At 43.3% G+C, this 576,716-nt stretch overlaps 3 protein-coding genes across 7 annotated transcripts in view; 1 reads left to right on the top strand and 2 right to left on the bottom strand.

Annotated features, from left to right (window-relative positions):
* SPIDR (scaffold protein involved in DNA repair) overlaps positions 1 to 132,604 on the bottom strand; it is a 1,142,324-nt gene extending 1,009,720 nt beyond the window's left edge. The window contains exons 1-5 of the mRNA XM_077492658.1: positions 132,441 to 132,604; positions 93,812 to 93,967; positions 78,612 to 78,681; positions 58,769 to 58,957; positions 45,705 to 45,874 (exon numbers count right to left, since the gene is read on the bottom strand). Of these exons, the coding sequence (XP_077348784.1) occupies positions 45,705 to 45,874; positions 58,769 to 58,957; positions 78,612 to 78,681; positions 93,812 to 93,967; positions 132,441 to 132,455 (600 nt within the window). The 5' untranslated portion in view covers positions 132,456 to 132,604. The remainder of the gene's footprint in view (positions 1 to 45,704; positions 45,875 to 58,768; positions 58,958 to 78,611; positions 78,682 to 93,811; positions 93,968 to 132,440) is intronic.
* Positions 132,605 to 184,310: 51,706 nt separating this feature from the next.
* On the top strand, positions 184,311 to 274,883 carry LOC143997176 (ethanolaminephosphotransferase 1-like). Of its 3 annotated transcripts, none has more exons than XM_077492656.1 (11): positions 184,327 to 184,594; positions 222,094 to 222,162; positions 228,154 to 228,262; positions 237,012 to 237,086; positions 242,143 to 242,411; positions 242,633 to 242,741; positions 250,983 to 251,031; positions 258,342 to 258,522; positions 265,763 to 265,945; positions 269,866 to 269,918; positions 274,448 to 274,883. In XM_077492656.1, the coding sequence occupies exons 1-11, from the start codon at positions 184,538 to 184,540 to the stop codon at positions 274,458 to 274,460; spliced, it is 1,167 nt and encodes a 388-aa protein (XP_077348782.1). In that variant the 5' UTR covers positions 184,327 to 184,537; the 3' UTR covers positions 274,461 to 274,883. The 3 variants fall into 3 exon arrangements, with proteins under 3 accessions (XP_077348783.1, XP_077348782.1, XP_077348781.1); XM_077492655.1 differs by having other exon boundaries at positions 184,331 to 184,594; positions 269,866 to 269,958; XM_077492657.1 differs by lacking the exons at positions 269,866 to 269,918; positions 274,448 to 274,883 and having other exon boundaries at positions 184,311 to 184,594; positions 265,768 to 265,939.
* An 18,385-nt stretch (positions 274,884 to 293,268) lies between these two features.
* Positions 293,269 to 555,161, bottom strand: MAPRE2 (microtubule associated protein RP/EB family member 2). 3 transcript variants are annotated; one of them, XM_077492654.1, is made up of 8 exons: positions 555,143 to 555,161; positions 527,195 to 527,252; positions 372,105 to 372,232; positions 355,041 to 355,186; positions 345,115 to 345,328; positions 313,461 to 313,597; positions 312,324 to 312,482; positions 293,269 to 295,933 (listed from the first exon to the last, which is right to left on the bottom strand). In XM_077492654.1, the coding sequence occupies exons 3-8, from the start codon at positions 372,223 to 372,225 to the stop codon at positions 295,856 to 295,858; spliced, it is 855 nt and encodes a 284-aa protein (XP_077348780.1). In that variant the 5' UTR covers positions 372,226 to 372,232; positions 527,195 to 527,252; positions 555,143 to 555,161; the 3' UTR covers positions 293,269 to 295,855. The 3 variants fall into 3 exon arrangements, with proteins under 3 accessions (XP_077348780.1, XP_077348779.1, XP_077348778.1); XM_077492653.1 differs by lacking the exon at positions 555,143 to 555,161 and adding an exon at positions 534,403 to 534,509; XM_077492652.1 differs by lacking the exons at positions 527,195 to 527,252; positions 555,143 to 555,161 and adding an exon at positions 451,543 to 452,035.
* Between the last annotated feature and the right edge of the window lie 21,555 nt (positions 555,162 to 576,716).

Genomic DNA, 576,716 nt, shown 5'->3' with positions numbered 1-576,716 from the left:
TGATTGTCGTCTTCTACAGCTGTCCCTCAAGTATGAGATATGCATACATTGGTCCAGGCCAGACCAATGCAACTATGCAATAAAGAGCATACATAGACTTCAGCTTTAAGTTTTGGATATAATGAAGGAAAGGTTGATAACAAAGTTAGGTGTTCTTGTTGTTCTCTGTGTCCCCATTGAGGAGGTTCACCATCTCTACTATCACTAGAACGAAAAGTGATAGCAAATCAGCATTGTGTTTACAGAACAGAAAGTGAAGGGTAATAGCCCCAGGGAGGAACAGAAAGCAAAATAGAAACCGGACAGGGGTTTAATCATTTACTACTCTATAAATGGCCAGAGATGCAATTAAAAACCTAAATAATATATGAAGTGTGGGATATTTCCCTATTTAACTTATTTTAAAAAAAAGTACAGGTTGAGGCCAAGGTTCATTTTACCTTTGCCATCTTAATGTGATGAGAAGACAAAAAGGGTGGGTATAATAAGTATGTCAAGTAAAAACATCCAGCTGTCATGAACCTGAAACTGAGAAGAATACGTTTGTCAATCTGATGTTTATTGAAGTTTTCTTCCTGAAACTACTATGCCTCATAAAATCATCTCTCTGCTGGCTGCCTTCAGCTCTCGGCTGAATAGTCCATTTGGAAGAGACATTATCTAAGCTTTGGATTACATGAGAAACAAATCCCTATGTTATTTTCAGCAAGATTTCATGCTACGCATCAATTAGACATCTGAAACTAGTTCAGCCACTGTGCTTATATAGGGTTTCATAGACTCCAAGAAGACTTAGTCCATTATCATGTAAATGGAACAAACCAGAGTAAACATGATGTAGAGATTAATTGTTGGGCACAGATTTACTGAGTGTGGAGAGAGGTGTTTACAGATGTGAATTTGCTGCAGGACGCTGCTGAACTTCTGCATTAAAAGTAAACACATTTTCCAGACATTTGCCTTGTTTCTTCAGGCTGGCAATACACTATGGTTTTTGCTAGTTTTGCAACCAGATAGAAGAAATGCATAACTGAACACTCTGGGCATAATCATGAAATAGATATACATTAGAGTTGACAGGCACTAGGTAGTAAATCAATTATAAGCCAAGGCACCCAATTTTACCACAAAAAACTGGGAAAACGTATTGACTCGAGTATAAGCCTAGGGTGGGAAATGCAGCAGCTACTGGGTAAACAATGCCCATCTGCAGCCTCATTGTGCCGACCTGCAGGCTCATTGTGCCCATCTGCAGCTGTACCTTTGATGACCAAAACAGCGGGTTTTAACTGTTCGGCCGCCGTCCACGGTAACAAAGCCTGTCCTCCTCCTTGTCTGTGATAGATGGAACACTGATTCAGTTTCCCAGCATTGTATCAGTGTTCTATCTATCACGCATGAGGAGAAGGCGGGGCTTTGTTACAGTGGATGGCCGCCGAAAAGTAAAGACTGCATGACACAGCGGGAGACACCCCCTGCTTTGGTTATCAAAGGTAGAGCTACGGATGGGCACAGTGAGGCTGCACCCTCACTTGAGTATAAGCCAAAGGGGGGCTTTTTCGGCATAAAAAAATGTGCTAACAAAAGTCAGCTTATAGTATATACAGTATGTGCAATTTAGAGGCTTAACCCTTTGACTGTCAAAGTCGTATTCTAAATAACATATGTGAACCAACTCCTCATTAGCTAATGACATGGAATAGATAATGGCAATCATAGTGCTGAAACAAGCTAGTGGCTGTTGATGCAAACACAAAACAAAGCACCACATAAATGAAAGTGACTTTACAAAGTTTGCATGGTATTACTCAGTGCAGAAGCTTTAGGCTCCATGCACACTGGCTAAACAAACGTTGCTTCTACAGGAGTTTTGTGTTCTGCCTGTAAAAGCAGCTCAATGTTATCCTATGTCTCCATACACATTAGGACGTTAAGAGGCATATTTTCAGTTTAAGGTTTAGAGGCAGAAAAAAAAAACCCTACTGGTTTTGCGTTTGTGATTGAAGCTTGGAGGCAGGAAAAAAAAAAAAAAGGTAAAACTCTCCAAAACTCGTCTAAACTTTGTACAAAAAAAGCTCTATATAAGCGTTTTCCCCCTGAGAGAGCAGACTTTTTTTTAAGCCCAGTGTGCATTGAGCCTTAAAATTTAAAAAAATACAGATCTGTGGGAGTGTAAGAAACAGGCCTGGATCCAAGTCCACCAGCAAGCCTTGGACTTCCAAGCCCCCCAAACCCTCAGAAAAATCTTCTGTAGCATGGAGGATACCCCTACTTTATAAAGGTGGGGGATATTGTTAGTCATTTAAGCAGTAAGTATCGGAGATGCTTGGGTGCGGGGGTGGGGGCTATGACTTTGCTCCTAGCCCCTACTCAGTTCCTTTCTACCAACATGCTTCATTGAACAGATTAGGAGGAAGAGCGAAGCTTCCCATTTTGGGTAAAGCTCAGCTTCAAATCTTCTTAGATGCCATGGCCAGTAACAATCAGGATAGAACCTATTCCTGTAAAACTCCAGCCCTGCATTAAAATATAAACAAAACAACTTTCAGTGCATTGTCACGTTAAAGCAGTATTAAACCCAAAAGCAAAAACATTTCTTATATTGCAGCTTACCAGTTCTTAGTAGGTTAGTTAAGGCTAAATAAAGTTGTAGCATCGATTCATCGTGATTCGACTATACACGATGCGGCATCGATGCTACGACTTAAAAAAAAAGAAGATGTTTGGAGGGGGCGGAGCCGCAGGCAGCGGAGATGGGTGCATGAAAAGAGAGCTCCTGTAATCCACAGCAGTTCCTGGCCAAACAAGCGACATTTGCGGAGAACTAGACACCCCCTGAGAGCCACACAGCTGATCACAATGGGGGAAGCGCAAACCCCTCTCCGGACCTCGGAAATTGACGACTTATTTCAGTACCGAGGAGGGCTGCTCATCCAAAGATGGTGCCGGCAGGGAACAGAAACATTCGTTATCCAGGCACAGCACACCACTCGAATCACATGGCGTTGGAGGCAGTCACACTTCTCCCAGAGAAACCTCAGGCAGCCGCCCTCTCAAAGCAAACCCCAGGATGTTTTCAGCACATAAATATGCAGGTGAGAGGGGACAGGGAGACATGTCAGGGGACTCCACGAGGCAGTTCATTGAATGCATAGATGACTACCCCACAGTGGGACAACCAATATCAGATAAGACGCTGAAAGATATGCTAGTGTCGCTGAGGGGGTCACTTCATAAAGATATGAGGCCCATGATTACCCACCTTAGAAAGGATATAGAAGAGCTGGGAGAAAGAGTGCACCGCGTGGAAGACAAAATGGGGGACTTTGCGATGGCACACAATGAACTGGTGGATGCGCATAATGAGGCTGATGATGAACTACTAGCCATTAAATCCAAACTAGCAGATTTGGAAGATCGTTCCAGAAGGAACAACATTAAGTTTAGGGGAGTGGCTGAATCGGTTCTTCCTGCTGAACTACGCAACCGTATCCAGCAAATGATTGCCTCTCTACTGCCCGATGTGCCCAAGAGGGAAATTGTAGTAGATAGAGCACACGGGCTCCCCAAGCCGCCATTTTTGTCCGAAACAGTACCGCGTGACGCAATAGCCCGCATACATTTCTACCATGTAAAACAGGCGCTGATGCTGAGAGTTAGGAAAGACCCCAATCTTCCGGACCCCTATAAAGGCATCAGGCGGTTTACTGATCTCTCCAAATACACAATGCAAGCTCGCAGCAAACTAGTTCCGCTCACCAAGCTGTATCGGAATAACGAGGTGGTCTACCGATGGAGCTTCCCAGCTAAGCTCATTGTCACCTGGAAAGACAAAACTCACATGGTGTTCAAGGTGGAAGCGGGAATGCGCCTGACGGAGAGGTGAGGTATACTGCCTGCCAACCATCAACCTCCCCCAGAGAGCTCCTCCCCACCAAAGGTAGACCCTTTATGGGATACGCTCCCTGGCTGAACACTACACTCGAAGCAACGGAAGGGTGTATTTTTCTTGAACCCAGAGAACCCTGTGGCTTAGTTGAGCTGTTTCCACCAGTAAAAAGGAGCAGTTACTACTGCCACAGTTGAACTTTTTAAATAGTTTGTTATTTCTATTTTTTTTTTGTTGTTTTTTATTTTCATTTTGTTTGGTTCATGCTGATGCCACAGACACCGCTCCCATACTTGGGAACACTTCACCACCAAAGAAAATTACCCAATACTCTCTCATCACGGAAAAGATGAAGATACTTATCACTGGATACCCAGAGACCCATTCTACCCAACAAATGACACTTACATTTATTTCATTGAACGCCCAAGGCCTTAATAGCCCATTCAAACGTAAAGGAATGTGGCAAGAGGCGAGAGCATTAAAGAGAGATGTCATCTGGATACAAGAGACCCACTTTGCTTCTTCTAACCCTCCCAAATGCACGCATAAAATGTTCCCACACGTTTTCACAGCAAACGCAGCAGTTAAAAAAAGGGTAATCCTTATTAACATAAAGAAGTCTGTAGCCTTTAATCTCCAATCGCTAATATCGGACCAGAATGGGAGGTACCTCATTTTGGTGGGGGATATTAACAATGTTACTTATACCATAGTAATTGTGTATGCGCCCAATACCCATCAAATCGCATTTGTACATAAACGTTTAAGGAAGATTCATCAAGTACGCAAAAGGGGCACTCCTCATTTGTGGAGATTTCAACATGATAGTAGACAAACATTTGGACACCACTGCAAAGGCCCATAATTGCCCAACTCTTCAACAAGCCCTGCATAAGGAAGACCTGTACGACATATGGCGTTGTCTCAATCCCTCAGAGGGACTACATATTTTACTCAGCCCCTCACAGGGTTTACTCTAGGATTGATCTTTTTCTTATGGGCATTCAATTTTTAACCAGGGTAACAGAGGCAAAAATTTGTTCAATTCTGTGGTCGGACCATGCACCTATTTCTATAGTAGTGGAGGAGACCCACGACTCTAAACCGGTATATATGTGGCAAAACAATGTAAGCCCTTTCTCCTGAGAGGAAGATCCAAGAATTTTTCTCTACAAATATCACACCAGACCTACCCTTTTCGTCGGTTTGGTGTGCCCATAAAGCATTTGTAAGAGGCTTACTCATACAAATTGGCAGCCAGGGAGAAAAGGTGCAAATCCAGCAAAATATCTGAATTGTTAAAAATTAAACAGCTAGAGTCTCATCATAAAAACACCTTGGCAGCGGATCAGCTACAAGAATTGATAAATCTTAGAAATCGTTTTAAGGCACTAACAGAAACCAACCATGCTGGTTCCTTGAGAAGATTTAAAGCCTTGCACTATTCTCAAGGGAATAGGATAGGCAAATGTTTAGCTAAGTATCTCAAACAAAGACAAACAAAATCCAAAATTGACATCAATTATAGACCCTGAAACACCGAACGAAAGTCTTCCATCCAGAACACATTGCCGAGGCTTTTCGTAATTATCAAAGCCTCTATAATCTATCCACAGACCCACTGACCCCTCAACCTCCTAAATTATTGATAGACAATTTTCTAGAATCACTGACCCTGCCAAGGATCTCTAAAGAGGAGCTGGAAACATTAAGCTGCCCTATTAAACAAGATGAGATTCTGGCAGTTAAAGCCTTGTCAAATAAGTCACCGGGTGCGGAAGGGTTCTCTGCTGAGTATTACAAAACTTTTCAAAATACGTTGACCCCCCCCCCCCACTTAGACATTATTTAATCAAGCGGCCTCCATTGCCTCATTCCCCCCTGAGATGCTAAGAGCCACTATAGTAACACTCCTGAAATCAGGAAAAACCCCAGACTGCCCACAGAATTTTCGCCCTATCTCACTACTAAGCTTGGATCTCAAGATCTACGCTAAAGTATTAGCGAATAGATTAGCAAAAATCACACAGAGTTTGATTAAGCCGGATCAAGTGGGATTTGTCCAGGGTAGACAGGCCCCAGATGGCACCTGATGTATGCTTGGTCTCCTTCGCATTGAAGAATTACGGAAAACGGCAACAACCTTCCTAGAGCTTGATGGCGAAAAGGCGTTTGATAGGGTGCACTGGGGATACCCGCAGGCTACCCTGAACAAGTTTGGAATCCAGGGATTCGCCCAATCAGCCATCTTAGCGTTATATTCAAGACCCTCAGCGAACATATTTACTTCTAGTGCCCTATCTGCGTCCTTCCATATCTCCAATGGCACTAGGCAGGGGTGTCCCCTGTCTCCCCCTCATCTTTACTCTTATAATGAAGCCCTTTCTGGAATCAATTAGAGCCATTTCAAGTATAAAGATAGCGGGGAAACATCATAAGATTGGCCTTTTCGCGGTTGATGTGGTCCTGACCCTTACCAACCCTGAGTCCTCGCTCAATGCGGTACACTCCATAATCAACCGATTTAGTAATATCTCCTACTATAAACTTAAAGTCCACCATCTTACCGATTAATATTTCTAATCCAAATTTAGTTCAATTAAAAAGAAAATGTCCCTATGTGTGGGAGGGCAGGAAACTACCCTATTTAGGAAAAACCCCAACAACTCCCACAGACAACACGTACAAGGTCAATTTCCATCCACTTATACAAACTATTTCCCAAGATATCCAACAAATTGCAAAATATGAATTTAATTGGCTATGGCGCATAGCAGCATTTAAGATGCTAGTACTGCCTAAAATCTTTTATCTTTTTAGGACAATCCCCACTATAATTCCATCTAATTTTTTTTAAAGAATTGACACCATACCTAAAAAAAAAAATGTATCTGGCAAGGAAAAATCCCCAAAATTCCATTTTGGATGTTACAACAGTCTAAACTTGAAGGAGGGGTAGGCTTCCCGATGTTAGGACAATACTATACTGCAACACTAGTGGATCAACTCCACTCTTGGTTTGATCGAACTTCTGATAAACTCTGGGTGGAGCTTGAGAAAGCCTCTACTACTTTTCGGGATCTCCCATCATTACTTTTTGCTTTTAGAACTGGTCTTCCATTACACATGCCAAAGATCCCAGCAATTAGGGCTTCGGTAAACGCTTGGAACCTGTTCCATCAGAAACACGTCAACAAACAAGATCAGCTTAAGCCCCCATTCCAGTCTTAGAACACCTGATCCCGTCTCTCAAAGTGCTCCCTTGGCTCTCCCAAGGGATATCCTTTGTTGCAGACTTAAATACTACACATCGGACTTACAACCACTAGGAAACCTTACAAGTCAGGCACTTACTTAGCGACAATGACATAAAATTTATAGCCGTAAACGGATCGATATGGCAAGAACTCCAAAACAGGCTGTATAGAAAGGGAGGTATATCTAGGTGTTACGCCAAATTATAGACCAAGGAGAAAGAAACTAATACAGCCCATATGCTTGCGCGGGAGAAAGATCTTGGGGTGTCATTTAGTATTAAAGACTGGAAACAGGCTAGGCAAACAACATTTGGAGCATCCAGATGTGTCAACCATTGGGACAACTTTCTGAAAATGGTTAACAGAAGCTACCGAGTTCCCCTTAGGCTATCTAGGATCTTTGCCTCAACAGACCTCAAGTGCTGGAGAGGGTGCGGTGAAGTGGGATACATACATTTTGGGCATACAAGTTCTTACATAGTTTTTGGAATGGAATATTTTGCGTAATATCAAAGGTCACAGGCCTTCTCATCTCCCCACAAGCGGAGATGGTCCTCCTCCACCAAAAGATAGGGAGTGCTCCCAAACAAATTTGCCCATTAATAATTCAGATTCTTACTGCAGCGCGTATAACCATAGCATCCCTGTGGAAATTTAATAAAGCTCCAAACATGTCAGATACAATTAAAAGAGTACAAAACTCTGCTCAATATGAAAAGAAGTTGGCCTATAGTCAGGAGGCCAACCAAAAATGTAATGATAACTGGAATTGTTGGTTAGGGGAGTACCCGCAAATGGATATCTAACTTTACACATGCAGGAGATTGTGATCTTTGTCCCAAGTGGCTTGCAGAGTGGAATAGTGGCACTGGGTGGTTATCAGTATTTGTTGAATTTAATTTGTAATGGCTTTTTCAGAAATAACTGAACAATAGTGAACTGAATAGCTGCACTGCATCAACGCTGGACTTATGGTAGTACTGAATATTTTGGTGAAGTTACAATAATGTTGAACCAAGTTGTATCTACAGGGGTTAACAGATAAAGGCACTAACATACCCGGAAACAAGTGCAGCTACTTGCAGAAGGGGAGATGGTGCTGAGCCTGGCACTGGGGCACAGTGAGTTCCCCATGGGGGTGCCAGGTGTGAGGTGGTGGAACCATCCCCAAACCAGTGCTAAGCTATTAAGGGTAACATGATTTATGTTATGGAGGTAACTATGTAGATAATGTTCGTCTACCTGGTTAATACATTATGTAACAACTTGCAGCTGTCATAATATGGATGTCAAACAACTTTCTGTATAAATCGATGTTTGGATGACGTCATTCCCGTGCCGCATTATGCCCCACCTCGGAGACCGAACTGAGCCGAAAGCCACCAAAGAGCAGTGGGAGTAAGCCACACCACCTTTTCCCTCTTGCTGCCACCCACTGACATCATCCTCTGCTGCCCTGTGTCGAGGAGCGACGCTGTGTGCACGTAGCGGGGACATGGAGCGCCGGTGGCTGGAAATGCTGCTGATGAGTGGTGGCCGGCTTGTGGAGCACGGAGCTCCGAGGAGGAGAGTGGACCCGCGGCATGTCCAGCCAGGTGTGAGGAGGTGTGACGGATGAGGCTTGAGGCAGAGCCAGGTAAGGGGGCTGCAGGGAGGACAACAAGGGGGGTGGATGTGGACATTAAAATAAATCTTTTGTGTATGCAAAGTAATTCCAGTGCTGCTGAGTGTACTCTGCTGTGTTCAAATCATTCCTGATGAATGATTTGAACACAGCAGAGCACACTCAGCAGCACTGGAATTGCTTTGCATACACAAAAGATTTCTTTTAATCAAATCACAGATTTATATATATATTTCAGGACTATATGTGTTCACTACTTAATAAGACTCTTTTGTACATGTATCACCACAAAGCACTGCAGACCATTTTTTGTTTTATTGACCTATCTGCATGCTTACTGTGTAGAGGTGGGGGGGGGGGGGGGGGGAGCAAAGCACTGTGTAGATGCTGGTCCAGAAGGATGGGAATTGGTCTGTGGCGATACTGGGCAGAGGAGGAGTAAGGTAATGAAACAGTATTATATGGTGACAGGTTAGTGGTGAGGGGGTCTTGACAGGTATTGGTCAGCTTGGATAGGACAGTCTGGCACCTCTCTTACCACGTCAAGCAGGTCTGCAGTCTCTGACCATCTCCCTTATCATGTCTGCAGTCTCTGACCATCTCCCTTATGTCTGCAGTCTCTGACCATCTCCTTTATCATGTCTGCAGTCTCTGACCATCTCCTTTATCGTGTCTGCAGTCTCTGACCATCTCCCTTATCATGTCTGCAGTGTCTGACCATCTCCCGTATCATGTCTGCAGTGTCTGACCATCTCCCGTATCATGTCTGCAGTGTCTGACCATCTCCCGTATCATGTCTGCAGTGTCTGACCATCTCCCGTATCATGTCTGCAGTGTCTGACCATCTCCCGTATCATGTCTGCAGTGTCTGACCATCTCCCGTATCATGTCTGCAGTCTCTGACCATCTCCCGTATCATGTCTGCAGTCTCTGACCATCTCCCGTATCATGTCTGCAGTCTCTGACCATCTCCCGTATCATGTCTGCAGTCTCTGACCATCTCCCGTATCATGTCTGCAGTCTCTGTCCATCTCCTGTATCATGTCTGCAGTCTCTGACCATCTCCTTTATCATGTCTGCAGTCTCTGACCATCTCCTTTATCATGTCTGCAGTCTGTCATGTGTGAGCTGGATTTGGCTTAAATTTGATGGTGTAATCTACTAATTCATGTAACACCACCACCCCCAATCGACAACTGTGCTGTCTGCTGTGCCTCCTATATAGCGGATTATAAGTTCTCTCAAGACTGTAAAAATGACAAGCAAAAATATCTTTTCACCCAAAGGAAAGTAGCCCAAAAAAATACCAATTCTAAAGCTGGATTATGTTAGTAATGCTAGATAAACATAAGATGAAAGCAAAATAAATTATTTCTTTGGATGGGTAAAGGTAGCTTTTAACCCTCTTGGTGCCGGGGCCTTCCGACCCTTTAAGGGGTTTAACATGCCAGGAGACCGGGCTTATGATCACGTGACCTCTGTGGTTGGCTGTCACATGATCGAAAAGCTTTCTGTCAGCAGTCGGTAACTGTGCCAGGAGCTCGCTCTTGGCACAGCTGTATTTACACTAATTCCCACAAATATGCAGCTGCTCAGCACCAAGGTCCACCCCCCAAAGAGGCCGCATATTTGAGTTTAGCTGGCACCAAGGGGTTAAGCATGCATCACAAGGCACCTATTACCCCTCTGATCCTTTTTCCAGTTTCTTACTAAGGATTCAGCTTCCCTATCTTCATGACAATGGAAAAATCGGTGGCACAGGAGGGCTTTCACAGTGTAGTAACACGTAAAAACAATTAAATGAAAACACAACAGACACACAATAGGAATTGCACTCACAAGAGCACATATCCGCCTTAAGATCACATTCGTAATCAGTCCAGCATTATTAGAAGGGGAGTGAAGCTGGTCATAGGTGGGAAGAATTTCAAACAAAAATTCCTAGGACAAGAATGTTTTAAGAAAGTTTGTTCATTTTTGTAGTCAGTAGGGCAAAAATCAACATTCGCTTTCTACCCAAGTGACAAGGAAATTTGAAGCAACAGGATGGAAATCTTTTCTCTAACGAATTTCTAACAGTGTATATTATTATTATTATACAGGATTTATATAGCGCCGACAGTTTACGCAGCGATTTACAACATTAGGGCAGACAGCACAATTACAATACAATTCAATACAGGGGGGAATCAGAGCCCTGCTCGTTAGAGCTTACAATCTAGGAGGGAGGGTCAAGTTATACAAAGGTGTAATAGCTGTGGGGGATGAGCTAATGGAGAAAATAGTGCAGTTGTTAGATGGAGGCAGGATAGGCTTCTCTGAAGAGGAAAGCTTTCAGGGATTGCCTAAAAGTGAATTTGGAGACAGGCTCAGGAGAAGTCGTGGAGGCGGATATGGGAGGAGGGGGATGAGGGAGCAAGAGAGCAGGAGGTCTTGGGAGGAACAAAGAGGGCGATTAGGTTGGTATTTTGAGACTAGGCTAGTGATGTAGCTGGGGGTAGAGTTGTGGATGGCTTTGTAACATATTGTTACTATTTTGAAATTTTGAAATTAATTTGTTGGGTAAGTGGCAGCCAATGGAGGGATTGGCAGAGAGGGGTAGCAGACACTGTGCGGTTTGTAAGATGGAGGAGTCTGGCAGCAGCATTCATGATAGACTCAAGGGGGGATAGTCTATTTAAAGGTAAGCCAATGAGGAGTGAGTTGCAGTAGTCAAAGCGAGAGATAATCAGGGAGTGAATCAGGAGCTTTGTGGTTTAATTGTATATGCCTCTCATTTGGTAAAGTCCATTAATTCCAAAATCAAAATGTTAAAGCGGGGTTCCACCCTAAAGTGGAACTTCTGCTGATCGGAACCCTCCCCCCCCCCCTCTGGTGTCACAATTGGCACCTTTCAGGGGGGAGGGGGGTGCAGATACTTGTCAAAGATGGGTATTTACACCCACTTCCGGGCATAGACTCCCGTGGGAGTCTATGCCATTTCCTGTCCTGCCGCGCTGTCTGCTGGGACACACACGGGTCCCAGAGACAGCGCGGACAATTCCTATTGCGCTGTGAGACTCGCGCATGCACAATAGGGAACCAGGAAGTGAAGCCGCATCGCTTCACTTCCTGATTCCCTCACCTAGAATGGTGGCGGCAGCAGCCGAGAGCCAAGCGATCGATCGGCCTCGGCTGCTGGCATCGCTGGACCCCGGGACAGGTGAGTGTCTATTTATTAAAAGTCAGCAGCTGTAGTATTTGTAGCTGCTGGCTTTTAATATTTTTTTTCCGCAGTACAGTCCCGCTTTAAAAGGAAACAAAATTGTTCGAACGACATTCAAATGTTCTAAGAATTTTCATACTAATTTTCCTAAGACTTTTCATTTTAAATTCTATCCATCTATAGCGACCTTGAGACCTGGCTATGACAGAAGCCTCTTGTCTATATCTGCATGCTCCTAGCTGTAAGGCCCCTTTTACATGGGGCGGATCGGCTTAGCAGAGTCCGCCAGCTCAGCGGGAGAAAGCTCCGTTGATCTCTGCAGAGTCGGCGGATGACTGGTCTGTCTCTGCTCACTGAGCAGGGAGGGACCTGTCAGAGCAGCATTGATTCCTATGGGGAGATTAGACAAAAATGGAAAGCATGTCCGTTTTCATCAGATCTCATCCGATCCACCAGATGGATGGCTGATGGAAGTGCCATATGTCTGTCTTGAGAGGATTAGATGGCAGGCGGGTGTCAGCGGACACATCTCCGCTCACACACGCCTGCCCATAGGAGTCAATGGGTGGCCCGCTTGGATCCACCTAAAAAACAGACAGATCCGAGCGGGCTTATTGTCTTAAAGGGGCCTAAGAGCTTGATGTCAATAACAGCTTTCTGTCTCTACTAACTATAAGAAACCAATCAGCGTGGCTCACGATCATGTTAACACCATCACGAGACGATGGTGATCATTTGGCTTTGTTAGTAAACAGATGTAAGGCCCGGATCACATTGGTGCGACATGGGAATCGACTTGCAAAAGTCAGATGACATGTGAAATTCAATGTTTTCGTATGAGAGCCGTCTTAACTGTTCCTATACAAGTCTGTCCGACTTTAGAAAATGTTCCTGCGGTAGTTTGTGGCATTGAAGTTGCATCAAAGTCGAACCAGAGTGTAAAAAGATCCATTAAGTCGGATCATTAGGAAGCCTGTGTGAACCTGGGCTAAATGAAAGCGGTCAGTGCATGTCTTTAAAAGTGTAATCACTGTGGACAGAATAAGATTGTTTTTAAAAAGGAGAAAGTAAAGTGTTTAAAAAAATGTCAAGTTATAAATTTATTTTTTTGACAATTTTATGTATCAAAAAATACTTTAGACCCTTTTCACACCGAGGCGATTTTAAACTGCCAGTAAAACACTTAAGCACTTTTGCTGCGATTTTCAGGCGCTATCCCAGTAATTTCACTTTTGAGGTGCTTTTTTAAGGCTGCTTTCACACCGAGGCGCTTTACAGGTGCTACAGCGCTAAAAATAGCGACTGCATAGCGCATGTAGGGAGCCTCTCCTCTCACTCCAGTGTAAAAGCCCAAGTGCTTTCACACTGGAGCAGTGTGCTGGCAGTATGCTAAAAAAAAATCCTGCAAGCAGCATCTTTGAGGTGCTGTAGGAGTGGAGTATACACTGCTCCTCAAGCGCCTTTGCCCTCTGATATCAACAGGCAGCGCCAAAGTGCCAGCAAAGCGCTGCTGCAGCGGCTTTTTGCAGGCACTTTTAACCCTTTGTCGGCCGTTAGCGGGGGGTAAAAACAAAAGGAGGAAAAGAAGGTCACTTAAGTGGTACACCACGGTTGATTAAAAATAATTTTATTGTAGAAAAAAAAAAAAACACACCAAAGAACAAAAAAAAGCGGCAAAATAGGCATCTCCTCGTTCTGCAGCTCCGTGACAAGGTCCTGGGCCCCCGGCGGACATTGAGTCAATGCCGTGATTTATTGGGGACCTACCTGAACGCCCATTTGCCCAACCATGCCATTGTGCCAATGTATATCATCGCGCGCTGGTCGGCAAGGGGTTAAAGAACATAAGTTATGAATCTTGATTCTGTAGAAGGAATGGTATCAAAATCACCCATTATTAACCAGTTCCTGACCGGCGCACGATGACGTACGTCGGCAGAATTGCACGGGCAGGCAAACTGGCATACAGGTACGTCCAGTTGGATGTGCCACCCTGCCATCGCGTGCGCGGCGGCCGGGACCCCCGGACTCTATCGCCGCAGGGATACCCACGATCATCTCATGGGGAAGGAGAACGGGGAGATGCCGTTGTAAATAGCATCTCCGCATTCTGCCTAGCAACAAGTGACACTGATCTCTGCTTCCTGTGATTGGAGCAGAGATCAGTGTTCACCAACACACAGCCCAGCCCCCCACAGTTAGTAACACGCCCCTAGGACACACTTAACTCCTACACGGCCACCCCCTGGTTAACCCCTTCACTGCCAGTGTAATTTACACAGGAATCAGTGCATTTGTATAGCACCGATTGCTGTATAAATGACAATGGTCCCAAAAATGTGTCAAAAATGTCTGATGTGTCTGCCATAATGTCGCAATCACAATAAAAAAAAAATAATTATAAAAAAAAAATTGCTGATCGCCGCCATTACTAGTAAAAAATTTTTTTAAAAACTTAATTAAATTGCCATAAACTATCCCCTATTTTGTAAACGCTATAAATTTTGCGCAAACCAAACGCTTATTGCAATTTTTTTTTACCAAAAATATGTAGAAGAATACATATCGGCCTAAACTGAGGGGGAAAAAAAAAATTTATATATATTTTTGGGGGATATTTATTGTAACAGAAAGTAAAAAAATAATGCATTTTTTTTCAAAAATTTACACTTTTTTGTTCATGGCGCAAAAAAATAAAAATCGCAGGGGTGATCAAATACCACCCAAAGAAAGCTCTATTTGTGGGACGTCAATTTTGTTTTGGGAGCCACATCGCATTTCAGGTAAAGCGACGGTCTGAAAGTGGTTAATGGGAGATTCAAGACATAAATACCCTTCACCCTTTTGGATCACCTTGATGGAAATTAGTGAAATAGAATGCCAGGAGGACGGTCCTGGGAGATCCTTAATGGGAGATTCAAGACATAAATACCCTTCACCGTTGACCCTTTTGGATCACCTTGATGGAAATGAGTGAAATATAATGCCAGGGGGACGATCATCATTCTTTTTATTAATGCTTGCAAAGTGTTCACCAATTCTTATATGCAGTTGTCTTTTTGTTTTTCCTATGTATATTACATGGACAGCTGAGCACATAGTCCACTCTTGTAGAGCAGTTAATGAACTGCTTTATTTTATAGTACCGTCAAAATTGGTGAACACATCGATTTTGTGAATATATTTGCAGATATTACAATGTCCACAAGCATTCATACTGCAGATGGGGTAAGGTTTGTTAACCAGTTTGTAGTCCAAGTTCTCTGAAATTCGAAAATCTACCAACAAGAAAACCCCTCAAAATTGCAGGACTTTTTAAGCATAGACTGAGACTTGCAACACACGTTTAAAAAAATTATACAATCATTTTATTATACCAAAATCAACAATAAAAGAAAAAAATACAAAAATACAAAATGTTCCAACATCAAATGGAATAGATTCTTTCAATGTACAAATATGCCCCAATTACAACAACATCATCTATACATATTCAATTATGCTAGTATTCTGCACATGATATATCCTACGCGTTACGGAGATTCTCTCCTTCAGGGATCCATCATTTTTTGCAGCTCTTATTCAGAGATTTGATCTACAATAATAAACATAAATACATATGTATTATGTATTATATGGCCATTCGGAGTGTGGGCGAGGGGGTGACGTGGTGCGCCGCGCACTCAGGGGACCACCTCTGGACATGTTTGGAGTCAGCAGATGAGGACGGCAATTATCGCACTCACCTGATGGGAGGGATAATGAGGAAGAGGAGGTATATTTAAATGAGCCATTGAACAGCACAGAGGACAAGTGAGTGAAAGCCAAGCACAGTGCACGTAGTAGGGCTCTTTTCTGCCTGATTCCATCCACTCCCTTTAGCAGTGTGCCTGAATGGCAAGATCTTGGAGGTAAGCTATTTTTGAACATTTAAATAATTAATGGCCCCCCATGATGGGTGAGGGCGTTTTTTGGTGAGGCTATAAGTGTGGTGGGTCTACACCATTAGTAGCACTATCTCTGGCTTTTTGTTTCAGGGACAAATAGAGGGGCGTCTCCAGAGGTGGTGCTTCCAACCTGTGGTGGGCTCACATATTGTATTACTCCTTCTGCATTTTGACACAGAATGGACAGGCTTCCAAATACAAGGTAAAGGGAGACATGCCCATATTTATGTAAGAGACACATTTACCGGTGATTAAGGGGGATTGTGCACTATGGTACACGGTCCAATTCCTCTTTGGGTATGCTCATCTACCTTCCTTTTTTCCTCTCCTCTCCACATGTAGACTCTAATGTCCATGCGATCCTGGTGCGTATCTTTGTGGGGGACCCCGAGACCACACACGTTTCTCGCAGTTCCACACAGTGTCTTATGCGACTTTTGTGATTTTGAGAAGAGGGGCGTCTATTGTCCTCCTTTTTGCCCCCATGTTGGGTCTTATCGTGGAGCCCTCCCTGTAGATATATCTAGAGGTACCTGGAGGTGTAGAACTACATCGAATCTATATATGTTTATCTGTGAGTATTAAGGGTTTGTTTTTTTTTTGTTTTTTTCTTTCTTCCTGCCTTTACACATGTACATATGTATTTGTTTATTATTGTCAGATCAAATCTCTGAATAAGAGCTGCAAAAAATGATGGATCCCTGAAGAAGGAGAGAATCTCCGTAACGCGTAGGATATATCATGTGCAGAATACTAGCATAATTGAATATGTACAGATGATGTTGTTGTAATTGGGGCATATTTGTACATTGAAAGAATCTATTCCATTTGATGTTGGAACATTTTGTATTTTTTCTTTTATTGTTGATTTTGATATAATAAAATGATTGTATAATTTTTTTTAAACGTGTGTTGCAAGTCTCACAGTCTATGCCTAAAAGGTCCTGCCATTTTGAGGGGTTTTCTTGTTGGTAGATTTTCTATAACATTGGGACGTTGGCTATATCAAATTAAAATACCTGTAGTACCTCCAAAACGTTTTGATGAAGTTCTCTGAAATTCAGAGTGGACCAACGTGTCATTTAGATTCCGTGCTCTTCTAGCTGTCATTAGGGGTTTAGGTCTAACTATGTCTTAGATGCACGGTGTAGAGCTCAATACATGCCAAATTTTTTCTAGGATATTTTAGATTTGGTTCCATTGGGAGCCATATTTTGTGATTATTCTTGGATATTCTTTGGAGTTTCCTTTTTAGAGCTTACTAACAGGGTTTCAAGCTTACATCTAACCACTTTATTTTTTGCTTTTCTTAGAGGTTTATGAGGGTATCCCCTCTACCAAAATCTCTTATACATTGGTTTGTTTCCTCTTTAAAATGGGGGTCTTCCGAACAGTTTCTCCTGATCCTTAGGATTTGTCCCGGAGGTATTCCGTGGATCAGGGATTTCGGATGGTGAATTTGTGCCAATAGCAATCTATTTTCAGCTGTGTCTTTACAAAATGCTTGAATAATAATTTTACTTCCTTCTATAGCGAGCAAAAGGTCCAGGAATGGTGGTGTAGTGATGCCTCATGGTGGAATAGGTGTGTCTCAAATTTCTCCCCCACAGCTATTACCCTTTTGTATAACATGACCCTCCTTCCTAGATTGTAAGCTCTAACGAGCAGGGCTCTCTGATTCCCCCCTGTATTGAATTGTATTGTAATTGTACTGTCTGCCCTAATGTTGTAAAGCGCTGTGTAAACTGTCGGCGCTATATAAATCCTGTATAATAATAATAGGACCACATTCCTACCCTTGTCAATCATTTTTTATAACAAGGTCTGGAGCTTCCTCCACTTCCTTTAGTGCCTGCTGCTCTTCCTTAGATAAATTGTTAGATCATCGCCAGTTCCAACTGATCTTGCCCAAGTCTTTCTGGACAAGGTCAAGGAACAGTTTTAGCCACTGATATTTTGTCAACGTTGCCATTTTTGTTGATTTGATCCGCAAGTTGGCTGACCTCCTAGTTGGGTCTGAATCACTCTCCAAATTTTCATCCAACAGGGAGATTCAATTGTCTAAGGCTTCCTTTTTGGCCTCATCTAACATTCTATCCTTAGTTTGGGCATCTAGATCATTAGTTTTCTTTCTTTTCTTTTTTTTTTTCATGAACAGGTTGAGGTCCTTAAACACCTCAAACTCATTCATTGGGGAAGTGGGGGGGGGGGAGGATAGACCTCTTTGTAGTACGTGAATTTGATGTTCATTCAGTTGAAAATCAGGTAAATTGACAACTTTCAAGTCATGTATTTTGGGTTAATTGTGAAGGGTATTTATGTCTTGAACCTCCCATTAAGAAGGGGTGATTTTGATACCATCCTTCTACAGAAATGTGAATTTATAAATTCAGGTTCTTTAATTCCACAAGGCTTGAACAATGAATGTAATCTGCAACCATTCTTGGAAATATAGTGACATAAATATGTTTCCCTCGGTGGGGCTATGAATATACTTTGTGACATGTTGATTGTTTTAACCGTTTTTACATAATTGTCATCCAATAATGTTCTCAGGATAAGAATATAAATATTCAATTATTCTCAGTTATTTTTGTAATTTTTCACTCGTAACTTCCAATTCCCTATTTTCTCTCCTTTTCACTTTACAAAAATTGGGGATGGTAAAAATATGGTCAGACTCCTTGATGGTACCATCCCCCCATTTATCTTTTGGTTTGAATTCAAAGATAGGTGGCAGCCAAGGGCACTCAATGGTATTTTTTATTAATTGTTTACTCTCAGCGTGCTAAATGTTCCAAGAAGAATGAGAACAACTGAGACCTTCAGGGGTTAGAAGAGGATACTGCACCCTCATCATGATATTTAAGTCGCTCACATAGAACTCCTCCTTGCTCTGATAAAGTTAGCGATGATTGGCTAACAAAATGCATCAGTGGTATCATGTGAGCGCTATGACCAATCTTAGCAAACACATGATTACAATTGTGATGCTGTGATTGGCCCACAGCTATCACATAGTACCTGTGATTTAACTGTAGCAAATCACAGCATCACAATATTAAGCAAGCTGTCATGAATGAAAGCCTTCCATGACAGTACAACTATTGCTTATAACAGTGATCATCACTGTTATAAGCAATAATAGTGTAACAAAAAAAAATCCCTGATCATCCCCCAGAGTAGTACAGTGTTAGCATGGTGACACTAGACCACTCTTATGATAGTATATTTAAAAATTATTCTTATATATATTTTTTTATAACAAACATACTGTCACCAGTCAGTATGCCTATGCATCAAGGATACCAACTTTTCAACCGAGACTATGTTTTTAATGTTTGTTACAAAAAAATTAGGGCCGTTACTGATTAAAATTTTCGTGTTCAATGAATCAATTTTTTTTTAAATTGATTAATCAACTAATTTTAATTATAAACGCACATAAAGATCCAACAACTTTTAGCTGATCTCCATGCATTTCAACTCTGCATTAGTCAGTGGTAAATGTGGTATACACTATATACAATCACTAGTTTCCACAATCCACCTCTTAACTTCATAGTTCACACAAATACGTATTAAATTCAAACTGTAGCACTGACGTAAGTCTTTTTTTTTTTTTATTAAACTTTAAGAAAAACGTAGAATTTAACTTTAATTATAAAATGTTTCTATTATATTGACGGTCAGTCACTTTATAGTAGGCAAGTAGGCATCACTTTAGTCAGTCACGCAGACATACCACAGTGTTTACATTTTGTTTTGTTTTTTACAACAATGTTAAAAACGGATGTTATCAAATTTGCCTACACTTGGCTCACTGAATGATCCATATTTACCATCACTGTCCAGTGACGTCACGACGGACATCAACGTCACCAGCCCCCCCCCCCTCCCTTCGTTAGCAGACGGAGGCACTTGGGGAAGGGGGGAGGAGTCCGGTGACATCGATATCAGTGATGTCACCGGATCTCCGACGGAACTCTCTGAAGACCCGGAAGCCGGCGGAGAGGTGAATACCGATCAAAAGAATTTTGATCGATCAAAATTAACAGATCAATCCAGGAATTAATCTTTAATTTCCCCAGCCCTAAAAAAAAAAAAAAAATTTAATTGATGCATATTTACTATTGGAGGCATATATAGAGCCCCATGTGTTTGGCTTTTTCTTTGGATTATGGTAATGGGGTGAAGCCTCCTCTGCTAATGATCAAATATGAGTCACCACTTAGGTTTTTATTATAGTAAATATACAGTACAGTATGATCATATAATTATAATGTGGTTTACACAAGTCATGTATATCAGTTTAACAAAATATTTTTGAATTCTGGCACCCTCTTGAGCAACATGCAGATATAGCTTTATCTGTACTGAACAGTTACCAAGTAAACTAGAGACTGCCAATAATTAACACAGATTACAGGTAAACCATGCTAGCAGGTGAAAGGTGATTCACAAGTGGCTGAAACGCATTTAAAAAGCAAAGTCCACCCAGGCAATCATTTTAATGACCTTCTAAACATATCTTATCTACTCAAAACACTTGAAAAAGTGTTGGAGTTGGAAAGACATGACCCCGGCACATTTTTTTCAAACGTGGGCCTGTCAATATTGTAATGTAAAATATCTATCCAAAAAATGTCAGCTTTGGAAGCCATTTGTTTGGTGGGACTTAAAGTAGTGTTCCGGAACCAAGCTTTTATATTTTTATATGGGCAGTATTCACAGATTACAGCCGTTTTCCAGAATATACCTCACTAATATTAAAACTTCTCCTGTTTGCAGGCAGCTTTAGTCTGGTCACGTGATCCGGCTCCCCTGTGTCAGTTAGCAGCAGCCAACTAGCTGACACAGAGGAGCCAGATCACATGGCTGGACCAGACCAGTCAGAAACTAGGTAAGTATGCGATTCTTTCTTCCAGTAAGTATGTGTTAGAAAGGGAGATGGAGCAGTTTTTTAGATTAGTTAGCTATATCTTAGGATTCTAGTTTGAAGAAGTACCACAAATATCACTTTACGATTACAATGGTGCAAAGTACTAAACCGTTCATTAATAGAATGCCAATGTTAAGATGCCTCTATCAGCATAAATAATAGTAAAAGCTGATGACCACTTAATAAAAAGTACTCTAATTATACCAGGCAAAAGAGCTCAAAATCTCCACCACAAAACATCTCCTCGCTACTTGTTTTAGCTTTGCAAGAAAAGCCAAAATGGGCAAGATTAGGGAAAAAAGGATTTTAAAAGAAAAATGCCTTCTTAGGCCTGGTTTATACCTTTGTGTTTTTAAGTACATGTTGTAATGCGTAATACACATAAATCACATTGAGTCCATTTACATCTGCCTGCTGCATTGCGCTGCTTTGGTAAAAATGAGGCCTGTCCAATTTTTGATGCATTTAGATGTGTTTTTTGCCCATTTGATGTCTATGGAAGCATATGAAGATTAATTTTTGCATGCATTTTTACTGCCAGCTTCTCATCCTATGCTTACATGCAAGGATACCTCCCATGTGCCAAGCCACAATTCACCTACCATTAGCTCAGCCACAAGCAACACCGTGACAACTGCTAGAGCAGCTGCAAAAAGTTGTGTAAGGCTGGGTTCACACTGCTGTGCTGTCTGACATTGCATGTGATATGCACAGCACTGCTGTGCATATCACATGCTATGTCTGTGCGATGGAAATTCAGCCATACAGATTGTATGGCTGAATTTGCATCGCATTCAGACCAAAGTTGTGCTGGACCAAATAAGCCTTGCTTCTTCAACTCCAGACACAGAAAAACTTAAAACATTGTCCCATGATTCTACCACAGGAAAATCATCCTTATCTGCTAAAACCAATAGTGCACAAACACATGAAAAAGCACTTTAACATTTTAAAAAAATCTGGGGAAAAAATCCATGACAGTGGAAATAGATATATGTGAACAGGCACCTGTTCCACTGACAGTTATTAGTTATTGAACGAAAAATCATAAGCCGCGCTAAATAGATACCAAAGCAAATACAACCAACTATTTGTGCAATAATATAAAAGTAAATGTTGAAATAGATATTAGTAAATACAACCAACTGCTTGTGCAAAATATACAAGTAAATATTGAAATAGATATTATATAGGGTATAGCAACCTTATGTGTGTATATACATATACGTGATACAAAACATATAAGTATTAAAATTTCTGATCCCAAAAACCCACAAATGCTGATGGGCACATATAATAAGAGTCAGTGACATACACCTATAATAAAAATAAATATATAAAGTATAAACACCCAGTGTATGAACAATGAGTCCGTATAAAAAACAAGAAGGGGTTAACGTGAGACCAAATAAAAGTCCTCTGAGTAAAAACCACACTATTCCTGGAAATCCAAATATGGGAGCAGTTGTGTTCAATCCACCACCAACACACGATAAGATTTACTGCTTACCAGATATGAATGACCCCCCACTACAGAGGGTCACACGGGGCTTTTATAGGAATGGACGTCACTTCCAACCACAAGGTAAAAGGGGTTCCTCGATGTCTTCCTGGCTTCGCTCTTTTAGGAACTCTTGGAAAGAAAACTCACTCCCGGACACTCAACTCAGTAGTCCAAACAGACTCAGAGCCAGGGGCATCAAAACCATAGGGGAAAGATAAAACTCAAAATGGTGTAAAACCCTTTTTATTTTAAGATAAAAATATAAAAATACACTTACAAGTGTGTAAAAGAAAAAAGCGCCTTAAGTCCGTGGCGCCGGCCGGACGCACACGGACAGACTCGTTCTCCTGGAACCCGTCACAAAACCGAGGTGATAAGTAGCGCACCGCTCAGCCCTTTTATAATACTTATATGTTTTGTATCACGTATATACACATATAAGGTTGCTATACCCTATATAATATCTATTTCAATATTTACTTGTATATTTTGCACAAGCAGTTGGTTGTATTTACTAATATCTATTTCAACATTTACTTTTATATTATTGCACAAATAGTTGGTTGTATTTGCTTTGGTATCTATTTAGCGCGGCTTATGATTTTTCGTTTTCTTATTTGCATGCATGTGACATAGCGAAGCCGCAGCTGAACATCCTCACAGGAATTTCTTTACATATTTACACATTCACATATTCACATTTTTAACCTTAGCGCAGTTATTTTCTTTTTCCTAGTTATTAGTTATTATCTATTAGTAGATTCCCCGTCCCTACACCTTGTTTTAGTGACAACCCGAAAATTTTGGTTTATCTATCACGTTCCTATTGGTGGCAATACTTAGAAGGAAAAATAGAAGATTAATTCTACTCAATGGACCAAAGCAGCAATTAAAACCTGACAGGGATTTCCCACCCTTAACTAAAACAAAACAGTTTGCATTAAATATACTTTAAAATCAGTGTGAGAAGAAAAAAATATCTAGCGTTCTACTGCTTTGAGAAACAAATACTACTCTTAAGATGATAATGTAACTTTGCTGCCCTCTGCTGTCATTTTATCAAAACACAAGCACTGCATATTGGCCAGGGTTGTGAATATTACCTTACCTCACACTTTCCTTGCATAAAATACATTTTGACCCAAACTCCAGGCACAAAAAAAAAAAAACTCTCGTTTAAATATATTCCTAAAAAGCAAAAATGAATATAAATCAATTTTGTGAGCACCAAATACCTTTGCAAGCAGATATTATCTTGTAAAAGTAAGTGACATCATCCCCGTGCTTGAAAAAGCCTGGAATAAATAGCAGATCCTCCCACTACAGACTGCCTGTGTGAAACTACGGAGGGGCAGACACAAGACCAGTCATCCTACCCAATGGGAGACAGCAGCACTGACTTGTCTTTATAAAAAGGAAGCTCCTGCACAGAGGCAAAGTTCCACATGGGATTACTACACAGATCTGAAAGAAATACAAAAAGTGCCCTTTGCATCTAGAAAATATATATATTTTTTTTTAAAACTTCTTTTTTTTATTATTAGTAATTGGTACAGACAGGTATGATATAACAGACATTGTACATCAGGGTGTAATACAAACATGACATCATGTATGGTATCAAGTCTTACGTTTTTAGCTTCCCTGTGCTTCATTTATTCAGTAAGTGTGTACTTTTTCTCCCCCCCCCCTCCCCCCTAAACCCAAACAACAATAAACAAACATACAAACAAACTGTTGCACGCATATGTAAGATAGTCAGGTGGCAAAAAGTTCGAAGCACAAACCCATTCCTCTGAGGTCAAGAGAGTCTCATGGTAGTATTCTCATATAATGTTAGGTTCACAATTCAGCAGTTCCACATGTTTCTACCTTTTCCACCCAATCTCCCCATAGAAACTTTCCTGCCCTTCCCCTTGCCTCATATGTTATTTTGTATATCGGTATGTCCTGATTAATCAAGGCTTTCCATCTGTTTAAGGAGATCATTGCGGTTTGTGTCCATTGTAAGAGTACAGTCTTCCTAGCATAATATAGCAGAAAGCGCAAAAATTGCTTACGGTAACTACTAAGATCTACCTCCTCAAATACGGAGAGGAGACACCATTTAGGACTACATATATTGGGCAGGTCAAAAGTGACCGCAGCAAAGTGGGTCATCTGAGACCAAAATGGTCTTATCTTCTCACAGTCCCATAGCATATGTAACAAGTTTCCCTCCCCTCTACCACACTTATGACACACTGGGGTAGGTATTTTCCACATACGAAAAAGACGTAGAGGAGTGTAGTATATCCTGTGAAAAATACGTATCTGTATCATTCTATCTCTGGCGGAGATAGCAGTGCTAAAATACGTATCCAGGAGTTCCTCCCAGTTACCCTCTGAAAGCTCAGGTATATCCCTCGTCCATTGTTGTTTCAGGATTTGTAATCTAGTAGCTCTAGGTTCATTCAATACCTTGTAATAAGTGGAAACAAGTTTAACATGCTCTGGTTGTGCTAGTGCTCCCTCTAATGTAGAATTCTAAAAGAAAACATCCCTGAGTCCCAACTGAGAATCAGATGCGTGTTTCAGTTGTAAATATCTAAATCTCCAGGACTCAGGTATACCCAGCTCCTGTCACAACGTTGGGAATGTTTTAAAGCCCCCCTCCTCGTACAGTTGGTGAACGTATTTTAAGCCTCTTTCAGCCCATCTGCCTGCAGCAGGTAAATCTCGAAAGTGTGGGAATGAAGGGTTATTCCATATGGGCTGATTGGGTGATATCGCAGGGTGGGCTTCAGGCACCAGTGTCTGACATACTTTAAAGATTTTGAGAGAGACCTTGATCATGTCTGTACCACTCCTCCCAGCAACTCCCCCCCTAAATACAACGTTCGATAGTGCCTCATAGGAGGAAAGCAATGCTGCCTCTGCCGCAGCATTATTCAGTTGTGGGAACCGCCACCAATGTACATATACCAATTGTGAGGCATAGTAGTACAGTCTCAGGTTTGGTAGTGCCAGTCCCCCCTTATTTATGGGTAATTGCAGAGTAGTCATGGCTATCCGTGGGTTTTTAGGAGACCACAGAAATGTGGATACTAAAGAGTCAATCTCTTGAAAAATCGCCTTGGGCACATATACCGGGCAGTTTGCTAAGATGTATAATAGTTTGGGAAAAAACACCATTTTAAATAAATTGTCCCTCCCCATCAACGGAAGGGGTAAGTTAACCCAGTTATTAAGTTTAACCTTAAGGGAAGCTATACAAGGGAGAAGATTATCTGGGATGTACTTTGAGATTGGTAGCCGAACCACCACCCCTAAGTATTTAAACTTTGTGGCAATCTGCAGAGGACAGTTTTGTGGTAATTGATCAGGGGAATCTGAGTCTATTGGGAATATAATGGATTTGGTCCAATTAATCTTCAGCCCTGAATATGCGCCAAAAGCAGTGATCAACTGCAGCAACCGAAGGCGTGCTATGGGTTGGTCATACAATATTCTAATCCAGGTAATAACATTGTGTCCGAAGCCAAATTTTTCCATAACATATAGGAGATAAGGCCATTCCACTGAATCAAATGCCTTATGGGCGTCCAGAGACACAATCGCTCTAGGGACTGTTAGTGGATTGGGGGTCTGTAGATTGGTATATAATCTGCGAACGTTACTATAGGTAGATCTTCCGGGGATAAAGCTGGTCTGATCTGGGTTAATTAGGGTGCTAATTATAGAAATTAATCGAGTGGCTAGAATTTTAGATAAAATTTTCAGGTCCGTATTAATTAATGAGATTGGTCTGTATGATTCACAGTAATGCGGGTCTTTGTTGGGTTTGGGAATTAATACAATAAGTGCTTCTTTCATGGATGGGGGTAGGCAGCGCTGTGCAAAAATGGTTGAAAAAAGTTTACACAGTCTGGGGACTAGGATATCCTGATATTCTAGATACCATTCAATGGGGAATCCATCTGGACCCAGGGTCTTGTGTTTAGCAAAGTTTTTAATGGTGAGCGTTATCTCCTCAGCAGAAATGGGCGATTCCAGGGACATATTCTGTTCTAAGGGCAACACCGGGAAGTCAATCGTATCAACATATTCATATAGTTCAGGAATGGTATAGTGGGCCTGGGAACGATATAAGTTTGTGTAGAAGCTTTGGAAAATCTCCATAATCTCATCCTGTGTATCTTTGAGTGTATTCGAAGTATCATAGACACAAGGGATGAAAATGGGGTCAGGGAGCGGTGCGGCCAAAAACGCCAGCAGTTTACCGCTCCCATCGCCCATTTCAAAAATCCACTGACGTTGGTATAGGGCTTTTTTTTGGGTCTTTGAAAGAAGTGCAAGTTCATATTCTCTACTAATGCTCTGTAAGTTCTGATAACAGAGGGGAGAGGGATCCCTGACATAGAAATCCTCCGCCACCTTTAGCTGAGAGGCCAACTTTCGTAGGCGCTCCCCATTTGCCCTCCTCAGATCCAGTACCCCCTTCATGTAGGCCCCTCTAGAAACCGCCTTAAAAGCATCCCAAGTTATTAGTTCGGGGACCTCATCCCTGTTTTCCTGCCAAAAGTGTGTCACTGCGTCTTTACAGGTATGTCACCATGGGCTCCTGCAGCCAATATGAGCTCATCCGCCACACCCGGTCGCCCAAGGCAGTGCATGTTCTCATAGTCAATTGCAGGGGTGAGTGATCCGATATTGCCCTCGGTAAGTAGGAAATCTCCTCTACTCCGGGCAAAGCAGCCCCAGAGAGGAAAAACATATCCAGTCTAGAAAGAGATCTATAGGATGCCGATGCACAAGAGAACTCCCGCAACTCCGGGTGCTTCCAACGCCATACCTCCTTAAGGTCATAGGACGCGGCCCAATCACTCAACACTGTGGACGACGGTCTAGTGCATCGGAGCCTATCTCGATTTGCGCTCATAACCTGGTTAAAATCTCCTCCTATAAGGAGGTGACCTTGTAACATGGGAAGAACCACCTTCATACAGGCCCTCAGCCTGTGCAAGTCAAACGGCATATACATATTTACTAAAGTATATAACACTCCTAGGTATTTTTAAAACTACCACAACATAGCAGCCCTGTGGGTCAGTCTTGACTTCCAGTATCTGGACTGGTAGAGATCTCAGTATAAGTATAGACACACCTCTAGAGTAATTTGAATAAGTTGCATGAAAAGCATGTGCAATGTATCTCTTTTTTAGGGCCATGACCCGTGATCCCACCAGGTGAGTTTCTTGGAGCATAAGTATTTGTGCCTTAGTACGCTTTAAGTAATCAAAGATGAGTGATCTCTTAATCTTTGAATTTAGTCCTCTGACATTCCAAGTAATACAATTAAAACTCATCGGTGGGATGTAGAGCCCATAAAACAGAAAAGGGGAGAGAGGACAGGCCAGAAAAAAACCTAGCCCCCATCCCCCCCCTCTACCAACATATCATGAACATTGTGTAAGGAATTCAAAAATCGATCATGTCTATTCCACCAGTATTTGCCAGTTTGTTGTTTTTCTTGCATAGACAATGCACGCACAAACAACCCAACCTTAACCATCCAGGTTCCCCCCTCCCTGCTCATTGTCCCCAACTGTAACGAGCTTCATCCCAAAAACCAAAAAGGAAAAAACAGTTCAGTCTAGGGAGTGACCAGACGTAGCTCCCAGGTTCAGTTAGTAGTAAAACCTTGTCAGGCCCCATCCTCCTCCCATGGCTCCATGTCCTCCTCCGCCTGTGGCATCACCGGCGGAGGGGTATGCTGACTGTGCGGTGAGTCCGCAAAATGTACCTTAATGGTCGTCGGGGGCTTAGGTTTAATGGCATTGCTGGAGGATGTTTGTGTACCGGCCGAGGGGCCGGATTCACCTTTCGTCTGCAGCTTGCATTTCGGCGGCTTACCATTAGAGGAGGATGCGCCGGCGCCATCTTTGGCCTTGTTCCCCGCCTGTGAGGCCGCTCGCTCCGTGGTGGATTTATGACTCGCCGGGCCGTTCTGACCCATTCTAACGGGTCCTGGCGAAGGCGGTGGGTGTTCCGGTGGTGTCTGCGAGACAGGGACAGAGTCGGTGCGGTCGGATGCTGTGCAGGATTCTCATCTAGAAAATATTTGCTTTTCCTGGTTCAGCTTTAAAATGATAGAAAGACAATTCTAGTAAAACTATGCTGATTGTGGCATCATTCAAATAATAGGATTTTCTCATCACACAAATCATTTTCTTTGAGTACATCACAGGACAAATGGAGCCGGTTATTACAATAACTACTTGGGTTATACAACACCTATAGGGGAATGGACACTGGTAGATCAATCAGATCCCCTATATAACCCCCCCCCCCCCCCCTACACAGGAAGCACTTCAGTTTTGCAGCAAGAAATACATTCCCAAAAGAGGGAGTGTCCTGTGATGTACTCAAAGAAAAGGATTGTATAGGCAATTATGAGGGAAAAAAAAATCATATTTTCTTTTTCGTACATCACAGAACACATAGCCAGTTATAACCACTTGGGATGTCCCAAAGCAATATCCTTGAGGGGAGGCAGACACCATCACAGAAACTGCCACCAGAGAAGGACCTACTCCGCCATTTGTAATATGCTGAGGCCAAAGGCAGAATCCTCCATGTTATTGACATCCACATGGTAAAAATCCTGTAGATGTATAAACCAAAGACCAAATAGTGGTCTTGCACACCTGGACCACTGAAACCCGATGGTGGATGGTCCAAGATACTCCCACACACCTGGTAGAGAATCTCCCTAGGAAAAAAATGGGATTTTGCCCTTTAAACCATTGGCATTCATTCTAAACTGACAGAACCACTGCTGAATATTCAACCTGGATGCCACCTGCCCTTCCTGGGCTCTTCTGGCAGCATAAACCAGGATTCCTGACCTGTGCAGACAACTCAAGAAGATACTGAGCGTGTAAAGTACCTCTAGAGTATGTAGCACTCTCTCCTGCCAACTGCGGATTAGGAGAAAAATAAAAGGCAAGACAAGTGAAAACTATAACCACTTTAGGCAATAAAAATAGATGAGGATGCAACATCACCATATGATGAGAGACCAAGAATGGCTCCTTGCATGAAAAGAGCCGCCAACTCTGACACTCAAATTGGTGAAGGGATAGCAACCAAAGAAGCCACCGTCCAAGATAAAGGACTAACAGAGTCTCCCAATTGGTTTAAAAAGTGGCAAGGAAAGGACAGTCAAAAGCAAATTCAAGTCCCAAGGACTCAAGAGGGGCCCGACAGGCGGGACTGTCCAAGATGCATGCTGTATGAATCAAGGAGTGAGAAACAACAGCCTCTGAAAAAAAAATGGATAGGGATGAACTCCGACCCTTAATGGTACTTAAAGAGTAAGTCCAATTTTGAAGAGGGAAAAAAAAACATTCCCCCCTAGGTACATTGTAAGGATTCCAACAATCTTTTTTGCAGATTCCTACCTTTTGTTATTTTGAATAAATCCATGTGTGTTTCTCTGTGCCTCTGTTCTGAGTAGGTCTAATGGGAGTGGTTTTATAATTAACTGTCAGGTGTGGAGCTACTGGGCACTAATGAGGAAATCTGCTGGGCCTGCATCCCTTTAGACGTGCTCCTATTAAAAGTATCTCTCAAAAGATTACATTTTTGTTGTAAGGGATGCCTGAAATTTTAGGCAGACTTCAGGGAAAATTGGTGAGCCAATCACACAAGCAGGAAGCAATGTTTCTGGAGAGTAGTCAGTACACATTCTGTGTACAGAAAACGCCAGGTAGCCATATGGCAATGTATTCTCAGAAAATTACATGAGAAATAGATGGGATTACATGTGAAATTACTGAGAAATGGTGGCCGACGAGACCGCCAGGACCTTCTTTGGACCAGCCACCGATACAAACAGAGCCCTACCTCCGGAAAGGAGCCATAGCAGACAGATACACCCACAGAACACGGACCAAATCCAAAGAATGTAAAGCAACCTCCTTGGGATGCAATGGCTGAGGACATAAAGACAGGAGCACAATGTCCTAATTTAGATGAAAGGCCGAAACAACCTTCGGAAAGAAAAGGCGGCTGCGGACGCAGCAGCCCCTTATCTTTGTGAAGTATCAAGTAAGGAGACTTGCATGACAAGGCCACCAACTCAGAAAACCACCTTGCAGATGTAATAGCCACTAGAAATAGTGTCAATAAGGTGATCTCCTTAATGTTTTCAATCAGTGGTTTCCGAAGCCCCGAGAGCAGCAGATTCAAATCCCATGGGGGCAGAGGCAGTCGTACTGGAGGGGCCATATGCCGAACCACCTGAACAAACATACGCACCAATGAGTGAGTCGCCAACGGTTGCTGAAAAAAAGACAGCCAAAGCTGATATCTGCCCCTCAATGGTGCTCAATGCAAATTTCTGATCCACTCCTCGCTCCAAAAACAGCAGGATCCTGGAAACTCAATATGTACGCGGCCACCATCCCATCTCCTCACACATGAAGATGTAGGCCTTCCACGTGCGATGATAAATCTCTTGGGAAGAAGACTTCCGCTCCCTCAGCATAGTGGAAATTAGCGAAGCTGACAGTCCTCGGTCCCTTAGCACCTGGCTTTCAACAGCCATGCTGTTAAAACCAGTAATGGTAAAGCAGGATGAAGTATCGCACCTTGCGACAGCAGGTCCTCCTGCATCGGCATCCGCCAAGGAACATCCGCCACCATTCGTACTATGTCGGCATACCAAGGACATCAAGGCCAATCTGGGGCAATCAGAATCACCGGAATCCCCTCGGCCTCCACTCTGCATAGCAGATAAGGAGTCTGAGCGGGGAAAGGCATAAATCAGCCGATAATGACCCCATGGGGCCACCAATGCGTCTGACGCGTCCGCCCAGGGATCTTTTGACCTGGCCACAAACTTCTGTACCTTTGGATTGAGCTGAGAGGCTAAGAGATCCACATCCGGCAAGCCCCACCTTAGTCAAGTGAGTCGAAACACTTCCAGATGCAGTGACCATTCCCCTTGGTCGAGCAACTGCCGACTGAGGTAGTCCGCCTGCCAGTTTTCTACGCCCGGAAAGTGAATGTGACAGAGCTGGCACGAGCCACTCTGCCCACCGTAGGATGTGAGAGACCTCCAGCGCTGCAGCTGAGCTCCTTGTCCCTCCTTGATGATTGACATACGCCACTGCCATGGCGTTTTCCGACTGGATCCTGACTGGATGCCCCTGCAGCCTCTGTGATCATGTGGAGAGGCATCGCCTGATCGCCCGAAGCTCCAGCGCATTGATCGGCAGGTGGGATTCTTCCTGCATCCAGCGACCCTGGGCCAACTGGATGCCCTAAACTCCCCCCCCCCAGCCGGTCAGGCTGGCATCCGTCGTGATCACCATCCAATGAAGAGGAAGGAGCGACTTCCTAGACCAAAGGGCCGGAGACTTCAGCCACCAGAGAAGCGAATCCCTGACTAGCTGGCTCACCCCAATTTGACAAATCAAGGGATGTCGGAGATTTGTCCCATTTAGACAGGATCTCTTTCTGCAAGACTCGAGTGTGGAATTGAGCACACGGTACTGCCTTGAAGGTGGCTACCATGAGACCCAGAACTCGCATGCAAAAATGCAGCGACGACCACCTGCGGGACATCAATATTTGCACCGCAGATTGAAGAGTCTGCAGCTTGTTTGAAGGGAGAAACACTCTTGCCTCTGAGCAGTCCAGGATCAACACTAAGTACTCCAGACGTTTAGTCGGCACCAACATCGAATTCTGGAGGTTCAACACCCAACCAAACTCCCGGGGAGTCTGTATGGTGATCACCACATCCTCCCTTAATTCTGAGGCAGAAGCTGCTCTCAGGAAGAAGTCGTTCAGGTAACCCACGATTGCAATCCCTCGTCTCAGCAAAGCCAGAATTGGGGCCAGCACCTTGGTGAAGACCTTTGACGCCATCGCCAGGCCAAAGGGAAGAGTCACAAATTGGTAGTGCTTGTCCCCGACCGCAAATTACAGAAACCTCTGGTGTCTGACACATATGGGGACATGGACACATCCAAAGATGCCAAAAAATCCTCTTGATGCATTACAGCGATCACGGAACCTACCAATTCCATCCTGCCCCAAACGGAGCCTCCCGACGAGCCGGAAGATGATGAAAGTTGGAGGGAAAAAATCTGGCGGACAAGAAAGAAACTATCTTGTAGCTTGACAAAACTAGTTTGCATACCCACTGGTCGGAAAGGAGAGAGGTCCACCAGACCGCAAACTTCAGAAGGCGACCCCCCACCTGAGATTTGGGTGGGGGTGAACCTTCATGCGACAGCTGATTTGCTCGCAGGTTTGGTCAGCTTGCGAGTGCGCTTTTGTCCTTCAGCGGGCACCATGTCGGACTGGGAACGCTTACCTGCCGACCCGGGCGAACTAAAAAGCCGGTTCTGAGCGGAAAGAGGGCCCCTGCCTACGGCGTGGCTCCTTACCTTTTCTGGACTGTGGGAACAAAGTATTCTTTCCCCCAGTGACATTCTTAATAATGTCATCCCGCGAGGCGCCAAACGTCCTCTCACCTTGGAAGGGCAAATCCGCCAGCGCTTTCTTAGATGCCTGGTCCGCAGATCAGCATTTAAGCCGCAGAAAATGGGCACAGTTCCCATTCCCCCCACATGGCATGCACACAGACACTCAAAACGGCACCAAAAAAACAGAGCAAAAAGGAGCGGACCACCAACCACCTAGCGCAGCCCCCTGCCAGGACCCAGAGACCACCCAGAGGACCCCTGGCAAAGTACGCGCTCCACAGGAGGAGGGGAAGATGCAGGGAGAGAAGAAAGGGAAAGAGAGAGAGAGACCCCCCTAATTGACCTCACAGGGAATGCCCAGCTGCCTAAACAGGTGGAACCATACTTACCCCTCCTGCAGAGACTGCTGGACGCACTCCACAGACAGACCCATCACCCGAGCAGTACAGAATGGCTGTCAGCCATGGCACACTGTTGCTTGGACAGCAGTAGCCTGGTCATATGTGTGCCCCGGAGCATATAGCTCACCGGCTGCCCCGGACCAGAACGGGGCCTGTCGCGACCAGCCCAGTGCATAGCCAAGGTCTGCACGCGCTCAATGGCCAGGCTGGTGAGACTACCAGGATCTATATTATCCAGCCTGTCATCCAGCCCGGCTGTTGATTGTAGATCACAGGAACCAAAAACAGCAAAAAAGAAAGAATTCCAAGGACCATTGGTCCCCACAGGGAGCCAGGTCCTTCTAGACTAGGCATAAAAAAACTGAGCTGCTGGGAGCAGAGTGAGGGGTTATAGCGAGTAGGACCGCCCCTGGGTGGTGATGTGTTCTGCCTAGTCCTCTCCTAAAGGTGGCAAGATTAAGATGCTGTGTGTCAGTGAACAAAAGAGAAAGATACATTTTGGTCTTATCTCTCCAAACGACTGGCAGAAGGTTTGAGGCTTGTCTCTGTGCTGTTTGGTGTATTGTAAGCGGGATACTTTGTGGCATTTGCTAGTAATAGCTTTTTTTCTAGCGACTCGCCCATGCAATCCATCTTTCTTTAAGTGCCACCTCCTTATTGTGCATCTTGAAACAGCCACACCACGTTTTCAGAGAGTCCTGTATTTCACCTAAAGTTATTTGTGGGGTTTTTCTTTGCATCCCAAACAATTTTCCTGGCAGTTGTGGCTGAAATTTTGGTTGGTCTACCTGACCGTGGTTTGGTTTCAACAGAACCCCTCATTTTCCACTTCATGATTAGAGTTTGAACACTGCTGATTGGCATTCTCAATTCATTGGATATCTTTTTATATCCCCGTTTTAAACAGTTCAACAACCTTTTCACACAGATCCTTTGACAATTCTTTTGCTTTCCCCATGACTCAGAATCCAGAAATGTCAGTGCAGCACTGGATGAAAGATGCAAGGGTCTGTCAGGAGTCCAGAAACTCATTGAACTTTTATACACACACACTAATTACAAGAAAACAGATTACAGGTGAGGATGTTTACCTTTAATACCCATTTAGCCCTGGTTCACACTGGTGCATTTTGACATGCGATTTGATGTGTCAAATCGCATTTTAAATTGGCAGCAATTGCACCGTCCTAATTGGTGCGACGCCGAATTTGCAGCACTGCACTGATTTCAAAAAGTAGTTTCTGTACTACTTTCAGGGTGTGATTTCCATTGACATCTGTGCAGAAGCCTGCCTACAATGGACATGGTACAGGAGATGGTCAGAGACTGCGGACATGGCACAGGAGAGGGTCAGAGACTGGGGACATGGCACAGGAGAGGGTCAGAGACTGGGGACATGGCACAGGAGAGGGTCAGAGACTGGGGACATGGCACAGGAGAGGGTCAGAGACTGGGGACATGGCACAGGAGAGGGTCAGAGACTGGGGACATGGCACAGGAGAGGGTCAGAGACTGGAGACATGGCACAGGAGAGGGTCAGAGACTGGGGACATGGCACAGGAGAGGGTCAGAGACTGGGGAAATGGCACAGGAGAGGGTCAGAGACTGGGGACATGGCACAAGAGAGGGTCAGAGACTGGGCACATGGCACAGGAGAGCTGTGTGTTCCCCACCGCGCGCCGTCACATACAGCACTTCCCCCTTGTCCGTGGAACTTTGATAGCCAGACCACCCATCCCAGGATTGGACGGGTGATCTGTCTATCAAAGTGCCCGGACAAGGGGGAGGGGCTGTATGCGACGGCATGCAGCGGGGAACACACAGCTATTGAAATGAAAGCTGTGATGTTCCCGGCTCTCTAATCAACCAGGCGGCGGTGGCTCTCCTCTCTCTTCTGCTATACGAGCCCTGCCCAGGCCCCGCCCCATTTTCGGCTCCATTATCAGTCTTTTTTCTCTTTCGGCAAGTTTCCAAAAAGGCAATTTTCAGCCGAGATGTTTAGGCGGCCGAAATTTTGGTGCATCCCTATGCCAAAACCTTCCTTTTGCATCTCATACAAGCTGAGATGAAGGCATTGGGAATAGTCCATCATGGTATACTGCAATTCAGGCTGGAAACAATGACACACCTAAAATTGTAACTTGTACTTCAAATTCTTCAAGTGGGTGCAAAGGCATAATGTTTTTACCTTAATGCATTCTCTGCAGCCGCTTTGTGCCAGAGAGCAGTATCACTGCTCTCCCTATCACAGGACAGACGCAGCAGCAGCCATTGACTTCAGCTGCTATAAATCAAATCCTGTAAGGAGGGAATTGTGGGGTTGAGCTACTCTGTGCCTCAGCATTGATGGGGAGAGAGCCCGCAAGTCTACCCCCATAGTAAGCAGCTTGCTATGGTGGCACACACAGAAGGAGTCCAAAGCACTGGCAGGGGACCCCAGAAGAGGACGTTTGGGGCCGCTCTGTGCAATACCATAGCAGACAGCAAGTATAACATGTTTACTTTAAGACAAATAGGAACCTTTACAACCACTTTAAGTGATTTGAAACTCTAATATCTATAGCCACAATGTGAGAATGACTGTGAATTAAAGTGTTAATAAAGTGTCTTTTATAAAAACCCTGCCTGGATTTTTACAACAGAAGAGACCCTAGAGTTCTCTTATGTCATTAACGATCTCCCTGCCTGTCAGCCGGTAATACGTTCGGAGACACGCATGTGCAGCTCAGACCACATTTACAACCCACTGTGTGCCGCAGCAAAGAGACTCCTGTGCACATACGTGGGAGTGACGTCATCGCAGCCTGTTCATTCTAGCGGCTGAAGATTTGGAATCTGAAAGAAAGACCGGTGTTAACATAGAAGCGCTGTGGACCAGAAATGGCCGTGACAGCCCAGCGCTGGACAGCTCCGTCTGTAGCCAAGTCTCTCATAATCTTAATATTGTATACCAGTGCTTTGAAAAACCGATATATAATATAAAAAATTAAAAAACGCAAAAAATGTTTTATATATAAAAAATATATTTACCAAAAAACACAACAGCTGCTGTGTTCAAAGTGTTAACCAACCACTCTACTTACAACAATCTATTCACAGCGCTGTGCATTATCATATTATGCAAATGAAAAGTCTATACATAACAATGTCCATATATACAGCGATCTTGTGCCAATATTATCCACAACTTCTGGCTCTAAGGCCACTTAAAGTGTCCGTGCAATACTTCCATGCAAGTGTCTCCATATATTTTACTTAAAAAAAAAAAAACAGTGTATTTGTGGTATTATACTACAATTATCCTCCACCATCAACACAGAGAACTCGCCAAAAGTATATGATGATCCACTACAGGTAAGTCATAATGCACTTGTACATGTAGGGCAGGGCTTAGCAACCTTTACCTCCTTAAGGGCCAGATTCAATGTGAATGCATGGAGGGCCGCATTCACCTGCTAATAAATGAAGATAATAATCTGGACCCCTTTACATTACACAGCCCCCGCACCTCTGGACCCCTTAACATTACATAGTCCTGTACCTCTGGGCCCCTTTACATTGCACAGCCCCGTACCGCTAGGCCCCTTTACATTGCACAGCCCCCGTACCTCTGGACCCCTTTACATTACACAGCCCCCCTGCACATCACACAGACCCCCCCCCCCCATGTCATGCTTTAAAATTGCACACACTCATGGAATGTCGACAAACTACGGTACTTAAAAATCTCCATAGGTGACACTTTAAAAAAATTCTATAGATCACCAGTTTAGAGTTACAGTTATTATTTGTTTACACAAGAAGTTCTATCCCTTTGATCTAAGAAGTAAGGGTTAGTTACAATGTTTCAAGTTCTAGACTTGGCAGATTGCCTAGGATGCTTTCTTTTGACAGCTGAGTGAGCAGATATTCTCTCCACTTATTTATATGAAAGAATCGCCTACTCTCAGCGGGAGAGATCGTCAGAGGGGGTGAATCAAGATCACATTTTTTTTAACGAATAATCATGAAGCTCTATAGGGGACAGATGCAAACAGGGTCGATGCTGCATCCATGTAGGTAAGTGTGACTGTTTTGTTTAATTCCCGGGACTTCTCTTAACAGTAATACTAATGATGTTTCACTCAAGGTACCTCTGTGGTTGACTGAAAAACAGGTTAAAAAAAAAAAAAAAAAAGAGACCAGAAAAACAATGTGAACAAACTGTCAGGTTCCACAGCAAACATAGCTCCGTTTTTTTTTTTTTTTTGTCAACAATATTATTTTATGGAGTATAAAATTAGAAAGCATAACAGATAACTTCAGGAAGAAGAAATAAAGGCTTATGTGGCATTGTTACATCTTATAAGGATATTGTATTGACTACAAAATGTCAGGATATCATTAGAAACAGTCAAATAGGCATCAAAGTTTAACCTATAATTATCATATCAGGAGGGATACAGTCGGAGCCAAGTATTCCATACTTTAGTGAATTTACAGTAAGAATTGGATCTAAAAGCCAAATGACATTCATACTCAAATATTAGGTTTATATGGTCAGCTAGGTCTGATACATTAGGGGCTTGGTCTGATCTCCAAAGTTTGGTCAGGAGAGACTTTGCAACCAAAAGTACAATAACAATTATTGTGTGAAATTCTATGAGGAAACATTTACTTCCTAGGAAAAGTAGGGCAAAAGCTGGCTCTGGTTTGGCAAAAACCGCGGTTATTTGCGAGATGACCTGAAATACTTTCTTCCACCCGTACACAACCAGAATATATGAAGGAGTGCGCCAGTGTGACCACAACCTCTCCAACAAAAAGAGGAGTTTTGAGGGGAGACTGTACCAACGAGATGCTACCTTTTGAGATCGCTCCCAGTGGTTAATGCAGTGTGTGACCATGTGGGAGTATTGTATAGACTTTTTGTAAGTCGGATTCACATTGTGCCAGGGGAGGAGTTTTGGTAAATTTATTTTTGTTATAGAGAAGGGAGTAAAAAACTGAGATTCCCTTAAAGGGGTTGTAAACCCTTGAGGTTTTTCCCCTTAACGCATTCTATGCATTAAGGTGAAGAACCTTCTGTGCTGAAGCTTCCCCCCCAGAGCTTGCCTTTTACTTACCTGAACCTGGTCTTTCCAGCGGCGGGCACACCAGCTCCAGCCGGGGTTTTGGGTCCTGATTGGATAGATTGATAGCAGCACAGCCATTGGCTCCTGCTGCTGTCAATAAAATCCATTGATGCGGGAGTCGGGGGCAGGGCATGGGAGCGTGGCCACACAAGTGCCCAGAGGGAGAGCGGCTCTCCAACGGGGCCCTAGAGAACAGGAGGGGCCAGGAGTGTCGCTGAGGGACCTCAGAAGGGGAGGATTGGGGCCCCTCTGTGCAAAACCAACTGCACAGAGGAGGTAAGTGTGATTTATTTATTTTTTAAACAAACATAACGAACTTTAGTTACCCTTTGAGGGTGGGTTTGGTGTTTGAGAAATTGCCAAGCTGTAGGGTGTATATGTATAAGGAGTTTTAGATGACTTTTCAGAAAGCCAGTTATGTGCATGTAGGTGAAAAAGTCCTTAGTAGGTATTCCATAAAGAACTTTGCAGGTCTTGCAGGGATTTGATATGTGACTGGGCGAATAGGTCGTCTACCCATTTATTGCCTGCAGCTTGCCAATGTCTCACTGAGAGATAGGGGTTAAGAAACTCCTCCTATTCCTAAATTTTAAAGGCGCAGCTTTCTTTTCAAAATTCCAGCTTCTCTATGCACCAATTTACCATTAATGTACATCTGAAGAAAATAAAAATCTCTCTCTACCTCTAGCCTCCATATTCTTCCATAGAAAACCCCTCCATGACTTCCTGGTATCTGTTCTTTAGGACAGGAAAACTGTTAGTGGAATGAGTAAAGTACTTCAGCGGGTGACCTTAAAACACAACCTGCACTTTCCCTCCAGAAGATTGATCCTGCCCACCTCTGCAGGTACATGCTTTGCCAATGCAATCATTAGCCAGTGATTTCCTCTGCATGACAGATTTGTTTCGTACCTGATCGTACCTGCCTGACTGTATACAGAGTGATTGGATAGATGGGTTTGTCCTCCTATTTTACGGTTTTTGTAAATCTAAAAAGACTGTAAAGATTGTATAGTATATGGCCACCTTTATACACCTAAAATTAACTTGTCCTGCTTTCAGTGCAAAAAAGGTGTGACAAAGGCAGCCAAATGCTCAGTAAAAGATGTGCAAAACCGCAACACCTCAAAATGCCGCATGAGCTACTTTGCCATGTTTGCTATGCGTAGTGCAGCCGATTGAAATTAATAGGCTGCCCTATGTGTGTTGCCAGAAAAATGCAAAAAAATGTGTGCTCCCACTACGCTAAATGCGAATGGGGCCTGAAAGTGAAATAGGTGTGTTTACACAAGAATAATGACAGCTAAATGTCTCCACCCACTCCCTCCTATGTACTAGTACCGTATAAAGCTGGCCATGGTCCAGAGAGCTAAACACTCCCTATTCTATGATGCAGTAAGGCAGTGCATGATGGGATATGAAGTTTCCTGGATGGTCACTTGATGCTGCAGGAAGTCAGGACTCGGAATGCATTTTTTTTTTTTTGAACAGAGAGGGTGCAGAATGAAGGCTGCTATGGACTAGGTGAGAAATAAGCACATTGGGATGACTTTGGGGGGGGGGGGCGCGAACATTTGAAAAATAGGATTTTTGTACTCACTATAAAATCCCTTTCTCTGAAGTCCATTGACGGACACAGCAGCTCTTCTTGACATTAGGGTTATATCGCCCCTTAGGAGAGGACTAGGCAGAACGTGTTAAAAACTGCAACACTTGCACAGTACCGCCCAGGGGACGGTCCCTACTGGCTATAACCCCTTACACTGCATCCAGCAGCTAAGTTCGTCAAAAGCAGTACAAACAGAAATAAGAGGGGTGGGTGCTGTGTCCGCAGGACTCACCACCCTGACCCAGGTACTGTGTTGTGCTGCTGCTGTCCGCTCTCCCCTGTGCCATCCACGAGGTGTCTGTATGGAAGCCCACTGTTCTAGAAGGAAACAAGCACCCAGTACTAAAGGCAAAACCACTTGTAGCTACTAGAAAATGGCTGCCTCAGCAAAAAATGTCTGAAAGCGCCAAGAACATGGCCGCCGAACTACTAGAAAATGGCTGAAGGCAAAAAAACTAGCTGTGGCTACCACAAATGGCTGTGGCCCCAGTAAAATGGTTGCAGAGTGTACGGCGGCCTCCCCACATGGCTCACACAGCACAGACCCCCATCGTGGCCCAGAAAAAAGGGAAGAGGATGAGCAGACCCCCCCCCCCCCCCCCAACACCCAGCGTGGCCCCCTGCCAGGACCCAGAGCCGCCCCCCCCCCCAGAGGATCCTCGGCCAGGTAAGTGCACCGCACCCCCATGTGCCCAGTCAAACAGCAGCCCATAGCATGGGGAGGAGGGAAAGGACAGGGAGAGTGAGTGTCCCACTAGTCGACCTCCCAGGGAATGCCCAGCTGCTCCATCCTGCCGAGACAGGTGGAACCATACTTATTCCTCCTGCAGGAACTGCTGCATGCATTCCACAGGCAGACTCATCACCCGAGCAGTACGGGGTGGCTACCGGCCACGGCACACTGACACAGACAGCAGGAGCCCGGTCAGGTGTGTACCCCGGAGCATATAGCTCACCGGCCGCCCCTGGAATAGATGGGGCATGTTGTGGCCAACCCAGCGTGTAGCTAGAGCCTGCTCACGCTCGATGGCCAGGCTGGGGGGACTACAAGGATCTATATTATTCAGCCTGTCACCCACACCGGCTGTTTATTGAAGATCACAGGAATCAAGAATGCAGAAAAAAGAAAAAAAAATTCCCAGGACCTTCTCCTATACTAGGCAGAAAAAAACTGAGCTGCTGGATGCAGTGTGAGGGGATATAGCCAGTAGGACCACCCCCTGGGCGGTACTGTGCAAGTGTTGCTGTTTTAACACTTTCTGCCTAGGTCTCGCCTAAAGGGACGATATAACCCTGAGGTCAAGAAGAGCTGCTGTGTCAGTCAATGAACGATAGAGAAATGCTCTATTTATTATGAGAAATTAAACTCTACCTGAAAAGGTGCACCTAGCCTTCAAAGACCACCTTACTGACAGGAATGGTACCAACTGATCAGCATAGAGCAAAAGTGACAAATTTTAATAAAAAGGATTAAGATGCATATCAGGAAACTACAGACTAGTTGGCCTAACATCAATAGTATGTTAAGTATTAGAGGAAATTGTAAGGGACTCTATATAGAAATTTGCCTGTGCTAAAGGTAACATAAGTGATAACCAGCATAGATCTATAAAATACCATTCTTGCTAGACCAACCCGCTCTTGTTCTTTGAGGAAGTGAGAAACTGGATGGTAAAAGTCCAGATGACATCGTTTATCTGGCTTTTGCTAAGGTATTTGATAATGTACCTCAAAAGTTGAATCTACACTGATCAGTCATAAAATGATTTCCACTGATAAAGTGTATAACATTCATTATCTTGTTACAATGGCACTTGAAATGGATGGAATCGATTAGGCAGCAAGTGAACATGTTTCAATAGAAAGGTGTCAGAATACACAGTGCCCCACAGTTTGTTGCACATGGGGCTGCGTAGCCAGAGACCGGTCACGGTGCGCATGTTGATTAGGATTCACAGCCAATAGCACCTACGATGGACACGTGAGCATCAGAGCTAGACCACAGAGCAGCAGAAGAAGATGGCCTGGTCTGATGAATCCTGTTTTCTATTACATCATATGGATGGCCAAGTGTTTGTGCACTGCTTACCTGAGGAAGCGTTGAGACCAAGATGCACCATGAAAAGGAGGCAAGCTGTGATGCTTTGGGCAATGTTCTGGCAGGAAACCTTGGGTCCTGCCATTCATATGGATGTTACTTTGACACATACCACCTACAGTACCTAAACATTGTTGTTGACCAAGTATACATCTTCATGGAAAATTGTATTTTCTGATGGCAGTGGCCTTTTTAAGCTTTGCCTAAACAGGAGAGGATGGATCCCCTTCCAGACCCAATTAGACCCAGAAGCAGGCTGGTGTAAATGGACACAATAGAGATGAAGACCTTTAGATCAGGTCCCCCTTAAAAACTGACAGGCTGACCTGACCGAAACGGCCATGTGGAAGGAGCCTTAGTGGGAGCAGGTTGTAGCATCCCAACAGATAAATGCTCAACTGTGGGCTGAGAAACCTTACAAGAAACCTTACAATTCAGCTGGATCAGAGTGGAGTGGAGTCTCTTCTGAAAGGCAAAAATAGCTCCAGCATCCTGTTGCTTCTCCTGTTTAGGGAAGCCCAGGTGGGAGACACTTGGATCAAAAAGATACCCGCAGAAAAAACTCCAAAATTGAACCCATAGCAGACACAGATTAAGGTTAAGCCAAAAGAGTTAGGCTGCATCCATCTGAAATGTGTTTTGTGGTATTTGTAATTCACACCTGGGCATTTTGAAATTGTGGGTAGGATCGTGTCAAATCTGCCCGTGATTTAAAATGCCCAAGTGTGAATGCAGCCTAAGGGGGTAAGTCACCACACAGTACAGACCTCCTCAAGGCACTGAAAAAAAGAGCCCAGTCCTATTTTTTCCCACAGGGAGAAAGGGTTTGAAGGGGCAAAGATGGACAAGAGATGTCTTTGACAATTTTCTGCAGCATTGCAGTCACTAAATATCATGTGCAGGCCTTTAGTGATGTTAACCACTTGGGTACCGCGCTATTGCCGAATGACGGCATTAGCGCGGACCTAGATTTCCGGGACTACGTCTATTGACGTCGTCCCGGTTACGAGCGGCCTGCGCGCCCCCTGAGGGGCGCGCGTGGCGCGCTCTGTGATCGGCGAGTCCGTGAGACTCGCCTGATCACCGATCCGTGTAAGGGGTCGATCCCGACCCCTTATCACGTGATCAGCTGTCAGCCAATGACAGCTGATCATGTGATAGAACGGAGCCGGTAATCGGCTATTATTCCTCCTCGCGCTGACAGCGCGAGGAGAAAAAAAAAAAGCCGATCACCGGCGGCCGTGATCGGGACATCAGTCCCGATCACGGCCAGCAATGAAAGTCACCACATGCCACCTGCCAGTGCCCACCTGCCTCCCGCAGTGCCATCCTGAAGTTTAACAAAGTAAAAGTAAGTGCCCATCCGTGCCACCCATCCGTGCCACTTATCCGTGCCACCCATCCGTGCCATCTTATCTGTGCCCATCTTTGCCCATCAGTGCCGCCTTATCTGTGCCCATCGGTGCCGCCTTATCTGTGCCTATTAGTGCCGCCTTAACTATGCCTATCAGTGCCCACCAGTGCAGCCTATCAGTGCCCACCAATGCAGCCTATCAGTGCCCACCAATGCAGCCCATCAGTGCCCACCAATGCAGCCCATCAGTGCCCACCAATGCAGCCTTATCAGTGCCGCCTTATCAGCGCACTTCAATGAAGGAGAAAAATTACCCGTTTGCAAAATTTTATAACAAACTATTAAAACATGATTTTTTTTTTTTTTTTTTTTGCATCTTTTTTTGTTTGTTTAGCAAAAAATAAAACTCCGAGCTGTAACTAAATACCACCAAAAGAAAGCTCTATTTGTGGGAAAAAAATGATAAAAATTTCATTTGGGTACAGTGTTGTATGCCCGCGCAATTGTCATTCAAAGTGCATCAGCGCTGAAAGCTGAAAATTGGTCTGGGACTGAGGGGGGTTTAAGTGCCCAGTAAGCAAGTGGTTAAAGGTCATCAATGCTCTATATCAGTGGATGACAACCTTTCAGACCTCACAGACCACTAATCTAACAATTTTGAAGCCCATGGACCACTAACATGAATTTTGCATGCCTTGTACACACAGAACCCCTGGGGACCACCAACATTTTCTCGTGGACCATCAGTGGTCCACGGACCACTGGTTTATGACCACTGCTCTAAATAGGGAATGGTATATCACCGCTCCAGGTAGGTCAAACAAAAGTAAAAAAACCTCTCATCCAGTTTAGAAGCCCAGGTGCTGGCAATGCATATAGCAATTAGGACAGGAAGAAGTTCTGGACAGCCGCACTCCAAAAAAGTTTTTACCTTTTATTCAAAAAATGTACCGTATATACTCGAGTATAAGCCGAGATTTTCAGCCTCTTTTTTGAGGCTGAAAGTGCCCCCTCGGCTTATACTCGAGTCGCCGCTGTCTGACTGCTCGATCAGCGTATCGAGCAGACAGACGGCGGACATTAATTTTCAAAAGTCGCGCCTCCTTCTCCGCCTCCGCCTGTGATAGGCGGAACACTGAATTTCCCAGCAGTCAGTGTTCCGCCTATCACGGACATCCGCTCATTCTCATACTACGGACGAGTATGAGAGGATGTCTGTGATAGGCGGAACACAGGCTGCTGGGAAATTGAGTGTTCCGCCTATCACAGGCGGAGGCGGAATTTTGAATTGTAGAATGGCCGCCGAGAAGAGCGGCGATCCATCGGCACGGGACGGAGGAGGCACGGCACGGCACGGGACGGAGGAGACACGGGACGGAGGAGGCACGGCACGGGGGAGGCACGGCACGGGACGGAGGAGGCACGGCACGGGACGGAGGAGGCTCGGGACGACGGCGGCTCGGGACGGAGGCTTGGGACACAGGTAGGCTGGACACACACACAAGGCTGCACGGACACACACACACACACACACACACACACACACACACACACACACACACACACACACACACACACACACAGGGATGGATGGATGGATGGATGGATACACACACACACACACACACACACACACACAGGGATGGATGGATGGATGGATGGATACACACACACACACACACACACACACACACAGGGATGGATGGATGGATGGATGGATACACACACACACACACACACACACACACACACACAGGGATGGATGGATGGATGGATACACACACAGGGATGGATGGATGGACGGACACACACACAGGGATGGACGGACACACAGGGATGGACAGCCATGTCTCACCCTCGGCTTATACACGAGTCAATAAGTTTTCCAGTTTTTTGGGGGTAAATTGGGGGCCTCGGCTTATACTCGGGTCGGCCTATACTCGAGTATATACGGTAATCAAAAATACAAGCCACAGCAATGACTAAGCACTGTATTGAAGTGTGAAAAGCGCTAGCTCCTGTTCGTTCCTGCTGTGGCTTGTATTTTCGATTACATTTTTTGAATAAAAGGCAAAAACTTTTTTGAAGTGCGGCTGTCCAGAACTTCTTCCTGTCCTCACTGCTCTAAATAGCAAGACTGTAAAGAAAGGTATGTTCAACAACAATTTGAGAATGCAATACACAACTCCACCTGTCTAAACAACACCCATCTAATTCATTGGTTTAGAAATAGTGTCAGACTATCATATACATTTTATTGAAAGAAAACTTACTTTGGAAAGTTTTGGCTCACACTGCTGGGATGTAGAAAGATCGCTGGTTGAAGATTCAGAGTCTGAGATCTCCACAACACTTTCAGCATTTTCAGACGCATTACCCTTATCCGAACACTCCAAATCACTGTCATCTTGAAAATCAGTAATTGTAATACCATCAGCAGCAACTGCATAAAGTACATAAAATTAAGCAGCATCATTAACTGACTAATAATGTTACAGGTGTGCCTTTTCAATCTGTAAATATTTGTGTTTCATCCCTTTTTGGCTAGTTCAGGTTCTATTCTGCCACATAGAAAATAGCAATCTTCCAATATTTAAAGTTATATTAAAGTCAACATTTTTATTATTTTGTTAACATAAAAAAATATATTATACAGTACTTAAAAAGTACTTACAGTCCATTGCTGCCTCTTATGCATCAAGGTCAAAACACCTAGACTTTAGAGCCACTTTAAGCACGTGATCTACCATATATAATCAGACATTTATAGGATAAAGGACATAGGACATTACCTACAATTACATACATTACATAGCACAGGCATTACAGACAAGGCAAACCCCTCAATACAGAAAGATGCTGCTGTTAAAAATAATGTATAGTGTTTCTTTCTATATTATAAAAAACACTGCATATGAATGCTGAAAGTGGATTATCCAATATACTGTGTGCTAGATGTCCTTTTCCCTAAATCTAGCTTATACAAACAGTGGTAGCAGCCAAGGACTTTTAGAGGAACATATAGATGCCAGGAAAAAAAAAAAAACACACACATTTTAATTATAACATTCAATAGCAAAAACACAAACCAGATGATATAAAAATTAATATAGGGTTCAAGTATTTGTTTAGATCCAATACACTCCACATGTAGACTTGACGCATTTTGATAGATCTTCAGGACATGTTAAGGATCAGAATGATGAAACCCTCAATTCTCATTGTATTAAAACCATACATTCACTGGAGTTCTAAAGGTGTGTGCCATCTCACTCACATGGGGGGTAGGAGGTTTTCATAAGGTAAGTTGTATACAAAAGGTGTTAGATAGCATTCAATGGTCATCCATAATCCAATTAGATGGACACATCAATTAGACGATAAGGGCACACCGTCATCTATGTTTCAAGCAGAGCAAAGAGAGCTAGGGGCTTGTCCACATCCTACTGTCAAACTGTTCTATGTGTCCAGAGGATGGACAACCAAAAACTAGCACAGGTCAGATAGGTTGGGAGTCATTTCCAAAATATCTTTTCCTTCACACCTAACCCAGAAAACTCCAATTGGCTGAGAGCACTGATCGGGAGTCGGTCTGTTACTGGTTTTCTAGAATGCTTGTCCGATAGAAGATTGTCCAAACAGCCTGAAGAAGAGAAGTGGTGATGGACCTTTGTGAAAACTCTGGGAACAGAGGATAGGCCAGCAGGCAGTGCGATATCATCTGCCACTGTCAAGTGCAGAAAGCACTGACGAGGTAGACAAATGAGAACATGTAGATAGGCATCTTGGTTGTCTAAGACTGACCATACATTATACAATTTTCCTTTAGGATTTACCAAAACCATACAATATGAGGTCAAATGTAAACACTTTCAACTTGTATGCAATCAGGCATGCCCTTGCACTATATAGTTGAAGGTAAATCTAAATAAAATTAAATAATGGTCAACTTTAGCCCCTGTCTCAGAAAGGCAATAACCTACCTTGCAAATTCCATGCAAAGTTTTAGAATTTGAAAGTTTTTGCTGGGGGTGTCAAGTCCAAAATAGGAAGTATACCCCCCTTGGGTTTTTGTACTGTAAATAGGTTTGAATAGAATCCTTTGAATCTGCCTTATGGCACTTGAGGCACTAGCACAACTACTCCATGGGACAAGAGATGGTTCAGGGCATTCTATAAATCGGACTGTCCAGTCTTTGGTTCATTTGAGAAAAGAAAGCAGTGAGGGGGTAAAATTTTACCCCTTTGAACCCACAGGTCTTGGACATCTTTAACCCAAAGAGAGACAGGCTGTAACAGACATCCACCCACTTTAAGGAGTGAGGGTGCCACTTCGTTGGCAAGACTTTTGGAATGACTTGAAGAGTTGAAGGTGAAGCCTGGATAGAGCTGTTAGGTGCTCTGCATTTTTAGAGATATAGAGGCTCTGGAGGAGGGTAATATTTGGGATCTTTCACTGTGGGAGTGAAACCTTCCCTCTTGCGACATCTGTCCGATGCTGCATCTGTCCACCACCAGCTATAACACTAAGAAGAGAGCGATCAAACACCACTGATCCCTCAGTTCTCAGAGCTCCCTCAGCAGAGAGCCGGTGACTGTCGGTCATCAGCTTTCTGCTTTGCCCCCATGCACTCACTGGAGCACTGGGCTGTGGAGTGGCGTGAGTGGCCAACTCAGTCTCTCAGCGGCTCACTGAGAGGCTGAGCCAGGTGCCACTCCAGGCATGTGGGCAGATCCCAACCATATGGTCGCGATCTTTCACAAGCCTGGACCGGCTGTTTAATGTCAGCCGACAGCAGGCTTCAGCCCGCTATCTGCTGAAAACAGGTCACAGGAGTGAAGAACAAACTGAGAAGTACAGCAAAATGAGCACTTGCCCGTCCAAGGATCCAGTACCATCCTCACCTGGGCTGGTTTTTCAGGTCCCCAGAGTCAGCATATTTACCAAGGGAAGCCAGCCGTGATGTGTCCCATAAGGATGCCTGTATGCCTGCAAGGGGGGGGGGGGGGGGGTGACTGAACATCCACTCGCTTCACCTAGGTGATCTGAGCAGAAGTGGGATTGAGTGACTGCTAACCTGCTAAAATGATAGAGGAGGGAGGGGCGGAGGTAGAAAAGCAAAACTTCCCCTTTTGGATCAAGATCTGCTTTAATCCATTATTTGTCAAACAAAACCAAAGAAAATATCCAGCTCAACTTACTGACCAGCCTGCAACCAAACAAATGAACCTGTCTAACAGTATGTGTTAAAAACAGGGGTTAAGGAGAAAGGAGAAGTCCAGCAAAAGCTTGTTTGGCTGGGCTTCTCCTATGGATCAAAAAGATTGAAGTCCACTCTCTGCTGACGTCACAGAAATCAGTCCAGGCACCACGTCGAGTCAAAGTCTGGATCCGCCAGGTATCTTGAACTGCTACCATCTCAGCCTCTCAGCGAGCCACTCAGAGCATGAGATGGTCTGCTCCGCTCTGCCCCCTCCACAGCTTAGCGCTCCAATGAGCACGGAGGGAGAAGAGCAGACTGACCGTCTTAAAGTGGTTGTTAGCCCACATTCAGTAGTTTACATAATCTGTTCTGTCTCCTCATTCAGTGCCCCAATGTCTCTGTGCTTCATTAAAAAAAATCTCCTTCACCCCATCTCACTGCGGCTCCCAGCACTCATGTAAACAGCTGTGTCTCCTCTCTGCCCATCTTGCAGAAGCAGCGGGCAGGGCCGAGGTTTTCCCACTAACGTCAGCGGTACGCAAGGGGGAGAGGAGAAAGGAGACACAGCCAGTCACTAGATCGCCAGATGCCGCCGTCAGATAGGGTGAATTAGGTTTTTTGTTTTGTTTTTTAGGAAAAAGACAGCGGGGCAATGTATTAGGAGACAGAACAGATTATATATAGATACATTTGTTATTCCTGCAGCAGGAGGGGGATGGGGAGGCACTGTCACTAGGTGACACGCAAAGGTGGGGACAGAGCAGACAGACACAGAAGAGCAGGCTGCGGATGACAGAGAAACGCAAACAGACCACATCAAGTGCTCAGCAGCCATGATTATTGTGGTCTGTTTACAGAGGGGAGGGTATAGCCAGGCAGGATGAGCCAGCTATTACAGGTGTTACAGGGTGCCAAATTACACAGCACAAACACTGTGCTGTATAACATGCTTTAAAGGAACAGAATATGTTTTTTTTTTGGGGTTAACAAATGCTTTAAGCCCTCTGCTCACGGCGCTCTGAAAACTGAGTGATCGGCGGTGATCGGTCCGGTCAAGGAGCTTGCGGCAGGCGCACAGCAAGAATTTCAAAGTAACGTACGGGTACGTTACTTTGCCCAGCCATGCCATTCTGCTGACATACATATGCCGACAGTGGTCGGCAAGTGGTTAAAGAATGGCTCCTTAATGTGCACGATATGTATGGTATGGAGGAAACTAGAGCCATAGCTCATGAAACTACAGAGAAATTTAACACACTGTGGAGAGTATGGGTCATATACAAATACTCTTAAGGATTTAAATCCCTTATGGCTGCATGAGGAGCAGACAGGCACTTAAAGCGGACCTCCACCCTAAAGTGGAACCTCCGCTCATCGGAACCCTCCCACCCTCAGGTGCCACAATTGGCAGCTTTCAGGGGGGAGGGGGTGCAGATACCTGAAAAATACAGGTATCTGCACCCACTTTCGGGCATAGATAACCGCAGATTCTGCAGCTAGCTACGCCACTTCCTGTTATCCCCCTGCTGTCTGCTGGGAAACACACAGATCCCAGAGACAGCAGGGACCGTCCGTATTGCGCAGCGCGATTCACACATGCGCAGTAGGGAACCGGAAAGTGAAGCTGCAAGGCTTCACTTCCTGATTCCCATACCGAAGATGGCGGCGGCAGCACCCGAGAGCCGATCGACAAGATCGGCTTCGGTTGTCAACATCGTGGGCGCGCTGGACAGGTAAGTGTCCATATTTTAAAAGTCAGCAGCTGCAGTATTTGTAGCCGCTGACTTTTAAATAAAAAAAATAGGCGGAACTCCGCTTTAACAACCTCATGGATTGCCTAAATCTTCCTTTCACCTCATATACACTATTTCTCTAGCTCCTGTAACCTTGTAAGGTTACTTAAAATAAAACTACTACTATCATAGCAGTTTCTCAAGTATAAAAACATTTTTTTTTATAAAAACCTATATAAAAAGGTGAGTCCCTGGTCATGACTAGAAATCCCAGCTAGGTTAATGATGCTTGTTATACTAAAGGTAAAACAAGCAAAACACACTCTACTATCAATAGATCTACGATATATTGTATACTCTTGAATTCCTTATATATATTATGTTTTATACAACTGAGATCATTGGTGTAACTGTGATGCTTTAATTTTACAAACGGTCTCTGGAATAGAACATCCAAGTCTACCTGTAACAAAAGCTAGATGTTGGTCTACAACAGACTGGAGGAAGGAGAGAATACACCCCATGAAGTTTCTAGGGTGAAAGTTCTTGACCTGTACCAAGAAAAGTGGGCCAGGGGCAATGGTAGAACGTATGGAAAAAAAAAATTCCTAGCCTCAAGAAGGTAGGGATGACTAGGCCAAAAAAAGAGAAAAAAACCCTGTCCCTCAGATCTGTGATTTCAACTGCTATGCCATTAAAGCCTGCAACTTAGACGTAAGCTAGAGTATTGGTACTGTAAGGCCAGTAGCTTGAGTATATCAGAGTACCACATCTTTCTGGACCAATTTGGTGCATAGAAGGTCACAGGAATGCACTTCTTCCTGATCCTACAGATTAGGTGAAAGAAAATCTGTAAGGGTGGAAATGAGTAGATGAGGCTGAGCTGATCACACGGTGTGCTACCTCCACAGTACAGATACACTTGTATTTGTTTATACGGCGTGTATTAATTTCTGGGGGGTTTTTTTCTATGCTGTCACCATGTGACGATTTTCTGTTTTTCCTTCCCCTTCTTGTGAGGTGATATCCTTTTGCTGTGTGTGGGCTTCTCGAATACTTACTTTCTGCAAGATACACACTAGGGTTATGAAAGGCCAATACTCCTTTTTGACCACATAAAACACTATCGACGCTTATTGTATAGCCACAGCATTCTGCATGAACTAAACAACTTTGTGGATTGTTTGGTGAGTTCAGCTATCTGAAGAAGACTGTCCACAGTGATTATCTATGCTATATTCAGGCCAGGCATAGAGGTCTCAGGAAAGGATAGTCAAAGAGTCAAGATTGGACTCAGATTTTATGGCGTTTCCAAAGCGTCCACTGCAAAGGCCTGAGGGTCCATGGACATGACCATAAATCCGTACAGTTTTTTTTTGTTGAATTCTGGGTGCCAGAAGGTTTACATCTGGCATTCTGCACTTACGGCAAAGGGCTTGAAAGACTGCCTAATGAAAAGCCCACTGCCTGAATCTAGACGCCGATGACTGGGGAATTCAGCCTACCAATTTTCTACACCTTGGATATCAGCAGCGGATAGTGTTGGAATGTTAAGTTCTGCCACGAGGGGATCAAACTTGCTTCCATTAGAGCAATTAGACTCTCTAATCGGATGTCCTCATAATAGAAGAGTCAAGCATTGAAAGAGCAACTGGCTCACCCTTGAGTTCTAGGATGTTGCATGCAAGCATGGAATCTATGTCCGTCTTTCTCTGGGCCCAGAAGGCCCTGGCATGAGAATGTAAGAATTGTCATACCAGTGAATAAAATATCCTCTGAGGGGTACTCTAGAACTCTGTAGCAGTGGAGCAGGAGGGGGAATGCCTTGTTGCAAGAACTTGAAGGCCATTGTAATCTAGGATCTGCAAGTGTAACCTGCTACAATGTTAGCTCAGATGGGAAAACTAGGAGATGTTGCCCGACCAGCATCCCATTTCCAAAGCGTAAGAGGCAGGTTGTGCAAGCACAGTAACCTCCTGTGGACGGAGTAGCTCCATGCTTCCGGCCTTGCAGGCACAGTGCCACTCAACTCACATTGGGGGCAGAAGGAACCACTTGCAAAAATATGCGTTCAGAGGGAGCTCATGGCACCCCCCCAGTAATACAACTAAATGACACCAAAGCACTAGTGATGGCCGAACGGTTCGCCCAGCGGTCGTTTCGCGGCGAATTTCGGCTGTTTGTGGTCCGCCCGTTCGGCGGACTATTGGCGCCGTTCGCCCGGCGGACTTCCATGTTTACTGTGTAAAAGAACTTTGACCTATGATGACACATCCAGGACAGCCAATTGAGACATTACAGCACATGGACACTTGGACATTCCCCCTAACTTATAAATAGACCCGATCCGGCGGCCATTTTACATTCTTTCTTCTGTCACTATAGGGAGAGGTTGCTGTGTGGAGCAGGGAGAGATTGCAGTGACCCAAATCGCTAGCTATTCGGTACACAAAAGTTTTTTTCAGGACTGGTATAGGTGTTAGGTGTAGTTCAGGATATAGGTTTGCTGTGCTACTGATTGTTGCAGCAGCCTGAGTGTCTTGTCAGTTTAGAGAAAGGGACAGGACGGTGTGTCTGCTGTAGGGACAGTCAGTTTAGTCATTAGCTGTTACTATCAAGTCCACAAAAGTGCTATTCCAGTTATTGTTCCAGTAGCCTCTGTTTTGTCAGTTTATATAGGGACAGGCAGGAAGCAGTGTGTGAGGCAGTGAGGGTCAGTTTAATCAGTAGCTGTTACTATATTAGGTCCACAAAGGTTCTTTTCAGGACTGGTATCAGTGGTTTCATAATAGGCTTGTACACGTATAATATTCTTTCTTCCAAATATAGAAAGAATATTATACTTGACTGCTGCCCTTCTGCTGCAGTCTGCTAATCATTCACAACCTACTTGTTCCACAAAGGTCCTTATAAGGACTGGTAATAACCTAGTGTAGGGTGCTATAGTACATAGGGTTGAGTGAGGTACAGTCTGCTATTCTATAAGGACTGGTATAGGTCCACAATACATAGGGCTGAGGTGCACTACTGCTGACCGCTGCCCTATACTGCAGCAGTCCTTCATCGGTATAGGGACTGACGTACAGTCTGCTAATCAGTCACACACAACCTACTTGTTCCACAAAGGTCCTTATAAGGACTGGTAAGGTATAGGGTACTACAGTATATAGGGTTGAGTGAGGTACAGTCTGCTATTCTATAAGGACTGGTATAGGTCCACAATACATAGGGTTGAGGTGCAATACTGCTGACCGCTGCCCTATACTGCAGCAGTCCATAGGTATAGGGACTGAGAGTTTTGTCACAGGGTCATTTTAAAAATGACAGGCAGAGGAAGAGGCAGGCCCTTCCGCAGGGGTGGTAGGGGTAGGGCAGGAGCAACAGGCTTGAGCCAAAGTGGGAAGTTGCAGAAGGTGCGTTCAATTACTTTAAAGGACGCACCAGACTTGGTTGAGTGGCTCACTCAGCCTTACTCTTCTGCACCCTCCTCATCCTCTCGATCTGCACCCTCTTCTTCACTCTCTGCTATGTGCACCCCCAAAGACACTACCACCAACAACACCACATACCTTCCGCTTGAGTCACAGGAATTATTTTCCGATCCATATCAAGACATTTCTGATGTGCAGCCACTCTTGGTATTGGATCAGGAAGAGGAGGTAGCAACAACCGCTACTCAGCAGTCTGACGACAGTACCCAGATAAGCCCAAGGAGGAGGTTGGTCCCCGGTGTTGCTGCCTACTCCGAGATCTCTACTTATAGCGGTGGGGAAGGGGACGTCGATGATGACGTGTCTAGTGATGTCACGTGGGTGCCCACAAGAGAGGAAGAGGAGGGGAGTTCAGAGGGAGATATGGACCAGTAGATAGGGAGGAGAAGCAGGAATAACTTACATTTGCAGTCTGCTTTATCCTTCCAGTGCAATGTATCAGGAGCGAGTCATTGACCATGTACGGTCACATCTGGCGCTCCCAGGACACCGGCACATGGCTCCGCAGTGTGGACTTTTTTTAACGTGTCCGCTGCTGACAATAGCGTTGCCATCTGCAATCTTTGCAGTCAACGCATTAGTCGCAGTAAGCCCAACACTCACCTAGGGACGACCGCCTTAAGAAGGCGCATGAGCAGCCATCACCGAGCCCAGTGGGAGCAACGGAACACACAAAGCCACACTCCAGGCTCTCACCGTCCAGCCTCGTCTTCTACTTTTCCTTCTCCTCACAATTGTCCTCCACTCCACCTTCCATCACGCCAAGCTCATGTTTTTCTGCAAAAAGGCAGGCTTCCGTGGGCCTAATGTTCGAGCGTAAAAAAATGATGACGCCGGATAACCCTCTTGCCCAACGGTTGACGGCTGGCTTGTCAGAACTCATAGCCCGCCAACTACTGCCATATAAACTGGTGGATTCGGAGGCCTTTCGCAAATTTGTGGCCATTGGAACACCACAATGGAAGGTCCCAGGAAGGAAGTATTTCTCAGAGAAGGGCATCCCAGAGCTATATGGCCATGTTCAGCAGCAAGTGAATGTATCTCTGGCACACAGTGTCGGTGCCAAGATACATCTGACCACAGACACGTGGTCTAGCAAACACGGGCAGGGAAGGTATATCACTTTTCCTGCCCACTGGGTGAACCTTCTGACGGCCGTCAAGCATATAACCCTTGGCACCCGTGTAGATTTGGTTTTACCGCCACGGATTGCATGCAGGCCTGACTTCTTCTCCTCCTCCTCCTCCTACTCCTCCTACTCCATCCTCCTCCCTCTCCTCCTCGGCTGACTCCTCCTTTTCCGCTGCTAGCGTCTCTTACACTGCGCCGCCCAAGATCCCCAGAACCTATTCGACATGCCAGGTGAAACGTTGCCATGCCGTGCTGCGTCTGTTGTGCCTGGAAGCCAAGAGCCACACTGGCCCGCCACTCCTTTCAGCTTCGCGTTCACAGGCAGATCAGTGGCCAACACCGCTCAATTTGACAGTTGGTAAAGTGGTGTGTGACAACGGTGCCAATCTGCTTAGCGCATTGAAACAGGGCAAAATCAAGCACGTGCCATGCATGGCACACGTCTTAAACTTGGTCGTGCAGCGATTCCTTGTCAAATACCCTGGGGTCCAGGACATCTTGCGGCAGGCAAGGAAAATCTTGGCCCATTTCAGAAGATCTTACACGGCCATGGCTCGCCTTGCTGACATTCAGCGGCGACACAATCTGCCGGTCAGACGTCTTATTTGCGATTGCCCGACGCGATGGAACTCAACCTTCTATATGCTTGATAGGCTGCTCCAGCAGAAACGTGCAGTTAACGTCTACCTGTATGAACTCTGCGGCAGAACAGGTTCTGGAAAGCTGGGGGTTTTTTCACCGCGCCAGTGGCTGCTCATGCACAACGCATGCAGACTTCTGCGCCCATTTGAGGAGATCACCAAACTGGTCAGTCGCAGCCATGGCGCCATCAGTGACATGGTACCTTATGCCTTCTTTATGGAGCGTGCATTGCGTCGTGTCATTGATCAAGCTGTGGAGGAGCAGGAGCGGGAAGATGAGGAAGTCGCAATGCTGGATGAATTCCCAGGGGGGGGCTACTCTATCTGAGACAAGTCAACAACAGGAGTCTGAAGAGGAGTCAGAGGAGGATGGTGCCGGGGCGGATGAGGGGGAACAAGAAGAGCATGCTTTAAACCTTTCTGGGATCCCTGTTGTGCGTGGATGGGGAGAGGAGAATGAAGAGGACGACATTATCCTGGATGATGAGCAGGAGCCAGGCCACCACACCGCTTCCACTTTAGTGCAAATGGGGGCCTTCATGCTCCAGTGTTTTAATAGGGACCCCCGTATAAAAAGCATAAGGGTCAAGGACCAGTACTGGGTGGCAACGTACTTAGACCCCCGGTACAAACACAAAATGGCGGAAATGTTACCGCCGTCACAGAGGGCTTGCAGAATGGAGCACTTCCAGGCCTTGCTTCGAGAAATCCTGCATTTCTGCCTTTGCGTGCACTGGCAGAGAGCAATTCCCACTCCCAGAGAAGGACTTGCGGGTACCAATCCAACAGCGCCTGCAAGAAGAGGCCAGTTTGAAGATGTGTTGGTGACTTCGGATACGAGGTCATTCTTTCAGCCGACCCATCGACAGGTGTCATCCGGATCCAGCATCAGGGAATGCCTAGACCGTCAGGTGTCCGACTACATCGGGTTAACGGCCGATGTGGACGCTCTGAGGAGTGATGAACCCCTGGACTACTGGGTGGGCAGGCTTGACCTCTGGCCAGAGCTTGCCCAATTTGCAATAATCGAACTGTTGGCTTGCCCCTCATCCAGTGTCCTGTCCGAAAGGACGTTCATTGCAGCAGGGGGGATCGTGACCGATAAGCGTACTCGCCTAGCTCACATTTCTAAAAATGAATGAGGCATGGATCTCAGAGGAATTCAACACATGTGACCAGTAGACCATGTATATGTCTATAAACAATTTTTTTAATCGAGCACAGAGACCTTCTTTCTTCATTTGGCCCACTTCCTTGTCCAAAAAAAGCACACCGTACTATATGCCCGTACCCTCCTCTTTGAAGAGGTTAAGCGGTGTCATATTTCTACTGGGGCTGCTTATTATGAGGGGCTCCCACCATCCCTGTGCTGTGCTGACATCCTCCTGGGGCTGTACCTCTGCTGTGCATATTATGAGGGGCTCCCACCATCCCTGTGCTGTGCTGACTTCCTCCTGGGGCTGCTTATTATGAGGGGCTCCCACCATCCCTGTGCTATGCTCATTATGAGGGGCTCCCACCATCCCTGTGCTATGCTCATTATGAGGGGCTCCCACCATTCCTGTGCTATGCTGACTTCCTCCTGGGGCTGCTTACGGTGCAGGTGTCAGTGCTGTATATCACGGTGCTGATGTCAGTACTCTCTATCACGGTGCTGCTGTCAGTGCTGGTGTTAGTGCTTTATGTCACGCTGCTGATGTCAGTGCTCTCTATCACGATGCTGTTGTCAGATGACTATCACGGTGCAGGTGTCATTGCTGTATGTCACGCTGCTGATGTCAGTGCTCTCTATCACGGTGCAGGTGTCATTGCTGTATGTCACGCTGCTGGTGATCATCTCCTGCACCCTCTTCTTTGCCTACCCTGACCTTCCCTCTCCTCCATTGCCTTCATGCGCTCCACAGTCCTGAATTGTCACAATTTCCCATATAAAAAAAGAATGCTTGTAGTTGTCGATCCCAGATTCACCTCATACATGCGTTATGTCATTGGCCATGTGGTGGGACTATGTTTGCACAGCTATTAATTATTTTGTGGCTGCAAATTTGACCTGTAGGTTTGCGAAGTTCGCCTCCCATTGAAGTCAATGGGGCTCGCCGCGAACGTCCCGGTTCGCGAACTATCGGCCGCGTTCGCGAAACGTCCCGTCAGAAGTTCGTCCATCACTACAAAGCACCATTAACTCTAGCTGTGTTGGAAATCTGCACCGCATTACCAGAAGTTTGCACCTCACCCCAAAAGGGTAAACACTAGGCACCCTGAGCTGAATGTCTAAAGTGCTTTCGCTCTGTACTCACCACATCAAATATACAAAAGGTCACCCTGGGACTTTGAATGAGGTGAGCACAGCTTGCCACTAAGTAACAAAGGTAGGTAAAGTATAGGTATTTCTTCAAAAAATGGTATCCATGGTATACATGAATAATATGAACAATAGCCAAGCCAAATAATACATACAATATATACAAGCATCAGACAAAAAAACGGACGCATTTCGTGAGACCATAACTCGCTTCTTCCGGAGTAGATGCAGGTATTACATATCTAAATGAACAGAGAGATGTACAGTGGAACCTTGTTTAATGAGTAACGCGGTTAACAAGTGTTTTAAAAGATGAGCACCTTTTCTTTTTAAATTCTGACTCTGTTTGCGAGTGTTGTCTCTCAAAAAGAGCAGAATTCAAGCTAATGGGGTGTGCAGTACCGCATTTGGCCAGGTACGGGGGCGACGGTGACACTCGGAACGGTTCAGAGCCGTTCGTAAATACTCGGAAACACTAAGTTCCCAATAGTTTCCAAGCCTTTCCCAGTTCAGCTGAGCTGTCCGAGTATTTCCGAGGCTCACCAGAGAAATGCAGTAATCACCTTGGAAATAACACATAGAGAAGAGAAAAACCTCCATATAAGGTAGGCTAGCTGGTAGTGGAAGAGGTTATATGGGGTCCTCTCCCTGCAGTCTTTTTTGCCAGTGTCCAAACACCTGAAAATAGCGGCAAATTACCAAATCGTAATGATTTAAAGAAGCCTGTGTCCTGTACAAATCGGGAAATACATATTTTGCAGTGCGATTTATAGTGCCCCAGTTTGATATATTTGCAAACAGTAGTAAAACATCAGAATCAAATAAGTTCTCTTACCTCCACTGCAGCCTTCTAAAGAAACAGGCATATCTGTAACCTGCACGCTCCTCCTAGTACTCTGAGGGGATAGTTCAGAGATGTCAAGTAGTGAATCTGTCTCTTCACCCTCATCATTGGACAAATTGCTGTCACTGGAACTCCATACAATATCCGCTGGATCTTTTGCGCAGTCATCTGCAGAAGTTTCTGGAAGATGATAATAAAAAAAAAGGATTATTTGTGGATTATCCCTGTATTACGGTTAATAATGGTTTGAAAATAAGGCTACTTTTACACGAGAACAGTTGATCTGTAGAGGAGAAATATACACAACAATAAAAAGGAAGGCATCATTCGCACATCAACCAGAAAGGTTAGCTTAAGGTGAAGGATGTACAGACTTTGCTCGAGAGCAAATCGCAAGTTCACTTTAACGTAAAGACCATACAGAGCTAGTATTTGCCTTGCCTACCATCTGGCTCCCCCGCCAGTACTCTGCGTCAAAGCAGACCTGAGTACTGTTAGGCATGGGCTGAGCAAGCATGCAAAGCCCTACCTAACTTTCAACTTATTCAGCAATTTGAAGTACAGATTCACTTTAACCACTTGATCACTGGGCACTTAAACCCCCTTAATTACCATACCAATTTTCAGCTTTCGGTGCTCTCACATTTTGAATGACAATTACTCAGTCATGCAACACTGTACCCATATGAAATTTTTGTCCTTTTCTTTTGGTGGTATTTAATCACTGCTGCTTTTTTAATTTTTTGTGCTATAAAAGAAAAAAAGACCAAAAATTATGTAAAAAAAATGCATTTTTCTTCGTTTGTTATAAAATTTAGCAGATTAGTAATTTTTCTTCATACATTTTGGCCAAAATTTATACTACTACATAGCTTTGGTAAAAATAAGTACAAATTGGTGGATATTATTTGGTTTTTGTGAAAGTTATAGAGTACACAAGCTATGGTGCCAATATCTGAAAATTGATCACACTCATTTCTTGAGACCCTAACATGCCAGAAAAGTACAAATACCCCCCAAATGACCCCTTTTTGGAAAGAAGACTTTTTTTAAGGTATTTAGTAAGAGGCATGGTGAGGTTTTTGAAGTTGTAATTTTTTCCTACAATTCTTTGCAATATCAAGATTTTTTTTCCTTTTTTTTTTTCCACAAAATTGTCATATTATCAGGTTATTTCTCACACACAGCATATGCATACCACAAATTACACCCCAAAACACATTCCTCCCGAGTATGGCGATACCACATGTGAGACTTTTACACAGCATGGCCACATACAGAGGCCCAACATGCAGGAAGCACCATCAGGCTTTCTGGAGCACTCAGGCCAATTCTGACATTTCTCTCCTACATGTAAAAATCCTCATTTGCTAAAAAATTACATAGAACCCCAAAACATTATATATGTTTTTTTAGCAAAGACCCTATACAATGGTGGTCGTTGCGACTTTTTATCACGCACGGTATTTGCGCAGCAATTTTTCGAACGCGTTAAAAAAAAAAAAAAAAAAAAAAAAAAACAGTTTTGTGCTATAAAAAAAAAAAAAAACAGTAAAGTTAGCCCATTGTTGTTGCATAATGTGAAAGATGAAGTTACGCTGAGTAAATAGATACCCAACATGTCACCCTTCAAAATTGCACACGCTCATGGAATGGCGCCAAACGTTGCTACTTAAAAATCCCCATAGGTGACGCTTTAAATTTTTTTACTGGTTACATGTTTAGAGTTACAGAGGAGGTCTAGGGCCAAAATTATTGCTCTAAAGTTCGCCGCGATACCGCACATGGGGAAAGGGGCGCTTTAAATCTTTTTGGCTTTTTTACTGTTCATTTTACTTTATTTTAGTTTGACATTTTTTTCCCCAAAAATACATTTTTTGATCACTTTTATTCCTATTACAAGGAATGTAAACATCCCTTGTAATAGGAATAGGCATGACAGGTCCTCTTTACCGTGAGATATGGGGTCAATAAGACCCCACATCTCACCTCTAGGCTGGGAAGTCTGAAATAAAAAAATAAAAAAATAGCAGGGTATTGCAGAGTATTGGCAGGGTATTGCAGAGTATTGGCGGGGTATTGCAGAGCATTGGCGGGGTATTGCAGAGCATTGGCGGGGTATTGCAGAGTACTGGCGGGGTATTGCAGAGTACTGGCGGGGTATTGCAGAGTACTGGCGGGGTATTGCAGAGTATTGAGGGGTTAAATTTCGGTGAGCAGCGATGTGGGCACTGCAGATGCAGTCCACATTGCTGCTGACACTTATCTCTTTCCCCTCCGCTGTACCGATCGGTACAGAGAGGGGAGGGAGGACGTCAGTTTGTTTACAAGTGATCGCTCCGTCATTTGACAGCGATCACGTGGTAAACGGCCGCAATGAGCGGCCGTTTACCGTGATCCGTCCTGTTGACCCAGCGGTCACGGATGGTCTTGAGTGCGTGCCCCAGGGGGCCCACGAGAGCGGAATTCTGGGAGGCCGTTAATTAACGACCTCTCAGAGTTAAACAACCGCCCTGTAGCCGTTAATTGCCTAAGGGCCAGTTGTTAAGTGGTTAAAACAAACAGATCACTTCTAGTTCCATTGCCTGATGTGATAAAATGCTCAAAGTTGCAGCTCCAGCCTACTGCTAATCTGCTACAAATTCTTACAGCGTAAAGGACTCCTGACAGGACTGGTGCAAACTGAATTACAATCTCTATCACTTTGTTATGTATAAAATTCTCACAAACACCACTACCAAAGCGAGCCTCCACAAAGACCAAAAAGCTACCCTCGCCCCTCCAAGATGGCAGATATCGACCACACTGCATTGCAAGACACAGGAGAGGAGGAACAAATGGCACTTTTTGAAACATCTGTTCCATTGCCCATTTAATAAATACTGCTAGTGGAGGTTGCAGCACACTTCAAACCCAATCTCACTTCTTTCCCAGAGCTGTTCTCCCAATAACTCCAGGACTTCCGGGTACAACTCATTGCTACTGAAACCAAGACTCAAGCCTTACAACAGAGGGTAAGCAACATCAATGATAAATACAGCTCAAGACTTTCCATAAGCGGCAAGCTGCACTGGAGGACAAAGCTTAAGACCTTGAGAACGGATTGCTAAGATACAACCTCTGCTTGGTGGGCATCCCTAAGCAGCTAAGCAAGCTTTGTACTCATAATGTTACTTTGGTGCTGGGTCTCCCTTACCTGGTGAAAGTGGAATTAGCACATATATTTGGACCACCATGAACTCAACAACAACCTGTCATGGTTCACTACTTGGTCTACATTGACAAAGCCCAAATTCAATGTGCATATAAACAGTAGTGGAGAGTTATCTTGTTGTAGGCAGGCACCAGCTCTTACTTTACTCTGACTTTTCTTTGGAGGTTTCCAAGTTGTACAAAGCATATACTCTCACATACAAACACTGGGTTAGCAAACGGATCAAATTCTCACTTATATACCCAGCCACTCAAGAACTCTGCACCCATGTGTACATCCAGAGGAAGCAACCCACTTTCTACAAGCTCTCAGTTTGACCTGCTCTCTGGTTAGCCAGTCCCAGGCACCCAGTGCAGGTTTTCTGCATTCACCTGCAAACCCGTGTCAGCCCAGAAGATTGCACCTGCTCCCAACTGGAGCTATGCAAAGACTCAAGGTTACCTTTTACCCCACGGGGACTTTTGTCCCATAATCGGGCAGAGAGCCTCTAGGCCTGACAGTTTAATAAGGAGAGGCTCTCTGCCCGATTATGGGACAAAAGTCCCCGTGGGATGTCTTTATTATTTTTCAGAGTATCAGAAAAGAAAGGAAGACCATACTGAGAACTAATCTACCTGCTACTGTTGATATTTTGTTGCACTTGAATTCACCCTTCAATAGACACTGATCTGACTAGTCGCTAGACCTTGTTTTGATTACCCACAATCCTTTATACAAGGAGCTGGGGAGAGTCATGCTGAGACACTCCCCTAGACATATCTCTAATGGCTTTTCTTTATCTAACCCTCCAAGAACCCTGTAACATGAAACTTGAAAGGCTACACTCAAACAAATTATCCATGGTCCTTCACCACTTAAAGAAATTGCACATTAAAGTGGTTGTATACCCTTACAGACCACTTTTTGCTACAGGTAAGCTTGGGGCCTTGTATCTTCCTCAGGGGGATTGCTCTGAGATATTCTTGAAAAATCCCCCTGAGGAAGACTCTGTATCAAAACATGCTGGGGAGGGGCACAGATGATCGCGGTACTAAGAACAAGAGTGAAGCTAGATATTTCAATGAGAAGTGCCGACGGGGCTTGTGTGAATTGGAGAGGAGATTCCCAAACATGGTCTTCGCTTTGTATGCAAATAAATGCTTTTTAAACGACATAACCACTATCGGGTTTCTTTCTCCACTATTTATCATTGGTAATTACTGGCCACCAGGGAGCAAAGAGTGGAGAAGAGCTCAGGAGTTGTCTTGTTAGAGCCCATGGTGAGGCTAGAAAGCTGTTTTTGACCATACTTAGCTGTAGTGGTCACACTGATCCAGGTAAGAATATTCCTGCATAGGGGGAGCACCTGTGGTGATACACATCCTGGATCCTTTTTGTTTTGTCATTATTTTTTCCCATATGAAGTGATATTTTTGGCATCATCAGAATACTTATGTTTTCACGATATACAGTGGATATATAAAGTCTACACACCCCTGTTAAAATGTCAGGTTTCTGTGATAAAAACAAAACAAAAAAAACACAAAGATGAATCATTTCAGAGCTTTTCTACATTTAATGTGACCTATAAACTGTACAATTCAATTGAACAACAAACAAATCTTTTAGGTGGAGGGAAGTAAAAATAAAAAGATAAAATAATAAGGTTGCATAAGTGTGCACACCCATAAACTAATACCGTGTTGAAGCACCATTTGATATTATTACAGCAATCAGTCTTTTTGGGTAAGAGTTTATCAGCATGGCACATCTTGACTTGCCAATATTTGCCCACTCTTCTTTGCAAACACCTCAAATCTGTCAGATTGCGAGGGCATCTCCTGTGCACAGCCCTCTTCAGATCACCCCACAGATTTTAAATTGGATTCAGGTCTGGCTGGGTCATTCCAAAACTTTTATCTTCCTCTGGTGAAGCCATTCCTTTGTTGCTTTGGATGTATGCTTTGGGTTGTCGTCATCCCAAAAGATGAAGTTCCTCTTCATGTTCAGCTTTATAGCAGAAGCCTGGAGGTTTTGTGCCAATATTGACTGGTATTTGGAACCGTTTATAATTCCCTCTACCTTGACTAAGGCCCCTGTTTCAGCTGAAGAAAAACAGCCCCAAAGCATGATGCTGCCACCACCATACTTCACAGTGGGTATGATTTTTTTGGGTGATGTGCAGTGTTTTTGCACCAAACACATCTTTTGGAATTATGGCCAAAATGTTCAACATTGATTTCATCAGACCATAACACATTTTCCCACATGTTTTTGGGAGACTTAAGATGTGCTTTTGCAAAATTTAGCCGGGCTTGGATGTTTTCCTTTGTAAAAAAAGACTTCCATCTTGCCACTCTACCCCATAGCCCAGACATAAGAAGAATACGGGAGATTGACGTCACATGTACCATGCAGCCAGATATTCCTGCAGTTCCTTTAATGTTGCTGTAGGTCTCTTCGCAGCCTCCCTGACCAGTTTCCCTCTTGTCTTTTCATGAATTTTGGAGGGACATCAAGTTCTTGGTAACGTTACTGTTATACCATGGACCACAGTGGAGAAAATATGGCACATCTAATGCCTTAGAAATTCTTTTGTACCCTTCTCCTGACTGATACCTTTTAACAGCGAGAAACTCTGTGGACCATAGTTTTGCTGTAGAATGTGACTAAGAAAATGTCAGGAAAGACCCACTAGACCAGCTGAACTTTATTTGGGGTTAATCAGAGGCCCTCTAAAAGATTTCAGATTGTTTTTTAACTGAGTTGTAGAGTTTATAGGTCACATTAATAGATGGAAAAAGTTCTCAAATTATTTATCTTTGTCTCATTTTTTTTTTACATCACAGAAACCTGACATTTTAACAGGGGTATGTAGACTTTTAATATCCACTGTATGCACTTTAGTGTGTTTAGTTTTAAGCGCTGCACAGATGATTGTTTAAATGTATTAATACACATGTAGGATTGTGATTAGTGTCAGCAGCTTTTTAGGCTTCCCATTATCACGTTATAGGAGTGGCGCTTAGGATTTATTTTTGATTTACTTACAAGGGGGATAAAGATGGAACAAGAAAAAAGAAAAGAATGGATTGGAAGTAAAATAGGGCCAATAAGTGGTGAAGGCTGGAATAATAATGTGTGAATGTTTAATTAAAAAAAATAGGATTTTTATAACAGCTTACCTGTAAAATCCTTTTCTTGGAGTACATCACAGGACACAGAGCTAAAGTAATAACTGTATGGGTTATATGGTGATGGGCACTAGCACACCCTAAACAGGAAGTTCAATTCCCCATATAACCCCTCCCCTTACTGCGAGTACCTCAGTTTTGTAGCAAAGCAATGCACATGTAACCAGAAAGAGGGGAGGGACCTCCGTGATGTACTCCAAGAAAAGGATTTCACAGGTAAGCTTTTATAAAAATCCTATATTCTTTATCGTACATCATGGGACACAGAGCCACAGTAATAACTGTATGGGATGTCCCAGAGCAATGCCACCTGAGGGAAGGGGACACAAACAAAAGTAGGGTGCAATCAGACCCGAGGACCTATACTGCTGCCTGCAGCACACTGCGCCCAAAGCCTTCTTAAGTCCATCTGACAGAATCTGGTGAATATATGGACTGAAGACCAGGTTGCGGCCTTGTAGATTTGAGCCATGGAGGCTTGGTGACGCACTGCCCACAAAGCAATAACAGCTCTGGTGGAGTGTGCTTTGACCTGAAGAGGTGGAACCATCCTCTTCAAGCCATAAGCTTGAATAATTACCTGCCAAATCCATTTGTCAAAAGTGGATTTCGATGCTACCTGTCCTTTCCTAGGACCTTCAGGCAACACGAACAAAACATCTGTTTTCCGAACCTGAGCAGTCACCTTCAAATAGATCTTGACTGCTCTCACTACATCCATAGAATGTAGTGGACTTTTCTTCCTTAGAACAGAGTTCTGGAAATAAAACAATATCCTGGTTTAGGTAAAAACCCAATACCACTTTTGGCAGAAAGCTAGGATGAGGATGCAATACTACTCTATCCTTGTGAACAATTAAATATGGCTCTTTACAAGAAAGCCGCCAACTCTGATACCCTTCTTGCAGAAGAAATGGCTATCAGAAAAAACTAGCTTCATTGTGAAAAGGACCAAAGGAATATGTCGTATCAGCTCAAAAGGCTGTTTCTGTAATGCCGATAGAACTAAATTCAAGTCCCAAGGGTTCAGGGGTTCTCTAACCAGTGGATTAAGCCACGTTACCCCCTGTATAAAGCTTCAGATCAAAGAATATGAAGCAAGCGGACATTTAAACAATACTGATAAGGCCCTTGATAGTACTCAAGGCCAGTTTCATCTCTAGCCCCATTTGCAGAAAGGCATGAATTCTACCCCTGGATTCACACCAAGAAAACATATGCTTTCCAGACTCTATAATAAATGACTCTAGAAGCTGGCTTCCTTGCATTAATCAAGGTAGGTATCCCTGAGCCTGAAAGCCCACGATTCTTTAGAATGTGGGTTTCAATAGCCAAAGCGTTATATTTAGCATTTGTAAAGTAGGGTGGAACACTGGTCCCTGCAATAGCAGGTCTGGACGTGGTGTTAGGGGCCATGGGGCCCCTACTACCATCTTTACCATTTCTGCATACGAAGATCTTCTGGGCCACGCTGGAGCGACAAGAACTACCGACTTCCTTTCCCGCTTGATCCTGCGAAGAAGAAGCAGAATAAGAGGGAATGCATAAATCAGTGAGAACTGATCCCACGGGGTCAACAATGCATCTTTTCCGCATGCGAGTGGATCCCTTGTTCTTGACCCTGGACACAAACAGATCTACATCCAGGATCCCCCATCTTTGGCATACATAGCCAGGAAGATGTCGGGGTGAAGGGACCATTCCCCCGGGAACAACTGCTGACGACTTAAGTAGTCTGCCTGCCAGTTCTCCACCCCTGGATGAAGATTGACAAAATGCACGGCACATGTTTTTCTGCCCAGGTTAGGAGATGGTTGGGCCCGACTTCTGGTGCCCCCTTGGTGATTTATATAAGCCACTGCTGTGGCACTGTCAGATTGAATCCTCACAGGAGAATTCTGTAACCTGAATGTCCAGGCTCTTAGGGCTAGATACGCTGCCTGAATCTCTAGAATGTTGACGGGCAAGGTCTTTTCAATTCTGAAGCATTTCCCTTGGACAGACATTTCTTCCAGGACTGCTTCCCAACCTGAAAGGCTGGCATCTGTTACCACCTTCCAGGTAACCGGTAAGAAAGATTTCCCCTTGTGCAGATTCTCTGATATCCTCCACCAACTGAGGCTCTGGCACACTCAGAATGAAACTGAGCATAGGGAACTGCTTCGAATGAAGCCACAATCTTCCCCAAAGACCTCATACAAAGGCGAATGGAAGGACCCTTCTTTGCCCTGACCCCTTGGACCAGCTCCTTTATGGCGCTGATCTTTGCATGGGGTAAAAACAACTTCTTCTGGGCTGTATCTATGACCAGACCCAAGTACTCTAATCTTCTTACTGGCTTTAAAGAAGATTTCTCTAGGCTGATGACCAAACCTAGATATTCCAGGCAGTTGACTGTGGTGACCACTCTTTCGTCCAAGCGGACTACCGACCAGTCTATTAAGAGCAGGTCGTCCAGGTATGCTATTATACCTTGAGTCCTTAATTTGGCCCGAGGAAGGGCCAGAAGTTTTGTAAACACTTGAGGTGCAGTAGCTAGACCGAAAGGCAAGGCTACAAACTGAAAATAAAGTTTTTCTACTTCGAAACACAGATAATTCTGGTGAGCGGGGAAAATAGGTACATGCAGGTATGCATCCTTGATGTCGATTGATGCCAGAAGCTCTCCCCCTTGTAGGATGGGCACTACTGATCGGATTGATTCCATGCGAAAAAAGTGAATCTTCAGGAACCGGTTTAGATCTTTGAGATATAGAATGGGTCTAACATCCCCATTTGGCTTTGGTACCATGAAAAGGTTTGAATAAAACCCTGACCCCTGCTCTTCCACGGGAACCATCATGATCCCTTTTTGCGACAAACGCTAGAAAGACTTATTTTTCTCAAGATCTTTGGGGACATTTGACCTGAGCAAAGAGGAGACAGGACTTCTCGGAACTCTAGTTTGTAACCTAGAGCTATTGTGGAGACCACACAGCTGTCCCGAAATTCTTCCTGCCAGACCTTTGAGAACTGCAGAAGTCTTCCTCCTTTGTGTCCTTGGTTTTTGTGGCATTTGAACCACCTCCTCTGGTCATAGTGCTGAGCACAAACGCAGAGGTACCACCAAAAAAATGCACCCACTGCTGAGCAATAGTCCAGCAACTGCGGCTGATATTAAGCTCAGCCTGATGCTTAAGTAAACGTGCCTGGGAATGCCTGTGTTACTAACACTTGCATGCCACCTGCCTGCTCCGTGTCCCTCAATCAGCTGAATGCACCTGAAAAAAGGTGCCTTTTATAGCTATACAGCGCGCGTTGTGGGCGCTGAAGCACGCCAACGCAGCTAAACCCCGTCCCCTTCCTCTGACCACCCACCGCGCCCCCCTCATCTATTTTAAAATAGATAATTTTCCCGCACAAGCTCTGTTGGTTCCAGCATTGATCTGTGATCGACAACAGTGGTGTTATCCCCAATATGCGGTTTTAGAAATACTGGAATTTGTTGTATCTTCTAGTAATTATTGTGCATCCGTATGTGTATATTATGTATGTACTATCATTTAATAAAAAATCTTTTTAATCCTTTTTGCTAATAATTTTGGAGACTACTGCCCAATTAAAGTCCCATTAGAGGAAAAAATTGGTTTTGTGTTCAACGTATTAGGGATGTGGGCAGGCAGTCTCGCTCCATAAAAGTTTTTCGCACGTCCAATAATTTTTGGGTAGTAGATACCCATCTTCCCCACTCTAGTGTTTAAAACTTTTTGGAATTTCACTATTTTGACAAATTGACAATTTGATATTCTGCGATATTATCGTAAATAATTATCATGACAAAGTACACTAGCTCTAATTGGGAGACTAAAATGCAGGGTTTTTATAGAGATTTTACACAGAAAGAAAAGAGGGATGCGGAATTATCAACTCTTCCTGAATTTGAGGAAATTACTAGAAAAAAAAAGTCTGCTTATCGCTGGCATATCCATTCCTTCAAACAATATATTGCTGAAGGGATAAACCCATTTGGGTTACGCATTCAGATCTTTCCAACTCTGGATGATACGAGTTCATCCTTTAAAAGTGACTAGGAAAAGAACCTTTCAAGCTGCTCAACGAGAATGATGTCCCTATTGAGGGACAAGTACCATCGAAAAATAATTTAAATCGAAAAGGAATTGGAACCCATTTATAAGCAATTGACTGTGTTTAAGGATCATGCTCTATATGAAAAATATGATGGGGAACTTAATGAAGCATTGGAACATTTTTATAAGGAAATCTTTAAAAAAAAAAAAAAAAAAAAAAAAAAAAAAAAAAGAAGATTGCAGGGACAATGCTACTTTTCAGGAATCAAGGGCCTATAATTGGAGAAATCAGAACATCACAAAAATGAAAAAGTATGGCCAATATCATAAGAACGTGAACAATGATAATTCACTATCTGCAGCGTCTTCTCTATCGTCCCTCTCGTCCAGAGGGTCGAGTAGACAAAAGACCTCCCGAAAATCAAAGAGAAATTCCCAGGGAGGGGGAATCACAGGAAAAATACCTAAAAAACGGATTACAGATACTTCATTCCAAGCTGGTTTTGCTAGCCCACACCTTGGGTCAGGGAAAACAGAGAGGCACAGCCCCTTCACAATCTATTGCAAGTGAAGCCCCACCAGGGAATGGAGGCGTGTCCTCAGCCCCAATTGTGGACAATTTTTTAGTGAAACCGATCGAAAACATCAATGCATGAGGGGCATGAACTCTGAGGGAATTCTCCCTACCAGTCTCAATTTAATAAACTTCTCTTATAGTCTCAATGAAGTTGAAATATCTGTTCTGAGTAGAGGGTTAAGTTTCTGTCCCAATCAGGACATAGATAGATTTGAAGCCACGAAAGATATACAGTTTGCCCGTAAATTGATCTTAAAACAACTTTATTCTAGAGATCTGCCCAAACAATCGAGCTTTCAAACACAAGAACTTATGGCCCTAGACAATTTAATATCTCTTCTTGAGAACTAACCACCTGATCTTATTGATCAGATAGATTTGGAACAATTATTGGGCAGATTCGAACGGATCTGCCTAATTTTTCTCCCAAACCATTTAAGAAAAAATCCAACAAATTTCTTGCATTGAACATTAATCCTAACGTTCTGGCTTTTGTCAGATTAATTTGTGATGCAGTCCAAAAAATTCCCATCACCACTAAGGAACAATCCAATCTAAATTCTAGTGAACATGAGGCTTTAAAATCTCTAGCGATGAATCCCTCAATTATCATAAAATCCTCAGATAAGGGAGGGAACATTGTCGTAATGGACAATGCTCAATATGAGACAATGTGCTATAACATACTCTCTAACAGACAATGGTACTGCAAGATTGCCTCATCCAAGATTGAACAATACAAATCGGAAGTTCTATCAATTCATAGACATGTCATATGCAGCCAATATACTTACTCAATCTGAATATGACTATGTTAGGACAGCCCTACCATGTACCCCTACCTTCTATACGCTGCCCAAGCTCCATAAGGACCTACTTCACCCTACCGGTAGACCCATCATTTCTGGGAAGGGGTCGTTGACAGAGAAACTCAGTAAAAAATTTTGACAGCCATTTGCGACCGTATGTACTCCAATAACCTAGCTGTACCTAGGGTACGTTACACCTTTTAGCCCTTGCACACACGGTCGGACATTCCGACAACAAAATCCGTCGGATTTTGTCTGAAACTGGTGTTGCATACACACGGTTGGACAAAGTTGTTGGAAACGTAATGACGTTATTTCGTTATGACAGGACTACGTTCAGGCTAGTAGCCAATAGCTTTGGTCTAAGAATTTGATCTCACCATGCGTGGCACTTTGTCCGATCGGAATTGTCTACAAACGATCGGACAAAGTCCGATCGGATCATGTTGTCGGAAAATTTTAGAGCCCAGCTCTAAAACTTTGTCGGTCGGATATTCCGACGGAAACTGTCCGATGGAGCCCACACACGGTCGGCTTATCCGACAACACGGTCCGCTCGGACATTTTCTGTCAGAATGTCCGACCGTGAGTACAAGGGCTTACAGATGTTGGAGGACATCTCCATTCCTCCAAGATCATTCCTGGTAGCTTTGGATGTTGCAGTCCTCTATCGTTCGATTCTGAACGATAGAGGGCTTTTATGCATTCGCCATGTGTTCATGCAGGATGTTAAGCTGGGTGAAGGATCGGCTTTTTGATCAACGCTTTGGACTTTATTTTGAATCACAACCATTTTATGTTTCGTGATGACCATTTCCTCCAGGTGCAGGGGGTTGTGATGGGGAACATCTTGTGCCCCATCATATGCCAACCTGTACCTGGGGGAATGGGAAAACATGCTTGCGACTGCTGAACTTTTACGCCAGCTTATGAAAAAGGTGATAATATGGCGTTGATACATTGACAACGTTTTTCTGGTTTGGGACGACACGCTGAACCACCTTCGGGAGTTCATTAACCAGTTGAACAACAATGAGTTCAACTTGGCATTCACCATGACATACGATGAAAACAAGATCACATTTCTAGATCTCACTATTCAGCGACAGCCAGACGGATCTCTAACCAGTTCTTTATTCCTTAAACCGACATCCTGCAATTCCATTCTCCATGCCACCAGCTTTCATCCACAGCCTCTTATTCGGTCGATCCCATATAGTCAATACCTACGTGTCAGGAGAAACTGCACTGATGACGAGGTCTTTCAAAAAGAGGCTAACGCATTAAGGGACAGACTCCTGACACGTGGGTAATCTAAAAAATGCTTGAAGCAGGCTTTTCAATGAGCCAAGGCCAAAAATAGACAGGAACTCATTCATCATCCCCAATCAAAACTAAATTGAATTACTCCAATTAGAATTATAACCAAATTTTCTAATTAACACAAATGTTTACAAAATATCATACAACGGTATTGGCATGTTTTGAAAATGGACCCTACTATTGGTCCCTTTGTTTCGGACCAACCTTTATTTACATTCAGACGGGCCAAATAGATTGGCGACCCGTCTGGTGTCTAGTGAATACTTGGGTGGAGGGGGCAAACGAGATCCAGGCAAACGCATGGGAACCTTTAGGTGTGGGGGCTGTCCTTACTGTCAATTTATGAACATTCATTCCAATATTAGACTTCCAAAATGGAGAAAAATACAAACTTCGACACTACGCGAACTGCAAGATGATTGGCGTTGTATATCTCTTGGTGTGTGAATGTCCATGCTACTATGTGGGCAAGACGAATCAAGAATTCTGGAGACTGGCCTACCGTCATATTGCTGCAATGAAATCTTGCAACCCGGATTTGCCCCTTGGGAGGCATGTAACTATGATCCATGCTGGAATTTTTCCACGCATCTCATTCTTGATTCTGGATTGCATACACTCGGGGTTACGTGGAGGTGATTGGAATAAAATGCTTCTGCAGGCAGAACAGAGATGGATTTATCACCTCCAGGCTACCAAACCCCCTGGCCTCAACGATGCAGTCTCATTCCACCCCTTCCTCGAGGGGTTTACTTTGGGGGGGGGGGGGGGGGGTCAGAGTGGGACCGTGTTGAGGCTAATATGTCACAGTTTTGTTAAATGTAGGCAATACGTACTGTTAATCTATAATTGTCTAGACAATATGGCCTGCTATTAACTATCTGGTCTGCTTGGTTCGCATCCCTTGGTTCACTTGGGAATAAGCTGCAGTTTCTGCAATAAATGGTACTATACATCAGCTAGACATTTTTACATAATTCAAGTACACGAACCGTATTGAAATCAATGTGTCTGCAAGGGTCTTAGGTATTTTATGGGATGCTCTCAGTTTGCGCTAGGTACCCCCATATACTACCCAATGGTTTTAAGCCCCTGATTGCCCCTAGTTAACCCTTTCACCAGCGATCACAGTATAAGTGTCACTGGTGACGCTGGTTAGCCAGTTAGTTATTTAGGTTCCCCATCAGGTTTTTATATAGCGCTAGGGACCCCCATATACTACCTAATAAAAATTTGAACCCCGATTGCCCCTAGTTAACACTTATACAGTGATCACTGGTGAAAGGGTTACGGTTGACTCTGGTTAGTTTGCTTTTTATAGCACCAGGGCACCCACCATTTATTACCCAATAAAGATTTAACCCCCTGATCACCCGGCGGGTGATATCAATTAGGTTTTAGGGTCAGGGTCTGCGTCGCCCCAGGCAGCGCTAGGTTAGTGCCAGTACCGCTAACACCCACGCGCAGAGCATAAACCTCCCGTAGTGGTATAGAATCTGAACAGATCAATATCTGATCTGATCAGATCTATACTAGCGTCCCCAGCAGTTTAGGGCTCCAAAAAAACGCATTGTTAGCAGGATCAGCCCAGATACCTGCTAGCACCTGCTTTTTGCCCCTCAGCCCAGCCTACCCAAGTGCAGTATCGATCGATCACTGTCGCTTACAAAACACTAAACACATAACTGCAGCGATCGCAGAGTCAGGCCTGATCCCTGCGATCGCTAACAGTTTTTTTTCGGTAGCGTTTTATATTTAAATCTGGAAGGCAGTGCTTGGTTTTCGGGGTCCCGTACATGGCTAGGCTCCCAAAAAGTCCCCCACATGTGGTATCCCCGTACTCGGGAGAAGCAGCAGAATTTATTTTGGGGTGTAATTTGACTTATGCCCATAGCATGTGTGAGCAATATATCATTTAGTGACAACTTTGTGCAAAAAAAAAAAAATAATTGTAATATTCCTGCAACTTGTGGCAAAATATAAAATATTTCATGGACTCAACATGCCTCTCAGTAAATAGCTTGGGGTGTCTACTTTCCAAAATGGGGTCATTTGGGGGGGGGGGGGGGTTGTGCTATTTTGGCATTTTATGGCCTTCGAAACTGTGATAGGTAGTGAGGAGTGAAATCAAAAATTTGCACCCTTAGAAACGCTGAAGGCAGTGATTGGTTTTCGGGGTGCCGTACGCAGCTAGACTCCCAAAAAGTCCCACATATGTGGTATCATTGTACTCAGGAGAAGCAGTAAAATATATTTTGGGGTGCAATTCCACATATAACTATGGCATGTGTGAGCAATATATAATTTAGTGACTTTTTGTAAACACTTCTTTTTTTGTCATTATTCAATCACTTGGGGAAAAAAAAAAAATTCAATGGGCTCAACATGCCCCTCAGCAATTTTCTTGGGGTGTCTACTTTCCAAAATGGGGTCATTTGGGGGGGGGGGGGGTTGTGTTATTTTGGCATTTTATGGCCTTCGAAACTGTGATAGGTAGTGAGGAGTGAAATCAAAAATTTGCACCCTTAGAAATCCTGAAGGCAGTGATTGGTTTTCGGGTTGCCGTACGCGGCTAGACTCCCAAAAAGTCCCACATATGTGGTATCCCCGTACTCAGGAGAAGCAGCAGAATATATTTTGGGGTGAAATTCCACATATAACTATGGCATGTGTGAGCAATATATCATTTAGTGACAACTTTTTGTAAACTTTTTTTTGTGTCATTATTCAATCACTTGGGACAAAAAAAAATATATTCAATGGGCTCAACATCCCATTTTGGAAAGTAGACACCCCAAGGAAATTGCTGAGGGGCATTTGGGGGGGGGGGGGGGGGGTTGTACTGCCCTGCCATTTCAGCACCTTTAAGAAATGAGATAGGCAGTCATAAATTAAAAGCTGTGTAAATTCCAGAAAATGTACTCTAGTTTGTAGACGCTATAACTTCTGCGCAAACCAATAAATATACGCTTATTGACATTTTTTTACTAAAGACATGTGGCTGAATACATTTTGCCCTAAATGTATGACTAAAATTGAGTTTATTCGATTTTTCTTATAACAAAAAGTAGAAAATATATTTTTTTCTCGAAATTTTCGGTCTTTTTCCATTTATATCGCAAAAAATTAAAATCGCAGAGGCAATCAAATACCATCAAAAGAAAGCTCTATTTGTGGGAAGAAAAGGACACAAATTTCATTTGGGTACAACATTGCATGACCGCGCAATTACCAGTTAAAGCAGTGCAGTGCGAAATTGTAAAAAGACCTCTGGTCCTTAGGCTGAAAATTGGTCCGGGGGTGAAGTGGTTAAACTCCATTATGTTACTGGCCGATTAATCGATTATGAAAATAGTAATCAATTAATTGTTGATTAATTGATTTGTTGGTTCAGCCCTAAATCCAACAACTACATGGGACATCAAAGGAACAGAACTAGCAAGATAATATATAGCATAAGGAGCTACAAGATGGCAGAGAAGCATTTAACAACATATCCAAAATGGATCATTTTCTTTATTTCCATGAACAAGAGTTCCCTCTGGAAATGTGTATCCCCATAGCCAATCCTCAGGCCAGTAATACCCTTAAAACACAATATCGGGCACAGTGGTTCAGAGAGGGGTGAGGGTGAATAAAAGTGCTGCCAAAATCCATCCAACTCAGAAGATCATCATCGCCTTATTGCGATTATGTTATGTTATATAGGGCAGTCACTACTGAACCTCCCTCGCACTCCAGCAGATTTCATTGCATTTCATAGAGCCAAGGGGGGTTTTCGGATGAGGGAACTCCATGCATAGATATCATGTTCAATTCCAAGGATGAGCCATAAGTAACCCTATACAATTTGCACAAGTCCTCCAGATAGAAGAGAACTGTTGTACAAAAGAAATTAATACTCAGTCTCCATGAACACGCCCCATAAAGAGGGAGGGCAATACGAGTCATGCCTGACTGGTTTCACCGAGTCCAACCACAGGCAGGCAATAGGCTGGTCTATAAACCAGTATTTGCTTATATAGAATTTAAAACGGCCGCCAAATGCTTTCCTCGCATGCGTCATGTGTGATGACATCATGCATTAATGTAATGTTACACACTAAGCGCAATCTTGTAGAGGTTGATCATGCAATAAGGCGAGAGATATAACAAAAATCCAACTCCTTTTCAAAATTAACATCTCAAAAAACAAAATGTAAAGAAAAAAAAATACATTTTCATTTAATACAACATCTCAAAAAAAAGAAATTCATAATAATTTTTAATCATATTATACAAAGAAGGAAAAAAAATGTCAAAAGCCCTAAACAAAAATGGAAAAGAAAATTCAGTACACGCTGTGTATAGGACCTTCCTCAAAGACAATACACAAGCATCTTTTATGTGTACTCCTTTTTGTGCAACGAACAAGTGGTGACCAGATAAACATTCTAAATCCAAAATGGTAAATATTTAGTTACTTCTAGACCAATGTCAATATCCTTCTTTGAATGTAAAGGATGCAAAATAATACTCAATGGTACAGTAGTACCTAATGCTATATATCAAAGGGCAAAGTTTTGAAGTAAAATACCATATTTATCGGAATATAACGTGCACTTTTTTCCCCTTAAATTCATGGGTGTGTTATACACCGATTCCTACCGTCTCTGAGAGAAAAGGAGCGAGTGCCGTTGAATTACATAGAGCCGCGATCTCCTGTGTAACCAGCGCTCTATCACTCATAGCCACGCCTCCTGGTCCTGCATTGGGCCACTGTTCTGTCTATCATATGAGCAGGGTGGGAGGCGTGGCTGTGAGTGACGGAGCACCAGGTTCACAGGAGATCACGGATCTGTGTAATTCAGCGGTGCTCGCTCCTCCTCTTTCGGAGACAGCAGGGATAATCCAACACTGGCAAGGCTGCAATGATGGGAAAGTTGAGGCTGCAGATGGGTTCTGAACAGGCTGCATTGTTGGTCAATTTAATGGCTGCAGATGGGCAACGAGCATCAAAGTTCTTTATTTAAAATATATGTTTTTTCCCTTAAACTTCCCTCCTAAAATTGGGGTGTTATACGCCTGTGCGTGTTATACACTGATAAATACGGTACTTGTTTGCACTTAAGAAGCAAAACTAAGGTTGTTATTGAAGCGGTTGTAAACACCTGGATGTTTTTTTTATCTTTTTCTTACCTGCAAGGTAATGTTATGTCATCCAACATACCTTGTCAGTAACTTCAGGGAAAAAAGTGTGTGCACCACGCATAAAGACAAATGAGCTGCATAATGCAGGTTAATAGACAACATAACGTGTTAACATTCATGTGGTAATACACTGTAACCTGCCACGCAAGTGTAAAGGCAGACAACATTGTCTATGGTGTGTGTGTGGCAATTGTGTATTTTTTTAGGTTTAGGTTTCATTATAGTTTTGTTTCTTTTACATAAGTACTGTTGCTAGGAGGTTACAATCCACCTGGTGACAGTACAAAACACCAACTGTTGCAGAGCTGCACAATCGATTCAACCCCCCTGACAATCTATATTGCAGAGTTTCCAGATTCTTTCATGTAACAAGTATAGAGAGTTCTCTGCTCACTCTGGCAGTCTGCCAAGCAGCAGTTTGCCAAGTTTTTAACAACATTGTTACTCTTCCATCTTAGATCAAAGGGATAACATTCTGGGGGTAAATGCAGGAAGTTTAACCACTTAAAGTCTAAACCTTTTTCTGACGCTTGTTTCTTACGGTTAAAATCAGATTTTTTTGCAGGAAAATTACTTGGAACCCCCAAACATTATATATATATTTTTATCAGAGACCCTAGGGAATACAATGCCGATTGTTTCAATATTTTATGTCACACTGTATTTGCACAATGGTCTTTCAAACGCAATTTTTTGGAAAAAATACACAATGAATAAAAAAATTTAAAAAATATGAAACCGTAAAGTTAGCCCAATTTTTTTGTTTAATGTGAAAGATGATGTTACGCCATGAGAAAATCACGATCTATCTTCTAAGCAAAAAAATTGTGATTCTCATTTTAGCCAGAATCGTGCAGCTCTACTATGACAGGTCCTAAATAGATCCCTTTATGACCTGGAGAAAGAGCCTGGAGGAGTTCTCGAAGTCCTCCGCTGCTACAGCTCAGCCCTCCAACACTGAAATGCTCAGCAATAAGCACTTTTGCGTTCAAAACATCAGTGAAAACTCAAAAAACATGTTCACTGATCACCTGCTCTGCATCCTAAACAAACCAGAGACCAGAGGATCTCTGACCAGCATGAAGAAAAAATGCCATTCTCATCACTGGCAGGGGACCATAGTGAAAAGGGGGGGGTCAGCGGAGAAGGAATCAGGGCAGCTAAGATGGCATTGAAGCACCAGGCCAGGCATCGGGAGAACCGCTGAGGCATCAGCCATTCATGAATTGGCAGTGTCTCTGCTATGGCCCTGCTATAAGCTCATGGTTGCTGTAGTGACCATAAGCGTAAAGCCTAAGGGAACGCAGCGGGCGTTAGGGTTACCAAGCCAGTCTGCTGGAAGCAGTTCTCTGATGTAATCCTTATGTCCATGGTAGCACAAAATAACATCCAAAAAAAGTCTGATTCAAGCCAACTAACATTTTTCTAATTTGAAACACTTTAGTGATATTGTGCAGTTATACATTATTCATGCACCTTACCTTCACTGAGAAAAAAAGACTGTGCCAAGTGTCGAACAACTTGGGATTTGCTTCCTGGTGGCTTAGATTTCTGCATAACAGGAAGAAAAAAAAAATGTTTTTTTAAAGATGATGTTTAACTCAAACATTTATACACAAGACATAAAAATATCAACTGTCCATCAGGATGCAGACTGAAAATAGAGGCTATCCATTCATTGTGTAAAACAAGCTATCAACTTCACACTGGCTCTACTTGGCAGCAAAACTGCCCTCAAGACCAGTTACTATTGGACACCAATACAATGCATGTGCTTTAGGGTATGAGACTTGAGAATGGGAAATTTTGCTTTGTAATCATCATAGCAAGCTATACTTTGAATTACAATACATTACACCCTTTTGTACGATTCAAGACATGTCATTTAACTGTAATCCAAAGTGCATCTCAACAGTACAATCAGTTAAGTACACTGAAGCACCAAAATTACCAAAGACAGTAAAAATAATTATTGATGCTCAAAAACAGCTTAGGATGAAAATCAGCCTTCACTTTGTGGACAGTTCTTAAAGTAACATTAAAGCTTAATTTTTTTATATTAAAATAACACGTTACATTTACCTGCTCTGTGCAATCGTTTTGCGCAAAGCAGCCCTGATCCTCCCCTCCCGGGTCCCCTGCTGGAGCTCTAGGCTCCTCCTCTTCAGAGAGTGCCACTTTGTATCGGGCACTTGTGCAAGCTCGTCCTGTCTGCATCCATTGATACAGACTGTGAAGGAACCATCCAGCACACAGCTTGGGTGCCTCCGTCAAGATATACATAGTGGCCTCAAGTCTGGACCCAAGAACCAGGTATTATAGCTGAGCACCCAAGACCAGCCAACACTAGCTTAGAAGCAAACTGGAACTCTCTTTATTGAAAATTCACATCAAATATATGGCACAGAAGAAACAGATTAATGCGGGAGACCATGAGCTTGTTTTGGAGCTCAATATATTAGCATCTGCTGAGTCTAACAGTCATTGCTGTTTTGAGCATAGAGGCCCCAAATATGTATCTGGTTCCTCCAGTTCCAGGGTCTGTGTGTTTTGAGTAGATATGGACTTGAGTCCAAAGCAAGACCATTCCAAGGGTCCCCCAGGCACACAGCTCCCAAGAATAGAGCCCCCTCAAACGCCAGGGCCCATAGTCAGTAGGCTACCCTGCAGTCCCCTCCAAAAGCCCCTATCCTGGTTGGGGTCTGTCACATAGACAGTGGGGCTCGGTCCCGCCCCACACTCCCTTGTCACAGAAATTGATTGACAGCAGCGGGAGCCAATGTTTTCCATTGCCATCAATCTGCCTAGTGAGGAGGGAGACGCTGGATCACGATCGAGGTCAGGTAAGTTTAAAGGGTGGGAATGGTGACCCTGCAGCACAGGTTTTTTACCTTAATGCACAAAATGCATTAAGGTAAAAAACCTAAAGGCTTTAGAATAGCCCGACTATGGTTTACCTTTGAAATACATGATGGCCATTACAACTACCAAAAAGCAACTTGGAAATAAATGATGTACAGGAATTGCAATGGATCCCCGTTGCACTCCACTTGAGTGCTTCCGCCAGTACATCGCTTCCTCCAATCTCGACCGTCAGATATCAGATATTACAGCCCATATATTGTAAGAACCAGGCGAGACTAGCTCAGTTACAAAACGGCAACATGGAATACTTTATTGGACAAGAAATACAGGCTTGTATACATTTAATAATAATCCTAACAATAAAACTGTAACCAGAAACATAAATTAACATGATCCAAGTAATCATTTAACCAGCCTAGGTGACTCAGAGGCCTGACCTTTCATGGCAGACTTGCCGTCTTTTAGCTCAGGAGACACAACACACATTATCATAAATAAAAACATAGGACACATTTATACACGGACTGGTCCTTCCCCCTGGAGTCGCTTCAGCCGCTGGAGAGAAGACAGGGTGGCTGGGCTCACTGTCATGCTGTTGGGGATCTGGGCTGACTGCCCAGCATCCCTGGGGTATACAAGTGGAGACCGTAGTCCATTCCACAGGAAATCCATCCATAGTTAGTGTAGGGCAGAGGCCAGCAGAGCTCTGTCCTGTTGACAGCGGATAAGCTGGGCATAGGAGTTTCACTGCATCAAGCTTGTCGCTTGGGAGGGAGGATGACATCCACAGTTCATGCCGATGCTGGGCAGAGGTTGGTAGCACTCTGCCCTGTTGCCAATACTTCTGCTGTGTTTCTGTTAGTAGAGACTACAGGCCCACGAAGGCAGAAGGCAGAGACCTTCTGGGCTGTACGGCTTAAGTAAGCAGGACTGACAAGAAGGATATCATCAACAGGTGAGTCACTGTGGAGAGATAGGATCTGGAAATTAACCAACAGCTGAGCGGCCAGCTCAGAGAAGGAAGGGTTGAGCCCAGTCCTGACCGTACACCCTCCTCAACAACCCCTTCCCCTCGGAGGACCACCAGGCTTGAGGGAAAAACATCTATGGGAATCACGGAGGAGGACATGGGCATGTACGTCCTAGGAGGAGACCCAAGAGCGTTCCTCCGAACCATACCCTTTCCAATGCAACAGGTACTGTATGTGCCCATGGAACAGGACAGGAGTCAACAATGGACTGTACTTCATACTCCTCATGGTTCTTAACTTGTACAGTGTGGGGACATGGCATCGAGGTGGTAAAACGGTTGCAGACCAAAGGTTTTAATAAGGAGACATGGAATACATTTGAGATAGGCATATTAGAAGGAAGGTCTAAAGTGTAAGCCACTGGGTTAATCCTGCGGAGAATACGGAAAGGCTCAATAAATCGAGGTGCCAACTTTCGAGAGGGAACACAGAGTCGGAGGTTGCAAGGACAGCCAGACCCTGTCCCCGACCTGGTAGGAAGGTGCAAACAGGCGTCCGCAGTCAGCATGGAGTCTGTACCTATCATTGGCACATTGCAAAGCCTCCTGAACTTGTGCCCAAGTGGAACGAAGAACATGGAGATGTTCCTCTAACGCAGAAATGCTCTGCAGAGCAAATTAGTCAGGCAACATGGAAGGTTGGAAACCATAGTTCGCTTTAAAGGAGGACAATCGGGAAGCAGAATTCAAGGTACTATCATGAGCAAACTCTGCCCAAGGTAATAAGTCTGACCAGGTATTATGATGGTGAGAAATATAGCAATGTAGGAACTGCTACAAGGACTGGTTGGCTCATTCTGCGGCCCCATTAGACTGCGGGTGAAACGCAGAGGAGAAAGAAAGCTGAATTTCCAACTGTGTACAAAAGGCTCACCAGAACCGGGACACAAACTGGCTACCCCTGTCCGAGACAATCACCTTGGGTAGCCCATGTAAGCAAAAGATCTCCCGAGCAAAAATGGAAGGCAGTTCCTTAGATGTGGGCAACATTTTCGAGAACCAGTCAATCACCATAAGGATAACCCTGGGAGTTGGGTAACTCCACAATGAAATCTATAGACAGATGGGTCTAAGGCCTCTCTCCATTGGGTATGGGTTTGTAGTAGATCCACTGAAAGGTGTTGTGGACTCTTACTCTGAGAACACACGGAACAAACAGCTATGAAGGCGGCTGCATCAGCACGTAGACTAGGCCACCAGAATCGTTGAGAAATGGCCCAAAAGAGCTGATTCTTCCCAGGGTGGCCAGCAGCCTTGGGAGAACGGCAGTACGGAGACTCTCAGGGACAAAGCAGCGGTCACAAGGTTTCTCAGGAGGAGCATAGACCTGAGTGGCAAGAATTTCGTCCCCAAAAGAGGAAGTGAGACTGGTGCAAACCGTAGCCAAAATACGATCAGGAGGAATCACAGAAACCAGAACAGACTCCAACTTAGAAGTGGAGGAAAATTGTTGTGACAAAGTGTCAGCCCTTACATTCTTAGTACCAAGTAAGAATGAGACAATGTAATTGAAACTTGACAAGAACAGAACCCATCGTGCCCTTCTGGGAGAGAGGCGTTTAGCCTCAGACAAGAATGTGAGATTCTTATGGTCAGTAAGAATGAGAACCGGCACAGTAGTACCTTCAAGGAGATGCCTCCATCCCTTAAGGGCTAAAACGATCACCAACTCCCTGTCCCCAATCTCGTAATTGCACTCCGCAGGTGACAATTTCTTGGAAAAGTAGCCATACGGATACATAGCGCTCTCAGGGGTAGAACGGTGAGACAGAAGGGTGCCAACTCCAGTCTCTGAAGCATCAACCTCAAGGATAAAGGGTAACGCAGGATCAGGATGTGCCAACACAGGAGCAGAAACAATGGCATCCTTGAGACTCTCAAAGGCCTTATAGTCCGAAGACCAATTCTGTGGGTTACTGCCCTATCTGGTCATACTAGTCAGGGGTTTGACCAGGGACAAGAAGTTACAAATAAACTTCCGATAATAATTATATACAGTCAGACAAGCCAGAAAGTCAGGAAGCCAGGAATCAGCGTAGTGGAACAGCAAGCAGGATCTGGAGCCAGAAGGAACATCAGCCAAGCAAGTCTAACAAGTATGCAGGAGAGAATCTGTGATGTTGACCAGGCAAAGGAAGAGATCATCCGGGCTGGACAGCTTAAGTAAGCAAGACTGATGAGCAGGATATCATCAACAGGTGAGTCACTGTGGAGAGATGGAATCTGGCAATTAACCGACAGCTAAGCTGCCAGCTCAAAGAAGGAATGGCTGAGCCCAGCCCTGACACTTGGACCCTCTATCTGGTTGCCAGCGCTTCAGCTGGGTTGGTGTTCTCCTGGGGAGGCGTCTGCTGCTGGGACGCTCTTTCTCTGGTACTGTTCACCAGGTGCACAAATCCTTGTTGGGTAGGGGGGGGAATGGCTGCTTCCCCCCAGTCTCTGTAATTGCCACAAGTCCAGGGCATGGGCTGGTGGTCCTTGGGTCCAGTGTCAACACTTTGGCATGTGACTCATCCATAAGATCCTCTGATGAAAAGTCAATTGAATCCCTGCTTTCTGTGAACCATGTCTGGAGAATGAGGACAACTTCCTCTTCTCCCAAGCCCTTGAACTGGCATTGGACAGACGCATTTCTCCTTCCAAGCTCATCCTGTGCAGAAACAGGTTCATCAAGGTCAGTCAACACTTGCTGCATCCGCCATAAGACCTCCACTTCCATAGCTGTGGGCAGCGATGGGCAAAGCACACTATTACTCTGCCCCATTGCTGACACTTCAGCCGAGATTTCAGGTCTGTTGGCTGGTACTTCTGGATAGTTCCGGGCAAGGGGAGCCCAGCCCTGGCACTGAGCAGAGTCTAGCAGCTGTCTGTAGGCAATCTCCAGCCAGAAACTATATCTTCCAGTGCCCAGTGCACTTCTGAGACATTCACTATCTCTTCTCTGAAATCCATGATTTCGTCCAGCCGCCACACCAAATCGCTCCCAAAGTTAGGGCCCCCTAACAGCTTCACGTATAACAGTCCCAGGCCGCAGTAGCCAAAGCCTTCCGTTGGGCTGGCAGCCACTATCCAAGGGTATGCTTGGGATACATGCTCTCATCCAGCCACATCTCTGCTCAGACCAGCCTGCTTAACTGTCTGTTAGCTGTCTGCTCCTTGTGCGGTTTTTCTCGCAAACAGTAAAAAAGGGAAGACAGGCCATATTGGCCCCATAAAGAATGGAGGAAGGACATCTGGTTGCAAAGGATGGGGAGATGGCAAAGATATTGAATTTATTTTCCTCAGTCTTCACGAGGGAATCAGGGGAGGGGGGCTTCAGTAACCAAAACTGCAGTGTTTATCCTTGTGACATATCACAGGAAGCACCCTTATAGCTAACAGAGGACAGAATTAGAATTGGGAAACTTAACATTAATAAACCATCAGGACCGGATGAACTCAGTCAAGTAATTGCCAGACCATTGTTCCTAATTTTTACTGTCAGTCTACTAATTGGAATGGTACCAGTGGATTGGAGAAAAGCCAATGTAGCACCAATATTTAAAAAGAGCCCAAAATACATCCCTGGGAATTACAGACCACTTAGCCTAACATCAATTGTATTTCAAGCTCTTGGAGGGGATGATAACGGACTATATAGAAGATTTTAGTAATGAAAACTGTATAAATTACCAGTAATCAGCATGGATTCATGAAGAACGGAGGTGAGTTGCCATCTAGATAAAGGAAGGCTCGTAGACAAGGTGTATCTAGATTTTGCAAAGTTCAGAGGGTGGTGATAAATGGGAGAATACTCGGAATGGTCAGGGGTGGGTAGTGGGGTCCCATAAGGTTCTGTGCCAAGACCAATCCTATTTAATTTGTTCATAAACGACCTGGAGGATGGGATAAACCATTCAATTTCTATTTGCGGACGATAATAAGCTAAGCAAGACAACGACTTCTCCGCAGGATGTGGAAACCTTGCAAGATCTGAACAAATTAATGGGGTGGGAAACTACATGCCAAACAAGGTTTAATGTAGAAAAATGTAAAATAATGCAACAATATGAATGCAATCTCCACATTAGGGGGAGAACCTCTGGGGGAATTTAGGACGGAAAAGGACCCTGGAGGTCCTAGTAGATGATAGGCTCAGCAATGGCATGCAATGCCAAGCTGCAGCTAACAACGCAAACAGAATATTGGCATGTATTGAAAAAGGGATTAACTCCAGGGATAAAGCGATAATTCTCCCACTCTATAAGACCCCCAATCCGGCCGCACCTGGCGTATACTGTCCAGTCCTGGGCACCAGTCCTTAGGAAGGATGTACTGGAAATGGAGCAATTACAAAAAAGGGGCAACAAAGCTAATAAGGGTCTGGAGGATATTAACCACATCAATACTGGGCACTTTTGCCCCCTTCCTTCCCAGGCCAATTCTTAGATTTCAGCGCTCTCACATTTTCAATGACAATTGCGGGGTCATGCTACACTGTAACCAAATCATTTTTTTATAATTTTGTTCGCACAAATAGAGCTGTTTTTTATTTTTTGTGATATAAGCAAAAGAGCGGAAATTTGGGAAAACAACAATATTTCTTTGTTTACAAGATAACTGAAATACATCACAAGTGATATTATTTGCTGCTGCTCAGTGATTGCAGTATTCTGTCTGCATCTCCCCAAGGTAATACATAAAACCTGGCCTGTTAGTGGGCCCTGAGGACAGGGTTGATGACCACTGCTTTACTGGACAAGAAATACAGGCTTTGAGAAGAACATTCCCCTCTCCTGATCAAATTATCCTAACAAAACAACTGTAACCAGAAACAAATTCCCCAGGCGCGAAGGGGGCATTAAAGCGGGGTTCCACCCTTAAGTGGAACCTCCGCTGATCAGATCCCTCCCCCCCTCCGGTGTCACAATTGGCACCTTTCAGGGGGAGGGGGGTGGAGATACCTGTCAAAGACAGGTATTTACACCCACTTCCGGGTATAGACTCCCGTGGGAGTCTACGCCATTTCCTGTCCTGCCGCGCTGTCTGCTGGGACACACACGGGTCTCAGAGACAGCGCGGAGAATTCCTATTGCGCTGCGCGACTCGCGCATGCGCAGTAGGGAACCGGGAAGTGAAGCCGATTCACTTCACTTCCTGATTCCCTCACCTAGAATGGTGGCGGCAGCAGCCGAGGGCCGAGCGATCGATCGGCCTCGGCATCGCTGGAACCCGGGACAGGTGAGTGTCCATTTATTAAAAGTCAGCAGCTGTAGTATTTATAGCGGCTGGCTTTTAATATTTTTTTTTTGATGGAATCCCTCTTTAACCTTCCAAATGTAAGAGCTTATAATCTAGCATGTCTACAGAGGATAGGCTTAGATTGGATTTCGAATTCCTCTCGCTACTCAAACTTCTTTCTAGAATCGGAAATGACCCAGTCCTACTCTTTAACAGCCCTTCTTCACCTTAAATGGAAGTCTGTTCCATTTATACTTCAACACAATCTTCTGCTACGGGACACTGTTCTAGCCTGGAGAGATTTCAGGAAGAGCCTTAAACTCTCCCCCTTTATGTTCAGACACCTTCCGATACAAGGAAACCCCGTTTCCCTCCGGGAATGGAGCATAAAGCTTCTGCCATCTGGCAGCAGAAGGGCCTCACCAAATTCTCTTCCCTATGCAATGTGGAAACAGGACTCCCTCTTAACTTCTCTACCATAGCTGAAACCTTTACGCTCCCCCGATCCCATGCTCTCCATTTTGGTCAATGCATCAGCTTCTTAAGAGATGCCTACAGAGAGAAAAGCAAGAAATTTAAACTAACCATCACAGACAAATTACTTCAGGATGGTTCTTACACGATCTCAGATATTTACAAACCCTTCCTACAAAAGACCACTCCTACACTGGCTTCCTCGTCAGCAGCCAACTGGGGCAAAGACTTCCCGGATACGGAGCTGGTGAACAAACTCCTGCTAGGTCTCAACCAAATTTATCAACCGATTCCTAATGAAACATGGACAGAAACCCAACTAAAAATACTCCATCAAGCCTACATACCTTTCCTATCAACCAGGAATTACCAGGGCAACACCAACTGTCCTCTCTGTAACCACTCAAGACCCTCCCTGACGCACCGCTTCTGGTCTTGCATCTACATTTCCGCTTTCTGGGACCAGGTCATATCCTACATATTCGATATATCCCTATTGAAACTACCAAAGGACCCTCTCCTCCTCATATTCGGACACTGGGACTCAACTTTCACCTTGGTCCCCCAACACCCACCCCCCATATAAAGACTGGTCTCTGATTTGTCTCCTGATCGCCAGACGAGCCATACTGAAAAATTGGACCTTCACTCATTGCCCAAGCATCTCACAAGTCCAAAAAGAGCCCCTGCATATCCTGTTCAAAGACAGGCTCAATGCTGACTTTAAACTTGAAAGGTCCAAAACCCTCTCCAGATGGCAAGCTTTCATGGACTCGTCACTATCCCCCGAGGAACGGGATAACTTTGAAAACTACTCATTCTCCTACTTGGAGTTTTTCCCTTCATTCCCAGGGAAGACGACCTCCCCTGCTGACCAACACTCTACGGGTGGTCCTTGATCTCTCAAAACGTCAGACCGGATCCCACATCTATTCAACATCACCTCTCTACTCTTTACTATGGACAAAACCTTGGTGACAAAGACTCTCTACCTTTTGCAGCTACAACTTAGTGCACCCCTCTTCCTCATCCCCCCCTCTTTCTTTTGTCTCCCTTTATCTCTCTGTATTTTGCCTTAATACATTGTAATCCTAGGATATTCCCCCCCCCCCCCCCCCCATCAGATCCATCCGGGTACCTTCACCTAGTAAATTATATTTTAGCAGGTTGTATCTTAATCCTGGGACCAACCCACACATGTTTATTTCCTAGCTACGCTACTTCAATTACTCTGTAAAACAATATTGTTACTATTGTTGTGATCTGTTTGCCATAACCTTTCAATAAAATCTTTTGAAAAAAAAATAGTTCATGTTAATTTATGCTTAATTAAGTAATCATTTACCCAGCCTAGGTGACTCAGAGGCCTGACCTTTCAGAGCAGACTTGCCATCTTTTACCTCAGAAGACACAACACACATTATCATAAATATAAACACAGGACACCTTTACACATTTGCAGGAGCTCCCAGAAGTAGCAGACTGTCTGGCTCCAGAGGTCAAAGTGACCAGCTCTTTCAATTACAATGTATAGAATCTAACAAACCAGGAATAGTCTTTGTATATTTCCTGGGAGATATTGTCGATAAATATTACAGTTTCATTTTAAGTAATCCAAGCCACATTCTTAATGTCCATTATTTTCCTGGTCACCCTGTGCACCTAATAGACACAGATAACTTAGACATAGGAGGTGCATGGGGAGCTGAAGTATGGGTTAAGGACGATCCTCTTTTTTACACTTGTTGTTTGCAAGTTAAAATCATTTTTTTTTAGCTCGCAAATTACTTAGAAAAAAATATATATAATGTTTGGGGGTTCTAACACCCTAGAGAATAAAATGGCGGTTGTTGCAATACGTTCTGTCACACCGTATTTGCTCAGCAGTCTTACAAGCGCACTTTTTGTAAAAAATACACATTTGTTAATTAAAATATAAGACAACAGTAAAGTTAGCCCAATTTTTTTTTTTATATTGTGAAAGAGAACGTTGCGCCGAATAAATTGATACCCAACATGTCACGCTTCAAAATTGCACCTGCTCATGCAATGGCGACAAACTTTTACCCTTAAAAATCTCTATAGACAAGGTTTAAAAAGTTCTACAGGTTACCATTTTTGAGTTACAGAGGAGGTCTAGAGCTACAATTACTGCTCTCACTCTAAAGATCACGGTGATACCTCACATGTGTGGTTTGAACACCGTACCCATATGCAGGCACTACTCACGTATGCGTACGAGCTCGTCAGGACAGTAAGCTTTAAAAAAAAAAAAAAAAAACAAACGTCCTATTTTACTTTTAATGTTTTATTGTGATACAAAAAAAAAATTGGGTCCCTTTAATTCCTATTACAAGGAATGTAAACATCCCTTGTAATAGAAAAAAAGCATTACAGGACCTCTTAAGCCCCGTACACACTATCAGATTGTCTGCTGAGTTTTTCCTTCAGATTTACCAAAACCATATAATATGAGGTCAAACCTTAGGAGTTTCAATGTGTATGCAATCAGGCAGGCCCTTCTACTACATGGTTTTGGTAAATCTGAAGGAAAAACTCAGCAGACAATCTGATAGTGTGTACGCGGCTTTACATATGACATCTGAGGTCAAAAAGACCTCAGATCTCATATTTACACTAAAATGCAATATAAAAATAAATAAAAAATTTTAATTTTTTTAAAATAAAAAAAATTCTCCTTTAAGAGCTATGGGTGGAAGTGACGTTTGATGTCGCTTTTGCCCCCCCATGCCTTGGAGCCAAGCCATCTTCCCCTCAGTCGGCAGCCAGGCATCCATGGAAGGGGACACGATTGTCTGCGCTGCTACCGGTGGGTCCAGTAAGCAGCGGAGACGACCAGAGCGCGGCAAGAGGGCACCTCTCCCGCCACCAATAAAAGTGATCTTGCACGTAACCTCTGCAGAGACCACTTTTATCTCAGAGAAATGCATGCCGTTCCCCAAAATACCAGGGTTATAGCAGCTAGCTGCTGCCATAACCCCGGTATTTAGCATCAAAGTACCAACGTACGGGTACGGCGATTTGTGCGAAGTGGTTAAGTAATCCAAGCCACATGCTTAATGTCCATTTTCTTGGTCAACCTGTGCCCCTAATAGTCACAGGATGACTTAGACATAGGCGGTGCATGGGGAGCTGAAGCAAGGGTGTTTCAACCACTCCAAGGGATTCTGGGTTCCACCAGCCCCCCGCCCAAAGTGACTCCCATCACAGGAATTCTCTGTACTATTTCTGCTGTTCACATATTGGCCTAATCAAAGCGACTTGTGAGTTTTAACATATTTTTGCAGTCTTCAAATGACTACATCCATAGTATAAATATATATGTCGATTTAATTACAGTCCCATAGATCAGATTTAGAGAGATACTATATCCAGAAACAAAAATGTATCACAGCTTGACAATTCTTAGATGTGGTGGTTACACTAGTTTTCTCTTTTAGGCTTTTTTTCCCCCTCTATTTTCACATCGTGATCCTGCCAGTAAATCTGTTACTTTTGAACTTCCTTTAACAGACTAAGCTGTCCAGCAAGGTAGCAGTTAGAGCATGTCATTTACCACTGACAGGGGTGCTTAAAATGTTCAGTTTTTATCCATTTATGTAAAACATGTAGCAGGTGACATTTTGGGCAAGATGTCATACGCATGTAAATTTAGTTTTTTGCCTCAGAACACTAGGGGTTCTGAGGGTTAATTACATAGGCCTTAGCATCAGTCTGGGCAGGTTGTGTTTGGAAGTTCTGCCTGGTCATGTGAACAGAGAGGTGCACACCACATGCCAGAACCAGGCCTGGCTGGATGTTTAGGCATCAGCCTTCTCGGAACCCATCAGTGGGAGTGCCGGGGCCCGCTGAGGAGGCTGGGAAGAGGTACTTAAAAAGGTGTGGGTCACGTGTTCGGGGAGAGGAGTTTGTGAGACCCGTGTGGTCTGTTCTGGTTCCAGGACCGGGGTAGTCCCGTGAGGGGTCCCGGGGTGTTCGACACCCCGCAACATGTTCCTGTTGAAGACCCCTGATAGACCTGCCTGGTCTGGGGTAGGGATCCGTCTGTTACCGAGTCTCGGACCCGGCTGGTCCGAGGTGCAGGAACTGAGGGAGGATTCAAGGTGTCCGGGTGTGCTCTCAGCTTGGAGAGGCACCACAGCTCATGGAAGTGACCGGGGGAGGACTCTTTGGAGGAGGGACGGCAAGTGGCATCCTGGGAAGTGCCTGGTTGCTGAGTTGGGAAGGACATTGATGAATTCACGCTTTTCCAGTACCATTGAGGTGACGGGAAACGTTCCAGGTACTGAGGAAAAGGTTCCTGTTCACCTTTAGTTACAACTCGTCCACAGGACTGTTTCAAGTTTTGAGTCATCGTGCTGACTGCCATGATCTCTGGCTAGAGATCTGTTCAGCTTTGAAGTACCCAGCTGCGAGTGGCTACTCTCTGGGTGGAAGTAGAGACTTTGCTAGACCTGAAGTTCAAGGTGCCCGAGTTCTTCCCCCGTGCCCTCTGTTCCCACAAGAGACTGTGTTATTGGATGTTACTACTGCAAAATAAAACCTTTGTTAAAGGACTTCATCTGTGTCAGTGTTCAAGTCATTGGGTATCAACCCTGGGAACCCCTATATGTGCAAGAGCAGGCCGAGAGAAGGTAACTGGTAAGCCCAACAAGTCCAGGCCACCTAGCAAGGGTGGTGGCCGCTACAAACATTTATCCTAGATAGAAGAAATTTTTTTTTAATGTAACTGCTTTAACCACTTCAATACTAGGCACTTAAAGTGGAGGGCCACCCTGAAAAACAAAAATACATAAAAAATCTGAAAAAAAAATAAAAATGAAAAAAACTTTTTTTTTTTTTACTTACCAGAAATGCCTGTTGCTAGGCACATCGTCCTAATCTGCTTCTTCCTCCTCCGCGGTGATCTTCGGTCTTCTCTCCCCCGTGTGGCGTCTTCTGGGTAATAGGGCGCTGTGTGTTCTGGGAACTGTGTGTCCTAGAACACAGCACGCCCCATTCACAAAGCGCTGCGCGACTCGCGCATGCGCAGTAGGAAACGGCAGGGAAGCGCAAGGCTCCACTGCCCGTTTCCCTTAGTTAAAATGGTGGCACCGAGGGACGGGTCAGCCTCGGGCGACCGACATCGCGGGCGCCCTGGACAGGTAAGTCTGCTTATTAAAAGTCAGCAGCTACAGTGTTTGCAGCTGCTGACGTTTCAATTTTATTTATTTTTTTAAACTGGCTCTCCTCTTTAAACACCTTCCTGCCCAGACCAATTTTGAGCTTTTAGCACTGTCGCACTTTGAATGACAATTGCGCAGTCATGCTTACACTGTACCCAAATGACATGTTTATAATTTTTTTTCCACAAATATAGCTTTCTTTTGGTGGTATTTGATCACCTCTACGGTTTTTATTTTTTTGCTAAAAAAAAAAATTTTTTTTTGAAAAAAAATGGTTTTTTTTGTTTCAGTTTCAAAACTTTGTAAATAAGTAAGTTTTCTCCTTCACTGATGGGCACTGATGAGGTGGCACCAATGAAGTGGCACTGATGAGGTGGCATTGATGGACACTGATATGTGGCACTGATAGGTGGCACTGATGGGCGACACAAAATTGCACTGATAACTGGCACGGATTGGCATGGATAGGCGGCACAGATGGGTATGGATAGGGGGCACAGATGGGCATGGATGGGCACTGAGAGGTGGCACAGATAGCTGGCACGGATGGGCACTGATAGGCGGCATTGTACTGTATTATAGTGTACTAATGGATGCCAATCAGTGCCAAACAATAATGCATGCCAGTAATGCCCATGGTGGGCACTGACTGGCATCCCTGGTGGTCTAGGGTGGCAGACCTGGTGCTGGGCATCCCTGGTGGTCCAGTGCGGGCATTCTGGGGGGGGCTGCGCTGATAATCGATCAGCACAGACCGCATCCCGTCAGAGGAGCAGCCGATCGGCTGTCTTCTACTCGTGTCCGACAGACGCGAGTGAGGAAAAGCCGATCACTGGTTCTTCCTATTTATACTGTGATCAGCCGTGATTGGACACTGCTGATCATGTGGCAAAGAGTCTCCATCAGAGACTCTTTACCGAGATCGTAGTTGCGGGTGTCAGACTGACACCCCGCAACAACGATCTTCGCGATGCGTGCCCCTGGGGTCGCGCAGCGGCTCAAAATCCTGATCACGTCATATGACGTCCGGTCAGGATTTTGAAACCACTTTGCCACAGTGTTTCTGCTATAGTGTGGGCGGCAAGTGGTTAAAAATGTTAGCTGGAGCTCAGCTTTAATTTTTTTAATCAAGTTTAAATATCTGCTGCTGCATCTAACTCCAACTTCTCCCCAGATTGACTGGCAAGCTGCAATATATAAATTTTCTGTTGTTGGGTTTATTACCACTTTAACCTCTTTACACCAGCTATACGCATATATAAAAAAGGTACACTCGTACATGGCGGGTGGACCTTAACCAAAATGGAAACAATGCTGTGCCGAGAGTGTGCACCCTGCGCACATGCAGGACTTTTCAAAAATGTTTTTTCACCTGTAAACGCAGTGGTATAGAGTCTCATAGGATTTAAAAGGAAACATTTTCCTTGCATTTTTCTTGCAAGGTAAAAACGCAGGAAAAATATATGAGTGTGAAAAGGGCCCTAAGGCTTTGAAAGCAATTAGTGGTTCTTAAAGTAAACCTATCGGGAGAAACATAAAAGACTGCGGTTGTGATTATCTAATTGTGATAACGTTAGTTTCCGTGCTATCATCGACATGCAACAAGTTTACAGATAAGTTCTTATGACAGTGTTAATCCGTGTACTGTAGTTATTCCAGGATGGGGGTTTCCAAATGCTGGAGCCAGTCAGCTACCATAACACACAGGAAATATTTTAAAAGGAGATGATCAGCAATGGCAAGCCTTCATGTTTGTTTAGGTTAGGAAACAATCACATCGATCAGATTCTGTCTTCCTAATCATGAACATATAGGTATGCAAGTCTAAAAATTATTTATTCTATGGCGTCAACTCACAAGCATCTATTTTTTATTTTTATTTTTTTGCCGTTATGGAAAATGCTACCTTTTCTCCTGGACACTTATGAAATCCCTCGCCACATTTCATCCATGCTTTGTTGAGTGATGATGGTTTCATTACTCCTTCTCCAGTGGATTTATTTGCACTGTTACTGGCGTCATCTGGGAAGCGTGCATGCATCTTATCTGCAGATCTTTTCCTCTAAAAAACAACACAGTATATGTTAAATGTGCATACAATCGCCAGATTTGTTCACATCAATTTAGTGGTTGGAAAACAGAAATATCCTATACAAGGAATTCACCAAACAACCATCTTAAAGTGGTATTAAAGCCAAATATAAAAAATAAATAAAAATGTATTGCATCAGGTGGCTGCATTAATATTTTTTTTGCCTATTTTTACCTGCTGCACATGCCAGTAAAGCTATTATTTTTCTACTTCTTTTAACACGTGTCTAAATCTACCTCTCCTTGGATGCACAATCAACTTTTCAGAGGCAACTGATAAGCGCTGAGGAGGTGATGATGTCTCACCACCTGTTTTAATCCCATTTTTGCCAACAAATGCACCACAACCACAAGCTTAAAGTGTATGTTACCCCAACATTTTACATTTCTGATATGTGTTTGTGTTACCATGTACTTGCAGTAAAAAGTATCCTGCTCTCTTTGTATTGCTTCCGTTATGTGAAAATATTTGGCGATCCTGCCAGTCACCTTGCTTTTCCTAGAGATCTTCTTTAAGGGCAGATTCCCACCAGGGGGCGGCTATTCCAGTGCAGTGCCACCACAAAACAAGGCAAAATGCCATGCCTCAGTTCATGCCACTGCGTTGAGGTGGCATGTGCTGAAAAACGTGCAGCCTGCAGTACTTTTTTCCGCGTAGCACAGTATGAGGTGATCCACCACCTCGTTAATGGCCTGTGTTGATGGCATCAGTTTGAGATTCTTCTGACCCGAAGCTGACCACCTCCTGAACTGCATTTGACTTGCTTCAAGTGGGTCTGCATTCCTAGAGGCTTAAATTCAATTTGAATTAAAGTGGTGATGTCATGAATTTTCTACTTGACTTTTCTCCTAAACAGTGTGTGTTAACTAAATACTTAACTGTTTTGTATAAGGCAGTTTACTGATTAATGAAGGTTTGTGGGACCCTGGAGTTCTGCTTTAAAATGACTTAAGTCCAATAACACAGGCCCTAGATTATTCTGCATGAAATCTGTCAATGCATTAAGCAAAGGCAATAAACCCAGCAGGCGTCTGGCGAATGCCTTACGGACTACTAGGGCACACATTAAGACGAAAGAGGACACTGTTGAGAAATTCACTAGAGATTGCCCAGACCTTCTGGGAATTTTGCACAACCTTGTACAAGTTGCCAACTGCCACACGAGCCAACTGCTTCTACAGATGCTAAACTAGTGTTGGCTCAACAATACTTAGAATCTTCGGGGATGCCAGGACTCTCGGATGATGCTCTGGAACTCAATAATCCAATTTCCATGGACGAATTCCTCGCTGCTCTGAAAACCATGAAAATGGGCAAGGCCCTGGCCCGGATGGGTATTCATTGTCTTATTATAAGACATTTTCGGACTTACTGGCTCCGCTTTGTGTCTGCATTCAATTCTTTACGAGATGATCATACTATTCCTGTCCTGACTCTGCAACAGCATGTTACGGTGATCCCTAAGGACGGGGAAGGATCCAGGTCAATTTGCCAGTTATTGCCTCATATCGCTTCTTAATGTAGAACTTTAAATTTTCATCAAAATACTGGTGAATAGATTGCTCCTGCATATCCGCTCCATGTGGACCAATCCGGTTTTACTCCTGCTAGAGAAGGTCATGACAACATTCAATGGGCGCTGAATGCGATTCACCATATCCAGATATTAAGGGTATCAAGACTAAGGCCTATGAACATAAATTGGCTGCGTATGCAGACAATTTAATATTCTTCACCACATAGCCAATTGTCTCTCTTTCCATCTCTTTCAGAACTCAATAGATTTGGTCAACTGTCCAATTCTAAAATTTATTTTAGCAAAATCGGAAGTCATGGATGTTGAATTATCCACCCAGACATGACAACAATTGAGCCAATCGTTCAACGTTAGGTGGATGGATTCTTACATTCGTTATCAGAGAACTTGTGTGTGACCATGTGTAGGCAAGGCAAGCTTGAGCGGAATTTCGTCAGTAAAACCATCCAAGATTTTTCCGAACGAAATTCCGCTCATGTGTACAGGGCATTAATCTAGATATCTGTTGATGGGATGAAGAAACGTTTACATGGTTTGGGCGGTCTAATGTCCCCAAAATAAATGTCATGCTGACTCTTATTTGCCTTTTCCAGACATTGCCCATTAAGCTCCCACACAGTTTTCTGTCATATTTACACAGTTTGGTTAGGCACACCCCCCCCCCTAGAATCCATTATGTCTCTCCCTAAAATTCAGGGGGGGGGGGGTATGGGTTTCCCAGCCCCCAGTGAAATACTATGAAGCCTCGCATTTAACTAGAATGGAGGAGGTACTAGGAGGGAAGTTACAAGCTTTTAACATGGTGGTACAGAATGCTGGCTAAGTTACACGGGATATACCCCCAGGTCTCGGATACTTGGTGGCGCTGTGGGAACTCTTTTACATGTTTTGTGGGAATGCTCAAAATTAACCAATTTCTGGAAGGACATAGAAACTACAATTGCGACCCTGACAGGAGTTTCCCTCAATAGAAACACGGCAGCTTATTTACTTAATGATACCCCCTTATATAACAAAAAGTTTCATTCTTTACTCAGACATCTAAATATGGCCGCCAAAGCCCGCATTTCCGGCCCGATGGAAAAATACATGTCCTCCCACAATAGCTCATTAGCAGACAAAACTGCCAGAAATTCAGGTTATGGAAAATCTCACCATGGCTTTGAAGGAACAGGAGGCAAAGTATTGTAACATTTGGACTCCTTACTTCTATTAGAGCAGTGGTTCTCAACCCCTGTCCTCGGGACCCACTAACAGGTCAGATTTTAATATTACCTTGGGAAGATGCAGACTAGAATACTGCAATAAATGAGCAACAAATAAAAAAAAAAAAAACCTGTGATGTATTTAAAGTGGAAGTAAACCCATCGATTTAAATAGTTAAAAAAAAAAAGGCATGCAGGGAATGCTAACTGCACATTGGCTGTGCTCTCAGCCAAACTATCAAACCATCCAATGGCTGGTGTCATAACGAATCACATGTGCAGCACCATAGCAGTTGAAGATTAAACAGAGGTAAAGATGGCAGCTTCCTTGGCTGAAAACGTTAGGGGAGTTTACTTCCACTTTAAGTTATCTTGCAAACCTGGCCTGTTAGTGGGTCCTTAGGACAGGCGTTGAGAACCACTGCATTAGAGGTATCAGACACCGCTTGCGTCTCAGTCGCCATGGTTTTTTCAATATGTCAGTGAGTGTACTGAGCCATGAAGGGTGTTCTCTGATGTATGGAACTCATTCCCTTCCTCCCATCCCGCTTCTTTCTTTTGTGTTTTATTTTTCTTTCTTGTCCAATATTCACTTTCTATCCTGTCTTAGGAGTCTACACTCTGTTTTATACTATACTGTGCTTTCTGGAACCAATTATTCGGTCTCATACATAAATATTGTGATGATCCGGGGTGATTAGGTTCAAGTGGTGCATGCAGTTTTCCAGAAACGTGCCACTCCAGGCTGTGTTTTAGGGCATGGCAGCCCACTTTTAAAGGAAACGAAAAAGTTCAAACAAACAGTAATCTTCCCTCGCAGGGGGTTCCACAATCACTGTATAAACAAACTATAGCCTCCTGGCTTAAAAATAAAATATGTACAAGACCTTAAAAACGCTTAAAGCTTACGTACTGGATATCAGCATAAACGTGCATACATATGTTCTGCCCTGTTATGCCAACAAGCTCTGAGATTGTAAATAATATACTCTGCGCTTATGGCAAACCCTGGTTTTCTTTAGGTGAGCTGCTAAAACACTACTCCATCACCCTACTACAAGGGAAGCACTATAAATCAAATAACCATTAAATGGGCTCTCGTTTAGGTGTTCATACAATAAGTGCTTTTTAAACCATACAACAAAATATCAAAAATGCCTTTGGCTTGCGTCTCGTTTCAACGTGTCCAAGTGCTGTGTCTCAAGTTCACATGTAAAAATATAAATCGCCTTTTGTGCAAATTTGCAGTGCATTCCACTCTAAACACCTCAAGTGATTTCAAGCAAACTCCCTATTTTTTTAAAGCTCTGAGATTGGTTGCATAATGCCAAAAGGTTGGTGGAGGGCATGTGCCTTATGCAAGAAACCTAATAGGCATAAAAAGGGAATATTGTTTAATGCTTGTATAACCTCACTCAGATTATTTTTTTTGCCTGTGCCCCATTGTGGTGATTTTCCTTATAACCCCACACAACTCCATGAATACTAAAGTTTTGTATCAAGAACTGCAGAGTAAACCAAGGAAAAGAAGGGAGGGTGTCCTGTACTCCAAGAAAATACAGGCGAGTCAAAATTCCTTTCATCTTATTGATACAGTACAGAAGCAACATTCACACACCATGTGATGTCCCCAAGCAATGAATATGAAGACCCAAGTGCAGAGTTCCACTGTGAGAAAAGCAGCATCCACAGAAGATTGTATGTAGAACTGGTAAACTTTGAAAAGTATGAACAGAACAGATTTTTTCTTAGGGCTCCTTTCACACTAGTACACTCCAATGTACAACCTAAAAGTGACTTTGATGAGACTTTTTTTTTTTACACACTTTGGCATTAAAATTGTGTCAAAGTCAGATCAAAGTAGTGCAGGAATCTTTTCTGAAGTAGCAGCAACTCCAGTATCTCTCAGAGATGCATGGCATTTCACATCTTGTGACTTTGGGTCTCAAAAGCCCTTGTACACGCGATTGGAGATTCCGACGGAATGTGTCCGATCGGAGCGTTTTGTCGGATATTCCGACTGTGTGTGGTATTCATTGGACTGTTTCCGTCGGACCAAATTTTCCAACTTGCCGGAAATATTTTCCGACAAAATGCTCCGATTGGACATACTCCGATCATGTGTAGAGAATTCCGATCGGACAAAGTGCCACACATGCTCAGATCAAATTCCTACATCAAAGCTATTGGCTACTAGCCTGAACATAGTCCCGCCGTAACGAAATAAAGTCATCACGTCGGATTTTCAGAAAACTTCATCTGACCGTGTGTACACAACAGTTTCGGACAAAATCTGACGGATTTGGTTGTCGGAATCTCTGACCGCGTGTACAAGGGTTAAGTCACACAATTGTAAAAGAAGCCTCGTACACACGATCGGATTGTTGGCACACATAGCGTCAGACTTTTGTCCGAAGGGCGTGTGCCGTGAACTTGTCTTGCATACAAACGGTACACAATTGTCGGGCAACAAACGCGAACGTAGTTACGCACTACGAACCGGTAAAGATGAATCTGCTAATTTAGTGTTAGCAGAAGTTTGGCGAGTGTTGATTTGTGCTTTTTAGTTCGTGCTTGTCAGTTTGTTTCTGAGGGGCCATTCGTCAACCAGCCCTGTTGCGGAATCAGAAGGGAGAACATGCTGTTATTGGAATTGGAGTTATTGCTTTAACCCAAGTCCAGTCCAGGAACAGGAGGAGTTCTTGGACCAAAAATTGTATGCTTAATTGTGACCAATTATGTCATATGCCTTTGCTGCGGGAATAATCCGGATGATTTTCGGAAATTATCTCTGGGTGACGAACCCCTGCTTTCACCAACTCTTGGCATTGGTGACCCCCTATATTATGAAGCAGGACACTTGCCATCACTCCTGAGTAAAGGCTCATAGCCAACTTTGCGATGGGGAAAAGTCTCCAGGACCTCAACTTTACCACTGGGATCTCCCCCGGCTCTGGGACTCATTATTCCAGACATTTGCTCAGCCATTATTCAAGTACTGCAGAAGGACTATATTCGGGTACATTTTTACCTTTAAGATCGCATCCAATGTATTAAAGTGGTTGTAAACCCTTACAAACCACTTTGACCTACAGGTAAGCCTAGATTAAGGCTTACCTGTAGGTCCAAGAAATATCTCCTAAACCTATACGGTTTAGGAGATATTTGCCCGAAGACAGGCACCGCTGTCTGCGGCGCATGCGCCGTAGACAGCGGTGCGCAGGCGCACTGAGCGCGGCATTTCCAACAACGGAGCTGCCGCGCGTGTCGGCTCCCGTGCGCATGCGCGGGAGTGACGTCATCGCGGCTCCGCCGAATGACAGCGGCGTAGCTGCGAGACCCCACCGAAAAGATGGATGCGCCGGACTACAGGGGACAGCGGTGACATCGCTGGCTCCTGTGTCAGGTAAGTGACACATAATGGGCTACTATGCGATGCATAGTAGTCTATTATGCTTTGCCTTTGCAGGGAATGAAAGAGGAAGTAAACCCATCAGGGTTTACTTCCTCTTTAAATGTTTGCTAATGTATTGTCTTAATTTGTTGATTACATAATTTTCAATATTGTAATATGCTGTGAATGTCCTCTTTGTCCTCATGCATGCTGTAAGCTTTTCCTGCTTCTTTGTTGGCCTACATGCATATTTTCCATAACTAACCTCCCCAGCATGCTATCCTGGGCCCATACACACATAACCTAGTAACTTCAGTGTTTTTTGCCAGCTAAAATTTTGGGGCTTACTCTAAACACCCCCTAATATGTGTACAAATGTTATTGTTGTCCTCAAACTCAGGCATAGTGCAAGAGACCATTTTTTGGGGTACAGACTCATTTGAAACCCTCCCGTCCCCCCAAAAATGCAAAGTCAACACATACAAATACTTTATCTGCTGACTATGCCAAATCCATACACACTATCCCTCTTTTGTGTTTGAATTTCTGTCTAAAATTACCCAATCATGTAGTGCAAGGGCCTGCCTGATTACCTACAAATTGTAACATAGACATGTGGTGGTGCTATTGATGGAAAATATATCTGGATTGTCCCACCACCCAACTCTGGCTCATATTTTTTTTCAATTATAAGGGCTTTTGCAGCATAGTCATTATGCAGACCGAGTTCTACAAGCGGCTCCAAAATGGCACCTTAATCTGGTCACCCGCTGAGGAGAATGTTGAGTGCCTCAATTTTGTTTTTGTTGCAGATGAGGCCTTTGCTCTGGAGGAACATCTTATGAAGCCATTTCCTAGGAGGAACCTCACCCCAGAGCAGAGAATATTACAGGCTATCTGGTGACAGAAGGGTGGTTGAAAACGCCTTTGGCATCCTCTCCAGATGGTTCATGCTGTTTTTAACACCAATTAACCTGGCAGTATACAAAATTAACCATGTGGTATAGTGCTGCTGTATACGCCATATTTTTTTTTTTTTTTTTTACGGAAGAATGCTAGCAGCTACTTTGCCTCAGTGCCAACTGATGCGGACCCTGCAGTGGCAGGCCAAGCTGAAGAGGCTGCAGCTCTTCCATCTGTGGGCATGACGACAGCTCTAGAAACTGGCCGTGCTGGATTGCCCTCCCAAAATGCCCAAGATATATGTAAAAAATACCTTGTTTTGTGGGGAGAGGGGTAGTGTCTTGGCAGCTGATCCTGAATAATATTTTTATGTGATCATAAACTTATATTTAATTTGAATTACTCTTGTCTGTGATTCTTATCTGTATAACATGTTCTCAAATGGCCTTTATTTTGGCCACTTGCTACACGAGATGACAATCTCTTCATCAGCTAACTATTATGGCGTGCTGTGGGTCTGCCACACACACAATGTTTTTGTTCTTAATGGATCTAATGCATGAATTAGAAAAACATTATGCTTTTTCAACTCTTATTATTTTGGGAGGACTATAAATTGCAGGCGTTGGCCACATTTTAGCGCACATTGTCACTGTAACTACAACAAATACACTGGTATTGAGCTTTGAAATAAGCCGCCGATGTTTTTTACTAAACAATTTAATTTAAGACAAACCAACATCTTGGTGTATAACATTTATGTCTTCATTATTTCCTCTTTTTTGGTGTTAAACAGGCATGTTTAAAAACATTAGATACACATCCCAAACTCAGGAACTTGATTTTGGTAAAGTGAAGAACAAATGAGAGATTAGTATCCCAAGACTGTGTGGAAGTTGCCTTCCTCATATGGGGTGATCTCACCCCTTTAAAAGCCAAAATTGTAAGCCACGTACATGTAGAGGCATAACAATTAAATTACCCTTATGATCCCATGCCACAAATGTGTGGTTACAAATTACACACAGTGTGTCAACATGTGCTAGCTCCCATCAAGGAGTATCAATGGACGTGTTTTGGGGTGCAAGCCCTTCCTCTGAGCTTCTATAGTTATGAAGAAGGTGTTGCACCCCCAAAACGTATCCACTGATACCCAGTGGTGATAGATAGCACATGTTTTGTGCCTTTTAGCAAACTATATGTATGGAAATAAACACATTTTAGGCATGGGATCATGAGGGAAGTAATGTAATGTTAAGGCACAATTTGTGTGAATCTTCAAATTTTGGCTTTGCTATACTTAAAAACACAGAAAAAAAGATTACAAGTCACATTACTTTGTGTTTCCCAACTCTCCTTCTCAAGATGCAAACCCAGGTCATGTTTTCTATATTTGTTGAATTTGGCACAAGTGATGTTGTCATTTTCAATGTTAGTTATTCACACAGTCGTTCTTAGACTGAAAAATACAGAAAAAAAAACAACAGGACCTGGTGGTGCACTTAGAGGAGTGGAGTAACACTGAGTTTGGAAAACTAAACTCTCATTTAAAAGTAAAAAAAAATGGTGAATATTAAAAGTGCAAACAGGAGCCAACAAGTGGCACAAGAAACTTCCGAACAGGCAAGAGGAAATTTGAATTTGCAAGCATGTCTACAAAATTTGATTCTTCGCTGTAAAGCAGTGGCAGTCTCCTTTATTTTCTCCAGCTCCTTCAAACAATGCACAATAACTCATTCGGCCAATTGTGCATCTTGGAAGATCATGACCTAGTAAAAAGACAAAAAATGGATTAAGGGAACGATGGACAAGTGGCTGAGGCCCTACATAGTGAGTTATGGTCAAGTTATGCCGCGTACACACGATCGAATTGTCCGGCGTACTTAGTCCGGCAAACAATCCAGCGGATAGTCCGGCGGACTTTCTACCGAACGGACTTGGCCACACACGGAAAGTCTGGCGATTGCTAGCGTGATGACGTACAGCACATATGACGGAACTAGAAAAAGGAAGTTCAATAGCCAGTAGCCAATAGATTCCTTTTCGTACTTGCTTCTGAGCATGCGTCATTCGTAGTCCGCCGGACTAGCATACTCACGAACGTATTGTCCACTGAAACCCAAGTCCGGTGGAAAGATTGGGCTGCAAAATTACTAAGTCTGCCAGACTTTACGCTGAAAAAGTCTGCTGAAGCCCACACATGATCAGATTCTCCGGTGAAATGCGGTCCGGCTGACTAAGTACGCCGAACAATTTGATAGTGTGTAGTACTAGAGGTCGGCGGATATATCGGCCGATATTTGGAGTTTAATTAATCGGCATCGGCCGATTGTGCTGTTAAAAAAGGCCGATGATATATTCAGCGCGACTTGCAAATGACTTCAGTAATAGAAGTCAATGCAAGTTGCCTGGAGACTTGAGTGAACCGACTTGTCTCCTCTCTGGGCAGTCTGCCAAGAAAAGATCAAAAAGATACAATGTTTACACTTGAATGAATGAACTCAACTCAGTGTGTAGAGTTCTCAGTTTAACCATTTATAGACTAAATCTTTTTTGACACTTGATGCTTACAAATAAAAATCCTGTATTTTCTGCTAGAAATTCACTTAGAACCCCCAAAACGTATATATTTTTTTTAGCAGAGATCCTAGGGAATGAAATATATTATTATGTCACACGGTATTTGCGCAGCGGTCTTTCAAACTTAATTTTTTCGGGAAAAAATACACAGATTAAAAAAAAAAAAACAAACAGTAAAGTTAGCCCATTTTTTTTCATCCAAAAGTTTTGATTACCTGTTTTTGTGTAATATATATATATATATATATATATAAAATTTCATTCTAAATTATACATACAAGTGAACTGTTTGGATGTTTGTTTTGTTTAATAAATGTAAGAAATTTTCTATATCACTTAAGGCTGCTTTCACACTGGAGCGAGCAGGCGTTGACGGTAAAACGCTTCCAGTTTTAGCGGCGCTTTACCGTAATTTTAGCGGGGCACTTATAATCCAGCTAGCGGCCCAGGAAGGGGTTAAATGTGCCCGTGAAGCGCCGCTGCCAAATCGCATTGCAGGTGCTTCGGCAGCGGTGCCCATTCATTTTAATGGGCAGGAGTGGTGGAGGAGCGGTATACACCACTCGAAAGATGCTGCTTGCAGGACTTTTTTTTAACGGCTTCCACACAGACTGCAGGGGAGCCGTTTTGCAGGCACTTTACAGGCACTATTTTAAAGTGCCTGAAAAACGCCCCAGTGGGAAAGGTGTCTAACTGTTAGATTTTATGAGATGAAGGGGAAAAAAAGAAATAAATAATCGGCCTAACATATCGGCCCAAAAAAATCGGCATCATATATCGGCCATCGGCCGTGGCGATTTTCGGCCAGAGAAAAACCCATATCGGTCGACCTCTAGTGTGTACGTGGCATTACTATTCCAATTCCATGTTTTTTTTTTACAGTGAAAGATGCATAGAAAAGGGAAGGTAGTGTCATTTTACAGAGGGCAAACACTGGACAAGCGCCAACATTGAAAACGTGCTGCAGTTTCCCCCCCCACCTCTCTTGTCTCCTAAGGGATGGTGACTGTGTGACTGATCGCCGAGCCTCTCCTCTAGCCATGTATACACTGGCAAAGCTGCATTAACGGCCACTGATGAGCCAGGTGGCAGCCAGAAAGTGTTCTTTACCCCTTAAGTTCTGCCCTAAGCCCATGGCCTTTGGCCAACCTAGAATCACCCCTGTCGGTGGCTAAATGAGCGTGTTTGAAGTTGTCACTTACGTTTTTGGTGTGAAGATGGCCTTGTTGCCTCCCCTGTTGGGGCCCGAGTGAGGGTAGCCTCCTTTTGCCCCTTCTGGTGGATTGACTTGGCTGTTGCCTCATTTTTTGATGCCTCCCTGTTGAAAGTATAGAAAAAAAAATGATGTCCAAAAAGAAATAAATGTCCAAAAACAGAAGCAAATAAGAATGTTCATATCTGCTTTCTATTTTGCCTCATCTTTAAAATAACAATTTAGACAGATTATAGAAAACATTATATACAATTCTCTCAAGCTACTTAAAGAAAGCACATATACAGACATCTAATTTACACATATCCCTATTTTAGAATTCTCTCAAGCTACTTGGAGAAAGCACGTATACAGAAAGCTAATTTACACATATCCATATTGGTTAGATACAAAAATATTGCTTACTTTTTTTGATGATCTTATGTATGGACTCCATCTGGTCTTGCTCACAGTTTTTGAGATCATACCATCGTTTTCCGATTTGGTCCTTTTTTCATTGCACTGAAAATTTGGCATGCAAAACGGCGATAACCTTCTCCAAAATGCTATACTTTCGGCTGTTGGGCCTTTCGTAATTGTGCAGCTTGCCGTCAGTCATGCTTCGAGGATGCGCACCATCTCATCCTTGCTCATAGGAGTTGCTTTGTGCCTCCTATGAGCTACACCATCGCGGGGCTGCCTGGAATCCGCCATGTTGTCCCTCCCAAACGTTCCGCATGCGGAAAAGAGAAAGTCACGCCCCAGCATCATGACGCACTGAGAGTGGAGCGTCACACATGTGCAGTGTATATAAAGTCATAACGCACGGTCAATGGAACGGGTGTAAGAACGATCTTGGAGTTGAGGATGAACAATCGCCAACACAAAAAAAAAAAAAAACACAACAAGGAGACAATTGGAAATTTGGGCATAGGTGGTTAGTGGCCTATACTGCTTATATTTTTGGCCTAGGCTGGGAGCAACTTATGAGTTAAGCCAGACATTATGTTTTGTCTTGTAGACATCAAATCATGACAGATAAATTTACTGCGCCTGATTTTTTCCCCCAATTCATTGACCTGTACCGGGAGCTGCCCTGTCTGTGGAAGGTCAAGAGTCGAGACTACTCGAAAATCTTGAGGAAGGTAGCGCTGGAGAAACCGCTTGAGTTGGTGAAGCCAGTGTACCCCAGGGCAGACATCAATTATGTCAAGACCAAAATATCAAACCTGAGGAGTACTTTTAAGGGAGCTGAACAAGGTGGACTCAGATCTGGAGCATCAGCAGACGACATTATACCACAGCCTGTGGTTTTTATCCGAACAGACAGAAACCAGGCCATCGCTGTCTACACTCCTTTCAATGTCTGCTGAAGCCACAGCTCCAGCGGTCAACCCAGGTCCTGCTGCACAGGATGATGTGAAGGAGCCCAGCTTGACCCAGGTATAGCATTGTTGAACATATTTGCATGCAAAAATACGATAACTAGACGTTCTTGTTAAAATATTTCTCCTGGAGTCAGAATGATAGTCTTTTCTATTTGCCCACATTCAATTTGCAACAGTGAGGAGATCAAAATTGTGTGCGATTGATGACCAAACCCAAAAAAATAAAAAATAAAATTCTAATTATGTCCCATTTTCATACACAGGAAAAGGGGTAGTCAAGAGGAGTCTGTGGCCAGCAGCCAGAAAGTCCCAGATCCCTCCCCTATGTCCTCCTGCTTAAAGGGCCAGGAAGAGCAGGAATCTGGATGAGACCACAGCTGCCTTCCTCACCCAGGCCATTACGGCCATCAGGACAGACCGAGATGAGGCTGAGGAATTTGCCGTGGTGACTGCCAATAAATGAAGGCAGATAGATAGTGAGCGAAGGAGCAGGTGTGAGGAACTAATCCTGCAGCTCCTCAACAACGGGGTGAGGGGCCAAATTAAAGAAAACACACCCCTGTGTGATTTTGTGGCCCCACATCCACCACCCCCCCACCACAGCAGAATGGCGGACAGTGCCAATACAAGCCACAAGACTCCCAACAAGGCCACTGGACTGGGGATTTTCAGCCCTTCGCAAATTACTATTTTTTTGGTTTCGGAATAATGATTTTGTTATATTTTCTCGATTTTTGTATGTATAGAATGCACTTTTTAGTTAAGTTCTTTATATCTGTAGGGCAGATAGCATCTCTACATTTTTTTTTTCTTTAATGCACAATAAAAATAAAAATAAAAAGGGATAGAATAATACTTGGCTATGTGTTTTACTTCAAATAACCGTTAGGGAGTAGGCAGTTACATTAAAAAGGTCAAATTAACAAGAGACACCAGCATAGTTGTATCTTTGATCTTAAAAACTATGGGATAATGTTGCGGTAACTCCCACAAAAATTAAATAGTATATTATTCTTCTTGATATCACTAGAAAAAAAAAAAGGCCTTTGAAAATACGTTTGGCAGAACTTCATCAGTACCAACAGCAAAGCAGCTTGTTATCCCATTAACCGTTGCAGCTACCCTTTCGTGACTGGAGCACACTTTTTGTGATTGGGCACTGCAACGCTTTAACGGACAATTGCACGGTCATGCGACGTTGCACCCAAACAAAATTGTCGTAATTTTTTTCTCCACAAATAGAGCTTTCTTTTTGTGGTATTTGATCACCTTTGAGGTTATTTTTTGCATTATAAACAAAAAAAATTAAAAATTTTTTTACCTTTTGCTATAATAAATATCCTTCAAAAATATATAAAAAAAATGATTTTTTTTCCTCAGTTTAGGCCAATATGTATTGTACATATTTTTGGTAAAATTATATCGCAGTAAGCGTATATTGATTTGTCTGCGCAAAAGTTATAATGTCTACAAAATATGGGATAGTTTTATGTAATTTTTAATTTTTTTTAGTAATGGTGGCAATCTGCGATTTTTATTGGGACTGTGACATTATGGCGGATATTTTGGACTTTTTTTTTTTTTTTACACTATTTTGGGTCCATTGTCATTTATACAGCGATCAGTGCTATAAAAATGCATTGATTACTGTGTAAATGGCAGTGAAGGGGTTAACCACTAGGAGCCGGTGAAGGGGTTAAGTGTGTCCTAGGGAGTGACTCTGCGGAGGGGGGGTGGGCTACTAGTCACATGACAGCGATCACTGCTCTGTCAGAGAGCCAGAACGGGGAGTGCCTTGTTTACATCCCCGTTCTGAGGCTCCGTGACGCGGAGACCCACGCGCACAGTCACGCTGTATGCAGCCGGCGCGCGCCTGCTAAGGGGATGTACAGGTATGCCCATTTGCCCACTGCTGCCATTGTGCCGACATATCAGCGTGCGGCGGTTGGCAAATGGTTAAAAGAAGAAAATGCGCACTGCATTTCAAGATTTCATAATTTGCCACATCATGAATGTTAATTCTCCATTATGAATGCTAGTTTACAAGACCGACTGCTTCCGGGACGTCCCTGCTTCAGAGAATGAGTGTTTGTACTTTGGACTTGTGTACACACACAAGAAACGAAAATCTGACAGGCCATTGTCCACCGCAAATTTAGTAGCCTGCAATCCAACAATTGGCGGAAAGTTGGCCAACAATTGTCTGATGGAGCGTACTAACGATCGCATTTTAGGCAGTCTGTCATCACATAATTCCCAGCCGAAAATCCCATCGTGTGGCTTAAGGCTTAAGAGTGTAAGCTCCTTGTACACCAGACAATGCTGGATTTTGAAGGAGGGTGTCCTTTTCAAGCTTGCATGGAGAGAACAAACTAAATGTATTCTTCTGATGGAATCAGTAGCTTTAAGGCAGGGGTCAGCAAACTTTTCCACTTAAGGGCCAGATTCAATGTATGTGAACACATGGAGGGCCGCATTTACCTGCTAATAAATGAAGATAACAATCTGGACCCCTTTACATTATACAGACCCAATACCTCTGGACCTCTTTACATTGCACAGCGCCCCTGCATATTGCACAGCCGCCCCCCCATGCTATGCTTTAAAATTGAGCACACTACGGTACTTAAAAATCTCCATAGGCGACATTATAAAATGTTCTACAAGTTACCAGTTTAGAGGTACATAGGAGGTCTTCTGATAGAATGATTGCTCTCGCTCTAACTATCGTGGCAATGCCTCACGTGTGGTTTGAACACTGCTTACATTTGCGGTCATGACTTACGTACATGTTTGCTTCTGAGCGCGAGCACAGAGGGATGAGGCGCTTTGATTTATTTTTTTTGTTATTTTATTTATTTTTACACTGTCCCTTAACCACTTAAGGACCGCCGCATGGCAATGTACGTCGGCAGAATGGCATCGACAGGCACAAACATGTACATGTACGTGCTTGCCTTCCAGCGGGTAGGGGGGTCCGATCGGAACCCCTCCCGCTGGCTGTGGCGGTCCGTTTCGCTTCAGGAGTGATCCGGGATGAGGGGATGGCAGTTGGTTTCTGGCCATCCCCTCTCGATCGTTCCTGGCGAATGAGAAGCTTCCCCCGCCTGTGTAGTGTAAACACAGGCATGGAGGAAGTGATGTCATTCTCCTCGGGGCGGTCTTTTTGACCAGACTGCGAGGAGAACACAATAGTAAGTGCACTAACACTACACTGACATGTAGGTACACATAGGCACACAAATCCCCCCCCGCCAATCACCCCCCCTCCCAGTCAGTGTGTCACTGATTGCAGTGATCATTTATTTACTAATCACTGCATTTAGTGTCAGTTGTGACAGTAAAAACTGTCAGGGCAGTTAGTGTTAGGTCCAGGGTAGCCCCCTACCCCCCAATAAAGGTTTAGCCCCCTGATTGCCCCTAGAGTTAACCCTTTCACCCCCTTTTGCCAGTGTCACTAAGCGACTGTTTTTCTGATCGCTGCATTAGTGTCACTGGTGCCGCTAGGTAGCAAATTTTTTTTAGGTTCACCGCTAGGTTTTTATAGCGCTAGGTACCCCCATATACTACCCAATAATGGTTTTAACCCCCTGATTGCCCCTAGTTAACCCTTTCACCAGTGATCACTGTATAAGTGCCACTGGTGACGCTGGTTAGCAAGTTATTTAGGTTCCCCGTCAGGTTTTTATATAGCGTCAGGGACCCCCATATACTACCTAATAAAGATTTTAACCCCCTGATTGCCCCTAGTTAACCATTTCACCAGTGATCACCGTATAAGTGTTACGGGTGACTCTGGCTAGTTAGTTTGCTTTTTATAGCATCAGGGCACCCACCATTTATTACCCAATAAAGGTTTAACCCCCGATCACCCGGCGGGTGATATCAATTAGGTTTTAGGGTCAGGGTCTGCGTCGCCCCAGGCAGCGCTAGGTTAGTGCCAGTACCGCTAACACCCACGCGCAAAGCACACACCTCCCGTAGTGGTATAGTATCTGAACAGATCAATATCTGATCAGATCTATACTGGTGTCCCCAGCAGTTTAGGGTTCCAAAAAAACGCATTGTTAGCGGGATCAGCCCAGATACCTGCTAGCACCTGCGTTTTGCCCCTCCGCCCAGCCCACCCAAGTGCAGTATCGATCGATCACTGTCACTTACAAAACACTAAACACATAACTGCAGCGTTCGCAGAGTCAGGCCTGATCCCTGCGATCGCTAACAGTTTTTTTTGGTATCGTTTAACATTTAAATCCTGAAGGCAGTGCTTGGTTTTCGGGGTCCCGTACATGGCTAGGCTCCCAAAAAGTCCCCCCCATGTGGTATCCCCATACTCGGGAGAAGCAGCAAAATTTATTTTGAGGTGTAATTTCACTTATGCCCATAGCATGCGTGAGCAATATATCATTTAGTGACAACTTTGCGCAAAAGAAAAAATTGTAATATTTCTGCAACTTATGGCAGATGGCAATGGCATTGGCGGATAGCACTGGCAGGTGGCGCTGGATGGCACTGATTGACACTGGCTGGTGGCACTAACTGGCAAGTGGCACTGGATTTGCACTGGCAGGTGCCACTGGATTTGCACTGCTTGGCACTGGCAGATGGCACTGGCATTTGGCACTTAATTGGCATTGGAAGGTGGCACTGGAACTGACAGATGGCATTGGCAGGTGGCACTGGCATTGGCAGGTGTTACTGGATGGCACTGGCAGGTGGCACTGCCATTGGCAGGTGGCAATGGATTGCACTGGCGGATGGCACTGGCATTGGCAGGTGGCACTAACTGGCATTGGTAGGTGGCACGGGCAGGTTTCACAGCCGATAGTGTAACTGTGAAACCGAATGCTCCCTGCAGTGCTGCACTGTGTAAAACTGTATGGAGAGAGAGGAGCTGACAAATTCAGCATGATGTCAGAGGTGGGCGGGACCTGGCAGCTATCCAGCCAATGATTGGGCTGCTTAAGAAAGGAGAGGGGTCACATACACGTATCGGCCCGCCCAGATCCCATGCCATTGGCTGGTGTTGCTAAGCTGGGTTACGCCCACCCCGACATTCAGCCTCAATTTTGACAGCTCCTCTCTACACACAGTTTCACAAACTGTGGCACTGCTCTGCCAACAGTGTGTGGAGAAGGGAGGAGGATGTCAGAGGCTGCTGAGCTGCTCTCTTCCTGCTCCATCCCGACTACCAGACAGTGCACTTTTTTAACCCCATTATGTTACTAAACGTCTTAGACCTGGTTCACATTATGTTTTTGGTGGAAAAGCACTACAGTTCTATGCTTTTTTCAGCCGCTGCGTATTTGGAAAGGGTCAGTGACTTTTTTTTAACCCAAAACTGTTTTTTTGGTTCAATATACTTCAATGGAGAAGCTGAAGAAAAGCATGTAATGCTTTTTTTGCAGCAATTTGTATTTTTTAGTCTGCCCAACAAATAGGCCAAAAAATAAATAAATGCGAAAACATAAATCGCAGCAAAAATCACGTGAGCAAGAATCAAAAACACACAGCAAAAAGCACTGCAGAAACAGATCAAAGCAAACTGCATAAGTGTGTACCAAGCCTTATGCTGGCCACACAGATCAATTTTCAGACGAGAATATTCAGACAAAAACATCTTTGTATATTCGCTGAATGAAAGAATGTTTGAAATTTTTACTTGTTTTTAACATTTTGTTTTTAAAACGAATGTAATTTCTGAACGAAAACCACATACACCGTCTGAAAATTGCTTTGACCAAGAAGTTTTCTATTTCCAAATTTCCTGTCACTGTGGTTGAAAATGAACATCGATTTGAACTCACTATTAGAAAATCGAACAAAAGTTCTTAAAATTACTTTTTTTAATTCTCTGAGTCTGATATTAACTAGATTCACCCTTTAATAGTATATAAAGTATAGCTCTCCTCTAATAGTATATACAATATATCTCTTCTGTCTTATTCTCAGAGTGGATGAGATATGTTGCTCCCTAACCATAATAGTTATTTAAATGTAACACTGCATAGAGATATTTAAGAATAATTTTTTTTAAACTTTACACATTAACTAAATTATACACCACATTTTAAGGTTATTAACCGATTAGTCAAAACAATAAATTGGCCAACTAATCAATTATGAAAATAATTGATAGTTGCAGCCCTAATTGTCAGTTAAAGCGACGCAGTTCCAAATTGCAAAAAATGGCCCAGTCATTCAACAGCCAAATCGTCCGGGGGTTAAAGTGGTTAAATATGTCCAGATTAGTATATCACCAGCCTTTACCTTGTGTGACTTAGGCCTCATTCACATGGACATGCTTATCTAAATACAAATAATAAACTAAACATGGGACTGGTGGGTGAGCCGGGGGAAATTTGCATTTAAATCAGGCCATCAGCTATTTTCTAATATATTACATTGAGGACATTTTATTTTCTGGATCAGAAATTTTGGAAATACTGATAAATATTTTCCTACTGAATCACTGATTAGTAGAATGTCTGAAGCACAAGCATATAGTATTCCTTTGGCAATAGATCCTCTGGAAAATCAACACCACATTACAAACCCATGCTATCTGAATAAATCTTAACAAGAGCATTTCAGTATACAACAGAGCAGAACAATGGAAATTCATAAAATGTTTTATCACATGATATACTGGCTTCACTCCAGTGATCTCTTCCAAGATAAATCTCCTAAGGCCAATTTTGTGAAGATATATGAACCACACATGAGCACCGTATGGAAGACAAATAGCAACAGACTACAAATAGGATTTTTTAAGAATTATGTTATCTGTATTAAGAATGACAACATGCATAATTACGGTATGTTAAATGAATGCAAAAGCAAACCAGTACAATTTGCTTTTCTAACTACAGAGCTAGAAACCTGATGACATTTTGCAGAAAATAATATGTCTGAAGTCAAGGTCCTTGTTTCTGAGTACATTCAGAATTGCAGGATAATGCAAACTTGCATAGCCTCTTGAATTATTTCACATTTGCCACCAAATGTTTAACAAAGAACACAGGCAAGGCTTTTATAAACGCTCTGAAATGGCGAGTCAGCAAGCCCAGACCACGATCTACCAGTCACCTGTCCACTGGTAGATCGAGATCTACAGGTTGCTGACTCTGGCCTAGGCAATAACAAGATTGCCAAGACCCTGAAACTGAGCTGCAGCAAGGTGGCCAAGACCATACAGCGATTTAACATGGCAGGTTCCACTTAGAACAGGCCTCATCATGGTCAACCAAAGAAGTTGAGTGCACAGCGTCATATCCAGAGGTGGTCTTTGGGAAATAGAGGTATGAGTGCTGCCAGCATCGCTGTAGAGGTGGGGGGGTCAGCCTGTCAGTGCTCAGACCATACGCCGCACACGGCATGAAATTGGTCTGCATGGCTGTCATCCCAGAAGGAAGCCTCTTCTAAAGTTGATGCACAAGTCCGCAGTTTGCTGAAGACAAGCAGACTAAGGCCGCGTACACACGCGGGGACTGTTCGCTCAACTTTGTTCGTCAAACAGTTTCAGCGGACAGTCCGCTCAAAATTAGCATGGACGGACTTGGCCACACACGACGAACGAACAGTCCGCTGAAACCGTGCGCGATGACGTGAACGGCACGTACGACGGGACTAGAAAACGACGTCCTATACACTGCAATGCAAACTTCGGCGTGTAAATCCTTTCTGAGCATGCGCGGAACTTAGTTTGACGAACAAGCCTACACACGAGGGGACTGTTCGCTGAAACAAAGTTTCAGCGGACAGTTTTTCGGAAATTCCGAAAAACTTTGTTCAGCAGACTGTTCGCTGAAACTGTCCGCTGAAAGCCCACACACGAGCGGACTGTCCGCCGAAACACTGTTCAGCGGACAAAGTTGAGCGAACAGTCCCCGCGTGTGTATGCGGCCTAAGGCTATGGATTACTGAAACCATGTCCTGTGGTCTGAGGAGGCCAAGATACATTTATTTGGTTCAGATGGTGTCAAGCGTGTGTGGCAGCAACCAGGTGAGGAGTACAAAGACAAGTGTGTCTTGCCTACAGTCAAGCATGGTGGTGGGAGTGTCATGGTCTGGGGCTGCATGAGTGCTGCTGGCACTGGGGTGCTACAGTTCATTGAGGAAAGCATGAATGCCAACTTGTATTGTGAAATACTGAAGCAGAGAATGATCCTCTCCCTTCAGAGACAGGGCCGTAGGGCAGTATTCCAACAAAGGCCCCAAACACACCTCCAAGACAACCACTGCCTTGCTAAAGAAGCTAAGGGTAAAGGTGATGGACTGACCAAGCATGTCTCCAGATCTAAACCCTATTAAGCATCTGTGGGGCAGCCTCAAAAACGGAAGGTGGAGGAGCGCAAGGTCTCCAACATCCACCATCCCTGTGATATCATCGAGGAGTGGAAGAGGACTCCAGTGGCAACCTGTAAAGCTCTGGTGAACTCCATGCCCAAGAGGGTGAAGGCAGTGCTGGAAAAGAATGGTGGCCACACAAAAAATTGATAATTTGGACATTTTCACTTAAGGGGTATACTCACTTTTGTTACCAGAGGTTTAGACATTAATGGCTGTGCGTTGAGAAATTTTGAGGGGATAGCAAATTTATACTGTGATACAAGCTGTACGCTCACTACTTTACATTGTAGCAAAGTGTAATTTCTTCAGTGTTGTCACATGAAAAGATATACTAAAATATTTACAAAAATGTGAGGGTATACTCACTTTTGTGAAATACTGTATATACGGACTGAACTTTGGGGCCCTGTGGCAGGATAGCCTATTACCAATAGTTTGAACTTATAAAATCAGCAAACTATGATAGGTTAGTGATTACCGCAACCTGAGGAATCACACACAAAGGAAATACAAAAGAGAATTTCATATAAAACTAGGTGGTTTTACAACATCTGTGATATCTGCATCATAGTACACTAACCTTATCATTCAAGGTTATCTCGACATTAGCCATGCAGTAGTTTCAATATACAAGGTCTACCTTTCAGCAATGCTGCCTGTTAAAAACACTTTACAAAATTTTGAATAGGATGGAAAAAGGTTAACCACTTGACGACCAGTGCACGATGATGTACGTCCATTTTTTGAAGAGGGATATCTCGGTAACGGTAGCAGCTGCTGCCACAACCAAGATATCCATCTCTTCAGGTGCTGGGTATGATAATGGTGGTCTCTGCAGCGGGTTTGCCACGAGATCACTGTTATTGGTGGAGGGAGAGGTGCCACCCTGCTCCTGCTTACTGGAGCCGTCGGTAGCGGCGGAGGCGATCGGGACCTGTCTTGTCTGTGGTATGGAGACGAGTGAGGCTAAAATGGCCCCCACCTGTCTCTATCATAGCAGGGCGGAAGTGACGTCAAAACATCACTTCCGCCCATACCTCTTAAAAGGCAAATTTTTTTCAAATGACAATTATTATTATTTTTTTTTTATTGCATTTAAGTCCAAATATAAGATCTGAGGACTTTTTGATCCCAGATCTCATATTTAAGAGGACCCGTCATGCTTTTTTTTTTTTTTTTTATTACAAGGGATGTTTACATTCCTTGTAATAGGAATAAAATCGATCCAATTATTTTTTTTTTTTTTTTAAATAGTATAAAAATAAAATCAAGTAAAATAAGAAAAAAAAGTTTTTTTAAAAACACTCCGTCCTGACGAGCTCGGTCGCAGAAGCGAATGCATATGTGAGTAGCGCCTGCATAAGAAACGGTAGTCAAACCACACAAGTGAGGTATTGCCGCGATCAGTAGAGCGAGAGCAATAATTCTACCCCTAGACCTCCTTTATAAAAGCAAAACATGCAACCTGTAGAATTTTTTAAATGTCGTTTATGGAGATTTGAGGGTAAAAGTTTGACACCATTCCAATTTTGAAGCGTGACATGTTGGGTATCAATTTACTTGGCGTAACATTATCTTTCACGATATAAAAAAAAAATAAAAAATTGGTCTAATTTTACTGCTGTCTTATTTTTCTATTCCAAAAAGTGAATTTTTTCCCAAAAAAGTGCGCTTGTAAGACCGCTGCGCAAATACAGTATGAAAAAAAGTATTGCAATGACCGCCATTTTTTTTCTAGGGTGTTAGAAAAAAAAACAATATATAAAAATAAGTTTTTAACATATAAACACCGAGTCTGAAAAAAGAGGCAGTGGTTAAAATCCTTTGTCAAGATTTTATTGTTGCCTGTGCTCCCTCTATGGAGATTTGTAGAAAATAGGATTTTTAAAACAGCTTACCTGTAAAATCCTTTTCTTTGATGTACATCAGGGGACACAGAGCCGTAGTACTTACTACGTGTGTTATATCAGCTTATCAGGTGCTGGACACTGGCACCCCCCTTAAGGCGTGAACTTCCCCATATAACCCCTCCCACTACTAGGAGACCTCAGTTTTTTCGCCAGTGTCTAAGGTGTTGGACACGTGTAAGGATGTGTGTACGGAGCTCCACGGGCAGTAATCCTTTGATGCGAGCCAGCCATCCTGATCCGTTCTGATGTCTCCGTAATGGACTAAATGAACTGTACCCGGGCCTCGTCATCCGAAGACACAAGGTTTTGCTTGCGAATGCTTTTAAGCTGGGCCCTGGGATCCAGTTCTTTTTGGTAGTAAGGCCAGTAAAAGTTTACTGGCAGGGTCTTCTCGCAGGTCCAGGATTACCCGAGTGTACCCCTGTTCCTGAAGGTTTCATTTCAAGGTCTCGGAGCCTAACATGAAGGGCGAAGATTGGGTTTTCATCTCTGTGTTAGGAGGGGTTATATGGGGGAAGTTCATGTCTGGATCCCAGGGCCCAGCTTAAAAGCATTCGCAAGCAAAACTTTGCGTCTTCGGATGACGAGGCCTGGGTACCATTCATTCAGTCCATTACGGAGACATCAGAACGGATTAGGATGGCTGGCTCGCATCAAAGGATTACTGCCCGTGGAGCTCAGTACACACATCCTTACACGCGCCCAACACCTTAGACACTGGCAAAAAAACTGAGGACTCCCAGTAGTAGGAGGGGTTATATGGGGGAATTTCACATCTTAAGGGGCGTGCCAGTGTCCAGCACCTGCTAAGCTGATACAACCCACGTAGTAAGTACTACGGCTCTGTGTCCCCTGATGTAAGAAAATAAATAAATATCTCACACACACAGTTAGGTCCATATATATTTGGACAGGCCCAATGTTCATACTTTTGTCTCTGTATGCTACCAGAATACAATTAAAACAAACAATCCAAATGAATTTGCAGTGCAGACAAAACTTTAATTCAAGGGGTTGAACATACAGTGCCTTGAATGAGTATTCATATCCCTTGAAACGTTCGACATTTTGTCATGTTACAACCAAAAACGTAATTGTATTTTATTGGGTTTTTATGGGATAAACCAACAGTGGCACATAATTGCGAAGTGGAAGGGAAATTATAAACGGTTTTCACATTTTTTTTCCAAATAAATGTGTGAAAAGTGTGGTGTGCATTTGTATTCAGCACCCGAGTCAATACTTTGTAGAATCACCATTTGTTGCAATTACAGCTGCAAGTCTTTTTGGGAAGTCTCTACCAGCTTTGCACATCTAGAGAGTGACATTTTTGCCCATGCTTCTTTGCAAAATAAGCTCTGTCAGATTGGATGGAGAGCATCTGTGAACGGCAATTTAAGTCTTGCCAATTGGATTTAGGTCTGGACTTTGACTGGACCATTCTAACACATGAATATGCTTTGATCTAAACCATTCCACTGTAGCCCTGGCTGTATGTTTAGGGTTGTTGACCTGCTGGAAGGTGAACCTCCGCCCCAATCAAGTCTTTTGCAGACTAACAGATTTTTTTTTCTAAGATTGCCCTGTATTTGGCATAATACATCCTCCTATCAACACTGACCAGCTTCCCTGTCCCATTGGGGATGGTGTGTTCAAGGCGATGCACAATGTTAGTTTTCCACCACACATAGCTTTTTGGTTTTAGGCCAAAAAGTTAAATTTTGGTCTCATCTGACCAGAGCACCTTCTTCCACATGTTTTCTGTCCCCCACATGGCTTCTCGCAAACTGCAAATGGCTTCCTTCTTGCCACTCTTCCATAAAAGGCCAGATTTGTGGAGTGTACGACTAATAGTTGTCCTGTGGATGGATTCTCCTACCTGAGCTGTGGATCTCTGCAGCTCCTCCATAGTTACCATGGGCCTCTTTGCTGTTTAATTAATGCTCTCCTTGCTCAGCCTGTCAGTTTGCCATCCACCTAATGTCTTGGTAGGTTTTCAGTTGTGCCATACTCTTTCCTTTTTCCGATGATGGATTGAACAGTGCTCTGTGAGATGTTCAAAGGTTGGAATATATATATATATATATATATATATATATATATATATATATATATATATATATTTTTTTTTTTTTTATAACCTAATCCTGCTTTAAACTTCTCCACAACTTTATCCCTGACCTGCCTGGTGTGTTACTTTGCTTCATGATGCTGTTTGTTCACTAAGGTTATCTAATAAACCTCCGAAGGCTTCACAGAAAAGCTGTGAGTATACTAAGATTCAATTACACACACAGGTGGACTCTATTTACTAATTAGGCAACTTCTAAAGGCAGTTGGGTTCCACTAGATTTTAGTTAGGGGTATCAGTAAAAGGGACTGAATACAAATGCACGCCACACTTTTCACATATTTATTTGTAAAAAAAATTGAAAACCATTTATTTTCCTTCCACTTCACCATCATGTGCCACTTTGTGTTGGTCACTCACATAAAATACATGTTTTTGGTTGTAACATGACAAAAATGTGGAACATTTCAAGGTATATGTACACTTTCAAGGCACTGTAAATATCAAGTATAAATTTTAGTAACTGCAGCCATTTTTATACACAGTCCCCTCATTTTCAGGGGCTCAAATGTAATTGGACAAAATATATTCAGAAATATAATCATTTTTTTATATTTTGTTGAGAATACTTTACTGGCAAGGACTGCTTAAAGGCTGTAACCCATGGACATTACCAAAGACTGGGATTCCTCCTTTCTGATCCTTTGCTAGGTTCTAACTGCAGCTGTCTTAATTTGTTATTTGCTTGTGGGTCTTTGCCTTTAGTTTTGCCTTCAGAAAGTGAAATGCATGCGCAATTGGGTTGAGATTGACGCAGCCATTGCAGAATATTCCACTTATTTTCCTGCAAAAGCTTTTGTGTTGATTTTGCAGTGTTTTGGTTCATTGCCCATCTGTACTGTGAAGCAGCATCCAATCAACTTTGCCGCATTTGGCTGAATTTGGGCTGACAGTATATCTCTAAACACTGCAGAATTAATTTGGCTGTTTCTGTCACATCAATAAATACCAATGACCCAATGCCACTCAAAGCCTTGCCATCATACAGCCTCCACCATGTTTTAAAGATGACTTTGGATCATGAGTTGTTCCAAGCCTTCTCCACACTTTTTTTCTCCCGTCATTCTGGTACAGATTAATCTTCGTTTCATCTGTCTAAAGAATGCTTTTTCAGAACTAGTCTGGCTTTTAGAAATTTTTTTGGCAAAGTCTAATCTTGATTGTAGACTTTGACAATGATATACCAACTTCCTGGAGAGTGTCCTTCACTTGTCTGGATGTTGTGAATTGTTTTTTCTTTACCATAGAGAGGATCCACCACTCTTGTCTTCAATGGGCTAAGCTCCCCAGTGCGTTTTTAAAGCCTTACAATGGCCTGTTTCACTTGCATGGACAGCTCTGCTGAACGCATGATGTAGGTTCACAGCACACAACACTTAGACTCAACTCCAGACCTTTTACCTGCTTAACTAATGAAATAACAAAGGAGTAGCCCACACCTGGCCATGAAACAGCTTTTGATTCAATTGTTCAATTACCGTATTTATCGGTGTATAACACGCATTTTTTTCCCCACTTTAAATGGGTGAGAAAATCATGTGTGCGTGTTATACACCAATATAGGCTGCCATGGAGGGGAAGAAGGGGACAAGCCCCGCGGAAATAGACAGAGCTTGATCTTCTGTGTACTCAGCTCGCAGTCACGCCCAGTCTCACCCCCTGGACGGCTCCTAGCATTGACGTCGTGGCATTGGACCAGTGTTATGTCCATCATAGGATTCGGGCCAAGGGGAAGGACGCAGAGCACACAGGAGATCCAGCTCTGTCTATTTCTGTAACTAAGGATTATTTTCATAATCAATTAGTTGGCCGATTATTGTTTCGATTAATAACCTTAAAAAGAAGATGAGGTATATAAATTTAGTTAAATATGCAAAGTAAAAAATAAATAAATAAATAAAAAAAAGCCGTTTATTCTTAACTATCTCTATGTAGTGGTAAATATAAATAACCAACTATATGGTTAGGGAGCAAAATCTCTAATCCACTCTGAGAAAAGACAGAAGTGATATACTGTATATACTTTTACTAATGTACTATTGTTTAAAAAACAATTTCTTCCTTCAAAAAAAAAAAATTCATTTTAAGAACGTTTGATTTTCTAATCGTTAGTGGGGTTAAATCGACGTTCATTTTCAACCACAGTGACAGGAAAATTTTGAAATAGAAAACTTCTTGGTCAAAGGAATTTTCAGACAGTGTATGTGGTTTTCGTTCAGAAATTACATTCATTTTAAAAACAGAATCTTAAAAACAAGTGAAAATTCTCAAGTCATTCAGCAAATGTACAAAAGATTTTTTGTGTGAATATTCTTATCTGAAAATTGATCCATGTGGCCAGCATAGGGCTCGGTACACACCTATGCAGTTTGCTTTTAATCTGTTTGCTTCCGCAGTGGTTTTTGCTGTGCGTTTTGCACACATGATTTTGCTATGATTTGCGTTTTTACATTTGCTGCAAAAACGCATTACATGCTTTTCTGCAGCTTCTCCATTGAAGTATATTGAACCAAAAAAGAACTGTTTTGTGTCCCTGACCCTTTCCAGCGGCTGAAAAAAAGCAAAGATGTGAACGTGTCCCATAGGAAACCATGTAAATGAACTGTAGTGCGTTTCTGCAAAAAACACATTAGGTGTGAACCAGGTGTCATGGTTATGCAGTGATCTTCCTGTGTTTGCTTACCTCCCCTCATGTGTTCAGACTAAGAGGCCAGCCACTTCCACCTGGTGGTTTTTATAACCTCTCCTCCAAGCATGGCTCCACCCCAGGCCCCATCAGGGAGACCTATATTAACCTGTGCACTGCAGGCCATGAGTGCTGATCAACCATTGTGTATTCCTTTGTGTGTTAGCTTCCTGTTACCTGCCGTGTGCGATTCTGTCGTTTCCCGTTACCGACTTTGGCGTGTCCTAGACTATCCCTGTTTGCCTGTGATCCTGACCCTTTGGCGTGTCTCCAAATATTCCCGTCTGCCTGTGGCCCGACCTTGGCTTTGTCCCTCACCATCCCTATCCTACTGTTGCCTACTGTGGGTGTGAGCTGGGGGACCCTGGGGGTCGCGACCTGGAGCCAGTTGCAGCCAAGTCCATCCTCACCACTAGAGGCGCTGGTGAACACCTGCTGGCTCTTAGACTCCACGTCCCAGGGAATCTTACGCTCTAACCCCAGTGGGATCTGTCCCCCGTCTTCAGCGGTCAGCCGTAGAGTCCACAACCTTGCGGTGCACCTCTGATCCCTACGGTGTGCATCTGTCACCTCGCCTCAAGGTGACCTGACAGTTTGATCAGCCATGGACCCGGCTGACGTGCCGCTTCCTACAGTCGATCCGTTGCAGGGCTTAGTTCGCAGACTTGAGACCCAAGAATCGCATCAGACCCAGGTGATGCGATTCCTTCAAGATTTGGCTTCCCGCTTCGAGCAGCTGCAGGCTTCCTTGGGAACCCCGAACCTGCAGCCCCAAGTACAGTCAGCAGCTGCACCTATCGCACCAGTCGCATCCACGCATGCATTATTACTGCCAGCTCTGTCCCGTTTCTCTGGGGACTCCAAGGCTTGAAGGGGGTTCCTTAGCCAGTGGACAATTAATTTTGAGCTTCAGCCCCAAAACTTCCTGTCCGATCGGGCAAAAGTAGCATATATCATATCCCTCCTGTCCGGCGAGGCGCTAGCTTGGGCTGCCCCTCTGTGGAAACTGAATGATCCAGTGGTTTTTAGCCTGATTTCTTGAAACTTTTTCGCAATATCTTCGAGGAACCGGGTAGTGTCTCCTCATAGTAATGTTGCAAACTATCATTGGCATCTACTGCTACTTATTTATCTGCACAGCATAACCCGCCTCCCCTACATTAAAATACTGTATGTAGGGTAGCTGTTCCTCCTGGATGCCCACTCTATCGCTCTTTTACGTCTCCGTCAAGAGTCCGCGTCTGTGGGACAGTATGCTCTTCAGTTCCGTATCCTCTCAACTGAATTGAGCTGGAATAATGAGGCCCTAGTTGCAACCTTTTTACATGGCTTCTCTGATAGAGTGAAGGATGAATTAGCAGGAAGATCCCTTCCTGCTGATCTGGACAGTGTCATCACCTTGTGTAACCAGATCGATATTCGCTTTCAGGAGAGGGCCCTGGAAAAAAAGACGCCAGCACTCCCCGTTCTTTAGGCAGCCTGAGTCCCCAGTCCCTTCTGTTCAATCCGAGGAGCACCCCCTGCCTACCGAGGAACCTATGCAGTTGGGCTGGACTAAGTTATCTCCCGAAGAACGCGCTAGGCGCAGAACTCTGGGCCTATGCCTCTATTGTAGGGCCAAAGGTAATTTCCGTGACACTTGTTCTCTTCGTCGGGAAAAACGCTCAGGGCTAATACATCTGGAAGGTGGCGTATTAGACCCTGAAATATCACCTTCACCTTCTCGTCTTCTCCTTTCTGTGTTGCTTCATGTTGGTGCTTCCTCTCGTTCGGTCTCAGCACATCTGGATTCCGGAGCCGCTGCCAATTTCATGGATTGGGAAACTGCATCCTCCATGAGACTTACCCTTTTGCCCCTTACAACGCCACTGGTGGTCTTGGCGATTGATGTCACGGTTCTCCCAGGGGGCCCTATCCGCTTTCAGACTCCTCCTGTTAAGATGTCAGTAGGGGCACTCCACCAGGAGTGGATATCCTTCCTTGTCTTACCTAAGGCTTCATCTCCTATCATATTAGGTCTTCCTTGGTTACGGCTCCATTCTCCACACGTTGACTGGTCTGCTGGACAGATCCTGGCTTGGGGTTCCTCCTGTTCCTCTTCCTGCCTACTCAAGGGTACCCCAAAGGAGAGACTTCCTGTTACCACCATCCCAGCGATCTCTGGGATGCGTCTTACAATAGTCGGACTGATGCACTCTCTAGGTCATGTGGTACTCTGGATGAGGGGTCCACCTATGAACCCGAGTCGATCATTCCCTCCAGTTCGCATAACCATTTACCTTTGCCTGTCCCTAATCTCCCTTGGACGCACAGCCAGGCTAACTTCTCTGCAAGTTCCACAGTCGCTATGCCCTGAGATGCGATTGAGATGGTCGCTACACCTGACAATACTATTCAGTCGGCCTCTGCACCAGTTATGCCAGTCCAGCCCATGCCCAATGAGCTTCCTGCTTCTTGTTCGGGACCTTCTGTGACCTGGCCTCCCCCTACTGCTACTATATCCGTTCAAACCCGTTTAAGAGGCTCAATCCATCCTTTGGATAGAATACCTCATTCGGCCAGGAGGGGTTTTCAATCTTTTTCTCAGGGTTCTCTGCATTCTGTTTGTGTTGCAGCTATCCAGCATGACTCTTGTGACATGTCACCTTCTAACCAACTTGACCTCAGGGATCCACTGACCTCTGCCCAGTCTGGTGGTCCTGTTATGGATGCCCAGCTCATCTTTAAAGCGGTAGTAAACCCGCACATTTTTTTTATTTATTTTTTTAAACCTGCAAAGCAAAAAGGCATAATGAGCTAGTATGCACCGCATACTAGCTCATTATGAAATACTTACCTTAGAACGAGGCCCCGACATATGGCCCGATCTACGCCGAGGGAGCTGACATGCTCCCTCTGCGTTTCTTCCGGGTATCGCGGCTCCGGCGCTGTGAGTGGCCGGAGCCGCGATATCGTCACTCCCGCGCATGCGCGCGGGAGATTTCATTCCAGCCGGCCACTGCCGGATTTTCAGGCCGAGAATCCCCTTGTGCGCATGCCGAGGGGAATATCTCCTAAACCGTACAGGTTTAGGAGATATTTTTTTTACCTACAGGTAAGCCTTATTATAGGCTTTCCTGTAGGTAAAAGTAAAAAAATCGAGTATACAACCACTTTAAGGGTCTGGGGGACCCTGCTCAGACTCCTGATCTTCTCATGCCCTTACCCATTCCTAAAAAGCATTTTGTCCTCAAGTCCTCTCCCTACCACTGTTTCGGTCTCTGAGGATAATCTAAAATACGAGGTTAGTCAAGTTTTGGATTTCTGGCTCCGTAAAGGCATTCTTTAGTACCTCGTACTTTGGAAAGGGTTGGGCCCTGAGGAGAGGTCTTGGATCACTGCATCTGAGGTCTTTGCTCCCTGTCTGTTAAGGAGGTTCCATCTGGAGTTTCCCTTTAAGCCTGGACCAAGGCCGGGGAGGGGGAGGCCTCGTAAGGGGGAGGGTACTGTCATGGTTATGCAGTGATCTTCCTGTGTTTGCTTACCTCCCCTCATGTGTTCAGACTAAGAGGCCAGCCACTTCCACCTGGTGGTTTTTATAACCTCTCCTCTAAGCATGGCTCCACCCCAGGCCCTATCAGGGAGCCCTATATTAACCTGTGCACTGCAGGCCATCAGTGCTGATCAACCATTGTGTATTCCTTTGTGTGTTAGCTTCCTGTTACCTGCCGTGTGCGATTCTGTTGTTTCCCGTTACCGACTTTGGCGTGTCCTAGACTATCCCTGTTTGCCTGTGATCCTGACCCTTTGGCGTGTCTCCGACTATTCCCGTCTGCCTGTGGTCCCGACCTTGGCTTTGTCCCTCACCATCCCTATCCTCCTGTTGCCTACTGTGGGTGTGAGCTGGGGGACCCTGGGGGTCGCGACCTGGAGCCAGTTGCAGCCAAGTCCATCCTCACCACTAGAGGCACTGGTGAACACCTGCTGGCTCTTAGACTCCGCGCCCCAGGGAATCTTACGCTCTAACCCCAGTGGGCTCTGTCCCCCATCTGCAGCGGTCAGCCGTAGGGTCCACAACCTTGCGGTGCACCCCTGATCCCTACGGTGTGCATCTGTCACCTCGCCCCAAGGTGACCTGACACCAGGTCTATGACATTTAGTAACATAATGGGGTTAAAAAAAAAAAAAAATTAGCCCTTTATAGTACAAAAAATAAGATAAACACTACAGTAAGGGGGTTCATTTTTTCTACTGTAGAACTGTTTAATATTTACATTAGCAATTAGATTTTTTTTGTACTATAAAAAGGGCTCATTTTAGTTTTTTTTTTTTTTTTTTTTTTTTACTTCATTATGTTACTGGCCAATTAAAAAAAATATATACACACTTATATATACACACACACACATTTTCTAATGGAAACATGTTTGCAGACTTTGTTTATGCGCCGAGTCTGAGTGATGTAAAATATATATATGCCAAATTTCAAGAGGATTGGATAATATTTAGAGGAAATACACTTTGATCTGTTTTGTAAAAGTAGGCAAAAAATACAATTTTTAAATGTCAATTACTTTTATTGAGAAAACTAGAAATCAAACTTAAAATACTATTAAAACTATACACTAAGATTAATAGGTAATATGATAGGCAAAACATGAGTTATATTAATCAACGATGCAATCCCTTGTATTCTGTCACATCATGGATCCTAAACAATTCAAAGAACGTCTTTGTTTTATTAGTAACGAAATGGCTCAGGTGTTTTCCTTAAAAAAAAACATGTTTTTACCCTCTAATCGTTTCACTTCCTTTTTCTTTGCAGGTTTGGTTTCTAAATTTTTTGTCATATTTTCCTTAACAGCCTGAGTAATACCATCTTCCAAAAAAGCCAATCCTATGTTTGTTTCTGACATACCAAAAGGTGTCTCTTAGCAACTGTGAGAGCACATTTGTTGATATCTGGGTAAGTGCTCAAAAGCTGTAGCATATCCAAATCATTCTTTGGAGCCCATCGACTTACAATTGCCTCATGCCAAAAGCGAACATATATGAGGTTGACAAAATGTGCAACCCGTTTCATTCCTTCCAATTGTTGTTGAGGAATATTCAACTGTTTAGTGAAGAGGACAATTTTAAGCGCATATATTGCCTCTGCCATCCACCTTGCTTCATGCAGTGCCCCTGGAATCCTAAAACAGAAGTTGTTTTTAAACCAACCTCCTAGGTACAGGAGTGAGTTGTAATAAGTCCCTGTAGTCTTCTCTTGGATGACTTATGTCTTTTAGGACATTTTGGATGTAGTTAACCAATTTCACTCGTTCTTCTAGAAAGCCTTGAATGGGACTTTCTTCATGCAACATTGTTGTATATGACTTCTTATCAAGTGAAGCTCACAGACTTTGCTTTGATAAAAATCCCTTCAATGTGTGCAACCCCTAAATATTATCCAATCTTCTTGAAATTTGGCGCATACATACATGCATATACATACATATATCTATATCTTTTACATCACTGGGACCCGGGGCGTAAGCAAAGTCATGTGAAAATCACATCTTTGGAAAAATGAAACACATATAAATATATCCATATTTGCTACTTCACCAATAGTCCATCCCTGGGTATAACAGTGTTAACTACCTAAAAACAAGATGCACAACCTACTCAAATTTCCTTCCACACTCCAAAGTCACTCTGGTAGTTTATTGGCTCCTGTGTAAAACTGGCCTAAGGCTGGCCATACACTATACAATTTTCTTATTCAACTACCTTTAGATTTACCTTTACCATGTTTCCCCAAAATAAGCCCGGGTCATATTCATTTTGGCAACAAAAGACAGTAGGGATTATTTTCAGGGTAGGTCTTATGTCATGTGCGGTCTTTTCTCCCATATATGTAAACGGTGTATGTTTCTGTAATATAAAATTGTGTTAAATAACTTCTTATAGCCCTACTCGCCGCTTCCGTGACCTGCCGGAGCTGTCTTGATCGCTTCAAGTGCTGCGGGGGGGGGGGGGAGCGAGATCCCCCGCTGACAGCTGGAAGAAGTGGGGAGCAGTGAGAGATCAGCTGAGCGCCGAGCGGTGCCAAGAAGGTATTTCATAAAATTATATTAGAGAAACATACACAGTTTACATGATATAACACTGTAATAAAGTGGATTCTAGCATTTTACAAGCACTTTAAACTAGGGCATAATTTCGAGTTATGGTTTATATTGCAGCCCTCTAAGAAAATCACATTGTGTTATTTTTAGAGTAGGTCTTATTTTCAGGGAAACACTATGTAGTGCAAGGGCCTGCCTGGTTGCATACACATTGAAAGTGTTTAGGTTTGACTTCATATTGTATGGTTTTGGTAAATCTAAAGGAAAATTTATAAGAATATTGGAAATATATATACACACACTTAAGTTTTTTTTTAAGTAATTAAAAAGATCAGATTGATCACACTAAATGAAATGTTAAATATAAATATTACAGATTCCCTTTCACCCTACTGTGAGATGTAGCAAGTTTCTCTTTTCTATAAATATGCTTTTATCCTTATCTTGGGGTCATCTTCAAATGAAATCATGTTCTGCTTGGCATAAAAATCCATATTTAATGAAAGCATCATGTGAAATGATTGGAGTAATCTCGACTCCAATAGCCTCATATACCTCTACCTAACAGTTTAACAAGTAAGAGTTCAGTAGTGTTAAATCGAAAAGGTCAAATCTAGGCAGTTGGGTTGATTTACTAAACCTGGAGAGTGCAAAATCTGGCAGAGCTCTGCATAGAAACCAATTAGCTTCCAGGTTTTTTAATCAAAGCTTAATTGAACAAGCTGAAGTTGGAAGTTTATTGGCTACCATGTACAGCTGCACTAGATTTTGCACTCTCCAATTTTAGTAAAATGAACCCCTGGGGCTTTTAGGTTTTTCTATCCTTTAATATTTTCTATGACTTCCACTATATGTGTTTTTCTCTTAATGAATTATGGTTTTCCGAGTTTCACTCTCTTCTTGACCATACAGAGACAGACACACTTCTGGCTTCCCACCTCAAAAGTGTCTATTAGATCAGGGCTTGACAAATTTGCTTTGAATCTAGGAGCTAGCTAAAAAAAGTTAGGAGCCAGTTTTTTAAATCAGCTTGCCTAGGATAGGGAGGAGGAGCGTGCCTCTCTCTGTATGCGGGATAGGGAGGAGGAGCGCGCCTCTCTCTGTACGCGGGATAGGGAGGAGGTGTGCCTCTCTCTGGTGTCCGTTTATGAAGCAGTGATCCCGAGGATCACCGCCTATAGTTTATGAAACAGAGATAATCGGGGGAGAAGTGTTTGAACATGTTCTCCCGCCGATTATCTCCACACATGGAGAATCCTCATAGACTGACACAGAAACTCAGCGCTTCAGTGGCGATCGGAGTCAGAATTCACACTCCCTGATTCACCTCTCTCCCTCTGTACACGGGATACGGATGAGGAGTGCGCCTCTCTCCCTCTGTACACGGGATACGGATGAGGAGTGCGCCTCTCTCCCTCTGTGCACGGGATACGGATGAGGAGTGCGCCTCTCTCCCTCTGTGCACGGGATACGGATGAGGAGTGCGCCTCTCTCCCTCTGCACACGGGATACGGATGAGGAGCGCGCCTCTCTCTGTACACGGGATACGGATGAGGAGCGCGCCTCTCTCCCTCTGTACACGGGATACGGATGAGGAGCGCGCGCCTCTCTCCCTCTGTACACGGGATACGGATGAGGAGCGCGCGCCTCTCTCCCTCTGTACACGGGATACGGATGAGGAGCGCGCCTCTCTCTCTGTACACCGGATACGGATGAGGAGCGCGCCTCTCTCTCTGTACACCGGATACGGATGAGGAGCGCGCCTCTCTCCCTCTGTACACCGGATACGGATGAGGAGCGCGCCTCTCTCCCTCTGTACACCGGATACGGATGAGGAGCGCGCCTCTCTCCCTCTGTACACCGGATACGGATGAGGAGCGCGCCTCTCTCCCTCTGTACACCGGATACGGATGAGGCGTGCGCCTCTCTCTGTACACGGGATAGGGGTGCGGAGTGCGCCTCTCTCTGTACACGGGATAGGGGTGCGGAGTGCGCCTCTCTCTCTGTACACGGGATAGGGGTGCGGAGTGCGCCTCTCTCTCTGTACACGGGATAGGGGTGCGGAGTGCGCCTCTCTCTCTGTACACGGGATAGGGGTGCGGAGTGCGCCTCTCTCTCTGTACACGGGATAGGGGTGCGGAGTGCGCCTCTCTCTCTGTACACGGGATAGGGGTGCGGAGTGCGCCTCTCTCTCTGTACACGGGATAGGGGTGCGGAGTGCGCCTCTCTCTCTGTACACGGGATAGGGGTGCGGAGTGCGCCTCTCTCTCTGTACACGGGATAGGGGTGCGGAGTGCGCCTCTCTCTCTGTACACGGGATAGGGGTGCGGAGTGCGCCTCTCTCTCTGTACACGGGATAGGGGTGCGGAGTGCGCCTCTCTCTCTGTACACGGGATAGGGGTGCGGAGTGCGCCTCTCTCTCTGTACACGGGATAGGGGTGCGGAGTGCGCCTCTCTCTCTGTACACGGGATAGGGGTGCGGAGTGCGCCTCTCTCTCTGTACACGGGATAGGGGTGCGGAGTGCGCCTCTCTCTCTGTACACGGGATAGGGGTGCGGAGTGCGCCTCTCTCTCTGTACACGGGATAGGGGTGCGGAGTGCGCCTCTCTCTCTGTACACGGGATAGGGGTGCGGAGTGCGCCTCTCTCTCTGTACACGGGATAGGGGTGCGGAGTGCGCCTCTCTCTCTGTACACGGGATAGGGGTGCGGAGTGCGCCTCTCTCTCTGTACACGGGATAGGGGTGCGGAGTGCGCCTCTCTCTCTGTACACGGGATAGGGGTGCGGAGTGCGCCTCTCTCTCTGTACACGGGATAGGGGTGCGGAGTGCGCCTCTCTCTCTGTACACGGGATAGGGGTGCGGAGTGCGCCTCTCTCTCTGTACACGGGATAGGGGTGCGGAGTGCGCCCCTCTCTCTGTACACGGGATAGGGGTGCGGAGTGCGCCCCTCTCTCTGTACACGGGATAGGGGTGCGGAGTGCGCCCCTCTCTCTGTACACGGGATAGGGGTGCGGAGTGCGCCCCTCTCTCTGTACACGGGATAGGGGTGCGGAGTGCGCCTCTCTCTGTACACGGGATAGGGGTGCGGAGTGCGCCTCTCTCTGTACACGGGATAGGGGTGCGGAGTGCGCCTCTCTCTGTACACGGGATAGGGGTGCGGAGTGCGCCTCTCTCTGTACACGGGATAGGGGTGCGGAGTGCGCCTCTCTCTGTACACGGGATAGGGGTGCGGAGTGCGCCTCTCTCTGTACACGGGATAGGGAGGAGGAGTGCGTCTCTCTCTGTACACGGGATAGGGGTGCGGAGTGCGTCTCTCTCTGTACATCTGTACACGGGATAGGGGTGCGGAGTGCGCCTCTCTCTGTACACGGGATAGGGGTGCGGAGTGCGCCTCTCTCTGTACACGGGATAGGGGTGCGGAGTGCGTCTCTCTCTGTACACGGGATAGGGGTGCGGAGTGCGTCTCTCTCTGTACATCTGTACACGGGATAGGGGTGCGGTGTGCGCCTCTCTCTGTACACGGGATAGGGGTGCGGTGTGCGCCTCTGTACATGGGCTAGGGAGGAGGAGTGCGCCTCTCTCTGTACACGGGATAGGGAGGAGGAGTGCGCCTCTCTCTGTACACGGGATAGGGAGGAGGAGTGCGCCTCTCTCTGTACACGGGATAGGGAGGAGGAGTGCGCCTCTCTCTGTACACGGGATAGGGAGGAGGAGTGCGCCTCTCTCTGTACACGGGATAGGGAGGAGGAGTGCGCCTCTCTCTGTACACGGGATAGGGAGGAGGAGTGCGCCTCTCTCTGTACACGGGATAGGGAGGAGGAGTGCGCCTCTCTCTGTACACGGGATAGGGAGGAGGAGTGCGCCTCTCTCTGTACACGGGATAGGGAGGAGGAGTGCGCCTCTCTCTGTACACGGGATAGGGAGGAGGAGTGCGCCTCTCTCTGTACACGGGATAGGGAGGAGGAGTGCGCCTCTCTCTGTACACGGGATAGGGAGGAGGAGTGCGCCTCTCTCTGTACACGGGATAGGGAGGAGGAGTGCGCCTCTCTCTGTACACGGGATAGGGAGGAGGAGTGCGCCTCTCTCTGTACACGGGATAGGGAGGAGGAGTGCGCCTCTCTCTGTACACGGGATAGGGAGGAGGAGTGCGCCTCTCTCTGTACACGGGATAGGGAGGAGGAGTGCGCCTCTCTCTGTACACGGGATAGGGAGGAGGAGTGCGCCTCTCTCTGTACACGGGATAGGGATGAGGAGTGCGTCTCTCTCTGTACACGGGATAGGGATGGGGAGTGTGCCTCGCTCTGTACACGGGATAGTGAAGAGGAGTGTGCCTCTCTCTGTACACGGGATAGGGAGGAGGAGTGCGCCTCTCTCTGTACACGGGATAGGGATGAGGAGTGCGTCTCTCTCTGTACACGGGATAGGGATGGGGAGTGTGCCTCGCTCTGTACACGGGATAGTGAAGAGGAGCGTGCCTCTCTCTGTACACGGGATAGTGAAGAGGAGCGTGCCTCTCTCTGTACACGGGATAGTGAAGAGGAGCGTGCCTCTCTCTGTACACGGGATAGTGAAGAGGAGCGTCCCTCTCTCTGTACACGGGATAGTGAAGAGGAGCGTCCCTCTCTCTGTACACGGGATAGTGAAGAGGAGTGTGCCTCTCTCTGTACACGGGATAGTGAAGAGGAGCGTGCCTCTCTCTGTACACGGGATAGTGAAGAGGAGCGTCCCTCTCTCTGTACACGGGATAGTGAAGAGGAGCGTCCCTCTCTCTGTACACGGGATAGTGAAGAGGAGCGTGCCTCTCTCTGTACACGGGATAGTGAAGAGGAGCGTGCCTCTCTCTGTACACGGGATAGTGAAGAGGAGCGTCCCTCTCTCTGTACACGGGATAGTGAAGAGGAGCGTCCCTCTCTCTGTACACGGGATAGTGAAGAGGAGTGTGCCTCTCTCTGTACACGGGATAGTGAAGAGGAGTGTGCCTCTCTCTGTACACGGGATAGGGACGAGTAGTGTGTGTCTCTCTCTGTACACAGAAGTTTAGACACGTCTACGGAAGTGGCGGCCGAGGTGGGTTACCTTCCCCTGTGGCATGGCGGGCTGAGCGGACTCCAGTTGCTGTGAACAGGGAACGTCTGCCGGACAGAGCCGCCCGCCTTCCGCACTCCCTGGTCAACCTGAGAGCATTTCTTGTTGCTGTCTGGCGCCCATGCTTGTATTCATCTCCTGATTGGCCAGCAGTGGCCGGGAAACGCGCCAATAGAAGGCTAGGGGCATCTACGCATGCGTGGTAGTGAGAGGTCGGCACAGCGCATGCTGCATGTTTAAATGATAGTAAACCGCTTGTGAAAAGTGATGGGTATGGTTGCTAGTAAGCTCTATTGTCCTGGCAGTGCTGTTGTAATAAATAAACGTGTAGGTGTACAGTGCACGTTGTAGCAGTCTGGAATACACATCCTGCTGGAACAGTAAAGTATGCTATGGCATCAATACTTGTTCGAGGTCCATTGCCTGTAATGAACTCCTCTCATTCTGCTTCATATTAGAACATTCACTGATAATCCCAAGGAAGGTTCTAGACATTACAGTAATATGGAGCATTCAGCATGGGGCTAGTGTCAGCACCATGCCTGGCAGTATGATGCAGAGTTCATAGTGATCCTTCATTCATACCTGTCGTGTGTTGCACTGTTGTGTGGCAGAATGTGGTGCAGACATGTCACTTTTTTTCTGCACTAAATACACCAGTGACACATAGAACACAATTATTTTCTGTGTATGTCTTAGCAGTGGTGTCTGAAAAGGTCTCGGGGGAATGAGAACTTCTGCTCCAATCGTGGTTGGAGTGGTTACCTGTCAAAACATGTCAAGAAAAACATTCTAAATATGGCCCCTTTCACACTAGCAGATCGATCCGATCAATTTTTCAGGCAGACCTGATAGGACCCTCCAGTTTCCTCTATGTATAGACATGCGTCTGTTTACACCTGCCGACATCTGATTTTATCCACAAAAAAACAGAAGGATGGGGGTATCCAATCCCCACCTGTTTAAATCCAACCGCTCATAGAGGCGAATGGGCTGTGTCTGTTCTGCATAAGCATAGCGGACACAGACCAGCCATCCGATTGCTCAGCGTGAATCAGATTCCCCAGTGAGCAGGTGGAATCCAATGGAGCCTGTGATAGAGGAGGGGAGGAGGAAGAAGAAAGGCAGAACTTCCCCTATTGGGTGAAATTCCATTTTGATCACAGGGTGATTCTCCCAACAGTATACATTTGATTTTTTATTATAGTGTGGCTGTGAACAGCTCCAACCACACAGCCACATCATCCATGCCCAGGGATCTGTGAACAGGAAAACTATAAGTCCCATTTGTCATTGCGGCAGAGGGACTTGTGGATCATGCTGGCACCAGTGTGGTGGCATCACCATATTTGTAGTCCATTGTTTACTTTCCCCAGCCCCATAGGAAAAGGTCTGTAACTGCTCGTACCTGGGTCTGAGATTTAAACAAAGCAGATGCCTTTGTATTGAACCTTCCAAGTATTCATCACAGTTGCAGTGCTCCGCAGGCTTCAATCCAAACATTTGTTAAATGCACATTTTTATTTTTTATTATTGATGTGGGTGCATGTATTACATTTTTGCAAAAGTTGAACTATGCCTTTAACACAGTTTGGCAGCTACAAGAGCATCCCAGCTGGTGTGAACAATCCTTTATGGAAACTCAGTACTGTGTATAGTATAACAAGTCCCAAATAAAGTCACACTCCAGCCAAAACTAAAAAGTAAACCTTGAGTTGTACACAATGGGCATAGTCTACCTGCGGAGTTATTTGGTTTTTCTTTTAGGAAGCACAGTACTGCTTTTTTTTACTCTCCACCCGCTTGTCTGTCATCTAGTGATCCCCAAATACACTTGTACTCGGAGTCAATTTGTGGATAGTATAGGTAAGGAACAAAGAGCAACAGAGAACATTGACCTGAGGTGTGCCAGGGTCACATGGTCAGGGGGCAAAAATAAACACAGTAGGATGAAAGCTTAACAAACAGATTATTGCACACTGAATTAACATTCAATCCGCCAAATTGACAAACACTTGTGACATCTCAAAAAGTGGCTCTGGGACATACCCAGAGAAACAAGATGACCACCACCTACCCAGATTCTAAATAATAAGGGCACAATGACATATAAAGCTGACATGTCAAACAGTTTTTTGTTTTTTTGTTTTTTGGGGGGGGAGGGGGGTGTTGCCTTATGAGGATTATTTTTAAATAAAGCCTAACTCCAGGCATAGGCTTTTTATATTTTGATTGTGTACAGAAAACAAATTTTAAATGATTTTATCCACAAAAAAACAGAAGGATGGGGGTATCCAATCCCCACCTGTTTAAATCCAACCGCTCATAGAGGCGAATGGGCTGTGTCTGTTCTGCATAAGCATAGCGGACACAGACCAGCCATCCGATTGCTCAGCGTGAATCAGGTTCCCCAGTGAGCAGGTGGAATCCAATGGAGCCTGTGATAGAGGAGGGGAGGAGGAAGAAGAAAGGCAGAACTTCCCCTATTGGGTGAAATTCCATTTTGATCACAGGGTGATTCTCCCAACAGTATACATTTGATTTTTTATTATAGTGTGGCTGTGAACAGCTCCAACCACACAGCCACATCATCCATGCCCAGGGATCTGTGAACAGGAAAACTATAAGTCCCATTTGTCATTGCGGCAGAGGGACTTGTGGATCATGCTGGCACCAGTGTGGTGGCATCACCATATTTGTAGTCCATTGTTTACTTTCCCCAGCCCCATAGGAAAAGGTCTGTAACTGCTCGTACCTGGGTCTGAGATTTAAACAAAGCAGATGCCTTTGTATTGAACCTTCCAAGTATTCATCACAGTTGCAGTGCTCCGCAGGCTTCAATCCAAACATTTGTTAAATGCACATTTTTATTTTTTATTATTGATGTGGGTGCATGTATTACATTTTTGCAAAAGTTGAACTATGCCTTTAACACAGTTTGGCAGCTACAAGAGCATCCCAGCTGGTGTGAACAATCCTTTATGGAAACTCAGTACTGTGTATAGTATAACAAGTCCCAAATAAAGTCACACTCCAGCCAAAACTAAAAAGTAAACCTTGAGTTGTACACAATGGGCATAGTCTACCTGCGGAGTTATTTGGTTTTTCTTTTAGGAAGCACAGTACTGCTTTTTTTTACTCTCCACCCGCTTGTCTGTCATCTAGTGATCCCCAAATACACTTGTACTCGGAGTCAATTTGTGGATAGTATAGGTAAGGAACAAAGAGCAACAGAGAACATTGACCTGAGGTGTGCCAGGGTCACATGGTCAGGGGGCAAAAATAAACACAGTAGGATGAAAGCTTAACAAACAGATTATTGCACACTGAATTAACATTCAATCCGCCAAATTGACAAACGCTTGTGACATCTCAAAAAGTGGCTCTGGGACATACCCAGAGAAACAAGATGACCACCACCTACCCAGATTCTAAATAATAAGGGCACAATGACATATAAAGCTGACATGTCAAACAGTTTTTTGTTTTTTTGTTTTTTGGGGGGGGGGGGGGGGTGTTGCCTTATGAGGATTATTTTTAAATAAAGCCTAACTCCAGGCATAGGCTTTTTATATTTTGATTGTGTACAGAAAACAAATTTCTCCTGATGAGAGTATGAAAGTCACAGCTCTCATATGTGCAGCGAACAGATGTACAGCGAGATATTGTGGTTAGTGACTTTATCAGGACTTTTTAAAACAAAAGCAGTACTTCAAGCATAGATTTTTATATTCGGGTTTGTAAACAATAGTTAATATTCTGAGGTGTATCCCATGGATCTATTAACGGCACTAGCCCTTCAATGTATGAGAACTGTGCCTCGCATATCCACGGAGACTGGAAGTACAGCTAGAGCAGGACAGAGTTGCAATCTGGCAATAGGATATACCTTGGGGGAGGTAATTATTGTTTGTTGCCAAAAAAAGCGGAGTTCTGCTTTAATATCTGTGAGCAATTCACTTTCCATTTGATAGTATGCTGCTGTGGATTGGCATGAGGAAATTAAAATAACAGTAAGTGTTTGATAAATTTTCCGTTTTCCATTCCTGTCCCTGTAGAAATTGTGACTAGAGCAGTAAATAAGGCAAAATCCAAAAACTGATACAAGAGGTAACTGGAATCATCCAGTAGAGGCATCTGCTCTGGTTACAGCTGTCAAAGGTGAGATTTCCACTCACATTGAATCATTGACATTTCTTTTCACTTCCTGCCTTGTTTCCAGGACAGGAAGTGGAAGGAAAAATGAACTAAAAAAGTAGAAATCCATAAAAACTTGAGATAGTTGCCAACCCTTTCCCCACACATCCAAAAAACGAATTAATAAAAATGTATTTCCATGAATTTCAGCTAAATATACAGTACTGAAGGATTGAAGAAAAAAGCTGGATGGCTGCACTCCTTTATAACATCTTTATTGAAGACAGTAAAATCTAACAGTTACAAAGACATCAGAGGTATAGGGACAAAAAAGGTTGACGCGTTTCACACCACAATGGGGTGCTTAATCATAGCTATCAGAAGGTGGTCTGACTGTCCATATATATGGCGGTGGAAAAAAAATCAATCAGAAAGCTTTGTGTAAATGATCACCCACATGGACATGTCTGTCTGTCCAAATTCCGAAACGTATAGGAAGCACCTGGAGTCATGCAGGTGTATGGTATGTTCAATCTAAATTAGGTGAAAAAAATCCCAATGCAGACATACCAGGATTCCTATACAGCACAAAAATACAAATAAATGAAGACGTTTAAAAATACATAAATGTATATGACCAAAACCAAATCTGTGTATATACATACATATGTGTGTGTTGGAAGGCTGGCTGCAGGCCAGCCTGTATTTGTGGGAGGAGCCCGGCACTATTTAGGCCTCCCTCCCTGTCAGGGGCAGCGTCTGTGACTATTTCCGGGTCACGTCGTAATTTCCGGTGATGTACTTCTGGTTTTGCGTTCCAGCCGTGGTTACTGCAATATCACAGCATTCGGCCTGTCGTGGCTCCAGTTGGTCAGACTGGCGGGAGGTAGGCGGTGGTGGGGCTGTGCTGATGGCTCTGATGTGGAGCAGGCTGCTCTGCTCCGCGGCCGGTCTCCTCACGCCTGGCTGCTGCCATGCTGAGGTGGTCACTGGGACACGCTGCTGCTATCATGCCCGGGGAGTGGAGGTGGCGGCGGCCGTTACCCCCCCCCCCCCCCCCCGTCTCAATGCATCAAAGTAGATCCTGGGCACTCATACATAGCAAAACATATAATGTTTGGATGTCACAGCTGCCTTGGGATTTACATTGGGATAATTTCCATAGTGCCTGCTTTTCACGTGTTGTCACTAGTTGCGGTATTTTGCAATTAAAATGCAACATGTTGCATTTTACGGTAAACGCACACTAATGCATTTGTGTGGTGATTGGGCACCATTAAAAACATGGATTTTCATCCCCTTGCTTGTTGGTATTTCCGGGACATCAGGCTGCAAGGCGTCTGGCTGGACGGCCGGGACATCAGGCTGCAAGGCGTCTGGCTGGACGGCCGGGACATCAGGCTGCAAGGCGTCTGGCTGGACGGCCGGGACATCAGGCTGCAAGGCGTCTGGCTGGACGGCCGGGACATCGGGCTGCAAGGCGTCTGGCTGGACGGCCGGGACATCGGGCTGCAAGGCGTCTGGCTGGACGGCGGGGACATCGGGCTGCAAGGCGTCTGGCTGGATGGCCGGGACATCGGGCTGCAAGGCGTCTGGCTGGACGGCCGGGACATCGGGCTGCAAGGCGTCTGGCTGGACGGCCGGGACATCGGGCTGCAAGGCGTCTGGCTGGACGGCCGGCACATCGGGCTGCAGGGCGTCTGGCTGGACGGCCGGGACATCGGGCTGCAAGGCGTCTGGCTGGACGGCCGGGACATCGGGCTGCCAGGCGTCTGGCTGGACGGCCGGGACATCGGGCTGCAAGGCGTCTGGCTGGACGGCCGGGACATCGGGCTGCAAGGCGTCTGGCTGGACGGCCGGGACATCGGGCTGCAAGGCGTCTGGCTGGACGGTCGGGACATCGGGCTGCAAGGCGTCTGGCTGGACGGCCGGGACATCGGGCTGCAAGGCGTCAGGCTGGACGGCCGGGACATCGGGCTGCAAGGCGTCCGGCTGGACGGCCGGGACATCGGGCTGCAAGGCGTCCGGCTGGACGGCCGGGACATCGGGCTGCAAGGCGTCCGGCTGGACGGGCGGGACATCGGGCTGCAAGGCGTCCGGCTGGACGGCCGGGACATCGGGCTGCAAGGCGTCCGGCTGGACGGCCGGGACATCGGGCTGCAAGGCGTCCGGCTGGAAGGCCGGGACATCGGGCTGCAAGGCGTCCGGCTGGAAGGCCGGGACATCGGGCTGCAAGGCGTCCGGCTGGAAGGCCGGGACATCGGGCTGCAAGGCGTCCGGCTGGAAGGCCGGGACAGCGGGCTGCAAGGCGTCCGGCTGGACGGCCGGGACAGCGGGCTGCAAGGCGTCCGGCTGGAAGGCCGGGACATCGGGCTGCAAGGCGTCCGGCTGGAAGGCCGGGACATCGGGCTGCAAGGCGTCCGGCTGGAAGGCCGGGACATCGGGCTGCAAGGCGTCCGGCTGGAAGGCCGGGACATCGGGCTGCAAGGCGTCCGGCTGGAAGGCCGGGACATCGGGCTGCAAGGCGTCCGGCTGGAAGGCCGGGACATCGGGCTGCAAGGCGTCCGGCTGGAAGGCCGGGACATCGGGCTGCAAGGCGTCCGGCTGGAAGGCCGGGACATCGGGCTGCAAGGCGTCCGGCTGGAAGGCCGGGACATCGGGCTGCAAGGCGTCCGGCTGGAAGGCCGGGACATCGGGCTGCAAGGCGTCCGGCTGGAAGGCCGGGACATCGGGCTGCAAGGCGTCCGGCTGGAAGGCCGGGACATCGGGCTGCAAGGCGTCCGGCTGGAAGGCCAGGACATCGGGCTGCAAGGCGTCCGGCTGGAAGGCCGGGACATCAGGCTGCAAGGCGTCAGGCTGGAAGGCCGGGACATCAGGCTGCAAGGCGTCAGGCTGGAAGGCCGGGACATCAGGCTGCAAGGCGTCAGGCTGGAAGGCCGGGACATCAGGCTGCAAGGCGTCAGGCTGGAAGGCCGGGACATCAGGCTGCAAGGCGTCAGGCTGGAAGGCCGGGACATCAGGCTGCAAGGCGTCAGGCTGGAAGGCCGGGACATCAGGCTGCAAGGCGTCAGGCTGGAAGGCCGGGACATCAGGCTGCAAGGCGTCAGGCTGGAAGGCCGGGACATCAGGCTGCAAGGCGTCAGGCTGGAAGGCCGGGACATCAGGCTGCAAGGCGTCAGGCTGGAAGGCCTGGACATCAGGCTGCAAGGCGTCAGGCTGGATAGCAGGCAGATGATTGGCAGAATCAGGTGGGTGATCAAGTTCAGCTGGCATGCAGGCAGACTGGAGCAGGTTGGTTGATGTGGAGGCAGGTTGCGTTACTGGCAGGATCAAATGGGTATGGAAGAACTTCCGTCTCTTTTTAGATTTAGCTACTGAAGGCCTGTAGGTAGCTGCAGCTCTATAGGTAGGGGATGAAGTAGACTGGAGAGAAGGGTTGGAATATGGCAGGGAAGAGGTAACAGTGGCTGGGGGAAGTTCTTGAGGGATAGTGGGACACGGGAAAGAGGTAGTTGGATTAAAGGCAGGATATGTGCAGCAGGAAGAAACAGGGTATTGATATTTGGTGGGGAGTAGAGTATATTGGGCTGAAACTGAGGTTGCCATAGGTGATGGAGGAAGAGACTCTTGGGCAGGCAGGTGTTTGGTAGCAGAGATGGTTTGTTGTGGGCTGGCTGTGGCTGATTGCAAAATACCAGACCATGCTAAAAGTAGTGGTTGTACAAACTGCAGGTTACATACTGCCTGTCTAACAAGGGATTGTACGGAATCAACACATTCTATTATCATCTGTTGGGAACAGGCTGTGTAATGCTCAAAAAAGTAAGGGGAATCATCTTCCAGAAGCCATACCAGTGATGTGACTTGATTAATACTGAAAGGGGGAGAAAAATCATCCTGGCCCCCTGGGATGCAGGGCAGGGCCAGCTCTGTGCAGATTTGAATTAACGGCTGAACATCCCCAAACAACATACAGCCCTGATCAACCCAGGAGTGAGCTAAACCAATGGTTTCCAACAGCTGATCACTGGTCCACCCTTTCAGTGTCTGGCGGAGATAGTCACCACTCTCAGACGCCAACAAAGCATAATAACGAATCACTTCTAAATTCATTTCAGTAAGCAACCTGAACCAAGATGGTTCCTCTGTGTAGCCACTTCTGGTCAGGGATGGCCTTGGTATTCTGTCACGTATCAGATAAGACCAGAACTGTGTGGATTGCAACAGAGGAAACCCAAACGTGTATAAGTGAAATATGATTTATTAAAGAAAGTGAATAATATAAATACAACCACACAGTGCAATAAACCAACCAACAAAGACCCCCAAACAACAACAGACAGATATGTACAATGAATGGGAAATGCAAGGACCGTAAACGGTAGGCAGGCCAGGGTCATACACAGAGGATCAGCAAATAAACAAGGGCAGTCCAGAATCAGAGTCACAAGCCAGGCCAAGGTCATACACGGGGAGATCAGCAAATGGGGTAAGGAACACAGGACAGGGAGAGGATGGACGGATCAGACTGCAGGACAGGGATAATGGTAACAGGTGGGACAGGGTAGGGACCAGGACAGGGAAACAGGATCAGAACCACGGGTCACAGGTTCAGGGCACAGGAATAGGTTCAGAATCAGGATCGCCAGCAGCAGGTCAGGGCACAAGGAACAATACCAAGGCGAGGTGTGTGTGCACCTGCCGGGTATTTATAATGGCTGCTGTCAGTCATGTGACGCCTGACTGTAGAAGGCAATACCTGCTCCACACTGCCAGGATCCCTCCGCTGGTGGACACCAGTACAAAGATTACATAATTCCAGCAGGAGACACCTGCTGGTGGATCGCAGTACTGCATGCCAAATGATTGATATTACCAGCGGAGGGAACCTTTCCTGACAATTACAATACAGTGATCTTATCTTTGTATTTGTTCTATGTAACACAGGATCACCTCAGAAAAATATATGATCAACACTATTGAATGTAATGGTATAGAGCAGTGGTCTCCAAACTGTGGCCCGCGGGCCAGATGTTGCCATTTGCCTACCTTTATCGAGCCCTTGAGGCACTATTCCTTCCACTGATATGAGGCACTATACCTTCCACTGACACCTTAGATGGAGCACTATTCCTCTGACTCTAACAATGGGGTACTATTCCTCCCATGGTCACCAGACATAGGTAACTAATTCTCCCACTGACACCAATGGTGGGACACTATTCCTCCTACAAATTTTTTACTCCCACTGACCACCAAGCCAATGGCATTATTTCCAGGGCATTGTCTGCTCCCACTGGCCACAGTCCCGCCCTTTCAGAGTTTGAAGTGCAGTAAACTGGCACTTTGTTTCAAAAGTTTGGAGACCCCTGGTATAGAGAACCATATACTAATGATTACATAACTCTGATTCTTCTGTGAAAACAGAATGGATCAGATTGGGACACACAACTGCAAACCATAAAAGATAAATAAACGGAATAGTTGGAGTAGTATTTATAAGTTAAAAGTGCCTGAATAAGACCCCTTTCATATTGGGGCGAGAGCAGGGGCAGACTGACCATTGGGGCACTCAGGCACTGCCCGAGGGACCCATGCCACTAGGGTTGGCCCATCAGGGTTGCCAGCCTCAATAAAACCAGGGACAGTATGTAAAAATCTGTGTTTTTAAAAAAAATCCTAAGATTATAGCTGCCCCGCCTCTCCAGTACCTTTTCAGAGTGTGTATGTGTATTCTGTGTGTATACTGTGTCTGTGTGTGTATACTGTATATGTGTGTGTATACTGTGTGGCCCCATAATCTTCTATTGCCCGGGGGCCCCATAATCTCCTATTGCCCCGGGCCCCATAATCTTCTATTGCCCGGGGGCCCCATGAGTTGTCAGTCCGCCCCTGGGCGGAAGTTTAAAGAGCTGCTAGTTTTAGCAGCGCTTTTCAGCCACTAGCGGGGCACTTTTAACCCCTGCTAGCACCCGTTTTGTTGCGCTTCAGCAGCACTGCCTATTCATTTCAATGGTCAGGGGCAGTGGAGGTGCTCCTACACCACTCCAAAGATGCTGCTTGCAGGATTTATTTTTCCTGTCGTGCAAGCGAACCGTCCCAGTGTGAAAGCACTCGGGCTTTTACACTGGGTTGGCATGAGAGGGGCTTTTCAGGCTCTTTACATGCGCTATTTTTAGTGATAAAATACCTGAAAAGTGCACCTAGAGTAGTGAGTGTACAGCTTGTATAATGCCTCATACACACGATCGGACACTCCGACAAAAAATACATCTGATTTTTTCCGACAGATGTTGGCTCAAACTTGTCTTGCATACACACGGTCGCACAAAGTTGTCGGAATTTCCGATCATCAAGAATGCGGTGACGTACAACGCGTACGACGGGACTATAAAAAGGGAAGTTCAGCACCACGTGCGGCACCCTTTGGGCTCCTTATGCTGATCTCGTGTTTATCACGTGCTAGTAGAAGTTTGGTTAGAGACGATTCACGCTTTTCAGACTTGTGCTTCAGATTGTTACTGCTCTTCAGTTTGTGCTTGTGGGTTCATATCTGTTTTTCAGTACATGTAGTCAGTTCATATTTGTTTGTCAGTGTGTGCTATTTATAGTAGTACTGTGTTTGATACCCAGTGCGTTCTTGTACGCGTGTTGCTGATTTTCAGTTCGTTCTTTCAGGCCTTGCTGTTTTTCAGTGCTTTCTGTTAGTCCGTTGACCAGGCGACCGCTTTGAAGCAATGTTGCGTGTACGCACTCGTCATAGAGTTCGTGCTGTGCAGGGGCTTGGTGTTGGGCTTTTAGCTTTGACACAAGCCCAGTCCATGAACAGGGCGAGAAGGAATTCATGGTGAAAGAATTGGTTGCTCCAGCATGACCAATTCTCGCACATGCTTTTGCTTCGTGAGATCCTTCAGAATAATCCTGATGATTTCAGGAATTATCTCCGGATGACGGACCCTGTTTTTCACCATCTGTTGGCTTTTCTGACCCCTTATATCAGCAGGCAGGATACCGGAATGCGGCAAGCCATCACACCTGAGCAGAGGTTAGTTGCCACGTTGCGGTACTTGGTGACTGGGAGAAGCCTGCAGGATCTCAAGTTCTCCACAGGCATCTCCCCCAGGCTCTGGGGATCATTATTCCAGAGACCTGTTCTGCCATTATTCAGGTCCTGCAGAAGGACTATATTAATATAAGTTTTATCCTTTAACATCACATTATATGTATTTAATGTTTGCTAATGTATTGTATTCATTTCATCATTCCCTTATTACTATGATTGAAATATGCTGTAATATGCTGTGGCCCTTTGTCCTCATGCATGCTGGAAGCTTTTAAAGATCCATTTTTGTCCTTCATGCATATTTGCCTTCAGTAACCTCCCCAGCATGCTCTTCTGGGCCCATATACACCTATAGCCTAGTCACTTAGCAATGTATTTTGTCAGCTCCATAGTATTGCTTTCTGCTAAACACCCCCTAAAATATGTACAAATGTTATTTGTTTCCTATAATTCCTGCAGAGTGCCAGAAGTTTTTTGGTCTCCCAAACTCATTTGGAACCCCCCCCCTCCCCCAACTGCTAAGTAAGCTGATAGCAATCCTCTATCTGCTGACTTTGCCAAACCCATACACACTATAACTACCTCTTTTGTGGTCAGATTTATGGATGAATTCACCAAAGCATGTAGTGCAAGGACCTGCCTGAATACTTTTAAATGCTACTGTTTAAAGTTTGTTTCTCCTATTATTATATTGATAGGTAATAGCAGAATGTAAAAATGTGCTTCCATTTGTTCAGTGTGTATTTTTATTTTTTGTTAATATGACACTTACCTGTCCAGTGGGCTGCTGTTGGAATTGAACATGATACATTTAAAGTTTCTACATATCTGTTTGTACAACCAAGCACCAAACAAAATCTGCATAGCAGAAGGAGTTCTATTCAGCCCACCTGGTGTGCACAGAGCTTCAAATAGATTGGGGACAATGGAGGCTCCGATCTGTCTGTGAGGACAAAAACTGGGCCTAATGAGCGGGAAGGGTGTCCGAGATCGAATCACAAGACGTGAACCCAGTCGGAGCAGTTGCAATTCATGGGCAAACACTGCCCCCCAGAGGCCAATTATGCCAGGACTGTCAGATATATTTAGCCTGGGGGAAGACACGCCCCAGAGCCGCTGATTCGTCCACAGGCAAAGGGGGGCGGGCAATGGGATGTGGTGTGGCTGAGGTGTGTTTATCAAAAAGGGATTCATCAAGGAGAGCTTCCTCTCACTCCACCATGAGCACAGCCACGAGGACCTGCTAAGTATTGCTTATATTGTATGCTATGTACTCTTGTAATTTCTATGGATACCTTATGTAAGCTTTCTTATTTCCTTGGGAAATAAATGAGATTTGATTGAGCTTAGACCGTGTATTTGGTTTCATAGCTAACTTTGTGGTAATGTGATATTAACGATAACATGTGCTCAGAGTATTAATAGACTAACTAATTTATAGGGACTAGACAAAGTAATATATAACTGATAATAATAATAGGTTGTATTTATCAGTTACTTCATTTGGCACCCCAGGAAGGCGTGTAGAAGGTATTTTTACACAGAATCCACAAAAGCCTAATGTATTTTTGTTTCTGAGTCCCTGTAAGCACAGATCCTCAAAGACACCCAGAACTGAAAATCATCTCTAGTGTGGACAAGATTAGCGCTGGCTCACGAATTCTAAAAGCACGCTTGGATGAGCATGAAAATTCTGTGAGATATTTCACCGGTGAAACGGATGCGTAGAACCTGGTGAGAACTGTGGCTGATATATGTATGTACGTTAATGTTGTATTGTGCTTTAGGCCTGTAACCAGAGGGCAAGTTGGCGCACTGGCGAGTTAGGGACCGATCATCCCTGGTTATGTGATATAACCGCAGATTGACAGGATAACCATACAACTTTGAGGAAAAAGTGGAAATCCCCACGTGAGTGTGAAATAGCTCTCTGTTCCAATAGAAGTTCCATGTGGCCTGCAATTGGAGAGGAGAGCATTGATTAAGAGTGTGTTCTCCTGAAGAAATTTGTGGTTAAACGGATTTGTATTTGTTTTTTTGGGGGGTTTTTTTTGTGTTTGTTGTGGGACTACAGGTGAAAGCTAGCTTCTAAACAGCTTTATCTGTGTCCCTGTGCGTGTTTTGTATCTGTTCGTCTAGTGTATTGCTAATGCAAAGTGTTGGTTAGAGATTGACAGGAATTACCATACATCTTTGAGGAAGAAAAAAAAGTGGGGGAAATATAGGTTTTTATTTCTACCCACGTGAGAGTGAAATAGCTTTCTGTCCCAATAGAAGATCAATGTGGCCTGCAACTTAACAGAAAGGCATTGATTAAGAGTGTGCCTTGTGTCTTAGAATGTGCATTGTATCTTGTATGCTGTAGAACCTGTAGGTTTAAATGTTTTGTATCTGTTTTTTTTTTGGTTGTGTATCTGTTGTGTTGGTGGTGAAAGCTAGCTTTTAAACAGCTTTATCTGTGTCTTTGTGGTTGTTATCTATCTGTTCGTCTGTGTCTATTGTCTAAGCAACTGGTTGAGCAACTTTAGTGTGGGTAGGCTAATTAGCATATCAATGGAAGCCATTGAAGGTTTCATTAGCAAGCATGGTGGTATTAGATCTCAATCTACACAAGAGAGTGATCTAACACAACAATTTAGTGAACTTTTGAAACAATGTAATACACATAACGATCTCATAAGCAATAAGTCAAAAAAAGGCAGGAAACAGAGAATGGCCAATGCCTTATGCATGTTAATGAGAATGAAAGAAATTGCGGAACAAAAAGAATTAGAATGGTTTGCTGAAAGAAAACAAGTAATGGAACAGGTAAGAAATATATTAATGGGGATTGAAAAGGCTGATGCAGATGCTCGGAATCGGATTGAACAATTAGTGACTGAGAAATGTGTATTGCAACAGAGATTAGATGAATTAGAACAAACGTGTAAATTAAGAGAAAGTTGCATTGCCTTTTTGAATCAAAGGGAGGCTGAGATTTTGCAAGTTGTCACACTACTTAATGAGGAATTACAGGGTGCACAAGCAGCCATAATGGAGTTATCCTCCAAGCATGCAATAGCCAAATGTGCAATGGTGGAGATACCCTCCGTGCATGCTGAGTATACGGAAAAGATAGAAGGGGAACATGAAGAAAACCCGTATGCTATTATCACTGAAAATTATATTACTGTGATGGGAATCGATGTGGAAGAGGCAAATAAAGGTGCGATAACTGCACTTGAAATTGATTCAGGAGTTGAAACAATGGAAACTTCTGATGACTCCTCAGACGATGAAAGTGTAAAGTCTGTTCATTCCAATCGCAGTAATATTATCCAGCAATGTGGGTTTCCAGCGCCATATGCTCAAAGAAGGGCCTATGCAGGGAAACCAGAGATAAAATGTTTTTGTGTAAAAGGGGGGGTCACATCGCAAAATATTGTTGGGCGGCGAATAATGATATCAAAAGGAGATCAAACCCGAAAATGACCCCAAGGCGTTATGTGTGTTATTCAGCCAGTTGGGGTAGCCATCCAAAGCATGGAACCCATAGTAATCAACCCATTTCCCGTGTAAGACCCAAATGCAGAATCCACAAACTGAAAAGCAATATGTAGGACAGTTGCGTAAAGTCAAAATGGAGGTAGCCGCATGGTTATTCAAATATAGCGTTGGGGGAAACAATGTTAGCAGAACTTAGTGAGCTGCAGGTATGGTAAGAATATTCTGGTCAATGTTTCCTTGCTATGGGAAAAGCTTGATGTGAGTTTTAGGTTCAGAATATGATAGAGGACCTTGATATATATTTTTTTTTTGTATTTTCAAGGATAAACCTCTGAATTGGTATTTTTTTTGTGGTTAAAACATTTTTCTGTTATGATTATTGTTTGTTTGTTTCTTTACTCTTCTCTTATTTTAAATTTTTGTAAAGTTTTTCTGAGTAATATCTAGTACTGCTGCTTAATATAAGAATTGTGTGTAATTACTGTCTGTGTGTTCCTTTTCCAGAGACCATGGAAGAAGTTAAACTGGTTTGGATACTAACATTTGCGTTTGTTTGCAGGTCTGTCAAAGTGAGAACAAAAGTGGGAAAATATAGCAGAACAGGGGTTAGGCTATTGTAAATGCATAATCGATTATCACATGGTACCATGAGCTCATTAATTAGTAATTGTTTGCAAACAATGAAAAATAAATAGTACTAAAGAGTTATAAATGAAGCTACAATGTTGTGATGAGATACATATGCTTTGTTTTGTTTGTGTTTTTTTGTTTTTCCCATTAACTAATTGTATTTCAGATCAGAATGAGCACTCTTCTCAGGAGAAAAGTCCATGGATGTTGTTAACTAAAAGTTGAGTGTTTGTCAGTGTTTTATGGTGGTTGTCTTGTCATGTTGTTTGTGTGATAATGGCCAGATTTAAAAAAAAATTCTACATTGTTTTTTTTTGTGATATTTGTTTAGTCATCTATTTTATTTTTATGTTTGTTCAGGTGGAAAAATTAGTTTGTTTAGTCCACCTGAAAGGGGGGTAATTGACGATGCCCTCAGTTAGCAGCTGGAAACCATTCTAGCCGCGGGAGTTTTGTGTTTTCTTTGTTTTTATTTTCATTCAGATGGAAAAGAGTTCCAAAAGTTTTAGGCTATGTCCACCTAAAAGGGGGTAGTGCATACAGTGTAAAGATACTGAAATGCATCATCTTTTTAGCTTGTAGGATTTGAATTTTTGAGAAGCAACATTGACGTTCATTTAAAATTTTTGATCATACCATGGGGATCCATTTTAGAGTGGATTCAGCCTAAAGAGGTCATGGTTGTTTGGATAGTTTGGTCAGAGTTGCAGAAGCCAGGAATGCTAAGGTCCTGGGTTCCAAGGAGGGAACTATAAGTAAACATGTTAAACGAGCAGATGTTATGGATAAGAATTTGATGCTGCTCTTGTTTTTCACTTACAGAATCCTGGTGGAGCGAGATTGGCGAGGTTTCTGGAACAGGGATGACAGATGATCATCCGGTTGGCAGTTTGTCTGTGCCACACCACACCACAAATTTGTTCTGATAACATCAGGAGAGAAGAAAAGGAAAAACTGAAAGATTCAGATTAATACTTGTTTTTTCTTATGGACAATTTGGTGCTAATGCTGAATCTGAAACAACAGAACTTGTGAAATATTTTTGCTGAAGTCTCTCCTGATAAATGCAAACATGTTATTATACATGTGCAATGGGTTGGAGGTTGGGGAAGAATTATGACACATCCAATTCGTCAGAACATGAAAATGTAAAATATGTGTTTTTTTTGTTGGAAGGAGGAATTGAAAGAAGGGAGGTTTTAATATATGACATGTATTGATGTAACGGAGTTATATGGTGCAGATACCCAGGAGGCAGGTTGGCACTTAGGCATAATAAGGTATCTGTTGGCCAGACTGAAGGGTGCCAGGTGACACATCAAGGGGGTGAAAACTTCCTCGTAGGGGTGGTGTCTCAATCCTAGAGAGAAGCTTTCGGTTACTGGACATGTGGGACACCAGAACTAGACATGGGGAAGATACGCCTGGTTGGTGTCTCACCTGAGAGGTTGAAACCCTGCACAGATAATGCCAGTGAATACACACAGGAGCATGCTCCGTTAAAATAAAGGGAACAAACGCTGGCTACCAGGGTACCGTATGCCTTCACCACATGGCACTGCAACATCTCACGGTGGTTGATAAAAACTCTATAAATCACTCTATATGTGCTGAGTATACACCGAATCAAGTGCGGTCATTGTACCAGTGACTTACTCCCAGAGATGTGCGAACACAGAATGAGGTCCATGCAGGATGCTTACTTCTGAGGAGTAACCCGAAAGAGGAGGGATGTATTCAGCACTATATTGGGGGGGAACAATAGCTGGGATGGGTGTTGTTAATGGAGTGGACATCAGCCTCCTGAGGAACAAACTCACAGCCATAGCTTCAGAGAAGGAGTGTGACTTTATTACCCAGAGAGATTGGTGGCATCCTTGATAACATTCGACAAAGTCCCAGAAACACTCAGGTTAGAGTGGCTCCGGATTTTGTCAACCATGTTGAGAGGTTGGTAGAGAGTGTGATGGTACAGGACAGAAATCTGTCATTGGCTCTGGCGTACACGCCGTGGCAGGTGGAGATATCAGCCAACATCAAGCTGATTGTACCGTCTCTGTATGAGGGCCTGATGAGTTAGCATCACCACTCAGTAAGATTTTTGCCAAAACACATCACTTAAACTAATCCAAAGTAGTGGCTGAATGCCTGGATGAGCTGTACTAATTTGGATTCTGAAAGGTGTTATGCTGTATGTTCCCATATACAGAAGTGCAGACTCGGTCTGTATATTTGGTGGCATCAATGGGCTTACTGACTGGGGATTCTATCTTGTTGAATTTGAGGCTAAAGCACCCACATGTGATCAGAGAAGATGGAAGCTGGAGACATGGTGATATTTCCCACTGTCAGAAGCATGACCATGATGTCCTTTGTAGGAAGCCCGACCCATATATGCAGTAAAAGATTATAGGAGGTTGGGAGCGGGGTGCATAATTGGAGGGAACACACATGTATGCATATATTATGGTAATAAGTGGATTTATGTTATGGTATAGTGTGACCTATGTGTATTGTAGGCTAGTAATATGGGCAAGAAAGGCCCTCATCGATACTGAAAATACAGAATGGTGACATGGAAGCTGTCGCTGAAGAATGGTGGTGATGTGTCACTCAGTGGCAAAGCGGCACGTGTTGGGAAGCATCACATGGTAAAACAATTATGGACTGCTCCATAGGACCTGTTTCTGCACATGTTGAAAGCACAGCGTGGTAAAACAATAGTGGACTGTTCCATGGGAGCTGTCTCTGGAGCGCACGTTGAAAACCACCACACGTTATTACACAAGCTAAGGACTGTGCCACAGGTACTGGTTCGGAGACACAGGTTGGGGAGCGACCCAAGAAGAAGGGTGGTATGCGCCTTTTAGGTGCAAAGTGGAGAAGTTGGAATTGAACATGATACATCTAAAGTTTCTACATATCTGTTTGTACAACCAAGCATCAAACAAAATCTGCATAGCAGAAGGAGTTCCATTCAGCCCACCTGGTGTGCACCTGGTGTGCACGGAGCTTCAAATAGATTGGGGACAATGGAGGCTCCGATCTGTCTGTGAGGACAAAAGCTGGGCCTAATGAGTGGGAAGGGCGTCCGAGATGGAATCACAAGACATGAATATACGTGTTTTGGGGGTGTAACCCCTTCATCTCAGCCACTTTAGTAGCGAAGAAGGGGTTGCACCCACAAAACGCATACATTGATCCCCCCATGATTGGAGATAGCACATGTTGACACACTGTGTACATCTTCCAAATTTGGCTTTTGAAAAAATATAAAACCGGTTTTTAAAATTGCAAATTGATGCTAGCTAGTTTTGTGTGTTTCAGATTCTTCCTAAAACATCAATGATGGTCTTCATTTTTTGTTGAACATCATTGATGTTTTGATTGAGATTTTCTAAATCGCGATTGCACCCCATTATCTCCCCGATGAGGATCTGGGCACTTTCACTGATAAAATGACATTCTTCTTCCACAACATACACACCTAAAAATAAACAAAAAAACACACCATGTATTATAAAAATGCAGGCATGCATTTATTACCTGAAGCTGTGGTCTCAGACACATAGTAAGGTTGAAAAAATACACCAGTCCATCCAGTTCAACCTGAGTAAGTGTCTACAATTGCCCCTATCCCTGTACATTGCACGCTCACATCAGTCCCTACCCTCAAGGAGCCCACACTCACCTGTTGTGGTGACAATTTCGCCAGTTTCAACAACCTCTCCTTCCTCCTCCTCCTCTGTTTGTGGTGTTGGTATTTCCCCTTCTTTGGGAGGTGTGGGGTCCCTGGTGTCCTCAGACGTCCCAAGTCTTTTCTCCCCAATGAGAATGTAAAAAGGGAATATTTAGCACACCAATATTCGAGAACAGAAATAGGAATATGAAACATTGCTTGGAAATGTCGTACAATTGTGTTTTTTGGCAGAGTTCAAAGCTGAAAACATTATTTTTTACACTTTCTAAAACTGGAATACTTACCTGTTTTGTGCAAGTTTGACAGATGGAGACACCCCTATAGTATCCACTGGAGCACGTGTGTGGGGCACCCTAATAAATAGGGTGTTCTGGTGTCCCACACTAGTGCTGCTGAGTCCAGATGTGTAAAAAGGTGCTGAGTGTCCTCTCCTTTACACTGAATCAAGTTTGCATTTCATTCTAGTTACAAACCCCTCTAGACAACAAACGTCTTTGACTAGAAATAGGCCTGAACAAATGTAGTTAACTGCAACTCCCCAAAACATCATATTTTAGTGGGCGAACCAATGATGTTTACTACGATCGATTGAACCCATGAACATGAAAGTGGCCATTTTAAACTGTACAACACTAAAGAAAAGCACATGGAGCAGTATGCAAGCAATAATGATAATATGAACACAGGACAACTACTTACTTTTTTGAAGAACTCGCTTGATCTTTCTGTACTGATCGTGCTCCCTCGGTTTCAGGTCTGACCAGCGTTTCCTCAGTTGATTCTTGGATCGTCGTACCCCAAAATTCTTCTGTAGACTTTTCACAAATTTAATCATGATCTTGACCTTTCTTATATTTGAGTTTGGGTAAGGTCCATACTTCCCATCATAGTCATTCCTCTTCAATATGCCCACCGTCTCCGACATCTCTACAAAGGACATATTTGAGGCCTTAAATCCTCTCCTTAGGGATCGGGACGTTTCTGGCTTCAGGCTTTTCTCGTCCTCCTTGTTGCTGTAATTAGCACGCACCTGCAGTGACTCCACCATGCACTCTCCCCACTGTGCCAAAAGACAAGGGGAGGGGAATAGATTAGAAAGAACGTCAGGGGCGGGCGGAGTTTCACGCATGTGCAGTGTATATAAAACATAACACATGTGCATCGTACGTACAATCTGTGTCAGCGGAGAAAGGAGTAGTGGAAGCGACGATCGTATAAACGAAGGTACAATTTTAACTTGGTACATCACTGGCCTATACTGCTTCTAGATTGAGGCTTATATTGGGACAAAATTAGAAGAGTTTAGCCTGACATTAGGGTTTGTCTTGTGTTGTGTCTTGCAGAGAATATGGATCCATTCAAAGACAGGGAATTTATCCCCATCTTCATTGATATGTTCAGGGAGCTGCCCTGCCTGTGGCAGGTGAACCACCCCTTTTATAAGAACCTAAGAAAGAGGAAGGCAGTGCTGGAGAAACTGCTTGCATTTGTGAAGCCGGTGGTCCCCACGGCAAACATCACCTATTTGAAGGCCAAAATTGGTATCATGAGGAGTACATATCTGAGGGAGCGCAAGAAGGTCCAGATTTCCCTGAAAGCAGGAGCTGCAAATGACGTTTATGTACCCAGGCTGTGGTACTATGACAGGCTGCATTTTCTGGCATACCAGAGGGAACCCAGGCCAGCACTTTCCAGTCTTCCTTTAAGGCTTCCCTCCCCCCAGCTGAGGTTTCCGATGTCTAACCTGGGCCTTCCAGGCAGCAACATGTGGAGGAGCCCAGCTTGAGTCAGGTATAGCATTGTTTATTGTCGTAAACGTAATGATGTTAACTAGATGTTATTATTGATCAGTAAGTTCTGATTTAACAAAGCGTTTTACATATCAATAGACAGTCAAATCAATATCAATAGACCAAAATGATTGGGACAAGAATGAAAAATGCTGGGCTCAGAATGATAGTCTGTTCTATTTATTAAAATTCAATTTGTAACAGTCATGAGCACAAAATTGTGTTATTGATGAACAAAAAACGAAAACAATGTCCCATTTTCATACACAGGAAGACCGTAGCAAGTGGCAGCCAGTAGGTCGACCATTGTCCTCTTCCTCCTGCCACAACTACAACAGCAGAGCCACAGCCTGGAAGGAAGCCTGGAAGGAAGTATCTAAGGAAGACAAGAGTGTGATGGCCTGGGTTCAGTCTGGTGTGACAAAAGATGCAGGCTGACATAGATGTCATCTGTTGCTGTTTCTGATCTCTTGGACTTCTGGACCAGACTGTACTCCCTTTTATATGGACTCCTCAGACCACCAATTTTGCCTTTAAATAGTTGATGTGTGTCCTGGGGTAAAAAGGCTTTGCCAATTTCAGCAGTTTCGCGAGCATTGCCTTCCTCTTTATTTTCTTATGACCTCTAATAAACGTGCATTTATATTTCAGAAATACTTGTCTATGTGTTTTACTTCAAAAAGCACAGTTTATATGTAAATAGGCAGGTACATTTCCTAAATACAATGTGAAATTAACAAGGGACACCAACCAACCTCCTTGAGGTATCAAAATACAAGATAATAATGGTGTTGTGGAAACCTGACACACAAAAGCCACAAAAAAATTATGGAGATAACAAAAAAAAAAAAAAAATGTAAATCTTGAATAAAAAAAAACAAGCACAAAATACTTAAAAATATTAAAAATATCAAACTAAAATAATTATTCGGGAGATCTGACGAGTAAAAATAATATATTCATGAAATCAGGAGAAAGAATAAAGAAAGAAGTTTGTGAGAAGTCTGTGTGAATATGAGCAGCAAAACAACTTCATTCTTCTAGCATTATAAAGAAAAAGAGAATACGTTACATTAAACAATTTTTAACATTGCAGCGTGACAAATGTGCTATATCCATTACGAATGAATGAGCATGCGTGGCACTTTGTGTGTTGGACTTGTCTACACACGATCGGAATTTACGCAATCAAATTTTGTTGTCGGAAAATTTTTGATCCAGCTCTCAAACTTTGTGCGTCCGAAAATCTGACGGAAAAAGTCCGATGGAGCCCAGACACGGCTGGATTTTCCGACAACATGATCCAATCGCACATTTTCCGTTAGAAAATCTGACCGTGTGTATGGGGCATCACAGTGTAAATTTTCTGTCCTCTCAAAATAACTCAACACACAGTCATTAATGTACAAACCGCTGGCAACAAAACTGAATACACACCTAAGTGAAAATGTCCAAATTGGGCCCAAAGGGTCAATATTTTGTGTGTCCACAACACTGCCCTAACCCTCTTGGGCATGGAGTTCACCAGAGCTTCACAGGTTGCCACTGGAGTCCTCTTCCACTCCTCCATGATGACATCCCGGACCTGGTGGATGTTAGAGACCTTGCACTCCTGCACCTTCCGTTTGTGGATGCCCCACAGATGCTCAATAGGGTTTAGGTCTGGAGACATGCTTGGCCATTCCATCACCTTTAGCCTCAGCCTCTTTAGCAAGACAATGGTCATCTTGAAGGTGTATTTGGGGTTGTTATCATGTTGGAATACTGCCCTGCGGCCCAGTCTCTGAAGGAAGGGGATCATGCTCTGCTTCAGTATGTCACAGTACATGTTGGCATTCATGGTTCCCTCAATGAACTATAGCTCCCAGGCGTGAGTGGAGTCATACCAGAAGTGATGCGATTGTGGAACAAGCTTGTGGATATACGCCATTACTCTGCTTTTTAATGTGAGTGCACTGTATGATGTTATGATTTTAATAAATTCATTCCAAGTTACTATACCATGAGAGCACTCTTCTTCCTTTATATATACCCCTTTGAGAGGACATTAGAGGAAACCCCTTGGGAGAAAACAGAGGCACAACATATGTGAGAGCAGATCATCGAAAACAACTATAGAGGACCCCAAGAGGTGACTACATGCCAGTACACTGTCCAAGGAACCATAGGCTATGCTGATTTAATACTTACCTGAGGTGAGAGGCTAGAGAGCATGGAGGTGATGTGGGAGCAAGATTGTCATCTATATTATGAATAATAACCACTTATGCCGTGTACACACGATAAGACTATCCGGTGGACAACCTGCCGGACTTTGCAGCGGAGGTCCCCTGGACTTTCCGAACGAGTGGACCTGCCCACACACGACCGGACTTTTCTGGTGGATTAGGTCCGGCGGACAATCCGCCGGACTATGGTAGGAGTCCGCCAGACTTTTGAAATGAACGGACTTGCCCACACATGGAGAAAAGTCAGTTCATTTTGAAAGTGGCTCCAGGTAGATGGAACTAGCGAAGGAAGTCAATGTCGCCACCTCCAATCTGCGAGATTGACACCTCGCTAGCCCCGTCACCTGGTATGGATTTAAAGGGGAACCCCTATGCAAACAAATGGCGTGGGGGTCCCCCCAAAGTCCATAACAGACCCTTATCCGAGCACGCAGCCTGGTTAGTCAGGAAAGGGGGTGGGGAGGAGCGAGCCCCCCCCCCTGAGCCGTACCAGGCTGTGTGCCCTCAACATGGGGGGGTGCTTTTGGGAAGAAGCAGAAGGCGGTGGTGACAGCGACAGAAGACTGGGCCAACGCTAGTAAAAGACCTGGAAGAAGAAAGTGGAGGCCCAGCAAGAAGAACTGAAGAGTGGGACAAGACCCCCGAAGAGTGGGACAAGACCCCCGAAGTCGGAAGAAGATCCCTGGACGGTGGCAGCGACGAAGGAGAAAGCCGGGCTCCACTGCTAGTAAAAGAGCTAGTAAAAGAGCAGAAGATAGTGGAGGAGTCTGGAGAGAAGACCCCTGAAGATGGAAGAAGAGAAGATCCCCGGAGCTGTCTAATAAAGTATTATAAAAACCTGTGTTGTGTTTTTGTTGAGGGCACACGGCTCAGGAGGAGGGGGGGCACTCGCTCGTCCCCACCCCCTTTCCTGACTGGCCAGGTTGCGTGCTCGGATAAGGGTCTGTTATGGACTTTGGGGGGCGTTTTTTTGCATAGGGGTTCCCCTTTAAATCCATACCAGGTGACGGGGCTAGTGAGGTGTCAATCTCGCCGATTGGAGGCGGCGACATTGACTTCCTTCGCTAGTTCCATCTACCTGGAGCCACGTTGAAAAAGAACTGACTTTTCTCCGTGTGTGGGCAAGTCCGTTCATTTCAAAAGTCCTGACTAGCACACAGACGGGCGGATTGTCTGCCGAACTGCCGAGTCCGGTGGACAATTTTGAGCCAAGATCTCTATCTAAGTCTGCCGGACATCCGGGAAGAAAAAGTCCGCCAGATAATCCGATCGTGTGTACGCGGCATTAGGGTGTAGGGATATGGTGCACTACCTTACAAAAAGGACTTTTTGTATAAGGACTTGCATGCATTATATTGTTGTTTAGATTTGTGTGTTAGGTGTCCAGCCTTGAGACACAAGTTATTATTTATGCACTAGGATCACTTTTATTACATGTTTTAGATCATTATTTATATTGCATGTTTATACACCTATTTTCTATTGCTGCTAATTTAACACAGTGTGAAGAGTGTGGCGATCACTGGATGACTAGGGGCATCACAGAGTGATTGCTTTTAGCCTTGAGGTTACACTCAGTAAAGTTCAATTGATTTATGCACTGAAGTCACTTTATATTTATATTTATTTTGATGGTTATCTATTAGGAGTGATTAACTAGGTTTACCTAATACAAGAGTTCACGTCACATAATGGTTAGATTGAGTTAACTGTCAGCGCCTCACTACTCTCTAACAATTTATTTATGAATAGTCAAGGATAAGCTATTTAAAAGGGACACTAAATTTATATATTTTTTTTAAATAACAAACATGTCATACTTACCTCCACTGTGCAGCTCGTTTTGCACAGAGTGACCCCGAACCTGCTCTTGTGGGGTCCCTCGGCAGCTCTCTCGGCTCCTCCCCGCATCAGATAATCCCCTGGGAGAAGTGCTCTCCCAAGGGTTACCTTAAGGGGGTGCTCCCAAGTCCAACATTCGGTGTCCATAGACGACGAATGCAGGACTTGGCCCAGCCTCCCGGCGGCCATGTCATTGGATTTGATTGACAGCAGTGGGAGCCAATGGCTGCGCTGCTTTCAATCTACCCAATCAGGAGCCGAGAACCCCCTGTAGAGAGAGAGTGGGTCCATGTGGGACAAGTTTGAGGGTTCAGGTAAGTAAAACTGGGGGGCTGGTCACGGACAGGTGTTTTTTCACTTTAATGCATAGGATGCATTAAGGGGAAAAAACACAAACCTTTAGTGTCCCTTTAAGTGAAGGCGGCAGATGGCTATACACTTTTTGCCCCACACACAGTGTGGTAGCGCGAGAGTAACACATAACAAATAAAATACATGTTCTAATGTGTATTAGAAACTATTCCAAGTTTACCACTAGATGGAGACATATTCATGCACTATTTACTACAGTCAACTATGACCTAATATGCCGAGATATTCACAAAAAGCAACAATTATTCATTAGTATCGCTAGGGCCTGTTTTATACAAAGTGGGACCATGGGAATAAAATTATATTAGGGCCGTGTGTGAGAAAAGCATTGTACTAAAATAAGTTCTTTAGCATGCATAGTCAAATGTGAGAGACGTGAAATGTAGGTGTTCTTTTAAAGTACTGTATAACCAAATCATTTTTTTTTCTTATGTTTGGATAGGGTGGAGAGGGATTAGAACACATGTAAGGCAGCATTCGCAGGGGAACAGTGTGAATTGCAGCTACCAGAATCTTTTGATTCCTGCTGCTACTCTGAGCATTTAGCTACAACCACCAACCGGCGGCCGCAGCTATTTGCAGCTATCCACACAACCAGCAATTGCCTGCAGTGTTCACTGGCTGTGTGGACAGCAGCGAATAGCTGTGACCACCAGGGACCTTTTATTGTAGTGAACTGGCACAGTGGCAATAGCTAGCATCCTGTTTTGGCTATAGGCAGGAAGTGAAGGGAAATCTCCCTAATGAGGCACAGTTGGCAAAAAATAAAAGACGAAAAACTGACAAGTTTTATAACCCTGCTTTACACAAAATGAAAAAAAAAAAACTACCTTAGTTCTACTTTAAGGGTTGCAGTTAAATAATGTTAAACATTTCAGCCTATACTTTTTTAGAACTACATTTCCCATGATGCTCCACTACACTGCAGAGTGCATGAGCAAATGGGAAATGTAGTTCCAAAACATCTGGGGTGCCAAGGTTCGCCATCACTGGCCTATACATACCAGCTGTATAAAAATCCTGCCATACCAACAGTATAACACTCCCTTTAATCAGGTGCATAGCACAGACTTATCAACCAGAGATAGTTTGTTTATTGTACAAAAATGTAGCAGGGTGGTTTATAGAAAGTACACTTCATAAATCAGTAGCATATCTCTCCCCGTATTCAGAAGCCCAAAAACCTCCTTAGCAAACTATATTACTTAAGAGAGAATATATGAATAAGCACTCTTGGTAGTGTGAAACGCGTTAGCTGTTATCGCTTTGCTGTGATTCATTTGGTGTGTTCCTGTTTTACGAACAAAAGGCATTTCATTTGTTTTGGAGTGCGGCCGTCCAGAGTCTTCTAATTATCTACATTGAACAATATTACTTGCCTTGGCAGACAGACCTGAATGTGCACTGAACAGAGAAATATTGCAGCACGTATATCATTTTTGTTTTGGATAGGGTAGGCACAGACGGGTTAGAACCTATGTCAGCTTATATTTGCCTGTCTTTGTATCATGGGGCAGATTTCCCTTCACTTCCGGTCCCAAAGATACAGTAGGAAGTAAGAGAAAATCTCTGAAAAGTGAGAGAAGTTCCACTGCCACTGAAGGAGTGGAGGTATTTTATATTTATATTTTATATATTTGTCAGGGTGAAGAAGGAACTTTCTATGGAAGCATCAAGGATTATGGAAACTGTAGTTCTTAACAGAACACTGCAGAATACAAGTGAATAGAAGCTATTGGGTTGTGGAATTCAATACCCAGGATTCCCTATTCACCAAAGGAGGAGAGACAGTACTTTTTCTGGAAAAATGTGTGGGGATCTGCACAGACTAGAAAAAGGAACAAGACAATGCAAACCTGTTTCTGGGGTCTGTGCACAGAATGGACAGTGTTTGTATGGAGTAGGATATGCATGCTGTGCCCTTAGAACAAGGGGACATAACCCACGAGGACCAGAGCGAGAGACTGAGCCACAGAGGGAGATGCTGTGTCTTGGAATCCAAGCTGGAGATCTGTTGCCCTATTCCAAACCATCAGAGAGGACCTGACTGTGAAAATTGAGACTTCTGGGACAACAGATCACCAAGCGTACTGGACCCGATCTGTTGCACACTGGGAGTGGTGAGTGGAACTACTGAGCTTAACCGCTTGTTGCACACAGGTAATGCCAACTGAAACTTTACTTAACAGCCCATCAGCCTACCCCTGTGTAGAGCCTTAAAGGGTAACTCCACTTTCATGTGACGCAAGTCATAATGTTATCGAATGTTATTAAAAAAGACCTTTCCTTTTTAATCTGCATTGGTGTCATTTTCTGTAAAATGCAATGCAATATGGCTACCTGGAGGCTTTCTGTGCACAGATGGTGTACAGAACGCCTCCTTAAAATATTATTTCCTGCTTGAGTGATTGGCTTACTGATTTTTCCTGAAGTCTGCAGTAAGATACAAGTCCGATTTTTGGCGACCCCTGCAACAAAAATGTAATTTTTGTTGAGATATTTCCAAAAGGGAAATCTCGTCTAAAGGGATACAGGCCTTGCCAATTTCCCCATTAGAGCACTGCAGGTGCAGCAGTTGACTGATAATTATAAAACCACTCCCACACCGGTTCACTCCACACATGTACACAGACAAACAAAACAACTATATCTTCAAAATAACAAAAGGTAGGAATCTGAAATAAAGTTTGTTAAAATTCTTGCAATGTACATACAGTAGATCATCCTGAGGGAATTTTTTTTTTTTATCAACAAAAGTGGTGTTACTCTTTAAAGAGACAGCTTCACGTGCACCACCTTACAGATGAACCCCAATGATATCCAGCCAATACTAACTAATCAGCACCAGTTACTTGCAGTGACCTACAGGGGCACCACTTTGTCAGTGTGCATACACCCACCCACTAAAGGGTTGTATGTGCAGAGTAAACTCTTTGGACACTTTTAAATAGTCATTGCCAAGAGTTACAGTGACACTTTTCTTTGTGCCATTCATGCTTTCATGGTTGATGCTGTTCTTACTAATGCTATATTGTAATGTTTATGCAGAATCACTGTGACCCTTAACCCTTCTCCTGATGCATGCTGGGGGAGAGGCTGTACCAGGAAGTCAGTTACAGTGTGTATGGGACTGGAAGCAGCAGCATGAGGCTTAGAGGGAGATCTGTTGTATATGAATCCTCCATGTAAGAATGTACATTGCTTTCTGAGTGAGTAGTAAACCCTTCTTTGGTTAAGAAGTGCATCCAGCCTGAGTGTAACTTGCTGAGCAGACACTGGCAGCATTGCTAGCAACACAGTGGTGTAGTGGTTAGCACTCTCGCCTAGCAGTAAGAAGGGTTGCTGGTTCGAATCCCAACCACGACTCTACCTGCCTGGAGTTTGCATGTTCTTCCTGTGCCTGCGTGGGTTTCTGCCGGGTACTCCGGTTTCCTCCCACAATCCAAAGACATGCAGGTAGGTTAATTGGCTTCTGTCCAAAATTGGCCCTAGTATATGAATGGGGACCTTGGATTGTGGGCTCCTTGAGGGTAGGGACCGATGTGAGTGTGTAATGTACAGGGATAGGGACAACTGTAGGCACTCAGGTTGAACTGGATGGACTGGTGTCTTTATTCAACCTTACTAACTATGAAACTATGAAACACCCTGAGAGACCCTGTGTCGAAGGGACATAACAATGGCGACGATGATTGTGGATTTTAGCACACATGGCTTTCATAGGGTTTATTCAACCATTTGATCCTGCTGCTGAATCATGGAGCTCCTGGGTGGAGAGGCTGGAGCAGTTGGAAGCAAATAGTGTGGCTGTAGAAAAGAAAGTTGCAGTTTTCCTCACAGCATTGGGTCAGGCTGCATATGGCACTCTCAGAGACTTAATTTCTCCAGACAAGCCAGCCTCTAAGCCCTTGCCTGAATTAATTCAGAGTCTACATGAGCACTACAACCCAAATCCGTTAGAAATCGCAGAGTGGTTTAAATTCTACAGTAGGAGGCAGCATGCTGGGGAGGATATAAAGACTTATATCATTACTTTACGTAAACTAGCTGCCACTTGTCAGTTTGGAAACTACCTGCAGATGGCTCTCTGCGGCATGTTTGTCATGGGACTCTGCGACCCAGACATACAGAAACATTTACTCACAGAACCCGACTTTGCCACAGCCACGGACCTTGCTATGGTCATGGAGTTGGCTACACGGGACGCCATCCTACTGAAGGCACCACCTGAACCTCCTGTAAGCCAGGGAGAGGAAATATTCCACACTGCTATCACCCGACACCCACGACTTGCTACCGTTGTGGTAACACTTCTCAAAGTGCACCTGCTTGCAAGTTCAAGGATGTCATTTGTTTTCTTTGTGGAAAGACTGGTCATATTGGGCGTGCTTGCTGCAGCTCACACTCTCCGAACACTACCACAAAAAGGTAGATGTAAACAGACATTTCATGTGGATACTGACAAGAATGGCTCCAGCTCTGATGAGACCTGTGTCCAGCATGTTGGACTGTTTCGGGTAGCTGGGAACACTCCTGCGATAAAAGTCAATGTCACACTCAATGGCTGTCCTCTCTCCATGGATGTCGATACAGAGGCGGCTGTGTCCGTCATTTCATGGACCAATTTAAAGACATTGGGTCTGTCCCTACCGCTCCAACCTACAAATCTCACACTACAAACCTGCAGCAAGGAACTGCTACAGCCCTTAGGTTATGTGAAACCCATTGTGACATTAGGCAAGCGCAGTAAACCTCTACGCCTTTATGTAGTAAGTAAAGGAGGTCCTCTGCTGTATGGTAGGGACTGGATCAAAACCCTGGGCATGCCCCCTCTTGCCATTGCCCAATGTACATTGCTTTCTGAGGTAGACCATTGGGTGGAATCCCTGAAGTAATGCTTTAAGGATGTTTTTGAGGACTCTTTGGGCTCGGTAAAAGGAAAAATGGCCCACCTTATCTTAAAGCCTGGTGCTACACCTCGTTTTTGTAAGGCAAGATCAGTGCCCTTTGCCTTGCGGAAAAGAAAGTGGAAGCAGAGCTGGACCATCTATTGGCTGAAAAGATAATAATGAAAGTTGATAGAAGGGAATGGGCATCGCCAATTGTGCCTGTAAAAAAAAAAATGGAGACATTAGAATTTGTGGGGGTTGCCCCGAACAACCAACTTCTTGTGGATCAATACCCATTGCCTCGACTTGAAGATCTATTTGGCTCACTGGCTGGGGGGCAAAAGTTTACAAAAATAGACTTAAAGCAAGCAAGTTGACCATTAACACCCAATATTCCAATATAACCGAATGGTTTTTGGCATAGCCCCAGCTCCAGCGATCTGGCAGCTGATCATGGATGAGGTCCTGGCTGGCATACCTTTCACCCAATGATTACTAGATGACATGCTCATTACTGGTCCCACTGATGAAGAACACAGAAAGAATGTTGAAGCTGTGCTAGAGAGATTCCAACGGTATGGTTTATGTGCCAATCTTTCAAAATGCTAATTTTTCAAGTCTCGACTGGAATTTTGTGCCCACACTGTGGACTGACGTGGGTTACACACTACTGAAGAAAGGTGAAAGTCCTTACCCATGCCCCTACTCCCCAGAATGTCACACAGCTCAGGTCCTACCTTGGCCTCCTAAATTGCTACCACCATTTCTTGCCAAACCTAGCACACCAGCTCTACCCATTACATCACTTACTGGATACGAGAGCTAAATGGATATGGACAGACAAATGTAAAGAAGCTTTTCAGCTTTCTAAAGAGCTAATTCTGTCCTCTCAGGTTCTGGTCCACTACGATTTAAAGAAACACGTCACCTTGGCTTGTGACGCCTCACCTTATGGACTGGGTGCCGTGCTTTCCCATGTCATGCCAGATAGCAGGGAGCGCCCCATTTCTTTTGCCTCCGGTTCTTTAACCTCAGCAGAACAAAACTACTCCCAGATAAACAAGGAAGCTTTGGCCATTGTATGGGCCACAAAAAAAATTCACACGTACATCTATGGACGGGAGTTCACACTTATCACTGACCACAAACCTCTGTTGTCCATACTGAATCCTGAGAAAGGAATATCTACAACAACCGCATCTCGGTTACAAAAGTACGCCTTGTTCTTGGGAGGTTATACTTATTCTATCAGATACTGCTCCCACGAGGCCCATGACAATGCAGATGCATTTTCCAGATTGCCAATTGGAGACCACCCACCTAGAGACATACGCATAGTGGAAGTACACAGGCCACGGTCCTGCATGTCCACCTCCCTAATTGCCAGACATACAGTGACAGATCCCTTCCTGTCTCAGATATTCTCATATGTTCAGGCTGGATGGCCAGAGAAAGTCCCAGGTGAATTTTGTCCATACTTTACCAGAAAATGTGAGCTTGTGACTAATGCTGGTTGCCTACAGTGGGGCAACAGAGTGATTATACCTCAGTATTTGCAACCAACCATGCTAAGGATAATGCATGAGGGCCATCCTGGCATGGTGCACATGAAGCAGTGAGCCCGGAGCTATGTTTGGTGGACACAAATGGATAAAGCAATTGAAGGTTATGTGGCTCAATGTCCTGGGTGCTGTCAAGCTCAGCGACCCCAAAAGAAAGGAACCCTGCTACCTTGGCCGTGGCCAACAGACCCGTGGTCAAGACTGCATCTTGATTTTGCTGGCCCAATCCAGGTTAAAATGTATTTGATCGTGGTAGATGCACATTCAAAATGTCCGGAGGTATTTCTAATGCCTTCTACTACTTCAGTTGCTACCATTCTAGTCTTAAGGAAGCTCTTTGCTCAGTATGGCTTGCCAACAGCCATAGTCTCGGACAAGGGAACTCAGTTTACATTGCATGAGTTTCAATCCTTCCTCAGTGGCTTGAGCATCCAACACTATAAAACAGCTCCTTATCACCCAGCCTCAAATGGGCTGGCAGAACGGCTTGTGCAGACGTTTAAGAAGCACTTACTGTGCACTCTGGACCAGATCGGACTGTCAGAGGAGAAGCTGCTGGACTTCTTGACAATGTACCGAAACACAAAACACACTACTACTAGGCTGTCCCCTGCTTTTCTTATGTTTGGCAGGCATCTCCGCACCAAACTGGATTTAGTCCGTCCACAGGAACAGTCACCAAAACCTCCACCACCAGGCCGTCCTGGATTCCGTGCCAGTAATCTTGTATGCTTTTGGAATTACAGAGTTTTACCTCATTGGTTTCCTGGCATAATTGATGGACCTCTTGGAAGAAGAATGTACCTCGTTTGCCTGGAGAATGGCGTTTATGTTTGAGGACACCTTTCGCAATTGAGGAAGCACATTTGCCGACCACTAGAGACAAACCCGACCCCTCTTTCTAACCAACCACCAGAGTCTACTCAGGGCTCTACTGGTGACATATGGCATGGTGTCTGGCATGATCCCACAAGTTTACAACCAACCCCTGAAAAGGTTGGTGACCATATTCCTGAGGAGTCCGGACATGTGCCTGGAGTCGCAGAGACTGATTGGTCTATTGGACACCCACTGACATCTCCAGAACCATTGACTGACTCTATCCCTTCCAGTGCTGTCCAACTTCGTAAGTCTGCCCACCAAAGACATCAAACTCCTCTTTGGCAAAGCACTGTAATCTTACTGGACAGGAAATGGAGAAAAAGGGCTCCTGAAGTGCTGCGGGAGCCACAGGACTGAGTTGCAGATAGTACTCGCTGAACTGATCCTGTTGCCTTGTTCTTTATGTGTTGTGTATTTGTTCTCTTGTTATATATACAAGAGAAAAAGAGGAGGTGTAATGTTTATGCAGAATCACTGTGACCCTTAACCCCTTTCTCCTGATGCATGCTGGGGGAGGGGCTGTACCAGGAAGTCATTTACAGTGTGTGTGGGACTGGAAGCAGCAGCATGAGGCTTAGAGGGAGCTCTGTTGTATATGAATCCTCCATGTAAGAATGTACATCGCTTTCTGAGTGAGTAATAAACCCTTCCCTGGTTAAGAAGTGCATCCAGCCTGTGTGTAACTTGCTGAGCAGACACTGGCAGCATTGCTAGTAACACCCTGAGAGACCCTAAAGACCAATGGAATTTTTAATTTGAGCAAAGCGATTTTTTCCGATGCTGAACTTTTTACGTTAGATAAGGGCCTCAAGTTTGTTTCGCCTAAAAAACTCAACAAATTTGAGACCTTTGTTGATGTTCAGAAATATGTAAGACGATTGAATATACAGAGACATTTTATTGCTACCCCCAATTAGTCACAAAATAATAACAGCAGGGAGGATGGTGTGATACATTCGGGGCTTTCTAATCCCTCCCTGTTCAACCCTCCTAATAGTATAGCTCCCTCAGTTAGGGTCTTCAAAGATCTGGTGTTGAAGATCTCGAATCATTACCTAATAAACGAGTGTATGAACATCCAGATCTCCGTGAGGGTCTGAAGTCCCTTTGTGAGCGGAAAGATTTAATCATTAGGCCTGCTGATAAGTGTGGTGGGCTAGTTGTTTTGGATCATGCAGGTTACCATGCTGAAATGTGTAGAATTCTCGCTGATACTAATATGTATATGGCATTACCCAATGACCCCATCAATGTATATAGAAATAGATTGGTTGAATTGGTTAACAAAGGTTTTCAAATGGGGATTCTTTTTCAAATGGGGATTCTTGATAGAAAAGAAAAAGACTTCCTTGTCCCTGTGGCCCCCCCCATACCGATTATGTATTATCTCCCCAAGGTCCATAAAGATGCGTTGAGACCTCCGGGGAGACCGATCGTCAGCGGGATAGATTCAGTTACATCATGGATAGGTAGTTACGTGGACGTTTACCTACAACAGTTGGTGAGGTTTGTCCCCTCATATTTGAAGGACACGGGAGATACTATAGGATTGTTGGAAAGGATGGACTACCAACAAGAGTATTTGCTGGTTACTGCGGATGTTACATCCCTCTATACCTGCATACCCCACAAATTGGGCTTTGCAGCACTGTAGTATTTTCTATGGACTGGTAGTCCCATTCCAGCCACTCAACAGCTTTACATTATGGAGTTGCTCCACTTTACGACACAGAGTAACTACTTCTAGTATGATGATCAATTTTTTCTACAGAAAAAGGGGGTGGCGATGGGGGCTAAATTTGCCCCTAGCCTCGCCAACCTTTTCATGGCCGTTTGGGAGGAGGATGTCATCTATGCTCTACAGCGCCCTGAGTTTGTGCTGTGGGCTAGATACATAGACGACATCCTCCTCCTCTGGAAAGGTGATGGGGAATCATTACATGAATTTATGGTCACTATTAATGACAATGATATGGGCATGGTTTTGACTTATGAAATGAGTTCTACTAAGATTCACTTCTTGGACTTGGATATATCCATTGTAGATCATTGGCTTGTCACTAAGACCTGTTTCAAGCCAACAGATCGCAATGGGTATATCCCCACTGACAGTTGTCACTATGCCCCATGGTTGAGATCCATACCACGTAGTCCCCTGTCCCAGGATCCAGCGATGTCGGCAGCCGAGGCCGATCGATCGCTCGGCTCTCGGCTGCTACCGACACCATTCTAGGTGAGGGAATCAGGAAGTAAAGCGTTGCAGCTTCACTTCCCGGTTCCCTAGTGTGCATGCGCGAGTCATGCAGCGCAATAGGAATTGTCCGCACTGTCTCTGGGACCCGTGTGTGTCCCAGCAGACAGCACGCAGGGACAGGAAAAGGCATAGACTCCCGTGGGAGTCTATGCCTGGAAGTGGGTGTAAATACCTGTCTTTGACAGGTATCTGCACTCCCCTCCCCCCTGAAAGGTGGCAATTGTGACACCGGAGGGGGGGAGGGTTCCAATGAGCGGAAGTTCCACTTTAGGGTGGAACCCCGCTTTAAGTACCCAGTGGGCAAGTGGTTAAACTTCTCCCCCCTTATTTAATGCCTCATTTTGTACATATACTAAGGCATGCATAGAATAACCTTGTCTTATTTATTTCAATGATTAAATAATAAATCTTATACATTCTTTAAAAATAACTCAATATTGTTTATTATTATTCTGTCTTTATTCTTGTGTCAGTTGGAACAATAAAAAACACCTTCTTATTCACCATTTTCACTCATATCATTAACATAATACCAGTCTACTTAATGAAATGTTTAAAAATCTATTGAGTCAAAGACATGAAAGTATATGCAGTTAAAATTCACCCTTTTTTTTTACAGAACAAAATTAACACTTTTTTTTTTTTTAGGTTCAGAATCTTCACACTTCCCTTGTGATTTCAGAGCGACTGAGCAAAATTGACTTTAATCAAAAGACATTCTTTAGATTTTAAAGAAATTAACCTCTTATTATTAAAAAATTATTACCGATAGTTGCTGAAATTTGTAAACACATTACATTTTTTATTTACTTTTTTTATTTTATTTATATAAAATTTCCCTATTGTGCAAACCTGTTTGAAAACCATAAGCTCTATTATTTAAACCAAACCACTGATTTCCATGCAACTAGTCTGGCAACAAAATGTATCTATAACAACAACAGCATATCCTGATATGGGTGTCCCTCTTTAACCACTTGCTGCCAGCCATATAGCAGAATGATGGTGGCAAAGTGGTTGTGATATCCTGACCGGACATCATATGACATATAACACAGCCGGCATGCGCCCACGGGGGTGGGCAGCATGGCGGTCGGAGATACTGTGTGTCAGTCTGACACACCGCAACTCTAATTGTGCTATGGAGCCTCTGACACGCTTCTTACCACGTGATCAGCTGTGATCATTGTGTGAACCAGGAAGTGCCAGAAAATGGCTTTCCTTGGTTCACGCTGACAGGGAGACCTGATCGGCGGCTCTCCCTGTCAGAGGGGGGGGGGTCTGTGCTGATAATTACCACATTGATTATCAGCACAGCCCCCATCAAAAGTTGCCCATCAGGCCCTGAAACAAGTTGATTTGGTGATGGTAGTAGAAAGTAAGACCGTTCACCAATCAGAGGTTGAGATGGGGCTAATGGGGTTGGCGGGAGTGGGTGGGGGGCTCTGGGGGGGGCAGGGGGGGTGGAGGGGGAGAGGACATAACGGTGGGAGCTGGGGGGGAGGGGGGAGTGGTAGGGGGAGGAGGAGGGAGGGGAAGGCGAGAAAGGGATTAATAGTAGAAAACCCTAGCAATCTAGTAAAGTACCTGGATGTGAAAGGAAAATGCGCTAGCCGAATAGGGCAAAAAAAAGCTTAAATGACAGGAACCAATTTTATTACATACAATGTAAAAGGACTGAATACGCCAACAAAGAGGCACAAGATCCTTGTGGAGCTAAAAAGATATGATGCAGATGTGGTTGCCCTGCAAGAAACACATATCTCCCTGGCATCAAACATTAGACTGTACTCCAAGAACTTCCCGACTTGGTATTATAGTGACACGATATCTACAAGAAGTAGAGGGGTAGCAATAGGCTTTTTGAAAAAAACAAGGTTTCAACTAGTAGATAGAAAGAGTGATGCAGAAGGGAGATATCTGTTTCTAAAAGGGAAATTAGATGAGATGGAATGTACGCTAGTTAATATCTATGCCCCCAATAATAATCCCATTGGTTATCTAAATGGCATACTAAGGAACTTGATGGAGTTTAAAAACGGATACGTGATTATGATGGGTGATATAAATTTCTGCCTGAACCCGGGAGTGGACAGTACGTCTGGGCCAGAGAGGGTAAGAAACGAACAGCTTAAAAAGTTTGAGAAAAAAATATACGCTAGCCAACTGGTGGATGGTTGGAGGATTATGAACCCAAAGGCCCTAGACTACTCGTTTTACTCTCCAGTTCATGGGTCATTTTCCCATATCGATTATATTTTTATAGACCATGGAATCTTAGATTGTGTGATGGAAGCTGCTATAGAGGTGATCACCCTTTCGGACCATACCCCAGTAAAAATGAAAATAAATATCCCGGGGAGCAGGACTAGGCCTGTATCGTGGCGGATTAATGAAGATCTGATCCGAGGCGAGGAAGGCAAGGCCAAAATAGGTAGAGAAATTGATCAGTATTTTGCAATAAATGAAACAACGGGGATAGCAGGTCATACATTATGGGATGCACATAAAGCATATATTAGGGGAATTCTGATTGCCTTTGGATCAAAAAGGAAATAAATGCGGGCCGAGAACATTAAAGTATTAATGGAGGAGATCTACAAACTAGAATAAGAACATAAAAAAGGTCAGAACCAAAAGGATGTGTTATACAAAAAATTTGTGAAGAAGAGGGAAGAACTGAAGGGCCTGCTGGAACAGGAAACTAATAGGGCTTTTAAGGGTCTGGCTCGGGAACGATACTTTATTTTGCAATAAATGAAACAACGGGGATAGCAGGTCATACATTATGGGATGCACATAAAGCATATATTAGGGGAATTCTGATGGCCTTTGGATCAAAAAGGAAAAAAATGCGGGCCGAGAACATTAAAGTATTAATGGAGGAGATCTACGAACTAGAACAAGAACATAAAAAAGGTCAGAACCAAAAGGATGTGTTACACAAAAAATCAGTGAAGAAGAGGGAAGAATTGAAGGGCCTGCTGGAACAGGAAACTAATAGGGCTTTTAAGGGCCTGGCTTGGGAACAATACTTGTGGGGGGATAAACCGAGCAAATTCTTAGCCAAGATGCTTCGCAAAAAAATTTTTTTTTACATTTTATTGGAAAAATGCTAAATAAAGAAGGAACCATGGTTTATACAACAAAAGAAATAGCGGAGACATTTAGGAAATACTTCGAGTGGATATACTCAGATAGACCCCCAGGGATACAGGACGAGGCTAGAGAAAAGACCATCCTTACCTTTTTAAAAAAAGCTAGACTTCCTAAAATAAGTACCCAAGATAGGGAGACTCTTGAGAGGCCAATAATGGAGGAGGAAATTAATAGGGCATTGCTTGCATCGGCCCTGGGAAAATCACCCGGACCAGATGGGTTTACAATGTTTTACTATAAAAGATTCAAAGAAAGTTTGATCCCAAAAATATGCCGATACATGAATGGACTGGGCGAGGAGTATAAAATGAGTAGGGAAGCCCTACTTGCCACAATTACACTAATCCAGAAGGAGGGGAAAGATCCAACACAATGTACTAGTTTTAGGCCAATTTCCCTGCTCAATGCGGATACAAAACTCTATGCAAAGGTCCTGGCCGGGCGAATGAGGGGTCTGATGACCACTCTAGTTCACCCAGACCAGGTGGGGTTCGTACCTGGCAGGGAAGGAAGAGACAATGGGTTAAGAACACTCTTCTTACTCCAGAAGATGCGCGGGAGGGTGACCCCCAGTCTGCTCCTGTCGATAGACGCTGAGAAGGCCTTCGACAGGGTAGACTGGGGGTTCATGTTTCAGACGATAGAAAATATGGGAATAGGCCCAAAAATTTTGCAGAAGATGAAAATCCTCTACCATCAACCATCGGCACGGATAAAAGTTAATGGGTTGGAGTCGCCCTATTTGAAATGAAAAGGGGAACAAGGCAGGGGTGCCCATTGTCACCCCTCCTTTTCGTACTGTCGTTAGAACCTCTCCTTGCTTCTGTTCGGGAAAACCCAGACATATTAGGTGTGAAAATTGGGACAGAGGAACACAAACTTGCAGCATTTGCGGACGATATACTATTTTATATCAGTAACCCGAAGAACACTATGCCCAACTTAGTAAAGATGATAGAACAGTACGGCGACCTCTCAAACTTCAAAAAAAATCGGTTCAAATCGGAGATACTAAATATTAGTGTTAGCAAAGCTGAGGAGCAAATGCTTCAGAGGAAATGGAAATTCCCCTGGCGGAAGGAACTTAAGTATTTGGGTATCAAATTGGCTAATTCTGAAAAAAAATTGTATATAGTTAATTATATACCACTATTACATGAAATTCAAGTGTATAATTACAATAAAGATGATAATATTCCCGAAAATTCTGTATAGGTTTCAGATGATGCCGATAGCACTCCCACAGGTTTACCTTGTGAAGCTAAAATCGGTATTATTGAAATTCGTATGGAAGAATAAAAAACCTAGACTAGCAGTAGCTAGCATACGACAACCGAAAAAAAGGGGTGGGTTGGCGATGACAGACGTTCAAATTTATTACAATGCGGTCGTCTTTTCAAGAACGACTGAATGGACTAAAAGGGATAACACGGAAAAAAGGTGGGTAAATCTCAAGCACGTTAGTTGTAAGGCACAATTAGGAAAACAAATTTGGAACCCCCCCATAAGAGGACAGTGGCCCTAGACGGAAACAATATAACATGTAACACATTTAGGATATGGGATAAGGTTTATAGGCAAATAAATGGGAAATATAACTCACCTCTAATAGCACTTAAGGAAAATTTATATTTTTTATTAGGTTGTAAAGAGATAGGGGGTAATTGGGTGAAGGTAGAAACACAGTTAAAAGATGTAATTACCGACGGAGTTTTAGCACCACTACATGAAATAAAGCAAAAAACAGATATGATGGTGATTGACGAGTGGAGGTACACACAGCTCTCCCTCTTTGTAAAAAAGCTACCACAGCCAATTCGAACAGGGGGAGAATTAACCCCCCTGGAACAGCTATGTATAACCAAGAATCCCAAGGGGATCGTTTCAAGGTGGTGTAAGTTGTTGCTGTCGGTGGGAGGGCTGGGTTTCCCCCCATTCGTCAGAAGATGGGAAAGGGAATTAGGTACACATAAGGATAATTTAACGGTAGGTAAAATGTTCACATTGGTCCATGGTTCGGCCGCAGATTCGAAGACGGCAGAGATGAGTTACAAATGTCTGGCAAGGTGGTATTATACGCCAGACCGGAACCGTAAATTCCACCCAGATAGTTCAGGGGAGTGTTGGCGTGGGTGCAAAGAGGCGGGCACCATGGCCCACCTGTGGTGGGGATGCTAGAAGATTAAAAAATATTGGAATAAAATTTTATCTTATATCATAGAGATAACTAAAATTTCGGTGGTTGATGATCCCTGAGTAGTACAATTCCATGGTATACAGTGTGGGGTTAAACAGTATAAGGAGACAATAGTTCTGCACTTATTAAATGCCGGATACAAATTAATCCCCAAAAACTGGCAGGTGATAGAAGCACCCGCAATATGGGAGTGGGTGGATGCTGTTGAAGAGATTTACAGGATGGAGTGCCTAGGCTGTAGCCTGGAGGAGAAGAGTAATAATCATATCATTCAGAAATGGAGAGTTGGCAAGAATTCAAAATAAAATGGTACATATCCGAAAGGCTAAGGGTACAAGTCATACATGGGTCGGCAGTTAGCTTAGAACGGAAAAACCTAGTGGTGGTCTACGGGGTTAGAAGGGGGGGGGAGTTGGGAAGGGCGGTTGGTTTGGACGGGGTGAATAAATCGGGGATGGAACAAGGTGGATTAATCAAAATGATACAAGAGACATTGTATTAGAACAATATATGATATATATGGAAAATATAATTAATTGCATGTATCGATTAGGTATTAATCTACAACCAAACGGACTATAGTTTATGAGCTCCAACTAGCTAGTGAAGAACACCAGATCTGCAATGTGGAACTCTTTTGCCATTACTCATAGGAAAGCCTATATATTACCTTCCGTAGACCTGCTCTTTCATTAGGATAGCATAGGCTGGCTAAATTACATCTTTCTCAAAGTGGCAACGTAAGTAGTTAACTGAGAAATGGTGTGTGATACTGCGCCACAGAGTATATAAAAATTGAAAGATAAAAATAGATATTCTAGAATGGAATTGCTGTATCTACAAACCGCCACCACCAAAAAGTAGAGCAAAGGAAATTAATAGAATGATGTAGAAGTGGCGCTAAACCTCTGGTAGGTAAAGGTATGTTGTATATTGGGTGATATACTTAATGTAAATAACAGCAGGTATCACTATCTTTTTTTCAGGTCAATAACACATTACGATGCACCTCTGATTCTTGAACGCAGAGGGTGTAACACATTTTAACACACAATTCACATTGATTTTTAAACAATCATTTCTCCCATCTTCTTTAAAAATAATTATTCCTTTTTATTTTCTCTTTATTTATTTTTGGTGGTAGTTTTAGCACATCAACATCCCCCTTTTTTTTTCTTGCTACAATTTCACACACCAGACAGAGGGTGTAACACAGTAGCTTTTGATTTTTATCTTTATTTTCATTTTTTGCCACCTTGGATAATTCTTCATTTCTTTAAATTAGGATCCCGTGAAGGGATTTTGCTACAGTCTTAAGTTCCAATCACTCGGTTTCAATTTATTTACATTAAGTATATCAACCAGGTTACAACATACCTTTACCTGCCAGAAGTAGTTAACTGAAACATCCGCTAGGAGGCGACTTCAGATCTAAATATAGTGTACATATATGTATATAATATTGTTTGTAGCTGAACCATTGTTTGTGTTATTGGGAGGAATTGGTTTGCTGAGTTGGCACTGTTATCTTGGCTCAGCAGATTTATTACCTCTTTCTGTGAAATAACTTCCCCTATTTGGTTCAAGTAAAATATTTCAGAACCTAAAATTACTGAGTTGTTTTATTCTTACTGCACAGTGTTACAAGGATGTCTGAACCCAGAGTGTCAGGCAAATAATTTGCCTGACGAAGGAGCGCGCATGCTCCAAACGCACGCTTCTCCCCACTCTCTCACCATCCGGAAGTGACATGTCCCCTGAGCCGAATTTGAGAACCAGGAAGTGTTGGGAGCAAACTAAAACCAAACTCCAGCTAATGATTTATAAACAGTTACAGCAAATCGTTTTTACTTTTGGGATAAATGTTTTACATAAATGAATAAGACGAACATTGTAAGCACCCCTGCTAGTGTTACATGGTTTATATAATGTCTGTAACTGATAAATTCTGCTTAAAAGCTTGTTCGTTTGAAAAAAAAAACTTACTGGAATATAATTTTTACCTTAAAAACTTAATCTAAAAAAATTATATCTGTATGCACAGAAAACAGTGTACACCACTTTTTTGCAAATGTGTTTAAATAATACAAGTAATACAGGTAGAATTAATTTTATAAATTGCACATGCGGTTGAGAACCAATGTACCCGTTGTGTTTTCCACATAGCTCCATACGTAACAACATCTTGACAACATTTTCTGCCATCTCAGGAGTTGCTCCCCTAAGGAGCCACTGATTTAGTGAGGCCTGTGAAAGGGCTTTCACACCAAACTGCCCATAGCATCAGTGGTAAAACGCCGCTATTGTTAGTGGCGTTTTACTGTTGGATTTGTGGAGCATTTCGGCCGCTAGCGGGGAGCTTTTACCCCCCCAGTGGCCGAGAAAGGATTAAAACGTCCTGCCAGCGCACTGCTGCAATGTGAAAGTCCTTGGGGCTTTCACAATGGAGACAATGGTGCAGCTGTTTGAGGGCAGATTGCAGGCGCTATTTTTAACGCTATAGCGACTGCAAAACGCCCTCAGTGTGAAAGGGGTCTTAGTCCCTTTTCTTCTAGACAGTGGGCCTCCCCCAGTATCACTCTGACAAACACCCTCTGTTGAATAAGTCCTACTAGATTACGCAAACACTGTCTGTATTGGTAGCGAAATGTTAAATAAGACAGGGCACTACAAACTATGACCAAGATAAGATCACACAAATTCCTGCACAGAGTACTTCTATACCACTGTTGTGTGCAAGAAACAACACTATAGGTAACTGGGCCCATATTTTACCAAAACTGATATACAACTAACACAAATCAGAAAAATCGTCCTGAGATGTCACAGGATGTATTGTTATATGGTAAAACAACATATGGGACATGAAATAACTAACTTTTGCAGAAAGCAATTTTCATAAGGATCACAAATCATTCCATTGGAAAGGGAAGCGGTGCATGGTTTATACTCAAAAAGCAATTGTATATTGGTGTAAAACGTGTAAAACATAAGTATGATAAAAACATAGAACATTTGCCCATGGCACAAACTCTGAAGAATACGGAAACAAGAGGTCCATGTGATCGAAAACTGTTCCTCTTTATCATTTTCCTGGGCCAGCAGACATTACAAGTCTCTAATACGATCTACTTCAATAGCCCAATCCCCAAGGGAGGGCTTGTCCATCGATTTTCAGTGTCGGGGGATCACTGTCCTAGCCGCAGCAGTGACGGAGTACATCTTTTTTGATTGATTTTAGAGGGCCCGGAATCATGGAGAGGAGGGTTATCTCCATTGAAGGTTGGAGGGTTGTCGCCATCAGCAGTACAGGTCAAAAATCATTTTTTCCAGAATTTCCAAACAGGAGGGCAACCCCACCATATGTGGAGCAAGGTACCCATAGAGCACAGGCATCTCCAGCAAGCGTCCGATAGGGAAGGATCGAAATGATTTATAGTTGCAGGGCATCTGTACAATCTGGTTACTAACTTAAACCCTTTCTCTTGGGTTTTGGTTGCTAAGGAAAGCTTGTGTGCCAAAAAAAAAGCATTTTTTCCGGTCTACACATCAAATGGAATGTCGCAATTCTGATTCCCATGTCTGCGTGTATAATGGGAGGTCAGGAGAAGAAATGTTAAGTAGTAGAGAATACAGTTGAGAGACTACGAGGGTCGGGGGGTCAGTCTGTAGGAGCATGTCATCAAATCCCGACAGTTCAGATATGACATCAGACAAAGAAGTAAAACTGCGAATATATGATAGGACTTTTGAATAATAACGATGTTGCATTATCAACAATACAGTGTGATAGGACTTGTCGTCTCTGAAGCCAATGTGTCCAGGAGTGGAGGAGCGATTGGGAATCTGTCATCAGGGATGAATCTGCACAGAGAACTTGGGCAAGTCTCCATTCATCTTTCCGCCAAGGCCCAAACTCCGACCTACTCATGACAGGTGGGAAAGCAGGGGTCCCAAAGAAGGAAGTGGTAGGTCCTAACTGTTTGGACATAGTTCCAGCTAAGTTCAGTCGAACTTAGATTTTAAGTGTCTGACGGGTAAGGTCAGCCAAAAGAGACCTATCCTTACGACATACCACAGGGGTCCATAGTAAGCTCAATCAAGAGTAAGTGGTTTTCTAGCTGGACCCAGAGTTTGGATGTAACAGGGTGAAACCAGTCCACAATACGTGTGAGTACCATTACTTTATGATACAGAGAAGTGTCTGGAACTCCAGAACCCCCCCCCCCACACGCATTCGGGAAAGAAAGGGTTTCATATTTTATCCTGGGATGTGCCTCTCTCCAGATAAAAAACTGGAGAACAGCCGATGAAGCTTCCTAAAGTATGAGGTCGGTATGTAGCTAGGGATGGTTTGGAATAAATCTAAAAATTGGGGGAGAACATCCATTTTCAAAGCGTTCACCCTTCCCAACCACGAAAGCCTCTTGGTAGTGTAGGAGAGTAAATCTGCCTGTGTTTTGAAAAGAAGGGGAGTGAAATTTGCAGAGAAAAGCCGAGACGCTTCTGCTGGGATGTTGATTCCTAAATATTGAATAGACATGGAGATTGTCTTGAAATGAAATGAGGATGAAAGGAGTTGTATGGCTGCTGCAGAAAATTAGATATTGAGGATTTCTGACTTACTGTGGTTTACTTTAAAGTTGCTCATTGTCCAAAATTCCTTAAACTCCTGTATACAGTAATTGAGGGCAAGGACAAGTGGGGTTGGGTCACAAACTTCAGCAGTTCATCTGCAAAGAGAGAGAGTTTAGTATGAACAGGACCTATCGTAATACCCTTAATAGTGTTGTTATTGCGCAGGGTGACAGATAGGTGTTCCATAGTGAGGACATGGGGGGGGGGGGGGGGTAATAGGGGCTGCAATCTATTAGCCAACACCTTAGCAAACACTTTCAGATCAACTCCTATCAAGGAGATAGGCCAATAATTTGCACAAAGAGCTAGGTTTTTGTCTGGTTTTGGGATGAGGGAGAGCCTCAAGTGTTTGTGGAGGGAATACTGAACCTTCTGATAATACTTTAGTTAAAAAGAGCATAAGGAGGGGAGCAAAGAGTTTGCAGAACTTAGAAGTGAAGCCATCCAGACCCTGCTAACCTACAGGCCCATATGACTCGAGAGGCGTAAGCCTTCCTCTGAGTCCACGTCATTTGGTAAGCCTCCTCTCCCCTTCTTTATCACGGTGGTGGTGGTATTATTCTACACATCAGAAGTTGAATTTCACCTTTTTTCACGTCACCTCAAGTTTGGAATTGTGATTGATATGACACATTTCAAGGACTGTTAGACGTTCACTTGATGGACTGTATATGTTAAATTAATTTTATTTACCTTAACCTTTTGTGTGCATGAGGTTCATGCACTCTTCCACCTGGGAGTAAGATCTCTTAATATACAACGGAATTTAAACATAATTTCTTTTTTTGAAGTGTATGTAATTTTCTTTGCTTGAATTAGTGCCTTACTGGTTCATGTGGTTTGTTGCCACCTAAGCGCCACACTTTTTTGTTTTAATTTTTGTATGTTACTGTGTAGTCTTCAGTAGTGTTGGCAGCTGGGTAGAACACATCTTTTCACAGCGCAGTATTTTTTTACACCTTAACATCTCTGATACTATCCTCATCCAAAGGGGGTCCTCTCAACATACAATGACTTACTCTCCCCTGAGGGATATCTAGAGGGTTCAGTAACAGGAATATTGTATAGCGATTGATGGAAGTCCGTAAATGTCTGAGCTATCTGGGAAGGTGTGGGAAACAGAGTTACCTGACTTGTCCCGAATGTGAGAAATAAATGTCGATAGTATTTTTGGGTGCAAAGAGCAAGTCAATGGTCTACCACATTTGCCTTGAAAATTATATTGGTGCAGAGCAAGTGAAGAATAGAAATAATATCTAATATTCTTGTATCTCAAGGGCATTTCTGGATAAATGGCATTGATAGTCAGACTGACTTAAAACAAAGTGTGAGTTTATTGTTACACAGTTGGCATCATGAATACAATGTAAAAAGTATAATAGTTCAGATCAATGTAGGTAAAAATATTTGAAATAAATAGTTCAAATAAAGCTATAATAAGCTTATAAAATGTGTGCTTCATGGCTGTTGCCTCCTGTCTCCATGCTGTCTTGTGTAACCAAAAAGAAGCAGGAAATCATGTTGCGCCGTACACATGACTGGATTTTCCGACAACAAATGTTGGATGTGAGTTTGTTGGTGGAAAGTCAGACTGTGTGTATGCTCCATCGAACATTTGTTGGCGGACTTTCCGCCAACAAATGTTGTCTAGCAGGTTCTCAAATTTTTCGCCAACAAAACGTTGTTGTCGGAATTTCCACCAATCGTGTGTCCACAAGTCCGATGCACAAAAGTTCACGCATTCTCGGTATCAAGCAGAAGGAGCCGCATTGGCTATTGAACTTCCTTTTTCTTGGCTTGTCGTATGCCTTGTATGTCACCATGTTCTCACGTTCGTAATTGTTGGCCAACATTTGTGTGATCGTGTGTATGCAAGACAACTTCGAACAAAAATCCACGGTTTTGTTGGCAGAAAGTCTGGTCGTGTGTATGGGGCATAAGACTTCGGGGAGAATTCAGCTGTTCCAACTTGTCAAAGTCTTCATGTAAATATGTCTGTGTCATCTTTCCTAGTGGGTGTGTGTGTGTCTGTCTGACCTTCAAAATGGAAGCGTTGGCTTTATATGTTACATGTGAATGTCATAACCTCACAAAAACTTAGAACCTCTTATGGCACACATTCATTTCTGCTAACTTTAGCAATATGCTATACAAAAGGAAATACTAACTCAGAGAGTCATATATAGAGTTTGATTGACAATCCCATATGTAACACTTGTAGTAATGTGCTGATCATGTAATCTCATATAACCAAACATCTTACCAACTTTAACTACAAAAAGGAACTATATATTAATACTTATTAATATGACTGGGACTACACTAAATCTTAACAGGATATAAACCACAATGTATTATTCCTCTAGCTATGTAGATACGTGTCTATTTTTGTCTTCTCATGACATTCTATACCAAGATACCTTATATGTCATACACCAGAAACTTCTAGCAACAGAAGATGAAGAATTAGATGAAGAATCCCATCAAATCAATTGGTCAAGGTCATTCACACATACTATATTTATTATGACTATTTATAAAACCAAATATGTTTTGCAAGCTTGCCATAAATATAATATAACACCTATAAGTGGCTAATTATGAATTTGGAATAATATTCTAATAGCGAGCTTATCTGCATACGTACACATGGACACCTTGTACAGGTCCCTAAGTTGTGACTGGGCTAAAGAAACCTCAGTGAGAGTTTCCACGGTAGTTGAGCGCTTGTGCATGGTTTCCAAATTCCCAAGCTTTTGCATTGCAGCCAATATGGCAGTAAGATATGGTGTCTGAAACCCGTGTGACGCAGTCCGAGTTCAAGAATAAGGAGTCATTTAAACGGCATGTCCATTCCTTTACCGGGGTGGAGGGAACCAAAAAGGTCAGAAAAGAGGGGTAGTGGTCAGAGTAGACCATGGAGTCGATCTCACATTCGAGGAACAGTTTAAGCAACTATGATCCACTAGAAAGTAGTCTATGTGACTATAGGACTGATGTGCATGGGAGAAATTAGTATAGTCATGAGATGTAGGATACAATACCCTCCAGACATCAATGAGATGTAAATGATAGATGGGAAGCTTCAGTGTCCATAATTTAGGGAAAGATATCATAGATCGCAACGTTGAAGAGTCAAAGAGTGGGTTTAGTGGGGTATTGGAAACCAGCTAAGATCTTAAAGTACCGTAAAGCTGATAGAATTTGGTTAACGTTCGGTAGGTAAATGTTAGATGGTGTCAATCGTGTGTGGCGGCAACCAGGTGAGGAGTACAAAGACAAGTGTGTCTTGCCTACAGTCAAGCATGGTGGTAGAAGTGTCATGGTCTGGGGCTGTATGAGTGATCCCGGGACTGGGGAGCTACAGTTCATTGAGGGAACCATAAATGCCAACGTACTGTGACATACTGAAGCAGAGCTTGATCTGCTCCCTTTGGAGACTGGGCTGCAGGGCAGTATTCCAAAATAACAACCCCAAACACAGCTCCAACATGACTACTGCCTTGATAAAGAAGCGGAGGGTAAAAGTGATGGACTGGCCAAGCATGTCTTCAGACCTAAATCCTATTGAGCATCTGTGGGGCATCCTCAAAATGGAGTGGAAGGTGGAAGAACACAAGATCTCTAACATCCACCAGCTCTGTGATGTTGTCATGGAGGAGTGGAAAAGGACTCCAGTGGCAAACTGTGAATCTCTGGTGAACTCTATGCCCAATAGGGTTAAGGCAGTGCTGGAAAATAATGATGACCACACAAAATATTGACATTTTGGGCGCAATTTGGACTTTTTCACTTAGGGATGTACTTACTTTTGTTGCCAGCGGTTTAGACATTATTGGCTGTGTGTTGAGTTATTTTGAGGGGACAGCAAATTTACACTGTTATACAAGCTGTACACTACTTTACATAGTAGCAAAGTGCCACTACAGTTATACAAGCTGTACACTACTTTACATAGTAGCAAAGTGCCACTTCTTCAGTGTTGTCACATGAAAAGATATAATAAAATATTTACACAAAATGTGAGGGGTGTATTCACTTTTGTGAGATACTGTATATGCAGTAAAGCATGTTGTTCTGCTCACTGTGGAACCTAAGGGGGTTAATCCGGCACATTGTGTAAAAAGGTTGTTTGATCCTGTCTTCTCTGATCCTCCCCTACTTCCACTGTCCCCAACCCATACCCTGACAGTACCTTTGGAGTCACTCTTCACACACTCAGTTTGGTGTTTATTGCTAGAGAGTTTTTTTTTTCTTGAGAGGGTGCACGTGATCAACACAGGGCCAATCAGCACTGTCCAGACAGAAAGTTAGGAGTCCTGCAGCCTCATTGGACAGTCAGAGTAGAATGAAAACTCTTCCTACAAGCTTTAACCTGTGATTGGCTAGATACTGATAGGAGTCACAAGACTGCTGTAACTGCTGATGAGAAAAGATAATTAGCAGTTTATATTTACTAAAATACTTGTATTTCCATGTTTTGTGTACTGTGGGAGACCGGATATAGTGAATGCAGGGTCCTAGGTGTAGTAACACTTAAGTGTACGAGAATGTGAAGAAATGGCTAAAGCCTGTGGAAATACTGTAAACAGAGAGGAATAACCTCCAACTGTAAAAGAAGAAAAATAAATACAGTTGCTTCTGGTGGCGTAGGTCGGACCCATACAGTGGTGCACTAGCGATGTTGCTGAATGGCTTTCTGACACCCCCAATAAAGGGAGGTGGAGGCTTGATGAACAGTTCTGGTAGAAGGTACTTGAACAAAGTTTAGCAGTAGTGGAAGAGTCAGTAATCCAGGACAGGTAATATGGCACCTCTCAATGATGTATAGCAGAGTTATAGTAATGTCTGCGGAGCCTAATGGCAATCTGTGTAATTGAAGTCTCACTTAATTTTGGGGTGCAGGGTGTTTGCTACCCTCTCACCAATCCTGCGCTTTAAATAATAAATTCTGATGGTGGAGGGGCCCCTTGTCGAATTGTGGCATGTGCTCTGACGAAGCCACCCTGGATGGCTGCAACTACGGTTGCTAACCAGCAAACCTACTTTGTAAAGTTGAAGGTGCAGATGGTGACTGACTGAACTGCTCGATAAGGCTGTAGGTTCAGTGGGATGGTCGCACTTCTGGATGAGTGCCCTGGGGCTCAGCACTCTCCCTGGGAGCCCACTTTCTTCCCTGGTCTGGCACTAAAAGACCCCAAACCTTCTGGAGCAACCTACTGAATTTCCTCCTCTCCTCCTTCTTAGGCCGTCTAGCTTGGGGATTGTAGTTTTCTCCCAGTAGGGGGCAATAACTACATCTCCCACAATCCTTGGTTGAGCAACGCTGCCTCACTGCAGTCTGAGACAAGCCAGTCCGGACTTAATATTGAAAGTCAATGAAGCATAGCTTCTGAACATGCTGGGACTTGTCCCACTCTAATAAATGAAAAATTTAGGTTGTTTACCCCAGAGGGATCTTTGTGCCAGCTCCCCTGGCTACACATGTACATATGACACAAGAATATTTATTACTAAAAATAATTTCCATTGAAAGATACATGGATTTCCGCTTGGAATTTATTTGATTAGTTACATTATCTAGTAATATAACCATGAGTCATCTTTTTTCAGATAACAGCACTTTGGTGTTTCTAGGCTAAAGTCCATAGGTTAAGTAAGTATTCTGAGCAATATATATATATATATATATATATAGATTATCTGTGAAGCATTATGGCCCCATAACAAATCAGGTTTGTGAAGACACAAATTATTATGATGGAAACATTTCATAGGTTTGCATTCACCAAAATACTGAATTATATTGTGCTGGCATATTAACTTTTTTTTACTCTCATACTATACACACAAATGTTATTCAACATCACTATCTGAGATGAATGTAGGGAGGGAATATGTATGTAATTAAAATTATTATCTACTTTTTATTTTATATTTAGCTCCCCCAAGCTGAAAGACAGATCAGGGCTCCATTAGCTTTGCTCCAGTCTCCAGATTCACAGAAAGTAAAGTGACCTCACTTCTTTTGTAAACAATTCTGAACAATTGTACTTACAGTCTCAACTATAGAGCACTTTTATGGAGTGCTCTGCAGCAAAATCAGACTGCCACTGACAGCCACTGGTTCCAGTACAGAACCTCATTACGGTGTTGTGATATGTATGCCCCCTAGCGCCTGGAGGTTGGAAGGGCAAATGCTTCATGCTAGGGGCCCTACAGAGGGAGGAGACCCATAGTTACATACAAGGTAACCCAAGACATTGGAATGTGGTTGTTGTGCAGTTCTCAGCCCAGTCATCCACCAGCAATTCAAGAGGAGCCAATTCCTCAGCCCTCCTTGCAGTTTCTTGCTGCACATGACCAGTTCCACTATAAATTTTCACCCTTGGGCAAGGATCCAGAGTCCTCTCAGTTACTACATGTGAGCAAAGCCTTGCAATTTCACACGGTCCTGAGCCTGGTCCATAGGGTTGCCCTGTGCCAAGACTAAAGACCACAGTGCAGGTGCCCCAATAACCTACTCTGACTACCCCACTAAGAGGCTTTTTACATTTTTTTACTTTTTTTTTTTAGGTTTTACTGGTCCTTTAAAAGAAATGTAAACCCTAACTTCCCTTATTTGGTCTGTTACATATAACTTGAAAGCATCTTGGTATATCTATAAAAAAAAAAAGTTGTCAGAAATCTTGTCAGCTGATAGCTTTCTGTACCTGTCTCTGCAGCACTCTTATCAGTTACTGTACATTGTTCCTAGCTATATCCCAGGACTACTCAACCCCTACCCTCAATGTAATGGAGAAAGGGAAGTTTCTGACTTGCAGTGAATGCTTCTCATCCAGTAGGATGTTACTGACTACATTGTAGTCTTATTGTACTAATACTGCTGTATCATTTTTCTCTTCTCTGTAAACTATAACAGTAAAAAAACAAAAATATAATTAAGAAAAAAAAAACAGTAAGAATATTTTTTTAATGAGAAGATCAAGAGCTTCATGCATTTTCTGGTCATTGGTAGTTAAAGCAAGGTGATACATTGAATACCTGCCTTCCTGGGTTGTGACATCAAGAACTGTGCTCTCCACAGATAAGATAGCAGTACACAGGCTGACAAACACACCTACACTAACTTGTCTTACCAAGCAGACTGCTAAGCTACAGGAAGACCTGCATTGTGCTGCTTCCCAGAGGGGAACAATCAGAAGGCAGGAATTGTGTAGGGACAGACGAGTCATATGAAAACTCTGTGAATAAACATCATGTTTAAGTACCAGTATATCAACTCAGATCAACTTGCTGGCTTTGACAAGTACAAGGTAACCCACAGTATTACAGTCTTTTTTTTTAAAAGATATATTTTATTGAAGCATTACATAGTCTACAGGATATATTTTTCCATTCATGCTATCAAGTCATTATTACTTTAAGGCTTAACAACATTCTAAATGATAACCATAAATTATCTTGCATGCTTTTAGTTGGTAAGTTATTTTAATTATAATTGTTTAGTTTGTTTAATTCTACATTCATACAGACTGCATGCTGAATAGTTTTAAATTATTTTATTATCACGTATTACTGTAGAAAACAGCCTAAAACCAAAGTTAAACATTTTAGGTAAACTAAAATGCAGGATTTAATATTGCCTTTAGGAATTGTGGCAGAAACCAATTTTAGGGGTCCAACTTTATCATGTGCATTGGGCTGCACTGAGCAGCACTGTCCAACTCAGTATGCATTTTTACGCAAGCAGGTTGCAACACACTAAAACTCATCACAGTGGGCTGCAGTGCATAGATATTTATACCATGCTATTTTGTGACATTTTAGTGCATTTATTAAAAAGAAAAAAAAAAACACAATAGTTCAATGCGTTGTTCCAGTGTATTATACCACTCTTACACATCGTACACCAGTGGGATTGTGCTATAGGAAGCAAATTGTGCACCACTGGAGTGACTGGACTCTAAAGAAAATAGTTAACATGAATTATTTTATTTGTGGTGGGGACATTTTCTGTATGGCTTGTTCTCATAGATTTTTTTTAGCAAGATTAATTTGTAAATTATATCAGTTTTGAGTGAGGAATTGCTGTAGGCATGGGGCCTTTCATGATAATGATAAGTATTTTTACTGTCAGGATTTGCATAGCCTTTATCCCTGGATCCCTATTCATATTGATATTCTTTTTTTGTTTCAAGTGTTTGTAATATCTAACTCTAAATTTCCCTTATTTTCTCACCACTACGGCTCACCACCCCCCCCCCCCCCCTCTCCCCCTGCCAGGAGAACACAATGGCTCAGCGGGAGGGATATTGATGTTGATGGGGGGAAATCAACTGATTATCGATCAACTGAAAGAAAATCACTCCATCTGTGACTGGCTTTAAATATACAATGGAATGCATTTTATTATATCTGTTTCACAAGTGCTAAAAAAAGCTGTTCTGTGGACAGTTATCAGTTGGCATTGTCCCCAGTTATCTCTGTTGACTACAAAACACCTCCTTATTTCCCTAAACATGTTAAAATACTGGGTTATGACTCTGAAACTCCACCCTCTATTTTATAGTGAAAACAAATATTATCAATAGAAAAACACACCAACATTCACAAGTTCCTATATAGAAATACCTCTTTTTTTAATCACATACAGCTCGACATACAAATAGCTAAAAAGGTTGTTTAAGTATAAAGTTAAAACAACCAATACCCATCAACACCTGGTATTTTGCATTGCCCCTAATGCAGATACATAATGCAAAATGACAATGAATGAACAAATGTCCATAGGACAGTGGCAGTCACCTGGTTTAGGTCCCTGTTGGGACATTACGGACTGATAAGTATGTGTCTGTTATACTTATACTATGGCTTATGGATTGGTTTCCAGTCATGGACATCCTTGCATTTAATATGGATAGCTTCAAAGTTTATACACATGGGATTACTTTTATATGCCTGACACCAGGCAGGCTACTGAGATTGTGGGGAGGTCTTTATGATGTAGGACCCACTATAGTATGGATTTGTTTCTGGATGTGGAGCCAGTCCTGTTTTACCACAGTGTTCTGGCTCATTTCCCCTGACCGCAAACACATGAAGATATTTCTTATAAGGGACCTTATCCCCACTGTGAAAGTATTATTTTATCATGCTTATCTGAAGTTACTTTGTTGTATAGTGCAAAGCCCATCCATAGTACATGGAGCTAAATGAACTGCATGCTATACTGTACATTCACTGCTCAATTGGTCACTAGTCATGGTTTCAGTTAGTCATGGGTTCCAGTTCAAGCAGTGAAATATGATTCATGTTCTTGCATGCAGAAGATGAAATAAGTCATAGCGCTGTATTTAAAAAATGTTTTGGAAATATGTTTAATACTTTACTGGTTCCACCCCATCATTTGTTATTGGATTTCGTCCTCTGGGCAGGGAGGTTGGTGGGGCCTTGAGGATATATGTTTGCGCTTCATACAAAACACCTCCCCCTATGAAGAAGTTGAAGCCCCAGATCTCTCTCCCATTGAATTGCATATTGAAGTGAAATATGGTGTGGGGGTCTAGTAGATGAGCATAGAAGTCGGAAATTAGACTGCGAGCGTGTGGATCCTTGTGACACGTGTGCTTAAATATGGACATAGCTGGCAAAGATGTGTCTCTATGGAGGCAGGGGGAAAAGAAATGATTACTTTGGAGATATCGGAAAAGTTCAGTGTTTGGGAGACCATGAGTTTCGCATTGGGATGGGAATGGCTAAAATGTGTTGGTGTGGTAAACTTATATGCTTGAATAAGTTTGGATAAGGACCACCTATTGAATGATGAGAGGGGAATCCAAGTGGTATAGAAAGCCGGGTTTCGGAGGTATGGCAAGAGTGGGTTATGGGGGGATTGGAAACCAATTTTTTTTTTGAGCCTATCCCAGATAGTTAAGCTATGTTGGGTAATAGGGTTCTGTATAGATCTGCAATCACACAGGCGAAGCCATAGTAGGGTGACTACTAGTGATGGATGAACTTCCGACGGGACGTTTCACGAACGTGAACCGTGAACGCGGTCAAAAGTTTGAGAACCGCAAAGTTTGCGGCGGACCCCATTGACTTTAATGGCAGGCGAACCTTAAAAACCTACAGGTCATATTTTCAGCCACAAAATACTTACTAGCTGTGCACACATAGTCCCACAACATGAACACTGACATAACAAAAGTATTAAGTGAATCTGGGATCGACAACGACAAGCATTCTTTTTTTATCTGTGAAATTTTGACAATTCAGGAGTGCATGAAGGCCATGGAGGAGAGGCAAGGTCAGGGCAGGCTATGAAGGGGGTGCAGGAGATGATCAGTGCCACAGTCAGGGCAGCGCAGTCCTTTGCCAGTGTCCCAGTGTGCCAACCTGTGCTTAAGCCCCTTCCTCTGCCCAGCCCTTACCCCCACCTATGCAGGGCTCCACTGTGGTGGTCTGGAGATGCCAGTCCAGTGCTGATCCTCAGCCATGGTGCTGGCACTGCCTGCTGATTGGCTTCTCCGCTGCTATCTCCCTCATTGTCTGAAACCAGCACCGCGCTAGAGACTGAGCACTGACACCAGCACCGTGATAGAGAACACTCACACCAGCACCGAGATAGAGAGCACTGACACCAGCACTGAGATAGAGAGCACTGAGACCACACCAGCACCAAGATAGAGAGCACTGACACCACACCAGCACCGAGATAGAGAGAGAGCACTGACACCAGCACCGTGATAGAGAGCACTGACACCAGCACCGAGATAGAGAGCACTGACACCAGCACCGAGATAGAGAGCACTGACACCACACCAGCACCGTGATAGAGAGCACTGACACCAGCTGTCAACTGTCCCTCCCTACACTGAGAAATGACAGCTACAGAATCGGTCAGCAGCACTGCATGCAGTGCACTATAATATGCTTTCTATATTTGAAAGAAAGTATATTATACGTGTACAACCCTATATACTGTACACCTATAAAAGGACCTTTGTGGACCTAGTAGCTAGTGATTTGCAGACTGTCTCTGCTCCAAACACCAAACTGTCCCTACACTGATAAAAGACAGCTGCAGAATCGGGCAGCAATCAGCTCAGCTGCACAGCAGTCAAGTATAATATGCTTTCTATATTTGAAAGAAAGTATATTATACGTGTACAACCCTATATACTGTACACCTATACCAGTCCTTAAAAGGACATTTGGGGACCTAGTAGCTAGTGATTTGCAGACTGTCCCTGCTCCAAACACCAAACTGTCCCTCAGTCCCTACACTGATAAAAGACAGCTGCAGAATCGGGCAGCAATCAACTCAGCAGCACAGCAGTCAAGTATAATATGCTTTCTATATTTGAAAGAAAGTATATTATACGTGTACAACCCTATATACTGTACACCTATACCAGTCCTTAAAAGGACCTTTGTGGACCTAGTAGCTAGTGATTGCAGACTGTCCCTCAGTCCCTACACTGATAAAAGACAGCTGCAGAATCGGTCAGCACTCAGCTCAGCAGTCAAGTATAATAGGCTTTCTATATTTGAAAGAAAGTATGTTATACGTGTACAACCCTATATACTGTACAGCTATACCAGTCCTTAAAAGGACTTTTGTGGACCTAATAGTAATAGCTAGTGATTAAACTGACTGTCCCTGCTCCACACAGTGTCCTGTCCCTACACTGACAAAAGACAGCTGCAGATTCAGTCAGCAGTGCACTCAGCAATCAGCAGCACAGCAGTCAGCAGCAGTGCACCAGAATCCTATATACTGTACACTTACACCAGTCCTTAAAAGGACTTTTGTGGACCTAATAGCTAGTGATTTGTGTCACTACAGTCTGTCCCTGCTCCACACAGCAACCTCTCCCTACACTGACAAAAGACAGAATGTAAAATGGCCGCCAGATCAGGTCTATTTATAAGGTAGGGGGAATGTCCAATTGTCCATGTGCTGAAATGTCTCAATTGGCTGTCCTGTACCCCATGATAGATGTGTCATCATGGATCAAAGTTCTTTCACAATGTAAACGCATATGTCCGTCGCGCGAACAGCGCCAGAATTCCCCGGTTTGGCGAATCGCGAACACGCAAAATTTGCCGCAAACCGACCGCCGGCCGAACCGCAAGGCCATCCCTAGTGACTACCAATAATGGGTCTCAATCTACAGACTCAAGTGCAATGCACAATGGTGTTTCCTGTGTTACATGGTACACATTTTCAATTGTCTAGCTTTCAAGAGGTCAAAATACGATTCAGTGGAATTTGACAGTTGAAAAATTCCCCTGCTGAGGTTGAAGCAACACAAGGGATACCAATCTCTGAAGAGAATTATTCCATCTGTTGACCTCTTGATACGCCACTAGGTCCGATGCTCTATTGAGTATATTTGGTTACCTTTGATGATGGCGGCCATAATTTCTTTGAGTACAGTACAATTGAGCTTGTTTAGCATCTAAGATCTCTTTGTGATGGAATGAGATGTGTTTTTGACTTTCTTAGTGGAAGTGCTGAAATTATTTAAATTATTTTCTTCACTTGTGTACACCACCTTTTGTGTCTGCAGCCATCATCCTAGACAGATGGATTAGTGTGGATACATTTAACGTTGAAACATTTTTACAGGATTATCTTAAAGCTGACATCCATCCTGGTATAACAGACAAAACTTTAAGTAGCTCCTGATTCAATAATATATCATAGAATGTGTTTTTGTAAATGTAAGCAACTCAAGTACCTAATTTCAATTTGCAGTCGTTTATACCAGTGGTTTTCAACCACAGTCCTCAAGTACCCCCAACGAGCCATGTTTTGGGAACTTACCTTGGATAAAATAGTTCTTGTCAATACCATGTCATTTATATTGATTTAAAGCAGCTGTGCAAAGTAAAGAAAAACCTGAAAACATGGCCCGTTGGGGGTACTTGGGGACTGAGGTTGAGAACCAATGGTTTATACAACAGAGCGTAGAGAAGGGGAGGGAGAAGCAGAACAAGGAGCCAGTCAGTGTGCTGCAGAGCAAGGAGCAAGCTCATAGGAGGAATAAGCAAAGTGACAAAGAGATGAGCTCATCAGTGTGCTGCTTCTACTTTCACAGCCACATCACAGGTTGGGGGTGGGGGAAAGATATGTAAGTGAAAGTGAAACTGCAGCAAAGAAAGGTCAGATCCCCAACTGTCGGGCAAGGCTGTATGACAGATCTTTGTAAATTTCAGGCCTGGATGATCAGGAATATTAATCAGAATTAAAGTAAAACAGCTCTCATATATGTAATTCTGTGTATTTTGCTGTTTCCTTGAAGTTAAGCTTTAATTTTACGATTATCTAAGTGTGGGTTTCAAGCTCTAGGATCTACTTCAGTTTCAGAACAGTGTTTCAGCTGATAAAATTTTATCACATTAGTATATAACAATTATTTGCACTTCATACAGTCTAGGTGAAAGGGTGCTTATGATTAATTCACCAAATTTAGATCTTATTTCTTCCGTTGGCCTACTTCACAAGCTTAGCAGTTGGATTCTGTTGCATGATGACAGTGAACTGAAAGAAAAGATGGAAGTGAACATGGTTTTGTGATGGGTTGTTTTGTAGTATATAAAGCTTCCAAACATGTAGTCACTTTCATCAAATGAATGTGCTTTTCTAAAGATTATAACATTCAATGTAGGGCTAATTCTTTAAAAAAAATCACATATACAGTAGGTGGCTTTACATCAATGGGATATAATAATATTCAGCAAAGGGAGCACCTAATTATAACACCTAATATATTGTGGATATAGATGTATGATTCTTTTTTTTTATCTTTTAATACATTATATAGTCACTATATTGTCACTATCTTGTTGTTATAATTTTTACTTCAGTATTATTTAACAAGATTCCATATCGGACGGTGTCTAGTGTTCATAATGAAGAAATATTAGGGACCAGGACTTGCAACAAATGTTAAATCAGGCATATAGTTTCTTTCGCTTCGGTGATATTGGTAAACAGGACAAGAGAGGGTGATTCTCCCTAACAGGAACACAGACAGGAATAAAAATCTGACAGGTGTTCTAATCCCTCTTCATTCTATATACAATGTAGAACTATAAAAAAAAAATTTGCTAAAACAATAATTAAAGTCCCACTTTTTTATAGGTGTAGGTTCATTTGGCATTAAATTCACTTTAATAAATACAATTATGGTGACATTTACACATAATTTTTATATGGCATTGGAAAAAGTTCCTTCATTTTATATAGCATTGAATACTAGAATAGTTTAAATAGTTTAAATAGCTGGATAAATTTGGCATGTAATAGTTTTTTTTGGGGTAGGGAGCGGGTACCTTCTTTTTAGTAGGACTTCCTGTCACACTTCCTCCTTCCTCTTCTGGGCCACCTAGGCAACTTCCTATCTTGCCCTAGGCTGCCCCTCCCTGCCAGCAATCTTCTGGGACATGTCACATGTCCCAGAACATTGCCTGGCCAAGAGCAGAGCTCAGTGCAAATCACGCATGCGCAGTGCTCATCTGGCAGTGAAGCCAGAAGCTGTCACAGCCGGGTGCCCACAGTTGCTGTGACGGTGCCGCGGAGTGGAGGGTGAGAGGAGCGAGACTCCGTTCGCTCGCATCACTGGACCGTGGGACAACTAGGGGTCTGTTTATTAAAAGTCAGAAGCTACACTTTTTGCAGCTGCTGACTTTTAATAAACGAAAAAACGGATGGAACTCCACTTTTGGCAGAAGATTTTGACTTATGACTTATTTTTTGGGCTCACTTCACGCTATCTACCTTCTAGTAATGCCACGGGCTGTATGAACATTTAGTCATACATCTTGTGGATACCTGTGTAAATGTATAAATATGTAAATATTTTGCATTTATTTTATTCTAGTACATTTTTCTTGCTTTTGGGATTCTCCCAAGACTCTGCATATTTAGCTAGTTGTTGGTTCTATACAGTATGTTATGTTTATGTATGCAATGTAGCACTTTCTCATTAACCATTTCAAGACCAAACACAATTTTGCAACATTAACATGTGTTAGTAAAACTGTACATATCATCACAACCACTTAGTGTATCCAGATGGATTACACCTTGTTTTCTTTCTGGACACATTTGGCTTTTAAATTGATGGTTAATATTACTGGACATCTCATAATTTTGTTTTTATTATTAAAGGAAAACTGGCTCAAAATAGCAAAAGAGATAACTTTTTTTTAAAACTTTAGCTGTATATTTTTATATCATTACTATGGCACATCACCAACAATCCCTGCAAAAGTTTTTATTCTTCTGTACTTTTTCTGATTGGTAGAGATATGGAAGACACACTAACAGGTACTGTAGCAGAAATGGGTGGAAATGTAGTGCTAATAGTGAAAACAGTAATAATCAAAAAAACTGTGCAAACTCAAACATATAAGTCTCAAAATAAGGAAAAGTGAAATCCCAAATGCGTCAATTCAAACGGAAAACAAGTTCACCATGGTTATATGGTTAATCTCATGAGAGAAAGATGATGAGCTGAGTTGGAAAGCACCCAAAGATACAATGACATCCACATTAGAATAAGAATGGGTACTCTTACCAGAACCAGTGGACCTGGATGTCAGTGACACCAGGTCATACAGGCATGGATATCAAAATCAGCGGGTCAGTAGAGATGATCCAGGGGAGCCCATGAGGTCCAGAGATCTCACGGTGGGGTCTTTGATGTTAAGAACAGCTGATGAGCCCATGAGCTGTGAGTAACCAGATGGAAGGATCAGAGAGACTCACATCAAGGAGGATATGCAAAAAAGAAGAGGACTTGCGACCTGATTCTAACGTCTCAAAATAAACAAGAAACTTTTAAACGGACCTGGGACAACTGGAATACCTTTATATTTTCGCTGGAGGGTCGTCATCTGCTTGCGCCTTAGTGCTTCGTAGCTCTCTTTGACTGGCCCCTGTGACATGGACTGCCATTGCGTCCCACCCTGTCCCTTTCCCCTCTTTCTGTTCTTTCACCCCTTTTCTTTTCTGCCTTCCTCCCCTCTTCATCACCCCCTCTACCCCCCCCCCCTCCCCTTTGGAAAGAATGAAAATTGGGCATGACGGCCCCCCCCTCTGTTGATGGATAGTGGCAGAGGGGCCTGGTGTTGGTGTGACCCCGGATCTTGGTACTGCACCTTCTATATACCTCAGAATGTTTAGATTGACGGAAGGCAGGCTTACAGTGGCATGTATATCTACGTCAAGTTTTATTTGACTGCCTTTTGTTCTGTATTACTTAGTTTTACTATGTACCATAGGGACCGTCTTCCCCCGTTTGGAGTTGAATAAAATTACATACAAGGTAAAATAGTGATCACAGATGAAAAAAGCAATATGGAGAGTGGTAAAAAAAAACAATCCCTATGTGTTTCGTCCTAATAGGACTTCTACTGGAGCATCTAACAGCTCACCCATATTGCTCAAGTATATATCGATATCTATAAAATTGTACAGCCAATCAAAGAATCACGATGACGAGGCTTACCGGAGTAAGAGGACTCAAATTTGCATATGCTTAGTGAGTCAACACGGCATATGGTGTAAACACCAAAGTATAGGACCTCCACATCTGGTCTCCAGATCAAGATGGAAGTCAGTCCGATTGGCCATGAGATGTCACAGAGAAGCAGTCCTCAGAAGCAGTCAACTTGTTATACCAAATCCTCTCAAATGTTCAAAATAGCATAACCAAAAAAGAAAATACTCCACATAGTGTGAATCCATATAAACATAGAAATGTATTAAAAAAAATATTGGAAACACTCACATTTAGAAAGTGGATCAAGCGCTTGAAAATAAGGTTTGTGGGTAATGCAATGACATCAGCAGGGCTCGTCCCGACGCCTTTCATCTAAGGAGACAGCATCTGGGGTGGACCAGGTGTGGTGGTCCCATACTTTGGTGTTTACACTATATGCCTTGTTGACTTACTGAGCATATGCCCATTTGAGTCCTCTTACTCTGGTAAGCCTCCTCACTAATCGGTGGTGGTTCTACTGTCTGTATTTTCACCTCAACACTGATGTCACGTGGAATTCCACCTCTGATTACATAATTTTTTTCACCATTTATCCAAGGACTGTTATACCTATGGTTTAAATGATGGCACATGGACTTTAGTTTGGGTGTGAATTTCACATGACCTTTCACAGTTTTTTTTGTGGTCATTGCACAGTGTACATTAATTTGTATGTATATATATATATATATATATATATATATACACACACACATATATATAATAGGATTTTTATATACAACTTACCTGTAAAATCCTTTTCTTGAGAGTACATCACGGGACACAGGAGCTCATTACATAGTGGGTTATATAGGCACCTCTGGTGATTGGACACTGGTTAACCCCAATTAAGGAGAATTCCTCCCCTATATAACCCCTCCCATATGGGAGGCACCTCAGTTTTGTAGCAAAGCCATAGGAAACCACGTAAAACCCAAGAGGGGCGGGAACCCTGTGTCCCGTGATGTACTCTCAAGAAAATTATTTTACAGGTAAGCTGTATATAAAAATCCTATTTTCTTGATCATACATCACGGGACACAGGAGCTCATTTCATAGTGGGATGTCCCAAAGCAATGCTCAGATTGAGGGGAGGGAGACACAGATCCTAATTATAGACCGCCATGGACCGGAGGACCTAAACTGCAGCCTGCAGTACACTGCGCCCAAAGGTGATATCCTCTTTCCCTCTTACATCCACCTGATAGAATCTGGTGAATGTGTGGACTGATGACCAAGTTGCAGCCTTACAGATCTGAGCCAGGGAGGCCTGGTGATGCACTGCCCAAGAAGCACTTACAGCCCTAGTAGAGTGCACTTTCACTTGAAAAGGAGGGATTTTCCCTTTAACACTATAGGCCTGAGAAATAATCTGTCTAATCCACCTTGAGAGAGTGGACTTTGATGCCGCCTGGCCCTTCCTAGGGCCTTCCGGCAAAATAAATAAGCAATCAGTTTTCCTTATCTGAGCAGTTGCTTGAAGATAGATACTGATTGCCCTAACCAAATCCAAAGTGTGCAAAGATTCTTCTTCTGCGGACTGTGGGTCCGCAAAAAAGGATGGTAGGATTACATCTTGATTCAAATGGAATCCCGAAACCACCTTAGTTAGAAAGGACCTGTTGGGATGCATGACCACCCGGTCCTTATGAATAATTAGATACGGCTCTTTGCTGGAGAGAGCTGCTAGTTCTGACACTCTTCTAGGCGTGGATATGGCTACCAAGAAAACCAATTTTTTAGTCAGAAGAACTAATGAAGCCATATGCAAAGGTTCAAATGGTTGCCCCTGCAAAGCCGAGAGAACCAAATTCAGATCCCATGGGCATACCGGAGGTTTGACTGGCGGCCTTATCCGCATAGCTCCCTGGATGAAAGCCCGCACCAAGGAATGCGATGCAAGTGGCTTCTGAAAAAACACTGACAAGGCCGAAATCTGCACCTTGATAGTGCTTATGGCCAAATTCATTTCTAGGCCTGACTGGAGGAAGGCCAAGATCCTGCTAATGACATACTTTCTAGGATGCCTTTCCCTGAGTTCACACCAGGAAACATATGCCCTCCAGATTTTGTAGTAAATAAGCCTGGAGGCCTGCTTTCTGGCATTGACCAGAGTAGAAAGGAGTGGCCCCGAAAGGCCACGGTCTCTCAGAATGTGGGTCTCAGCAGCCAAACCGTCAAATTCAGACTGTGTAAAGCAGGATGGTAAATTGGACCCTGTGAGAGCAGATCTGGCCGGAGAGGGAGGATCCATGGCCTGCCTACTGCCAACTTCATGAACTCTGCATACCAAGGTCGCCTGGGCCAAGCCGGGGCTACCAAAAGAACTGATTTTGTCTCCCTCTTGACTCTTCCTAGGAACCGCGACAGAAGTGTACATGGGGGGAAGGCATAAATCAGATTGTACTGATCCCAGGGAACTGTCAGAGCATCTGACCCCTGAGCAAGTGCATCTCTTGTTCTTGACACGAATTTGTCCAGTTTTCTGTTGAACCTGGACACAAACAGATCTACGTCTGGAGTACCCCACCTGCGACATATGTTCCAAAACACGTCGGGGTGCAGAGCCCATTCTCCTGGGCACCACTGCTGGCGGCTCAGAAAATCCGCCTGCCAATTTTCCACTCCTGGAATGAAGACTGCAGAAAGGCATGGAACATGCTTTTCTGCCCAGACAAGTATGCGATTCACCTCTTTTTGCGCAACCAGACTCCTGGTACTGCCCTGGTTATTGATATAGGCCACTGCTGTGGCATTGTCGGACTGAACCCGAACAGGGAGACCCCGTAGTCTGTAAGACCGCTTTATGAGAGCCATATAAACTGCCCGGATCTCCAAGACATTTATGGGCAATAGCTTCTCGATCGCAGACCATTTCCCCTGCGAGCACGTCTCCTCCAACACTGCTCCCCAGCCTGTCAGGCTATCATCTGTCGTAATAATCTTCCATGGAAGAGGAAGAAAAGTTTTGCCTTTCAGCAAATTCTCGGTTTGTAACCACCAGACGAGACTCTTGCGTGTCCCTGGGGATAGACGCATAGGAAGATCCAAGGACTGGGCTTCCTGTTCCAAGCCGCAAGGATGCATCTTTGCAGAGGCCTTGAGTGGAACTGGGCGAATGGAATGGCCTCGAAGGAGGCGACCATTTTCCCTAACAGTCTCATGCACAACCGAATGGGGGAAGATCTCCTGCCCAGAATTAGGCGCACCAGATCCCCAATGGCCAAGGCTTTTGGCCTTGGAAGAAAAACCCTTGCCCTGAGCGGTGTCGATAAGCATACCCAGGTATTCCAACCTGGTAGCAGGCTGTAGGGATGACTTTTCTAGGTTTATAATCCAACCGAGGCGTTCCAGGTGTTCTAGCGTTCTGGTAACACTGTGGTTCAGGAACGCTACTGTTTTCTCCATGAGAAGCAAATCGTCTAGATAAGCCATGACGGCTATACCCTGAGCTCTTAGGTTTGCCAAGAGAGGGTCCAGAATCTTTGTGAAGACTCGAGGGGGCCGTAGCGAGCCCGAACGGCAAGGCCACAAATTGAAAATGGCGCCGCTCTACCACGAACCTTAGATACTTTTGGTGTGCGGAAAAAATTGGCACATGGAGATATGCGTCCTTGATGTCTATTGATGCCATAAACTCTCCCCCTTGCAGGGAGGAGACCACAGTGCGAATTGACTGCATTCGGAAAGACCGGATGCGTAAAACCAGGTCAGATCCTTTAGATCCAGGATAGGTCTGACACTTCCATTTGGCTTCGGAACGGTGAAGAGATTCGAGTAAAACCCTGAACCCTGTTCTTTTGGGTCCACTTCTACTATCACCCCCAGGTATAGTAAGTGATCTAAGGCCAGAAATAGCGTTTTTTGCTTTACTGGATCCCTGGGGATCCTTGACCTTAGAAAGCGAGAAGGTGGAATCTCCTGAAACTCTAGCTTGTAGCCCAGAGATACCGAAGAGATCACCCACTTGTCCCGGATCTCTTCCGGCCAGGCTTCCGCAAACTGCAGGAGCCTTCCCCCCACTCGGCCGAGCGGGGGCGCCCCTTCACAAGGAAGCTTTTGGGCTCTGCTTGGCAGGCTTTCGCCCCCAAGATTTCTTCTGCCCCTGGGCCCGGCCTTGAGCCTTTCCTGTAGAGGAGGGTTGAGAAGGCCGTCGCCACTGCTTAGAGCTTGATGCTCCGGGAGAGAGAGAACGCCTAAATGATGGACGCTTGCTCCTTTTGACTGGAAGGAGAGTAGATTTACCCCCTGAAATTTTTTGGACGAATTTGTCTAATTCTTCTCCAAACAAACGTTCCCCTTTAAACGGGAACCCAATCAAATGCTTCTTGCATGATAGCTCAGCTGCTCAATTCTTTAGCCATAGGGCCCTTCGCATGTGTACCAACAGGAGAGACAAACGAGATGCTTGTTGGACAGAATCCAAAATCGCATCAATCATGAAAAACAGAATTTGAGGTATTTCTGCAAAATTCTCCACTTCCTCACTGGGAAGGAGGCCAAGCATCTGCTTAACCTGTTCCTTGAGGAACTGACACAACCCCACGGCTGCAACTGTAGGTTGCACTACAGCGCCAGTCATGGAAAAGGAGGCTTTTAATAATGTTTCCAGCTTCTTATCAGTTGGATCTTTAAATACCTGAGCATTATCCAACAGACAGGTCAGGTTTTTATTCACGCAAGAAACAGCCGCATCGACAGATGGGACCCCCCATTTCTTGGTGAAACTTTCCTCCAGAGGATAATGCATAGAAAACCTTTTAGGAGTAGCAAACAGTTTATCGGGATGTCCCCAATCCTCATACAACAATTTATCCATTAAAGGATGAATTGGAAAGGAAAAAGCAGTCTGTGGGACTTTCCTGACTCCCAGGGAAGAAACAGAGGACGTAGCGACTTCAGCAGCAGGCATTCTGAATGTGGTACGCACCAATTCAGTATAATACTGCACCTGTTTTCTGAGCGCGGGTGCACGCGCGGCCGTTTGACGCAATTGGCGCCAATAGCGCTATTTAAACTGGATCCTTGCTTCACTGCCTTGCTGCCTGATCAACAGCGTTCCCGTGTTTCCTGGTAACCTGTATCTGAACCTGAACCTGCATCCGTATCCTGATCCATATTGAACCCGGCCTGTTCCCGACTCTGCTGTTTGCTGCCTGCCCCCCGACTTTGGCTTTGTACCCGACTACTCTTCTGGATTCCGTTTCTGTACCTGATCTGCTCGCCTGTGCCTGACCTGGACTGTTACACCATCCGTCATCTGTAAGTTGCCTGTTCACCGCTGCTGTACTACAGGACACCTCCCAGTCTTCCACCATACCCGGCTGTTACTCCCTCTGCGCTTGTTGCCTTCTACCTCTTGCTGCAGACTACTGGACTCTTCCCACTTCCCGCAGTATCCCGTTTGCACCTGCATCCGCTGTCGGACTACAGAACCCCCCCCCGTTGTTCGCTATACCCTGCAATAACTTGCATCCCGTTGCCGGACTACAGGAATCCTTCTGCTGTCTGCTGAACCTTACCTTTGCCTGCATTCCGCTACTGGACTACAATACACCTCCACCATCAACGGTCTGCTGCTTCTTACATCTACCATCCAGTCAGACACTTGTGCCCCTCTGTGCTCCCGAGCTCCTGTCATCACTACCAGGGTCTCTCGAGTCAGAGGTCTACGAGAAGCCACTCCCTGCACTCCGGGCTCTGCCTTAAGGTACGTGACAGCTTTCTTCATAGCACATGTTTTACGTGACCAACCACCATAGACACTGGCGAAAAAACTGAGGTGCCTCCCATATGGGAGGGGTTATATAGGGGAGGAATTCTTACCAGAGGTGCCTGTATAACCCTGTATAACCCACTATGTAATGAGCTCCTGTGTCCCGTGATGTATGATCAGGAAATATATAGATATATATATATATATATATATATATATATATGTATGTATATGAATTTTTATCACCATGAATTTTTGAGAGCTGCACAAAATCTTACCTTTCACATATCCCTTTATTTACACTTGTCTTAGTGTTGTGCTGGCTACTATTTGATATACATTTGCCTGTCAGTGCGATATACACCAATTTTTCTAATTAGATGCAATGGTAATTGGCAGACTCCGAGACACTATAGGTAGACAGCTAACAAGGTAAAGGCCTCCAGCCGGATGCCACATCTGTATAGGTAGGACCGTTGTCTCCTATGGCAACTGAACTTGTAACAATCACTAAAGGTAGTCATGCATAACTCTTGGTAACACAGAATAGTTATTCTCTTATCTCACAGTATCCCACTGTAGGTCTTCACTCACTGAGCTCCCAGTCTCTCACTAGACTTCCAGATCTCAGACGTTACCGGCTCTCCTGAGCTCTTCCACAGCTAACCCACTGTATTCTCCTCAAGCGTCACCCCCACTAACCTGCTGGGTCCCTGGCTTGGCACTCGCTGAAGCTTTCCCACTTCTTCACCATCCTCGGCTGATGAGAAGACTGCTCTGGTACTTGCTCAAGCTTACTCACAGTAGTCCACTTTAAGCAATATGGTGGATGGTCCCTTAGTGGTGACTGCTTCCCCTTTCCCTTTAACCGCAACCTTCACAACTCGGTTGGACTTCAATCCTGCAGTCCCAACCCTAAACTGCTTTTCCTGCTTCTGGATAGGCCTCAGGCAGACTAGCGTTCAGGTATCCCCAGGATAGGCCTCTGGCTTCTGACCTAGCAGCCCACGGTGACATAACACACGTACACCTAGACAGCCATTCAGGTGGAATATAACCCCTATCACCTGGCTCCACCCAAATAAATAGGCTCTCCCAGCAGGCCTAGAGAAATCCCTGCCAATTGGTGAGTCGCCCATCCATTCATAATCTGATTTTGCTAAGCCCCTGTCAATCTAATGTCACCAGCCACAGTGCCACCTAGTGACAGGAGAGAAAAGGTGCATCAAATCCAGAATTAGAGAAGAATCAGAATCTTCTAACAATTAGCCAGGACAATTACTACCTGGTAAACTAAATTTATTACCAACCCTGCCTAAACAACAGGGTGCTACACCAAAAAGGGACATTGTTGCTTTAAATAATGAAGTGGCAGATATGCACTTCAACACAAAACTGATCAGTTAGGCTCGGTTCACACAGGGGCGACTAGGCGCGACACGACTTTGGGAAGGCAACTTGGAGACGACTTGTGAATGATTGACAGCGCGACTTGGCACTACTTAACAGCGCAACTTACAAGTCGCCCCAGGCCAGGCGACTTTTGCCGTGGCCAATCAGAGAAAGAGCTCTAAAGGGGGAACTCCACGCCAAATTTCTGAAAAAAATTTGGCGTGGGTTCCCCCTCCGAGAGCATACCAGGCCCTTAGGTCTGGTATGGATTCCAAGGGGAACCCCCCTACGCCGAAAAAACGGCGTGGGGGTCCCCCCAGATCCACACCAGACCCTTATCCGAGCACGCTACCCGGCCGGCCAGGAAAGGGGGTGGGGACGAGCGGGCGGCCCCCCCTCCTGAGCCGTACCGGGCCACCCCAAAGCACCTTGTCCCCATGTTGATGAGGACAAGGGCCTCTTCCCGACAACCCTGGCCATTGGTTGTCGGGGTCTGCGGGCGGGGGGCTTATCGGAATCCGGGAGCCCCCTTTAATAAGGGGGCCCCCGGATACCGGCCCCCCACCCTATGTGAATGAGTATGGGGTACAATGTAAACCGCCTGTAAAAGAGCTATAAGAAGGCGCGGTGGCCCGGCAGAAGAACCGAAGAGGGGGACAAGACCCCCGAAGTCGGAAGAAGAGGCCGGCGGCGAGGAAGAAAGCCGGACTCCTCCGCTAGCAAAAGAGCTAGAAGAAGACTTTTATTTTACAGGTGAATGGGTAGGGGTACATTGTACCCCATACTCATTCACATAGGGTGGGGGGCCGGTATCCGGGGGCCCCTTTATTAAATATCCGATAAGCCGGGGGGCGCATGCGCGGCGCGGTGAGGAGAGGACGCATGGAGTGAGAGCTCCGTGAACCTGTGAGAGATCTATCACTCCCCGAGGGGATTTCAGCCTGCATTTTCGATCGGTTACAGCCTACACCCCTTGGGGAATCAGAGGTGCATGCCGACACGTAAATCTCACCGTGGGAAAACTACTCAGAAGTCCCTGACTACTTACCTTCTCCGGACGAGGGAACAGAGCGGGATGTCGCAAAATGGCGCCCAGCCTCCGCAAGCTTCGGCAGTCACGCCAGGCCCAAGTCTCCCTCCGGCGTCCACCGCACCATCCAGTGAGTACGCTGTACACCTCACCAAGGCAGAGCTAGATGCTAGCCTCTCTGCCATGTATGAAAAGCTGGCTAATAAGTTCCAAGTGGAACTTCATAAATCTACTAACACTCTGACACAGGAGTTGGCAGCGCTGGGAGGGAGGACGGATTTATTGGAAGCCAAACATGATGAACTGCACCTTGCGTACTCGGATCTACGCAGAGATTATGACTCCATCTCAGATTCTGTTACTCAGCTGCAGGCCAATCTCGAAGATTTGGACAACAGAAACAGGCGGAACAACCTCAGGGTGAGAGGGGTTCCGGAACAGATAGCGGATCTGCTTCCTTACATTAAGAGGCTTTTTATGTCACTTTTACCGGACTCCCCGGAAACCGCATTTGCCTGTGACAGGATTCACAGGGCTTTGAGGCCCAAACCCCCTGAGGATAAGCCGCCTAGAGACATTGTATTATGCCTTAAGGACTTTCTCATCAAGGAGGAAATTCTGCGTGCATCCCGCAATACCCCTAATATTCAGCTAGATGGAGTGAGAATTCAAATCTTCCCTGACCTGTCCCCAGCAACTTTGGAAAAGAGGAGGAATCTTAAAGAGGTCACAGCGGCTCTGCAAACGGCGAGAATCAGGTACCGCTGGGGGTTTCCTTTCAAGTTGCAAGTCCCTCACAATGGAACAACCCATACGGTCACCACTTTGCAGGGCGGCAAGGAGTTACTTGTCAAACTCGGCCTGCTGGCTCCAGAGCAACCTCAGAGGCTTCCTTCTACCCCTCGTCCTTCGCCCATTTGGGCTACCCCGTCTCCACAGCGAGATCGCAGACGACAGCGTCAAGAGCTCCGAGACTTGCAAATGTGATCACCTTTGAAGATCGTCCGGATGAGTGAGCTCCCTCTTCTGAGAATTTTTGTTGAGTTACCAGTTATGCTACCGGTTTTCCCTGGTTTTCATGAATATTTTTAGTTTTCCTTTTTTTTTCGCATTCCCGTTTTGATATATGCTTCAATCACCCTTGTTTTATTTTTCTGATGAATGGTTGGCGCCTTTTTCACCAGAACTACTCTCACTGCTCGCGCTTAGGTGTCCCCCTGCTCTTTCTATTTAGCGCCTGGTGAACCCGGTCTTTGCTGCCATCAAGATTCGGGTTCCGGATTTTGGATCCTGGGTTCTGGAATCGCACTGCATTTTAGCTTGACAGTGCCTACGGAATAGAGCATTGGACTTTAAGAGTCCACTTGACTGATGACTGATGTTATTTTTATCGGGGGTATCCACGAGTTTGGTTTTGTCTTTGGTATACCCCCGAAGCCATGGTGTTTCACTAATGCTTGGTTTTTCTTTTTTCTTTTCAAATGTTTTTTTAGTTTATTGTCTTTTCTTTTACCACTTGTGATTTTATCTTCAGATTGGTATTGGGTGCCCTGCCATCCAGAAATGTACTTTAGTATACTGTTATTGTGCCTATTAATAGCGTTCTCCTTCCTCCTGTCATGGGTCTTAAAATAATCTCCCATAATGTAGAGGGCTTCAATGCTCCTCATAAGCGTAGGAAAGCATTCCGGTATTATAGACATATGGGGGGGGATATATTGTTTCTACAAGAAACGCATTTCTCTGAAACTAATCACCCTCGCTTCTTTGACCGACATTACAGGCAACATTATTTCACCACTTTTAGCTCGAAATCTAAGGGGGTGGCTATATTTATTAGAAACTCAGTTAGGTTGGAGGTTAAACACGTCTATAAAGATCCCCATAGTAGATTTATCATCCTGCAGGGTTTGTTGAATGGTAAGGAGATTACTTTGGCTAATGTTTATGCTCCTAATACCTCGCAGGCATCTTTTTTTATTTCTTTTTTCCAGATTTTGGACAGATACCTTTCCCCCCATCTACTGTTAGGTGGTGACTTCAACTTGGTGGCACATTCTAAGCTGGATAGAAGCCGGGTGGTGAGTACTGCTAATGCCTTTCCGAGATCCCTTGTCCGTCTGCTCGGTTCCCATCAACTACTCGACACATGGCGCGCCCATAATGTGGGTGCCAGAGACTATACGTTTTATTCCCATCCTCACGACAGCTATTCCAGACTGGATTATATATTTAGCACTCCGGTACTGTTAGCTAATTCATCTAAGGCTTGTATTATCCCGTGCCCCTGGTCGGACCATCAGTCGGTGTCGTTCTCGGTGGCACATATAGGTATAGCCCCATCCCAGGCCGCGTGGCGCATTAATGATTCCATGCTTTCGGATCCGGCCCTGGTGGCGGAGATTGCAGAGCACATAAAGGAATATTTTACTTTAAATGACGTTGAGGACATCTCCCCCTCCACCCTTTGGGCCGCTCATAAGGCGGTTCTCAGGGGTCGTTTGATCTCTATAGCGGCCACGCAGAAGAAACAGAGACTACATGACATCTCCAGACTTACTGAAGAATTAGCGAAACTATATCACACTCATGGCCACTCCCATTCCCCTGACATATTCGCACAGATCCTGACTAAAAGAGCGGAACTAGACACTCTTCTCTCTGGGCAGACGGAGAAGGCGTTGAGGTGGTCAAGGGCTAAATTTTTATTGCACAGTAACTCGGCTTCTGCGATGTTCGCCAGGAAGTTGAATGCTACTATGAGACCGCCACACACTTACAAACTCAGGAACGCAGGGGGAGAATTGGTATCTCATCCGGCAGAGGTTTTGGGACTGTTTTCTAAATTTTATCAGGACTTGTTGGCAGCCCCGACCCCCACGCCGGGTCTAGCTGTTAAAGATTGGCTTGATGGCCTTCCCCTCCCCTCCCTGACTGAGGAGCAAACTCTAGCTTTGAATGCCCCTTGCAGTACAGAGGAACTCCAGACAATCATTTCATCACTGAAACCCTCTAGGGCCCCTGGTCCAGACGGTTTTACCTCTATATATTATAAAAAATTTTCACCCCAACTACTTCCCTATTTGGCGAAATTGTTTAATTATGTTTTAACAGGCCACACTTTCCCCGAGGACATGCTTCTCGCGAACATGTCCTTGATCCCCAAACCGAACAAAGACCACTCCCTCCCCCAAAATTATAGACCAATTTCGGTTATTAATAATGATTTGAAAATATTTGGCCGCCTATTGGCAAATAGACTTTCTAATATTATCCCCACTCTGATATCCCCAGACCAGACCGGATTTATCCCTTCTCGCCAACTTACAGACAATATCCGTCTTACCACTAATATTATTCAGGACGCCAATTTATTCTCCAAAAAGGTGCTACTGCTAAGCTTAGATATCCATAAGGCGTTTGATAGCGTCACCTGGCCTTATCTGGAATCTGTCCTGTCTAGGTTCGGGTTCGGGGGGGCTTTTGTGCACGGCTTTAGGGCTCTGTACCATCGCCCCTGCACCCGAATTAAACTCCCGGGATGTTCCTCTGACTATTTTCCGCTTGGCAGGGGGACTAGGCAGGGTTGCCCCCTCTCCCCCCTGCTATTTGCCCTGGCGGTGGAGCCGCTTGCCAGGGCGATATGTCTACACCCGGATATCAGGGGATATTCTAAGGGGGATCGGGTTTTCACACTGAGTATGTATGCAGACGATGTACTATTATTTTTATCAGACCCTGTGGTCTCGCTGCCGAATCTGATCCCCCTGTTGAATTCATTCCATGGCATGTCTGGTCTGGGCGTCAATCTTGCTAAGTGTGCGGCCCTTCCTATTAACATTCCCAATGCCACTCTTGCAGGTATACAGGCGAGCTTTGGTTTTACATTGTGCTGCGACTCGTTGCCCTATTTGGGTATCAAGTTGGCTGCTTCCTTACCTAAAATGTATTATGCAAATTATCCCAAAGCCTTTGCCCAGGTCACACAATTATTGCGATCTTGGGATAGTTATCGGATATCCTTTATGGGAAGAATCCAGGCTATCAAAATGACTATCCTCCCGAAGCTTTTATTTTTTTTTAGAGCACTGCCTCTATATGTCTCCCGGAACACGATTGACGGTATACAGAAAGAGATCAATCGGTTCGTTTGGCAAAACAAAAAACCTAGACTGCACAAGACGCTACTTTTCAGGCCAGCGGTCCGTGGGGGTCTGGGGCTCCCTCATCTATGGTTATATTACCTCGCGGCCAGGCTGGTGCAGCTGGCGCAGTGGCATTATCCCCCGGGTACGGTCTCATGGCTTCAATTTGAGAGATCCTCGGTGCACCCTTTCTACCTCCCGGGCCTTCTGTGGTTGGATGGGGTTCGCCCCAAACAATTAGCCACTTTGAATGGAGTGGTAGCACAATCCCTTCAACTCTGGTCTTTATACAAAAAGCGATATGCCCTGTGCCCACCCTGCCCCGGCCTGGCCTCTTTTTTGGGGGACCCTAGATTCCCGCCGGCTTTTTCGGCACCGGAGAGCTTTGAGGGTTGGTCTCAGAAAGACCTGGTTACTCTTGAGGCCCTTTCCCAAGAACAGCCGTTTTGTACCTTTGCTTCTCTCCAGGAGCAGTTCGGGTTGCCCAGAGAAGATTTTTATAAATACCTGCAGGTTCGGCATTTCTACGCCACTCATTACTTGAAGTGGGGGCTTCCCCCTCCTAATGATTTTGAAAAGATCTGTAAGTCCTCATCTAGGGATCGGGGAAATATCTCCTGGTTGTACCGCTCTCTTGGAGAGGTACAGCTACAGGCTAAATCACAGGCTATGCTAGGTTGGGAGAGGGAGGTTGGCTTCGAAATGACCCCGGAGGAATGGGAATATGCGATTTCAAACATGCGTAAATGCACGAAATCGTTGGCGGTCAGGGAAACTGCATTAAAACTGCACACTAGATGGTACTATACCCCTGCCAGGCTACATAGATTTTGCCCACTGGTCCCGGGGAGCTGCTTTCGTGGATGTCCGGAGCCGGGCTCCTTCTCCCATATATTTTGGGGCTGTGGGGTACTGCAGCCCATTTGGCAACGGGTCGCTGATAAATTATTCCAGGTTACGGGCTCTAATATTGAAATCACGTGCCGGATTGGCCTTTTATTTGCTGACATCCCGGGACTAACTCCCCCGGCTCAGAAATTAGCCCATACACTAGTCAATGCAGTTCATTGGACTGTGGCGTTGCACTGGAGGTCCCCGGGGGTTCCTTGGGAACAAGTTTTGCAGCGCATGGAGTCGATTAAGCTCATGGAGCGATTACACCACACTTTGCAAGACTCCATGCAGATTTTTGATCGTAAATGGTCCGTTTGGACTTCTCTGCAATGGATAACCCCAGGGCCTGACAGTCCGGCTGAGCACAGTGTTTAATGACAGGGTATATGAAGGTTTTTGATGACATTCACTTGTGGTAGCATTTTGGTTTTCTTTTTATTTTTTTCTTTTCTTTTCTTACTTCTTTCTTTACTTTGTTTGATTTTTCTTCTATTTTCACTCAATGAGGTACAAGGTTTCAGCGGAATTTTTCTATGAGTTCTCTCTGTTGGGATTAGCATACCACTCTACAGTGGTGTGAAAAAGTGTTTGCCCCCTTCCTCATTTCCTGTTCCTTTGCATGTTTGTCACACTTAAGTGTTTCGGAACATCAAACCAATTTAAACAATAGTCAAGGACAACACAAGTAAACACAAAATGCAATTTGTAAATGAAGGTGTTTATTATTAAATGTGAAAAAAAATCCAAACCATCATGGCCCTGTGTGAAAAAGTGATTGCCCCCTAAACCTAATAACTGGTTGGGCCACCCTTAGCAGCAACAACTGCAACCAAGCGTTTGCGATAACGTGCAATGAGGCTTTTACAGCGTCCTGGAGGAATTTTGGCCCACTCATCTTTGCAGAATTGTCCTAATTCAGTTACATTAGAGGGTTTTCGAGCATGAACGGTCTTTTTAAGGTCATACCACAACATCTCAATAGGATTCAGGTCAGGACTTTGGCTAGGCCACTCCAAAGTCTTAATTTTGTTTTTCTTCAGCCATTCGGTGGTGGACTTGCTGGTGTGTTTAGGATCATTGTCCTGCTGCAGAACCCAAGTTCGTTTCAGCTTGAGTACACGAACAGATGGTTGGACATTCTCCTTCAGGATCTCTTGGTAGACAGCAGAATTCATAGTTCCTTTTATCACGGCAAGTCTTCCAGGTCCTGAAGCAGCAAAACAGCCCCAGACCATCACACTACCACCACCATATTTTACTGTTGGTATAATGTTCTTTTTATGAAATGCAGTGTTCCTTCTACGCCAGATATACTTGGACACACACCTTCCAAAGAGTTCCACTTTTGTCTCATCGGTCCACAGAATGTTGTCCCAAAAGTCTTGGGGATCATCAAGATGTGTTGTGGAGAAATTGAGACGAGCTTTGATGTTCTTTTTGCTCAGCAGGGGTTTTCTCCTTGGAACTCTGCCATGCAGGCCATTTTTGCCCAGTCTTTTCCTGATGGTGGAGGCATGAACGCTGACCTTAACTGAGGCAAGTGAGGCCTGCAGTTCCTTGGACGTTGTTGTGGGGTCTTTTGTGACCTCTTGGATGAGTCATCGCTGCGCTCTTGGGGTAATTTTGGGCGGCCGGCCACTCCTGGGAAGGTTCACCACTGTTCCATGTCTTCGCCATTTGTGGATAATGGCTCTCACTGTGGTTCGCTGGATTCCCAAAGCTTTGGAAATGGCTTTATAACCCTTTCCAGACTGATAGATCTCAATTACTTTCTCTTTCTCAATTGTTCCTGAATTTCTTTGGGTCTCGGCATGATGTGTAGCTTTTAAGGATCTTCTGGTGGACCTTACTGTGTCAAGCAGCTCCTATTTAAGTGATGCCTTGATTGTGAACAGGTGTGGCAATAATCAGGCCTGGGTGTGGCTAGAGAAATTGAACTCAGGTGTGGACAACCACAGTTATAGTATGTTTTAACAAGGGGGGCAATCACTTTTTCACACAGGGCCATGATGGTTTGGATTTTTTTTCACCTTTAATAATAAACACCTTCATTTACAAATTGCATTTTGTGTTTACTTGTGTTGTCCTTGACTATTGTTTAAATTGGTTTGATGTTCCGAAACACTTAAGTGTGACAAACATGCAAAGGAACAGGAAATGAGGAAGGGGGCAAACACTTTTTCACACCACTGTATGTCATATCAGAGTATCAAGGATTTATTGTTGTTACATTGTATGCTATTCTCTCTGATTACTTTTGTACCGATTGACCTTTTTTATTGTATATGTTTCAATAACCTTTAATAAAAACTGTTTGTAAACAAAAAATAAATATCCGATAAGCCCCCCGCCCGCAGACCCCGACAACCAACGGCCAGGGTTGTCCGGAAGAGGCCCTTGTCCTCATCAACATGGGAACAAGGTGCTTTGGCCTGGTACGGCTCAGGAGGGGGGGGGGGGGCGCCCGCTCGTCCCCACCCCCTTTCCTGGCCGGCCGGGTAGCGTGCTCAGATAAGGGTCTGGTGTGGATCTGGGGGGACCCCCACGCCGTTTTTTCGGCGTAGGGGGTACCCCTTGGAATCCATACCAGACCTAAGGGCCTGGTATGCTCTCGGAGGGGGAACTCACGCCAATTTTTTTTCAGAAATTTGGCGTGGAGTTCCCCCTTCAGAGCTAGTAATTCTGTCAAAGTCTCCTCCTTATAGACCGAGATCCGACTTGGAGGCGACCTCCATTGAAATCAGTGGGTACAAGTCGCCTACAAGTCGGATTGAAGTAGTACAGGAACTTCTTTTGAAGTCGGAGGCGACTTCAGTCGCGTGCATTAAGACGGCTCTCATTCACTTACATTGATTTTTAAATGTTGTCCGACCTGAGGCGACCAGGGGCGACCTCAAGTCGGATCGCAGTCGCCCCTGTGTGAACCGAGCCTTATTCTCAAGTGTATGAGAGCAAAGCTCATTTGATTATAACCTAAGTATATTGCAATATGCAAATAGAAAGTTTCAGTTTCAGAATCAGAGAAGCCTCAACAGATATAGTATCTCTGATTCCCACACAGGAGTGACAGTAATATAACAAACAGTGGGCTACACAGTGCGGTAACACTTGTCTATATTGTATTGTCCCTTTTCAGCCTGGAAGGATGAATGGATGGATAGATGGATACAGCACAAAATCAGCCTGCAGCACCTCCTGGCCTGCAAAGCATGTGTTTGGCCACTCTCTTCCTCACTTCCTGTAAGCCCTTGTACACAGGGTCGGAGATTCCGACAACCAAATCCGTCGGATTTTGTCAGTCGGATTTTGTCCGACGGATTTTGTCCGAAACTGTTGTATACACACGGTCGGACAAAGTTGTCGGAAAATCCGACGTGATGACGTTATTTCGTTATGACGGGACTATGTTCACCCTAGTAGCCAATAGCTTTGGTGTAGGAATTTGATCTGAGCATGCGTGCCACTTTGTCCGATCGGAATTCTCTACACATGATCGGAGTATGTCCAATCGGAGCATTTTGTCAGAAAATATTTCCGGCAAGTTCGAAAAGTTGGTCCGATGGATATTCCGACGGAAACAGTCCGATGCAGACCACACAGTCGGAATATCCGCCAAAACGCTCCGATCGGACACATTCCGACGGATTCTCCGACCGTGTGTACAAGGGCTAAGACATCCATATATATAGCCTTGAAGGTTCTCCTGACCTGTTAGCAGGGGCAGGAAACGACCTCTTAACAGGAAGAATCATTTTGTAATAAGAACTCTATGATAGGTACCAGGCATGAATGTAGACAACCTCCAGACAGTGTACAAAAGAACACTTCCCTACACATGTTTTACTAAAGGAATAGTGTTTTTGTACACTGTTTCACATACTTTGTGATCTGTTTTACAAGATACAATATCTCACAAAAGTAAGTACACACCTCACATTTTTGCAATTATTTTATTATACATTTTCATGTGACAACACTGAAGAAATTACACTTTGCTACAATGTAAAGTAGTGAGTGTACAGCTTGTATAACAGTGTAAATGTGATGTCAACTCAAAATAACTCAACACCCAGCCTTTAATGTCTAAACCGCTGGCAAAAAAAGTGAGTACACCCTTAAGTGAAAATGTCCAAATTGGACCCAATTAGCCATTTTCACTGCCTGGTGTCATGTGACTCATTAGTGTTACAAGGTCTCAGGTGGGAATGGGGAGCAGGTGTGTTAAATTTGGTGTTATCACTCTCACTCACTCATACTGATCACTGGAAGTTCAGCATGGCACCTCATGGCAAAGAACTCTCTGAGTATCTGAAAAAAAATGGCTGCTCTACATAAAGATGGCCTAGGGTATATGAAGATTGCCAAGACCCTGAAACTGAGCTGCAGCACGGTGGCCAAGACCATACAGCAGTTTAACAGGACAGGTTCCACTCAGAACAGACCTCGCCATGGTCGACCAAAGAAGTTGAGTGCACATGCTCAGCGTCATATCCAGAGGTTGTCTTTGGGAAATAGACGTAGTGCTGTCGGCATTGCTGCAGAGGTTGAAGGAGTGTGGGGCTAGTCTGTCAGTGCTCAGATCATACGCCGCACACTGCATCAAATTGGTCTGCATGGCTGTCGTCCCAGAAGGAAGCCTCTTCTAAAGATGATGCACAAGAAACCCCACAAACAGTTTGCTGAAGACAAGCAGACTAAGGACATGGGTTACTGGAACCATGTCCAGTAGTCTGATTGGACCAAGATAAATTTATTTGGTTCAGATGGTGTCAAGCGTGTGTGGCGGCAACCAGGTGAGGAGTACAAAGACAAGTGTGTCTTGCCTACAGTCAAGCATTATGATGGGAGTGTCATGGTTTGGGGCTGTATGAGTGATGCCGGGACTGGGTAGCTACAGTTCATTGAGGGAGCCATGAATGCCAACATGTACTGTGACATACTGAGGCAGAGCATGATCCCCTCCCTTCGGAGACTGGGCCGCAGGGCAGTATTCCAAAATAACGACCCCAAACACAGCTCCAACATGACTACTGCCTTGCTAAAGTAGCTGAGGGTAAAGTTGATGGACTGGCCAAACATGTCTCTAGACTTAAACCCTATTGAGTATCTGTGGGGCACCCTCAAACGGAAGTTGGAGGAACGCAAGGTCTCTAACATCCACCAGCTCAGTGATGTCATCATGGAGGAGTGGAAGAGGACTCCAGTGGCAACCTGTGAAGCTCTGGTGAACTCCATGCCCAAGATGGTTAAGGCAGTGCTGGAAAATAATGGTGGCTACACAAAATATTGACACTTTGGAACAAAATTTGCACATTTTCACCCAGCGGTTAAGACATTAATGGCTGTGTGTTGAGTTATTTTGAGCGGACAGCAAATTTACACTGTTATGCAAGCTGTACACTCACAACTTTACATTGTAGCAAAGTGTAATTTCTTCATTGTTGTCACATGAAAAGATATAATAAAATATTTACAAAAATGTGAGGGGTGTACTCACTTATGTGAGATACTGTATATATTTGTGAATATAGCTGCTTTTTAATGTATAAAAACCTGGTCTAGCAGTTCTATGCCATGTATTGTTTTATTTTTCCATGATCTGTGATGTGAATACTGTGGAGCGAGAGGAGGAGTTGATCTGCTGGTCTGAGAAACAGCTTCCTAGGATTATAGGAGTCAGAGCGCTTTTTTTGCTGATTTTTAACTTATCAAATTTTTAAAAATTACAGTATTCAAAAGAGCCAATCTTGGCGTTTTGAATGCTTATAAGTGCAAAGGAGGGATTTGGGATCTTATAGACCCCAGATCCCTCCATAAAGAGTAGCTGTCACTGCCTATTACTGTAACAATGTTTACATTCCTTCTGACAGCAATAAAAGTGATTAGATAGGGACAGTGCAAAAATAAAAAAATGAAATGAAATAAATAAGAAGAAAAAAAGAATTTAACTGCTTGCCAACCAGGGCACAATGATGTACGCCAGCACAATGGCACGGCAGGGCAAATGGGTGTACCTGTATGTCCCCTTTAAGACGTGGCTTAGTGGACGCATACTCCATGAGCGTGCCTGTGGGTCCTGCGGACTCAATGTCATGGATTGGCAGAATGGGGAGATGTAAACAAGGCATTTCCCTGTTCTGCTTAGCAACATGACAGGGAGTTACTGCTCCCTGTCATTGGGAGCAATGATCTCTGTCATGTTGTAGTGAGCCCACCCCCCCACAGATAGAATTACTCCCTAGGACACACTTAACCCCTTGATCGCCCCCCAGTGTTTAACCCCTTCCCTGCCAGTGTCATTTACATAGTAATCAAGTGCATTTTTATAGCACCGATGGCTGTATAAATGTCACTGGTGCCAAAATAGTGTCAAAAGTTTCCGATATCTCCACCGCAATGTCGCAGTCATGATAAAAATTGCAGATCACCAGCATTACTAATAAAAAAAAATAATAAAAATGCCATAAATCTATCCCCTAGTTTGTAGACGCTATAACGTTTGCGCAAACCAATCTATATACGCTTATTGCAAGTTTTTTTACCAAAAATATGTAGAAGAATACATATCGGCCTAAACCAGTGGTTCTCAACCAGGGTTCCGCCAGAAGTCCCCAGGGGTTCCGCGGTGATCTGACTGTCAGTCAGGCAGCTGACAGGAGGACACAGGCACAGACATAGGCAGAGATAGGCAGGGAAGAGGCTGGCATCCTATTGGCTGGAGCGTGCAGTTCCCTGCAGGCCCCTCCTCCCCTCTTGTCCTTCCAGAGTAAGTGATATCATCTGCGGTGGACAGGATAGGAGGAGGAGGGGCCGAGGGGGAACAGCGCGCCACTAGAGGAGAAATTAAATGTGCTCTGAAGCCAGAAGAAGAAAGCCACTGGTACTGTGCCCAGCTGTGTCCCCCCCTCCCACAAGGTGCCCAACAGTCTGCCCCATGTAATGTCCCATGTCATGTCCCCCACCCCATGCAATGTGCCCTGTCCCATGTAATGTCCCCTGTCATGTGCCCTGTCCTATGTAATGTGCCCTGCCCCATGTAATGTGCTCTGCCCTATGTAATGCCCCATGTAATTTGCCCTGCCCAATGTAATGCCCCATGTAATGTGCCCTGTCCCATTTAATGTGCCCTGCCCCATGTAATGTACTCTGGCCCATGTAATGCCTCATGTAATGTGCTCTGCCCCATATAATGTGCCCTGTCATGTGCCCTGCCCCATGTAATGTGCCCTGCCCCATGTAATGTTCCATGTAATGTGCCATGTACCATGTAAAGTCCCATGTAATGTGCCCTGCCCCATGTAATGTGCCCTGGCCCATGTAATGTGCCCTGTCATGTGCCCTGCCGATGTGCCCATGATCACATGCCGGATGAAGGGGTCCTGTACGGCTCCAAAACATTGCACTTCTTTACTGTAATGTGATCTTTCTTTAATTAAAAAAATGTTCAGACTTTGAGGATCCGTGGTGTGCTGACAGATATTTATGCTGTTCTGAAAATAGGTAGGTATACACATGTTTTTTTACAGGTTAGTCAGCAAAGGTTTTAGGAGGGATGGGGGACATTTTAAAGCTAGTTAGGTTTAACCTGAAATTACACTTTAAATTACACTTTAAAGTATCACAGTATGATGTAATGCACAAAAGTAATATTCTGTTATACATGTATTATGTGTTATATGTTATTATGTATGTCTTATTCATGTATTATTGTGTCTTCTAGAAAAGCTGCTAAACAGCTTGTTTAATGTAGACTGCAAGTGAAAGGTATAAAATGAGAGCTTTTTATATGTAAATCTTATATTCTATATATTTTATTTTGACTGCGGTTTTGGTTGAAACTGCATTTTATGCTAATATAATAAATAAAGTTTAAAAAAGCACATTGGTCCGAATGCAGAAAACAAGACATAGTCAGTCACGTATATTGACCTTATATAGCTATTTCTTATCTCATAACACTATAACCTGCTTGAATCAATAGACAGAACTCTTTGGGAATGCAGTGGGCGGACACTTTTCATCTGGCTAATGACAAGGACACTTGTTCTGCTAGTATAATTTATTGCCTTTTATCGCAGCGAGTCTTGCAGCACCTCCTGGTACGTCTGTCAGTTAATAGTAAACCTCACAGTCCCAGCATCACAAGACAAACATTCAATATTGTTGCAGATAACACTATTGTTTCATATCTCTGGTATGGAGAGCAGATGGTACCTCTTACCATATTTTTTTACAGCTTTAAAAGTGTATCAAAACCCAAAATCCATACCAGACCCTTATCCGAGCATGCAGCCCAGGAAAGGGGAGGAGAAAGAGCGATCGACCCCCCCCCCCTCCTGAACCATACCAGGCCACATGCCCTCAACATAGAGGGGTGCTGTGGGGCAAACACCTTGTCCCCCCCATATCGATGGGGACAAGCGCCTCTTCCCCACAACCCTGACCCAGTGTTTGTGGGAGTGCAGGCAGTGACTTATCGGAATCTGGAAGCCTCTTTTAACAGGGGGGGCCCCAGATCCTGGCCCCCGTCATTATGTGAATGAGTAATGGGCCCTACTTATCGGCAAAAAAATGTAAAAAGTAAATAAAACACAACAGTTTTTGACAATTCCTTTTATTAATAAAATAAATGTCCACCAAAGTTTCCATCAATCACGATGCCTGCTGCTACCACTGACCAGAAAGAACACAGCATAGAATTTCTGAATAGCTCCACTAGGTTTGCACTCCCTTTGCACTCTCCCAACAACAGTCCATGTTCTACTTACAGAAGGTTGTTCCCAGTCTTCTTCTTCGTCTTAGTTCCTACTTCCTCCTCCCATGCAATCCCGAGTACATGTGACCCCCCCCCCCCCTTTCATGAGAGACCTCCCATTGACCATAGAAATTAACCATTGGTCAATTATTTCACATGGGGTTTCCTGCCACTCAGGTCTCAGCCCATCCTCTCTTGCCAACAGAGTTCACTGTCAAGCAGAGGAGGTATCTCTGAGCCTAAGTGTAGGCGGCCCCACCCCCTTCTACTCTGATACTACCAACCCCAAATCCACAACCAAGCCCAGCAAAAAGACATGTCCCTGGCCAAATCTACCTATCTCTACATCCTACACTATCAAAAACACCACTAAGCACCTACCAAAAAAGGTAGGGGGCACTACATATATATATATATATATGTAGCATTGACCCCGAAGGAGCTGCTGGTTTTATTGGGCTTACCGTTACCTTCTTGACTGTTCTAAGTGTAGGGGTTCCCGTGGTAGATGGCCCAAAGAAATGTGGAAACTGACACTGAATCTTCTTTTGGGTTATTTATTTGAACCAGAAACAGTCTTTAGATAAGGGGTAGAGGGTTAGGATTAAGTTCAGGTACTTTAGACTGCAAAAATGAAAAGTCTCTTATAGGAAAAATCCAGAAAAGAGCAACCGTTTCACAGCTGGATTTTACAACCCCCAGATAGACCTCCTCTCACTAGGCCTAGCAGCCGGTAGGGTGTTAAGTAAGGTCTCTGCCACAGACTTGAGCGTAGAATATTTGAGAAAGTCTCTGCCACAGGCTTATGCATAGAATATTTGAGAAAGTCTCTGCCACAGACTGAGGGACATAGACAAGTTTAAAGAGCTATCACACGGTGCCAGTATCTCTCAGCCGATCCGGTGATACCATATGAGTGTAGATCCATGTAGTATCCTTCAACTAAGCCTCCAGGCTCCTTCAGAGAAGCCAGCCTTGTGCACGGCCTTCTCCTGATCTACACTCATACGGTATCACCGGATTGGCTGAGAGATACTGGTACCGTGTGATAGCTCTTTAAACTTGTCTATTTCCTTGACAGGCCACACATTCCTTGACAGGCCACACGCTTACTATGTTATGTTTGGCCTTACACCAGACCAGTGGGCCACAGTACCCACAAAGAATTTGCATGCAATCTGCCTTTATGAAAATTACTAATCTGTCTAAATCTGCCTTTATGAAAATTACTAATCTGTCTAAAGTCCAACAGTTTTGTTAAAGACTGGTCACGTGGAGCAAGAACAGCATTACATTTTCACCTTCAACCTGGAAACATAATGATAGTCCAATGTAATGGAGCACACCAGCAAGGATACAGTAATTGCAAACAGCGTGGGAAGAAGTTATACTACAACAGCCTGTTCCAGGAGTTGTAGTGTACACTTTTCCAGGAGTTCCGGCCTGCACGATTCATCCTAGGCAGGAATAAGCACGTGATGTCATTCTGCACAAAACATCTGTTCATGTCCAGCAGGATGTCCCAATGGATTCAGCGTTCTATGTAAGATATAGCCAGCTGTACCTTAGTACTGGGATTGGCACCACCAAATGTGCGTTTTTATGGATTGTCATTTTTAAAGGGGTTGTAAAGGCAGACTTTTTTTTATCTTAATGCATTCTATGCATTAAGATAAAAAGCCTTCTGTGTGCAGCACCCCCCTCAGCAGCCCCTAATACTTAGCTGAGCCCCATCTCTGTCCAGCGATGTCCACGAGTCCCTCGGCTGTCCGAGACTCTCCCTCCTGATTAGCTGAGACACAGGAGAAAAAAAAATGAGACTTTACAATCACTTTAATGTATATTTTACACTATGGATACCTTGTACTCTTCTGATTCTATGCATATGGCGTTCACATGAATAGGGCCTGTGCTTCCTGAAGTTGTATACAAAAAGTAAAAATGACCCATTTCAAAACAGGTCGTACATTCTGGTAAGTTTCCTGAACAACTGGGCATAGTGTGAATTGAAACTTGCACAGAGTAAATATTATATGGGACTATAGTACATGGTTTATCAATATTAACTCACGATTTGCTGGATGATATATGTTAAAAAAGTGAGACTAATATAGTCATAACTGGTTTGGGCAAGAACGGTTATCATGCAATGGAAATATTTTGGCTTTTTGCACAATTTGCTAAATGCACTTTGTTATGCTGTTTTTGCTTTTTTTTTTTTTGTGCACAGTGTATGCTGTAGTTGTATGCTATATGTTGATCTTTGCATATATTCATTTAATATAAGAGTATTGAATACACAAGAGGGTCATGGTATATCATTATGTACATTTTTACAGAAAAAATACATAGGTACAGGGGTTGGACAAAATATGGAAACACTACATGATGTTCAGGTGTGAAAGTGATGTTTTGCATTGAAAACGGAAGTGATGTAACATTCTTTTGCTTCTGCTGTGTGATGAGACACCTACAGTATATTGTATATTTCATTGAATATCAGGGGACATTTAAATACAGCTGCTGAGTTTAATTTAATTTTAAACTCTGTATTTTAAATCAGGCCCTGAGTTCATGTGTACAGCAGATAAATGCTTTTCTTTTCATATGTATTCACATACACTACTGCACAAAAGTTTTAGGCAGGTGTGTCACAATTCTGTAAATTAACAGTTTATTTTTTATAAGTTAACAAAATTGAAAGTAAATGAACAGAAGAGAAATCAATACAAATCAATATTTGGTGTGACCACCCTTTGCCTTTAAAACTGCTTAAATTATTCAAGGCACACTTGCACACAGTCTTTGAAGGAACTCGACAGGTAGGTTGTTCTAAACATGTTGGAGAACTAACCACAGATCTTCTGTGGATGTAGACTGCCTCAAATCCTTCTGTCTCTTCATATAATGCCCAACAGATTCGATGATGTTGAGATCAGGGCTCTGTGGAAGTCAAACCATCACTTCCAGGACTCCTTACTCCTCTTTACACTTAAGATAGTTCTTAACCGCTTCCCCACCAGTGCACGACGATGTATGTCGGCAGAATGGCACGGACAGGCAAATGGGCGTACAGGTATGTCCCTTTAAAACTGCCGCCGTGCCATCGCGTGCCTCCCACGGGCGGCGTGTTCGTGCCGGTCGGGACCCCTGTGCCGGTCGGATACCCGTGTTCATCTCACATGGAGGAAGAACGGGGAGATGCCAATATAAACAGCATCTCCCCGTTCTGCATAGCAACAAGTGACACTGATCTCTGCTCCCTGTGATTGGAGCAGAGTTCAGTGATCTGTAAATCACAGCCACGCCCCCCATATTTAGAAACACGCCCCTAGGACACACTTAACCCCTACACTGCCACCCCCTTCACTGCCAGTGTCATTTACACAGGAATCAGTGCATTTGTATAGCATGGATTGCTGTATAAATGACAATGGTCCCAAAAATGTGTAAAAAATGTCCAATGTGTCCGCCATAATGTCGCAGTTTTTTTTTACCAAAAATATGTAGAAGAATACGTATCAGCCTAAACTGAGGAAAAAAATGTTTTTTTATATATTTTTTGGGGATATTTATTATAGCAAAAGTAAAAAATAATGCGTTTTTTTAAAAATTGTCTCTCTTTTTTTGTTTATAGCACAAAAAAAAAAACTGCAGAAGTGATCAAATATCACCAAAAGAAAGCTCTATTTGTGGGAAAAAAGGACGTCAATTTTGTTTGGGAGCCACGTCGCACAACTGCACAATTGTCAGTTAAATGTCGCAGTGTCGAATCGCAAAAAGTGCTATGGTCTTAAGCCAGCAAAATGGTCCGGGGCTTAAGTGGTTAAAGAGTAATTGCAGTCTGCTCACATAATTTGTAATAAAAACATCTTTGCCATTCTGAAGCTTCCCTCCAACAATTTTACATATTATTTTATATATACTCTGATTCTGTACTTGCCAAATATGGCGCAAAAATCTCCCTCCACTGTCAGGCTGCAATCATTTTAACTGTGGGCAGCTAAAGCTGCTGCCTGTTTACTTCCTGAATTTACACAGACACACAGAGGCACACCTCCAGCTCTGCAGCTCTCATTGGTCCTCTTATGACTCACCCCCTCCCTTCCTGGCAAACTCTCAAGAGAGGGAGAGAGAGAGCTGTGCATGATGTCATAAGGGTTTTTACCAGACAAGAAACAGAAAGTGGGCTGTATAAGGTATTTACTGGCAGAAAATAAATGTTTTACTATCCAAAGTTAAAAAAACAAGGTCAGAGCATTTAATAGATGGAAAGATGAAAAAATGACTGAAGTTCCACTTTAATGACATTGGCTGTATGTTTGGGGTAATGTTTCTGTTGCAGAATAAATTTGGGGCCAATCACACGCCTCCCTGATGTTATGGCATGATGGATAAGTATATGCCTTATATATGAGGACACCATTGATCCTGACCAAATCTCCAACTCCATTTGCAGAAATGCAGCCCCCAACTTGCAAGGAACCTCTACCATGCTTTACTGTTGCTTGCAGACACTTATTATTGTACTGCTTTCCAGGCCTTCAGCAAACTGCCTCCTGCTACAGCCAAATATTTCAAATTTTGACTCATCAGTTCAGAACACCTGCTGCCATTTTTCTGCACCAGCGTTCCTATATTTTAATGCAGAGTTGAGTCACTTAGCCTTGTTTCCACATCAGAGGTATGGCTTTTTGGAGTAGATGGGTATACTGCTGGACATCTCCCGATGTTGAAGGGAAGTAAGCATGATGTGTCTTTCATATGCTGCATTAACCACTTAAGCCCCGGACCATTTTGCTGGCCAAAGACCAGAGCACTTTTTGAGATTCTGCACTGTGTCGATTTAACTGACAATTGCGTGGTCATGCAACGTGGCTCCCAAACAAAATTGATGTATTTTTTTCCCCACAAATAGAGCTTTCTTTTCGTGGTATTTGATCACCTCTGCGGTTTTTATTTTTTTGCGCTATAAACAAAAAATAGTGACAATTTAGAAAAAAAGCAATATTTTTTGCTTTTTGGTTTGTGCAAAAGTTATAGCATCTACAAATAGGGGATAGTTTTATGGTATTTTTATTAATATTTTTTTTTACTAGTAATGGCGGCGATCACCGATTTTTTCATCATGATTGCGTCATTATAGCGGACACGCCGGACAATTTTGGTGCGATTTTGGGACCATTCAGATTTATACAGCGATCAGTGTAATTAAAATTGCATTGATTACTGTGTAAATGTGACTGGCAGTGAAGGGGTTAACACTAGGTGGCGCTGAAGGGGTTAAGTGTGTCCTGGGGAGTGATTCAAACTGTAGGGAGGATGGACTAGTTGTGACACATCACTGATCATAGCTCCTGATCACAGGGAGCTATGATCAGTGACACTGTCACTAGGCAGAACGGGGAGATGCTTGTTTACATTAGCATCTCCCTGTTCTTCCTCTCCATGAGACGATCATGGGTATCCCTGTGGACATCGAGTCCATGGGACCCGCAACCTGACTCATGGAGGTCCCAGACAGTGCGTGCACGATGGCACGTTGCAAATCTAAAGGGACGTACAGGTACGCCCATTTGGCCAGCCATGCCATTCTGCCAATGTACATCGGCGTGTGCCGCTCGGGAACTGGTTAAGTTTCCTTGGCTGAACACTGCATCTATGGTTCTCAACATTGTCCATTTCTTTGTGCTTCTTCAAAAGAGCTTGAACTGCAGATCTTGAAACCTCATCTGCTTTAAAAACTTTGCCTGGGAGAAACTCTTGCCAATACAGTATAACTACCTTGTGTCTTGTTGATGTCTTCAGGCTTGCCAAGATGCATGACTTGTGACATGAAATTGTCTTCCACAACCTCACCTTAGTAGCAGAGTTTGACTGTTCCTCACCGAGTTATAAGCTTCCTACGCAGCTGTTTCTGTTTCAGTTAATGACTGTGCTTCAACCTACATATGAAATTGATGATCATTAGCAGCTGTTTGGTATAATTGATTAATTATAACCTGACTCTAACCCTACAAAATCATTTACTTTGCGCAAGTGTACAAAGGGTGCAAGTGTAAGAACTGATGCTTGTTTTAGGCCAAAGGGTAGTCACACCAAATATTAATTTGACTTAGGCTTTTCTTCTGTTCGCTCACTTTGCATTTTGTAAATTGATAAAAAACTAAACAATTAAAATATACATTATGAAACCATTGTTACTTTACAGCATTTCTTCACACATGTCTGCACAATACTGTCACACACACACACACACACACACATAGTCATGCTTTTAAGTTATAATGTAACAATGTCAATTCTATTTCTCCTTTTCAGTATAGTGCAGTGGACACAAACCCTTTATCTGTATATGTAATGCAACATGTGTGGAACAGAATTGTACAGGTAAGACAATTTTTTTCTTGAATACATGGCTGATTTCTGATATGGCTTTACAAAATATTATTATCCATGAAAAAAGATTTAAATATTAGAGAGCATAATTGTCCATCAAAATGACCAGTACAAAGACTTAGCTGACTACGGCAGCCAATGAGAGTTTATTTTTTCTTATATTCTACACATTGAGGGAATCTTATTTTGTGATATAGGATGCTGCAGCAACACACAGAGGTACATTGTTAAATATTCTGCTTCTTCCTTTCGTCATCCAATAAACCCATGTGGGAGTCATGAAAAAGGGGTTGAGATAAAGAGAGGCTTTAATAATCTTTTTCCTCTTAGTGGGCCTTGTTATCTCCAAATACATTGTATGCTTTAAATTGCATTTGTTGTTATAACTAGGTATTAGTGTGGTTATATGTCATAAGCAGGGGTGTCTCTTTCAATTAAATCTGCTTCTAATGCAATGCCGATTTATTTTTTAGCCTTCTCCTAAACTGATCATAGCTGTCAGTTCTCCCTTCTGTCAATAGGTGGCACTGTCACCTCTGGCATTAGTGTGAGAGTATACAGTGGGCTTGAGTTATGAATATTCATATCCTTTTCCAGCCAACTTATAGAAGTTTGTTTAGTATGAGTACAAGACAACAGTGGTTTATTTCAAATGCACGTTGTGTTTCCACGGATGTGTATCTGTCCTGCAGCAGTCTGAGCTTGTGCCCTACAACTGTCCTGCACTTCACATAAGTTCGCTGCCTGCTTCACCTGCATGCCACACTAGCCCTGCATGCCGTACACAGGATACTTTTATGGAAGTGAATATGGAATAAACTATTGTCTTTTTAGTTTACACTTGCTTCAAAACAAGGCTTTGGACACACTTTGTTAAAGCTCTGTGAATGCCAATGGTTAGCTTACAGTCCTCCTGTTTACACCTGCTTTTGCTTAGTGCTTCAATGAGGCTTTGATGAGGCTTTGGTAAGGCTTTGATGGGGCTTCAGTAAGACTTCGTGGGGGCTTCGATGTGGCTTCACTGGGGCTTCAAGCAAGCTTTGCCATAGACTTCTTTGGAGGCTTTGGAGATGCTTTGAAGCACCACTGAAGCTACATGGGGTATAATTTTTGAAGCAAAGCAAAAGCAGGTGTAAACAGGACTGTAAGCTAGCAATTTTATTTAGTGACAGGAGCTTTGACTAGCATTCAGAGAGCTTTAACAAAGCCTGTCCAAAGTCTTGTTGAAGCCTTATTGAGACCTTGTTGAAGCCGAAGCAAGTGTAAATGAGCCCTTACTCATACTCACCTGGCGCCCTTTCTATTGTTCTGTTCAAACATTGTAATGCATAGTTCAATACACTCACATGGAAAGCTGCTGCTGACTCTGGATTGTGTAGCGGCATGATGTCAGCACCAGAAACTCCGCGTCAGGTTAGGTCAACTTGGAGCATCTGAAACCTTTGCTCTTTTCCCTTGGTGTCCTATGTATTGAACTTCCTTTTTGTTCACCTAAAAGTTACTGGCAGCCATCTGTTCACATTTGACATTATTACCTGAGAACTACACTCAGAGGTGAAATATCATCCCACCCTGTCTCTGGGAGAGCACAATACCTACCAGGGTGTGCTACTCCAGGGGTGTATTAGTCCTGCCCCCTGCCCCCACCACAATTTTTGCCTAGGCCAGAATTACATGTGCCTTGTCCTCCTAGGGGCACTTGCATCATGACAGCTGATCATATGATGTAAACAGAAGCCAGTAATCTGCTTTTTTTTTTTACCTCATGCTTTTACCGGCTTCTGTAAAAGGGATATTGGTCCACACAGTGCTCTTAACCAGTGCCTACCAGTGCCACCTACCATAGCCCATCAGTACTGCTAACCAGTGCCCACCAATGCCACCTATCAGTACCAACTATCAGTGCCCATCAGCACCACCCATCAGTTCCAATCAGTGCCGCCTTATCAGTGCCCATTAGTGCGGCCTATCAAATGTGCATACAAGGTAGCACCGCTCTAACTGTGAAAACCTCCTAATATGCATGTTGGTTACTGATGCCTTCTCTCCAGGTGCCAGGTTCAGACGACCACCCACTTGTCACAAAATTTGGAATATGGATATATGGAAAGAGCCCCCACTCTGGAACCCTTCCAAATTCTTTATTTGATAATCACCAAGTACAGAGTAACTGCTAACTTGTTTTGGCAAAGAGCCTTGTTCACAGCAAAGTTACACACATAACCAGACAACAAACAGTATATACAAAAAGAGACTCAAACCACTCCCATTCATTAGTCAATGTAATTAGCTGTAAATGAGACTCTCTGAAGGTAAAAAGCTTTTTCTGCATAGATTTAAAATGCATTTATACATTGACACAATAGACATGAAAAAACAATGATAGTAATCATCATAGATTATTGTACATTAATTCTGTGATTAAAAATTCTGAATAAAAAAAATTCAACTATTTGTGGGCCAAAACTAAGATTTCAGGAAAAGAACTGAAAATTAGGGCATATGAATATAGATGAGAAAATTACGCATCCAACCTATTAGATGTGGTTGTTAATGTAAAAATACATTAACATCATATCTAAAATTCATTCATGTTGGCATTCTCGTTTTTAAGTTAAAAATTCACCAAGCTTCTTCCTCTAATAGCTTGTGGTGGTGCATCCCCCTCTAGGTGGATTTTTTACTCTCTCTAGGCTGTAAAAAGTGAAGGAGGACATATTACCATAATGCACATATTTAAAGTATTTCGATACATTCGATAAACCCTTATTCTGATATAAAGCTCCATGAAATTTTTCGCTCACCCATGTCCTAATAGATCTGATTGTGCAGCCCACATATTGCAGACTGCACAAAGTACACGCTATTGCATAAACTAGTTGGAGGAACCACAGTTTATGTAGCAGAAAAAACTCCTTCCCTGTAGCTCAAGATTGTACTGTCTTTGATTTTTTGGTATGTTTGTGGCAGAAATTACATGTGTTGGTGCCACCGCCATATGATCCATTGGCACTTAACCATGTCCTCTCCACACCCTTGGACAAAAACAAGCTGGGTCACAACATTCCTCTGAAAGTTTTAGCCCGACGACTGGAAAATCTACACCCTTTCTTTAGGAATGGAGAAAGATCACGATCTGTGGACAAGATAGGTAGATGTTTTTTAATTAAATGCTCATAAATACTTAATTTAATATATTGGATTAAATTCTCCTGAATAGGTGGTAACAAAAGTAAGAATATCTTGACCGTCAGGTTTACCTTTTTTATGGGATTTGTGTTTTAATAACATGGATCTATCCATGTCTACAGCTGTGGCTATTGCTCTGTTAACTTTCATGGAGTTTCATATCAGAATGATAAGGGTTTATTGACTGTATCTAAACATCATGTTGCATCATGGTAATATGTCCTCCCTCACTTTTTATGGCCTAGAGAGAGTAAACCACCTACCTAGAGGGGGAGACACCCACCGTAATCTATTAGAGAGAGTAGTTTGGTGGATTTTTTACTTAAAAAATGAGAATGTCAACAGGAATGAATTTTAGATATGATGTTGATGTATTTTTACGTTAAAAGCAACATCATTTAACAGGTTGGATGCGTAATTTTCTCATCTATATTCATATGCCCTCATTTTCCTTCAATATCTCTCACTATGAATCAGTTATATTTCTGAAATCTTAGTTTTGACACACACTCGCTGTCACCGCTGCCTTCTGCTTCTTCCCCAAAGCACCCCCCCCCCCCATGTTGAGGGCACACGGCCTGGTACGGCTCGGGGGGGGCTCGCTCATCCCCACCCCCTTTCCTGACTGGCTGGGCTGCGTGCTCGGATAAGGGTCTGTTATGGACTTTGGAGGGACCCCCACGCCGTTTTTTTGCATAGGGGTTCCCCATTGACTTCCTTCGCTAGTTCCATCTACCTGGAGCCACGTTCAAAATGAACTGACTTTTCTCCGTTCATTTCAAAAGTCTGGCGGACTCCTGCCATAGTCCGGCGGATTGTCCGCCGGACCTAGTCCACCGGAAAAGTCCGGTCGTGTGTGGGCAGGTCCACTCGTTCGGAAAGTCCAGGGGACCTCCGCTGCAAAGTCCGGCAGGTTGCCCACCGGATAGTCTGATCGTGTGTACATGGCATAAGTGGTTATTATTCATAATATAGATGACAATCTTGCTCCCACATCACCTCCATGCTCTCTAGCCTCTCACCTTAGGTAAGTATTAAATCAGCATAGCCTATGGTTCCTTGGACAGTGTACTGGCATGTAGTCACCTCTTGGGGTCCTCTATAGTTGCAAAGTCCGCCAGACTAAGTCCGCGGATAGTCTGCTACGTGTGTATGCGGCATAAGAATTGGTAAGCTGCATTATAATAGTTATTTGCTTTTGGGCCTAATACTGTTTTAAGGCTTGACATATATGGTACCAGTTTACTCTACACAGTCTTATCTTTTTAAGTTGCAAATAAAAAAGTTAATTTAAAGTGTTTGTGTGCACTAAACTAGTTTTGTATATTATCAATGCAAAAAACAAAAGTCTGCAAAACTGTTACACAAAATAAAAATACATAAAAAATTGCTACTATCAATGTTTATTTGACTGTTTTTCCTGCTTTCAGAAAATATGATGTTTAGGAGTTTAGAATCATTTTTGAAGCCTAGAACACTCATTTGAATGTGTGTGAATAAATTCAACAAGCAGTGCCTTAGAAAAAGTATTCATACCACTTAAAATTTTCCACATATTGTCATGTTACAACCAAAAATGTAAATGTATTTTATTGGGGTTGTATGTGATAGACAAACACAAAGTGGCACATAATTGTGAAGTGGAAGGAAAATGATAAATGGTTTTCAATTTTTTTACAAAAAAATATCTGAAAAGTGTGGCGTGCATGTGTATTCAGCCCCCTTTACTCTGATACCCCTAACTAAAATCTATTGGAACCAATTGCCTTCAGAAGTCACCTAATTAGTAAATAGTAATTTAATCTCAGTATAAATACAGCTGTTTTGTGAAGCCCTCAGAGGTTTGTTAGAGAACCTTAGTGAACAAACCACATCATGAAGGCCAAGAAGAACAACAGACAGGTCAGGGATAAAGTTGTGGAGAAGTTTAAAGCAGGGTTAGCACTGTAAAATCCATCATCTGAAAATGGAAAGAGTATGGCACAACTGCAAACCTACCAAGACATGGCCGCCCACCTAAACTGACAAGCCGTGTAAGGAGAGCATTAATCAGAGAAGCACCCAGGGTAATTCTGGAGGAGCTACAGAGATCCACAGCTCACATTGGAGAATCTGAGAAGCCATGTGGGGGACACAGCAAACATGTGGAAGAAGGTGCTTTGGTTAGATGAGACCAAAATTTAACTTAATGTGTGGCGGTAAAAACTAACACTGAACATCACCCTGAACACACCATCCCCACCCTGAAACATGGTGGGGTGTTGTGGGGATGCTTTTCTTCAGTAGGGGCAGGGAAGCTGGTCAGAGTTGATGGGAAGCTGGATACAGGGCATCTTAGAAAAAACCTGTTAGAGTTTGCAAAAGCCTTGAGATTGGGGCGGAGGTTCACCTTCCAGCAGGACAACGACCCTAAACTTACAGCCAAAGCTGCAATGGAAAGGTTCAGATCAAAGCATATTCATGTGTTAGAATGGCCCAGTCAAAGTCCAGACCTAAATCCAATCGAGAATATGTGGCAAGACTTAAAAATTGCTGTTTACAGATGTGTGTTGGTCTATCACATAAAATCCCAATAAAATGCATTCACGTTTTTGGTTGTAACATGACAGAATGTGGAAAATTTCAAGGGGTATGAATACTCTTTCAAGGTATTGTATTTGCCAGTTTTTCCAGGGGAAAATGTAAGATGGGGTTTAAAGTTAAGTTTTCTTATTAAATATTTTTTTCTTTAGGGATAGAACTAAGAAATATAATAATATGCATATAATTGTTTTCAACTTTCTTTATTTTTAGATAGTGCCTCTTTGGATTGCTCCAAATATATTAACTTTTTCTGGATTTTTGATGATATTATTTAATTATATTTTATTATCTTTTTATGATTGGGATTATACAGCATCAGGTAATATTATCTCTCACACATCATAAATAGTCTTTGCATCTATGCTTTTCTTCTTACTATTGCTTTTGTACTTATATTTTTAGATGTCTACTCATTAAGTTAATAATTAGAGAGATCTTTCAAATTCAGAAAAATATTATTTTAACTAATACTAAGGGGCCATTAAAAAATTTGAATAAATTAGATTAACATAAGCTTAAAGTGACCCTTTCACTAAAACTGAAGGTTCACTTTCCTGCCACAAAACCTAGCTTTAAAAAAACAACTTAAAAAATAAAGCCTGCCCCCCCCCCCCCTTCTTTAATCTTTTCCCAGTCTACCACCACTTGTAGTTTAAAGATGACACAATGAAGAGGGACACTTCTCACGCAATAAACACGTGTAAAACATGAGTAAGTCAAAAAAGACAATGGCACTTTATATTTCTTGATAAAAATATTTATTCTGTCAATGCTGTAATGTGACTTTCTGGTCATAATAAGCAACGTATATTTTGTGCCTCTTTAAAATACAAAAAGTAAAATACATAAAGATTATACAAAATAAATAAAGCTTTGACAAAAAAGGCACAGGCAATACAATTGTGCCTCACTGCTGCCTCTTGGGTAAGTTGGAATTTGAAAACTCTAATGCCCCGTACACACGAGAGGGATTAAGTCTGACAGACCTCCAAAGGAGTTCCGCCGGAGTTCCGCCGGAGTTCCGACGGAGTTCTGGCGGACTTTTCGACCGAACGGACTTGACCACACACCATCACACCAAACTCCGACGGAGTCGAACGTGATGACGTACGACTGGATTCGACGTAGGAAGTTCCTAGACAGTAGCCAATAGCTGCCCTAGCGTCGGTTTTAGTCCGTCGGAGTAGCACACACACGAGCGGATTTTTCAAAGGGGACCGGGTCCGGCGGAGTTCCGTCGGGAAAATTTAAAGCATGCTTCATTTCTAAAGTCCGTCAGACTTTAGCTTCGCTAAAGTCCGTTGCAGCCCACACACGATCGGATAGTCCGCCGGACTCAGTCCGTCGGAGTTTGGATGTCGAAAAGTCCGCTCGTGTGTACGGGGCATTATAAGTGCACTAATGCTATGGACTGAAGCACATTGTTGCAGAATTTTAAGCTTTCCTGTGAGGTGCATCAGAAACCAGCCCAAGGTAAGTATTTTTTAGTTTGTTTTGTCAAAACTTTATTTTTAGGGCTTTTTAAGCCATTTGTATTTTGGGGATGGGAATTGGCTGTAAAGTGGACCTTCCTTTTTTCTGGAAGGTCAACTTTAAGTTGTTGCTCAGAGACAGACTGGATTAAAGTCTGTAGGGGGCCTCTGGACAAACATTTTGTGGAAACCCCACACAAAATGTAAACCCCCTCCCCCACACAGACATACTGTATACATTACCAAATACCTAGTCTCTAGCTATTGAAACAACAAGCACTGACCATAATGTAAAGGAAAACATTAATTCCAATGGCCATGAGACTTTCTGTGAATAGGTATTGAAGAATATCTTGGAGGAGCAGGGGGAGGTATGTATATATCTCTGAGGAGATTCTGGTTTGGAGATGGGACATTTACAGGATACAATAATAAAAGTACAGTTATCCTGTAAATCTGTACACATTATGTGCTGGTGCACATTTTAATCCCAGTTCTGTTGCTAACTTATAAAATAGCTGCTGTATCTGGGCTGGCCATGTTTGGTCATATATACAAATATGTGTGCTTCATATGTCCGGGCTGATTTTTATTAGGGATGCACCGAAATTTCGGCCGCCGAAACATATCGGCTGACAATGCCCTTTTCGACAATTTGTCGAAAGAGAAAAACGGCGGATAATGGAGCCGAAAATGGGGCGTGGCCTGGGTAAGGGGCAGGGCTCTGCCCCCCGCCCCTGGTGCCGCCCATCACGAAAAGCTATATCATGCTATAGTGCAAGAGAGCTGCCTCCACCACCTGTTTGATCACAGCACGGGAACATCACAGCTTTCATTTCAATAGCTGTGTGTTCCTGGCCACGCGCCGTCACGTACAGCCCCCCCCCTTGTCCGGGCACTTTGATAGACAGATCACCCGCAGGATTTGACGGATGATCTGTCTATCAAAGTGCCCGGACAAGGGGGAGGGGCTGTATGTTACGGCGCACGGCCGGGAACACACAGCTATTGAACTGAAAGCTGTGATGTTCCTGGCGCTGTGATCAAACAGGTGACGGAGGTGGCTCTCCTCTCTTCCCTTCACAGGTTGGCTGCAATGGGGGACACTGGCTGCAATAAGGGGACACTGGCTGCAATAATGGGACACTGGCTGCAATGGGGGACACTGGCTGCAATAGGGGGACACTGGCTGCAATAAGGGGACACTGGCTGCAATGGGGGACAGTGGCTGCAATGGGGGACACTCTGGCTGCAATGGGGGACACTCTGGCTGCAATGGGGTACACTCCGGCTGCAATGGGGGACACTGGCTGGCTGCATCTAACGAGCACTGGTGAGGCTGCATTGATCTGTTGTATCATGTGTGCAGTTTCTGACCATCTCCTGTACCACGTCCTCTTTCTCTGACCATCTCCTGTACCACATCCTCCGTCTCTGACCATCTCCTGTACCACGTCCTCCGTCTCTGACCGTCTCCTCTACCACGTCCTCCGTCTCTGACGTCTCCTCTACCACGTCCTCTGTCTCTGACCGTCTCCTGTACCACGTCCTCTGTCTCTGACCATCTCCTGTACCACGTCCCCAGTCTCTGACCATCTCCTGTACCATGTCCCCAGTCTCTGACCATCTCCTGTACCACGTCCCCAGTCTCTGACCATCTCCTGTACCATGTGCCCAGTCTCTGACCATCTCCTGTACCATGTTCCCAGCCTCTGACCATCTCCTGTACCATGTCCTCATTCTCTGACCATCTCCTGTACCATGTCCCCAGTCTCTGACCATCTCCTGTACCATGTCCCCAGTCCCTGATCATCTCCTGTACCATGTCCCCAGTCTCTGATCATCTCCTGTACCATGTCACCAGTCTCTGACCATCTCCTGTACCATGTCCTCTGTCTCTGACCATCTCCTGTACCATGTCCCCTGTCTCTGACCATCTCCTGTACTATGTCCCCAGCCTCTGATCATCTCCTGTACCATGTCCCCAGTCTCTGATCATCCCCTGTACCATGTGCCCAGTCTGACCATCTCCTGTACCATGTCCCCAGTCTGACCATCTCCTGTACCATGTCCCTAGTCTCTGATCATCTCCTGTACATGTCTCAGTCTCTGACCATCTCCTGTACATGTCTCAGTCTCTGATCATCTCCTGTACATGTCCCCAGTCTCTGACCATCTCCTGTACCATGTCCCCTGTCTCTGACCACCTCCTGTACCATGTCCCCTGTCTCTGACCATCTCCTGTACCATGTCCCCAGTCTCTTACCATCTCCTGTACATGTCCCCAGTCTCTGACCATCTCCTGTACCATGTCCCCAGTCTCTGACCATCTCCTGTACCATGTCCTCATTCTCTGACCATATCCTATACATGTCCCCAGTCTCTGACAATCTCCTGTACCATGTCCTCTGTCTCTGACCATCTCCTGTACCATGTCCCCAGTCTCTGACCATCTCCTGTACCATGTCCCCAGTCCCTGATCATCTCCTGTACCATGTCCCCAGTCTCTGATCATCTCCTGTACCATGTCCTCATTCTCTGACCATATCCTATACATGTCCCCAGTCTCTGACAATCTCCTGTACCATGTCCTCTGTCTCTGACCATCTCCTGTACCATGTCCCCAGTCTCTGACCATCTCCTGTACCATGTCCCCAGTCCCTGATCATCTCCTGTACCATGTCCCCAGTCTCTGATCATCTCCTGTACCATGTCACCAGTCTCTGACCATCTCCTGTACCATGTCCTCTGTCTCTGACCATCTCCTGTACCATGTCCCCTGTCTCTGACCATCTCCTGTACTATGTCCCCAGCCTCTGATCATCTCCTGTACCATGTCCCCAGTCTCTGATCATCCCCTGTACCATGTGCCCAGTCTGACCATCTCCTGTACCATGTCCCCAGTCTGACCATCTCCTGTACCATGTCCCTAGTCTCTGATCATCTCCTGTACATGTCTCAGTCTCTGACCATCTCCTGTACATGTCTCAGTCTCTGACCATCTCCTGTACATGTCCCCAGTCTCTGACCATCTCCTGTACCATGTCCCCTGTCTCTGACCACCTCCTGTACCATGTCCCCTGTCTCTGACCCTCTCCTGTACCATGTCCCCAGTCTCTTACCATCTCCTGTACATGTCCCCAGTCTCTGACCATCTCCTGTACCATGTCCCCAGTCTCTGACCCTCTCCTGTACCATGTCCTCATTCTCTGACCATATCCTATACATGTCCCCAGTCTCTGACAATCTCCTGTACCATGTCCTCTGTCTCTGACCATCTCCTGTACCATGTCCCCCGTCTCTGACCATCTCCTGTTCCATGTCCCCAGTCTCTGACCATCTCCTGTACCATGTCCCCAGTCTCTGACCATCTCCTGTATAAAAATATTTAAAAAAAAATATGTTTCGGTATCAGTGCTGTTTCGGTATCGGTTTTCAGCCTAGTGTATTTTTCATTTTCGGTATTGGTTTCGGCACCAAAAAAACCCATTCGGTGCACCCCTAATTTTTATTCCCAGTCTAGCCTTGGCTGCTGATCATATAGTATAGAAAGTACTTTCAAATTCTGATTTGCAGCTGTCTGGAACCATTATAAGTTCTTTCTTGGTATGACAATGAGGTAGAAAATGTCAGCCCATAATGTAGATATTTAGTCTGTGGTTAGATCTGTAAACACTTATACTGGATATACAACAATGTTCCAGTTGTGACTCCCTGTTTCTGTTGTTGTGCTTTTAAGGACATTTTCCCGCACAATATTTATTAAGTAATTTTTAACGAAGATATTTTTAAGATACAGAATCAGTCTATATGACACAGTCTATATATGTGAAACTTATTCACGGAGACGAGTGATCATACAAAATAGCTACATTTATTGGTTGACAGAAAACAAATATTTACATGAAATATTAAAATACAGATTACATTACTTGATCATTTTGACAATTTTTGGGAACACCCTCAAACTGGGCGTAGTAGTACCTTGGACACAATTATCACCATTATCATTTCTCGGTAGAATCAATAACCTTTTGATAATTGACAATTAAACAGAATGTCTGTATTTCACACATCCAACCGTTACTATACTGCAGGTAAGTAAGTGGTTAACAATGTGAAATAAATTAGACATTTGTTTGTCAATAAAATTGGCATCTATGCAAAAAGAAATGTATGAAAAATTTAATTTAGAGAAAAATCTAAAAGGCGGTTATTGATTCGGGAGAAGTATTTCAATAATAGAATATTCAAAAACATCAATATTTAAGAGAACATAAAATAGATGATAAACATATATTTACCCATTTCCAATATGGCTATTAGTGTGGAGTATTAGTTACCAGGAATTTTAAGATGGCTGCCGTGGCTTCAACATTCCAAGGAGCAGGGATCTTCATGAATGTAAAATGTGTATTCATGCATGTCTTCCAGTGTCCCTTCTCAGGGGGGGGGTCCCTAAGCTTCCCCCTGACTCTCTCCCCCCAGCTCTCCTCCGAGCTTCCTCTCTTTTTTCCTTTTCTTCTCCATCTTTCTAGTTTCTTAAATATCCTCTTCAACAAAAGGATTATAAAATTATACTAAGTTCTGCCCAGAGGGTATGTGTTCCCCCCTCATTGGCCGGCAGACTTAATGGTTAGCTTTCCCGGGAGTCTCGTGATTTTAAGGTAATAGCACCTTCCACCACCAGGTGTCTCACCTATGTTTGGTGTTTTATTTCTTTAAGTGAATATTTTTCTAATTCTGTAATATGTGTTCGTTATTTATATGTTCTAACGAATATATTCGAGTGTTCAAGAATTATGGCATAATGTAGAATACGCTTTAACATAAATTTCCAATAATCACTTGCATAAATTGGTGATATATATGCATATCACTGTATATCTGTTAATCTTTAGTCCGTTTAGAAAGGACACAGGTTAGATATATATCAAACAAATCACATACAATTATTATCTATATGGATACATGTATAATTTGGGTATCCAATCAATATTTGTTTATCTAAACATAGGTTAAATTCTTATACAATTCTAATCATGATTTATGTTTTTTATAATACTAATTTGTTGCTAAAACACTTCTACTTATAATCATACTTTCATATATAATTTCTTTGTGACCAAGTTCTTTAGATCATTAGATACTAAATTTATAATCTCAGTTGTGACCTATGTATAAATTGAATGGCTTAGAAAAATATAGATGATACTGGTAGATGAATCTTACAGCATGTTTTGGGATGAACTCTGAGCTTCCAATAAATGATTAAATGGGTTAGCTGTGCCCTTCAATATGTTTTTGGATGAGGCGTCAGCTATTTGCACGGTTGTATATTGTCCAAATAGTCTTTTTACTTACGCACAATGGGGTTCTATAGTTGAGGGTTATTTCCATGTGATAAATACTTATGCAAGTTTGGCCTTCTCACTCTAACCAACAAAATAAGTAAACAGCTTTTTGTTTGGTGACAGAAGATACCATTGTTTCAGCGAGTTTCTGTCCCAATGCATGCTTGTAAAAGTTTTCAATAGTTAATGTAGTGATCATGTATTTTGTGTTCTTCAAGAGGGTAATAGTTCAATGATAGCAACATTGTAGATCATCTGTTCCTAAGGCCTAAACAATCTCACCTCTTTGACAGTAAATATGAATGTATTATTATTATTTTTTTCTTAATGAATTCACAACACTGTGTGTAGTTAGTAGTATTCTTTTTTTTTTTTACTTTATGCGTAATTTTACAGCCTGACTATTTCAGGCTATTTGTATAAATAAACAGCTGAATTAACTTTTTTTATCACTGTTCTTCTACTTCTGTACCTATTCTGACATTGCAGCCAAAACACAGGGTGTGTACTCTGTTAAAAATATTATAAGAATGATGCAAAAAAAAACATACAAATGTAATTTCAAGCGAATGCATAATGATTTTGCATACAGTATATTTTCTTTATAGTATTTATAGTTGGCAATAAAAAGTGTAATTATTGCATATTAATATTTCTGAATATTTAATGTTTTTTGAATATTGAATGTTTCATCATCTCCTCATTCACCCAGGGATGTTCTAATTTTCCTTTTTTTTTTTTGCAAACATTTACACACACATGTGAATGAACATGTGAATGACTTTTCCCGCCTACCTGTTACGCCAAAATAAGTTTTAATTAAAGTCTGAACGCAAACAGTTTTTGCTCTGTATTTACATTGTTTGGGATTCTCTATGAATCCTGTATTATCGGTGCATCCTGTCTAGTATTTATTTGTGAACCACAGTTATTTTAGGATACCTCAATAACATTTCCAAAATACTCCACTTTTTAACCAATGACACCACCAAGCTACTAATTTACTCACTTGTTTTTCCTTGTCTCGACTACTGCAGCTCCCTCCTCTTTGGTTTACCTCTACACAAGCTATCTACCCTTCAGTCTAATATGAATGCTGCTGCCAGACTCATCCACCTTACTAACCACTCAGGATCTGCCACCCCTCCCTGCCAATTCCTCCACTTGCTACCAGTAGCCCCAACAAATTAAATTCAAATAAAAAAAAAAAAACTTCAAAGCCACCCACAACTCTATCCCCAGCTACATCCCAAATCTTGTCTTGAAATAATAATCAAACTATCCTTTTTGCTCCTTCTAGGACCTCCTTGCTCTCTAGCTCTCTTGTCACCTTTGCCCTTGCTTACCTCCTGGACTTCCCCAGAGCACCCCTTCCTCTAGAATCTTGTACTCACACCTGTACCTCTTCTACTCTGTCTGCTTTTTAGACAATCCCTGAAAACTCATCTCTTCAGGTAAGCCTATTCCGCCTCTAGCTAACAACTCATCCCCACATGGTTACAACCTGTTGTATCATTTAACTTTCCCTTTAGGTTGTAAGCTTCCACGAGCAGTGCTCTCCTATCCCTCTCATCTTGAATTGTATTGTAACTGCACTGCCTTTCATTATTTTGGAAAGCACTACACAAACTGTTGGCCCTGTATGAATTGTATATAATACTAATTATAAAAATGCATAAAACATAAAAAAAAATTTATAAATTAAAAATCTCTAAACCATAACAAAGAACATTTTAATATTAAACTGACTTTTTTTATCTTCTCTGTTTGACAACTGTGCACTGACTCGTTAATTAACATGTACTGTATTGAACTGTATCATTTTTGTGTCTTATTACTTGACTGTATGTTCTCTAGAATAAATAAAGAATTGGAAAAAACTGACCCTACAACATATTTAAGAGATAAACACATGGGAAAGATAGTTCAAAGACAATAACTTGCAAGAGATAGAAGGAAAGAGTGAGAACTCATTAATGTTCTCTCAGCAGCCCTAATCAGTGAATGGTTGGTAATAAAATAAAATTGGATTGACTTGCAAGTGAAAGTTTTGTATTATAAGATTATGCAGTATAATGTGAAGTGTTACTATCGAGGAAGAACACACTGCATTGTATGCAATAGACACATTTAATAGACATGTTTAATGTGAGGGCTTTCCCAGGAACTTTTGGGGGGGATATGCATTTTGTTTCATAAATGTATTCTTTTAAACTTGATTGTTCATGTTTCTGATTTCCAGGTATTGGCAGCCAGCATATTCCAAACTGGATTTGGATCTCTGCAGCTTTGGGCAACTTTTTGGCTTATGCATTAGGTATAGTAGTGATAGCTAATTATATATAAAAGTGTTATTTTGCAAATATTTCATTAATTTTTGGTGCTTAGTGATCCTGGAAAGCCAGACCCATTCTCCATTAAATGCACACACGTAGACACAAACATTGATGTGCCTTTATTATAACCATGGTAATTAATGGTATAAAACTGCCATGGTTTTTCTTCTTTTTTTTTTTTCACCCAAACACATTTCGCAGTTTCGGTGAAGTGGTCCAGAATCTGATCCAATGCAAGGTCTTGTCTGTTGTCTTGAAGCTTGGTGAGCTCATCACAGCAGTAAATTTAGATGAAAAGCTGAGAAGCTAGTTGCAATGGTCAATATGATTCCCTATATTTCTATTGAACAAGTTTTTCAAGAAGTTTTTCAACTGAGTTTGTCATCATCATAGCATGGAACACACCGAATCTTAGACAGAAACTCTGTGTATTATGAAAATGTAGCACAGTTTTTCACGGCTGGCTTTGGGTTGGGTTGTGTCTGCAAGCCTGCTTGCTGTGCATTTTGAATCTGAATTCTAAGCTGTAGAGCCGTAGAGACTGTTGTCACTTGTACTGTTCCGAGACTGTCCCATCGAATATATATATATATATATATATATATATATATATATATATATATATATATATATATATGACTACAAAATTATTTTATGTTACTTTTATGTTACTTAGTAACTAATGTTCATTATTTTCAGTGCACAAAGTTACCACAATGGCAAATGCTGTATAGTGGGCAAGAAAGATGCAGTGTGCTCGTTCCACTCCACCCTAAGAAATACCATTCTTGTGGCTTTTATCTCTCTGGAGTATGCCTTATTCCTGCATCTCTGCTGTGTGATCACATGATTTTTCCCTGTTCTTTGTCATCTGCAGGGAAAGATCTTTGGGAGGGGCTTCTATTTATGCTCTACATTGCAAGTCTGTGTCTGGCCAGCCCAGATTGGTGCTGTGCTATTCACAAAACAAAAAAAAAAAAACTGTATCAGAGGAGCAAGTAAAATGACATTAGAATTATTAAATAACTGCTATTCAGATCTCAAAAAAACCTTATTGAACATCAGATGTGCATTTTATTATTATTAGCATTAATATGGTGTAGATAACGCCAGAGATCACTGACACTAGCTTTCACTTCAAACAGGATCTGTATCCAAGCCTCTTTTGTTTTTTTTGTTTTTTTTTACTTTCAGGCATTAGCAATTACATTTGATATATTTAATACTGATTTATATTAAAACTTTTGGGAGTTTCTTAGTGAATATAATCAATCAGCATACTATATTGCGCTCCCATAGTGTTTAGCAATAGGAGGACATGGAGGAGAGAGGGAAGGGAGTGTCATTTACCACTATGTATATGCCCATGTGTGTAACTCTATAGTCACATGGGCTGTACAGAAAAGGGAGAAAATGGAGACCTTAGAAGAGAACTGAAATTTGTGCTTGCTCTGTAGAGGACACCAGCTGGTCTACACAACCTCAACCTACTGAGGACACAGAAATTATGGGAGGGACAGTTGAAGACAGGATCAACCAGGTATATTTCAATCTACACAACACAAATGCTTTAGTGTCTTTGTGAGTATACACACTTTGTTATATAGCATGTAATGAGAGTTGTTCATAGTCTAGATTTAATGACACTTTAACAGTTAGTATAGACATCATCTAAACTGTAGAATCTATAAATTAGCCCAGTGTTAAACAATAACTGCTCAGGTTTGTCTATATATAGAAAGGTAAGGTACCAACATCCCAAATACAATTAAAGTCTAGAAAAAAAGGGGTGGGGCAAGTAGGATTTTCCCGTTTCCCTCACAAGACATTATAACAACATTGTTAAAAATAAGTAAAGTTTATTTTACATACAGTTACATGCTCCCCTGCTGTGAGGAGGTGATGTGATGTAACCTCTAGCAACTAATCAGTGAGCCATAATGTGTGCTGTAACCTCTAGCAACTAGTCAGTAAGCAGTAATGATATGCTGTAACTGCTGGCAACCAATCTCAATTGCTGCCTGATCTGATACAGAAAACTGATTTTAAGTCTAGCTTCTATTTATTGTATGTCTCAGAGTAGGTGGAGAGGGAAATTGCATGGGTGGGCCCCAAGAAAAATTTTGCCCAGGGTCCAATCTATATTAAAGACTGCCCTGAATACAATATATCTCCGGGAAGTGTTCTGTGAGTAGAGAAACAGAATTGTGAACTTTCTGTGACTGCTATTATAGGTGTAAATGTAGGGTTAGTGCAGGCAACCTATATATTTGATGGGCACACATTGCAGCGCAGGAGTAAAATATTATCAACAACTTTGGAATATTTTTTTTAAGTTATGCTATGTTAATGGAGACATGAAACAAATCATAAAGTAGGTGTTATCCCAGTTTGCAAAAGTGGAAATGTGCTTTAAGATATTACTGTGTGTTATTAACCAAGTTTTATTCTGTACAGTTCTAATGAGCCAGAGCTTCAAAATGAATAGTACTTTTTCAGATTTAATTTGTTTTAATTAAATCAAGAATCTGCTAATTCTATTCAGACATTACAGCAATTGTCTTGCATTAAAAACTGGAAAGCTTCAAGCCTTAAAGCCTTATAGTTACATAGTTGCCAACATTGTCAAAAGGGGCCACTTTTTGTCTGTAGGTGGAGTCTTATTATTATTAGGGGATGGGGTATTTGTTGTAGGCGTGGCATAGTGGGGGAGTGCACAAAGTGGGCGTGGTTTAAACAAAATATTGGATGTTGCTTAAAGGGGGTGTGGTTAGAGTCTGAGATGAAAGAGGTAGGGAGGGAGGAAGGAGGAAGAGAGGGATGGAGGGAGAAAGAGAGGGAGAGAGAGAGAAAAATGCAGCTTGCTACTTGCCACCAGAGATGCAGCGCTTACCTTTCACCAGAGATGCAGCACTCTGATGTCACCAGAGATGCAGTGCTCTGATGTCACCAGAGATGCAGCGCTCTGATGTCACCAGAGATGCAGCGCTCTCGTGTCACCAGAGATGCAGCACTCACTTGCCACCAGATGCAGCTTGTAACTTGTCACCAGAGATGCAGCTTACTTGTCACCAGTGATGCAGTACTCATTGGCCACCAGAGATGCAGCACTCACTTGCCACCAGATGCAGCTTGCAACTTGTCACCAGAGAAGCAGTGCTCACTTTGAACCAGATATGCACTGCTCACTTGTCACCAGAGATGCAACACTCACTTGACACCAGAGATGCAGCACTCACTTGTCACCAGAGATGCAGCTTACTTGTCACCAGTGATGCAGCACTCACTTGTCACCAGAGATGTGGCTTACTTGTCACCAGCAATGCAGCGCTCATTTGTCACCAGAGATGCAGCGCTCAATTGTCACCAGAGATACAGCACTCACTTGTCACCAGAGATGCAGCGCTCAATTGTCACTAGAGATGCAGCTTACTTGTCACCGGAAATGCAGCTTGTCACCAGAGATGCAGCTCCCTTGTCACCAGATGCAGCTTGCCATTAGATTCTGAGACCTCCATGCTGCTGTATCACCTGAGCCTCCGCTAGAGGTCCGGGGACTGCACTGGTGATATTGTCTCAGCTGCCATTTTTGAAACGAGCAGCTCTTGTGGAGGCCAAGGGGAACAAACAAGAGGCTGTGGAAATGAAAGCGAGTGCCAATAGAAATGGAGCTGCCGCCAACCCCCCACCCCGTGGCCTGGCCCACAACCCAGGGTCTGCCTCTTGTTTCTTCCCTGCCTCGGCCTCTGCTGCTCTTCACAAAAATGGGGAACGCCCCGGATCTCAATCGGTGGTGACGGGCGATTCATCATGGACACTGACACAAAGCCAATTTTCCGTGAATTTTCCCAGGACACGGTAGGACCTGAGTTTAGGTATGAATATCGTGAATGTGTAGTGAAAATCGGGACTGTTGGCAAGTATGTAGTTACCTATCACTGTGTCTGCTTATATGCCTTACTCATACTAGAGGCCCTGTTCATCACAATAAATATTTGCATTTGCCTAGCAGACTGCAAAATATTACTCTGTAAACAACAGTAGTGCAACATTAGGCTGATGTCACACAGCGCCAGCAGCAGAGTCATGTGGGAGAGCCTTCCATATCTGTGGAATTGCTCACTCACTAGCCCTAAATGCTGCTGAATCCTGCTAGCAATGGGGCAGTGAGGAAGTGACACAAGGTTGCTGTTAGAAATCATGGGGCCCTGTACAGCCTAGCTGACAGGAACAGTGAACCAAGACTAACAGGTGGCTATAGCCGCATCAAGAATTACTTTTCTTTACTTTTTTTCATTTTTATTTTTTTACATTTTTTTGAACATCACTTTGGGGGTTGGTGAAAAATCAGGGGTCTAACCAGACACACAACTCCTCACTTTTGAGACAGAGAATGTGATTGAGAACACTGATCCCTCAATCCTTTCTCTTCAGCCTCTGCAGCGTGAATGAACGGGGAGCACTCTATGTAGAGGCTCACTGTTCATTCATAAATTGAAGCATTTGTAAACACAGGGAGGGCCACAGGGAGATTGGTTCCAGTAACTGCACCCACTCCTGCTGCTCTGGGCCCCCTGTTGAACATATGGGACCTGGGCCACATTCAAGCCCTGAGGCAACACCCTGCAGGCCCCAATACCAAAGCATTTTTCCATGGCGACTGACAGGCAGTCTCTTATTTGTCCTGATGCTGACAGCTTGTTGTTTGATTGATGTGTGACACCAACCTTACTGCTACAAATGTCCTGCACAGAAAATAAGGGCAGTGGTGAAGAACAGATAGCAGCGTCCAATCCAGTCAACAAAATAAGAAAAATCACCAGGACTCCATACAAACCTTTGGAGACAACACACAGCCTAGATACATGTACCTTGACAACAAGATTTGGGTGTCGTTCTTTACAATATAATTTTAAAAGCATTGAGTATTTATATACAGTACAGGAGATTTTGCCTCTCCCAAAGTCACAATAGGAACATTTCAATAATTGTAACCTTCTCTTCTGGATCTTCTAAAATGTCACTTATTGTTTGCAGATTCAATTGATGGGAAGCATGCCAGAAGGACTCAGTCCAGCAACCCATTGGGGGAACTATTTGACCATGGGCTTGACAGCTGGACAGCGTCTATCTTTCCACTATCTTTGTTCTCAATATTTGGATGTAATTCAGGAGAAGCAGGATTAACACCCATGAAGATGTATTTAGTCACCAGTGTTGTACTCTTCACCTTTATGCTATCACACTGGGAAAAATACAATACAGGGATGCTCTTTCTTCCATGGACATATGATATCAGCCAGTTGGTGAGTTTTTACCTCGTGTTCCATGATAATAAACTTCATATGAAAGTAATCCCCAACCGGACAAGCCATGCGACACTAACTAGCCAACATGTTATAGCCATAATTGCTACCCAGATTTCACATTTTGATTCATAACTTACATATATATGCCTCTTTAGTAGCATTGTGTATATGACATTTTAGTAATGATTTTTAATGACTATTTTCTTTTTATCTTGCAGTCAATGACAGGTGTGTATATTCTGACTGCTGCAGTTGGAGTAGATGCATTCCATAAAACAGTGATCCCCCATTTATACATGACTGACCTTTTAATTACATTCCTTGTCGGTATGTATTCGGTTGACTGAAAGGTATCAGTTTTTTTTCTAGTTATAATATCATGTAGCTGACATACTTAATTTGGGATCATGTACTGTTTAATCCTTTGTTCATAAGTAGCTTGCATATCCTCTAAACCGAGGAAAAGAGCAAAAGTTTGTAAGATTTTTAAGGTTAATTATCACTGAAAGAAACTGTCAATACATAAGTTAAAAATCCAATTATTTTAAAAAGGCATAAGTAGCCTCATCATTATTAAAAGCAACTTACAAAACCCCTATGGTGAGGGTATTGTTGCCTTTTAAATATCAGCCACTTTTTGTTTAGTAGTTAAGGTTTAAAAGAGGATTTTTTGAATTAGAAAGAGGATTTTTTGAATTAGAAAAGGGCTGGGGACTCGGATGCTCTTGAATAAAAGTCCTTTATTTGGTTACATGGGTACACGGGTACAGGCTACGCTGACGCTTTTCGTCTAAGAAGCCTTCATCAAAGCATACATGTTTGAATTAAAAACTGATATTTGATATTACTGATATTCACAACACCTGTAGGCAGTGTCATAGACATAAAAAAAAATCTCAGTTTTTTCTTTTTCTACCAAGAAAACATATACCATGAAACAATACATAAACTGCAACTCTAAATCGGTGGTATATGTTATTCAGTGTGGTGCCTGTAGTCTACAATACGTTGGGTGCACTATACGCCCATTGAGAGAATCTCGGGAACATGTGAATGACACCACAAATATTAATGCTAAAAATATCTAAAATGTGTCAAAACATTTCCAGGAATTCCATCATGGTAATCTTAACACTTTTTCCTTTTTTGTTGCTGAACAGGTTAAAAAAAAAAACAAGAATAGGTGACACTCATTGTATTTTGCTTAAACGTGTGGTGGATCCATACCCTCAATACTAGAAAACCTTATGGTTTGAATGATAGGATGGACATAAATCTTTTTTTAACATAATTGCATTCTTTAACATAGTCACATTGTTTGATACATTTATTGCAACATTTTGAATATGCTTTATTTGTTCATGATATGTCTCTCATATGCCTGCTGTGCTTCTCTCCTTTTTTCCTCCATGTGTTTTTAATTGTTTTGATTGCTCTGATTAGGATGCACCCACCCCATTTGGAGTGCTTACTCTGTTATAAATATCAGTTTTTAAATATACACATATATGCTTTGAAGACTTCTTAGCCGAAACGCGTAAGAATAGCTTGTACCCGTGTACCCATATAACCAAATAACGGACTTTTATTCAAGAGCATCCTTTTCTGATTCAAGTACTGCATTTTGGGGCCTGAACGTTCTGGCTAGAGCACCAGTCCATAGTTCATAGATCACCATATTGGCAGTGGAGCTTGGGTATCATTTTGTTTCTCTTAAAAAAGGCTTTTGCTTGCGCAGGATTGGATAATTAAAGTCAGCACGCCTTCACCTCATTCACTAAGATAAGTGAACATTCCCTTTGCAAAAAGAACAATCACTTAGCTTGTGGTCACTTCAACCTCTCTTTCTTCTAACCATGGCAACATTTAATGGTGTAGATGCAATGAGGTTGATCTACTAAAGGCAAATTTCTGCTCACTTCTTTACATTACAATAAGTGTTTATTAATTGGTTTGCGCAAAAGTTATAGTGTCTACAAAATAGGGGATAGATTTATGGCATTTTTATTAATATATATATTTTTTTACTAGTAGTGACGGCGATCAGCGATTTTTATCATGACCGCGACATTATGGCAGATACATCAGACACTTTTTTTGTGTATTAATGTGCATAACGAAGCCAAGGAAAGATGGAAAAATCTCCAAATGGCATCAAATTACAGATTAGACATTCTTATAATATGTCAAAAAAAGTTAGATTTTATTTCCATCATTTACACTTTCAAAATTACAGAAAACAAAAAAATGGCATCTGCAAAAGTTTGGGCACCCTGCAGAATTTATAGCATGCACTGCCCCCTTTGCAAAGCTGAGACCTGCCAGTGTCATGGATTGTTCTCAATCATCGTCTGGGAAGACCAGGTGATGTCAATCTCAAAGGTTTTAAATGGCCAGACTCATCTGACCTTGCCCCAACAATCAGCACTATGGGTTCTTCTAAATAGTTGTCTAGAAAACTGAAACTGAAAATAGTTGACGCTCACAAAGCTGGAGAAGGCTATAACAAGATAGCAAAGCATTTTCAGATGTCAATATCCTCTGTTCGGAATGTAATTAAGAAATGGCAGTCATCAGGAACAGTGGAAGTTAAAACAAGATCTGGAAGACCAAGAAAAATATCAGACAGAACAGCTTGCAGGATTGTGAGAAAAGCAATTCAAAACCCACGTTTGACTGCACAATCCCTCCAGAAAGATCTGGCAGACACTGGAGTTGTGGTACACTATTTCACTATAAAGAGATACTTGTACAAATATGGTCTTCATGGAAGAGTCATCAGAAGAAAACCTCTTCTACGTCCTCACCACAAAAATCAGCGTTTGAACTTTGCAAATGAACATATAGACAAGCCTGAGGCATTTTGGAAACAAGTTCTGTGGACCGATGAGGTTAAAATATAACTTTTTGGCCGGAATGAGCAAAGGTACGTTTGAAGAAGAAAGGGCACAGAATTTAATGAAAAGAACCTCTGTCCAACTGTTAAGCATGAGGGTGGATCAATCATGCTTTGGGGTTGTATTGCAGCCAGTGGCACAGGGAACATTTCAAGAGTAGAAGGAAAAATGGATTCAATAAAATTTCAGCAAATTATGGATGGTAACTTGATGCAATCTGTGAAAAACCTGAAGTTAAAGAGAGGATGGCTTCTACAAATGGATAATGATCCTAAACACACCTCAAAATCCCCGGGGGATTACATCAAGAGGCGTAAACTGATGGTTTTGCCATGGCCTTCACAATTTCCTGACCTCAACATTATTAAAAAAAAATATGGATAGACCTTAAAAGAGCAGTGTGTGACAGAAAGCCCAGAAATCTCAAAGAACTGGAACACTTTTGTAAGGAAGAATGGGCAAAGATACCTCAAACAAGAATTGAAAGACTCTTGGCTGGCTACAAAAAGCGTTTACAAGCTGTGATACTTGCCAAAGGGGGCAGTACAAGATATTAACTGTGCAGGGTGCCCAAACTTTTGCAGACACCATTTTTTTGTTTTCTGTAATTTTAAAAGTGTAAATGATGGAAATAAAAACTTTTTTGACATATTATAAGAATGTCTAATCTGTAATTTTATGCCATTTGGAGATTTTTCCATCTTTCCTTGGCTTCGTTATGCACATTAATACACATTTTTACCTGGGTTGCCAAAACTTTCGATCTCCACTGTACATGTGAATTACAAACATTTTTCTTATGCCTTCTGGGCAGCCCTCATCATCATCCCCACTGCCGTCTATTGCATAGTTCTTCTAATTGTGGTCTTTTTGTTTCCCCTCTTTGCCCGTTATCTGAGAGTTTAGTGCCCCTACCACCTACAGCCCACTGATCAGTCTCATCTGCACCAGCTACATCAGACACTTTAGGCGCTATTTTCGGATCATGCACATTTATACAGCGATCAGTGCGATTAAAAATGCACTGATCACTCTGTAAATGTGACTGGCAGTGAAGGGTTAACCAGGAGGGGGTGCTGCAGGGGTTAAGTGTGTCCTAGGGAGTGATTCTAACTGTAGGGGGGGCTGTGTGTGACACTACACCCAGGAGTCCCTGCGACCCGCGGTCGCACTCTCGGAGCTCGCAGCGGGCCTGCTATGCAAGCCTCGCGAGATCATGTACAATAACATGATTTTGTGCAGCGGGGCCAACCTGCCGCAGTAAAACTGCGGCGGCTGGTCCGCAAGCGGTTAATTTACAAGTGGTGCATCTGTAGCATGCATAGAACATGCTGAAGAAAAAAATGAAAAAAAAAAAAAAAATCACATTTAAAATTATTTGCTATTGAAATTCCGGCACTCGGCTATTGAAAAAAATGAACTAAAAACAGCGAGCCCCCCCGTTCCAAACCAGGCCCTTCGGGCAGCATGACAGAAGAGATTGTGCCACCAGTTTACCAGGTGACCTAGCCAGATGGCCCTGCCCCTTACCTATATAAGAAATGTCAAACGGCTAGAAATGTCAAACGGCTTAGCCTGCAGTAGGCTAAGCTTTCATGTCGGTGGGAGTATTTTTATTTATTACATTTTTTTTTGGATGCGGCGTGATTGGCGATGGATTTATTTCGGGGGACACTTTTTTTGTTATTTTTTAATAAAGGAATTGTCAAAAACTGTCTCTGTGTTTTTATTACTTTTTGACACTTTTTTGGTGAATGGGTATACTTATTCACATAAGGGGGGTCCGGTATCTTGGGGCGCCCTTGTTAAAGGGGGCTTACGGATTCCAATAAGCCCCCTGCCCGCAGAATCCCACACGGTTGTGGGGATGAGGCCCTTGTCTTTATCAACATGGGAACAAGGTGCTTTGGGGTGGGAAGGCAGAGCCCCCTGCCCCAATGCACCCCCTATTGTTGAGGGCATGTGGCCTGGTATGGTGCTCGCTTATCCCCCCCCCTTTCTGGCTTGGTATGGACTGGGGGGGGCTTTATTTTTTCCACCGGCAATCTTTTTTTCTTTTTTTTTACTCAGCTGTCAGCAATGAAGCGCGTTGACAGCTGGTGGCTCATCTGTGTCCTGGCCCGCTCCTTAACAACAAGCTTTTTCAGACAGGCCCAGCAATGAATCAAGATAGGACTTGATCCCTAATGCAGGGAATGCATTGATTGAAAAAATCTTCTGCCTTTAGAGTCAATTTAAGTAAGATAATATCAAGACATATAGGTATGTACATATTTTCTGTAATAAATGTTTTTTATGCTTGCTTGGATTTCAGATTTAATTTAATCTGTCATGGAAGAAATATGTGGTTAGCACTCACTGATCCATGGACATGTTAGGTGCCTAGCTATCTTGCCAATACTGTGGCTTTAATAACTTCTAAGCCCGCGTACACACGGGCGGACTGTCTGTCCAACTTAGTCCGCTGAAACACATTTCAGCGGACAGTCCGCTCGTGTGTGGGCTTCAGCGGACTTTTTCAGCGGACTGTCTGGCGGACTAATGCCCCGTACACACGTTCCGATTATCGGACCACAAAAGTCGCTTTCGGACAGATCGTTAGATAATCTGATCGTTAGTACGCAGCTTTCGACAGCCGATCACGACAGTCCGTCCAACTAAATCCGAAGGAACAAACAGGTAAACTTTGGTCGGATGACAGCCCATCGTACGACAGTCGTGTAGTCAGTACAGTATGCGTCCGATAAAAGTCATTAGACAAACACCACGCATGATCGGAAACATGAAAATAAACCAGAAGGACACACAGGTCACACGTTTTTGACATCATTTAAAATACGTAGCTACGCACGACGGAAGATTTTTCCAGAATCGTACGACAAAAGTCTTACACACATTTTGCACTGTTGTATTCAATCTTAGTTGTATACAACAAAATGTGAACGATCTGTCTTACGATAATCGGAACGTGTGTACGGGGCATTAGTCTTTCGGAATTTCCGTAATATTGTCCGTCCAACTTTGGTTTCAGCGGACAGTCCGCTCGTGAGTAGGCAAGTTGGACGGACTAAGTATGGCGCATGCTCAGAAAGGATTTACACGGCCGAAGGTTGCATTGCAGTGTATTGGACGTCGTATTTCTAGTCCCGTCGTACGTGCTGTACACGTCATCGCGCAAGCTTTCAACGGACTGTCTGTTCATCGTGTGTGGTCAAGTCCGTTCATTCAAAAGTAGGACGGACTGTCTGTCGGATTGTCTGACGGACTTAGTTGGCCAGACAGTCCGCCCGTGTGTACGCGGCTTTAGTCACTGACCTGGAAAAAGAACACTGGTAGGGAAGGGTCATAGTAATTCAGATGTCTAATGTTCATGCTTGTTTCAGGGCAGTATTGAAGCCAGATACAGCCTGGCAACTATTGTTTAGCAATGGCATCCTATATATTTTTTAAGAGCAAAAGTACTTTAACCGAAAACATGCAATAATTGATTCTACTCATCATAACCTAGAGGTGATCCAAGGGAACCACACGTATCAGGTGACCACGCAGTCCAGTCCATTATCTCACTTCATACATTGCTTTTACAATAATCACTGTTAGTTCAGGTATCGCTTAATTGGAAAATGCAATATTTACGCGTGTCTATAGGCGTCGTTAAGGTGGGGCTATTGCAGCTGGACCCCTGAATGTGGGGCCAATAGCCCTGAGTGTCTAAGCGCCAGGTCCTACAGGAGAGAGAGAGAGAGAGAGAGTGAGAGAGAATAGACAGCAGCAGCCGTTGCGACACCGCCCACAGCACTGACTGACAGGTAGAGTGATATGCCTCAAGGAAAGCAGCAGGACAATGCCAGCGTGGCGACGCCCCCTTTTCCCTCAACCTCCAGAGCCATGATGTGACTGGGAGTGGAACAGAACGAAGATCAAAGAAAAAAAAAGTGTCACTCTCTCTCTGTCTTTGTGTTTCCCTCTCTCTCTCTTCTATCTCTCTCTCTCTCTATTTTCTCTCTTCTCCCAATCGCTCGCTCTCTCTTTCTCTCTTTTGACGGGCACAGTGGCTGCAATTGACGAGCACAGTGGCTTCATTTGACAGGCACAGTGGCTTCATTTGATGGGCACCGTGGCTTCATTTGACAGGGCACAGTGGCTTCATTTGATGGGGCACAGTGGCTTCATTTTATGGGCACAGGGGCTCCATTTGACAGGGCACAGTTGCTGCATTTAATGGAGCACAGTGGCTGCAATTGATGGCTTTAAGGGGGCAAGGGCAGGTAGGTTAGTGCATGTCAGGTAGGTCAGTGTGGGTCAGTGTATGTAAGATAGATAGGTCACTGTGTGTCAGGTAGGTCAGTGTATGTCAGGTAGGTCAGTATATGTCATGTAGGCCAGTGTATGTCAGCCAGATAGGTCAGTGTATGTTATATAGGTAGGTCAGTGTGTGTGAGGTATGTCGATGTGTGTCAGGTTGGACAGTGTGTGTCAGGTAGGCAACACCCCCTCCATACAACCCCACCGCCCAAAGCTCCCACAGTGCCAGGCTCTGAACTGGTCTTTTTGCCACCTAGCAACCCACCTGCGTGTGTCCCTGACTGCTATAACAGCAGGTTGTATCACTATCACTATTAATTGGCTATCACCATACCCTTGGTTATCACCTAATGAGATCTTGTGCAATACCCAATGTTCCCCCAAACAATTTCTTCAGAACTAGTCAGTGTTGTAGAAATCCTTATTTTAAGAGTTCATGTTCTTTTTTTCTTTTTTTTAATTGTGGCAGAAATTGTTAGATTTATCCTTTTTTCACTCTGGTCGCATAAATGTTGACAATTTGTTCCTACTAAGCTCAGGCAAACAGGATTCTTTTTCCATTTTAGAATTTAATACATACCTCTATATTTAAAAGAGATTACATTTTTAATTATTTTTGCTTGATGCCTAAAAAGAATAAAGTGTCTTTTCTTTTTTTCCCTTGTTTACACGAGCTTCCTCTGGTTTCTTTAGTTTTACTATTTTGACAGTTCAAAAACATACCAATAAATTAATTGGCTTTCGACCACATTGGCCCTGCTGTATGCATGCATATGTGTGTATGACTTTATGGCCATCAGATTATAATCTATGGAGGCAGAGACTGACACATATAGAGCCATGATGGTTGTAGAATTAAAGTACCAAGTAAATCTGACATTATTTTCTGACACTTGTAAAATTACCCCTTTCTTAGGCTACTTTCACACCGAGGCGCTTTATAAAATAGCACCTGCAAAGCGCCCTGAAAGAGCCGCTCAATTCACTCCAATGTGAAGGCCCGAGGGCTTTTGAATTAGAGGGGTGCGTTTGCAGGACAGTCAAAAAAGTTCCGCAAGCCGCATATTTGCAGCGCTATAGGAGCAGTGTATTCACTGCTCCTAAAGCGCCCCTTCCCATTGAAATCAATGGGGCAGAGCCGCAAACCCGCTTGCGGGCAGTTTTAACCCTTTTCCACCCACTAGCGGGTGTTAAAACCACCCCGCTAGCAGCCGAATAGTGTCACTAAAACGATGGTAAAGCCGCACCACTGCCCATCTGCCCCAGTCTGAAAGTAGTGATTCCAAATTGTAAGGTTGATTTTATGAGTTGCGCATTGATGCCACATGTCTATTTTTGTAATTGTATTTTTTTTTTTTTTTTGCAGGATGCAGTTTACTTATAAGCTTTCCTCAGACTCTATACAATATAGTTAAGTAAGTTACAAGTTTAACGTTTATAAATTGAAATGCAACATGAGTATTGTGTATTCAAAGATGTAGTTACATAGCTATTCATGTGGGAAAAAAAAACGGCAAGAGCCCACTGGAATTGACAATACAAGAACAGAAAAATAACAACTAAAGCCCCATACACACTATCAGATTTTCTGCTGATTTTTTCCTTCAGATTTACCAAAACCATATAGTGTAAGGGCCTGCCTGATTCAATACAAGGTTTGGCCTCATATTATATGATTTTTATAAAGCTGAAGGAAAAAATCTGCAGAAAATCTGATAGTGTGTACAGGGCTTTACTGTTCCAGAATCTCAAGCTAGCAGCTGATTAAGTCAAAAACATTATTAAGCGTTGTCCAAATTAATTTAACGACACAAATAAAGCATTTATGAACCCCAAAGAAAATCAGATATTTCAAGCATTCGCATTCTTACAAATAGTATTTTTAGGTGAAAATAGTTTCGGTCAAGCTAATATAGGGTAAACTATTTGATAAATTGCTAACCTCTTTAACAGGGTAAGCAAGGATATAGCAATGTTATATCACAAAACATGATGCCCACTTGACACTGGTAAGCACAAGAAGTTACATAGAAGCAACAACAAGATGATATACCTCATGCTGTGCATACTCAAAACAAAACCATCACAGTGATGAACTCATCTCCCTGATGAGCATGTAATTTTTTTTTCTCTTCTGCCGCGTACACACGATTGGACTATCCGGTGGACTAAATCCGCCGGACTTTGCAGCTGAGGTCCGCCGGACTTTCCGAACGAGCGGACCTGCCCACACACAACCAGACAACCCAGCGGACTATCCCCCCAAAGTCCATAGCTGACCCTTATCCGAGCACGCAGCCCGGCTGGTCAGGAAAGGGGGTGGGGACGAGCGAGCGCCCCCCTCCTGAACCATACCGGGCCACGTGGCCTCAACATGGGGGGTGCTTTGTTTTTTTTCTGGGGACCCCCACGCCGTTTTTCAGCATAGGGGTTCCCCTTTAAATCCATACCAGGTGACGGGGCCAGCAAGGTGTCAATCTCGCCGAGACATTGACTTCCCTTGCTAGTCCGTGCTTGGGCAAGTCCGTTCATTGCAAAAGTCCAGCGGACTAGCACACAAATGGGTGGATTGTCCGCCGGACTGACAATTTTGAGTCAAAACTTCTAAGTCTGCCGGACTTTTGGAAAGAAAAAGTCAGACGGAGCTCACACAGGGGCGGATTGTCTGGTGGACTTTGGTCCGCCGGACCAAGTCCGCCAGATAGTCAGATCGTGTGTACGCGGCATTCCAGTCAGATGCTTCCTGTTAGCTACTTAACTGAATGGATCATTGTGCTGTTTCTTCCTCTTGCTATCCAGCCATGCTGTAAAGGGACCGCAAGAGGCTCCTACCAGGTCAAATTTATTAAACAAAAAATTAATGATGTATTACTGACTACAGAACTGCACTAATATGTGTCTTTTAAATCTGCCTAGAGTTCAGATTTAAGACAAATCTAAACATAACAGTATAGCAGCAGTGCTTCAAAGAAAATCTTGTCATTATAAATTGTGTCAGTCTTGTTTTTTTTTTTCAATTAAAATAACAAACATACAGCCTCTGTTGATGGAACTCATGGCTCCACGCTGTCTGTAATTTTGCAGTTTAGTGGGACCAATATCTTAGCTGAAGATCTAGAGGCGCAGCTTTTTTCCAAACCAAATAAACAGTATCCAACTTACAGGCTTATACACAAAATATGAGACAAAGCTAAACAACTACAAAAGGTTACGGGTTACACAAGGTACAGTCCTATTTGGAATAACCAAACCTACCCCAAATGGGCCAAGTTACAGCATGTGGCTAGGTAGCGAAGGTAGGGGGTGATGCATATCAAACATATTATAACTAATGGTCATTTAATCTCCTTTTCACAATTGCAGTCTAGATATAGCATTCTGTCTAACATGTTATTCTATTATTTACAATTGAAACACGTGGTGAATGCTCAGAAGTCTCTGGGGACCTTTGAGATGTCACAACCACGATTTTGGAATTATGCAGCAGTCCCATTCTACCAAGAGCTTTATATTCAACTGCTATGCTATGCTCCTGAGGGTATATCTGGAAAAATTCCATAGCTCTGCATGTGAAAGGTGGGAGAGGGACATAGGCGATACCCCGAGAGACCAATGGGAGGAGGCACTGGAGGGAGTGTGGGGTGCTCTCTTAACATCTCACAGAGACTGTCACAATTATACATTCTATTGAGAGTCCACCGTACCCCACTCAGGCTACATTCCATGGGTGTATGCCTTGACCCCATATGTGCTAGATGTAACAGGGGTGTAGTGGACTTAATACAGTTGCTATGGAGGTGCCCAAAGCTTCATAGCTACTGGAATGCTGTGGTTACTATGGTGAACTCCGCATTTGAGATCTCCATAGACATGGATCCTAAACACTGTATACTAGATAGGTATGTTAAAGAGGCCGCATCCAGAGCATTGCTTCAGGCTCACAGGCTCATTTTACTTCAATGGACTTCCAGTACTCCCCCTTTGCCTCAAACGTGGCTTGCACAGATGGGCACAACATTGAGATTAGAAAAGCTGATATATCAGCATAAGGGCAGCTTTTCCAAATTTGAGAAGATATGGTGGAGTTGGTTGGCTTCTCCTGGTTTGGCCCCAGCTGATTTAGTAATGGACAGGTTATTGATTTGAAATTTATTACAAAAATTGATATGTTTAATTAAGCTGATAATGTAATAGCTGGAATTTGCATGCCCTTGCTTTATAAATGTTTAATGCTTGTCTACTTGCTTTGACATGGTGGCCCGGTTGTGCACAACCCTAGATACAGCTCTAAAGGGCGCTTAAAGCATTTCCATGATGTGAACTACAGTACTGGTATGCTGAATTAATATCTGATGTGAACTACATGTACTTTTAATGTCTGGTTGTACAAATTTGTCTCAATAAACCTTTGCCTGATAAAAAAAAAAAAAAAAATAACAAACATGTTATACTTACCTGTTCTGTGCAGTGATTTTGCACAGAGCAGCCCGGATCCTCCTCTTCTTGGGTTCCTGGCTGGAGCTCCTGGCCCCTTCCTCCTGTTGAGTGCCCCCACAGCAATCAGCTTGCTATGGGGCACCCGAGCCAAGGCAGGCAGGGGATAGAAGGAAAGATGGTGTCAAGAATGGCCGTTCTCCCTCTCCTCCACACACGCCAGCAGAACAAGAAGATCAGGAGATCCCAGAGGTGGCTCTGTCACCAGCACACTTGCCCCATAAAAAATCTACAGATAAAGAAATATCACTGGGCAGCCTCCTCACAGCCACAACCTGACATAGAGACAGAACACACAACACCATTAGCTGCATTGCCTGGCTCTGATGCTCCAGCCTCAGAAATCTTATTAAAAGCAATGCTGCTGTCCTTGCAAACTGCATTGCAGCAAGAGCTGCGCTCTTCTATCTCTCACTTAACCAATCACATTGACTCCATTGAGGATCGCACTGACATGCTAGAATGACAGGTGGGAGAAGTAGTCAAAGCGCTTGATGAATTGGTACATGCACATGGTGATCAAACTTAAACTATCCGCAAACTCCAACTTAAAGTGACAGACCCTGAGGATCACTCCTGCTGCAATAATATCAAGCTCAGGGGTATTCCTGAGGCAGTGTAGCAAAATGATGTAGTTGCTTATTTACACCAACTTCTCCTAAAACTCATCCCAGATCTAACACCAAGGGATATGCTGCTGGATAGGGCACATAGAATTCCAAAACCGACCCACCTGCCTGATTTGATCCCTAGAGAAGTCCTTGTTAGAGTACACTTTTACCACATCAAAGAGCGCTTGCTGCATGCAGCCAGGTCAAATCATTCGCTATCTCTCCCTAAGGCAACATTGCACCAGGATATCTCAGCAGTGACATCTCAAATGAGAAAAGAATTTGCACCCATAGCTGCAATCTTAAGGGAACGTGAAGTCAATTATCGTTGGAGATTTCTGATGAAGCTTCTGATTACCTACCAATCTCAGCACTTAGTCATCATTTCCCCCAAAGATGGCTACAAACCTCTGCAAAAATTGGGGTATAATCAACCGCTCTCAAAAAGGGCCTAAACACTCCTGCTCATAGATCATATGTGTTCGGTACTTATGTTGTAACAAATAACTATTACATGCTTATTGGCAGCAGGCTCTATAGATGCCTAAGCGACTTGCCATATATCACCCTCGTGGAGTAGTTACTGTGTTGTATTACTATACACTTGTTATATCGCACATGTACCCCAATACGTTGTGTGCTAAGCACACCATATTTCCTTTTATATTTTGTCTTTTGTTTGTTTAACGAGTATCTGTGCTTAAACTAACACTAAGTCTGTAAAATTGATTGGCTATTCTGCATCCATATTCACTTGACCCTTCTCTTCTGGCTGTCTGGGTCATACTTCACTCTTTTTCCCACCCAATAAGCACTGCTGGACTGATATAACAATGATGCTTCATAACCACCATCAATGCAAAAGGACTTAATAGCCTGTTTAAGAGATCAAGCATATAGAGAGAAGCCCCTTCCCTAAAAACAGATATTTTAAGTGTGCAAGAGACACATTTTGCACTAGGGAAACCCCTCTTGTGTTGTCACCACCTATTTCCCCAACACTTTGCTAATAATATCAAGAGGGGTTGTGATCACTGTGCGTGGATCTATATCTTTTCAGCTCCAATGGGTAGAAAGTGATCCTATGGCCAATATCTCTTTCTGTTTTCCCTTTTTGACAATGTCCACTATGTGATTGTTAACATATATACTCCCAATACATATCAGAAGCAGTTTTACCGCATGATCCACAACAAATTATCACTTTACCCCAAGGATAGTGTAATATTATGTAGTGACTACATGATATAGCTGACCCTACCCTAGACTCCTCCTCTACCCGCAGAAAGACTCCAATGGCTATTCATTCTATTCATGCTCTCGGAAGACCTATATGATCCATGACCGTGCTTGCATGGCTCGGAAAGAGATTATTCTTTTTATTCTGCTGCCCAGGAATCCTATTATAGACTTTATTTGTTCCTGCTGCACAAATCTACCCTCCAGGCGGTGTCTCGAGCTAACATAGGTCTAATTACCTGGTCAGACCATGCACCAGTAACTTTAACAATATCTATTAATCCGACAAGACTGAGATGCACAACCTGATGTATGAACACTTCCTTACTTTCTCATCCACTGTATCAGGAACAAATCAAGACAGAATTTAAGAACATTCCAAGAACAGCAATACAAATACCATATCAGGCAGCAGGACTTTTACAAATGTTTTCAAATACATTATCTACATTATCTAAGAGGCACATTGGTCAGAATCCAACCAGGTTGTAGGGATTCTTCAATTCTACAAACAATCTAGTTCCTCCCAAAAGGGGATCTCGCATCTATATAAACTTCTGAACTCCCCTTCAACGACGCAAAAACTCAGGGATGTGTAAATGAGAAAAAGCTCTCACAAACTTCTCAGCTTCCCCCAATAAATGGCACCAAGCATTCTGTGCCACTCTCCGATTTTCCAAGTGCCTTACTCATTGGGAAACAACCCAAGAGCTGCTATATTTCTGGTACTACACACCAGAAAAAACTATCCAAACTCTTCCCATCTTCTCCCTCCAATTGCTGGAAGGCTTGTGGAAACCTAGGATCTTCCTCACACATGGTGGAGTTGTCCTTTAACTTCTAAGTTTTGGAAAGATGTATGTGCTTCACTTGGATCAAGTGAGCTTTTAAGCTCACACCACAGTTAGCCTTGCTGGGGATGGGGCTGGAGGACTGGCCTCATCAATTCCATTAAATTGTCAGCCACATCTTTATAGCGGCCTGGCTTTCCCTTGCTCGGAATTGGAAATCCGCCATGCCTCCGACCATAACTCGGTTGATAACAATATTAATTTAGCACTTCCGCCTGGAGTACTTGTTCGCCAGGGCTCATCTCACTATGACCAAATTCCTTAAACAGTGGTAGATCTGAATGATTGACACTAGAAGAACCCCACTCACTTAGAGGAAATCTCTCATCTCTACACCTTATGTCTAAACAGGAAAAGTTCACAGGCTTGATCCTCATACACTAGCACTGACAACTGTGAGAACATCACTAGATAGCCTATTTGTTCCTTATTTCTCTATAACCTGTAATTATTGCTTTTAGCCACTTACCATCTATTGATTATTTACCGAACCTATTCTGCACTTACAGAATCTAATGCAATCTCTTCATATTTTGTCTACAGTGTTTGTTATAATCCTGTTAATCTTGTATTTGAGAAATTGATGTTCCTACATTTGTAAGCTGCAGTATTTTAATAAAAATACAAGGTTAAAAAAAAAAAAAAAAAAACCTTCTGCCTTTACAATCACTTTAAGGATAACATTGAATTTACAATGTTTTAGGATACAAGTGTTGCATATAATTCAGAGGTAGTTGTATTAGTTCTAAACATGTGATTAAAGTATTTGGTAAATCTAGAAAAATTAAAGTCAGCAGCCACAAATCCTGTAGCTACTGACTTTTAATAAAAGGACAGGGATCCAGCGCTATCCTCACCAGGGCTAGTTCTTCACTAGCCTGTGGGTTCCCGGCATTGGTATCCTAACTGTGGGTAGCCGGATATGCTGCTTTTGGCTTCACAGGTGGCTGCCCATTGCGCATGCATGAGCCGTGCTACACCTTTTGAATGGTCCCGCAGTCTTCTGGGACCTGCAGAAGACTGCAGGGAGGGAGAGGGGAGAAGGATGTCCACTTGAAAATGGGAATGGGTACCTGACAAAACTAGGTACCCCCCTCCAAAAAAAATGATATGCTAAATATGGTAGAGGAAGGGGGAGGAGATCATAAAGCAGAACTTCCCCCTTTGGGTGCATTTTCACAAAAGCATGTTTATTTATAATGTTCCTAGCAGCCTCTGAAAAATGCCAATATGTTTTACCTTCACTAAACAGAATTTCCGTTTCCAGCACCAGGGCTAAACCATAGTATTGGAAACAGGATTTATCTTCAGTAAAGGCAACACATCATATTGGCATTTTTTTCAGACTCTAGGAGCAAATAAAAATGTGTTATGTTCATTGTATTTTAAGCTATAAATTGATTTGCAAGAAAGGAATGGGAGATCCTGGGAAATTAGATGGCTGTAAATAACATTTGTATTCAGAAAGAATGACATTTCTGAATTTGATTGTAGTTGTCAACTTAAATTATTTTCTTCTTTTGCACTCAGCGGTTATCAACAGAAAACTCTGCTAAAGAACTCGGCATATGAAGGACTATTACCATTATTCTCCCCTTCTATTTTATTTCTTTTGCTCACAGTGTGGGCTGTATTTTCTCCTTGTAACATTCTGGACAGACAACCAAGGTTGTTTTTATGGATGGTTGGTGTGCTTTTCTCAAATGTAACGGTACGTATTCAGAAGAAACTTCTGTCTAATAGAGAAACAGGACATTGTTTCAACCCATTTTTCTACCAGGCTACTTTTTTACATTTTTTCCACACATGCTTAAATGCACATTTTTTCCAATAAAAATATAGTTAAACAAAACAATATACAGTATATTCTCTGTGAAGAATGTTAATAAAATAATGGAAGCTGCAATTTTTGTGCATGTTTACCCAACTACTTTTCAAATCCATTTTTTCAGTGAACTATACATTTAGATTCATTTTAGTGCATGCAATACGGTAAAAACTCCACATTTTCTATGAAAGAGTAGACTGTTTTCAGTAGAAAGATCTCAAATATATCAAACCTCAAAATTGTGAGCAACTTTGAAATAGTGAAAAACTGTTACATTAAGAAATATTGCTAGGATACACTTCAAAAACCTTTGTTTGTCAGTTTAGGCCCCATTCACACTTGAGCGATTTTCTGCATGAAGCTTGTAGCTTTAAAACGCTCAACAAATCAAACCCCATTCATTTCAATGGCCCCCGTTCACATCTGAGTGTTCTGTCGTCTGAATCAAAACGATTGAAGCTAAAAAAAGTACCTGAGCTTCTTTTTGGCAGATTGCAAGTGTTTTTGGTCCCATAGACTTCAATTGAAATGCCTGACTTGAGTGTTTTACAAGTGTTTTGACGCTTGTTTTCTGCTCAAACATCAGCTCGTCACCCCTAATTTCCTCTCCTTCTCCTCCCCCAAGTGCTTTCTATTGGCTAAACAAAAACGCCCAAAGCTGTAAAGCACTTGTAATATGCTTCTAAAACGCTTGTAAAAAGCTGGGGAAAAAAACGCCTGAAAAACACCAATATATCGATACGCTCAAGTGTGAATGGAGCCTTATGCCTCATACACACGATCAGATTTTCCGACAACAAATGTTGGATGTGAGCCTGTTCGCGGAAAGTCTGACTGTGTGTATGCTCCATCGAACATTTGTTGGTGGACTTTCTGCCAACAAATGTTGGCTAGCAGGTTCTCAAATTTTCCGCCAACAAATGTTTGTTGTCGGATTTTCTGTTCATGTGTACACAAGTCCATCTGAAAAGAGTCCACGCATGCTTGGAATCAAGTACAAGTCAGAGATATAACTAGCGTTCGTAATGGAGATATCAAGTACGTCTTGTATGTCACTACGTTCGTAATTATTGGCCAACATTTGTGTGACCGTGTGTATGCAAGACAAGTTAGAGCCAACATCCTTCGAACAAAAATCCACGGTTTTGTTGACGGAAAGTCCGATCGCGTGTACGGGGCATACGAGTCAGGTGAAATAGTGATTGGCCTTGAACTATTCCTCTCACTCTACCTTGAGTGGGGATACCCAATATGTTCCAAAAAAGAATGCAAACAGCTCACACTTTTTACATGGCCCTTCCACCTATAAGCACATGGAATTTAGGCAAAATACTCAATGTAAGCAAAGCAAGTATCCAGCACAGCACAATCCTCTGAATCCTTCCTTTATTGTAACAGCATTAAGACCCCTTTCACACCGCCGAGCCTATAGCGTCAGTGGTAAATGACGATATTTTTAGCGGCGTTTTACCGTCGGATTTGCGGTGCATTTCGCCCGCTAGCGGGGGGTAAAAGTGCAGTAGCTGCGTTTTGCCGGCGGTATAGCCACGCTGCCCCATTGATTTCAATGGGGAGCAGTGGTGGAGGAGCGGTAAACACACTGCTCCTTCACCGCTCCAAAGAAACTTTTCCTGATGTCCTGCCAGCGCACCGCTCCAGTGTGAAAGCCCTCTGGGCTTTCACACTGGAATGAATGGTGCAGCAGTTTGAGGGCGGATTTCAGGGCCTATTTCTAACACTAACGCTAATGCTATAGCGCCTGTAAAATGCCCTCGGTTGAAAGGGGTCTAAATCTGCAAATTTTTTTTTTTTTGCCAAAAAGGGCCTTAAACAGGAAACCGCCTTCTATGAGCTGAAACATCCTGATGGTTCACATACATGCAGTAGTCCGATAGTCATTGTTCACAAACATGCAGCAATCAGGTAATCATTATTGACAAAAAATGCAGCAATTAGATAATTATTAATGTGTAAATAAAAACAACAAACCTGACGCAATTTACAAAATAGTAGGCTGCTGTCAAATAAATGAAGGTCCAAAGAATGGATATCAATAAATGGCAACGGTAAGGCTAGGTTCACATATATGCAGTTGTGGTTGATGGTTTTTTCTAGCGCGTTTTGTTGTGCATTTTACATTTTTGACCACACATTCTAGTTTTTGATGCACTTTGCGCTTGCATTTGCATTTTTTTGCTAATAGCTCCTTAACAACCAGTGAATAGGGGTTTGTTAAGGAGTGGGGGCGGCTGCCATATCCTTAACAACCAATCATTCATCAGCTGTCAGTGGCATCCCATGCTGCCAGCTGAATATATAAAAAATAGAATGCCGGCACAAAAAATAAGAAAATAAAAACTGCATGGGGGTATCCCATGCCAAAATCCATACTAGACCATTATCCGAGCATGCAGCCCCGCATGCTAGGAAAGGCAAGGATAAGGGTGACTCAAACACAGTTTAAAAAAAAAGTTATTTTGTTTACATTCAGCTGTCAGCGGGGGAATTCCTCTGACAGCTGATGACTCACCGGTTGTTAAGGACAACGGTGGCCACCCGCTCTTCACTGGTTGTTAAGGAGCCTTTCCTATTAGAAAAAACAAATGCAAAACGCACCAAAAACACAAGTTCAAAAATGCAAAATGAATCTCAGAACGGGCTGGAGAAATGCATCAACTAAGTCATATTATTGTTTTGTGCATTTCTAAAGGGCCTGGACACAGTGGACATCTGAGACAAGGGAATACCTTGACTACAACAATAGCACTCCCCAATATTTGTGCGGATATGTCCCATACTACATCGCACATACTGTGCATTATACTGTGTGCAAAAAATCGCATAAATAAAATGTTTATTCCTGCAATTAATGCTATGTTTACAGGATTTTTTTGCCTGTAATGGGTTAGAAAACTTCTTTCTTTTCTTATGGTACTGAAAGTACCTGTAAGTAGATCTATCACACCCTTAGGCTGGCCATACACGTACAATTGCCTTGTACAATTTTTCTTTAGCTTTACCAAAATCCATATAATATGAGGTCAAAACTAAACAATTTTCAATTGTATACAATTAGGCATGCCCTTGCACTACATAAGGAAAATTGTACAAGAGAATTGAACATGTATGGCCAGCCTTAGCTGTCAACCAGGTCTGCCTCTGCTTTCTCTTGCTCACTATACAGAGAAGGTGACATTTATACAGTACATACATATAAGGAGGTTTCTCTTAATAATTTCAGTGACTTCATTATATTCTTTAGAATATTTTTAATAGCAAAAGTGAGGACAAAATTCCATGGTTTTTCTTAGTTATTTTACATTTTACATTCTGCTTAATTACCTCTTTCCCATCCCTCAAAGATCCACTCTTCACCTTACTAATTAGGCAGCTGGAGTAGCCTCTGTCCAACAATTGTGCATACATTTCTAATGCATTCATAAAGGAACAATTCCTAAATGAACTTATAAACTAGCCTATTGGAATGACCTTGCTGTTATGGCCAGGGTGGCAACCGATAGTGCAAAGTGCTTCATTAACTACTTCCGGACTGCTCACCACACATTTACTGCCACAGGTTGGCCCGGCTGCACAAAACAACGTACCTGTACGTTGTTCGCTCTTCTTGGTCAGGGGCACACTTACGCCGCCGGCGACCCACTCCCGCTGTGATTGGACATTGCTTAGCCAATCAGCAGGTCCAGCGGCTGCAATGGCTGCCGGCCACCCGCAATCGATTTGGGGGAAGGACAGAATGGCGGTCTGCCTATGTAAACAAGGCAGGCCGTCGTTCTGTCACAGAGGAAGAGAGAGATCTGTGATTCCTACTAATAAGGTACAGTGATCTCTCTCTTTGTCTAGTGTCAGCATCCCTCACACAGTTAGAAAGCACACATAGGGAACACATTTAACCCTTTGATTGCACCTAAAGTTAACCCCTTCCCTGACAGTGTCTATTATACAGTGTCAGTGCATTTTTTTAGCACTGATCACTGTATTGGTGTCACTGGTCCCCAAAAAGTGTCACTTAGTGTCCGATTTCTCACAGTCTCGCTAAAAATAGCTGATCACCGCCATTACTAGTAAAAAAAAAAAATTCCCTAAGTCTATCCCATACTTTGTAGAAGCGATAAATTTTGCGTAAAACAAATCAATATACGCTAAATGGGTTTTTTTTTACCAAAAAACATGTAGCAGACTACATATTGGCCTAAATTAATGAAGAAATTCGATTTTTTTTACATATTTTTTATTGGATATATTTTATAGCAGAAAGTAAAAAATATATATATATATATATATATATATATATTTTCAAAATTGTTGATCTTTTCTTGTTTATAGCGCAAAAAATAAAAACCCCAAAGGTGATCAAATACCTCAAAATAACGCAGTTCCGTATCGCAAAAAATGGCCTGGTCATTAAGGGGGTAAATCCTTCCAGGGCTGAAGGTGTTAATGTAACCTGGAGTGGGCCACTCCAGGTCATCAAACATTATCTATAAAATAAACAAACATAAGCGGGCACACCTGCCTAATGCATTATCCCACAGCATTTTTTTTATTTAGATCAACAAGAATAATACTACCAAACATGAATTAAAATCGCTCATCAAGCTACTCATCTATAGCCCAGTAGTCCTAGACTTGGTTCACTCCAGAGTGCAGGGGGAGTCAAGGTAAGCTCCTTCTTCATTAGAGCAAAACCACACAAGTTCGTTCCACTGAATGTAAACTCTCATACAAGACACGAGGATCCAGAGCACCTCCCCTTTTTGTATTCTTTGTTTTTTATAGCGGCTTCAGGACACCCACAATCCTAGAGGGCAGCAAGGCTTGAAGCATTCCCCAGCAACTTGATGTCATCTTTTACACATGTACCAGGCTGTCACACTTATGCACAGGAGACATTCTGTCATTATTGATCATCTATAAAATGGCCATACCATGATATACAGCCCCAAAATTAATTTTTACCTGCAACGGTGTAGAGCTTTTCCCACCACCTCATGTAGAGAATGGCAATTGAGGGCATAGACTTCACCCCCATCAAATCTCTGCACTTCTAGAGGTAATAAATATCAGCAAACTCCTCCTCATGCCCACTGTGTATTTGTAATGTAACTAGGTAGACACTGGACCAGTGGTTGGAGATGGTGATCTGCTCACTGTCTCAGTCTTTCCAAAAGTAAAAATATACCCACAACTTTGGGGCATCCCTCTGAAAAGGTGCCTTGTTTGTGTAGTTTAGGCAAATGATGAAATCATAAGAAAATCAGTTTTTTCTACTTAAGTCTACGTTTGTTACCCCAAGAATAATATGTCCTTTATCTTTTTTTTAAAAAGAACAGTAGAGTCAGGGTAGTTTAGAATGTGATAAGTCATGCAATCATCTGTTTAATAACTACATGAATTTATGACCACCGCTGCTCTTCTTTTATTAGCATTCTTCACCACCCAACATTTGTAACACAGTAGTTTAGAAATGATCTGGTGGCCGTAAAGCCACCCAAATCACTTATACAAAAAAAGTAAACAAACTCACAGTTGCTATTACCTGCTATGAGCCTCTCTTTTGACAGATACACCTCTGCCACATTGCATAACCCAGAAATATATTCTTTTTTGGTTAACCTTTATAGCTTTACAGGTCACCTCCTTCCTCATTGGGTGATGATGGTGATTCATTATAAACAATTAACAAGCTGGAGAGGAAGGGTTGACACTGGAAGCTGCAAAGCTTAAAAAATATAAATGGGTGCATCATCTGCCTGGCTGTGCAGTGTGGCAGAAATATGATTTACAAACTGGCTGAACAGAGTTACAAGTCCTGCAGCAGGTAAAATAAGTCACATACACATACTTTCCATGTGTATTTAGCTCTTTAGTTGGAGTTCTGTTATAAATTAATCTATCATGTTTTCTGCTTAATTTTACTTTATTACGTTTATAAACTGTTGTTTTATATAATAGTTGTAATGTATTGGTTATTAATACATTCATGACTTTATTTTTGCAAAGCATGCTGGGCTTTCTAAAAAGAGAGCACAGCATTGCCTACGTATATGCTTAATGGCAGACTGTGTTAGATTTTATATATACCAAAGTTGGTACTGTTTAAAGAGAAAAATTGTATTTTTATACTGAAATAAATAAAAAATTATATTTTCCTTTGGGTAGATTTCCTTTGGGTAGATTTGGGTAGATTTAGACATGCATCTAAATCTCCCTTGCCCCTGAAGTCCAATCCGTGCTACTGACAGGCAGTGAGGAAGCAATGCAATACCCCCCTACCACCTGTTTTAACCCCATTTTTGACAACAAATATGCCACAATTGCATTTATTGTAGCATTTTTCCATTTGCTTGAATGTGTAGTGATTGCTACAAGTTGAGTGAACTTTGTTGCAGGCATGAAGCAAAGGATTGTGGAAACAGCATGTAAACACCCCCGTCTGCTGCCTATGCATAATGGGGGGTGTTTGGTGGGTGGCAAAATGTGGCTCAACCCCACAACCAACCGCAAGTTTAAATGAAGCCTAATGCCACGTACACACAACCGGACTTTTTGATAGCAAAAGTCCGAAGGATTGTGGGCTTCTTCTGACCTTTTCTGTCTAAAAATCAGACGGACTTTAGATTTAGAACATGTTTCAAATCTTTCCAACGGACTCAAGCCCGGTCGAAAAATCCTTTCTTCTGTATGCTAGTCTGACGGATGAAAACCGACACTAGGGCAGCTATTGGCTCTGGCTATGGCTATGAACTTCCTTATTCTAGTCCGGTCGTACGACATCACGTTCGAATACGTCGGACTTTGGTGTGATTGTGTATGGCCAAGTTTGTTCGTTCAGAAAGTCCGCCGAAAGTCCGTTGGGAAGACCATCGCAAATAGTCTGCTGGAAAGTCCGGTTGTGTGTGCACGGCATAAGTCTTTTGCAATTAACACACACAAAAAAGATCCTTTGCTGTAAAAAGATCCTCATATGATATGGGGATCTGTATACCTGGCAGTGGTTCAGTGTCTTGGTCTGTATGTCTGACTGCCTTCTAATGTCTTTGTTTATATAAATGTATTTTACCATCACTTTCTAAGAGCTAACATCTGTATCTTTATCTGACAGTGCAGGGTTATCATATGTCAGATGAGTAACACCAGGTCAGAAGTTTTCCACTGGCTCCTTTGGCCACTGGCTCTTGTGGTTGGACTGACTGTCTCTGGGTATCTTGGGACAATGGAAGAACCTACCTTCTTTGCTGCTGCAGTTGGTGCTACAGTAGCACATGTACATTATGGAGTATGTGTGGTGAGTGTTCTTTTGCTGTTGATTTTTACATTCATTTGGATTTTAGTTATTTTTTTTAACTGTGGAAAATAAAAATGACAAAGAATACCATTTACATTGTGGTAATTATTCACCAGGTATACGTTTTTTTTAAATCTTTTTATTGATTTGCGATGAACAAAAACAAAAAAACAAAAAAACAGAAAGGAAAACAAAAACAGACAATTAAACATACAGTGGTCTTACATGGCAACAATGGGATCCCCGTGGGGACCTCAAGTAATTATATCATACATAGATAGCAGGTATACATCATTGATTGCAATTATTTGTACAGCAGCGCAGCTCCCCGGGTCTCTAGATACTGTAGTCCATATTTGTACATAGGGGTGTAATAACTGTTATATTCAATGTGCACCGTTGGCACCCACTTGAGAGATATTTTGTGCGGGTTCTACTAGGAGACCACCAAAGCAGAGGAGGGATCTGCCAACCATTTAGACCAGACTTTTACATACTTGTTGGGGCAACCTCTATTGGCGTATGTGTCTTTATACAGAGGTAGGCTATTGTTGATAAGTTGTTTCCACAGGGAGAGAGGAGGGGGGGTTGGTTTGCACCAGCTGAGAGCTATGGCTTTGTGGGCATAAAACAGTAGGAGTCCCACGAGCCTACGTCCCACCACCATAGGGATTAGTTGCTCAATCAGGCCTAGTATGCAGATTGCCATTGTTGGTTGTAGTGGCACTGAGGTGATCTACATGATAAAGTCTAGATTCTCCTTCCAGTAACTGGTAATTGCTGGGCAAGTCCAGAAGATGTGGGTGAAGTCCCCAGGAATCCCACCACATCTCCAGCACCCGGGAGGGGAAGGTATAACTTAGTTTAAAGCTATAACTACCTGGAACCAGTGGCCGCATGGTGAAGTTTCAGGATGGGCGGCGCCAGACCTCACCCTTCGTTTTTGACCACTCCCACTTCTCATAAGCCCCACCCCTTATATAATCCACCCTCTCCATCCCTTGTATGCCACTTGCTTCCACCCATAGTGTCAAGAGTATATAGCTCAGCATCACAGATCAGGGTATATAGATCAGCATCACAGGACAGAGTATATAGCTCAGCAGATCATGGTATATAGCACAGCCTCACAGATCATGGTATATAGCAGAGCCTCACAGATCATGGTATATAGCAGAGCCTCACAGATCATGGTATAGCGCAGCCTCACAGATCATGGTATATAGCACAGCTTCACAGATCAATTATATAGTATAGCCTCACAGATCGGTGCAAACAAACTGAAAAATTACACTGTTAATAATGAAGGACTCTAAATAAGCATTTATCAGGTGATTATGTGTCATTACTGCTAGATAAAATATTGAAAATGTTAATGTTTAAGTCAACTGTTAAAGAATGCAATAAATGTACCACGAATCAGTGATTTTTTTCAAAACAAACTTTATTGTACAATAAACAACGAAAAAAAACTCAGAATCAGAGTAAATGTGACTGAATACAAATGCATGCCACATTCACATTAGCACCAGTAGTACTATTTGAAATTAAATTTTGCTCTCCTTTCTTTCTGGCTTGCAAATTTCTCAATGACCTTCTGGTTGAAGTCAGTCATCTCTGTCACCACTGTCTTTTCCATTGACAGCACAGATAAAGGCTGTAATACTAATGTTATCCACTAGAGGGAATAACAAATCCTTTTAGATCACATCCTTTTTTATATGAATATTGTAAGAAAAATATTTTTATTTCCAATCTTCATATCTATAAGAGGGAGGTATCAAAAAGACAAATATTGCAACAAATAAAAACTCACATCAGCTGCAATGCGTTTATGTTCTCCTGGATTCAGTGAGCACCACCTCCCCGGTTGAGAACCACCTTCATTGCTTTGGTCAAGCAGGGATGGGATAGAATCTCTGCAAAATGTATGAGCAATAATAATAAAAATAATAATACAACACATGGAAAAGGAGGAATACAGCTGCTACCTGATCTTCTGTATGTCCTGCTGGAACTGCTGGACGCTCCCCTTAATGTGGACTGAATCTATGTCCTTCTTCTGGAGTTTGGCATAGAGGAGGTCCACATGCAGCATGATGTTGCTTAAAAGTGTCCGAAAATATTTAAAATCCTGATCCTCCAGCAGCATGGCAAAGCAAAGCCTGCTGCCTCTCTCATGGTAACAAGGTCAAAGTTACCTGAGTCTTGCATAGTTTCAAAACATCTGATGAGGTGTTCTCTGTGCTCAAACACTGTATTGATGGCACCGCTGTGGAAGTTCCATCTGACACTGCTTGATGTCGGTAGTCTATGGGCAACTACTTTATCAAGAACATCTGTGTGCTTGGGTGATCTTGCAAAAAATCTGGAAAATCCTCCAAGGTTAGCAATAAAAAGTCTCACTTTGGGCATTTGAGAAGTGGCCTGTTGCATTATCAGATTGAGCTGATGTGCATAGCAGTGAATGTAATGGGCTTTTGGGTACATATCTTGTATCTTCTTTTGAACCCCTGCAGTGGCACCCCTCATCACGCTGGCTCCATCATATGCATGGAAGAAGAGTTTATGCTTCTGATCCCCTGGAAGGATAACAGCAAGACGCTCTTGTAGTTCTGTAGTAATAGAATCTGCTGTAGTAGTATGCAGAGAGATAAACTAAAAAAAACTCTCCTGTATATTGCTTTTAGCATCAATGTAGCACAGTTTTATTTTTTTTGTGACTGCCTGGGGGTGGGGCTGCGCCCGTACACCCCCTATGGACAGGCTGCCATGGCCTGGGTCCAACAACTATTCCTGTCACCAGCCAAGTGTTAACAGCCATTCCAGTAGGTAATAATATAGTAATGAGCTCAGTACTAGCCAGTGCTCTGTCTAGAGTACAGAAACAGATATGCTTGGCATGCCAAGTTGGTATCTCTGGAGTGGGGAAGCCAGATTTTTTTCATCTCTTCTAATAGGTAAAAAGCAAAACCTAAAATGAAGATTGAATTCTGATGCTTTGAATGAAGGTAAAACCCTTTAGCCTTTAGATCCACTTTAAGTAGAGCGGGAAAGGCTAGAATATTGCCAGCTTTTTTTTTTCTGTGTCCATAGTGGTGATTTTTCCTTACTTCCTGTCTGGTTAAACCATACTGGCTGGAACAGAAAGTGAGGGAAAATCCCTCCGAATGAGTCCCCAAAAAAATCTAGTGACAAACTGTGCTAATTCTAGAGCTTAGAACCTCCACTGAAACATGAAAAGCTTTTCTTGAAAACAAGCTGGTACTCAAAATTCAGTTTTATAAATATTATACATACAATATCTCGATAATGCTTCTATAGTGGCTAAAACAGTATGGTCAATCAAAAATATAAGGAGCCATACTATTTGTAATGACCACCTTTACTTAGCTGCATTACTATACTATGTATGCAAAAAGTGATTTAGAATTATGCAAGCGATCCTATTCTGTTCATATAATAATATATATTGATAACATATATAACATATATAATAATCAATAACTTTTTGTATGCAGATGCTACTTTTGAGCCCTAAAAGATAACAAACAACAAGCCATTTAAATGCTCAGCATTTGAATTAAATGTTATATTACCATAGGAAAATGTAGATAAATTGTGGCTGAGGTGGTGATTAGGACAAAACTGATACAGTATATAACATGTAGAGGTCATGCTAAAAGGCTACAGTATCATGTTCATTGTGATTGATGGCATAGTTGTGTTTAGCAGTAGTTGTCAATTGAGGGTGACTTTTCTAAGTGTACTGAGAATAATAAATAATGTCAGTTTCCTGATAAATATATATCTAGCATAACATGTACACAACATGATAGAAAGCTACAGTGATATACTAGTCAAATAAAGTATTTATGTGCATCAGTAGTTATGATTCTTTTTTTTCTTTTTTTTTTTAGGGAAAGCAGCTTAGCAAACACTTCCATATCTATGTATTCTCCCTAAAGAAGCGGTATGCTGACTAAGTGATTGACGTGTTACTCTGCATAAAGGTTATTCTATTGTACTTGATATGAAAAACTATAATCATGTCAATGTAAATGTCATTTTTGTTATATTTTGAGGACCTCTAGTATGTACACAATTGTCAGAATGTACAGTAAGTGTTTGAAACTTGGTCAGTGGAAAGTGTATTTACTGTCGGTTATCACCAGCTGCCCATAGCTTACAGGACCAGTCTAATGTTTGCCTTCCTAAAAATATTAACAAGGGTCTGCCTACACATCATTCCCTTCTTGAACATAAATACGAGAACTGCCATTGCTAACTTGTTTTTAAGGTGCAGGGATGCCATCCTTATCTTTGATTTTCTTACAACCTAAAGAATAACAGACTTGGCTTACAAACTTTACAGACAACTAAATATCAAATTAAGTTATTTATAAAGTTTGTTTTAGACCTGCAAATTAATTTGAAAAGTATAATAAAAAGAACTGTATCAATAGGTATACATTTTTTAAAACCTTCTTTCTAAGTACATTTAGTAGTTATACAGGTGCATATCAAACAAATAGAATATCATGAAAAAGTTAATTTATTTTAGTAATACAATTAAAAAAGTGATACTCATATATTATATAGATGCATTACAAACAGAGTGATATATTCCAAGTATTTCTTTCGGTACCTTAGAAAATTTGAATATTATGAAAAAGTTCAATATTGTAGACTTAAAAGGGTTGACTTACTAAAGGAATATAGACTGTACACTTTACAAAGTGCAATTTAACTCTGCGAGAGCAGTTGCTCCAGAGCTTAGTAAATGAGGAAAAGCTCTGCTGAATTCCATTATCCAATCATATGCAAGCAAAAAAGCTGTTTTTTATTTTTTTTTATTTTCCTTGCACGGGATTGGGTATTCTTTGCAAAGTGAAGCTTTAGCTCATTTACTAAGCTCTGGAGCAACAGCACTTGCAGAGTGCAATTGCACTTTGCAAAGTGCACAGTCTATTTGCCTTTAGAAAGTGACACTGTGGGGTTGATTTACTAATCAGCTAATTAAGTCAAAACCCTTGTAACGGTTTCCTGAGCCTTTAAATGGTCTGGTTCAGTAGGTTACACAATCATGGGGAAGACTGCTGACTTGACAGTTGTCCAAAAGACAGTCATTGACACCCTCCACAAGGAGGGTATATCACAAAAGGTCATTGCTAAAGAAGCTGGCTGTTCACAGAGTGCTGTATCCAAGCATATTAATGGAAAGTTGAGTGGAAGAAAAAACTGTGGTAGAAAAGGGTGTACAAGCAACAGGGATAACCACAGCCTTGAGAGGATTGTGAAACAAAGGCCATTAAAGAATCTGTGGGAGATTCACAAGGAGTAGACTATGTCTGGTGTTAGTGCTTCAAGAGCCATCACACACATATGCAGGATATGGGCTACAACTGTCGCATTCCTTGTGTCAAGCTTCTGCTGAGCAGAGACAACATCAGAAGCATCTTACCTGGGCTAGGGAGTATAAGGACTGGACTGTTGCTCAGTGGTCCAATGTCCTCTTTTGTGAAGACCATAAAGACATGGATGAGCACGTTTGGGGTGGAGGAACTTTACTGGCCTGCACAGGGTCCTGACCTCAACTGGACAGGACACCTTTGCGATGAATTAGAGCGGATACTGTGAGCCAAGCCTTCTTGTTCACATCAGTGCCTGACCTCATAAATGCACTTCTGGAAGAATGGTCAAGCATTCCCATAGACACACTCCTAAACCTTGTGGACAGCCTTCACAGAAGAGTTGAAGCGGTTATAGGGTGGGCCAACTCAATATTGAACCCTACAGACTGAAGCCTCATACTGTACACACGATCAGACTTTTTCAGCCAACTTTCACCAAATCATGTGTTTTTTCTGCTCTACCGCCACCTTTGGTCAACTTCCGTATTGTTGTCTGATCTTTTGCATTGGTTCTGAGCATGTGTGTTTGCAAAGTCCGATGGTTTTCTGTACACATGATCGGACTTTGCTCCATCGGACCAATACTTTTGACAAGATAGTGTATGAGTTTCACTTTTTGAATTAATTTACTGAAATAAATTAACTTTTTGATGATATTATAATTTGAGATGCACCTGTATATGTGCATTGGGATGGACAAATTTGCCCTTTACTCATACATGCTCTGCTTCCTTGATATTGTTTGCTGATCCTCTTATATTAATTGCAAGCAGGCAGACACATGTGACTAAACAACAGAGAGTCTGCAGACTCATATGAAATGAAACACTCACAATGCTTCTGGCAGCCAGTGACCATCAGAGGAATTCAGTAAAGCAGCGATGTCACTTTTCTGGGGATTTGGCCTGAGCCTAATTCTGAAAGCCTTGTGCCAGTTTCGGTACAAGTACCAACACATGCCCAGATTCAGGCAGTTTTTACTACAGTCACTAGTAGAATATGTCACTATGGCTGTGACAGATCCTAAAATAATTCAAAGATAAGCAAGCTAATTAACCACTTCAATACAGGCAATTTTATCCCCCGCCCAGACCAATTTTCAGTTTTTGGTGCTCTCACAATTTGAATGGCAATTACTCAGTCATGCTACACTGTACCCCCCAAAAAAATGTCAGGCTGTTACAAATATGGGCTAATATTTTAGGGAAGTGTGGAAAGGTCTGAAGAATTATCCGATGCATAGGCCTGGTTGGGAGGGACATTGGGGACAATGAAAACTGGCGTCTCTTCTAACTCCTCATTTGCCCAAGGGAGGCCCGTCCATTAAGGGCGCACCCCCCCCCCCCATCCATACATCCGGCCCTAAACCTGGGGTTTGAAGCACCTGATTAGAGCCAGAGGGTGGGCTCGGGGAGCAGACCACTGCTAACCGAGCCCACCCAGGTGTGTTACAATAGCGAATGAATGATGGCTATTGTAACACTGATCCTCCTCCCGGCCAATCAGGAAGCAGGTCTTGGGGCCTGTCACTTGATTGGCTTAAATGACAGGCGATCCTATTGTACACCTAGGAGGAGAGGAGGAAATGCACGGCAGACGCCGCTGTGATGAAGGAAAGGACACAGATCCCAATGCCTGCTGCCCACCACCTGCCACGTAGATGGGGTAAGTGCCGGACCGACTGGCAGACAGCGAGAGGGCTTGACAGATTCACATAATCATCTATGACAGGTACATGGATCTGGTGTAAGCACTGTTACTTTGGGTGCTGCGCTCTGACGGAAATTCTAATTCATTGACACAGCATTTGTGTTTAGTTAAGCGAGCAGCTTGAGAGCAGTCTTTTACATCCATGACAACAAAGATATATATTTTTTCACCCAACATAGTAATGTTATTTGGTAATCACCAGTTTAGGTTGGGATTTGTTTTATGGAAATGGCTCAGTAAGTATTGAGGCACCATTTAAAACAAGTTGGCCATGGCAGCATTTAAATGTTTATCACGACAGTCTTACTTTACAGAACTTCCTCCCTAACCAAATATCCTGATATTCACCATCTCATTATGACCTGTAGAGTGTGTCATCCAGTGGTCATGTAGCAGCTTTGAAATTAGTCTGATCTCTCTTTAGTAAAATGTAAACAATAGCAGGAAGCTTCATTGGGCAGAAACATATAGAAATTACTTACAGCAGGTTCTTCACTCATAGATTATTTAAGACATAACATTATGTTTTCTTAAGTGAAGTTGAAAAGTTTCTATTTTTTCAAAATAAATCAGGTCTCATGCAGACTTGACTTTTGGCCATCTCTCCAAGACGCCTTTTATCCTGGCAGCAGCGTTTTGGCAGAAAAAAACTATTGACGCTTGTTAATACGTGTAACACATTTGGGCACATTTAGGCCATTGAAATGAATTAACGCTAAAGTGCTAAATGTCCCTAGTGTTAATGCTTTTATAGGTATGTACAAGTGTCAAGCATTTTTAGCGCCCAAACTCTGCTGCTCCTGGACGTGCTGGTAGTGTTTTTTTTTTCTGCCTCTAAATGCCCCTGCCTTTGAACTCCTCTTAACGTCTACGTGTGTGCATAACCATGCATTTCAATTGAATATTTCCTTTATTTTGTAATTACCATGCAAAAAATTTCCACCTCTAGTTGCCATAACTAATGCCATAACTAATAGCACTAAGCAGACTTGCACTTTTCCTTCTAAATGTAAAAAAACGTAAACTCAGACTTGGATGATTACCTATTTTAATATACAAGACACAAGGGGGGTTATTTACGAAAGGCAAATCTACTTTGCACTACAAGTGCACTTGGAAGTGCAGTCACTGTAAATCTGAGGGGAAGATCTGGAATGAGGGGAAGCTCTGCTGATTTTATCATCCAATCATATACAAGCTAAAATGCTGTTTTTTATTTTCTTTGCATGTCCCCCTCGGATCTACAGTGACAGCACTTCAAAGTTCACTTGTAGTGCAAAGTGAAATTGCCTTTAGTAAATAACCCCCAAGGTGCTTTAAAGACTTGCCCCCGATCTAGATTTTGGTGAAATATTTATAATTTTAATCTATCTTTTAGGGAAATCATCTGACCAAAGATTTCATCATTTATACATGTACCTTGAAGATGTTCTTTGGAGCCTGAAAGTCTAAGAATCCTAAGGGAGAAATCATACAGGAGTTTGTCTCAGACTCTAGACTTGGTAATCATTGCTTTTCACAAGCAACACTATTCATTGCAAGGGATCAAAACAGGGTTTGCATAGCAATGTATATTGCAAATTTGGTTATGGTTTACACAATATTTGTAATAAAATTCAATCAGCCTTTGTTAGTTTAACCATAATAAGTTTCTCAAAGCTGATATTAGTTACATGGAATTACTGTACCTCAGACTTTTTGCACTGATGTTTTATTAAACAAGCCCTGTGGTCTTTTAAGTCATATGGTTTACGCATGGAAATGTATTTAATGTTTTGTATTTTAAAGAATAAAGGAATTATTTGTTCTGTAAATATGCTAAAATGAATACATGAATGTGTTTAAGATAGGTTTGAATTCAATACCACACATATCCTAGAGCAGAAGGTTTAATGTGCACCCAAATATGGCATATAGTTGGTAAACCCACATGGACACAAGAGAACCATTTAACAGTTTATGTCTTTATTTCTGAGCAGCGATATTTATTTTCATGATCATTAATAATAAATTTTAGGTTTATTTTAGGCAGTTTAGGGTATTAACAACTCATTAATTATGCAATTAGATTGAGAAATCATAATTCCATAAAAAGTGTTCCAAGACTCAAAATCATGTAAAAAAGTATCTTTGGGTCACCCTTATCCACATTATGTAGCTTAAGCAAAATTACATATCAAAATAAGGAAAGAAAAGGGAGAAAACAAGAGTTAGACTAAAGCATGTTAAAAGCGTAAAATTAATTTTGGATAATAGTTAAAGTAGTACTCTGATGTTCACAACACCCACAGCCACCAATGCTGGTTGTTTCAGAGTGAAGGGAGGGTTAGAACACACCCAGCAATTGATTGCATTAGCTTTCTCTGCTATCTTTTTGTGTTTATTTCAAACTCATCAACCGCTGAAACTTTCATAAGAGTGAGAGATCTCATTCCTCTTCCATGATTAGGAGAATGGTTACCGTTCTTTTTACACTTCCACAAGCAATCACAACTCTCATCAGTGGCGGTGCATCCATAAAGGTGCACGGGCGCCACCCCCTCTTTCCAGCCACTCCCTCTATGACCAATGGATAGATTCATGCATTGCATGAATCTATCCATGGTCGCCTTTGCCACCTGCTATTCAGGCACCTTTTTGGGCGCCGGTTGCCTCAATTACAGCGGCGGGGGGGTGTTTTTGAAGCATCTGATTAGAGCCATAGTGGCTGTGTTTGATGGCACAGTGCTTACGTTTGATGGGCACAGTGGCTGCGTTTGATGGCACAGTGGCTGTGTTTGATGGGCACAGTAGCTGTGTTTGATGGGCACAGTGAGGCAGCAATTGATGGGGTTTTTTTCAGAATTTTTCAGTTTGTTTGTGCCCCCCAATAATTTTGAGCACCAGCCGCCACTGACTCTCATACACACAGGTGGAAGTGACGTACATAACTATAGCTACTGCAAAGCTTCAGTGAGTAAAATCTTTCAATGGGCCCAGTTTCCCCAACTGGACTCAACATCATCTCATTGCAGCTTCTTGTAATGGCTGGTGTGGATCGCGGAGGCCTTCCCATTAAAGTTTGACAGCAGCCTTAGTGGTCAGCAAAACCTGAAAAGGTCCCTTATATCATTCCTCGTTACTCTTTATGGTTGGCCTCAAATAATCAGCGTAGTGTGTTTACCCCTTTTGTCAGAGCTAGTCAGGAAACTCTAAGGCCGCGTACACACGGGCGGACTGTTCGCCCAACCTTGTTCGGCAAACAGTTTCATCAAACAGTCCGCTCAAAATTTGCATGAGCGGACTTGCCCACACACGAGCGGACTGTTTGACGAACAAGGTTGGGCAAACAGTTCGCTCAACTTTTGAAATGAACGGACTCGCCCACGTAAGGCGGAGGCAAATCCGCCCATTTCGAGCGCGTGTACAGGTAGGCGGGGCCCGCGAAGGAGACGTCGCGGGCTCCGCCGCCTGGAATGGGCTTAAAGGGGAACCCCAACGCCGAAAAAAATCGGCGTGGGGGTTCCCCCCAAGTCCACACCAGACCCTTGTCCGAGCACGCTACCCGGCCGGCCAGGAAAGGGGGGCGAGCGAGCGCGCCCCCCCTCCTGAGCCGTACCAGGCCGCGTGCCCTCAACATGGGGGGTGCCTTGGGGAAGGGGGGGCCGCGCGGCCCCCCCACCCCAAAGCACCTTGTCCCCATGTTGATGAGGACAAGGGCCTCTTCCCGACAACCCTGGCCGTTGGTTGTCGGGGTCTGCGGGCGGGGGGCTTATCGGAATCCGGGAGCCCCCTTTAAGAAGGGGGCCCCGGATACCGGCCTCCCACCCTATGTGAATGAGTATGGGGTACAATGTACCCCTACCCATTCACCTGTGAACTAAAGTACAATAAAAAACACAACACAGAGAAAAAATATTTTATTGCACAGCTCCGGGGGTCTTCGGGGGTCTTCTCGCCGGACTCCTCCGCTATGTGTGTGTAGCTCTTTTGCTAGCGGAGGAGTCCGGCTTTCTTCCTCCCCGCCGCCGGCCTCTTCTCCCGACTTCGGGGGTCTTGTCCCCCTCTTCGGTTCTTCTGCCGGGCCACCGCGCCTGGTCCGGTGGCCCGGTCTTCTGTCGCCGTCTTCCGTTCTTCTGTCGCCGCCTTCGGTTCTTCTGCCGGGCCACCGCGCCTTCTTGTAGCTCTTTTACAGGCGGTGGCCCGGTCTTCTGTCGCCGCTGTCGTCGCCGCCGCCGCCGCCGCCTTCCGTTCTTGTTCTTCTTCTTGTTCTTCTTCTTCTCCTGGAGATGTTGACTCGACGAGCTCTCCGGCCGGAATGCCAGAGCCGCGCTGTGCGGTCACTTATATAGTGACAATGGGGCGGTGTCACATGGTATATGTCACATGGGTTGGTCACATGGTGACCCCGCCCCCTTACGATGTCATAGTCCCCATGTGACATCAACCCATGTGACCAACCCATGTGACATATACCATGTGACACCGCCCCATTGTCACTATATAAGTGGCAGCGGAGCGTGTCCCTGGCATTCCGGCCGGAGAGCTCGTCGAGTCAACATCTCCAGGAGAAGAAGAAGAACAAGAAGAAGAACAAGAACGGAAGGCGGCGGCGACGACAGCGGCGACAGAAGACCGGGCCACCGCCTGTAAAAGAGCTACAAGAAGGCGCGGTGGCCCGGCAGAAGAACCGAAGGCGGCGACAGAAGAACGGAAGACGGCGACAGAAGACCGGGCCACCGGACCAGGCGCGGTGGCCCGGCAGAAGAACCGAAGAGGGGGACAAGACCCCCGAAGTCGGGAGAAGAGGCCGGCGGCGGGGAGGAAGAAAGCCGGACTCCTCCGCTAGCAAAAGAGCTACACACACATAGCGGAGGAGTCCGGCGAGAAGACCCCCGAAGACCCCCGGAGCTGTGCAATAAAATATTTTTTCTCTGTGTTGTGTTTTTTATTGTACTTTAGTTCACAGGTGAATGGGTAGGGGTACATTGTACCCCATACTCATTCACATAGGGTGGGAGGCCGGTATCCGGGGCCCCCTTCTTAAAGGGGGCTCCCGGATTCCGATAAGCCCCCCGCCCGCAGACCCCGACAACCAACGGCCAGGGTTGTCGGGAAGAGGCCCTTGTCCTCATCAACATGGGGACAAGGTGCTTTGGGGTGGGGGGGCCGCGCGGCCCCCCCTTCCCCAAGGCACCCCCCATGTTGAGGGCACGCGGCCTGGTACGGCTCAGGAGGGGGGGCGCGCTCGCTCGCCCCCCTTTCCTGGCCGGCCGGGTAGCGTGCTCGGACAAGGGTCTGGCGTGGACTTGGGGGGAACCCCCACGCCGATTTTTTTCGGCGTTGGGGTTCCCCTTTAAGCCCATTCCAGGCGGCGGAGCCCGCGACGTCTCCTTCGCGGGCCCCGCCTACCTGTACACGCGCTCGAAATGGGCGGACTTTCCGAGCGGGAACAGTCCGCTCATTTCGAAAGTACAGCGGACAAGCCCACACACGGGCGGACTGTTCGCTCAAACACAGTTTCAGCGGACAGTTTTTCGGAATTTCCGAAAGACTTTGTCCGTCCAACTGTCCGCTGAAACTGTCCGCTGAAAGCCCACACACGAGCGGACTGTCCGCCCAAACACTGTTCAGCGGACAAGGTTGGGCGAACAGTCCGCCCGTGTGTACGCGGCCTAATGCCCCGTACACACGAGCGGACTTTTCAACATCCAAAGTCCGAAGGACCGAGTCCGTCAGACTATCCGATCGTGTGTGGGCTGCAACGGACTTTTGATTCGCCAAAGTCTGACGGACTTTAGAAATGAAGCATGCTTCAAATTTTCCCGACGGAACTCCGCCGGCCCCGGTCCCCTTCGAAAACTCCGCTCGTGTGTATGCTACTCCGACGGACTAAAACCGACGCTAGGGCAGCTATTGGCTACTGGCTATGAACTTCCTTATTCGAGTCCAGTCGTACGTCATCACGTTCGAATCCGTCGGAGTTTAGTGTGATTGTGTGTGGCCAAGTCCGTTCGGCCGAAAAGTCTGTCAGAACTCCGTCGGAATTCCAGCAGAACTCCGACGGAACTCCTTTGGAAGTCTGTCGGACTTAAGTCCGCTCGTGTGTACGGGGCATTACACTCTTAAGATGTTTGCAGGCGGCCTCTAGAGAATAAAGCTCAGCTTCTTGATCTGACACACTTTCACGTAAGGCTTCCTTCACTTTATTATGTCAGTCTGTGTACTTACTGCATAGCCAGTGTGGAGCACTTCATCCTCAGTGTGGTACCTAGACCCATCCACAAAGAGATCTTTGTCCCTGTAAAGGGGCCTCTTTCACTGGAGTTGTGGCTTGTGATTCTTGTCCAATGCATTGCAATCATGACCATGATATGGATCTGTCCTACAGAAATTGTCACAAAAAACATAAATTTGACATTTACTAAAGGCTCTCTAAGGGTATCAATCAATTTTTTTCATCAGTCTCCTGAAGATATACTACTGGGTTTAGTACATTGCACTTTTTCATAGTTATATTGGTGGGTATAAGCAATTAAGCTTCATATTTTGTCAACCTAGCCATATAATAATGTTTTATCTTAGTTTTCTCTAAAATCTGATTTACTTAATGTGGGACCAATATAGTTATTGGATGGGCCAACACCATGTGTGACACTTTGTCTAAAAGTAGAGCACAAGATGTTTTATCTCTAAAAATAGGTGGGAGTACTCCTAAAGACTGCATCAAGTGGAGTGGAAACATACGTCACTGGGTGGTACTTAGCGCCATGAATTTGTGTTAACTTTCCTGTGGCTTGTCAAATTCTGTGCATAAAAGAAAGGACTCCACTGAGTCTGACCATCATAATAAAGGACCAGGGGGAGAGTGAACAGGCCATAGCTTAACATTTTAAAGGAAAAGTCAAGATTTATATTCAGCTGTCTACATTCATATATATCAAAACAGTGCCTATGAAAAGGGGGAAAGGTTCATGCTTTTTTTGTCATGGAATACTGTATAACAGTAGATTTAAATAGGGTTACAAATATCAACACTATGCGCGTACATATTGATGACCAGACACAGATCATCCATCCACTCCTGAATTATCAGATAACAGTAAATATATTCCAACAGTTTTCAATTTAAAATTTACATTTTAATGGCTTTCAATTTCAAACAAATATCTATCAGGTTGACAGGGTGTCATGAGTGAACAACCTTTAATTTCACCCACAAGTTCTATATTAGACTGAGATCTGTACTCTGATGTGGCCATTTCTGACAGACCAAACCACATACAAAGTGTGGAGGGCCTTGCCCTCCAGCAGGCCCGGACTGGGACAAAAAATAGGCCCGGGAATTTTGGAATGAGCAGCCCATGACACCATAACTGGCCCCTTTCCCACTTTCCATCCTGATGAATCCCCCGGGAGAGGGGAGGGGGAAACCCGTCAAAGGTGCGGAGGTGAGGGGGACAGGGAAAGAGTGGGGGGGAGAGAGCACAGGGAAGAACCTTGAGAACATGGGGTGGGGCAAGAGTACAGGGGGGCTGGAGAGCACTGTGGGGGGAGGTGGAGAGCATGGGGGGACAGAGAGCACAGGGGAGAGGCAGAGAACACAGGGAGGAAGAGGAGAGCACAAGGGGGCCGGAGAGCATGGGGGAACTAGAGAGCACAAGGAGTGGGGGGTTGGAGAGCACAGGGGGAAGCAAAAACACAGGGTGGGGCGGAGAGCACAGGGGGGAGGTGGAGAGCAGAGGGGGGAGGCGGAGATCACTGGGGGGCTGTAGAGCACTGGGGGGAGGTGGAGGGCAGCAGAGAGCATGATAGGAGGTGGAGAGAACAGGGGGAGGTGGAGATCACAGGGGGGGCTGGAGAGCACTGGGGGTGGGGCTGGAGAGCACTGGGGGAGAGGCAGAGGGCACAGGTGGGCACCATAGAGCATGGGGGGGCTAGAGAGCACTGGGGGGCAGCGTAGAGCACAGGGAGAGAGATGGAGGGCACGGGGGCAGCGTAGAGCATGGGGGGAGGTGGAGAGCACAGGAGGGAGATGGAGAGCACGGGGGTGAGGTGCAGGGCACAGGTGGGCAGCATAGAGCATGGGGGGAGGTGGAGATCACAGGGAAGGTGAAAAGCACAGGGGGAGAGACGGAGGGCACAGGGGGCCAGCGAAGATGCAAGGGGGGGCATGGGAGGAAAGACGGAGGGCACAGGGGGGGGCAGCATAGAGCATGGGGTGGTGGAGAACACAGGAGGGAGGTGGCGAGAACAGGGCGGCTGGAGAGCACTTGGGGGTGCTAGAGAGCATTGGGGGAGGTGAAGTGCACAGGGGGAGGTGAAGTGCACAGGGGGGCAGCGTAGAACATGGGAGGAGGTGGAGAGCACAGGAGGGAGGTGGAGAGCACAGGGGGAGAGTCAGAGGGCACAGTGGGGCAGCATAGAGCATGGGGGAGGTGGAGAGTACTGGGTGGAGGTGGAGAGCACAGGGGGTGCTGGAGAGCACTGGGGGAGAAGTGGAGGGCACAGGGGGGGGGCAGCGGAGAGCATGGGGGGAGGTGGAGGGCATATGGAGAGAGACGGAGAGCACAGGGGGCAGCGGAAACCATGGGGAGGTGGAGAGCACAGGGGGCAGCGGAGAGCATGGGGGAAGGTGGAGAGCACAGGGGGGGCTGGAGAGCACTGGGGGAGGTGAAGAGCACAGGGGGAGAGCGTAGAGCATGGGGGAAGGTGGAGAGCACAGGGGAGGTAAAAAAGCACAGGGGGAGAGGCGGAGGGCACAGGGGGAGAGGCGGAGGGCACAGGGGGAGAGCGTAGAGCATGGGGGGAGGTGGCGAGCACAAGGGGAGGTAAAAAAGCACAGGGGGAGAGGTGGAGGGCACAGGGGGACAGTGTAGAGCATGGGGTTTGGTGGAGAGCCCAGGAGGGAGGAGGAGAGCACGGGGTTTGGTGGAGAGCCCAGGAGGGAGGAGGAGAGCACGGGGGGCTGGATAGCACTGGGGGAGAAGTGGAAGGCACAGGGGGCAGCAAAGAGCATGGGGGAGGTGGAGAGTACTGGGTGGAGGTGGAGAGCACAGGGGGGAGGGCTGGAGAGCACTGGGGGAGAAGTGGATGGCACAGAGGGGGGCAGCGGAGAGCATGGGGGGAGGTGGAGGGCACAGGGAGAGAGACTGAGAGCACAGGGGGGCAGCGGAGAGCATGGGGAGGTGGAGAGCACAGGGGGCAGCGGAGAGCATGGGGGATGTGAAGAGCACAGGGAGAGAGACGGAGAGCAGAGGGGGGCAGCGGAGAGCATGGGGGAAGGTGGAGAGCACAGAAGGGAGGTGGAGAGCACTGGGGGGGCTGAAGAACACTGGGGGAGGTGAAGAGCATAGGGGGAGAGCGTAGAGCATGGGGGGAGGTGGAGAGCACAGGGGGGATGTAAAAAAGCACAGGGGGAGAGGCGGAAGGCACAGGAGGAGAGCGTAGAGCATGGGGGGAGGTGGCGAGCATAGGGGGAGGTAAAAAAGCACAGGGGGGAGAGGTGGAGGGCACAGGGGGACAGTGTAGAGCATGGGGTTTGGTGGAGAGCCCAGGAGGGAGGAGGAGAGCACGGGGGGCTGGATAGCACTGGGGGAGAAGTGGAAGGCACAGGGGGCAGCGAAGAGCATGGGGGAGGTGGATATCACAGGGAGAGAGAGGCAGAGGGCGCAGCAGAGAGAGAGGCAGAGGGCACAGCAGAGAGCATGGGGGAGGTGGAGAGCACTGGGTGGGTTAGAGAGCATTTTGCGGGGGGTAGAGAGCCCTGTTGGGGGGTAGAGATAAGCAGGATAGGAGGAGCAGTGGGGCGGCTGCATATAGAAGAATTATTCTCTCCATCTTCCTCCCGCAGTACCTGAAAGCCTGCAAGAGGGAGAGGAGCAGAAGCAGGCATTCAGAGACTGCGGGAGGAAGATGGAGAGAATGATTCTTCTATATGCAGCCGCCCCACTGCTCCTCCTATACAGGTTACAGGTGGCCACACTTACTTTCTCTCTGATCCGGGGCTGCATCAGGCTCCTCTCCCCTTTGTGGTCACGCCCCCAGGCTCCAATGGCTTAACTCTACTGGCGGCTGTGGAGAGGTCTCTCCTCTAGCTCCTCCCCCCTTCATGCCTCAGGCCGATGGCTGAGCCTGAGCTGAACTGGCAGCCGGGCGGCCACGGAAAGGTTAGGGGACTGGCGCGGGCTTAAAGAGCAGCCTGCCTTGGCTCCACAAGCAAGGACATGCGGCCCGGCGACCCCGGCCCACCGGGCAAATGCCCGGTTTGCCCTATGGCCAATCCGGGCCTGCCCTCCAGTGACTGAGGCCTAAGAAAAATTGAAGGCAAAACAATATCCTGGTTGATATTTAAGGGCAAGAACAACAGTTGAGGCCAAAGAACCAGCTTATTATGGTGAAGCACCACAAACAGCTCCCAACAAAAAAACCCCCACCAGCTCTGATACCTTTCAACTCTTTAACCAATGAAGGGTTCACGTATTATTCCTCTGGGCGATTAAAATGTAGGAATGGATCCAGATAACACTTCCCAATCCCTGTTTGAACATTGAAAATCTTATAGCAGATTTGTGCAAAGAGCTTGTAGTAGTGACCATTACCTTTAGATATTGGTGAAAAAAAACTGAGGTACTTCCTGTATCGGAGAGATTATATAGGAGAGGTTTTCCAGTCTTTTTTGCAGTGTCCAATAATCTGTAGGTGGAGAATAACCCTGTGAGGATAAAAAGAGCTGCTCTGTGTCCTGTGATGAATGATAAAGAAGTATTGTAGCTTTAAGACGTTATTTTCACTGAAAGTATCTACTGTTTATGCATTTTTGTCATCACATATTTTGTCTAATTTATTAAGATTTGTGATAGGTTTACTTTAGAATAAATTGGGGAAGGGTTAGAACCTATTTAATTTTTATTGCTGTTAAGTGAATGTTGATGAGCGAACTTGCCCAGGTGCCGTTTGTGAATAGTTTTGTGAAACTTTGAATTTAAAAATCTGTAGTAATCCCCAGTTCTATGGAGGTAATCTTTTTCAGTTCTGTTCATTAGTCTTATAAGTAAACTCATGTCAAATAAAAGCATTGGAAACAAGGCACTGCCACTAGGAACACGTAGTAATGCCAAAATTAGAAGCACAGTATAACCTATTTCCTACTGTACAGTCAACTCTCCCTAAGGACAACATACACTCACAATATGGCTTCTGTTATTTCACCCTTACATAGTGAGGTGGTGAACGTATCCATTCCTTCAGATTTTTGGCTCTTGTGACTCAGCCGAGTCAAAAGCCCTGTGTAGTATTATGAGTTGATCTATAATTCTGGTGGAGAATCTGCAAGGTTTTTGGTCGAAAGTTTGCGATCCTGGCAAACTCTGAGGACTCACAGCTAACTTAGGGTAGCAGCAAACCTTGAACTTCACCCGATTTGTGTCCCAACTGGGAAAGAGGTATTTTCATGACAGTAAGACACACAGCAATTTAAACATTTTAATGCCAGACATTCTAACCCTTCCCCACCAGTGGCAGCTGGTGAAGTTTTAAGATGGGGAGCGCCAGACCCCACCCTTCCTTTTTGACCCCTCCCACTTGGTAAAATTGGCGTGGTTTCAGCAAAATAGTCGGTGTGGCTCTAAGGTGAAATATGTGTATTCCAGAAAGTTTAACAGTTAGCAGATAAAGATATTCCAAACACCTGGTGTGTACACTTCAATGATCCTGGCACCATGGTTGTTATGGTGTCAGGATGATTGAAGTGCATTATGTCTATTATTACATTGTAATATAAAATGATATCATTCAACTCACCATAATGCAGAATCAGTGGGAGCCCCGAGCATGTCACTTGCCATGTCACCTGCCACCAGATGCCATCAGGTGTTCCCAGCGGAGTCTGTACTTACATCAGGTGCCCCCAGCAGAGTCCCTCCTTACATCAGGTGCCCCCAGCAGAGTCCCTCCTTACATCAGGTGCCCCCAGCAGAGTCTCTCCTTACATCAGGTGCCCCAGCAGAGTCCTTCCATACATCAGGTGCCCCCAGAGGAGCCCCACCTTACATCAGGTACATCTGTCTCCCCCCTAATGAAGCGCCGTTTCTGCAATCCCGTGATTGCATTTTTGATAGTGCACATAAGGACTTTTTTTTTCTTTTCTTTTAAAGGGGCCATGTTTACAATTTTTTTTTTTTGATGACTGCCTGGGGGGGGGGGGGGGGGGTGTCCCCTATGGATGGGCCACCACTGTTCCCCACACTACTAATAATGTGGGTTTACTTTTGTCTCTATTGCTAAATTTCTCATGAATCCCTTTCGCTGTCAGGAAAACAAGGAAAATTTTCTTTCCAAGAAGACAGACAAAAAATAAACCTGGCTAGAGGTTCTAACTCTTCCACACTCTGCCCATAACTAAAAAAAAATGTTGGCAGTACTTGAGATTTAACATGCTGGCAGTTGTAAAAAAGCTGCTGGATAAAAATGTATCTAGAAGATCCTTTACAACTCCTGCCTTGTTCTGTTAAATTGTTCTGATCATGCAAAGTAGATTACGTGTCTCTTTGATATAAGTATCCCAGGAATTCTTTATATAAATCTATTTTTATATGGTAAAATGTTTATATTTTCTATCAAATATTACGACAGCTGTGGTCAGTGCTGGGACAAGGCCATCTGGTGCCCAGGGCAAAGATGGCCAACTGCGCGCCCCCAACCCCCCCCCCCCCCCGTATAACGAAAGAGTCCGTGTCCTTTCAAAACCAGAAAACACTTAAAACAATACAACACTACAATACAATACAATACAATACTGTAGCTGCAGCCCCGTAGCAGTATATGTACTGCGGCGGGTCAGCAAATCGTTAAATTGTAAGTTCACTTTACAGAAAATCTGTAGGGTGAACTTACATCCCCCCAGTCCTGCTAACCTGGAGTCCAGCGATCCCCTGCACTGACCCCTTTGCATTACACACATCCCTGCACCCGCGGGAATACGCATAGTCCTCTCACGGAGAGGAAGAGCAGGGAAATGCTAATGTAAACAAACATATTCCCATTCTCCCTACTGACACTGATCACAGCTCCCTGTAATCGGGAGTGGTGATCAGTGTCGTGTCACACACAGCACCCCCCCCCCACAGTTAGAATCACTCCCTAGGACCCACTTAAACCCTACAGCGCCACCTAGTGGTTAACCCCTTCACTGACAGTCACATTTACACAGTAATCAGTGCATTTTTAGTTGCACTGATCGCTGTATAAATGTGAATGATCCCCATAACGCGCCAAAAGTGTCTGATCTTCTGCCATAATGTTGCAGTCATGATAAAAATCACTGATCGCCCCCATTACTAGTAAAAAAAAAAATTAATAAAAATGCCATAAAACGATCCCCTATTTTGTAGACGCTATAACTTTTGCGCAAACCAATCAATAAACGCTTACTAAGATTTTTTACAAAAAATATGTAGAATAATACATATTGGCCTAAACTGAGGAAAAAAATGTTTTTTAAATATATTTTTTGGAGATATTTATTATAGCAAAAAGTAAAAAATAATGCATTTTTTTCAAAATTGACGCTATTTTTTTTGTTTATGGCGTGAAAAAAAACCCTGCAGAGGTGATCAAATACCACCAAAAGAAAGCTCTATTTGTGGGGGAAATAAAAGGATGTCAATTTTGTTTGGGAGCCATGTCGCACGATTGTCAGTTAAAGCGACATTGCCGAAACACATGAAAATGCTCTGGTCTTTGGCCAGCCAAATGTTCCAGGGCTTAAGTGGTTAATGCGTGCTAATAGTCTGCTAGCCTTACTAGTTGTAGCTTGGTACTGCTGATCTATCATCTACTAGTGCCCTCAGATCATTTTCCATCCTTGATTTCCCCAGAGGTTCTCCCCCTAGCACCTAACTTGCATGCATATTTATAGCTCCCAAGTGCATTAGTTGACATTTTTCAATACCAAACCTCATCTGCCATATAGCTGCTCACCCCTCTATTTTAATTAGACCTTCTTGCAAAGTTTCTGTATCCTGTTATTGCCCTGTTTAGATTGAGATATAACTACTTTTGTAATCTCTGTATTGTTTATGAACATGTTCAGCAGAAATGGTTCCAGGACAGATTTCTTGGGCACAGTGCTCACAACTCTAGACCAAGATCGTCTAAAACCAGTAACCTGGACAGCTGCTGCAACAATCAGTTTGCATAACCACAGAATTTTTGCACAAATTGTCAGAAACCAACTCAGGGAAGCTCATCTGCATGCTTGTCGTCCTCATCAGGGTTTTGACCTGACTGCAGTTTGTTGTCGCAATCAACGTGATGTTTTTAATATTGCGTTGTTATAATATTCTTTTTTTTTTGTTTGTATAGACTATAGACTGTGCAGAAAAATGAGTTTAATACAGTTGACTTCTCACTTCTCCCTGTCACTTGAGACCGATTTTCCTGATCACCTTTTATGGGGCCTGATGTAGCCTTTTTCATATTTTATATATATATATATATATATATATATATATATATATATATATATATATATATATGTAGCGCCACCCCCGCAAGGGCAACTGTAATATACGGGTCTTCTGTCCCACACCAGTGATGGCTCACCCTCCCCAGGATCTCAGTAACACCAAAACACAGTTTAAACTTTTAGCTGGGCTTTAATAGAACTAGCAAAAAAGCCCTGAAAAGAGATAAACTGATTAACAGAATACAAATATTAAGTGCAATAATATACTACAACTTCTCAGTAAAGGAAAACAGGATTTGTGTTCATTCACTTTAACCGCCAGTGGGAGGCCTTGCCTGAAATGCACTGAACAAGTGGTGAACAAACTGTACAATACAATACAAAGAATAATGTTCAACAATTTCCCAAAAGTGATATTACTGACTATAAGAGCCTACCTAGGTCTTATAGGTTCTAGCTAACCACTGGCCAGTGGGAATTCTATTCACACAAACACACACAGAGTCTGCCAGCGTTGGGGCCCTTTAAATCCTGTGTTTGAGTACTCAGACTTTTGTGAAGTAATATTTGTAATCCACAGAATGGAAAGGGGTATCTTCGCAAAGTGTCACAAAGATTAACAGATGTGGAGATCCACCTTCAGATAAAGCTGCATTAACAGTAAATAGGACCTAGCAGCTAGATCCACATACACAAGGATGGCAGAAGATCTCTCACCATTAGATGCACTTGATATATCTTCCTTCCAGCAATTGGTAGATTGATCGCTGTCTCAGTTGACTGGATGGTGATGGGAGAAACACATGCCACAGAAACCTCCAAACAGGATAATGATGATGATTGCTGCAGCACTGAAATTGTCTCAAGATTTCTCTGCACTATTATCACATCTTCAGTAATCAGGCAGAATAACACACTGCAAACTCCCCTCTCAAGTGTGCACCTTCCTTTAGGAGAGTCACAGGCTCTGGAAGTGCTCAAGAGATAAACACATGGGATACTTTTTTCTGTCTGCCTGCCACAATGCCAGTCTGTCTCTCCTCCTCTGTCCTCCTCTCTCTCCCCCAATCACAGCTCTCCTGGGCAGCTATCCAATCCTGTCTTTCATTGTTTTTGTTGTTAGGGGTGGGCTTCTTTCTTAGCTACAGCAGGACCCAATCTGCCTTCAATTCTGCAGCTGTACCCAATAGAGTCTCTCCTCCTGCTATCAGTTTAGCCAGAAAATGCAATGCAATGTTTCAGAGAGCAATATTCTGCATATATTACAGAGATCACCCTCTTCTCAGCTCTTTCATTTCTTATTGCATTCTTTACAGTTTTTGAATTATTATGGTGACCCTTATATTTTTTTAAAGAACAGACTTTTCTCAATAATATGCATTTTTACATTATTATTTAGCCACCTAGGGTTACATTTTGTTGTTTTCTAATTGTTACCCAGTGGAATGTACAGTCAAATGCTATTGTTTATTATGTCTTTTCTTCACTGTTCTTTGTTGACATCCCACTTAGTATCAGGTAGTATAGGTGCAGCTTAGTAAAGTTTGCTGTTGAAATTTTGTGTTTTCCCTTCACTTAGGTCTTCCTTTCCTATAGTTTAATGGCAAACATATTTACTCTGTGATCACTGTTACCTAAATTATCCCTTTCTTCCACATCTGCAATTAGTTCTACATTGTTTGAAATTTGAAGGTCCAGCAGAGCATGTCTAGTTTGGGCTTCCACCATTTGACTCATGAAATTCTCCTGCATTACAATCAAGAAATGACAAACCTTTATTGAATGTGCAATTCAGTCTGCCCACTCAATATCAGGATAGTTGAAGTCCCCCATGCCATTGCCCTGCCCCTGACATTTTTAACAGTGAAAAAAGATGGGTCTCCTCCTCATCCTTAAGATTGGGGGGACTACAGCATATACACCCACAGTTTACCATTTGTTTTGTCTCTTTCAAGCTGCAGCCAAAGACGTCACCTTAGCACTAGCCCTGTTAACAATGTCATTCCTCATTCACTATCAAATCTCTCTTGACATATACGCACGCCCCTATGCCTCTTCTACCTACCCTGTCCCTCCAATGCAGGGAATACCCTTGGATAGTCACAAGCTAGTCATTTGAGCTGTCACATTAGGTTTATCATATTTCCACAATTTCAAAGTCCTCCTAGTATCAGAGGGTCTAGTTCATTCATTTTATTAATCGGACTTCTAGCATTTGTGTGCATACCTTTCAATTTTGAAGAAGCGTATATTATTTTATCGGTGCTCACTCTCAGATCACAGTTAGATTCAGCAATCCTACTAGCTGTGGTCTTGATGCTTTAGTTTCTCTGCCATCTGGGTTGAGGCCTGCCCCCTTATCTTTTCCTATATCTGCATTCACTACACAGTATACCTCTCACTGATTCTCCCACATCATAATTAACAAGTTCCTCCAACCTTTTGGCCTTCTCCCCCCAACAGAGCTGCATACTCTCCCTTTAGGTGCAGTCTGTTTCAGCCGTAGAGCCAGTAACCAACCAACCACAGAGTTGGATCAGTCCTCCACGAACCCACAGTCTTCTTTCTTATACCACTTTCTCAGCCACTTGTTGCTGTCAAAGCTCCAAAGCTTCAAAGCTGCTTCTCTGGTGTGGCTCATGGTACATGAAACTACTACTCTAGAGATGTTTTTCTTTAATATACAGTAGCCCTTGAGTCCCCAATATCATTTTTAAGGCTGCTCCATCTTCCTCTAACCTTTTGAATTAAACTAATATGTACCATGATTGCCGGGTGTTCCCCAGCCTCACCCAGAATCTGTCCAATCTGCACATATTGTTCAGTGATCATGGTCTGCATGGCAGATTGCCTCATATGTCCTTCTAATAATCAAGTCCCCTACTAGCAGTATTGGTCTGTCTTTGCTTGTACCCCTGCCCTCCATCCTTACTGGAGTAGTCATTCCCATGGCAGCTATGGGAGGTATTCTGCTCCAGCAATGCCTCTACTGAGCAGAGATCTCCAACATCATGCAACCAGGTATATTTATTGGGATGTATCATCTCAAAACTAGCCTAACACTTTTCCCTCTACCCCATATTCTAACTATAACCTAGCTACCCACCTTTGGCACTTGCATCTCCATATCACCAACCTCCTCCATACTGGCCTCAGCCAGCACCTGTCAGGTGCAGGCCAATCTCCTGGTGATTCTTTAAAACCAGAATCTGGGACACCAAACAGCTTGCTCACATCTTGCACAGATGTATTTGCCTTTAAATGGTTGTTTAACGTACGTATACATGGAGCAGAATGTGTATTGGGTCACATGACCACTCATGTTGCCTATCAAAATGAGGATATATATTTTTTTTAATTCTTTTACATTTTTTTTGAACACTGTTTGCCCTTAAACATTTGAGAACGTGTTACTTATATTGCCCCTTGGTACTTACAATGTCCCTCAGTCACAAACAATGCCCCCAGGTCCTCAAAGACACCCTCTCAGTACTCCCATTGCCTTCTGAGTACCTCAGTCCTCAAATTCCACAACAGGTAATTAATTTTTTAATTTTACTTTTTATTGTCAATGGATTGGTATTTGTAACAGCTATTTTATCTAAGGGAAATTCTCAAAACATGGCCTGTTGAGTGTACTCAAAGAGCTTAAGAACCACTGGTTAAAGTTGTGGTCTGGATGAATCGAGCTGAGGCGGCTTTTACCTGCTACCCACTTGGGCTGGGTGAAGTGTGCAGCGGCTGGGCTATCTCTTTCTAGCCTGCATTATGCTACATCCCCTTATGGGGCATGCAAACAACAGGCTTACTGTGCAGGAAATGGGTAGAATGACATGATTGTCGTTTACTTGAATAGGACCCACAGTGCTAGATTGTGGAAAAAGCTGGAGATAGCGCTGCAGCACGAGAGGGTAAGTAGAAATTCGATTTTTTTTTTTAACATAATGTGAAAAGGAATGAAAAATAAACTGTAAATCCACTTTGAGTATTTTTGCTTCAGGGACAATTGCAGATCTGGGGTTTCTAAGTAAAAACTCCAGATTTGCATAGAAAATATACAATCACCTTAAAAGAGAAGTATTTGTTTGAGTTTTTTTCCCCTATCATACTTATCTAGGTGGATGCAGCATTGGTCCCCTGGCGCCTCTACACTGAGAACCGATCGATAGAACATCTCCAATGGCTCGGTTCTCACAGCTCCCCTAGCAGAGAGCTGCTGACTGTCAATCAGCAGCTCTCCTTTCTGTTCCTCCACGCTCACTGGAGTGCTGAGTTGTGGAGGGGCAGGGAGCAGCCGACTCAGACTCACATTAACTTGCTGAGAGGCTGAGCGGGGTGTCAGTCCAGGCACCTGGCGGAACCTCACTAGCACTGTCGCGATGATGAAGTGTCTGGACTGATTACTGTGACCTCATCAGAGATTGGAGACTTCTCCTTTAAGGTCAAGAGTAGTCATGGCTATTATTATAGAAAACTTTATTTACCAGCTTCATTCTATAGACATTGAGACAGGCTGAAACCTAAGTGGGAGAGACTGTTTACTGGTAAAATAATAAACATTAACTGTTATAATAAGAAACATTTGTTTACTAAAGGCATTCCCTTTGCTTAGTAAATGTGGTGAAAATTCACTTAGAAAAGGCTAACCTCTCACATGCACAGAAAAAAAAAAAAAACATTTTTGCTTCCAATAATTGAATGATTGAAGTCAGCAGTGTCTCACAACATGGACAAAGCTAAAGTAAACTTCCCCTGTATTTTATCAATGAATACAAGAATTTCTTTGATTGGCTTTGATTGTGACATCATCCGTCAACTTGGAAGATTTTGCTGTCAGCAAACAAGAAGTCACCATACTGCTGTTGGAACACAGCACTGCATACTGTATTCAGCTGATGCTACATAGAGTTTTTACACTGCTGACAGCAGTCACGTCTATTAATAAAAAAAAATGCTTCTTTGGGCCAGCTAGGCCTAAACTAATCATTTAAAAGTGGAAGTAAACTTGAAGTTAGGCTTTGGGCTCCCTGATGACCAGTGAGGGTCTCAGGGTTTGTACCTTTTTTGCAATAAGCAACTAATCAGCTCTACTTTTACTACCACACTTAGAACTTTTTCACAGCATCATATAGCCTAGTCTCAGAAACCCATGTGTTTTCAATGGGATTCAGAGGCCCAGCTGTTTTGCATTAGAAAATATCAAGCAGCCTCAAACCACAGCCACAGAGCTGTTTAGTGACATATTTTAGACAATGGAACGGCACATGCATGAGCTTTCTGCTTTATAGTTAAAATCGAATGTGGACAATGAAGACCTTACGCTGAAATCAGGATCATTCCATCACTCTTCAGGCCTGCATGTAAGATGACATGATTGCACTTGAAGCACAGGTGATGACATCATTGATTCATCTTGAAAATGCCAAAGCCTATTGGCCAAATGGGACGCTATACACATAGTTATGTGCAGGTATATGTTGTGAAATCATTGTCATACCCCTGGGAGAGGGGCTACTACACAAGCTTACATTAGTTTAACCAACAGCCATTAACTGATTTAGGAACATTTTCCAAAGCAATGCATTACTTTTTAAAAAATGTTTTAGAATTCATACACCATACTCATTAAACCATTGAATTTCACCAAGGAAATCAATTTGTTTGTTTATAATTGGGTTGTGTTTTATTAGCCCTGTCATCAAGCCTTTCTTCTTCCTTCATAATTTAACTCATTTTATTAGACAAAATGCATCTTAAAATGAATCTGGTGGTTTTAATAACAGACAGACAAAAGTTACAATTTGCACCCAAGTTGAATAGTTGGTAAAATTGGCATTTTTTTTTTTATAACATATACTTTTTTATTAAATATGTAAAAAGATAAAACGCAAGTTATTCACATATTCATAGACAAAAAAACCTACTCTATCATGCGACAAGTTGCGTGGATGGTAAAATGAGTGTGATACATCCAAATAAGACTCTTTCCATCTAAATCAGGACTTCATTACCTGTCTATTTATATTTAACAATACATATGTTTACATTCCTTACAGTTTACATTTCATATAGAACTTTTTATGATGTGCTACACAGTAAAAGAGAAAAAAAAAATGTTGGAAATAAAAAATAAAATAAAATTAAACTAAAAATGTATACAGCAGTACAATTCACAGAAGACTGTCGCACTTTTTAAAATCTCTAAACCAATTTACCAGCTCCTTAAGGCTGATTTACAATATTGGCATCCTTATGGCACTACTGATTGCCACCTACAACCTTTTTGGGCAGCCATATAGGAGCAGAGTGTTAATGACCCTTATCAGTTTTATATGTGTGCACATTGTAGCTCATAAAATGGTTTCCACTAAGTCTCTATGTCAGTGTTTTTCAGCGATCGCAAAGATTGTATTAGTAAAAGTGGTTTAGCTCTTGAAATGCTTTGCCTCAGCTATGTGACCTTGTTCAGCCAACAAAACAGCATTGTTAAATAACAGTTTAGGGCACTATTTTGTGGTAACAAGTCACGTTCTTGGCTTCAACAATGAACGCTGATCTGTAACTAGTGATTTTAACTTACTTCGTACCACTCTTTGCAATCAGTTAGTTTAAAAAAGGGTCCAAAATGTCTTCCTAAGCTATGTGAAGAGAACAATGCACTTCAAAGCTGTTTATGTAGTCTTCAATCCCTTTGATACGCCATTTTCTATTAGAGGTAGTATATGCATGGGAAAGAATACATGGTTATTGGTGATATTGTGAATTACAGCTTATTAATACTGCATTAGATAACTACAGTGCATTACTTTTGCCTTGTAAGCATCATATGATATTGCCACTGATATAAATATTGTGTTACTGCCGTGAACTCTTAGGAAGATGAAGAAGTGGAAACTGAGACTGTCCCTATAGAAGCTTTTTTGTCCTTCTTTTAGTGTAACTGTCTATCTTCTGTTATTATAGTGCTGTGCTGTTACCGTTCCTTTTGAGGGACTGTGGCAGTAAAAAAGATTATAACAGTAATGGGTCTCACTATGTGATCAGGCTAGGCTCATTCTAACAACACAATTGTTAAAAAGGTTGGTGCAGCATGGAACTCATGGAACAGATGTCTGTTTTTTGCCAGGATAGATAACAAACGTCCATAATAAGCACACAGATCTCAGAGATGAGCGCTCAACATGACCCAATAGTAACACTTACGAACATAAAAACTCAATTTTCATGTGAACTGCAGTTGGCAACTTGCTAATTCAACAATAACAAAATAGAAATGCAATAAAACACTTACAAAAATATTAATATAATATGCATTTTATCCAAGTAAAGGAAAATAATAAAAAAAAAAAAAAAAAAAAGCTATATGTTCTAATGGATGTCATGTTTAGGGGTGTAAAATCATATGCAGTTCTTAAACTGAAAGTATTTCCTGCATAGGATAAAACAATCCTCAAAGTGTGGAAGACCTAGAAAGCAAACAATTTTCCTTGCAAGAGTCAACTAAGCTAATCTGCAAAACTGGTAGGAGAAGAAAGAAATCGGGGTGCTTGCCCAGATCAACAGGCAGATTCCAACTGTAACATTTCTAGTGCAGCATGGAGAGATGTAACCCAACTGGTTGCTCTGAGCAAACATTTCTCCTCATATTTCTTTATAATATGGCTCCATTCCTCCTGCAATGTATAGTGACAGGGAGGCAAGTAAAGATTATTATAATATACAGTATATATTGGTGGCACACAGAACTGCATATACACTATATGCACTCTAAATTGATGACGTGATCTGTATCTCATGACTGCAACTTTAGTACGGTAAAGGGAAAGAACTACTCACCCCTCTAACACAAATAAACATTACATCTGCTTTCTAGATATCCTTCCTGCTTACTTAACTCAATAGGTTTGTATGGGACTTGTGTAAAATTTGTTTTATGACTTAGCACTTTTACATTCGTGATACGTGGTAGTGACACTTCTTAATCATGACATGAATATATAAATATTCTACGATATTACAATTAGAAGCAAGCAGTTGGAAAACAAGGAGATAGCTCACTTACAAATAAATAAAAAAATAAGGGAAAAGATCTGAAAACAATCCGAAACAGTCAAGTGTAACAAGTTGCTGCCGAGTAGCCTCATTTCTGCATGGGCTGGAATACAACTTCTGTAAACACGTCTTAGGGAAGTAACTGGTACAGAATGCAGTGGTTGGCTGGCACTCACTATAGTACATTACATGGTAAGGGTGTGCCGATACGGACTGGCCACACATTGCTCTCCTGAAAGAAAGTCCCACGTGAAATGACAACAGTGAGGGGGATGAAAGGATCGGTGGTCAGTATTCATCCTGCTGCTGTGGATCCTCCTGAACGTGGTCATGTTCATCACCTTCATGTTGGTCTGTGTGGCCTTCCTGTAATAAAACAGACATTATCTTTTTAAAGTTTTGTACTTTGATGAAATACAGCCACTGTAAGCACACATTTTTTTTTGGCAATGGATAATCTTCTGCCACAGGATGGACCAGGTACCCTTGGTACATCATACGTTGCCATGGTGCAAGTGGGCTGGCCACCAGCATAATAACAACCAATGACACTCTAGGGCAGGACACATTGCATCATTCATTGCTACGATGTTAACGGACGGCCGGTTCGCACCATGGCAACACATGACATGCAAGGCCACTCCCGGCATTTAGGAAAAGTTTGCCTCCTCCAGACCTGCTCCACCTCCCACCCTCTGCCTGGCTGCAGGAGCCAAAAGGCAGTGTTTTGATACAAAGAGGGGACAATGTGATTGGGGCAGCAATGTGATGGGGTAACTCTACTGTAATCAGAAGACTCTGATCAGAGGACTCTGTGGTCATGGGGAGACTCATGTGATTGGGGGGTACTCTGATTTAATGAGGCGCTCTCATGTAAAGGAGAGACTCTGATGTGATGGGTGGGACCTCTGACATGATGGGTGAACCTCTGATGTAATGGGAGGTCTTCTGGTGTGATAGGAAGTTCTCTGGTGTGAAGGTGGTCTTCTGGTGTGGCATTAATTTCATCAAGAACGTTTTGTGCATCATCCCATTCTCAGTGCGTATTGCATTTTAGGATGTCTCTAGATTTTGCATACTTTAAAGCATGCTGTGACTGAAAAAAAGTTGATAAAAGTTCAAACCATGACTTGAATGATTTCCCTGCCGATCACCATTCTGCTATTTAAGTGTACAGAAACTCCCAAGAATTGATGAATATTTCTGCCAAAGTTGAGAGTTTTCATTGCAAATACATACTCACTTTTCTGTTATGCCATAAACCAGGATACAGTACAATGCTATTGACCCTAGCATCGCTACCAAGAATTTAAAAGCTGCATTTTTATGGCTGGTCTAATATACAAAGCAAGAAAGTGGCATACATCTTTACACAGCCAGACACATAGCTTTCACAAAATAAAACAATGTGAAACAGGGCTGTGAAAAAATTAATAAATAAGGAAACATAAAAATGCGTAGGGGGTATTTAAAGCCTATGTTTAGTCAGAAATAAAAAAACAGCACAAATGACATTACTCAGTCAGTAGGATATGTCCCTTGTGTTGCTGTCCCTCCCCACTGTATACATCCAGTGTAGGAGGGGTTAATAGAGCTGACAGAACTGTGACAAGCACTCATCAAGAGTGCCCAACTATGCTCATCCCTTCTACCCAGGATGGGCAGATGATTGAAAGTTCTGCCCCCTCCATTCATAGATCCTGTTTTATACATAGAAGCTATAGTAAAGTGTCTATGAATGGATGAGTTGACCAGAAAAGGCAGGCAAAGCAGGACAATCCAGAGTGCCTGTCACAATTCATCAGCTCTATTAACCCTACCAACCTGGAAGATTAGGGCAGTGGGGGGTGGGGTGTCAATGTAAGAACATTGTAGCTAATAGAGGAGACAGCAGCACAAGGGACACATCATACTGCCTACATAACTAATGTCCCTTGTGCGGATTTAGTTTTTTTCATTTATGACTAATCATAAGGCTTTAAGACTGTAGTTGCACTTGTTATTTTGCAAACAGTTGCAGTACATATTCTTTCTGTTGCAGCCAATTTGTTGCAAGTAGTGCAACAAGAATAGGTTGCTATTTTTAATATTTGGATTGCATTTTGCAAATATTGATTAAGCAGGTGTGCTAGCTTTTAATCAATTGTCAATCAAATGATTGTCTTTTGTAGGTTATGGTGACCAGACTGTCTCCGAACCACGTCTGTCCCCTGTTTTGCAGGGCCTAATCTGGGCAAGCAGTTTCCCGATGGGTGGGGGCTGCGTTGGCTGTGAGAGGAACCAGTTCTGTGGTCACTAGTGCAGTAGTACTCACAATGGCACTGATGGGTCCTCATGAGGTGACAGTGATGAGGTGGCACTGATAGGCACTCATTAGGCAGCACTGATGAGTACTGGTGAGGCTGCATTGATGGACACTGGTGAGACTGCATTAATGGACACTAGAGAGGCTGCATTGGAGGACACTGGTGAGGCTGCATTGCTGGGCACTAATCAGTCTGCATTGATTGGCATTGGTGAAGCTGGACTGATGAGGCTGCATTGATGGGCACTGATCAGGATGCACTGGAGGGCACTGGTGAGTATAATACACTCTTCAAACGTGCTTTAAAATGCATGTTTTTCCATTTTATGAACAAAAAAATAATGATGCGGTTGGGCTGGTATATTAATGTTGCAGGCCTGATATGAAACGATTTCCATAAATAACGTATATATCATACAATCATTACATAAACACATACACTGCATGTATCATTTGAGGAAACCATGCTTATAAAATAGTTTACTATTTGCCAATACAAGAAAAAAAAAAATATGCCCCGGGACTTCATTTTAAAAATCTGATCATCTTACTGCAAGACTACTTTAATATTTTTTCTTGAAGACAAACAAACACGACAATCTTTTTGTGTAATAATAAATATTTCTTATGTCAACAGACACTCATTGCAACACCTCCTCTAAGCCCTTGTACACACGGTCTGACATTCTGACAACCAAATCTGTTGGATTTTTTCCGAAACTGTTGCATACACACGGTTGGACAAAGTTGTCGGAGATTCCGATTGTACATAATGTGACGACATTATTTCATTACGACAGGACTACGTTCAGGCTAGTAGCCAATAGCTTTGGTCTAGGAATTTGATCTGAGCATGCGTGGCACTTTGTCCGTCGGAGTAGGCTACACATGATCGGAGTATGTCCGATCGGAGCATTTTGTCGGAAAATTTTACAGACAAGTTGGAAAACTTGGTCCGTCGGATACTTTGACGGAAACAGTCCGATGGAGACCACACACAGTCGGATTATTCAACAAAACGGTGTGATAGGACACATTAGACGCTTAGACTAAAAGCCAGTTGCCTTTAGCAAGCTATAATGACCAGCCATGGTGTTGCTTTATTAATCGGATTAGAAATGTGATTAGAATCTGCACTATTTGTGGTAGTTTGTATGTAGTCCTCATTTACTTAGTGATCCACCTTCCTTCTACATTCTTGGATTATGTTCTCACAATTTTGTGGTGGTGTTAGATATGCACGTGCATGTTTGTCTGTGAAAGGGGAATTGGGTTGCAAGTATAAGCCCCCCCTCAGAAAATGCCTACATTTTTAAGGTTCTTTATAAAATGTGAAAAAGCGTGTACTATCTATATAGAATAATAATTGTACCTAGCCTCTCATATGGTAATGCAAAACAAATGCTGCAGTTTACAAAGAAACCAAATATATGTATACAGTGCCACCTAGTGTCCAGTGAAGGTAATGCAGTTTGTGAATAAAGCTCTATACTAAATTGGGTAATGTTTGTTTATTCCTGGTATAAATGTAGGATTTGCCTCTAAACAGTTAAAATTAGATTCATCTTTATTGCCTTCAAATTGTAATGGAGTCCAAAAATCAACGATTGGCAGCTTCTACAAAAGGCTTCTCGTGAAAGTTATTTGCTTTGTGAACATTAAGCCGCCCCGGGCATCGATGTTAAAGTGGCGCTATCATGGTAGGATGATACAGTATCTCACAAAAGTGGGTACACTCCTCACATTTTTTGCAAATATTGTAAATATTTTGTTATATCTTTTCATGTGACAAGATTGAAGAAATTACACTTTGCTACAATTTAAAGTAGTGAGTGTACAGCTTGTATAACATTGTAAATTTGTTGTCCCCTCAAAATAACTCAACACACAGCCATTAATGTCTAAATCACTGGCAACAAAAGTGAGTACACCCCTAATTCAAAATGTCCAAATTGGTCCCAAAGTGTCAATATTTTGTGTGGCCACCATTATTTTCAAAAACTGCCTTAACCCTCTTGGGCATGGAGTTCACCAGAGATTCACAGGTTGCCACTGGAGTCCTTGTCCACTCCTCCATGACAACATCATGGAGCTGGTGGATGTTAGAGACTTTGTGCTCCTCCACCTTACGTTTGAGGATGCCCCACAGATGCTCAAATGGGTTTAGGTCTGGAGACTTACTTGACCAGTCCATCACCTTTACCCTCAGCTTCTTTAGCAAGACAGTGGTCGTCTTGGAGGTGTGTTTGGGGTCGTTATGTTGGAATACTGCTCTGCAGCCCAGTCTCTGAAGGGAGGGGGTCATGCTCTGCTTCAGTATGTCACAGTACATGTTGGCATTCATGGTTTCCTCAATGAACTGTAGCTCTCCAGTGCCAGCAGCACTCATGGTGGAGGCCTAGACCATGGCACTCCCACCACCATGCTTGACTGTAGGAAAGACACACTTGTCTTTGTACTCCTCACCAGGTTGCTGCCACACACGCTTGACATCATCAGAACCAAATACATTTATCTTGGTCTCATTAGACCACAGGACATGGTTTCAGTAATCCATGTCCTAGTTTACTTGTCTTCAGCAAACTGTTTGCAGGCTTTCTTGTGCATCATCTTTAGAAGAGACTTCCTTCTGGGATGACAGCCATGCAGACCAATATGATGCAGTGTGCGGCGTATGGTCTGAGCACTGACAGGCTGATCTCCCACCCCTTCAACCTCTCCAGCAATGCTGGCAGCACTTATACGTCTATTTTCCAAAGACAACCTCTGGCTATAACCCTGAGCATGCGCACTTAACTTCTTTAGTTGACCATGGCAAGGCCTGTTCAGAGTGGAACCTGTCCTGTTAAACTGCTGTGTGGTCTTGGCCACTGTGCTACAGCTCAGTTTCAGGGTCTTGGCAATTTCCTTATAGCCTAGGCCATCTTTATGTAGAGAAACAATTCTTTTTTTCAGAACCTCAGAGAGTTCTTGGCCATGAGGTGCCATATTGAACTTCCAGTGACCAGTATGAGAGAGTGACAGGGATAACACTAAATTTAACACACCTGCTCCCCATTCACACCTTGAAACACTAAGGCCGCGTACACACGCACGGACTGTTCGCCCAACTTTGTCCGTCCAACAGTTTCGGCAAACAGTCCGCTCAAACTTAGCATGGACGGACATGGCCACACACGACGGACGAACAGTTTGCTGAAACCGTGCGCGATGACGTTTCGGCACGCACGACGGATCGAAAATTTCGACGTCCAATACACTGCAATGCAACCTTCCGACGTGGAAATCCTTTCTGAGCATGCGCGAGACTTAGTTGGCCGAACAAGCCTACACACGAGCGAACAGTCCGCTGAAACCTTGTTTCAGCGGACAGTTTTTCGGAATTTCCGTAAGACCTTGTTCGGCCAACTGTCCGCTGAAACTGTCCGCTGAAGCCCCACACACGAGCGGACTGTCCGCCCAAACACTGTTCAGCGGACAAGGTTGGGCGAACAGTCCGCCCGTGTGTACGCGGCCTAAGGAGTCAAATGAAACCAGGGAAGGAAAATGGCTAATTAGGCTCGATTTGGACATTTTCACTTAGGGGTGTACTCACTTTTGTTGCCAGCAGTTTAGACATTAATGGCTGTGTGTTGAGTTATATTGAGGGAACAGCAAATCTACACAGTTATACAAGCTGTACACTCACTACTTTACATTGTAGCAAAGTGTAATTTCTTCAGTGTTGTCACATAAAAATATATAATAAAATATTTACAAAAAATGTGAGCGTGTACTCACTTATGTGAGATACTGTTTATTTAAGTTGTACATACAATGGGTAACATGCAAAAAAGACATTTATAACCAATACATACCACTTGATGAATGTGACGTATGATATTTTGAGTACAAATCACAAACATATTCACATTAATACAAAATAAGTGTCCATATGAATCCTACAATACTTCATAATGATGTGTATTCTTTGGTTGCTGGCCAAGGATTAGTGTTTTGAAATTGCACTTTTGTGTACATCTGACAATATAGGCAAAGCTAATTATGTGGCCACTAAATCTCATCCTAACATGCACAGAAAAGTCCTTCAGATCCATCAATAGCATATTCCATTGTACACTCTAGCCGAATGGTTTCTTGGAAAAGTGTTGGCCTCAGTGGAACTTGAAGAGCATTTCAAGAGCTATGCAAGAACTCTGTTAGCAGTAATAAAGGTTTAATAGCAGCCTCTAGAAGCAATTACATAAAAAACTCCCTAACCATTTATATATATAGAAAAATTTTAGAATCTGTACTCATTAAAAGTGAATATAATGATGCACTGCTTACACACACACAAACCTTTACAAAGCCACCTGAAATGTTGGAGCACAGAATTGTGCCTCTCCAGGTGCCTCACCTTCTGATACCGAATTCAAACTGGTATTCCAAAAATGATTTGTGAAAGATTTGCTAAACATAAATGTAACATATAACTTGACAATAAAATGGCAGTACGATGGCAGTATAGCAGGGGTAGGCAACCTTTTGAGCACAGTGCCGAAGAAAAGGTGTTCAAAGAACTTGAGCGTGCCAATTTTATAACAAAAAAATGTAAGCTTCACACTCTCAATCACAAAAAAGAAGTCTACAGCTGCACCCAGGGCTGCATTGTTCTGTAGGGTTTACACAAGTAGACTCCATTCGAAGAACTGTGCACATCTAAACACTGTATATGTTTAAAGGCCTCATTTACACAGGTATACTTTATCCATAGACGGACAGACAGACTGTATCCTGATCTGTGCATTAGACCTGCATACAGGTGCACTGCAGAATGTGCATGGAGACCTGTGCATGCTCATTCAGCTGCCTGCATGAATACCTGTGCACCCCTTGTGAATGATGATGGCCTTTTGCACGTGTTAGGTAAACTTATGTGATTGAGACCAAATGCATATAAAAGGCACATTCTATGCAGGATCTTCTGCCAGCAAATAATAATGATATATCTGTGTGACTGAAGCCCTAAACTGAACATTCACTATTGATGCAATATATGATTGATTTACAGTGCCTTGCAAAAGTATTCACCCCCTTGGCTTTTTACCTAATTTGTTACATTACTGCCTTTAGTTCAATTTTTTTTTTTTTAAATCTGACTTATGTCATGTGATGGATCAGAACACAATAGTCTAAGTTGGTGAAGTAAAATAAAAAATCCATAAAAACTATTTTTCTTAAATAAATAACTGATAATTGGCATGTGCGTATGTGTTCACGCCCTTTGATATGAAGTCCAAAAAAGCTCCGGTGCAACCAATTACCTTCAGAAGTCACATAATTAGTGAAATGATGTCCACCTGTGTGCAATCTAAGTTTCACATGATCTTTAATTACATATACACACACCCTTTTTTGAAAGGCCCCAGAGGCTGCAACACCTAAGCAAGAGGCATCACTAACCAAACACTGCCATGAAGACTAAGGAACTCTCCCAACAAGTAAGGGACAATGTTGTTGAGAAGTAAAAGTCAGGGTTCTAAAAGAATATCCAAATCTTTGATGATCCCTAGGAACACCATCAAATCTATCATAACCAAATGGGAAGAACATAGCACAACAGCAAACCTGCCAAAAGACAGCCGAACACCAAAACTCATGGACCGGGCAGGGAGGGTATTAATCAGAGAGGCAGCACAGAGACCTAAAGTAACCCTGTAGGAACTGCAGAGTTCCACATCAGAATGGAGTATCTGTACATAGGACGACAATAAGCCGTACACTCCATAGAGTTGGGCTTTATGGTAGAGTGGCCAGAAGAAAGCCATCACTTTCAGCAAAAAACAAAATGGCCCATTTTGAGTTTGCGAAAAGGCATGTGGGAGACTCCTAAAATGTATAAATGTATGTATAACATTTTTGGCCATCGAAGAAAACGTTATGTCTGGTGCAAACCCAACATCACCAAAACAACACCATGTTTTTCAGCAGTCGGGACTAGGAAACTGGTTAGAGTTGAGGGAAAGATGGATGGTGCTAAATATAGGGATATTCTTGAGCAAAACCTGTACCACTCTCTGTGATTTGAAGCTAGGATGGAGGTTCACCTTCTAGCAGGACAATGACCCCAAGCACACTGATAAAGCAACACTTGAATGGTTTAAGGGGAAACATGTAAATGTGTTGGAACGGCCTAGTCAAAGCCCAGACCTCAATCCAATAGAAAATCTGTGGTCAGACTTAAAGATTGTTGTTCACAAGTGCAAACCATCCAGCTTAAAAGGAGCTGGAGGAGTTCTGCAAGGAGGAATGGGAAAAAATCCCAGTGGTAAGATGTGGGAAGCTCATAGAGACTTATCCAAAGCGACTTGGAGCTGTGATAGCTGCAAAAGGTGGCTCTACAAAGTATTGAATTTAGGGGGTGAATAGTTATGCACATTGACTTTTTCTGTTATTTTGTCCTATTTGTTGTTTGCTTCACAATCAATAGAAAAAAAAATCTTCAAAGTTGCGGGCATGTTCTGTAAATTAAAGGATACAAATCCTCAAACAATCCATGTTAATTCCAGGTTGTGAGGCAACAAAACACGAAAAATGCCGGGGGGGGGGGGGTGGGGGGGATACTTTTGCAAGGCACTGTAGGTCTCAGTGTGATTAGGTCTTGCATAATGGTGTAAAGTAAAGTATGATTCTGATGTTGGATCCAAGGCTGATAGTGTATTCAAAAACAAAACCAAAGAAAATTCCCAGCCCAACTCACCAGACAGTCTGCAACCAACCAAATTATCCTGTCTAAAGCCTCATACACACAATAGGACTTTGTACAAACTTTCCCTTGGATTTTTGTACAAAGGGCGTCGGCCCTGAACTTGTATTGCATACACACAGCAGGACTTTTTCAGCAAACTTTCACCAAATCACGTGGTTTTTCTGCTCTTTACCGCCACCTGTGGTCAACTTCTGTATTGTTGTCTGATCTTTTGCATTGGTTCTGAGCATGCCTGTTTGTACTTTGTACAAAAGTCCTATGGTTTTCTGTACACACGATCAGACTTTGCTCCATCAGACTTTTGTTGCCAGAAAGTTTGTCCGTTTGCACAGCCAACAAAAGTCCAAAGAAATCCAAAAAAGTTTGTCCGATGGAGCGTACACACGGTCGGATGTTGCTCCAAAACAGCTAATTTGCATGTTTGGTGTCAAAAAGTCTGATCGTGTGTATGGGCCTTTACAGTATGGGTTAAAATAGGGGTTTAGCTAGCACACGTTTGCAAATACGCTCCAAGGCACCCCATTATTGCAGTCCTAACTCTTCTAGAGCCTTCATAGGAGAAGCACATACATTCTAATGGATAGAGAGCAGGTTAGCCTGGAGGGAGGCACAGGGGGGCACTGGACACCCAGCACATAGCACAATGGCAGAAAAGGTGTCCAGTGTGTCCCCCCCCCCCCCCCCCCACTAACAAATGTGCCTTTAAGGAGCAGTGGACTACATCCAGGCTCACCTGCACTCTATCTATTAGAATGCATATTCTTCTACTATGGAGACTCTAGTAAATTTACAATCGTTAGGATTGCAGATAATACTGGGGTGCCTTGGAGCGGCTCTGCAGCTTACGCATGTATTTGCAAATATGTGCCAACTAAACCCCTGTTTTTAACGCAAACTGTTAGACAGGATAATTTGGTTGGCTGCAGGCCGGCTGGTGAGTTGAGCTGGGAATTTTCTTTGGTTTTGTTTTGCATGACCTATCATGTGCTCCTTATTGTGAAAGAAAGTTATGGGTGGGGGCAGTGACCAGTTGTTTGTTACTGATGGTGTATTATATTGCTGCTGTAATTCTCTAAAATCTATTGATATTTATCTTCATATTATATATATATATATATATATATAATATTCATATTTAATATTATATCAAGCTGAAAATTGGAATGTCAGTACTATGAGACAGTAATGCCGTGTACACACGATCAGAATTTCCAGCCAGAAGAAGACAGATGAGAGCTTTTCATCGGAAAATGCGACCGTGTGTATGCTCCATCGGAATTTATCTGTCCGAATTTCCGCCAGCCAAAAATTGATAGCATGTTCAGACTCAACTCGGAAATTCCGATCGTGTGTATGCAATTCCGACATGCCAAAAATCACGCATGCTCAGATTCAACTATGAGATGGAAGCTATTGGCTACTGGCTATTGAACTTTCTTTTTCTAGTCCCATCGTACGTGTTGTACGTCACCGCGTTATAAACGATCGGAATTTGGTGTGACCCTGTGTAGGCAAGACAGCTTGAGCGGAATTCAGTCAGGAAAACCATCATAGCTTTTTCTGACGAGAATTCCGATCATGTGTATGGGGCATTAGGCTTTTCTTCATTGCATGGTAGCGTCATTCTAACATGTTTCAGGCAGTGAGACTGACAAAAATTTTTGGTTACAGAAGAAAAAAGGTGCAGGGAGGACCTCATTGCTGGGTTGATATCCATTCAAAGAGAAGGTGTATGCTTCAGGCAGAGAGGTACACAGGACACAGCAGTGCTGCATGTTCAAATATACAACTCTGCGTATAAACCCAGGTTTATACTGAGCCATGGGAATGAAGCCGTGCGAGTTCAGCTGAACTCACATGATTTCACTCCGGCTACTTTCACGCTGGGGCATTGGCCACCAACCAAAAAAGGGTTAAAAGTACCCGCAAAGTGGCGCTGCCCATTGATTTCAATGGGTAGGGGTGCTGTAGGAGCGTTGTATACACCGCTCCTACAGTGCCTCAAATATGCGGCTTGCAGGACTTTTTTTTATTGTCCTTCCACAGCACTCAGGCTTTCACATGGGAGTGAGAGAAGAGGCTGTTTATAGGCGCTATTTTTAGCGCTATAGCGCCTGTAAAGCGCATCAGTGTGAAAGCAGCCTCCTGCACGTCAGTCCCGATTTCGGCTGTGATTTCACAGACGTCTGTGAGGGTTTCTGCACAGATGTCAAAGGAAATCTCACCCCAAAATTGCAAATAGTACAGAAACTATTTTTTCACAAATGCAGTGTCACACCGATTAGGACAGTGCCATTGCCGTCAACTAGCGGCCAATTTGATATGTCAAATCATATGTCAAATCGGCGGCAATTGCCGGCAATGGCACTGCCCTAATCGGTGCAATCCTGCATTCAAAGGTCACCAATGTGATCTAGGGATAAAATTTGTTTGGGGTGAGGAAATCAGTACATATGTAGCCATTTTTTCTGGAGTTGCGATTTAAAGCAAGATTGCATACTTGTTTACTGTGACACTGCAACTTGGGCTCATGGGCATTTACCAGTCATGACAGCCAAGCACAGAGGTTTTCATTCTCAGAGCTGGGAGGAATTTGTAGATGAAGTGACTAATCTGTACTTCAGCAGCTGATTGTCTTCCAGCAGTAAGATTATAATAATAATGGAGAGGATCTGTCCAAGAGATGGAATTCACATTCAAACCACAGTCAGCAGGGAATATCTAGTTTTATTCTCTCTTTTAATCATTTCTGTACACAAGAAATGCCCTCTTTCTTAATTAGCCCTCTGAAAAATAATATGTACTTTTCTTAGTCTCATTTCTCCAAGACTTCATCTGCTAATCTCAAGAACAATTCGCACAGCATACAAATTCTCTGCAGGCATTTTAGAAAGCTTTGAACAGATTTGTTAAAACTTTACCTCCAGTCTATGAGCTCTCACATACTGTATATCAGTGTTGGCTGTTGCTTTAAACAAGCTGCAAGAAGGCCTACACAAGCCTTTACTATCTTCAAGCAGTGCTGACTGAGAACCTGTTGTAGCCAGCTAATTGCTTAAGTAACAACCAACCCTACCAATAAAGCAAGTCCACAAGGAAGCAATATGGGAGTTGCCGCTGTCAATTAGTTATTTTTTTTAAAGTGAAGACTCTCTGGCTTCAGTCTGGCCCGACATCACTTCCTAGTAAATCACTGACCTAGACATATACACTCAGCAGCCACTTTATTAGGTACACCTTGCTAGTACCGGGATGGACCCCCTTTTGCCTTCAGAACAGCCTTAATTCTTTGTGTCACAGGTTCAACAAGGTTTTGGAAACATTCCTCAGAGATTTTGGTCCATATTCAAATGATACCATCACGCAGTTGCTGCAGATTTGTCGGTTGCACATTCATAATGTAAATCTCCCATTCCACCACATCCCAAAGGTGCTCTATTGCAGTGGTCATCAAACCTGTCCTCAGGGCCCACTAACAGGCCAGGTTTTATGGATTACCTTGGGGAGATGCAGACTAGAATACTGCAATCACTGAGCAGCAAATTATATTACCTGTGACGTATGTCAGTTATCTTGCAAACCTGGCATGTTAGTGGGCCCTGAGGACAGGGTTGATGACCACTGCTGTATTGGATTGAGATCTGGTGATTGTGGAGGCCTCTGGAGTATAGTGAACTCACTGTCATGTTCAAGTAACCAGTTTGACATGGTGCATTATCCTGCTGGAAGTAGCCATCAGTAGATGGGTACACTGTAGTCCTAAAGGGATGGACATGGTCAGCAAGAATACTCAGCGTTTAAACTAGGCTCAATTGGTATTAAGAGGCCCAAAGTTTGCCAAGAAAATATTACCCACACTATTACACCACCACCACCAGCCTGAACGGTTGATACAAGGCAGGATGAATCCATGCTTTCATGTTGTTTATGCCAAATTCTGACCCTACCATCTAAATTTTGCAGCTGAAGTCGAGACTCAACAGACCAAGCAACGTTTTTACAATCTTCTATTGTCCAATTTTGGTGAGCTTGTGTGAATTGTAGCCTCAGTTTTCCTCCTAAACTCCCAGTACCATGCTCTCCTGATATCCTGTCCTCTGCCCTACTGACCCCCTGTTCTCTGTCCTGTTGATCTCTATACACTTCTTTTCATACTGCTGACCTCTGTGTACTTCTCTTCATGCTAGTGATCTCTGCACACTGCCCTATCTACTACTGACCTCTGTACATTGTCCTATGCAGGGCTCAGGAATGTGCTACATAAAGAATGCAGGGCTCCAAGTGCCATGACCTCCTAGCCCCCTAATACCATACTCTTCTGATCCACCCAATACCATGCCCTCCTGACAACCCAGCCCTCCTGACCCCCCCCAATACAATGACCTCCTGACCCTCCCAGAGCAGTAACCTCCTGACCCCCCAATACCATGCCCTCCTAACCCCCAGTACCATGCCCTCCTTATCCCCCAGTGCCATTTTCTCTTGTCCCCTAATAACATACCTTCTATATACTTCTCTTCATCCTAGTGACCTCTGCACACTGCCCTACATTCTACTGACCTCTATACACTGCCCTACCTAATACTGATCTCTGTACACTGCCCTACCTAATACTGACCTCTGTACACTGCCCTGCATATTACTGACCTCTATACTCTGACCTATCTACTGCTGAACTCTGTACACTGCCTTACATGCTACTGACCTCTATACACTGCTCTAGATACTGCTGACCTCCATGCTACTCACCTCTGTACACTGCCCTACCTATTACTGACCTCTGGACACTGCCCTACATACTACTGACCTCTGTACATTGCCTCAGTCCAGGGACTGACCCTGGAAACCAAGGACATCTGGTCACCCTACCCTACATGCTACTGACCTCTGTACACTGCTCTACATACTGCTGACAGCTGTATACTGCCCTACCTATTATTGACCTCTGTACACTGCCCTACCTACTACTGACCCCTGTACACTGCCCTACCTACTACTGACCTCCGTACACTGACCTACATGCTACTGACCTCTGTACACTGACCTACCTACTACTAACCTCTGTACACTGCCCTACATTCTATTGACCTCTGGACACTGCCCTACATAATACTGAGCTCTGGACACTGCCCTACCCATTACTGACCTCTCTACACTGCCCTACATACTATTAACCTCTGTGCATTGCCCTACACACTACTTAAACTAGCCAGAATTCAGAGCAGATAGCCAGGCTCTGAAACTAGTTGAGCAAATCAGCCTGCGGTACCAAATGTTCTCACTCCGGCATCAGCCTTGTGGGGGTGACAAATTACTCCCCAGACATAAAAAACAACTGTGAGTGAAAGTGAATACCGAGTTTCTCACTGAAGTTAAACCTTAAAAGTGGTTGTAAACCCTAATGCCCTGCACACACGATCGGACATTCCCACCACAAAATCCGTCGGATTTTTTCGGATGGATTTTGGCCAAAACTTGTGTAACACAAAGTTGTCGAAAATCCAATCGTTCTGAACAAGATGATGTCAAACATGTACATCGGGACTATAAATGGGCCAGTAGCCAATAGCTTTCGCCTCTTAGTTTATTCTGAGCATGCGTGGCATTTTGTCTGTCGGAATTGTCTACACACGATCGGAATTTATGAGATCAGAATTTGTTGTCGGAAAATTTTAGATCCTGCCCTCAAACTTTGTGCGTCAGAAAATCCGACGGAAAAAGTCAGATGGAGCCCACACACGATCGGATTTTCCGACAAGATGATCCAATCGCACATTTTCCATCGGAAAATCTAACAGGCATTAGATTTTACTATTAATTATTACTAATACCTTACAGGCATTACACACCACTTTTATCTACAGGTAAGCCATTTCTATAGGGCCCGTGCCGTGACCATTGGCACAATCGTGCCATTTCTATAGGGCCCGTGCCGTGACCATCGGCTCTTGCGAACGTCACCTGACTCCGGACAGTCAAAGATTCCATGGCCCCCGGAAGAGGGGTGAAGATGGATGTGGCCACCAGCAGAGACCTCGTGGCCTTTGTTTGCAGGTAAATGCAACATAATGGGCTTGTATGTGGTGCATACTAGCTCAATATGCTTTTACTTTACAGGGGATAACGAGGAAGTAAAACCCATCAGGGTTTACTTCCTCTTTATGGTAGGCTAAGTTTTTTCTTCTACAGTAACATTAGTTTTATTTGATTTTCTACGTTTTCTTCATGCCATCTTTTTATTGGGGCTTGGTAGTTAATTCCTTAAAAAAAAAAGCAAAAGGGCATCACACTCCAGTGATCTTTGATCTCCTCCATGTTTTTCAGGTAGATCGCCACCTCTCAAAATTTGCATATCCCTGCTGTAGTGCCTTTCCGTGCCCCCTCTCTGCAAGAGGCCAAATTCTTGACACTTTTTGATCGTTTTTAAGCTTGATGCCTACTCTATGCTGTGTATATTCCTATTGGGCCATCATTTTAATAGGCTGCCACACGGACCAATAGGTATATGTGGGAGGCAGGAAGTAGCTGGTAAGCTTCAGCAATGCAATGTGCAATCAAAATGTCCCAGTATTTACTAAAAGCTGCTGCAGGTGTCTGCACTTTATACCTGTCAGCAGTTTTTCAGCTTGTCAAACTGACTATACTATTTTCACACTAATGTGATGCCAAATATTGCATGTGATTCACACTGCATTGTTGTGCACATCACATGCAATGTATGTGCGATTCAAATTCAGCCACAGAAAGTTGCATTGCATTCACACCAAAGTGGTGAAGGACCCTTTTTTTTTGGTGCACACTGGAATCGGATAGCATGGGTGTTCAGATGGGTATTCAGACCCATGCAATCCGCACTGCTTTCTGCAAATCGATTTGGGGGTTTAATTAACTTTATATTGACACCCACAGCGGTTTTCAGAGAGCACAGGAATTGCAGTGGTTCCCGCACCGCACCAGTGTGAACTGAGCCTAAATCACTTTAAAGTAAAAATAAATAAACTTGTGTACTGAAGTGAACATTGTGTGTCTATTTAACTTCACCTGGCTAGGGGAAAATTAAGTCAGTAACTACAAGTTCTATAGCTGCTGACTTGTAAAAAACACATATTTACTAGTCCTTGAAATCCAACATGGTCTTCCATGTTTTGTTTCCCAGGGTTTCTAATATTCAGTGCCACCGTCTTGGAGTTGGGAATCAGCTGTGATTTCCTGATCACTCACTGCCGACTCCTTACTGCACATGTGTGAAACCTGGACTGCAGGGAGACGGATCCTGTAGCCTCCTGAGATGTGTGATGCACATCCAGAGACGCTGCAGGATAAGGGGTGGCACTTAAAGGGAAATGCACTAAATTGTATAATACTGTTTTTGTGGCATTCATAAAGCTGTGAAGGTAGTTCATAGTCATTGGATCCCCACTTTTGCCATAAATTACACTAGCCTTGCATATTTGACTGCTGCAAGTAAATCTAATCAATCATTTGTGCTGCATATCTTCGTATGAACAATGATCAATGTAAATGGCGCCTCAATATTTCCACACTCATGTTTTAGGTAATAGTGCAGTAACTAAAAAGTCCATTTGCATTGAAAGTTATTAGGGAAAAAAAAAGACTGATAAGGTTTGCTACCACTAAACCTGCATTTTCAGAGTAAACTATATAGTCTTTACATTTTGCATTTATGAGCATACACCTACGTGATCATCTGTGGAGTAGAGGACATCCATTAACCTCTGGACAAGATCGTCACCCTCTTGTCCATGTTCCTGGCACAGAAGTTCAATTTCCCTCAGCTTTCCAAAGTAGAAATCCCGTTCTTTTTCGACTCCTTCAAGGGCAAGCTTTAATGAATGCACCTAAAGTTAAGTTAGATAAACATAACACACACTTAGTTTGCATACAGGAAAAAAAATTATATACACAAAAATGTTCAAATGGCTTTATTTTAGATAGGATAGATCATGATTTAAACAAACTTGCATGTGGACTTGTTTTCTGAGAGCTTTCATCTTTTTTGAAAGACATATCAATAGACATTAAATGCTCACATTCTAACAGCTTTTTAGTCTCATAGATATCAATATTCATTGAAAACACACATATATTTCTGTAGGCATCTGGTGGGATCTTTAGTCTTTCTACTAATAAAGTAAATATATCTGATGACTATAAGTAACTATTACCTCCTTTTATTTCAAAGAAGTATTACCCAGTCAGGTCTGGGGTTGTTCACTATTTTAAACAGTCTTTCTATGTCACCTGCTGAAGTGTGTTCTCTATAAATTCCTATACAGAGAATCCACTAGAGGGCAAATTATACTGCATTTCTGCATGTCTCTCATCAACCAGCAGAGTATTCACAGGATTAAATGCAAAGCAGTCAAGGCCTGTTACATCCGTAATGGAAGCTGAGGATAATCTCCCAACTAGAGTCCCAGAAAGTTGGAAATACTCCAGGACTGAAGGCGGGGAAAAAATTCTAATTCTAAATAGAAATAGAAGGGAAAGGATCCACTTGTTCTGGTGACAACTGTCTATTTTGGCTTCCCCTCACTTTGGAGACATTTCCTCTAACTTCTGGTTGTATCTACAGAGCAATAACTTTGCTTATATCACAGTCATTGAACGTAATGTCGTTGAACTAACACATATTAACACATTATATATGATCAGTAGATTTGGGCTCTAGATATATAGTTTAGATTTGACCACTGCTGTGTTTTGCACAACACTGTGCTACTACGCCCCAAGACTAATTTGTGTGGCTGGGACTTTTGCATGTGTATAGGCACAATAAAGCTACTTTCCAATACAGATTATAGAGACTGCATTACCTGTTCGTTAAGATGTGCAACTTGTGTTTCCAAATCTTTGTCACTTTTTCCTGAAGAACTTGGAGCTGCTTTTTTTGCAGATGATGGACGAGATGACGTGGAACCTGGTTTTGCAATTGGACTTGATTTTGCAGCTCCTGGAAAACAAAGAAATTATACTATAAAATAATTTACATTAATACAATTTTGCATACTAACTAGCTTGTAAAGTATAAACACATGATATTTTTATTGATTGATTACATATATGTAATCAATGAATATGCTGGGCTGATTTTTGGGTTATGCTAAATATATATATATATACATACACACACACACACACACACACACACACACAAAAGACCAAAATTAGAGAACAATTTATAAACACTTGATTTTTTTACGAAATAGTGTAATCTTTATTGCTCAACATTTGATGGAATATATGTTGTGGCTATACCATTCTAATAGAACAGTGTTTTTCAAAATAAGCAAGGCACTTCAATAATAAAAAATAAAAAAACACTTTATTTTTTTAGAAAACACAATGATCAAAATTAGAGAACAGCAATAACTGTAGCATGGAGAAAGATTGCAATTAAAATTTCTGAAGGTTACAACAATCAACAATTAGTAGGAAGTGTGCAGGCCTTTGCTTTGAATAACGTTTGGCATATCTGCAGCCACAGGACATCACTAGTCTTTCACACTGCTCTGGTGTGATTGTTCCACTCTTCCAGTCTCTTCCACTGTTCGGTGACTGTAGTGGGTTTCCTTGGCCATAACTTTATCATCAAGTATTTTTTAGAGGTTTTTTATTGGGTTTAGCTCAGGACTTTGGGCTGGGGATTTCATTATTTTTATGTTTTCAGTTTCAAGGAACCCATTTTGCTGTGTGACAGGGTGTATGCATGAAAATTGCTGGCTGATTCGGTGATGAAAGCAGGGAAGGAACGGCATGTTGTTGAAGAAGAATCTGATAAATATTTGCATTCACTCTGCCATGTAACTGTATAAGGGCATCTCAGCCATTGGACACATTATATACCAAGCCCACAGAGACAACTGCATTTTCAATGAGTTTTTGCTTCTTTCATTGGAACACATACTTACACATAATGTGTTCTCCTTTGACTGTTCCCATTTCCTCCAGGTTCAGGGCATAGCGATGGGGACTTGCTGTGCCCATCCTACGCTAATCTGTGCCTGAGGGAATGGGAGCAATCCTTTCTAGCAGATGAGGGTCTTACCAAGTTTACCGATAACATCATGATATGGTATCGCTATACAGATCATATTCTGATTGTTTGGAATGGATTGGTTGAACTACTCCATCAGTGTGTCAAGGAAATGAACAATGACACATGTAATCTGAGCTTTACTATGACACATAGCTCAGATATAATACATTTCTTAGATGTTGCTATAAAAACAAAGAAAAAGTATGGCACACTTATTACCAGTTCACTTTACTGCAAAGCCACGGTGGGTAACACGATATTACATGCCAGTAGTGCACATCCCCAACCACTAATCAGGTCTATCCTTTTCAGTCAATAACTGCGTACCTGACACAACTGTTCAGATGATGCAACTTTACAAATGGAGGCCAATAACCTGATGGACAGATTGCTACAACGGAGTTACTCTTTAATCTGTTCAAAAAAAGCCTACAAGAAAGCCACCAAACATTCTAGACAAAGCTTACTTTTTGTCAAAAAGGATTCTACAAAAGAATCACAACCTGACACATTGAGGATTATTACGAGATATACAAAACAACATAAAAGAATTAAACAAATGATATCCAAATATTGGCATCTGTTAGGTGTCAACCTATCTTTGAATCTTTTTATCTCTGAGACCCCCTTTATTACATACTTTATTTACATACTTTAAAAGACCTTCTTGTCCATAGCAAATTTATGGGGGAATTCAGAAAAGACCCCTGCAAATGCATGGGAATGTTCAGATGTGGATATTGTCAATATATGCATATAGGATCCAACATTAAACTTCCAAATGGGAAGATGTTCAGACCAACTCATTAAGCCAATTGAAAGATAACCAGAGTGGTATATCTTTTGACATGCCAGTGCGGATGTTTTTTATATATATGCAAAACTAAACAGGAATTCCACAAAAAAGCCTATAGACATATCTTAAGTATGAAGACATCAAACCCAGATCTCCCACTAGGCAGGCTTGTGAGGGATGTATAGTTGGGAAATTCCCTCACATTAAATTCCTGATCTTAGATCTGGTACAACCAAGCAATAGGGGTGGCAACTGGAATAGGATTATCACTCCAGCATGAAACATGTTAGATAATTCATCTAGAAGCTACCTTACTCCTTGGTCTTAATTATATGGCTAGTTATTCACCCCTTTCTATATGGGTTTTCTTTAGTGGGATGGGAGGAATGATCTTTGTATATGTGTCAGTTTGTGGATTTTGTAGATATTATGCCACATCCATAGGGTATACCAAGGTGCATATCACCTTAGTGAATTCCTAGGTTAAACATGATGGCCATTTCCCGTTTGTACTTTTTTGCCTTTCCAGATACTTTGTTTCATATTCATTTATTCCTTTTCCCTTTCAAATTAAATTTTATTTTTAATTATATTTCCACCTGCCTTTCTGCTCCATTTGACATCTTTGGGTATATTTGGTCCACTGATACGGTATAATTACCTTGGCTGTTTTGACCAATATCTGTCCTCTTTCTTTTCCCCATTTCTGCCCTTGTTCAATTTTTTGACATGTAATTTTCACAATTGTACTCGCATTATATGCATTTGAATGCACATATTTTTTCAAATCTGTAATTTATGTATACCAAGAGGGAGGGCAAGTCTTCCCACTCTCTCATTTGCCTATAGGAGGCCAAGCAGTTGCTCTCTACCTGGCGCACAAAGGTAGGGAATTTCTTAGAGGCCTCCATTGGTTAATCCTGACCATGGATAAAGCCATATGAGCTGGAAACCAAACATAGTGATCCAAGTATATGGGTATTTTTTGACTCTCAGCTACATTGTATACATAATCATCCTTTTGTGGTAATACAAAAGATTATTATTCTAGCATATAATTTTCTGATCTTCATAGGTTATACTGTCTGTGATGCCTTATGCCTGTGGTCCTTTTTGAGATGGACCTCCGTAGGGGTATTCTTGGCTTCGGGGGGCATTCAATTATCCCTTTCACCTGTCCAGCTCACCCTGTGGCAATTGATCTTATGCAGGTCCTTTATTATTAAGTGCATGACCTTACAATATCCTAAATGGTATGTGAAGTCTAATTGTTGAATATATTATGGCTTTCCATTGTTCTCTATTTGATGTCCTCTATAATGCTGTATGCTTTCTATTGATAGAACCAAGATACGAATCATTACCCCTGAAGAAAGGCATTTAAAGCTAAAAATGCGTTGGGTACATTGGAGATAATCAAGTATCAGTATATGTATCACAACAACTCATTTTGATATGTATGTAATCATCTTTGCACAGACAATGGCTTTATTGTTATGTTCTATTTTCTTTTGTAATACAATTTTTACTTTTTAACAAATTGGTGTTCATGTCGCCTTTAAAGTCCCACTCCCAAGGGGACAAGTCTTTGTTTACCATGACGCTTCCCCCTCCACCTTTCACTGACTTCTTTACACACTTTGGTTTCAGTCTTTCCCCAGTTTGACGACGAACATAATGTTTCCCATCGGACACAAAAATATTAAACTTGTTTTTATCAATAAAGTGAACTTTGGACCAGTTCTTCTCTGTCCACACAACATCCTCCTCAGAAAAGGTTAATCTAGCCTTTTGATTCTTTTTGCTAATGAGAGATTTGGTCAGTGGGCTTTCAGTCCAAATTCTCTTAAACGGCTAGACACTGTATGACGAGACAGATCCTTAAGCTGTCCAGTGCTGAACTGGCGAGCAATCGCAGTTGTAGTGTTGAACCAACAGTCTTTTGAGATTCTCCGCATTATCTTGTCCTCTCTTGCATTTGTCTTTCTTTGATGACCAGCCTTCTTGGGGGACTTGAATGAGTTTGTGTCTTTGTAAATATGCAATATTCTAAAAATTACAGATTTGGAATGACAAACTTCTCTTGCTTTGACTGAAAGGATCATCCCTTTGGCCTTCATCTGGAGAACCTGCTGCCGGATGGTTTCAGTCACTTTAGAACCAGGGATGTGCAGTCAGGGGAGGCAGGTGAAGATCTAGTGCTGGAATTATTGCTCTTGCTCTAACCTGCATATGTAACCTGTGTGTATCTGGCTCCGATACAAGCCGATGCCTCACCAGCCACTGACCTCACCGCACATCCCTGTTTAGAACGGATCACCATCTTGCAAAGTCAGTGAAAATTGGACACTTAGGCTGCCAGTTAAATAAGGTTGGTCAGATAATTGAGATTAGCACAAGGTGCCAGATTAAGACCAATACCTGAGGTGGAATCTGAAAGTGTTCTCTAATTTCCATCAATGTTTTTTTTCAAATCTCATTTAGGTTTTTTATTCTGTGCTTCAAAATATATGTAACTCATGAAATATGCTCAACAAAACTGCTCCTTTACTCCAGTTTAGATAATTTCAAATAGGACTAAGTAGTGACCTTGAAATTTAGGAAATTGTAGGTTGTTCCCTAATCTTGATCTCCAGTGTATTATATATATATATACACACACACACACACACACTGAAACAGAAGAGAAATCCGAATCAAATCAATATTTGGTGTGACCACCCTTTGCCTTTAAAACAGTATTGATTCTTCTAGGTACACTTGCACACAGTTTTTGAAGAAACTCAGCAAGTATGTTGTTCTAAACATCTTGGAGAACCATCAGGGAGGAATGTGATTGGCCCCAAATGTATTATGCATCAGCACAATGACCCCAAACATACAGAGAATGTCATTAAAAACTATCTTCAGCGTAAAGAGGAACAATGATCCCTGGAAGGGGTGGTTTGGCCCTCCCAGAACCCTGATCTCAACATCATTAAGTCTGTCTGGGACGACATGAAGACACATGAGGATTTGAGGCAGCCTACATCCACATCTAAGCAGGTAGAGGTTACTGCTGCCCCAGTGGGGAAGTGAGGGGTTAACCACACTCCTGGGCTTTTCTTGGCAGGTGTTCTTGGGTCTGAACGTTCAGTCCTGTGTGCTAAAACAAAGGCAAGGGCTCCACCCAAAAGGGCATTCCTTGGTCACACACAGTCTGTATGGGGACACAGACAGACAGTAAGATGTAAGAGGATTGCTGAAACCTGCAGTCCTGCCTGAAGATATCTGAAGAATTCCTGGATCCTGCCAAGCATGGACTCTAGCAAAGATGGACTCTTTCCTATGCAGCCACAAGCCTGAGCTAGAGACTAGGGATGTTAAGGGTATGTATGCACTTTATTCCAAACTGTTACCTGTAATTGTCAATATGTTAATTTATTCTTCAAGTAAAGGTTTGGAATTTTGCCTTTGCCTGGTCTGAAGTTACTTACAGCGTGCAATGTAAGTAACTGCCACATACAGTTAAGTCTACAGCTCGGGTCACTAAACACATTGGTGTATGAAAACACCAGTACAAGAGAAGATTCAGTGGTTACCAAGGGCAATGAAGGTATCTCTAGCAGTCTGTCGTAAGCATGTACATGTGGCAGGTGAGATAGCCTTTTGCAGTGAGGAAGATGTTGTCAGCACTCCTTCGGCCATGATCCTCTCCCATAGCAATGGGAGCAGATCTGCAACACTGAGGCCCTCAGCCTATTCACAGCTACAAAAGAGTAATGCCCTGTACACACTATCATATTTTCTGCTGATTTTTTTCTTTCAAGTGTACCAAAACCATGTAGTGCAAGGGCCTGCCTGATTGCATACAAACTGAAACTCCTAAAGTTTGACCTCATATTATATGGTTTTGGTAAATCTGAAGGAAAAACGCAGCAGAAAAACTGATAGTGTGTATGGGGCTTCAGAGTTAAGTCAAATGCACACATGGAGATTTACTAAAACTGCACACAGAATCTGATGCAGCTGTGCGTAGTAGCCAATCAGCTTCTAACTTCAGATTTTTCAATTAAACTTTGACAATAAAACCTAGAAGCTAATTGGTTACTATGCATAGCTACACCAAATTCTGTGTGTACCAGTTTTAGTAAATCTCCCACATGGCGTCCACACTAGGTGCATGGCTGGACCCCATACCGTTACAGAGAGTGAGGTAGCGGTGATACACTGGAAAGGTGGAGAGGGCATTGGCTCTGTGTGCACCTCCTAAATGCACAAGAGTTCGTTCATGCTTTTCATTTAGCGTGGCTCCAGTAAAAGGTACCCCATGTGTATAATAATGATCCTGTACATAGTGCCTACAGTAGCACCTTATGGTAGGCCTTTCATGTGACCATCCCGACGACCACCCTGTCATACAACCCTGCCTACACACAGAAGATCTGTGGTAAGTTCCTCGAGTTCCCAACCCACCTGCCGAGTATCTTCAAAAACTCTGTTCAAGTTTACCTAGAAGAACTGATACTGGCTTGAAGCCAAAGGGTGGCCACACCAAATATTGATTTGATTTAGATTTTTCTTCTGTTTGCTCACTTTTTATTTTGCAAATTGATAAAGTTAGACAATTAAAATACATATTTTTTTAAAGCATTTTTACTTTACAGCATTTCTTCACACCCGCCTAAAACATTTGCACAGTATTTACACTTTAATTGGCTACTGATTTTTTAATGTTTAATTTTTTAAATTGGATAAAAGGTTAATTGGATAAAAGGTAAATTGGATAAAAGTGTTTTAAACTGGGAAACACTTTTTAATAGAGAAGTAGTGCATTTTATATACAACTATATAGATCAGACCAAAGTGAGGGACAAATGAGGAGGAAAGAGGGACAGAGGGACTTTGTTCCAAAATAAGGGACAGTCTATCTAAATCAGGGACAGTTGGGAGCTATGCAATGAGAAGGTGCAGAGAAAGGCACGAAAAACACAATCTCACTATATTGTGGATCTGTTCTTTTCCTACACACAAGAACACATGCTCACATTTTGAAATTCCTGTGCTAGCCTACACTTTATCTCCCTCTCTGGTGGGATAAAAGTGCGGTTTAGGTTTCACTTTACAGATTTTTGGCTTTATACACCTTCTACACCAGATACCAGGGGATGCTCAGCAGGCTGCTTGTGTCAACTATGTGTACATGGACTTGATGCATGGTGAAAAGTAGCCTCACATTTTAGACAATTATCATCCACCGATCTATGTGAACGCTCAGGTATTGTAATAAAAAAACTATTCCATTGTACTGCCAAATTTAAACAAACAACCCTTTCAGGACACAGGTGCATGGATTTCAATGCGGGGAGGCTGTTTTGTTGAAGCACTGATTAGAACCAGAGGCTCTAATAGGCTTCAATATAGGGTGGGCTTGGGTCACAGAGAGTGCGCTCCGAGCCAACCTAGGTGTGTTACAACAGCAAATCAATATTTGCTGTTGTAACACTGATCCACCTCCCAGCCAATCAGGAAGTGGGTTTTGACACCGGTCACTCAATTGGCTGAAAGGACAGGCGATCCAATTGGATGTGGATGCCTAGGAGGAGGAGGGGAGGAGCTAGAATCCAGCATGGAGGGGAGGACTCAGAGCCGAGCTGCTGTACCATGCTGCCTGCCACCCGCCATGATGGGCTAAGTGCCAGATCGACCAGCAAACAGCGGGGGTGTGGGTGCCACTCGGGGGGGGGGGGGGGGTGGGTGGTTGTTTGCCACCCCCCCCCCAAAAAAAAAAAAAACACCAGCCGCCACTGCTTGCCATATTCCTGGTGATACCTAATAAATTCAAGCAAAGAAAACTATAAGTCCTTTACACATAAACAAAAAAAATATTGGTTTTGTAGACCCCTACAATCGTTAATATCAATGAAAAAGGTTAAATCTTAAACACAAATCACTTAGCCATCAAAGAAAAAAATTGCAGTTTGTAGAATCCCATCATGAATCAATATTATATATAACAGGTATCCACCTGATTTCTATGGTCAATATTAGTATTTTCCCTTAACTGGTATCTGAAAAAATAAATAATGTATTTTAGGTTTTCCTTTTTTTGACCTTTGTTGGGAGGTAGTGTTTAAGGTCTGATCAGAAAAAAAGGAAAGCAGACGCGTGTGCAGTTTATTCTACTTGTCGAACAGTTATCACACACACGTCAACCCTCATAAGTGAAGAGTAGTCAGAATGAGGAAAATTTGAATTTGTTGTCATTGCTTCGTGTACAGTGTCTTGCAAAAGTATTCAACCCCCTGGCATTTTTCGTGTTTTGTTGCCTCACAACCTGGAATTAACATGGATTGTTTGAGGATTTGCATCATTTAATTTACAGAACACACCCACAACTGTTTCTTGTTGGCTTCACAATAAAAAAAAAACACAAATAGGACAGAATAACAGAAAAAGTCAATGTGCATAATTATTCATTTCATTCCCCTAGTCACCTTTTTGCGGCTATCACAGCTCCAAGTCGCTTTGGATAAGTCTCTATGAGCTTGCCACGTCTTACCACAGGGATTTTTGCCCACTCCTCCAGCTCCTTCAAGTTGGATGGTTTGTGCTTGTGAACAACAATCTTTACGTCAGACCACAGATTTTCTATTGGATTAAACTGGGCTTTGACTAGGCCATTCCAACACATTTATATGTTTCCCTTAAACCACTCAAGTGTTGCTTTAGCAGTGTGTTTGGGGTCATTGTCCTCAAACTAAAAACGTGCCATTTAGTTTTTTGCTGAAAGTAATGGCTTTCTTGTGGCCACTCTGCCATAAAGCCCAACTCTATGGGACATACAGCTTATTGTCATTCTATGTACAGATACTCCAGTCTCTGCTGTGGAACTGCAGCTCCTCCGGGGTTACCTTAGTTTCTGTGCTGCCTCTCTGATTAATGCCCACCTTGCTCGGTCTGTGAGTTTTGGTGTGCAGCCGTCTCTTGCCAGGTTTGCTGTTGTGCCATGTTCTTTCCATTTGGTTATGACAGATTTGATGGTGCTCCTAGGGTTCATCAAAGATTCGGATATCTATTTTTAGAACCTAAACCGCACTTGCACTTCATTCACAACATTGTCCCTTACTTGTTTGGAGAGTTCCTTGGTCTTCATGGCAGTGTTTGGTTAGTGTTGCCTCTTGCTTAGGTGTTACAGAATTTGGGGCCTTTCAAAAAAGGGGGGAATATGTAATGACAGATCATGTGACACTTAGATTGCATACAAGTGGACATCATTTCACAAATTATGTGACTTCTGAAGGTAATTGGTTGCACCAGAGCTTTTTGTGGGCTTCATAACAAAGGGGGTGAATACAGATGCACATGCCAATTATCAGTTTTTTATTTCTGAAAATTAGTTTTATGTATATATTTTTCTAATTTTACTTCACCAACTTAGACTAGTGTGTTCTGATCCAGGACATATAATTCAGATTAAAAAAACATTGAACTAAAGGCTGTAATACTTTTGCAAGGCACTGTAAATTGTTATATGCCTTATTAAATCAAGACTCAAATAAGCATACAGTCTGAACATAGGGAACTCTTTTTGGAACATGCAATCTCATTACTACCGACTGTGCTAAGCAATGTGTCTTCATGTTTCTAGCTATTTACTCTATTTTTATGTCAAGTAACATTACACTTAAAAGATTAAAACTGAAATATGTTTTGTAGCTTTGCTCAAAGATTTCTGAAGCCCAAGGGAAAGCTTGACCATAAAAGAAACATCTTTGTGGAAATCTCCTGGGTCCAGAGAGAAAAAAAGCGTTAAATATAGGACTGCAGCCGGAGAGCTTATACAGTAAGATTTAATGAGATTTTTGTTTACAATAGTGAATTGGATTAAAGAATTGGATGTTTTGTTCTTTAAAGATTTTATAAACATGTTTTACTTGAATGAAGTGCAATATATTCTTGTGGTTCTTCATATCCCAATGTGAATGCAAATTCATTGATGAACAATTTTTTTTGCAAAATAGAATAATTTTCTTGCATGATTATGTTATCTGCTTGACTGAAAAGCAACGGTTTTACAATAAACACTCAAATTACACTATAGCTGGCTATATACTGATTGAATTTCAGTTGGTTCAGCAGAGACCGGCTTGATTCCGATACGATTTTTTAAATATTTTAGCGAAAAGTGACACGTACACAAAGAATATGCTATTTAGCGATAGGGACATAGCTGCCAAGTATACAAGGCCTTTGGAAAACGTGGTTGCAAATTTGTAAGTAAACAAAACAGGGAGTCTGTGATGTCTAAATGGCTGCTGACTAACTGGGAAGTTGCACAGCAAATAATTGTTCAGAAGAACTGAACATCTGGGTGGATAGCATGGCTTGTAGTGAAACAGGGACAAGAAAAAAGATGAAGACATCACTGACAAGGAAGTGAAAAGAGAGATTAGAGTAGACTAGGAAAGAAAAAAGTTAGGAAAGGGAAGGATGGAGAAGGGGGGATGGGAAGGACACCCAAGACCAGGGCCCCAAAGCTTAACTCCTGTAAGAAGGTGTAACTTGCTCTAGGTAGTGAAGGATGAGCATATTCTAACCATGGGGTCCATATAAGGAATTTATTTTGTGTGTCCAATAAGATACTAGTGAGATTCTCATTGATAAAGAAAGTGTCAATCTATTGACAAACCTATGCAAAATACGTAAACTGCTTTTTTTCCAGGCCTTTTGCTTTGCCGGCAACAGGATATAAGTCACCAGCCTAAACTGTGACTTAGTGAGGTCTTGGGGTTTAAAGTGCAGTAGAACATACCAGAGTCTCTATGGCAGGGTGTGTAGGAATTTGAGAACCTTTGTCCAAAACCTTGTGTGTATGGTATGGAGGAGTATGATAGAGGATGTGTTCAAAAAGTGAGAGCTGGCCTGTGAGATCCTCATTACAAAACGTAGTGGGGAGACAGTGTGTGATGGAGTGAAGGAAGCAAAAGAGTATGGAGGATGAGGCATGGTATTTTTCATGAATTTCCACCCAAGTGTAAATTGCATGGTTGTTGAGGAATGAGAGTGCGCAATTCATTTAGTGAAAGTGCCATCAACGGAATGCACCAGGGGAGTCTAATCCTGAGGGGAACAATGGGTTACCTAGAAGGGGGAGAAGTGGTAATTGTGGTAAGCTTGGGTTATTGTAATACTTGGTGCCATCCCACATAGTGAGAGAATGTTACATTAGAGGGCTTATGGAGCCCGGCTGGAATCTTGGTGGAAGCCATCAGCCTGCTGGCTAAATGAAAAAAAAAAAAAAAAACTAACAGTGTATGGCCAGTCTAATGGTAGAATTACATAACTGCTGTATTCATATAATGTACTGTATATGGAGCAACTGACAGAAACCACATGAAAAAGGATTTCATATCTTGTCAACCACATTGACTACTTATTGGTTCCTGCTTTTGGCTCTTTCAGCATTTTCACTGACAATACAGATCACATTTTACCTATTAACATATCAGGATGCCATGTGGGAGGCAGAACAACCTCCCCCCTTAAGCCCCAGTCGTGAATACATATGCACATGCCAATTATCGTTTTTTTTATTTCTGAAAAATAGCTTTATGTATATATTTTACTAGTTTTAATTCACCAACTTGGACTATTGTGTTCTGATCTTTCACATATAATTGAGATTAAAAAAACATTCAACTAAAGGCTGTAATGTAACAACATAGGTAAAAAGCCAAGGGGGTGAATACTTTTGCAAGGCACTGTATATCATTTGACAGAATATATACGTGGATTTATGAATACATAATTACCATTTAGAACTCTAACTTTTTTATATGTGCTCGGTGGACTGGATCATTTTTTCATTGGAATGTCCTTTCGGTTGTGCTGACCTAATAAAATCGTTTTGAAAGAATTGACCATATTAAATAAGGAAATGCAAAGCGCAATAATGCAGTAACTCACAGCAACCAGACTATCTTTTACTAAAACAGTGAAAACCAACTGCTTGCTGGAGTTACTGAACTCTGCTCTTTGTATTATTAACCACTTGCCGCCCGCCCTATAGGCAATTGACGGCGGCAAAGTGGTTTCATAATCCTGACCGGACGTCACATGACGTGATCAGGATTATGAGCCGCTGCGCGCCCCCGGGGGCGCGCATCGCGGCGATCGTTGTTGCGGGGTGTCAGTCTGACACCCGGCAACTACGATCTCGGTAAAGAGTCTCCGACGGAGACTCTTTACCATGTGATCAGCCGTGTCCAATCACGGCTGATCACAGTGTAAATGGGAAGAGCCGGTGATCGGCTTTCCCTCACTCGCGTCTGTCAGACGCAAGTAGAGGAGAGCCGAATCGGCTGCTCCTCTGACAGGGGGGGTCTGAGCTGATCGATTATCAGCACAGCCCCCCCGAGGATGCCCACACTGGACCACCAGGGACGCCACCAGACCACCAGGGAAAAGGTAATAAAGGTCATAATCCTCCCTAGACCACCAGGGATGCCAGTCAGCACAATGGGTGCCAATCAGTGCCCATAATGGATGCCAATCAGTGCCCACAATGGGCATCACTGATTGGCATGCATTATTGTTTGGCACTGATTGACATCCATTACTATAGTATAACACCGATGCCGCCTATGAGTGCCCACCTGTGCCGCCTATGAGTGCCCACCTGTGCCGCCTGAGTGCCCACCTGTGCCGCCTGAGTGCCCACCTGTGCCGCCTGAGTGCCCACCTGTGCTGCCTGAGTGCCCACCTGTGCCGCCTATCCATGCCCACCTGTGCCACCTATCCATGCCCACCTGTGCCGCCCATCCGTGCCAGCTATCAGTGCCAATTTGTGCCACCTATCAGTGTCCGTCCGTGTCGCCCATCCGTGTCGCCCATCCGTGCTGCCTATCAGTGCCACTTCATTGGTGCCACATTGGTGCCCATCAGTGTAGCCCCATCAGTGAAGGAGAAAACATACTTATTTACAAAGTTTTGAAACTGAAACAAAAAAAAACATTTTTTTTTCAAAATTTTCGGTATTTTTTTATTTGTAGCGCAAAAAATAAAAACCGTAGAGGTGACCAAATACCACCAAAAGAAAGCTTTATTTGTGGGAAAAAAAATGATAAAAATTTCATTTGGGTACAATGTAGCATGACTGCGCAATTGTCATTCAAAGTGCGACAGCGCTGAAAGCTCAAAATTGGTCTGGGCAGGAAGGTGTTTAAGTGCCCGGTATTGAAGTGGTTAAATATGATCATTATATCCGAAGAATAGCATATGACAGGTACCTTCTTTAAAAAAAGGGTTAAGAGGTACATATGTAGCTAATACACATTCCTTATACTCGGATTGTACATCATTCTCACAGAAAAGTAAGAGAAACCCAAACATGCAGGGCTTTCTGCCAATCTTATTTTTCCCTTTCAAGCAGTAGGTGCTTATTTTTAGCAGTGCCTTAATCTAGTGGCATTTTCCAGACACTACATGAGTCATCCGGCTCCCACACGGTACCTTTGGGAAGAGAGAACACTACCATCTTCAGAAAATATCATTTTCTGAACGCATAGCAATACATTATTTTGTTCTATATTCATCCCCTTTATGTGACATTTACTGTGAAGTCACAAGTGTATATAATCAACCTAAAGGATCAGGCAGGCAATGAATGTACTGTAAGAGGCCCAATGCAAATATTTAACCCTAAATAACCTCATAATCATATTTACATAAAGTTACAAGTGAACACCCTGTAATTATCTATATTTTAGAATAAATGTGTTCTGATCTTTCTCTAAGTCTAGCTAATAAACGCCATAACCACATACTAATCTTTATAGTCATACTTCTACTGAACATGGGTGTTCAACCTGTGGCACTCAAGCAGAACTACAAGCCCCATCGTTCTTCTACCTTTGAGAATCATGCTTATAACTGTCAGCGGCTTGCAATGCCTTATGGGACTTGTAGTTCTGCAACAGCTGGAGGGCCACAGGTTGAGCACCCATAGATTAAGTTAACATTTGAAGTGCAGGTCCATCACAAATAGTTTTCATCGTTTTGGATACAGTGGGGAAAAGGTTAGATTTTTAGTTTTTACTGCTATCCAGGGCTAGAGAAAATACCCCTCACTTCCTGTCCTGCTACAACATTTTGCCCAGCAGGAAGAGGGGAGACCTCTGTAGGGACAATACAGCCTTTAGAAGCCTAAAGCCTTTAGAAGAACCCCAGTCAGATATTTCTAATTACAGAAGGTCTCCTGCGCATAAGTACGATAGCCTGGTACACGTGTAAAAGATGACGCCACGTCGCTGGGGAATGCTTTAAGCCTTGCTTCCCTCTAGGACTGGGGATGTTCTGAAGACTCTACAAAAAACAGACAAAAGAGGGCGCACCAGCCTAGTGCATTATCCCACAGCATTTATTTAAGATCAACAAGAATAACAATCAGCAAGAATAATAAAACCCACCAGCAAGTGAATTAAAATCGCTCATCGAGTGATTTTAATTTACATGCTTGTAAGTATTATTCTTGCTGATCTTAAATAAATGCTGATACTTTGGGATAATTCGCTAGGCTGGTGTACCCTCTTTTGTTTGTTTTTTGTTTTCAAAGGACCTCATAAGTATTACAGAGATGAAAAAAGCTGGGTTCCAGTGCACAGTAAAGCTGGTGTTCTATGGAATAGTGAATAACCGTCAGATAATGCCTCAGACGTTCTGCGCATGCGCAGGATGCAACGGCACTCCAGCTGATATGTTGATAAGCTGTCGTGATGTCAATACTGCCCATGTGCAGATCATCGGAGGCATTATCTGACAATCTGCAAAAGGAGGATGTAATCGTCAGATTCTTTCTTCCTCTCTGCTCATGCGGGAAAAATTGACCGATCACGTGACAGGCGGACTTCAGTGTGTTGCGCGATTACATTCTCTCTTAAATCTCTGGATAATGCCTCTGACTATCTGCGCATGTGTTGACGTCACGCCAGCTGATCGACATATCAGCTGGAGTGATGTTCCGTACTGCGCATATGCACATCGCCAGAGGCATTATCTGACGGGATGCAATTTGATAGAACACTGGCCACAGACTGTTTGAATTTCAGACAAAATTCTAATCATGCATAGACAGGCTGAATGTACCAAACTATGGTCAACTTGGGTACAACCAGCCTGTCGGATTTTACATGCAATTATTGCTAGTGGCGGTTACAGCTATTATATCACTGTGTTCTCCCGATGGGAATGACTTCCCCTGCCCCCTCCCCCACAGGGAGAACACAATGGCTCCGCAGAAGGGATTCCTGCATCAACACGGAATGTGTTGATGGGGGAATCGAGCAACTTCCTTTTCTACAACCTGTGGTTGGAAGAAAGAAAATTGCTCCGCCTATGGCTGGCTTAAGGCAAATTGTTACAACTGGAGGAAATGCAGTATTAATACTACTACCTCCTGGGGTGGAAATCCTGAAAATTCCACAGCTAGACTGGAAAATATTTGGGGAAAACAGGTATCCCAGGGTAACAACAATGGGCCTACAGAAATATCTTGAACACCTGCCATATTCTTTATTTATATGTCCAATGTGAAAACACTGAACTGGAAAGATGTTTATTAGAGGATGCCATGGAATAAGCCACTTGTCTTCAAAGAGTACATTCCTGGATATACACCAAAAACCCATCTTGACTGTGAATCACGGTGGAGGAGGAATTAGCTATTACATCAATAACGACTTTAGTTCCATTTTAGATACTTTTTGTAATAAATTCATGGAAGTACAATTCATTTTTTTGAGGGTTATTAGCCTCTGAAGATAGTGTTTTTATATCATTGTAAATTACATGAAGGCCAGGCAACATTTGAGAAATCCAGGCCATTTCAAACTTTTTCCCAACTATGCATTTAACAAAGGGATAATGGATGAAACATACGCATAACTTAGCAGTATATAGAAACCAGTGGCGGCTCATGTTTTTCTTGTTGGGGGGCCCGCACCCTCTACCCCCCCGCAAGCAATCGGTTGGACATCCAGCCCCTGCACTTACCCCATCTAGGTCATGGGCGGGCTGAGCTCCTATGGGCAACAGCTTCCATACCCTCCCCCTCTGCATCACGGCGGCTTCCGACATGCGTCTCCTTCCTCCTAGGTGTCCAATAGGATCGCTTGTATTTTCTCACGACCCACTTCCTGATTTGCTGGGAGGAGGCGGCCCTGCATGTAGATTAGGGGGGCCGGACGGATGGGTGGGGGGGTGGCGCCCATGAGCCTCTAATGGACAGGCAACCACTGATAGAAACAATATAGGTCATGGGCCACTACAGAAATACAATAAAAATTACTACAGAATGACAGCATAGAGACAATATAGGGACCTATCTTATACATGACAATTTGGATTGCCAAGCAGAGACAAAGGTATGAATTGTATGGTTTTTATATTTCATTTTCAGCTGTACACATTGACCAAAAGTGAGCCAGTTCCTGTACCCAGCTTTATACTCCAGACCCTTCTCTACAGAATGATGCAAAGGTGTTCCCACATCTCAAGTCCCCCTTATAAACAATCCGTGCTTCATAGTACTATTTACACTACAGTGTAGCTACAACAAATGCTTGTAGAGGGAATGGGGGACTTATGCTTTATTTTTGGTCAGGCAGGGAGTAATAGAAGTGCTCACTGCCCAATGCCAGTTGTCAATTACAAACCAGGAGTATGGTTAGGGCATCTTGAAGAAAGTCTCTTGCTTTTCATCTGCCTTTGGAGTAAGCATTGTCAAGATCAGTGGCGGCCTGTAATGCAGGGTGCATGGGTGCACTCCCCCCATCCAATCTACATGCGGGGTGCCGGTCGCATGGATTCCAATCTGGGTTTTATTTTTATTTTTTGAAGCTCAATTAGGCTTCAAATAAGGGTGGGCTTAGCGAATTAATATTTGCCATTGTCACACTGATTCTTCTCCTGGCCAATTAGAATGCAGGTCTGAGACTCATTTTCTGATTGGCTGAAAGGAGAAGAGTTCCAACTGGCCTAGGAGGAGGAAGGTGATGCGCTGAGGAAGCCCCCGCCCATCACCCTGGAGGGAAGCACTGCCTGCGCCATAGCCATAGATGCAGTAAATGCTGGGTTCGTAACCGGCCACCCAGGGGCTGGGGGTGGTGCAGATGACCACTGACACCCCCCCTCCCCCCCGGGTCCTGTCCTCCCCAAAAAAAAATTTGGTAGATGAAGGGTTTCTGGTTCTGAGTATATACAACCCTCTACATTCCATGTGTACAGTCTGAACAAATGGTTTGTCCATCTATGCATAAGACAAAAGTCTGCTCTATGCCCAGTATACATTAAAAAAATGGCATCCTGGCGTGCTCAAAAGCCATCCTGTCATAGTTCACTGACTGTTGACACAGAAGGAGAGATCTTGAATTACTTCTACTAGCACAGAGGCGATATAGCATCTGGTGGGGTGCAGTGGATTTTTTACTATACGAAGGGATACAAAGAGAATGTATTTAAACCATTATACAAACTATCCTCTCCATTCCTTCCAAGACCTCCCTTCTCACTAGCTCCCTTGTCTCCTCCTCCCATACTCACCTCCAGGTCTTCTCCAGAGTTTTTCCCATCCTTCTCTTAACAACTGAACTTTTAATTCTTCCATCAGCTCATCCCTCACAATTATTACCATTTGTATCACTTGCTCCACCCTATTCGATTGTAAGCTCTGTGAGCAGGATCCTCTTAACCCACTTGTATTTTATTGTAACTGTACTGTAAAGCACAGAGCAATCTTTTGAACCTATATAAATCCTGTATAATAATAGAAGCTATAAACCCCATGCCAATTAAACAGGGATTCGCCAGCGTAATACATTTGTTATGCTGGCAGACATGCAATTTGTAACACCCAGCACTGCGTGAATTTTATTCTTTCATTGTCCACATACTTAGAGTATTGTGGGTGCCAAAACAGGAAAGCTGCATGCAGGTTGACACCAGCCAGCATAACCACTACCTACAGAGACACCTCATAGCTCATCAAACCTTTGTAGTTGATAAAATGTCTTATATCATGTTTAGGCCATTAAGCTCAATATCTTGATAGGATTCACTCTACCATAAGTATATAGATCTGTAACAGACCCAAGCTAGTGACAGTCTGCCTATGGCCTTTATGACAGATATGGCTGTAACAGCAAAGATCTAAAGCCGTAGGAGAAGAAAGTGGTGCGTGTAATTGTAACTCGAGTCTGACATGCTAACGATATTAATGATTCAAGAATCACAGATGTTAATTCAATACTATTAAACAGTGAACGACAGAATTGCTATGGTAACAGTTTTCTTTCAAGTCTTTGAGTCTAATTAACCCAATTTAAAGGCGTGCACAGTAAATGCACTGTAGATAGGTTTAGAAATTTTCTACATCAATTCTATATTTTGCCACAAATACTCACTCGCTTTCTGTTATCAATGACTGCAATAAATGTGGATTACACTACAATTTTAATGTCCATACATGCATATTTGCCTATTGCAAATTTAAGTTAGTGAGCATCAGTACATTTGATAACCAATGCCATTCAATATAGATAATATAGATCCTCTTGTTTTATTCTTTTCTTTTTTATTCTTGTTTTATTTACTGCAGTAGGCCAAGAGGCATGTATATGATTAGATACGTTTATGCTGCGCACACACGATCGGAATTCTCATCGGAAAAAGCTCTGTTGGTTTTCTCAAAGGAATTCCGCTCAAGCTGTCTTGCCTACACACGGTCACACCAAATTCTGATCGTTTATAATGTGGTGACGTACAACGGGACTAGAAAAAGGAAATTCAATAGCCAGTAGCCAATAGCTTCCATTTCATAGTTGAATCTGAGCATGCGTGATTTGTGAGTTTCCGATAGAACGTTTTTTCGTCAGGAAAATTGAGAACATGCTATCAATTTTTAGCTGGCAGAAATTTGGACAGCTAAATTCCGATGGAGCATACACACGGTCGCATTTTCCGATGAAAAGCTCTCATCGGTCTTTTTCTGGCCGGAATTCTGATCGTGTGTACGCGGCATAAGGACTACAATTTCTTAGTTCAAAGAGTGTCGTAGTCACTCTTCCTAAAGAGGAACACTTCCATACACAGGACTTCTGCCTGTACGTAAACCCTAACTATGAACTTATATTTTGTCCTTTTAGGTAATTTACAGTTAAAACCACTGGGTTATATCTGCTGGATAAGTGCAAGAAAATCTTGTGAACTAATAACTTCCTGTGCTCTACGGCTGTGCTGATTATTATCTGCTATATTGTTCTAAGCCCTCTATGTTATGATGAAGAGGAGAGGTGTGGAGATCAGTAATGTAGTCTTGTTTCTGTTGTTCTGATACAGTAGGGTGAGTAAGCATGGTTATCCTAAGACTGAAAGTATGTCAGTTTCAAAATCACCAGATGAAATAAATAAAGAACATAAACTTGTCACAACAATTTTCTCATCTTGGAAAAAAATAGACAAAATACCATATGAAAGGAGCTAACATAAGTGAGTCCCACCATAAGGTGCTGCCCAGTATAGGTATTAGATACATTCATGTATCTAAAAGAAATACTGCTTGAATTAAATGATTTAAAGCTGAAGTTTAGGTATGGCAACTTTTACATAGTTGGACTGATATAAGTTTGTATGTGTCATGCCTGTTGACAAGTGCCATTCATGGAACACATGAATTTCTCAATGAATGAAAAACATTTTACAATTGGATGAGGTTGAGAGGCAGTGCAGTGCAGTCACGATCTCCACCACGATCAAACAAAGAACACCTTGCATTCATTGACAAAATGCAAAGTGTGCTCTGAACAGCGCCCATGTGGAGGAAGCAACCTACCTCCTGTGTTTAGTAAGCAGCAAGGCAGCCACTTTGCATGGGACCCAGGAGCTAGTGGCAATCACTATAGTAGTGGTGCCTACTACAGTGAATCCCAGCTTCCATGGGTATCTCACAGATATTGCACACAAATACTTACATCAGTCCAAGCTGGACCAATGCAACTATGTAAAAATTCCTATACCTAAACTACAGCTTTAACCACTTGCTGGCCACATTATAGCTGAAAGACAGCTACATCACGGTTGTTTTTTTTACGGGAGTGACTTCTTCCCAGAATCTCACCCCCCCACATGCCCCCGCGGCGAGCTCTGTGACAGCTGATAACAGATCAAGGTAGAGTGCCAATCACTGCAGCCTTTACTATGTGATCAGATGTGTAATCTCATCTGTAACCAAATCTCCATGATTAAGCTCTCTGGGGCGGAGCAAAACACGTTGGGGTGTGGCCTGGTTGGAGTCCAGGCTGAGGTTGACACTCTCATCACCATCGTAGGACTACATGGATGTGCAGCATTAGGGATTACCTCTTTATCATGTAACCAAATGCCAGTTACTTTAGCGCTGTCACTGTGTGAGTAAAGGAAAGCCGATAATTGCTGTGGCAGCACACATTTACACTGATAATCAGGACACTGATGATCAGTGCCCTGATGATCAGTGCTGCCAATCAGTGTCCACAGTGTGGCATATCAGTGCTGCTTTATAAGTGCAGCCTCATCAGTGCCTCCTCATCAATGCAGCTTATCAGTGTCGCTTCATCAGTGCCAATCAGTGCAGCCACATCAGTGAAGAAAAATAATTACTTATTTGTAAACAAATAACAGAAACTAATAACAGAAACAAATATAGAAATAACAGAAACAAAGAAAACATGATTAAATATCACCAAACAAAAGCTCCATCTTTCTTACCAAAATTATTACCATTTTATTTGGCTACAGTATTGTATGACCGCGCAATTATCATTCAAAGTGCCGCAGCACTGAAAGCGGAAAATTGGCCTGGGCAGGAAGGGGGTGAAAGTGCCCAGTAGGCAAATGGTTAAAGTACATCTAAACCATATATGGATGACAGTAAGTCATTTAGACATTTTTGCTACACATTCTGTTTCTGCATAACGGGAAGTTTCTGAACAAGGACCTTCAGGTAGAAACCAGGTATTATTTTAATGAAAGCTGCATGTCTGAAAAGACTGGAAACAATGTCTGAAATTAACAAAACTGACATTAACGTGTTAATGCGAATATGAGATTTAAGTGATCGGTTTAGATCTACTTTACCTCTTCAAATCAGTTACAGTAAGGCCTTTAAATTGTACTGTGATATAATTATATATTTACTGTATATTGAACTACTGTGAATGTCACTTACAAGAAGCAAAGCTTTCACATACTGGTTGAGATCAATACAACACTAAATTCAAATAATAGTGATATATGTACTTTCCTTGAAATTGACTGATCAGGTGGGCCAAGATGAAAAAAGGGATATAAAATTGATTTCATTAGTTAATTCAAAATCAATAAAAGGTAAAGTATAAAACCATCAAGTGCTGCTAGAAGTTTTAAAATCTGAAAATTCATGACCACAATCCTTTTGGGCAAATATATTTGTCTTAAAATTTTTCTAAACTCCAGCAACAAACTTCTCTTATTTGGTCCCTTTTCTTCTGTTAAATACGGTATACCATTGAAAGTGTTTCGTTAAACGTGTTTGATAAATCTGGAAATAAGTAAAAAGAAATGCCAAAAATCTTGTGAGTAGATAACTTCCTGTGATCTCTGCATGTGCTTTCCGGTAATAAAATTACATTGTTCTTAGTGAACTCTTATGCCCAATACACATGGTCGGACTGATTTTCTCAGACACATTTTGGCCCAAACTTGTCTAGCATACACACGGCCGCACAAAGTTGTCGGAAAATCCGATCGTTCTGAACGCGGTGCTGTAGAACACGTATGACGGGACTATAAACGGGCCAGTAGCCAATAGCTTTCGTCTCGTAATTTATTCTGAGCATGCATGGCACTTTGTCTGTCTGAACTGTCTACACACGATCGGAATTTAAACGATCAAATTTTGTTGTCGGAAAATTTTAGATCCTGCTCTCAAACTTTGTGTGTCAGAAATTCGGACGGAAATGTCTGATGGAGCCCACACACGATCGGATTTTCTGACAGCACGATCCGATCGCACATTTTCCGTCGGAAAGTCCGACCGTGTGTATAGGGCATAAGGCTGGCCATGGATGACTTTTTTTTTTAATCAGCCAGAGGACTGATTGAAAAAAAAAATCCCAAAGGATCCTGTACCGCAAATGAGGTGGACGGAGGAATCCTCCCCACTGTACCATTGTATTCTGATAGTGGGACTCCTCAGCTTCAGAATACACTAATCAGTAGTTGCATCCTATAGGTTGCAGATGCAGATCAAAAAAACATTTCTAACAAGTCCGTTTGACAGAAGTCACTCGTTAGATCAACTTTTGATGAGTGGGAGTAGCTACAGATAGATCAAAATTCAGCCGGTCCCTGCTAAACCAGCCGAATATTAATCTATGGAAAGCTTAAGGATATATATATTTTTCAGTGCTGTTCATCAATAGCTTCTACACTGTTGTGATGGCGCCAGTTCCACAATGTAATTTTTACATGGAGCACAATACAAAATGAAACAAGAAGTACTTGCAAACAATGGAGCCTCTATCGGTTTAACTCATCTATTGGGTCTCTGTAAATGAAATAATACACACTTTATAGTGAGAAACAATGAGCATAGCCTGTAAATTCAGCCATTGAAATGTTCATCAATGAGCTCAGTCATATTTAAAACAGCCGCTAGAGCAATGCTGTACATGTCACACAAGAGGTGAGTCACCAGCGGAAAGAAATTCACATCCATATTTCTAAATATCCAATCTATTCTGAAGTACTGCAGTGAGCTATGACCGCTCATAGCTACTAATTTACAGCGTGTTGATATTGTTAATATGTAAATAAAAGGAGATGCATGGCTCAGGGAGGCAGGCATGCTGATGGAGCTGAGAACGTAAGTTATGCTGGTCATGTCTCTTTACTGGGGAACTGGGGAGACATGGAATGATAGGTAAGGTACATTATATCATTAGACAGAAATGGGTGCTTACAAGATCAGACTGACCCACTTGGAAGGGTCAGGTGCAAAAGGTATTTCAGCATCATAGCTCTTCAAGAGAAGAATGACTGGTAGCAAGGGTGGCAGGACAAGCCCATTCTAGTTATCTTTAGACCTTTTCTTTACAGGCAGCACCCTTTCACACTTTTTAATCTTGTAAAAGTCATATTACTTATGCAAAACTCAACGAGAGAGAAATATTGCATTGAAACTACTGTAGACCACGTCTTTAGTCCAACACCTCTAACCTGGGATAAAAACAAAATAATCATCTGTACTTGACCATTTCGTTTTATTTATTTTTTTAATACCGCTTTATAATATGAAAGATCTAGTATGTTATTTTACACAAGGAACCCTATATATATATATAACATTGTTGATGTATATGTATATATGTACATATAGAGTTGTAGAAGTAAATCCCTTTTCTGGCTGCCAATTACAATAGGTCAAGTCATTCTATTAAAAAACAGCCTGTGATTTGTTATTACCCAGAGGTGATTTATCCTGTCCTGGTCAGCAACATACAAAGCATAAGAACGCATTAACTTCTGTCGGATAGGCACTTTGTATCTGGACAAGTTCCAGTTCACATGACTGCATGCTTTTTATACTGAAAGCAAGATTACCTCAGACACAAAGGTATGTGGAACTATGTATTCTTTCCCACCATCTCAAAATTCCCCACCATTGCTCTTCTACTGAAAATACACATCCCATGTGGTGACAAACTGAGCTGGAGTACATAAACACTTTTTATTGCATCTTTATATATAGTTATGCTACTTTTACGCTCATTAATAAAAAAAAAAAATAGATATTTGACCGCTAAACAGTTTCAACTTTAAGTTTCTTATCCTCGTTCTGGTGTGACATTCATGGCAGGGGTATTACATCTCACACCTGAATTAGAAACTATCTTCAGAACTTTCAAAACCAGTTCAAAATAATAGTAGTCTTAAAAGCTGGAGTCATATAGTTTTTTTTTATTATTATTTTTTTTATATCATTTAGATGTCTTCTGTAAGTATAAGTTTATAGTTCTTGTATCTATTAAATCATTCCATAGCACATACGCATTCCTTATATTTGAAGTTTAATCCACTCATATTTTGCCTTCCCTGGTTCCTCCTTCCTCATCAATAGGGATGAGCCGAACACCCCCCGGTTCGGTTCGCACCAGAACTTTTGAACGGACCCCGCGTTCGTAACGAACGTTAGAACCCCATTGAAGTCTATGGGACTCGAACGTTCGAAATGGAAAGTGCTAATTTTAACGGCTGATATGCAAGATACTGTCCTAAAAAGGGTTTGGGGACCTGACTCCTGCCTCAGGGGACATGGGTCAATGCAAAAAAAAGTTTTAAAAACGGCCGTTTTGGCGGGAGCACTGATTTTAATGACAATTAAAGTGAAAAAAAAAAAATGAAATATTCCTTTAAATATGGTGCCTGGGGGGTGTCTGTAGTATGCCTGTGAAGTGCCACGTGTTTCCCGTGTTTAGAACAGTCCCTGCACAAAATGACATTAAACGGAAATAACACCATTTAAAACTGCTTGCGGTTTTAATCTTATATCTGGTTCCTGCAATATGGTTGAAAATCATTCAGAAAAATGGCATGGGTAGCCCTCCCTGCCCATTACCAGCCTATTTGGGTCTTGTACGCATATTAAGGGGAACCCCGTACCCATATTAAAAAAGGAAATGCGTGTGGCCCCCAGGCCCTATATACTCAGAACAGCAGTATACAGGCGGTGCAAACAAGACAGGGACTGTGTAGGTTTGTTGTGTTAAGTTGAATCTGTTTGTAATTTTCAACTGGTACATTTTTAAAATGTAGCTCCAGTCAAAAAAACTATTTTTAAGCTTTTTGGAAAACATAGGGAAGGGTTATCACCCCTGTATAATTTGTTTTGTCGTTCATCTTTTTTCATCTCACTTACTGTTGTCTCCTTCCGTTTGCAAGTAGGAGATGTTTGTAAATTGGATGTTTGAAAGTAGGGGCCTGCCCTATATGCTCTGCAGAAATGGTGGAACAAGGTGTTGGTTTTGCCACAACATTGTAAGCCCTCAAAGTGACTCTTGGTGGGCGCTGGAGCGCCCTGCTGTGAACGATTATATCAAGAATTGTAATTACATGCCATTGTTGAACAGTGGTAGAAAAATTGACCTTTGGTGGTTGTGGTGCTGGTGCCACAACACTATAAGTCCTCACCGTTACTCTGGGTGGGCACAGGAAGGGGCCCTCCTGTGAAATATTATATCAAGAATTGTAATTACATGTCCCTGTTAAACAGGGGCAGAAAAATTGGGCCTTAGGCACTGGTGCCATCACACTGCAACCTCTGCCATATACTCTAGTTTTATTGCAGGAATTAGCCCTGCTGCAAAGCATTGCATCAAAAATTGTAATTACATGTCCCTGTTAAACAGGGGCAGAAAAATTGGGCCTTAGGCACTGGTGCCATCACACTGCAACCTCTGCCATATACTCTAGTTTTATTGCAGGAATTAGCCCTGCTGCAAAGCATTGCACCCTCATCATCCCCTCCCTCTTCATCGCTGTAGCAAACCTGGCAGTATGCTGCAGCTTGTGGAACATGACTGCCAGATTGCTGTCCTTCTTGAGCACCCCCTCTCTCTGCGCTCACGCTACTGCCTTCCTCTAGCTGAGTGTCATCATCAGAGCCCACCAAACACTGGGCATCCTCCTGGAGCATGTACCCAACACTGTGCTCAAAGAGTTCAGGAGACTCCTCAGGAGGACGTGGTGGGTCTAGGGAAGGAGTCACTGATGATGACATTGAGAGGAGGGAAGACGATGCGTTGGCAGCTGCTTTGCTACTACCCTGAGACTGGGTGAGAGAGGATGAGGAGGATGAAGAGGGCTTGGTCATCCACTCTACCAAGTCGTTGGCATGTTGCGGTTCAACATGTCCAGCTGCAGAAAAGAAGGACAAGCATGTCCCATGGCCACGTGCTGATGACAATGCACCGCGTCCACGACCAGCACTGTTGTCTCTAGACACAGAGCCTGCTTGCCCTCTTTTATCGGCTCGCGCCTGTCTGCCTCTCCTTGCTGGCCTTCCAGACATGGTAATGGCCTGAAGGGAGTTGGGTAAAACAGCAGTTGGGTAGTTTATATTGTGCTGGAGGCACACAACACCCAGTAACTCCTGCAGATGCCTTTTTTATAGAACAGCAGAGATAAAGGGGTATATACAAATGTATACTGTGCTGTGCTGTGCTGGAAGCACACACAACTTCCAATAACTCCTGCAGATGACAATTGGGCCCAAATAGAGAACAGCTATGTAGGTGGATTATAGCGGTATGTACTGGGTACAGAGCACGCAGACAGCACACACTATCTCCTGGACCACTAGCTATATAGGTGAGGTGAATATCACGGTGTATACTGCGGTCAGGGCACGCAGACAATAACCAGAAAACAGCAGAGTTAAAGGGGTATATACAGATGTATACTGTGCTGTGCTGGAAGCACACACAACTTCCAATAACTCCTGCAGATGGCAAATGGGCTCAAATAGAGAACACTGACAGCTATGTAGGTGGATTATAGCGGTATGTACTGGGTACAGAGCACGCAGACAGCACGCACTATCTCCTGCCACTACTGACTGCAAGCTCTATTATTAAAGCTAGATCACTAGCTATATAGGTGAGGTGAATATAGTGGTGTATACTGCGGTCAGGGCACAGACAATAACCACTACACAAGAGCAAGATAGGACATCAGCCAAAAACGATTGGTGTGTAACTGTGTTGAAGGTACACAGAACACCCACTGCTTCAGATGCCAACACACTACACGAGGCCGCCTCAAAGGCGGCCTTATATAGTGTGGGGCGTGCACTACACAGCCTGAGCTATGATTGGCCACAGGCAGGACGCCTGTGGCCAATCATGGCTCTCCGCGCTACTGGCACTGCGATTGGCCAAGCATGCGGGGTCACAGTGCATGCTTGGCCAATCATGAGCCAGCAATGCACTGCGCCATCGCAGTGCATTGTGGGCCACACGAATTTTGCCGCGAACGGCCCAAACGTTCAGAATTCGGCGAACGCCCGAACGACCAATGTTCGAGTCGAACGTACGTTCGACTCGAACACGAAGCTCATCCCTACTCATCAACATGCCAATTAAAAAAAAAAAAAATGAAAGCTTTTTGTTTTCATTACATACCCTATTTTACATCCAGTGATGCCATTGCTTGGTTTTTATGCATCTTTACGCAATGCAGGCAGATCACAGCTGGTGAGAGGGGTTGGTGGGGTGCTGTATAAACCTCAAAACACCCAGTCTAAGGCTGGGAGGAGTTTTGCAAATGTCAAAACGCCTTGATGAGTGGATGTCAAGTTGGGAGGAATGGACATTCCTAGGTAGGCTGCAAATACATTTACACTGCCCTAGGAAATGCCCATATGTGATGCTAAGCAGGGATCTCCAAACAACGGCCCTCCAGCTGTTGCAGGACTATACGTCCCATGAGGCATTGTGAAACTCTGACATTCACAGACATGACTATGCATGATGGGAGTTCTAGTTCCTGAACAACATGCTAAGGGCGTAAGGTGTTTCTGCTCCTACAATTCAGAAACTCTGTGATTTACAGAGCCCTCTGTGGCAGGGCAGGAATCCTTATTTATTTCTGCTACAGTTAAAGCAGAACTATAGGCAATATTTTTGAATAAAGCAAAGGAGGGTTATAACCCTAGTAAGGTTCATTTTTGCCCACTTTGTCCAAATGGGGATATTTACCTTTATGTCCTGTGCCATAGCCAAGTGGCAAAAAGAAGTGAGAGGAAATCCCTGAAATTAAAGGTTTGCCTTTAGTTATACTTTAGCTACTAAAGAGACCGCCCACCACAGATATACTGCAGCAGAGTGGCTCTATTGCATGAAATAACATACCTGTACATAATTTCCTGCAATAGACAGTGGGGGCCCTACCAGCTTCTCCCCTCTCCCAGCCTGTGACTGAACCAGGAAAGGAGAAACAGCACACTGATGAGCTCATCGCTCTCCTTCTATCAGCCTACTTAGATGAACACTGCTGCACCCGGAATCGGCCCATCATGCTGCCTCCCAATATGAACTCTACTGTGCAGAGGATTTAGTTTAGATCTGCCTGAAGTCCAACTCTGAGGTTATATTGGCCCATATAGACACCACACAAATTTGACTCATAATTAAATATACGAGGGGTGTGGTTTTTGTGGCTTCGTTCACCACACACTGTTCCATGCACGCACCAACACTGTTATCTGCCATCTTGATCAATGGTTTCTCAACTGGCTTGTGACATATTCACCGTCACCGAGTAATAGGAAACAATTGCCACTTACTACTGCGTGTAATACCGCCACACTAGAATCCCGGTTTGACTTGAATGCCCCTCATGCGTGTATATATATATATATATATATATATATATATATATATATATATATATATATGTTTATATATATACACACACACAAACTGTGTCTACACCTCACATTTTTGTAAATATTTTATTATATCTTTTCATGTAACAACACTGAAGAAATTGCAGCGTAAAGTAGTGAGTGTACAGCTTGTATAACTGCTTGTATAACGCTGGCAACAAAACGGAGTACACCTCTAAGTGAAAATGTTCAAATTTGGCCCAATTAGCTATTTTCTCTCTCCGATGACATGTGACTCAGTGTTACAAGGTCACAGGTGTGAATGGGGAGCAGGTGTGTTAAATTTGGTGTTATCGCTCTCACTCTCTCATACTCATCACTGGAAGCTCAACATGGCACCTCATGGCAAAAAAACTCTCTGAGGATCTGAAAAAAAAAATTGTTGCTCTACATCAGTGGTTCTCAACCTAGGGGTCAGGACACCCTCGGGGGTCGAATGATGATTTTCCAGGGGTCACCGAATCCTGGGCTGTTCCTGAAGCCTGTACCCCTATCCCAGCCTTTTTGCGGCTGCCCAGCTGGGTTGTTCCTGAAGCACGTGGCCGCACTCTCAGCCTCTTGGCAGCGGCCCATTTAGTTCATGGGGGCAGTAACTGGAGGTCAGCTGACTGGTGAGGAATGCGAAATGGGAGGGGCTGGAGGAGGCCCTATCTCCTGATTTCGTTATAGGTATCACTGCTACGAGACACCACAAAGTTGGAGACACAGTGAGTAACACTACCTGTGATTACAGTTGCCATTAAAAGTCCCCACTACAGTTCACAGATCAGCAGATGACGTTGATCAAGAACACTTAAGTTGGCTGATCAGAACTCCCCCCAGGATTGCCACTCATCCCATTCCCCCCACCAGCATTGCCACTCATCCCAACTCCCTGTCAGCATTGCCACTCATCCCAACTCCCCGCCAGCACTGCCACACATCCCGTTCCCCCCACCAAGGAGTAAGAGAATGAAGAAAAATAGAGAATACATAGAAGGGAGAGGAAAGAGGGGGAGGGACAAAGAAAAAGGGAGAGAAAGAATAAGAGAAAGAATAAGAGAAAGAACAAGAAAGATGGCTAGAGAGAGGGATGGAGAAAAAAACAAAAAAAAACAAGAAATTACGCTAGAGGGAGATAAAAGGGAAAGAAAAGATGACAAAAGGGAGAAAGAGTGATACATCCTATAATCTGATATAAGGGGTTTTAATATTGTACGAGTGGAAAGGACTCAGGGAGAACTAAATGTCCAGGGGTTGGAGTGCAAATTACTTGTCTTGCCTTGGGGGCCGACAGCCCATGCTACGAAAATAATTTTACTGTTTGGGATCCCCAAAACGTGGGAAATTTTATCAAGGGATCCCGGCACTAGGAAGGCTGAAAACCGCTGCTCTACATAAAGATGGCCTAGGCTATAAGAAGATTGCCAAGACCCTGAAACTGAACTGCAGCACACTGGCCAAGATCATACAGTGGTTTAACTGGACAGGTTTCACTCAGAACAGGCCTCGCCATGGTCGACCAAAGATGTTGAGTTCACGTGCTTAGCATCATATCAAGAGGTTGTCTTTGGGAAAAAGACATATGAGTGCTGCCAGGATTGCTGCAGAGGTTGAAGGGGTCAGCCTGTCGGTGCTCGGACCATATGCCACACACTGCATCAATCATTGGTCTGCATGGCTGTTATCCCAGAAGGAAGCCTCTTCTAAAGATGATGCACAAGAAAGCCCACAAACAGTTTGCTGAAGACAAGCAGACCAAGGACATGGATTACTGGAACCATGTCCTGTGGTCTGATGAGACCAAGATATTACAACTTATTTGGTTCAGATGGTGTCAAGCGTGTGTGTCGACAACCAGGTGAGGAGTACAAAGAAAAGTGTGTTTTGCCTACAACAGTAGTGGTGGTGGGAGTGCCATGGTCTGGGGCTGCATGAGTGATTCTGGCACTGTGGAGCTACAGTTCATTGAGGGAACTATGAATGCCAACATATACTATGACATACTGAAGAAGAGCATGATCCCCTCCCATCGGAGACTGGGCCACAAGGCAATACAACAACCCCAAACACACCTCCAAGATGACCACTGCCTTACTAAAGAAGCTGAGGGTAAAGGTGATGGACTGGCCAAGCATGTCTCCAGACCTAAACCCTATTGAGCTTCTGTGGGGCATCCTCAAATAGAAGGTGGAGGAGCGCAAGGTCTCTAACATCCATCAGGTCTGTGATGTCATCATGGAGGAGTAGAAGAGGACTCCAGTGGCAACCTGTGAAGCTCTGGTGAACTCCATGCCCAAGAGGGTTAAAGCAGTGCTGGAAAAAAATGGTGGCCACACAAAATATTGACACTTTGGGCCCATCTTGGACACTTTCACTTAGAGGTGTACTAACTTTTGTTGCCAGCGTTTTAGACATTAATGGCTGTGTGGTGAGTTCTTTTGAGGGGACAGCAAATTTATACTGTTATACAAGCTGTACACTCACTACTTTACATTGTAGCAATGTGTAATTTCTGCGTTGTCACATGAAAAGATAATAAATATTTACAAAAATGGGAGGGGTGTACTAACTTGCTAGTGCTGTTTCCTTTTTGATATGGTATGTTCAATATCTTCAAATACATGACTGTGACTCTTTGAATGAAGTTCTCTATAGTTCTAGATTACTTCTCATAATTCCATGGAACACAATATTATATGCATACATAAAGAACCAAGTAAAATAAAGAAAATTGTGAACTGTCAGTTCTATGTTCTGAAGAGGGTCATTTAAGGTTTAGAGACCCTGGAGGACCAGCAAGTTCTTTGTGCTAACATGAAAATCTACAGAGGGTGCTGCCTAAATGTAATTCTATTCATTTAAAAAAAAGGGATTGTGCTTATAGCAACATACATTCTTCAAACAAAAATGCTTACAGGCAAATACAGGGCTGAAGAGTAGAACTGGTAAAAAAAAGAATTTTAAGCAAATCACTCTGTACCGTACCACCGAGTGTCCAAGTACAGACATTAATAAAATCCTTCATTATAAATGTCCAACATTTTAATCCAATACTCCATTACAACAAAGCCCAAGTCTTTTGATCCTTGACAAAGAAATCTTACTCTGTAAAGATGACTATCTGATAAAGGTTTGGCTCTTTAATTTCAGGCTTACCTGCTGTGGGAGAGTTGGCATGATGAGACTTTTTTGGCAGATTGAAGATTTGTTCACCAGGATCTGGAGGTGGGAGGGCATCCTGACCTTGTCTAGCTTCCATGGGGTCATACTCCTTCCCATCATAGTTAGCATCAAAGAATTTCTTAAACCACTGAATAAAATCCAGGTTGTCTTGGAATCGTCCTTTTACCAATTTTTCCACTGGGATAACCTAGACAGCGAAAATCCAGTAATCAGTTATTATTCTCATTAAGTACTGATCTATATCCATTTTATGTTGACAAACACAATAGAAGAGAGCGCTATATTTAAGGAGCATCAGCTGACTGGCCCTGGGGATTTCTCCAGCCCATCCTTGACATAAGTTTGTCAGGAACCTGGGCAATTCACACTCCGCATACGAAGAAGTGAAAACTGCGGTCTAAAGGATCATCAGATCCAGAGATACAGGAAGATTTTATATTCAAGTTTTGACTTTTTCCATTTTTAGCCAAAGATAAATCAAGTGAAATCCCTGCATGTCTGGATGGCATTGGGTGTGTCACAAAATTACTTTACACTTTTTTTTAATTTACAGTCAAGTTATGTTACCATTTTGAGGTGTTCTGCCAGAAGCTGGAGGAACAAACAAGTTATATTTGGGATTATGAGGGCGGAGTGGTTGTAGTTTTAGATTACTAAACACTTTAAAAGCTTAAAGCTATGAGCACCAGTAGACAAAACACTACCCTTATCTTCTAGGAGCAAGATTATAAAAGAGCCATGTTAACAAGTGATATCTTCGCATATCATCAGCAAGTGTATTTTGGGATTACTCACAAAGTACTTGTAAAGTTATCTACTCACATCCCAATATATTTATAAAAGAATGTAAAAATGTAAAATGTTAAATAAAAAACATAAGGCATGATACTAATATCAAATGCTATAGTAAACTATCAAGCATTATCATTACGTGTGATAATAGTGCTTATCTTACTGAAGACTTAAAGATTTCTATCATTACATTTGGAATCTTTTGGTAAACAAAATGTTTTAAATAAAAGGGAAACCCTAGCTATTATAATACTGAGATTTTCAACTAGTTGCAATCAGGTTAAAACACTAGTATGACATTGTTGGCTATGCTTCAATCATCGAAAAATGTCAATCTCTTTTTTTAAAGTTGCCAGGGAATACTAAATATGTAAACTGATATCTTCATTAGTATATAGACCACAAGCCAGGAGCCTATTCTCTGATGATATGGATTTACATGCAGTGTAGTCCTTGGGAGATGCATGGGAGTTTATGTGCAGCTTAAACATGGAGACCATCTAATAGCCCTTCCATCACCCCCAATGCCAAGGAATTGGTGCCTGTATTGTGCTATGAGTTTATGTGCAGCTTAAACATGGAGCCTTTCTACCAGCCCTTCCATCACTCCCAGGTCCAAGGAATTAGTGCCTGCATTGTGCTAGTTTATTTGCAGCTTAAACATGGAGCCTTCATCACCCCCAGTGCCATGGAACAGATGTCTGCAGTGTGCTAGGAATTTATTTGGAGCTTAAACATGGAGCCCGTTATCACCCCTAATGGCAAAGAATGGGTGCCTGCATTATGCTAGGAGTTTATGTGTGGCTTAAACATGGAGCTCTATCATCAGTCTTGGTGCCCTGAGATAGGGGTCTGTGTTGTGCTAGTAGTTTATGTGCAGCTTAAACATGAAGCCTTCATCACCCCCAATGTGGTTTGGGTACCTGCATTTTGCTAGGAGTTTATATGCAGCTTAAACACAGAACCTTTCATCATCCCCAGTGATAAGGAATGAGTGTCAGATTTGTGCTAGGGATTTAGGTGCTACTTTACAAAAAGGGGTAATTTGGGGGGTATTAGTACTGTCCTGATATTTTAGGGCCTCATGAAATGAGATAGGCAGTCAGTACATCAGGACAGACCAATTTTCCAATATATATACCATAGTTTGTAAATTATTTATTTGCAAAATTTTATAAAAGTAACAGGGTTTTTATTTTCAAAATTGTTGGTATTTTTTTGCTTATATAGTAAAAAATAAATAACCCAGTGGTGATTAAATACCACCAAAAAAAGGCTATATCTGTTTCAATAAAAAATATAAAAAACTTAATTTGGAGTCATGTGACTGATTAATTGTCATTCAAATTGTGAGAGCACTGAAAACTGGCCTGGGTAGGAAGGGGGTGAAAGTGTCGGGTATTGAATTGGTTAAAGAATTTGGGATTTGTGCCTGCTGTACCATGTACTTACATGAAAAAAATATCCTGTTCTCTTTGTGTTGGTTCCTTTGTGTGAAATCCCTGGTGTTTAGCCAGTCCCTCTGCTTTCATAGTAAAAACTCACCACACAAGGCATGACAGCACAGTGTGTTCAGTTTTCTAGCTGTGCTGGGAACTAAGCCTGCTCTTCTCCAATGATTAGACTTGTGCTGAACTACTCCTCCTTTCCTGCACAGCCATTCACTGGGAAGTCCAGTACACTGCTTTTTTACCCTAACTATCTGAGCTCCTTATGCAGCTGAGAACAGAGTGTATGTGATTGCTTCTAAAAAAGGAACAAAATAAGTATTTTTTATATGTATACACAACGTTTTCCCTTTAATTTCTATTTTAAACTGAATAAGTTGTTTTACAAGGTTAGGGTTCACATTTACTTAAAACATGGAGCCCTCCTAACAGCCCTTCCATCACCCCCAGTGCCAAGCAATGCATGCCTGCATAGTGCTAAGAGTTTGTGCAGCTTAAATAAAAAAAAAAAAAAAATCAGATCATGTGATCACAGAGAAGATCTGTGAAATGAGGTGAAGCAGACTTAAAAGTAAAGTTATGCACTTGGGGACTAAGAATATGCATGCAACATACATACTAGGGGGAGTACAAGTGGGGGAATCAATGGTGGAGAAGGATCTGGGGGTTTGGTAGATCATAAGCTCAATAATAGCATGCAATGCCAAGCTGCGGGTTCCAAAGCGAGTAAAGAGAGAGAGATATCATCTGCCCCAGTACAAATCATTAGTAAGACCTCATCTGAAATATGCAGTTCAGTTTTGGGCACTTGTTCTCAAAAAGCATAACGGGGAACTGGAGAAAGTGCAGAGAAGGGCAACCAAACTGATAAGAGGCATAGAGGAGCTCAGCTATGAGGAAAGATTAGAGGAACTGAATTTATTCACTCTTGAGAAGAGGAAATTAAGGGGGAATATGATTAACATGTACAAATACATAAGGGGTCCATATAGTGAGCTTGCTGTTGAGTTATTCACTTTACGGTCATCAATGAGGACAAGGGGGCACTCTTTACGTTTAGAGGAAAAGAGATTTCATCTCCAAATATGGAAAGGTTTCTTCACAGTAAGAGCTGTGAAAATGTGGAATAGACTCCCTCCAGAGGTGGTTCTGGCCAGCTCAGTAGATTGCTTTAAGAAAGGCCTGGATTCTTTCCTAAATTTACAGAATATAACTGGGTACTAACATTTATATGTAAAGTTGATCCAGGGAAAATCCTCTGGGATCAGGATGGAATTTTTTTCCCCTGCTGTAGCAAACTGGATCCAGCTTTTCGGGGGGGGGGGGGGGGGGGACTGGCTTGCCTTCTTCTGGATCAACTATGGGTATAGGATTGGGTATATGGGATTGTATGATATTTTTTATTTTATTTATCTTTATGGTTGAACTGGATAAATCACTCACACAGGGCCACACAGGATTAGAACACAGAGGGGATGGTATGAAGATGTGAAAGTTATTTAAGTTATTTTAGCAGCAGGAGTTCAGGGGGCAGGCACTGCCACAAGCTGACAGGCAGAGAGGGGAGGGGGAATGAGCACAGAGGAGATAGATAGCAGGCTGCGGATGATGGAGGCATTTACGGATGACTCTGGTGTCAGGGCTCAGCAGCCCCAATATATCAGAGTCAGCGTACAGGAGGAAGGGTATAGCCAGGCAGGATCAGCCAGGTGTTATGGGGGGGCAAATGACACCGCAAAAGCACTGTGCTTTTTTTTGGGGGGGGGGGGGGGGGGTTAACATACGCTTTGACACCGACTTCCCATTGCTTACAATGGTCATATCTTATTCATTTATGTAAAACATGCATCTCAAAAGAAAAAACATCTAAATTTGCTAACCCAGCACTACCCTCTCCCCAGACTGACAATGCTGCAGTTCAAAGGTGTCAGCTTTACTACTTCATCCACAATGCAGACAGGTGAAGCAAAGGGAGAAAAAAAAAATGAATACAGCCGCCACATCGAAGGATTGGAAAGCTGCAATATATGTTTTTTGAGGGGCTTACTACTACTTTAATGTTTCATGCATGGTGTTCATAACACACTGCAGCTATGATCTGCAGCAGGTTAATATTAAGTTAATGACACCCCAAAAGCAGGTTTCAAATGCAATGTGTTTGCCTGTGTTCTGGCAGATAGTGTCCTGCCATCATATAGTGTCCGCCCCGTACTGCGCATGTGCAGTACGGGGCAGAAGAAGCTTTGGAAAATCTCAGAAGCTGAACGGCGCCTGCGCCGTGAGTGGAGGTGGTAGCCCCACCATCCAAGCGGACATAGGGTTTGGAAAATTAGAGGGCCCCTCGCTTCGGGCTCGGCCTCGCTGCACTCGGCTCTTTTTTATTCCTACTCTTGGTCCACTTGGATGGTGGGGCTAGAACTTGGACTCACAGCGCAGGCGCCGTTCATCCTCTGCTGTTTTCGGAATCTGTGTTGCTGTGTACTGCGCATACGCAGTACACAGCGGACACTATCTGATGGGGGACCTTATATGATGGGACACCTGCACCAGATCACATGGTTGCAGTGAGTTCCTAAAAGCAGTGCATGCACTACTTTACTTTCGGTGCAATGTGGTACAGTGCAATTTTAGCTCATTCCAAATGAATAGGCTAAAATCACACCTTACAGAACTGCACATGAAGTACCCAGGAACATGAAGCCTTTCATCACGCCCAGTGCCAAGGAAGGGTGTCTGCTGGAGTTTATGTGCAACTTATACATGTAGGTTTCAGGCCTTTGTCCAGTGTGTTGGTGCTTTAGTCCCCTTACCAGATCAGTTTTGGTATAAAAAAAAACGTAACTTTAGTGTTAATCTTCCCAGTGAAGACAGAAACAGAATAAAAACCTGGCAGTAGTTCTACCCATTCTCTACTCTAGACTTAAAAAAATTGACTTGGGGTATACCTTAAGAAGTGATTTAATGCATGCTTTCTTTTGCATACAGTATCTCATTTATTGAACTTTTGTCTATCAGTCCAAATTGAGTTTGCCCTTCTAAAATATTACTAAATCCATTTTACAAAAGCAACTTATACCAATTAATGTTAATAGTCTAAATGTATAATTTTATGTATATTCATAGTGTACTCACAAGACATAAAAAGTCACAAAGAATGTAAACATCACTGATATGAAACCGCGATGCTCAAGCTTTTAAACCAAATATCTACATATACAGTATATGAAGATACACTAAGCCTGCACTTTGAAATACATGTAAAAATATACATTAAACTAGAAGCAATGGAACATACATGGGAAACATAATAGCCCATAGATATCATTCAATACTTGTGATTTCAGCTCATAACAGAACATAAGGCTGTATGAGGAAACACTAGGCACAGCTGTCTTTTTTGTCATTGCCAGATGTGGGTAGGCCACGGGTTCAGAAGTATACCAAGATGCTCCTATCCCATCCATGATCAGAACAAAGTGATAACAGTAAACATACTGTATTACTGTATTATTGTGATTGGGAAATGCTTTTATCAGCCTTATTCCGTAGACTGGTATGAAGGACACTAATGATGTGCAAAGTGCAGTTATCCACAATAACTGATTAGAGTTCAGTCTGCTGCAATTAGATATGGGAATGATGACATCTGACTAGTTATTAACCACTTTAAGACTGCCCACCGCACATGTACTGTGGCAAGGTGGCTCAATTGCGCAAAATGCCGTACCTATACATCGTTTCATGCAATAAATACTGTCTGCCGGCCTCTCACGATCGCTGCACAGAGAGGCAGAATGGGGATCTGCCTATATAAACAAGGCGGATACCCGTTATGACAGGGGACAACATGGAGATCTGCTGTTCCTAGTGATCAGGAACAGCGATCTCTGTGTTGTCCCAGTGAGCCCAGCCCCCACACAATTAGAACACGTGATTGCCCTCTAGTGTTAACCCCTTCCCTGTCAGGGTCATTTATACATTGATCAGTGTATTTTTTAGCACTGATCACTGTAATAATGTCATTGGTCCCCAAAAAGTGTCACTTGGGGTGAGATTTGTCTGCCACACTGTAGCAGTCCCGCTAAAAATCACAGATTACCAGTAAAAAAAAAAATCAAAAATTATAAAAGTCCATAAATATATCCCCTATTTTGTAGACGCTATAATTTTTGCGCAAACCAATCAATATATGCTTATTGCGATTTTTTTACCAAAAATATGTAGCAGAATACATATTGGCCTAACTGATGAATACATTTGTTTTTTTTGTTTCACAATTGTTTTTTTATATATATATATTTTTAGGATATGTATGTAGCGGCGGGCTCCTGAATAGCATGCGCTATGTGTTTTCAAAGTTAAACTTTACCCAAACTACAATTTGGTTTGGGTCTATTTGCCTAAATTAGACTTCTGTGTCAGTCTGACTGGACTGTGGGATGTTCAGCCTGGCCACAGGGGGGGGGGCACTGTCTCTTGTGGCAGGCGTGGAACTATGATCTGGTCAGGTGCTTAAGGTACTCTCTTTCGGAGCCAGGTCAGTGGGAGTGGCCCTCTCGCTGTGAGGAGAGGGTATTTAAGATACATTGTCACGTGGTTTGAGGTTCCAGTCCAGTATGATGTGCTGACTACTTGGTCCTGGTTCTCCTGACCAGCCCCCAGGAAGGCTATGGCCTGGGGTGCGGATCCACCCGACTTTAATGCTTTGGGGGCTGGATAGCCCAAGGCAAGGAAACTAAAGGAGGATTCTGAGGTGGTTGGGTGCTGTCTCCGGTTCAGGAGAAACCCACTCTACTTCAAGCATACCAGGGGAGGACTCTTTAGAAGAACACCATGTACGGGTTGGTTTTCTTAACATGAGCCTGGAAGGGCTGAAGTTACCGAAAGAATCCGGTCTTGTGGATATCGCCAAGCAGGCTGAAAGATCCAGGTATCCTACAAGTGTTCTACAGCTTAGTTTCCCTACGTGTTCTGCAACAATGTCTATGACAAAGACTTTGTTCATGAGTAAGCACCTTGTTGGCTGCTAGGCCTTGTGAGAGAGGGACTGTCCAACCTGGGTGTTCCTCCAGCTGCGAATGGCTATTCTCTGGATGCAGTCAAAGTCAGCAAGTTCTTTAGCGTTTATGGACTTTGACATTGAGAGTACCTGAACTTTCTTTTCCAACCCTCTGATCCCAAGTTGAAAGACTGTTCAATGGTTTAAGTTTGCAAATAAAATCCATTCAAGTGGATCTATTGTCAGTCTCAAGTTACTGGGTCATCTACCACGGGACATCCCCTAGACATGCAACAAGTAGAGTGCAAGGTAACGGTAAGCCCAAAAATAACCAGCAGCTCATTCGGGGGTTAGTGCTACATGTATTATAGCAGAAAGTAAAAAATATATATTTTTTTCAAAATGGTCGGTCTTTCTTTGTGTAGAATGCAAAAAAAAAAAAAAAAAAACTGCAGAGGTGATTAAATACCACCAAAAGAAAGCTCTATTTGTAGGGAAAAAAAAGTACATCAATTTTGAGTACAACATCACGTGACGGCGCAATTGTCAGTTAAAGCGATGCAGTGCTGTATCGCAAAAAATGGCCTGGTTATTAAGGGGGTAAATCCTTCCGGGGCTGAAGTGGTTAAAGGTTACTACTTTTTGGACATTTATCTTTACTGTTAAATAAGTTTCATGATTTAAAAGCTAAGTTCAACTTTAGGATCACGTTACACTAATATTTAGGGTGCAGCATGTAACATGCTCCTATGCACTCTCCTCCCAATACTCCCCACTCTGTGACAGAGGGCAGGGGATCTTCTCCCTGCACCCGCTGTCACTTTTTGGAAACAGCGCAGCTGAAACTTATTTAACAGCAAAGATAAAGCTTTTAGCTTAAATGACTAGTCAGATGTCATCAATCATAGATCTAATTTCAGTAGACTGAACCCTAATCAGTTATTTTGGGTGCCTGCACTTTGGACATTAGTAGTGTCCCTCATACCACTTTATTGAATAAGGCTGATAAAAGCCTTTTCCAATCACAATAATGTCATTGACAACCACACAGAGCTCTGCGAATGAAAAAAACTACAAGTAGCGTGGCAAATAGACTTGTAATTTGAATGCAGACTCATAGTTAATTTATTCTTCCTCCAGCTTTGTAATTGAAAGCTCTAGCTCTTCCTCTAGCTTTGGGCACAAAGCTAGAGGAAGGCTGACATTGCACTCATGATCTACTGATCGTGGGTGCAGTGTTCTGCAGACTTAAGTTAAAGGAGAAGGGCCAAAACTCAGCTGGTCCAGGCTCTGGAAATAACCTCACTTTAGACCTCTTTCGCACTGGGATGTTTTTCAGGTGCCTTTGGGTGAAAAATAGTGCCTGTAAAGCGCCTGAAAAATGCCTCTCCCTCACCCCAGTGTGAGAGCCTGAGTGCTTTCACACCGGAACGGTGTGCTGCAGCATCTTTGGGGCCGTAGAGGAGCGGTGTATACGCTCCTCCACTGCCCCTGCCCATTGAAACGATTGGGCAGCGCTGCCGAAGCGCCTGAAAAGTGCTTTGGCAGCGGTGCTTTTTGGGCACATTTAACCATTTCTTTGGCCACTAGTGGCTGAAAAGTGCTGCTAAAAACTACGATAAAGCCTGGCGCGGCTCAGTGTGAAAGGGCTCTTGATGTCAAGATCCACCCAGATGCCTGACCAGCAGCTGGTTCAGCCTCTCAGGGTGTTGCTGCTTTTTTGAACCGGCCGTTGTCTCCTGACATTCGGCCCTTGTGTACAGAGTTTTAGTTCTTGGTCTATAGGTGGCGGGCATAAGCTGTGGCATAGGACCGTTGCTGCATCCCCCTAGGTGAGTATTAATGTTTGTTTTTTTCTAATTACTAATTTTTCTTACAAAAGATAAATGCACATTTTTTTACCTTCAAAAATATGTGCATTTATAATTTTTTTTTGAAAGGTGAACTTATCTTTTAAGGTATAGATTGCATGCACAGAATCATTGATTAATCTGTCCTGGACTCTGCAGTGCTAAATAAAATTGTTAATCTTGCATTTACTACAATGTAGATTTTAATGCAACTATTTAACAATACAGCAGTATATATCTTTCTCTTAGAAGAAAGTCGGAAACAAAGCTCAGTCACAGCAAATAAACATGCAAGAATGATTCAGTAGTTTGGTTTTGGCTTATTTGTAGAAGGAAGTAGGATATACACTAATGAAGTAAACTCCCCCTATACATTCCATTTGTCTTCCCAGCTACAAGCTTCTTAAAAGTCCACTTAATGTATAACAATTTTTTTTATTTTTTTTACATCTAAGATTAAAAATGAAAGTACATGTGAAAAATACTTGGTGCCTTAACACTAATAAAATACATATGTTTTTTTTTTTTCAGAAAATGAGCAACCCCAAAGCAGTTATGCATTATGGGAATCATTGCCCCACAGACACTGGAGATACCCAGCCTAGCAAAACATGTCCAGCAATAATCTGTTGAAGTAGCTGGGTCCCAAATTGGAGTTGTAAAAGTTTCCCAGGAGATGTTGATACAATCGTGGTCTGGAACTGTGCCCTAAGTGCTAATTTAGTCACTGCGCAATTAGACAGTTTTCCCAAAATGTTCCGCAGACATCAATAAAGAAAGAATAAGCACTTCAGTCTGGAAATGCCCTACCTTATCAACATTCATTCTTTTAAATGAGGCTTGAAGCAGTTTGAAATTGTGAATGTACTCGTGTTCCAGCTTGGCTTGAAATTTGACCTTCTTTAGGCTTATGCACCCTGCAAAGAGCATATCCATAAACTGGCAATAGGCAGCACCTAGAGAGAGAGAGACATACACACAGTTATACATAGAGTGCTATCACACTACTAACATATTATGCTGTCATCATAAATGATCATCCAACTCTATGTAAGATTACAGTTCATAAACCTGGAAAAAATGAATTATATTATTTATTGTAAAATATGTCCTTGGATAAATGATGCTTCCTATTCCTGCTCAAAGAACCAGTTACTATTCCCCAAATATGTTTTATGGAGTACGGAACCAGTCCAAAGATATGCATTTAGCAACGTATTTACATTTGGACCAATGTAAATATGCCCATTTCATACCTGAGGGACTGCTGAGGAAGCCGACTACCGTTGTAATAGTCAGTGCTACTACAGGGAAAAAAGAAAACTGTAAGCGCCAAGATGAATGCACCTCTATACATGCAACAGACAATGGTGGTAAAGGACACAGTCACAGTACTATATCATGCAGTTCAGTTTGAGGCTATGAAACTATGAGTCCATCCCTGGGACATTGCCCGCAGCTGAATGGTTTAGACGCCTTTGCCAACAGGAAATCTACTGGATTTATTCTTTAGGCACTATGGCACCTGGAGGGTTAAATGAAGAAATTGAGGTCCATACCCTCCTGTAACTATAGACTATGCTCCTCCTGACAGAATTAGTCACTATATTGCCATACTCTGCTTCCTTCCACAGCTGACCCTTATGGTCCTTTTTCCACATTCGGTATTCTTCACATAGTAAGTACTACCTCATGTAACTGTTACTTATAGTATGCTATACACATAGGTGATATTGATAGCCATCACATCTCTCTCCGGAGAATAGACACAGTGTTTTAGCGTAGATGACCACAGTATACATTTGCCTTACCCCCCTTTTTTCGGCATGGTTGTTTGAATATATTTAGTACACCACCAAGCAGTGTGATCACATGACCATTTTGGTTCACGCGCTACACACGTTTTTTTAGAATACCATTACCTGTATGTAATATTCTTTTTTATTTTGTATGGGTGTCACCAGCCCTTTTTAGTTTTAATCATATTCTACAGAATTTTTTTTTCCCCCATGTGTGTCGATATATATTCCTCTTGCATGTCATTTTATATGAATGATGGAGTTTGTAGATGGTCTATGTTTGCATACACTATAATGGATTTATTATTGTTCTCCTGTGCACATATATGTTTTGATGTTATTTTCATGTCAGCCTATGTATTTTATGCACAGATGCATGCATACGTGTGCACCCTTTGGTGTAGGTGCATAGGTATATGCATCCTCATAATATAACTCTCATTTTAGTGTTAAACATAAAATCGAATTCCTCATCCTGATAGAGTTTGTTTTTAGTTGTCAACCCCCACCTCTTCCCTGTTCTTTTAATACACACTATAGTCCCGTTTGTGGCCCCTCTCCTTGTGGATCACACCATGGTGTTGTTATTTAAATAACACTTTTTTAAATATTATATCCCTTTCATATACCCCATCATTTAGTTATAAATCTACCATAATCTTATTTGTTTTTTTATCATGTTGCTGTTTATGGTGTGCTGGCACCTGTTGTCCCATAGGCAGCCTAAGCACATAAATAGCTCCATACTAGCGGTATCCCATTAGGCCTGTAGAAGAAACTGTTGACTCTTCAAGATTTCCCCTCCTTGTCCCTTCCCGTGTTTCCGCTTCCAGTGACATCATCGGCTGCATTCCACCTGGGTTCCATGTCAGTTCCAGCCGTCTTCCTGGTGGCCACAGGATAGGAGTGCACATCTTGTTTCCCACGACTGCCTACCTGTGATAATGCAAAAGCGGGCGAAAGCATTGGGGCCCGCTTTACTGGGAATGTGGCCACTTAGCCCCTCATTCTGGTATTTTACGGGTTAAGCAGGTTCAGGTTGGGGTGGGCGGTTCTGATGGGTGATTAGACAGGTGTGGGGCAGCCAATGGGTAAGCTAGGGTTAGTTTCCCCCTCTAGATAGTCTATATAAGGGCTGCAGAGGGTCTTGTGCGTCCTCTGCAGTGGACCTGGGTGAGGAAAAGAAGCTCCCTCCCTCCCTTCCCGTCATGGCATTTTTATATTCATTGTTGGTTCAGTGAAGTTGCCCGAGTTCCAATAACTGGGCAAGGTTAAGTGATTTATGGTGTATTTTATTAAAAGTGTTTAATTTATATGGCCATGTAAATATGTTAAACCAATAAAGTGCCGCGGCCATTTTCTGCCAACTTATATGGTGTTTTTCTTGGGTGGTATGATTTTATCTGGGTATTTAGGTGGGGGCGGATGTGGCCTACAGTCCCATAGGATGGACCAGCAACTGGATTGCACTTTGTGCCTACAGCACATATGGGCCTGTTTTTATTCTTCTTCTTGTTCATGTTCTTGTTCTAAGTCCATTAATTGTTGTGCCATTAAAACCTTATCTAACTTATTGCACTTAGGTGGTGCTTCCTTTTTGTTTCCTTGTAGTGCTACTACAGTAATAGCTGTGATCCTCTGGGTTCTGTACCCAGTGGCTTCCTCTTTGCACACTAACCTTGGAGGGCTGTTTAATCAGCACTAATATCATTCAAGGAACAGCTTTATTTTATTTTTTCAATGAATGCAAGGCATTCTCTGATTAGACAAGCTGGAGAGGAGAGGCGGATGATGTCACAATCTCCACAGCATTCCGGTCAGTCATTAAAAACATACAAGGTGTTCTATGAATGGCAGCAGTGCGACCCCCTGTAGCCAGTGTTGAGAGGAAGCTGCTTGGCACAGGGCCCAGAAAACTTCAGCTATCATTGTTGTAGTGCCAAGTACTAAAGTAAAGAGATAACCCAATGGTCCCTCGGGTATAAAATATGCATATTTACAATGTGCTAAGCTGGACCAATGTAATTAGGCAATAAAGATCATACTGGCGTTCAGCTTTAAAACGGGACTCCAGGCAGATTTAAAAGATACAATTAAATCCAGTTCTTTAATAATATATAATTACATGTATTTTTTTTTTTTTATTTTTTAAATACAAGTAGTGCAAATACCTAAATCTGACCTACTATCAACCTACTGCAATCCCTGTACAGCAGTGCTTAGACTGGGAGAGAGAGGAGCAGCACAAGGAGCCAACCAGTTATGCTGCAGTACAAGAAACATGCTGAAAGGGGGCCACAGCAGAATGAGCTCATCTATCTGCTGCTTCATCTTTCACTGTCTGATCATATTCTTCAGAGAAGACGAAATCTGTAAGTGTTACTTAAAGAAGAGGGCCAGCTGAAGAAAAACATTTTTAAAAATCAGCAGCTACAAAAACTGCTGACTTTTAATAAGCACACTTACCTATCCAGGTTTTCCTGATGTTGGCCGCCCGAGGCCAACCCATCCCTCGGCTCTCGAGTCCCGGTGCCACCATTCTACTAAGGGAAACAGGCAGCCAATTTCCTACTGCGCATGCGCGAGTCACGCATCGCTTTGTGAATGGGGCATGCTTTTTTCTGGGACACACGCAGTTCCCAGAACACAGCGTGTCCGATTCCCCATAAGACAACGCGAGGAGGAGAAGACTGAAGATCATTGTGAAATAGGAAGAGGCAGACGCTCTGCCTAGCAACAGGCATTTCTGGTAAGTTAAAAAAATTGTTTCAAATGTTTTTTAATGTATTTAAAGGATTGTTTTTATGTATTTTTTTTTTTTTTAGGGTGGCTTTCCACTTTAAAGAACAATTAAGAGTAAAACTTTTTTCCACTTTTGTTAGAGTAAGGGAGTTTTTTTGGCATCTGTGCCCCATAGGGGAGATTTCCTTTCCTGTCCCATAGCCAAAACAGGAAGTGAGAGGAAATCTCAAAACAGGAAGTGAGGGAATCCCCGTTTTTCACCAGGGTCATGAGAACTAGGGTCCCCAATGGAAGATTTCCTTGTTATTCCTGTTTTGGGGACATCCATAATTTGGGATTTGCTTTTACTTTCATTTTTGATGAGAACAGTAAATATGCCAAAACGAGAGGGCGAATCTCCCTGACAGGGGCACAGACAACAATAAAAACCTCAAAACACAAGAAGAAATGGAGTGCTGGATTCAGATTTTCTAAGGGTCAATGAAATTGTCAATGGGCACACTAGTTCAGGTACCACAGCACTCCACAAAGCACCAAATAAACATGCAGGAGTCCAAGGTAATTTATTGATAAAATTGATTCATAGCAGAATATATCCAGCATTTTTCAGGAGGGGGGGGGGGGTTCCCCCCGAAATGTGTTGGATTTATTATGCTATTAATCAATTTCATCATTAAATTACCTTGGACATTTGTTTGGTGCTCTCATTGCATTACATGTATGAGCAATAAAAACTTGACAGGCGTCCTAATCCCTCTCTACTCTATCTAAAACAAAAAAGATTTGCCTTTAGTTATACTTTTAACTGTAGTAATGAAAAGATACTCCAGCCTTAGTGACTCCATGAAAGTCAGAGAACAAAGTGCCCTGAGTAAGCGCTCCATGTGTCTTTCATACATTCATCTCTTGTCACAATCCTACAGAATGAAAACAGAATGATGCTGTCTCAGCTACTGTCACAATTAAATTACTACAGATGTGTAGTGTATGGGAACCTCGTGAATCATATTTTCCTTTAATTCCAGCTAGAAATTCCAGAAAGGCTGAGATCCAAGTGCTGACAGAGTGCAGTCCTCATATACTACACTGAATCATACATATCAGACTGAGGGGGGGGGTGGCTTTCTCTAGACACTGAGGGGCTTCGTGATTACGTCGCTACTGTAAGAACTGATTTAAATTCTGCTACTCTGAGGTTTTTGTTCTTAATTTTTTCATGTATATGCTTTGTTATTACCCAGCTCCACTATTTCATGCGTTTAATGTAGGAGTTTGTTATTATAAATCAAAGTGAACCTTGTACAAGGCCTCCTGTTTATATGGATATTAAATGCTCATGTTTTTGTTTTTGAAAATAATAAACATGTTATACTTACCTGCTCTGTGTAATGGTTTTGCACAGACTAGCCCCGATCCTCCTCTTCTCGGGTGCCACGCCAGCGCTCCTGGCCCTCCTCCCTTGCTGAGTACCCCCAAAGGAAGCCGCTTGCTCTGGGGGCATTTGTGCATGCTCACTCCCGAGCTGTCTTTGTGTGTCCATAAGACACACAAAGCGTTGCTCAGCCCCACCCCTCGCTCGCTCCTCACTGGCTGTGAGTGACAGCAGCACAAGCCAATAGCTTCCGTTGCTGTGTCTCAGTCAATGAGGGAGGGAGCTAGGAATGCCGCTGTTCTCAAGCACATTGCTGGATCGAGATGGGGCTCAGGTAAGTATTGGGGGAAGGGGGAGCTGCACACAGGTTTTTTCCCTGCATGCATGAAGGGAAAAAACCTTCCGCCTTTACAACCACTTTTTTTTTCTTTTTCTTTTTTCTAAGGAGGAAATTTTTTTTTTTATATACACATAAAACTAAAATAAAGCTAAAATTTTACTAGCCTTGCCATCAGGTGTTGCTCTTTACAACCACTTTAACTTTGTAGTCCTCTCCCTTGCTGAACCCTCCGATAAAAAGGGTAAAAAAAAAACCTGCAATTTAAAAATTTTGATTGCGGACATACTGCAGGAGACAATCAGAGACTGGCGACATACTGCAGGAGACAATCAGAGACTGGCGACATACTGCAGGAGACAGAGACTGGCGACATACTACAGGAGACAATCAGAGACTGGCGACATACTGCAGGAGACAATCAGAGACTGCGGACATACTGCAGGAGACAATCAGAGACTGCGGACATGCTACAGGTGATGGTCAGAGAATTTTCAGCAATGCACAGCTTGACAGTTGAATAACACAGCTCAGGGTTTAAGCAGTCAGGCATTTTATGGGTGCAAGGACATACCTGGGCAGCCATACTCACTACATACATTTAGAGGGATTCCATTCTCTGCTCTCACTACAACAGCCGGGGGCTCCACTGATGCTTTGCAGGGGGCCCCGTTACCCGTAAATTGGGGCCCCATGAAGGTTTTGCAGAGTGCACAGAGGACAAGAGGACTGGAGGCTGTATTCCCGCGCTAGCCAGCTGAGAGGGGGCGGGGCCAGGAGCTCCACTGACGCTCTGACCCCGCCCCCGTGCAACCTGTATGCTCGGAACAGAGCGGCTGTAGTGAGAGCCAGTGCTCGGAGTGGAAGTGTCAGTGGAGCTCCTGGCCCCGCCCCCTCTATACTGGCTGGGGAATACAGAGGTCCGGGGGTGGGGCCGGGAGCTCCACTGACGCTCCCACTCCGAGCACTGGCTCTCACTACAGCCGCTCTGTTCCGAGCATACAGGCTGCATGGGGGCGGGGTCAGAGCGTCAGTGGAGCTCCTGGCCCGCCCCCTCTCAGCTGGCTAGCACAGGAATACAGCCTCCCGTGTCCTCTGTGCACTCTGCAAAACCTTCATCGGGGCCACAATTCGCAGGTAGCAGACAGTGCGGGCCCCCTACAAACATTGGGCCCAGGGCAGGTGCCCCGTTTGCCCTGCGCTAAAGACGGCCCTGATTACTTTATAACTAGAATTAATTCAAACTGCATATACAGTAATTAATAATGGAGAAGGTGGACCTTTCAATCACCTCCCCCCCCCCCCTTTCTGTTTTTAGATCCTTTTTCATTCTTTAAAGCTGTAGAACAGTTTCTATGTATGGAGCAGCTGGGAGGAAAGGACTGGCATAGTCTAGCACTCTTTATGAGAGCCCACAGACTCTTAGTTCTATTAAAACCTGCTGCAACACAAGATTACAGCAGTGGGGGTGGGCATGGACTGAGGAGGATTTCAATTAACAGAAGTGGAATCAACACAAGGGACTTATCCCCCTGACAGTAAATAATGTCCTGTGTGCTGTTGAACCTACCCAAAACAAAGAGGCTCTCCTTTAACATGATTTTTTAATCCATAAATTATAAATATCTGACAGGTAGTGCTGACTTTACCATGGGGCGCATTTGGGGCTGCGTCTAGAAATTAGGGTAAGGGTTAGTGCACGTGTGTGTTTGTGTTATACTGACACAAACTTGAAGCATTTTTGAAGGCTCTGAATGTGGCATGGTCTATTTTTCCATCTCTCACCTGCTATTCCTCTACACAAGTCATTGGGAACAGTTATGAATCAAAATGGAAAATACAACAAAAATGTAATTAGCTTTTCCCCATAATATTAGTCTCCTGTCCTGGAAAACAGGTAGATGTTGACATATCAGGGCACCCTATGAATTGGCAGAATCAGTGTGCATTATAGGAAATCTGAAAAGATGTGCACGCAACTGGAAGTGGCCATCAAACCATGTATGTGTTCATTTTTTTACTTTATAAGGGTCATAGTTTTTCCTTTAAGATTGGAATATAAAAATATATAAAAATAAAATAAAATATATGTGTTTCTTACAAAACGTGGAACTACATTGTCTCCAACTAGTCATAGAAATGAATGCCTGTGAAACAGCCTGGGATTTGGAGACGCTTTCCTTGAACAAGAGCTGGTAATGTGGACCCTGAAAAAAGGCGGTATGAAAGAGGCACAGTATATTTGTAGCTACATATCCTTTTATGGAATCCTTTTAAAATATTTTTACTTTTATTTGCTCTTAATAAATTACTTCCTGACTGCATATTTTTAAGACTGATTAAGTTGAGATAAAGTTATCCCTTTGCAGCAGACTAAAACAGAAAATCAAGAGGGAATTTATTTGAAAAGATATTGCCACAGTCAGGGCTTGGAGACTAGTAGCAATAGCAGTAGAGAGGATCCCAACGACCAGCTGGATAGGTACACAAGCAGGTCCTTCTAGCGGATTACGCAGGCTCATCTGAGGTGCGGGGTCAAAGCACTAACTGGTATTCACTAGAGCTCCTGATGGTGGAGATGGGTTTTGCTGCATGTTAGTACCAGGTCATGTTCCTCATAGTTGGCTCACCAAGAGGTGAGCAAGCCGGGGTCCAGTAGCAGATATAGGAAGTAGGGATCAAGCAGAAGCGCATGTCAGTAAATAAGGCCAAAGGTTGGTAACAAGTGGTTGTAGGTTGGGAACAAGCAGAAGCGTGGTCGAGAAACAAGCCAAAGGTCAGTAACGAGTGGCAGTGGAGAGAAGAACAGCTAAAGCTACACAAAGGAGCAAGATATCGGCTGAAGAAAGCACAATAATCTGTCAAACGGGAAGTGCAAAGGCATAGCTTAAATAAGAAGTTCATGGGAGGAGCAAGGAGTCCAAGTTTCACCAGAAATAAGGTACAAGACAACATTATTCAAGGGTTAAGATAGGATGCTGTCCAGTATTTCAGCTAGAAGATCTACTGCTGCATGCAGCAGAGGTCATTGATTCAGATCCCAGTTCCAACAGATACTATCAGCAATTTGTTCCCAGGCTTACAAAAAGCCTGGTGCTAGAAAGAGCATAATGTAAATATGTATGCAGCAATTACTGCAGTAGCTTATAACGAAAGTAGCACCCTATTAAGCACCCAACTTACAAATCCAGAAGCACAGGGATGAGCCAATGTAACTATGTGATAAAATTCATACTTAAGCTTTAGATAAGTAACCATTTTACCTAAACTGAAAAGGGTTACAGCAGTTTCTACTTTCTCCAGCGCTCCTATTTTTGTCCATTATGATCTATTTACATTCAGGTATTTATAACATGCAGTAAAACACACAGACTTTTTGCTGCAATTCATGACACCACAAGACATGGTGATTGTCTATCAATGCAGCACACCATTGCACACATACTTAGCACTGTGGTTTGTTATGTTGAAAAGAAAGATGAGGCCTAGTTTTTGTTTTGTTGTCATGCCTTGTTAGTCCATTCAAATGAGTGGGTTGTATTAAAAAAAAAAAAAAAAAAAACATTAACGTAAGGGTAGGGGGGGGGGGGGGGTCACTGTCAAATCAGATCATTGAGGCGCCCTCACATGCCCTACCCACCCTTTGTCACCTCAGAGGATGTACCCATCTGCACTCTGCCACCCAATGCAAGCCTCTACACTATTTAGTAAAATGACTGGCTGCCAGTAGTTGATAATTCAGACTTTGGAGGCAAGATTGTCATAAACTTAAATTTTTTTTTTTGTCAACTGGAAGTTAATGAAGATTCCAAAACTGTCATGTGTATGAGCAGCATTTGAGTGAGGGGCAAATATCTCACACAGAAAGATGTTTTTAGATCGTAGATAGAGGTGTGAGCTGCTATAATTATCTCCTTAAATTGGGCGATGATTGAGTACTGATCGCAGACGGGATGGCTCAGCAGAACAGAAAACCATTAGTAATAAAGTATTTATTTATTTTTTTACATGTTATAGCTTCTCCAAAAGTGCTCATTATCTTTCTAGATACCTTTTACATCACATGAACATCATAAGATTAGTTGCAATACTTGCTTTTATGATGCCTTGTACGCCCAGTTTTACATTAGTGTATGCGACGTGTGAATAATGTATTTACCGAGAACAGAGCTCAATTTTAACTAGCAGGACCTGTTCTCACAAAGCCACCATTTGTTTTTTTCATTTGTACCTAGCACGCAGCCAACATCTGCCTGAGGTACTGGCCGCTCTCCAGACACTTCTGCACTTGCTACCATTATAAAAGGATACAGGTTTTCCTCAGATATGTTTACCAGAACACTACAAGACAGCATGCCACAGCAATAATGGAAAAAACGTTTATCACATTTATATTTATAAATTCCACTGTGAACAGTCTAAATTAGACTGAATTACATTTTATTGTTACCACACCCTGCTTTATAACACAGCAAAAATGACAAATATTCACAGGGAGGTTCTTTCCAATTCACTGCGCCATACGTAACTGCTGTGCTCGCCGGACATCTGCAGTGTCAGGAGAACCTCGCGGCACGTCACTTCTTGCAGTACAGTTCTGTTACAGACCATATGGCTGCATTGGAAAGCAGGGTGTTAGTGGAATGTGCACATTCCTACCAGAAGAATGCTTGTGTAAACTAATTCAGCAGCGAAGAGCATTCATTAGCCACAGCTGGGGGAGGTTTGTGACAAACAATTGAAAAGATTGTATTTTATTTATGTATTGTATGATTATATTTCAGTCATTAGTGCCAGTTATGAGTCTAGCCTTAAAAATAATAATGCAATGGACACCTCATCTAACTTGAAGCAGACCTACACTCAAAACGTAAAACCAGTCAGTATTCTAATCCTCCCCTCTCCACTTAAAAAAAAGGAAAAAAATACACTTTTTTTTCTTACTACTGGACCCGTCTCCAACTCCATTCTAACCTAGGCAAAAATTATGTTTCACCCTGCTCCTGGAGACTCCTGGGATACCAGCATCACATATTTCAAGAAGCATTTATTCTACTTTCCATTCATATAAATAAAAGCAGCGCCTGATCTCGTACAAGAACAAAAACATGGTGCCTTGTCTGTTTACATGCTATTTTATGAATGATGGAAAGTAATGCCTCTTGGGCTATATGTGAGGTCGGTATCCTAGGAGGCATTACTTTCCACTATACATGGAACAATATGTAAGCAGGCATGACATCAGATCTCTGTCTGCACATGTGCAAGATCTGATGCAGCATCACTGGGGGGGCTGGCTACATGAACCAGGAAGAGACAGCCAGCTCCCTATGACAAATTCAGACGGAAAAAGTCTGATCGGATTATGTTGTCGGAAAATCCGATCGTGTGTGGGCTCTATGAGACTTTTTCCGTCTGAATTTCCGCCGGAAAAAGTTTGAGAGCTGCATCTAAAATTTTCCGACAACAAAATGCGATAGGCCTTTTTCCGATCGTGTATAGAGAATTCTGACGGACAAAGTGCAACGCATGGTCAGAATAAATTATGAGACAAAAGCTATTGGCTACTGGCTCTCTTTATAGTCCTGTTGTACGTGTTTTATGTCACCTTGTTCTGAACGACTGGATTTTCCGACAACTTTGTGCGACCGTGTGTATGCAACACGAGTTTCGGCCAAAATCCGTCTGAAAAAAATCCAACGGATTTTGTGGTCGGAATGTCCGTCCGTGTGTATAGGGCATAAAATGAGACTCGTCTTAGGAGAGTGGTGCAAGAGAAGAGGACAATGGGCTCAGGAATGCGCTACATAAAGAATGCAGGGCTCACCGCTGCCCAGCAATGCAGCCTCACCAGTGCCCCCCAATGGAGCCTCACCAGTGCCCCCCAATGGAGTCTAACAAGTGCCCAGCAATGCAGCCTTACCAGTGCCCACCAATGCAGTCTGACCAGTGCCCAGCAATGCAGCCTCACCAGTGCCCAGCAATGCAGCCTCACCAGTGCCCAGCAATGAAGCCTCACCATGCCCCCCAATGCAGCATGACCAGTTCCCAGCAATGCAGCCTGACCAGTTCACAGCAATGCAAGTGCCCAGCAATGCAGCCTGACCAGTGCCCATCTAGGCAGCCTGACCAGTACCCATCAATGCAGCCTGACCAGTGCCCACCGATGCAGCCTCACCAGTGCCCACCGATGCAGCCTGACCAGTGCCCACCGATGCAGCCTGACCAGTGCCCACCGATGCAGCCTGACCAGTGCCCACCGATGCAGCCTGACCAGTTCCCACCGATGCAGCCTGACCAGTTCCCACCGATGCAGCCTGACCAGTTCCCACCGATGCAGCCTGACCAGTTCCCACCGATGCAGCCTGACCAGTTCCCACCGATGCAGCCTGACCAGTTCCCACCGATGCAGCCTAACCAGTTCTCACCGATGCAGCCTGACCAGTGCCCAACTATGCAGCCTCGCTAGTAGCCAACAATGCAGCCTGACTATTGCCCACCAATGCAACTTGACCAGTGCCCTCCAATGCAACCTGACCAGTGTACACCAAAGTAGCCTCATCTGTGCTCATCAATTCAGCCTTACCTGTGCAGGGGAATAGAGAGGAGAGGAAGAGGAGAGCCAGCCGGATCATCACAAAGGCTGGTGTCATCTGCTGTGACCGCTTTAATTTGAATTGGCGGGCACCTGACGTCACACAAGTCCCGCCTCCTACCTATGATAGGCAGCACATGTCCCGGCATTGGGCAAGTGTGCGGTCTATCAAAGGTGACAAACCAGGAGGTGGGACTTTGTGTGATGGCGGGCGACCACAGATTCAAATTAAAGCTGTCACAGAGAGCGACACCAGCCTGACACCCCCTCCTCCTTCCCCCGCTACCGGGCCAGTCAGAAAGCGAATAGTGCTTTGCGCATGCGCAACGGGGAACCGGCTGTGAAGGCAAAAGGCTTCACTGATAGTTTCCTCTACCAGCAATGGCAGCAGCAAAACCCGGGAGCCAATCTGAAGAGGGGCTGGGGTACGGATATTGCGGGCTCCCTAAACAGGTAAGTGTTCATATATTAAAAGTCAGCAGCTACAGTTTTTCTAGCTGCTAACTTATTTTTTTCCCCAGGGTGGAACACCTCTTTAACTAAGTTTTGGATTTACCACTGGCTCAACATGATCTGTTTTAGTTGTACTCAATAAGTAGAAGTGGACTAATGAGCAAATTTATCTGTGACACTACTCCAATCAGCAAGTTCCTTGTTAGCCTACAGGCATACCCCACTTTTAAGTACACAATGGGGTTTATTTTCTAAAGCTGGAAAGTGTAAAATCAGGCTCACTTCTTCATAGAAGCCAATGAGCTTCAAGGTTTTATTATCAAAGCTTAATCGAACAAGCTGGGGTTAGAAGCTCATTGGTTTCTATGCAGAAGTGAGCCTGATTTTGCACTTTCCAGCTTTAGTAAATAAACCCCATTGTGTACTTAAAAGTGGGGTATGCCTGTATATACACTGTAGCACAACTGATTGGCTCCTTCTATCTCTCCTAGTCTGAGCTCTGTTGCACAGGGACTACATTTAATTGTATATAATAAATACAGAACTGCATTCATTTGTAGTTTTATATCTGCCTTGAGTTCGGCATTCACCCACACCCTCAAAAAATACCGTTCAAATCTAGAAAACATGAGGCATTTCCCTTTTTTTCAGGCAACTGTGTTGGTTACAAATCCATCCAAACGTCTCCCCAGTTCTAGGGTGGGGAGTGCTAACTAAGGCAGTCAGTCTATGCTTTTACATCATTAACAATTTACTAGTTGGATAATTATATTTTACTGACAGATTCGCATTTAACCTTACACTAAGAGTTGAGACAAAAATAACTGAGTGGTAGACTACAGTAACATCCCGCATGGCTTTCTGCTGTGATAGACTAAATATGTCAAACCTAACTCTGACCCGATTCCTTCACTTCACATCACGTTTGCCAAATTTTAAACATGCTCCACTGAAATAGCTTCCACCGTATCAAATCATTTAGCTGGCTTCTGCGCTTAAAAAAAGTAGTAAGGTGATAGGATATTAGGTTATGTCCTTAAGTTAACAGGAGTTCCAAAAGTTATGATAGAGAAAAAAAAAAAACAGTCCTTTTCCAGATGTGTACATATGTAGTCAGCAGTGTGTAGGAGTGAACTCTGATAGCTCTTGCAGTCCATATAATTTCTATGTTATCAGTTCTCAAGGAGAATCAGTTGCTCTGTGCACCTAGTGTAAAAATCATACAAATGGCTTCGGGAAGATATTCTGCTTCCAAATGCTGCTGCTAGTCATCGTGTAACCTCCATGGTAGAACATTTCTTATAGGCAATCTCATGTCCAGTATGCACAACCAGAGACCAAGCTTTTGAAAGTCTTGGAAGTAGAACTTCTTCTGTATGTTCAAAACCTCCAATCACAGGATTGTGATGCATGAACGAGCGTCAACACGCCCTGCAAAGACCAAAGAAGCTTCCCTGTGTAGCTCTGCTCTGTAGAATAGTACTGACTAGCACCTCTCCCTTTTTTAGTAATGGTAAGTACTATGTGGGTATTAGTGTGTATATATGATAAGATTTGACACCAGATCCTGGACTGAGTTCTGGCATTGGCAGCTTTGCCACTGTGCCCATGTTGGGCAGGCAGTACACACACCAGACAATTTCACATAGAAGGGAGCAATAGGAAATTGGAAAAAGAACATTATGAACACTGATGGATGACCACTCTATTAGTAGTAAAAAACGGAAGATTAAATTAAAAAATAAGTGGAACAGGTAGTGAGACTTGTAACAAGAATTTATCAAAAATTAAATAAGAGAAATAAGTAGACTACCACTGCAGACCTTCTTCCAACAATAGTAGTGTGAGCTTGAAATAATTTTTTGGCAAGCTTTAAAGTACGTCGGTCAGTAATATAGCAAGTAAACAAAATTGCAAGGCAGACAAGGACCGATATGTGCACATACCTTCAAACCTCTACTAGAAAGCTCCACATTTTGAAAATTAAAATTAAACATTTCCATAACATTGGGCCAATATTTGGGGGCACCAAAAAAGCCAGGCAGGGATTTACAGGTATGAACACAGACTATTACATGCAAGCTGCATTTCCAGGTTTACAGTTTCCTAACTTTTTTTTTAGAAATAGCAGATGCAGTTTGCAGTGGCAAGGGCCTTTTCATTTTTACAGGGTGGATATTTTGGCCAAATGATTTTCCAGACAGACGCCTTACTGCGGCTACATTTTGCTGTTAAAGGGCAACTTCACCCAACACTGAGGGGCATATTTCTGAAACAATTTGCACATCTATCCATCCTGTGAAATTGCATATGTGTTTGTTCTGTGCGAATGGGGGCAAAATTTATTGTGATTAGACTAGTTTTCTTTGTTTAAATGTTCCTCATGCAGCGGACCAGGAAAACACTACATTGTGGCCACTAGATAGAGCGGATGATCATATCTAATACATTTGTTGTGATCATTAGCTTCATCTAGTGGCCATAAACTGTATTTTCCTTATTCACTTATTTTGAATAGCGATCAACATTAATTCTGAAGAGAAAATAATCTAATGTACAAAAGGGGGCACACCATTGGAGCCCACTTTTTGGGACAGCGCTCATCCTGCCCTGGTTATTGTTAGGATGCAGGTTGGCTAAAATGTACTGTCTCTTTAAATGTAGTCACTATGTTTTAGGTGGTCCAATGGGAATCCAGGGAATTTTCTGGAAGTCCCTGGGAAGGTGTTAAAAGGGGCTGCTGAGGGTCTTTACTTCCTCTTGCAGCGGCTGGACCTAAAGCTGAAGAATCTCCCTCCCTTCCCTGTCGCGGTATATTTTATGTGGTTGGGTCACCCCGGAATCTGGGGGGGCGTATTTGTTTGTTAAATAAAGGTTGGTTAGCCCGTGTTCTGAAAACCGGGCAAAGGTTTTTCTATATATTTATTTTCATCTGAATATTTGAATTATTAGGTTTACATTTATGAATATTTTGAAACCAATAAAAATTACCGCGGCCAATTTTTTGTGTGTGTGTCTATTACTAAGATTCCTGGTTGTATCTGGGGAACTAAGGTAATGGGCAAGGTGTGGCCTGCTGTCCCATAACATTAATTTTTCTCCCCATTCACACACAACATGCAGTTTCACAAGACACATAGCCCTGCAGTTTTTTTTATAATTATTCATTTTGTTTGAGATCTGTGCTATGATAGGGCTGAGCATCACTGGCTAAGTAACTCTATTGACCACTTACATGAATAGTTAAATGATAAGTTCACCTTTCGAACATGTAATATATTCCACCTCTTCTAAGGGTGGAACATGTAACATGTTCCAGCTCCTGCCTCCTCTACCCCTGATCGTCCCTTCCTGTGACAGCAGGCGACGGTTCCTCTCCCCACACCCGCTGCCACAAAAACAGTGCAGCTGTGCAGTGATCTGCCAATACAGCTGCATCCGTCTTTCACAGATTCCTGTGAATGAATAAACTACAAGTACTTTGTGCTACAGGGCAGATGGTCTTGTAGTTTCAATGGGCTGTGGGGGAGCTGATGAGCTCTCTCCTAGACCACCAACATGTCCTACAGCTTTCAAACAGAAAGCCTGTACAGAGGTACAGGCTGAAAGCTGAAAGTCATTACTGCAGGAGCTCACATTGCACCAATGACCAACTGATTGTGGGTTTAATGCTTTCCAGATTCCTGCAGGAAAAATGAAATACACATTTCTTTCTGCAAAGTGCAAGTGAATGGAGCTTTTAAAGCAGAACTGCATGAAAAATATTTGTTCTCCAATGCAGTAGGGCCATGCCTGCACTGTATGGGTTAACTGCTTGTTTTGTCTAGCAGCTATACTAGCCCGATCCTTTAATGTTCTGGAAAACCGTGCTCCCTCAAGTCCAGCGGCAGACTGTTCCTGCCATTCAGAGCCACTCTATGGGCATGAGGATGTCAGGAACAGTCCATTCACAAGACCGCTCTTGTGCGGGGGGCATGTGCACTCAGAGGATCGCCAGATAAGGCAAATATATCTCCGCTCTGAAATACCCTAGCCAAAAATGAGCAGTTATTCATGCACTGTGGGAACAGGCCCACTGCAGGAGAGAAAAAAATTGCCCAGTTTCTTTAAAGTTGCCTCAAGATTTTAAGCTACTCTTTAGTGAATACTTTCTTCCTGGTCCAATCTTCAATGTAAATAATCATACATGTATCCAACACCGTGTTTGTTTCTTAATTTAAATGTGTTCATTGTAAGCTGTTAAGAATAAAAACATCTGGTAACAAGATTTTTTTACTGAAACAATATGTATATTTTGTAACATTTTTATTCACTATTATCACAGTTTCTGTTAGAAATTTGAACTTACATGTACATTGCATGGTTTATCTAAATAAATTGTGAAGCATAATTAACCGTGCTAGTTGTAGACATTCTCCTGAATTTTCCATGATGTGTTTTCTAATAAAACAGCATGGCGTGAATGTAAAAATCACAGGCATGGTAAAAGCAATATGTTTAATGAAAATAAACATGTATAACATTTAAAAGCAATCCAATGCATAACAACATGGATTGTAGGCACAGTATATCATACCTGAACAAAGTTGCTCGACCTTTGTGTAGTTTAAACACAATATGTCATTGACCCATGCAATGATGTCATGTCTGCTCATAGTCTCCTGGGTTATCGAGGTAGAATACACGTTGACCGCCATTCCCCAGCTGCAAAGAAAAATACATCATTAAGTACTGAAGTCTGCATAAGTGCAACATCATCATCTAATGCTAAGGCCTGCACAGACGGGCAGATCTCTCCCTGTAAAACGACAGGTACTAAGAGATTGGCCCATCAATGGTTATATCACCATAAAGTCAGGACTAATAACATCTAGTCTATTTATATGTGGATGCACTAAAAGACATTTTTACAGTGTCCAGTCACACAGAAGTCTAGCTTTTTCCAGCAGGCTTAACAATCTTTGCAATGAGTACCAACAAGGGGCAAACCGCTCATTCATTTTTAACTAGAGAGTATAAAATTATATTGAATTTTTACAATATCATACAATTTTTTTCTGTTCTCATATTCTCACAATGACATGTCTTACACACATTTATTCTTGTCTATATTTCCATCGCACAAATTCGTGGATCACAGACTCGTCTTTAGTGGTGCTGTAGTGATTACCAGCTGGACACTGGATATCACAGAACAATGTACATAATCGCCAAATTCGTGGATCACAGGCTCGTCTGTGTACATAATCTGGATATCACAGAACAATGTACATAATCGCCAAATTCGTGGATCACAGGCTCGTCTGTGTACATAATCGCCAAATTCGTGGATCACAGGCTCATCTTTAGTGGTGCTGTAGTGATTACCAGCTGGACACTGGATATCACAGAACAATGTACATAATCGCCAGCACACCATGGAAGTTTTATTGTAGAGATCACATCACAAATGAACAAGTGCAATGTTTCAGAGCCTCGCATGCCTTACGAAGGGTCCTCAAACATTGCACTTGTTCTTTTGTGATGTGATGTGATCTTTACAATAAAAGCTTTGGACTGCAATTGAAGATCCATGGTGTGCTGGTGAATTTGTACATTATACACATCTAAATCTCCTCCAAGTAGTATCTCTGTATCAGACAGTACAATTAACACCCTTGCTCAGTGACTACAGAGTAATTTTCTCTATGACTGAAACAATTACCATGTTGTGCTGAGAGGGTCTGCATAAGTTATGTGCAGTTATATGCAAGTTTGACCACATGCTGTGTCTAAAATGGAAAGGTATGAATAAAAATAAAAATAAAAATTAATGTTTGTAAATTTTACTACACAATGCGGGCCAAACCAACCTATACTGTATATCAAGGATCTCCAAACTTTCTAAACAAAGGGCCAGTTTGCGGTCCTTCAGACTTTAGGGGGGCCGGACTGTGGGCATTGGGAGTAGAAATAGTCCTGGCATCAGTGGGAGTAAACAATGCATATTTGGTGTCCGTGGAAGGAATACTGCCCCATTATTGGCGTCAGTGAGAGGAATAGTGTCCCATTGTTGTCAGTTGGGGGAATAGTGGCCCATCATTGGTGTCAGTGAGGGGAATAGTGCTCTATCATTGGTGTCAGTGGTTTGTGTCAGTGGGAGGAATAGTGCCCCATTTTTGTTGTCAGTTGGAAGAATAGAGATCCTTCATTGGCATCAGTGGGAGAAATAGTGTCCCATCATTGGTGTCAGTGGGTGGTATAGTGCCCCATCAATGGTGTCAATGGGAGAAATGGTGGCCTGTTGTTGTCAGTAGCAAGAATTATGCCCCATTGTTGGTGTCAGTGTGAGGAATAGTGTCTTGTATCAGTGGGAAGAAAAGTGCTCCAAGGGCCAGATTAAAGGGAGCAAAGGGTGTATCTGGTCCCCGGGCCACAGTTTGGAGACCACTGCTGTATATCATAATAGGAAGCTAATGGGTTTGCCTTTAAACAAACATTTCTCTTAGCAGCAGCAGCTAAACTACACATAGGGAGTTGTGCTACCTTCCAAGAGATTTGTATTTCTCTCCATACAATTCTGCGATTTACATAGATCTGATACACAGCACAACCCGGTCTGGCAGGGAATAAGACTTGATTTTTTAATTCTTATTTACTGCACTTAAATTATGATTACTGGTCTCCTACCCACCCCAGCCTGTGGCTAGACAAAAGAAGGAGAAGCTGCACACCACACAAGCTTATGCTCATCTCTCTGTCAATCTGCTTCCTCCTTCTATCAGCATATAAATGGATTCCCTCTTTATGCTGCTTCTACCACTCCTAGTCTAAGCTCTGCTGTATGAGGCCAATATGAAGTCAAATTATACTGCTTGCATTAAAAAAATACATTAATGATGTGTTTATGAATACAGAACTGCATTCGTTTGGGTCTACTATAACTGTCTAGAGTTTAGCTTCAATTTAATTTCAGTGCTTTGTCGCACCTTTCTTGGACTTGTGTATCTCTGTGCACTTGTACAAAGGATTGGGCAAGTCTCAGGTAAAGTCTATTTTCAGTATAATTTATGAATGCCCCAGCGTTCATGGTTTCATAGATTAGAAGCACCTTAAAAATGATATTGGATTTTCATATGTATGTGCACATCAGGCAGCTGGACATCTTTGTCTAGTTATCTGTTACACATCCCAGTCATCATTCAGTTCTTGCATATGATGCATAGCTTGCAAATATCGGCAGTGTATGACTAACTGTAAAACTGTGCGTCCATTATTCCACCCCTTATTAATTAATATGCAGGAAATATGTAGGAAAATGAGAGCTGGAATCTGAAACGTTTAAATATTCCAGAGCTCTTTGTAAAAAACCTAAAGAAACAAGAGGAATAAATGTATGCAGGCAAATGCCTTCTGCACAACTACAAATCAGAATACAGACCTAATTTATAGATCTTCCTAGAACTGTTAACAGAAAGTAGATTACACCTCGAACTTAGAAAAAAAAAAGGCAAACTTGGTCCATGTGTACATTTATGTGTACAGATTCCAATTAATTTTATTGACATAAGTCTTCTCGTATCTAAATTCAAGAATGTACTTTAAGAACATCATCAGAGCCAGTCATACACCCTTTGCTACGCACATGATGAGAACTTTAACGTGATCCTAAAGCTTTAAGGTTTTTCACTGCAATGCATTCTATGTATTACAGTGAAAAACCTTCTGAGCTGCAGCTGCCCCCCAGATCCCCTCTTTTCTTTACATGAGCCCATTCGTTCCAGTGATGGGCACAAGCCCATGGGCTCCTGCCGCACCTCATTGGACAGACTGATGGCAGCTGGAGTGATTGGCTTCCGATGCTGTCAATCAAATTCAGTGAGAAGGGCCAAGTCCCACTGTCTGTGTCAATAACGCAGCAGCAGGACCAGTGGCGGCCCGTGAATTGTGGGTGCATGGGCGCCGCCCCACACATCCATGCGCCCGTCCCTTTTCAAAATGCTGGATGCATGGACTCCTATGGCGAGGGGTGGGAGGGGGCAATTTATTTTGAAGCACCTGATTAGAGCCAGAGGCTCTAATAGGCATCTAAATAGGGTGGGCTCGGGGCACAGAGAGTTCGCCCCCCGATCCCACCCAATTGTGTGACGATAGCGAATACATTTTTGCTATTTTGACACAAACGTTTCTCCCCGTCAATCAGGAGGCAGGGCTTCAGACCTGTCTCTCGATTGGCCAAAGTGTTATGATTGGATGCCAGTCACTTAGGAAGAGGAGCAGAGGAGACAAGCTCTGGACTGCAGATAGGATACCTCCACCACTGCTGCTGTTCTGGTGGAAATACAGGAGCAATTGAAGAGGATACCCACAGCTGATGCTGAACTGTATACCCTGATCTGTGAGGCTGAGCTGTATACCCTAAGTGGTATACCCTGATTTGTGAGGCTGAGCTGTTTATCCTGATCTGTATATCCTGAGCTGTATACCCTGATCTGTGAGGCTGAGCTGCATACCCTGATCTGTGAGGCTGAGCTGCATACCCTGATCTGTGAGGCTGGGCTATATACTCTGTCCTGTGATGCTGGGACTGTATACTGCTAACACTATAGGTGGAAGCAAGTGGAATATAGGGGACAGAGTGGGTGGATTCTATAAGGGGTGGGGCTTATGAGAAGTGGGAGGGGTCAAAAAAGAGTGGGGTCTGGCGCCCCCCTCTCCTAAAACGTTACCAACTACGATTGAGCGGGACTCCGGAGCGAGCACGCACAGGTGCCCCCAGGAAAAAAAACTTCACTGGGGGCCCCCTATGAAGAGGAGGGGCCTAGGGCACCAGTGGGGAAACCAAGAGGAAGAGGATATCGAGCTGCTCTGTGCAAAAACATTGCATAGCACAGATAAGTATAGGCATGTTTGTTATTTTTATTTAAAAAAGAAACAAAGCTTTATAACCACTTTACCACAAAATGCTATGCATCTTCAAGAGTCTTGTCAAAACACATGACATGGTGGGACTTTTCACTACATGCACAAAAAACATAACCTACCATCCAATTCCTTGTGGATGACAGGTGGAGGATCAGATGTGAGTTGAAGACACTACCAGTAACAGACCTCATGTAGTTATCGAGAAATTTCATCCAACAAGCTCAGATTATGCAATGACAGTTCCCACCTATTACATTCAATGATGTAGAGGTGTTAATAAAGAACTACATAGCCTGTGTGAGGTATCTTGACCTGATCCAACTGGCCATTGGTTGTTACAGCATGAGATAGTCAAACACCAGAATCCTGATTGTTAACCATCATCAGTTAAACTTTTTTTTTTTTATTTATATTAAAATCTGTAACCGTCATCATAACAGACAGTATATAGCAGCAGCAATATGCTGAAACATTTTTCCTTGTTCAGTTCCCACGGTTGATCTCCTTTTTAAAGCTCTAATGAGCTGAGGAAGCTACTCGGATGAGTGGTGAAACATCTTCGACATTACAGAATAAGTCCAGCTTAATGTAAATAATTCTGACTAGGTATACTACGACCTGAATAAATGAAACCTATAGTGACATGAAAGGCGATCTCCAAATAAAACTACTCCTTGAAAAAATGGACCTAAATAACTATTAAAAACTTAAAGAGTGACACAAGCAATACAATACATCCATTGACTAAGCACACAGAAGATTGAATAAGAGCCAGGGGTGTGTCCATACTAATCAAAGTCAGCTCTCAGACTGTTGAAAAACAAAACGGTCATAGTCACAATCAATAAAATAATCATAGCAAAAACAAGTATGCAAAAAAAGGTTGGGGGCACCTTATAAAAATTATAAAAACAAAAGGGGACATCTAATAGGTGGAAGTGATAAACCCAACACAACAGTCCTAGTCACTGGGGGTGTTAGCTTGTCTGGCTGCAGTCAGGCTTTCCATTGAAGAGAATGGAGGCTGCTTTGCACATATTCATTTTTAGGGACAGGGACTGAAGGTCGAAAGGCTGTACAGTAAAGATCATGGAACAGTGAGAATTGGTTGTAGGATGTCTACTAAAAAGGAAGGGGAGAAAGCACAGAAAAGGGTCAACTGACACCCTCCCAGTAAAACTGTTCGGCCAACAGAAACAAAGAATGCTTTTTGGAGCTTACATTAAGCTAAAGACTTTCTCCCCACTACATGTGATGGTGCTGCTGGGTATCTGAGGAGCCAATCATCGAGCACCAGCACTGCACGTATGAGGAACTGCATGCCTAGCCGAGGTCAGTGTCTCTCTAGGCAGATGAAGCCAAGACCAGGATGACAGCTCTGGACCTTGCATCTTTAGAAACAAAAAAGGGCAGCACCCTTATTTCTGTATTTACATGTTCCCTCTAACACATCCGGACACCAATGCAACAATTAAACCTGGGTCTGGCTCGTTAACACTTACCAGTCACAAAAATGCCTCACATAAACGCTAACAACTTCTAATCATATCATATCATACTTGTTGCTTCTGCTGGTAAAAAGGGTGAATTACGGGCAAAGCTAGGTCCACAGGGGCCATGAGAGAGAATGTTTTACTTAATATGACATCATTCCCTGATCTCGGGGTCAGGAGTCATAAGGGGTATTGTGGGTAGCTGGTCACGCAGTTTCAGGAGACCCGTAATCTGTTTTTCACATGCACAAAAACCCACTTTTCTGTCCATGTAGAGAGCATATGAAAACTAGAGATACTGTATCTGCAGTAAACTTTGAGATGGAGTGTAAACCTAATGATCGACCTTCTGGATACCTCTGCAGGTAAAATCAGACAGAGCACAATGAAAATGGAAAATTGTACCAAATACTGTAATTATCATTTACCAACGCAAATACATGGCAGCATACATAAGATATAGCTCCACCCCAATATCCACACACAGGACCTGTTTAGCTCTATAAAATAGAGAGCTACCTCCCCCATTCTCCGTATAAAGCACAAAGATCAGAGGGAAGGTTCGCATGCTGCCATGTATTGGCATCAGGAAAGGAAAATTATGGTAATTATTTGATACAATTTTCCATTTTCCTGATGCCAAACATGACATCATACATATGATACATAATGAGCTTTTGGGAGGGAGGGTTTAATGCTACAAACTTAGTCTTTATTTGACAATAGACATAAAAGCATGGATGGTTTTCCTCCCAAACTCTGCTGTAGTAAGAGCTGTTGGATCCACCCTGTAGTGTTGTAAGAACATATGATGTGATGACCAGCTAGTCTCTTTGCCGACTGTCTCCAGAGACAAGCCTGCCGTACCGCCCAAGAAGAAAACATCACCCTGGTTTAATGAGCTCTAACCACCTCTGGAGGATCTTTCCTGGCCGCTCGATATGCCCGGTGAATAGTTTTTACTATCCAGACTGAGATGGTTCTGGCCGAGGCCTCTTTCCCTTTAAATTTTCATGATGATGAAAAAGTCTGTCAGAACATCTGAATGTAGAAGTAGCCTGAAGATAGGCTTTGAGGACTTTTGAAATGTCCAACTCATGCAGATCAGCATTTGATTCCGCTGGGAAGGCTGGAAGCACCCATTCACTGGAGAGATGAAATATCAATGCCACTTTTGGGACAAAATGATCCAATGGTCTCAGCACAACCCTGTCTGGGAAGAACATGGAATAAGGTTCTGCTGCCCCCAATTCTTGGTGTTCCGACACCATTCCCTCTGAAGTTTTGGCTAAAAAAGAAAGCCGTTTTTAAGGTGATATCTCATAATGAACAGTCTTCTGTCGAAGTACGAGGAGGGTTTGCTAGAAGATTGAGAAGTACTGCCAGGTCCCATTGAGGCAACCTATTTCTCTTGGGAGGGTGTAGTCTAAGTACTGCTCTCATGAAGTGCTCCAACAGCAGGTTTGCTGACGATTTCTTTTGGGCAAAAGCCGAGATGGCTGAAAATTGCACCTTAAGCGAACTGAGCCCCAAATACAATCTGGATTGCAGGTAAGACAGGATTTGAGATACATTTGGGTCACTAGGGTCAAACTGATGTCCAGCTGCAAAGCTCGTGAAACTATTTCATATTCTGGAGTAGATGGCATTGGCTGCCCCCTTTCTTGAACTCTGTAAAGTTCTAACACCCTCTGGAGAACATCCTAACTCTTGTAACCCCTGCCTTACAGTCTCCAGGCCGCTAAGGCCAGTCTTGATGGTTGCAAATGTAGGGTATCTGCTTCAGACAGGAGATGGAGGAGTCACTGGCAGAGTGATTGGTGTGCACATGCTGAGATCCATTGCCAGAGATCCATGGTCTGGGAGGCCAGTAAGGAAATAATGTGATGACTGTCAATTTCTGTCAACAATCTCCTCAAGAATTTCAGGATTAAAGAAATTGGAGGGAAGGCATAGGCCAATTTCCAACCCAAGGATGGGTGAAGGCATCCGTCCCCTCTGCTAATGGATGAGGGTAGCGTGAGAGGAACCGGCTCACCTTGCAGATGGTTGATGAGGCAAAAATATCTATCTTTCGGACACCCCACTCGTGGATGATCTGTTTGAACACTTCGGGGTGAAGGGACCATTCGTTGGGGTCCATGAATTGTCTGGATAGGTGATCTGCTGACAGCCTGGAAGATATATGGCCCTCAAATCTGGGAAATATTGTTGTGCCAATGTCATGATTGATTCCACTTCTCTCAAAAGGAATTGGTGTTGCATCCTGCCTTGTCTCTGTATGTAGGACACTGCTGCCGTGTTTTCCAGATGAAGCCGAACTGGGCGACCCTGTATATGAGGCAGCAAGATGGCCAATGCCACGAATGCTGCTTGAAGTTCCAGAATATTGGAAAGTAAGCTCTGAGTGGGAAACTTCCCTCTGCCCTGGATCTTGTGTTGTTCACAGGTGGCGCCCCACCCTGCTGGGCTGGCATCTGTGGCAACAATGATCCATGGCTGTGGCCCTAATGGACTATGCAATTTAGCATTTTTTTCTTCTACCACCAGAGACTTTGGCGGCTCTGGCTGGTGATCCTGATTGGCTGGGCTAGACAAACTATTCCATTGCATCAGGAAGCCTTGTTGGAAAACTCACACACAATACATGAAGCCATCGTCCTGAGAGGACTCATGCACTGGGATGCTGACATCACTGGCGCAGCCAAAGCCTGTTGGAACTTTTCCCTGATTTTGGGGAGTTTATAAGGTGGCAAATAAACTGTGGCAACCCAAGTGTTGAATTTGGCCCCTAGGTAGACCATGTTCTCTGCAGGCTCCAGCTGGCTTTGGTAATGCATGTCCCTCAACGCAAATCTGAGGAATGCTGGTATGACTGAAGGATCAGGACATGCTGGTAGGCATAGTGCAAGTCCACTGAAATCCAAGTCTCCTGGTTTAATAACCTGGATTATGGTATGGAGAGAGTCTTGCGGATAAATTGATTCAGTCTCGTGAGGTAGTTCTGGAGGCTGCCATTTGAACAGCCAATAATGGCCTTGTTCTACTGTGGACTGAATCCGCCGTTTTTTGGCAGTGGTTTTGCAGAAACTGGCTCACTTTGAGCCACCTGGCTCCAACTGCCTCCTGGCCGAGCCTGTCATTTAAAAGGGCTTCTGGGTATCTTGGGGAACCACAGGGGCCTTAGTTCTCTGCGATCTTACGAAGGTTGACTGTGTACCCCTCCAATGTTTTCAAGTCCTTGGATGGGCGAAAGCCTCCAAAATCCCAGTATCTGCTTATCGTTCCTCTGGATGGTTGCCCCCTCTGGCGTCTAGACCTTCGATCTTGGGGCAGAAGACCTGATTTTCCTCCTGTAACCCTGTAGATGGCAGTCTCCAGTTTTTTTGGCCAAACAGCTCCTTCCCATCAAAAGGCAGATTACAGCAATTCTGCTTTGAGGATGGGTCAGCCACTCAGAGTTTAAGCCACAGCGCTCTTTTGGCTGTGACTGAGTTGAGCGTGGCTCTAGAGGACCATCGAATGAAGTCTATAGCTGCCTCACCTGTGAAGTTCGCCAAGAGTTATCTCATCAAGAACCTTGATGATTTTTTTCTTTTGGCAGCTGGTTTTTGATCGCATACTCCAAGTTCTGCACCCGCACTCGCATAGCACTTGCTACGGATTTTAAAGCAATGGTGAGTTTACAAGCACCACCTGCCGCGAGATAAAACTTCCTTAAGTCCATGTCAATGCGTCAATCAAGGATATTGTGACACATTCTTGGCCAGTCTGGTGGATTAGATAGAGGAGTCCCATCCTCCTTTGTTAGTGTATACAACTTCTGCAACCTATTGATTGAAGAGGATTTTCTCTCTCCCTTTCCCATTCCTACTGAAATAGGCCTTTTATTTTTGTCATAAGAGGAAAGGTAGCTATCTGTTTCTTTAGGTTCCTCCTATGGAACCCAAAGGCTTGTTCACACTTTCAGCAAGCTCTGCTATTGAACTAAAAAGCCATCTGTGCTTAGGTCACTTTTCAGAGGCATTTGATATCATCACGTAGAGGGACAAGTGTTCCTGCTATGTGATTTTCAAAGGGAGATTTGTACGCAATGTAGCAACCCGCATGGGGGCGGCCCATTCACTTGGCTGCCCTACGTGTGTAAAAAGAAGCCCCTGCTCCTATTTTTGGGCGACCAGCTTCGCACAATGTTTTTAAAGGTGGGTTTTCCCATGTGACAATCTCCGCAGAATCGCATCACATTTGGGGTGCCCTGAAAGGATAAAGGCACCTAATGCGCTTTGTGCAGTGATTTCCAAACAAATTAAAATCAGATTGTATGGTGTGTGATAATACATTTTCTGTTTCCAGATTCTCCCATTCCAGTTCAGCTTTTACTTCCTTAATGAATGCTGGCATTAGCGCAAAATCAAAGCCTGAACCTTCAGGAACCTCTGCCGAGGGAGGAGGCGATATCTTCTCCCTCTGCCAGGAAGGTTGGCTGTAATACTGGGTCTGGGGAATCAGCCTGCCTAATCTACTGGGCTGGAGTCACCCCTGAATTGCCTGGTACCCCTCTAGTTAGAGAGGATTGACTGGATTGGTTTAGACCTGGTGCAGGGCCCACACTGTCCGCTTCTGTCCCTGGTTGCCCCAGACGACCGGAAAATTATTCCAGGGAGTTTGGGTCTACTTTATTGAGCAAAGTTGAAACCTGCTGATCTCTCATACTCCTGGTCACTGGCAAGCTGTCTGAAGCAGTTGCTGCAAAGTAGCTTTCCAGACATAGGTTCATCTCCACATGACCAACATTTGCCTTTCGGGCGCTGAGCCCTCGGAGGAGAAGCTGTCTGCCAGGACTGGAGGAGTCATTTTCTGCCCTGAAAAAAATCCTGACAAACCAGAGGGACAGGAAGACAAGCTCGTCAGGGCAGAATTCACTCTTTTTCCCGCATCTTCCTACTTACCCAAAGTTGGTCCTTACCTGGTATTGCGGTGGTCTTGGTTATGTGGTGTTAGGCTCATGCTGGCGGACGAACCAAAAGGTGCAAGGGGGACTGCATGGCAACAGAGATAAATAAGGGAAGCAAGAGAGAGAGAAAAAAGACATATATACCCCCCTTTTTTTTGCAAAGAGTAACAAATTTAAATAAAATAAATATCCCCCCATCCTCTAGTAATGCATTGCCCCCCCCCCCTTCTATCCCTATTACTAGGATAGCAAGATTTTCCTGTGATTGCTTGTTCTTAAGAATGAGATGCTGCCTCTCTGGATGCCTGAATAGCAAAGGCATCCATTACCTGGCCATTTGTGCCCTTTAAATAGAGCACCTGAGAGTGAGAGAGACTCAGCCCTTTCTCAGCTCTGTTCTAATTGGAGGAAAGCCAATGCCCATCCACACAAAAGGACACTTTTAAGCTGGCTACACATCATACAATCCTCTGCAGATTTATTTCCTGTAGATTTACCAAAAACACACAATATGAGGTCAAACCTTAAGAGCCTCAATTTGTATGCAATCAGACAGGCCCCTGCACCACATGGTACTGGCAAATCTAAAGGAAATCAGACAACAAAAGCTGCGCAGTGTGTATGGGGTCTTTAGAGACATGAGAGCAAGAAAAAGAAAAAACGTTTTATAGAAATGGACAGACTTGGAAAGAGTTCCATAGGAGAGAAGATATCATGCAGTCCCAGCTGCTCGATCCGGACTCCAAAGCAGGCATGCCACAAGAGGATTGTCGTCTCTGACTAAAGAACACCTCGACCACCAAAACACCACCAGAATGGGTTCCCACCTTGTTGGTGCATTTAGCATGTGGGACTGCGTACTGGGAGGGGCTTAAACCTAGACGGACTCAGACGTAGTCAGCAGGTAAAGCCTCATGTACACTGCTGCTGGTAAACGGACATTCAGAAGCAGTTGGATGCTTATTTCAGCTGCCCCTGAACTCATCCAATGTATTCTTATGTGTACATATACACAGGTTCGTTTAATGCCATTTTTAGGCAGTTGTGTTTCGAGGCTTTTCTTTTAAGGCAAAAAAATGAGTTCAGACGCCGAAGTTTCCATCGTTTCAGGCGGGTTAACGTGGTACTGGCATTAAGTCTTGTTTTAGTTTAGTGTTTTTAAAAGTGCCCTATTTTTTTTACAGTACAAAATTTAAAAAATGATAGCAAATGATGAAAAACCACCAAAATTAAAAAAAAAACAAAAAAAACTTGTAACTGCTTGCAGTGCTTCATAGACCATGTATATGCCCCTAATGAGCCCATGATCCAATCCAATACACCGCTAGCATTGCTGTTAGCCAAAGTAGAATTGGAATTTGGCCTATATGTTGTTAGATTTGAACCAGGTGACCCCACCATTGAGCTTGACTCCCGACTCGATCAAACATAGTTGCATGAAATTTAATATCTGGCTTTTTTAATTTCCCTCACATATACTCATTATGGGATTCATAGTAAAAGCACCGAAATTGAGATAGATACAAGTACATTGCCGTTATCTCTCAGCTGCTGCTATTCACACTGGTCTCACAGAATGGCTGAAATTGTTAAATACAGTTTTTGTGCCTTGGGAGGGTCTTATGATGTTATCTTAAATAAACGCTTCTAGACGCGAACGTGGCAAAACGCGACTAAACACAGAATGGAAATGTGGATAAGCTGCATTTTTTTAAACGCCAGTTTCAAGCTGTCAAAAAAAAAATGTTCAGAAGAGGTTGCCTCAGAGCTCCATGTACATTAGGCCTAAGAGCTTTATCCCGAGTGTAACGGTCTGTAGGTGTGGATCTTTTGAGGTCAAAAAGGAGAACGGGGGAGGTAAATCTCAGTCAGACTTTTATAGAGCTAAACAGGTCCTGTGGGTGGATATAGGGGCAGAGCTATATCACATGTATGCTGCCATGTCTGGCATCAGGAAAAGACTATAGTACAATTTGATTGTACACTATACCTGATAACAGCCTGAATTGTAATCTCAGAACATTTCCTATTAACATTTCTGGCAAGATATAATTCACAAGGGTGTGTGTTGCTGTTTAAAGCGATAAGACTTTTCAAAGATCCCTTCCACACAATGGTGGGTGGTAAAAGAATCTGACACAGATATTCTCCCTGACTTTGCCAGTGAATGATCACTGCACACAGGTAGTTAGTAGATGAATCCTTTTTGTTTGGAAGATAGGGGCAATCCTAAATTGTCTCCACAGACTTATGCTGGGTAACCTCTAGAAGCAATAATGAGCACTTCTATTGTTCACAAGCACACAAAATCGAGTGTTGATTGGCCATATATGGGCTACCTTAAGCTTAAATTACGCATTATTATTATTATTATATTAAAACACTGCTTCCATCTTTAAATGTACTAATAATATGTAATAGTAGGGCAAAAAGACATAAAAGGTTTGGGCATGAATAGTCATAAAAGATCACCAGGATCAAGTCCATTGACTTTCAAAGACAATACAGTGGCCTAAACTATTCAGAGATTGGTGGAGAGCACAGGCTGTCCTTTTCTGAAACGAATAGGATGTTTCTAAAAGCCAAAATAATGTGAATAAACATTTACATATATTAGGAAAAGCATAGCCATTGTTCATGATGGATTGCTTATTATGGCCCTATTGCATTAGAACCTACAGCTGCCAAAGAAAAGGTCAGGTTCTTCCAAACATCTTCCCATTTAATCATTCATTCCAGCTCCACTGAGGGTAAACATCCATACCCATAAAGCTCACACATAACATTTCTACTATTTATATAGTACGAGGGGCTAATGCCTGAACAGTATGGAAGCCAGATTTTCCTCAAAGCCCACTGGGTGAAAGAACCACCAGACTTACAGCCTGGGCACGTGAACATGTAGCCTATTCATTCATATGGAATACTTCACAGGAAGAACGCATTGTAGATATACAACAGCATGCGGCCAATTTCCCAAACAGTAAAATATTATATTAGAGCTTCATAGGTGGTCTAGAATGTATGTGTTTTCCTTTAATTACTTTTTCAAAAACACTGTGGCTTTGAAAACTGCATCTACTCACTGTAGTGTAATTATTTATAGCACTTTGGCTGCAAAATGCTTTCCTGTTCTGTTCCATTTTTAGTACTGTTTTGTTTCAATTTACTACTTCCTATCAGAATGATTTCCTCATGAACAGTTCATAGTTCTAGAAGATTTAAATAGATTTTTTTTTCCTTGTTACACAGATATACACTTATGTATGTTATGTGTGCATTTGGAGAGTAGTGAATGTTTTAAAGTTGCAAATCTTGCCCGCTGTCATGTTGATCCAGTGGTTTCAATACTTGTGCTAAAAATTTGAAACACATTTACAGATTAGGTGTTTTCACACCAACTTCACTGACTGATCCAAAGGTACGAACCCATTGAGTTAGTATATCAGACAGGCAACTAAAGCCTCGTACACACGAAGGGATTATCCACAGACAAAACCACTGACTTTTGTTCGAAGGCATGTGCCTGGTATTTGTCTTGCATACAAACAGCAAAGAATTGTCGGTTGATAAACATGAACATACTGACGTACTACATGGTTTTTCAGCTCTTTAGCACCACCCTTTGGGCTCCTTCTGCTAATTTCATAAATGTATTTTATATGATAGACAATACAAAGTGGCACATAATTGTGAAGTAAAAAGAAAATGATAAATGGTTTTCAAAACTGTTTACAAATAAATATCTGAAAAGTGTGGTGTGCATTTGTATTCAGCCCCCTTTACTCTGATACCCCTAACTAAAATCTAGTGGAACCAATTGCCTTAGGAAGTCCACCTCTGTGTAATTTAATCTCAGTATGTATACACAGCTGTTCTCTGAAGCGCTCAGAGGTTTGTTAGAAAACCTTAGTGAACAAACCGCATCATGGAGGCCAAGGAACACACCAGAGAGGTCAGTAATAAAGCTGTGAAGAAGTTTAAAGCAGGGTTAGCTTATAAAAAAATATCCCAAGCTTTGAATATCTCACAGAGCACTGTTCAATCCATCATCCAAAAATGGAAAGAGTGTGGTACAACCACAAACCTACCAAGACATGGCCATCCAACTAAACTGACAGGCCGGGCAAGGAGAGCATTAATCAGAGAAGCAGCCAAGAGGCCCATGGTAACGCTGGAGGAGCTGTAGAGATCCACAGTTCAGGTGGGAGAATCTGTCCACAGGACAACTATTAGTCATACACTCTACAAATCTGGCCTTTATGGAAGAGGGGCAAGAAGAAAGTCATTGTTGAAAGAAAGCCATAAGAAGTCCTGTTTACAGTTTGCGAGAAGCCAAGTGGAGGACACAGCAAACATGGGGAAGAAATTGCTCTGGTCAGATGAGACTAAAATTTAACTTTTTTGCCTAAAAGCAAAAACGGTATGTGTGGTGGAAAACTAACACTGCACTTCACCCTGAACACACCATCCCAACTGTGAAACATGGTGGTGGCATCATGTTGTGGGGATGCTTTTCTTCAGCAGGGCCAGGGAAGCTGGTCAGAGTTGATGGGAATATGGATGGAGCCAAATACAGGGCAATCTTAGAAGAAAACCTTTTATGCCGCGTACACACGACTTTTTTTTCCGTCAGAATAAACTCTTGACGGTTTTTCCGACGGAGTTCCAATGGAGTTCCACTAAAACGGACTTGCCTACACACAATCACACCAGTCCGATCGTTTAGAATGCAGTAAAGTACAACACGTACAATGGGACTAGATAAAAGGAAATTCAATAGCCAGTAGCCAATAGTTGCCCTTGCGTCGTTTTTGGTCCTTTGGAACAGCATACAGACGAATGGTTTTGCCAATAGAAATTGATTCCGTCAGAAAGATTTAAAATATGTTCTATTTCTAGGTCCATCAGAATTTTCGGGAAAAAAAAAGTCAGCTAAAGCCCACACAGGATCGGGAATATCCGATGAAATGATTCCATTGGACTTTTTCTGCCGGAAAGTCAGACCGTGTGTACACGGCATGAGAGTCTGCAAAAGACTTGACTGGGCCGGAGGTTCACGTTCCAGCAGGACACTGACCCTAAACATACAGCCAGAGCTACAATGGAATAGTTTAGATCAAAGCATATTCATGTGTTAGAATAGCCCAGTCAAAGTCCAGACATAAATAAAATTGAGAATCTGTGGCAAGACTTGAAAATTGCTGTTCAGAGACGCTCTCCATCCAATCTGACAGAGCTTGAGCTATTTTGCATAGAAGAATGGGCAAAAATGTCACTCTCTAGATGTGCAAAGCTGGTAGAGACATACCCAAAAAGAATTGCAGCTGTAATTGCAGCGAAAGGTGGTTCTACAAAGTATTGAATAAGTATTTTAATGCAAATGCACGCCACACTTTTCAGATATTTATTTGCAAAAAATTTTGAAAACCATTTATAATTTTCCTTCCACTTCACAATTATGTGCCACTTTACCTTTAGTAAATAACCCCGTGTGTACATGAGGCCATAGAATAACACGGAGAGGCGTTTTTAAGCTGAAAAAAGTGTGCCAATTTGTGTTGGTCTAGCACATAAAATCCCAACAAAATACATTTACGTTTTTGATTGTAACATGGCAAAATGTGTAAAATTTACATAAATGTATTTTATTGGGATTTCATGTGATAGACCAACACAAAGTGGCACACTTTTTCAAGGCACTGTAAAATACACCAACAATGAGGTCTCATGCACACAGAGCGTTTTTACAGCCCTGTGTGCATAAGGCTTTAGAACCACTTTAAGCAATTCAAAGAGTAAATTGATTCATTAAAGGGGTTGTAAAGGTTCATGTTTTTTCACCTTAATGCATCCGATGCATCCGATGCATTAAGGTGAAAAAACACCTGTCAGTGACCGGCCCCCCAGCCACCCCCCCATTTTACTTACCTGCACCCTCAAACTTGTCCCACGGGGACACACGCTCTCTCTGGCCAGGGTTCTCGGCTCTTAATTTGATAGATTGATATCAGCGAAGCTATTGGCTCCAGCTGCTGTCAGGAGCGCGCCTGCAAAGTAACCCCCAGAGAGAGCGATTCTCCCAGGGGGTTATCGGATGTGGGGAGGAGCTGCGAGAGACGCAGAGGGACCCCAGAAGAGCAGTTTCGGGGCTACTCTGTGCAAAACGAGCTGCACAGTGGAGGTAAGTATATGTTTGTTATTTAAAAAAAAAAAAAAAAAAACCTGAAACTTTAGGTTGTGAGCTACAGAGAAGAAACTGATGTTGAAGTGACACTAATGTCTCCTTACTGCACTCTTACACATAAGGGTCATTTAGGAGGAAGCCAATCAACTCTACCTGCATTGCCTGAACAGGTAGAGAGAAATGGTTTAGGAAAAATGTAGCAGAGAATTATTGCAGCTTTAAAGTAACCTTAATCAGGCTCTGACTTATGCCTAGTACATACGATAAGAAAATGTGATGAAAAATAACAATTTCGGAGCGATCATCAGATAGACTGATCATTAGTACACAGCTTTTGAGAGCTGATCATGACAATTCATTTGAAAATATCCAAAGGGACAAACACGAAAATTCTTCTTGTAAAAAACACAACGAACAGTTTTCGTGTAATTAGTATAGTATTTGTACGAAAAAAAATCGTGTGACCAAGACTACACATGCTTGGAAATTAAAGAATACATTACTATGCAATACAATACATTACATAATTTCCAAAGTTGTCTTCTGTCGTATGACAATTTTCATAACTTTAGTAACCTATTCGTTTTTAATTGTAGACTAGCATGCACAAAAGAATAAAAAAAAAAATAAAAAACCTATGATCATTTGTCCAATATTCTTAACATGTGTACTAGGCATAAGCCCACAAGCCTACATAGAGGTGAGGAGGTATGGTTGTAAGGGCATGGACCATCATCCCTAATAGAAATACGCAAGAAAAATCCCCCAATATAATGAGATTACAACGACCCAAAGAAAAAAGGTAAAGTCATGTATGAACAAAAATATATATAAAAAATATAACAAAATGTATTATTACATTTTAAAAAAACTGACATACAAGAAGAAAAGACTGGTGTGCAAATAAAAAGAACCATAGGTACATAACAAAGATGCATATATGTATGATGGTATAGGCATATTACAGCTGGACAAAAACTGCTGCAAATTGTGAAACCCCAACACATTTCGAAATAAAGATTCCTTCGTAGGGGGGTTGATAGAAAGAAGCAGGATGTTTGTTATGTCCTAAGATGTTACTGAGCATACGTACACCAGTCACCATAGATTTAAACGCTAAAGAGATCCAGATTGAAAGAGGCCAAATACAAGAACCAATATAGGATAGCAACAAGCCGTTATATGGTGATTATTTGGTATGGCAGCAAGAGAGACACAAAACAGCCTCCTGAGCTGCTGTGTGGTTAAGATGCAGGCCAACGAACTTCCACCTGAAAATGACTAATATAGGAAACCTGTACTGAGAAAAATAAGGATGCTTGGTAAAGCGGACCTCCACCCTGAAGTGGAAGGTCTGCTTTATCTGATCCCTCCCCCCCTCCGGTGCCACAATTGGCACCTTTCAGGGGGAGGGGGATGCAGATACCTGGATAATACAGGTATCTGCACCCACTTCTGGAACAAGCTAGCCGCAGCTAGCTGCAGATGACCCGCCCCCCGTTCTGGGAAACGCACAGTTCCCAGGAGACAGCGGAGACCAGTGGAGAGGCGCAGTGCGACGCTCGCATGCGCAGGCAGTGAAGCTTCACTTCTCGATTCCCTGACAGAGGATGGTGACGGGGGCAGCCGAGAGACGAGCGATTGCTAGTCATCTGCCGCCGACATCGCTGGACCCTGGGACAGGTAAGTGTCCATTTATTAAAAGTCAGCAGCTGCAATATTTGTAGCTGCTGGCGTTTAATATTTTTTTTAAAGGTGCAGCTCCTCTTTAAATCTCCTCCTGAAAATGTTAGCTGCCAGGATGTAATTTTTATCCAATGGATTCAATACTTTCTAATCCACCGACTCATAATAATGAAGCCTCATGCACACTGGACATTTTTATTGCTGCTCTTAGGGGCATCTGGTGATTTTTTTTTTCCTGCCTTTAAAATATTCCCCATGTTAGCCTATTCGTCCATGTACACACAGGCTTTTAGCAGCACTTAGTGGAAGGGGAGAAAATTACTCTGGCCAATTAAATAAATGAACGCCCAAATGCTTGCTGTGGAGGAGGAAGGCTTCCAGGAGAGTTTAGAAAATGCCTTGTATGCATGAGGTCTACTTGTTCCACAAGAACAAATTCACATGCTCGCATTTAAAAATAGTATTTTAACAATATAAATAACTGCATTATTTTGTGTTTTTTTTACGTGGCTGAAGTTCAGCTTTATCATGTTAAGTTTGTTTTAAAGTGCCAAAAATATTCCAACATTTTCCTTTCCCCAAAAAAATAAATAAAAAGCACGTGGTCAGGCCACTGCAGCTCCAAGTCTTTGCTAAGAATAAAAATTGATTACAACATATAACAGCGGCTGTGAACACAATTTGAGATTTGGATAAGTCTCACTGCCATTCCTATAGTCATAACTTGGCAAAACTGCCAACTAATATAGCTTGCATTTAAAAAACTTGAAATCCAACACTGTAAGAAAGACACTAACACAAAAGAGACCGATTCAAGTTTTCTACTTCACAATGCAGAAGATCTAAAATCTACAACAAGATTAGCATTTGTTGTATGGAATTTAATGAACAACATCCCATTTATAGTATGCAAAGGCAAAATAAACAAGAACATAGAGTTTGAAATTGGCAGTTACAGATCTTTAAAAGCTACAACACATCCAACGAGTGAATGAATGAAAAACAAAAAGTAGAATAAAAATAGATACATAAAAATAGCCATTTAACACACATTCCAAAAATAAAAATGGAAAGTCCATATTCAAGCACAAGAGGGGCCTCATCACTAACAGCTTCTGTCTTGCTGCTATTTGAAGTGGAAGATTGCGATCTTAGCATAAAATTACAATTGCTCTCATAAGGAACATCTGTATTGTTGTATTAAAAGCTGTACCAGCAAATGGCACTGAAGATAAATTTGTAATAGGAGATTTCTGCCCTAATAAAATCTGGACTTGTTGGAAGGATTCTTCCATGCTCCTAGAAGGATTCTTCCATGTGCCTACATGCTAAGATCCAAGAACAGAATGGGGATTTCCAGTACAAGTTTTTTTTTACAATTACTGACTGTCATGCCTTTAGATTGCTACAATAAAACAAAATTATCTCAACCTTTCCAAGCAGCTGTGCAAAGTAAGGGCAGAGATTATCTCAGGCCATCAATCACATAAGTGAGATCAGCCTGATTTTAACCCAGCAGAGACTTTGCAATCAAGCTTAAATTGGCAGTTGTAACTGTAGATAGATCATGGCATTTCTGCATTACCAATGGAAATCAACATGCCGATAGGATGTACAACAGAAATGCATGGGTCGTCAAATGTTAAACATGGACATGCCTTAGTTTTCATCCATATTAACATGGTGCTATATGATGTAAAGTGGTTTGCTGTTAGTCTCAGTACAGATTTCCTGCTCTGGGTGTTGGACTACCTTTTAAAGGTTGTATACAAAGCCTTAAGCTGGGTACACACAGGCCGAAAATCGTCTGAAAAATGGTCGATTCGGCAGGAACTGGTCAACTTTCAGCCTGTGTACAGCTCCTTATCTGACAAAAGCCGGTCTCATGACCAGCTTCTGTTGAACGAACATGCTGGAAAACCAGCATCCAATCAGCTGATCACTGTTTTCTCCTAGCCGTAATAATATATCTGCAAGGTTTTTTTTTTGCTCAGTCCACTGGGTTGAATGAAAAAAAACTTCCTGTGTGTACCCAGCATAAGGCTACATGTAGACCATCGATAAATCTAAAATATTCCTGTATAGAACTTCCTGTTAGGGATCGACCAATATTGTTTTTTTCTGTGCCGATACGATACCGATATTCTCCGCCGATATTCTTTATTTAACATTTTTATTTTTACATTATTTTTTTTATCAATGCTATTGCTGTCACAAGGAATGTAAACATCCTTTGTGACTGTAATAGGCAGTGACAGGTACTCTTTATGCAGGGATTGGGGGTCTATAAGACCCCAAACCCCTCCTCTGCACTTGAAACTTTTCAAAACATCAAGATCTGCGTTTCTGAATACTTTCTATTTTTTAAAACTGGTGCCTTTAAGATGCCAGTAATCCAGGAAGTGATGTCATCGCGGGTTACTAGATCAAAGACCCGACTGAAGCATCAGCTTTGTTCAGGTCTTTGGCCAGCCAGCGGACGTGCCGGCTGATAGCTTGGGCCTCCCCTCCCGCTGCTTGTAATAATAGCCGAGCGGCTGCTGGACCGCATTGTTCTTACAATAAAGATGACCGTCCACTCTAAAGAACGGTACTGGTGTGAGGCATGCAGCTGCATGCCTCACCCCAGTAAAACCCCTTGAAGCAATATCGGTAAGATTGGGTACATTTGTGACCGATACTTCCAGAAAAGTGAAAAGTGACCGATAATTGGACGATCCCTACTTCCTGTCCAGTGTAGATGAAGGAATCTCCCTAAACACCTATTATATTCTGACAACCAGAACCCATGGCTGTCTAAATATCTAAACAGTGGCTATCTTACTGGATGCAGTCACTGCTCAGCTGACAATTTTCCACTTGGCTCTGTTAAACTGTGATTGAAAAATCTATTTTTTTGTTGAGCTGGGCCACCCATGGCTCGAATTTCGGCTGGTTCAGGAGGAAATGGTCAAAATTTGATGTGGGTTTTTCAGGCATATCCTAGTGCCAGACATAGTTTTAAAAGGATCCAAACAATGCAGAAGACAAATCTGTTACATCATAAATATATCATTTATGTTTTTTTCATGATCCTAAAATAAACCTGTCGCAATAAAAATATAGGGATGTCATTGCTGACAGCCACCTGAAAATTCGTCTTGCTTAGTTTAAAAGTGCACCTGTATAGATACTATGGATATTTGAACATTTCCAAACTTTAAAAATGTTATAGATTCTTAATAAGCAGTAACAACAAGACTGACATCTCTTGCTGCTTGTACTGTACAGTAATTCATCCTTAAAGAGGCTGGTCACTTTGCCCATTCAGGGGCAAAACACTGTCAGGTAAAGGGCTGCAATGACATCACCTACCCAGGCAAGAACCAACATTATCTGACACCGGAGTATATCCAAGGTGATCTCCTGCAATATGAAGGTGATCCAAAAGAGTGTGGATACAGTATCTCATAAAAGTGAGTACACCCCTAAAATTTTTGTAAATATTTTATTATATCTTTTAATGTGACAACTAAAGAAATTACACTTTGCTACAATGTAAAGTATTGAGTCTACAGCTTATATAACAGTGTAAATTTGTTGTCCCCTCAAAATAAATCAACACACAGCCATTAATGTCTAAACTGCTGGCAACAAATGTGAGTATAACCCTAAGTGAAAATGTCCAAATTGGGCCCAATTATCCATTTTCCCTCCCCGGTGTCATGTGATTCAATATTGTTACAAGGTCTCAGGTGTAAATGGGGACCCCTTTTGTTAAATTTGTTGTTATCGCTCTCACTCTCTCATACTGGTCACTGGAAGTTCAACATGGCATCTCATGGCAAAGAACTCTCGGAGGAGCTGAAAAAAATAATTGTTGCTCTACATAAATATGGCCTAGGCTATAAGAAGATTGCCAAGACCCTGAAACTGAGCTGCTGCACAGTGGCTAAAACCATACAGCAGTTTAATGGGACAGGTTCCACTAAGAACAGGCCTCGCCATGGTTGACCAAAGAAGTTGAATGCACATGCTCAGAATCATATCCAGAGGTTGCCTTTGGAAAATAGACGTATGAGTGCTGCCAGCATTGCTGCAGAGGTTGAAGGGGTGGGGGGTCAGCCTGTCAGCGCTCAGACCATAAGCCGAACACTGCATTAAATTGGTCTGCATGGCTGTCGTCCCAGAAGGAAGCCTCTTCTAAAGTTGATGCACAAGAAAGCCCGCAAACAGTTTGCTAAAGACAAGCATATTAAGGACATGGATTACTGGAACCATGTCCTGTGGTCTGATGACACCAAGATAAACATATTTGGTTCAGATTGTGTCAAGCGTGTGTAGCAGCAACCAGGTGAGGAGTACAAAGGCAAGTGTGTCTTGCCTACAGTCAAGTATGATGGTGGGAGTGTCATGGGCTGGGGCTGCGTGAGTGCAGCCTGCACTGGGGAGCTACAGTTCATTCAGCCAACATGTACTGTAACATTCTGAAGCAGAGCATGATCCCATCCCTCCCTGGGCTGCAGGTGCGGTATTTCAACATGATAACAACCCCAAACACACCTTCAAGACGACCACTGCCTTAGTAACTAAAGAAGCTGAGGGTAAAGGTGAAGGACTGGCCAAGCATGTCTCCAGACCTAAACCCCATTGAGCATCTGTGGGTCATCCTCAAACAGAATGTGAAGGAGCGCAAGGTCTCTAACATGTCATCATGGAGCTGGTGGAAGAGGACTCTCGTGGCCACCTGTGAAGCTCTGGTGAACTCCATGCCCAAGAGGGTTAAGGCAGTGCTGGAAAATAATGGTGGCCACACTGAATATTGAGACTTTGGGCCCTATTTGGACATTTTCACTTAGGGGTGTACTCACTTTTGTTGCCAGCAGTTTAGACATTCATGGCTGTGTGCTAAGTTATTTTGAGGGGACAGCAAATTTGCACGGTTATACAAGCTGTACACTATACAAGTGTAATTTCTTCAGTGTTATCACATGAAAAGATATAATAAATAATTTACAAAAATGTGAGGAGTGTACTCACTTTTGTGAGATACTGTAGATAGGCCAGTAAACAGGCCTAAGTGGATGGACTTTGACAGGTAAATGTAATCGCATTATAAATGTTTTTTGCTGCTAAGTGCTTGTCGCAGTCATTAGTAGGAAAGCATGGGGCTGCCATTGACAACCTTCTAAAAATGCTGTTTAGTATGGCCTTGCTTAGCCTTGTTACAGACCCAGAACAAGTTTTTTCCACCTCAGCTCCTGGGGCTGACGACCCTTCTCGGCCTGCATTCAGCACTTCACGCTTCTGCCCAGAAGCCACGAAACACGTTGAGATATTAGATCCCCCCCCATGTTTACATCACAAGATTTTTACCAATTTTACATTTATGCTATTTTGGATTGTACCAATCAGTTTTAGGCTATGTTTATTACTTTGTGGAGACACACAATGAGTTTGGACATTTATAATGTCTACAATATGAACTAATATGTTACTTTACTGTGTTACTATTTTATTCTGTATGCAATAAATTTCATTGATTGTATTTTGTTGTTGTGCATTATACCGTCATGCAATGTTTACAGTTCTAACTTACAACATGCTTGCCAGACACATTCCTGTTATGCTATATCCCTGGTTGCATGCATCACATAAAGTCCCAAACTAGGGGTGCACCGAATGGGTTTTTTGGTGCCGAAACCGATACCGAAAATGAAAAATACACTAGACCGAAAACCGAAACCGATACCGAAACAGCACCGATACCGAAAATGACTGTTTTTAAAAAATATTTTCATACAGCAGATGGTCAGAGACTGGGGACATGCTACAGGAGATGGTCAGAGACTGCAGACATGGTACAGGAGATGGTCAGAGACTGCAAACATGGTACAGGAGATGGCCAGAGACTGCAGACATGCTACAGGCGATGGCCAGAGACTGCAGACATGCTACAGGAGATGGCCAGAGACTGCAGACATGCTACAGGAGATGGTCAGAGACTGCAGACATGCTACAGGAGATGGTCAGAGACTGCAGACATGCTACAGGAGATGGTCAGAGACTGCAGACATGCTACAGGAGATGGTCAGAGACTGCAGACATGCTACAGGAGATGGTCAGAGACTGCAGACATGCTACAGGAGATGGCCAGAGACTGCAGACATGGTACAGGAGATGACCAGAGACTGCGAACATGGTACAGGAGATGACCAGAGACTGCGAACATGGTACAGGAGATCAAAGCAGCCTCACCAGTTCCCCTCAGATGCAGCCTGCCTGATAAAAATACATGCACAGTGTTTTCCATGTATTCCAATGGCTTTAGTTCACACCATGCAGTCAGTTTCCGGTGCGGAAACTGACTGCATGGTGTAAACTAGAGCCATTGGAATACATGGAGAACACTGTGCATGCATTTTGTGCAAAAAAAAAAAAAAAAACACACGGAACTGCATCTGGTGTGAACTGGCCCCAAGCAAGCTACCTGGTTCCATTCCAACAGATTTCTATTGGGAATGATCTTATCGTTACCTCTACTAGCAATAACTTAACCCTTCCCCATTCTATCACATGGCGATAAAAACCTAGCTGGGTCAAAATCAAGATTATTATTTTTTTTTTTTATATGGCCAATAAAGGGAGTACAGCCTTTGTCCTGTGACCTGGTTTTATATAGCATGGCTACATTCACACAAGTGGCTAGAGGTAGTTTCAGAGGCAAACAAATGACTATTTTGGATGCAGCAGCACTGTAGGCACAAAACTTGTGATTTAGCTGTGGACAAAACTCTGCAATGCTTGCCCTGGGCACATTCTTTCCCCCTCATGCAGCTTGCCAGTGTCTGAATGCAGCATTACCCATGCCCGGATCAGAGCGGTGATCTCCGTGTGTCACGGAGCTGTGCATTGAATTGCCCGGGCGGCTGCAGTAACCATGTCCCGCCTCCTGTAATCACGTCAGGCTGATTCAATGTCCCGCCATTGGATCAGTGTACCATCTGTCACAGGAGGCGGGACATTGTTACTGCAGCTGCACAGGCAATTCAATGCACAGCTCCGTGACACACGGAGATCACTGCACTGTCGGGCAGGAGGAGGGAGGAAAGGAGGTGGGAGGACGGAGGACTGGGGACGAACCGGGAAAACACCCCTGCAATGGGCGGCCCCATTATCGGCAAGATTTTCCTTTCGGCAAATTTGCCGAAAAAGCAATTTTCGGCTGATATGTTTCGGCGGCCGAAATTTCGGTGCATCCCTATCCCAAACCTCTCCTTATTTTGCCCAGACCAAGCACATATGAGTGCCATGAAAATGTTGGAATTACTTATTTTTGTACATTGTACCAGGTCAGTGACGCACATTGAAGCCATGCAGAACCTTAGGAATCAGCATAACAGCCACAGAACCAACAGTCTCAAAAGGTAAAGTCAGCAATCGCAGCCTACATAATTATCTCATGATGGGATGGGTGTATTTTAAAGGATAAGTTAATCTTTTGTAACATGTTCAGAGTGTAACATGTTATAAAAGCACCGGCCTCCACATCCCCCCCCCCCCAATGCCCCACTTTGACAGTGAGTGGGGCATCTTCTCCCCCCCCTCCCCGTTTATCATCACAATTAAAGTGGTTGTATACTCAATTTTTTAACTTTTACCTACAGGAAAGCCTATAATAAGGCTTAACTGTAGGTAAAAAAAATATCTCCTAAACCTGTACGGTTTAGGAGATATTCCCCTCGGTATGCGCCGCTGACTGCAGCGGCGCATGCGCACAAGGGGATTCTCGGCCTGAAAATCCGGCAGTGGCCGGCCGGAATGAAATCTCCCGCGCGCATGCGCGGGAGTGACGATATCGCGGCTCCAGCCACTCACAGCGCCGGAGCTGCGATACCCGGAAGAAACGCCGAGGGAGCATGTCAGCTCCCTCGGTGTGGATCGGGCCAGATGTCGGGGCCTCGTTCTAAGGTAAGTATTTCATAATGAGCTAGTATGCGGTGCATATTAGCTCATTATGCCTTTTGCTTTGCAGGTGTTAAAAAAAAAAAAAATTGCGGGGTTTACTACCGCTTTAAGAAAAAAATGCCTGCCCAGCCACGTCATTCATTCAGTGTTGTGTGAATAGGACAACTACAATTATTGACAGTTTTGTGGCTGTTGGCTTGTAGTTCTCAATGAACTACCAGGGCACTGTTGTTTGTTCTAAGTAGTTCACGGAGTTTCCTGTCAGAGAATAACTGCCTTCCTATATTGGAGGTATGGGCAGACAGCTATATATATTGGAGGTACAGGCAGACACGGGAAGACAGTCTGCAGGACCGTGGTATTACACCCATAATCTGCTGATCGTGGGTACAATGCTTTACAGGTTCCCTAACAAAAAAAACGACTGCTAAAAAATGATGCATTTCTAAAAAATGTGGTAAAGGTGAACTTATCCTTTAAACAAAGTCAAGCCACCAGAAAAAAAAAAAAAACCCCACAGTGAGAAAGTATAGAAGGGTTCCCCTGCTGACCTCTGCTTCTGATTTTGAAATTTGTAGTTCCCTGGGCCATTACTAATGCAGGCCATACAACATGCAAAATTTCTTTCCTTCGACCATGGGTTAAAGGAAAGAAAATTGCTTGATTACCCCTTTAACACAGTCAGCGTTGATGGGGGAATCCCTCGCACTGATCTATTGTATTCTGACATTGGAAGTCTCCAGCCATCAGAATACAATGATCACTGCTGGCAACTATGGCAGTGATTGAATAAAAAAAAAAAAAAAAGAGACGCCAGGCTGGTTGTGCTGAAGTCAATTGAGTGACTTCAGTACAAGCAGCCTACCCATGGATGAATCGAAAGTGACCAGCTGCTGCTGAATTTCAATTGGTAAGTCAGTAATACTGTACAAAAGAATGCAAAATGAGTAGTTCCCACTGACTTTCCTTCATTTCTTTCAGTAACTGGCTCATTTAAAAAGCTTCACTTGTAAAAACAAGCAGTAAAACTACCATAAAATCATTTTCCAAAATCAGGCCACATGATCTGTCTCCTGTTTCCAATTTCCTAGAAGGTGGCAAAATCTTAGCCATTGTTATTCTGACCACAACGGCCCAATGTAACTGTTACCCAGATTGGGAGAAAGATTTAGTAATTGATATATCAGAAATGAAGTTTACAGAGCAATAATATAAAAGGCAAGGCATGCTGATCAATGCCAAGGATTGCTACAATTAGAAAAAAGTTACCTAGACTTCCAATGTAATGACACGAAATTACAGGCAGCGTGTTTCTTGGTTACTAAACAGAAGGTCCTTTCATTTTCTGCAAGTGCCACAAAAGGGTGTGGCAGAAATTGCTACATTATGAGTAATATATTTTAGGATTCTTTCATCCAGCACGTCGCAATCCATAAAATCTGCTAAGCAATATTCCCCCCTTGCAGTAAAAAAGAAGATTCTAAGGCTACATTTTACCATGTTAGAAACCAATCCAGTGTGATGCCATGAAGAACCTGAACCCTCTGCCTTGTACAGATTGGGCATTCCATACACAGGCACATCTATCCACATGCCTGTTCTTTTCACAGTCACTTCTAAAACTTGGAATGAGATTTTATCACAACTTTTTTTCCTGATCCATATACACTGAAAGAGTTTCATTTTCTATAATGAAAAGAGGATAAGGTTTAATTAGCTGCACCGAATTTCAAGCATGCATGAAAATATTTCCCAACACCATAGACTTCTGTCATATGTGAGCATGTGTTACTCCTTGTTTATTAACCCTTACACACCAGAAAGAATACACGTGTCTAAATATTTCATCATGTCAAATCTTCACAATTGCTTACAGGATCTGTCTGGCTATGACAACTCATAATAATCAAAAAGAAGTAGTTACTTTTGTACAAAAAGTTTAAATTCAATAAAACATATCTTACTAGCTTTCCTCTAACATGAGTGCAACAAGCATGACCTCTTGGACATGTAGATTTACTTCCTATAGAGTGTAATGTCACAAACTCTTAGGGCTGTGTTTACATATGTAAAATGGCAGAGCAGCACGCAAGAATAGCGATATTCTAAGGTGTGGGTGCTCTAAAAATGCATCTAAACATGATATGTGCATTTTTTTTAAATGTACCCTTTGTTTCTAGGAATATTAGGGCTGCGAACATTTGTCCATTTTGATGGAGTACACATTTTGTTGCATGTTACTTTCAAGTTTAAGCATTAGTAAAAACAAAACAAAAAAAACACGCACAAAGGACATTATTTACTATTATGTGCTGCTGGGCCCCTGCATTCGTTCAAATCTTCCCCCTTAGTCCTGGCACCATAATCTGCTGGTGCAGCAGAGCCAATGGAGCCGTCATAGTTAGACCGCGTACACACGGGCGGATTGTCTGCCCAACTAAGTTCGTCAGACAATCCGACAGACAGTCCGTCCAACTTTTGAATGAACGGACTTGACCACACACGATGAACAGACAGTCCGCTGAAAGCTTGCGCAATAACGTGTACAGCACGTACGACGGGACTAGAAATACGACGCCCAATACACTGCAATGCAACCTTCGGCGTGTAAATCCTTTCTGAGCATGCGCCATACTTAGTCCGTCCAACTTGCCTACACACGAGCGGACTGTCTGCTGAAACCAAGTTTGGACGGACAAAATTACGGAAATTCCGAAAGACTTAGTCCGCCAGACTGTCCGCTGAAAAAGTCAGCTGAAGCCCACACACGAGCGGATGGTCCGCTGAAACACGTTTCAGCGGACTAAGTTGGACGGACAATCCTCTCGTGTGTACGTGTGTCCTTTACACCCACCTCCTCCATTCACAGAAGCTGTTCTATTGCTTCTTTGAAGAAAACGTTATCTATGAATGGGGGAGGCAGACCTTTCATTCATCTACCCGTCCTCCTTTCATAGATTGTTTTTAATGCAAAGAAGCTTCAATGAATGGAGGAGGGGGCATAAAGGGCTGACATAGTCAACACTCTTGATGAGTGAATATGACAGGTCCCTCAGCTCTATTAATCTCTACTGCATCAGAAGATTATGATGGATTACAGTGCCTTGCGAAAGTATTCGGCCCCCTTGAACTTTTCAACCTTTTGCCACATTTCAGGCTTCAAACATAAAGAGATAAAATTTTCATTTTTTGTGAAGAATCACCAACAAGTGGGACACAATTGTGAAGTGGAACAAAATCTATTGGATAATTTAAACTTTTTTAGCAAATAAAAAACTGAAAAGTGGTGCGTGCAAAATTATTCGGCCCCTTTACTTTCAGTGCAGCAAACTCACTCCAGAAGTTCAGCGAGGATCTCTGAATGATCCAATGTTGTCCTAAATGACTGATGGTGATAAATAGAATCTACCTGTGTGTAATCAAGTCTCTGTATAAACGCACCTGCTCTGTGATAGTCTCAGGGTTCTGTTGAAAGCGCAGAGAGCATCATGAAGACCAAGGAACACACCAGGTAGGTCTGTAATACTGTTGTGGAGAAGTTTAAAGCCAGATTTGGATACAAAAAGATTTCCCAAGCTTTAAACAATCCAAGGAGCACTGTGCAAGCGATCATTTTGAAATGGAAGGAGTATCAGACCACTGCAAATCTACCAATACCTGGCCGTCCCTCTAAACTTTCAGCTCAGACAAGGAGAAGACTGATCAGAGATGCAGCCAAGAGGCCCATGATCACTCTGGATGAACTGCAGAGAACTACAGCTGAGGTGGGAGAGTCTGTCCATAGGACAACAATCAGTCGTACACTGCACAAATCTGGCCTTTATGGAAGAGTGGCAAGAAGAAAGCCATTTCTCAAAGATATCCATAAAAAGTCACGTCTAAAGTTTGCCACAAGCCACCTGGGAGACACACCAAACATGTGGAAGAAGGTGCTCTGGTCAGATGAAACCAAAATCAAACTTTTTGCCCACAATGCAAAACGATATGTTTGGCGTAAAAGCAACACAGCTCATCACCCTCAACACACCATCCCCACTGTCAAACATGGTGGTGGCAGCATCATGGTTTGGGCCTGCTTTTCTTCAGCAGGGACAGGGAAGATGGTTAAAATTGAGGGGAAGATGGATGCAGCCAAATACAGGACCATTCTGGATGAAAACCTGTTGGAGTCTGCAAAAGACCTGAAACTGGGACAGAGATTTATCTGCCAACAAGACAATGATCCCAAACATACAGCAAAATCTACAAAGGAATGGTTCACAAATAAACGTATCCAGGTGTTAGAATGGCCAAGTCAAAGTCCAGACCTGAATCCAATCGAGAATCTGTGGAAAGAGCTGAAAACTGCTGTTCACAAACGCTCTCCATCCAACCTCACTGAGCTCGAGCTGTTTTGCAAGGAAGAATGGGCAAGAATTTCAGTCTCTTGATATGCAAAACTGATAGAGACATACCCCAAGCGACTTGCAGCTGTAATAATAGCAAAAGGTGGCTCTACAAAGTATTAACGCAAGGGGGCCGAATAATTTTGCACGCCCCACTTTTCATTTTTTTATTAGTTAAAAAAGTTTCAAAAATCCAATAGATTTCGTTCCACTTCACAATTGTGTCCCCCTTGTTGGTGATTCTTCACAAAAAATAAAAATTTTATATCTTTATGTTTGAAGCCTGAAATGTGGCAAAAGGTTGAAAAGTTCAAGGGGGCCGAATACTTTCGCAAGGCACTGTATGTTAGCGGTGGGGATTTCAGTGGTGGGGCAGTGGTAGAGGAGGGGGATTTCAACTAAGGTAGGAGCCAGCAGCACAAGAGGTACATTGGATTGATAGTATATAGTGTCCCTCACGCTCATTGTTTTTCTTACTAAACTTTAAATTCCCTGTAAAATCACACAATAGCCATCAGTGTCATTAAAAGAGAAGCATGGGTTTGCACTTTGTTGCATTATCATACTTACCTAGGTGGATGCAGCATCTGTCCCCCGCCGCCTCTTCACTGAGAACCGAGCCACCGAAAACCGCCAATGGCTCGGTGCTCTCAGCTCCCCCGAGTGGAGAGCATCTGACTTTCAATCGGCAGCTCTCCTGCTCTGCTCCTCCACACTCACTGAAGTGCTGAGCTGTGGAGGGATGGGGAGCGGCTGTCTCAGTAGCTCGCTGAGAGGCTGAGACGGCCATCAGTCCAGGCACCTGGTGGATCTAGACTGCTAGAGTCAGGATGATACGGTGCCTGGACTGATCCCAGTGACGTCAGCAGAGAGCGGACTTCAGCCTGCTCTCCGCTAAAAACAGGAGTGCAAAACAAATTGCACTCCTGTGACCCATAGGAGAAGCCCAGCTAAACGAGTTCAGGCTGGACTTCTCCTTTAACGTGTCTTACTGCATAAATATTGGTGGGAAAGGGTGCTTAAAATTGTGTAGCAATGCAGTAAACTCCGAGGCTCTGCCAACATGAATGGTTCTTTTCCTAAAATAAAACACATGCTTATTACATTATGGGTCTTCTAATACATATGTACATGCAGTAATATGGCACATTATTATATTTGTTTCACATGCATTTACAGTACCTGCTAGAACTCCTCTGTTTAAAGCCTTTGTATGGCCAACATAGAAAAAACCCCACATGTGCAGGACAGCCCTGCAATACATGCATATTTTGCCGTGTTTTAACCCACATAAGGGGGGAAAAGCCAGGACCATGGGGGGGGGGCAGAAGAGGGGATTGGGGTTGCTCTGTGCAAAACCATTGCACAGAGCAGGAAAGTACAGCATGTTTGTTATCTTTAAAATAAAAATAAAATTCCCTTTACAATCACTTTAAGGAAAAATAGTGCATTTACTACAAAAGCTAATGAAGTAGATTATCGTGACACTGCTATGCTTGGGAAACAGAACAGTTCACTTTAAAATGTGTTACCTTTTTCTGTTTGTATTTTACACATTTATGAATCTGAATGTTATATGCATTTTCCAAAAAAATGCAAGCTATAGAATGAACATTTTTTCTCAAGCCAAGTTACAGTGTTACAAATGTGTTGCAGAACGTTAGAACAAGCGGTAAACTTTCCCTTCTGGACTCAATTGGGCCATTGTAGCCAAACATTCCTAAACAGCATTTAAGAGTGCCCGGGGAAATGTGGAATTTCACAACAAATTGTTATCTGCTAGTTTTGCTCTGTCTTGGGGGAACCCCTTCCAAGTCATGAACCGTGTTTCATCATACAAGCATGGTTATGTCAAGGGAAGGAAACGTAAGTCATTGTTTTTTGGCAGAAGTACAGACACAATTAGCAAAATGTAGTCAACCATGGGGGGCTGGATTTCACAATCACACACTGTAGGAGACTGCAAGTTGAGGAGATGTGGTTTTCATGTAACCTAGGTAAAGCAAACAAACATGTAGAACCTACATTAAAAAAGCTAAAGAAATGAAAATGTGTGGCCCAGCAAGATCAATTGGAGATACTTTTATTTCTGTGACACAAAGTCAAAGCTTAAATCTTTTTCAGGGACTCTGCCATTACAGAATTAGAGAGGTTGCCTTGCTGAACCCGCCTCTTTGAGAATGCCATTTCCTTGGATATCATGCTGTAACTTTTAGACCTCATGCACACAGGACATTTTGCAAACTGTCCTAGAAGCCTTTCCTCCGGGAAGCAGCGTTTTGGCAGAAAAAAAGCCTGACGCTTGTAAAAGTGTCTAAAGCTTTTACAAGCTTTTAGGCATGTTTGCAGGCGTCAAGAGCTTGGCCATTAATTTAACTGGCCAGAAGAATAATGTATTCTGGCTATTGAAAGGAATAAATGCTCAAGTGCTAAACATGCCACATTTTTTCTTCCAAAACTCTACTATTTCTGGACACACTGGCAGTGGTTTTTTTTTTCCCTGCCACTAAATACTGCTAAAAGCTTATATGTGCATAGACACATGGGCTAACATGCAGGGGAGTTTGTAGGCAGGAAAAAAAAACGCCCGACATCCCTAGAGGCAGCTGTAAAAACATTCAGTGTGCATGAGGCCTTAGGCTTTCTGAATTGCTGACCTGCCAATTAATGGCACCCCCTGTACTTACCTTGTAACAGAGTCACCTTAAAATGTACCAAACAGATCTGCGATATGCCTCTGAAAAAATATAAAAGTCACCCGCAGGTGCCTACACTCAGGCTGGGTTCACACTAGTGTGAACTGGATGTGGGTTTCCCTGCATTCACTTCGTACATCAGGAGATTACAACTGTCTCTCTACGGAGCTGGTTCACACATCTCCGGAGCGTCCCCAGTGGGAATTGCACAAGAGTCCTGTGCGTCTTCTGGTCCATTTCAGGTCCAAATTCAGCCAAAATTTCAGGCTGAAATCTGACCTGAAACAGTGAATAGGGATGCATTGGACTCCTGCTGTGACCCGCTCTGTGCTGCAGCATTAAACCAGGCTCACACCCCAAATTACTAAAGGAGTAGGGAAGTAGGAATAGAGGGAAGAGGAGGGGAAGATTAGCTAGAGGATCTTCCAATTTACTAAATGCCTTTTATTCTGTGAAAAGAATGCAAGGTGTTTTTTTTAATGGATGAGGGGAGAGGAAAGTGAAAATGAATGACTGGATCCTTTCACTGTCCATGCAAAACCAAAAATCACCACTCTCTGCAGCATCAAAGTGAGGATTTATACGGTAAACAACTGCCATTTGGAGATAGGATATGCTTCATTAAAGTGGAGTTCCACCCAAAAGTGGAACTTCTCCTCATTTGTCTCTTCTCCCCTCCGGTGCCACAATTGGAACTTTTAGGGGGGGGGGGGGGGGGGGGACAGCATACCTGTCTTTGACAGGCATCCTGTTCCCACTTCCGGGAGCCACAGCCACAGATCTTGACGTCACAGTTCGGTTTCCTCCTCCTCCCCAGGCCAGTAGGAGAGAGGAGTGGGGCAGTAGGGTTCCCGGCATGAGGCTACACTGCCATGTTCTCTTAACCGCAATGGCAGCAGCAGCACCCGACAGCTGATGGAAACATCAGCTGCGGTGCCAACATCGCTGGACTCCAGGACAGGTAAGTGTTCTATTATTAAAAGCCAGCAGCTGCAGTATGTGTAGCTGCTGGCTTTTATATTTTGCAGCAGTGTGTGGACCTCCGTCTGCTTTAACATAGAACTATAGGCAAACTTTTTTTTTTTTCGCTTTGGATAGAATAAAGGATTATAGCCTGTCAGATTTTTTTTCGCCATCTGTGCCCCATTGCGGACATTTCCATACACTTCCTGTCCCATTGCCAAAGAGGAAGTGAAAGGAAATCCCTGCAAAATTAAGATAATTTCTTGTGGACCCCCAGGTCACCATTGGAAGATTTTTCTCTATATTACTTTTCTGGAGACAACCCAAAATTTGGCATTTTCTTTTACTTTCACTTTCAATCATAAGGGTAAACAGGACAAATAGAGAGGGTCTATAACGGGGGCACAGACACCAATAAAAACTGACAGGAATTCCAATCCTTCTACACTCTATCCAAACCAAAAAAAATAAAGTTTTCCCCTTAGTTATACTTTAAAAGGTAAATGATTTGACTGGCATTATATCTCCAAAAAACAACGTACTGGAGTTCTGCTTTAATGCTGTTGTCAAACTGTAGAACAGATTGGAAAAGTCAGTACAAGTGTTCCTAATATACAGCAAGGCGAATCCTGCTTAAATTACACCAGTGTGCTTTACTACTGCTTTACACCAGTGTGCTTTACTGTAGATAAAGTCAGACACACATTAGCAGTAGAGACATGTATCCTTGAAAACCAGGAAACAGATCTTTAGTAAAAGGACTTCATATCATAGCCAATTACAACGATATATGTATAAACTGTAGCCATTAAGTTCCTGTGCAATGCATAGCCTATAGGCAGAAGTAAAAGGCAGATGTTCATCGACAGTGCAGAACTAATACACTATGCTATGCAGTCATTAAAGCATTAATGCTCAGGCATGCTGAACAGAAGAGTGCTAGTAACTACGGGCACAACACAAAACATTGAGAATTTCAGTACATTTTCCTGTGCTAATGAATGCAGATGTCCATTGTTCTAATCATGCTTCACGACCACAATTACAGGCCAACAATGGGAGCGTTATCCACCTGGCAGTTCATAAAAGGCCATTCACAAAGTATTCTGTCTGCATATTACCAAGTTCTTTCTAATAAAGGTTTTTATTTCTTAGATGTTTTATTTTCGATTTTTTTAATGGATTCTTGTTGCAGTTATCTTTTACATAAAATTTTGGAAGGGGGGGATGAAGTTTAACTTTACATCATACCAAGTTGGTTCAGTCTGCTTAATCACAGACGTCTTGGTATGCCCGCATTTGGCACACAGTCCCCTGGTTAAATCTTTTCTCTCCTAATGGTAGTAGATAAACCGTATACAAGTACAGTCCTCATGTGATGTTATAATTAAGGAATATATAGCGAATATGTTGGCATCCTGTACAATACCTCGAATACCATGATGACCTTTGAGTGAACAGCTAACACTGACATCAGCATAATCAAATTAGAAATAAAGGCCGCACTCTATGCAATTTGCTAAATTTACTTAAAGGATAGTATAAAAAATATCACTATAATATTTTAAGGAACACCACAGAGATAGTATTTTTCTTACTAAAACATCTTTAGAATGCCATAACTCAACAGTTACAATTGCTAACAAATGGCCGATTTAGTACCTACCCTTGCATTCAGTTTACACAGTGCTTTTCTGAATTATGTGCTGAGTACAGAAGTATCCAAATTATAATAATAGGATACATTTTTTCTACAATGTTATCTATAGTTACAGTGCTTATCATAAATGGAGTACAATCCTTTTGAAAAGTAAGATTTTAATCAATATCTCAATGAGCACAAGAACAATTTGCAAAAATGTGTTTTCTAAAACATTCTTTAGCTCATTACATGAAAGTAAGTTTAATAATAGAACTTGGATTACAAAATCTTCAGTTTTAATCAAATTAGTTAATGCAAAAACGAATACACCCTACAACAAAAAATAATACATCTTTTTTTTGTATGACCTCCATGATTTGTAAGGCCGCGTACACACGGGCGGACTGTCTGACGGACTTGGTCCGCTGAAACGTGTTTCAGCGGACAGTCCGCTCGTGTGTGGGCTTCAGCGGACTTTTTCAGCGGACAGTCTGGCGGACTAAGTCTTTCGGAATTTCCGTAATATTGTCCGTCCAACTTTGGTTTCAGCGGACAGTCCGCTCGTGAGTAGGCTAGTTGGACGGACTAAGTATGGCGCATGCTCAGGAAGGATTTACACGGCCGAAGGTTGCATTGCAGTGTATTGGACGTCGTATTTCTAGTCCCGTCGTACGAGCTGTACACGTCATCACGCAAGCTTTCAGCGGACTGTCTGTTCATCGTGTGTGGTCAAGTCCGTTCATTCACAAGTAGGACGGACTGTCTGTCGGATTGTCTGACGGACTTAGTTGGCCAGACAGTCCGCCCGTGTGTACGCGGCCTAAGGACAGCACCAAGTCTTCTAGTGAACAAGTTGGCAAAATGTCATAACATCTATCTTTTTCCATTCTTCAAGAACGGTCTCTAAGCCCACGTACACACGGTCGGAGATTCTGCCAACCAAATCCGTCGGATTTTGTCCGTCAGATTTAGTCTGACGGATTGTGTGCAAAACTGTTGCATACACACGGTCGGACTAAGTTGTCGAAAAATCCGATCTTTCAGAACGTGATGACGTAATTTCGTTATGATGGGACTACATTCAGGCTAGTAGCCAATAGCTTTGATGTAGGAATTTGATCTGAGCATGCGTGGCACTTGGTCCGATCAAAATTCTCTACACATGATCGGATTACGTCCGACCGGCCCAGTTGGTCGGGAAATATTTCCAACATGTTGGAAAATTGGGTCTGACGGAGATTCGGACGGAATCAATCCGATGCATACCACACACAGTCGGATTATCTGACGACACGGTCCGATAAGACGCGTTCCGACGGATTCTCCGACCGTGTGTACTCGGCATTAGAGTTTGGATGCTGGATTGAGAGTGATGCTCAACATGTCTCTTCAGAATTCCCCATAGCTGTTCGATTGGGTTCTAATTAGGAGCCATCATAGATTGTAAGCACCAATGAGCAGGGCCCTCCGATTACTAATGTAACTGTAATCTCTGCCTTCATTTTGTTAAGCGCTGCACAAACTGTTGGCACTATATAAATCCTGTATAATAATAATAACATCATAATTGGCCACAGAATCATTTTCATCCAGTTGTTCAGAAATGCAAGAGTGGCCTTAGATGTGTGTTTTGGATCATTGTCATGTTGTAAAAATGCACGACGAGCAAGGGCATGGAGTGATGGTAGCATCTTCTCTTTCAATGTAGAGCAGTACATCATGCAGCCCCACAGAAGGACACTGTCACTACCATGTTTCACTGTAGGCCAGGGGTAAGCAACCTGGGGCCCTTCAGCTGTTGCAGAACTACAAGTCCCATCATGCCTCTGGGAGTAATTGTAACTGCCAGCCGTGTGATGCCTCATGGGAAATGAAGTTCCACAACAGCTGGAGGGCCCCAGGTTGCCTACCCCTGCTGTAGGCACTATGCATTTTTCTTTGAACTCCTCACCTTTGCAAAATCATACAGTTCTGAAGCCAGCAGTTCCAAAAACATTTATCTTGGTGTCATCACTCCAGAGTTCCAATAGTCTTCTCTTTTTACCATGGGCCCTGGCAAATTCTAGGCAGACTTTTTTTGTGCTTGAGCTTTAGGAGAGGCTTCCTTCATGGGCGACACCCATGCATGCCTCTCTCATTTATTCTGTCACAGGAATCAATCACGCCAGCTTTCTACTTCTTTAGCTAACTACAGTGAACTTGCATGGCAATTTTCTTCAATCCTTCTCATCAGAAGATGTTCATGTTGAGGTGTTAACTTCCGTAGACAGCCTGGACGTCTCTGTGAGATGGTTGCAGTTCCGTCTTTGTTACATTTTTGTACCACTTTTGCTACAATATTCTGACTGATAAGTAAGGCTTTGCTGATCTTCTTGTAGCCTTCATCTTTCTCGTGTAAAGAAGAATTTTTTTTCTATGGCCTTGTGACATTTCTCTTCCATATGGTGCTATTGCACAGCAATAAAATAGGAAGAGGTTTTCTTTGTTAAGTAATGCCCATTGATAATCAACTGCTGGACACCTGTTTATAGATGTTGGATAAAAAAGTGCATTTGCAGCAGACCAAAAATAGGGAAAACTCAAGGTAAAGAGGGACAGTTTGGATTCTGCTCCAAAACAGCTTTGATTGCTACAGTAGGTGACTGCGATATTGTGTCAATCTCGCCGCTTCTAGCGGCGAGATTGACACCCTACGAGCTCCGTCGCGGGAGCCAGCGCCGAGCTGGCTCGCATTGGGAAAGGAAAAATGTTTCTTTTCCTTTCCCGATAAGCGACAAGCATCGCTGGCCGGGTTGACACTGGTGCGGGGATCTGAATTGGATTCCCGCCAATACCAGGCACTGTGTTTGGTATGAATACTAAGGGAGAACTCCACGCCAAATTAAAAAAAAAAAAACGGCGTGGGTTCCCCCTTGGGAGGCATACCAGGCCCTTAGGGTCCGGTAGGGATTTTAAGGGGAATCCCCTTCGCCGAAAAAAACGGCGTGGGGTCACCCCCACAAAATCCATACCAGACCCCTATCCGAGCACGCAGCCTGGCCGGCCAGGAAAGGAGGTGGGGACGAGCGAGCGCCCCCTCCCCTTCTCAGCCGTACCAGGCCACATGCCCTCAACATGGGGGGTGCCTTGGGGAAGGGGGCGCCGCGCAGCCACCCACCCCAAAGCACCTTGTCCCCATGTTGATGAGGACAAGGGCCTCTTCCCGACAACCCTGGCTGTTGGTTGTCGGGGTCTGCGGGTGGGTACCATGTACCCCTACCCATTCACCTGTGAAAAAAAAATGTACAAAAAAACACAACACACAAGGGTTAAAATAGTTTATTGCACAGCTCCGGGGGTCTTCCGTCTTCGGGGGGTCTTCTTCGTCGCCGCCGCCCTCTTCTTCCGACTTTGGGGGTCTTGTCCCCCTCTTCGGTTCTTCTTGCCGGGCCACCGCTTCTTCTTCCAGCTCTTTCACCAGCGGTGGCCCGGTCTTCTGTCGCCGCCGCCTTCCGTTCTTCTGTTCTTCTTCTTCTTCTTCTTCTGGAGATGTTGACTCGACGCTCTCTCCGGCCGCAATGCCAGGGACGCGGTGCGCAGCGACTTATATAGGGACAAGGGGCGGGGTCACCGGTTGATGTCACATGGTGACCCCACAACCTTACGAGGTCACAGTCCCAGCATCCTCCGGGACTGTGACATTGTAAGGGGCCGGGTCACCATGTGACATCAACCGGTGACCCCGCCCCTTGTCCCTATATAAGTCGCCACGCACCACGTCCCTGGCATTGCGACCGGAGAGAGCGTCGAGTCAACATCTCCGGAAGAAGAAGAAGAAGTAGAAGAACAGAAGGCAGCGGCGGCGACAGAAGACCGGGCCACCGCTAGTAAAAGAGCTGCAAGAAGAACCGAAGAGGGGGACAAGACCCCCAAAGTCGGAAGAAGAGGGCAGCGGCGACGAAGAAGAAAGCCGGGCTCCTCCGCTAGCAAAAGAGCTAGCAGAAGATAGCGGAGGAGTCCGGCGAGAAGACCCCCGAAGATGGAATGACCCCGAAGACCCCAGAGCTGTGCAATAAACTATTTTAACCCTTGTGTGTTGTGTTTTTTTGTACATTTTTTTCACAGGTGAATGGGTAGGGGTACATTGTACCCCATACTCATTCACATAGGGTGGGGGGCCAGGATCCGGGGGCCCCCTTATTTAAGGGGGCTCCCGGTTTCTGATAATCCCCCGCCCGCAGACCCCGACAACCAACGGCCAGGGTTGTCGGGAAGAGGCCCTTGTCCTCATCAACATGGGGACAAGGTGCTTTGGGGTGGGGGGGCTGCGCGCCCCCCCTTCCCCAAGGCACCCCCCAAGGTTGAGGACACGCGGCCTGGTACGGCTCAGGAGGGGGGGCACTTGCTCATCCCCACCCCCTTTCCTGGCTGCGTGCTCGGATAGGGGTCTGGTATGGATTTTGGGGGGGACCTCACGCCGTTTTTTTCGGCGAAGGGGATTCCCCTTAAAATCCCTACCGGACCTAAGGGCCTGGTATGCCCCCGAGAAGGCATGCGGGCTTCATGAGTGAGGAGACATTATCGCCTCGCTCTGGCTGCTATAGGAAAATTACATTTTCCTATTGCAGCCAGCGCAACGGTATCGCACTGGTTAGAGGAGCCTGTCGCCGGGAACCAGCGCGATACTGTCGCGCTGGAAACACAATATCGGCGGCACCTACTGTATGCCTATTGCGGTCTGGCCAGCCTGCAGTAGAATGTGCTCATGGCTAGGCTTACCTAAGCACTCTATAGGCAGGGGATCCCATTTGAAACTGTAATAATAGCAGTGGCATTCTGACAACTGGCAAATTTGTTACCACATTGAGAAGGAGCTTGCAGAAGATAGGTATTGGAGACTATTCATTCTAAGACGAGAGCAAAGAATAAGAACATCAAATCAAAATAATTTTTTTTATAACTATGGCCTGCTGTGCTCCAGTCTAGGCTGTGTTCAAGAACCTTTGCCCATTTTGCTTGTCTTGCTATGAATAGTACCACCACAAGTACATTGTATTACTCTTGCTTTTACATGCACTGATTTCCCCATTCTTATTTATACATTTTATTATAGAGTCAAATGTATCCACACATTAGTATGTACTACATGTTGGAAAAACACTTATTAGATCAATGTAAGAAGGCAACATTCAGAGGACAATTTAAACATGGTAAAATAGTAACAAAACATTGCAGCTTTATTGAGCAATTCTGTCTCAAGTTATCATGAGCAGAGAGAGACCTGAGAACGTGCTAAGCTGTGGAAGGTATTTAACAGGGGGTCTTGGCTGTACAACGTAACATGAAGACCAAGAAAACTGGCTGCTAGCTTAAGGCAAAGTTTTTTTACTCTAACAAGCAACATAGCTGTGCATTTAGCAATAGCTTTTTGCTACCAACCTGTATCTGGACCTTTAGCTTTCTAATTGTCAATTGTTATACTACTAGAAACACATCAGCTTCTTGTGTATCCACTTTCTAGTCTTAGGAAATCCCTGATCATAATATAGGCCTGCAGGATCATAGGACTGGGTGTCTACACTTATTTCACATCCGTTTAAGCAGAGGATACCTTATATTCAAAACGGATTATACAGAATCTCAGTGACAGAAATAACTATTCAAAGTCTAGCTGGCTGCCTTGGTCTTTAGTGCTTCTTGTTTAATCTGATCCATATGTGTGTTCTACACTTTTTTCAGATATCTGAAAAACTACATTTTTTTACCTGTGCCATTATCCTGTTATCTGTACTTTAGTTTTACTTAATCATTACATACACGCTGGATGTGCCAAATAGATTGTAAGCTCTAACGAGCAGGACCCCCTCTAATCCCTCCTGTATTGAATTGTACTGTAATACTGCATACATTCGATTGGAATTTCGGCCAGAAAAAGACAGATGAGAGCTTTTCATCGGAAAATGCGACCGTGTGTATGCTCCATCGGAATTTAGCTGGCCGAATTCCCGCCAGCAAAAATTTGATAGCATGTTCTCAATTTTCCCGATGGAAAAACATTCCGATCGTGTGTATGCAATTCCGATGGAAGTTATTGGCTACTAGGTATTGAACTTCCTTTTTCTAGTCCCGTCGTACGTGTTGTAAGTCACCATGTACTTGGCGGTTGGAATTTGGTGTGACCATGTGTAGGCAAGACAGTTTGAGCGGAATTCCTTTGGAATTCCGACAGGAAAACCATCAGAGCTTTTTCCGACGAGAATTCCGATCGTGTGAACGTGGCATAACTGTACTGTCTGTCCTCATGTTGTAAAGCTCTGCACAAAACTGTTGATCATGGCTTAACACCCAACACTGGGAAAATGAAAAGTCCTACACCCAAACTGCAAGGGTTAACTGTTTGTTTCTGTCTAGGGGATGGGAAAAGCACTTTTACTTACCTGATCTTCTGTTTCCCCAGTAAACAGTGCTCCCCTTCGCTTCAGCAGTGGGCTATCCCTCTGTGCCCTTATGTCCAATGCACATATGTCCCCTGTACTCTGTGTGCTATGTACTCTTAAAACAAACACTGACCACCACACTCTGTACATTACAAACTCCTGACCCCTTGCAATTTTTGCATTACATATTCCTGACCCCTATACTCTGTGCCTACAGACTTCTGCTCCCTTAACACTGTATTGTACTTTACAAATTTTTGATCACAGTGTTCCTTATGTCAACAGTTCTTGGTTGCAAAGTAGTCCCTGGCCATTGTAATAAAGTTATTTTTAAGGTAGGTTCAAGCAAAGCGTTAGCTCTATGGCTACTTTCTATATGCACAGAATCATAGATAATAGAAGTGTTTCAAACTGATCATGCTGAAGTTTCTACAGGCCTTTGAGATTCTCACTTGTAGCACAGTAGCTAAAGCATATTTTATGGGTACAAGGAGTCTCAGCTTCTAAATTAATCATGCCCCTTTAAGCCCCCCATCTCACTGTTCGCACAATATGGCAATGACAACTATGCACACCACATTACTACTTCCATTGCGGTGCCAAATGGTGCCTAAAGGTCTTTTTCAATCCTATTAATGCCCCTTCTCTAACGGCAGATTATTCTATTTCCCCTGGAACTCAGGGGCTGCCTACAGAAACATTTGACATAAATTTACCAGGATGCATCTGTGAGGCCAGGGTTACATCACCTGTGCCTTGCTCAACCAGGAAATAGAAACAGTAATTGCACGTAACAGCAAAAAAATATTTAACAAATGACTATAAGATGATTTCATGGAGTTGCATGCTGGTGTGTTTTTTGTGATGGGGGGTCTACTTTAAGCCCATAATTAAAGTAAAATGCAGTTATAAATATATAATGCTTTTTTTTCCATTCTCTGGGACAAAATTCATTGTCTTTATAAAGTAATGTACTAACTTTGAAGGAACCAACATGGATTTTAAATTGTTTTTGAGATGTCTTTCCTGTTGGTTAGGTAAATAAGAGCGTGAAGCTGAAATGTATAAGATTTGGAAGGATAATTGTTATAGTCAATGCATTCCTATATTTGCAATCTTGGCATAAGCAGTAAGATTACCTACCTACACCCCCCCCCCCCCCCCTCACACACACACACACACACACACACACACACACACACACACACACACACACACACTCCTCCAGGCCTGGCTGAAAATAATACCACTGAAATTCTTCACTTCTACTCCACTGGCCTGAGTAAAGGTTTCTTCTGGTGTAAAGGAAACCGTAAATGTGTCTGTTCTTGTAGAGCACAACCCAAGAACTGTGTGATGGAACTGATGTGTCAACATTCTCCTGGTAATGAAAGAATAATAGCATGAAATGCTACCCACAGTTCAGGAGGGAGTGCTGTATAACAAAAATAGTGGGGTTTCATGGAAAGGGCCTCAAAAATGTCCAGTAGTAAAGGAAGAAGGAGTTGGCCAACTGATGTTTAACTTTAAACACAGTCATTTAGAACTAACAAGCTGCTTTCTTTGCAAACCCCCATATAACCTTGCACTTCACAGGCCAAACATAGAGCGAACAGGAATGGCCAACAGGCAAAGGGCCAGTTAATAAATTGGATTTCTCAGGAAAAGAAAGCTTATAAAATGTATATCCAGTGGGACCAGTTCTGTCTTTAGCATTAGCAGACAAAAACATGGAACTTAACGTGAATGAATTCTGCAGACTTTACAGCTAAGCCAATGTAAATGGTTATACTTTACTAAGGAATTTGCTTCCTCCTACCTTTTGCAAAGAACATGCTCATTAAAACTTGAGAAAAAAAATTTACTACAGTATTTAACCCCCTCAAGAGCAGTATATCAGTTTTCTTAATGCAGGATTTCTCGATTTTAGTGCTTTTAATTTTTTTACATGATAAAAGGAACAACCTTGACCGTCCATAAAGGGAATGACATATTCCACAGCATTGTACCATTTTATACCAGACAAATCTTTCATCAGCTATTGTCTATTCTACTTTGACACTCATGTCCCAGGAGTCACCTGAACAGAGACTTCGAGCCGGATCACTTGAGCATAAGCATAGACAGTAGTATAATTTACGAACTACAGTCACCTATCCAGTTTCACCGATTCCTGCTCTCTCTTTAAACCAAATACTTTTTTCAACATAAAGAAACAAGTGAGGGGATTGTTAGCTATGTGGTCATTGGGCCATTGGTTAAAATCATTGTCTCTTGGCATTGTCATATATGGAGGACCATTTTAAAATAGAAACAAAGAGGGCATTTGTCTTGGAGAACCAGGAAAGGGGTGCCATCAATAAGCTCATAGATAACTAAAACTTAGAAATTCTTAGATCCCGGAAGTCTTAGGAAGGCAAGAATTGAAAAAGCCTTCAAGTTGATAATCCCAGTGCTGCCATAATTGTTTACTACACATTTAAAACACATGCTTTAAGCCAACTACAAGCACATTTTTAATCTAATTTAAAGTAAACCTGAGGGGATTTGAAACAAAATTGGCCTGCCATTGATAGCCTCCTTCTGCAAAGGCTGTTTTTTCCATCTGTGTCTGTCTTCACTATTTCTGAATCAGAGACAAAGTTCTTTTTATCTATATTAGTTTCTGATCAGTGACTAGGAAATCATTGAAGCCAAGGCATCAGTGTGACAACATTTTAGAAGTAAAAGTCGGAAAATGGCAGCCTTCATATTCTTTAAACTGATGCGAGCATTAGGGTTTTCTGAAAAAAATAAAATAAAAAATGTTGTGTGTTCGTTTAAGCCTGTAATAGTTCTGGATGTAGAAAATTATTTGGTAGAACAGATACCACTGAGTACTGTTGCTAATTTTTTTAATTAGTACTAAAAGGTTACTTTTCAGGGTAGCCTTGGCTTGAAAAATGAGCTCTTAGAACAATTAACTATTACAAGTGCACTTATGCAGCTACATTCACCTTACGGTAGAAGCAGGACTATTAAAAGCCCTGTTTAGACATATGGACATAGATCTGCTTTCCAGGTTGTGTTTTATTAAACCCTCCGGGCCAGATGTTTTCTCTCCATTGTGGACGAGCAGAACGTTCCAGGTCACTCTCTATTTTCTTAGCGCACAAGTGTCATAACCTTAAATAAATCCTACATCATAAAATATACAGGCTGATAACATTAACGGGTTTTGGTCAAATGTTACATAGCATAGAAGCTACAGAAATATATAAAATATTAAAGGTCTGACAACCTCAATGGTCATTTATCAACACTATAAATGCACAATCTAATGTAACAATTATTATGTTGTTCCTTTAAAAGGCTTCTCTAAATTTTATTTTATTTTTTTGTAGGTCAACTCACAGCATACATCATATGTGGTAGAATAATGTAACATTTGCCAAAAAAAAAAAAAAAATGGCATTAAGATTGTTTGATGGGGGGACTCATCTGTTGTAGCCATGCTCACGGAAAATAACACAATTTAACCTTAAAATATACCTTAAAAAAAAAAAACATGAATTTTTAAGTGTAAAGGCAATTTGGAGTATGGGGCATTAAAATCACTGTCTGTGTCCTAGTTAGAGAGTGTCATACACTTTAAACGCTTCCCAAACAGCCGCTGCAGTTTTACTGCGGCAGAATGCCATGGGTGGGTGAAGTAACATTACCTTACGTCAGGCGCGCGTGCCCCCTAGGCGACTGCAACAATCGGATTAATTTTAGAACCGTTCAGTCTCCAGGCCCAGGCCAATGATTTCTGGCCTGGACCTGCTGATCATTTCTGACAAATCAAATATTCCCCTGCCTGTGTAGGTGTAAACACAGGCAGGGGAAGTGATGTCATCTCCCCTTGTCAAACTCTTTTCCGTTCCAGAGAGAGGAGAGAGGACATCCAAATGTTATTTGCACCAACACAACACTGACACAGTACACATATGCACACATTTCATCCCCATCTCCCCCCCCCCCCCCCCCAGTAAACACCTTCACTCCCTGTCACTGTGTCATCCAGTGCAGTTTTCATAATTTTCTTTGATCACTGTACTGGTGTCATTTGTGACACTGATCAGCATTGGGGTACTTAGTAGTAGCCCCAGATAGGTCTAGTGACCCCCCCTAATAAAAGGTTTAACCCTTTGATCACCCCGTCACCAGTGATCATTGTATTAGTGTTACAGAGGACCCCGGTTAGCTATTTTTTTATAGCGTCAGGGCACCCACCATATAATACCCAATAAAGGTTTAAACCCTTGATTACCCGGCGGGTGACATTAGTTAGGTTTTAGGGTCAGTCAGGGTCTGCGTCACCCCAGGCGTCAGATTAGTGCCAGTAGAGCTAACACCCACGCACACACCATACACCGCTCTTAGTAGTATAGTGTCTGAATGGATGAAAGTAACAGTTTAAAAATAAAATTAAAAAGCAAAACTAAATATTAAAAAAAAGAAAAAAGCACCCCTGTCCCCCCATGCTCACACGCAAAGGCTATTGCAAGTGTCACACGTGTGTGAGACTTTTTGGGAGCCCAAAGGACCCCAGAAACAAAGCACCGCCTTCAGGCTTCTAAAGGGGTAATATTGTTGTTTTACTCCTCACTACCTATCACAGTTACGGAGGCCCTGAAATGTCCAGATAGCACAAACTCCCCTCCCAAATGACCCCATTTTGGAAAGTAGACACCCCAGGGTATTTGCCAAGAGCCATGGTGAGTATTTTGAAGCTCTCATTTGTTTTTGAAAAGAAAAATGTATTTTTTTTTTCAATTTTCAAAACTTTGTGACAAAAAGCGAGATCTGCAAAATACTCAACATGCCTCTCAGCAAATAGCTTGGGGTGTCTACTTTCCAAAATGGGGTAGTTTGCGTGGTTTTGTGCCATCTTGCCATTTCATAGCCTCCGAAACTGTGATAGGCAGTGAGGAGTGAAATAAAAAATGTACACCCATAGGCCGCGTACACACGGGCGGACTGTATGGCGTACTTAGTCCGTCGAAACACATTTCAGCGGACAGTCCGCTCGTGTGTGGGCTTCAGTGGACTTTTTCAGCGTGCAGTCTGGCGTACTAAGAATTTCGCATTTTTCGAAATTCTGTCCGTCGTACTTTGGTTTCAGCGGACAATCCGCTCGTCAGTAGGCTAGTTCGACGGACTAAGAATGGCGCATGCCCAGAAAGGATTTACACGGCGGAAGGGTGCTTTGCTGTGTATTGGACTTCCTATTTCTAGTCCCGTCGTACGTGCTGTACACGTCATCGCGCAAGCTTTCGATGGACTGTTTGTGCATCCGTGTGTGGTCAAGTCCGTTCAGTCGAAAGTATGACGGACTGTCCGTCGGATTGTATGACGGACTAAGTATGCCATACAGTCCGCTCGTGTGTACGCGGCATTAGAAAGCCTGAAGGCGGCAATTGGTTTTTGGGGTCCTGTACGCGGTTAGACTGCCAAAAAGTCCCACATATGTGGTATTCCCATACTCAGGAGAAGCAGCAAAATGTATTTTTGGGTGTAAATCCACATATAAACATGCCATGTTTGAACAATATATAATTTAAAGACAACTGTGTGTAAAAAAAAAACCCAAAAAACTGTATTTATCCCTGAAACTTGTGGCAAAACATAAAATATTCCATGGACTTAACATGCTCAGCAAATAGCTTGAAGTGTCTTCATTCCAAAATGGTGTCATTTGGGGGGGGGGGGGGGGTTTGAGGAAGTGAAATCACCATTTTACGCCCTTAGAAAGCCTGAAGGCAGTGACTGGTTTTCGGGGTCCTGTACACGGCTAGGCTCCCAAAAAAAGTCTTACACATGTGGTGTCCCCATACTCAAGAGAAGCAGCAGGATGTATTTTGGGATGTAATCTCACATATGCCAGTGGCATGTTTAAGCAATATATAATTTAATTTAGTGACAACTTTGCGCAAAAAAACAAAACAAGTTTGTAATTTTCCCACAACTTGTGTCAAAATACAAAATATTCCATGGACTCAACATGCCTCTTAGCAAATAGCTTGGGGTGTCTACTTTCCAAAATGGGATTCATTTGGGGGGGGGGGGGGTTGTGCTATATTGGCCTTTTAAGCCTTCGAACATGTGATAGGTAGTGAGGAGTGTATTTCCACATATAACCTTGGCATCTGTGAGCAATATATCATTTAGTGACAACTTTGTGTAATTTTTTGTTATTTTTCAATCACTTGTGACAAAAATAAATATTCAATGGGCTCAACATGCCTCTCAGCAATTTCCTCGGGGTGTCTACTTACCAAAATGGGGTCATTTGGAGGGGTTTGTACTGCCCTGCCATTTTAGAACCTCAAGAAATTAGCTAGGCAGTCAAACTAAAATCTGCGTAAATTCCAGAAAACTTACCGTATATACTCGAGTATAGGCCGACCCGAATATAAGCCGAGGCCCCCAATTTACCCCCAAAAAAACTGGCAAACTTATTGACTCGTGTATAAGCCGAGGGTGAGACATGCCTGTCCATCCCTGTGTGTGTGTCCGTCCATCCCTGTGTGTCCGTCCATCCCTGTGTGTCCGTCCATCCCTGTGTGTCCGTCCATCCATCCCTGTGTGTGTGTGTGTCCATCCATCCATCCATCCCTGTGTGTGTGTGTCTCCATCCATCCATCCATCCATCCCTGTGTGTGTGTGTCTCCTCCATCCACCTGTGTGTGTGTGTCTCCATCCATCCATCCATCCCTGTGTGTGTGTGTATCCATCCATCCCTGTGTGTGTGTGTGTCTCCATCCATCTGTGTGTTGTGTGTGTGTGTGTGTGTGTGTGTGTGTGTGTGTGTGTGTGTGTGTGTGTGTGTGTGTGTGTGTGTGTCCAGCCTACCTGTGTCCCGAGCCTTTGTCCCGAGCCTCCGTCCCGTGCCTTGCCTCCTTGCCTCCGTCCCGTGCCGTGCCTTGCCTCCGTCCCGTGTCGTGCCTTGCCTTGCCTCCGTCCCGTCCCGTCCCGTGCCGTGCCTTGCCTTGCCTCCGTCCCGTGCCCTCTTCGTCGGCGCCTCGGCGGCCATTGTAAAATTCAAAAGCCGCGCCTCCGCCTTCGCCTGTGATAGGCGGAACACTGAATTTCCCAGCAGCCTGTGTTCCGCCTATCACGGACATCGTATCATCCTCGTCCGTAGTACGAGGATGATACGATGTCCGTGATAGGCGGAACACAGGCTGCTGGGAAATTCAGTGTTCCGCCTATCACAGGCGAAGGCGGAGCCGGAGGCGCGGCTTTTGAATTATAGAATGGCCGCTGTCTGTCTGCTCGACACGCTGATCGAGCGGGCAGACAGCGATGACTCGAGTATAAGCCGAGGGGGGCACTTTCAGCCTCAAAAAAGAGGCTGAAAATCTCGGCTTATACTCGAGTATATACGGTACCCTAGTTTGTATACGCTTATTGACATTTTTTACTTTACATTTTAGTCTGTGTAAGGCAGCAGTGTGATGCAGAGTGCGGGGGGGGGGGGGGGGCAGACAGCTGGAGCATTGTGTGTATAAGGAAGCAGTGTGATCCAGGGGAAGGGGGCATTGTGTGTATAAGGCATGTAAAATTCACGTTAGTGGCCCACGGGATTCAAAATTGTGAGTTTAGTGGTCCCTGAGGTCCAAAAGGTTGGTGACAAAAGCATTAAACATATATGATTTAAATATAACTAGAAAGAGTACTAGAACCTAGCATAGCAGCCTTTTGTAATTTCAAAACTAGCAAGGCACACAGTGGTGTAGTGGTTAGCACTCTCACCTAGCAGTAAAAAGGGTCGCTGGTTCAAATCCCAACCACGACACTACCTGCCTGGAGTTTGCATGTTCTCCCTGTGCCTGCATGGGTTTCCTCCAGGTACTCTGGTTTCCTCCCACACTCCAAAGACATGCAGGTAGGTTAACTGGCTTCTGTCCAAAATTGGCCTTAGTATATGAATGGGGACCTTGGATTGTGGGCTCCTTGAGGGTAGGGACTGATATGAGTGTGAAATGTACAAGAATAGGGACAATTGTAGACACTCACTCAGGTTGAACTGGATGGACTGGTGTCTTTATTCAACCTTACTAACTATGTAACTATGTAACGCAGCCTGACCCAGGAAAGTGCATTAGTGTAAAAAACAGGATTATATTGCTTCAAAAAAATACACATGTGAAGCTATGTCATGGCTTAATGATACTAAACAGGACAAAAATACACATTGCCTTTTAATTTTTTAGCTCATTCTAAATTTTCAAAGCATTGTAGAATCCATGCTATTAACCACTTCAATACAGGGGACTGATAGGCGACACGGATGGGCACTGATAGGCGGCACGGATGGGTACTGATGGGCACTGATAGACGGCACGGATGGGCACTGATAGGCAGCATTGTAGTGTACAGTATTGTAGGGATGGATGCCAATCAGTGCAAAACAATAATGCATGGCAATAAGTGATGCCCATTGTGGGCACTGATTGGCATCCATTGTGGGCACTGACTGGCATCCCTGGTGGTCTAGGGGGGCATACCTGGTGCTGGGCATCCCTGGTGGTCCAATGTGGACATCCTCAGGGGGCTGCACTGATAATCGATCAACACAGACGGGGGTCAGAAGAGCAGCCGATCGGCTCTCCTCTACTCGTGTCTGACAGAAGCGAGTGAGGATAAGCCGATCACCGGCTCTTCCTATTTACACTGTGATCAGCCGTGATTGGACACGGCTGATCACATGGTAAAGAGTCTCCGTCAGAGACTCTTTACCGAGATTGTATTTGCGGTGTGTCAGACGGCTTAATATCCTGATCACGTCATATGATGTCTGGTCAGGATATTAAAACCACTTTGCTGCTGCCATTTTGCTATATGGCGGACGGCAAGTGGTTAAATAACATTATGTCACGAGGAAGGTGGACACATTTTTTGAAAGAAGTAATTGGCTGTATAATTATTTCACTGCCTTTTAATCTTATAGCAAACATGTTAATCCAGACATAAATTGATTTATAAGTACAAAAAAGAAAAAGCCTCAAAAATTTGAAAAGATGTTGGGCTGTCCATTTCAACCAAATGCATTCCAATTAATTTCTCTACTCCACTTAGAAAATAGAAGAGAATAACTGGCTGATTGCCAAAGGCCGTATAGGCCCTCTTATTTCCTCTAGTTTTAATACACAAAGGAAACAGTTTTACGCACTTACAGTATATGCTATGTGAAATATAACAGTACCATAGTAGAAAGAGTTAACCAGAAGTAGAACTTGTAACATAAATGTAAATGAAATGTGCTGGAGGATAAAACAGCCACTTAGATCGCCTATCATAAAATTTGATTACAGTATTTCAGGTATGACAAAAATTTTATGAAGAAACAGAAAGTGCTCCTCAGAGATAAGCTAGACCTGCAGTAAAGTATTGAATTACAAGCCAACAGCAAACAGTATATGTCAAAATTTCTCAATGCCATTTTGAAATATACTGCCTTAGGACACACAAAGTCAAACTAATACCCCAACTGTATTTTATCTCAGTAACCACTTAAAAAGCATACATGTAGTCTCAGAATACCTAAAAACAGTATACAGGCGGTCCCTGGGTTATGAACAAGATAGGGTCTGTAGGTTTGTTCTTAAGTTGAATCTGTTTGTAGGTCGGAACAGGTAAATCTTTTTAAATGTATCTCCAGCCAAAAAAAAGATTTTAAGCTTTTTGGATAGCATAGGGAAGGGTTAATACATTTGTTTTGCTGTCCGTGCCCCTTTCAGAAGATTTCACCTCACTTTCTGTCCCAAAGACAACTGGATTTTGAAAATTTTAGGTTGTTGTGAAAACAAGCCTTGGTGATAAAGCATTAGTGGAGGTAAATTTTTCCCATAACTCTTAGCCCCTGTACACACGGTCGGAGATTCTGCCAACCAAATCCGTCGGATTTTGTCCGTCGGATTTAGTCCGACGGATTGTGTCCGAAACTGTTGCATACACACGGTCGGACTATGTTGTCGAAAAATCTGATCTTTCAGAACGTGATGACGTCATTTTGTTACGATGGGACTACATTCAGGCTAGTAGCCAATAGCTTTGATGTAGGAATTTGATCTGAGCATGCGTGGCACTTGGTGCGATCAAAATTCGCTACACATGATCGGGAAAGTTGGTCGGGAAATATTTCCAACATGTTGGAAAATTGGGTCTGACGGATATTCGGACGGAATCAGTCCGATGCATACCACACACAGTCGGATTATCCGACGACACGGTCCGATAGGACACATTCCGATGGATTCTCCGACCGTGTGTACAAGAGCTTACAGGAGTGAATTTCCCTTCCTAGGGGTAGATTTCCTCTCACTTCCTGTTGTCTCCCTCGGTTTGTCAGTAGGAGTTATTTGTAAGGCAGGCCATACATGGGTCGAATTTCTAAAGAATTTTCTTTCAAAAATCTTATCTAAGAATTTTCGTTTGTATTTCGCACCATTAGTGGGCTGCAGCAACAGCCGATTTTCATGCGGCAATCAAATTTGAGTAATCAGACATGTTGGAAATGTTTTCAAAAAATAATGATTTTCTAATCAATGATGGGAGAATCGTGCGCGAAATATCATCAAAAAAGAAATGAGCATGTTCAAGAAAAGAAAATACCCAGAAAGAAGAGAAGATTCCCAGCCACGAAAGTTCTTTTCTGTAGCAACATGAGGTGAAATTGGAGGGTTGGTTGGCCGAATTTCGAAATCAATGGTGGCACCATCGGATCACAAAATGCACAGATTCTCAGATTTTCAAAAGAAAATTCTTTCAAAATGAAAACATGTATGGCTAGTCTAAGTCGGATGTTTGTAACTAGCGGACCACCTGTATAAATTAGTAAAAGCGGATAAACCACAGTATTAAGCTATTGTCCAAGTTGTTTATTTGTTATACTGTACTGCAAGGAAAAATAAAGTTCTGAAAAAGATTTACGTTCAAAATCTTCAAAGTCATTCAATGACCTTTAATTTTCTGTTTGTACATCTTAAAGCTGGTCAGTGAAAACCCAATTTACATGAATTGGTCAGGAATACCAATTAGGACAGAATTTCGAGAACTGCCAACACTGACTTGTTTTGCAAGGTGCATGCTTCAGGGCCTTCACCCTTAGGACTTGTGTCTGTGGGGGTAAATGCAATACACATTTAGTTGTGTTCAGCTTGCATATGAGATAAGTTTGAGAGCAGAGTTCATTCACAGGTGCATTTGACCTGCAGTTTACCTTCTAAGCTGCTTTTGCATTCTTATTGACTTGTACGGAGGGACAGGTGTAAAAGGCCCCTACTTTTGATTCACTAATTCACTAACCTCAAATAAACTTGTATGTTGGGTCCCTGTTCAAGGTCAGCAACTTATGACGTAAAAAAGAAAGACGAGGAGGACTCCCCGATAGTAAGCACCATATTTATATTACGAGAACCATCATCTGTAACTATGTATTTGTATTCTGAGTAGAGGGTAAAGATGTAATCCTTATAGAAAAATAGACTTACCTTGCAATTACAGTGTTAAGATCAAAAAAACAGGATTTTCCGCTGGCTATCTTGTGCATTACAGTTGCCTGTCTTTATTTTAAAACCTGTCTATTGAAACAATGAAGAATCATCTAAAACCAAGCAGTGACAAGTGTGCAGCAGTAAGATATAGCTGGAAGAATGTCACATCATGTTGCCTTTATAAAGGGAAAACAAATTAAATATCACACATCTTCTGCAATAGGGGCATTTATAATGGGGGAGGGAAAAAGTATTTTTTGACAGATCTTACTGAATGTCGATATTTGCGTGACAAATGTGACTTCAAAAAGGTATATTCCACCAAAGGTGGCATGGCAAGCTGGGATTTGTGGTTTCTTTATTGCTGGAGCAAAAGCTGTGTGTTAAAGATCACGATACATGTAAAATATGATGTCTAACTTCAAAATGAATTGCAAGCCGTTATCCCTCATAATTTAAACTGGTAATGTACCATAGATTCGGTATCTATGGCAACTATAAAAAAAAAATTGTGCTTCTGAATATTGCACTTGAGATCATCTGGGTGTGTAAGATAATAGTATCTGCTGAACACACAATGACAGCAAAATATCTCCGTACAGGAGATTTGTTTAACTGCTGAACAAATACCCATCCAAATCCCTGCTGCTACAATATAAAAAAGCAGCTAGGGATCCTGGGCGAGATCATTGACCAAATATGGTCATTACCATATTTGGTCAACAACATCACCAAGGATCCCCTAGGCAGTTTACATTACAGCAATGTCAGGGAGTCTGCCATTTAGTAGCATTAGTACAACAGGGAAGCAGCACTGTGGCAGAAGCGAAACCTGTAGTTTGACTGGTGATGCTGACTTCTCCAGAGCCTCTCTCATCCTTTTAAAATCCCTACCCCAATCTGTCTGACCATCTCCTACTCTGTCAGCTTTTAGGCGATCCCTGAAAATCCTTCTCTTTAGAGAAGCCTACCCTACCTCTACCTAACACAACTGTACTTTTATTTTCTATATCAGCACATCCCCCCAGTTAATGCCCCTATGTATGATTTGACCCTCCTTTTTAGATTGTAAGCCTTAATAAGTAGGACCCTCTGATTCCTCCTGTACTGTTTGCCCTCATGTTAAAAAGTGCTGCGAAAACTGTTGCCGCTATATAAATCCTATATAATAATAATATGGGAAGATACTTGTACTTATGTGAACAGAGACTTTGAGACAGTAATTGTTTGCACAGGTGACTGAGCAAGACTCCAGGTAGCTATGGCTAGACATAACCTCAAAATGGAAGGAATATTTAAACAGCATATACTATTGGTTAAGTCTTTGCACTGTCACTTTATGTATTCTTAATTATTTTTTAAATTATAACCACACAGGGATCTATTTTATTTAATTTGGTATTCTGTATTCATTGTGTAGAGACATGCCTCTAAAAATCACTGTCAACAATATAATTGCAGGTCTGAGAGAGTTCCCAGGCTGTATTTTTTTGCTAATTGCAAGCATTAAATTTTGCAACAAGTTTATGGAGACAGATATCAGAATGCCTGTATTCTATGGCATAATCAGGTCAAGCCGCTTGTCCATCCCCATCAGAATGAAGAACACAAAAAGGATAGCTCGACGGGAGAGAATAACATGAAATCAACATGCATTGGAACCTTTATCTTTTCTCTATTAAAATGATTATTGAGAAATCTATAGAAACCATGTTGGGTTTTTATTGAGGTCTATGTCTCTGGCCGGGGAAAGTCACCCTCTGTATTTGTTCTAGTAACCATTGTCAATGGCAATTAAAGTGAGAGGAATCAAAATGTGGGTTATCACCAGAACAAGAATAGAAGGGAATTCTTCAGAAGGGAAAACTTGTTCCGTTTCCAACTAGAAAAGTCTAAGAGGGGATATGCCTATTTCTCCTCACTTCCTGTTGTATTTATGGGACAGGAAGTGAAAATAATGCTCCCTTTAAGATAGCCTTTAATTCACAATACAGAGGACGATTTCTATAGCCAAGATGTACAGGATCACTGTATGGTCACATTTACAACTTCTGTATACAGTATTTGGTGTACATTTCCAGAATTACTGCCCCACATGACCATATTATAAATGTCAGCACACATAATAACACTGTCACAATCTATAATAACACTGGTGTCTTATTGGTCCTTGCTAATTTTAACACAAAAGCTATTACCTTTTGTACCACCAACCCTTCCCTTTAGAATGTAAGCTCTACGAGCAGGGCCTTCCTGTACCTTATGTATTGTACTGTAATTGTGTTGTCCCCCCTTATACATTGTAAAGCACAGTGTAAACTGTTGGCGCTATATAAATCGTGTATAATAATAATAGAAATAATATGCAATTTATACCTACGGTAGTTTTAAAACTATAGATGGCGGCTAACAGTCAAAAGTAAAGCAGTCCTAGTTTAATGCCATGTTCCAGGGCTTATGACTATATGTGATTAATCCTCTTTATTGCATACTAATCCTGCTATTACTGCATTCTGATTATCCAACTAGAATGATCCATTATAAAAGCATTAATCTGTCTATTCAAGGCTTTTGTATAAAAAAAAAAAAAAAAAAAAAAGTAGTAATTTTTACAGGACTATCTCAGAGGCTGCAAACAACCTAGAACGAATGACAGTGAAAATGGCCAAGAAGTTTAGGCAACTCCCTTTGGGAAAGTTTGAATTAATTCACACAAACATGGCCCCTATGTATTCACAAACTTAATACACTTTGTAAAAATATAATCTAATACTGAATTGTATTTTGAACAGATGTCTTTGATGTAGCAGTATGCACATAAGGCCACTCCATAGGCATTTTAAAGGTGCAATCCAAACAAAGCTGACAATAAAACCTTGAGATGAGTACAGGAAGCATAGACTGCCTGTTAAATGGCTTAATTTTTTTTTTATCCATGTAGCAATCCACTCAGGATGCCTGGTGTACACAAATTCTAAATTTGAAAATGCTTTTGATAGTTACCAACCAGATTGAAACCCGTCATTAACCCATAAAATAAGTTGTGCAAAAAATGTGACACCAAATAGTAAAAAAGAATAATTTCTCAGTGACGGCTGCACTCACAAAATGTCCACATTAATATTATACATATTCATAATAATGAAAAACATGCAATATAAGGTGCATAAATTCTATCAAGTAAGAAATTCCTATATAACAAAAACTGTAAATAAGAATGTGGTAAAAAACATTAATGAATGATCAAGTCCATCAGAAAAAAAAAGAAGAAAAGTGCTCTTGTGCCAAAAGGTAATTGTATATAAAAAAAAAAATACATATTTAAGCATGGATAGCAAAATCTTCACATCCAAAAGTGCACACCGGTGTCGGCACACCCAACTCTCAAACGGCTTACCAGCAATTCTGACCCCAAGATGGGGGTCTGGCTGCACTTTATCCAAGTATCCCTATGGGATGGATGGCTATCAGGAGCCAAGATTCCAGGATGGGTTACCATACAACCAGGATGTTCAACAATGGGCTCAGCTACTCTGACCCCAGGATGGGGGTCTGGCTGCACTTTATCACAGTATCCCATGGGATGGATGGATATCGGGAGCCAAGATTGCAGTTTGGGTTACCATACGACCAGGATGTTAAACAGTGAGCTCAAAAAAAGGGAGAGACAAAGGAGGAACTCATAATGTAGTAATCAAAAATCCAGGCTTTTTGATGAAGGTTAAAACTACTTTTAAGAAGGCAGGAGAACGCATATAGAACAATCAATCACATGCAGACACCCCAGCGGGTGTGATAAATTAACTGCTGTAGCTTCTCCCGACTAGTTTTGTTCACATTATCAAGGGATAAAGGAGTAACCCGTCATAGAAATATAAAATATTACTGGTAAGGGAACATCATGCAACCCAACAGTTAGAAAGTAAATTCCTTCTGCTGTGTAATGTTATTCTAAATGGGATATATACAGGTCGTAGTCACAAAGCTGGACAACCAGAACTTACAGTGTTTATAAAGGCAGAAGTTTTTTTTTAATCTTAACGTATTCTATGCATTAAGTTAAAAATCCTTCTGTGTGCAACACCCTCCATAATACTTACCCAAGGTCCATCTAGAACCAGCGATGTTGCACGTGAGACTCGGCTGTCCAGGACCCCCCTCCTCATTGGCTGAGACAGCAACACGGCACTACTGGCTCCCACTGCTGCCATGGCACCGTGTCTGAATAGACACAGGGAGTTGCAGCTCAGGTGCCCCCATAGTAGGCTGCTTGCTGTGGGGGCACTCAACAGGAGAGAGGGGCCAGGAGCACAGAAGAGGGACCCAATAGGAGGAGGATCTGGACTAATCTGTGCAAAGCAGCTGCACAAAGCAGGTAAGTATAACATGTTTGTTATTTTTAAACAAAGAAAAACACAAGATTTTAGTATCAACTTATGCATGGAGTTTGCATGTTCTCCCAGTGTTACCATGGCTTTCTTCTAGACACTCAGTTTCCTCTAACAAACCAAAAACAACAGGTGAATTGGCCTCATCCCAAAAGTAGCCAGTGTGTGTCAGTCTGGAAGATGCATTCGATTGTGAGCTCCTTTGGGGTATAAGGACTGATGTCGTTTGTTTTATGCACTTTGTAAGGCACTGGATACTATGCCAGTGCTTTATAAGTATGAAAAATAAATTAAATGTAATGACAAAAATGCACAAATCAAGGGTTACCATCTATGGGTTACCATCTATGGAAACTGCATTTAAAAACATGCAACAGATAAAGAAATATAAGCAGTTGAATTTACTTTTATCCTGGATTTGGGCTTTGAATTAAACGTTTTTTTTAAATTTAATTAAAAGCGCATCTTCATAAAGTATATTAACCAACCTCTTCCTCCCACCCCGTCTAACTCATCCACTATCCTGGTTTTTCGCTGGTGCAGGTAACAGCCAATCCTGTGTTGTAGATGTGCATTCCCCCCCCCCCCCACAAATATTGAAGTATGTGACCTAAGCATGGTTGTAGTGTTTACTGGTCAGAGTAACTCACTGAATGATTTCCCTTGTTGCCTGGAATTTAGCTTTGACAGTGCTACAGAGGACAGAGAAGAGAAGCCATCAGGCAGAAAATACATGGAAAATGCTAAAAAAAAAAAAAAAAAAAAAAAAAAAAAAAAGGTTGTGGCAAGGCGTTCTAGAACGCTACAGTTGAAAGAGGTCAGCCAACCTTTCAAAATGTAACAAAATATTACCATTACTGTGCTTAAAACCACTGAAGTCACTACTTCTTACGATAATCATGTCAAAGATAATAATGATAAAATGTCCTTAACCACTTGCTTACTGGGCACTTAAACCCCCCTCATGCCCAGACCAATTTTCAGCTTTCAGCGCTGATGCACTCTGAATGACAATTGCGCAAGCATACAACACTGTACCCAAATGAAATTTTTATCATTTTTTTCCGACAAATAGAGCTTTCTTTTGGTGGTATTTAATTACAGCTCGGAGTTTTATTTTTTGCTAAACAAACAAAAAAAGATGCAAAAAAAAAAAAAAAATCATGTTTAATAGTTTGTTATGAAATTTTGCAAACAGGTCATTTTTCTCCTTCATTGAAGTGAGCTGATGAGGCAGCACTGATAGGGTGCACTGGTGGGCACTGATAGGCTGCATTGGTGGGCACTGATAGGCTGCACTGGTGGGCACTGATAGGCATAGTTAAGGCGGCACTAATAGACACAGATAAGGCGGCACTGATGGGCAAAGATGGGCACAGATAAGATGGCACGGATGGGTGGCACGGATGGGTACTGATAGGCACCACTGATAGATGGGACTGATGGGCACTGATAGGTGGCTCTGATAGGTGGCACTGCTGGGCACTGATGGGCGGCACTGATGGGCACGGATATGTGGCACTGGGGTGCAGCACCTTTGTTGAGGCAGATTGTGGGCACTGCTGGGTGGCACTGGGTGGCACTATGGGCACTGCTGGGTGGCACTGACGGGGGGCACTTATATTTTATTGAGGTGGGCACTGGCAGGGGGCAGGTGGGCACTGGCAGGGCTGGCCGTGATCGGGACTGATGTCCCGATCATGGTCGCCGGTGATCGCTCTTTTTTTTCTCCTCGCGCTGTCAGCGCGAAGAGGAATAATAGCCGATTACCGGCTCCGTTGTATCACATGATCAGCTGTCATTGGCTGACAGCTGATCACGTGATAAGGGGTCGGGATCGACCCCTTGCTCGGATCGGTGATCAGGCGAGTCTCATAGACTCGCCGATCACAGAGCGCGCCACGCGCGCCCCTCAGGGGGCATGCAGGCCGCTCGTGCACGGGACGACGTCAATAGACGTAGTCCCGGCAAAGGAGGTCCGCGCTGTAGCCGTCATTCGGCTATAGCGCGGGTCTCAAGTGGTTAAAGAAGAACTATAGACAACATTTTTGGATAGAGTAAGGGAGGATTATAACCCGTCAGTTTTATTTTTTTTCGCTATCCAACAGGAAATGAGAGGAAATCCCTGCAAATTAAGGGAATCCATTGAGGCCTTGCAAGTCACCCATTTGGAAAATTTCCCCCTTATTACTGTTCTGGGGACAAATTTACGTTTGGAAATTTATTTTACTTTCGCTTTTGATGATAACAGAAGACGGGACAAATAGAGAGGGTGAATCTCCCTAATTGGATACAGACGGCAAACACAATTTCGAAAAGCTGTTCCAATCTATCGCCACCCTGTCCAAAAAAGAAAAAAACGTTTTGCCTTCTATTATACTTTAAGGCTCCTTTCACACTTGTGCGTCCCCAAGTTGCAGGACATGTGAAATGCCATGCATCTCTATGAGGGCTGTTTCAATTGACACTACTGAAGTCACTGCTACTTCAGAAAAGGTTCCTGCACTAATTTGACATGACTTCAATGCCAGAGAGTGTAATAGTCTCAAAGTCACTTCAAAGTTGTTTTTTTGGTATTCATACTTACCTAGGTGGATGCAGCATCAGACCAATGCTGTATCTGTCCCCCTGCCATCTCTTCATTGAGAACCAAGCCACCGAACATCGCTTATGGCTCAGTTCTCTCACCTCCCTGAGCGGAGAGCTGCTGACTGCTCCTCTATGCTCATTGGATCGCTGCGCTGTGGAGGGGCCGGGAGTGGCTATCTCAGCACCTCTTTCACTGAGAGGCTGAGACTGCCATCAGTCCAGGCAGCTGGCGGATCCAGACTTCCGAAGTTAGGATGACGCGCTGCTTCGACTGATTTCAGTGACGCCAGCAGAATGCGGACCTCAGACGGCTCTCCACTGAAAACAGGTCACAGGAGTGCAAAACTAAGTGCACTCCTGTGACTCTTAGAAGAAGCCCAGCCTAAAAAGCTCAGGCTGGACTTCTCTCTTAATCTGGTGTGCAGCCTGTCTTATGCTATTTTGTAGCCTAGGTGTATTGTTTGCCTGGTGGAACATAGGAGGAAGGGTCTGCTGGTCAGGAGTGAGAAACTACAAATACACCATCAAATCTGTACATCACAGGACAGCACAGCCACATTTGTGTGTTTTTTGAAGGTAAATCCACAGCTGCGAATTGAGAGGTTTGTTCATGAGGATTTCTGACACGCGCATACAGCATCTGCCATAAGAAAATAATTTTATTATAATCTGGTGCTCATTCCATGTACATGCTAGGAGTGATGCTGGTTATTCTGTGTGGTTGTGTTGGACCTCGCGATCAGGACTGATGGTTGAAGCCCTATAATGATCTGGGGTGTTATCGCTGACTTTCATATTAAGCACCCACAAGGTTTCAGAATACCAGTAACCTTTTACCTATTGATTCAGAATGGACATTTATCACTCTTGCCAGTTCGTTATGAACTGTACCCTACCGCATATACATAATTCAACCAAGAACCTAAAGCTGGCTATGCACTTGTTCAGCCCAAAAAAATCAAATAGGTTTCTCCATCAATGCTATACAGGGCAGATGGAAAATTCTTCTTCTGTGCTTAGTGTTTAGATTGTAAGCAGGGCCCTCTGATTCCTCTTGTACCAAATTGTAATGTAGCTGTAATGTCTGCCCTCATGTTGTAAAGCGCTGCGCAAACTGTTGGCGCTATATAAAACCTGAATAATAATAATAATAATAATTTAGCTAACCCAAGCAGCTTTTTGAATACCCAAACAGAAGCTGCATCTGATTGTTTGCAGCCTCCATTTGGCAAAAAAATTCTGTCCTGTTACTTTAACTTTTCCATTGAAGGCAGGAGGGGGCCGAAAGAACCACCCACATAGAAAATTTCGACTGGTTCATCAGAAACTGGCCAAAATCTATAGTGTATGGCCAGTTTAATGAACTAAATCACTCAAGAACTGAATCCAGCTGCCATACAATGACATAATGAGAGGGGGAAGGCAATAATAGTGACCGCAGGAGATCAGAAAAGAAGCCTTGAGAGGGGGGAAGGGTACATTATGTGCTAGAACAAGAGAGGATGAATAGGTGATGACTGGTGAGGGCTCTGAATGAAAGGGAAGAAAGAACACTCAGTGCATATGGTTCTTAGACAGGTCTGGCAGGTATTCCAAATTAAAAACCGACTATAGAGGCTGGTATAGTGCCCCTTTCTATAAAATTTAGAATTGCATATTATTATTATTATTTGTTAATTTACATGCAGGGAGAAGGTGGTAATTAAAATATTGCATCCCAATGATGGGGCAATATGGAGGTGTAGAAAACGAAAAAGTCGGCTAAATGTTATCATGATAGAGCAGTCAATTGAGAACCCTAAAATTTTCAATTAAAAGTTCTATCGAGGAGCATCTAACAAACCCACATTAGGTGTGCATGTCAAGTCAAAGAAGACAAACAGAAAATGGAAATCTGTACATGTATTTGCTATGGCTAGATTTATTAAGGAGAACTCGAGCCAAAACCTTTTTTTTATATCTGTATAGATTTTTTCCCCCTGTCCTGGTGAAAAAGAGAAAAAAAAAATCTCTCTCCATCAAGCACACAAAGCCGTAAAAGCTTGTCACCGGTTATTCTCATCCACTTTATGTAAAATTATTAAACATTTTTTAATTAAATTTCAGTTCTTTGATCACATTTTTTGGTATTGGCGCACCTCACAAATGACTAAAAACCTGCTGAAACCAGCACAATCTTCAGTTTACTAATCAATTATCCATGAGAATGCTCAGATTCAGTAGCTATTCATACATCAGTTGAAAGGCTTGAAGATATGGGACTCACCAAATCATTGCTGAATCCAGGATTAACTTATCGCCTATGCCTATTGTGAGCCGGTGTATTCTCCTGCTAAGTGGTGACAGCCTAAGCTGACATTAGCCGCAGCATTTTGGTTAGCAGGTTTTACTATTGTTAAATAAATAATAAAAAACAAACAAAAAAAAAAACTAAACCATAATGTCAGGAAGCCAAAACAGAAGGGATCCTACCTTGTTCTGAGATATTGAAAAGTTTAACTGTCTGTTAAAATTGGTTTATCAATTTTGAGATACCCTAGAATCCCTTGGATAGCGGATTATGTTAATAAAAGAAGATTGCATTTCCCAAGTAAATTTGAGTATAACTCAAGCAACCTGTAAATCCTACTGTGGTTTCCTTTGTATAAATGCCTTCAATGGACTACTGACCTGAATAGCAAAAGTCTGAATGTGGGTCTTTAGTCTACATTCCTGCTTGCCTCTCTTTATTTTTCACAAATACAATAATGAACTGCCACGCTTCGACTATCACATCCAACAGAACTATCATCTCTCAGAGCCTTATTATCAGAGATAGAGAAACTTGATGGCTTCTGGCCAGGGTCTATGGCTAATCAACATGATTTCTGGAAATATGGCTCACTGGCTTCAGTCTCTGGTCTACAATTGGAGTACTGACTTAAATAGCCAACATTCAAAATAGGGGTTCAGACTGCAGTGCAAAAAGGAGGGGTGTTGATGGAGAATGGGTTCAATACAATTAATCACTTCTGGCTCAGGGCATTAGACAGTGCACTGAATGCACTGCCTATTAGTTAGCTACAAAGTACTGAGAGGAATGGCATTCCTTTTCTGATGCCCCATAGAGAATACTGGGTAGGGCCTGGCCATTGTTCTGTTGACCATCACCTTAAAGTATAACTTTAGGCCTAAAAACAAACGTGAACAGGCAGGAATTTTAATACAGAAGAGATATGCTTTGTCTCTTCTTCATTAAAGTTACCTATCTACCTGCCTGTCCTCCCTTGTACAGTGAGCCACAGATGAACAGCTCGCTGTACAAATTAGGCAATCCCTGCCCAGCCAATGAAAGGGGCCAGCAATCGAGACCATAAAGCAGGTCACCCGAAGAGGTCAGTGGCCGGGCAAAGAGCTCCGGGACACCATATCGCTGGAGCCGAAGTGAGTACAGTTCCACTTTAATTTTGCATATAATCTATTCGATTGTTAACTCTTACAAACAGGGTCCTCCTAAAGCCTGATACACACACGGTTTATTTCTATCAATCCAGCGGGTTGAACGCATTAAAAAAAACAAATTGAAGGCTCAGGTAGAAGCCACTGTACTAACAACCCGATGTTAGTACAGTGATCTCCAATGCTGTTGTATTGTGTTCTGACAGGGGGGTGGCCCCCATGCCATAACACTCCGTTCAGGACTCTCCGCCTATAGGGACTCCTGTCGAAGGCTCGGTCATGAGCCTTCGACAGGAGCAGGCCAAATGGTCTGCTTCTGTTGGATCGGCTGCCATACACATGGCCTGAATATGTCCGCTGGTTTCTATTAAACCAGCTGATGCTGGCTGACATTCAGCCCATGTGTACTAGGCTTAACCCTCTTCTATTGTAACTGTACGGCCTTCTTTTAGATTGTCAAATGCTGTGCAAACTATTAGCACTATATACATCATGTATAATAATAATAATAATAATAACAACTTCACCTAACAACCTCTGTACCCTTGGGCTAAATCTCAGGTTCAGGGGATTAAAAAATTGCCAGATGTGCCTACTTATTTAATACAGAAAAACTGATTGAAAAACAGATTGAAGCAGGCTTGTCAATTATTTTAATAATGGATAATGGATTGGAAAAAAAATAACAGAAAACACAAAATAATATATTTTAGCCAATGTATGACAGCACATCCAACAGAAAAAAAGATTTTACAGAAAACATTTTTTTTTTCATAGGTGTTACTACTTTTTGGTCTTAGCATAAAGAAGCAGATGCTAACAATAGAGAATTAAATAGTGCTGCATATTTTTTGGCTGGACCGAATAGATAATATTTATTTAGGACAGTGCGATTTACACTCTGTTCCCACTGCATCCTTTAACATGAAAGAAATATGTTAGGCTGGAATTGGAAGTGTATTTGTAGCTATGTAATATTCCCTTGAGGGCCTCTGGGTTTATTTGTGTATCAATTCACATTTTAAAGATTTAGCAGTCAAGGAAACGGGATCATTTATGTGCAGGAAGGGACCCTTTGTATGAGCAGTCCCTGTCCACCCTTTTCACAAAGCAGCACAGAACAAGCATGCATGTGTGCGAGTGTTACAGCACAAAATGGATAGCAGATGTTTACCATTTCTATTCTACAGGTCACATTTGTGGCTGCATACGCTATATACAACAAGCACACTCTGCTATTAAAAGAATTACATAAACATGTTTAACTCTGTCTATCAAAGAAAAATCGCTCTACTCGAAACAGACCAATCGCATATGTGGCGAGATACAAAGTAACCAATCAAAGTAAGCTTTGGCTTCTGTCTCTTTGCATAGAAAGATATTTTTCAAAATTTCTTCTGATCTCATTTAATTGGATGCAATAAAAATACTTTCTAGAAGCATGTGTTTCTTGTTCCCTACTTAGAAAATAAAGATGGAAATAGTTCTCTTTTGTTCCAGCAATTGAGCAGATTTCAACAGGGTCAACACCTTGTTTAAACTGTAGATTCCGGCTCTCGCTTGCAAATCATTAACTTGGTCGGCAGCGAGTAGGTAATATCCTGGAACGCTGAGCAGCATGTAGAGGATGGTCTAGTAACTGGATATTTAAAAAGAGAAATATACTACAGAGCCAGGTATAGGGTGTCAATTACCGCTGAGGCCAGGCTATTCTCAAGGTTTCATCAGCTAACCTTAGTTTGTTGTATGAGCCGTTAAAAGAAATGCTCCTTTTGATGTGGCAGGGCCATGGAGACATGAGAGAGAAGGTAAGTAAATGGTGTGATCAGGACCACTGCTGTGAACAAGGCAGCCAACGTGGTCTAATGTATGGTAAAGTGCAGTGCAAAAGAAGTAAAAATGTAACCTTAAAGAAATTAAACCAGAATACTTCAAAGCCAATTCCACAGATATATCAGCTATGGGTGATTGGCGACTGATTAAACCCAAGCTCCAAGTAGCTATAAGAAATATAACATTTTCGTAGCTTTGTATATATTTATTCATCAAATGTATTTTTAACCAGTTTAAAGAAATTACAATATGACTATTTGTTCTGTAACCAGAAATTGATAAATACAACATGGATAGAAAAGAGAAGATGAATGACTGGCAACTGATCAAACCTAAGCTCCAGGTAGCTCTAATGCCGCGTACACACGATTAAATTGGCCGGCGTACTTAGTCCACCGGACCGCATTTCACCGGACAATCCGATCGTGTGTGGGCTTCAGCGGACTTTTTCAGCGTAAAGTCTGGCAGACTTAGAAAGTAGTTTTGCAGCCCAATCTTTCTGCCGGACTTGGGTTTCAGCGGACAATACGTTTGTGAGTATGTTAGTCCGGCGGACTAAGAATGACGCATGCTCAGAAGTACGAAAAGGAAGCTATTGGCTACTGGCTATTGAACTTCCTTTTTCTAGTCCCGTCGTACGTGCTGTACGTCATCGCGCTAGCAATTGCCAGACTTTCTGTGAGTCCGTGTGTGGCCAAGTCCGTTTGGTAGAAAGTCCGCCGGACTATCCGCCGGATTGTTTGCCGGACTAAGTACGCTGGACAATTCGATTGTGTGTACGTGGCATAAGAAATTCAAAATGATCATAGCTCTGAATTAATTCGTACATCCTAAATTTATTTTTAACCAGTTTAAAGAAATAACACATATGACTATATGTTCTGTGACCAGAATTGATAAATACAACATAGAAAGGTAATCCAGTTGTGTAAGTCTGTTCATTGGAGCACTGTAGGAATACCTCTTACATCTCTTGTGTCATGAAGGCCATCTAGAATAGATAGGAGGTTTCCTTCAGTCTTATCACAACCACATTTACCTATACACCCAATAATCACCCCATCAAGTGATATTTTTGATCTTTGCAGGCTGTGATACTGGGCTAATTGCCCATAACACTACCAAGAGGACAACTGAATGGAGATGTTTTTTCCCTGGGAAGGAATAAGTTACAATATGATTGCATACAAAACGTACGGAATATGTGCAGGTAGACCTTACAACACAATCCTTGCATTGATTATTGGATTATTATTAAGGCATTAATCCAGCACAGTCATTAAGACAACTCTTTGGGCGTTCAATCTGTCATCTTACATATGACCGGACTTTCCGGCAGACTAGGTACGATTCTGTCAGACAATCTGATCGTGTGTGGGCTAGTCCGATCCTTTTTCAAAAAAATGTTTTTAATCAGACGGACCTAGAAATAAAACATGTTTCAAATCTATTCTGACGGACTCAATTCCAACAGACAAAAAAAAATAAAAAATAAAAATCGGGAAAACCATTCGTCTGTGTGCTAGTCTGACAGACCAAATACGATGCAAGGGCAGCCATTGGCTACTGGCTATTGAACTTCCTCGTTTAGTCCCGTTTACGTCATCACATTCAAAACAAATGAAATTTCGAACGGACTTAGTCCATTCGTGTGTGGCCAAGTCCGTTCGTTCGGAAAGTCAGTCAGAACTCCACCGAAAGTCCGTCGTGGTGACTGTCGGACCTAGCATGCCAGAAAAGTCCAGTCTTGCGTACGCAGAATAATACAAACCAGACAATATGGCTTTGCAATGACCTGCAAGATGCACTACATGGCACAATTAACATTTTGTATCCGATGGTAAAACAAGTCTTCTGCAGACCAACACAACTTAGATTTTCACACTTCTTCAAAGTATAATATATTTATACAGGAAAATAGAAGAGTTATGGCTTATTCACATGGACGTATCCAAAATACATCCATTTAATACGCAGGATCTTGCTGGTAGAAAGATCAAGCATATCTCCTGTAAGCATTTAAAGCGGTAGTAAACCTGCAAAGCAAAAGGCAAAATGAGCTAGTATGCACCGCATACTAGCTCATTATGAAATACTTACCTTAGAACGAGGCCCCGACATCTGGCACGATCCACGCCGAGGGAGCCGACATGCTCCCTCAGCGTTTCTTCCGGGTATTGCAGCTCCGGCCGGCCGACCACTGCCGGATTTTCAGGCCGAGAATCCCCTTGTGCGCATGCGCCGCTGCAGTCAGCGGTGCATACTGAGGGGAACCTGTACGGTTTAGGAGATATTTTTTTTACCTACAGGTAAGCTTTATTATAGGCTTTCCTGTAGGTAAAAGTTAAAAATTTGAGTATACAACCACTTTAAGGTTTTTGATCGGTAACATGCACCCAGCAATACAGAGACCCCACTGGCTACGGACTTTGCTTCTGTCTGACATGTCTATACCAACAATATATATTCAGTATCACTTGCACCACTGATTACACACCGTCTCTGAATGAGTAGCTTACAGTATGTGCCGATACTGACATGTCAGACAGAAGCAGCGGCAGCGGCCAACAGGGTCCCTGTTGGCTGCCTGCTGGACACATGTAACGTTAGCAGAAACGTTTACATGAGTACAGTGTAAAATACAGCCGGAATTGAGGCCCCAGACACAGTTGCACCTTTTTTTGCTTATGCCGTTATACTCAGCAGAATATTTGCTTTGCTGTACACAGCTGTGTGAAAGGGCCCAGTATACATTATATATATATATATATATATATATATATATATATATATATATATATATATATATATATATATATATATATATATACATACATATACAATATATATATATATATATATATATATATATATATATATATATATATACACACACACACACACACACACACACATCTTTACATGTATATTGCAACTTTGTAAATGAGATGTATAAGTAGCTCAGAGAGCTTGGGGGGGGGACATTGGTCTTCACAGTGAATGGCTGTGCAGGGGGGTGTAGAGCAGTGTCAGGACAAGTCTGATCATTGGAGGAGAGCAGCACAGCTAGATTATAGATTGGAATGGCTGCCACTTTTTTGTACACCTAGAGAACTGACCACACTGTACTCTCCTACCTAGCATAGTCAGTTTATGTTAGCAAAGCAGAGCGACTGGCAGGAACAGGTATTATATACAAAGGATGCAATACAAATAGGAGTAGGATACTTTTTAATACAAGTACATGGTACAGCAGGCACACATCAGGAATATGAAATGTTGGGGTAACATTCTTTAACCTCTTCTGGACCAGCTGCCACAGTTATAGCTGTACATCGGCTCTTTAACCATTTCAGCCCCAGAAGAATTTACCCCCTTCCTGACCAGAGCACTTTATGCGATTCGGCACTGCGTTGCTTTAACTGAAAATTGAGCCCTTTTTTCACCCACAAATAGAGCTTTCTCTTGGTGGTATTTGATCACTCCTGCGGTTTTTATTTTTTGCGCTATAAACAAAAAAATGGCGTCAAAAAACGCATTATTTTTTACTTTTTGCTATAATAAATATCCCTAAAAAATATATTTAAAAAAATGTATTTTCCTCCGTTTAGGCCGATACAGACACATCAGACGATTTTGACACATTTTTGGGACCATTGGCATTAATGCAGCAATCAATGCTAAAAAATTGCATTAAGTACTTTAAAAATGTCACTGGCAGTGAAGGGGTTAATCACTAGGTGGTACTGTAGGGGTTAGGTGTGTCCTAGGGAGTGATTCCAACTGTGGGGGGGGGGGGGGGACTGTGAGTGATACGTCACTGATCACCGCTCCGGATTACAGGGAGTGCTGATCAGTGACACTGTCACTAGGCAGAATGGGGAGATGTTTGTTTACATTAGCATCTCCCTGTTTTTCCTCACTGTGAGGCGATCGCGGGTATGTCCGCGGACATCGAGTCCACAGGACCCGTGATCACAGTCATGGAGCTCCCAGCAGGTGCACGCACCCGCAAGCTGTCTCTTAAAGGGCAACGTACAGGTATGCTAATCTGCCTGTACGTGCCCTTCTGCCGCAGTATATCTGCGTGAGGCGGTCGGGAATCGGTTAAGACGCCTGTGGCAGCAGCGCATTTGTCAGTTAAAGCGATGCAGTGAGTATCGCAAAAATGGCCTGGTCATTGAGCAGCCAATTCTTCTGGGGCTGAAGTGGTTAAATACATTTTAAACACATACAGTATATAGAAATTATTTTACATTCCAAAATACCTGTAATTCTGTCCTGCTTGATGTCCCTGTTCTGTAAGAATGTTTACATGTCCATTGTTTAAAGCAATTGGGTTTACATATTCTTTAAATGTACTGTCCTATCAGATGATGGTATACGGCAGGGATTTAGCGGACTTAGCGGACCTCCAGCTGTTGCAGAACTACAAGTCCCATGAGGCATAGCAAGACTCTGACAGCCACAAGCATGACACCCAGAGGCAGAGGCATGATGGGACTTGTAGTTTTGCAACAGTTGGAGGTCTGCTAATTGCATATCCCTGGTATAAGGGATGAAATTGTTCATACTTTCCTTGTTGGCCTGATACTATGACCTGTTTCTTATATCATTTTAATCCGATTATGCTTTTAAAACACAGCACTTAAGTTGGCCATACATTATACAATTTTCTTATTCAATTTTCTTTAGATTTACCTTCAACTATGTAGTGCAAGGGCCTGCCTGATTGCATAAAAATTTAGAATGTTTAGGTTTGTCCTCATATTACAGTATATAGTTTTGGTAAATCTAAAGAAAAATTGTACAAGAAAATTGTGTAATGTGTGGCCAGCCTTAGGCTGACTTATAAAGAGTTATCAGTTTACTGCCCAAGGCAAACCCGTCATATTTACTCATCTACTGCAGGCTAGGAAATAGGTGCAATGCCCTTATTGCCAATGTAGCACAGACCATTTTCTTTATTCCCTTTCTTTTAATGTATCTCCCATATCATAGGACTAGTACATGTGACTTGTTAAAGAGATGCTTAAACCCAGTGCAGGTTCCTCAGGTAATAAAAGCGTCCCAACCTACACTTACTGCTTATTTACTATAATAAATCAAGCGTGCCTACTATGCTTCAGTGCTTGGCAGAAAAAGAAGAGAACAAGCAAACATCTGCACTCTCTGCCAAGATCTGGAAAAGCAAATATGCACATAAAAATCCTTGGTGTGTCTAGCATCATTTCACTATGATATTTGTATATTAAGCTGTCTAGCCAGCAAGATACATGCCATTCATGCAGACTTTACGGCCGACAAGATGGCCGCAAGATGTACAGAAATAACTTCACCCTCTGCACAGTTTTAAAACTAGCCTTTATACACCATGTTGACCTGCAGAAATTTACTGCATGGGTGAAAATTAGTATTTCAGGAAAATAAAATGTCATAAAGCATTGTTTTTTGTTAGGATTGGCATGAATTCATATAATGGCTGAAACGCATATACCATACAACAAATTCTAGTAATAGGTGGTCACAGAAAAACATTGGGCAGCACAAGTGGTTAGCACTTCTGCCTAGCACTATGGTCATCGATTCGAATCCTAACCATGACACCTGCCTGGAGTTTGCATGTTCTCCCTGTGCCTGCGTGGGTTTCCTCAGGGTACTCCAGTTTCCTCCTACACTCCCAAGACATGCTGGTAGGTTACTTGACTCCTGCCTAAACTGGCCTTAGTATGTGTAGGAATGTGAGTAAAGTAGGGTACACACTATAAGAAAATCAGGCGAACGATCGTGCGATTTTTTATGTTGTTTCACAGCAAATCGGAACCAATGAACGCAAATTCGTATGAAAATACGACAAAAGCTTTTCCTTTGTTGTTTATTGTTTCTGATCATACACAGACTTGTCCAATGGAACTCTCTGCTGCAGAGAGAACTTCATGATTAGAGAAGAGGAAAATCACATGACTTTGATAGGTCATGTGACCACACTTGTTATCTGACAATTCCCATTTGTAAAACACATGGCTGTGCTCTATAAACCTGCAGATTTTTTTTTTTTTTCACCATGTTCTGGCCACAGTAAACATGGCACAGGTACACCACACCAAAATTACATTATGGCTAATGCCCCATACACACGGTCGGAATTTCAGACAGAAGAAGTCCGATGGAAGCTTTTCATCGTATATTCCAATCGTGTGTATGCTCATTTGGCTTTTTACATTGAAAAATCTGACGAACCTAGAAAGAGAACATGTTCTATATTTTTCCGACTGAACCAATTCCTATCGGGAAAACCGCTCGTCTGTATGCTGTTCTGACGTACCAAAAACGACGCATGCTCTGAAGCAAGTACGAGACGGAGGCTATTGGCTACTGGCTATTGAACTTCCTTTTTCTAGTCAAATGTGTTGTACACCACCGCGTTCTTGACGGTCGGAATTTGGTGTGTCTGTAAAGATCTAATTTAAATGAAACAATTACGCGCTAAAACGCATTTCTTGCTGATCACCATCAGTCCAGGTTTTAGGTTAGGAATATATGGATGAATTTCAGTTGGTTGCTTTTATAAACAAGCCTATATGCATCTAAAAAGGTAGGACTATAGCCGTACCGTACAAAATGCACTGGGATTTATTACGTTTTGCTTTTTCAGAGCAATCTTAGCAACAGTTTTATTACTCCTCACGGCACAACCACTGCAGAGATAAAAGGCTTCCCAAAGGTAATAAATGTGCCACTAAGGCCATCCATTAGGACAAGATAATCACCAATCTGCGCAGTATATAACATAAACTGTTACTCCTTGTTTACATGGGTGGCTGAGGGGCAGTAAAAACAGGTGGTTTAGCTGCAGTTTTATGCCACTATCCTTCCTAAATGTCGAGCACGTTAACATTGCCAGTGAAAAGTGCAAGTAACTGTGCCACAACCCCTTTGTAACAGCATTTAATGCAGCATGCACTATGGTGCTGCAGACTTTAAATGGTTAACCTAGGTGGTGAGGAGGCAAGATATCACCTCTAAGCTAGATGTCTAATGCTTCTGGAAAGCGACTGAGAACTGAGTGATCAAACACAGCTGATTATTCAAATGTTGGTCTTTAAGGCTGCAGAGAGGTGGTGAATGTCAGTCATTGGCTCTCTGCTCTGCCCCTCCAGCGCTCACTGGAGCGCTGGGCTGTGGAGGGGGCGGGAGTGGCTGGCTTAGTCGTCCAGCGACTTGCTGAGAGGCTGAGCCAGCTGCAGGTCTGGGCATCTGGGTGGGTCCTGACCATATGGTTGGGAGCTTTTTGGAGCCTGAACCAGGGCCTTGTGATGTCATGCTTTCGCTACTTCACTACGATTTCAAAGCCACACATCAGTGTGAATTTGCAGTGCACTGCCAAATTTATCGCGGCTTGCAACTTCATACAACAGGAGTCTATGCAAGTGAACAGGGGCTAAGTCTTGCATCGTTGAACAGGCATCTGTCCTGTATTCCTTACTCTAATTTCACTGAACACTATGAGCTTCTCACTGTGTGCATTCGAACTTGCAGAAAGTCCGATAGAGGCTACCTCATTTTATGGCTGGAGGACATCCATCATCTAGCCTTTTCCTCCTCCAATCCTCATCGTTGGCCCAGGCCATTACATTTATCAGATTTCAGTTCCTTCAGTTCCTATATACAGCACCCTGTCAGCAACTCGCACCAACCTTGAATTGTCAGAATTGCAGACAGAAGCACAAGAGACCAAGTGACATCACTAGCTCCATAAACTCCATAAAAGCGGCGGCGACGGCGACAGAAGACCGGGCCACCGCCTGTAAAAGAGCTATAAGAAGGCGCGGTGGCCCGGCAGAAGAAGCGAAGAGGGGGACAAGACCCCCGAAGTCGGAAGAAGAGGGCGGCGGCGAGGAAGAAAGCCAGGCTCCTCCGCTAGTAAAAGAGCTAGAAGAAGATAGCGGAGGAGTCCGGCGAGAAGACCCCCGAAGACGGAAGACCCCCGGAGCTGTGCAATAAACTATTTTATCTTGTGTGTTGTGTTTTTTTTGTACTTTATTTTACAGGTGAATGGGTAGGGGTACATTGTACCCCATACTCATTCACATAGGGTGGGGGGCTGGTATCCGGGGGCCCCCTTATTAAAGGGGGCTCCCGGATTCCGATAAGCCCCCCCGCCCGCAGACCCCGACAACCAACGGCCAGGGTTGTCAGGAAGAGGCCCTTGGCAAGTTTTATTTTTGTATATAGAGCAAAAAATAATTTAAACTTTCCTAGTTTTTTTTTTAGATAGCCACAGCTTGCATAATCTTTTAAATGATCTAACCTCATGCCATAACACACGTCCAAGGCCTGCCATGATGGAAAACCAGTATCACATGGGTAAACTATGCATTCTCACACTTAGGCCTCATGTACACTGCTGCTAAACAGAGGTTTAGGAGCAGTTGGGCATTTATTTCAACCGCTCCTGAACTCTGTTATCTTATCAGTACATGTACACAGGGTCGTTTACAATAGTTTCTAGACAGTTGAGTTTAGAGGCTTTTTTGGAACGCAAAAAAATGGGCTCAGAAGCGGAGTTTAGCTTCAGGTTCATGCACAGATCAGATGTTTACTGAAAGTCGCTACAGAAGTTGCAAAAGTACTGCAGAAACTACTTTTGAAAAATCGGTGCATTGCATCTATTGGGATGCTCCTATTGCCAGCAATAGGCTCAGATTTGACCTGTCAAATCGCATGTCAAATCACGCCAACGTGAACGGGGGTTCAAACTGGAGAGTGCTCACACCCTTGCGATTGGATTCTGCAAATCATGATCGGTTTTGTAAACCGATTACGGGGTGTCGTTGACTTAACACACACTCCACAATCGGTTTGGGTTGCGATTTAGAGTAGGTGCCAAATCTGCAGCAAATTCACCATGTTCTAGTGTGAACCCAGGCTTAATGGTCAGCAGTCTTCAGTAATGATTGTTGGACAACTGGACAGAATTCGAACGTAGAACTATGCATTTAGTGAACTTTCACTCTAAGGCCATCATTATTTCAGGGTCAAACTTGTACTTGTTTGTATTTTTATATTTAAGACCAGGAGATACAAGAACAAAGTGCTTGTATGCCCAAGGCTTACATCTGTATAAGTAATGGATAAATGGAGCTAGAGTATCTCACAAAAGTGAGTACACCCCTCACATTTTTGTAAATATTTTATTATATCTTTTCATGTGACAACACTGAAGAAATTACACTTTGCTACAATGTAAAGTAGTGAATATACAGCTTGTATAACAGTGTAAATTTGCTGTCCCCTCAAAATAACTCAACACACAGCCATTAAGGTCTAAACCGCTGGCAACAAAAGTGTGAAAATTTGGTCCAATTAGCCATTTTCCTTCCCCAGTGTCATGTGACTCGTCGGTGTTACAAGGTCTCAGGTGTGAATGGGGAGCAGGTGCGTTAAAATCGGTGTTATCGCTCTCACTCTCTCATACTGGTCATGGCAAAGAACTCTCTGAGGATCTGAAAAAAAAAAGAATTGTTGCTCTACATAAAGATGGCCTAGGCTATAAGAAGATTGCCAGGACCCTGGAACTAAGCTGTGCACAGTGGCCAAGACCATACAGCGGTTTAACGGGACAGGTTCCACTCAGAACAAGCCTCGCTATGGTTGATCAAAGAAGTTGAGTGCACTTGCTCAGCGAGGCAGAATTCCAACATGAGAACGACCCCAACACACACCTCCGAGATGACTACTGCCTTGCTAAAGAAGCTGATGGTAAAGGTGATGGACTGGCCAAGCATCTCTCCAGACTTAAACCCTATTGAGCATCTGTGGGGCATCCTCAAAACAGAAAGTGGAGGAGCGCAAGGTCTCTAACATCCACCAACTCCGTGAAGTCGTCATGGAGGTGTGGAAAAGGACTCCAGTGGAAATCTGTGAAGCTCTGGTGAACTCCATGCCCAAGAGGGTTAAGGCAACGCTGGAAAATAAAGTTGGCCACACAAAATATTGACACTTTGGGCCCAATTTGGACATTTTCACTTAGGGATGTACTCACTTTTGTTGCCAATGGTTTAGACATTAATATGGCTGTGTGTTGGGTTATTTTTAGGGGACATCAAATGTACCGTACACTGTTATACAAGCTGTACAATCAATTTTACATTAGCGCTGTGTAAATTGCTGGCGCTATATAAATCCTGAATAATAATAATAATAATAAAAACATTGTAGCAAAGTGTCATTTCTTCAGTGTTGTCCCATGAAAAGATATAATAAAATATTTACAAAAATGTGAGGGGGGGTACTGTATACAATTAAGGTACATGCGTTATATGGTTGTTTAATGTTTATAGGGTGAACTTCCACTTTAAGCATTCTAATGGTTTATCCTTGCAGACAATAAAAAACAATAGCCATTGGTCAACTACAGGTATGAGTAATCATAACTAATCATCAAGTGTTTAAAAGCAGTTATAAAGGAAAACTACAAATAAGGAAAAACATTACTTTATATTTAACAGCCAAGATCTCCAACAATAGTTTCATTATCTTCAATTTTTGAATTGAGTGTTGATTGTGTGTTAATATGCAAATTACTTATCTCCTATATCCAAAAATCACGATAATTTGTATTCTATGACAATCCTACTTTATCATTAACGGAAGACACTTGCTTGCCCCCACCGACAGATATAACATGCTGAAGTGCACTGGTAATAAATGTGTAAGAGGAATGTAAATAAAGCATTTTTCTCCAGAGAAAGGTAAGTACCTTGGGGTTTTATTATGTAGTCAGTTTAGCAGAGTTCTATAAATAACCAGTAATCCTGCTGTAAAGAAACCATTTCTGGTAACTCTGTTCCTGAAGTGGAATGATTTATTACAAACTCCTATGTGCTTCAATAAATCAACTCCCCCCCCCCCCCCCAATGTAAACAGTTTTAAAACGTAGAACAAATCCAAATATATACACACGTGCAATACCAGCTTTAAAATGCTATTGGCAAATCTTTGGGCACCCATAGCACATACAGGCTGTAGGTGGCTGAGATACCTTGACTAGTAACTGACCTAGTTATCACACACTGACACCAAAACAGATTTTAGAGCAACGTATTAATATGCTATAGGTATTGTGGAACTGCCTTTTAAATGATCCACTTTAATATGATGTTTTCCATGAAGTTCAAATTACAGTTGAGCAGATATAAAAGATAGAAAGGAAACTGAAAGTGGAAGTTGTCTATAGCAACCAATCAGACTCTAGCTTTCATTTTGTAACCTGCACTTAGAAAAGGATACTCAACACTGGCAGGTTGTGATTGGCGACACTCCTCCCTCTCCATCCTTTGTACCCAAAGGCCCACCATAGAGTACCCAAAGGCCCACCCCAAAGTACCCAAAGGCCCACTACAACTGGTTTCCTATTTTTTTAAGCTAAAACGCAGATGCAGAAAAAAGAAAATCTGCAGACATTGGAAGAAGATGTGAAAAAGATATTAACCGCCACTTATGCATCTGTCATGTTAGAATGCCCAGCCCATGTTTTTGTAGTAAGCACTGCATACAAATTATTCCAATTATAGTGGCGGTATTAAGTTGTGCATACACTATTCAATGATAGATGATGTAAATCAGCTAATTGCTACTGTACATCCATGCCATCAGAGACGGTAATGCAAATTTAATGAAAACATACCCTGCAGCAGGCTAAAGGAAGCTTGCCTTCTATAACCCCTTAGAGATTCCACACCACATTAGCGAGCTCACCTTGCTGTGACAACCTCACCACCAGCCAAACAATATGTAGTAAAACAAGACGGCCGTGAGGGCCATCTCCCCTCTCAGAGCCACTAATGCAATTCATTTTCCGTGAATAGGAATTCAAAAAGCCAGCAAAATTAAATAAATAAAAAAGAACGCGCAATCATGTGCAGCATTTCTACATAGGCGATGATGGAGAGGTAGCGGCATAGACAGAACTGGATCTGAAAATGTACCAGTGCCCTGGAATAACCAAAGCTGTCTTGCAATCATCATTACTATGATAAATTGAAAGGTCCACCGTAAGAAGGGGTTAAGTAAAGCCATGACCCTGTGACCTCTACAATCAGTGCCCCCACCAATGAAGAAGCTCTAGACCTTTACAAAGCCCTATCAATCTGCTGCTTTACCATTGCAGGCTACAGCTTAGCTCAGAAAAGATTCTCGTGTTTTTCTCTGAGCATCTGATGAGGAACAAGCTGTCTCTGGTTTCTGACCGCTTTAATTTCCTTCCGTTCTTCAAACGACTATATCAAGCAAAAAAAAAAAAATGGCTCCACACTGCCAGTAAGCATAAGACTCATCAAATGCCATCAAATAAAATAAAAATCCAAAACCCAGCAGGATTATTTAATGTCAACAGTAATAATCACACAAAGCTGAGATTATCAGTGGAAATAAATCCAAGGTTTATTTGTATAAACCGGTCTGTCCATATACATACGACGACCCATTTAAGAGCAGGCGTGTTGGTGGATCTGTGATTCAAGGCATCGCGCTGACCTCAAAAATGGCTTCTCTGCAATGTTATATAATTGTCGGTGCACATGAATGTAGTAAGGTGCAAATTACAGCTGCCTACTTCTAGAGGCTGCTGGGCTCTACGCTAACACCTTTCTTGTTACCGTAAGCAGGCAGCGCTTGCTTTCCAATTACATAACATTCCAGTAACATGAAGGTACCCACATCTAGCACACGCCTGATGAGGAGATTTAAACCCTGCTCTGCTGAGGAAGCTACACGCTGCATGGCGTGGAAATGGTAAATCTCTGGCTGCTGCAAGGACACACGCCACACATCACATACAACGGAAAGCTGATGTAAAAAAAAAAAAAAGCATGTTTTAAAGGTGTAAAAAAAAAAAAAATTGTGGAGAAAACATGGCCAGCAATAACAATCCCCCTTGGCCTTGCGTACACCATCCCCCCCATCATTACCTGTAGGAACGTTCCCCGCGTACAGTGTGCTTCCTAAACGGAATGATGCTCCCGTTGTCATGAATGATGTCGTTGTTGTTTTCTCCATTTGGGGACAGCGTTTGGGTCGGACCCGGCATTGATGCTGTCCCAGTAAAGAGAGAAGAAGGATGCAATAAATCAAGAGGAGAAAAATGAAGTGGTAATGGATCTTCTAGGTTATTTTCAGCCTTTGGTGTTAGCCAGTGAGATCCAGGCAGGCACAAACTCTGCTGCTGCTGCTATGCCACGGATCGCTCTTCCTCCCTCTCTCTCTCTGTCTACAGCTTGACGTCAAAACAGCCTGAAGCAGCATCCTGGTCACATGACTGGGTCCCTCGCCATGGCAACCAGCTAACTCATCAGATCCCTTCAATTCGCATACGCAGAAGACGCGCTTGCAGTGTTATTATACCAATAGATCCAAAAACAATAATAACACAGACACACTAGCAAAAGGCAGAGGGGAATACTGGAGGAAAATGCTACATCTGGCATGCAAAAAGCACCCAGCTACTGATAACTCAGCCTCCCCCCTTCTTTCCTCCCATCTTTTTACACACCCCTCCAACTCTTCCTCCTCCTCCCTCTCTGCTGCACCACTGAAAAAAAAAAAAAAAAGGCAGCTCAGCCGAGCCTACTGAACAGCTTTTCCTCTGTCCATTTCCTTTCAGCTCTTTGATATGCAGCTGTGCACACAAAGATCTATTCAGTACCAAGCAATGCTTGAGCAATGTGCAGCAGGGCTGGGACTGGTTTACATGCAGCGAATAAGTGCGAAAAATCTGAGCAGAACAGCACCCTACAAATGGATGGATTCTCAATTCTATTACACAGTCACCAATCAGCAAAGCATCCAAAGCAACACAGCTCCCTGCAAAGGAAGAACACATTCACAACAAATTGTAACAAAAACAGAAAAAAGATATAATATGCCTACATCACATTTATCATTGATTTCATTTATCATTGATACAAAGGCTAACATTATGCACGCTGTATCTTCACGGTATAGATTTCCTAATTAACATACAATCAGCCCTTAGAGAACTGACATCTTAAATATTTAACATGTCAGATACACTAGGAATTCAAAAAGGAAGCTGTAAGTGTTGAAAGTAATTATAAATAAAATATTGCGTTGACCCAAAAAGCACTGTAATAAAGAACTTTCATTAGGGCCCTGTGGATTTAATTTGCAGAGAGCTGCGCAAACTGTCGGTGCTATAATAATCCTGTATAATATTATATTAATCATTTGTACCAAACAGGCAAGAACAGTCATTGAAACAAAAGTTTTGAATACCAAAATAAAAGCAATGATTGGCTAATCTGCAAACTAGTGTGTAGCTTTGCCGTCATCCCGTCACGAGGCCCCGTTCACATATCGCGATTTGGAATCACGGGGAACACAACATGCGTTTGGGTGCCATTATTCCATAATGGAACCCCAAATGCAATGCTTTTCTGTCGTGATTGGTGCACAACAGGAACGTGCGGAAATCAAGGCAAACCGCACCTTTCAAAATCATGTGAAGCTCGTCACCCAAAAAGGAGAAGAACCTTTTTTTGGGGTGACAAAGGCATGTAGGGCAACCTATTCAAGTGAATGGGCTGAGCCTATGCGACATGCACAATGGCATTCAAATCGCTCCAAAAAAATTGAGTAGCGGGAATGTTCTTCTTCTGGGTGTCCAGATCAATGCCTGCATAATCTGGACAGTTTTCATGTGTTGGTCAACTTTAACAATGCACTTAATTCGCTACCGTCACCAATTAGTGGGTTCGGGATTTGCAATGCTCTGCACCTTGAGCCCAACCTTTTTCAAGCCAATTAGAGCCTTAATCATGTGGCTTGGAAAAAAAACCTCATATTAACATACGCGTCGGGCGCCCTGCACATGGGTGGCGCCCCTAATGGACTGGCCATTCCTGATAAGACCTCTTTCACATGGAGCAGACTGCCAAGCAGATCCGCCTGCTCAGCGGGGGTTGTCTGCTGTTCCCCGCTGAGCAGGCAGATGATAGGTCCGTGTCTGCTCCGCTGATGCAAAGCGGACACGGAAATAGCCCACTGTTCTCTATGGGGTGGTCGGATGGAAACGCACCATCTGTCCAGTTCCAGCAGATACCATCCAATCCGATCTGCTAGATGGGTGGGGAATGGGATCCCATCCCTTTGTTTTTAGTGGACTGGATCGGATGCAGGCGGGTGTAAACGGACACATGTCCATTTACATCAAGCAACATCAAATTCCTGAAGAGCTCAGAACAGGCAGTCAAATGATGATGTATTAAAAATAATAAAGCAGACCCCCAGTGCAGCTGCCAATCACTGGACAAATGAGAAGCAAAACATAAAAACAAAAATAAGCAGCGCTCTATGGGTGAAAGTCAGGTGTATAGGACAAAGTATGTATACTTAATGGCACTTACACCTAGGATTGGATATACCGCTAAAATGTTTTTATTGTACTTCAGTGACTTCAGCGACTTCCAAGCAATATACAGTATGTCACAAAAATGAGTACAATCCTCAAATTTTTTGTAAATATTTTATTATATATTTTCATGTGACAACACTGAAGAAATGATACTTTGCTACAATGTAAAGTAGTGAGTGTACAGCTTGTATAACAGTGTAAATTTGCTGTCTCCTCAAAATAACTCAACACACAGCCATTAACCACTTGGCGTCCGCACTATAGCCGAATGATGGCTACAGCGCGGACTTGAATTTCCGGGAGGCCGCCACATGACGAAACTGGGGTGATCACAGATCTGAGTAAGGGGTTGGTCCCGGCCCCTTACCACGTGAACAGCTGTCAGCCAATGACAGCTGATCACGTGTGTAAACAAAAGCTCAGCAATTGTTTTCTTTTTCTCCTCGCGCTGACAGCCGGTCACCGGCTTATGTGCAAGGTACATCGGTCCCGAAGAGGAAGGAGGCACATCTGCCTCATCTGTGCCAATCAGTACCCCCTGCCAGTGCCCAGAGTGCCACCTATCAATACCCACGAGTGCCACCTATCAATGCCCACAAGTGCCACTTATCAGTGCCTCATCAGTGCCACCTAGAAGTGCTGCCTATCGGTGTAACTTACCAGTGCCGATCAGTGCCCATTATTGCCACACATCAGTGCCCATCACTGCCAGCTATCAGTGCCACTTCTCAGTGCCCACCAGTGCCACCTATCAATGCCCTTCTGTGCCACCCATCAGTGCCACCTCAGTGCCGCCTTATCAGTGCCCATTAGTCAATGAAGGAGAAAAATTACCTGTTTGCAAAATTTTATAAAATAAAAAAAATAAAAATTTTTTTTTAATTCAGGCTTTTTAATTTTGTTTTCCAAAAAATAAAAACCGCAGAGGTGATCAATTACCACCAAAAGAAAGCTCTATATGTAGGGAAAAAAATATAAACATTCAATTTGGGTACAGTGTTGTATGACCGCGCAATTGTCATTCAAAGTGTGACAGTGCTGAAAGCTGAAAATTGGTCTGGACAGGAGGGGGGTTTAAGTGCCCAGTAAGCATGTGGTTAATGTCTAAACTGCTGGCAACAAAAATTAGTACATCCCTAAGTGAAAATGTCCAAAATGTCCAAATTGGGCCCAAAGTGTCAATATTTTGTGTGGCTACCATTTATTTCCAGCACTGCCTTGACCCTCTTGGGCATGGAGTTGACCAGAGCTTCACAGCTTGCCACTGGAGTCCTCTTCCACTCCTCCATGACGACATCACGGAGCTGGTGGATGTTAGAGACCTTGCGCTCCTCCACCTTCCGTTTGAGGATGCCCCACAGATGCTCAATAGAGTTTAGGTCTGGAGACCTGCTTGGCCATCACCTTTACCCTCAGCTTCTTTAGCAAGTGGTCTTGAAGGTGTGTTTGGGGTCGTTCTCATGTTGGAATACTGCCCTGTGACTCAGTTTCCAAAGGGAGGGGATCATGCTCTGCTTCAGTATGTCACAGTACATGTTGGCATTCATGGTTCCCTCAATGAACTGTAGCTCCCCAGTGTCGGCAGCACTCATGCAGCCCCAGACCATGATACCCCCACCACTGTGCTTGACTGTAGGCAAGACACACTTGTCTTTGTACTCCTCACCTGGTTGCTGCCACACATGCTTTAAACCATCTGAACCAAATAAGTTTATCTTGGTCTCTTCAGACCACAGGACATGGTTCCAGTAATCCATGTGCTTAGTCTGCTTTTCTTCGGGAAAAAAGGTTTGCGGGCTTTTTTATGCATCATCTTTAGAAGGGGCTTCCTTCTGGGACGACAGCCATGCAGACCAATTTCATGCAGTGTGCAGCATATGGTCTGAGCACTGAAAGGCTGACCCCACCCCTTCAACCTCTGCAGCAATGCTGGTAGTATCCAAACACAACCTCTGGATATGATGTTGAGCACGTGCACTCAACTTCTTTGGTTGACCATGGCGAGGCCTGTTCTGAATGGAACCTGTCTTGTTAAACTGCTGTAGGGTCTTAGCCACCGCATTGCAGCACAGTTTCAGGGTCTTGGAAATCTTCTTATAGCCTAGGCCATCTTTATGTAGAGCAACAATTCTTTTTATCAGATCCTCAGTGTTCTTTACCATGAGGTGCCATGTTGAACTTCCAGTGACCAGTATAAGTGAGTGACAGCGATAAAATGTGAGGGGTGTACTCACTTTTGTGAGACACTGTACACTGTAGACACTGATGCAGAGATGCAAAGAAGATAAAAACATATAGCTGTATGTTGATAAAACGATTAAACACAGTACTATCATTGAAGAATCTTGTTGAGGAGGGGTTAACTGCACCTGGAAGGTTTAGCCAATTGTTGGCAGACCACGATCATCCTGATGTGTTATGGAGCTGGTCGGAGGGGATAAGAGGTGAATCTCTTCCTGCTAACCCACAATTAGACACTGCAGATCTGAAGGGGAGCAGGGAAAGTGCCCGTTAACCGCAATGATGTAGTGACCTCGGCTGGATGATCCACCTGAACAGCGTCAGGCTGTGAGAAGCGTGGTGTGTAGGTCACCTATGGAGAATGCGGGATGTTACAGAGACCTGGCATGCGTAGTGACATCAGCACGACTCCGGGGGACGGAACCCTGCAACACCCTGGTGGACCGCAAACTAGGAAGTTGCTGTAACTGACATATTTCGCGCCTGCGCTTTGTCAAAGCTCTCGCTGTCCATTTAAATTAGCCTCTCTATAGAGAATAGGTGGTCAGATTGGGCCTGACTGAAAAACAGACAGGCAGAGCCGATCGGTTTGCTTGTGTGAAAGAGGCCTAAGGCCTTGTTCACATAGGGCATACATGACCGGTCAATCTGACAGTTAGAGCGGGAGGGTCTGAGATTCCCCCACTGACATCAGTCGGGATGAGAGGAGGGGAGAGCCTGCTGGTCATGTGAGCTCCACTCTGAAATCAGGTATAGACAGGACTTTATTTTTTATTTTTTATAAAACACAGAGACAGGAGCACCTAGCATAACGACACACCGAGGATTATATTAAACAATAAATGTTATTTCAGCAGCAGGAGGGGATGGGTGGGTACTGACACGAGCAGACAGGCGGGGAGGGGGGAAAGGACAGAGCAGGACTGCAGATGATGGAGGCATGTAAACTGACCATGATGTAAGAGCTCAGCAGCCATGCTAAAACGTGGTCAGTTTACATGAGGAGTACAGAACCAGGCAGGATCAGCCAGGTATTTAAGGTGTTACAGGGGGCCAAATTACACAGCACAAGCACTGTGCTGTATAACATGCTTTAACCGCTTGCTCAATAGCCGCCACTATTATACTGGGGCAGGTTGGCTTGGCTGCGCGAATCGCTGTAGCTGTACGTTGGTCTGTTTAGCAACTAAGCAGGCCCACGACACCGAAGCCCGCGATCTCTGTGTTCTCCCAGTCAGTCCACCCCCCCCCCCCCACAATTAGAAACACCACCCTAGGGAACACTTAAGCCCTTGATCGCCCCCTAGTCTTAACCCCTTCCCTGTCAGTGTCATTTATACAGTGATCAGTGGCTATTTTTAGCTCTGATCACTGTAATATTGTCACTGGACCCAAAAAAAGTGTCAAAGGTGTCCGATATGATGCGGTCCTGCTAAAAATCGCTTATCACTGTCATTACTAGTAAAAATAAAATTACAATAAAAATGCCATAAATATATCCCCTATAAAGGTTTGCACAAACCAATCAATAAATATAAACCTTATTGCGATTTTCTTTACCAAAAATCTGTAGAAGAATATATATTGGCCTAAACTGATAAAGACTTTTTTTTTGGACATTTATTATAGCAAAAAGTAAAAAATATATATATTTTTTTCAAACTTAACGGTCTTTTTTTGTTTATAGCGCAAAAAATAAACATTGTAGAGATGATCAAATACCAACAAAAGAAAGTTTTATTTGTGGGGAAAAAAAGGACATCAATTTTGTGTGGGTACAACCTCGCAGGACCGCGCAATTGTCAGATAAAGCGAAAAATGGCCTGGTTATTAAAGGGGTAAGTCCCTCTGGGGCTAAAGTGGTTAAGGGAACAGGATCCATTTTTATTTTTTTTGGCTTAAAGCAGACCTTCCTATCATTTACAGCCAAGGAAGCTGCCATCTTAGCCTTTGTTTGATCTTGCAGTTGCCATGGTGCTGTATATATGATTAGCTGTGACATCAGCCATTTAATAGCTTGACAGTTCAGCTGAGAGCTAACATATGCCACTAGTAGCTGTGGGGTAATTCACTAAGAGTTTTATATTGTATGATTTTTTTGCCTTAAAAACTAATGCATTATTTATTTAAAAGTAGTTATTTTCCTAAAAAACAAAAACAAAAAAAAACAACAACATGCCTTATTAAACAAATGAGTTACATCTTTCTATTTTGCAATATTTAGCATTTTAATTTGGCATTACTTTTTGTTATTTTATCTAAATTGTTTTTTAAAGAGGAAGTAAACCCTGATGGGTTTACTTCTTCTTTGTCTCCCTGAAAAGGTAAAGCATAACGGGCTACTATGCATCGCAGCAGCGGCATGCTGCTAACGGCGATAGTGCGCCTGCGCGCCACTGTCTACAGCGCATGCGCCGTAGACAGCAGTGACTGTCTTTTGGTAAATACACTGTTTAGGAGATATTTTTTGGACCTACAGGTAAGCCTTAATCTAGGCTTACCTGTAGGTCAAAGTGGTTTGTAAGGCCGCGTACACACGCGCGGACTGTTCGCCCAACTTTGTCCGTCCAACAGTTTCGGCAAACAATCCGCTCAAACTTAGCATGGACGGACATGGCCACACACGACGGACGAACAGTTTGCTGAAACCGTGCGCGATGACGTGAACGGCACGTACGACGGGACGGAAAATACGACGTCCTATACACTGCATTATAGCTTTCGGCGTGAAAATCCTTTCTGAGCATGCGCGCAACTTTGTTTGACGAACAAGCCTACACACGAGCGGGCTGTTCGCTGAAACAAGGTTTCAGCGGACAGTTTTTCGGAAATTCCGAAAAACCTTGTCCGTCCAACTGTCCGCTGAAACTGTCCGCTGAAAGCCCACACACGAGCGGACTGTCCGCCCAAACACTGTTCAGCGGACAAAGTTGGGCGAACAGTCCGCCCGTGTGTACGCGGCCTAAGGGTTTACAGCCACTTTAAAGACTGTACCACTGCAGCAGAGTAAGATCAATGAAGACACACTGATAATTGTGAAACTGAAAATATTCTTAGTGTGCCTTCATTCACAGAATGATCTTCTGCTGAAATGTTACAAATTAGTTACATTCTGAAGCTAATTTTGCATTCTCCCACTGACACATTGTTTTCTTTTCGCTTACTGGACAGTGCAGCGCTCCCTTGATTTTTTTTCTACATTCCTAAAATACTGAATGCCTGTACTATGAGATAAGTATTTTTTTTTTTTTTTTTGTGAATTGACTTTCATACAGTCCGTACATTAGCCATTTTTTTCATTCAATCAGAAGGCTGCATTAAAAAAAGAAGAAAAAAAAAAAAGAAAGCTGACCCGATTACCCCATTCACATTTGAGGTGGATAGGGGAGTGCACCCTGCTGTGTCTATGTATTCTGACAGCAGGAAGACTTTCCAAACCATCAGAATACATTAATCAGCACTGCAGTCTATACCCTGCGGAACTGATTGAGCAGAGAAAATAAGACTGAGCAGTTGTACAGAAGTCGATCAGTAGATTGACTTCTATACAACCACCGTGTCTATACCAGGGTTTCTCAACTCCAGTCCTCAAGGCGCCCCAACAGGTCATGTTTCCAGGATTTCCCTCAGATGAAACAGCTGTGGTAATATCTAAGGCAGTGAAATTGGTCAAATCACCTGTGCAAAATAATGGTAAGGCTGAAAACTTGACCTGTTGGGGCGCCTTGAGGACTGGAGTTGAGAAACACTGGTCTATACATAGAACAAAATGCAGCTGGGCCCTACTAAACTAGTCACCCCTAGCTTCAGGGGGCCCTTGTAGCCTCCCTGTCATATTATCATATCCTCCACAAAATCCAGCTCCGATCTGCCCTAGGGTCCCACAGCCACGCTCCCGTACTAGGTTTCTTCTTTGCCTTCCACAGTCCATACCCCTCTGTTCTCATTGGCTGGGGAGAAGCTGTGAGACATTTCCTGAATGGAGAGGAGCATGAGGTGAGAACAGCCCAGCATGGGGAAGTGTCTGTGCTGACAACATGGAATGGTAACCAAGCTCAGCTGGCAAGAGGAGGAGAGTGCCATCCTGTAGCCACAATGGGACCATTGTGACTGGTGAGGTATGACACTGCTCAGTGTCTCCTAGTCACCAGCTGGGATTCTCTGTACCCCCACCCGGGGATGTCTACTTACCCCATTTCCAACAACTGGGGATGAGAGACACACCTCCAGGAGGTGACCTCCGCCCAACACCTGCCAAACCTCAGAGATTGCTAAAACAAATTCCTTAACTCCTTGGGGGGGGGGGGGGGCTGAAGGGCTGCAGGCTCCAGATTTTGTGTCACATGGTTTTGCCCTCCCAGATCTAAGTTGCCCCCCCAAAGCCCCCTGACCACCCCCTCCACCCTGCATGCTATGCTTGGCTGCTTAGCTCCTTTCTCATTACAGCACTCTATACTGTTCCTGCTCCGCAGGGCTGAAATCACATTCCTTTACAACAGAGCCAGTTAGCCATGATCTGCACAGGGTGTATCTGCCTACTGCAACTACCCTGCCATTCGGACCAGAGAATTTGACAGGTCAGAAGGGCAAAATAATAGCCAGATACACCCTGTGAAGACTGACAGACTGTCTGTAAAGGAAAAGAAATGTAAATTTCAGCCCTGTCTAGTGGGGGAGGGGGGGCAGGGTGGGAGAGAGATCTGTATACAGTGCTGGGATGGGATGGGAAAGTAGCTCTGCCAAGTGACCTGCCAGGGGTCCCTGTCCACTGATTCGCCCGCGGTAATGCCTGTCCTCCGATTCGCCCGCGGTAATGCCTGTCCTCCGATTCTCCCGCGGTAATGCCTGTCCTCCGATTCTCCCGCGGTAATGCCTGTCCTCCGATTCTCCCGCGGTAATGCCTGTCCTCCGATTCTCCCGCGGTAATGCCTATCCTCCGATTCTCCCGCGGTAATGCCTGTTCTCTGATGTAAAGAGAAACTCTGGGAACTCAAAACTCTTAAGCCACTTTGAGTATCTTGGCATCTGGTGGACGTATCTGCACGTGCGTTATAAGTAGTGGGCGGGGGGGCCCAGGTCAACTTTTGCATCAGGGCCCACAAGCTTCAAGCTATGCCTCTGATTGTATGTACTTTATGTATGCCAGCTTAAGGTTCTGTTCGCACCACGGAGGTGTGACCGAGCGCACATACTTTTATGTGCATTGCGGTTAGGGCAACCCATTCATATCAATGGGTTGCCCTATGCATGAGAATCACACAAAAAGGTACCGAAACCAATTTAAAAATCAAGTCACTCAAAAAACGCATGGCACTGTGGTAGCATGCATTTTGGTATGCCCACACATTAGCCAGATGCATGGGAGTGTTATTAGGAATTAATAGCAATGCCACGCATCTGTAATAGAATGGAACCTTTTTGTGCATTGTGGGAAAACCCACTCTCTGGCAGCCACTTGCAGTCATCTTGTGCAATACCTGCATTGAAGATGAAGACATTTGAAAGCCTGCTAATGGCGGAACAGCAAAAAGAAGAGGCTTACAGGACCCAGTCTTGGAGCATGGAGGAAGCCTGCAGGATCAGGGAATAAGGTATTTGTATTAAATATCTGTAGAAAAAAATCAGCACTTTAGCCAGGTGGTGCAGGAGGAGCCTTGCATGATTACATTTTACAGCAATCCGGACTTGGGCTTTAAAATATAAAGATTCTTCATAATTGTAGGCAAAAGCAAAGAAAATGAAGTGTTTTACATTTTTGCAGATTTTTTTCCTTTCCATAAACTATTCTGTAATCATGTGCAATGTGCCTTTGAAAATCAGACTACTCCAGGATGAGACAATTTCCAAGCACAGCCCCCTCCCTCCTCCTCTTCTGGGAGTGTCTAATTACTGCCTGTGCTGGCCCAGCTTCTCCACCCCTGCCTACATAAACATGTATGCAGCTGCCACGGGATGAGCAAGAGAGAATGCTATAGAATGTAATTTGAGTGCGAGTCTGCTGGGGCTTCTGGCATCACATCTAAGATGGTAGTGCCCTCAGTCTCAGGGCTTTAGAAGGTCTACACAAGGGAGACTTTCACAAGTAAACAACATACATACAATACATTAAATGCAAATATAATGCTATGTTAAATTGTTGTTAAAATAAATGGTTTGGATACAGGGTTTTTCAAGATCAAACAAAAAATCCGGTTGCTATTGACAACCTCACATTGGGCCTCATTTTCTATTGTTCAGTTTTAATAAATCTGATGAAAATAATTAACCTTTGATGCATGGCCTTGAAAATAAGAAAAAAATCTAATCTATGGCTTTAATGTCCGATATTACCACAGAAATTTGTGGCGACCATATGTGAGGCATCCTCATTTCTACAATGGCTCCCCAGCAGCTAACAGACAACTAGCACTTCCAGTTGTGGCCATTCTGTGCTTAGCAGATGCTAAAAAGACAGTCAACATGTTCTTTCCACTCCGGTTCAGGCTAACTGCCAGGCACCATGTAGCTTTCTCAGTGTATCTTCCCAGTCATCAGCTCTCCAGCTGGCTAAGATTTGTATAGACCTTATTGAAAGGACATCAGTCTTTACATATCTGCCATAATCAAGAGTTTAGGGAGCAGGGATTGTGGTAAACTAGTACATATTTATTTTTGCAAGTGCAAGCTACTAACCTATTAAAGGAAAAGTAAATTTTCAATAAAACATATAACAGCTTTTATAATTACGACACAAGCCATTTTGTAATTAATATAGATAATAATATACATTTACCGTACATTTCAATCTGAAGATTGCTATGACTTTAGGCTATTGTCACACTAGGGCGGGCGTCGGCGGTAAAGCGGTGCTATTTCTAGCGCCGCTTTACCATTGTTTTAGTAGCGCTATTCGGCTGCTAGTGGGGCGGTTTTAACCCACGCTAGCGGACGAAAAGGGGTTAAAACTGCTTGCAAACACCACTGCCCCATTGATTTCAATGGGCAGGGGCACTTTAGGAGCTCCTACAGCGCTGCAAAGCTGCTGCTTGCCGGACTTTTTTTTTACCGTCCTGCAAGCGCACCTCTCCAGTGTGAAAGCACTCGAGCTTTCACACTGGAGAGACAGGAGAGGCTCTTTGCAGGTGCTATTTTTAGCACTGTAGCGCCTGTAAAGTGCCTCAGTGTGAAAGTAACTTTATAAAACTGACAAGGATTGAAAAATGTCACCGATTTACAACTATGGTAGCGATGTATGAATACACCGTGTACAGAACATCTAAAGAAATGCCATTTACTGTTCATGTGATGGGCTCATTGCTTTACCCAGCAGTTTTACTTTTACTACAAGACTGGCATGGATCATGTGATTTATGTAGGCAGACCCTCCCACTCAGCACTCACTTTCAACTTGATAAACTCTGTGGAATGACCGATCTCAGAATCCACAGAGCAGATGCAGGAAGAACGTAATAAAGTTTGCCAAGATTCTTGCAATTTGCACAACTGAACTGCACAGGCCTTTTCCTTACAAAACCAAATGTTCAATTTCAACAGCTAGCTCAAATGAAAATTATTTTTACATTATTATGGGAGTTATCTGAATTACAAACTAGGCTCTTCGGTCTTTAGGGGACTGCAGTAGCAATAAAGCCTTAACAGTATTTCAGATCTGCATAACTCCTACAGCAATTACAAGAACAAAGAATGGTGTCACTGCCATGGTATTGGGGAGTTAAAAAGGAGCTCTAGTCTGGGCAAAACAAAAAATGAAAAGTCTGGAAACTTACCTGTCCATAGATCCAGAGATGTTGGCACCTTGAGATGCTTTTTCAATAGGCTTTGGGTGCAGGTATTGGCATCTTCAGGCTTCACTTCCTACTGGGTATGCAGGAGTCATGCTGCACTTTCTGTATGGTCCCACTGTCTTCTGTGACATGTGTTTGTCCCAGGTGGCAGCAGGTTGAAGGGGGAGGGGTTGGAAATTGCCACAGCTATCTTACCCGGATATAGGAGTGGGTAACAAGTGGAGCTTCTCCTTATGGGTGGAGCTCTGCTTTAAGGCTGGTACACACGGGCCGAATATCGGCCAGTTCAAAGAAAAAATGGCCAACTTTCGGCCAGTGTGTAAAGCAGCCTGTCTGGCTTCTGTTGAATGGGCATGTTGGAAAACCAGCAGCCGACTGGCATCCTATCAGCGCTCACAACCAATGGCTGCGAGCACTGACCGGTGTGTTCTGGGGGGCAGCCCCCATTTGAGAGCACAATATTTCAGTTGGGGGATCGCTATACTATTATCATATAGTTAATACAGCGAGCTACGCACAAGCTCCTTGTTTTTTTTTTTTTTTTGTTCAGTCCATTGGGTTGAAAAAAAAAAAAAAAACTACCTGTGTCCACCATGCTTAAGATTTTAAAGAATGAAGAAAGGCCAGTAGTCCATGTAAGATATAACGTAACACTTTAACTAGAAGCAGCACATGGGTCCTCTTTGCCAAGGCTTGACAAAGGCCTTAATAAAGAGGACCTAAGTTCCCTCAAGCACGTTTCACATTTTGCCATAAATTAACTATATTTTACATGGCTTGCTGGCCTTTGTGACTAGCAGCACTGGCAGAGGCAAGGGATTTGTGTGTGGGATGGATACATTTTTTATTTAGATTCCAAAGTGACACCTTCATTATGGTCTTGTGGTAGGAAGTGGTGACAGGAACGACTACAAGTCTTGAAATTCTATCCCGTACAGACAGTGGGTTAGTGATTCAACACACTGGTGACCACCCAAACTTCCACTTTAGGTGGAGCCGATTTTAACCCCACAAGGCATTTTTTATTTTAGCTAAAGCAAAGATTAAAAAGATGTCATATGTCCTATATGTTATTAAATTGTAACTAAAAGGAAAAATATTTTATTTTTATTTTTTTTATTACGTTTTCGATAGAGTGGAGAAGGAAACCTGTCAATTTTTATTGCGGTCTGTGCCCCAATTAGGGGGATTCAATCTCTCCAATTGTCTGGTTTATTGTAATCCTCAAAAGGTGAAAGTAAAACAAAATCACAAATTTTGGGGTGATATTATCAGAACACTAATGCCGTGTACACACGGCCGGACTTTGACAGCAAAGGTCCGACGGAACTAATCCGTCGGACAATTCGACCACGTGTGGGCTTCATCGGACCATTGCTGTCGAAAAATCAGACGGCCTTTAGATTTATAACATGTTTCAAATCTTTCCAACTGACTCGAGTCTGGTCGAAAAAACAGTTTGTCTGTATGCTAGTCCGACAGACAAAAACCAATGCTAGGGCAGCTATTGGCCACTGGCTATGAACTTCCTTATTCTAGTCCGGTTGTACGTCAACATGGTTGAATCCGTCTGACTTAGGTGTGATTGTGTGTGGCCAAGTCTGTTCGTTCGGAAAGTCCGCCGAAAGTCCGTTGGGAAGACCGTTGGACCTAGTCTGCCGGAAAGTCTGGTCGTGTGCACACGGCATAATGGGAGAGGAAAGCTGCCAAAGAGACATGCAGAGATTGTCTTTGGAGGGATTCCCTCTCACTTCCTGTTTTGCCTATGGGACAGAAAGGTGAGGGAAATCTCCCCAATTAAACTCACAGATGACAAAAAAAATATAACTAATGAGGGTATTAACTCTCTCTTGAATGAATATAAGAAAAAAAGAGAGGGCACACTGGCCTGGTGCATTATCCAACACATTTAGGTAACACTTTAAACTACACTTTGTATAAGTATACATCTACTATACATTATTGGATTAGTTCTACACACTCAGTTCTACCCCATCACTTTTTAAATGTGACTATTGTGATCTGAAGTTGTGTAATTTGTACAACATATAAATGTCACACAATCATATAAAACACCATACTTTTTTGTATGGAACTCTAATCTTTTTATGGACAATTTTAAAACCATAAAAAATATGTTCCATATACAAATGTAAAGTTTTCTGCGAATATTTCAATTAACATACTATATATGGGCTAGTTCACCTATCACAAGCTTTCTCTGTTTTACTACTAATGAAAAAATAAGTATGGTAGTAGCAGGAGCATTGTGAATTCAATAAATACATCCATTCCACACTAACTTGGAAGATGCACAAAAAAGCCAAGTGTTTGCCAAGTGGACTTAATGCACAGTATGGCTTATATTTATGCATAATTTATTGAAGTAGCCAAAAATAGATTATCGTATTGCAGTCCAAGAAAAGTGTGGTATTTTAAAGGAAATATAAATGCCTGAAAGAAAAGAATTTTCTGAGGGTTATATACTGAATTCATGTCTTGATACTTTATGAGGGATAAAGGATAAATGAAGACAAAGCTATCATTCAACTTTCATCTTCTGTAAAAAAACAAAACAAAAAAACAAAATCATCATATGACATATTTCACCTCTACGTCTTCTACTTAAAGCGGGGTTCCACCCTAAAGTGGAACTTCCGCTCATCGGAACCCTCCCCCCCCTCCTGTGTCACATTTGGCCCCTTTCAGGGGGGGGGGGGGGTGCAGATACCTGTCTAAGACAGGTATTTGCACCCACTTTCGACATAGACTCCCATGGGAGTCTATGCAGTTTCCTGTCCCGCCACGCTGTCTGCTGGGACACACACGGTCCCAGAGACCGCGTGGACCACTCCTAGTGCGCTGCGCGACTTGCGCATGCGCAGTAGGGAACCGGGAAGTGAACCTGCAATGCAATCGGCCTCGGCTGCCAACATCGCTGGACCCTGGGACAGGTGAGTGTCTATTTATTAAAAGTCAGCAGCTGTAATATTTATAGCTGCTGGCTTTTAATTTTTTTTTGTAGGTGGAATCCCTCTTTAAGTAATGAGAAATTAGAAAGAAGGGGGTGTGTGTGTGTGTGTGTGTGTGTGTTTGGGGGGGTATTCTTTATTTGTTAATTTTGGAGGTAACAGGCTATGAGAACCTGCCCAGACTATGTGTTAGCCACAAGGTGGCCTCAAGGCGTTAGGGGATTGTTTTTCACTAGTACTGCAAAAGTCGTTTTTCTCCTCATGCGTTTAGGAATTCAGACTGCAACAAAATGTGTCCTCGTTACCAAAGTAGACTTGTAACCAAAATGAAGAGAACTACAAACTCTTAGCACAATAAGTGTACATTTTGCCTCTCTCTCGCATAGCTCTTCTTCTAAGCTCAGAATGTATATCTTTTGCAGCAGATGGCTCTGCATGTTGAATACTTATGGCAGTTAGTATAATTTTCTTATGGTCTTGAATTTGAGCCTATAAGAATGATGCTGCAAATAACTATGTGAAAAATGTAGCGCTAAAAATCTAAAACAATAAACATTGAATATATCAAGTATTGTGTGTAAATAATAAAAACTTTGTGATAAAAATGTATCTCAAATATAATGAATATAAAACAGAACATGTATATAATGAATAGAAACACAGGTGAGAAAGTCCCAAAGGTGAAACAATACTATGATAAACACTTATGGAGTCCACTATGAAAAGTTGTTGCTCAGAAGTGGGGTACAAAGGCCTCAGCAGGCATGTAGAGCATCAGGGATAGTGTGTCCTCCACCCGAGATAAGGGGTATGCACACTTACCAGAAATGGTGGACTTGAATGTCAGCGACGACAAGTCAATCAAGCAAGGATAGCCTGATCAGCAGATTTTCAAAATGATCCAGGGAATCCAAAGAGCTCCAAGAACGAATCCAGGGAATCATGCAGGTAACTGTGAGGCTGGAACTCAGATGTTAAGCAGTCAGACTGGAAAGCCAAAAGCTGATTACAAGATCACATTGGTTGAGTCATCAAAAAAGTTCCCATTCTTCACTTCTCTCAAAAGTAGTAGCGGCTAGTTCTTACCTAAGAACTCACTGGGTAGGGACTAGCCGCTACCACTTTTGAGAGAAGTTAAGAATGTGAACTTTTTGATAAATCAAAAATGTGCTCTTGTGATCAGTTTTTGGCTTTTCATGAAATCAGGAAGAGAAGTACAGTTAAATCACAAAGTAAAAAGAACACACATAGTCAAAACATAGCCAAAGTTCAGTAACCGGAATGGATAGTCAGCCAAGCCAGAAGTTAGGGATTAATATAGTACAACAGCAAGCAGAATCAAGAGCCAGAAGGGATGTCAGCAAAGCAAGTCTTGAACAGGATCGCAGGAAATAGTTTCTGAGATGTTGACCAAGGCGAAGACAGAGAACCTCTGCATTGGACGGATTAAGTAGGCAGGACTGACCAGCAGGATATCATCAACAGCTGAGTAACCGTGGAGAGATAGGAGCTGGCAATTAGCCGACAGCTCAGCAGCCAACTCAGAGAAGGAAGGGCTGAACCCAGCCATGACAGTTCCAGCCTCACGGTTACCTGTATGATTCCCTGGATTCCTTCTTGGTGCTCTTTGGAATCCCTGGATCGTTTTGGAAATCTGCAGATTGGGCTATCCTTGCTTGATTGACTCGTTGGCACTGACATTCGAGTCCACTATTTCCGGTAAGAGTGTATACCCCTTATCTTGGGTGGAGGACACACTATCTCTGATGCTCTACATGCCTGCTGATGCCTTTGTACCCCACTTCTGAGCAACATCTTTTCGTGGTGGACTCCATATATGTTTACCATAGGATTGTTTCACCTTTGAGACTTTCTCACCTGTGTTTCTACTCATTATATACGTTTTGTTTTATATTCATTATATTTGATATTGATTTTTATCAAAGTTTTGATATATAGTTCAGTGTATATGGTTTAACATTTTTAGCGCTACGTTTTTCACTGATCTTTTGCATTGAATTTTTGTCACATCCTTATGTAGCAGCTGTTCATTTTTCTTCACCAACTGAGTTAGCGCAGTAATATCCCCTATCCGCAAATAACTATGTGACAAAAGATTTCAGACCTATCTAGAAGCCCTGTGTAAAAAAAAAAAACCTCAATAGGGCTGCATTAGATAATTAAACCTCAGATTAAAATTTACAGCAAATTGCAATACCTGCCCACGATCAGCAGTTAAGCCATTATATTTTCCTTGATGGAGTTATTCTAGTTATGATCAGCAACCACTGGAACAGGCTCCCAATCATGTGACCATTGTGACAGCCAACTACAGCGTTCATGAAATCAGCAAGTTTGTCCTGCCCTCTCCCCACCTTAAAGAGGAAGTAAACCCTGATGAGTTTACTTCCTCTTTCATTCCCTACAAAGGCAAAGCATAATGGACTACTATGCATCGCATAGTAGTCCATTAAGTGTCACTTACCTGACACAGAAGCCAGCGATGTCACCGCTGTCCCCTATAGTCCGGCGCATCCATCTTCTCGGTGGGGCCTCGCTGCTCCGCCGCTGTCATTCGGCGAAGCCGCGATGATGTCACTCCCGCGCATGCGCATGGGAACCGACACGTGCGGCATCTTCGTCGTTGACGATGCCGCGCTCAGTGCGCTTGCGCGCCGCTGTCCACATGGCACATGCGCCGTAGACAGTGGTGCCTGTCTTTCGGCAAATATCTCCTAAACTATGTAGGTTTAGGAGATATTTCTTGGACCTACAGGTAAGCCTTAATCTAGGCTTACCCGTAGGTCAAAGTGTGTTGTAAGGGTTTACAACCACTTTAAAAGAAAAGTATGGAATTCACTTTTTTTAAATTACACTTACCTAGCTGGATGCAGCATCGGTCCGAAGTCGCATCTGTCCTCCCTGCCGACTCCAACACAGGGAATGAAGTGATCAAACAACGCCGATCACTCGGTTCTTACAGCTCCGTGAGCAGAGAGCCTGTGACTGTCAGGTGACTGGTGAAACTCTTAGCCCTTGTACACACGGTCGTACATTCTGACAACCAAATCCGGTGGATTTTGTCCGAAACTGTTGCATACACACAGTCGGACAAAGTTGTCAGAAAATCCGATTGTACATAACGTGATGATGTTATTTCGTTACGACGGGACTACGTTCAGGCTAGTAGCCAATAGCTTTGGTCTAGGAATTTGATCTGAGCATGCGTGGCACTTTGTCCGTCGGAGTAGGCTACACATGATCGGAGTATGTCCGATCGGAGCATTTTGTCAGAAAATTTTACGGACAAGTTGGAAAACTTGGTCCATCGGATACTCCGACGGAAACAGTCTGATGGAGACCACACACCGATAGGACACATTCCGTCGGAATCTCCGACCGTGTGTACAAGGGCTTAAAGGGTTGGGTCACCTCTACCAAAAAAACTGCCAATACAGATATGTGGCATCAGTAGATAAAAACAAACTGTGCAGCTTTGACTAAAGCTGAACGACCTTGCTATAGGTGTAGGCTATTTCTGTACCTCATGAAGCCTGACTGCAAAAATACAAGGACATTACAAAGGATATTACTAAGAGAGGCCCAGCGGTTACTGCCTACTGTCACCATTACAGGAGTGCGCTCCCAAATACTGAGCTAAGAGCTACTGCATCAAAGGAAAGAGAGCATTTGAGGGGGGTTGAATCCGAAAATGAGTTCACTCCGGTAAAAGTGAAGCAGAACAGTAACAACTAGGCATCTCTTAGCAAAGTCCTGGTAATTTTCCAGTCAGGCTTCATGAGGTACGTAAATGGCCTACATCTAAAGCAAAGGCATTTCTTCCAGTTTAGTCAAAGCTGTACAGTTTATTTTTCTCTACAGATGTTCCTTACCTGCATTGGCAGTTTTCTGGTAAAAGGTGAACTATTTAAAGTGGTTCCTGGGAGATCATTTATATAATAACTCTATAAAATAATCATTTTTCTTCTACGCATCAAGTAACACAAATCCATGATTAGAATTATACTACGCTATAATCTTTAGATGTTAAAAATAAATATTTAAATAATTCACAAGACTGTATGTACCAGTTGAACACCTCTGCTTTGTTCACCAAAAGGTATGTAGGGGGAATGCAATGCTAGCATTATGAGACATTTTTTCAATTCATTGACTTTATATAGTTAATTTTTGTTAGCTTGTATGAGTCAGTTTAACTGCAATTTTCTCTCATTTGTGCACCATGTCAATGACTGACTCATAGTATCAGTACCGACTCCAAGCCATTACATACAAAGTTATTTCACATTCCTTTGCTACTTGTTAAACATCAGCAGAAATTTTGGCATTTACTCCAGAGTGGTGCTGAGATCTAATTAAGACACAGCTCTCATGAATGTAGGCCATACAGCGCCTTGCAGCAGACCATATTCACTTAATGCAGGAACCCCAATTTACAAGCCATAACTTGTTCTGATTTGGTCAATTTAAAAGTAGATCTAAATTCAAAAGTTAAGAATTGCTATGTTTTAGGGAATATTTACTAATATTAACACAGTGTTAAAACCCGCTTGGTAATTTTTACCTACAGCTAAGCCCTTTATAAAATGCACCGTTTAGGAGATATTCACTCTGCATGCAGCCAGTGACATTACTGGCGCATCCACTCTGAAGGTCCAGCATACCTTGCTGGAACTTCAGAGCTTCGTGCCGGAAACTAGGGCTCCTGCATGCACGTGTGAGAGTGATGTCATCGTGGCTTCAGCCAATCACATAGCCAAAGTGCGCGAACCTGGAAGAAAGACCAGGGGAGAATGTCAGCCGTCTCAGCGGTGACAGTACAGCGCTAGAGTGCTTCGTTCCAAGGTGAGTATTTCATAATGCGCTAGTATGCGATACATACTAGAACATTATGGCATTGCTTTGCAGGTCTTTTTTTTTTTTTTTAAACATCCGCGGCTTACAACCGCTTTAAGCAGAACCCTGAAAAATCAACCTTTTATCCTGAATTCCTCCCAAAAAATAGCAGTGCACTTCTTGGTATTTGAGTGCGCCTAGTTACTCCTGTGCATTCAGACTATTGTTGTATATCTGCAGTGTGAAATCTAAGACACTGTGCCACTGATTGCTGATCTCAGGAAATTTGGATTGAGATTTAGTGATGTCACTATTGCGCTGCTCACTGCTCTCCTTGTTGGAGACATAAGGAAACCAAACCTTGCCTCTACCAAGATGATGGTCTAACAGGATGCGTTATCATCCACACGATTAGACTGATAGTAACTGTACATTGTAGTTTACCATACAGATGCACTTTTAAAACCAATAATGTTAAAAAGGGTCAGAACGGCAAAGAACAGGCATACAAATAAAGTTGAGCTCTAGCCAGATATAAGGGGGACAAATTATTGTATTTCTGTATTCAATAATTCATAAAAAATTTCTATATTTATATATATATATATATATATATATATATATATATATATATATATATATATATATATATATATATATATATATATATATATATATATATATATATATATATATATTTTTTTTTTTTTTTTTTTTTTAAATGCAAGCAGTGCAAGTACCAGAATCCAGCCTCATGAAGCCTAAACCACAGCAGAGTTTAGATTGAAGCAGGAAGAAACAGCAAAAGCAGCCAATCAGTATTGCAGTACAAATAACATGCCGATATGTGGTCAGAGCAGAGATATTAGCGCATCAGAGTGTTGTTTCTCCTAGTGAACAAGCTTCTGCTGCTCCATGAAGCAAATATAAAGCAAGTAGATAATGATTAAACCTCCCCCCCCCCCATCATTTTTTGTTTTGTTTTGCCATCTGTGTCCTTTTGGGAGATTTCCTCTTTACTGATTGTACACACAGGTATTGAAAAGAGATGTGAGATAAATGTTCTCTATTCTGTTTCCCCTTTATTGCTGTTCTAATGATAATCAAAACTTTTGGATTTTTCCCTTACTTTCTATTCTGAAGACACAAGTAAAGAGTGAATCTTCCTTGCAGGGTCACAGACAAATCAAAACCAGACATTGATTTTAACCATTCCCCGCTCTATCCAAAATGAATAAAACTAAGAAAATCATAAAAAAGAAAGAACTTGGACTTTTGAGGTACCATATTAAACACACAAATATAGCTTAAAAACAGTTACATATTTTACATCCATGAAAATAACAAGTTTACAATGAATGTTTCACATGGGATATCTTTAAAATGGGATATTGTGACAACAAACAACCTCCGTTATTTTACACCTCCCCAGTTATCACTGTCCAGCTAGCATATTATTATGTTGACTCATATTTTTCATATAAATCGACAATATAAATCATTGGAGGTAGGACCATAAGCCCTTGTACACATGGTCAGAAATTCCGATGGAAACGGTCCGATTGGATTATATTGTCGGAAAATCCGGTTGGGTGTGGGCTCTATCGGACTTTTGCAGGATCTCAAATTTTCTGACAACAAAATCCAATCTGACTTTTTTAAATCGTTTGTAGAGAATTCCGATCGGGCAAAGCGCCACGCATGCTCAGAGCAAAGTATGAGAGCAAAGCTATTGGCTACTAGGCTGAACGTAGTCTCGTCGGAACGAACGAACGTCATCACGTTCCAAACAATCGTTTTTTCCGACAACTTTGTCCGACTGAGTGTATGCAACACCAGTTTCGGACAAAATCCGTCGGAAAAAAATCAGACGGATTTTGTGGTCGGAATTTCCGACCGTGTGTACAAGGGCTAAGACTTGAATGTATACAATGGCTAACTGTCCAATGAGCCCAACTACCTCAGGATAGCTTGAAATCCAGTGGTATCACCCAATACTGGTGACTAGCCAGTAGTACGTTTTTTAAAACCAAAATAGAATACCACTCAGCGATTGTGAAAACAGAACTTCCTGCCATAAGCTCAAGATATCATTGGAAACTAAAACTAGACTTCCCCTCATCCTTGTGTATAGAGGCTATTAGTTTTATCAATATCAAGTGATATTGAAGTGTCCTTCCACGTGTAATCCAAGCAGTGTCCAATGTGTAAGCAGTCACACTGGACAACTCTTCCAAACCATACCATACCATTCCATACCAGTTTGTTATTCAATCCACCACCTCAAGTATGCCAACGTTCAATCGCCCTAGGAGATAGAGGGGCTGCCTATGTCATTGAAGACTAAATATATATTTTTTTTCTTGAATAGAATATACCTTAAAGGGAATATGTGATGAGAAAAATATGTAAAATATGGCAATAACTGCCACTGCTGAAGTCTTTGAAAATGCTAGTTGCATTCCAGTCATGCTTGAGTCACTGACCCAGGGCCCTAACATGCATGCTACAAGTCGGATGGAAGTCAAAACACTTGATCCGTATATTTGTTCTGGGTCATTAACTTGAAAAGTGCTGAAGAACAAAGCCAAGCAAGCAGCATTTCCAAACTTTACCTATGATTGTGCCCATTTTTCTCCTTTTAAATTGGCAGGCTAAAATGCAGTTAGTACCGCAAACAGCAGAAATTCTTGAAAACATACTCCGCTACTTTCCTAGAATTTTACCTGCTCTGATGTAGAACACAAGAGCTCACACATTGCATGATGCGATGTCTCACGCCCATTTGAAGCCTTATGCCTTTTCTTAAGGCTTCAAAAAAAGGTTGGATATTCCTTTATAATACATTGCTGAAACCACAGTTATTTAGTGTGGAAAGCATTAAAGTGTTACTAAACCCACAACAGCAAAATCAGTCTGTATATGCAGTAGAGCATACTTGTTATACTCACTGTAGAACCTAAGGGGTTAATCCTCTGCATTGTGTAAAAAGGCTTTTTGATCTTGTATGCACAGAACCTCTCCCTCTTGCAGATGTCTCCAAAACATGTTTGGATAAGATAGTGTTACTGGAGTCAGGCTGCACATGCTCAGTTTTGTATGTATTACCAGAGAGCTTTTTTTTCTTCTTTGGAGTGCGCATGTGATCAGCACAGGGCCAATCAGCACTGTCCAGACAGAGAGTCGGGGGTCCGGCGTCCTGATAGGTCAGCCGGAGCAGTATGAAAACTCTTCCGACAAGCTTTAACAAGGCCCTGACAGAAGTCACAAGACTGCTAAATATTAATGATGAGAAAAGGTATTTAGCAGTTTATATTTACTAAAATGATTGCATTTCCGTGTTCTGTGTACTGTGGGAGACCATACATAGTAAATGCAGGGCCCTAAGTTTAGGAGCATTTTAATTGCTTTTAAAATTAGCTTTTGGAGCCATACTGAAAAAAATATTATGATAGCAGTTCTAAATTCTATTTTTCCATTAACACAATACGAGTGGTGAACAATGAACCTTTTCTCAGGAGTTTGTATATGTAATTAATAAATATAACTGCCCTAAAATAAAACAAAACCATTACCATATTATTTACATAAATATATATCAAGATGGGCAGCACAGTGGCTAAGTAGTTAGAACTTCTGCCTAGCAGCAATATGGCTGTTGGTTTGAATCCCAGCCATGGCACTACCTGCCTGGGGTTTGTATGTTCTCTCTGTGCTTGTGTGGGTTTCCTCTGGGTACTCCAGTTTCCTTCCACACTCCAAAGATATGCTGGTAGGTTAATTGGCTCCTGTCAAAATTGCCCCTAGTATGTACTGTATATGCATGTATGCGAGTTAGAGACCTTAGATTGTAAGCACATTGAGGGCAGGGAATGATGTGAATGTAAAATAAATGTGTAAAGCGTAGCCTAAATCAACAGCGCTATATATAGTGGGTATAGAAAAGAATCACCCACTTTAAAATAATCACATTCTGTTGCTTTGCAGCCTGGAATGCAGACAGACACATTTTTTGGTTTTATTCAGCTGTATTCACTCTTTGCAACTTATAACATCCAAGTGAAGATATAGCACCCACATGTCAGCAAAAAAAAAAGAAAGAAATCACTGAATTGGAAAAAGGATCACTCCCTTGTGTCAGTATTTCTTGAACCCCCTTTTGCTTTAATTACAGCCTTTAGTCTATTGGGATATGTCTCTACTAACTTTTCACATCTAGACTTTGCAATATTTGTCCACTCTTCTTTGCAGAACTGCTCAAGATCAATTAAATTTGATGGTTGCCATTTGTGGACTGCAGTCTTCAAGTCATTTCACAGATTTTCAATGGGGTTAAAGTCTGAGCTCTGAATAGACCATGCAAGGACATTCATCTTTTTTCTCCTTCAACCACTGTGTGGTAATTTTTGCTGCATACGTTGGGTCATTGTCATGTTGGGAGGTAAACCTTCTTCCCACTGACAACTTTCTGGCAGAAAGCAGCAGATTTTCCTAAAAAAAATGTGATGCTATTTTGCCCCTTCCATTTTTCCTTCTCTCCTGACAAGTGCTCCAGTTCCTGCTGCATAGAAATACCCCCATAGCAGCATATTACCACCTCCATGCTTTACTGAAGGAAAGGTGTTATTTGGATGTGAACTGTATTGGATTTATGCCAAACATATCGTTTGGTGTTGAAGCCAAATAATTAAATTTTAATCTCATCTGACCAGAACACCTTTTTCCATGTGGTTTCAGAATCTTCAAGGTGTGTTTTGGCAAAGCTCAGTTATGACATGCATGTGGCCGTTCTTGAGAAGTGGCTTTTTTCTTGCAACCCTCACAAACAAGCCAAATTTGTGGAGAATTTGTGATATTGTTGTCACATGCACACAATGACCAGTGTTTATCATAAATCCCTGCTACTGCTTCAGAGTTGCTGTAGGCCTCTTGGTAGCCTCTGTGACCAGTTTCCTCCTGGCTCTTTAATCCAGTTTGGATTGAAATCCTGATCCAGGGAGGGTGAGTGTTTTACCAAATACTTTCCACTTCTTAATAATAGACTTCACTGTGCTTCTACGCATTGATAAAGCCTTTACAATGTTTTTGTATCCATCTCCTTACATGCCTGTCAACTTTATCCCAGAGATCTTTTGCCAGTGCCTTGCCACCCATAGTTGATTGTTTGCTTCAGTTGCAGGGACTGAAATGCTCCAGGAAAGCTCCTTTCATGTTAAGCTAATCAAAGTGACCACAGCTGATCACAGAAAGTCAAATGGCTTTGTGTGCCATTGAGAAGGTGATTAGCTACACCTGACTGAGTTTACAAGTCATTTTTAGGAGGCAGTGATCCTTTTTCCAACACACCGAGACCCCTTTCACACTAGGGTGTTTTTTAGGTGCTTTAGCACTGGAAATAGCTTCTGCTAAGCACCTGAAAACTGCCTACCATTCATTTAAGTGTGACTTTTCACAATGGGGCAGTGCCCTTGCGGGACGTTCCAAAAAGTCCTGCAAACAGCATCTTTGGAGCGGTTTGGGAGCACTGTATCCGAAAAACGTCCTGTCCGTTTCTGAAACACCTAAAAGCGCTTCCGAAGTGCGGCAACATGGGAGTTCTTAACCCCTTCTTTTGGGTTAAAAGAGACCCGCTATCGGCCGAAAAGCACCGCTTGAACAGCATTGCTAAAACAAGAGGTGCTTTAGCATTAACGCGGCCATGGCCCCAGTGTACAAGGAGTCTGTTTCTGTTTTTTATTATTTTTATTTTTTTTACGCTGCCATGTTGGCGTTATATCCATCTTTCACTTGGATGTTATAAGTGCTACTGAGTAAGCACTACTGAATAATACAAAAAACTGTGTCTGTTTTCGTTTAAGGCTGCAAAGCAACAAAATGTGTTGTTTTTTTTTAAAGGGGGGGTGGGGGGGTGATTCTTTTCTATACCCACTGTAAGTAGTACCTGTAATAAATAAATGAATAAGAGGATCTAAGTGAATACAAAAATAAAACCAAAAAAAGAAAGCTTATGCATTTCCTTAAATTTGATAGTTATTGAAATTATAAATTAAATGTGACACTGTTTATACAACTGAGCTACATTAAATAAGTAAAATGAAAATGCAATATCCTAAGCAGTTAAGAAAAAAGGTGTAGCAAATTGTCTTATAAAATTGTTCCTAAAGTAGTTACCCTCCCATTAGTTATAGAACACAGACAAAGCACCACCCAATGACTTCAGATACGAAAAATTTGAAACTGATGATGTAATTTATGAGCCACTAAATGTGGTGATTTTCCCAGTGATTATGTAACAAATTGTTGGTCTGAGTTGCCAGTTACAGTAGTAACCGCAGCATTATTTTCAGTCAATGCACAAAGGGCCTTAGCAATAAATGGATGAATACAAGCCAGCTGCCTTACAAACTGTATGTACCAATTTTTAAAAAATCATTGCCAGTTTAATCCTTCTTTATTCACATACAAATAATTCAATAAAATATTCTAAAAATATTCTATCTTGTTATTGCCTCCCTTTAACTAAAATTGTCAGCGTTAATTTGGTCAGAGTAACAGAACATTAAAAACCGCCAGCAATCAAAGTAGCCAGGGTAAACAGCCTGTGTACCAAATGGGAAAATAACTTGAAAAAGTTGTAACAGCATAATCTATTACATGATAAATACTTAGATATGGAGGGACTACACACAAAAGGGAAACGTAAAAACAGAGCGTGCAATTTATCACCGCTAATATTACGGTATATGCATTTAGGCAGTTTTTGGTTTCAATAGTTTTGGTGTATGCACTGGGACTGTCGAGTATTACACTTCTGTTAACATTTTTAATTTTATTTTTCTTATTGAAAGAGGAAGCTATAATTTGCATATGTTCATGCAGAAGTCTTTTGAAGTATCACACATACTGATTTAATCAAAAGCATAGTTAAAAAATCAGTGCTGACCAAAATTATTTTAAGCTTGTAAGGGCCCAACACTATTTCACATGTTCTATTTCAACGTGGCAATATAGCTCTACCATAATTAAATTGTTTTTTTTAAAGAGGATGATGCATTACACTTTCATACAGCATCTTAACTTCATTTCGTCATGTGTTTTAAACCAACTGATTAATCAACATCTTACAGTGTACTAAATGAAATAAAGACTCCAATGAAAGTCTGCAGCAAAATGTTCTAGAATATAATAAGTTTGGTGTTCATTTGTACATAGTCTTCTGACAAATAAGAAAACAACTTTCAGGATGTCAACAAATTATTTGATTTACACCCTGCCCTAAGAGCTAAAACAACTATTACTATTAACTGGTATCATTACACCAAATATTTTTTTTAAATATATCTTTACATATCATGTCAAAACTTTTTTTGGAAATTAAGTAGGAAATGTTAAAACCCCTAACAGGTTACAACCTCAGTCTTCATATATGGTGGACTTGTGCTCACGTTACATTTTTGGGTGGGATATGCCAGATGATTTACACCCTTCTGCAAAGAGGTATTTTAGGAAACCCTAGTTTTTGCTTTCCTGCGTTTAGTTTTCACAACAGTAAAACAAGTCCTTGCTAAAGCTTGGTGTTCCCCCACCTCATGGGAGGCACAAGTGGAGAGTAAAATGGCATGGATTCTCTTAAATGAAAAGACGTCAGCAAATCTCAATGATAAGATGCATATGTTTGAATGGGTCTGGCCCTCCTGGATCAAACACTACCCTAGCTAAGGATTTTTGACCACTTGTTACTGACCATGCGATTATCCCTGTTTAAAGGCTAGTTTATTCCAATTGGTCATTGAGTTGCACACATCCACCACCCACTGACCTTTCTTTCCACACCCACCTTGCCACCTTATCGTATCTCTCTTTTTTTCCTTCCTCTTGATGGATCACTAGGCCCCAGTTACAGCATCAATAGAATTTCTGATAGTTGGCACCTAGTTTGTGGAACACAGAACAGTTTTTTCAGCCCTAGACTGGCATTGCTTAATATCTGAGTCCTGTACATGTCACCTTTTTGACTAGAGTTGTGCTATTAAAACAGATAACCCCATTAGGCCTTGTTGGGGGCGATGATTGTCACACTGACAACTTCACAGCAGCCATCATTTAGTCAACTAATTTAATTCGAAAGCTCTTACAATTTTTTTTTCATATTCTCTATTAAAATGTAATCCCAGATGTATTAAAACAGGTTTCATTAATACAAAACACCAACAATAAGAAAATCAAACCAATGCTCCAAAAAGAAACATTTCCATACACAATTCTACTACTCTAGGACTAGCTTTGATGTGGAGGCTCACCCCCCCCCCCTTCTGACTTTTACGTTAAGCTATTACTTAGGTTCCTATTGGTTTGTTCCCTCAGCTGAACCTGGACTGTGTTTAACTCTAGTTTGATGATTTTCACATTTTGTTGCCATTTTTGATCTTTTATTGATTCCGTTAACATTGTTCTCCGCCCTTCTATTACAAGCAGGGAATCCTGGAAATCAAATCTCACATCTACTCTACAATATCTATAGTTTCTTCATACCCAACACACAAACACACCTCCCCACCCAGCCTCTCCCCATCCCTCCCCGAATCATACATTTTGCTATCTAGAGTACATCATAAAAGCAGCCCTCCAAATTTGCCTAGGTCCCACACTACTCCATAAAATCCTGGGTCTCTATTCTAACCCCTATTGCATGGGTATAAATAAATGGAGCACTCTGGCAAATTTCCAATACATAGTGGAACCATGCAAGGATGTCCCCTCCCAACCCTTCACTATATCATTGGTGTAGAAAATCTAGCCAATGCCATCCACAAAAAACCCAATATAAAAAGCTATCCATATGGGTGAACAAACTGTCTGTTGGTAGATGATCTGCTACGTTATATAACACCCCCCCCCCCCCACACACACACACATACACACACACACACACATCCCATTAGTCCTTAATCAATTTGAAGGATCTTATTTGGTCATTTTAAAAGTGAACTTTTCAAAAGGAGAAATACCCAACATGTCTCTTTTGCATTACAATTAAGCCAAATGCAAGCTGAGCTTTCTTTATGAATATGCTTGCATTCAATAAAAAATCTCAGGGGCTTTCATCTAATTGAACCTCTCAAAACTTTTTGCACCTAAAATTTCAGTCTCTACTGCACAGCATAAGGCATGACTTTCATAATTAAAATTTTCCAGAATCCCCAACCAACCGAACCATCCAACCATAGTTGAATGGATACAGGAACTTGACGCTTGTGGCGAGGTTGGTGGCAGAAGATAAAAACGGTTTTGACTGCTTCTTACATACCAAGTGCCTTATACTACCCTACATTTAAGCATTGAGAGAGTCAATACACAATCTCACAACCAAACAGAACGTAGGTTAGCGACCTTCATCCATGCATCTTTTCAACAATTGTGTAAACACAATAAGACAATATTTTCAACTGACTTAGATATTCTTTTTGTTTCTTATTAAAGCGGAGGTCCACCCTAAAATGGACCTCCGCTCATCGGAATCCCCCCCCCTCCGGCGCCACAATCGGCACCTTTCAGGGGGGAGGGGGGTGCAGTTACCTGGATAATCCAGGTAACTGCACCCACTTCCGGGCTAGCTCTCTGCGGAACGGGGCGTACGTTCCGCAAGCGCCCGCCCCCTTCAGCAAGTGCCCCGCTGCCTGCTGGGAAACACACAGCTCCCAGAGGCAGCGGGGACCGTCCGGATTGCGCCGCGCGGCTCGCGCATGCGCAGTAGGGAACCGGGAAATGAAGCCGAAAGGCTCCATTTCCTGATTCCCATACCCAAGATGGCGGCGGGACCCGGCAGCCGAGCGAGCGATCGGCTTCGGGTGCCGACATCGCGGGCGCGCTGGACAGGTAAGTGTCACTATTTAAAAGTCAGCAGCTGCAGTATTTGTAGCTGCTGGCTTTTAAAAAAAAAAAAAAAAAACGCGGAGTCCCGGTGGACTCCCGCTTTAACTAGTTTTCTGTTTTGTAAAATTCGAATAAACATAAATTACAGAAGAAAAAACACTGGTACGTCTGCAATAAAGCATCAAGCAAACAAGCCAAAGAAACTCCACATTATTTATGCCATGTTGTGGAAAAAATAATATAACCTTAAATACAATAGTATTAGCTACCATGGCAATGTGCCTTTAGAGCTTTATAAGAAAAAAAAATGTGACTTGTGAAAAAAGAAGTCGGTTTTGCAATGAATTTACACACCTAGAATGTAGAAATAAAGTGTAATTACAGTTTACAATTATGTAACTGACTCACACTTTAATAGAGCTTTGAAGCCACATTTACGGACTTGTTTCCAAAGTAACAATGTATACTGAGGTTACATGCTAAATGAGTATGGCCATGGAGAAAATGTTCTCACATTTTTCTAGTATTATGGGAGAAAGCTGAGTATCCAGTAAAGTTTTTTTAGATGACAACTCCACCCAACTAAAATGCAATCTAGGCTGAAACTGAATTGTATTCTCGAGACAAGTCACTAGTCTAGTCACCCTTGTTTGTCCTAGAGCTGTTACCCATGGAAAAATCCTAACTGGCTGCAGACTGCAAAAGAGAGAGAAATGTTTTATGCAGAAATTTTGCTATATCAAATATTAAAGCAGACCTCCCCCCCCCCCTTAAAATGTAAATGTGACACCAACAGCCTAAAAGGTAAAAAATAACACCCCACACATCCTAACCGCCCCCCCCCCCCCCCCAAGTCCCTGCTGCATTTACCTTGGTGAGTGGCTGACAATGCCCATGCAGCTGGTGGAGCAGTCTAGGAATTTGAAAGCCCCACTCTTCTTCTGTCTTTCCTTAGGGCTTCAAAGATTATCAGAGTGATTTAATTTCTATATGCCGCCCTGCCATCACATGCGTGCCGCCGGTGGAGCGCTCGCGTGCTGGTCGGGACACCCGGGAGTCCGGTCACGGGTTCCGCGGACTCTATTGCTGTGGGGATACCCGCGATCGTCTCACGGGGAGGCTGAACAGGGAGATGCCGTTGTAAACAGCATCTCCCTGTTCTGCCTAGCAACAAGTGACGCTGATCTCTGCTCCATGTGATTGGAGCACAGATCAGTGTTCACTAACACAAAGCCCAACCCCCCACAGTTAGTAACACGCCCCTAGAAACACTTAACCCCTTCACTGCCAGTGTCATTTACACAGGAATCAATGCATTGCTGATCGCCGCCATTACTAGTAAAAAAAAAATCATGAAAATGCCGTAAAACTATCCCCTATTTTGTAAACGCTATAACTTTTGCACAATCCAATCAATAATCGCTTATTGCAAATTTTTTTTACCAAAAATATGTAGAATACGTATCGGCCTAAACTGAGGGAAAAAAAATGTTTTTTATATATTTTTATATTTAGGATATATACACATATATATATATATATATATATATATATATATATATATATATATATATATATATATATATATTTTTTTTTTTTATTATTATAACAAAAAGTTAAAAATAATGCGTTTTTTTTTTTTCAAAATCGTCGCTCTATTTTTGTTTATAGCGCAAAAAATAAAAAACAGCAGAGGTGATCAAATACCACCAAAAGAAAGTTCTATTTGTGAGGAAAAAAGGACGTCAATTTTGTTTGGGAGCCACATCGCATGACCGCGCAATTGTCAGTTAAATCGGCGCAGTGCCTAATCGCAAAAAGTGGTTTGGTCTTAAGCCAGCAAAATGGTCTGGTCTGAAAGTGGTTAAGCTCTTTAAATACTTACATTGAGGAGAGAAAAAAATCCCCTAAATATTTATTTTGTATGGATAGCCAATGAATATATTTAAAGCTACATGCCGAAAAGTATAAGCCCTGTATTCATTTGTACCACGCCTGAATTATTTATGGAGGAAGATCGAGCTGCTGGCTTTCTTTTGTCTACATATTTGCTCGGGTGCTAAGAGGACACTATAATGCCCCATACACACTATCAGTTTTTCTGCTGAGTTTTTCCATCAGGTTTACCAAAACCATGTAGTAGAAGGGCCTGCCTGATTGCATACAATTGGAAACTCCTCAGGCTTGACCTCATATTATATGGTTTTGGTAAATCTGAAGGAAAAACTCAGCAGAAAAACTGATAGTGTGTATGGGGCTTTAGCCAGTGCACTGACTGCTCACCACCTCAAGGAATTACTACAAATATTTTCTACTATATTAAATACTTCCTTTGCCAGACTCAGCCCCGCATTGCTAGCATTTTTCACCTAAGCGAGAATGGTGTTTCCCCATCCCTGTCCAAAGCCTACTGGAATACTTGCATCACGCATCCCAAGAGACTTTGGGGAATCATCTTCAGCACACTGCTCGTGCTGGGACACGTCCAGTACACAGCGCATGTGCAGCATTGTGTCATCAGGTGGCTAGCTGCAAAAAATCCAGACGAGACAGACCAGTGAGCTTAGAAGAGGGACTGGACGTGCAGTGGATTAGGATTTGCTGAGTGTAAGTATTTTTTTTTTAGGCCAACAGCTGCACAGGTAATAGGGAAAGAAAGAAAAAAAAAAAACTGTGATGAGGTTAGTCAACCACCAGAAAAAGCTCTAAAGTTATGTTGCACAAACCATGTATGACTATTGCTTTCTTTGTCAGCAGATCGGCCTCTACATTTTTGTCTCATTGGCAAAAAATATAGAGCAACTTAGAATTTGTAGAGCAGGGTGAGACTGAGTATTACTGAATTTTAACCACTTTAGTCCCGGAAGGATTTACCTCCTTCCTGACCAGGCCATTTTTGCGATACAGCATCGCGTCGCTTTAACTGACAATTGCGCGGTCATGCGATATTGTACCCAAACAAAATTGATGTCCTTTTTTCCCCACAAATAGAGCTTTCTTTTGGTGGTATTTGATCACCTCTGTGTTTTTTTTTTTTTTATAAATCTTTTTATAAAATTTCTTAAATTACAAACAAAACATAAAAATACACAACAAACCATCATACACATTGAACCAAAGATGTAATAATACAAATTCCAAAATCTGATATAAGGATTATTAATCCAAAAAGGTAAGAAAAATATAATAAAGAAAAATAAAAAAAATATATAAACAATAAAAAAAAATTTAATCAATTAAAGTATGCATTAATTCCTTCTTTCGCCAATAGCCCCAAACATTTCTCATATGGGAACACACTTATTATACACAAAAGCCCCCATAGGCGTTCTATACTGTATACGGCTTATCCAGCCACTTTGCCCACACTTTATCGTACTTACTAGAGCAACCCCTATTCATACAGGTATCTCTATACATTGGAATTGGTTATTATTTACCAGTTGCTTCCAATATGAGAGCGTGGGGGGACGAGGTTTCTTCCAGTGCAACGCAATAGCTTTTTGTGCATAAAATAATTATATATTGGCTAACAACACGTTCAGACACTGTTGGAAAAAATGTCTCTATCAAACCCAATAGACAAACAGACATTGAGACCGGTAGAGGGGCGGAAGTGATAGAGTTCAATAAATCCACCACTTCCACCCAAAAAATAGCTATATATGGGCAAGTCCAAGATATGTAAAATCCCCCTGAATTTTTCCACATCGCCAACACTCTGAAGCATTCAGAGGCGTTATCTTTTTAAGTCTGTGTGGCGTAATATATTCTCTATGTACCGGTTTGTATTGGATCATGCACTCTCTCAAAGATATCAAAGATTGCAGGGGAAAGCTGCACACACCTCTCCAATCCTCCACATCTAAGCCCCTGTACACACGGTCGGAGATTTCGACAACCAAATCCGTTGGATTTTGTCCGTCGGATCTTGTCCGAACCGGTTGTATACACACGGTCAGACTAAGTTGTCGAAAAATCCTAACATTCAGAACGTGATGATTTAATTTCGTTACGATGGGACTACGTTCAGGCTAGTAGCCAATAGCTTTGATGTAGGAATTTGATCTGAGCATGCGTGGCACTTGGTCCGATCAAAATGCTCTACACATGATCGGATTAGGTCCGACCGGCCCAGTTGGTCGGGAAATATTTCCAACATGTTGGAAAATTGGGTCCGATGGAGATTCGGACGGAATCAGTCCGATGCATACCACACACAGTCGGATTATCCGACGACGCGGTCCGATAAGACGCATTCCGACGGATTCTCCGACCGTGTGTACGCGGCATAAGTCTGGTATATCTTGCGCTACCTAGCTCTGAGAACCACTAATGGCAGGATAGAAATTAATATAACGTCGGAGTACAATCTGTGGTTTTAATTTTTTGCACTATAAAACAAAACAAACAAAAAACTAAAAAAAAAAAAAAAAAAAAGATGTTTTCCAATTTCTGCTAGAATACATATACATTTTTTTCTATATACAGTGGGGATCAAAAGTTTGGGCACCCCAGGTAAAAATGTGTATTAATGTGCATAACGAAGCCAAGGAAAGATGGAAATATCTCCAAATGGCATCAAATTACAGATTAGACATTCTTATAATATGTAAAAAAAAAAGTTAGATTTTATTTCCATCATTTACACTTTCAAAATTACAGAAAACAAAAAAATGGCGTCTCTATTCCCCCCCCTCTAAAAAAAAAAAAGAAAAAGGAAACCTCCGCTCCTCCCCCTCCCCCTCCCTCTGGGCCCCTAAACCTCTATCAAATCCCTCCAACTCTGATTTTTTTTAATCTCCATCAATTTTCCCCATATGTTCCAATATATCTCTAATGAATCCTCTACTGTATGGATTGTTTCCTCTATGGCTCTCACCATTTCCACTCTTACTACCCACTCCTTCATATTCGGCGCTTCTTGGGTTCTCCATAAGCTCGGGATCAGACCTTTAGCTGCATTTAGAAGGTATGGGACTAAGGTATTCTTGTATTGGGCCACTGTCTTTCTCGTATTATTCCCAGAGATCATTCTAAATCTGTTTTCCCGTTATTTGGTGGATCATTGCTATAACTCTACCCCAGCAAGGTTGTATTTTTGTACATTCCCACCACAGATGCGCAAAGGTCCCCAGGGCATTACATCCCCTCCAGCAAGTTGGGGGGCCCTGTGTCCCGAGCCCCTGGGAGGCGTTTCTAACTGTATGAGGGATGGGCTGCCTGGGAGAAGAAAGAGATCGCTGTTCCTGATCACTACCTCTGTCGGAAATGGGGATCTGTTTGTTTACATTGACAGATCCCCGTTCTGGCTCTCTTTCTCGCGACCGCAGGTGGCCAGCGGGCGTCAAGTCCACTGGACATGCAGGCGAGCCTGTGCCCGCAGTAACATATGCACAGACCGGCGTATGGGTACGGTTTGCACAGCCAAGCCGCCTTGCCGCAGTATATATAAGAAGGTTGGCAAGTACAGTACAGGCACTCATTTAAAATTGTTTACATACAGTAGCTATACCTGCAAAAGGGACCAGCACAAAGTCCTAGCAGGACTTCATTTCTGATTAAAGTTAAACTTTAAATACCCCCCAAAAAAATGACATATCAATGCACACCTACAGCAGCCCACATCGCACCCAAACTGTAGCACATCACAACAAACATACTGTAAGTTGTAGTGTGCTGTGTTTAAAAAAAATAAAAAATGTCGCAAATCCATTTTCTTCTGTACTAAACACAAACTGATTTTTCTTTTAAAGTTAACAGAAAAGCACTTAACCTCCCTGGCGGTATTCCCGAGTCTGGCTCGGGCTGGAATTTCAGTACCACGAGCGGTAACCCTGAGCCAGACTCGGGATCGCATCACTGGATACAGGGAGATATACTTACCTTGTCCCCTGGATCCATTGATGTCCTCCCGCTGTGTGTGCGAGCTGTCCTCCGCTCGATTCACACAGTGCCCGAGTGCCGCCGAGCTCCGTTCCCTGCAACGTTATGACGCACGGGAGCGGAGATCGGCGCCAAATTCAAAAAAGTAAAAATACACAATACACATACAGTACTGTAATCTTACAGAATACAGTACTGTATATAAAAAAAAAAAAAAAAAAATACACATCCCCTTTGTCTCTAGTGGTCTGTCCAGTGCCCTGCGTGCACTTTTATATTATAAATACTGTTTTTTTCTGTCTGGAATTTGGAGATTGTCCATAGCAACCAGAAAGTGTCCCTTTATGTCAAAAGTGATTTTAGACCAACTAGAAAACAGCAATAATAATTTAGAATCACTTGCACAATTGAGCAATAGCGATTTGTGGGGAGATCCATCATCAAACACTAAATCTAATAACAGAGACAAGTCTGCATATGAGCAAATTTCAGTGTTTTTGGATTTGATTACATTATTGAATAATTTTTGTTATTATTTATAGTTCTTTATTATATTATAAACTTTATTATACCCGGGATGTCTACTAGACTCTTGTTTGAACAGATTTAAGAGTTATTCCTAAGAATTGCAGGCCTACAATATAAAACGCCAAATTTCCATGCAAAATACCGCTTTCAGCACCTAAAATATGAAATAATCATACTGACAGGGAGGTTAAAGGGGTTGTAAACCCTCAGAGTTTTTCACCTTAAAACATTCTATGCATTAAGGTGAAAAATCTCCTATGCTGCAGCTGCCCCCCACAGCCCCCCTTGTACTTACTTGAACCCAGTCTTTCCAGTGACGGGGACGAGCACACCAGCTCCAGCCGGTGTCTTGGGTCCTTATTGGATAGATTGATAGCAGCAAGAGCCATTGACTTCTGCTGCTGTCAATCAAATCCAATCACGCCAGAGCGGGGGTAGGGGTCGGGGCCGAGTCCTGCCATCTGCGTCAATGGACGCAACAGCAGGACACAGGAGTGTGCCCACATGAGTGCCCCCAGGGTAGGTGTTTCTCTGTGGGGGCACTCGAGAAGAGGAGTAGCCAGGAGTGCCGCAGAGGGACCCCAGAAGAGGAGGATCTGGGCCACTTGGTGCAAAACCCTTGTGTTTGTTATTTAAAAAAAAAAAAACTTTGCAACCACTTTAACTAATTTTGTGCACCGCGTTGCATAATAGTGCAGGCATTTTTATGCAGCACACACCAACACACTTGTATGGTGTGAAGAGGGCACATAGAAAACAATTGTTTTTTCAGAGTACTTCCTTTGAGCCGTCATTGATCAATCAGACTGAAAGAGTTAAAATGTTCCATGCAATGTTAGTTGACATTGTTAAACAAGCTTTACATAAGGGTTTCTAATTAGTAAGCAAAGTAGACCTTTGTCTCAGCCATAATAAGCATATTAAACTCAACTGAGGTTCTGACTTTGACACGTGCCAACATTTTGCCTGGAATTGGGCTTCAAAATACCACAACTTGCCATATCCAAAAATAAAAACCATTCTTATGCTTTTTATGGCAGAGACAAAGTCTCCTTTGCTTACTAATTAGAAACCCTTATGTGAAGCTTGGTTAATGTTAAAGGGGATCTTTGCTGCATCTGAGCACCACAAACCAAAAACGCTATTTAATTCATTTTTCAAATTCAAACCAAATTCCCCCATCTGTCCATGTCTCCATGCTTTATTTTGCTAAGAAATCACTAAGAAAAACATCCCCTAGCATTTCTGGCCATGGTCATCTTGAGTAAAGGCAAATGATTCATGTAACATTTACTTCCTGGAAACCATCTGCCCTTAGCTCAAGCATGCAGGTGTTTTGTTGTCGTTTAACTTTTTAACAGAAGTGACGTTCTGTCACTGCCATCTTGCTACACCCTGCAGGCTGGGGGAAGGGAGCGAACCAGTAGGACTTCACATTTTGAGTGAAGTTCCACTTTAACCACTTCAATACAGGGCCCTTTCCCCCCTTCCTGCCCAGGACATATTTCAGCTTTCAATGCTGTCACACTTTGAATGACAATTGCGCAGTCATGCAACACTGTACTCAAACTACATTTTTAAAATTTTCTTCCCACAAATAGAGCTTTCCTTTAGTGGTATTTGACCACCACTGGGGTTTTTATTTTTTGCTAAACAAACTAAAAATGACCGAGATTTTTGAAAAAAATAAATAAAAGTTTTTCTTTATTTGTTATAAAATTTTGTTTTCTCCTTCATTGATGGGCACTGATGAGGAGGCACTAATATGTAGAATTGATGGGCATTGATAGATGGCACTGATGGGCAGCACTGATGACAGTCATTACTCATGGGCACTGATTGGCATCTGTGAAGGGCACAGACAGGCATTATTGATGGACACTGGCATCTGTGAAGGGCACTGATTGACACTTTGGTGGGCACTGACTGGTAGCTGATGGGCAGTGATTGGCAGATGTGGTGGGCACCTCTGATGGGGGCTGAGCTGATAATCTATTATCAGCGCAGACCCCCCTCCCCCCCCCCGACAGAAGAGTCAGCTCTCCTGTCAGCGCGAACTGAGGAAAGACGTTTACCGGCACTTCCTGTTTACACGCTGTGATCAGCTGTGATTGGTCATAGCCGATCACGTGGTATTACGGTGTGTCAGAGTGACACACCACACCATCGATTGCCATGCCCCCCCCCCCCCCCACCCTGTGGCAGCGGCTTATCCTGTTGAACGTTATAAGACATCCAGTCAAGATAACAACCACTTTGCGCACGTCATTCTGTTCTACTTTTTTTTTTTGTAACCAGAGTTTAGCGTCACTTTAAGGCTAGTTCAGTTTGGCGTGGAGTTTTGATACTGTAGTACCGGTTTCCATGTAGTAATAAGACTCATCTTTCTATTTTTAATCGGAAGAACAATATGTTCTTGCAGCTAAAATAGTCACGCAAGTAAAAGTAAACATACAAAAAACGGGAGCATCTCCCAAACTCTGTGCTGGACAAAGACGTATTTTTTCCACAGAATTTTGATTTATCTTTCTTTGCAGTGCATGAGGTCTGGCTTAGCGTACAGTCCTGCGCTCCTTCTATCTCACAGAGACATTCCAGATGTTTCATGTTCACTGGATTTTTCTGTTTCCTCCAAAAGTGAAGTAAACCACCCACTGAAAGAATGTGAGAGAAAATGGCTTACAGGAAGGTGAGTGGAGCGAGACATCTCAAGGCACAGAGGGACTAAAACTTTGCTCACAGGGCCTGATTGCATTTAGATTTATGATAACAGTACAGATTTTTAATAGTTATTCCATCAATCACTGTAAGGGCTGTTTACAAGCTGCAGATGAGCAGCAATAGATGTACAGGGATCACTGTGAAGTCATGGAACTGTATGCGAAAAAAATTCAATTCTTGCAGAAAGTTTTCATGGACGTGTGAGAAAGCCGAATGACCGTTTTTCCACAGTGAGGTGAAAGCCGTGGTAAATGCAGAGTATCATCTTCCGTCAGAGAGGTGCCTTGATAAATGTGATCAGCAAAACACATTTTTTCTACATTTAACAATAAGCATAGATTATATATTTTATTTTACTTTTATTTCAGGTATTAATATAATGCCATCAATTTATACAGCACTTATAAAATAAAATGATTTTACAGGTGCTGTTGCAAAATGAATGGCAACTTCCCTGCTTTTAAACGGTAATAATGTAGAATTGTTACATTTTTGTCTTAAAGTGATAGTAAACACTTAAACTCTGGGCACTTTTCCCCTTCGTGTCCAGGCCAATTTTCAGCTTTCAGCGCTGTCGTATTTTAAATGACAATTACGCGGTCATGCTAGACTGTACCCAAACAACATTTTTATCATTTTGTTCCCACAAACAGAGCTTTCTTTTGGTGGTATTTGATCGCCACTGGGGTTTTTATTTTTTGCTACAGAAAAGACAGATATTTTTGGAAAAAAAAAAGAAATTTCTTTGTTTCTGTTATAAAACTTTGTAAATAAGTAAGTTTTCTCCTTCACTGATAAGCTACACTGACAGGTACTGATAAGGTGGCACTGATAGATGGCTCCGATAGGCAGATTAACAACCCCGGTGGTCATGGGTGGGCATACCTAGTGGTTCTTGGTGGGCACATGTGGGCATTTTTGGGGGCTGAACTGATCATCAGAGCATACCCCCGTCAGTAGAGCAGCGGATCGGCTCTCCTCTACTCGCGTCTGTCAGTGCGAATGAAGGAAAAGTCGAACGGCTCTTCCTGTTTACACTGTGATCAGCTTTGATTGGACACAGTTGATCACATGGTAAACAGCCTACCGAGATCAGTAATGCGGTGTCACACTGGCACACCAACGATCACCAAGCTGCGGGCACGCGATTGCTGCTTATTCTGCTGGACGTCATACGACGTCCAGTCAGGATAACTTAACCACTTTGTGCACATCATTCTGCTATATGGCGGGTAGGAAGTAGTTAAATTCGTGTTTTTATTTGTTTAAAAATAGCAAACATGTTGTATTTACCTGCTCTGTGCAGTGGTTTTGCACAGAGCAGCCCAGATCCTTCTCTTCTTGGGTCCCTTGCTGGCACTCTTGGCCCCTCCCTCCTTTTGAGTGCCACCACAGCAAACAGCTTGCTATGGGGCACTCAAGCCTAGCCACTGCTCTGTGTCAATTTAAACATGGAGCCATGGTTCATTCCACCCCCCTCTCCTCATTGGCTCACTGACGTTGATTGACAATGGAGCCAATGCCACCCACTGCTGTGTCTCAGCCAATCAGCAGGGAGAGTCCTGGACAGCCGAGGCTCTTGTGCATCATCGCTGGATCCAGATGGGGCTCCGATAAGTATTGGGGGGCTTCTGCACACAAAGTTTTTTATCTTAATGCATAGAATGCATTAAGTTATAAAACCTTCTGCCTTTAGAACCAGAATATGTGCCTGTAATATTATTCCTGATTACGCTCACTGCCTACCTACAGTTTTCTCTTATTATTGAACTGGTCACATGGCCAAAGCAGGAAGACCCTACCACTCAGCACACAGGAAGAATGAAGTGGGGGGGATGCATGGGTGAGTTCCAACATAAAGAGCAGAAGGGCCTTGCAATGTATATATCTGATTGGAGAAGCATTTTGTAAGCCTACGTATAGCTAGTACTTTTTCTTTTAGTTTTGGTTTCAGTAGCTTTAAAACCTCTATCAGGTCATTGCTTTTGTGCCTGTATCCAGCTGGAGAGATTTCCCTTTACTTCCTGTTCTGGAGACGCAAAAGGAAGTTTTATGAAAGCTCCCCAAAGAGAAAGCAATTCCCACCTTAGACATCGGTTATCAGTCCCATGAGATTCCCTTAATCTGCAGGGATTTCCTCTCACTTCCTGTTTTGGCTATAGGACAGGAAGTAGAGGGATAACTCCCCAATGAGACACAGATGGCAAAAAAATTTAAATAAACTGACAGGGGTCATAACCCTCCCTTACGCTATGCAAAATATATATATAAAAAAAAATGTATCTTAGTTCTACTGTAAATGTATGTTAGATGCATTACTGGGGTACCTTTAAATTCCATTACACTTTGATACTCAGTAACTATTTTGGAAGTAGGACTTTCCCATAGTAGCCCATAGCCTTTTATTCATAGACTATGATTTTACATATGTGAGTTGCAGGTCCTACACTGTTGTGTTGCGACTCGGTCTACCATTACTAGCAATTACATGCTGTGGAGGAGTGACCATGAAGCGTTTTAAGTGTCTTGAATTCTTCCATGTGAGTTATATCATTTAGCAGTATAAGAGCCCACAAACAAGGCTTTCTATTTATAGAGAAATAATGATGGTTACTGGGAAACTGTACTTTATTCAATCAGTTTAAATCCAAAACTTGTGAATACATACTCTAACAAACACTGATGTTTGAATACATTTTGCAGCAAGTACTGAGATTTCATTAAAAAGGGTATGTAAATACGGCAGAGTGACCTCCGTTCGTAATTATTATTATTATTATTTTTTTTTTTATTTTTTTATTTTTTTTTAGCAATAGTAAGCAGAGCTTACCGAATGTGGAAAATCTCATAAGCACAATGTATGCATTGTACTGCTGTTATGATACAATACAATGTAAGATGTTGCACAAAAGGTTATGAAGGCCATTGAGTACAGGCTCATGGCAAAGTATCCCTCTGCAAGAGCGAGAACCAGATGTGTTTGATCATCTCCTGAAATCATATCACTTCATTGTACCACATGGAATTGCAGCAGCATACATTGTTATAGTAAGCAATGAATACCACCCATGTATTATGTACTGGCGTCCTGAGCTGAGAAATAAACCTCCTCTCATGGCCTCTAACCAAACTGCCGGGAGTTTAAATCCTGCTGAATTCCTCATTTTCTGGTCCTGCACTTTGTCAGAATTTATTTATAGAGCAATAAAATAAAAAAGGAGCATTGTTAAAAAGGTCTTTACCGGCAACTAGCACTCCTTCAAAATAAGAAAGGACTTGTAATTATACACATTTATAAAGTTTTGTAAAATATTTTACAGACCTGGGCACATGCTAATATGTGTAAAATGTTACTAAAAGTTCATGTCTTGATAACAATTGTGAAAACTTTAAACGCTTGTAAATACTATTTCTCTGCTGTTAATAATCCCATGCCTTGGAATGCAGAATGATTATTTCCGATGCATATAATATGAAATGTCCCATAATAACCATAATTCGGCATTCACCGATCTAACTGCAGTTATTCTGATAAAGGTTACTGCCATTGGCACAAAATCACTACTCATTGCGTTATTAGGTAAGCCTGCAGATAAATGAGTGAGCCGCACAGAAGACACCAATGAGCGCTTAAAAGGGGGTGAGGGAGCTTACTATAAGTGTGCAGCCCTCAGGATATTGCACTAAACCTGTAGGTAAATAAAAACAGAGCTTTCGCTGAGTAGATGAGTGGGATTGATACTGAAGCTGGTAGTACCTCCACCCAGGACAGGACCTCTGAACAGAGGGGATTCCCTTTATGGGAAATTAACCAGTAATCGAACCAAAATAATTGGGCGCAGAGAAAATACTGCAACCAGCATATAACATTAACCATAAGTATACACAGCAGTATGGAAATAATACAAGCATTATATTGGAAAAGAATAAAGATATACAGTGCCTACAAGTAGTATTCAACCCCCTGCAGATTTAGCAGGTTTACACATTCGGAATTAACTTGCCATTGTGACATTTGGACTGTAGATCAGCCTGGAAGTGTGAAATGCACTGCAGCAAAAAAGAATGTTATTTCTTTGTTTAATTTTTTTTTTAAATAGTGAAAAGTTTATTCAGAGGGTCAATTATTATTCAACCCCTCAATTCAACAGAATTCTGTTTGGTTCCCCTAAAGTATTAAGAAGTAGTTCAGGCACAAAGAACAATGAGCTTTAGGCCGCGTACACACGCGGGGACTGTTCGCCCAACTTTGTCCGTCAAACAGTTTCGGCAAACAGTCCGCTCAAAATTAGCATGGACGGACATGGCCACACACGACGGACGAACAGTTTGCTGAAACCGTGCGCGATGACGTGAACGGCACGTACGACGGGACGAAAAATACGACGTCCTATACACTGCATTATAACTTTCGGCGTGTAAATCCTTTCTGAGCATGCGCGGAACTTAGTTTGACGAACAAGCCTACACACGAGGGGACTGTTCGCTGAAACAAGGTTTCAGCGGACAGTTTTTCGGAATTTCCGAAAAACCTTGTTCAGCGGACTGTTCGCTGAAACTGTCCGCTGAAAGCCCACACACGAGCGGACTGTTTGCCGAAACACTGTTCAGCGGACAAAGTTGGGCGAACAGTCCCCGCGTGTGTACGCGGCCTCACATGTTTGGATTAATTATCTGTTTTTCCAGCCTTTTCTGACTATTTAAGACCCTCCCCAAACTTGTGAACAGCACTCATACATGGTCAATATGGGAAAGACAAAGGAGCATTCCAAGGCCATCAGAGACAAGATCGTGGAGGGTCACAAGGCTGGCAAGGGGTACAAAACCCTTTCCAAGGAGTTGGGCCTACCTGTCTCCACTGTTGGGAGCATCATCCGGAAGTGGAAGGCTTATGGAACTACTGTTAGCCTTCCACGGGCTGGACAGCCTTTGAAAGTTTCCTCCCGTGCCGAGGCCAGGCTTGTCCGAAGAGTCAAGGCTAACCCAAGGACAACAAGGAAGGAGCTCCGGGAAGATCTCATGGCAGTGGGGACATTGGTTTCAGTCAATACCATAAGTAACGTACTCCACCGCAATGGTCTCCGTTCCAGACGAGCCCGTAAGGTACCTTTACTTTCAAAGCGTCATGTCAAGGCTCATCTACAGTTTGCTCATGATCACTTGGAGGACTCAGACAGACTGGTTCAAGGTTCTCTGGTCTGATGAGACCAAGATCGAGATCTTTGGTGCCAACCACACACGTGACGTTTGGAGACTGGATGGCACTGCATACGACCCAAAGAATACCATCCCTACAGTCAAGCATGGTGGTGGCAGCATCATGCTGTGGGGCTGCTTCTCAGCCAAGGGGCCTGGCCATCTGGTCCGCATCCATGGGAAGATGGATAGCACGGCCTACCTGGAGATTTTGGCCAAGAACCTCCGCTCCTCCATCAAGGACCTTAAGATGGGTCGTCATTTCATCTTCCAACAAGACAACGACCCAAAGCACACAGCCAAGAAAACCAAGGCCTGGTTCAAGAGGGAAAAAATCAAGGTGTTGCAGTGGCCTAGTCAGTCTCCTGACCTTAACCCAATTGAAAACTTGTGGAAGGAGCTCAAGATTAAAGTCCACATGAGACACCCAAAGAACCTAGATAACTTGGAGAAGATCTGCCTGGAGGAGTGGGCCAAGATAACTCCAGAGACCTGTGCCGGCCTGATCAGGTCTTATAAAAGACAATTATTAGCTGTAATTGCAAACAAGGGTTATTCCCCAAAATATTAAACCTAGGGGTTGAATAATAATTGACCCACACTTTTATGTTTAAAATTTATTAAAATTTAACTGAGCAACATAACTTTTTGGTTTGTAAGATTTATGCATCTGTTAATAAATCCTGCTCTTGTTTAAAGTTTGAAGGCTCTAACTTATTTGCATCTTATCAAACCTGCTAAATCTGCAGGGGGTTGAATACTACTTGTAGTCACTGTACATACATCCACTGTACAAACAAGTATAAATGGCAAAGGGCCAAACAAGAGTCCTGGTAGAATTGTGCACATATACCTGAGTATATATAGTTATTAATAAAGATACCGCCAGATGTATGTTGCAGCAAAGTACAGTTGCAAGGGCTCTTTAGGCTGCATTCACACTTCAGTTTTTTGAACCATGGGTAGATTTGCAGCGATTCTGCACGCAAATTAAAAGCCGATATGTGAATGACAAATCGCGTGACTTAAATTTGAGATGCCATTCATTTGAATGACACCTAAAATCACGGTACAAGTCTGCCACAATTATCACGTGATAAATTGCGCTGCAATGGTGAGAAGCATGTTGCCCAATAGCAGATTCTGAACTTTTTTGGGGGATGTGCTTCCCTCAATGCGGGTTGCCGCAATTGCAGCACGATTTATCGCGTGACAATCGCGGCAGACCCGCACCACGATTTTAATGGTCAAATGATTGGCATCTCAAATGTGAGTTCCGCAATTTGTCATTTCCATATCAGCGCTTTCAAATCGCGGGCAGTCCGTGGCGTCCGTCTTCCTGTTAGAGACCTAAAGACAAGTTCAGCGATGATGGGAAGATCCTCCAACCTTTGTCCAACAAGCCTGGAATGCACATTCTCACATGCAGAAACCGTGGGGTGCAAAGAAATTTAGAAACAGCCTGCAATCGACTCTATGATTTAGTCCCTAGTAGTTTTTAATCGGACATGCCTAACCTGGCTGTAGCCTATGTTGGTCATCAAGCCCTAAGCTAAAACTAACTAAAGAATCCCAAACCAGAAGGGTCAGGGTTCATTAAAATAGCAGGAGCTACAGTAACTCACGAAAGGGAGTACAACCCTCACATTATTTTAAATATTTTATTATATTTTTTTTCATATAACAACACTGAAGAAATGACTTTGCTACAATGTAATGTAGTGAGTGTACAGCTTGTATAACATTGTAAAATTTCCTTCTACTCAAAATAACTCAACACACAGCCATTAATGTCTAAACCCCTGGCAACAAAAGTGTGTACAGCCCCGTAAGTGAAAATGTCCAAATTGTGCCCAGTCAGCCATTTTCCCTCCCCAATGTCATGTGATGCGTTAGTGTTACAAGGTCTCAGATGTGAATGGGGAGCCGGTGTGTTAAATTTGGTGTTATCACTCTCACTCTCATACTGGTCACTGGAAGGTCAACATGGCACCGCATGGCAAAGAACTCTCTGAGGATCTGAAAAAAAAAAAAGACCAAAGAAGTTGAGTGCACGTGCTCAGTGTCATATCCAGAGGTTGTCTTTGGGAAATAGACGTATGAGTGCTGCCAGCATTGCTGCAGAGGTTGAAAGGGTGGGGTGCCAGCCTGTTAGTGCTCAGACTATACAGAAGGATGCCTCTTCCAAAGATGATGCACTAGAAAGCCTGCAAAGTTTGCTGAAGACAAGCAGACTAAGGACATGGATTACTGGAACCATGCCCTGTGGTCTGATGTGACCAAGATGAACGTATTTGGTTCAGATGGTGTCAAGCGTGTGTGGCGGCAACCAGGTGAGGAGTACAAAGAAAAGTGTGTCTTGCCTACAGTCAAGCATGGTGCTAAGAGTGTCATGGTCTGGGGCTGCATGAGTGCTGTCGGCACTGGGGAGCAACAGTTAATTGAGGGAACCATGAATGACAACATGTACTGTGACATACTGAAGCAGAACATCATCCCCTCCCTTCAGAGATAGGGCCGCAGGGCAGTATTCCAACATGATAACGACCCCAAACACACCTCCAAGATGACCACTGCCTTGCTAAAGAAGCTGAAAGTAAAGTGATGGACTGGCCATGCAGGTCTCCAGACCTAAACCCTATTGAGCATCTGTGGGGCATCCTCAAACAGAAGGAGGGGGAGAGCAAGGTCTCTAACATCTACCAGCTCCGTGATGTCATCATGGAGGAGTGGAAGAGGACTCCAGTGGCAACCTGTGAAGCTCTTGTAAACTCCATGCCCAAGAAGGTTAAGGCAGTGCTGGAAAATAATGGTGGCCACACAAAATATTGACACTTTGGACCCAATTTGGTCATTTTGACTTAGGGGTGTACTCACTTTTTTGACAGCAGTTTAGACATTAATGGCTGTGTTGAGTTATTTTGAGGGGGGCAGCAAATTTACACTGTTATACAAGCTGTACACTCACTACTTTACATTGTAGCAACATGCCATTTCTTCTGATGTCACATGAAAAGATATAATAAAATATTTTCAAAAATGTGAGATACTGTACATATAAACTCAACTGCAATAAACAGGTTCTCCTACTAATACACTGGAAGGTGACCACTACACACATACGGTAGCACAGACTTAGCTATCTGGCACTGTGCATGTGAGATAATAACAACAGGCCAGAGACACTGTCTGTCACAAGGATTTAGATGTATATTTAAGAAGTTATGGACAAATGTAGTACTTGCCTAATAGTTTCTGCTTTTGGCCTGGGTGGAATGTATCCTGTTTGTAGACACGTGGCCTCCAAAAAACGAATTTACTTCCTTCCTCTGAATTTGTTTATTTATTTATTTATTTTTTAACATAGCCTCCAGAGACAGGAAATGCATACATAATTAAGTGTATATATTAAAGTCCCAGGTATTTAATACATATAATACAGATAGTCGCGAGCAGTAGATCACTACAAGTGGATTCATTTAAATATGAACATTTACATGCAAAAACATAATTCCATCTACAAAATTAAACACTCAAATACAAATATTGACAATTAGAAGCTTCAGGAAATCTGTGCTGTTCAAAGCCCATGTGATTATGTCCCGTTCTACAATATTGCCAGGTACTGGTCCTATGAGAGTTCATCCTCCCTCAGCAGATCACAATAAACATAGAAGCGGAGCTACACACTGTTGACATCACCCTGTAAATCCCAATTTAGCCAAAAGCAGTTTACTAAGCAGTCTTGGCTAGAGGCAATGCCTTCTGATGTGTTTTACCCTGATTGGGCTTATTTGTAGGTCAGGGTAAAACACAGTTTGGCTGGATCACCTGGGTGCTGTCATGAGTGTGCGGCTCCACTTCTATGTTCATTGCAAATATTGACCATTTAAAAATAAATAATATATTATATACATATATATATATATATATATATACACATACATATATACACACACACACACACACACACACACACACACACACACTCTGCTTTAAGTCACATTTCCTTCTGAATGAATAGTAGTTTTAGGAAAGTGCTTATCGCTAATCAGGAATAGGGATGAGCCGAACACCCCCCTGTTCGGTTCGCACCAGAACCTGCGAACAGACCTAAACTTCGTGTGAACTTTAGAACCCTATTAAAGTCTATGGGACTCGAACGTTCACAATCTAAAGTGCTCATTTTAAAGGGTAATATGCAAGTTACTGTCCTAAAAAGTGTTTGGGGACCCGGGTCCTGCCCCAGGGGACATGGATCAATGCAAAAAAAAGTTTTAAAAACGGCCGTTATTTCAGGAGCAGTGATTTTAATAATGATTAAAGTGAAACAATAAAAGTGTAATATTCCTTTAAATTTCGTAGCTGGGGGGTATCTATAGTATGCCTGTGAAGGGGCGCATGTTTCTGGTGCTTAGAACTGTCGCTGCACAAAGTGTCATTTGTGCAGGAAAAAAAGTCCTTTAAAATCACTTGCGGATAAATTGTCGGGTCTCCGTAATACAGAGAACACTCAATGAGTGTTCTCTGTATTAGCCGACAATTCATTCATTCATTGATTAAAAAAAATAAATAAAAAAAAATAAAAAAAAAGCGTGGGGGTTCCCCTAAATTCAATTACCAGGCCCTTCAGGTCTGACATTGATATTAAGGGGAACCCCGTGTCAAATTTTTTTAAAAAATTGACGTGGGGGTCCCCCCAAATATCCATACCAGACCCTTCAGGTCTGATATGGATATTAAAGGGGAACCCCGCATCAAATTAAAAAAAAAAATTGACGTGGGGGTCCCCCTAAAAATCCATATCAGACCCTTTATCCGAGCACGCAACCTGGCAGGCCGCAGGAAAAGAGGGGGGGACGAGAGAGCGGCCCCCCCTCCCTCCTGAACCGTACCAGGCCACATACCCTCAACATTGGGAGGATGCTTTGGGGGTCTGTGACCCCTCAAAGCACCTTGTCCCCATGTTGATAAGGACAAGGGCCTCATCCTCACAACCCTGGCCGTTGGTTGTGAGGGTCTGCGGGCGGGGGGGCTTATCAGAATCTGGAAGCCCCCTTTAACAAGGGGACCCCCAGATCCCGGCCCCCCCTCCTGTTTGAAATGGTAAGGGGGTACAAAAGTACCCCTACCATTTCACAAAGAAAGTGTCAAAATGGTTAAATAAGACTTTATTAAAAATGAAAAAAAAAAAAAAAAAAAAAGATTCCAGCGGTGCTAATCCACTCTTGCTATCCAGCGACGGATCTCCGGGGTCCAGCGATGGATGATCATATCCAGCGACGGGGGAATCTCTCAGTCCAGCGCTGTCCATACATCCTTCTTCTGTCTCCTCTCCGGAGACACTGCAGAGAGCACAGCGCTGACGTTTCTTATATTGGGAGGGCGGGGCCACCCGTCACCTGACCCCGCCCCTCTGACGCTGCAGAGGGAAGCCAGGGGTTCCCCAGTGACGTGTGGGTGACCCCGCCCCCTCTGATGTAACGCAGGTTTCCGTTACATCAGAGGGGGCGGGGTCACCCACACGTCACTGGGGAACCCCTGGCTTCCCTCTCCAGCGTCAGAGGGGCGGGGCCACCCGTCACCTGACCCCGCCCCTCTGACGCTGGAGAGGGAAGCCAGGGGTTCCCCAGTGACGTGTGGGTGACCCCGCCCCCTCTGATGTAACGGAAACCTGCGTTACATCAGAGGGGGCGGGGTCACCCACACGTCACTGGGGAACCCCTGGCTTCCCTCTGCAGCGTCAGAGGGGCGGGGTCAGGTGACGGGTGGCCCCGCCCTCCCAATATAAGAAACGTCAGCGCTGTGCTCTCTGCAGTGTCTCCGGAGAGGAGACAGAAGAAGGATGTATGGACAGCGCTGGACTGAGAGATTCCCCCGTCGCTGGATATGAGCATCCATCGCTGGACCCCGGAGATCCGTCGCTGGATAGCAAGAGTGGATTAGCACCGCTGGAATCTTTTTTTTTTTTTTTTTTTTTTTCATTTTTAATAAAGGAATTTTTCAAAAGTGTGTTTGTCTTATTTAACCATTTTGACACTTTCTTTGTGAAATGGTACTTTTATTGTTTCACTTTAATCATTATTAAAATCACTGCTCCTGAAAAAACGGCCGTTTTTAAAACTTTTTTTTGCATTGATCCATGTCCCCTGGGGCAGGACCCGGGTCCCCAAACACTTTTTAGGACAGTAATCTGCATATTACCCTTTAAAATGAGCACTTTAGATTTCTCCCATAGACTTGTATAGGGTGTTCCGGCTTTTCGAATTTGCTGCGAACAGCCCAAATTGTTCACTGTTCGCTGAACAGGCGAACAGGCAATGTTCGAGTAGAACATGAGTTCGATTCGAACTCGAAGCTCATCCCTAATCAGGAATATGTATGTACCAAAGCTCCTTTGAGTTTCCACAGAGTCATCTCCTCCCTCTGTCCATGTAAGGTAGGCGAGTCATCAGTGAGGAAAGTATATTAACACAATAACATAATGTATCATGGATCTGAACAAACCTGAATACTTGGCTTTTTAATTCTGGACCAAAAGCCACACATGATCGAGTGCACTTATTTTTATTAAAATGTAATGTCTATGTTCCAACTATCTTTTTTTGTTAAAAAAGTAGGAAAAAGTAAAATTGCCAGGCTAACTTATCAGCAGATTGCTTTAACCACCCCCCCAAACTTTTTCAGTGTTTTAATTTTTATTTGATCACAAAAATATTCATATAAAAAGGACTATAATATTAGACGATGAGGCAATAAATGTCGATCTGTGTTGCTTTCAGAGACTCACTTAGAATTTCATCCTATGGCATGTAACTGCAATTCACATTCTCACATTACTCTCAGAAAATAAACAGAAATTTTACCAATCCATAATATACCAAAAGTCATCTATATACTATCTAATAAAACATTTGCAACCTCCGTAAAATATTTTCAGTTTTGGAATTAAGTGTATCTATGGTCAAAAGTTAAAATGTCCACATTAAATTTCAATTATTTTTAGCTTAGTCCTATTAAACAGGAGTACCAGAGGAAACAGGAGTACCTGGAGGAAACCCACGCAGGCACATGGGGAACATGCAAACTCCAGGCAGGTAGTACCGTGCTCGGGATTTGAACAACTAAACACAAAGGGGGCAGGATATTACATGTAGACTGATGGAGAAGTCACCTCCCTCTTATTCTAATGCTGGCCATACACTATACAAAAAAAAAAAAAAGCGTCCGAAATTCGGTCATTTAAACAGTTTGTTCGTTTTTCAGCCAAGTAATGGGCACAAAATCAATAATCGTTTTGATGCCGAAAAAATTAAGGACAAGTTGGGAATTTTCTGCTGAACAAACAAAAAAGTGAAAGGTTACTGTGTTTCCCGTTCAAACTGTTTGCAATAGGGATATGTAAAAAAAAACTAACAAAAAATGCATTCATTTTTGTCCACTGAGGGATTTAGCGGTCATTACATGATGGCACTATCGTTTGCGCTCACGGCCGAATGTTTGTTTTTCGAAAATGGGTTCAGCCGATTTTTTGTATAGTGTATGGCCAGTGTTAGACACAGGCTGGAGGGGCATGACACAGCCTGTGACTGGCAGAAATCTGCCCACACCATGTGATTTGCAAAGAATAATAAGGATTTGACATTTTGACAAAAACAGTTTATTGATATTATTAATTAATAGCTCTTGGAATACAGAGTAAAGATCTTTTTTTTTTTTTTTTACTTGTGACCAGCAGCGGAGGACTAGAAGCTCTTCCTGCCACGGTTTCCCTACAGACAGGCTGGAAAAGAGCTGGGTCATGTGACAACTGTATATCAATTAGGAAAAGGGTACTTCGATTTTTTTTTTTAAAATTAAAATAACTAGTTTCATCATCCATATACAGAAATAGAAGGGGCAATGTAAACTAAACAGCGTGTGTTTAGTAGCACTTTAAAAGTGCATGACAGCACCCAAGTGTTTGGCTTGACTGCAGTCCTGATTTTAGTGCAATCTATGACAATGCATCAATAAAGTGTTATTAACATGTATACAACACAGTGTGCTTTATTCTTTTTTTGGCCAGAGATGACAAAGTCCTACATGAGGATTAGGCAGGTTTTGTGCATTTGTTGAGCATATTACCTGGCCAGTGTAGTGGACAAAAAAAACCCTGTGGGCAGTTCATAAAGATTTTCAGAAGGCTGAAAAGTTATCTGCACATTATACATATAACCTTCGAAAGAAGGAGGGAATGGTTTATTTATGGAGCAGTCAGTAAAATGGACTTTAAAATAAGAGGGCAAAAAATGTTGCAGCGTTCTTTTGCTTCAAGAGTAAGGAGACCTATGGTAGCCTATGAGATCACCTTGCTTATGGCTGGTCCCAGACTTAGCATGAGCATTCTACTAGATAAACAGTTGAAAGAACACAGCAGGTGGAACTGCACCACAGTAACTAAAACTTGCAATTAAAACGAACAATATTTTTTTTTTAATAGGTGCTATGCAAGTATAAATGTACAACAATGTACAATTACATGTGCCCCTTATTACTGAATGTGATCTCATTCATTCAAGCAATGCTGATGGAGAAAGACTGCAACAGATTGTGTCTGGCAGACAGATGTTTCTAATGTAAGCCGATGACCTGCCTCAAGGCAGCAGCTGCCCCTATTACCCCTTCCTTTATCTGAATTTGGTAAAACCTAATATCCAGGTGAGAGCATTGTTTCAGGGTCTGACATGCCTGCTACATCTCAAGTGGTGCACATTCTCTTTGTCCAGTCAAATTAGGCAGGATTACATATTTGCTCTGTTAAAGGAAACATATATTATACTTTAGCGAGCACATATATTGAGCTATTATTGAAGTGTTTACTTCAAAAGTGATATTTGATGTAAATTTATTAGCTTGTTCTTTCAAATTACTGGTATTATATTAGAACATAAGAACAGAGATTTGCAGATAAGGCAGAGAGCGAGGAAACCCTGAGTTTTCAATTACTCTGCTGTTTTTTTTAACGTGTGACTACATTCTAGCAGACAATGCACATAAATCACTTAACTACACTAAAATATTTAGTGACTTTTTTTTTTTTTTTTTTTTTTTTTTTTTACACCAACTTTTTTGCAAAAGAATGTCAAGCATGCTTCTCAAACTCAGTGCTGCACCTTCCACCATGATTATGCACATCAAAATGATTGGGATACAGAAAAAAGTAGGTTTCACAATAGACTAGAAGTACACATACCCCAAAAACAGTCAAACGGCAGTCTGCATGTCGTAGGGCAGTGATGGCGAACCTTGGCACCCCAGATGTTTTGAAACTACATTTCCCATGATGCTCAACTACACTGCAGAGTGCATGAGCATCATGGGAAATGTAGTTCCAAAACATCTGGGGTGCCAAGGTTGGCCATCATTGTCCTAGGGTGACAACGTTGTTCCTGCAGTATTGTCACCCTAGAACAGGAAGGACAGGAAATCCCTTGTTTGGCAGGGTCATCTGATCAAAATAGAAGAAATACAAACATACAGAAAGAGAAAGAAAATTTCGGAATGCTGCCAACAGAGGGTATGCTACCAGGATTTTCTGAGGGATGTTTCCATACACTTAAACAACTGTTGAATCATTTGCCAGACAGAGAGTGCATTATTTCAGGTAGTCTGCCAGCTCATTGTAATTTGCATTCTGATGAGCATCAGTAAAGCTGTACTATTGTGTAAAATGTCATAACAGTCAGCAGTGCTTGCGTATGTAATGGCTGCCCCCATGTACATTTATATTTAAAAGCTATAAATGGGAAAAAAACGCTGTTAAAAAAAAATATATATAATTTTTTTTTCTATCAATCTGATCACTTTTAAAGCAGTAATAAACTCAAAACCGAAAATATAACATAATATTGCAGCTTACCAATCATTAGATATGGTGGCTGCATTTGTCACCCCCCGGTGATCTGGCTAGTAACACACCACCTGTATTAGAGTGCCTACACACTGGATGAAGGAGCACAGGGGCACCTATGGAAAGCAGCACTGTTAAGCTGGGGGAATGGGAGTGTTAGATGGACTAGCAGATTTAGAAACACTAACAAACAAAGATATAATATATTGCAGCATACCAATCATTACCAGAAATTCAGCAGGTTCAGCAGGGACCGGCCAAATTTCGATCCATGTTTGGGCACCCTGGTTGTACACAAGTCGATCAAACGATTTGTGTACAACTAGCCTGTTGGGTGTTTCTTGAACAATTATTGCCACTGGCTATCTGGCAACATTAATCATTGTGTTTTGCTGACAGGGAATGCTCCACGCCAGCAGATCACAATAGCAGTGCAGGAGGGATGGGGGAATCCCTCCCACAGTGCTACTGTGTTCCACCGGCGGGGACTGTGCTGATGGGGTATTCAAGCAATTTACTCCACCCTGTAACTACTACATCTGCAGGACAGCTTGTTGTTTAGAAAAACAAGAGACTTCCTGGGAAGATCACCGGATCATAATAAAAGGAATGAAAAGCTAAAATATAAAAACGTATTGCAGCCATCAGATCTAAGGACCAGTAAGCAGCAATCTTTTGGGTTTAATACCACTTCAAATATGTCTATATATTCAATTTAACTACATCAAGACATGATTGTGTATGCATGTGTGTATGTATATAGTCAGAAATCCTTACACACATACTGTATCCCAACTTATTGTCCTTAAACCAAAAAAAAAAACTACATCTGCACAAGATCAATGCCTGTGCCCGGATAAACTTTGCTTCCTGAGACTTTGCAGATTGGAAATCTGGAAAAGGAAAATATTTTATTTATCTAACAAACACAAACTGAGCTATTGTAATCTCAAAATAAAGCCACTAGTGTAGACCAACCAGAAAGAAAAACAGATGAAAATCAGTAAAGCCCCTCGAAAAAAACAGATTTCCTAAACCCTGGGATATTGTGGACATTGCAGGGTTTGAAGTGACTTGGGATCAAGCATTAATTTAAGACCCAAACCCAAAACAAATAGAACACGCTACAGCAATTCAGGGCCAATGAAACCACGGTGGTCCGTGTGTCTTAACATTTCCCAGGAACATACAAGGGTGCTTGTGAAAAACCATAAAGATTATATTAGTTCAGCATCATAAAACATCCAAACCCTTATTTTGGCATTAGATTAAAATAAAACCAATATATAATTTTAGAACTCTGCATTCTGGATATCTTCCCCATGAAAATGTTCAGGTTGGAAGCCAACTTGTAAACTAAAACAGTTTAACTGGCTAGCCATACAATGTATATTTCACGGATGCAGCCTTGAAAGAATTTTGGAACAAATAGTTGTCATGTTTATGCAGCACATACACAGAACTATCTAACATATTATGTATTAACATTATTAGTTTGAACTGTGATCAGATTGTTAGGAAAGTAGATACAGAATTCCTGTTAAGAGCTACTGTAATGGTGAATTGACAGCATATTCTAAAGTGTTCTTATACATTGAACAAGTAGGACAATGTTTCTCAAAGAAGGTGAGATTTGAGTAGACCCAGGGTGCTGCAAGCACAGGACCCAGTTTGTCCTGGATTGGCATCATGACCTGCCATGGTGCGGGTAGTTTAGTTGCCAGCACCAAAACAACCAATGATGCTCTAAGGCTTGGATGCATGGTGTCATTCGTTGTTATGATTTTGTCTTTTGTCCCACCAGCACCATTGCAACACATAACACTGACCAAGGGCAGGAGGTATACAGGGCTGCCCTCAGCATTCAAGAGAGAATGGAGGTTTCCCTCCTCCAGACCTACTCCACCTCCCATCCTCTGCCATGCTGCTGGAGCCAAAAGGTACGACTCTGTAAAGATTGGACAGATTCTTCCACCTGAGCTGTGCTGCTCCTCCAGAGTTACCATGGGCCTCTTGGCTGCTTCTCTGATTAATACTCGCTCCTTGCCCGGCCTGTCAGTTTACGTGGACCGCCATGTCTTGGTAGTATTTCATATTCCCATCGCACACGTTCCTGGTATAAGCTCTCAAGGTTTGGGTACTGCAGCAACAACCAGCTGGATACTGGTTCAAGTCACAATGTAGATATTTGCCGGGGATGACTGCTGTAGTCTGAGCATACCTGCAAACATTTACCCCCACACGGGCACCGATCTGTGTCGGGCAGGGGTATGCCGACGTAATGCGTCTCCATGGCATCGGTGGCCCCCATCACTACAGCGTCCCTGTTGCCTGGGGTTACCGCCATCATATCGCGCAGGCGTAATCGCCGCTGTAATGTAACTAATCCTTGCACTGATGACGATCGATATCTAGATCATGCGATTCATATTTATGTTCCCTAGCAATAGGCCCGTCCTTATAGTGATTCAAGATCCACAATACCAAATCCTATATGACAAAACACAGGTAGTGTCAGTGTGTTTTTTTATGTTAACCCCATCTTCATATACTTTTTTTGGATCTGTTTAATTATGCTAACTTTTTGAGTCTTTTTGGCAGGATTTGTGACGTCATACCTATGTGGGGGTGGGAGGAGCTCTGGTTTTCTTTTTCTGATTAGTTGGTTATTTAAATTCTTTTGACTGTTATCCCACGTTTATCACATGCCTGACGAAGGGGTCCTGCATGACCCTGAAATGTTTCACCTTTCTTGTGTTGTGATCATGCAATAAACTGCCCATTTGGACGCTACCCATTTGGTTGGTTTGCAGTTGTACCGTACGCTTTCCATTTTCAGATGATGGATTGAACAGTGCTCTGTGGGACGTTCAAAGCTTGGGATATTTTTTTTTTTTTTTTTTTATAACCTAACCTTCCTTTAAACTTCTCCACAACTTTATCTCTGATCTGTCTGGTGTGCTTATTGGCCTTCATGATGCTGTTTGTTCACTAAGGTTCTCTAACAAACCTCTGAGGGCTCCACAGAACAGCTGCATTTATACAAAGATTAAATTACACACAGGTGGACCCTATTTACTTATAAGGTGACTTCTCAATGCAATTGGTTCCACCAGATTTTAGTAAGGGGTATTAGAGTAAAGGGGGCTGAATACAAATACATGCCACACTTTTCAGATATTTACCCTATTTATCAGCGTATAACACGCACAAACGTATAAAATACCTTAAATTTTAAGAGGCAAGTTTCAAGAAAAAAAAAGAAAACATTTTTAAATAAAAAAAAAAAACTTTGAAGCAAAATAAGGGTCAGTGCCCATAAATGCTATCTCACCAGTGCCCATCAGTGCAGCCTGATCAATGTCCATCTGCAGCCTCACAGTTGCCCATCAATGCAGCTTGATCAATGCCCATCTGCAGCCTCACAGGTGCCATCAATGCAGCCTGATCAGTGTCCACCTGCAGCCTCACAGGTGCCATCAATGCAGTCTGATCAGTGTCCACCTGCAGCCTCACCTCAGATTACTGCTGCCGCAGAGTGGACAGGGAGGGGGGCGGGACAAGTGGCCTCTTTAATACAAAGTCCCGCCTCTTCTATGATAAACAGAACACTGGTCCAATGCCGGCCTAGGAGACAGGACTTCCTATTACAGAGGCCACAGAGTAAATAGGAGATTTCCACTGTATGTAATCTGACGGTGCTCCCCCTGCCCCCTCTGAGGCAGCCCAATTTGAAGTATCTATTTGCACCCGAAAAAGTGCATGTTATACGCCGATAAATACTGCATTTGTAAATAATTTTGAAAACTATCATTTTCCTTTCACTTCACAGTTATGTGCCACTTTGTGTTGGTCCATCACATACAATCCCAATAAAATACATTTACGTTTATAGCTGTTACATGACAAAATGTGGAAAATGTCAAGAGGTATGAATACTTTTTCAAAGCACTGTACCCTGCTCTGTGGAAATGAATTGGAAAAAGCAGCCCCAATCCTCCTCTTCTGGGGTCCCGCCTGCGCTCCTGTCTCTTCTTCTCGGTGTGCAACCATACAGCCATTACCTATTGTGACACACTCCCAGGCTAGATCCTGAGCAGTGCTGCATGTGTCCTCAGACAAAGACAGTGCAGCTCAACCCCACCTATTCATTACAGGATTTGACTGACAGCATCGGGATCCGGATCCTGATGCCTCAGCAAAACCTGTGACATCAGGGAGAGCCACTGCAGATGGGCACAGTACTGGATCAAGTGGGGATTCGGGTAAGTATAAGGGGGGGTGAGGGGGATCATATTACTACCTAAATATTTTTTACCTTAATGCAGGGAATGGATTACAGTAAAAAAATTTTAGCCCTTAGAACACTTGAAGACTCCTACTCTCCTAACAAATTTACACAGTTTCTAACTTCCCTTAATCCTCCATGTTTATCAGAAGAGCATCCTAAAGAACTGACACAGGTTCTAACTTTATCAGAGGAGCATATGAGAAGCCCAACACACCACCTTCCATGATTGAAAAACTCACCACTGCAGCAGCAGAGGCTACCAACAATAAAGTGCTAAGTATAGATGGTCTCCATATTTATATATATATATATATATATATATATATATATATATATATATATATATATATATATATATATATATATATATATATATATATATATATATATATATATATATATATATATATATATATATATACACATACACATATACACATACATATATACACACATACATATATATATATATACACACACATACATATACATATACACACAAAGAATATGGTACTATTTTCTTTCTGAATTGCTAGCAGTTCTTGAGGAGTTGAGGAGGATTCCAGTACAAGTTCTCGTTCAGGCTCTTTGACATAAGCAGTAATACTAGTACTAAACAGGAAAGGACATCCTTATTCCAGAATTATACCTATCAATTTCTCTTGACCTCTGATGTAGTTTTTCCAAAGTTCTTGCAAACCAAAAAATTGAAGTAATACACAAATTAATACATGCCAAACAATCAGGCTTCATTCCCTCTAAAATGACAGTTATTAATGTCAGAAGGGTAAATTCTAAATATTCAAATTGTTCTTGACAACGTGGGCAATACAGCTACTCCGTCTCAAGCTGCTGCTGCCAAGGCATTTCATAGCACTAAATGGAATACCTATGGGGCATCCTCTCTCACTTTGGACTAGGATCTTATTAAACTAAATGGCTCCAAATTTTACATTTTACCCCAAAATGATCAATAATACACTCTCAGAACTTTTTGTTTTTCTCAATTTGTCTCCTTTTTGTGCTGGCAGTGGAGCACTTTGCAATTGCCATCACTTGGTTTCATGGGATCTCTTGGTAAGAAAAGGTTGTGATATACATGGACGATGCACTACCCTTTTTGAGGAATACTGCTTTTAGTTCCTGATGGAACCCATGACCCTGTTTGGGTAATTTTCTGGTTTTGGTACTATCAAATCAGTTTAGCTGTCACTGGACCATATTGCTCAAGATATACCACTGTGTGCTCAAATTAGAATCAGACAGTGTCAAATGCCTAGGCACGAAAACAGAAACCGTATAAAGAATGTAATGTTTTTGCCTAGATTTTGGCAGAGTTTATGGTAATGCTGTGGGCATCAAAGACGTAAAATACCCCCTTCTAGTAACACATTCATACGTAAGGCACCTAAATATGTAATAAACGAAGGCCAACTCACTGCAAATTCATTAAGGGACAATTGGTGGAGCAGTGGAGGGAAGTTTAGTATGACAAGGAGTTAACCTGAAACCAGATCACAGTCAGCCCAAATTCCTTATAACAGCAGAAAGTATTTTGCTGCACTTAAAGTTCTGGAATGCCCCAAGTCCCACAATGCATTGAGGGTGTCTCAAAAGAATTACTGAGAGTTGCAAGCATTTAAATTTGGGATGCAAGAGAAAGGGTTGGTGGCATGACTGAGCTGCGACTAGAAAGCAAGTTTCTGACACTTAAATATTTTCATGATAAGACATTTGACAAGCAGTACAATAAACCCAACTCTAAGCAGCAGAAAAAAAAAATATTACTTGCAGTGGAGCATTCCCACACTACAAGGGTTAAATAGTTGTTAAGTCATAGATAAGGCCATAGATAATATGATTTTCTTTCCTTCCACCATGGGAGGAAGGAAAGGAAAATCACTTGATTTCCATCAATACAGTCAATGTCGATGGGGGAATGCCTTCCGCTGTGCTAGTTTATTCTGCCAGTGGGGGGCATAGGAGGCATTTCCGGTTGGCAGTATACAATGGTTACTGAAAGAGGCTATAGCTGCCAGAAGTTACTGTATGTAGAAAAACCCAACATGCTAGTTGCACCCAAGTTAATTGATCAATTAGCTTGCCTATACATGGTTTGAATCTCAGCCTGTCCCTGCTGAACCGGCAGATATTTCAACTGAGATTCAAACTGTCTATGGCCAGCTGTGGTCTGGGGGTCCAGGAATATGCTGTAATACCTGCTTCTTCCTTGACCCAGCAGGCTTCCGCCACACTGTATGACAACCCCCCCCCCCCCCCACCCACACACACACACACACACACTCTGATATTACATGCAATGCTGAACCAATAGTTCTGCATTGTACAAGAGGACACAAGGCTCTGTCTGCAACTCAGTGTCACTGAGAACAGGGACAGTGTCTGCTGCCAGGGGAGAGACAAATAAGACAAGTATTACACTTCTTCCTCTACCATATAATGGTTACTACAAAAGTAGTATTTTTTTTTTCTTTTTAATACTTAAGCCCAGTTTATTTTTAATGAGCCACCAGTGGCGGCCCGTCCATAGGGGGCGCCCGGGCGCCGCCCCCCCTGTGTGGGAAAAAAAAAAAAGTCAAAAAAAAAAAGTCAAAAAAAAAAAAAAAGTTTTAAAACTGCCCCTTTAAAAAAAAAAAAAAAAAAAACGGTCTTTAAGGAAGTGCTCGAGCGCCGGTCACAGTGCACGCCGGGAAACGCCACGCCAATGCAATCATGAGATTGCAGGCGTGGCGCTTCATTTGCGGGCGTTTAGCCCGCCTCAGGGCGCTTTCTGAAGCGCTGAGTAGCTTCCGCCCGGCGCTGTAGTATGTGTTACTACGGCCGGGGGGAAGGTTGATTGACATCTGAGTTGACTCAGATGTCACTTCCTGTCTTCTCTCTCCCATCTCACCTGAGAGAGGAAACAGGAAGTAAGAGGAGTAGAGCGGTGTGAGGAGCGGCTGCGGAGGTGACACAGTCAGGTAAGTGGGGTGTGTGTGTGTGTGTGTGTGTGTGTGTGTGTGTGTGTGTGTGTGTGTGTGTGTGTGTGTGTGTGTGTGTGTGTGTGTGTGTGTGTGTGTGTGTGTGTGTGTGTGTGTGTGTGTGTGTGTGTGTGTGTGTGTAAAACTGCCCGACCACCGCTAGAGGGAAGAAAAAAAAAAGGGCCATGCAGCGGTCCCAAAACGCTAAGCCATCTCTCTTGATGGACCAGAGGATTGCATATTGGGGAAGAAATTGAAGCTTGATTCATCAGCTGCAGACGAGATAAATCTGGCAGATTTAATGCCCAGGATAAAAGTCCAAGAAGTCGATACAGTTGAGGCCTGCACACATGAGGTCGCATTGCCTGCTGATGATGAGTATGTGCCTCTTAGACCACAGGTTGGGCAAGCTGCAAAGGAATATCCATTTATACTTGATGCTTTTCAGAGAGAGGCTATTCTGTGCATCGACAACAACCAGTCTGTCCTCGTCTCTGCTCATACGTCGGCTGGAAAAACAGTGTGTGCAGAATATGCTATAGCCTTAGCTCTGAGAGAAAAACAAAGAGTAATTTTTACCAGCCCCATCAAAGCTTTAAGTGTGTGTGTGTGTTAGTTAACGTGCAGGTACAGCCCCTACTTTTCTGTATGTTTCTGGGGAAGTGAAAGCAATAACATCTGTTCTTATGCGATCTAAATTAACATTATTAAAGCACTATATAGCTTGTGTCCGTTTTGAAAATCTTGTATCCACCGTTAGGGCCGGTTCACACTGCGAGCCGCGGCGAGGCGTCTCCGACTTCCTCGCCGCGACTTGCAGGGGGGGTCAGCGGCGACTTGCAGAGGACTTCTGCATAGAAGTCAATGCAAGTCGCCCCCGAAGTCGCCCCGAAGTAGTACAGGAACCTTTTTTCTGAGTCGGAGCGACTCGAGTCGCTCCTCTCAGAACGGTTCCATTGTACTCAATGGGGACGACTTGCGGGAGCGAGGCGAGGCGAGCCGTGTCGCCTCGCCTCGCGCCGCAGTGTGAACCGGCCCTTAGGATATAGACAGTCCTGGCTTTGAACAGGATTTGTGCTTGAGTGTGCCCAAAAAAGAACATGAAGGCTTTACTCAGATACTGCACAGTCACTTCGCAAGTATTTTTTTGCAATTAGCTTCAGACTTCTTTGGATATTTTTGGGGCTTTAAGATCCATACTTTTTGCAAACAAGTTCTGTTGCTATAAAATTGAATAGTCCAATATTTGCTTATCAGCACTACAGTTATTAACAGGCAATATAGATGCACTTTCAGCATCACATTTTACACTAGCAGAGCATTTAACACAATTTTGTTGTCAAAATTGTGACTTTGAAGCATAATGCCACCTTTCAGCATGTATGAGGCAGTGAAATACTCCAGGTGGTTATAACACCCATACATTGCCAATCTAACATGAGCACAACCATTACAAGTCCACTGTGCTCACTAGGTAATTGCAGCATGCTTGGGGTAAATACCGTATATACTCGAGTATAGGCCGACCCGAATATAAGCCGAGGCCCCCAATTTACCCCCAAAAAAACTGGCAAACTTATTGACTCGTGTATAAGCCGAGGGTGAGACATGCCCGTCCATCCCTGTGTGTCCGTCCATCCCTGTGTGTCCGTCCATCCCTGTGTGTCCGTCCATCCCTGTGTGTCCGTCCATCCCTGTGTGTCCGTCCATCCATCCCTGTGTGTGTGTGTGTCCATCCATCCATCCCTGTGTGTGTGTGTCTCCATCCATCCATCCATCCCTGTGTGTGTGTGTGTCTCCATCCATCCATCCATCCCTGTGTGTGTGTGTCTCCATCCATCCATCCATCCCTGTGTGTGTGTGTCTCCATCCATCCATCCCTGTGTGTGTGTGTTTCCAGCCAGGAAAATGATCCTTAAATTGCTCTCGCTCCCATCTCTTGAAGGGGAATAACATTTTCTCCTCTGCGTATTAATCAGGCATTCGGAGGAGACAATGCCGCTGTGAGGAACGCAAGCCTCACCTGAATTTATTGGAAAAGCCCAACAGGAGATGCAACTAAATTCTCTCAGAAGTTCTGAAATTGGGAGCATTAACAGTTTTCATCTAACTGTTACAATGTGATGCCAGAACACCCACGCAGGTAAATCAGATGTAATAACGGGGCCTTTAACTATGTAAATTCATACTATAATCTTGGAAATTTCTGGGTGTGGCTTATGAGAAGTGGGAGGGGCCAACTGTGGATGGGCGGGGTCTTGCGCCCCCCCATCCTAAAACTTCACCAGCCGCCACTGTGAGCCACTGATAAAAACTTAAATATACTTTTAAAAAAAACTGAGCAAAAGTGCACTTTCCCTTTCTGCTTTCCCCCAGTGACCAAAAAGTACTACTCCGAACCAAATATGAACCTTGAACATAGTCTTTTGTGTCACTTTTCTCCTAACCATGTTTGAACAGGAGATTCATAAATTATTCAGGTTGCCCTACATAACCTGTCTGAAACTGCATAATAAGAAGGAGATAAAGAAAAGAATGGGGATTGTGTATTTTCTTTATCTCATTATTTATTGGTTTAGTATCACAGTGTAGCAGATGTGTGGCCCTGTAGAGGTTTGTGGGGAAATCTTCATAGGGAAACACACAGGAAGATGGAGGTACAGGCTGAATGTATACTGCTTAGAATTATACTATCAACTAGTCAATCAGTGAATGGGGGACACTAAAGAGTGAGTGGCTGTCTTCTGGTGATGTGGAGGTTTACAGCTGCTACAGGGAAAAATTGCAACGCTCACCTGTCCCCTCCTGCTCTCTCTGCCATTCACAAATCTAGTACTGTTATTAGGCTCCCATGCATCGCATTTCGTGAATGGGCAAGGGGGATTCTGTCAGTCAGCTGCTTTCTAACCACTTGCAGAATGCAGTGCATTCTGGAAATGCAGTAATAGCAGTTTGTGAATAGCAGAGAAGGCACAAGGGGACAGGCAGGCGAGTGGTGCAACTTTTTTCAGTTAAAGTCGCTGCTGGTAATCTTTACAAGTGCTGAAGACCAGCCTCTCAGAGCATTATTTGATGCTATGAAAGAGAAACTACAGGGATGACATAGTATACTATGTCATAATATATATATATATATATATATATATATATATACATACATACATATACATACATACACACACATACACACACATACACACACATATACACAAGTACAAGCATGTTCAGCATGTTGGTAGGAGTGTCATAATCTGGGGCTGCATGAGTGCCTGTCTGCACGGGGGGAGCTACAGTTCATTGAGGGAACCATGAATACCAACATGTACTGTGACATACTGAAGCAGAGTATGATCCCCTCCCTTTGGAGACTGGGTCGCAGAGCAATATTCCAATATGACAACGACCACAAACACACCTCCAAGACGACCACTGCCTTGCTAAAAAAGCTGAGGGTAAAGGTGATGGAATAGTCAGGCAGGTCTCCAGATCTAAACACTCTTGAGCATCTGTGGGACATCCTCATCCACATCTAATTATATATATATTATATATATATATATATTATACATACATACACACATACGTGTGTGTGCGTGTGTGTGTGTGTGTGTGTGTATGTGTATATATATATATATATATATATATATATATATATATATATATATATATATATATATATATATATATATATATATATATATAAAAAATATATATAATTACTTTATTAAACACCAAATGTTAACTTTAAAGTAGCATTTCAGCTTTCAGGATTCTCTAAGTCTTAAATCGATTGCCGACTAAATTAAAGAGTCAGTCTGAATGCTTCGACACCATTCAAAGAGAGTCTTGCATTTATTAACAAAAAATACACACATTGCCATTTGTGTGGATGGAGGAATCTGTTGGCTAAATAATAAAAAAAAAAAACTAACAGTGTATGGCCAGCTTCATTGAGTAAATAGTGATTAAATAGAAGCTATAGAAAATAATAAACCTGGCTTGAACCTTTACCGATTCAGTAGTCATTTGGGAAAAAGTCAGACGGACACCGGCTGCAGCCAATAAGCTGCAGTCACTAGTCATGTATTCTTGTAGCTGCAGGTGCTGGCGGTCAAAATAAAATAGCCCATAGCAGGAGATTTGTCCATCCACGCCGTTTAGTGTTGACGGGGGAATCTATGATTTCTTTTGTTCAGCCTGCTAGACTGAATTAGAGAAATCTTTATGCATATGGCCAGCAAAACCATTTGAATACCAGCCTGTAATACTCCATTACCAGGCCATTTGTCAATGCTGTGCTAGTTTGACTGACAATTACTCTGTTATGCAACACTGTAGCCAAATTAATTTCATAGCTTTTTATTTTTGAGACATTTTATGGTGGTATTTATGAACCAAGGTTTTTTTGTTTTGTATTTGTTTTGCTTTTTACGCTAAAAATAAAAAGAAAGACCAAACATTTTGGAAAAAAATCCTCTTACTTTCAGTTAACTTAAAAATGCCAAAATAGTATGAAAACCCCTAAAATTGCCTTTTTTGAAAAGTAGGCAGCCCAAAATGATCTAATTTTTTGCCAAATATTTTTGAAAATGAAGAAACATGCCAATACTGAGGGGGTTAAACATGGAGCTTGAGAATAGTGCACCAAATACCTTAAAGTGGAACTCCAGTTTATTTCTAACTATGCTTAATTCTGCTCATACCCCTCTTCTAACTCCTATTCTATGTGCCCTGTGAAAGGAAGATGTTTATACTTACCTATTCTGCGTGTACTCTGGTCCAATCACATGATCTCCCCAGAGGCTGGCTTCAGGGGAGAGGTGAGATTGCCGACACTGGATGAAATGCCTGGGCGAAGAAGTCATCCATAGGCTTGCTATGGGGCATCTGTTGTCAGCTGTCCCTCCTCTCCACTGAAGCCGCCACTGAGAGCAAAACAAGTGACCAGACCGAAGCGCCCTCAGAATAGGTAAACATAAACTTCATGAGCCATGGTTAGGTCTAACAACCAAAACATGTTGGCGTTTTTGTGAGGACTTTATGTGTTGTTCCCTCCAAATAAAGGATATTTATTTGTGGATAATACAGAAGTGCCAGAATTACATCAAGATTCAAAAATATACACATCTACCTTTCAGAGGGTAGTTAGAATAAGAGGGAAAATGGGGGTGGGAACAGGTTTAAGCAGTTAGGAAAAGTCTGGACTTCCGCTTTAGCTGTACAGGTCATAGACAGAGGAAGGAGGAAGTAAAGGGGTTAATTTTCACATACAGCATCACGGAGATGAAGGGATTAATGTTGAGAAGGGTAGGATACGACAAGGGTAAAAGAAAGTTTCAATATACAGCTCTTATGAGACAGTACAGAGATAGGAGAGGAGGGGGGCCTGAACGGCTGCTGATCCATTCAATCTGTCCCCATTCATAATTACTACAATCCCTCTCCTTTCCCTGTTGTAAGAGGAAGGGGAGGAATCTGCACTGTAAACAGTGGCATGTGATTTCAGTGATGACCAATCACAGTGATCACCTGGTACCCAGCCCCTCAGATTACATCTAATGACAGCTCAGTACACAATGATCACCAGGTGGATTGGCCACCCGATAGCTATTTAACCAGGGATGCTTATAAATGGCACTGGGTAGATAGAAGGTCACCGATCCGCCACTGAAAAATGTACAATGGAACAAAAAGTGGGTTTTCGGTAGATATCTCCTGGGGCTTTTATTTTGAAAAGCTGAAATATACATGCAATTGGTGATACTTTGACCTCTAGTTATTTCAACCCTCCTTCCATTCATATAGGAATAAGAAGAGGTACACTAGGATTAGGATAAACAAAGAAAACAACAGGAAAAGTAATATCCAAGAAGAGGAATGTTAACCACTTCAATACAGGGCACTTTCACCCCCTTCCTTCCCAGCCCAATTTTCAGCTTTCAGCGCTCTAGCGCTTTCAGTGACAATTGCGCGGTCATGCTACACTGTACCCAAATGAAATTGTTATCATTTTGTTCGCACAAATAGAGCTTTATTTTGGTGGTATTTATTCACGACTCCGTTTTTTTTTTTTTTGCGATATAAGCGCAAAAAAAGCGGAAATTTGGGAAAAAAACAATATTTTCTTTTTTCTATTTGAAAAGAAATCCAATGAAATCAAATTTTGTCATAAATTTAAGCCAAAATGTATTCTGCTACATGTTTTTGGTAAAAAAAATTCCGTTAAGTGTATAATAATTGGTTTGTGTGATCACGGACATATGTACGCAAATGATCATGTACATATGTGTGCAGGTGATCACGTACATATGTGTGCAGGTAATCATTGGGACATGTGATTTTAGTGGGACATATGTGGGGGACATGTTTTTATTATTAGGGACATGTGTTTTTATTATTTGGGGACATGTATGTTTTGGGGACATGTGTGTTTTGGGGACATATGTGGGGACTGTGTTTGTACTGTGTGGTGTGTTGTGTGTTGACACTACACTGATGATCAGTGAGTAAAAAGCTGTGAAAAGCAGCCCATACTCACTGATCATCAGCCGGCTGCAGCGATCCGCTCTCCTCTCCTCTGCGATGACTTCCGTGTGAGGAGAGGAGAGCCGATTGCCTAGCAACCGGCTGTTTGTTTACATCACATGACGGCCGTGATTGGACACGGCCGTCATGTGATCAGGAGGGCCAATCACAGAGCCCTCCTGCCGATCTGAGATGTGCCGTGTCCGGGTGACACGAGCACATCGGGATCGCGCCGCTGCGCGGGCGCGCGCGCGCGCGCGATCCCGCTACTCCTGAAGGACGTTCCTGAACGTCCTATCAGGAGCAGGCGGCTCCCACCCGGCCGTATATATACATTGGCCGGGTGGGAAGTGGTTAAGCTTAGAAATAAAACAAAAAACGATCACGGACTTGAAAAATATGAGAGAATATTTACAAGTGGCAGATTTGTTCCCTTTGAACTTTGTTTAGCAGAAATGTTTCAAAGTAAATTTACAATAATGGAAAATAAATGCAGTTCCCAGGGATTTCTGCTAAGAACACGAAAAGGACACTCCAACATATACAAATGGTACTTCAAATACCTTCCGAAAAAAGAAAAACACAAATCAAAATAAAGATTAGTCTGTAGTGTGTTAAGCCTCTACATGTCACATCTGTATGAAATACTGCCCGACATGTTACTGGAATTCTTTTAATCCAGTGAATTTAAGCATTAAAATCTGTTACATAGTGTGAAAACATCAATAACCAACCACATAAAACCCTGTTAACATAACAGTATTTCATTGCTGGCGTTTGAGCATAGATTTTTCCAGATGCCCTGTTTTTGCCGTTTATAAACAAGGGGCATGAAAACAGTCCAGTGACAAAGCACAGAGACAGGAGTTGTGTACTGGGAGATATGTTGTGACAATGCAGGCTGATCTCAGAGGACCGAGCTTTCCCCTAGCAGAACTTGCCTTTTATTTCTAGTTCTCTGGCTGCCCTCTACTGGACTGACTTATATTTGGAAAGCTAGTCATTGATGAACACCAATTACCACCAACCTGCTCATTTTTTTAAGTTTTTTTTTTTTTTAACCTAGCTAATTTAATTAATAATATAATTTTCAAGATAAGAATCCACCCTTGCAATTTGCTAAGGGTACACAAAAAGGAAGTAAATACTAACCCTATGCATATATATATATACAGTGCCTACAAGTAGTATTCAACCCCCTGCAGATTTAGCAGGTTTACACATTCGGAATTAACTTGGCATTGTGACATTTGGACTGTAGATCAGCCTGGAAGTGTGAAATGCACTGCAGCAAAAAAGAATGTTATTTCTTTGTTTAATTTTTTTTTTAAATAGTGAAAAGTTTATTCAGAGGGTCAATTATTATTCAACCCCTCAATTCAACAGAATTCTGTTTGGTTCCCCTAAAGTATTAAGAAGTAGTTCAGGCACAAAGAACAATGAGCTTCACATGTTTGGATTAATTATCTGTTTTTCCAGCCTTTTCTGACTATTTAAGACCCTCCCCAAACTTGTGAACAGCACTCATACATGGTCAACATGGGAAAGACAAAAGGAGCATTCCAAGGCCATCAGAGACAAGATCGTGGAGGGTCACAAGGCTGGCAAGGGGTACAAAACCCTTTCCAAGGAGTTGGGCCTACCTGTCTCCACTGTTGGGAGCATCATCCGGAAGTGGAAGGCTTATGGAACTACTGTTAGCCTTCCACGGGCTGGACAGCCTTTGAAAGTTTCCTCCCGTGCCGAGGCCAGGCTTGTCCGAAGAGTCAAGGCTAACCCAAGGACAACAAGGAAGGAGCTCCGGGAAGATCTCATGGCAGTGGGGACATTGGTTTCAGTCAATACCATAAGTAACGTACTCCACCACAATGGTCTCCGTTCCAGACGAGCCCATAAGGTACCTTTACTTTCAAAGCGTCATGTCAAGGCTCGTCTACAGTTTGCTCATGATCACTTGGAGGACTCTGAGACAGACTGGTTCAAGGTTCTCTGGTCTGATGAGACCAAGATCGAGATCTTTGGTGCCAACCACACACGTGACGTTTGGAGACTGGATGGCACTGCATACGACCCAAAGAATACCATCCCTACAGTCAAGCATGGTGGTGGCAGCATCATGCTGTGGGGCTGCTTCTCAGCCAAGGGGCCTGGCCATCTGGTCCGCATCCATGGGAAGATGGATAGCACGGCCTACCTGGAGATTTTGGCCAAGAACCTCCGCTCCTCCATCAAGGACCTTAAGATGGGTCGTCATTTCATCTTCCAACAAGACAACGACCCAAAGCACACAGCCAAGAAAACCAAGGCCTGGTTCAAGAGGGAAAAAAATCAAGGTGTTGCAGTGGCCTAGTCAGTCTCCTGACCTTAACCCAATTGAAAACTTGTGGAAGGAGCTCAAGATTAAAGTCCACATGAGACACCCAAAGAACCTAGATAACTTGGAGAAGATCTGCATGGAGGAGTGGGCCAAGATAACTCCAGAGACCTGTGCCGGCCTGATCAGGTCTTATAAAAGACGATTATTAGCTGTAATTGCAAACAAGGGTTATTCCACAAAATATTAAACCTAGGGGTTGAATAATAATTGACCCACACTTTTATGTTTAAAATTTATTAAAATTTAACTGAGTAACATAACTTTTTGGTTTGTAAGATTTATGCATCTGTTAATAAATCCTGCTCTTGTTTAAAGTTTGAAGGCTCTAACTTATTTGCATCTTATCAAACCTGCTAAATCTGCAGGGGGTTGAATACTACTTGTAGTCACTGTATATATATATATATATATATATATATATATATATATATATATATATATATATATATAAGCTCTGGTCTGGTGACCTGATCCCCACTGATTGTGCACTTCAGCTGCAGGGGAGAGGAGGAAGCGATTGACAAAGGCTGGGAATTCCAGGAGCTGTGACATCACCATAGGCTCCAATGTCCCAGCGCTCCTTCTCCCCTGTAGACTGACACGGGGGTGCCGGGGCTGCAGATGACATGACAAGTCAGAAGCAGTAATAACAGTTAAGCATACAAATATTTTTTACACAGATTAGGCAGCATAGGTAGCAGCAAGTGGAAGGAACATTTTTAAGACTAGTTAGGGTTAGGCCAAAATTCTATTTTAATGTCCCTGTATTGTATGGGATGACACGGAGGAGGGAGCTGGAGCAAAATAGAAGGTAAGTGATAGAGCCTGCACTGGGAACTCCTAGACATAACGAGCATTTAACACTTGCATTGTGGGGGAATGGGGCACTGCATTTTTTTTTTTAATTCCTAGAACTGGGCTTTAATATCATTATGCTTTCCCAAAGCTGAAAATCGGCCCTTGTAAATGTCACTGCCTTTCAACAAATTATATTATATATATATATATATATATATATATATAGGTGTGTGCAGCCTATTGCATTAGGGTGTGCACAGCAAAGCTTAAATGCACATGCATGTATATACATATACAGCCTTCCTTTTGTCACTCTTCCCCACCGGCACACATTCTTCGAGCCTCCAGATTTAGAGAGAGAGAAATGCATCCACACTTTTTATAAGCAGAGTTGCTCGGTGGGAGATCTTTCCCATCTACCCATCAGCACACAGATAATGCTAATATGAATTGGGTGATTAGGGTGTGACCAAGCACACCCGGCACACCCTGTATATATAAATTTAACTCCATGTACAGATTTTATGCATAGTTACATTGCTATAGCTTAGACCAATGCAAGTATACAGTACATATGCCATACCTTTTGGATCCCTTAGGAAGCTGGAAACCACTGTTGTCTTCTAGGTCCTATACTCTGACTGAACTACATGGAGATTGTGGCATCACTGCCCCATTTTTCACTTAGTCCAGTCAGAGGACGCCTTGAAAAATGTCCGTGACTGGTGCCTGGGAGACCTACTGTGTTTACTATGCAGCAGAACAGCCACTTGGCATGGGACTCAGTTGACCGTGGCGATCACTATAGTAAGGGAGACTACTATAGTGATTTCCAGCTTTCAAAGGAATCCCAAAAGGTATAGAACATGCATACTTACATGCTCCAACCTGGACCAATATAACATGTGGTAGTTGATATCTTCAAACTTTCCCACAAGCTCATAAGGAAGGTGCTATGCTCACACAGCTGCATTTTCCAGTTACTTTTTCTTTCATTTCTGCATGATCCAACTATACAACAAGCTGCTTCTCACGTGTGTCTGGTATCAATGACTGCAAGCGCGGTGCAACAGAAAGCTCACGTCAATTCCAACCCATGTAAATGAATGAATATAGCTGGCACTTGCTGTATCTCTTGCAATACTTTATTTATGGGAGGGAATACAACATGCAGTCCTCAGTGGCAGCTGGTGATGTTTTTGGATGGGGGGGGACAAAACCCCGCCCATCATTCTTGGCCCCTCCCGCTTCTCATAAACCACACCCCTTATATAAATCCACCCACTCCATCCCTCGTATTCCCCTTGCTTCCACCAATAGTGACAGGAGTGTACAGCTCAGATCACAGGACAGAGTATATATCTCGATAAAATATTGACTATAACTATAGTATATCCAGTAGTTATTGTAGTGTATCCAGTAAATGTATGTATAGACATAGAGTATATATTGGTATATACAGGTTACCCCCAGTGATACAGCTCCCAATGAATACATGACAGTAGTGCAGGTACCTCTTAGAGCCATGCTAAATTCTCCATCAATTACAGGGTTACAAAAAGCAATTTTTACAGGAGATCAAACACAGGATAAATGAGAACTATGCCCCTAGTAATAACGCTTTGTTATATTAGAGAGGGGGCTCATCCAAGTCCTTATAAAGCACTTGTCAGCAGTGAAAGGGTTTCCAGGATTATGAAGAGGCAGGAGATGAAAGGCCTGTACAGATCAAACTCAATTCATGCCATCACTAAATGTTTGTGAAGGTCTTAGCTGGTATCAAGGACAACAAGGCAGCAGAAGACAGGGGTAGGAAGGACTTTGGAAGGGGCCAGGGAGGGGGGGGGCCTTGGAGAACTTTCTATGCTCTGTACCTCCAAGCAGTTTGATGTCATTTATCAGCCACTGCCTAGTCCTGGAGCTAACAGGGCCACTCAGTGAGGTCAGGCAGAGCGTGGGGTTGGGTCTCGAGGGCAGAACATGCCTTCCTCCTTCCCGCAGCTCCGCTCGAGCCAAAGAACGGAGGTGCCGACGTCACTTCGGGCTTTCGTCTGCTTCACGAAACCCGGAAGTGACCTCTGGGTTTGAACAACAATGCTCTCGCCCGTAGAATCACAGTGATTTTACAGGCGGAAGCTACTCGGCGTTCTGTATTGCGCCGCAAGGCGGGTTAGAGGCCGGCAAATAAAGCGCCATGTATGCAATTTCGTGATTGCATAGACGTGGAGCTTCCCATAGTGCACTGCATATATATATATATATATATATATACATATACATATACATACACATATACACACACACACACACACACACATACTCATACTCTTCTAGTCCCCTTCATCAGTTCATCCCTCACAATCCCTACCTTTTGATTCACCAAACCCTCCCACATAGATTGAAAACTCGCATGGCCACTTCAACCCTTTTGTTTTGAATTGCACTGTTGGTGTAGTGTCTCTCTAACTTGTAAAGCGCTGCTGTTGGCGCTACATAAATCCTGTATTGTAATATATACATACATACATACATACATACATACACTAGCGCTGGGTGATTTTCTCCAAAAAAAAAAAAAACTCGATTGGAATCAAGTTTTCTTTTTTGATGGACACCGCGCCGGTCCTGAGGAGCTGCGGGAGGAGCCGCGGCTTCGGCCTAGTCTGTGGGGCCGAAGCCACGGCCTTCAAATCGAGGTTTTTTTTTGTTTTGTTTTTTAAATCGCAGATTTTTTTATTGGAGAAAATCGCCCAGCTCTAGTGTATGTGTGTATGTACCATATTTTTCGGACCATAAGACGCACTTTTTCCCCCAGAAATATGGGGGAAAATGTCCCTGCGTCTTATGGTGAGAATATACAAAAGGCACGAGATACGAGACACTATTCCTACCATTCAAACTGATATTGCAGCAACATTCCTTCTACTGACACCAACAATATGGCAGAATTACTCCCAATGATGCCAAAGATTAGGCACCATTCCTCCCACTGATACCAAAGATGGGGTACCATTCTTCCCACTAATACCAGTCAGTCACTATTCCTCCCACTAATACTAAAGATGGGGTACCATTATTCCAGTCGATACCAATCAGGAACAATTCTTCCCATTACTACCAAAGATGGAGTACCATTTATTCCAGTTGATACTAATTGGGCACTATTCCTCCCACGAATACCGATCAGGCACTATTCCTCCCAGGAATACCAATCAGGCACTATTCCTCCCAGGAATACCAATCAGGCACTATTCCTCCCAGGAATACCAATCAGGCACTATTCCTCCCAGGAATACCAATCAGGCACTATTCCTCCCACGAATACCAAAGACGGGGTACTATTTCGCCACCTACTGATCAAATTTACTACCCACACTGGTCATGGTCACGGCGCGCGCACACGCGCACACACACACACACACACAGAAACCCCCCCCCATCCCAAGGCTGCAGAATAGTAATAGTAATCTGCGCCTTCCCTTTTTTTTTTTTTTTTTTAGAAACTTTGGGCCCTGATTGAAGGGAAATATCTTTTTTTTGCTAGAGCTAGCGCAAAAAAAAAAAAAAAAAAACACACACCATGAGGAGAAAAGACAATGAAGTCATTGCCAGGGTTAATACTGTACTCAGAGGTAATGAATACCTGTATGTGTTATAATTACACATGCCTTAGTGAAAATATATACAATTCAAGAAAACAAACCATCAAAAACATGAATTTGCTTCCAGATTTATCACGTGTTAATACAGTATCATTGCTTGAGAAAAGAAATGTCCCCCTGTCATTCACCACTATCCATATGTGAGACCGGCCTATGCAGATTACTATTTTGGGCTTGGCTGCCTTCCAGGTAATAATGAAATGCTGTAAGAGCAGTTTAGTTACAGCCCATATCTCTGCTTTAAGGGTTACAGAGCAAGTATATGTGTCCTTCTGTTTGCTGCTACACTTACAGTATGAATGAAACACTCACATTCAAACCATATGAAATAAGCACACAAATACATTTATATTAGATGTACACAAATTATATAATTGCATAACCCTAATAAGAATGTTACACAACAGTCTATTATAATGCTTAATAACTTTCTATTATTTTTAAAGCTCTCTCTGCCATTAAACCCAAACGTTTTGGTGTTTATATTTGTAATCACGCATATAAAAACACACCACATACACAAACACTTTAATATGCTGCAAATAAATTGTAAAATATAACAATAGTTACACCAACAATACTTATTTGTAGATCCAAGCCTCTTACCTTGTGCATCCAGTTAATTCACAATTTGTCAAAAAGTAACCCCAGCAAAAAAGTCACCCTGAAACAGAAACAAGTTTGTGTTTACTAGGTACAGTAAGCGGAGAACATTCACCCCGACATAAAGACACTGTTGTCATACATCATGCTAGAACATCTTGTAACTTCAGAAAATACTGCATTCCATGTATATGTCATAAGACAGAACACGGAGAAATGATCATGTGCAAAGTGAAGCAGCCCATAACAATCAATCTGTTGTTACCATCCATAAGTATAGAGCATTCAGAATGAAAATTTATTGGGCTAATGCACTTGTACGAAGTGTGGTCACTATGAATTCTAATTTAGAGCTGCGAGACTTGGCTTACAGCAAAGGTCACTTTTTCATGATGATAGTATACTCCATATTTGACGCTATGCATTGATGCCAGGAGGTCTAGAGGCAGGATGCATGCATTTATCCCATTACCAGGATTTGGAGAAACCGGAGAGGGTGCTCTGATTTTTTAGCCTTTTTTTCCTTTACCTGGTGATCTAGCAAGTAAGTGCGTTTCTAATCATCCTTAACAGATTTTTTTATTTGTTCAGCTTTTTCTTTATTTATACAACCTTTATCCCTCCCCCCAAAAAATTATAATAATAATAATAATAATAATAATAATAATAACTACTGTAACTACTTAAAAAATGTTAGCTGAAGTTCAGCTTAAAAAAGGTTGACCTTTTGTTTTTTTCTAAATTCCAGCTCCAGCATTAATGTACTTCTTTTGCAAAAATAAAACAGCTTTCCATTAAGTCTACACAGGCTTATCTCACTCTCTTTGTAGCCGTTTAAAGACATTGCTCGATTACTTCTGCCTTACTTTCTGGTCAGTCTTTAGGTCATGACACAGGAAGGAGTTGATCAGCTGAGGGTAGATGATGCAGGATGTGTGCCAATGAGATCAGATAGTCAACTCCTTCCTGTGTCATGACCTAAAGTCTGTCCAAGAAGTAAGGCAGAAATAATCAAGCAGTGCGTCTAAGCAGCCATGAAGAGTGAGGTTTGCATGTGTAGAATTCATGGAAATCTGTTTTATTTTTGCAATAGAAGTACATTATGCTATATTGTTACATAGGGGAGCTGGAATTTAGGGTTCATCCAACTCTGCTATTGCAGCTAACAATACCTTCTCCCCAGATTAAAGTGGTTGTAAACCCTTACAACCAACTTTGACCTACAGGCAAGTCTAGATTAAGGCTTACCTGTAGGTCCAAGAAATATCTCCTAAACCTATACGGTTTAGGAGATATTTACCCGAAGACAGCCACCGCGGTTTACGGCGCATGCGCAGTAGACAGCGGCACGCAGGCGCATTGGGCAGGCCGCAGATCGCGACGATATGCCGCGAGTGTCGGCTCCCGTGCGCATGCACGGGAGTGACGTCATCCCTGCTCCCTGGAAGTCACTCCGGGATCCATGTCAGCGGCGGACATGAAGACGGAGGACCGCTTCGGGGGCTTCGTTCTCAGGTAAGTTATTCATAATGAGCTAGTATGCTATGCCTACTAGCTCATTATGCCTTTGCCTTACAGGGTGTGCTTTTTTTTTGGCTTTACTTCCTCTTTAACAATGCTGTTGTGTCTCTGTTGCTCCTCCAATCAAAGTAGAGCCACTTCAAGACACAAAGTGTGTTAATAGCTGGACCACTATGTGAAAATAATAGAAAAAAAAGCCTATAAAACAAAAATGAATGCAGTCACCACATTTAGGGCTCGGTAAGCTGCAATAGATTAAACTTTTGTTTGAGCTTAAAGCCCCTCCCACATCTGCCTTTTGGACACCAAGGTTGTCCGTTACTTGAGCAATCAATAATGAATCGAAGGGGATGGACAGGCGTCTATCTTTTTGGTGAAAGTTATTTTCACATAGGATTGTTTTGACTTTGAAGACTTATATGGTGCTCAAGTTACTGGCAGAGATTTGCCTGGGTTCACACTGTTAAGGAGCCCTGATTGGAAACTCCATGAAACAAATCTGCTTACAGTTACACCCACCTACCTTTGAGTCTATCCAGGTCCAAAAAAACACACACACACACACACACACTGTGTGCATTTCAATTTTTTCAGACCTCTACGTGAAGAATTGGAGGTAACCTCATGTAAATGGACATCACAGTCCATTTATATCCACCTGCCAATAGAGCTATAACAGGCCTGCCTATGTCTGCTGGACAGAAACTGAAAAGAGCCACGAATGTAGAAAAACTGACATCCATCCAGTTTTGCTCTGACTCAGCAAGGGATCTGCTTATGGATTCCCTGCTGATCAGAACAGACCAGTTACATGTGAAAGAGCCATTAAGTGTAGCTCATTTTTGCAGCCTGGTAACTATTAGATTTAGATGTGGCCTATACACCACAGCTGCAAGTTAACGGTTTGAAGTGGTTTTAAAGGCAGAATGTTTTTTTGTTTTTTTACCTGAAAGCTACTTATATATTGGGGCATCGGCGGTAAAGCACCACTATTTTTAGCGACACATTACTGTTGTTTTAGCAGCACTATTCGGCTGCTAGCGGGCACTTTTAACCCCCGTTAGGGGGGGGGCGAAATAGAGTTAAAACCTTCTGAATGCAGCCCTGCCCCAGCCCCCTCTTATACTGTACTTACCTGAGCCCGATCCAGCAATGTGCACTAGAGCAGCCGCTCTCTCAGCCCTATCCCTCCTTGTTGGCTCAGAGACAGCAGCAGGAGCCATTGGCTTCTGCTGATGTCAATCACAGCCAGTGAGGAGGGAGCGGGGGGTTCAATGGACACACAGAGCGGAGCTTGGGAGCAAGCCTGCACAAGTGCCACCCCCCCCCCCTAGGAAGCAGCTATGGGGGCTCTCGGTTTGGAGGGGCCAAGCCAGGAGCACCAGAGGGACACCAAAGAAGAAGAAGATCAAGGCTGCTCTGTGCAAAACCACTGCACAGAGCAAATCCACTATTCAAAACCACTGCACAGAGCAGGTAAGCATAGAATGTTTGTTATTTTTATTTAAAACAATTTGAGCATTTAGAATCACTTTGAGAATGTTATCAGAAGGGTAAACATCAATTTGTATCTAGCTTTAACAGAGTCTGGTAATCATATCCCTAGTAAAAGTTCTAAAAAAAATCCTATTTTATTTAAAGATTACAAACCCACCCAACTTGTGCATAAAATGTTATTTTCACTTGTAAAATTAACGTATAATGAGGATGATTATAGGCAATACATCTTAGATCTTAGACGAGTGCTCATCCTAATAAAACTTGCCTGCGCAGGGTGTAAAATAGATTAGAATGAGTGATGTGTAATCCATCCATGCTCACCGACTCATACACCTTAGGCTCTGCCCAGTAACTACATGATGTCCTGTTTAGGTTGCTTTTATCTTTTCATAGCAGTAGTGTTAACCAAACAATTACCCAAGAAAGACACTACCTATATGTTATGACCACAGCAACTGTGAGCACTAGGACCCTATCTACAGTATAGGAGTGCATATGGTCTCCTTGTTGTTTCAGGAGTTTCCTCTTGGTACTCTAATAACTTCCTTCCACAATTCAAAACATGCAGCAACAGTAATTGGCTTGCTTCTGAGAGGTTCGGGCGTGCGTGCAAGAGCGTGCACATGTATAACTGTGGTAGGGGGGATTAGAAATTCTTCAGGTTCAAGCATTAATATAAATGGCTGTGGTTCTGTAAATTGCAGCAGAATATCTGATGTCAAATAACCGAGATAAAAACTAAATAAGTTAGGTACCCCAAAGCTACATATTCTTCCAGACAACACATGTTTACATATGCCTAGTATATTTTTTATTTTAATATTTTCAACACAAAAAGAAAACACCTTTAACCACTTGCTTACTGGGCACTTAAACCCCCCTCCTGCCCAGACCAATTTTCAGCTTTCAGCGCTGATGCACTTTGAATGCGTGGCCATACAACACTGTACCCAAATTAAATTTTTATAATTTTTTTTCCCACAAATAGAGCTTTCTTTTGGTGGTATTTAATTACAGCTGGGAGTTTTATTTTTTGCTAAACAAAAAAAGATGCAAAATAAAAAAAATTAAAATAAAATCATGTTTAATAGTTTGTTATAAAATTTTGCAAACAGGTCATTTTTCTCCTTCATTGAAGTGCGCTAATGAGGCGGCACTGGTGGACACTGATAGGCATAGTTAAGGCGGCACTAATAGGCACAGATAAGGTGGCACCGATAGGCACAGATAAGGCAGTACTGATGGGCACAGATAAGGCAGAACTGATGGGCAAAGATGGGCACAGATGGGTGGCACTGATAGGTACCACTGATAAATGGGACTGATGGGCACAGATATGTGGCACTGGGGTGCAGCACCGTGTTGAGGCAAATTGTGGGCACTGATAGGTGGCACTGTGGGCACTGATGGGTGGCACTTTTTTATTACTGAGGTGGCACTGGCAGGGGGCAGGTGGGCACTGGTAAGCTAGCCGTGATCGGGGCCGATGTCCCGATCACGGCCGCCGGTCATCGGCTTTTTTTTTTCTCCTCGCGCTGTCAGCGTGAGGAGGAAATATAGCCGATTACCGACTCCGTTGTGTCACATGATCAGCTGTCATTGGCTGACAGCTGATCAAGTGGTAAGGGGTTGGGATCGCCCCCTTGCTTTGATCCGTGATCAGGCGAGTCTCATAGACTCGCTGATCACAGAGCGCGCCGCGCGCGCCCCTCAGGAGGCACGCAGGCCGCTCGTGCACGGGACGACGTCAATAGACGTAGTCCTGGCAAAGTAGCTCCGCGCTGTAGCCGTCATTCGGCTATAGCGCGGATCCCTAGTGGTTAAAAGCCTTAAGTCTAGTACACAGGATCCAACAGCCTTTTACACAATGCAGTGAATAACCCCTTAGGTTCCACAGTGAGTATAACAACCATGCTTTACTGCATATACAGACAGATTTTAGGCCCGGTTCACACCGAAACTGGCTGCGGATCGCACAGGAACATTGTGCGTCCCCATTCTCTGGTTCGGGGCCGAATCAGGGCCAAATCGTGATTTCGGCCCTGAAACGGAGCTAAAGACACACAGTGTTTCTGTGCAGTGTGCTCTGCAGTTGCCCTGGAGATATGTGAACCAGCTCCATAGAGAGCCGGTCACATTCTCCTGCTATGCAAATTGGATGAAACCCACATCCAATTAGCATAGGTGCGATCCCAGCCTTACTGTTGTGGGTTTAGTAACATTTGAGCATGGACCAAGCAAAGGACATATATATTCTTTTCCCTAAACCTCCCTCCCCCAAACATTTACCTGCCTCCTCTCACTCCACCAATGTCCTCATCTGCAGCAGCACTCTGCCACAGGCTCCTGCTGATGTCAGTCAAATCCTATAGGAGGGATCAGGGGGCATGGACGAGCCGCACTGTGTATGTCTGAGTACACACATCCCACCTCAGGAGCACACCACAACGGGTGTCCCCACAGAACATGGTCTGCTATGGGGCCATCGTAGGAAGAGGACAGTACCGGTGGAAGACAGACATATAAGAGGCAAGGGACGGGCTCTGTGCAACATTGCTGTACAATGCAGGTAAGTATCTTTTATTTTAAGAAAAACAAATTTGCCCTTAGAATGACTTTAAAAGGTCCAGGGGAGAGTAGCCAACCCCACTGGACATGACAAGAAGAGGAAAACCAACCTCAGAGTGAACAGAAGAATAGTGCAAATGGTGAACAAAGAACCAATGAAAACTTCCAAAGAAAAACAAGCTGAACTCCCAAGGTCAAAAGCACACCAGTGTCCAATCCCACCATCCATAACTTTTTGAGGGACAGTGGGCTCAAAGCAAGAAAACCAAGGAGAACTCCACTGTTCGGCTTCAGAGCAATTTTTTCTATTTTTCGCAATACATGTAAAAATCTTAATTTTTGGCTATAAAATTACTTAAACCACCAGAACATTATATATTTTCTGAAAGCGGAGGCCCTTTAGAATAAAAAGCTGATAGTTGCAGCTCTATGTTCACATATGAAAGCTTTCAATTCAATGTACTACCCAAAGCCATAAAGCACACAGTCTCAAGCGCAGGTGCACCAACAAGGTAAAACAACCAAGAATGGCTAGGAACTAAACATTGGACAATTCTAAACTGGTCTTCTAAGGTCATTGAGCTTAATCATATGAAATATCCATGAGCAGAGCAGTCTGGAGAAGACACCCTTCAAACGTGAGACAGCCGGAACAGTTTGCTCAACAACAGTGGACCAAGCTACCCATTGGCAAGTACAGAAGTCTCACTGAGAGCCGTTTGCAGTGCTTGCCTACAAAGATTGCACAGCAAAATTTTAGGAGAAGGGCTCCATCATTTTTGCCCATGATGATTTAATTTGTTTTGTTATTATTTTAAGTATGCTTTTGAAAAAAAAGAAAAAAAAAGAAATCAAATGTAAAGTCAGATTTTTTTTTTTTTTCTTTTATTACATGTGGAATAAACAATGCCTGATGCCATTTAATTTTGTTAGATTCAAGTTAGTGGTTTTAGAGAAAATTATGGGTAACAACAAATTTCACCATGACTATATAAAAAACAAAATTATGGGTACCAACAAATTTCACCATGACTAAAAAAATAAATAAAATAAAAATAAAAATTAATAATAATCCAGCGTCCAGGATGTTTGACAATGCTCCAATCAGCTTAGATGCAATTAATGGTACCTAGTGTTCAATGTGGTTAAAACAAAGATTTCTGACTTAATTATATGTATGTAGATGCTTTCAGTCCCTGTCACGTACAGATTTACACCATCAAGACTGGTTTGCTAAGATTTTTCAAATGTTAGTATTGATTCTTGTTATGTCTACAAATATGCCAAGTACAATACCTGTGTGAAAAGTTTAAAAAATTAACAATAGCAACTATCTGCAGATTCAAACAAACTTTATTTTGCTTTGTGAGTGGTTCTTTTCAATCTGAACATTAAATGACCTTACTATCGCTACCACTTCTGATACTATGATTGTGCACTAAATACCGATTGCGATGTTGGATTGTTTTTGATATTTAATAAGGTTAATACAAATAAGTTAATTCAATAAAAATCACATGGACATGACATGAACATGAAACAAGAACGTTTTTGGAATACTCCAAAATAAATTACAAAATATTAACAAAGACATAATAAGAATTCAGTATACATATACAGACCTTAACAGACTCTTGAAGGATTGTGACTTTAAATGAGCTTCTTCTGCCAATCCCCGCACCCACCTCCTGTGTATTGCAGTCCCTCAGTGCCAAGCTGAGACAGTTCTGTTCTAGACAAACACAAAGAGGAGGAGGGCTGTGAATTGTGCCCGCACAGACTGGTAAGCAACAAATATGATGCACAGACTCAAGTCATCCTAGTGCAACAACAGAGACAATATGATGGGGTATCTGTGACCTCTACACTGTCCTATATAAAGTACCACCCTGCCTGGTCACACAATCACAGATAATTACCATCGTCTGACAAGCCCATAGCCTGGGGCAAAATCACTGCCCTATTTTTATTTGTTACCGTATGCATTTATTTATTGTAGTTGTTGCATTACTAATGCAATAGACATATGTAATCATATAGGGAAAATAAATTAAATACCGCACTTGCGCAACAGTATAATTACAAATAATTTAAAGCTTAACGAATGCTAAATCATTTCTCTAGTAGGGAGGATAAGCAATTATATTTTACTGTGCTCTCCTACTGCCTTTAAAGATATAGAAATATAGACAAGTTTGTATTCCACAAGTCATACAACAGTCTTGGTTGGCAGAATAAAAAAGGCATGGCTACAATATGCAGTTTAAAGCGGAGGTCCACCCTAAAGTGGACCTCCGCTCATCGGAACCCTCCCCCCCTCCGGCGCCACAATTGGCACCTTTCAGGGGGGAGGGGGGTGCAGATACCTGTACAGTACAGGTATTCTGCACCCACTTCCGGGATAGCTCTCTGCGGAAAGGGGCGTATTATATGCCCCTTTCCGCAAGTGCCCGTCCCTTTCCGCAAGTGCCCCGCTGCCTGCTGGGAAACACACAGATCCCAGAGGCAGCGGGGACCGACCTTATTGCGCAGCGCGATTCGCGCATGCGCAGTAGGGAACCGGGAAATGAAGCCGAAAGGCTCCATTTCCTGATTCCCATACCCAAGATGGCGGCGGCAGCACCCGACATACGATCTACAGATCGGCTTCGGGTGCCGACATCGCGGGCGTGCTGGACGGGTAAGTGTCACTATTTTAAAAGTCAGCAGCTGCAGTATTTGTAGCTGCTGGCTTTTTAAAAAAAAGAAAAAAAAACGCGGAGTCCGGGTGGACTCCCGCTTTAAATAAATAAAAAAAATCACACAAAAAGGTCTTGATTTGCAAAAGATTATAATTCAATGGTGCATAAAAACATTAGTAGTGTCAAGTCCTCTTTATTAAGGATGAGCTCAGGTGTGTTCGCAGTCTGCATATACAGAGCCCGCCAGGAGGTCGGCACTGTACAGCGCTAATCACAGACAGTGACATTTCTCGATCTCCGCAGCCGTGGAGAGGGTAAATGTCTCACTGCCTGTGATTAGCACTGTGTAGTGCCGACTTCCTGGCGGGCTCTGCACGTGCGGGTTGCGAACACGCCTGAGCTCATCCTTACTCTTTATATCCTGCCCCTAATTCAAGAAGTCTAAGGGCAGAGCGCCATCAATCAGCTTGTACACTGGGTATCTGTGCTGCAATTTTGGCAGCTCTGGGTCTGGACGTACTCCGAGCCAAGCACTTCCTGGTTCAGGATCAGCAGGAGGAGATTGCAAAACAGAGGTCCTATTCAAGAAAACATTGCTTTCTAAAAAAAAAAAAAAAAAAAATAATTATACTCCCCTATGGTAGGAGGATACAGCATCAATTTGATGCTACATCTGTCCCCCGCCGGCTTGGTGGTAAGAACTGAGCAATCAAATGCTGCTGATCTCTCAGTTTTGCCCTCCACTCTAAGCAGAGAGCTGGTACTGTCAGTCACAGGCTCTCTGCTCTGTCCCTCCAGCGCTCACTGGAACGCTGGGCTGTGGATGGGGCAAAGGGGCTGGCTCAGGCTCCAATTACCAGAATAAATTTATATTCTGACAAGTGGAATTCATAAACGCTCAAACGCTTGAAGCCCCAAAACTAGGAGCACTCTACTAGGCTAATTTAGAGTATGAACGTTAAAGTGGAATTACACTTCATCTTAACACTGCAAACCAAAAATGCAATTTAAATATGTTTTTAATATTCAAAGCAAACTCAACCATCCATGTCTCCATGCTTTATTTATTTGGGAAATCACTTTGAAAAAGTAAGGGCAGATGATTCATGTATCATTTACCTCCTGGAGTCCACCTGACCTTAGCTCAGGTAAGCAAGCAGGAGAAAGTGTATTTAGCTGAGAAAGCCTCTCCTTCCCTCCTCCTCTACTGAAGACTCCTCAAATGTATGACTTAATTTGCCTAGACATGGAAACCAGGAGGTAAAAAGTTTAAACCAAGCAAATATGATATACTTTCTTATCCATTTACTAATGCTAGCAGCATAAGGATTAAAAATAGTCAATGTTGACTGACAGAGCGAAGTTCTGCTTTTAAAGCTAGCCTACTATCTCATACCTTCCACACTGTTGCCATCCTTCCCGATGTTGGGTGTATAGAGAAGCTCCTGACTTTACTATGTATTTGCATAGACTGCTGTTTGAGGCTCTCAGGGCATGTTGTTGAAGATACACACTACCATCTTAAAAGAGAAGTTCACCTTTAGAACAAAAATAAATAAATGCACATTTTTTTACAAAAATATGCATTTATTTTTTGTAATGGACCTGTAAAACATTGCACCCATGATCAGCAGATCGTAGGTGTAATTCCACGGTTCTGCAGATTGTCTGTGTATCTGTCTGGCTGTACCTCCAATATGGGCAGGCAGTTACACTGTGACAGGAAGCATGAATGAACTACCATGGCTCTGTTGGACCTTGTCCGCAAAGGCTGTCCCATTCACAGAACACTGTGAAAGGATGATGTGGACGGAGCCACACACAGCTGCGTTTGTTGCAGACTGCGACAGCTAGCGAAGGGAAAATATCCCCCCGCTAGCTGTCAGAACAGGGGATCAAGGGGGAGCGGGAGCCAGTGCATCTGTGTCATGTTACACACTAAATATGGGCATAACATGTTACAAAAGGTGAACTTATCCTTTAAGGTGCTTAGATTGTATACCTTTTACAATTCCAAGATGACAAATTTACTTTAATTTACCGGTTTAGACATGAATGACTATTTTTTACCAAAGATAGACCTCTTCCAACACAGTACACTGCTCTACAACAAATCAGTGAAAGCTGAATAACTTATTTTAAGCAGCAGCAGTTTTTACTAGCTAAATCCAGTAGAGGTTTTAACTTGTCATTTATGACATTCCAAAGTTAGACTTTTTGCCTTTTTAATTATTTATTGTTAAATTTATGAGACTATTAATAATTTAAGAATCTTGTGGCCAAGCACAGATGTACTTTTTGAATCTCCGTTCTCTACATTGCTGTACAGCTATTCACTTCTATTTCAAACAAGAAACTGCAATATGGAGCTCTGGTGAATCCACAATATTATCTCCAAATCTGCTAGTTGCAATCAATTATCTGAGGCATATTGGATGTAAAGGATATACTACTTTGTGTATATATGTGTTGTGTAATAGATGTTAACTATTACGTAATCCAGATAGCAAAACCATTACAATATAGACCTAGGAGGATTGAGAGAGGATGGGGGCTTGGACAGTGTAGACCAGGGGTAGGCAACCTGGGGCCCTCCAGCTATTGTGGAACTACATTTCCCATGAGGCATTGCAAGACTGGCAGCTACAATCACTCCCAGAGGCATGATGGGACTTGTAGTTCTGCAACAGCTGGAGGGCCCCAGGTTGCATACCCCTGGTGTAGACTGTGGAGAGTCAGCCTGGGTTAGGTGAAGAGAGGGTTAATGGAAGACGGCAAGTACTTCCCTTTCAGGCCTGCTTATTAGGCAGCTGGTCTGAGATGCTAGGGGTGTCTGTTTTGCTATCAGAGCTGAGGAGACCTTGATGTTGGATGGAAGCCTCTTGTCTCTGACTTGAACCTGCTGGATGAGCTTGCCTGAACTGGGACTTTGCTATAAATAAAGCTGTTTTAAGTGGACTGAACTGTGTCACAGTTGCCCGTTTACCCCTTAGATCCCTACAACAGGTATGAAATTTCTAATGCCCTGTAATATGGATAGAATATCATTATAAAGTCCAAATGCAAAGGAAAAAAAAGCACTCTTGAATTGTGCATGTCTTGAAATAGCCATCAAGTAGATGCCCAATACACGTCCTCTTAGCCCTTGTACACACGGTCGGGGATTCCGACGGAATGTGTCCTATCGGACCGTTTTGTCGGATAATCCGACTGTGTGTGGTCTCCATCGGACTGTTTCTGTCGGAGTATCCAACGGACCAAGTTTTCCAACTTGTCCGTAAATTTTTCCCACAAAATGCTCCAATCGGACATACTCCGATCATGTGTAGCCTACTCCGACGGACAAAGTGCCACGCATGCTCAGATCAAATTCTTAGACCAAAGCTATTGGCTACTAGCCTGAACGTAGTCCCACCGTAACGAAATAACGTCATCACGTTATATACAATCGGATTTTCCGACAACTTTGTTCGGCTGTGTGCATGCAACAGTTTTGGACAAAATCCATCAGACAAAATCCAACGGATTTGGTTGTCAGAATGTCCGACCGTGTGTACAAGGGCTTAGACTTCTAACTTCTTAGAAGGCATAAGAAGTCAACATTGGGTAAAAAAGAATCTTGATCAGTTAGCTCTATTAGGTGTTGAATGAACTTAAAGTGGAAATGTACCCATAACAATTTGATAAAAAAACATTTCTTAGCAAGAGACATACATTCCATGTTAAGAATTATACTACCCAAAATTGGTGTATACTGTATTTTTTTTTTTTCTTCTTTCTGGAGGCTGCCATTTGGGTGAAGCACAGAGCCTCTGAGCAGCAGTAAATAATTAGGCTGTCAGCAGATCAGCATGTAGTGGTTCTGATTTGCGGCACAATGCAGAAAATAAAGAGCAACTGAGCATATGCAGAGCAGGGTGAGATGGTGTATTGCTGGAATATAGACAATATAGGCACTAATGTTTACCGTTTTTACATGGCTATACCTGCAAAAGAGGGCAACCTGAAGTGATCTAGCAGGATTTCATTTTCTGACTAAAGTTCTACTTTACAAATTGTTTGTCAAGAAGATGTGCAATGCTCTTAAAGGTATCCCTATGATGAACAGACTGTCCCCAAACAAGCACAGTATTGTTGGTTTTGGAGATTATATACAGTGAAACAATTTGGTGTGATTATACACGGTGACAGTAGCTGGTGTGATGGTCAGTGACATAACTGGTGGAAGCATCTTTGGATCACTTAACAGTTCAGTACATGCTTCAAGGGTCATAAAAAGTGACCACAGATCCCAGACTGCTTGTTATGGTCCATTTGCATTATAGGCCAAGTTTTCTTTCACAGGAACTGACATATCCCATGACATATCCCATTAGTAAAGTGTTGACAAGATAAAAGTAAGATTGTTTTTGTTTCTCTAGTGCATGAGATGATGAAAAAGATGAGGGAGCATCACACACCACAGCAGAAGTCAACAGAACAAAGGTGGAGATATAGGGGACTAACTGCTATTTAATGCCTAGCTCAATCTCAAACTTTAGCAAATCCACCTCCTATAACACAGGTGGACACTAATAAGAGGCAATGATGAGGGAGTGGGGTGCTCCAGGCCAAAGGGATTTGGTCAGAATCCATACAATACACAAACAAAGATTTGGGGGGCACACATTTTTGCATGTGTGAGCTCTAATATTTTGTTTTATTGAGGCGGACAGATCGGGAATTTTTTTTTATTTTTTTAGGACCAGTGACATTATTACAGCTAAAAATAATAGCCTCTGATCACTGTATAAATGGCACTGGCAGGGAAGGGGTTAACACCAGGGGTCGATGAAGGGGTTAAGTGTTCCGTAGGGAGGTGTTTAACTGGGAGGGGGGTGTGGACTGACTGGAAGTACAGAGAGATCGTTGTTCCTGATCATTAGGAGCAGATGATCACACTGTACTCTCCTGACAGAACGGGGATCTGTTTACATTGGCAGATCCCTGTTCTGCCTCTGAGGAGTGATCACGGGTGGCTGGTATCACGGCCCCTGGACCCGTGCATTGGCTCCCCCGCTGTGCAGTGGGTGCACGCCTGCCCCCAGTAACTCGTGCATGAATCAACATATGGGTCAGTGGGGAGGTCCTTAAGTGGTTAAAGAGACGGAAAGTGCAGGAGTTCAGGAGTCGGTAGCAAGTAACACTATTAAGTGATGCAGAGTTTATGGAATATCAGGGTATCGAAAGGCTCCACTATAAGACTGGGGGCTACCGCTGCCTGCCTATGTGATTTGGGACATGTGGGCCAGAGAAACGGAATCAGTCAGTGAATAGACAACAATAGGCAAAGAGAGGAAAAGGGACAGTCACTTGCCAATATATTGGCTGCTTGGCAGCGGGCAGTCTGTGAGGGAGCTGCAGGCACCAGACAGAACTGCTGATCTGATCCAGGGCCAAAAGTAAAGCGCAATGGGCGGGACTTAATTGGCAGTGCAGGCGTCATGCATATTACATCAGTCACTGCACAGGTCATGTCGCCTGTCACCGGGCCCAGCAGATTACTGTAGTGCTACACACAGTAACGGCTGCAATGCAGATCACTCCGCCTGTCAATTTTATTTTGCGGTTGCCGACCAGTGTGGTGGCATTTGGCACTTAGGCAGGATACTCTGGGGGAAGTTGGACCCCCCCCCCCCCCCAACCTCCTCCTTGCCTACACCCCTTACCGACACCTGCATTGCTGACAACTCCTGGGCACCCCAACACTGTTCAGATCATTCATAGATTACAGAATAGCTGAACTGTGCTGAATAGATTTTGCCCCACCTTCAGGCCAACAGGAGCAGAATTTAGAAAGAGAAGCCCACCAAAATTCAAAAGTAAAGGGAAGTATTCCAATGAGATGAATTTTTGGAGGTAACTTGGAAAGATTCATCCAGACCTGTGAAATGAGATGTAAATGAGATGACAAAAGCTGACAGTAGCATTCCTTCATGCATTACTCCTAATAAATAAATAACCATCTGTTCGATTTTACCAAGACAGAGAGGAGGACGGCTGCTAATTTGCTCTCATCCTCCAAAACAGAAGGGAAGTATGACCACTTATACTGAATAGGTTGCCTAACTTAAGTAAATGGCTCCCACAGGCTTTACATCACATCCATGTTTAATGTACAGAGGCAAAAGTGCATGGCTCTCAGATTTTGAGTCCATCAGGATACAGGTTCTTACAGGGGTCTGGAAGTTACCAAAAGTGTGTGGATGAGCTGCGTTTTTACTGCCAACTGCTCCCCCTTTGGCTTCAAAGGCAACGGCTGAGGGCGCACACACGTCGTGGTCATGGACCTTTTCTTCACAGCTGCAGCAGGAATTAACCCCCTACTGCGCTCAGCAGGCAATACACATGGTTGGGGTGTAGGAGTGCGGCTTTTGGGGAGGTTAAAGCAGGTAGTGAGAAGGCGACATATCACCTCTTCACATCTGTCAGAGGCCACACTGATTGCTTTTCAGGGGGGAGACAGCCCTTGCTACTAGTGTAAATATGCCCTTAAAATTATACTAAAGTTGTTTGTTATTTTTAAAAGGAAAAAAAAAAAGTTATACTTACCTGCTCTGTGCAGTGGTTTTGCACAGAGCAGCTCCAATCCTCCCCTTCTTTGGTCCCTCCTCTGTGTTCCTGGCCTCTCCCTCCTGTCGAGTGCCCCCCCCCCCACAGCAAGCAGCCTGCTATGGGGGTACCTGAGCCAAAGTGATGTGTCCATTCAGGCACGGAGCCATGGTTCAGCCCCACCCCCTCTCCTGATTGGCTAACTGACTTTGACAACAGCGGGAGCCAATAGCGCCACTGCTGTGTCTCAGCCAATCAGGAGGGAGAGTCCCGGATGGCTGATGCGCTTGTGCACAGTGCTGGATCGAGATGGGGCTCAGGTAATTAGGGAGGCTGCTGCACACTGAGTTTTTATCTTAATGCATTAAGATGATAAAAAAAAAAACTTCCGCCTATAGAAACACGTTAAGAATTTTGCAGGCATATTGTCCAGTGCATTATTAAAGAATTCTCAAAAAAATAAAAAAAATAAAAAAAACACCTGGTGTTGCTGATCAACAAAATAACATGTAGGTTAAAATAAAATGGTGAAATCAAAGGACTCTTTCACATAGGTGGCAGCCCTTGTTGCCCTTTCTGAAAAGCCATCCATGGTTGATGGCTTTTCAGAGGGAAGTTGACAATCTGTTGGAAGGCAATAGGTCACCTCCTTACTGCGTGTTTTAGCCCTGAAATGGCTAAACCATTGTGCTGCAACCACAAGCATTGCATGTGCTTACAGGGCAGCTTATTGGGCAGCATTTGGCAGCAGTACAGCTCACTGAATGCAACAGAGGGTATCATTTTTGCCATGGCTGTGAAGAAAGAAATCACGACTGCTGCATGTGTACAGCCCTGAAGAGCTTACGTTCTCCTTTATAATGGCACTGGATAAAGCAGCGTTGGTTGTCAAGTGCAACCATTAATAGCTGTGAATCAAGTTGTCCTCACATGGCCTGGTTCAGTGTGTACAGAGCTGACCATAGTGACTCTGTACCTTGGGATCACTGTAACTGATCAGAGAGTGACCAATCACAGTGATCACAGGCAGAGCTGCTGATAGAAATCCCAGAGCCTAGTACAACCTACCTGACAGGGCCCAGGTGGTCTGGCTGTGTGGCTTTATTAGCGTCCCTGATCATAGGTGAAAACAGTATAGTGTGTACATCTGTGAGCCCTCCACTTCCTCTTACAGAAGAGGAACTAATGAATAGTCATTCATTCATTCATTCCAGAGAAATCCACAGATCACTGCTGCAGCATATAAGGATGCCCCACCCCCCATACAGCTGATCCCTAACTTGGCTCTCTATGTGAGCTGTGTATTAACCCTTCATGTTAACCTTTTCATCTCCTCCTTCCCTCTATGTATGATTTGTAAGCACCATATCTAGTACACCGTTACCAAACTTCACATTTTAACCCCCTCAATTCCAGCATTTATTTTCTTTTTCAAAAAGTTGTGACAAAAAAATGAGATCACTTTGGGTTAAATAGACAGGTTGGGACTGTTCGTATTGTCCTGCCATTTTTATTTCCGAACAGAGTATAGTTACAAAACAAAAAGCAAATATTACCAAAAGAAAGATCTATGGGTCTCATATGAGTATTAGACGGGTACTCAAGTGGTCATAGATGGGTTGGCAGAATCAGGAAAGCTGGCCTGGAAATCTTACCACTTCAGTGTGTAAAATATACTTTTGGTGACAATATATTAGGCTGCTTTATAATAAGGAGGATTCTGATCAACACTAGCTGTGTTCAAAATAAGCTGCCATATCGGCAAGCATCCTGGGAATATTGCTGCCATAATAATGTGAATACACCAAGGGGTTGTGCATCTACACTAGTTCACTGTAGTACTAAGCAATTGTCTTCTCTTCCTACCAGTTAACCCCTAATTGCCTTGTGTACTGCTGTCCATGGTACTTAATATCTGCACCTTCTATTGTAGCATTGGACGTGCACTGCACTTATACTAGGTGTGCTATTCAGGGGGCATAAATTGGGGGGAGTTTTACAACATTCTCCAATACCCCAAAGTGGGATTCCAGCATCCCCCCCCCCCCAAAAAAAAGTGTCCCTTAAAAGATTTCAACTGGACAAACACAACCATTAGAGGGCCTGGGGCAGTACCCTATACTGGTATTGTACATTCAAATACTAGCTGTATGTTTTTTAGTCCTGGTTCACACTGATGCGTTGTGGAAAACGCAAGATTCGCTGTGTTTCCCTGCATTGCACTGCAAAGCAATCACACGGCGTCCATGCGATCTGCTGCTGGTGTCAATCTAAGACTATTGACACCCCAAAACAGATTTGCAAAATGCAGTGCAACTGTCAGAATCACATTGCATGAGTGTGAAAACCCATGCAATGCGATTCAGGTGCAGTGAAAAGAAAAAAAAAGTCCTGCACCATTTTGGTGCGAATGTGATTTGCAAATACAGTGCGATTTCTGTGCGAATCACATGTGGTGCTCCACAGGCACCAGCGTGAACCTAGGCTCAGTACTGAGTAATGCACCTATAGCCTCGTTCACATCGGCACGATTTGACAAGTCTAATTGCATGCCAAATCTTAGCCTATTGCCGGCATCAACACTGTCCCAATAGGTGCAGCACTGCACCAATTTCCAAAAGAATTTCCTGCACTACTTTTGGCGCCACAGATGTCTTTCAAATTGCCCCCAAACTCGCACTGAAATGCGGATTTGAAATCATGCAAGTTCAGCTAAACTTGCACAATTTTGAGCCAGTGTTCAGTGTGAACATACCCTTAGACCGAAAGCTTTCGCAAGCAGGACCCTCCTCGCCCCCTAGTCTTGAATAGTATAACTGTATAACTGTACTGTTGCCCTTTTTTTCTAAATCATGGTGCAGCGGCTGGAGCTATATACATTTTGTATAATAGTAGTAATAATAATAATACGCTGCAGGTATTGTAAACTTTGATATGTTCATAACAAAGATTTTGACACAACAAAGGTTGAATTAAAGTGTATCTAAACCCCCCAAAAAATAGAGTTTTATAAAACTGCAGCCTATCAATTTCTAGATGAGGAAACTGCATGTTTTTTTTTTTGTTTTTTTAAACCTTTTTTTTTCACCTGTTGATCCTGCCAGTAAGGGCTTATTCACGTGGGCAGCCAGGGGGCTGTAAAAGCAGGTAGTTGAGCAAAAGTTTTAGAACCCCTGACCCCTCCATCCAAAGAAAAACAGCTGCGGTGCTTTGATTCACGGCCAAAATTAAACAGCATGTTATAATCCATGGGCTGAATGTGACCCATAAAGGTGTAATGTATGTGACTGCAGAGCATGATCTGGCATTTACAGGAGGCATGTTGCCTCTTCACCAGCTTTGAAAGGTAATCTGCAGTGGATCACTTTCCACAGGGCCTCAAGAGCGACTTGCATGTATGAGCAAGCCATTTGGCTGTTATTTTTCAGCTTCTTTTAACAGAACAAGCCGTTTAGAAAAAGTGACAGACTGTTTACAATGGTCCACTTTTATTCATTTAGTTAGTTCTTTTATCCCAAAAGGAAAAAAAAAAATTCCATGACTGTTTAAAAGTAATAGCAGGCGCAGTGGCATAGCGTGGCGGGTGGGGGCCACCGCCCCGGGCGCAAAATTTAGAGGGGTGCTGTCATGAGTGTGGACCGTCTAGCACGGGGATAAAAGCCCCTTGTTAAAAAGGGAGAATCCACATTGTTTAGCAACAGCGGCCGTTCTTGTGGTGCCGGTGGGTAGCTGGGGGATCTGTATCACGGTGGTGATCAGCGAGGGGCCAAGCTGAGGACAGAAGGGCTGGCCGCCTAAGAGCCCGGGACTGGGGAGAATAGTTCCACCATGGCCGCCTCCTCCTTGACCTAGCCCCCCTGACCCCCCCCCCCCCCCAAGAGATGAGAAGCAGCGGATGTAGCATCTCCCGTGCCTCCAGGGCATGGATCGTTTGAACTTCCTCTCCGCACTAACATGAGGCCTGGAGAACAGGCTGACTGAGGACCCAGAGGACTTGCGAGGAGGCGCACGTTGCCAGGGATCCGCTAGAAAGATCAAAGGACCCCCGGATCAAGGAGACAGACTGGCATGGAAGATAGGGCTAGCAGTCTCTCTTATCACCCCCTAAGGCCCCTCTCAACCCCCCCCCCCCCCACTTTCCCTCAGCTCCACCGTCTTCCTGATCCCAATGTCTCTCTCTGCCTCTCTCTTAGTGAATCCAAATCACCAGTGCTGCAAAAACACACAATTGTGCAAATATATAAATAAATAAACTCGTTTTATAAAATAATAAATAAGTTCATTCATAGCCATGTTTTTTGGATGCTTTTTATTGATTATTATATGAAATGTTTATTTATTTATATATTTGCACAATATTGTGTGTTCTTGCAGCACTGGTGATTTGGATTCACTACCCAGTAGGGCTATCTTAGAATTATTGTATTTGATGAATTATTATATGACATTTTCTGTGCTTTATTTGCACAATGAGGTTGAGGTTTCTTGCAACACTGGTGATTAGGACTCGCTACCCGGTAGGGTTTTTTTTTTCCATAATATTTCAGTTAATGGGAGCTACATACCAGTATGTCATATTCACACCATAATGCTTGTTGCAGCACCGTGCCGTTGGGGTATTGACCCCGACGGCACGGTGCTGCAACAAGTATTATAGTGTGAACATGACATATGTAGCTCCCATTAACTGAAATATTATAAAATCCCGCCACCTAATGCCTATGATGACTAACGTGTAGAAAAGATGTAAACACCTATTTTCAGACTGTCTAGTCATGTTATCCCCTGTGTGAGCCAGTGGTGTATGCAGGAGAGAGGAGGGAGCACCAACAACAGATGGGACATAGGAACCTATGCATGATGTCATCACTCCAGGCTTTACCAGTCATTGTCAAGCATGCTCTCCTCTCCCCTACAGCCACCACTGTCTCACACAGGGGATCATGTGACCAGACTGGAACTAGCTGAAAATAGGCAAGTCTGTGGGTCAAGGGGGCACAAATTACTTGCCTCGCCCCGGGCGCTGACAAACTACGCTACGCCACTGAGCAGGAGTTATGCTTCAGGCTGGGTTCACACTATTGCGAATCAGATGCAGATTGCCCCATCCAATTTGCATGTCAGGAGACTGTGACCATCTCTGTATGGAGCCAGTTCAACCGTCTCTGGAGTGAATTGCACAGTCCTGTGCGTCTTCTGGTCCCTCTCAGGTCCGGATTCTGCCAAAAATTTGGGCCTGAAATGGTGAACATGGACCCCTGCTGTGAGCCACTCCGTGTGGCAGTGTGAACCCAGCCTAAATGTATGACTATTATATAAAGTTTATCGATCTCTGCTAGTCCATCTAACACTAACCGCTCCACAGATTAACAATGCTGCTGTCCAAGGGTGGCTATGTTGTTCCTCCATAGATACAGTAGAGCAGTAAGTGTAACCACCCTAAGGCTGGATTCACACCTATGCATTTTGTGTGCTTTTTGCATTTTGCAGATTTGCACTGCAGATCGCGTTCCATAGGAAACCATGTTAAAATGGACTGTAGTGCAAATCTGAAAAATGCAAAAAGCACCAAAACTGCATAGGTGCGAATCCAGACTCAGACAGGAAGTGTTACTAGCTTGGTCACCAGAAGATGTAAATCAAGAAACAAAGAAAAGTAATGCAGTTGCTACATGTAAAGATTGCAAAGCTGCAATATATATATATATATATATATATATATATATATATATATATATATATATATATATATATATATATATATATACACACACACACACACACACACACACACACACATTGCATATGTATGTATATAAAAAAAGTGGAGATATTCGGGGGTAGGAATGCTTTGTTTGAATTGTCATTTGTCTCAGCTCGCATAACTATTCGGTACCTGATTTACCTACAAAGTGAATGTCATGAAGCAAAACACCAGAGAATGCTATAATAATATACTCATGCTAGTTCTGGGGCAGTGATGCTAAACCAGCTCCCTTATGGCCTTTGAACTAGTGCATAGCAATTATCAGAATAGCTTCTATCACTGCCTGATCACACAGCTGCCTGCCTTCAAGACAGAGCCCATAGTAATAATATCCATCTCATAGGAACCTTGTAAATTGACACACACTTGGAGCCCATGTATAAAAAGCTACATAATATATTTTTGCTTTACTACTTGTTCTCCAATGTAATCAGCAGATTGGTGAAGAAAGTGAACAAAACAAGCAAAATCTGAGTTCTGGTCTTTCAGATCCGGTTCTACATTGGGAAACAAGGAATTCCACATTGTTGCGAGTTGCGAGCTGTAGTGACTTAAAGTAAATTCTACAATGAATTTATTAAAGCTTAGTATTGCTAATCAGTTCCGGTATTCTTTGCCTCTAGATCACGTAATAAGCATTAGGTTTTATATTTTGTGCAAGTCATTCCCCCGGACAAGAGCGGCTTTGACCATTCATAGTGCCTTGTATTGGAAATACGTCTGTATTTGATCAAATAGAACTCACTAAGGAAACAATACACGCAGCGCGTGCTCGCTCTTCTTTGTATGGATTGTCACAGGGAGTATGTCTCTTAGACAAGGCCTCCCCCCCAGTCCAAATCAATCCCTAAAATGTGCCTAATCATTGATTCAGCGCATACATTAGTGGTTGAGGAGAGCAGGCAGCTGGGGGATGGAGATTGGTCTCTGGGGGCAGATGGGAAGGTCTAGAAAGCACTTCAATAAGTCTAATTATTAGGAGAACACACAGAATTGTGCTTTAAGGGAGAATGGGGCCGAGCGGGGACAGCGAGGGGGTTAACCAGCTGCCATCCTCATTTAGATTTTACAATGAGAAAAGTGACGATTGCCGTTAAAGCGGAATATATTGGCATTGACGGAACTCACTGCAGGGAGTTGTAAAATGTGATCCTCCTTACAGTCAATGCGGGATTATCAGCAATTCTATAACTGCAATTCTCTGCAGAGTCCTTATTTAGTTCCAGCAGGTTTAATACAGGTGACCCCCAATGCAAACACTGAACATGGCTCAGTCTATGGTAGAGGAGTCCATACTGCTAACAGATCTATTGTCGTCATAGGCTTATTATTATTATTATTAATAATAATAATATTATTCAGGATTTATATAGCGCCAATAGTTTGCACAGTGCTTTACAACATGAGGGCAGACAGTACAGTTACAATACAATATATTGTGTATATATATATATATATATATATATATATATATATATATATATTACAATCAGAGCTTACAGTCTAGATCAGTGATGGTGAACCTTGGCACCCCAGATGTTTTGGAACTACATTTTCCATGATGCTCCACTACACTGCAGAGTGCATGAGCATCAAGGGAAATGTAATTCCAAAACATCTGGGGTGCCAAGGTTTGTCATCACTGGTCTAGATCAACCATTCTCAGCTATTGTTCCTCCAAAGTTTCCTAATGTCGCATACACACGACCGGACTTCCCGGCAGACTAGGTCCGACGATCTTCCCGATTGACTTTTCAGCGGAGCTCCGATGGACTTCCGAACGAATGGACTTGGCCACACACAATCACACCAAAGTCCGACGGATTCGAACGTGATGACATACGACCGGACTAGAATAAGGAAGTTCATAGCCAGTAGCCAATAGCTGCCCTAGCATCGTTTTTCGTCCGTTGGACTAGCATGCAGACAAACTGATTTTTCGACTTGAGTTTGTCAGGAAAGATTTGAAACATGTTCTAAATCTAAAGTCTGTCTGATTTTTAGACAGCAAAGGTCCGATGAAGCCCACACATGATCGACTTGTCTGGCGGATTCGTTCCGTTGGACCTTTGCTGTCAAAGTCCGGTCATGTGTACACGGCATTAGGGTTCCACGAGCTGACTCCCGTGGAGCCTAACCATGGTATGTATGTGAGCCGCTCAGGCTGCTAGGAAGTGTGGTCCTGTGCTGCTGTGAGTGCTGGCTGGGAAGGAGCACACCTAAGCTCCAGACAATGACAGATAAGAGCAGAAGATCCCAGGAGCCGCACATCAGAACAAGACCCGCTGTGTGTGAACAAGTGGCAGTTTCAGCCTGGACTCCCTGCCAGGCCACGCCCCAAGGTGTTTCACTCCACTCACTGTAGCTTACCGTGAGCTACAGTGGGCGAGGTGAATTGTGTTGGGGGTGTGGCCTGGTGGGGTTCCAGGCTGTGACTGCCACTTGTTCTGATGTGCGATCTTCTGCTCTTATCCCTTGGTGCCTAAATAGTTCTAAAGCCAGTGTTGCCAATGATATTTTTAGCCACCTGTATGGCTACATTTAGATGTGTGGCTGTTATTGCCAGGTTAAGACAGGGGCTGTTACTGACCCGATCATTAGGAAAAATACACAGAAAATAGCCCCCAAAAACAAAAAAACTGCATCTATAAACTGGTAAGCTACAATATATTACATTTTTGTTTTATGGTTTAATACCGATTTAAAATACATTTTGTGAAGTCAATAGGCTCGTTCACATGGGCAGCAGACTTTGCTACCCCACTGAAAAGTGGTCTACAGCCAATCCTCCCAACTTTTTTTTTTTTTTTTTTTTTTGTTTTTTTGTTTTTTTTTAAATGAGCTTTTGATGGGTGATCTGTCACCTCCTCACTACATGTTTTAACCCTGAGAATGCTGACCCACTGCTCTGCAACTGTGTGGGTCACATTTGGTGGTGGCGGTACTGTACACAAATTTAGGGGAAAATGTTGACACAGCCACAAAGCATCATGTGTACATCCCCAACGGACTTTGCAGCATAAAGGGGGGTGGTAAAAATGCAGCTTAATTATAAGAGTATTGAGACACGGGCAATGTTCTTGCAGCACGCATCTCAGTTCTGTTACATTGATTTCTCATGAAGAAAAGCATAATGATTTTCTATGCGATTACTAACAGTGGTATTTTTACAGCAATCTGTTGCTCAGCGATTCATCAGTGTTTCCTCTTGGTGGTAAAGCTGCTAGCGGCAATCACTCGTAAGGCTTTCCTATAAAAATGTTGTAGAAAGTGCAATCATTAGATATGAATTGCTGAATGGGAGAGATTTGTAGCTGAGCACCACCCAATCTGATCCCATTGCCAGCAAACTTCTAAACTATTAGCTACAAATCGCTGTTCAATCGGAACTAGATGGAGCAATTTTCTATCCTGCAACCACGGGTTGCAGGAAAGAGTCACTTAATTCCCCCATCAACACAGTCAGTGTTAATGGGGAATCCCTCCCGTGCAGCTAGGGTTGACACCTCATCTCTAAAACTGAACACATATGAATTACACAGGTTCTGTGGCTGATTAAGAATGTAATTAAACTCTGTGCCTTACCTGCATTAAACTAACCTCAGAACCTGTGTTACCCTACGCGGAGGCATTGTGTTCTCCCAGCAGGGAACACAGTGATTATTGCTAGTGGCTATAACCACACATAAAATCAGACAGGCTGGTTGTACTGAAGTTGAGCAATTGCTTAACTTGGGTATATTCAGTGTGCCCATACAGGGTTAGAATCTTGGCTGGTCCCCACTGAGTCGGCCCATATTCGAACTGTCAACAGCCGGCTTTAGGTCCTGTTCACATCTGGCGATTTGGGATTCCAAATTGCACTGCAATAGTGGCAAAACGCACCATGCATATTCTTGGTGTCATTCATTTTTAATGGCACCTAAAACGCGGTACGGTTTCAGAACAATCATGACATGATAAACTGTGCAGCAATTGCCACAAACTGCATCGCATGAAGCTTGTCACCCCAAAAAAGCAGGAGATTCTTTTGGGTGACAAACTTCGTGTGATGCAGCTTGCTGTGATTTATCACAAGACATCTGCAGCAAAACCACACCGCATTTAGGTGCCATTAAAAATGAATGGCACTCAAACATGCTTGGTGCGTCTTTTGCCACTGTTGCAGTTTGATTTAGAATTGCAGTGATTCTGCCCAAGATCCAAAATTGCCAGATGTGAATGGGGCCTAAACCCTCAAATACTCACCTCCCACCTTTCAGTTATACGACAGTTACATCCCTCGCTGGCCGCTATCATTTTCTAGGTGCTGGGTTTTAAGCCTCTTGATTGGCTGGTGACATCATTCTGCACATGTACACAGGAGTCGGTCATTCCAGCACAGCTGGCGTGTGCTGGAAGGTGCGGCTCAGTGTACAACCAATGGAGGACCACAAACAGGCAGATGAGGCCCCACTTTCACACCGGCTTTCCAATCAGGTCCGCCTGACAAACAGACCTTCCATTCAGCCATATGGAGCAACGGATGTCCACTGACACCCACTGCTATCCGATCCTGTCTGCTAAATCCAGACGGATGGTGGTCCTATTTTCCATCCGTCTGGCGGATTGGATGAAAGCGGACAGGCAGTCCATTTTCATCCTATCTCCCCATAGGACTCTGACGGGTCTGTCTCAGCACAGCGAGTGGAGACAGACCCGTCATCTGCCTGCTCGGTGAAGATTCACGGATCGATCCCCCACCGAGCAAGCGGAGTCTGTCAAACAGACAAGCCCATGTGAAAGGTGTTAACATTCACAATTGCAGCACGTCTCTTCTGATATAAAGAGCTGCGGCTCAGTTTTAAAAAAAATGAGGATTAGTTGCGCTTTAATTGCTGTCAGTGATTTGTAGCTGTGGTTCAGCTCTGTGAAATGTCATCAGCCTAAGGCTGACATTCCTCCCACTGACTCCCAATGACGTGGACTTAGGAGATTCCCCATGACCTGAAGATTATTCAGTTGGGTTGCTTTAGGCGAGTGGTTCACAACCTCAGTTCTTAGGTACCCAAACAGGTCATGTTTTCAGGATTTCCTTCACCTTGTACAGGGGGATTTTATTAATCCATGTCTTGCTATTTATGACAGCTGTTTTATCTATGGAATTCCCAAATCCTGGCCCCTTGGGGGCAACGAAGGACTGAGGTTGGGGAATTGCTGGTCAGGAGTGAGTGGGATGGGAAGGTGTCAGGTCCAAGTTATAGTGGAAATAAACCCAAAACCAAAAAATGTGTATATTGCAGCTTACCAATTATTAGATGTAATGGCTGCGTTCGTTTTTTTTTTTTTTTTGCAGGTTTTTGCCCCTCTGTTTTTACCTGGTGATCGGCCAATAACACTCCTCCCGTTTAATCCTGATAACCCCCACTCTGGATGAAGGAGCACAGGGGGCACCTCTGGACAGCAGTGTTGTCAGTCTGGGGAGAAGGTAATGTTAGTACTAGCTGATTTAGATACACAAACATTGAAGCCAAACTCCAGCTAACACTTTATAAGCAGTTGCGCTCCTTTTGGGATAAAGGTTTTATCAAAATAAAAGCCAATCATTGTAAATACCCCGGCCAGTGATACGTGGATTGTCTCATCCTTCTAAACTGAAACATCTGGAAGAGAGCTTGTTCTTTTGAAAAATAGACTTAGTGGCTGGACTATCTAGGGATCGATAAGCTGCAGTACAATAAATATTTGCTTTTGGGTTTAATGCAAGCAGTGTCAGCCTCCACACTGCCGGCCACATGTCAGCCAACTCAGTCCTGATCTACGACAGCTGACAGGCAGGGAGTTGGTGACACTTACTGCTCAGTGATCGGTCTCCGTGATCTCAGTGCTGGGGGTCAGTCATACTGCTGGGGGTGTCAATGCTGGGGGTCTCTGTGATCTCAGTGGTGGGGGTGTCAGTGATGGGGTCTCGGTGATCTAAGTGGGGGTCTCAGTGATGGGGTGTCAGTGATCTAGGTGGGGGTCTCAGTGGTGGGGTCTCGGCGATCTAGGTGGGGGTCTCAGTGGGGGGGTGTCGGCGATCTAGTTGGGGGTCTCAGTGGTGGGGTGTCGGCGATCTAGGTGGGGGTCTCAGTGGTGGGGTGTCGGCGATCTAGGTGGGGGTCTCAGTGGTGGGGTGTCGGCGATCTAGGTGGGGGTCTCAGTGGTGGGGTGTCGGCGATCTAGGTGGGGGTCTCAGTGGTGGGGTGTGTCGGCGATCTAGGTGGGGGTCTCAGTGGTGGGGTGTCGGCGATCTAGGTGGGGGTCTCAGTGGTGGGGTGTCGGCGATCTAGGTGGGGGTCTCAATGATGGGGTGTCAGTGATCTAGGTGGGGGTTTCAGTGATGGGGTCTCGTGATCTAGGTGGGGGTCTCAGTTGTGGGGTCTCAGTGATCTAGGTGGGGGTCTCAGTGGTGGGGTGTCAGTGATCTAGGTGGGGGTCTCAGTGGTGCGGTGTCAGTGATCTAGGTGCGGGTCTCAGTGATGGGGTGTCAGTGATCTAGGTGGGGGTCTCAGTGATCTAGGTGGGGGTCTCAGTGGTGGGGTGTCAGTGATCTAGGTGGGGGTCTCAGTGGTGGGGTGTCAGTGATCTAGGTGGGGGTCTCAGTGGTGGGGTGTCAGTGATCTAGGTGGGGGTCTCAGTGATCTAGGTGGGGGTCTCAGTGGTGGGGTGTCAGTGATCTAGGTGGGGGTCTCGGTGGTGCGGTGTCAGTGATCTAGGTGGGGGTCTCAGTGATGGGGTCTCAGTGATCTAGGTGGGGGTCTCAGTGATCTAGGTGGGGGTCTCAGTGATCTAGGTGGGGGTCTCAGTGATCTAGGTGGGGGTCTCAGTGATCTAGGTGGGGGTCTCAGTGATCTAGCTGGGGGTCTCAGTGATCTAGGTGGGGGTCTCAGTGATCTAGGTGGGGGTCTCAGTGGTGGGGTCTCGGTGATCTAGGTGGGGGTGTCAGTTGCACAGACATTTGCTGGGAGTATTAGATGTGCACTGATAGTGACAGCCATGGTGCAGAGGCGGCAGGCACCGATCACACTCTGTACACAGGGACTCCCAGCCCTGAGCTCCCTCCATGACATGTGCCGGCAGTGTGTGGGTGTTGATGAGATCGGGGATCTCCGCGGACTGTGTCCGGTTACAGGGCTGATGATGTAACACCGGGGAAGTGACTGCTGACCAGCAGGCAGGGAAGGTATGCATCGCCCGCACACTCAGTGTACAGTTGCCGGTAGGTAGTAAAGGTGGAAGTAGTAGTGGTGATGGTTCTCTCCCCCTCCATACTCTGTACAGGCGGACGGGGACTTCCCTTACCTGCTCCTGCCCGGCTCTCCGCTCCTCACTCCAACTCGCTGACAGCTTCTGCCGGCTCCGCCGCTTTGTTGTTTCTCCTCCCCCTCTGTCAAAGCTCCGTGACACGCCCATCCCACCCTTCTCTTTTGCCGCGTCACGTGACTCGGAGAGCCACACCCACCCCGGCTGAAGCTGGGTGTCTGGGGAAGCCGTCTGGAGGGGGTGTGGGCGGATCCTTGGCTGGCTGGACAAAGCTGCTCTGTGCTCAGTCATCCTGGCATTCTGTGTTCACTGTACGCTCTGTACCGTATAGTACCGGAGCTCCGCCGTCACTGCGTACAGTAGGGGTGTGATGTCACACTGTGCGTACAGTAGGGGCGTGAGGTCACACTGTGAGAAGGGTGTGAGTCACAGGGTAAAACAAATCCCGATACCAACATAGTTTTACAACTTTGACATGTGTTCGTAAAATTGTACATATCATATCTGCTTAGTGTATGCAGGTGGATTATTTTTTTTTTCTTTTTTTTTCAGAACAAACTGGGTTTTGTTTTTGTAATACCCCCTTTTTTTTATTTAATAATAATAATTATTATTATCAATGGAAAACTGTCTCAAAATCATTTAAAAAAATACACTGACCCTGATCTTTGACCATTTGACTGAACATGAACCTTTATCCTAAACCTGACATAGATCAAGCCCTGATCTAGCTCTTTTACTATAAACATCTTTGTTTTCACGTTTCTCCCCTGACCGGGAGATATACAATTTATACAATGCATCTTTTCTGACAGACTCCATGGCAACCTACATGTGGGTTAAGCTAGGGATAGGACCACAGTTACAGGGAGCCGTGACGGGGCACTGTGGCGTACGCATGTTTTTGCAATTGTGTGCAGACTAAACACCTGTTTTAAAGCGGTTTTGCACTCACTTTCAAAAGTTAGGCTTATTCGTTAGGAAACGCAGCAAAGAGTGCACATGGCTTTTTTTTTTCTTTTCTTTTTTTTATTTGTACCTGTACCTATGTAATCTTTTTTTTCCATACCCTGGAGCTGTGGGCGGTGTTTGTGCGGGGATCCGCATCATGTCCGGTGAACGGCGCACTGTCTCCTGGCATTACGCCACTGTAGTGTCACATCGTAGAATGCTCCGGATGTGATGTTGCGGCCAGAAATTTTGCACTGTGCATGAGTGATGCGTTCCAACCCCTTGCGCCATGCATTCAAAAGGATTTGCGGCAATGCAGTTCAGTGAAATTAAACTTTAGACGGAGCGTGGCGGAGAGAGAACGGGTAACCGTGGCTCGGGGAGGGGATTACCTCCCCTATGTGGATTCTGGAGGAAATTATCTGACAATTTCAGTGGTCTGCATTGCCGCAAATCCTTTGGAATGCATGGCGCAAGTGTTTGGAATGCATTGCGCATGCGCAGTGTGAAACTTCTGTCCGCAGCGTCACTTCCGGAGCATGATATGACGCTACAACGGAACACAGAAGTGATTGCTTGTTGGCTTCAAATGCACACAAGCAACATGACATCTGCAGTGCTCAATTTTATAAAGTGTCGATTATACCAAAAAACATACCTGGATACTGGGCATCAGCAGTACAAGTGAGTCTGGCATTAGAATGAAATGCTTTTTAAACAGTACAAGTGCAGACCGCTTTAACACATACTGTTATGTCGATTCACTTGTCAGCGGGCTGGTCGTGAGTAAGCTTGGCTTTATCCTTGGCCTTGTTTATATCGTATGTTGCCTTCCACTGCCGCTTGCTGCAATGGCCAGTTATAGGTGGGGGCAGTGAACACCTTTTTTGTACGTGTGGGTTAACCCCACCTCCTCTCCAATGCTATAGGTATCCATTCCCATAAGTTTGAGCTCACAGCCAGAGACTGCGTTCTTTTTTTGTCCTCATTGGACCTACATCGAGGATGTACTTGTGTTGCTCACATGACATCCAGTGCAGATGAATAAGCCACGAGCGGGCTGGTGTGGGGAATACCAATTATGCGGTGGAAAGCCCAGGGCCCAGCCATGGGCGAGCAGCTTCAGGCATGTACATTATGTCCCAGTGGTGGGGGGCAGCCTGCGTATGCCCAGGAGGGGACGTCTAGGGTAGTGCAGTTGACTGCAAGGTCTGGAGTCTTCATTAATTTCCTCCATGGCCGCGTTTTGTGTGTGTACTTGTATACAGCATCCTCCTTACCCCCTTTATTCGTTTTACTCCCCAGCTTTAGTTTGGCCATATATGGTGCCTGGAGTCCTTCTGCATTCCAGGACTCTGTCTCTTCTGGGTGAACCCAAGGCTTGGATTGCGCGTGCTCAGCGGAGGTCTCGGCAGCCAAGCAGGCATGAACGGGGCATGGCAGTGATGTCACCAAGGCAGGGAATTTTAAAGCCTGTCAGCCCCTGCCACTGTGGGATTTCCTGCAGGCAGTGTGTGGCAGCTTCCCCAAGCCCTGGGCGTCCAATATTATGTAAGCACCAGCCCGGGACTGTGGTTTATGGGGGAGCGGTGGCTCTTAAAAGGGGAAGTGGTGTTACTTTTGTGATTACCATATTCCCTTTCTTTTTGTCCCAGGATTGTTGGGTGTTTTTTCGGCAGGCTGTAGGATCTTCACTTGGTCTTCCTCCAGGATGTCATGGACAGGTCACCGCCTCTGTGCAGCCAGCCCTCATTCACAAGGTACGTGCAGGTGAAAGGGAGGGGCCAGGACCGCTCGTGGATGGACATGTGTCCAACGACATGCCTCTGTTCCCCTTTTCTCCTTTTATTTAGCCCTTCCAGGTCAGATCGCCAGTTTGTGGCACGGGACGACAAAGACCTTGCCAGGCCGCAGCGTCAGAGTTCTTCATCCAGGTGGAGGAGATGTCCCCATTCCTCCTCCAGACATTGCACCCACTGCCATGACTGCAGAGTGTGCTGGGGATGTGGGACACAAGTCTCGGAGGGCAAGTCTTTATGCGAACCATGCTCTGCCTGGGCTGTCAGGGAAAAAGACTGAAAATCAACAAATGGATTCTCCAGTGATGCGTGTGGTGCAACAGTCCCTGAAGGAATGGGGTACAACCCACACGTGGAGCCAGTCCACCACTATATCAGGCTCCCTGACTGATGAGGCCCAAGAGGATCCAGGCCTGTCCCAGCCTTATGATGCATCTCCCAGGTCTGTAGATAGAAAAGGAAGGAGACAAGTTTCTTGGAGGCTTTGACTTTGCCCTAGTCTAACCACTGATTAAAGCAGTCAGAGGCCCTCAGGTGGGAAGATCCTTCCACTCCCCCAGCTAAGCAAAGAAAATTCTTTAAGCACTTGGGGAAGGAGCGCTCTAATTTTCCACTCCTATCAGAGTTGAAAGACATTATTGTGGAGGTATGGGGGTAACGTGGATAAGAAGACCTCTTTGTCAAATAAAACCTCAAAGCTCTACCCCTTCAAGGCAGATGACGTGAAGCACTTGGAAAATGTTCCCCTGGTAGATGTGGCACTGATGCGACTGACTAAATAGGTTACTCTTCCTCTGGAGGACACTGTGTCCTTCAAGGATGGGCTCGAGAGGAGACTAGATCAACATCTCAAGAGAAACTATGGGCTAGCCGGTATGGCCTACAAGCCCACCTTGGCCCTCGTGGCCATGTCCAAGGCAATCGAAGCCTGGACATAGAATGTGGATTTAGTGCTCAGGGGCATTTGGGAAGAACTGGCCAGGGGCTCGGCCATCCAAGAATTGAAGCGGGCAACGGCCTTCCTAAGGAGAGGCTTCAATCGATCTCATTGGCCTGTTGGCCCGGGCTATGCTATCCTCAGTCATGGCTAAGCAGGCCTTATGGTTGCACCCTTGGCTGGCTGACCCAGCATCCAAACATACCTGGTGTAGGATCCCCTTCAAGGGACCCTTGTTATTTAGTACCAAGCTGGATAGTGCCATAGCCTGGGCCATGGGTGGGAAGTCCGGTTTCTTACCCCAGGATAGGTGCCTATTCGCCCAGAAGAGGTCCCAGTGGAGAAGACGCAGCACAGAGCATTCAAGGGAAGCATGCTCTTAGTCAGGCTGAGACTTCAGAAGAAACTGGAGGAGGGGGTCAGACATTATTCCAAAAATCTGCAAAGCGCCAGCTGTCCAGTGGACACAAGCCTTCTAAATAATTTTGAGATTGGGCCCGTCCAGGCGAGTTGGGTGGGGGCACATTTGCTTCTCTTCCGGCACGTCTGGGCCTCAATCTCAGACTACTGGACCATCAAGACTATCTCCTTCACCAACACAACCCCCCCCCAGGTTTATCCCTACCCTGCTACGACGGTCGGAAGAAAAAAAGCAGGTGCTACTGTCTTATGTGCATTCGCTGATGACGCAGGTTGCCGTGGTGCTTGTCCTGAAAGGTGAAGAGTTCCAAGGTGTGTTGTCAGGGACCTACCAGCGATAGACAGGCGCATCTGCGTTTGCTCATGCTCACGCGCGCTTCTTCATGAACTGAGCTGACTTCCCGCCAGACTGTCTGTCGGACTTTCCGAACGAGCTACTTGCCCACACACGGCACTTTTTCAGCGGACTAATACGGCGTACTGAGTCCGCCGTACTTTCCGCCCTACTTTTGAAATGAACGGACTCGCCCACACACGCGGAGAAAAGTCCGCTCATTTCGAGTGTGTCTCCAGGTAGGCGGGGCCCGCGAAGGAGACGTTGCTGGCCCCGCCACCTGGTATGGACTTAAAGGGGAACCCCAACGCCGAAAAAAAATTGGCGTGGAGGTCCCCCCCAGGTCCACATCAGATCCTTGTCCGAGCACGCTACCCGGCCGGCCAGGAAAGGGGGGGACGAGCGAGCGCCCCCCCCTCCGAGCCATACCAGGCCGCGTGCCCTCAACATGGGGGGTGCCTTGGGGAAGGGGGGGCCGCGCGGCCCCCCCACCCCAAAGCACCTTGTCCCCATGTTGATGAGGACAAGGGCCTCTTCCCGACAACCCTGGCCATTGGTTGTCGGGGTCTGCAGGCAGGGGGCTTATCGGAATCCGGGAGCCCCCTTTAATAAGGGGGCCCCCGGATACCGGCCCCCCACCCTATGTGAATGAGTATGGGGTACAATGTACCCCTACCCATTCACCTGTAAAATAAAGTACAAAAAAATACACAACACACAAGATAAAATAGTTTATTGCACAGCTCCGGGGATCTTCCGTCTTCGGGGGTCTTCTCGCCGGACTCCTCCGCTATCTTCTTCTGGCTCTTTTGCTAGCGGAGGAGCCCGGCTTTCTTCCTTGGCGCGGCCTCTTCTTCCGACTTCGGGGGTCTTGTCCCCCTCTCCGGTTCTTCTGCTGGGCCACTGCACCTTCTTATAGCTCTTTTACAGGCGGTGGCCCGGTCTTCTGTCGCTGCCGCCGCCGCCTTCCGTTCTTCTTCTTCTTCTCCTTCTTCTCCTGGAGATGTTGACTCGACGCTCTCTCCGGCCGCAATGCCAGGGACGCGCTGCGCGGCGACTTATATAGGGACAAGGGGCGGGGTCATCGAATGATGTCACATGGGTTGATGTCACATGGCAACAGTCCCAGCATCCTCCGGGACTGTGACATCGTAAGGGGGCGGGGTCACCATGCGACATCAACCGATGACCCCGCCCCTTGTTCCTATATAAGTCACCGCGCAGCGCGTCCCTGGCATTGCGGCCGGAAAGGGCGTCGAGTCAACATCTCCAGGAGAAGAAGAAGAAGAAGAAGAACGGAAGGCGGCGGCGGCGACAGAAGACCGGGCCACCGCCTGTAAAAGAGCTATAAGAAGGCGCGGTGGCCCGGCAGAAGAACCGAAGAGGGGGACAAGACCCCCGAAGTCGGAAGAAGAGGCCGCGCCGAGGAAGAAAGCCGGGCTCCTCCGCTAGCAAAAGAGCTAGAAGAAGATAGCGGAGGAGTCCGGCGAGAAGACCCCCGAAGACGGAAGACCCCCAGAGCTGTGCAATAAACTATTTTATCTTGTGTGTTGTGTATTTTTTTGTACTTTATTTTACAGGTGAATGGGTAGGGGTACATTGTACCCCATACTCATTCACATAGGGTGGGGGGGCGGTATCCGGGGGCCCCCTTATTAAAGGGGGCTCCCGGATTCCGATAAGCCCCCTGCCCGCAGACCCCGACAACCAACGGCCAGGGTTGTCGGGAAGAGGCCCTTGTCCTCATCAACATGGGGACAAGGTGCTTTGGGGTGGGGGGGCCTGGTACGGCTCGAAGGGGGGGGTTGCTCATCCCCCCCTTTCCTGGCCGGCCAGGTAGCGTGCTCGGACAAGGGTCTGATGTGAACCTGGGGGGACCCCCACGCCGATTTTTTTCGGCGTTGGGGTTCCCATTTAAGTCCATACCAGGTGGCGGGGCCAGCGTCGTCTCCTTCGCGGGCCCCGCCTACCTGGAGACCCGCTTGAAATGAGTGGACTTTTCTCCGGGCTGGAAAAGTCTGTTCATTTCAAAAGTACGGCAGACTGGCATACACACGGCCGGATTGTCTGCCGAAATGCGAGTCCGGCGGGAAGATTGGAGTGCAAAACTACTTTCTAAGTCCGCCGTACTTTCGGGTCAAAAACACGGGGGGATAGTCCCGCGGACTTGAGTTTGCCGGACTTTTCCACCCGATTGTTTGATCGTGTGTACGCGGCATAACAGGTATCGCCATTCTTCCAGGGCAGATTTTATGGCCAGTAATTCCCGATCACCTACATCATAATTCTTCTCCGTGGGGGACAGTTTTCGGGAAAAGAAGGCAACTGGGAACAGCGAGGCTTTGGTACCTTGTCGTTGGGAGAGGACAGCTCCAACGGCGATTTTTGAGGCGTCTACCTCCAAGACAAATGGCAGAGAAGAATCGGGATGTTTCAAGACATCAGCGGAGGTGAACAGTCTCTTGAGGGACTCGAAGGCGGCTTGAGCTTTTGGGAACCAATGAAAATGCACCCCTTGCTTGGTTAGTTGCGTGATTGGGCAGATGATAGCGGAGAACCCCTTGATGAATTTTCTGTAAAAATTGGCAAAGCCAACAAAATGTTGGACCCCTTTCTTGTCTGTGGGAGCTGGCCAGTCAAGAATTGCAGAAATCTTTTGTGGATCCATCCTTATTCCTTCTACAGAAATAACTAGGCCCAAAAATGAGATACTTTCTTGTTCAAAGGCACATTTTTCAGCCTTGGCGTACAGTCCGTTTTGTCGGAGCCGGTCTAGGACACATTTAACATGTTTGCGGTGAGAGTCCATAGAAAGGGAAAAAATTTGGATATTGTCTAAGTAGACTATGACGAACAAGTCCAAATAGTCCCAGAAGACATCATTTATGAAATACTGAAAGGTAGCAGGGGCATTACACAATCCGAAGGGCATCACCAGGTATTCAAAATGCCCAAAGCGGGTACGATAAAGCTGTCTTCCACTCATCCCCACTTCTGATACGGACCAGATTGTAGGCCCCTCTGAGGTCCAGCTTAGTGAAGGTAGAGGCAGTTCCCAATCTCTGAAATAACTCTGGTACCAGAGGAAGCGGGTATCGATTCTTAACTGTTATTTTATTTAACTCCCTATAGTCAACACAGGGCCGGAGGGTATGGTCTTTCTTTTCCACAAAGAAGATGCCCGCACCCGCTGGGGAAGTGGAAAGTCGAATGAAGCCTTTCTTCAGGTTTTCGTCTATGTAAATTTTCAGGGTCTCCTGTTCCAGTTCGGTCAGTGGAAAAATCCTGCCAAAGGGAACCTCGGCTCCGGGAAGAAGTTTAATGGGGCAGTCTTATGCCCGATGGGGAGGCAAAGCTTCTGCCCCCTTTTTACTGAAGACGGCTAGGTAATCATGATACACTTCGGGAACTGCTCGGCGAAGATCAGAATCCAGACATAGTAAAGCAGGGGATTCGCCAGGATTCTTCAGGATGCAGTACTGCTGGCAATATGGAGAGAGGAATGTGATCTCCCCGGTAACCCAGTTTATAGCAGGGTTATGGGCCTGCAACCATGGCATGCCAAGAATGATTGGAAACAAAGGAGATTAAATAATGTCCAAACAAAGCAGTTCTTGGTGCAGGTTGGAGATAGAAACTGAAAGGGGAGTAGTCTCTTGTGTAACTGGTCCAGATTTTTTTGTTGAGCCATCGGCCAGGTGGATTGAGAGTCCTTGAGCCTTGTGCAGCAGAGGGAATTGGTGTTTACTGGCAAAAGAAGAGTCCCTGAAACAACTACAAGCCCCCAAGTCAATGATAGCGGGGACTTGCAAAGTCCTTCCTGGGAGCTGCAACGAGACAGAAAGGGTGAGGTGAGAAGAGGTCTTAAGCCAAGCAGTAGTAGCACCAGACGAGACAGACATGCACTTACGGAGCTTGGTAGGGCAGTTCCTGACATAGTGCCCAGGTTCCCCACAGTAAAGGCACAAGTTGTTGACCCAACGACGTTGGCGTTCCTCCATCGTGAGAGCAGGGCGAAGAACTCCGAGCTGCATAGGTTCAGAAGTATCAGGTGCCGGAACAGGACTAGGAGTGGGAGCCGGATGGGAATAGTTATGTACCCAAGGCAACATCCAGGAGGGCCGAGTAGACCCAGCACCTCTTTCAGCTCTTCGTTCCCTCAGCCGTCGATCAATTTGAATGGCAAGGTTAATCAAGGCATCCAGGGTTTGTGGGATTCCCACGTGAGCCAGTTCATCTTTCAGAGGGTCTGAGAGCCCCATACGAAACTGGTAACGAAGGGCCGCATCGTTCCAGTCCGTATCTGTACTCCAACGGCAGAATTCAGCGACATAGTCCTCTACGGCCCTACGCCCCTGCTGGAGGGTATGCAGGGCGGCTTCTGCCATGGCAGAGAGTTGAGGGTCCTCGTAGAGCTGGACCATCGTATCAAAGAAGGTGGTCAGGTTAGTTAGGGCCTCTGCTTTCTATTCCAGCAAGCGATGAGCCCAAGCTTGAGGATCTCCCAGGAGCAAGGACACCACAAACCCCACTTTTGTGAACTGTACTTTGCCCTACAACCTCGCACCTTTTCACTTGAGGCCACCAGAGTTCCGGAATGCCCTGAATTTACTTCGCTCTCCAAAAAACTTTTCAGGCGTGGGAACCCTGGGTTCAGGAGGCAACATAACCACTGTCAGAGAAGAGGTGCTGGAGGCAGAAGCGGACGGAATAGGAGGCCCCTGAGTGGTTGTGGGTCAAGTAAGAGCTTGGACCTTTTCTTCCAAACGAGTGTATCCCTCCTGGAGACTCTTGACTGCCTGGGTAAGGCCAGCCAGATGCAGACAAAGTTCGTACATGAGAGAGGCTCCCTGCGCGGGCTCGGTCATGGCTGTCTGATACTGTCACATACCTGGTGGTAGAGCCCGACCTGCAGGAAGAGACCTCTCTTGCGGCTCCGACTCAAGGGCCCTGTTAGAGTATACAGGTAGCACAAGATTCTGGAGTGGCACGAGTGCCTGGCAGGATCAACAGCAGCAGAGGGGTCTGAAGCCCAGGAAGAACTTGTAGCAGGACCCCCAGCTGGTTTAGGAGACGGCTGGAACCAGGAAGGAACAGGATCAGCAGGCAGGTGCAGCAAGCTGGAGCTGAGCAGTAGGTGGGTAGCTGGACCTGGAACACCGATGCAGGAACTCAGGCAGAAGCAGGACTTCAGGAAGGAGCTGGAACCACAACAGCAGACACGCACCAGGAACAGGATGCTGGCAGCAGAGCAGTCAGACAAGCCGGGTCGGAGGTCAGGCGGTCAGCGAAGGTATCAAGGATCAAGCAGGTGGATAGTCGGACAAGCTGGGTCGATAAACAGGCAGGCCCCAGAAGTACCGAAGGATAAAGCAGAGGGGAAGTCAGACAGGTCGGGATCAGGTGCAGGTGGATAGCAGGAGTGGTAGGTAGACAAGCCGGGTCAACAAGTCACAGAAGGCAGGTTCTCAGAATCAGGATACTCGCACGCTGTAGATCAGACAGCAAGAACTGGATGTGACAGACTGAGTTAAATAGCCTGCCTGGCGCCAACAGGCGCACACACATGCGCGCACAAGCACGTGCGCACCCGCGCGCACATGCAAACGCGCAGCGGAAGGTCCGGATTCCCGCTGGCAGGATCTTCCTGACAGGCTGTCAGGTTTCATGTATACTGCTTCTGGTACCCTCTTCATAGTTATGTTGGAGAAGTGCAATAAATCCCCAGTGTTGTTGAAAAGTATCTGTTTTTGCTATTTATAGGGTTACCTTCTACAAAAATCCCCCAATTACTGGTGGATCAATGGGAAAGATTTCACGTAAAGTTAGTCAGGAAAATACATGTTGGCCAATGTGAAGGTTTTATTGTGGATGGAAGGTTTAAAGTGGTTGTAAACCCAAATGAAAAAAAAAAACCCTGCAAGACAAAGGCATAATGAGCTAGTATGCATAGCATACTAGCTCCTTATGTATTACTTACCTCAGATCGAAGCCCCCCGCAGCGGTCTTCATCTCCCCCTCCAGCCGCCGACATGGCACCCAGGGCTTACTTCCAGGTATCGCAGCTCCGGTGCTGTGATTGGCCGGAGTGGCGATGAAGTCACTCCCACGCATGCGCACGGGAGCCGCCGGTAATAGCACACAGACTGAAGCAACGGCACATAGGTGCCGTTGCTTCAGTTTGCCCCAGTGCGCATGTGCCAATCAGAACATACAGGGGATATCTCCTAGACCGTTCAGGTTTAGGAGATATCCTGGGTAGCTACAGGTAAGCCTTAATATAGGCTTACCTGTAGCATAAAGTTGTTGTAAAGGGTTTACAACCACTGTAAGGAGGAGCAATCACTCACGGGAAATGGAGATAACTATATTTGTAAATGGAATGGAATAGTAAATAAGTATAGCTATCCACATATAGTTGCCTTCTCCACAACAGCTGTAAAATCAGTGTGGATATTGGCCCAAGGTGGGTAGTGTGCCCTTTTTAGGCCCCTTGCACACAGGGCGGATCCGTTTTGATGAACTCTGCTAGCTTAGCGGGGGATCGATCCATTGATCCCTGCTTAGCAGGTGGATGACAGGTCCATCTCTGTCTTTCTGTTTTCATTAGATTCGATCCACTGGACGGATGGTGAACTTATTGCCATACATCTTGTTTTGAGCGGATATTGCCGGATCGGATGGCGGGCCGGTGTCAGCGGAGCTCACGAAAACTGCTTACCATTAAAATCAAGGAATGTTTTGACACTGGAACGGTGCTCCCGAGCAGAGCGATGCTAACTGTCGGTCAGCATCGCTTCTGCTCTACTTCTCTGTGCTCATTGGAATGCTGAGCCGTGGAGGGGAGGGTAGCGGACGTCTCTGCGGCTCATGGAGACTGCCATCAATCAAGGCAGCTGGTGGATAAAAACCTGGAAGTCGGGATGGCATGCTGCCTCGACTGATGGTAGTGACGTCAGTGGAGAGCGGACTTCAGACCGCTCTCCACTGAAAACGGGTCATAGGAGTGCAAAACGATTGCACTCCTGTGACCCAGAGGAGAAGCCCAGCCTAAAAAGCTCAGCCTGGACTTCTCCTTTAAGGTGAAAAACCTCAAAGTGGTTGTAAAGCCTAAACATTTTTTACCTTAATGCAGGCGTTCCCAACAGCTGGCCCTCCGATGTGGCCTGCCACGTCTTGCTCTGAGATGGCAGTTCGGCAAGTCCATATCGAGGGTTCCCGACCGCCATCTCCAAGCATCAGCACGTAGAATGGAGTCGCCGCTAGAGGAAGCAGAGCTTCCTGTATAGCGCCAGCTCCTTCACAGGCGGAGTGACACCAAATGTACCCCGCTTCTGACAGCTCTCTACTGCAGCCGCATGCTTCCTGTCACACTGATGCTCGGGATGGTGGGTCGGGACATGGGACCCTGCAATCTAGGATGGCAGTCAGCAGTAGCAGTGTCAGCAGTATCAGTACCAGTCATCTGTGCCAGCAGTACCAGTCATCAGTGCCAGCAGTATCAGTATCAATACCAGTCATTAGGGTCAGCAGTACCAGTCATTAGAGCCAGCAGTACCAGTATCAGTACCAGTCATCAGTGCCAGCGGTAACAGTCCTCAATGCAAGCAGTACCAGCCTGCTGTACCTGCCAGCAGTAAAAGTACCAGCCAGCAGTACCAGTAAGCTTTTGCAGTACCTGCCAGCAGTAGCAATACCCGCCTTAGGCCCCTTTCACATGATCTGTCCGATCGGGTCCGACTGTCTGTTTTTCAGGTGGACTCAAATGGACTCTCCATTCACCTCTATGGAGTGGCAGATGTAAATGGACTCGTGACCGTTTACACCTGCCTATCTCCAATCCAATCTGCTTAAAAAAACCAGAAGGGGGTCTGTCTCCTTCTGTCTGAGTGGATCGAAGGGCCCTTAGGGTAGAGCAGGCTGCATCCATGTCTGCTCTACATATACAGAGTGGACACAGACCTGCCATCCCCCCTTTATGCTCATTTGGCCCGCGACTTGTTACCAAATCCCTAAAATGGACCTTGCTCCTCAAAAGGTTGGGCACCCCTGCCTTAATGCATTCCTTGCATTAAGGTAAAACATTTTTAGGTTTCAGCATCCCCCTCACCCCCCCTCTCCTTTTACTTACCTGAGCCCTCATTCGATCCAGCACCATGCATGCCTGCTGCTCTTCTCTCCTCTCAATTCTTGGTCTCGCTTGCTTTCCTGTACCCCTGGCTTCCAGTGCTCTGTCAATCCATACCAGTGATGAAGGAGCGGGGGGCAGGGCAATGTTCAACGCCTCTGACTTGGAGTCATCGGCATAAGCCGCCATCTTGAACTCCTTTCCCTCCACCCCAAAACCCCTCACCGACCTGTTGGCCAAAACTCTCCTGAGAAAGGGTTCAAGTGACATAACAAATAGCAGAGGGGACAGGGGGCAGCCCTGTCTCGTGCCATTCCTTATGTCCACCCTACCGGACAATGCTCCGTTTATTTTGAGTCTAGCTGAAGGGTTCTGATACAAAGAGGTTATTCAGTTCATCATTCCGGGTCCTAGTCCTATATGTTTACATGTCTCAAACATGTAATCCCAGGCTACTCTATCGAAGGGCAGCGTGTATCAAGTCCAGCGCTTTGGTAACATTGTCCCTGGCCTCTCTACCCGGCATAAAACCAGCCTGGCTTGGTCCAATCAACTTATAGAGGAGGGGTGACAGTCTCGTTGCAATTATCTTCGCCAATATCTTAACATCTAAGTTCAGCAACGAGATTGGCCTATAATTGGTGCAGTGTATAGGATCATTGTCCGGTTTTGGGATAACTGCGATGTGCGCAGATAAAAAATCAGTAGGGACCCTCCCTCCCCCCGTCAAAGAGTTCAGAGCTTCTCGCAGGTGTGGGGTTAGGGTATCTATAAATGTCTTGTAATATATGGCTGTGTACCCATCTGGGCCCGGGCTTTTGCCTGTTTTAAGTTCCTTAATCGCCACTCTGATTTCTGCCTGGTCTATCGGGGCGTCAAGAACAACAGAGTCTTCCCTTGTAAGTGAGGGGAGATCTGAGCCCCTCAAGTATTCCCGTATAGCTTGAAGTCTATCACTCCCTATGTCGGGGGGTTTGTGCTGTGGTGGGAGGTTATAGAGTTTAGTGTAGAACTCTTGGAAGTGTTGAGCTATTTTATCGGTCGTCCTATCTATACGGCCTTCCCTATTCTGGATTCCCGGAATGTTGATTTTAGTTGTGAGGTCCCTTAGGGCTCTAGCAAGTAGGTATCCCCCTTTATCACCATGCTCATAGTATACCTTCTTCTGTAAAAAAAGGAGTCTCTTGGTTTTCGATTCCAGTATCTGTCTGAGGGCCTTCCGTGCCTCAAGAAGCGCTGTGGCTGATTGCTCTGACAGAGACTGCTTGTGAAGGGTTTCTAAGCGGCGGATCGTTTGGGTAAGCTGTCGTATTTCCTTTTCCCTTTCCCTCTTCCTTTGTGCCCCCAATGTCATCAACAACCCCCTGACAGTGCATTTGTGAGCTTCCCAGATCGATAAAGGATCCATACCAGGAGTCACATTGTATTCAAAGAATTCTTTCAGGGCTGCTTCAATTTTTGGAAACAAGGAAGGGTCCGTTAATAGGGAGGAGTTCAGCCTCCACATGGGAACCGTTTTAGTGTTAGTTGCTGGACTAAGGCTAATTGATATTGGGGCGTGATCGGAGATGGATTGGATCCCTATATGGGAATGTTGCACTGTGTGTAGGTCCCTGTGTGTAGGAAATGAATAAGTAATCAATCCTTGAGTGACGGCCATGAGGGATCGAGTAAAAGGAAAAGTCTTTGTCAGCTGGGTGTAAGTAGCGCCATGTATCCACTAAGTCCAGGGAGTGGAGAAGAGTTTTTATGGTCTTTAAAGTCCGGAAGGAAACAGCCGTCTTCCCTGAGGACGTGTCCAGTAAAGGGTCAAGCGGGATATTGAAGTCTCCCCCTAGAATAAGACAGCCTGCCCCAAAGTTCTCAAGCTGCCGCACCAACATTCTGCAGAACGTTAGATGGGAGGCATTGGGGAAGTATACGTTTGCTAGTGTGGTAGGTACACCTGCGAGTGTTCCCTTTAGAAAGATAAACCTCCCGTCCGGGTCCACTCTTTTGTCTGTGAGCTCGAAAGAGGCCCCCCTACTCAGTAATATGGAGACCCCCCTCGATTTAGATGTGTCATTTGTTGAGTGGTGTACTTCTGTGAAGTAGGAGTCGGTGAGCCTAGGGACTTGGTTTGTCTTGAAATGAGTCTCCTGCAGGAAGACAATCTGTGACTTACCTTTTTTCAGTTCCCTGAAAAGGGTCGAGCGCTTCTCCGGGATGTTCAAGCCTTTTACGTTGTGTGACACTAGCGTAGGTGACGAGCCTAGGGCTGAGTAAGCCATCGGTCAGAAGTAGAGAGAGATGGTAGACTGTGCCTGTAATCCCAACCTGCAAAACGCAATAACTGGTATGTTAAAACACCCCCACCAATTTCACTATATAATAGCCAAGAGAGGCAAGAAGAGACCACGAGAAAGGAAAGGAGGGAGAAAGGTCAAAGTTAGAAGGAGAGTTAGAGGTAACGACCCCCTTAGGCTGTCAAGCCGACCAGGTAGGTCAAGTCTCCAGTGTCCGGGAGGGGACAAATATCCCCACCCAGGTACCAGACTATGTGTGAGGACAAGGGAGACACGCAGTCAAAGTAACAGCCGTTATCAAATACAGGTAAATAACAGTAATATGATATCCAAACAGAAAAAAACAATAAAAAAGGAGAGGAAAAAAAAACACATAGGAAGCCAAACCCTGGCCCCTTGTGGCAAGTATAACATATGTAAAGTCTTCTCTGCCGTGAGAAGAGACGTGTAGGCTTATTGGTTAGAACAAGTGAACAAACAAAGCTCGTAACTGAACTAAATAACTAAAATCCGTGTCCTAATGACATGGACATTGGACGATAAGGGGTGCAGCCGGTCAGGGGCGAGAGGGGTGAACGGCCAGAACCAACCCCCCTCCGTAACAGACCCCCTCCGGGTAGCACCCCCAGACAGAAACCCCAAGAACCACCCCCCGCCCGCTTACAATGTATTTAAGGCCTTATCTCCATGTAGACAGAAAGTATGCTTCTAGGGCCATGTAGCACTAGTGCGATAGCCAGCCCGAGACCCACAGCGTTCCAGAGCAGACCTTACCAGCTACCCAACCTCAGTTTCATTGGCGTTTGTGGGGTTCCAGACCCCCCTTTCCATATCATTAGTGCTGGTAAGCAAGAGAATCATGTCTCTGGTGTCCATAAGTGCAAGCCAAGGGCCTGGGGGAGGTAAGCCCCCTATCTGTCGACGAGGTTCATCCAGGCTGTAGGACCCGAGCGGCTTCGACATCCGGTGCGGTAGAGCAACGCCTCGTTTCTACGTCAACTGGAGGTAAGCAAGAGGTGACTGCGGGAAAGAATGAAACATCGTCTTGTATGCCCAGGAAATATGTGGTGAGGGCGAACCACACATAGGGGGGACATGATCCCAAGGGTTCGTAGTGCCAACAGTTAGTCATCCGTAAGGGATCTAGAGGAGTGTGCCCTGCTGCGCGGCGTTCCCGTACCTGGACCCTCCTGCCAGGCTTGACGCTGTTTTTTGGCGTGGCGCTTGTCAGGCGTTGTCACAGGGGAAAGAGGTGGGCTCCTCTCTCTATGGCGGTAGCGTGAACTCCTGATACCAGTCCGGGAGGTCCACGAGATCCAGATGTAGTGCATTGCAGAATTCCGGGAGATCACTCGGTGTGCGGAGCATGTATTGCTTGCCATTGTGTGATACTGAAAGGGCAAAGGGGAAACGCCAGGTATAGCGGAGATCTCTCGCCCTGAGCACATCCAATAAAGGGCACAGAGCTCTGCGGTTTTTCAATGTTATCTGTGAGAGATCTTGGAAAAGCTTTATGTTCTCACCGTTGAACACAATCTGGTCATTTCTGCGTGCCTTGAACATAATCTCTTCCTTCAGTGAGAAATTCTGCAAGCAGCAGATTATGTCACGAGGGGGCAAAGTGTCAGGTCCTCTAGCTCGGAGGGCTCTGTAAGCCCTAACAAATTCAATGGCGGACTCCTCAGGCCTTTCTAATACACTGTTGAAAACCCTCTGAAGGGCAGGCATTATCTGCTCTGCGGTCACAGACTCCGGTACACCTCGGACTCTAATGTTATTCCTCCTCCCCCTATTGTCAAGGTCCTCCATGTGTCTGTTCAGCTCAATAAAGTGCAGTGCATGGGAGAAGGTGACGTTGTCCAGCCTGAGTATTGCTCTGTCTCTGATCTTCCCCGCAGTGTCCGCGGCGGCCATCTTTTCTGTGAGCACCAGCAGGTTAGTTTTTAAGTCTGTGATGGCTGCTGAAAAAGAGGCCTTGATGTCAGCAGCAAAGCCCGACATGTCTGCATAGGTGAGGGGGTGATCGGGACGTGCAGGTCTCCTACCGTGATCCTCTGTAGCCGATTGAGAGTCCTCACTGAGATCACCATCCGCGTGTGTCGGCGCCATCTTGCCTCTCTCTGAGGCCCGCTGTGCCACCGCTTGTTTCTGGAAAATCTCCGAGATATTCCTGCCTGCAGACACCGCGGTGGATCTGCGGGATCGCGTGTGTTGAGTGCCGCGGAACTGCTTGTTCATCCTCGGTAAGTATACGGCAGAGAGGTGCTTAGGGCCTCGGGCTTAGCGGAGCTCTTCGTTTAGGCTGCCATCTCCGCTGCGCGCCAAGCCAAGCCCCCAGTTGTGGATTTTCCACTTGCCACGTCACCTGCCACAAGCTGTGGATTGTCCACTTGCCACGTCACTTGCCACATCACCTTCCATGTCACCTGCCACAAGTTGTGGATTGTCCACTTGCCATGTCACCTGCCACATCACTTGCCACTTCATAAGCCATGTCACCTGCCATATCACCTGGATTGTCCACCTGCCATGTCACCTGCCATATCACCTGCCACAAGTTGTGGATGTCCACTTGCCATGTCACCTGCCACAAGTTGCTTGTTCAAATCTAACAACATATGGGTCAAATTCCAAATATACTTTGGATAACAGTAATGCTAGTGGTGTATTGGATTGGATCAAGGGATCATTAGGGTATATAAATGGTCTAATGAATCACTGCAAGCAATTACAATTGTTTAAAATATTTTTTTAATGGTTTTTCATCATTTGCCATAATTTTTGAGATTTTTAATGTAAAAAAATAGGACACCTTTAAAAATGCTTATAAACTAAAACGCGGCTAAGCGCGGTAACGGTGTTTTGCTGCGTTTTGCGTCTGAACCCATTTTTTTGCTTCTGGAAAAACGAGGTTAAACGCAACTGCCTAATAACATCAAAAAACTAGACTGTGTACATGGTCACAGAGGATAACATTAAATGAGTTCAGGGGCAGTTGAAAAAAGTGTCCAACTGCCTCTGAACAGTGTTTAATAGCGTCTCGTGTCCATGGGGCCTTAGGAGCAGTTGGGCTTTTTTTTTTTTTCCAGCTGCCCCTGAACTCTCCTCTGTTTTCATTACATGTACACAGGGTCATTTATAGTCGTTTCTAGGCAGTTGAGTTTAGAAGCATTTTTTGGAAAGCAAAAAAGTGCGTTCAGGATGGATGTTCAGAAGCATTTGAAATGCCTATAACAGCTTGTAAACACTCATATTTAGCCAAGTTTCGTTTACAGGCGTTTTTAATTTTTGACTATGTAAAAAAAGCTTCTAAATGTGGCATGTAAACGCGCTTTTAAACTTTGATTACTATCTGTCAAGTTAAATCATTCCGGGGAGGTTGTAAAACGTCCCGTGTACATTTAAGCCTGACTGTCGTGTCATCAAACTATTAGATAAGCACCTGAATGACCACAACATACAGGAATATACAATGTAATACTGACATATAATCACACATAGGTTGGACCTGTTTTTTTTTTTTCCCAACCTCACCCACTATGTAATCACATCAGTGCTGCTGCACACTTCTGTCAGTGTAACTGTGAGTTGTGTGTGTGTGTGTGTGTGTGTGCATGTGTGAGTGCGTGCCTGCTCATTCTAATTTCTTGCCCTCCTGAGTTCTGTCCCTGAGTTATGCTCAGTTACTAGATTGAGAAATAAGATAAGGAATAAATCAATTTAAATTTGGTAGGTTGGCAACACGACCACACAGCTCTACCTAGATTGTGCTCATGTAACCCCTGACTGAATCACTACCTCCTGTGATGAGGGACAAGGACATAACACTGGAGTGCGTCTGACCTAAGATATAGGTAACAGTGTTAGTGGGCAGGCAACATCTGAGTACGGGCCCGTGGGACCCTACACCCCATTAACACCTGTCATGTCATAACATACCTAAATAATAAAGCATACATGTGTAGCACTGGTGGTTTTACCTATTAATGCAATGTTAATACTTTATAATTAAAGTCTATGGACAATTCTATGGCTTAGTATTTGGTGCCATCTAGCGGCCAAATACAGACAGTGGACTCGGATGACTTTTCTTTTCAGAGCATTGAACTAAATACAGGAAGTGACTGTTTATTTACTTTGATATTTTACCTATCTCCCAGAATGCCAGGTGACCTATCCATGGACACCCTCTCTTGCACTGCATGCTGGGTAGGACATAAAAGGACCCTGAGCGGCCATCTTAGGTCTCTTCTGGACGCATAGCCTGCCTGTGAGGACCTGTGAGGAGGCCTCCAGAAGGAGCGGTCTACAGCCATTCCAGAGCGCAACTCAAACAGAGTGTGTGAGCGATCTGACAGGGGGACAGTGACTGAATTGAGAAAGATCCAGAGACACTCGTCTGAGCATCAGAGGACCTGGTTCACCCAGTGGAGCGGAGCGGTGTTTTACAGAGCCGGCCGGTGTTGAAGCAAGCCACAGAGCACCGGACCAGAGCTACTATACAGAGCTTCAGATCCAGTTGGTGAGCGGGTTGCGGCCCAAAGTTTCATTACGCACTTGCATCTAGTCAGACTCATATACAGTGTTTGCTGGGAAGTTCACAGAGACTGACAGGCATAAGGCCTAACTATCATTGCATCTTAAGCATTGTACTGTACTTAAAGAGGAGGGCCGGTTTTAAAAAAAAAAAAAAATATGTAAAAGTCAGCAGCTGCAAACACTGTAGCTGCTGACTTTTAATAAGCACACTTACCTGTCCAGGGCGCCCGCGATGTCGGCCGCCCGAGGCTGACCCGTCCCTCGGTCTCGGGTCCCGACGCCGCCATTTTGGCTAAGGAAAACAGGCAGTGGAGCCTTGCGGCTTCACTGCCCGTTTCCTACTGCAAATGTGCGAGTCGCGCAGCGCTTTGTGAATGGGGCGCGCTGTGTTCTGGGACACACAGTTCCCAAAACACAGTGCGACCCATTACCCAGAAGACGCCACATGAAGGAGAGAAGAAAGAAGATCTCCACGGAGGAGGAAGAGGCAGATTAGGATGATGTGCCTAGCAACAGGCATTTCTGGTAAATTTTTTAAAAAAATTACATTTTTTTTTTTTTTATGATTTTTTTCTCATTTTTAATGTATTTTTTTTTTTTCAAGGTGGCCCTCCACTTTAAGGAAACACTCACTGGAACAGTTACAGAAACAGTAACAGGACCACTCCTTAATCAATCCTAATTTCTTTACCCTTTGGATTACAATTTATAAAAGACCATCATAGCTAGCAGAAGACGAGAAGATTAAAGACTGTGTACTTTTAATGAGATCTTGCAACTAGCTATTAGAGTAGGGGAAGCTCCCTTATAGTTACACTGTGTACAATTGCTGTTCAGTTTCATTGTCCAGTCATTTTATGTTAAGGTGACAGTACAATTATTGTAACCACCTGTCTATCACAATTTACAGTAAAGTATACTTCTGGTTAAGTTCCTCAATTGTGTGGAGTATTGCTTTCTCCCAGCAGGTGCAGCCATTGGATCCCGAGGGGATAATACAGGTATATTATATTATATTGTATTGTGTATTGTATTGCACCACAGCTGTGTCAAGGGGACTGAGTCAAGTCAGTAGGGGTTTATTAACAGAGTGCAGGCCCAAATCAATCCAGCACTTCCTTCGGTTGTTAGTGCTACACATATGACATGTGAGAAAGTTTAGGAAATAGCTCCTTTGTTGGGTTCAAATCAATGTTAATTATGAAATAACATTTAATACCTAACAGAACAGCTGTTAACCACTAACATACTTGCCTAGTCACCAAGACTCAAGCAGCAATATCTTCCACCAACCAAATAACAGTATACTGTCCACCCATAAAGTGGGCAAAATTACCCCCATAAATATTGACTGCTACAAGGGTGTACAAGCTAGGACTTAAAGTGATTTGTAAAGGTTAGCTTATTTAAAAAAAAAAATCATACTTGCCTCCACTGTGGCAAATCAAAGCCATCACTATTGGTGTACCACAAGGTTCTGTACTGGGTCCTGTTCTATTAAATCTTTATGTAAGCAATATAACTAAAGGTTTTTTGGGAAAGGTATCTCTTTTTGCTGATGACACAAAGGTGTGTAATAGGGTTGATTTCCCTGGAGGTGTCTGTAACATGGAACATGATTTGGCATTGCTGGAATTGGTCAAAGGAGTGATGGTTCAGATGGTTGCAAAATTAGCAAAAACTGTGGCCAAGCAGTGGGGAAAGAATTCCAGGATGCATCACTAGAGGAATCACCAGCGGATGAGCAAGGGTTATAATACCCCTATATAGATCTTTAACGAGAGCTCATTTAGGCCCCTTTCACATGGGCTCTCCAATCAGGTCCGCCTGTCAGTTTTTCAGGTAGACCTGATCTGACATTCCAGTCTCCTCCTATGGAGCATCGGATGTCAGATCATACATGTCTGCTGACATCTGCCGCTATCCGATCCAATCCTGCCTGCAAAATCCAGATAGAAACAGCCTGTCCATTTCCACCCGATTTACCCATAGAGGAGAGTGGGACTGTACAGTGAGCGGAGATGGACCAGTCATCTGCTCAGTGGGGATCAGCAAGTGGATTCTGCAAAATGGAGGCTCGGGTGTAAAAGGGGCCTTAGAATACTGTGTCCCGTTCTGGAGACCTCACTTACACAAAGATATTGATAAGATAGAACAAATCCAGAGATGGGTAACAAAAATGGTGAAAGGTCTGTGGGATAAAACATATAGAGAGTGACT

The sequence above is a fragment of the Lithobates pipiens genome, unplaced genomic scaffold, assembly GCF_037356315.1.
Source record: "Lithobates pipiens isolate NorthernLeopardFrog02 unplaced genomic scaffold, aLitPip1_a1.2 Scaffold_19, whole genome shotgun sequence".
NCBI lineage: Eukaryota > Metazoa > Chordata > Amphibia > Anura > Ranidae > Lithobates > Lithobates pipiens.
The sequence above is the reverse complement of the archived record's forward strand: the minus strand, read 5'-3'. Positions and strand labels throughout refer to the sequence as shown.

Coding starts and splice junctions, on each gene's coding strand:
- LOC143997176 (XM_077492656.1), top strand. CDS start 184,538: ATGTTTAAGTACCAGTATATCAACTCAGATCAACTTGCTGGCTTTGAC. Junction 242,742..250,982: donor TTTAATTACATTCCTTGTCG/GTATGTATTCGG, acceptor TTTTTTTTGCAG/GATGCAGTTTACTTATAAGC. Junction 265,946..269,865: donor TACATTATGGAGTATGTGTG/GTGAGTGTTCTT, acceptor TTTTTTTTTTAG/GGAAAGCAGCTTAGCAAACA.
- MAPRE2 (XM_077492652.1), bottom strand. CDS start 451,661: ATGCCGGGTCCGACCCAAACGCTGTCCCCAAATGGAGAAAACAACAAC. Junction 372,233..451,542: donor CGCGGGGAACGTTCCTACAG/GTAATGATGGGG, acceptor TTTTCTTTGCAG/CTGGGGAATGGCGGTCAACG. Junction 313,598..345,114: donor TGCCAACTCTCCCACAGCAG/GTAAGCCTGAAA, acceptor TTTGTTTTCCAG/GAGCTGCAAAATCAAGTCCA.